General features: G+C 49.0%; 7 protein-coding genes and 3 long non-coding RNA genes across 27 annotated transcripts; 5 read left to right on the top strand and 5 right to left on the bottom strand.

The window, feature by feature from the left end:
• Positions 1–26,647: 26,647 nt before the first annotated feature.
• QSOX1 (quiescin sulfhydryl oxidase 1) lies at positions 26,648–61,663 on the bottom strand. Its single transcript, XM_002715011.6, has 12 exons — positions 61,323–61,663; positions 50,592–50,692; positions 43,912–43,957; positions 43,492–43,594; positions 41,388–41,478; positions 39,007–39,152; positions 37,600–37,734; positions 36,363–36,492; positions 33,742–33,864; positions 32,960–33,107; positions 29,730–29,909; positions 26,648–28,172 (listed from the first exon to the last, which is right to left on the bottom strand). The coding sequence occupies exons 1-12, from the start codon at positions 61,573–61,575 to the stop codon at positions 27,478–27,480; spliced, it is 2,151 nt and encodes a 716-aa protein (XP_002715057.2). The 5' UTR covers positions 61,576–61,663; the 3' UTR covers positions 26,648–27,477.
• Positions 50,597–51,096, top strand: LOC149125285 (uncharacterized). Its single transcript, XR_016210354.1, has 2 exons — positions 50,597–50,713; positions 50,909–51,096. It is a non-coding gene; the product is annotated as an uncharacterized LOC149125285 (long non-coding RNA).
• A 14,872-nt stretch (positions 61,664–76,535) lies between the features above and the next one.
• LOC100349925 (small EDRK-rich factor 2) lies at positions 76,536–77,120 on the bottom strand. The gene has a single exon (XM_002715010.6). The coding sequence runs from the start codon at positions 77,059–77,061 to the stop codon at positions 76,882–76,884; it is 180 nt and encodes a 59-aa protein (XP_002715056.1). The 5' UTR covers positions 77,062–77,120; the 3' UTR covers positions 76,536–76,881.
• Positions 77,121–93,380: 16,260 nt separating this feature from the next.
• On the bottom strand, positions 93,381–252,460 carry CEP350 (centrosomal protein 350). 4 transcript variants are annotated; one of them, XM_008263850.5, is made up of 39 exons: positions 252,065–252,460; positions 230,136–230,221; positions 228,509–228,552; positions 225,840–225,954; positions 224,140–224,299; positions 217,858–218,480; positions 211,679–211,792; positions 204,626–204,739; positions 198,406–198,552; positions 195,150–195,808; positions 193,116–193,237; positions 188,104–189,161; positions 185,412–185,541; positions 183,984–184,156; positions 181,822–182,008; positions 177,502–177,716; positions 176,544–176,707; positions 169,667–169,777; positions 169,137–169,277; positions 167,791–167,927; positions 166,588–166,710; positions 162,264–162,424; positions 158,987–159,183; positions 156,887–157,071; positions 156,388–156,475; positions 150,231–150,377; positions 145,609–145,766; positions 134,892–135,014; positions 133,640–133,839; positions 128,487–128,698; positions 126,170–126,314; positions 120,958–121,118; positions 119,350–119,486; positions 114,625–114,707; positions 110,121–112,120; positions 108,871–109,278; positions 108,630–108,776; positions 105,197–105,319; positions 93,381–97,173 (listed from the first exon to the last, which is right to left on the bottom strand). In XM_008263850.5, exons 2-39 carry the CDS (start codon positions 230,206–230,208, stop codon positions 97,009–97,011), a joined length of 9,450 nt encoding a protein of 3,149 aa, XP_008262072.3. In that variant the 5' UTR covers positions 230,209–230,221; positions 252,065–252,460; the 3' UTR covers positions 93,381–97,008. The 4 variants fall into 4 exon arrangements, with proteins under 4 accessions (XP_008262072.3, XP_051714221.2, XP_008262074.3 ...); XM_051858261.3 differs by lacking the exon at positions 252,065–252,460 and adding an exon at positions 237,690–237,856; XM_008263852.5 differs by lacking the exon at positions 134,892–135,014.
• LOC138850471 (uncharacterized) lies at positions 252,452–287,000 on the top strand. Its single transcript, XR_016210352.1, has 2 exons — positions 252,452–252,571; positions 286,591–287,000. It is a non-coding gene; the product is annotated as an uncharacterized LOC138850471 (long non-coding RNA).
• Positions 281,550–321,035, bottom strand: TOR1AIP1 (torsin 1A interacting protein 1). 6 transcript variants are annotated; one of them, XM_017345538.4, is made up of 12 exons: positions 318,403–321,035; positions 316,169–316,246; positions 308,548–308,607; positions 307,823–307,867; positions 299,953–299,994; positions 299,057–299,143; positions 293,321–293,377; positions 290,953–290,994; positions 290,429–290,497; positions 286,867–286,911; positions 286,453–286,515; positions 281,550–283,927 (listed from the first exon to the last, which is right to left on the bottom strand). In XM_017345538.4, exons 1-12 carry the CDS (start codon positions 318,881–318,883, stop codon positions 283,143–283,145), a joined length of 1,854 nt encoding a protein of 617 aa, XP_017201027.3. In that variant the 5' UTR covers positions 318,884–321,035; the 3' UTR covers positions 281,550–283,142. The 6 variants fall into 6 exon arrangements, with proteins under 6 accessions (XP_017201027.3, XP_051714222.2, XP_051714224.2 ...); XM_051858262.3 differs by having other exon boundaries at positions 281,550–283,924; XM_051858264.3 differs by lacking the exon at positions 286,867–286,911.
• Positions 321,036–323,257: 2,222 nt separating this feature from the next.
• LOC100008867 (torsin 1A interacting protein 2) lies at positions 323,258–335,844 on the top strand. Its single transcript, NM_001082132.1, is given in 2 exon segments — positions 323,258–323,502; positions 333,327–335,844. A coding segment is annotated over 1 exon segment (396 nt). The 5' UTR covers positions 323,258–323,502; positions 333,327–333,956; the 3' UTR covers positions 334,353–335,844.
• On the top strand, positions 323,258–359,440 carry TOR1AIP2 (torsin 1A interacting protein 2). 6 transcript variants are annotated; one of them, XM_089299460.1, is made up of 7 exons: positions 323,258–323,397; positions 333,327–333,698; positions 343,887–344,064; positions 347,722–348,240; positions 352,520–353,038; positions 354,305–354,406; positions 355,494–359,440. In XM_089299460.1, exons 3-7 carry the CDS (start codon positions 344,031–344,033, stop codon positions 356,249–356,251), a joined length of 1,932 nt encoding a protein of 643 aa, XP_089155586.1. In that variant the 5' UTR covers positions 323,258–323,397; positions 333,327–333,698; positions 343,887–344,030; the 3' UTR covers positions 356,252–359,440. The 6 variants fall into 6 exon arrangements, with proteins under 6 accessions (XP_089155586.1, XP_089155588.1, XP_089155585.1 ...); XM_089299462.1 differs by having other exon boundaries at positions 333,312–333,698; XM_089299459.1 differs by having other exon boundaries at positions 323,258–323,502.
• Positions 359,441–366,025: 6,585 nt separating this feature from the next.
• LOC100349411 (protein FAM163A) lies at positions 366,026–446,746 on the bottom strand. 2 transcript variants are annotated; one of them, XM_002715008.6, is made up of 5 exons: positions 445,418–445,663; positions 374,444–374,534; positions 369,880–369,900; positions 368,883–368,995; positions 366,026–368,429 (listed from the first exon to the last, which is right to left on the bottom strand). In XM_002715008.6, the coding sequence occupies exons 4-5, from the start codon at positions 368,973–368,975 to the stop codon at positions 368,031–368,033; spliced, it is 492 nt and encodes a 163-aa protein (XP_002715054.1). In that variant the 5' UTR covers positions 368,976–368,995; positions 369,880–369,900; positions 374,444–374,534; positions 445,418–445,663; the 3' UTR covers positions 366,026–368,030. The 2 variants fall into 2 exon arrangements, with proteins under 2 accessions (XP_002715054.1, XP_089155584.1); XM_089299458.1 differs by lacking the exon at positions 366,026–368,429 and having other exon boundaries at positions 368,967–368,995; positions 445,418–446,746.
• Positions 373,567–401,388, top strand: LOC149125284 (uncharacterized). 4 transcript variants are annotated; one of them, XR_016210350.1, is made up of 3 exons: positions 373,567–373,753; positions 375,023–375,099; positions 401,367–401,388. It is a non-coding gene; the product is annotated as an uncharacterized LOC149125284 (long non-coding RNA). The 4 variants fall into 4 exon arrangements; XR_016210348.1 differs by lacking the exon at positions 401,367–401,388 and adding an exon at positions 395,441–395,462; XR_016210349.1 differs by lacking the exon at positions 401,367–401,388 and adding an exon at positions 390,643–390,929.
• Positions 446,747–504,815: the final 58,069 nt, after the last annotated feature.

The following is a 504,815-nucleotide window of genomic DNA, read 5'->3' as shown; positions in this document are numbered from 1 at the left end:
TGTGCTGGGCAGTGGGCGCCCCAGGCCCTCCAGCTAAGGGGCTGGACGGACTCCCGGAAGAGGGCCCATCTGTTGTTCCCGCTCCACATCCCGTTACCCCTCTTCCTCCCTGTACCCCCAGACCCCAGGGCCCTGTCCCAGGAGCAAGAGTGTTTGTGTATCTGTAGGGAAAGGGCCCAGCCCATTTATCCCCGGGTTCCTGGCCCTAGGAGCTTAGCCGCTGGCCGTTAAGCTAAAAGCGACAATCACATCCCAAAGTTCGGAGGGGGGGGGGCGGATGGTAAAAAGTCCCTGAAACGGGGGGGGGGGGGGCTGTGTCTCCTCCCACAGCCAAAAGAACCCAGGCTAGACTGGCCGCCCCCTCTTGGTTCTGCACTGCCTCCCTAGGCTACCCTGGGGTGATGCCTTTTTCTCCCTCATTAAGTTTGACACAGTTTCCACCCAGGCCCAGAGCCCCGGCGAGCGGCAGCCCTGCAGGCGAGTTCTGGGCATTTTCGACAAGTGCGTTTCTGCCCTCGAACACCAAAGCTGTCTCCGAGTAAGAGACACTGAAGTGCGACCATCAGAGCGTCGGGCATCCCAGACCCGCAGAGCGGAGCCCAGGGACCTTCTCTGCAGCTCCAAGAGGCAGGCCACCTGCGGGCCACGACCGCTAGACACGAAGCCTTAGCCACGCACGGCCTCTCCAAAGCGCGCCGCAGTCCTACACTGGTTGGCACAGAAAGACAAATAATAACTGTAGGATGTGGTCGATCTAAATAAGATAAATAAAGTTCCTCTTTGTAGTACCTTCTCAAAAACTTCCCAGGGACGCCCAGGGCACGAGTTCGCCAGCCCGTCCTTCGAGGCGTCGTCGAGACAGAAACCCTGCCGTGGAGAGCCAGGGCGCAGGAGGGCGCGCTCGTGCGCCCTGGTTCGTAGGTGGTCACCATTCCTTCGTGAGCCGGCTCTTACTTAAACCCCAAGGACGTACTGCCCCACCAAAGGAGTTGCAGGAGTACAGCCCCCTGAGCCAGCCAACCGGTCTCTCCGCGGAGCCAGAGAACAGTCGGTGTCAGCGGTGCCCAGGAGCGCCCTGCCAGACGCGCAAGGCACGCGGCAGGACTCTGGCTGCGCACGCCAGGCGCGCGCGCGCGCCAAGCTCTGGGACCTGTTCCGGCCCGGCACGGATTCTCCCTCGCAGAGTCTCCAGTAGTGAGGGACGGAGACAGATTCCCTCCGGGAAAATATCTGCGCGCGCGCGCACACCCCTCCATGCATAGAGACCTGGGGACACACCCGCCCGGAGCGCGCGCTGCCTGGTTAATTTCGAGCGCGGGAGAGAAGCGGCCAGGCTGTCGAGACGCTCACACACACCCCAGTCTCTCCCCTCCAAACTCGAGCCGTGCTGAGCGGTCTGCGCCGGGGTTGACCCCCGAGTCCACAACTTCGGCCCGCGCTTCTCCCCCCTCCGCATTCCCCTCGCAGCTGGAATGTGATGAGCAGGTTCCCTCACCAGGAGCAGTCGGTTCCCGAAGGTTCAAGCGGCGGGCGCCGCAGGCAGCAGCGGCTGGGGACGCACCAGGCGCGCACGCCCGGCGCGCTGGCTGCGGGGACGGAGCGTGCGGCCCGGGCTTCCGCGCCGCCGGCCCCGAGGGGCGTGGGGCTGGCTCTTCAACTTCCCGCCGGCTGGGGTGAAGTTGCACACAGTGGTCCTGTGAGCCCAGAACATGGCCCCCCCGGGAAGACCACCCTTGCTCGCCCTGACGCCTGTGGCCTGCAGCTCACCCCGCTGAGGTCCCCAAACAGCGCTCTCCTCCCGCGTTCCCAGAGAAACCAGGTATTGGAGGTGCGGTGGCTCGCGCATCCTCGACCCGCCACGAGCGCTACCCAGGTGGCTTCCACATTCGACCCCAAGGAGCCAAGAGCCAGGCCCTTGGAACGCACCCTGGCCGCGGCCCCTGCCCTGCGGCCGCCTATGCGCCCCAGCCCGCCCGCCCCGCAGAGGCTGCCCGCGGTCCAAGGACCGAGTCCGGCGGGCGCGGAAGGGGGTGTCTTACGTTGCATCGGCACAGCGAGCATCTCCGGGAGCCCCTTGACGGCCCCCTCCGCGGGGACAGCCGCGCTCTGCATCATCTCGGAGCGAGAGCCAGCCAGGCGCAGTCCACGGAGATCTCGCTCGCTCGCTCTTGGCTGGACTCAGAGATTGGAAAATAATAAAAAGCCCGAGCAGGCCGCGGAAGTCACGGTGGCCGCCGGGCCCTCGGCCTCTCGGGGAGGACTCCACAGGCTGGCCGGCCCCTCCCCCCGGCCGTGCTCGGTCTGGTTCGGACGCCTTTGATCTCGCTCTCCGGGGTTGGTGCACATCCCGGGTAGAGGAGACGCTGTTGCTGCGGCTCTGGCTTTTCTCCCCTCCTCCTCCTCCTCCTCCTCCTCCTCCCCCCCCCCCCCGCCCGCCCGCGCCCCCTCCCCCTCCACCCTTCGCGTGCCGGCCGCTGGGAGGCCGCGGTCACCCGGGCATTTTGATTCATTCACACTGCAGGAGCGGCCGTGACGTCGCTTTCCGCAGGGAGGCCCGCCCTGCAGCCAAGTTGCCCCCACCCGGCGGCGGGCAGCCGACCCCGGCCGGAGTGGGGGCCCCCGGCGCCCCAAGTGAGCGGGCCGCGCCGGGGGGCGGGGCCGCGCGGAGTGGGGCGGGGCTTCGCGGCACCCTCCCCGCGGCCCGCGTGCGGGCTCGCGCCCCGGGCATAAATACTGCGGCCAGCCGGGCCGCGGCAGCAGGTGGTCCGGGCGGCCGGTTTCCGCGCGGCCTCCCCGGGGGAGGGGGGTGGTTCCCGGCCCGACACCCGCGTGCTACCCGCCCCCTGCTCGGAACCAGGCCGGGGAAGACCCTCCGCGGGCCAGGAACGTCTCCCCCTCGCGCTCTCGCGGTCCCCCGGCTTCTCTCCGCCGCCGGACTGGGCGCGCTCCGTCACCGGATGACTCCATCCGTCCTCCTCCTCCTCATCTCTGGCCAACTCCTCTCTGGCCGGCACTTCCCAGTCCCTGCTCTCTCTCCCCCGCGTCTGGCTGAGGCTGGGCCAGGGACAGCCCGTACTCGGCCCAGAACAAGCGAGTCACGGCGCGGGCGGCGGCCGGGGCAGCGCGCGGTGGTGGCGGGGCGCGGTCCTCCCCCGCGCGCCCCTGCCCGCCGCGGGGACTCTGAATTTCCCTTTCGGCCCAGTTGGGACCCCGCGTCCCCCTCGGCAGTGGGGCCTCCCCGGACGCCCGGGGGGTGTCGGCCCAGCTCCGCCTCGCCGGCTGCAGGCGCGGGCGCCTTAGCCAATCCCAGCCCTCGTGCGCGCAGGACGGCGGCGGGCGCGCAGCCCCCGGGGCTCCCCGGCCCGCCGGGGCGCTGGGCTGCTTCTCGTGGGCGCCTTCTCCGGACTCCCATAAATACAAGGCGTGCGTGGAAACGCGTAAAACATAGGCTGCCCAGCGCGAGTTTTCGGCGGAAGTACATCAGAGGGCCTAAGGCTGGAGCCTCGGAGACTCGGGGAAGCCCACCCCTCCTGCCTGGAGACCCGGCCCCTCTAGGGGTCTCCGCGCCCGCGACACTCCCACCCCGAATTTCGTTCCAGGGATGAAGACAGCCGCATTCTCCCAGCCTCGTGGTGCCTAGCTGGCACGGGAAGAGGGGCTGTGCGCCCTCCTCAGCCTTCCAGAGAGCCCCGTCCTCTTTTTCCTGGCCTCGTCCCCTAGCGAGGGACACCTGCCCACCTTTCAGCCGGCGAGGGAGGAACGTGGGTGTGGGTGGGGGCGGCCGGCGCTGCCTGGCGTGGGTCCCCGGCGCGGTCACAGTGACTTCCACGTGTCCTGGGGCCGGGCTGGCACCGTCGCTTCCCTGGGTACCTGCGAGGTGATCCCAGTGCGCCAGGTCGGAAAAATGCACGGAAAAACAAAAAACAGAGCACGCAGCTTTACCGAAATGTTTCCCCCAGAAATACAACAGGAGAGCAAGCACGAGGAACGACGGGGCAGACTGGACGGAGGCCCCCGAAACTGGTGCTCTCGAAGGCGGGGCTGCTGTGCGGGCCGAGCCTCGGGATCCGAGGGAAAGCAATTCGGCCACACGTATCGGACCCAGGAATTTTCATGCACTTTAGCTCATGGAATCCTACTTTCAATAAACAATCCAGACTTTTTTTTTTTTTTAAGTTTCACGCATGAAGATGCGTGTTACCGCATCATGTTTTGGAAAAGGAAAACCCTACATTTCAAACAAAAGAAAACTGGGTTGGTGAAGGCTATTAAATTTGCTCAGAGTATGTTACACAGTCATTGCAACTATTGGAATCTATTAACATGGGCATGCTGGTGGAATACTGAAATTTTAAAAAGCAGGACACAGTAGTGTTTGGTTCTAAACATGTTAGTCCAGTAAAAAAGCACTGATAATGCCGGTTGTTGGCTGGGTCTGGGGAAATTATAAAGAACAATTTCCTATAAGGGTATGCAAATAAGAGGCATGCTTTCTGAGAGCTGGTTTGTTTTTGATTTTTTTTTTTTTGACAATCTGGTTTATTACCTAAAAGTGTGATGCATTTGACCCAACTCATCTAGAAATTTATCCAAGAAAAAAATCAAGGCTGTTGATAAAGATACAGTGGCAAGGATGTTTCTTACCACTTTAAAAAGAGAATAACCTAACTATTTGACAATGGGGGATTATGTAGTAAATTAAATTATTAACGAAATCAGAGCAAGAGAAACGTTATGAAGTCATTAGAAATAGAGCAACAGAGGACGGTCAATAATGAAACAACGTGTCTGACAGTTATTAGGAAGTGGGAAAGCAACATGAAACAGAAGTTTAGGGTCTTTTTCTATAAAGAAGGATACATATAAAAAGATCCTAAAATGTAAGACTGATTATCTGTACAGTGGCTATTTTTATTTTATTCTTTTGTTTTTCAGTTTTCTCAATAAACACATTATTTTATAGTGCAGGAAAAACTAATAAAATGTTTTGTTACATTGGGAAAAACAGAAGGAAATATCTATATCAAAATATTACTCAAAAGCATATTAGGAAAAATTAGGGAGATGTATTATGGAACTGTCTTTTCTTTTTCTTAGATTTGCTGTAACTTGTATATATTTTCTAGTAATATTAGTAAAAGATAACATGTGGGGTGAAATGCACAGCATATGTGGTCAATCCTTTTATCATTTAAAATATATTTTTAAAATATTCTCTGCCACTCTTGCTCCCCGGGTATGAACCTGCTGGGGCCCTGCCTCTTCCCACTGTATGTCTCTCTGCTGGCACTGGGTGTGGACCAGCGTTACTGTGGAGGAGACGCCTGTGCCCAGGGCTGATCCAGGGGCTGCTGGCTTCACCCCATCCCTTGGCAGAAGAGCCCTGGGAAGTTACTTGGATGTCTGTTTCCCTTGCACCTGCACATATACAATGCAGCTCAGCCCAAATGTGCCCTATCCACTGTCTCTCAGGGGTGATGAATGCCCAGCCTGCCAGGCCCACCACGGATGGAACTCAAAATTCAGTAAGTGTACAGCAGGCAAGTTTTTCAGTTGATAATTTTGTGTATCCCCCAAATGATGTCATAAATATCTAAACAGCCCTTGGCAGAAAAAAAAAAAGGTTCCCACCCTTGTAAGAGGCATTTGCTTCCTGATAGGGAAGTCTCACTCCCAAGATCTTCCAGTAACATCTGCACCTGCCACATTTCACTTCCCTCCAGTGGCCTCCGCCTTCCCGTCTACAACTGAACAAACCCAAGTGAAGAGCTTCCCCTAAACACACAGGGTTTTTTTTTAATGCCTACTGCGGGTAATAATAATAGTAATCATAACAACAACAACATAATGCATATGGTGGTAATAACAATTACCACTATTTATTGGAAGTTCAGTGTCAAGATACTTGGTCTACCCACACAAGTCCATCTATTTCAACGATCTAGCAAGTGGCATTCTTATACCACTTGGTGGATGTGAGAAACTAAGGCTAACAGAGTCCCCGCCCGCTGGAGGCTGGAAGAACAGCTGACTGTGAGAGAGGTCAGATGCTTCCCCTGTGGCACAGCACAGAAGTCCTCGTGGGGATTGAAATCTTTGAGCTGACCCCGTAGGTTTTTCTACCAAGGCTGGGGCAAGGTGGGAAGGAAGGGATTTGCCAGGTAACCTGCCTAGAACAATGGTCCACAGAACCGGTCAACCTCAGCCCTGAGCCTAGGGGCTAGCACCCAGTAGGACGGCGGGTACCGGGGATGGGCCAGTGGTAGTGTGGCTCTCCTCCGATCTAAATGCTGCCAGAGAAGGCAGTCACCAGCCAGTATACTAGTCCTTTATATATCACATTTCTGAGAACCAAACCCAACATGGCAGTGGATGCAATTGTGAGAGGAGCAACTCAGTGTAGGAAAAACGATTATAGCTTGCATTTGCCTAAGTCTTTACATCGTACACAGTTCCCTCCACGTATTTTACCTTCTTTGATCTTCATAATTCTGCTTGGGCTAGGATGTGATTATCGGGAAACAGAGAGGTTAAGTGGTTTGCCTAAGGTCACACAGCTAATAAGCTGCAGAACCAGCTGAAAGTTAAATCCAGCCTTTTGACTCTCAGCCTGGTGCTCCTTCCACTCTGCACAGCACACTGAGTGTCTTCTGACCCTCACGGTGTGAGATTCACAGAGTGGGAGAGTTCACCCTCAGATGCCAGGAATCCTGAACTCCAGCCTCTCTTTGCGCGAGGAACAAATCTCACCGCCCCTCCTCTAATCATCTCCTCCCTGTCCTCATCCTCTCAAACCCTCTTCCATCATTTGCATTTTGAAACTGTTTCCTTAATTATTCTCCTGCTGTTGGAAACCTGCTCTCCCCGGCTCCGCGGCATCCTTTGATTTATCTCTGTCTGGATAACAGCTCCCCGATTCTCCGTGGGGAATTCAATTTTCATTCATTTTTCTGCTGGGCTAGATTGATACAGACCCCCTGCCCTGGTCCATATTACTCATCCCAGCAGAGAGAACCAGGGAGACCAACCCTCAGCCCAGCCCCTAGGGAGCCACTGTCTTGTTCCGGGAGCCACAAGGAGTTCTCCAATAAAAGGACAGGGGCCTTTGCTCTTCCCAATCTGTCCAGCCAGTCCTCCCAGTCATTTATCACAGGCTCTTTTCGTGGGCTCACCACTTTGTCATTTGTCTCCTTCTCTTCTCAGAACCCTGCAGGGATCTCACCCACCAGGGTGCTGATCAGAAGTTGGTCACTGCTCATCTGAAGCCTACCCTGTGTCCTTGACACGGGAATTGAAGGGACACGCAAAGAGACGGTCCCGCACTGGGGGGCATCTGCGTTCCAAGATTCTGACTCAGTGAGTGCCTGAGAAACAGGGTGAGAGAAGGGCACTGGGATATTTAGGGGAGGGAAAGCAGCACCAGCTAGCCACGCCTGCCCTGTCCTGATGCCCTCCAAGGGGAGTTTCTCATTTAATCCTTGCCCCCGCTTTCAGGGCAGGTGCAATTACTACTCTCGTTTTACAGATAAGCAGAGTGAGGCACAGACAGGGCAGGTGCTGTGCCCAAGGCTGCCCAGATGGGAAGCAGCCCATCGGCCAGGCAGTGTGGCCCCCTCTTTGCCCAAATGCATCATCAAGTAACTCTGATTGGGAGGTCCCCGGATGCAGCTGGCCATGGACCGTGCAGGGTACATGACCCAGTGAGGCCAACTCCCTGAGAGCTCTCTGTGCAGCTGTCGCACCCCATGGTTTGTGTGCACAGGGAAGCTGCAGAACAAACCAGGGAACTTAACTTGGTCTCATTCAAATTGTAGAGTTAATTATTTTGATCTTTCATCACAAATCAAGGGTAGGGCTGGCATTGTGCCATAGTGGGTAAAGCTGCTGCCTGAGATGCCAGAATCTCATATGGGTACCTGTTCATGTCTTGGCTGCTCCACTTCTGATCCAGCTCCCTGCTAACAGCCTGGGAATGCGGTGGAAAATGGTCCAACTGTTTGGGCACCTGCCACCCACGATGGAGACTGGCATGAAGCTCCTGGCCCTGGCCTGGCCCAGCCCTGGCCATTGTGGGCATCTGAACCAATGAATGAAACATCTCCCTCTCTCTGTGTGTCCCTTCCTCCCTCTCCCTCTCTTTCTCGCTCACTCGCTCTTGCTCTCTAACTTGCTGATTTTCAGATAAACAAATAAATAATTTTTTAAAAAAGTCTAGGGTACTTAGACCATTCCTTAATCCATGCATTCATTGAGCACCTACTGTCTGCCAGCGGCATGATAGGCCCCGGAAGATAATTATGTGGAGCACCAAGTGCAGAGAGGCCAAGCTCATGTTGCTCAAGGACGAGCAGCAATCCTGAGAGACGACATCATCAAGTCTCTGCAGGTGCACCTGCCGCCGTTGGCGTGGAAGGAGTCTGAGAACTGGGTTAGCTGTGATTTGGGCCAGGGCTCAGATTACCTGAGTTCACATCCCACCCTGGATTCATCCTAACTGGGGTAACTGTTGGCAAGTTGCCTGCCTTCCTCTCTGACCAGCTGAATGGGGATACCTCGTCCTCTGAGATCTCTTTGCAGAGTGTCACCCACAGTGTCACCCGCAGCACCCGGCAAACTCTTTCCCTGGATGTGTTCGCTGCCTTCATGGTTTTATGTACCTCTCTGCAGTATTTTGCCTTTTTCTTTTTTTTTTTTCTTTGTTTGAAAGGCAGAGCACAAGGAAGAGAGACAGAGAGAGATCTTCCATCCTCTGGTTCATTCCCCAAATGACCGCAGTGGCTAGGGCTGGACCAGGCCAAAGCCAGGAACCTGGAATTCCATCTGGGTCTTGAGAACTTGGACCATCATCTGCTACCTTCCGGGCACATGAGCAGCCAGATGGATGGGAAGTGGAGCAGCCAGGACTCGAACTGGAACTTTGATATGAGATGTGGGCGTCCCGAGCAGAGGCCTCACCTGCTGCACCACAGCGCCCACTCCTGCCTTTTTTTTTTTTTTTCTTTTCATGTTCTTTTCTTTCATGTGTTTTGTATTAATGTGAGGAGGCAAGAAAGTCTCTTGGATGTTTTCAAGCAAAGACCAGAAGTGGGGGGCTCCTTTTTCCTAGGTATGTGCCTGGGACAGAGCCCACAGCCACGGGCACGGTCAAGGGCATGGTCACAGGCACACTGGATTCCTTTTTGTCCTCCTTTGGAGGGGGAGACTCATGCTTTCACGTGGCCACGTGCAGGGTCGCTGGGCCAGGATGGCTCCCAGGTGCAGCTGTAGCTCTTGTGAAAAGCTCCCGGAAGGAGGTCCCGTGTCCAGGGCTTGTTCCTGCTGAGGGGACAGGCAGGGGTGCTGGGCTGATTCTAGGCCTTCTCAGAGGCCATTCCGCCTGCCCACCTGGCAGCACCGCTGTCTTTGTGTTCTGATTTGACCTCAGCTCCAAGGTCATTTAAAAAGACTCCTGAAGCCACAAAGCTGGCACCTTGGTCCCCTCCCCTCCCGGCCTCAATTCAAGGCCGACCTTGGGGGCGGGTGCTGGAGTGTTGCAGCAGAAGTGGCCAGCTGGGATGCCCACTTCCCTATCGAAGTGTCTGGGTTTGAATCCCGGCTCTACTCCCGATTCCAGCTTCCTGCTAACACGCACCCTGGCAGGCTCCAGCACGTGGGTCTCCCCACTCACATGGGAGATCCAGACTGAGTTCCCAGCCTCTGGCTCAGTCCAGCTCTGGCTGCTGTGGGCATCTGGGGAGTGAACCAGCAGATGGAGGACCTCTTGGTCTCTGTCTCTCTGCTTTTCAGATAAATCAAACGAATAAAAATATTTAGAAGAGAATGAACATAGTGGCCAACATCTTGCTAGTGCTTTATGGTGTGCTGGGTGCCCTCACACCCTCTTCTGCTTAAGCCTCCTAGGGCGGGGGGCACAGCCAATTCCCACCTCTTCCCAGCCGAGGGAACACAAGAGCTGCCTGTACCGGGCTGCAGCCCAGGGACCCAATGCTGAGCTCCTACCTGAATGATCCGTTTTTGTTTTGTTTTGTTTTGTTTTTCAGAAGCCCCAGAGGATGCTACAAATGGGTGGAAGAGGGGCAGAAAGCCCGGGCTGGCTCCACTGAAAACAGCTGCAGGTGGCAACACTCATCTATAAAACCTCCCCGTCATCGTCTTGGCGAGACTTTTACTGCAGGAGCTGAACTCAGCGGTTCCACATGCAACCAAAAACTGTAGAAGGAAGTGTCAGGTGTGGGCAGAGGCCGCAGGAGGAGAGCCAGGCTCTGGACTCGGGAACCAGGGCAGACGGCAGCGTCTGTGCCCGGGCTTCAGGCTGCCAGAGTGGGACGTGCCCCGAGCCCCCACTGAGCTAGTTGACAAAGGGGACAGTGAGCGTTTCCTACCTGATGGTACTGACAATGGAGGGACGAGGCTGGCACAGAGTGGGGACAGTTCTAGTGTGCAAGGACAGGCACGCGGGGTCTGTTGGGTCTCACTGCTCGGCCCCTCCTGCAGTCACAGCCCTGGGTCATAAGGAAGAGCGCTCCCTGGACCACAGTACCTCTCTGCCCCGAGCCTGCAGGAAAGGGATGTCGGCCCTGGGACTGTGGCCACTTTGGGCAGTCAAGGAAGAAAGACTGAGCGCTTTGGGGGTCAGCGGAATTCTGCAGGAGTTCCCCCGGGCAAGTGTTCTGCAGGGGACCAGAACCCCGACTCTGATCCACACCTGGGCATGTTATGTGGCCGTGGAAGGTGAACCTGTTTTCCTGTCTACATGGGCTGCTAACACCTAAGTTCCCAAGGCAAGTGCTCCTGAAGTGTCTTTTTTTTTATAAGATTTTTTTTTATAAGATTTTTTTTTTTTTTAATTTGGAAGGCAGAGCTTCAGAGAGGAAGAGAGACAGAGAGCGATCCTCCATCAGCTGGGTCACTCCTCAAACAGCTGTATTGGCCAGGGTTGGGCCAGGCTGAAGCCAGAAGCCAGGGCCAGGAGCTTCCTTCAGGTCTCCTACGTGGGTGCAGGGCCCCAAGGACTTGGGCCATCTTCCACTGCTTTCTCAGGTGCATTAGCAGGGAGCTGGATGGGAAGTGGAGCAACTGGGACTTGAACCGGCATCCATATGGGATGCCGGCACTGCAGGCAATGGCCTTACCTGCTATATGCCACAGTGGAGGCCCCAAGTGTCATTCTTCCCCCTGCTCCACACAGCTCCCCAGACTTCCCCGGGCATGTAATCTCTGCGGGTTTGGTGACAGAGGTATTGGGGCTAAGATTCCACGTTTCTGATGTGTTACCCCGAGATTCTGGGTACTGTGAGGAACATTCAGGGACTCCCCTGTGCAGCCCTGCAGCCATGTGTGGCCATGGCACACTGACCAGCGCTGGACAGAGCTGCTGTGTGCTGCAAATGCAAACTATGTGTTGGATCTCGAAGGCTTTGTAGAAACAAAAGAATGTAAAATATCTCATGAAGATTGTTAAAAATTTCAATATATGTTGGAATGGCAGTATTTTGGATATGTTGGGTTAAATAAAGTCCCTTAAAATTAATTTCACCTGTTTCTCCTTTCAGTGTGGCTCCTGGAAAAGGTAAAATTACACCATGCGTGGCAGGTGTTCCCTGCTGGGTTCTGACCACACGGAATGCGCTCACACAGACAGGCACGCAGACAGGGTGTCCTTCCTCCAGCTCCCGCACCAGCGTCCGCAGAGTGAGTGGACAGGGGGGACGCCCCAAACCTAGCGCCCAGCATCGGCCCACACAATGAGGCCTCAGCTGCAGAGAGCAGGTGGCGGAGCCTGAGGAATGCCCTTCTTCCCCCCGCAGTTGACCCTGACCTTCTACCCATCCATTCCCTGTCAGCCCCAGCCCACCCTCTGCTCTTTTCAAGGCTTTGATGGCAAAGAAAAAGGAATTCCGGCGCTCCCTCCCCAGGGCGAGGTGGGTAAAGAGGACAGGGCTGGAGACGGACAGGTCTCCGGATGGCCGAAGTCCAGCCCACGCTGCTTCCTGGGCTCCCTAAGCCGAGCCGTCTCACGGGCCCGCGGGCCCCGCCCCTCCCCCAGCTCCCATCCTCACCCCGTGGCTTCTTTGTGGTCTGCACCCCATCCCTCCCCAAGGGGAGGCCCATGAGCAGCGTGAACCTGCACAGACCGCCCTGAGCCTCTGTGCCCAGGCAGGGGAGCTGCCCGCAGCCCCCAGAGACAGGGGAGGCGACCCTGAGTACGGGGGCGGTGGCGGGAGATGACCCCTCAGATCCTGGCTTCCGCCCCTTGACCACAGCAGCGGTCAGGGCCCTGTCCTCTGAGGTCTGGGTTTGGGGGTGCCCGAGGGAAACCCCGCCCAGGAGAGGCCCCACTGGGAGAGGGGGGGCTCGGAGCCACTTCCTGCCCCTCCACAGGGGGTCCTTGAGCGTGGGACCCAACCCCACGTCGCCCACGCCCTCCTCCGCTCCCGCACAAAGAGAATTCTGGAAGCATGCGAACTCACCAGAGGTCAGGGGGAGACTGTGCCTTCATGGTGTGGGCCGGGCTGGGGGCCCAGGCGCTGCAGGGCCGACCTCCCCGCTGGGGCCCGCGTGGCCACGGCCGCGGCCGCCCGAGGCAGCCCCTCTGTTCCTTCCTCTGCGGGAAGGTGCTCTGTGCCCCCTTGGAAGCCTGGGGAATGAGGGTCTGCCTAGGGGGAGGGTAGCAGAGGGGCTGGAGACCGCCTCAGAGAAAATTAAATTGCACTTGAGGGCAAATTCTATTAGGGAATAGAGCCTGTCTCTCAACAGCCCGCGTCCATTTAGGTGATTAGCTCGGCCCAGTACCTCCACCCGGGGCCTGGCCAGTGCCGGTCCTCAGCTAGGGGAGCGGGGAGGGGCGGGGGGCTTTGGGGAGCCCATTGTCCCTGCCCTAGGACCACCCTTCTGTCACCACTCACAGGCCCCGGGCTCTCTCAAAGTGGCCGGCGGGAAGAGGCACCTGGAGTTTTCCTAGTCCACCCTGAGGTGGGGGTGCCCACGGCTGCCCCACAGGCTCAGGCTGGGGGATCCACGCCAGTGAGGTGTGGAGCAGGGCCCAGGTGAGCGGGAGACCACCAGGCCTGGAGTGGATCGAGGGCCGGGCAGGCGGGAGCCGCAGCTGGCCTGTAGGTGCGGAGACACACGCGGGTGGCTGGCCCTGGAGAGGGTAGAATGTGATGAAGATGGGTGGGGCAGGGCGGCACCTGGCATCAGTGCAATTGTAAGACTGAGAAACCTTTGTCGATGTCCACGGACCACCAGCGCACGAGATCGCTGGACAGACGCCACCTGCCCGCTGGGAGTCCTGGGGTGAGGAAGGTCTCTGCTCAGCACCTGGCCCTACAGAGGCGCCCCCTACAGGCGGTACTGTGAAGTGCCCGGGTCCCTTTGTTCACTCTCAAATTTCCGTGTATCACGGTTGCTGAGTAAGTATTTTTGTTTTGCTCACTCCCCAAATGCCTGTAACAGCTGGGGCTAGGCGAAGTCGAAGCTGGGGCCAGGAACTCAATCCGGGTCTCTCACACGGGTGCCAGGGACCCGCCTACTTGTCTTACCACCGCTGCCTCCCAGGGTCTGCAACGAAGGAAGCTGGAATCAGGAGCCGGGACTTGGAGCCCAGCACTGCTATGCGACGTGCGGACCGCAAGCTGCTACTTCACTGCTGGTCCAAACGCCACCCTCGCTCCTTAGTAAATGTCTGCTGCCAGGAGTGCACGGATGAGTTTGTACTCCATGCACGGCTGCGGGCCAGGAATGTAGATGCAGGCACTGGAGCAGCCGCAGCCAAGCAGCCGACGGTGGCTTTGTCAGGCCTGCTTAGGTGCCTGGGCCTGTTATTGCTGGGGTCAGCCGGCTGCATCCTCACGGCTGTGCAGCTGTCAGGCCCCGTTTACCTCCCATCCGTAATGGTCGCTGGCTGTTTATGTACTTCCTGCTCCACGGTGGCACTTGCGGACTTCATTACATCCCCACGTGGTCTCCCGGGACGAGGGCTCCCGAGCACGGGAGAGGCCTGGGGAAGGGACTCAGAAACCAAGACCTGGAGTGGCTGGACTCAGGCTGCAGGCCCGGCCTTCGTGACCTCAGCTCTCCCCGAGCCCGGGGATGCCCCACGCCTGCCGCTGCCGTCTCAGGTGCGTGGTCTCGCCCCTGCGCGCTGCTCTCCAGCCGCCGCGTCATCACAGCAGTTGTGGGGGGCTCTCTGTTCTCAGAGGTGGCTGGCACCGTTTTAGGCACGTCCGCAACAGGCCTGCTACGTCCCACGTTTGCCTCTGAACAGTTCCAAGTTGAAAACTTGATTTCCCCCCAAAGGTGCAGGTGTATGTTACATGTGTTTTGCAGTTAGCACTGAAATTGTAAATACTGTCAAAATGACTTTAGCACCAGGAGCCGTTGGCTGTTTCTGCCACGTCTTTAACCTGCAATAAGAAGAAGTGATCGCCAAAATGCAGCAGTAGGTCTTGGCTTTTTCAAAGGGGGCAACTGAGTTTTAACTGATTTTTAGATTTCTAATTATTTTCTGAAAAGACACCAAGGAATCATCCTAAAACATTTGGCTCCCATTTATGCGATCACACCCTTACACAACACTGTGTGTAGCACGCCACACTCTCCCACCTGGAGTAGACCTTGGGTGTTTACACCAACCAAAAACCACGTGAGGGGCCAGTGGTTAAGACGCCATCCCATACTGGAGCTGGTTCAACTCCCGGCTGCTCTGCTTCCGATCCAGCTCCCTGCTAATGCACCTGGGAAGGCAGCAGCAGATGACCCAAGTGCTTGAGCTCCCTGTGGGAGACCCAGATGGAGCTTCTGGCTCCTGGCTTCAGCCTGGCCCAGCCCAGGCTGTTGCGGCCATTCAGAGAGAGAACCAGTGGATGGAAGATATCTCTCTCTCCCTCTCTGTCTCTTCATCTCTCTCTCTATAACTCTTTCAAATAAATCAATCTTAAAAATGAAAAATCCACATGACAGTGTGTCCACAGGTGACCCAAGGCACATGTCTCTGGTCTGTGGCCATGCAGAGGGCTCCCCTCTCGAGCCTGGGTGGGTGACTTGCTTTCATCAGTCGAATGCAGCAGAACTGCCTATGTGGGCACCGGGGGTCAGTCCTAGAAGGTGGACTCTCTAGGGAGCTTTGAGCCCTCATCCGTGTAAGAAGTCCAAGTGCTTTGCTGGAGAGACCATATGGAGTGCTTGAGGAGGGAGACAGAGAGAGAGAGCGAGCGAGCTGTCCCAGGGTTCAGCCCAGCCTTCCCGCCAGCTGAATGCAGCCACATTAATGACCCTGGCAAAACCTGCAGAAGAGCTGCCCAGCTGAAACCAGCCCAGACTGCGGAGTTTGAAGCGAGGACACTTGGGGGCGGCTCAGCGGTGTGCAGAAGGCCCGAGGGCAATGGTGCCCCGGTTCAGCTAAAAACCTCAGTGGCAGTGCAGTAGGACAGCGGTGGTTGGCGGGGGGCACCAACCAACATTTCATGGTGACTTTGCCTGCGCTGTGTGGTGGGAAGAAGAGAAACTGGGCACCTTGGCATGGAAGTGCCACTTGTCACTTCCCCTTGCAGCCCATTGGCAGGGGTGACTCACAGCCCTGCCCCCAGCAGAGCCAGCGGAAGTGCGGCACCCCTGCCCTGGCCAGTGTTCACGGGTGTGCAAGGGCTGACAGGTAAAAATTAGTAGCCACACACAAGGGCCTGGGAGTGAAGAGCCTGCGACCTGGGAACCCCCAAGGCCCACTGCCCCGTGTGTGTGTGTGTGCGTGTGCGTGCCCGTGGGGTTGTCTGGAGGGGCAGCTGGAGAGGTAGGCAAGCATCTGGGGACAGAGGGACCCCCCCAGACCAGGGCCTCCCCACCCTACAGATCTCTTCCTCAAAGCTGCCTGAGCGGAAGTGCCCTACCAGCCCCTCAGCTCGTGGGACCTGCCGCCCTCGCTGCTGTCCCTGAAGGCCCGTGTCCTGCCGCTGTCTCTCAGTGCCTCTGTCACCCTTCTCCTCTCCTCTCCCCTCCCCCGCCCCCTAGGATTTCCTGGTGTACCCTCTGGCCTGTATTCGCGTCACCTGCCCCACCCTACCAGGAGCAGGGGCGGCTGTTCCCACAGCTCCTGGGCATCCCACGGAGCCTACACAGACAGGTGTCCCCCTACCCCCTCCACTTGCCACCTGGGCACCTCACCAACCTTCCTGTCCCCCTCTGCTCCTCCTCAGGAGAGGCTACCCCCAGCTATCCCATGGAAGGACACAGAGTTTCTCTTAGGAGACTGTCCCATAAACTGAGGCACCTGTCACTGTGGCCTCCTGGAGGCAGTTTTTATGCATTTATTTGCATTTTATTTGAAAGGCAGAGAGACACAGATAGATGGGCAGACACATATCTTCCGTCCCCTGGCTAGACCAGGCTCAAGCCTGGAGTTGGGACCTCAGTCTGGGTCTCCCGTATGAGTGCCAGGGACCCAAGCACTCGAGTGGCCACCTGCTGCCCCCCAGGGTGTGCACTGGCAGGAAGCTCAGGCACTCCAGTGCAGGATGTAGGCTCTCCAGTAGCCTAACCCCAGTAGCCCAACCCCAGTAGCCTACTAGCTTAACCACAGTAGGTTCCTGTCCCTTGGAGCCAGTTCTTAAAACACATTTGCAAGGCCTTTAACAACCCCATCCGAAACACACCTACAACATCAGTTCAGTCTTTTTAGCCATGAAATAGGATGGTGGTGAGCAGAAGTGTTGCTCCAGCCACAGGCTGGATGTCAAAAAGGAATTGTTGCCAAGAGCAGCAGAATTAGCCCCAGGGCGGGAGGTGACAGCTTCCTTTGGGCTGCTAATCCACCGTGAAGGCACATTTCACACTCCGGTCTCTGGAACAGGCCTGCAGGGAATTGTTCCGGGAGAGTAATTTGTGCATCCTGCCACACACGTTCAGGGCTGGCGCTCAGGGCCTGAGCCGCGCTGAGCGGGCTATGACTGAGCCTGGTCTCGGGGAGCCCAGGGCTGGACCTCTGACCCGTGCTTGGGAGAGGGCTGGCCAAGCTGATCGGCACGCCTGGCGCTGTGTCATCCCAGTCACTCACCCAGCACCCTGATAGTGCACTGGGAGAGCCTCTTGCCAGGCCTACTGGACAGGTCTGTCTGGGGGCTGCCCAGCAGTATGGCAGGCGCAGTTTTATTTCTTTTTTTTAAATCATATTTGCAAACTGTTTTTTTTTTAAGATTTATTTACTTATTTGAAAGTCAGAATTACAGAGAGACAGGGAGAGACAGAGAAGGAGAGAGAAAGAGGGAAAGAGGGAGAGGGAGAAGGGGGGAGGGGGAGGGGGAGAGGGGGAGGGGGGAGGGAGAAGGAGATCTTCCATCCATTTGTTCATTCCCCAAATGGTTGCAATGCATAGGCAGGACTGGGCAGATCTGAAGTCAGGAGCCAGGAACCCCCTCAGGGCCTCCTACGTGAGTGCAGAGGCCCAAGCACCTGGGCCATCCTCCAATGCTTTCCCAGGCCATTAGCAGGGGAGCTGAACCAGAAGTGGAGCAGCCGGGACTCCGACACAGCACCCACGTGGGATGCTGGTGCTGCAGACGGTGGCTTGACCTTCTATGCCACAGCGCCAGCCCCGCAGCCTCGGTTTCAGACACAGCCAGTTCCGCTGCCGGTCTTCTTCAGCACGACACAGTGGTCCGCGAACCGTGGACCTTCGGGCGTGTGCTTTTAGTCCTGTTTAAGAAGTGCTCCCAGCCGGCGCCGTGGCTCACTAGGCTAATCCTCTGCCTAGCAGCGCCGGCACACTGGGTTCTAGTCCCGGTCGGGGCGCCGGATTCTGTCCCAGTTGCCCCTCTTCCAGTCCAGCTCTCTGCTGTGGCCAGGGAGTGCAGTGGAGGATGGCCCAAGTGCTTGGGACCCTGCACCCCATGGGAGACCAGGATAAGTACCTGGCTCCTGCCATCGGATCAGCGCGGTGCGGCGGCCATTGGAGGGTAAACCAACAGCAAAAGGAAGACCTTTCTCTCTGTCTCTCTCTCTCTCACTGTCCACTCTGCCTGTAAAAAAATAAAAAAAAAAAAAGAAGTGCTGGCCTCCCATGTTTTCTGTTACCATTGCCGTCATTTGTGCGCTCCATGTCTAGGCTCCTAACCCCCTCCAGTCCACCTTGGGTGTAAGCGGTAGGCCCAGGTGTTTCCTGTGCAAAGCGAGCCAGCTTCTCCGTGCCCGTCGGCCCACCTGCTGATCTATGATGCCACCTTCATTGTACGCTGTTTCCCTGTAGTCATGGGTCTTCCCCTGGTCTTTCTATTGTGACCCATCGGTCCATTTGTTGGTTGCTGCACTAAAAAATCTCACTTTGCAAGTTGTCAACTATGAGGGTTTTGTAGGATGCTGTAATTTCTCATAGGACAAATCCTATTCTGCTCCTCCCTCCCCCCACCAAAAAAAAAAAAAAAAAAAACTGACTCAGCAACCCAGGGACTTTTAATTATCCAATAAATTTCAGAACGAGGTTGTTGAGTTCTACTAAAAAATCCAAGTAGACTTTGGTGTTACATTGACTATAGATTAATTTTGTGGTTTTTAAAAAAAATTATTTATTTGAAACAGTTACACAGAGAGAAAGAAGGAGAGAGGTCTTCCATCTGCTGGTTCACTCCCCAATTGGCTGCAATGGCCAGAGCTGTGCCAATCCAAAGCCAGGAGCCAGGAGCTTCTTCCAGGTCTCCCACATGGGTGCAGGGGCCCAAGAACTTGTGCCATCTTCTACTGCTTTCCCAGGCTATAGCAGAGGGCTAGATCGGGCTAAATGGAGCAGCCGGGTCTCACCCGACTTTTCTGATGACACAAGCTGAGGATCAGAAAAGCTGAACTTGCCAAGGTTGCAAAGGGTGTCAGCCTCAGGACTGAGATTTGTGATGGGAGAGAAACGAGGAAAAGCGCATTGGGGCCCCACGGAGGTGAGCGGTCTCAGCGAGGACACTGGCCGGCACCCTGCAGGGACGAGGGAGATTCTCCAAGACTGATTGACAGGAAGGAGGGCAGGTAGGAGGCGCCCCCTGGCCACGGGCCAGGGCAGGAAGGAGAGCCTGGGGTCCTGCAGACAGGGCCTCTCCCCCTCCCCCCGAAGGGAGGGCCGAGAGTTGCCAGAGCAGAGTGCATTCAGGAGGTGGGGAAGAGGAGTTTGCTGGCTTCAGGGAGAGGGAAAAGAAACTGTGGGTGCCAGGCTTGAAGAGGAAGGCCAGATGCTGGACGCTACCCACCCGGAGAGTCGGGGCAGCCAGAGGAAGGCGGGAGCGACCAGGGCAGGGACCCAGGAACCGTGGCACCACACTGCGTGTGCTGGTGTGGCAGCGCCTACAAGGGCCCAGCACCACGCCAGCTAATTGGGCGCGCCCTGCCCTGTGTGCACAACCAGTGGGTCAGAAAGGGCGTGCCAGGGACCAGCAGGCAGGGGCCACTTTCACTCCACTGTTCTGATTTTCTGAGTATTCTAAGCACGTTTTACTATTCAAAACAATTAATGGAATTACAATTTTTTTAAAAAATATTTATTTATTTATTTGAAATGCAGAGTCAGAGAGAGTCAGAGGCAGAGAGAGAGAGAGAGGTCTTCCATCCACCGGTTTATTTCCCAGATGGCTGCAACAGCTGGAGCTGGGCCGATGCAAAGCCAGGAGCTTATTCCGGGTCTCCCACATGGGTGCAGGGGCCCAAGGATCTGGGCCATCCTCCACTGCTTTCTCAGGCCACAGAAGAGAGCTGGATCGGAAGTGGAGCAGCTGGGACTCGAACCGGCGCCCATATGGGATGCCAACACTGTAGACAGGATTTTTAACCTGCTGCACCACAGCATGCGCCCCACAGTGTTTTTTGAAGGAACAAAAAATGAGAAAGGCAGGGCTTTGAATACTGCTGCCCTTGGAGAGAATGGCCCATGCTCTCGCTGCGTGGTTCTCCAAGGCAAGGCAGTGCCTCCAAGGGCTCAGCGCCCAGTGTCCAGCACCTCCCGCCCCTGGCGCAGGCAGCTCCTGCCGGCATGGGCTTCCTGGTTGTCCTTTGTCACTTGGCTCTCGGTGTCCACGCCCATCCCAGCCCTGCACACGGCAAGTAGCAGCAAAGGCAGACACTGAAAATGAGCACGCACACAGCTGGAACTCGTCCAGGTGCACGGTCTGGCAAACCACGCTTTCAAGCTCTCCTCGCCCCTTTTCTTTTTTCTAAGGTTTTATTTACTTATTTGAAAGGCAGAGTTATAGAGAGAGGCAAGACAGAGACAGAGGAAGAGAGATCTTCCATCCACTGGTTCACTCCCAAAATGGCTGCAATGGCCAGAGCTGGGCCAGGGCGAAGCCAGAAGCTGGGAGCACTTGAGCCATCATCCACTGCTTTCCTCGGCGTACTAGCAAGAAGCTGGATCAGAAGTGGAGCACCGTGTTCGCACAGGCGGCAGTAGCTGCACCCCTGTTACACGCCAGGTGCCCTGTCAAACCCAGGGGCTGCAGTGAGAGAGGACAACCGTTCACCCACACAGAGCTGACAGCGACAATAGCTGGTGCTCTGGGACCTCAGGGATGGTCACCCAGCTCGGGCTTGGGTGGCCAAGGGCACTTTGCAGAGGGAGGGGTGTCCCAGCCGAGTCTAAACCAGGGCCACGTGCTGTGGGCTGGGCGCGCAGGAAAGCGAGTGAGGCCAGCCAGGTCCATCCTCAAGACACAGCTGTGGTCTGCCTGAATGTCAGATACTGGGAATGTTCTTCACTTCCTCTCCCACTTTTCGTAGAACATGATTCACCTAGTTAGACACGTCAGTTCAGGGAAGTACTTTCCCGCATCTGAATCAACCGTGCAAACGCAAGGGTACTGCACGCACACGGAGAAGGAGAAGGGAGAGGTGTGGACTGCGGCTTTGGATAGGAAAGGGCCCATGTGGGCAGCTCTTCTGTTTGACGACTTGAAGGTCGTCCAGGTTTTCACCAATATCTCTGATTATTACAGGTTTTCAGCAATGAAATTACTGAACCAAAGGGAATAGACATTTTTAGGTGGGCATGTCTTGCCATATCTGTATTATTTTTCCAATTTCTCTACAATTAATATGATAACCTTTCAGCATCAAACTGAATTCTTACTTGAGGTATAAAAAATGATATTGCAAGGCCAGCGCTGTGGCGTAGTAGGCTAAGCCTCTGCCTGCAGTGCCAGCATTCCATATGGGCGCTGGTTCATGTCCCGGCTGCTCTACCAATCCAGCTCTCTGCCATGGCCTGGGAAAGCAGTAGAAGATGGCCCAAGTCCTTGGGCCCCTGCACCCACATGGGAGACTGGGAAGAAGCTCCTGGCTTCAGATCAGCCAGCTCTAGCCATTGCGGCCACTGGGGAGTGAGCCTGTGGATGGAAGACCTCTCTCTCTGTCTCTCCCTCTCTCTGTCTGTAACTCTACCTCTGAAATAAATAAATAAGATCTCTAAAAATGATATTGCATGCATCTTCCACTTCCATTATTACTGAAGTACAATGTTGCTTCTTGTATTTATTGAGTTTGTATTTCTTCTTTTATGAGTTGACAGTTCACGTGCTTGGCCCTTTAAATGTTTTTAACTGTACAAGTGTACATATCTATTGAATGAGAAAATACAGGTAAGTAAAAAGGAAAACACACACTCCAAATCCCACCAGTACTGACCACTAACTACTGTTAACATTTTGGCTTGTACAGTCTTGGTTTTACTCACATATTTGGTATCCCTAAGTAGCCGTGCATTTTATTTTCAAAAATAAGATCACAATTTTCTAAACCATCCTTTTTAAAAGATTTTATTTATTTACATGAAAGGCAGAGTTACAGAGAGTGAGAGGAAGACACAGAGAGAAAGGTCTTCCATCCACTGGTTCACTCCCCACCTGGCTGCAACAGGGCTGGAGCTGAGCCGATCTGAAGCCAGGAGCCAGGAGCTTCTTCCAAGTCTCCCCATGCGGGTGCAGGGGCCCAAGGACTTGACCCATCTTCTACTGCTTTCCCAGGCATTAGCAGAAAGCTGGATGGGAAGTGGAGCCGGGACTAGAACCGGCGCCCATATGGGATGCTGGCGCCGCAAGCAGAGGATTAACCTACTGTGTCACAGTGCCGGCCCCCGAACCATTCTTGTAACATGATGTGTTCTCTTAAATAATTGTGAAAGTAATTTCAGGTTTAAAAATATGCATTCAAATGATTGTTAATGTGTGTGTTGTATTCCATTGTAATGATGTATCAGAATTTAATCAACCTCCCATTTTGGACTTTAGGTTAATCTTGTTTTGATATTATAAATATTCATCATGTAGCAAATCTTAGTAAATATCCTCTATTACTTCCTTAGGATAAATTCCAGAAATAGAACTGTTGGATCAAAGGTTATATATTTTCTTAAGGCTTTTAAAACATATTGCCAGTTACATTCCATTACAAATTACACATTTCCCAAAGGTTGTATCAGTTTATGCTGCCAATAGCAGTGTCTGAGAAGACCCAAGATGGACTGCACTTTCTTTTTTTTAAGGATTTACTTATTTATTTATTTGAAAGTCAGAGATACAGAGAGAAGGAGAGAGAAATCTATCTGCTGCTTCACTCCCTGAATGGCCCCAGTAGCCGGCTCTGGGCCATGCTATAGCCAGGAGCCAGGAGCTTCCTCCAGGTCGCCCATGTGGGTGCAGAGGCCCAAGGACTTGGGCCATCCTCTGCTGCTTTTCCAGCCCATAGCAGGGAGCTGGGTTAAAAGTGGAGTAGACAGGACTTGAACCAGCACCCATATGGGATGCGGGCGCCACAGGCAGAGGCTTTACCCGCTACACCACGGTGTAGCCCCTGGAATACAGTTTCTTGAGGAGGCCTCAACAGTATCTCCCACCTCACATGGTCAGAATGTGGACCCCAGGACTTCTCCCCGTGAACCGCATGGGCCGTTGTGTCTCCTCATGGGTGAGTAGCTACACTGGACTCAAGCAACAGGGAATAGCAAAAGTAAGGCTGACTTCTAAAAATGTCACCCACCCCACCTTGTTCTGTTGGGATTCTTGCTTTGGCGCTCAGCCCCCATGCTGGGAGGCAGTCCAGCCACCCACCAGAGGCCTAGGAGGGAAGAGAGGCCCCTAGTCACGGCCAGGTCAGTGTGCCACCTGAGCCACACCCACGGAGCGGACCGGAGACAAGCTGCTCTGAGCTGAGCTCTGCTCACTTTACAAGTTCATGTGCAAACCACTGCATTCCATCGGAGTTGGTGTCGCATGGCAATAGATAACTGTTACGTTGCATTTCCTTTCACTCTGGCTAACACTATATTACTATGTTATTATTACTATTGTTATTATATCCTCCCAAGGATAGGCAAAAAGTGGAATCTATGGGTGGTACAGTGGGATAAGCTGTCCCTGGAGGCACTGGCATTCATGTAGGAGAGTGGTTTGAAGCCCGGCTACTCTGCTTCCCATGTGGCTCCCTGCTGCCGTGCCTGGGAAAGCAGATGAAGATGGCTCAAGTACTTGAGCCCCAGCACCCATGAGGGAGACCGGGATGGAGTTAGGGGCTCCTGGCTTTGGCCTGGTATAGCCTTTCCCATTGCAGCCATTCAGAGAGTGAACTAGAGGATAAAGACCTCTCTCTTTCTCTCAAATAAATAAAAATAAATCTTAAAAAGAAAAGTGCATCTCTCCTTTGGTGCTTTGGCCCATTATTTTGAGATGGGCGTCAGTGCTCCTCTTATTTACAACAGAACTTTACGATCCTTTCATCCTATTTATTTTCCTTGTCATTTTCTTCCTTTCAAAAGAAATAGCAGGGGGCTGGCCCCGTGGCTTAGTAGGTTAAGCCTCTGCCTGTGATGCAGGCAATCGCACATGGTCGCTGGTTCGTGTCCCGGCTGCTCCGCTTCTGATCCAGCTCTCTGCTATGGCCTGGGAAAGCAGTGGAAGATGGCCCAAGTCCTTGGGCCCCTGCACCCATGTGGGAGACCCGGAAGAAGCTCCTGGCTTCAGATCAGCCCAGCTACAGCCATTGCGGCCATTTGGGGGAGTGAAGCAGCAGATGGAAAAACCTCTCTTTCTCTCTGTCTCTCCCTCACTCTCTGTGATTCTGCCTCGCACATAAATAAATAAATCTTAAAAAAAATGATGTCAAGGTGACTGAACTCTCTATATCTTTCAGTGTTTTTACCCTTTCACAAAGAGTATTAGATTCTATTTTCCTCTGGCTTCTTCATGAGTTTGTTGGCTTTTTTTTTTTTTTTTTTAAGATAGAAGCAAAATCAAAGGTGTTCTAGGCGTTCACCCAGCAAGGGATCTGCTACAGCTGAGGCAGACTGAGGGGGCGGGCCTATTCCTCCCAGGTGAGCCTCAAACTCCAGGCGGGGCACCTGCTGGGGCTCGGCGTTGCCTTCTTCATAGCGTGGCCCCAGCTCCAGCACAAGGCGGCCCCCTGAGATCGTGCGCACTAAGACGGGAGGCGTGAAGAAGCACCCGGGTGCCCAGCATGGCACAGCCTCTGGTGAGGGAGCTGCTTGATCCACACCGGGGTGCCGGCAAAGGCCCTGCAGGAGGCAAGCTAACTGCAGGGGTCACACCGCTTGCCTGCGCTGCAGCTGGACTGGAACCCAGGCCTGTCCCGAGTGTGCTCGCTTCCAGGCCAGCCTGGATTGCAAACAGCTGTTGTAGGCCCTGCTGCCCTCCTTCACCCACACCCCTGCCAAGGCTGCAGAGGAGGCGCCTGCCCAAAGATGGGGCGGCCTCCGTTTGGACCCCAAGAATGCTGAAGCAAGCAACCCCTCAGGCCCAGCCACCCCACGGCCTCCAGCTCCTGGCTTTGTGTCCCCCAGTAGGGCTCGGCTGCCTCCTGTCACCTCCCTGCTGGCCTCCCGCCTTCCAGGCACTTAACCCAATCTGCAAATTGGTCTCATTTGTTATCTGCGGCTCCCACTGGAAGCAGAGCCCCGCACCTCAGCTGCTAGTGCAGGGCGGCAGGGAGAGAGCCTCCCTCGCCCTGGAGGGCAGAGATGTCTGTGCAGAGGCCCTGGGTCCACAGTGTCCGTCTTTGTCAGCCTCGGGTGTGCTTCCTCCCGCTGCCGGTGCTACCTGTTCCTGCCGGCCAACACCTGCTCCTCTCTCTGAGCCCAGCGCGGAGGTGTCCCTGGGGACATCGTCCCTGCACCCACAGTAGGTGGCAAGCCAGGCCCCAGAACAAGGGGCCTTTGCCAGGCTAGGCAGGCGCCCCTGGGGACCCTTTTCCGCCACGGGAGCACCTCAAGGCGCAGAGAGACAATCCAGAAAGGCCGTAGCGAGCAGCAGGCGGGCTCCCAGCCTGGCAGAGCGGCCGGGGGAGGGGACCAGCTGGTGGGTGACGCTGGTTTATCGACGCTGAGGACGCACAGAGCCCTGGGGAAATCAAGGTGAAAGGCTGCAGCCCCGCCTATCAATCAGCGGGGCCGGGACAGGCAGCTGTGCGGACGGGTCCCTGGACCAGGGCAATCAGGACACCGCCAGCTCTGTGAGGGCCGCCCCAGGCCCAGGCATTGCGGGGGCCCGGCCGCCCGCCCGCCGCTGCTCCAGCACAGCCTTAATGGGGGAACACCCGCCACCGGCTTTCAAAAACAGGGTCTCGGGACAGGCGCTGGGCGCGGTGGTTGCGCCGCCTTTAGGAACCCCTGCACCCCATGGTGGAGAGTCTGGGTTCAAGTCCCAGCTCAGCTTCCTGCTAATGGAGCGCGCTGGGGAGGCAGCAGGTGGAGGCTCAGGGACTGGGGTCCCTCACCTGAGACCCGCGTGGCATTCCTGGCTCCTGGCTTGCGGACTGTGCTCGGGCCTTTGCAGAGTGAACCAGCAGATGGGGAGTGCTCTCTCTGTGCCTCTCACATTAAAGTCCTCTGCACTTGACATTGTGTGGGCAACCAGGTAGTGGGGGGGGGGGGGAGGTGATCAGTGGTCTTGGCCCAGAGGGCACACCTGAACACTGGCCGTGGGATCCTACCTGTCAGTTTCCCAGACCCAGCCAGTGCCTGACAGGGCAGCAGGAGAGCGGAGGCAGCCTAGGACCAGGGAGGGAACAGGCGGGTGGCTGGGAGCAGCGCTCTGGGAGGGAATCCACCCAGGAGCTCAGCAGCTAAAGAGGTCAAGTGAGTGACATGGGCAGGGGACAGGGTGGGAGAGCCCTGCCCCCAACCCCCCACCCCAGCTGCCGGCAGAGGGAGTGTCCTGGGCATCCCACCTGCTTCCCCCACCCCCCCACCAGTGCTGAGGCCATCTGAGTAGAGTGAAGATGTCAGAGAAAACCCCAAATCGGATTGGGGCTCCTGCTCCCCCTTAATGAGGTTCATTATCAGCTGCTCTGATCCTGGTAAAACCCAGCAGGCAGGATTAGGGGCAGGCTCCCTAATCCGCTGTCTCCTCCCTGCTGAGCAGCCAGCCAAGGCCTGGCCCAGGAGGGGTGGCGGGGGTGGGGGGGGAGGTCCCAGAGTCCCGGTGCGGGGTGGAGACTGCAGGAGCTGGGCACCCAGAGCTCCGTGCACAGTGAGGGAGGATACACCCTCCTACCTCCCCCACACACACACCATGGCCAGGAGCTGTGTCCTGGGGAAACCCAGGTGTGGCTGGGCCCCGTGCATCCTGTTCACACCTGGACATTGGGTGTCTAGAGTCGCAGGCTGAAGAACACACACTGAAGCTTGCCTTAACAAAAATAATTTATTCCACAGCCCTCCCAAGCGGTGGGGGGTGCAGTGGGAAGCAAGTGTGGGAACAGCACTGCTCTCCTTCCCCTCCCCAGCGGGAGGGGGAGCCCCGAGAGGGAAGTTGCTCCCACGCCGTCCTCAACCCCACAACCTCCACATCCAACGTGAGCATCGATTTAGGGACCAAAGTAAAAAGGCAAGACCCAGCTCAGGGGGGGAGACGAAGCCCAAGGGGGCCAAGCCAAACACATCTGCAGCCACCACCTTTCTCTGTGGCTTCCCAGAACCAAGGCACTGTCGACCCCAGCCTCCTCCCTGTCCTAGGCCAACTCGGCCAGGCAGGTCCCCACAAACCCCACCCGACACGCCCTGCGGCAGACCCCAGGGACCCAGACCCCCAGGAAGTCTGAGGGGCTGCCGCAGAGGCCACTTCCTGTCCAGAAGGGCGCTGTGGAGTCTGACTCGAGCCCACCCGGCCGGGGGTGGGGGCACCCTCCTCTGGCTGCAGTACCTTGGAAACCCTGGCCTCAGTTGCCCAAGACCAAGCAAGAGAGATTGAAGCTTTGGTGGGAATGGGGTAGGACCTCAGATGAGCTGGGAAACAGGACGCAGGTGGAGAGGCGAGGGGCTGAGCCGCCCCAGACCACTGCCCGTGGGGGCCGGTGAGCCTGGACCCTGATCCATGGAACTCTCCTTCCCAGCAGCCCCAGGGGGGTCCATGGGGTAACTGGTTCTCGCGGACACCCCACCGTCCTGGGCTGGCGGGACGGGAGCGGTGAGGTGGTGGCTGCCGCTCCCGCCCCCTCGCACGCATGCGCAGTGGCTCAGGCTGCAGAGTGGCCCGCATGGCCCTTCAGGGCCCTTATCCTGGCCCGGAAGAAGGTGTACACGGCCAGCAGGCCCATAAAGGACAGGGAGTAGAGCCCCACGCAGAGGCTGGCATCCAGGTGGGAGAAGCCGCCGCCCAAGACCTGCAGCCATTGGCCTGGGGCCCGCCTGGCTCCCGCCCTGGGCTCCTCCTCCAGGATGCCGGCCAGCAGCTCAGCACCGCGACCCACACGCCTCAGCTCTGAAGGGCCCCGGGGCTGGTTGCCGGCCAGCAGCACAGCCCCCGTGTCTCTCCTGCTCAGGCGTCGCTGCCCCAGCACAGCCCCCTGCGGCTCTGGCTCGGGGTGACCTGCCTCGGGTCCCTGGGCTGCAGCACCAGGGACAGTGGCCCCGGGGGACTCCGCCTCCTCGGCCTGCTCGGCGCCCAGAGTGGCGTTGCCGGTCGTCAACTCCAGGGCGCCCACCACCAGCTTCGGGGCAGCCGCCACAGCCTGTGGCCCCCTCCGGGGGGCCCGCCCAGCTGGAGGGGGGTCCAGGGCGATGTTTCCAGGGGAGAAGTGGCCCTTGAGGAAGTTGAGAGTGGCACCCACGTCCCACACCGGCGTGCCCTGGAGTTCGTTGTGGCAGGCGGAGCAGAGTTCACGCGGCGGCCACTGCACCTTGGGGAACTGGGGGTCCTCGCTGGGGGCGCCTGAGAGGAAGCACACACAGGTCGGTTGGGGCAGGCTGCAGCCCGCCTCCTCCCCAGAATGGGCTGCAAGAGAACCAGGCACAGAGCTGGCCTGCCCCCGCGGGCACTGGGGGCACCTGCCCACTCGGCCCCTGGTGTGTTGGCCACTGTCCCCCTCTGCTGACGTGACCACCAACCTGAACCCCAGGGCCAGGGTCTCAGCGACCTGTCCTGCAGTCCTTGGTTAGTCTGAATATATCTTTTTAGATTTGAAAATTTCAAAATTTTCCGAAGTGGAAATACACTCAATTTCACTAGCTAAAGGGAAAATCATTTTAAGACAAGATTTCACTATGCATGGCACCCTCCTTCACCCACATTCAGCCTTTGGGTCAGGGGTCTCCCAGGAGTGGGGGAGGGGAAGGCCTGGGGGTCCTTGGCAGAATGGGGCAGTAGTCTGGCTACAGGCTGTTGGGACCCCAGGTGGGGTCAGTACGTGGAGCAGAGCACCACCAGGGAACACTCCCCTAGGAAGCCCCTCTCCCAAAGGTTCAGCCAGGAGACAGAAACCAGGGACCATGAAGCAGCCAGCCGCAGCAGGAGGGCGGCGTTGGGGGCGGGGGCAACAAGTAGATTCGGAGGCCGTGAGGCTCAGCCTGCACGCGCTAATTGCCCCTGTGATGGGCCAGGCCCCCTCCCCGCAGAGGGTGGGGGACGGCCTGCTCTGGGGCCCTTGGGGAGAGACCAAGGCTCCTGGTCCTCCAGCTGCAGCTGAGGGCGGCCGAGGTCACGAGGTCACGGGGCTGGAGGGTCAAGCGGAGCATTTGGTGGCTGGGCGGGGCGGGGCAGGCGGGAGATAGGCACGTGTCTTCCTTTCAAAGTCCACCAGGAGGCCCCGGGAGACCCCAGGCGCCAACACTGCCACCTGCTCCGTTCAGCTTCTTTCACTCGGGCTCCTCCCCCAAGCCTCCCACCCAGGGAGTGCTACAGTCACGGCCACGTGGACTCCTCTCCCCATAGACAGGCTGGCCTCCTGTCCACAGATGGCTCTCTCCTCGTCCTACAGGCCTGGAGTTCAATGCTTTTGCCTGTCTGTCCCATCCCACCCCTGTGAACCGGAAAGAAACTGCTGACAATGGAGGAAATGCGGGAGACAAGGCCTCCCTCAGAGGAACCAGGCCCTGGCCTCTCCCAGCTGCCTACTGGAACACTCGACCCTTCCCAGCAAGTGGGAACCCGCAACTCTCTCCTCCTGTGAGTTTGTGTAAGGGGCCAACAGCCAGAGAACGGAGCAGGGGAGGCAGGAGAGGGACCCAGCAGACCAGAGAGAGGGGTCCTGGTGCAGAGGAAAGAAAGGGCGATGGTTTGGGAAGACCAGGGTCTTCAGGGGTCCACGCCTTGGTTTCCTCATCCAGAAAATGGGTCTGATGCCACCGCTGGGCTGCATCAGGGCTGGCAGAGCACAGGGAAGCTGAGCAGCACAGGGTGCGATCGAGACACTAAGCGCCCCTCGCTCACCTGGCCCAAGGCCCCCAAGTGCCCCCCGCTTCCCCGCAGGGGACTCCGGCCCTTCCTTACCTGCGAGGCGGGCGTTGACCCTGTTGTGGCTGGACCAAAGCCAGAGGACGGCGTCGTTGGGGCTCCCCACCTTGTGCATGGAGGCAGCAGCCATCTGCTCAAAGTGGCCCGCGCACTCTCGGCAGCCAAAGAAGAAGCGGACGTAGCCCCGGATGGCCTGGAGGACCTCCTGGCCCTTGACTGCAGGGGGAGAGGACCTCATGTACAGGGGCCCACCCCTTGGGGGCGCTGTCAGCGACTTCCCTACCTCAGGGTGGGGTCACTTTAGAGGGACCTCATCTCCTCCCAGACTCCTGCACCCCAGGCCCCCCTCGCTTATACTCAGAGCAATGCCCCAGCTCTCCAGCAGGATGCTTTGTGCTGTAGCTGGAGGAGTTTGGGGCCACAGTGCCCACGCCCAGCCCTAGCCTCGCCTGCACATCCTCACCCTGCCTCCACCTTCCCTGGTCCCTGGTCCCTGGTCCCTAGCCCTCTGGGCAGGCCATGGCCAAGGCCTCTGTGCCTCTGTGCACGGCCCCCACCTTCCTGCTCTCACTGAAATCGGGCCCCTCCCCCAAGACACCTCTGTCCCCCAAACACGGCCACAGGACTCCCTGCTCCCCAGGGGCTGCTGCTGGGGCCTCAGGCCCCAGCCCTTCCCAAGGCAGCCTTGCCCCTCCACCTCCCGGGACCTCAGCGCCCTCTGTTGTGGCGGCTAGCCCTCTGGGCTGTGGCTGGGCCAGTGCCCGCACCTGCTCATGCCTCGCCTCTTAGCTCCCCACCTGCCACCCACCCCGCACCTGGACCGGTAGCCCCCACCTCCCCTCCTGCTCAGGGTCGCGTGCCTTCTCACCTCTGGGACTTCACTCCTGTGACTACGTCCTCCGTTTCCTGTATCACTACTTTCTCCCTTAACGTGCCATCCTCCCGAGAGGGGGAAGCGATTACAGTGAAGAACCGCTCCCTCGCACCCAGACCCCAGGCCCATTTTCTCGCAGCCTGCCTCAGGCTCTCTCCAGCCCAATCTGACCGGGCCGCCATCTCCACCACTCCCCACAATAGCTCTCGCCCCACACCCTGCATCTTGTACTGCGTCCACACTGGCTGCCACCTGCATTCTGGAGCCCTCTCGAAATGGCAAGGGGGGCCCCTTCGCAGATGCCTGCTCCTAGCGGCCTGTGGGTGCTGCGGGAAAGGGTGGGGGGACCCAGGCTTGGTCCTCACACTCTTCCCTGCTTCCCCCTGGGAGTCCAGCCGGTCCTGGGGCTGCTACCACTGTGCATTCTCATATGATCTCGACTGGAAGTTGATCTCTCGATGCTGTGCTTCTCCTGGGAACCGTGCACACCAATGCTGGGCCGTCTGATGGGTGCCGATAGTGGGGATCCCACCCTCCCACTCCCTGGGACCGGCCCCCTGTGGATGTTCAGGCTGCTGGAGCCCACCCCGTCCTCCTGCCCATCCTCTCCCTGCAGTCTGGCATCGTCAGGTCCCACCAGCTCTGCCTCCTCCTCCCCCACACACCCAGCCCAGCCCCCGACCCCAGCTTCCAGACCGGCTGCCCCACCCTCCACCCAGCATCCTTTCTAAGCCTTGATGGTTTCCGTATCCTGCCAAGGCCCAGGCCCAAACCCTCCCTCAGCAAGGCTGCAAGGTGCGGAACTCCCCATCCCCATAGCCCCCTCCCCGCGGCCCCCTCCCCCAGACACAGGCACCGGTTCCCTGCACCTGCTGCCCGCGGCCTGTGTTACAGCCCGAGCTGTGGCCCCCAAGGTTCCCATGTTCAACCCCAGCACCTCAGTGTGGCCGTGCTGGGGGACAGGACCTTTGAGGAGGTGACTGGAAAGAACAGGGTCGTTAGGGTGGACCATAATCCAGTGTGACTGGTGGTCTTCTAAATGAACTGTGGGCGCAGACAGACAGAGGGGAGACACAGGGAAGACACTGCTGTCGGTGGCCCAGGAGAGGCCTCTGAGGCCCCAGCACCCCGGAGGCACCTTGACCTTGGACTCCCAGCCTCCAGAGGGTGTGTAAGCCCCTTGGCCGTGGGTGCCAGGACAGCCCAGGAGGCTCTTCCTCCCTCCCCACAACCTCAGCACCAGCTCCTCCCCAGAGAAGCCTCCCCGGGCTCTCTCCTGCCCCGGGAGAGATGGAGATGCCCCAGGAACCCTGGCAGACAGACAGACGGATGCTGGCTCCCCACACAGCTGTGCCTCTGTCCAGGATGCCCCTCTTCCTCAGCGGAAGCCCCTGTTCACCCCTCACCTCCCAACCCCCTGCCCTCTGGGCTCCGCACTCCCCGCCCCATGGGTCTCACCCCGGCACCTCGGGGCACGCTCTGTGCACCTGCCTCACCCTTCACAGTCCAGTGCAGGCAGGGACAGCCTCTTTCCCACTGTGGCCTCCAGGCTGGGCCAGGGCCCCAGATAAACCCGCTTCCTAGGTGGATGCTGTCCTTCCAGTCAGTAAAGTAGCGCGTGTGGGGCCGGTGCTGCAATGCACCTGTTACCCCGCTGCTTGCAAAACCAGCATCCCAGACAGGAGCACCAGTCCCGGCCCCGGGTGCTCCGCTTCCAATCCAGCTCCCTGCTGATGTGTCAGAGAAGGCAGTGGAAGATGGCCCAAGTGCCTGGGCCCTGCACCCACGAGGGAGACCCAGATAGCGCTCCAGGCTCCTGGCTTCAGCCTGGCTTATCCCCTGCTGTTGTGGTCACTTGGGGGAATGAACCAGAAGATACAATACCTCTTCTCTCTCTGCCACTCTGCCTTTCAACCAATTAAAATAAATCTTTTTATAAAAAAGACACCGCAGATGTGTGACGGCCTAGGTCCGAGAGCACAGGTGCAGTTTGTGGGGAGCAGGGCGGAGGGGAGACGCCTACCCCAGCGTCCCCTGGAAACTTACTCTCCAATGGGTAGCAGCTAACTGTGAAACAATTTTTTCCTTCAAGAGTACAAAAAATGGAATCACAATTTCTTTTTCACAAAGACTGAAAACAAAGCAAGCTGTAAGCCTGGGGGAAAGCCAGGGAGAGGGCTCCGAGTGTGAGGGCCCCCCCTGCCCAGCAAGAGGCAGCCCAGGCCCGGGTGAGTCCTCCCAGCCCTCCCCTCCAGCGACGGGTTCCAGGCTGCCCCTGTGTGGCCGGCTGCCCCTGCAGAGACTCACTGGCATCCACGACTGTGTCTGCCCTGTCCTCTAAGCACAGACTGGTGGCAGGGGCCGGGGCTGGGGACCGCAGGACCGGACTCACCTGCCTCTTGGGGGTGGTTTGCACTTCGCCGGCTGGCCTGCACGGTCAGGAAGTGGAAGAGGACCCACAGGGAGCAGGGGAAGCCCCGGAAATGTGGCTCGCTGCCCTGGCAGCCAATCCAGTTCACCTTCTTGGCCAGGACAGCATCCTGAGGGACACACGGGGGAGCGGGGCTGAGTGGGGCTGTGGCCGGGCAGGAGCATGGGAGAGGTGGCGGTGGAGACGCACGGGCCAGCACACACAGCCCCGAGACACACAGGGGCCCTCTCTCCATCAGCACCACCCAGCAAGGAGCAGCAGCTCTGGAAACCTGCCACTCAGACCAAGCAGCCCCCCACTCCAGCCGCAACAGGGCGCCCCCACCCCCCGCCCAGTCCCTTCAGGCTTCTGCATCCCACACGCCCGTGAGGTTCTGTGTCTACCGGCTGCGGCACCCGCTTCTGCAACCAGCAGTGCAAGGGGTCCACAAAGGTGACCCCGGAGAGGACCACGCTGGGGAGTGCAGCACGTGCAGAGGTTAAAACTCTGTGCGCTGCACCAGCTTCTGAGCCCAGCCCGGCCGCATGCCCGGCTGGATGAGCTCAGACAACCTCACTCGCGAAGTAGGGGCAACGCCACCTCCCACTACTGTTAGACTGAATGATGGGTGCAGACAACTCAGTAGGTGCATCCATCATTAAAGGGAGGATCCAAATGCAAATTAGAGGGGGGGGTCAGAGATTAACCCCTTGCTTCCCATAACAGTCAAGGAAGGGGAAATTTTCATGGCCTCGCACACTCACCTCCTTCCTGCTGTCCAGGGCAGTTTTTAAAAAACTGTAGGGGATTTTCTTTTTCTGCTGTCTCTTGAGCCAGTCGTTTACGGAGTACAGGAAGTTCTGCACCAAGGGCCGGCCGGGGAAGTACTGCAGGGAGCGACAAGCACGAGTTGAGAGGGAAAAGCAATTCCCCAGAGTCCCAGAGTCCCGTGCACAAGCAGGCCAACGTGGGCTTTCTGGAATGTTCCCCAAGCCATCAGGAAAACATTCTGCCTAAGGCACAAGTGTGGGTTCCTCATTGCCCGTGCTAATGGGGTACCCAGTGAGGTGGGGGGGGAGGGGCGACCCTGCAGGCCTCCCCACCCCCACGCTCAGGGCCAGCCCTGGGAGGAGGCTGGACACTTGTCCCGCTCCCCCGGCTGCCGGGAGCCCTGGGACACGGGCCCTCTGCTGACCCACCAGCTGGGCCAGGCCGGCCAAAGACCTCTGCTTTGTATTTCACGGGCTGCTGGGGGGTGGGGTGGGTAAGCCTGTCCAAGGGCCTTACAGGCAAGATCCAAATCTTGATGCTAACTCCCAGGAGCCTCTGGGGAGAATGAAAAGCTACCCTGACAATAAGTCGACTCAAATCTGATTAGTATCCGCACTTAAAAACCACAGGGGCTCCTGGGAGGGGATAAATAGGTGTGTGGGCGTGCGTGCACACTCATGCACACACACACACATACATACACACCGGAGGCGGGGGGGGGGGGGCGGGCAGGCGAGAGACAGCAGGTCAGATAAGCCCACCAGGAGGCAGGGGAGGGGACCAGACCCTGAGAAGCCCACAGAGGAAAGAAGCAAAGGAAACCGAGCGAGACCAGGGTTCTGGGGAAAGCACACCTGTGGGCAGACTAAGGGCTCCGACAGGCCCTTAAGGAGCCCCACCAAATTCAGGGGGCCCCCCGCCCGGGCCGGGCTGTGGCTGTCCACACCATGCCAGCTCGCCTTCTGTGGAAGGCAGCCCTGCTTCCGGGCCTGCCTGGGAAGGGGCAAGACCAACAGAGCCGTGCTGGAAAAGCCTGGTGACCACACGCCCCCCAGTGGCCAGCGCCTGCCAGGCACTCATACCAGGGCGTGCAGGCTGCGGCAGGGCTGGGTGCCCGAGAGCTGACGGTGGCAGCCCCGGCTGGAGGCAGGGTGAGCGCTCCCTCTCAGCTCTGACGCTCACGGGGCAGACGGGACGTGGGTGTGAACCCCAGCTGGGCCGCCCAGGCGCTGGCCCGAGGACACTGGGCCCGATGTGTTATGCTCTGGGCCTTCATTTTCTCATCAATGGAATGGAGACGGCGCCAGGGCCCGCGCCATGGAGGTGGGGAGGCAAAACCAGGCCTAGGTGCAGAGAGCACTGGGCAGGGCCAGCCTGTCACAGCTCAAGGGACGGGGCTGCTGCGGCGACGATTCTGGGGCAAGAAGCTACCCACAGGGAGGGCCAGGGTCCCTCTGCTCCCATTGTGGGGTGTCCCTGGCCTCCCTGAGGGCCTCGGCTCCTGGCAGGGTGGACACCTTCACCCCAAACTCACTTCGAGCACCTGCTGAGGGTGCAGGCTCAGCAGGGACCACCGGGAGCGTGCACCCAGCCCACGTGTTTTCTGGATCTCACCCTTTCCCCTCACGCTTGCTGAACGCAGCTCTGCCCAGGGCCAAGGCAAAAGCCAGCGTTGATTACAAGTGAAAGCCACGAGGGGCACCCACACAACCCTGTCCCTGGGATGAGGGACTGTGCTGGGGCTGGCAGGGCGCTCCCCATCTCCGGGGGTGCATGGGCGCCTTCCCGGGACCGTCCCCAGGGCCAGCACCAGGGTGCGCTCTAGACTCCCCGCCTTTGTGGCTGCAGCTGCTTGCCCAGGCCCGGGAAGGGCTCTGATCCTGGAATGGGGGGGGGGTCCCTAGTGGACAGACCCTAGGCTGTACGGCCTCTCACAGGGCCCCCTCTGTGTAACCACACGGGCCTCCAATCCGTCAAGTGGGCCGGGGTGGGGGGGGGCAGCAGGGAAGAGGGAGCGGCTGTAGGAAGTTGCTGGGAGAGTCACAAATCACGCCCGCCCGGGGCAGCTGGGCGACTGCAGAGCGGGGGTGCAGGGCGGAGGGTGGCTGAGTCAGCACTTGTCCAGGAAGGGGACTGGAGCCACATCTGACTCAGCAGCACGCAGCCCGGGCAGGAGTTAGAAGTAGGGCAGCACGGGCACGGGATCTGGAACCGGATGGAGGAGGCAGCGGCAGCCCCAGGTCCCCGTCAGAGGTGGGGTGAGGCAGACAAGGAGCGCAGGCGCTGCCACCCTGGACCCTGGCTACCTACTGCAAATCGCTACAGCTCCCCGGGCCCTGCAGTGGGGCTGCAGAGAGGGCGAGAGGCGGCCTCAGGAGGGAGGGGCCACCCTCGGGCTCAGTCAGGGGGCGGGTCCCAGCAGGCAGGTAGGACAGCCACTGGCTCAGCTGGGACTTCCAGCGCTGGGTATCTGACTCTGTCCCACCCACCCCCGCCCGGGGCTGGCTGAGCCTGGCGGGCAGCAGCCTCGGGTGGACTGGGATGGCCGGGAGCTCTGGGGAGGAGGGTCTGGCCTGGCGCCCGCCTGCAGGTGCACACACACGACCGCGCTCACCTTTGCCAACACTGCCACGAACTTTTTCAAGGCCACCAGGCGCTGCCCCTCCAAGAGCGAGAACCTGCCCACTTCTACCCGCAGGATGTAGTGCAGTGCGGATTCCAGGTCAGCCATGTAGACCTTGGAGCTGAGGAACCCGAGGAAGACGGCGAGAAAGGGGGGCGTTAGCCGTGGGTGGGGGCTGGGGGCTACAGGGGGAGAAGAGGGGTCCCACCAGCCAGCACTTAGCTCTGCCAGGGATTTGCTGTGTGACCCTGGGTAAATGACTCAGCCTCTCTGAGCCCCTGATTCGTCATCTATACAAGGATTAATACTACACTGCCCACAGGCAGGCTGCTGAGAGGACTAAATAAAACACAAAAGGAAACCCCTGGCCGCTCCTGGTGAAGACAGTAGCCGCGAGGCTCAGGTCCATGCACCCCGGCTCTGCATCCTGCCCTGGGCCAGCCCCTCCCACCACTCCTTGGGGGAGGGTTGCGGGTGCACCACGGTGCCCCAAAAGCCAGAGCGAGGGATTAGCTGGGAACTGGGGGTGCGACGGGAGGGGAAGTGGGGTGTGTCTGTCTGTCAGGGCCAACGTGCTCTCTGCTGCCGGACTCAGAGCAAAGTCCCGCGCCCCTGCCCCTCCCCGGGCCACAGCTGACCACTCCACCCCCTGTGGGGCCTCTGGAAGTGGCCACAGGGCACACAGAGGTGCCCAGCACAGAGCTTGGTGGCTCGTAAGGCCACTCCGAGCGTCGGCTTCCCAGGGCAGCTGGAAGGAGCTGGACGAGGATCCTAGCGAGCCCCCCCACGCCCCCCACCCCCGCCCCGCAGGCGCTCTGCTCGCCCCTTGATTTACTGAGAACGCGCTCCACGGGCACGCGCGTGCCACCCTGCTGCCGGGACACAAAGGGCCTCCTTCCCCTGATGCGCTCACGCAGCGCCCCCTGGAGGCCGCTCCCCGACCCTGCACTGGGCACCCGGGCCCAGGCTCGGCAGGCAGGCGGCTGGGTGCTGGGACCCCGGCGAGAGGCTCGCTCCCCACCAGCCAGGCAGGGGATCTGCCACAGGGCAGGGCCGAGGAGCCTCGGGGAGAAGGGGGTACGGGCCACGCACAGTGTTCCCGTGAGCCAGCTGTCTTCCCGGAAGCTGTAGGCCCCCCGATAGCAGGTGCTGCCTGTGTCATTTCTGGGTTCAGTGTCTAGCGCCATCCGTGCTGGGGGAGGGAGGAGGGACCCAGGCGCGCCCTTACCGATCTGCAGATTTCCACACCGTGGGCGCTATCCTGTGAGCCGTGGTCGGCGCCACCGTGGAGCGCGAGGCCTCCCTGGTGAGCCCAGACAGTCTCTGCAGGTAGGCCGTGTAGAACGCCCGGGTCTCCTTGAGCCTGGGAGAGAGGAGAGCCGCGGAGGGGAGGCGGTGAGGCCGCAGGAACGGGGCTCCGGGGCGCCCACGGCAGCAGAGGGAGCAAGGCGGCTCCCCTGACACTGCCTGCTCCGTCTCCCCTGCGACATCGACATCAAGGCCCCCCGGGGCTGCATGAGCCATGGAAGACCCCTTGGCCTCCAGCCCCACGCTGAACTTCCACTGGGAAAAGCTGGGCCCAGGAACGTCTCAGTCTGGGTCCTCTGGTGCCAGGTGCTGGGTACACAGCAGCTGCAAGGGCAGGCGGCCCCCGTGGGGACAAGGTCAGCCCTGCACGTGCCCAGATGGTGGCAGGGCCGGGAGTGTGGGTGCGGGTGTGTGGGGGTGGGGTGGGGGGTGGGAAGCCGCCTGCTCACTGCAGGTACCAGGAGGTGAGGGGACGCCTGCCCCCTCCCCCAAGCCATAGGAGTCGGGTTTGTGACTTTTAACAACACAGCGTAACTAGCAACCCTGCTGGCGCCCGCCTGCTCTCGCTCTCTCTGCCAGTGGAGAGGGGCCCCGGATGGCCAGAAACGCTTCCGGGCACAAACTGCCTGCCACACACAGGCTCAGAGCCACCAGGCGGGAGGGGCGTGCGCCCAGCAGCGGTGGTGGCAGTGGCAGTGGCAGTGACGGTGACAGGCTGGCCCAGGGGAGCTGGCATCGGCGAGCACTGCTTTCCATTCCGCTGTCCTGGCCCAGTGTTTGCTGACAGCAGATGGCTGGGGAGCGGCATCGTCACAACCAATTTTCCCCTCCACCAGCTCCCTGCGAGGAGGGGACAATGCCTCTCCCCCCCACCCCGCCCCAGCCCCGCCCTGTGCCCCGGTGGCCAGCGCCGCCCCCTGGCCTCTCGGAGGGACCTGCCTGGGGCCGGGCCCCGAGGAGCGCTCCCTGGGCACTCGGGCAAGCCTGGCTCTCCCTGGCTCCCCGGCTCCTGAGACATCAATCATGTGCCCAGGGAGGGCACCCAGGCACCATCTGGCGCCATTTAACGGGCCATTCGGCAGCGGGAGCCTGACAGAGGGCTGAGCCGGCCTGATTGTCTTCTCTGGGCATGCTGGAACAGCCTATTGTCTGGCTCCTAATGAACTTTTCTGCAATTAGGAAGCCAAAGGGAGGCAGAGTCAGGCGGAGCTGAGCCCTTGCCAGGCCCGCAACCTGCCCGCGGAGGGGGGGCAGTGCCAGTCCTCAGAAGACCCTCCCCGGAGAAGGGGCATGTCTCCCAGGGTGGGCAGGGGGAGGAGGCACTCACACAGGCACGCGGGAGACAGAGCCGTTCCGAGACAGCAGGTAGCAAGACGGGAAGTCGGTGACACCGAACCTGCTCACCACGTCACTCTCGGTGTTCAGGACCCGGCGCACCGCCATGCCTTGGTGCTGGGACAGGTCCAGGGTCACCTGGGAAGACAGGAGACTGTCACACCACTGGGTGAGGGTGCCGGAGCGGAGCCCCAACTCAGCGCCCTGGGCAGGCACCAGGGTGGCAGCTGTACTCATCCCAGCTCTAAGCCTTTCTTACTGTTTTTTTTTTTTTTTTTTAAAGGATTTATTTACTTATTTGAAAGAATTAGAGAGAGAGAGAGAGACAGAGACCGAGACCTTCCATCTGCTGGTTAACTCTTCAAATGGCCTCAAGCCCGAAGCTGGGCCAGGACGAAGCGAAGTTTTGTCCAGATCCCTGGGTGCAGAGGCCCAAGCACTTGGGCCATCTTCCATTGCTTTCCTGGGTGTATTAGCAGGGAGCTGGATAGGAAGTGGAGCAGCCGGGTCCTGAACCGGTGCCCATATGGGATGGTGGCGTCCCAGGAGGCAGCTCTACCCACTACACCACAACTCTACCCGCCAGCCCCAAGTCTAAGCCTTTCACAGAGGAGACCGATGGATGGATGAGGGACTCACAGCACCAGCCACATCTGGGCAATCAGTGCCAAACACTGCCCCAGTCAGGGCCTCGGAGCTGGGAGACCGTGCGCCTGGCCTCACCAGGCCCAACCGGATGCAATTCTCTTTCCTATGCAAGCAGTCTGGAAGAGCTAAAACTGTGGGTTCACGTCTCTGTATATATGGCTAATCAGAAAAAAATATACTTATCACACGTGCTGATCCTATCTTTAGAAAGAAGAGAAATTCCGTGTCACATCCTGTATGCAGATGATCTCACGGACCCCTCACACTAGGACGGGCCGAGTCGTGTGCCACCTGCATCTGTATCCTGGCTCCATGGGGCCACGCCTCTCCACGACTCAGTCTCCATACTTGCCCAATTAATGCCAGCCACAGAGGGCCGTTGCAAGAACAGAATAGGTTAATTCTATAAAAAATGCTTGTACCAAGGCTTAGCATGTAGTAGGGTGGTGCGGTGGCTAAAGCTGCCACTTGGGCCACCCATGTTCCACATTACAGTGCCAGGTTCAAGTCCTGGCTGCTCCACGTTTCGGATCCAGTCTCCTGCAAATGCACCTGGGAGGCAGCGGCCGACGGCCCAAGTCCTTGGACTCTTGCCACTCACATGGGAGACCTGGATGGAGTTCCTGGGCTTAGCCCTGGCTGTTCCAGGCACTTGGGGGACGAGCCAGTGGATGGAAGAGGTCAGTCTTTCTCTGTATGTGTGTCACTCTGCCTTTCAAATAAATAAATCTTTTTTTTTTTAAAAAAAAAAAAGCTCTTATTTTATAGTTGAAGAACCTGAGGCTCAGAAGTAAAATTCTGTCTCCTGGACCCAAGGCTGGCGTGTGCCACAGGCGGGTCAGACTGCAGAGCCTGGGCTCTTGGCCACTCTGCTGTCCTGCCTCTCATACTGACCCTGCTAAGCATGATGCATCGACACTGGGCCCTGGCCCTGGTCCCCTGGGGCCCACACCCTTGTCCAGTCCACATCCATTCCTGTAGCAGAGCCTCCTGCCCGGGCACCATGGGCTGTGCTGAATGAGGTTTTTCAGCAGGAAAACCTCTCAGGGCCACCCTTGGGGCTCCACTGCAGCCCCACACCTGTGTCTTCGCCCTGCACCACCACCTTGGGGTGTCCCACCTCTGCAGAGCCCTGTGCCTCAGGCAAGGGGCCGGGTCCTTTTAAAGCACCTGCTACCTGCTTAGTACTGTGAAGAAAGGTTACTGTTTCTACTTTACAGACAGGGAAATGAGGCTCAACAAAGTTGAGCAGCTTGATGGAGGACAGACCCCACAGGTGCCTCACCCGGCCAGGGACCCCGACTTCCTCATGAGGGGCTGGGTCAGCTCTGATGCCCCCTTCCTCTCCAAATAGCTAATCCCGTTCTGTGGGGTGGGACGGGAAGGCGACAACACGGGCTTGGAAGCCAGCCAGACTGGGTTCAAAGCCCTGTGTTAACAAGTTACTAGAGGTGCGGTGTTGTTACGGGACCATCTTCCTGAGTGGTGATTAGCAACAATGTGTATGGACAGCGCAGTGCACGCTCCACCAACAGCGGGTGTGGGGTGTGGCTTCCCAGGAAAGGGACTACCCTGAAGGTCTTCAATGGAAACATCCAGTCTCTACACTTCCCCGCTTCTCCCAGCAGGGGTCAGGCCAGTGCCAGTAAGAAGTGGCCGAGGCGGAGCCGTGACATTAGCAGGAAAGCCTTCTGGACACAGCTCACCCAGAGCCATCCAGCTCACCTCTCGACCCAGGTAGGAGCCTTCCTTCTCGAAGATCAGGGCCAGATATTCCTTGTCGCTTCTTGCAAAAAAGCCATCGATCTCCTTCATCCTGCAAGACACAATCCTGGCGGTCACTCTCCCCAGCCAGCAACGCGACAGAGTGGGCACAGCCTCCGGGCTCCCGTGGCTCCCTCCACCAGCACCAGGTAGGGGCACAGCAACCTTTGGTCTCCAAGGACGCTGCCGGTACCTCACCCTGTTCCTCAGCTGACCCGCTGTCTGTGTTGTGTTTTAGGTATTTTTTTCCTGTCTCTTTTAAAGGAGTCCGGAGTGAGCAGGAGGCGGGGCCGGAGAGGGACGCTTGGAGACCGGGTGTCTCCCCCTTCTGGGCAAGGCCCGGGCTTAGCACATGTGGTCTTTATTGGTCCCCTGGGAGACTGTGATTAGAACTCATCAGAGATGAGTTCAAGTGTGCAGAGGCGCCAGCTGGAGGCCTGCCTCTCCCGCTCAGGCCTGGGAAAGGCGCCGAGGAACCAGGAGGAACCAGGAGGCCCGGGACCGGCCATCTGGGAGCTCAGCCAGCCTCGCTTTAGGGACCCCCGAGGCCCAGGTGCAAATAAATAGAAAGGCAAGTTTTAATGTCTCAGCAAATCAGAGGATTAATCTCTAATTAACCTATATATTGTTTTAAAAATTTTCTGGGGCCGGTGCTCTGGCGTAGCGGGTTAAGCTGCTGTCAGCAGTGGCGGCATCCCATAGGGGCACTGGTTCGAGTCCTGGCTGCTCCTCTTCCCATCCAGTGCCCTGCTCATGCTGGGAAATCAGTGGAAGATGGCCCAAGTCCTTGGACCCTCCCTTGCACTCACGTGGGAGCCCCGGATGAAACTCCTGGCTCCTGGCTTCAGCCAGCTCCAGCCGCAGCCATTGTGGCCATTTGGGGAGTGAACCAGCGGATGGAAGACCTCTTTCTCTGTCTCTCCCTCTCTCTCTATAATTCTGACTTTCAGATAAACAAATAAATAAATAAACCTCAAAGTTCCAACAGAAAATAACGTGGAAGCGATTTGCTTCCTTCCTTGGCTACAGCCAGCCCACCGTCACACACGCTTCAGGGGCCAGCAGGAGAGTGCGCGGCAGAAGGGAGACTGTACCTCCTTTCTCCCTCAGCCTGGGACCCCGCTTCCCTCTGCAGGACCTGGTGACACGGCAGCAGCCACCTCCGAACAGGTGCAACACGGGCGGATGCTGGAGCCCAGGCAAGTGACAGCGCACTTGGAGGTGCTGGGTGGGGTGGGGGCGGGCGGGGGCCTGAGTGTACAGGTGGCAGCCCCTCAGATCACTTTCCCACACCTGCCTGGGGTGGGGGGGCTTCTCAGCTCCTGAGACCTTCACTGAGTTCTAGGCAGGGCTCCTTTGAGGAGTCCCTGCAGGACATGGACTTGATTTTTCCCAGAAGTGTCCCTGGAGCCGGGCAACAGCGCGTCCTGAGTTCTCCTCCAGACGTGGAGGACCTGGTGTTTTTCATCCGTCTCCCTCTCTGGGGGACCTTGGGCAAAACACCATTCACCTCACTGTCCTATTTTCCCAGGCAAGGGGCATGGGGAAGCTGGCCTGGCTGGGGCACATAGGACGTGGCCAGTGCACCTGCTGCTGGACAGCACAGGGAGCTGAGGGCCCCGCCTCCACCAGCACAATTCAGGAAACAACCCAGACAGGGTCCTGCCCTTTCCCTCTCATCCTCCTTTTCTCCTCCCCGGGCCCATTCTGACCATCAGTGGCCTTCCTGGGTCAGACGGCGTGAACTCTCGCTGTAGCCCCAAACACCCCTGAGGTGGGGGCTGCAGCAAGTGGGACATGAACCTGAACCTGCTTGGCCTTCCCGCCTGGCTGCACAGGGCCTTGCACCTACCAGCCAGCTCCAGGAGCAGAAGGCCCCTGGGCCAGGACCTGTAGCCAGAGGGAGCCTGGCACCAGCCTCATTCGCTCCCAAGGCCCTGGGCCCTGCCGCAAAGGCAGCAGGAAGAATTGACACTCATTCCCCACCCTGGGGTGCCAACCACCCCTCAGCCCAGGCCTGGAACCCTGGCCCATAGTGCACCAAGCCCGCCCCAGCCCAGAATACCTGGCAGGCTCCAAGGGAGGGCAGGCCGTGGGCCACGTGTCACGGTGGGTCTCCAGGGCGTCGATGAGCCTCTCCCGCAGCGTCGGCACGTCGGCCCCGGCCACTGGGAAGGCAAAACGGGCGCAGGGGGTGTCGGGAGACGACCCAGCGCTCAGCCACGCGCCAGTCCCTCCGTGTCACCTTAGGGGGCTGTGTCCGCTCTGGGCAGGAGGGCTGTTCTGGGAACACAGCGCCCCCACCCCTCACCCTGACACCTGCAAAGCTTTTCAGAGGAGATAAGGCAGGCTGGCCCTCACCCACACCCGTGTGGACCCTGCTGGCGCCAGGGCTCCTTTCCACCGCCACCCTGCCCAACCCGGCAGAAACCCGAGTGGGAAAGGGAGACAGGTCCAACAGGACAAGCAGAGCCCAGACACCCACCTGGCAGCGTGGTTCCTGAGCCATCCTTGGAAAACGCCTTGAAGAACTGCAGGCAGACACATGGAGTCAGTGGAGGGGAGAGACGTGGATGCGGTCACCACCACGAAACAGCGCGCGGCTTCTTCACCTGACACTTGGCAACAGGGGCCCAGACCCGGACCCCCTGCCTACTGTCCTCGCATCCAGTGCCTCCTGACGGCTGTGGACCCTTCCCCCACCAGAACCTGCAGCAGCCGCCCCCAGGCACTACTGGACGCGGACTTTTATTATAAAGCGCCAGTGTGTGGTGCGTGGCTGCTGAGAGACACGTGCTATACACGGGGAAAAAGGACCACTGCTGCGGACACATCCCGCGGGAAACGTCAGCTTCCTGCCTGCCTCTTTCCACGTCTTGGAAAAATGGGCTTCAACTCCCATGTCTCCGTTCCCAGCAACTCCCCCCCTGCCTGGCAAAGCAGATGCACTCCACAAGGGAGTTGTCTCCAGCCACGCCCCCTCCAGGGCTGAGCTGTGGGGGGAAGCAAGCCTGCTTCTGGGCCCAATTCGACCCATCGCTTTTGTCCTCTCTGGCCATGTACACAACACCCCAGGCCTAGTCTGTCACCTCCTTGGGGTGAGAGGACAGAGGGACCAGAGGACAGGGCCTTGCACTCTGTGTTTCCGCCTGGGCTGCCGCTGCCTGAGCTCTCCTGGCTCAGGGGGAACTGGCTGGGTAGAGGCTGAGGCTGGGAGTGGCCCCGCACTTCAGGGCTATTTTGCTACCTGGGGCCTCCCCTCCACAGCATGGCGATTTGCCTCCTCCCACGTGCGTGGCTGAGAGTGAGCCCTGAGGTCTGGCAGACCTGCGCCTAGCTCTGCTATACTCATGCTGTGTGACCTGAGGCTGCTCATCAACCTCTCTGAGCCCTAATGTTCTCCTCTTGAAGATGAGGATGACGCCTGCCGTGAAGACTGCTGGGAGGATTCCCTCCCTGCCTCTGAGGGTTTAGCAAAGGACCCGGTGTGTGCAGCAATCGGAAGATGCTGACCGCCTCATCGCCACCGCCCTCTTCAGAACTGGAACCTCACACGGAGCCTCTCCATCAGCCACCAGCTCACCCACAGCCGAGCTGGTGCCAGCATCTAAAAGGGGCTGGACATGTGGCATGGCGGTCAGGGCGCTCTGGGGATGCCCGCACCCCTGTGGGTGTGTGGGTTTGAGTTCCAGCTCTGCTCCTAACTCCAGCTTCCTGCTAGCGTGCGCCCTGGGAGGCAGCAGGTGGTCGCTCGAGCGGATGGGTCCCGGCCACTCACAGGGGAGACCCAGACTGAATTCCCAGCCGCTGGCTGTGGTAGGCATCTGGGGAATGAACTCGTGGATGGGAGAGCTGTGTGTGTGTGCGTGTGTGTGTGTGTGTGTGTGTGTCTTTGAAATAAACAAATTTTAAAAACATGTTTAAAGAAACTGGCATTACCTGCCCCGGAAGGCACCTCCCTGGACCCCAGCTGAGCTGCCACGGGAGCCTGGAGTTGCACCAGGAGCCCACGGCGGGGGTGGGGGGGCACAGGAACTCCCACTTCCCCGCCGTGCCCATCTACCGTCTCCAACCCTCACCAGCTGAGCCCCGCCTCCCAGGAACTTTCCCCTACCCAGCAATCCCCGCCATCACTTCCCCCTTCCTACAAACAGGCTCTAGCCCCCCCCCCCGCCCCGCCTCTCCATCGGAAGAGAAAGGGCAGAAGGGAAGGAGGAGGAGAACAAAGACGGGCCTCACCCCTCTCCAGCTGTGCCACTTCCCTTCCGTCCCACCCGCCCCACTCATCTGCTCCCAGCACCCTGGCCCCAGCTCCCGCCCCACAGGCTGAACCCGTCCCCAGAACCCTGCCTGGTCCGCCTGCCCGAGGCTGTTCCTGCCCGCTGCCCCTCCAAGGCCAGCCGTTAGTGGCCTGTTTCCTCGTGCGGAGCTCTCCTCCACGTCACCACCCTCCCCTGGCTGACAGCGAGCAGCCCTCTGGGCCACCCCTGCCTACATCCTGGCCTCACCCTCGATTTCTCCCGTGCCCACTGTCCTGGCCACATCCGCCCAAGGCTCTCCTGCAGCCACACCTAGGATGGTGACCCTCTTCTGCTCTAAAAATCCTTGAAGGCACCGTCGCCAAGGAGGAGCCCAAGCTGCGGCGTGTCGCCACCGGTGCGTGAACCAAGGGACCAAGGACAACCCTGTGGATGCCCCTTTGCCACAGCTGCCTGCTTTGTTCAGATGATTCGCACCCAGAACCCTCCACACCCTGGTTCATCCCGGCCGCCTCCACCCAGGTGTCAGGGCGCACCGCCCCGCCACCCCACATGCGAGACTGACTCACCCTCCCTAGCCCGCTTCTCCACCTGTGCCGCCTCCCGCCCCCACAGCCCCCTCATGGGAGGGGGGGCGGAGGTTCTGTGACTCTGACCTTTAGTGATACAACAGCCCTCACCTTTCCCACTTCCTGCCTTGCACCTGACCTGGACAGCTGCGTCCGCCCCTAGAGGTGCTCCCTTCAGGTGCCCTGAGATTCTTTTTTTTTTTTCTTTTTTTTTAACAGGCAGAGTGGATAGTGAGAGAGAGAGACAGAGAGAAAGGTCTTTCTTTTTTGCCGTTGGTTCACCCTCCAATGGCCACCGCGGTCGGCGCACCACGCTGATCCGATTGCAGGAGCCAGGAGCCAGGTGCTTCTCCTGGTCGCCCATGGGGTGCAGGGCCCAAGCACTTGGGCCATCCTCCACTGCACTCCCGGGCCACAGCAGAGAGCTGGTCTGGAAGAGGAGCAACCAGGACAGAATCTGGCGCCCTGACCGGGACTAGAACTCGGTGTGACGGCGCCGCTAGGCGGAGGATTAGCCTAGTGAGCCGCGGCGCCAGCCTCCCTGAGATTCTAACTCGCGGCTTCTGTCCTGTCTTGCTCCTCCTCCCATCTCTCCAATGCCCCCGAATGAGGTCGGAACTCACTGCATTTGAGGCCTGCTGGGATCCGAGCCCCAGATTACCTTTCCACTGCCCCGCTACTGCCCACGCTGCAGACACAGGGCACTTCAGGCTGAACTGTACAAGCGGCTGCCAGCCCCTTCCCCACCCGGAGGCGCAGGTGGTGGTGGGGGTCTGACCCTGCAGGACTCAACAGACATCCGCCAGCTGGCTGGGGAATCTCTGTCTTTGATCATCCTGGGCGCTCAGGGGGAAATCTAGTCAGGGCGCGTTTCTGCCCTCTTCTTAAAACACATCCTGAGAAAGCCCGCGGTGGAGGCGGGCGCCGGCCCAAGAGGAAGCACGGCTTCTGAGCCTGCAGGAGCGAGCCTTCTCACCATGGGAGCAATTGGCGCCGGGCCCTCTCCTCTCATGCCTTACTCCTGGAAGCCCTCCAGCCTCTGCCCAGGCGGCGCAAGGCAGGTTGCTACGCATCTAAGGGACGGCTGCCCAGGGAACACGCGGTGACCAGCGGTGCCACTGAAGTCAAGCTTTCACATCAAAGCTTAAGGGAGCCGGCGCCGCGGCTCACTAGGCTAATCCTCCACCTTGCAGCACCGGCACACCAGGTTCTAGTCCCTGTCGGGGCGCCGGATTCTGTCCCGGTTGCCCCCCTTCCAGGCCAGCTCTCTGCTGTGGCCCGGGAGTGCAGTGGAGGATGGCCCAAATGCTTGGGCCCTGCACCCCATGGGAGACCAGGAGAAGTACCTGGCTCCTGGCTTCGGATCAGCGGGGTGCGCTGGCTGCAGAGGCCATTGGAGGGTGAACCAACGGCAAAGGAAGACCTTTCTTCTCTCACTGTCCACTCTGCCTGTCAAAAAAAAATTAAAAAAAAAAAAAAAGCTTAAGGGAAGTCTGCAGACGGGGGATGGGGAGCCCAGAGGAACCCCTCTGCTGCGGGCAGACAGGTGGACGAGGCGGAGAAGGGGCTGCCAGCTGGGCACTCGGCACGTGCGCCAGGCCTGGGGCGTCTCCGGTGATGCTGTGCGCATCGCTGGGCAGCCGGCACGCTTCCACTCGGGGCACACTGCCGAGAAAGCAGCAGCCACAGGCGAGGGAGCAAACGGACATTTACCAAACCCCAGCCTACGTCATGCTGGCCAGATGCTATCACCCCACTTTTCAGACCAGGAAGCTGAGGCCCACGGCTGTGAAGTGACACAGTTAAACCCCCATCCTTCTCCACGGAACCTCGCAAAGGGATGAGACCCGGCCTCTCCCACCCCAGTGCTTGCCTCGGTCCAGCCCAGCCTCCGGGCACCGAGGGGCCTGCGCCATTCTTCACCAAGGGGCAATCCCCTGCCGAGGTGTGCAGCCTCCAGGGCTGCGCGGCCCCTCCCTGCCGAGCCTTGTTTTCGCCCGGCCGGGGCCCCAGCTCCAGTCTGACGGGACCTGGCCCGGTGTTTGCTAAACAGGCTGGGTTGGTGGAAGCTCACTGTTTGCTCACGGTGGCAAGGAGCAGGCAGAGGAAAAGGACAGTGACAGAGGTCATCGGGGTGGCTTGTCCCCGCGACACCAGCAGCAGCAGCACTGTCTCCTCCCCCTGCCACGCGGGTGTTCTAGGCAGGTAAGAGCCGGGGCTGGCCCTCCAGGGTCTGCCTGCTTTCTAGGGAGCCCCGCCTCCATGCCTACAGGCTCTGCAGCTCTCAGTGGGGCGGGTGGGCGGCTCCAGAGTTCTGGAATCCGTCTGCGTGGTGTTTGCCAAACACTACCAGGAAGCCTGGAAGCAGGCTGCAGAATGAATTTTGGTGAACCGCAGCTGGTATTTTTTTTTTTTTTTAAGAAATGAACAAAACAGAAAATACCAGCGCGTACTGCGCTTAGAACAAATACTGTTTTCTGAGACTTGTGTTTTGGCAATGCTGGGTACAAACCTACTTTGGGTTCGGGTTGTAATATGAGCCCTGCTTGCTGCAGCTCCCAGAGAAAACACACAGGATCAGAGGCCCCCACACCCCGCCTTGCCTCGGGACAGAGACCCTGGGGGCAGCTTGAAGCACTTGACCCTGAGCGCTTCACTTGGCCGAAACCGAGCTACAGGTTCCTCGGGAGAGGCGGGGGAGGCCTTGCCAGGAGGAAGCCATGACGCCAGTCTCTGGGGACAGATGACGTTTGGACTGGCCTGGCCAGGTAGGCCCAGCCCGTCTGGAGGCAGGAGAAGGCCAAGGAGAGTAGGGCAGGGCCCTCCCAGACCAGCTGGGCGGTTACGCACATGACGAGTCACTTGCGGCATGCAGGCTGCGTGCGCTGCGTGACTCCTGGGTGCACAGGGGCCCTGCACTGCCACCTGCCTGGGTTGCCGCCCTCACAGCCCCCAGGGCCCCGCCTCTCCTGGGCAGAAATGGAAAGCCCAGGTGCCAGGCCCTGCAGAGCGCGGGCCACTGTGCTGACGCAGAGCACTGCCTGGGGAACTCAGCTTCCGGTACCACCATGCCGGTTTGCCTACAGCTTCCCCTGAGGGCGGCTGGCCCTGCTCAGCTCCATTTCAAGATTCCCAGTTACGCATCTTGGGGCTGAGGACTGGGCCAGGGCTGGCCGGGAGGGCTCTGACTGTAAAGGAAGGGCCGAGAAGCACTAAACAGTGTGGTAGCCGCTGTTGGCTGCCCTGTGCCCCAGCCTGGGCTGGCCTCAGCTAAGCCAGACAGTGTAGGAAGGGCGTCCTGTTGGGCTGGGGAGCCCCCGGAATCCAGCAGCGTGTCACTGGACTCCAGGAAGTGACACGTGGAGTTAGAGCCACACTCCGCTGCACAGGCAGGGGCCGTGCGGGGGCCGCGCGCGGGGGCCGTGCCTTCCAGACGAATGCCGTTGGGGTAATCAGGCTGTTCCGGTCCATGCTTTGGAACTTGAGGTCCCTGAGCTCAGAGATATCATGTTCTGGGGACAATACGTGGCATTTCGGCTCTGAAAGGCATTTCCTGCTTATTCCTATGGGCTGGGAAGGAGACTGCTTTTCTTGATGGTATTCAGGCAGGAGGGGTGTACTGCGTGTCATCGGAGGTTGGGTAGAGGATCTGGCGTCTCTCATGTGGAAGAAAACCCGCAGGATTCCAGCCCGGTCTGGGCGCTGGCACCACCCTCCCTGTGGCCATAGCCCTCTCGCTGCCATGTGAGGGCCTTGGACTTTGCTCAGATGCCCCGGGGTGGGCAGAGAGCTCGGGCCACTTGCCACCAGTGCCTGGGGGACAGAGCCCTCAAGCCCTGGCTGTGATGACCCCCATGCCGTGCCAGGGAGCCCTGGCACCTCAGGCCTGGGCACTTCTACCCTGACGGGTCGCTTCTGAGCTCCTGGGGTTCATAGCCCTTGGCTGGTGAGGGGGAGCCCACCAGTGTCCCTGGGGTCCTGTCCGGAGCACCGATAGGCCCGTGGGGTCTATTATTGTCCAGGGATGGGTCAGCACCTGAATCCAGGTTTTCAAAGAGTAAGGTCAGACCTCTAGGGCTTGGAGGTCAGCCAGGAGAACAGAAGGAGACCCTGCCTGGGTGTTCTCCCCGGCCCATGGCTGAAAGTCGAACAGCTGAGCCCCGGCCCCACACAGCCCCACGGGGTCAGTTCCCTTAGCCCGGGAGGATTTTTCCAAACCAGACAAACCTCGATCTTCCTGCCTCTGCCATGGCTGTTTGGTCAAGCCGGGGCTGGGACCGAAACCGGTCAGGCTCAGAAGCACGGGCACCCCACAGAGCTGTGCCCACCCCACATACCCTCACAGTCGGGAAGCCAGGAATGTTGAAGTCTCTGCACACCGCACTGTTGGTCTCGTCGGCGCAGTCCAGGGCGGCGAGATTCAGCGCTGGTCTCCAATCTGAAAGGACAACACCCTGGGGTAAGAAACGGGGCGGGGGGGGGGGCACACCCCCAGGCAACGCCCACCTGCCCTACCCCCGCAGCTCTTCTGAGCTAGGGCACCCCTTCCTCAGAAAGTCTGTACTAGCCCCAGGGCTGGTGTCACGGTATCGCGAATTAAGCATCCCATACCAGAGCGCCACTTAGAATCTCAGCTGCTCTGCTTCCGATCCAGCTCCCTGCTAATGTGCCTGGGAGAGCAGCACAAGGTGGCCCAAGTACATGGACACCTGCACCAGAGACCCGGATGGAGCTCCTAGCTCCCGGCTTCAGCCTGCTGTGGAGGCTGAACCAGCGGATGGAAGATCTCTGTCTCATTTTGCCTTTCACATAAATAAAAAATTTAAAAATATTTTTAAAAAATGGGGGTATGTGCCGTGCTTTGGACGCAGTTAAACAAGCACAAGTAATGTTGCCTTGTAATGGTATCTGTGTTCTCCCACTGCTCTGCGGGGTGGCGGGTGAGGGCGGGGCTGGGGGCTGAAAGAGATGAGAGAGGAAGTTGCCCCGCCTCCCCCAAGCTCTGGTGTGGCCTCCACCCTGCAGCCCTCCAGGAGGCGGTCAATTCTTGAAGGGTGGGGGGCAGGCATGCATGGGGGTGGGATGACCTCCCCAGTGGACCCCGGGGGGGATTCTAGGCCAGGTGTACTGGCAATCAGCCCTCCTTGGATGGCGGGGCAGAGGGTTTGGGGGATTGGGTCCCGCGCCAGATGTGGAGGCAGGAAATCCAGGGGAGGAAGACGAAGGCACCTGGAATCCAGGAGCCGCAGGGAAAGAAGCTTCGAGGCCTGAGGTTGGCAGTGGATCAGCACGGCTCCCCCAACCAGCCCAGGCCCCTCTCCGCTGGGGCTTTCTGGCAGGGAGACCAACGGCACAGGCCAGGACTTGGGAAGCAGAAGGCAACTGGCAAACCAGGTGGGTGTGACGCCAGGTCGGGGGCCCCCGGAGCACCCGCCAAGGTTCTGGCCTACAGAAAGCGGGCCCCGGCTGGAAGGCAAGACCTACAAGACCCACGTGAAGCCACACCAGCTGTGATACCGGACCCCTGGACCACGGCACGGGCCTCACAGGAAATTGAGTCCAGGGAACAGGAAACACAGCAGGAAGGCCAGGGAGGGAGCAGCCAGGCCATGCGGGGCTCTGGGAGACCAGGCTCCCAGGGGAGGGGAGGCCGGGACAGATAGGGGCAGAGAGGGGCCAGGGCTGTCCCCATCTCAGCTTGGGGCCCCGGGCAGCCCTGGGACACACGCGCAACTCCAGCAGGACCCAGGGGTGGGGATTTCACAGGCAGCCCACCCTGTACCCACCCTGACATAGCTGGATAAGGCGCCCGTCAACCAGCCAGGACATAGCACTATTTCATAAGGCCTGAGAGCCCAGGCAGACTCCATGCCCAAGGCAGGAATGGCAGGCTTACTGCCACGAGACAGAGGCGGGGAGAGCCAAGCTAACTCTGCCCCACCCCGCAGAGGAAAGCCACACAGGAAGCTGCACACAGGAAGCCTCCCCACCCGCCCCTTGCTTGCTGGCAGTCTGTCCAGGCCACTGGAGCTAAGGGAGCCTGCAGGGGAGCGAGCCGGGAAGGGTTAGGGAGTGCATGGAAGTGTTTAACAGAGACGGACTCTAAAGAGGCCCTCAGCAGAGACAGGCGAGCCACATCCCAGCACTCCGTCTTCCCAACTTGCCCAAACCTCGGCCTCGCCAGGCCCCTCCCCTGGCCCGTAAGGGCAGCCACTTAAGCTGGCCCAAACACTGCAAGCTGGTGGTGAGCCGCCGCACAAAGAGAGGTGCAGTCGGGGCCTGCTCCGATGCCCGGGGCCACCCCGCTCCTGCCCCCACCTGCACCCCTTGGCAGGGGCAGCACCAGGCAGCCCGCCCACACGCGCATCTGCTCATCCTAACTGCCACTACCTCCGTCATTCTCCCTCCCATCCCCTGCCCGGCCTCCCTGCCTTGTCCTGCCTTGGCTGGGGCACCTGGTTCCTTGCCCCCAGGAGTTCTAATGTGCTCCGTGGACCCGACTGTCACCTTCCATCACTGTTCTTTGGTGGCTCCCCTTGCCTTTGGGAGAATCTCCAGGCATCGGCAATTCCTCCCCTGGCCCGGCCACCCTTGGAGGCCACACAGGGCTCTCTCCCATTTCCAGACCACGCCCCAGAAGAAAGGGTCTCCACAGCGCCCCTCCCCCCCCCCACTCAACCTGGGCATCAGGCGCAATTCAGGTTGGACAGCGCTTCCTCCAGGAAGAGCCACTTCACAGGCCCCGGGGCTCAGGGACCTGGCTCACCATCCTGCCCATCGACAGACGTCATGGTGCCTTCCCGTGCTCACCGCCTAGCATCCCCATTCCCCAACACGTGACAGGTGCTCAGCTCATGTTTGTAGAATTACATCACTGACCCGGGCCAGGGCCGGCCCTCAGCAGCGCTCAGCCTCGGCCCTCCCTCAGGTCCCCGTGCAGGGGGAGGCGAGGTAAAAGCCGACCCCCTGTGATGGCAGGCATGAGGGGTAAAGCAAGACCAGAGGAGTACAGACTTCCACAGTGGGTCCTGGGCAAGAGCAGCCCAGCACCCCAAGGGAAGACCAGGCGCGGAAGGAAAGTATAGGTCCCTCTGCCAGTGCGCGCCGTCAGGTATGAGCACAGGCAGAGGGTCTCTCGGGGCCACTCGGCAGGGGACGGAGGACCACACCTGCTCCTCTCCAGGCCAGTGTTGGAGGCCAGTGAGGCACAGAGACTCTGGGTGGGACGGCTCAGGAACGGGAGGCTGGCGTTCAGGGAGCAGCAGGGCCCACCCTCACCTGACTCCACCATCACAGAAGGAGGAAGCAGGCCGAGCTTGTCCAAACCCCACTTCCTCTTCCTGCACCTCACCAGGGTCAGGGTGTCACCTTTCTATGGGTGTTGTCTGCTCCGATTACAAAACGGTTTTGTTTTCTAGTTGAAGATGCTTCAACTGGAAGGGCCTAGACCGAGCTCCTGCTGAGGTGGTATCAGCAGATGCGCTGAGAGTTTATCCTATACCCAATCTATCCAGGTTAGTGCTCCCCACAACACTATCAGGAGAGCAAGTGGGCATTTATCTCTAAACCTGCTCTCCTTGGCTGTGTGATACAGCGATTAGATAGCTGGGCCCAACGCACACAGACCTGGGACCCGAACCCAAGATCTGAGCCTCTGCCCAAGTCTCAGGAGGGCTCTGGCCTGCACAGTGAGTCACTCTATCAGCTTCCGGGGACACGCTATCAGCTTCTATTAGCTTCTATCAGCTTCCGAGCCACTCTATCAGCTTCCAGGGCACTCAGGAAGGGGGGGTGGGTTGGCAGCGGAGGACGGGGGAAGCGATGCTTGGTAGCTATCTCTGCCTGCCTCTCTCTCGTTTTGAGTCCCTGTGCACTCACCAGACCGGCCCAGCCCCAGGGGCAGGCGGAAGTGGAGGCTGGGGCCAGTGGGATGCTGGGAAAGTCCTGACCAAGGACTTGATGAGCCATGGACTGACCCGGGTCGCTGTGGCCCTGACCACTCATCACCCCAGGACGTCACAGCTCTACAGGAGGCCACTGATGTGACCGGGGCTCCTGCACCAGGCCTGAGAGACTGGCCAAGAAGCAGTCACTCCCACGGCCGCGTTGAAGTGAGTCTCGTGGATCTGACCTTGTGGGAACCCGGGAGACAGAGAGGGAGAGAGAAGACAGCCGGATCGACCAGCAGGCCAGCTGCAGCCTGCATGATCAGGAAGTCTCCGCTTCTTTAACCTTTACAAGGAAAGTGACTTTGAAATGGCCCGTCTACTTTTTGTTCCTGCTCAGCTACACCAATCAATCCGAAAATCAGGTTACAGCCATCCGCGATCTTCACGCGAAACTTGCTTTCATTTTGCCTTTGCAGAGTTCCGCTCGCTGCCAACAGGGCCCTGATGACACTGCTGGTGCCCCCTGCTCCCGAGACCCCTGGAGGCACACAGAGAGGGGCTTCCTGAGGTCCCTCCTCTTCCTCTGCTCTTCCTGTCCTGAGCCCCATTCTGTCTGGCTTTCAAATTCGGAGTCAGCATGTGCTGGGAGGGGACCCTTTTCGGTTCTGCAGTACCCTATGAGTCACCGGCAAGAATGACAAAAACCAGGACTGGGTCTTGCAGGGAGGCCTCGGGCGTCCGGCTGGGTCACACAGAAACTGCCGGTGAAGGGCAGTCCCTGCAGGGGTGAGGCTGGCTCTCGGGGGGATGGGGATCATCGGCCGAGCTGGACAAGATGACCTCAGAGCCAAAGCCACCGTCTGACTGCGAGGCACTGGTCAGGCGTGTGGGAGCTATTAAAGCACTCGCCACCGAAAACTTAAGACGCCCGTGTAAGCTCAGGCAGCAAAGGGACACTGGGAAAGGATCTTGGGGCACTGTCAGGCAGGAAGTCAGAAATTAGTCCATGTGTGTGTGAGACAGGCCTGAAGACCAGCACCCACTGCGGAAGCCCCAGAAGCCCCCCATCTGGCACTCCAAAGTCCTGCCCAGACCCTGATGACCTCCCAGGTGGTCCCAGCCCTTCCCCCCAAGGAAAGCTCCCAGAATTCTCTCCTCAGGACCAAAGGGGTTACCTGATAACATGGGGCAGCAAAACCTTCACAGAGCCCTAAGGGAAGCCCCCCTACTCTGCCGGGGTCCAGCAAATCTGGGGAGGAATTTTGCTAATTTTCAGCCAACAAACCCTCCCTCCAGGACTCCCCATCCTTTGTCCTGGAGGAGAGGGGGAGGTGGGTAAACAGACTCCCCTAAAAACCTAGGGAGTCCAAACGGATGGCGCCCCCAGCCCTCTGCTCTCTGCTGAGCCGCCCGCCTGGCCTGCCCAGGTGTACTCTCTCCATCCAACCACGCAACCTCGCTCTCCCCAGCCCCAGTGACTGGGCGCCCTCTCTCTGTCCCTTCATCCTGACGGGTGCCCTGTTCCCAATAAAGCCTTACCACTCTGCGCTGTCTCACACCTGAATTCTTTCTTGCTGAAGACTCTTGCTTCCATCTGTGGTGCCTCCCTCGCAGCCTTTATCTCCTCTCTGACAGACCAGACCAAAGGGGAAATCAATTGCCCAAAAGCACTCCACCTTCCAGCTATGCCTGCCTTTACAAAGGTAAGAATTAAGCCCCTGGTTCGGCCCTGCTGCAAAGCAGCCTCAGGTTAGGCTGCAGCCGGCACCGCTGTGCTGATCCGAAGCCAGGAGCCAGGTGCTTCTCCTGGTCTCCCATGCTGGTGCACGGCCCAAGCACTTGGGCCATTCTCCACTGCACTCCTGGGCCACAGCAGAGAGCTGGACTGGAAGAGGAGCAACTGGGACAGAATCCGGCGCACCGACCGGGACTAGAACCCAGTGTGCCGGCGCCACAGGCGGAGGATTAGCCTATTGAGCCGTGGCGCCGGCCAACATTATTGTATTTTAAGAAGCATATTTAAGGGGCTGGCATTGTGGCATAGCAGGTAAAGCCACTGTCTGTGACATATAGGCATCGGTTCACGTCCCAGCTGCTCCACTTCCGATCCACCTCCCTGCTTAATGCACCTGGGAAAGCAGTAGATGCCCCGAGTACTTGGGCCCGTGCACCCATGTGGGAGACCTGGATGAAACTCCTGGCTCCTGGCTCCTGGCCATTGTGGCCATTTGGGGAGTGAACCAATGGATGGAAGATTGGTCTCTGTCTCTCTCTCTCTCTCTCTCCCTCTTTCTCTGAAACTCTGACTTCCAAATAAATAAATAAATATTTAAAAATAAAATGAGGCCCTGGGGCAGACATTTGGTATAACGTGGGATACCTACATCCCCTATCAGCGTGCCTGGGTTTGGGCTCCAGCTCTGCTTCCGATTCTAGCTTCCTGTTAATGTGCACCTTTTGGGGGGGAGGTGGCTACAGATAATGGCCCAAGTACTTGGGTTCCTGCCACCCAAGTGGGAGACCTGGATTGAGTTCTAGGTACCTGGCTTCAGCCTGGCTCAGCCCCACAAGCTGCAGACATTTAGGGAGTGAAGCAGTGGACAGAAGATCTTTCTTGGGGCGGGGGCTGTGGCCTGCAGTGCCGGCATCCCATATGGGTGACAGACAGTTCAGTCCCAGCTGCTCCACTTCCGATCCAGCTCTCTGCTATGGCCTGAGAAGGCAGTAGAAGATGGCCCAAGTGCTTGGAGCCCTGCACCCACACGAGAGACCCAGAAGAAGCTCCTGGCTCCTGGCTTTGGCTCTGCTCAGCTCCGGCCATATGGAGAGTGAACCAGTGGATGGAAGACCTCTCTCTGTGTGTGGCTCTACCTTTCTCTGTAACTCAAATAAAATAAATCTTTTTTTTTTTTTAAAAATACCTCTTTCTTTCTCCATATATGTGTGTGTCTCTCTTTATCTTTCAAATAAATTTTAAACAATACATTTAAAACTGCAAGGAGGGCCCCAAATTAGGCCTATGAACCAAAGATGCCTACGCATGTACAGAAGCTTCTAAGATTTCAAAAAAAGTTATTCTCTCTCTTAAAAGACCCTTTATAAAAGGCAAATTAAAAACTTAAGCAGGTAGCTGAGAAAAGAATTGAATCCACTAACCTTCTGGCTCAGCGACCAACCACACCCCACCACCCCCACCACACACAGCAGGGGAGAAGCACAGCAGATAGCAGGTGCTGGCCCTCAACCAAGGGCACCCCCACCACACACAGCAGGGGAGAAGCACACCAGATAGCAGGTGCTGGCCCTCTGGCCCAGCCCTGTTGCTTCCTTTCAGAGCCGTGTGGGAGTCTGGACACAGAAATGCTCTCTCTTTGCCCTATTCATTAACAGACCCCACCCTGAGCCCGACCGTGCAGTGAGCAAGCGGGCGCCGGCTGGGGCCTTGCCATCTGCTGCAGTGTTGCCCTTTAACCGGTGACGGGACAAGGGCCCAAGGGGACCCAGCCCGGGCTCCTGTCCTGCTTGTGTCGCAAGGCTGTATTCAGTAGGGGTCGGGAGCCTTGGGAGTGAGTGTCTCTGCTGGCTGAAAGGCCGCCCTCCCTCCATGGCCGGACACCACCAGGAGGCCAGCAAGGCTCTGTCCAGCACTGTTCTTGGGGAAAACAGAAATCCATTGCAATGGCTGCCTTGGGCGGAGGATTTGTACTTCCCAAGTATACAGGCAACGAGAGAGGGGAGGCTGGGGACAGGAAAAGCCCAGACAGCTGTGAGTGTTGGGGGAGAGGGGGGCTCCTGCTGCTGCTGTCCCAGGTAACAGCCCCTCCCGGGCCCAAGTCTCCGGAACTTCTCCAGACCCGGAATTGGCCTATCCATGCCCAGCTCCTCGGGGCCATGCGGTCACCATCATGTCCTTCCTGCCTCCTGGTTGAAGGCTCTGGGCAGTGAGGTCATGGGACGGATGAAACCCCCTCCCTACCCCCGGGCCTGGCTGACACCTACATCTGAGTCAGGAGGCTCTCTGCACCTGCACAAGTTTCCACGGCCCACATCCCCACTTGGAAGCCCGGGAGGCTCAGGCCACCGGCCACCCCGAGTGTTCCGTGGGCTCCCATGCCGGATCAGGCTGTTGCTGGGTGTGCCAGGGATACAAGGAGGAGGCATCATGTGTGCCCTGGAGGAGAAAGGGGGCCAAACCAGCACTCCCCGCTGTCGTGCACACACGCCCGCCTCCCAAGTCTCATCCCCACGGCTCGGCACGTGTCGTTCTCCCCCTCGCCGGCCCTCTGCCAGGCTCCGGACAGCAGGAAAGAATGGGGTCAACAGTGGCTTGGGTATTTTCTCAGGTAAAGATTACACACAACAAAGGCCCTTACTTAGCAAAGCACTGGCATAAGGCAAATGTCATGAGTGACTGCCTGAATGAAGGCCTTCGGTGACCAGATCAGTCCTCCCTGCCTCTCCCCGTCCCTGAATTCCTACCACAAGAAATGGCTTAGCCACTCCTTTGGCCCTCTTCAAACACAGCTTCCCCACGGTTGCCAAGTTTCCTGCTGTGGGCAGCTCAATTTCCTAGCTGTAATATAAACACTGCTTTGGCACTCAATAAATATTTGCAGAATGATTAGCCAGTGAATAGTGATGAAGGTCTACACTGGACTCCTGGTGGGACAATGGGAGTAGGGGGGGATGACGGGGGCAGGCCAGGTCAAGCTCTCTGCCCCCCCTCCCTTGGGCAGCAACTGGCCCCAGGAACCTACCACCCAAGTTGTAGAAGAAAGGAGACCTATCCAGTCAGATTAGATGCCTGCAGCCAGCTGGGCAGGATTGCAAAATTCCCTTCTTCTCCCCCCCCACCCCCCCCACCCCCCGCCCGAGACACCTGAACCATTAGCCCAGGGCATGTGCCAGGCTCACACAGCCCAGGGTGCTGGGAACGCAGCCCCGGTCTAGGCCACAGCCAGGCGTTTTCAGCCCACAGTGGGGTGAGACCAGCCCTAGCCTCTGAGCACAGCCTGGCGAGGAAACACCCCTTAGGGTAGGAGCAGAGGACATTTTGCACTTCCGGCCGGTACCAGACTGTGCCTCCCCTGACCGTGACCCTGACTCAGGGCCACCCACCTCCGAGCCTCACCGGAGACCTCATCTCCACGTCCATCTCCCAGCTCCTATGCACCCCGGTTCATCTCTGGACCTTGCGCCTTCCACTGTCTTTCACGGTCAGGTTTCTGCTTTTACTTTTCCGGGAGAGACTCACTCCACGCACGGGAGAGAGGCCGACCGCTTCCGAAAGTGGCAATCACCGCCAAGAGGCAGGCGGGGCCGGCATCTGGATGTGCAGTTCAGAGGAAAACTCTGGGTTGCGAGGAGTCCAAACACCTGAGTCAGCTGGAAACTAATCTTTGCCCTGACCTGCGTCCAAACGCAGCCAGCACAGACCTCTTTGAGTGTGTCCTCCGACACTGCCGCCCTGTGCTCTGTACCTTGGCCCACGTCTTCCTTCCTCCTGCCCTGGCCAGATGTGAGTGTGAGGGCTGCTGGGAGACGGCACATTTGGACGATGGCGATGGCGCCAAGGAGGTATGCACGCCCATGTGAAATGCAGGTTGCAGAGGGGTTTTTAAGTTTTGTTCAGAAAAGTTTTTCCAGGGGGCTGGTGCGGTGGCACAGCTAGTTAGGCTGCTGTCTGTGACACCAGCATCCCATATGAGCGCAGGTTCAAGTCCTGGCTGCAGCTCCCTGCTAATGTGCCTGGGTAAACAGCAGAAGATGGCCCAAGTGCCTGGGCTCCTGCCACCCATGCGGGAGACCCAAATGGAGTTCCAGGCCCGTGGCTTCAGCCTAGCCCAGTCCCAGCCATGACAGCCATTTAGGGAGTGAACCAGCAGATAGAAGATATCTCTCTGCTCTGTGTCTTTCCCCGACTTTCTGTAACTCTTTCAAATAAACAAATACATTTTTTTTAAAAAAGAAATTTCCAGGAGCCGGTGTAGTGGCTAAGCAGGGTGCCAGTTCAAATCCTTACTGCTCCAGTTCCCATCCAGCTCCTTGCTCATGTGCCTGGGAAAATAGCAGAAGGTGGCCCAAGTGCTTGGGCCCCTGGCTTTAGCCTGGCCCAGGCCTGCCTGCTGCATTCATTTGGGGAGTGAAGCAGCAGATGGAAAACTTACTCTGTCTCTTCCTCTGTCACTCTGTCTTTCAAACAAATGAATACATAAATCTTTAAAAAAATAAATAAATAAAAAGGCCTTTTCTGGGCCCACACCCACGACAACCTACACAGGGCTCCGTCTAGCCACTTCGGTCACCGCCCTGCAAGCACACCAGGAGACACAGCCTCCTTTCCAGTTCTCCTTTCTCTCGAAAGACGCCTGTTCCGGAAGATGCCCGTGGCTCTCGCTCAATGACCTGGCACCACAATCTGGATGTAGCTGCCAGGGGCGGCGGATCGGCAGCACCACTCCTGCCCAATGGGAGCTGTGAGGTGCCTGTGTCCAGGGCTCATCAGTGAGGTGTCGGTAAACATTTCTTACTGTTGTTAGCCAGGCATGGCGCAATGCTCACGTATCTGTAATAGGGTACACCTGCAAAACTCAATCCCTCTCTCTCCCCATATACTTCGGTGGTTTCTTGTCCCGTTACCCCTCAGGCTGCTCTTAAATGAATGGCGGGCTCACAACCCATGGCCCCTAGCTATGCAGGACGAAGGGTTTTCGTGGCCAGACCAGTGAGTGGGCACCTGAAGCCGAACCATTTCGGGTCTAAGAGCGAGCATGAACTAAGACACAGTCAGACTGAGCTGGCCCAGAAACTGGGGAGCTGGAAGGCCGGGTTTGCAAGGAGCAGCCTGAGCCAAGTGCAGAGCTGTGTGGACCGGCCCCGGGGTGGAGACAGGTGGTAGGGGAGGCAGGATGCGGCCAGGGTCCGGGGCGAGAGGAAGGGGACTGCCCACAAGGCCGGACACGAGCCACGAGGACCCCTCCGAGGGGTGGGGGCCCAGGGGGCGCAGGGCAAGCAGTGTAGGGCGCACAGGGCCGGGAGGCAAAGCTGAGGTTGGGAGGAGGGGCGGGAGTGAGGACGGTGCGGGGTGCGGGGAGGAGGAGGGGGCCAGGTGCGGAGGAATGTGGGGCGCGGGGGTAGCGGCCCCTGCCGGGCAGGTGGCGGGGCGGCGCGGCTGCTCACCTTTGACGTCGCGGGCGAGCGCCTTCCACGTCGGGGCGAAGGCGATGCAGTGGCCGCACCAGGAGGCGAAGAACTCCACGGCCCAGGCGCTGCGGGAGCCCCGCACGGCGCCACGCAGCGTGTCCGCCTGCAGCAGCGTCAGCGGGTCGGAGGGCGAGTAGAGCGCCGATCGCGGGGCCGCCAGGGCGCCGGGCGCCGCGAGCAGCAGCAGCAGCGGCAGCAGCGGCCCCGAGCGGCGGCCGCACCTCCTCATCCTCGGCGGCTGCGCCCACCACCGCGCGCAAGTTTGGGACCGGTCGGTGCCGGGGCGGTGCCGCGGCTCCTCGGGCCTCAGCCCGCGGGGCGGAGCCACGTGGCCCCGCCCCGGCCCCGCCCCCAGCGCGGCCCCGCCCCTCGCTGGGGCGGGCCCGGGCGCCTCCCGAAGCCGGCGTGCGGTTTGCGCGCTGAGCCGCGCTCGCCGGCTTCCCGCCCTCAAGACCCCGGGGGGCTGGGAACGTGGGCGTCTGGGAGCCCCCCACCAAGCCCCACACGAAAGGAGCCAGGCGCCCGCCCGAGAGTGCCGCGGGGACTCGGGGAGGACATTTGGCCTCTCGCGGCCCCCGTATCCAACGGGAGGGGAGTCCGTTGGACTCGGGGGTAGCGGTTCCCGCGTTTCCAGGGGACCCCGCCGACGATGGGACGGGGTGACTTGCAGTCGGAGGCAGAGAAGAGGGGCGCGTGGCAGGGTAGTGGCCGATAACGTGGCGGCCAGAGCCGTCAGGTGCACGCGCCCGCCCCTCCCGAGGCGCCAGCGACCGGGGTGGGGGGGCCTCTGCAGACCGGCCACCCCCGGGGTGTTGGTAGGGGGCTTCCTCCCGTCGGGACCCCCGCCGCCGTCCGCCGCTTCGGCCCCTCTCGCGTGTGGTGCTCGGGGGAGCAAGGTGCGAGTGGATTTTCCTGCTCAGACTTGTCCGCTTCCCCGGGGCCAGACGTCTGGGTGGAGGCCCAAGGGCCGGAGCTGCCGCAGGTGCCAGGAATGAGGCGAGGACACAGAGGCCGGGGGCGGGGGGCTTTGGGTTCCGGTGGTGCAGATCGGATGGCAGTGACTACGCAATGAAGAAACTCGCGTTTGGGTGGGATCGAGGTGGGGGGGCTGTTTTGGACAGGGTGGTCAGGGACAAGCCCACCTCTCATTACCGGAGACCTATGCATGCATGGTGTCTACATAAAGTCACACACAATTCCTATCTTGTTATTTCTAAAATGTGTATGTTTATAATAACCTGGAATGCAACATTTTTTCTTGTTTTTTTTTTTTTTCCTTTTTAAATTCTATTTATTTATTTGAAAGGCAGAAAGAGAGAGAGGTCTTCCATCCAGTGGTTCACTCCCCAAATGGCCACAATGGCCAGAGCTGGGCCAGGGCTGGGCCAGGCGGAAGCCAGGAGCTTCTTCCAGGTCTCCTACGTGGGTGCAGGGGCCCAAGCACCTGGCCCTTCTTCCACTGCTTTCCCAGGCCATTAGCAGGGAGATGGGTCAGAAGTGGAGCAGCCAGGACTCCACAAACGGTGCCCATGGGGATGCCAGCCCTGCAAGCGGAGGCTTAGCCGAGCCGCAGCGCCAGCCCAAGGCCACGTGGTCAAGTCCCTGGGTTCTGAGATGTGTGCTGGAATGTGGTGGCTGGGAGGGTAGATGGTCGCTGGCCCCCTGGCTTCCTCCTCCTCCTACGTACCCCAGCTCCACCCCAGACTTCAGAGCCTTGTGCCCATACCTGTGCCACCCCAGGCTGCACATCTGAGCCGCGTTCACACGGCCTACAGATAGCCACCTCTTGACCACGCATCGGCTCCTCAAGGGGCCAGACACTGGGGAGAAAGGCCCGTGGGGACTCGTGCAGACCCGTTGTCGCTGGGGCAGTGAGTGCTAGGTCTCAGGTGCCCACAGTCTGCTCAAGGAAGGGGTGAGAGCAGGCTGGCCTGTGGCACGGTGGTTAAGCCACCACTTGCAACGCCAGACCTACTACTGGAGTGGCAGTTCAAGTACCTGCTGCTCTGCTTCCTTCCAGCTCCACCTGGGAAAAACAGGGGAAGATGATACTGTACTTGGGCCCCTGCCACCCAGGAGGAAGACCCAGATGGAGCTCCAGGCTGCTGGCCCAGGCCTGGCCGTTGCAGCCATTTGGTAGTGAACCAGCAAACCAGAGATTCTCTCTCTCTTTCTATCACTCTGCCTTTCAAATAAATATTATTTTATTTCTAAAGATGTATTAATTTGAAAAGCAGAGTGATAGGGAAAGATAGATTGATCTTCCATTTGCTGGTTCACTCCCTAAATGGCCACAACAGCTGGGAATGGGGCAGGCCAAGCCAGGACCCTGGAACTCCATCCAGGTCTCGCCCGTGGGTGGCAGGGGATCACACACTTGGGTCATCCTCTGCTGCTTTCTCAGGGTCATTAGCTGGGAGCTGGATCGGAAATGGAGCAGCCAGGACTCAAATCGGCACTCAAAACAGATGCTGACATCACAGGCAGCAGCTTAATCCACCAGCCCCAATAAATCTTTTTAAAAAGGGGGGGGCAGCAAGAGGCAGGAACTCCAGGTGGACGCATCCGCTTAGTTTATGGGTTTCTTGCTGTGTAGAAAGGGACATGGCTGAAAGTGGACCAGAGAGCTCAGGGCCCAAGGTTGGGGCTTTTCTTGCCTGAGTCCTCGCCTTCTTCTTCTTCCTCCTCCTCCTCCTCTTCCTCCTCCTCCTCCTCTTTCTCCTCCTCCTCCTCTTCAAGATTTATTTATTTATTTGAAAGAGTTACAGAGAGAGGGAGAGACAGAGAGCGAGAACGTCCATCCTCTGCTTCACTCCCCAGATGGCCACCCTGAGCTTCCTCTGGGTCTCCCACGCGGGTGGCAGGGACCCAAGCTCTGGGACCGTCCCTCGCTGTTTTCGCAGGCACGTTTGCAGGGAGCTGGATCAGAAGTGGAGCAGCCAGTCTAGGATGCTGGCGTTGTAGGCTAAGCCACAGATGCCGGCCCCTCTTGCCTTGGTCTTAAAAGCATTTCTAAGGAGGTGGTATTTGAGCCCAAGACCCAAATGTGGTGTGTGGGGGGGGGGGGTCTGTGGCAGTGTGAGATCAGTGCGCTCCAGGCAGGGGTCTGGAGGTGGGGGCTTGTGGAGGAAGGGCGCTCCCTTCACGTGTTCCTGTGCCTCCGTATCCCAGCCTCAGTTCCAGCCGCTGGGGTTTCCTCCCTGGGACTCACTCAGTCCCGTAGAGCTGCTGCTGCCTTGTAGCCCCTGGGACCTCTGGGACCAAGCCTGGCCCAGAGCCGTCAGGCGGGGCGGCCCCCTGGTACAGTGGATGCCAGGGCTTGGAAGCACTGAAGTGGCCCGATCCAGTGCCAGCAGGAGTCCAAAGAACAGGCAGGTGGGGACACAGTGTTGCAGTTTTATCTCCCCCGGGGCCTGGGAATGAAGCTGACAGTGTCTGCTGCTTCCGCCTGTGCCTGGGAGGGACACCCCCAGATAAGCACACAAAGCTGTGCTGGCTGGCAGGAGTGGGGAGGAACTCGGGCTGTCTGAGCGGAGGAGAGGAGGCCAGCAGGGCCGAGGGAGATTAGGACTGGGAGTTTCAGAGGCTGAGGCTTCACTCCCTCATCAAAGCAGGGATTTTCAGCTTGTAAAAGGCTTGGGAGCCTTTGTTGGAACAGAGTCTTGAAGCTTAAATAGGTGCTAGCAAGGCGGAGGGCGTGGCCCAAAGCAGCACCCTCCCCACCACCCCAGGCCCCCATTCACAAACCTCTGGGCTTGATGGAAGAGCTGCAAACCGGAAAAATCCCAGCTTGCTCTGCTTGTCCCCCCCCCCCGCCCCCCCCCGGCATGAAAGGAGTCAGAGAAGGACTCGTACTCAGCGGTGGGGTGTGAAGGGGGAAGGGGTGTGGACAGAAGCCTTGGAAGTGAGGAGTGGGCTTAGGAATTCCTGCCCGGCCCCCTTCCCCCTTGCACACTAGAGAGTGGGCTGAGCTGCGTCCATCCGGTGAGAGTCAGGACAGGGCCGGCTCAGTCTCAGCTGCTGTCTAAGCACTTCCAAATGTCACACCTGTGGTCTCCCGTGAGCCCCGGGAGGTGGGCCCTCTCCTGTTCCCACAGCAAGGAGCCCTGTTGACTTTCCCGCTTGTGAGTCATCACCCGCATGCGTGAATAAAAGAGAGGGAATTTGAAATGAGATGCATGGGGAGAGGAAGGCAACACATACACAAACGCAGGTAATGAGGATGAGCAACAGGAGAGTACTGGCGCAATATGTCTCCCGGTGGCAGAGCACGGGATAACTTCCCACTTAGTCATTTCGCACGAGGCTCCGGACACAAGTGCTCAGCACCTGAGAAGAGACACTGCCAGGTCTGAGAGAGCTCAGAACCCTGGTTCTTTTTTTTTTTTTTTTTTAAAGATTGATTTTATTTATTTGAAAGAGTTACACAGAGGAGAGGCAGAGAGAAAGAGAGAGGTCTTCCATCGGCTGGTTCACTCCCCCTCCCTAGATGGCCACAACAGCCGGAGCTGTGCCAATCCGAAGCCAGGAGCTTCCTCCAGGTCTCCCATGCGGGTGCAGGGGCCCAAGGACTTGGGCCATCTTCCACTGCTTTCCCAGGCCACAGCAGAGAGCTGGATTGGAAGAGGAGCAGCTGGGACTAGAACCGGCGCCCATGTGGGATGCCAGCACTTCAGGCCAGGGCTTTAACTCATTGCGCCACAGGGCCAGCCCCAGCACCCTGGTTCTTTTTTAGTGAGTAAGTATTTGAGAGGCAGTGAGGAAGGAGAGAGAAAGCGAGAGAGAGACCGATCCCATCTGCTGGTTCACTACCCCAAATGCCACTGAGACCACAGTCAGGACCCAAACACAACCCAGGTCTCCCCTGACAGGAACCCAGTTCCTTGAGCCATCCGCCTGCCTCTAGGGTCTGAATTAGCAGGAAGCTGGAGTCAGGAGCAGAGGCGGATCTCAGTCCCAGGCACCCTGGTGTGGGCTACAGGCATCTTCATTGCTAGGTGCAGATCCTGATGCTGCAACATGGGCAAGAAGGGGGAGGGTCTGTGCTGGGTGTGGCGGGAAGGAGCAGGCACCAAAGGTTTGCTGAGGGGGTTCGTGGAAGAACTGCTCGCAGAGGCGTAGCACGGCACAGGGAGCTAACCTGGGGCTGGGGCAGCGCCGAGCCCTTTCCTACTCCCCGACCAGAGGGGAGAAGGGGAGGGGGCTCTGAGGAAAACCGGAGAGAGCTGGAGGCAGGAAGAGGGCTGCCCCAGTGGTAACCACTGGTGCCCCCAAGTGCCGAGAACAGGGAAGCTGGGGCGGGCCCTGAGAATGTACAACTTCCTCTCCTCACTCTCCCCGTCCTTGGATCCCTCGCCAGCGCCTCCCACTGGCCAAGCCCAGTCAAGCCAGAGGGTGAGGGTGCCCTGACCGTGCAGTGCGTGGACGTTGGCACCTCAATCAACAGGCAGGCGAGAGCAGAGCGGACAAGGGCGGACGCTGCACCCCGTGCCGGGCCCCTGCACGTGGGCCCCGCAGAGCCATGGAAACAAGGACAGAAAGCAGAATCCCTGGAGAGCCTCCTGGGGGAGGGGGTCCTGAGTGCACATGGAGAGAGAACGGACAGCAGAGGAGGAAGACAGACAGCTCCTCCCCAGCCTCTCCTTCTGTCCTGTGGACACTTCGTCCAGTTGCCTTACTCTGTATCTGTAGAGGAATTTAAGGCCCGGGGTGGGGTGGGGTGGGGGGGCTTGTCCAAGGCCACAGAGCAAGGTAAGGGCATGGAAGAGTTCATTTTTGTCAGATTTTCCAAGGTCGCCATCGTAGTGTTGAGGAGGGGACAGCTGTGAAAGGGAGAGTTGGGGCAGAATCCTGTGTTCTGGGAGGGCTTCCCTGATCCCTAGCTCACCTGTTGGCAATGCAAGGGGAACACCGCACCGTGCACCAGCACAGGTGAACACACACACACACACACAGGGAAGAGCTAATGACCTCCTATCAAGGCTCCTGTGTAACAGATACATGCACACAGCTATAAATAAAGTGCAACACTGTGTGTTGCAGGACAGGATTGATAAACCCTTTCCCATTCCCACAGCAGATTCTCAGGGTTGGCCCGCAGAGGGGGGAAGGGTGTCGGTGTCCAAGCGTGTTGGAAGGCGCACCGTGTGCGCGCGTGGGCAGAGGGAGCAGTGCCGGGTTGAAAGAGGGCATTGGGCTAAGGCGAGGGTCCCCCTCCTCCCTGAACCCCCCTGCCAGATGAGTGCTTGGTCTCTGCAGTCAGGAGAGCTGAGGTTCAGTCTCTCTGAACTTCCGCTTCCTCATCTGTAAAGTGGGCGCAGCGGTCATTTCAAGTGTGTGGTTTTCGCCTGCCGATGCCGCCGTCAATGCCTGCGTCCTGTTTTTTTTTTTTTAATATATATTTTGTGTATATATATATTTTTTTGACAGGCAGAGTGGACAGTGAGAGAGAGAGAGACAGAGAGAAAGGTCTTCCTTTTGCCATTGGTTCACCCTCCAATGGCCGCCGCGGCCGGCGCACTGCGCTGATCCGAAGGCAGGAGCCAGGTGCTTCTCCTGGTCTCCCATGGGGTGCAGGGCCCAAGCACTTGGGCCATCCTCCACTGCACTCCCTGGCCACAGCAGAGAGCTGGCCTGGAAGAGGGGCAACTGGGACAGAATCCGGCGCCCCGACTGGGACTAGAACCCGGTGTGCCGGCGCCACAAGGCGGAGGATTAGCCTATTGAGCCACGGCACCAGTCCGTCTGCACCCTGTTTTGCTGCGGGTTCTCCAGGGGGCTCTCCTGGCTGGTCCTGGTTCTTTTAAAAATGACTTGGTGGGGAGAAGACCAGATGGAGAGAGAGACTTTTAGGACATTGAATTTCTCAGCACTGCCTGCTGTGTTTCCTCTGGGGAGTCCGTGATGTGGACAGAAACGTCTAACTTTATGACCTCGTGTTATCTCTTAAACAAACTTTTCATGCTCATTTATTACGTTTTTTATTTTTTTTTGTTTTTTTTATTTTTATTTTTATTTTATTTTTATTTTTTTTTTTGACAGGCAGAGTGGACAGTGAGAGAGAGAGACAGAGAGAAAGGTCTTCCTTTGCCGTTGGTTCACCCTCCAATGGCCGCCGCGGCCGGCGCACTGCGCTGATCCGAAGGCAGGAGCCAGGTGCTTCTCCTGGTCTCCCATGGGGTGCAGGGCCCAAGCACTTGGGCCATCCTCCACTGCACTCCCTGGCCACAGCAGAGAGCTGGCCTGGAAGAGGGGCAACCGGGACAGAATCCGGGGCCCCGACTGGGACTAGAACCTGGTGTGCTGGCGCCGCAAGGCGGAGGATTAGCCTAGTGAGCTGCGGCGCCGGCCGTATTACGTTTTTTAATGCCAGCCTTACTGAGGTAGATTTACAGCTTCATCCATTACAACTGAACACTTCAGTGTGTTTCGAAGAAATGTACATACCCATGTAACCAACACTACAGTCAAAATACAGAACATTCCAGATCCAAAGACAGTTTGCTCCTACATGCCCAAAACCAGCACCAGCTCAGCCAACCTCTGATCTACTGTTTTTGAATATAATTTTTAAAATTTATATTAGGTGAACACATTTCATGTATTTCATCTGAGCTGCTTTTAGGTCACACGGTTTAGTTGTACCTGTTCTAAAACTTTGCTTAAGTGGCAAAGGAAGTATTTTTTTTCTGCTTAGCCGTTTTTTCTCAGCATGTTTTTTTTTAAAGATTTATTTATGTATTTGAAAGGCAGAGCTACAGAGAGGCAGGGACAGAGAGAGAGAAAGAGGTCTTCCATCTGGTGCTTCACCCCCTAGATGGCCATTATGGCCGGAGCTGCGCCAGGAGCCTGGAGCTTCTTCCGGGTCTCCCAGGTGGGTGCAGGTGTCCAAGGACTTGGGCCATCTTCCACTGCTTTCCCAGGCCATAGCAGAGAGCTGGATGGGAACTGGAGCAGCCGGGACTTGAACTGGCGCCCGTGTGGGATGCCGGCACTGCAGGTGCTAGCTGTAACTGCTATACTACATCGCCAGCACCAGCATGGTGGTTTTTCTTCTTTTAATTTTTATTTATTTTATTTGAGAGGTGGAGTTACAGACAGTGAGAGGGAGAGGCAGAGAGAAAGGTCTTCCATCCACTGGTTCACTCCCCAGATGGCCACAACAGCTGAAACTGCGCCCATCCGAAGCCAGGAGCCAGGAGCCAGGAGCTTCCTCTGGGTCTCCCACATGGGTACAGGGGCCCAAGCACTTCAGCCATCTTTCACTGCTTTCCCAGGCCGTAGCAGAGAGCTGGATCTGAAGAGGAGTAGCCGGGACTAGAACCGGCGCCTGTATGGGATGCTGGCACTGCAGGCAGAGGATTAACCTACTGCGCCACGGCGCTGGCCCCCAGCGTGGTGTTTTTGAGATTCATTCTGTTCGCAGTTGTGCAGAGTTAGGTTCAGAATTTATCCTCAGTAGGGGACGGGCCTGAGTGCTGTTTCTGCCTTTGACTGATACGAGTGATGATGCTGTGGACATCCATGTGCAAGGTTTCTTAGTGAGCTTGTGTTCCATTTTTTCTCTTGGGTATGTGCCTAGGAGTGGATTTGCTGTTACGTAACAAGTCTGTGTTCAGCTTTCAGAGGTACTGATTGTGGGGAGCAACTCAGACTAGACTAAGTTACTCGAATTAAGACTTACTCTATGCATCTGCTCTCCCACAATATGGCGCTGAGAAGGGAGAAACAGCTTCTACACAGCTGCCTCCAGTTCAACCAATAAACTGTAGGACCTACTCCTGATTGGAGGAGAGCAGCGTACTCGGCGTGTGGGCAGCCGAGTTGGGATTGGTGGAAGAGGACTATAAAGGAGGAGAGAGACAACATGCACCAGGAACATCTAAGGGGAACATCTATCTGAAGGAACACCTGTGCAGCCCCCGAGAGAGCCGGCCGGCGGTGTGCCGCTCCCCTGCGGAAGTGGGGAAAGTGGCCAGGGGGAACCGCCCTTCCACGGAGGTGGAAGGGACAGTAGCCAACCCGGGAAGAACCAGCAGCAAACCCGGGGAGGGCCGAGCAGACAAAAGAACAGCGCAGGGTCCTGTGTCGTTCCTCTGCGAAGAGGGGGAGCGACACTGATACAATAATTCTTTTCTTTTTTATTGTGTAGTATGCATGAGGGTACTTCACAAACTTCATGAGAAAATGACTCATCAGATAAGTTGATTTTGACGCAAAAATTTTTGAAATCCAAGCATTTTTTATAATATGCATTTTTCCATGAACTTTGGAACATGAATGAATATGCAACAGTTTGTCCATTCTGCTATTGATGGAACCTAGCTATTTTACTTTTTTCTGTCATTAGTAAAGCAGTTACAACTGTTCTTTTTTTTTAAAAAAAATTCATTTGAAAGGCGGGGGGAGGGTTGGTGGAGAGATCTTGCATCTACTGAACTCATTCTGGGTCTCCCATGGGTGGCAGGCACCCAGGACTTGTCTGCTCTTCTGCTGTGTCCTGGGGTCTGCATTAGTGGGAAGCTGAATCCAACAGGAGGACGCGGGATCCACACCAGGCTCCTAATATGGGACACAGGCCCCGCAGGCGGAATCCTAATTGCTGTGCCAACTGCCTGCTCTGGTTCTGACTGTTCTTGTGCAGGTTTGAACACGCAGATCACTACAGTCCGTGTGTGGATTGTCTCCACTGAGACTCGTAGGGAGACTTCACTCCTCCGTGCAAACGGTGTCAGGAAGTGAGAACTTACAAGAGGGAATCAGGTCTTCGGGGCACTATTTTTGTGAAGGGATTAATGATGGACTGAGGTGGTTCTTTTTTCTTTTAAAAGATTTGTATGAGGGCCGGTGCTGTGGTGTAGTGGGTAAAGCTGCTGCCTGCGGCACCAGCATCCCACATGGGTGCCGGTTCGAGTCCCGGCTGCTCCACTCCCGATCCAGCTCTCTGCTATGACCTGGGAAAGCAGTGGAAGATGGCCCAAGTCCTTGGTCCCCTGTACCTTCATGGAAGACCTCTCTCTCTCTCTCTCTCTGTAACTCTGACTTTCAAATAAATAAATAAATCTTTAAAAAAGAAGATTCATATGAAAGGCAGAGTTACATAGAGAAGGGCACAATGGCTGAGGCTGGGCCAGGTGCCAGGGACTCCATCCCTGTCTCTCATATGGGTGGCAGGGGCCCCACACTTGGGCCATCTTCTGCTGCCTTCTTAGGTGCGTTAGCAGGCAGCTGGCCTGAAAGCCAACTAGCCCTCTATATGGAACGCTAGCGTGAGGGATGACAGCTTAACCCACTGCACCACAGTGCCAGCCCCCTTCTTGCTCATTTTCAAATTTGTTTTGGTTAGACCAGTTCCTGGCATTTCTATATGAATTTTATAATCTGGCTATTTATTAAAAGTAAAACATAAAACTTTTAAAGCCTGCTGGTATTCTCATTGGTACTGCATTGCAGCAGTAGATCAATTTTGTTTGTTATACTTTAATTTTTTGAAGATGGATTTATTTATTTGAAAGGCAAAGTTACAGAGAGAGAATGGGAGTCACAGAGAGAAAGATCTTCCATCCACTGGTTCACTCCCCAGATGTCTGCCGTGGCCAAAGGCTGGGCCAGGCAAGAGCCAGGAGCTTTATCCGGGTGAGTGCAAGAGCCTAAGCACTTGGGCCATCTTCTGCTGCTTTCTTAGGCACACCAGCAGGGAGCTGGATTGGAAGTGCAACATCCGGGACTTGAACCAGTACCCATATGGGATGCTGGCATTGCAGGCGGTGGCCTAACCCGCCGCACCACAGCACCGGCATTTTAATTAGTTAACTTTTAAAACAACGCCCTCCACGTGGGGTCGGTCTCGCAGCTAGCAAGCAGGCAGTCCAGGCTGGGTTCCTAAAACCGTTTGCCACATCCTCAGGGTTCCGCTGAAGCAATGTCAAGATTGCTCCTGTAGTAGAGTGGGCCTGCAGCCCATGAAGCAAGCTCACTGAAGACATCGGGGTGGCCGGCGCCGCGGCTCACTAGGCTAATCCTCTGCCTAGCGGCGCCGCCGGCACACCGGGTTCTAGTCCCAGTCGGGGCGCCGGATTCTGTCCCGGTTGCCCCTCTTCCAGGCCAGCTCTCTGCTGTGGCCAGGGAGTGCAGTGGAGGATGGCCCAAGTGCTTGTGTCCTGCACCTGCATGGGAGACCAGGAGAAGCACCTGGCTCCTGCCATCGGATCAGCGCGGTGCGCCAGCCGCAGCGCGCCAGCCGTGGCGGCCATTGGAGGGTGAACCAACGGCAAAAGGAAGACCTTTCTCTCTGTCTCTCTCTCACTATCCACTCTGCCTGTCAAAAAAAAAAAAAAAAAAAAAAAAAAAGACATCGGGGTAATCCTGTCGGGTTGGTACATGATTATGTCATGTTGTTTCCTTGCCACTTGCCCTCAGAACTTTAGCCAGGTCTTGGCCAATCCTACCCTGTTTCAGCAGTGGGAAGACAGCGCTTTGGTCTGGAGGTATCAGCTGGAGCTGATTTGTCGGGGCTGGCACAGAGGAAGCAAGACGATTGCAAAGGGGATGTCCAAACCCAGGGGCACGGGGTGTGTGTCTTGGTCAGCCTTGGGGCTCTGGGGCTCTGGTAGTTGTCTGAATAAAGGAACACATCGGCCATCAGCACTCAACAAGACCCTAACCTCAACCAGCCAAAGGAGGAGAGGGGACTGGTGGCCTTGGAGGACTGGATCCAGGGTTGGGGAAGCCAGCCCTGGCCTGAGGGCCTGAGACACCGCGGGGCCATCTCTCTCTCTCTCTCTCTCTCTCTCTCTCTCTCTCTCTCTTCTACTTTTTGCTTTATGCTCTCAGCCTGGCTGCTTCCAGAGGCCGTCTCTCATCTTTCAGGTCAGAGAGAAAATGCAGGGCCTCTCTCCCAACCCCAGCTAGAAGAAACACAGGGAGGGGGGAACTCCGATTGGCCAGGCCCCGGTTGGTCGTGTGTGTCCACCCCTAGCTCATCTGGAGATGAGGTGTGGTGACTGGCTCCTCCCGGGCAGTCTGTGCACTCCTGTGGGAGCTGGGTCAGCGCTGGAGTTGGCAGCCCCAGCCAGAGCTGCACGTTTGGGATACGGAAGGAGCAGAATCTGCGAATTAGAGATGCGTCACTGTACAGTGTACTACGGTAATGAGGGTGCCCCTCGGAGACTCTGAGGACGAGAGCTGGGTCAGGGAGGGACCCGGAGCGCTCCGCTGCACTGGCGCTTACCCCAGCTCCTATCTGAAGTAGGTTTCCAGGACATGGACGCTGCGCTAGGCTGTCAGGGCCAGGCGTCTTCCGGGGCTGTCCCCTCTGAGCCTCTCCCAGAGCCCTTCCTGCCCTGTCTAAACCCCCAGGGTCTTTTCACCCACTTAGAAAATCCACCTGCATGCCAGCGGCCTGCCTCTCTGCCCCGTCTCCCTCCCCGCTGGGCCAGCTTAAGACTATCACTGGATGGGGCTGGCGCTGTGGCGTAGCAGGTAAACCCGCCACCTGCAATACCGGTATCCCATATGGACGCCAGTTCGAGTCCCGGCTTTTCCACTTCCTATCCAGCTCTTTGCTATGGTCTAGGAAAGCAGTAGAAGATGGTCCAAGTCCTTGGGCCCCTGCACCCACATGGGAGACCTGGAGGAGGCTCCTGGCTCCTGGCTCCTGGCTTTGGATCAGCCCAGCCTTGGCCTTTACAGCCAACTGGGGAGTGAACCAGAGGACAGAAGACCTCTCTCTCTCTCTCTCTCTCTCTCTGCCACTCATTCTCTCTCTGTGTAACTCCTTCAAATAAATAAATAATCTTAAAAAAAAAAAAAGACTATCATTGGCCCCACGCAGCATCCATTCACAGCCTTTCCCTCGTGTTACCGCGACCGACTGTATCCAATCGGGCCATTGAAGAGTTAAAAATTGTATATGTGTGGGTGTCAAAAGTTAAGCTTAAGCTTACAGGTTTAAACCTTCCTGGTACAGCTGTGAAAATAAGACAGAGTAAAGTAGCACCTTGACAGTAGGGACTCCATTTTGGAGCACTTGAGACTGCATTCTGGGAAAGCAACCCCCCCCCCCCCCCCCGTGAGACTCTGGTCTGAAACTATGATCTCAAATAGTCGGACAATAGCAGTGCACTACATCACCCTTGGCAACGCACAAAACCCCCCTAGCATGATTGCTCAAGCTTAAAAGTAGAAAGGTTGCACCTGGGTTACCTGGGCTAATAATGAAGATGTGATTTGTCTATGTCTTAAAATCATAATTGCTGATTGTAAGATTTTAGCAACCGCTTAGCAACCGTGTATTCTCTCCCCCCTCCCGATTTTGCGGTTTTTGCCTTTATAAACCCTATGCTGTAGTTCCTCACGGCTCCTCTGTCCTTGTCAGAGGGCCCCAACATGTTGGATCAATAAATTTAACCCTTTGCTGGTTGCATGAGAGAAAAAGTCTCTTGGAGTCGTTCCTCGGGCGGTGGGCTTTTTTTTTTAGACCCTAACACCATCACTTGGCAATACGTTGTTTCTCTGAATAAGAGCTTTGGATGCGAACGGGAGGCTCTTTCTTTGGAAATGAACTATGAATGACTCCTTTATACTTGGCTTTGAGCTCTGGGTAATTTCTGTGCAAACTGAAAAGTTACTACAGAATGAGAACGTCTAACCAACCAAGTGTGCTAGACTGGAATGCAATCTTTATGATGAATGAATCCGGAAGAATCTGTCGATGGGAGCCTGTGTATGCCATCTCCCCGGAAGTGTGCGAGTCCTGCTTTTGTGCACCGGTTCCCTCCCCCGCCCCAGCTGCAAAGTCTGCTGGGTGGAACAGCGCGGCTCCTGCCCCAGGCCTGGTGCTCCCCGGCCCCTCTGCCTGGCCACTCAGCCTGTGGCTCCTTAACAGGAGTCGGACTGGGCAGCTCGGAGCTGTCACCCCTCTTATCCCTGGCTCCCAGGACTTGTGACCTTGGCTACACAGATGTGTCGTCTCACGGTTCTGGCAGCCACAAGTCCAAAATCGAAGCGTCTCGGGGGTCGGTTCCTCTGAGGGCTGCCCCTGCGGATCTGTGCTAGGGCCCCTGCATAGCCGCAGGCGCTCTGGCCTCACCTTGACCTCTTACCTCTGTGGAGGTCACGCTGCCAGAGGAGGTCATAGTGTGCGGTCTCCAACACCTGTCGGAGAGACACTCTTCAACCTATAACCCATTCATTTGTTCCCTTGAGGACTTCAAAAGGGAATTAAAAGATTATTTGGATGCAAGAACTTTTTTGGAACTCATACATAGTTTATTTTTTTCAGACTATGCAACCTCCGTGAATTTTCGAGGTTCTCTCTTGGATCTCATCATTGAGGTCTGAGTTCAGGTGCTCTTTCCAGGGAGCTTGTCTGGACCAGCCTCCTCCTTAGGATCGGCTTCCTCCGGCAACATCATCATAGCAAGAAGCCTTCACGTTCGTGCCTGTGAACTTCTACTCTGCTCTCAAATATATTTCCCTGTCCCTGGCTTGCAATTTAAAAAAAAAAGAGATTTATTATTTGGGGGCCAGCTCCGTGGCTCACTGGTTAATCCTCCACCTGCGGCGCCAGCATCCCATATGGGCGCCGGTTCTAGTCCTGGCTACTCCTCTTCCAGTCCAGCTCTCTGCTGTGGCCCGGGAAAGCAGTAGAAGATGGCCCAAGTCCTTGGGCCCCTGCACCCATGTAGGAGACCCAGAGGAAGCTCCTGGCTCCTGGCTTCAGATCGGCGCAGCTCCAGCCATTGCGGCCATCTGGGGAGTGAACCAGTGGATGGGAGACCTTTCTCTCTGTCTCTCCCTCTCACTGTCTGTATCTCTACCTCTCAGATAAATAAAATCTTTTAAAAAAAGATTTATTATTTGAAATGAAGGGGGGGGGGAGAGAGAGAGAGATCTCCCATCCGCTGTATCACTCCCCAAATGACCACAGCACCCAGGAGCCAGGAACTCGATCCAGATCACCCATGTGCGTGGCAGGAGCCCACGTGCTGAGGCTCCCATCTGCTGCCTCCTGGGCACATCAGCAGAGAGCTGGACCAGAAGCACAGAGTAGCGGGACCTGAGCGAGCACTCCAATATGAGATGCCGGCATCCCAGGCAGCAGCTCGGACCCGCTGTGCCACAACTCTTTCTAATTTAACTTTATTGCGGTCATATTTTAAAGTTTGTATGGTTTTAATGCCTTCCTAATTTCTTTCTTTCTTTCTTTCTTTCTTTCTTTCTTTCTTTCTTTCTTTCTTTCTTTCTTCTTCTTCTTTTTTTTTTTTTACAAAGCTACTTTTAATACTTTGGGGTGTGCCCCACAGGAATAAAAAACACTGGGAAGAGGTAACCCTCTCACCCCCAGGAGTGGCCCAGGGGGAGAGAGGCTACCTGAGGGGAAGGAAGCACAAAAGGGACCCGCTGCAGACTCAGGGCAAAGGGAATGCCATCGGTGCTGGGACCTGTGAGCACTACAGGAGGAAACGCGAGCATGGTGGGACTGGCTCCAGGCAGACAGGCGAAGGGCAAGAGGGCTGGACACGAAGCCACAAAGCTACTTGGGTTCCTCCTTCTTCTCGTTTGCCTTTTTCTGCTTCTGCTGCATGATCTCCGAGTCCCTCTGCTTGCGGGCGGCAGCAGACAGCCCGTCATCTCGGCGCTTTCCCTTAACCGAGTCGCTCTGCTTTTTCATATTATTCTGGCGGGCGAGTTCACGCTGGTTACCGCGGGTCATGGCGACGGCAGCGGCTCCGGCCTGCCTCCGTTGCGTCCCCTCGTTCTCTCCCGCCTTCCTAATTTCTTGAGGGCTGCATCTGGCCTGTCTTGGTGAACACACCATACACACTTAAGATTTTACAGTGTCATATTCTATAATGGGTTAGACAAGGTGGTTGATAAAGTCATTCAACCCTTTTGTCTTTTATTGACTTTTTGTTTAGTTCTATTAATTGCTGAGAGAGAGAGATGGAGAGAGAGAGGAAGAGAGATACAGATTACAATTCTCTTATTGGGATTGTGAAATTGCCTGTTTTTCTTCTCCTTTTGACTTCTGCTACATGTAGTCAGAGGCTCTGTTATTTAGAACGTAGACATTTACCATTGGAATGGCTTCCTAAATAACTGATACTTTGATCATTACAAAAATGCCCCTTTTATCTATGGTAATCTTTTTATTTATTTATTTTTAAAGATTTATTTATTTACTTGAAAGTCAGAGTTACACAGAGAAGAGGCAGAGAGGCAGAGAGAGAGGTCTTCTGTCCTCTGGTTCATTCCCCAGTTGGCTGTAAAGGCCAAAGCTGTGCCGATCCAAAGCCAGGAGCCAGGAGCCTCATCCAGGTCTCCCACGTGGGTGCAGGGGCCCAAGGACTTGGGCCATCTTCTGCTGCCTTCCCAGGCCAGAGCAGAGAGCTGGTTCGGAAGTGGAACAGCTGGAACTTGAACCCGTATGGGATGCCAGCACTGTAGGCGGTGGCTTTACCTGTTATGCCACAGTGCCGGCCCCATATTTTTATTTATTTTTGTAAAGATTTATTTATTTATTTGAAAGGGTTACAGAGAAGAATCAAAGACACACACACACACAGAGAGAGAGAGAGAGAGAATCTTTGATCTTCTGGTTCACTCCCCAAATGGCCACACAGCCAGGGTTTGGCCAGGCTGACGACATGAACCCAGGAGCTTCATCCAGGTCTCCCATGTGGGTGCAGGGGCCCAAGGACTTGGGCCATCTTCCGCTGATTTCCCAGGAACATCAGCAGGGAGCTGGATCGGAAGTGGAGCAGCCAGGACTTGCACTGGTGCCCATATGGGACGCCAGCACTGCAGATGGTGGCTTAACCCGCTGTGCCACAGTGCTGGCCCCCCAAATCTGTTAATCAAATAGTCATAAGTATTTTAAAGAAAATTAGGAAAATAGTCTTTCCTATTACCTAGCTCATGGTCATTGCCAGTGCCACGCATTCCTAAAGGTCTGACTGTCACTCGCACTGGGTATTTTCCTTTAGCGGGAACTTTTTCATTTCTTACAGACGCTGTGCTGATAATGAGTCTTCTTAATTTTATTCACCGAAAACGTCCTTATTCGCCTCATTCTGGGAGGCTGTTTTCAGTAGCTGCAGAGAGGGCGTTTTCTTCCTTTGGCCCTGTAAAGATGTTTTCCTGAGGAATGGAGGAGTTAGCAGCCGCTGGTGCCATCTCCCCCTGCGTTAACATGTCCTTCGTCTCTGACTGCTCTCTCCGCGTTTGCTCTCTAGCAGTGCGGCTGTGACCACCTGCACCTGCGTCTCTTCACACCCATCCCGCCTCAGGCTCACAGATTTCTAAAATACAGACCCTTCTGTCTTTGACCATATCTGGGAGCGGTTCCGCTGTCCCTGTTGCCATCTGTCTCTCATTGTCTACTTGAAGGTTGTGGTAACAGTGACACACATGGGGCTTTGTAGCCTTCTTACGTAACTGTGTAGCCTTCTGTGTCCTGGAAAATGCGGCACAGCTTGCTCTGCAGGCACGGGGGTGAGCTCTAATCGGCAGTACTTGCCATTCCCCGGGGGTTGGCTCTCCCATGGCGGCTGAGCCCGTGCGCCCGACGCGACATCACCGAAGGCAGCGTGAGGAGGGAGGCGCTCCATGGCCTCGCAAGCCAGTGTTGATTTGGCTGCAGCATGTCCCAAATTATGGGATATCCCCACACAGTGACTCTTGTGTGGGAACGCCCACATAGTAAATGTTTTATAAACACTTGCTTGTGTCTTTTACATTTTTTTCTTTTAAAAATATTTATTTATTGTCATCTACTTGCTAGGCAGAGAGAGAGAGAGAGAGAAAGAGAAATCTTCCAGCACCATTTCATTCCCCCAATGAACACAACAGCCAGGGCGGGACCAGCCTGAAGCCAGGAACCTGGAAAGTGATCTGGATTTCATATGTGGGGGGCAGGGACCCAAGGACTTGAACCTTCACCTACTGCCTCCCAGGGTGCACATCGGCAGGAAGCCAGAATCAGGAGCAGAGCCGGGATTCAAACCCAGGCCCTCCAATATGGAAGCAGACATCCCGACCAGCATCCTAACCACTGTGCCCATTGCCCGTCCCTCTCCCTCCTTGTGTCCTGGGCCCAGCTTCTGTGTCTCTCTTCCACAGTATGCACGTTTCTGTGAGACCCGAGGAATTCTATCCCACTTTCCTGCTCCTGGTCGTTTTCTTTCTTTCTTTTTTTTTTTTTTAAGAGTTTATTTATTTGAGAGGTAGAGTTACAGACAGAGAGAGTGAGAAACAGTGAGAGAGGTCTTGGCGTTCGCTGGTTCACTCCCCAAATGGCCTCAGTGGCCAGAGATGCACCGATTCAAAGCCAGGAGCCAGGTGCTTCTCCTGGTCTGCCAAGCAGGTGCAGGGCCCAAGCACTTGGGCCATCCTCCACTGCGCTCCCGGGCCACAGCAGAGAGCTGGATCGGAAGAGGAGCAGCCCGACACTGCAGACAGAGGTTTAGTCTACTGCAGCACAGCACCAGCCCCTCTGTTGTTTCCTGCTTCTAATTTTGGGGGAAAAAAACAGGCTGGCTTCGTGGTACTGGGGGTCTGAGATGAGGAGGAGGAGAAGGTGGCATTTAATCCTGCCGGTATCTCCAGGTCCTTCTGTCTGCAGTGACCAGGAGAGCTGAATCTGCGTGGCTTCTGTGGGGCACACGTGCTTCGTCCAGACCTCTGGCTGGCCAGGGCTGCCCGAGAGAGCACTGGTCCAGCCACACCAAGAGGCTCTCGGCTGTCTGCAAATGCAGACCATGGCCCCGGTGCGTAAATGCCAGCCCCTCTCCTTTCCTGGAAAGCGGGCAGACTGGCTGGACCTGGGCAGGGAGAGTCACATGGGAGAAGCAAGCAGGAGCTTGGAGCCAGACAGGCCTGGTTGGACTCCCAGGTGCTCAGCTGTCCTGCGTCTGACCTTGGACAGCGCGTTGAGCTCTCTGGTGCCTGCTGCCCCTCCGTGGTGACAGTGAGCCTGTGTATCAAACTGTTATAGAGTGGCCCTTCCCAAAACCACCTACTCGTAAGGAACCAGCCTTGTGGGTGGCTCAGCAGGTTAACTGACCACTGTGATACCAGGATCCCATAGGTGCGCCAGTTCCAGTCCTGGCGTCTCCGCTCCTGAAGCAGCTCCCTGCTAGTGCACCTGGGAAAGCAGCAGAAGATGGCCCAAGCGCTTGGGCCCCTGCCACCCACATGGGGGACCCAGATAGAGTTCCAGGCTTCTGCCTTCAGCCTGGCCTAACCTTGGCTGTTGTGGGCATCTGGAGAGTGACACGCTGGGAGGAAGATCTGTCTCTAAATCTTTTTTTTTTTTTTTTGACAGGCAGAGTGGACAGTGAGAGAGAGAGATCTTCCTTTGCCATTGGTTCACCCTCCAATGGCCGCCAGGGCCGGCGCACCGCGCTGATCTGATGGCAGGAGTCAGGTGCTTATCCTGGTCTGCCATGGGGTGCAGGGCCCAAGGATTTGGGCCATCCTCCACTGTACTCCCTGGCCACAGCAGAGAGCTGGCCTGGAAGAGGGGCAACCGGAACAGACTCCGGCTCCCCGACCGGGACTAGAACCCGGTGTGCTGGCGCCGCAATGTGGAGGATTAGCCTAGTGAGCCGCGGCGCCAGCCCATCTCTCTAAATCTTAAAGACAAAAATACCAGCTATGCATCAGAGCCCTACACCACAGAGAGCTTTGGCCTTGCACTCCCGTTGGGGGACTTCCTGTCACTGGCACGTAGACATTCAACAACTGCAGGCAGAATCGGCCTCCCCCCTCCCCAGCCTTCACGGGTGACACAGATGACGGCTACAAGCACTGTGGCTGCAGGCGTTCCCGGACAGCAGGTCCTATACAGATTTCTGTGACCTCTGCTCCAGGGGTCAGGAAACCAGGCTCACGCAGGGGGTTTCTCGGGCAACTTGGGGTCTGGGCAGAGGTGGGTGTCGTTGCCTGCGCTTGGCAGGGAGAGATCTCAGGACGCAGCGGCCACTGCAGCTGGGCGGGTGCCTCCCGGGCGCCTGCAGCTTCCCTGGCCGGGTGTTATGTGGCTGACTCTGTCCACAAAGCATCATGACTCCCACTCGGGCAGTGCGCCACAGTCCCGAGAAGTGCATGGGGTAAGCAGGGTTGGAACACGGAAACTGAAGACGCGCCAGGTGATACGTGTAGTGAGTAACCACACTCCAGAGCCCGCCCTGAATCCAGAGACCGCTCATAGTCCCAGCTCCAGGGGACTGGAAACAGTGGAGTGGGTGTTTGGCCTAGTGGTTAAGGGACCTGAATTCCATAACGAGTACCTGGGTTCGAATCCAGCTCCAGCTCTGTACTCCGCCTTCGTGCTAATGCAAACCCTGGGAGGCAGTGCCAAGACCTACAGCCCCAAGGACCGAGTTCTTCCAACAGCCTGAATGAGCAAGCACACAGGGGCTTGCCTGGATGGGAAACCAGCCCTGCTAACACCCGGAGCTCAGCCCACTGAGCCCCCTGCCGGCCTTGGGACCTGCACACCTGTGAGATCAATTTCAAGCCGGACACAGCAGAAATGAACCCACACAGTGCAGAAGGAAAGGGGCTTGGAGAGGGAGGGCCCGTCAGGTGTGGCCCAGAGGCTGGGCACCGAGGGGGCGGGGGTACCAGTGACAGAGCAGCAGCACTGTCTGAAGTGGGATTGGAGCAGAGGGAGGGATAAGCGGAAGTGGAAGCCGCGGGTTCCTTGGGAAGAGAAAGGAGCAAGACTGCCCCTGGGGAAGGGAGAAAATTCATCCAAGAGGTTGTGTGTGTTTTTTATTTTTTGAAGATGATTGATTTAAAAGGCAGAGTGATGGGGGGTGGGCAGGAGGAGAGAAGGAATCTTCCCTCTGCTGGGTCAGGTGTTGTGCGAAGCATTTGGAGAAGAGGGAATCAGACCCAGACACTGCGATGGGGAAGCCGGTGTCTTCGCCACTGGGCTACATGTCTGCTTCCTACCCCTCCTTCCCTTTCCTAACCTCAGCTGTATTGGCTAAGTTCCTTTGGCCACATGGGTATGCAGTGGGCAGAACCACAGAGGAGGGTGTGGCCAGTCTCCTCCTGCGACCCCTGGAATGCGGAGCCCCGCGGCGACAGCCCACAGCCCATCGAGTTCTGTGTCTTGAAAACACCACCCTCAAACCATTTCTATTTCCAGCCCCAAATTCACCCTGGAGTTCAAGATTCATATAAAAGGGGACATCAAAAACTGTGTTGGAAAATGGAATTAAAAACGTTCATTTTGACACAAAAATGTTTGGAAACCACACAGTGTTTTATCTTCTAATATGCATTTCCACGAACTTTTGAAGAGCCCTGGTGTGCAGCATTTTCCCGTAACGCCCCCGGCACTTCACGCGGCCACACGGAAGCCTGGGCTTCTGGCTCACAGGCACGGCCCCTCCCTTGCCTGGGCCAGTTCGGTGAAGGCATCCCACCAGCCGGTTGCTCAGGGCCCAGACCGGGGTCCCAGGCTTGGAAGGGATCGTCCCCCACTTCCTCTGGGGTGAGAGTGCCACCCAAGTGGGCCCAAACAGTGGCCACGAGGCAGCTTTTGGGGAAAGGTGTAGGCAGGGCTGGACGACGCAGGCCCAGTGCCCGCTGGCCCCGCAGGAGGGGCCTTGGAGCAGGGTGCGGGCTGCGCTCCCCACGCGCTCCCGCGTTCACACCCGGCCTCCTGCGTCACTGTGACGCCTCAGGTGTGAGGCAGGAGGGGGAGAACCCACAGCCTGGCAGGTGGCTGGGCTGCGCAGTGACTGCGTGTCGCAAACATTTAGCCAGACGGTGTGTGGCCTCCGTGGGGCTTTCCCCGGGCCCCACGGACGCTCGGGTGGGTCTGAGAAGCAGGGCAGGGCGTGAGCCCCGGGCAGCCTGGCTCGGGGTTCCCTTCCCACCCTGAAACTGGCTCACCTCGTGTTCTGAGTCATGGGCTTTCCCAGAGGTCCAGTCCCGCCCCGGCACCCCCAACACACACACACACACACACACACACACACTCAGCAGGCTGCACGTTGGGCGACAGGTCCTGTTCTCCAAAAGCTCTTCTCTAGGTACGGTGTTTGCCACTGCCTCCAGCAAGCCCTGGTGCCGTGTTACCGGAGGCCCTGCCGCACTGGCGTCCCCAGGCTGGCCCGGAGCACCCCGCATAGCAGTTCAAGGCCAGAACCCGGGCCGCGCATCCCAGCCCAGCCAGGTCAGTGCTGTGGCCTTGGGCGAGTGACAGAGAAGCTCAGCCGATTTTGGGTTCCCCCGCACGCTGGGGAGCCTCTGTGTCATGGTATGCTCCGTGTCCGTTTGCGGGCTGTGCCCAGGAGTCTAGGAAGCTGCCCGAGGCAGAAGATCCCCAAGCACAGAGCTGGAAGGAAGCGGTACCAAAATAAGAAGCAACAGAGACCCCCGTGCCCCCCCCCCAATAATGCTAAGTCCTGGGTTGCGGGCACAGCTGAGCTGGAAGGGAGGGGTGGGCAGACTGGGCAGAAGTGCCCACAGTGGGGTCCTTGTGGCTGGCAGGAGCCTGGCGAGCCTCACCGCCCCGTTCAGAGCTCTCTGCTTCCCCTTGAAATCCTTCTGCCTGGGGCCTGTGCCAGTGCGCTGGCCCCTCCTGCACTAACACCACCACACCCTGAGACACACACACACACACACACACACACATGCAGATTTCTCGGGGTAGGTTTTTTAAAGGTCTAAATATAGACCTTGCCTTGCCGAGAGTTTATGTCCCATATTGAGACATGAAGGCTGCCTTCCCCCTCATTTCGAAAGCCAGCTTGAGTGTGGCCACGTCAGCACAGGTGGGGCTGCAGAGGAAGGCACGAGGGATTCCTACAGAGCCAGATGTCAAAGCTGGCCTCTGGGCTCGGTCCTGGCTGGGCGGATCCTGGGGTCTGAGTTCACGCGGTGGGACTGAGCCCTTGCGGACAAAACCCTGGGCACAGAGGCTCTCTGAGGGGCTGGTCAAGGTGCCGGCTCCAGGGCCGGCGCTGGGGCATAGCAGTTAAAGCCACTGCCTGCATTGCCGGCTTCCCATATGGGCACAGGTTCAAGTCCCCGCTGCTCCACTTCTGATCCAGCTCCCCGCTAATGCACCTGGGAAAGCAGCAGAAGATGGCTCAAGTACTTGGGCCGCTGCACCCACATGGGAGAGCTGGAAGAAGCCCCCGGCTCCTGGCTTTGGCCTGGCCCAGCTCTGGCCCTTGTGGCCACTTGGGGAGTGAGTGAATCAGCAGATGGACTCTCTCTCTCTCTCTCTCTCTCTCTCTCTCTGACAGCCACTCTCTCTGCTCTAATACCTGGAAGTCGGCTTCAGAGGCCTGTTCTCAGCAGAACAGAACAGCTTCAGGATCTAAGCAGGTCCCATGCTGGCGGGAATCCGTAGACAGACACAATGCACAGCCCTCATCCAGCTCCACCTGTCCTAGCTGACGCGGCTGGGCCCTCCTTAGTCATCTCGTGTTGACAGATGCACTAATGGTACCTGCTTCCCAGGGTGATGTGTGCTTTGAGTGAAACCAGAGCTGCACAGGCTCACCGATGCTGCTTGTCCTTTCTCAACCACCCCACGGGGGCCAGGCCAGAGGCTGGAGGAAAGAGTGCCACCACACTGACATTGAAAATTAATTTCATGTATTAGAAAGATGGTGAGACAGACTGAGATCTTCTTCCACCCATTGGTCCACTCTGCAAATGCCCATGATGCCAGGGCTGGACCAGACCGACCCTGGGAGCCGGGAACTCAATCCGGGTCTCCTGTAAGGGTGACAGGGACCTACGTGCTTGAGTCATTACTGCTGCGCCCAAGGGTGCATGTTAGCAGGAAGCTGAAATTGGAAGTGGAGCCTGTGCTAGGGGCTCCGTTCTGTTCTGAACAAGTGGGAGGGAGAAGGAGAGAAGGGACAGGGACCCGAGTAGACAGAGGACAGAAGGCTACCTGGGGGGTCAGACAGGCCCGGGTGGGTCCAGGGAGTGCGAGGTCCTGAACCTTTCAAGCCTCAGTTTCCTGGCCTGTAAAGCGGGGCTCATCTTCTAAGGTTGAGAGGATCAAATGGAATGATTGATAGACTCAGAGCGCGCAGCATAGCCTGCTCAGGAGCGCCCTCTACTGTTTTCTTTTTGCTGGCGTGTCTGAAGAGCAGTTGGGCGGTTTGAGAGGGAGCCATCCAGGCGCAGGAGGGAAGAGAGAATTTTCTGGCCCCACTATGCGAGCGGGAAATGTCCCCTCAAGACCCGGCTCCATCACCACGCTCACCAAACCAATGAATGAATGACGCCGCTCGGGGCACTAGGGGGGGACGATGACGCCTGCACTGCTGCGCGCCTGCCCACAGCCCTGCCAGGGGAGACCCCGAGGCTCCGCTAAATCCCAGGCGGCCACCAGACCCCCTCGGAGCTGCTGCTTCCCCCGAGCCCAGCCCGCTGAGGCCGCCCCCGGACCTTGTCTCCTCACCGGCCTGTGCGCTGGCGCCCCGCCCCGGCTTCTCCCTCGGATCTTTCCACACCTGGCTCAGGTGTTACCTCCCGGGCTCAGGGGTCCTGCCACGCTGCTCACGCGTGGGCGTCCTGGCGCGTGACCCCAGCTCTCAGGGCGGTTGATGACTGCGGTCCCACACACCCAGCCCCCGGGGGCTGCTGCCTGGTGGTGGTATCTCCCTCTTGTAACACCACACCCCATCCCCAGTCAGGGAGGACAAAGCGCTGGCTTCCTGGGAAGCCCCAACAACCGCCGGCTACCCGGTGCCTCCAGGATGCCCGCTTCTTCTAGCCGTCTCAGTGGCCCTGGCCACTTGGGGAGGGAGGGCCCTGGGCCACGCGGCGCTGCCAGCGACGTCTACAGATGGTGTTACATGAGAAGGATGATTTCTTTGCCTTTTTCCTTTTAGGACAGAATACCTCCTCCTCCCCCAGCCCGGCATCAAACACTTTCTCCACACGTGCTCATTTTCTGGAAGTAACAGGTGCTGATGACGATGTGAAGAAGGGGTAAGTGTTTTAAAAGATACTTATTTATTTATTTGAGAGGTAGAGTTACAGACACAGAGGTCTTCCATCCGATGGTTCACGGAACAGCCGGAGCTGAGCTGATCTGAAGCCAGGAGCCAGGAGCTTCTTCCGGGTCTCCCACGCAGGTGCAGGGGCCCAAGGACTTGGGCCATCTTCTACTGCTTTCCCAGGCCACAGCAGGGAGCTGGATCAGAAGCAGAGCAGCTGGGACTTGAACCGGTGCCCATGGAGACTTAACCCACTACGCCCGGGGCGCGGCCCCTCACAGTAGTTCTGTATCTCCCCGTTGACTAGGGACAGTGAGCGTTTCTTCACGCATCTGTTGGTCATTTGTATTTCTTCTTCTAAGAACCGTCTACTGCGATCCTGTGTCTTTGTCGTGCATGATTGCTTGTCAGTGTTTTTGTTGTTTGAGTCCCTCCTCGTTAGAACCTGCTTTTCCTCGTGGTTGTGTCACACGTGGAGAGCCTCAGCTCTTTTTTATTAGCAAAGATGGAGACACCAGAAATGAGCCTCTTTCCTTCCATTCACTGAGAAAACTCTTCAACGGTTTCGCTTTATCCAAAGCCAGCTGATCCTCCGCTCGCCTAAAATAATGAAAATAACACAAACACTTCCCAAGACAACCCCCTTGTCATGCACACTTTGCAAAGTGGATTTCCCGGAAGTGGAATTAACACTACAGCCGGAAGCAGGAATTGCGGGCAGTTCCCTGGGACTCCTGGGGGCAGGGACTTGTCCAACTCGGGGGCCTGCAGGAGGGATTTGGAGCTCAGATTCCATGTGGCTCGCGTCATTGTTTGAGCTGTCTGTCTCACAGGAGCGTTCCCAGCCCAGCGAGGAGGCCATGCAGATGATCATTATTTAAGAAAACATTTTGACTGTACTTAGGAATGGGTCATCGCGCGCGTGCCGCCTCGTGCTGCAATGTTTGCAACTGGAGTGGTTCCGCGGTTCCTGTTTGAAAAACCTATCACACATTTAGTGAAATAGGCCAGAGAGAGAATGGAGGTGACCCTGCTGGGTCTGAAACCGCTGTGCCACTAGCACGTAGTCCCTGGCCTCGCCCGTGATCTGTTTCGGTCTCACCGTTTGTTGATGGGCGCTGTATTGCCTGGGGATCTGGTCATGCATCTCAAGGTGGGAAAACAGGGCACGTGAAAATACATTTCTCATTGGTATTGTTGTTCAAGGGAACGTAGCATCCACTTAAGCAAGCTGCCGGTATCATGACAACAAAGCACATTTTAATAGGACGTCGTTCCAGGGCCCAGGTAGGAAACTGTGGCCTCTGTGACAGAGGCTGGCGCACACACGTCACTAGTGACACGCCGTGACAATTCTTTTTCCATACCATCCGCCCACCATTGGAAGCACATCTTTATTTTTAAGAAGACTTGCTTATTTATTCAAAGGCGAAGTGACAGAGAAAGACCTTTCATTCACTGGTTCATGCCCCGAATGGCTACAACAGTCAGGGCTGAGCCAGTTCGAAGCCAGGAGGCTGGAGCTGCATCCGGGTCTCCCACGTGGGTGCAGGGGCCTAAGCACTTGGGCATCTTCTCCTGCTTTCCCAGGCCATTAGCAGGGAGCCGGATCGGTAGTGGAGCAGCCGGGACTCGAACCAGTGCCCATATGGGATGCTCATATGGGTGCGTCTGAGGCACACCACTTACATTACATATGGAAGTGAAGCTTTTTAGTTAATCTGATTCTTGGCGTTAAAAATATTTAGCTTGAAGAGCCTCAGCTCACTTTTAACTTCTGAATTGCAGCAGAGGACAGTGTAGGGAGTTTTTAGGCTGTCAGAAGGAGAGTGTCGTTCTACCTGACTCTGCCTCCTGCAGCACTTAGCAGGAACGTCGGTGAAAACGGGCTGCAGACGCTCTGGTCCCAGCGCTCTGCTCTGTGGGAGAGGGAGTACGAATCACCATCCGGGAACTGGCACACGGCAGAAAAGTCTGTGCAACTAAGGACACACGCCTCCGCCCTCTCCTTCCATCTCCCCTTGCCAGGGGCACCACACTTAACTGTTTCATTGCAGCATCGCTGTCCTAGGGCTTACTTCTGAATTCAGAAGAATACACTGTCTCTGGAGTCACTGGGTGCAGACGTGAGCTGCTGGCTTCCTGTAGGACTCAAGGTTCCCGACAGAACCATTGGGAAATGCACGTGTATACATACGTGTGTGTGTGTGTGTAGTTCATGGAAAATGGAATTAGAAGTCTAGGGGCCAGCGCTGTGTCCTAGAGAAGTCTAGGCCAGCAGTTTTAGCTGCTGCCTGCCACGCTGGTGTCCCATCACTGCACTGGTTCGAGTCCCAGCTGCTCCAGTTCCAGTTCAGCTCCCTGCTGGTGTGCCTGGGAAAGCAGAAGATGGCCCCAGTGCTTGGGCCCCTACACCCACGTGGGAGACCCGGAAGAAGCTCCTGGCTCCCGACTTACACCTGCCCCAGCCCCGGCCATTGTGGCCATTTGGGAGTGAACCGGCAGATGGAAGACCTCTCTGTCTCTAACTCTGCCTTTCAAATAAATAAATCTTAAAAAAAAAAAAAAAAAAAAAAAGGTGTAGGGGCAGGCGTTTAGCCTAGACCCCGGGAGGCAGCTGGGTGATGGCTGACGTCACTGGGCTCCTGTCACTCACACGGGAGACCTGGATGGAGTTCCCGGCTTCTAGTTTCAGCCCTGGCCCAGACCTGCCTGCCTGGGCATTTGGAGAGCAAACCAGCAGGTGAGCGCACCCTGTCCCCCTGTCTTTCAAATAAATCAACATTTTTTAAAAAATATTTATTTATTTGAGTTACACAGAGAGAGGAGAGGCAGAGAGAGAGAAAGAGAGAGGTCTTCCATCCGCTGGTTCACTCCCAAGTTGGCTGCAATGGCTGGAGCTTCTTCCCGGTCTCCCACATGGGTGCACGGGCCCAAGCACTTGGGCCATCCTCCACTGCTTTCCCAGGCCACAGCAGAGAGCTGGATCGGAAGTGGAGCAGCCAGGACTCCAACCAGTGCCCATATGGGATACTGGCGCTTCAGGCCAGGGCGTTAACCCACAACATTTTTTAAAAATATAAGTTTAGGATCTGACACTGTAATATAGTAGACTAGGCCTCCACCTGCCGTGCTGGCATCCCATATGGGCGCCGGTTCTTGTCCCGGCTGTTCCACTTCCGATCCAGCTCTGCTGTGGCCTGGGAAAGCAGTGGAAGATGGCCCAAGTGCTTGGGCCCCTGCACCCACGTGGGAGACCCAGAAGAAGCTCCTGGCTCCTGGCTTCTAATCAGCCCAGCTCTAGCCATTGCGGCCAATTGGGGAGTGAACCAGCAGATGGAAGACCTCTCTCTCTCTCTCTCTCTCTTTCTCCCTTTCTCTGTAACTTCACCTTTCACATAAAAAAAAAACTTTTTTAAAGATAAGCTTATTTTAGTCCACAAAATATTTGAAATCTAGGCATAGGTTTTCCAGAATTCACGTTTTCCATAAACTTCCAAAGATGCTCGCGTATATGTGAGCGGAGGCGGAGCGTGATTTTAAGATGCCAGCACCGGCAAGGCTGAGACTGGCAGCACAGGCTGCAGGCGGCACCGAGGCGCTGGTCCTCCTGGCCTCCATCCGGCTGGAGGAAGCCCACCCCACTGGGAAGGGGATCTGCTTCACTCAAAGTCTTTTTTTTTTTTTTTTTTTTTTTTTTGACAGGCAGAGTGGACAGTGAGAGAAAGAGAGAGAGAGAGAAAGGTCTTCCTTTGCCGTTGGTTCACCCTCCAATGGCCGCTGCGGCCGGCGCACCACGCTGATCCAAAGCCGGGAGCCAGGTACTTCTCCTGGTCTCCCACATGCGGGTGCAAGGCCCAAGCACTTGGGCCATCCTCCACTGCACTCCTGGGCCACAGCAGAGAGCTGGACTGGAAGAGGGGCAACTGGGACAGAACCCGGTGCCCCGACCGGGACTAGAACCCGGGGTGCTGGTGCCGCAAGGCGGAGGATTAGCCTAATGAACGGCGGCACCGGCCCCTCAAAGTCTTCACCTCCCTAGAGGCTTCTTGATGGGACCTCTAGCCTGGCGTTTGACCACATACCTGGGCGTCACAGTGTGGCTGAGTTGACTCATAAGACAACAGGGAGGACACAGCCTTAGCTCAGCCCCCCAGGGCAGTGACATCACAGTGGCCAGTGTTCACCTGTGACCATGACTGTGCCTCCAGCCAAGCTGGAGGGGAGTGGGAGTAGCTGCCATCCTGGGGGTCTCGCATGCTTTTCCTGGGTTGGAGTCCCCGTGTTGGATCCCAAGTCTTTGTCGTGGCTGATGTCTCTGAGAATGGCAAGTGAGGACTTCACATCTCAGAAAACACCGTATTTTATCTTCACATCAGTCAAGGATAGGCTTGAAAGCTGAAAATGTTGCCTTTTTTTTTTTAAGATTTATTTATTTATTTGAAAGTTAGAGTTACACAGAGAGAGGCAGAAGCAGAGAGAGAGAGAGAGAGGTCTTCCATCTGCTGGTTCACTCCCCAATTGCCCGCAACAGCCAGAGCTGCGCTGATCCGAAGCCAGGAGCCAGGAGCTTCTTCTGGGTCTCCCACGTGAGTGCAAGGACCCAAGGACTTGGGCCATCCTCCACTGCTTTCCAGGCCATAGCAGAGAGCTGGATCGGAAGTGGAGCAGCCGGGACAAGAACCGGCGCCCATGTGGGATGTCAGGGCCTCAGGCTGGGGCTTTAACCCACTGTGCCACAGGGCCGGCCCCTGTTGCTCTGTTTCCAAGGTCTTCAGTGTTGCTGTTCAAGAATGAATGATACCGCTTATTCCCTTCTTCGTGATCTCTTATGTTTCTCTTTAGAATGGCTGGGATGGCTGTGTTATCCACCGATGTGCCTTCGTGTGGTTTATTTTCATTCATTGGCCTGGGCACTCACCTGTTTACATTCTGGAATGTTCTCCTTGGTATAATTGCCTCTTGTCAGATACCCAATTAATTGGAGGTTGGATTTCCTGGATTGGTTCTAAGTTCACCGCTTCTCTTCTGTTTTGATCTTTTTGCTTTACTTCCTAAGAGGTTTCCTCAACTTACGTCCCGACTCTGTTGAATTTTAACTTCCGGCTACCACGCTTTCAGTGGTCAAGAGCCTTTCTCTCCTTCCTTTTCTTTTTCAAAGATTTATTTGAAAGACAGAGAGAGGTACAGAGAGAAGGAGAGGCAGAGAGAGAGAGAGAGAGAGGTTTTCCATCTGCTGGTTCACTCCCCAGATGGCTGCAACAGCTGGAGCTGTGCCAATCTGAAGCCAGGAGCCGGGAGATTCTTCCGGGTCTCCCACATGGGTGCAGGGGCCCGAGCACTTGGGCCATCCTCCGCTGCTTCCCCAGGCCACAGCAGAGAGCTGGACTGGAAGTGGAGCAGCTGGGACTAGAACCGGCGCCCATATGGGATACGGGCTCTTCAGGCCAGGGCGTTAACCCGCTGAGCCACAGTGCTGGCCCCTCTCCTTCCTCTTTCAGATCACCCTACTCTTGTTTCATGGATGCTATACTGTGTCAACAGCTGGAGTGATTTTTTTTTAAAGGTGTATTTATTTGAAAGAATGAGAGGAGAGGAGAGGAGAGAGAGAAGGAGAAAGAGAGAGAGAGATCTATCTACTGGTTTCCTCCCTAAATGGCCAGAGCTGAGCCAGGTCAAGGCCAGGAACTCCAGTGGGCCATACACAGAGACCACCTGTGCTGTTTTTTAAAAAAAGAAAGCCCTTTGCCATCTGTCCAGATATGTGAAGAGATTCCAGTCTTACCAAGGCGCCCACTCACAGCCCCAGCAACAGAACAATGGACATGTTCTCTCGGCATAAGATGGGCCTCCCGTCCCCTCCCCTCCCCCCAGACTCTCCCCTTGCTCTGCGTGGACGCCGCCTTCTCAGCAACCTCAGGTCACGCCTGCCCACCTTGGCCTTGGCAGTACAGCGCAGCCACCCAGTGACGGGCAGCACACTGCCTCTCACCATTTTCTGTGGCAGCCAGCGCTGCAGCTTCCAATCTTGCTGGTTTCTCCTCTGTGCTGGCTTTGCAACTCACCATTGTGCTTCTCACCATTTCCTTCGATTTTGATTCAAGGCCGCAGGTTCCCGGCATTTTCCCCAAGGTTCTGTGGTTGCTCTGTGTCCACAGCACCACCGGGGCAGCTGGCACACGGTGTGCACTCACAGACCAGTCTTAGGAGTCGAAGGATTTTTTAGAATCTGCGGAAATTTGGCGTCAGTCTTTCTCTGAGGATTTCTTTCACGCTCATGGTTCTGTAAGGGGCTGGAGGTGAGAGACGGTCGTGAGGAACTCAGGAGGAGCTGGGTACTTCTCGTCTGTTGGGCCGGGACTGTTCATTACCCTGAGCGCCATACACGTCCATCCTTGGGATCCTCCTCTTCTCCTCTGTGTCTGGAGACACGGGATACTCTCTTCTCTCCTTTGTAGCTTGCTCAGTCGTGTGTGACTTTGCTGTGTGCTGCCTTGCAAGACTGATCAAGGCTCTGGTCATTAGTGAGGAGTGACACGTGTCGTGAATTAGCGAGAAGCCCATCAGTGTCCAGCCCAGAGCTGTCTCTGGACGCCTCCCGACTCACCGCGACCCGTGTGAGGTCCTTTTCTGAATACACCCCGACGCCTGTCCTGGGTGCTACATCGGCCATGCATTCATGTGCTACAGTTGCCATGCATCGGTTTTGGACGCCTCTTTCAGTAAACATGAAGCGCCATGCTGGGGACCAGGTCTCTTTCTTTGCTCTCTCCTCTGCACGGTGCCCAGAGCACTTGGGGCTCAAGGACCAGCTGTTGAGCCAACGAATGAAGGCATGACGGCCTGTCAGAGCCCAGCTGCTCAAAGGTGTGGCTGATGGTGTCCATCCAGGGTCAACAGCTCCCACGCACAGCTCACCTTATTCTCCCGCCCAGACGTAAGTGCCCCGCGACCTAACAAGCGATCAGGAAAACGCGCATTTCCCAGGCAGGCACTTTCTGAAGTTGGCTCAAGAGGGGGGAAATGAACATCCGACATGAAGTTAATTTATAAATCAGTTTATTTACAGATTTTACCCTTTCTTAAAGTACATTTTAGTTAACAAATCTATGTACACAGGTGTACATGGGGATGCATCCCGGTTATTTTACAGATCATACTTACACGCCACACCCTTGAGTCTGCTGTGCATGGCTGCACTGGGTGTGACTGTTGGCTGAAAACGGCCTGATGCCCAGGCTATTTACACGCACACAGTAAACGGGTTTGTTTTTTCATGTCTGCACAGTACAGTACACGCGAGGAGGCCAGGCCCCCCAGAGAACGCTTTGCAATGTGTTACCAAGAAGGCTTTGCAAAGTCCAAAAGGAAAAGCTGTCACACACAGGTTAATTAAAATGACAGAACCTCCTTTACATCAGTTTACAATTGTTTCTTCACATTTTTATAATACAAAGATATTTTATTGAATTGCTGCACAACCAGTTTAAGATGATTTGTAAACATGTAATCCCTACAATTTGCATTAAACATCATTGTAGTTGCTATCATTTGCTCTTTGAGTTAATGTGTTATTCACTAGTATTGTTAAGGTAGTAAAAGGAAGATGTAAGTCTGAATTTCTTGCAGAAAAGTTATGAGTCTCTGATGCTGTGCTACAGAAATTCCTTTGCGAGTACACACTTTATTCAAGTATTGCAAAAAGCTAAGGCCACTTTTTTTCAAGACAAGAAAGTGAACAAAATTGTTTTTATCAATAGGCCACAACACTCTTATGAGCGATGAAATCTCTTCTGAAAGGTACTTTCTCAGAGAGCTGCAGTCACAGGAGGAATTCTCTTTTCTTTCAGGTAAAAGAAAAACCAATTACCTTCCGTATTAACTACTGCTGAGCTCGCCCCACTTTCCCTAGAGTAAAAATTCCTGTTTAGACCTGAAGAGGGAATCTATACCCTGTACTTACTGAACCCAGAGTTAAGCACCCTGGACAGCACAAACTGTTTTGGACTCAGAAAGGACTCTGAAGTCTATACGTTGGTTTACTACTAAATTCTGATAGTGCTATTCTAAAAGGTATTACTGCTGATGCAAAGATCTTCTTAGAGGAATTACGAAGACAGACTGAAAGAGGGTGGGGGTGTGGGGAGGAGAAACAAAGATCAGAAAAGGGAACCGTCGGGTTCTCGGGTAAGAGGCAGAGCTTGATTAAAAAGATCCCACTAAGGAACATGTGTCATTCCTAATCCTAACAGTAGATCCACTTCAATTAGATCCAAATAGTTACAATAATAAAATCTATCGATTCTTTCGTTGATTTGCTTCCAAAGTACGGATAATCATTTCTAGCCAAGAGGCAGCCTGGTTTCGCGTCTCAGCAGTAATGGCAGCAGGGGTGGGCCAGGGCGGCCGCGGCCACGCCCTGGCAGCACTGCTCAGGGGAGCTCTAACTCCACACTGCTGATTCCACGCACTTAATATCGTTCTGTTTTTTCCTTTTCTGGAATCACGTCATGAACTTGTTTAAAATTAAAAATTGACTTTAGGTCCAAATAATGAAGACGTAGAAAAACAACCCATGTTCCTGTTGTAGTATTTTGTTATTAATGTATAAAAAATTTACAGCAGCTGTAAAGTTTCAGTATCACAAGGACAGTGTGGTCCTACTAATGGCGAAAGCATGTAGACAAGATGTTTTCCTGTGTTCCAAATACCAAATGGAACACAAGGCCTTTGCTTCTCCTCGGCCACGTGAAAACGGTATTTCCATACTACTGGTCAACAACCCTAAGGAAACTTCGCTTCTCTCAGTCAACTTGCTTTTTATGGCTACAAGACTACTGCGCAACGTGAAAAGCCCAGAAGAAATGCTGGTAACACACTAATCAGCGTCTCCCGAGACCCAGTCACAACATGTCAGTGCTTTCCGTACTAGTCAAGAGCTATCACACCAGTCACTGTGCAAAATGCAAATATTCCAATGATTACTTCAGTAAGTGTCTCATAATGACAAGATGAAATCAAAGAGGGATGGAGGTGTGCATAGTGAGACATTTGAGAGGCAAAGGCAAGTCTGGAGGGAAGATGGCAGAAACGAAGTGTGCGCACTGGAGGTGACCCCGTCTTTGGGGTCTGTCTACCACGTCTCCAAGCTGTAGCATTCCAGGGTGTTTGGAAATACGCGTCCAGTGGATGTCTTGTATCATGCTTCTAGTCAGGACCGCCAGTATTAAGGCATTTGCATTCACGCCTAAGATTATCCACATTCTTCTAGACTCCGTGAAGAGAGAAAGGACTGACAGGGGAAACCGTCAGGAAGGCAGCGTGCTGAGGTCCTGGGAGAGCATCTTCATGCTCTAATGTAGCAGCTGGAGTCTTAGATATTTTTTTCAGATACAGGTAATAGTTGTGAAAGCAAATCTGCAAGAGAGGCATCAAATTGTAAGTCTCTTAAATCCTGTTATACCATACCTGCTGCCGCAGGTGCTCTTGGAATTCGCATCTCCTTTTCACTGAATGCAACGGACTTCTTCGAGATGTGTACGGGTTTGTTAGAACTGTAGGTTTCCTGTGCAAAGACTATGAACCATAGAAGTTTCAAGACAGAAATTTCACTATTACAAGAAGAATCTTTCACTTCTGAATAGCGACACACATTTTCAGCTTAATAATTTACCTTAAAATAAATTAAAATAAGGTTCCATAGCGCAAAACAAGCACAACAAACAATAGACAATATCTTTTTGTCTTTGGTGCACACACGCGTTTCCTAAATCATTCAAGTAACAGCATCTCTGACTTCTCGGGGAGAGATGGGAATTGAAGGTTTGAAGGCCAAAATGAATTACTTCCACTTTTGCCATGCCTGGATGCCTGAGATGGTCCTGAGTAGCTGTGATTGTGGGGCAGCTGGCAGAGGCTCAGCACGAGTCGGGAAAGTGCAGGGGTGCGACGCTGGGTGAGGAGAGCCAGCCCTGCCACCGTCCTGGAGCCAGTCTCCGTGGGGGCATTCCTGATTCCGTGCCCAGAGGAAACGAAACACGGCACAAAGGCTTGAGAAGTCCTTAGCTGGCGCTCAGAGAGCAAGGCTGCCGCTTGTTTCCGTTAATGTCTCAGTCCACTTGGTGCTGCTCATCCGTAATAATGAGAAAATGCTCTTCAGAAAGAAAAGAAATAAACTCCAGAATGGGAAATAGGCACCCATTATTGAACTTGCCTATTTTAGAAGTGATTAAGGGTTTAATACTGTTTAAAACCTCTATGTCCATTTAGCACTTCCATGGTAGAGACCAGGATTCTAAGATGCATTTATCCACGCGTCTCTCTGGCCTGGCTTCAGACTCAAGTGATCCTCTAGCGTCAGCACACAGGGCGTCAGCCCTCGTTGGAGACCTGGGACGGGTGCCAACGAGAGGCGTAGGACTACACTGCACCTCCACACCAGGCGTGCGACCCTGCCCACTAGAAAGAACCAACCAGTGCAGTGGACAGTCTCTAAAGGCAAAGGCTGCACTACCTGCTCCACCGCACTGTCCCGTGAACGCCAAGCCAGTAGTCCTCAGGGACAGGTACAAGGTCCGGAAGCACTCTTGCTAGGATGGAGGTGGGGTATCAGGAGGCAGAAAGGCCCGGGACTCACGTTAGCACTCAGTGTTCGATTTATTTGCAAGATGTCACACAAGCAGCATTCGCCCCTGTTTCTCACTGATGTGATTCAGCACATCGATAGTATCTTTGATCAAGGTTTCAAAGATCCCATCAGCCAGCTGCATCTTCACACACAGCTCATCCTCATCGTAGTTCACCCACTGTGCCTCTTCCTCATGCAGCTCCTGGACCTAGAATCGAGAAGGCAGCAAGTTAGAAAATGCCCATCCTGGGCCGGCGTTGAGGCGTAGTGCGTTCAGTCTCCGCCTGCGGTGCCGGCATCCTGCCTGGGTGCCGGTTCCAGTCCAGCTTCTGCTAATGCACACGGGAGGGCAGCAGAAGATGGCCCCAGTGCGTGGGCCCCTGCACGCATGTGGGAGACCTGGAGGAAGCTCTGGGCTCCCGGCTCCAGCCTGGCCCAGCCCTGGCCGTTACAGCCATTTGGGAAGTGAAACAGCAGATGGAGGATTCCCTCTCTTTTTTTTTTTCTTCCCCTCTCTCCCCTCCCTCTCTCTGTAACTATGCCTTTCAAATAAATAAAATAAATCCTTAACATACACATACACACGCACGCACACACACACACAATCCCTGTGACACAAAACCTAGGAAATTCTATTTGCAGACTTTGCAGCATGGTACATAGCCCGAGGAAACAGCCAGTGAAAGAGGGTAATTGGTGTGGTGACAACACCGCCTTTAGTGCACCTACGGCTACCAGGGAGAGAAGACTCCAGGGAACAGGTGTACACAGCCTCACAGTTGTTAAATAAAGCCCCGAAGCTGTAGCGTAAGCTGTAATTGCTCACAAAAGCCAACTCAGGCTAACTATGAGGAAGGCTTATCAATGAGAAGCAGAAACTCCGGAGCTGCTGAATCTCAGATCACAGGCTGTAGCGGAGATTGGATCATGAGCTGGATGCTTTCACTATAAAATTTGCTATTTGAGATTCTATCTTGAGTAGGGAGATCCTCCAGTCACCATACATAAAGGACATACAAATACTTGATCTAATTACTTGTTCTTATTCTCTTTGAGACTGCACTGCTAAAAACAGCTCAAATTCTTAGCTAGTAATTAATCAACGCTTTTGTGTGGGACCAAGGGATGGTGAATGAAAAAGGAGAGTTGAAAGAGATCTCCTCTTTTTCGGCTGATAGAGGGGTTTATGTCCCAAGCACCATTCTTTGTGTTTTGCTCGAATAATCCTTTAAAGACACACGTAGAGCTAGACTGATTAGGGACCTTCCCAGCCCCAGCAGCTGCTAAAAAATGCATTTGGAAGGAGCAGCTGTTTATCATGAAATGTCTGTTGTAATGATTTATCATGTTACAGGGGTTTCAAACGGCAATTAAGAATCAGTTTGGGGGCCGGCACTGTGGCGTAGCAGTAAAACCGCCACCCGTAGTGCTGGCATCCTATATGGGTACCAGTTTGAGTCCTGGCTGCCCCACTTCTGCTCCAGCTCTCTGCTATGGCCTGGGAAGGCAGTAGAAGATGGCCCAGGTCCTTGGGCCCCTGCACCCGTGTGAGAGGCCCAGAAGAAGCTCCTGGCTCTTGGCTTCGGATTGGCGCAGCTCCGGCCATTGTGGCCATTTGGGGAGTGAACCAGGGGATGGAAGACCTATCTCTCTCTCTGCCTCTCCTCTCCCTCTGTGTAACTCTGACTTTCAAATAAATAAATAAATCTTAAAAAAGAAAAGAAAAGAATCAGGTTGATAAAAGGATCATTCACCACAATCAAAGTGGGATTTATCCCTGAAACACAAGGATGCGTCAACATACACAAGTACACAGCTACATTAACAAAATGAAGGATAAAAATCATATAATCAGATTAATAAATGCAGACAAAGTATTTGACAAAACTCAACACCTTTTCATGATAAAAACTGTCAACAGGGCCTGGCATTGTGGCAAAGCTGCCACCTGTGGTGCCGGCATCCCATATGGGTGCCAGTTAAGAGTCCTGGCTGCTCCACTTCCAATCCAGCTCCCTGCTAATGTGCCTGGGAAAGCAGGGGAAGACAGTCCAAGTGCTTGGGCCCTGCACCCATGTGGGGAGCTGGAAGGTCTTGGCCATTGTGGCCATTTGAGCAGTGAATCAGCAGATGGGAGATATTTCTCTCTCTCTCTCTGCCTCTCTGTAACTCCGCCTTTCAAATAAATAAAATATCTTAAAAAAAAAAAAAAACTGTCAACAGAGTAGATACAGAGGGAATGTACCTCAACATAATGAAAGCCATCTATGATAAACGTCATTTTCAATGGTGAAAAGTTGACACCTTTTTATTTTTTTAAAAGATTTATTTTTTACTTGAAAGTCAGAGTTACACAGAGAGAGGAGAGGCAGAGAGAGAGAGAGAAAGAGGTCTTCCATCCGTTGGTTCACTCCCCAATTGGCCACAATGGCTAGAACTACGCCAATCCGAAGCCAGGAGCCAGGAGCTTCCTCTGGGCCTCCCACGCAGGCGCAGGGGCCCAAGGACTTGGGCCATCTTTTACTGCCTTCCCAGGCCATCGCAGAGAGCTGGATTGGAAGTGGAGCAGCTGGGACTAGAACCACAGCGCCGGCCCCTACCTTTTCTTCTAAGATATGCTTGCTCCTGCCCCTGCTTTCCACCATAGTACTAGAAATTCCAGCCAGAACAATCAGAAAGGAAGTAAAAGTCATCCTAGTAGGAAAGAAGTGAAACTGTAGGCTGTCATATTTGATGATTCGACCTTACACATAGAAAATCCTATAAGTGTCCAACAAAAAGGTGTTGGAACTACAAAACAAGTTGAATAAAGCTGCAGGACACAAAAATCAATATGCAAACACCAGCAGTGTTTCTTCATAATAATAATAATAATAATAATAATGAACTACTCAAAAAAAAATGAAGAAAACAATCCCATTTACCACAGCCACAACAGAAAAATATTTAGATGTAAATTTAAAGGAGGCAAAAGACCTGAATGCTGAAAACTAGAAAGCACTGATGACAGAAATGGAAGAAAACAAATAAATGGGAAGGTATTTGTGTTCATACTGTGAAAATATCCAGTTCTCAAAGTGATCTGAAAATGCGGTACCATCCCTATCAAAAATTCCAGTATCAGGGGCTGGCACCATGGCTCGCTTGGCTAATCTTCTGCCTGTGGCACCGGCATCCCATATGGGCGCCGGGTTCTAGTCTTGATTGCTCCTCTTCTAGTCCAGCTCTCTGCTGTGGCCAGGGAGTGCAGTGGAGGATGGCCCAAGTGCTTGGGCCCTGCACCCGCATGGGAGACCAGGAGGAAGCACCTGGCTCCTGGCTTTGGATCAGCACAGAGTGGGCATTTGGGGAATGAACCAACGGAAGGAAGACCTTTCTCTCTGTCTCTAAAATTCCAGTATCATTTTTCACAGAAATAGAAAAACAATTCTTAAACTTATTTTGAGAGACAGACTATTTCCTCCCACTGATTCATTCCCCAAATGCCCACAGCACCCAGAGGGCTGAAGACAGGAGCTGGGAACTCAGTTGGGGTCTCCCATGTAGGTGGCAGTAACAGGTCTGCATTTAGCAGGAGGCTGGAAACAGGAGAGCCAAAACCAGCAATCGAATGTAGGTACTCAGGGGGTGCTGGTTCGAGTCCTGGCTGCTCCTCTTCCAATCCAGCTCTCTGTGATGGCCTGGGAAAGCAGCAGAAGATGGCCCAAGACCCTGGGCCCCTGCACCTGTGTAGGAGACCTGGAAGAAGCTCCTGGTTTGGATCAGCCCAGGTCCAGTGTTTGTGGCCATTTAGGGAGTGACCAGCGGATGGAAGACCTCTGTCTCTGCCATGCAAATACATACATACATACATACATACATACATAAATCTTAAAAAAAAATCCAGGTGCTCTGATGTGGACAAGGTGCCCTAATCAGCATTTTAATTGGTAGGCCAAATGTTTGCCTCAGAAAAAAAACCATCCTTAAATTCATATGGAACTACAAAAGACTTCCCAGTATCCTAAAACAGTCATGAGCGAAAAGAACACAGCTGACTCCAAAATATACTATAAAGCAATTGCCAAAACAGCCTGGCATTGACGTGAGACAGACACACTAACCAGTGGGGCAGTGGAGACGGCACAGGGATAAACACACTGGCACTGACGTGAGACAGACACACTGACCAACAGGACAGAGGAGACGGCACAGGGATAAACGCACACAGGTGCCAAGAACACACAATGAGGAAAGGAAAAACTCGGCCGGCGCCGCGGCTCACTAGGCTAATCCTCTGCCTTGCGGCGCCGGCACACCGGGTTCTAGTCCCGGTTGGGGCACCAGATTCTGTCCCGGTTGCCCCTCTTCCAGGCCAGCTCTCTGCTGTGGCCAGGGAGTGCAGTGGAGGATGGCCCAAGTGCTTGGGCCCTGCACCCCATGGGAGACCAGGAGAAGCACCTGGCTCCTGCCATCGGATCAGCGCGGTGCGCCGGCCGCCATTGGAGGGTGAACCAACGGCAAAGGAAGACCTTTCTCTCTGTCTCTCTCTCACTGTCCACTCTGCCTGTCCAAAAAAAAAAAAAAACCTCCATCATATAGGCTTGAATAACTATTTTCTTACAAATGACTACGAAAGCCTAGTCGACAAAAGCGAAACAGACAAATGGTATCGCATCAAACTAGAAAGCTTCGGCGCAGTGAAGGGAACAGCCAAGTGCAGAGAAGACCCCCAGAATGGGAGAGGACATCTGCCAACCACACCTCTGTGAAGGGAGGGATCATCATGAAAAACATGTCAGGAACTCAAACCACTCACCAGCAAGAAAATCAGTAACTCAATCTTTAAAAATGGGCAGAAGACCTAGACAGACATTTCTCAGAAGACATACAAAAGCGCCGGCTCTGTGGCTCAGCGGGTTAAAGCCCCAGCCTGCAGCACCAGCATCCCTTGTGGGTGGTGGTTTGAATCTAGGCTACTCCACTTTGTATCCAGCTGCCTGCTAATGTGCCCAGGAAAGCAATGGAAGATGGCCCAAGTGCCTGGGGCCCTGCACCCATGTGGGAGACCCGAAAGAAGCTCCTGGCTCCTGGCTTCAGCCTGGCCCAGCCCTGGTAGTTGCAGCCATTTGGGGAGTCAAATCAGTGGGTGGAGGATTTTTCTCTGTCTCTACCTCTCTTTGTATCTCTGCCTTTAAAGACATACAAATAAATGGCCAATAGGTACATTAAAAAATGTGTAGCATCACTAATCCCTGGGGAAATGCATATTAAAATCACAATGAGCTACCTACCACCTCATTTCTGTTATTTTGGCTTTGTTTCAAAAAGTTGAAAGATAAAGAGTTGGCAATGATGCAGAGAAAAGGTAATCTTCAGGCCGGCGCCGCGGCTCACTAGGCTAATCCTCCGCCTAGCGGCGCCGGCACACCGGGTTCTAGTCCCGGTTGGGGCGCCGGATTCTGTCCCGGTTGCCCCTCTTCCAGGCCAGCCCTCTGCTGTGGCCAGGGAGTGCAGTGGAGGATGGCCCAGGTGCTTGGGCCCTGCACCCCATGGGAGACCAGGAAAAGCACCTGGCTCCTGGCTCCTGCCATCGGATCAGCGCGGTGCGCTGGCCGCAGCGCGCCGGCCGCGGCGGCCATTGGAGGGTGAACCAACGGCAAAAGGAAGACCTTTCTCTCTCTGTCTCTCTCTCTCACTGTCCACTCTGCCTGTCAAAAAAAAAAAAAAAAAAAAAAAAAAAAAAAAAAAAAAAAAGGTAATCTTCATACACTATTGGTGGGAAGGTAATTAGTACAACTATTATGCAACACAGTATGAATGTTCCTCTAAAAACAGAACTGCCATATGATCTAGCAACCACACTTGCGGGCATATATTCAAAAGAACTGAAATCAGTATGTCAAAGGGATATCTGGATTCCCATATTCACTGTAGCTTTATTTGTAACAGCCAGGCTACGGAATCAACCTAGTGTCCGTCAAGGGATGAATGGATGCAGAAAATGTGGTATTTATAAACAATGGAATACTACACAATGTAAAAAAGAAGAGAATTGTGTCATTTGTGACATGGATGAACACAGAGGATACTGTGTTAAGTGAAAAGAGCTAGGCACAGAAAGACAAATACTATTAGATCATAGAAGTGCAAAGTAGAATGATGGTTATCAGAGGCCGAGCAGGTAGAGGAAGGAAATGAGTTGCTGACCAAAGGGTTCAGACAGACAGGAGGAATCAATTTTGAGTCATAGCAGGGTGACTAATCAATAATAGGAGAGCACTGCAAAATGTCTGCAGAAAGTGGAATTGAAAGATAAGTTTATTTTGGTACAAGAAAAAAACTGAAGCCCATGTGTTCTGTTTTCATAAATATACATTTCCATGAACTTTTTGAAGACCCCTCATAAGTATGTTTCAAAACAACTAAGACAGTAAATGTCAATGGCTTACCATAAAAATGGATATGTCACCTTAACCATTCCATATTGTAGACTGTATGCTTAAAACATCACATGCCACAAATGTTTACAATCATGACTTGTCAATTAAAAAGTGTTAGCAAAAAAAAAAAAAAAAAAAATTTGGGGCCAGCACTGTGGCATAGAGGGTAAAGCCACCGCCTGCAGTGCCAGCATCCCATATGGGTGCCAGTTCAAGTCCCAGCTGCTCCACTTCCGATTCAGTTCTCTGCTATGGCTTGGGAAAGCAGTGGAAGATGGCCCAAGTCCGTGGGACCCTGCACTCGCGTAAGAGACCCGGAAGAAGCTCCTGGCTTTGGCTCAGCGCAGCTCCGGGCATTGTGGCCAACAAGGGAGTGAACCAGCAGGTGGAAGACCTCTCTCTGCCTCTCTCTTCTCTCTGTGTAACTTTGACTTTCAAATAAATAAATAAAACTTTAAAAAAAAAAGATTATGTTACTGGCTTATGTATGTGACACACTGTACTTTTTATCATTATTTATCAGTGTTATTTCTCTTCTACTTATAAGAAAACGGAAGTTCACTGTTTAACCAGTATGCTGTGGGGGCCAGTGCTGTGGAGGATTGGGCTAAGCCTCTGCCTGCGGTGCAGGCATCTCACATGGCCGCCAGTGGTTTGAATCCAGCTGTTTCTCTTCCAATCAAGCTTCCTGCTAATGGCCTGGGAAAGCAGTGGAAAATGGCCCAGGTGCTTGGGCCCTTGCACCCACATGGAAGACCTGGAAGAAGCGCCTGGCTTCAGATCAGCTCAGCTCTGGCCGCTCTGGCCATTTGGGGAGTGAACAGCAGATGAAGACCCTTCTGTTTCTCCCTCACTCTGTCTGTAACTGTCTCAAATAAATACATACAAGCTTTAAACAAAATACATAAAAGCTTTCAATAAAAATGCTGTGTTACTCTGGCAGGAGCTGTATACGCCTCACGCTTCCCACGTGTCTCGGCAGCATCAAGAGGCCACGTGAAATGACTGACTTACACCGTCTAGGCTTAAGTATACTGTCTGATGTTCCTACGGTGATGAAACTGCCTAATGACACATTTCATAAAACGTACCTGTCATTAATCGGTGTATGACTCTATCTAAACACTCATTTAATCCTCAATAATCTGTTCCGGTGGGTACTTATTAATATCATCTTCATTTGGTAGATAGAAATGAAGCACAAAAAGGTTAGGTAAACTTGTCCAAGATTACACACGAAGTAAGTGGCAGAACAGGGATTTAAACTCAGGTAGCCTGATCCCAGAATCCACACCGGTGTTTTCAATCTACAGTCTTAAACTCTGCTTCCATGCAAGTTTTGATTTCTTAAGTACTGTTACGTTAAATATTTACCAAGTATAAAAGAAGGCAATTTCCAAAACGGGGGTGAGGGAGGAATGCAGCGTGTGGGAGCGGTACGACTTTACCATCGGGGTGGGGGTGTGGCAGTTAAGCTGCTGCTGCTGACGCTGGCACTCTGTACCAGGGTCCTTGGATTTGCTCCTGGCTCCTCTCCATTCCAGCTTGTCAGTGTGCACCACTCTCATCCATGTGGAAGACGCGCACTGAGCTCTGGGCTCCTGGCTCTGGTCTGGCCCAGCCCTCGCTACTCTGAGTATTTGGGGGAAGCCTGCTCTCTCTGCTTTTTAAATAAACAAACAGAAAAATTTTTAAAATTAATCTTATAGACTTAGGATCAATCATATCCTTTTTCCGTTTGGAATCCATCTACATTCTGATTTCAGAAGATATGCTCGAGATAAAAATGGTGTGCTTGGACATACTGACCAAGATATGATCCACTCGATCTCTCTTCTTTCTTCCAAATTTCATCATTTTCTGCCAGTCTGTTTTGTTGTTTGGCTCCTTTTTAAGACTGAATAACTTTAGTACTTCGGTTGCTATGAAGTTCTGTGGAAATAAGAGGAACAAATGAAACACAACGAAGTTCCTGAGATTCATGTGTTTGCTGGGCACTAAACAGGGCAGGCTAATAACTAAATACTTCTGACACAAGATCACATACATTTCTTCCACTTAAGACTTTCACTTGGCAATTTCATGGGAAAAGCATGCCAAATGTTTAGTTTATGTGTGCGTTGGTGGTATAGTGGTGAGCAGAGCTGCCTTCCAAATGTTTAGTTTATTCATTTAAAGAATTTTTGTTTTTACACAGTATATTAAAGTAAACTTACTGATGAATCTGCAAAGAGAAATCTCGTTAGAGTTCCCTTTTCCCAAGAATCGCCATAACTAACTTCAAGCAGGTACAACTACTGAAGAAACATAAAATTGTAAGCCTGAAAAGTCCCACAGAAATCTTTGGGAATACTGCTGTGATTAAAGCATAAGCCTTTGTCTGGGGTGGTTTACTTTGAAGTACCATGATTTGAACTGTCACCCTTAAAAATCAAAATGACACTTCAAAATTAAAATTAGTGCACAACATCTACCGTATGCCACAGTGATGCACGCACCCTGAAAACTGCTGGGATGTTTCACTGGATTTAAGTTGCTTCTGTTAAAAACAACATTCTTTTTTTTTTTTTTTTTTTTTTTTTAACAGGCAGAGTGGACAGTGAGAGAGAGAGACAGAGAGAAAGGTCTTCCTTTGCCGTTGGTTCACCCTCCAATGGCTGCCGCGGCCGGCGCACTGCGGCCGGCGCACCGCGCTGATCTGATGACAGGAGCCAGGAGCCAGGTGCTTCTCCTGGTCTCCCATGGGGTGCAGGGCCCAAGCACCTGGGCCATCCTCCACTGCACTCCCTGGCCACAGCAGAGAGCTGGCCTGGAAGAGGGGCAACCGGGACAGAATCCGGCGCCCCGACTGGGACTAGAACCCGGTGTGCCGGCGCCGCTAGGCGGAGGATTAGCCTAGTGAGCCACGGCGCCGGCCTAAAAACAACATTCTTAATGGGGAAATGGACACACGTATGAATGAGAATCAACTGAGAACTCCCAATGTGCCCCAGAGTCCACCACTCTCACCTACACAGACTCCTACACACGTTACGTTTGAGGAGTCATCAATCATGGAAAGGTGGAAGGAATGGAACAGACAGTGAGTTTTGAAAAGCTACTGACTCTATGCCAAGCGCTGGCAAATTTCTTATGTAAAGGGTCACATTAAATATTTTAGGCTTTGTGGGCCACCTGGCTTTTGCCACAACTATTCAAGTCCATGCTGTAGCAGAAAATAGGCCATGGATAATATGTAAACAAATGGGCATGGCTATGGTCCAAAAAGATGCCTTAGAAACATACAGGGGACTGGATTTGGTCCACGGGCCAGTGTCGACTCCTGAAACAGGCACATCTCATGAGCACATGTTGATGCTCTGTCAGCATGGAGCGTTCAAAGCTGCCTCTCATCAAATAACTCTGGAAACAATCCTAAAGCCTAGCAGCTGAGTGGTCCCGGGCACAGCAGCAGCAGCAGCAGCAGCAGCTGGGAGCTGGGCAGAGATGCACAACTTCAGGCCTCACCCCGCTGTGCCAATGAGGCATCTCCATCTTCATGGGATCCCTGGCTATTCCCAGCACACTGAAGTTTGACAAGCCCTGCTCCGGATAGATAACCTTTGCTGAATTAGGGAAACCTGTGACTAGCAGAGTGGTCTACTTCCCATGTGACTTCAAAATCCAAAGTCCTGATAGCTTCTGGGCACCTAATCCTTTCAAAGGTCTTTAAGGTAACAAAATATTTTTACATATCATATTATTATCTTACACAGTCCAAAATACCACATTAGCTATTTGAAACGTCCAAAGTCAAAGGTGGAAAGGTAGCACCTAGTGTGTAGGGCTGGCATGTTGTCACATGTTTTCCTTTGTCCCTCTACAACATTATACCTTTCTCTAAATTCCATCAACTTCTATGAGTTGCAGTAATTTATCTTGCTGGATATGTACCAATTGTTTATTAAATTATGAATTGTATGTAAGTAGGAAATAACTGTTAAAAGTCATGTTCTTTTTTTTTTTTAACACAAATTCAAGATTCATGGTTTCCCTTCATGATCATTCTTCCATTGCTCGTGGATTCAGTGAATTGCAGAAGGCCAAGTGAAGTTTTGACAAAAGGGGCCAAGAACATACACTGGAGGAAGGGCAGTCTTTTCAGTCACTAGTACTGGTAAAACTGGAGATACTACATCACACACATGCATCCGCACACGAAGTCGAATCTCTGCTCTAACCATATGTGAGTATTATCATACATGAGATATGAGATAGCACAAAGACCAAAATGTAAAACTCAAAACTGAAAGTGCTAGAAGACACAGGGGAACACTTTAAGACATTGTTGCAGACAAAGATTTTTTTGGATAGCACTTTAAAAGCACAAACAACAAACGCAAAACTAAACAATTGGGATTATGTCAAGTAAGAAGTTTCTGAACGGCAAAACAATCAGCAGAGTGGTGAGACGACCAGTATGCTGGGAGATAATAGCTGTAAGCTATTCGCTGGACAAAGAATGAATACTCAGAATATATAAGGGACTCAAAACATTCAATAACAAAAACAAGCAATCCAGGTAAGAAAAAGACAAAGGATCTCAACAGACGTTTCTTAAAGGAAGAAATACAAGTGACCAACAAATACATGAAAAATGCTCACTACCACCAGTCAACAGGGAGGCACAAAACTAGAATGAGGGGCTGCTGCCGTGGCATAGCAGGCTAAGTCTCCATGGGCACCAATTCGAGTCCTGGCTGCTCTGCTTCGGGTCCAGCTCCCTGCTGATGGCCTGGGAAAGCAGTGAAAGATGGCCCAAGTGCTTGGGCCCCTGCACCCACTTGGGAGACTCGGAAAAAGCTCCTGGCTCCTGGCTCCTGGCTTCGGATTGGCCCAGCTCCAGACATTGTGGCCATCTGGTGAATGAACTAGTGGATGAAAGACCTCTAGCTCTGTCTCTCCCTCTCTCTCTTTCTAACTTTGCCTTGCAAATAAAATAAGTCTAAAAGAAAAAAAAAAAAACCTACAATGGGGTAGCACTTCATCCCAGTTAGAATGGCTATTACCAAAAAGACAGAAAGTAGTAAGTGCTGGTGAGGATTTGGAGAAAGCAGAACAAATATTTACTAAATACACACTATGGAACAGGCCCTGAGGGCATAATGATGAGTAATACAGAATATATGCTTTTGGGACATTTATAGACCTGTGTAAATAAACAGCAAATCAAAAAGGAGATACTGTATAGTTCGCAGTTTACCTTAATTTCATCAAGGTTGTTGGGATTTTTCACTCGTCGGAAATAGCTTGAGTTGATCCTGCATGGCTTCATCCAGACAGGCTGATTCAAGTTGGGATCCTCAGCAAATATTTCCTCAAAAATCTCTTTTGTTAAATCAAAAACCACCTTGATAGAGAGAGAAAAATAAAATACAATGGCTAAGAATTCGAAGTGTAGACGATGGGACAGAAGATGAAAGCAAACTTTCCGTGTGACACACCTGTTTGTAGACCCTTTTACTAGTGCTTTCCACATCTGGCCCCTTACTGGCACAGCCAAGCAGTTTTGTAGGAATACTGACGCTGTGGAGGTCACGGCCTAGTTCTTTCCACTTCCAGAGCTCTTCTGCTGCATCATGTACAAGAGTTTCTACTTCCTCTGCAGTATGTGGGACGGCCAATACTGTTTCACACGGCTTTTGGGGTACTCTTTTAGGTTCTGCCATGAGAGGCACAATCGTTTCTTCTGCCTTATTTTTTTGAATCTTGTGGGAAGAACTCAAACCAAAGTCTTCATCAAACCAGTCTTGGTCATCTCCTAGAGCACTCAGGAACTCACGGCTGATCTCCAGCTCAGCGAGTCTCTTGGCAAGCTCCTCCTGCCCGCTGGCACCAAACACTGGGCTCTCCTATAGAACCGTGCAAACACAGACCAGTTAGTGTCCTCAGATCACTGGACAAGGTGACAGACTACACTTAACATTTCCCTGTAAACACATAAAGTTAAAACCACAGGCTGGCTACTAAAAAACAATTTAAGAAAAAATTATTCTGTTCCCACAATTCACTTATGTAAAACTTGTTCTTAAACTTTATAAACTGTTTAGTATTTGCTTTTTCCCTTTTTGTGTCATCATTATTCTGTTTCTGAAGGACTGTCCCTAGCATATGGAAATGGGATATGGAATTTCTCACCTTTGGCGATTATGTGGCCCAAGTTACTCAAAATCATTACTTTTGCTTGACTGCCCTTGGGGTCATCTACACAAGTTGGTGGTCTGAATATATGTCATAGTAGATCTACTTCAGTCTTATCAGATCCACATCACACATGGCAACTGCTGCAGGGCAACCATGACTGAGCAGATGTGTGAGCTGCTGACTTCAGAGGCAAGAAGGAACGGAGTAGAGAGCCACGGGAAAGCGCCACAGAGCAAGTGTGCCCAGTGAACCTGGAAGGTGACCTCTCCCGTTGGAGGGCACACCGGGAGTGTCAACCTAGCAGCTTACATGGATGTTCTAGTTCCCAGGAACCTGCCGGTGTTTGTGACAACCCTACAGTGACTACGCATGATGTAACAGAAGACAATCACACTGCAGACAGGAAAACTGCGACAAGGCCCTTGAAACCTGGTACAGTGACCTGTCCCTACTAATCAGCCAGTCAGGGAAAATATCTACCAGGAGCTAGAGAATCAGACAGCACCACACAGTAAGGAAAACTGACACTTTGTGTAGATGAAACACTTACCGGTCGGGGGCACATATCTGGAGAGGAAATCTCTTCTTTTTCGTCTTCCAGTTCAGACCTTAAGAGACCACCTGGGACACGTGGGGACTGCTGCTCCGGACTCTGGGACAGGCCTGGGGGTGGCACTTCCTGCTGGTCATCCTCAAGCAGCTCCTGGTTGCTCAGCTGGATCTTCTCATTCCTGGCCTTCTTGATTTGCTGTAGTTGATTGACGGTGTCCTTCACAAACCCGTTCAGTAAACTGTCCGCCAGTGAGCCGACCGTTTCCAGCTGCTGTTTGGACTGTCTCTCCTCATTTAGTGATGACCGCAGCTGGGCTTCCAGTTGGTTTTTTTCTCTTGTTAAAAGGTCCAAAAGCGGGGTAGAAAGCTTTTCTGGAGGTTCAGAACATAGGTTCTCTTCCTTCTCTGTAAACTGCTGCTGCTTCTTTAGTTCTCCGGAGCAGGTGCTGTCTGAAGCTTCCTCTTCTACACCAGTGGAAACCTTTTCTGCGACACCACAAACAAGGTCCTTGTTTTCCTTGGAAGAAACCAGTGAATCCACTAACGACTGCTGGAGAACACGGCCTTCAAGTACCCCAGAAACCTCCTGTATAGGATCTGGTTCTATCTTAAGGCTTTTATCTCTGTCCACTGAGGCTTCTACACCATGCGTACTAGGGAGAGATTCCTCATAAAAATATTCAGCGGCATCTTTTTCTCTGTCTCGTGGACCCTCTGCGGCTTTCTGCTCCTGATTATAGTATTGATACTGTTCATCTGAATAACAGTCATCTTCATTTATGTCTGTGTCGTCATCAAAGTTTTCTAGAATGTGAGATATTTTTTGAGGAGGAGCAAAAATGCCATGCTTCTCTTTGCATACAAAATACACAATGCCATCATAGGTTCCATTGTTATTTCCTTCAGGTTTATCCAGTTCCACTCCAGCCCAAAATCCTTTAGCAAAGCGAGTCTCACCCTTGAATCGCAGAGTCCCCGGCTGAACATTGCCGATCAGCACCCTGTCACCGATGTGGAAATCCAGTAACTCCCCCGCGGCAGCAGCGGAGGCCGGGGCGGGCGACGGAGTGGCTCCCCGCTCTCGCTCCGCATCGCCGCGCTCCGGACTTCCCACGAGCTCAGGAGGGGACCTGAGCTCCAGCAGCCTCTCAGAGTGGGCGCTGCTATGCACGGAGAGGCTCTGCTCACTGAGGCACTCGCTGACTTCATCCTCACTCCCAAAGCTGGCGGCTCTGTGCCTGGAGCTCCCCGGTGACTGAGACCTTTCTCTGCAAACCTGGGAGTCTTTGCTGAGTGACGGAGATGACCCCTCAAAGTCGTCTTTGTACAATTCAGCGGAGATTTCTCTTTTGAGAGAAGATGCTTCAATTTCTTCGGAGTATGATGCCTCTTTAGGAGTAAAAAGATGCTGCGATGAAGGCAGACCCCTTTCCTCTCTGTTCTTTTGTCCATGGACGTCTTCTGACTGGATGGCTGGACCACGATCCACATCTTGATCTGACCGTCTCTCTTTCAGTACTTCCTCTTTTGTATGAAGATTTTCAATGACTAATCTAACTAAATCTTTCTCAACATCTACAGAATCCAAAGGAAGATCTTTATTTGAGAGACTTCCAGATGCGTCTCCCTGTTCTAGGTCCAGCTGCAGTAAGACATCTGACTTCTCCGAAGGTTTAGAGCAGTCACCTTCAATCCCAGTCTCCTCCAATTTCGCATGTTCTAGTTTTCGTGTTTCTGGTTTTTGACTAAGTTCTTCAGTCTTGGCGTTTGACCCATCAAGAACTCCACCAGGGATACTTAATTCTCTAAGAAGAGGTAATGAAGGTACATTTTCTAAAGAATCTCCAGATTCCGCTCCGGCTGTTCTCGACAACCTGAGAACAGGAGATGGGGTCTGCAAACGTTCTTCTGTTCGACTGTCCAATTCAATCACCCTCTTCGCATAGGCAGGCAGTGACCTTTCTGATACTGATCTCTCAGAACTTGACAATGAAGTACCTTGAAGAAAAAAAAAAATCACTAGATCAAAATTAATTAATCATAATCTTTCAATTTCTAGGATCTAAATTTAAACAACAGCCAAATGTAAGTGAAAGAACACTCTGGTCAATAAATATGAACTGTTTTGATTAAAATATACTACTTTTTAAAAAAGATTTATTTATTTGAAAGGAGACTGAAAGAGAGACACAGAGAGACGGATCTTCCATCTGCTGGTTCACTCCCCAAATGGCTGCAACGGCCAGGGCTGAACCAGGCCAAAGCCAGTAGCTCCATCTGTCTTCCACATGGTTTACAGGGGCTCAAGCACTTGGGCCATCTCCTGTTGTCATCCCAATCACATTAGTAGGAAGTTGGATTGGAAGCAGAGTAGCCAGAACTTGAACTTCTACTGCTACACCACAATGCTGACCCCATAATTTCTTAAGTATTGTCTTATAAAGTGAAGAAAAATAGATTTGAGCTTCTGGGACCACTGCTTTGTATGATAATCCTCAAGCAAAAACAGAATTGTATGATAGATACTACATGTTCACTCATCCTTCAAACAGAAAACAAAGAATGGAGGGACAACTATACTGCTATTTATATCACTAAATGAATGAGTTTTGGGGGGAGACTTTAAGCTCCCAAATGTAAAAAAAGAAAAGAAAAAAGATCATTTCTGCAGACAGACCACTTTCATAGCTAAATTTCCAAAGTAAGCATAATAATAAAATTAATTAACAAATCAAGATTTATTTGAGAGGCAGACATAGAGCTCCCATCTGTTGGTTCCCTCCCCAAATACCTGCAAACAGCTAGGGTTGGGCAAGGCAAAGCCAGGAGCCAGGAATTCAATCCAGGTCTCCCAGGTGAGTGACAGGGAACCAAGTACTTGAACCAAACCTGATTATTAGCAGAAAACTGGACAAGGAGCAAAGCTGGGACCTGAGCCTACACACTTCATTCAATGATCCAGCCGCTCAAGTGGCTTTTTAACTACTAGGTCAAAAGCCTGCCCCCAGGCCAAGAACTGGAAGTTTGGAATGGCCAGCTTTGTGGTAAAGCCGCTGCCTGTGAAACCTATATTCCACAGGATGTCAGTCTGAATCCTGGTTGCTCTACTTCTGATCCAGCTCCCTGCTCATGGCCTCAGAAAGAAGCAAAGGATGGCCCAAGTACCTGGGCCCCTGCCACCCAAGTAGAAGATCCAGAAGAAGCTCCTGGCTCCTGGCTTCAGCCTGGCCCAGTGCTGGCTATTGCGGCCACCAGGGAAGTGAACCAGTAGATGGAAGATTCTCTCTCTCTTTCTGCTGTCTCTCCTAACTCTTTCAAAATAAATAAATAAGTCTTTAAAAAAATTTGAATTCAAATCTCTATTTTATTATTAGTGCTAGGCAGGGTTTTTTTTTTTTTTTTCCCCTAAGATTTATTTATTTATTTGAAAGGCAGAGTTACATACAGAGAGAGAGAAGGAAAGAGAGATCTTCCACCCTCTGGTTCATTCCCCAAATGACCACCAATGGTCAGAGCTGGGCCAATCCGAAGGCAGGAGCCAAGAGCTTCTTCCAGGTATCCACATGGGTGCAAGGGTCCAAGGACTTGGGCTACCTTCTTTTGCTTTCCCAGGCATATTAGCAGGGAGCTGGATCAGAAGTGGAGTAACTGGGACTCAAACCAGTGCCCATATGGGATGCTGGGGCTGCAGATGGCAGCTTAACCTGCTACACCACAGCAGGTACTCCCAGGCACTTTTTAAAGTGCCTGTAACTTCCTTACTGAATTATGTTTGATTTTCAATAATTCTTATTTTTTAAACTTTAGAAATATATATAACCATTTATTTATTCTGGGACATAAGTTGAAAATATACAGAATCAGATACAAAATCTGATTAAGGGGGAATTCAGAGATGCTGATGATACACTCATGCCTCAGTTCTTACCAGGTTCTAGTCCCGGTCGGGGCGCCGGATTCTGTCCCGGTTGCCCCTCTACCAGGCCAGCTCTCTGCTGTGGCCTGGGAGTGCAGTGGAGGATGGCCCAAGTGCTTGGGCCCTGCACCCCATGGGAGACCAGGATAAGTACCTGGCTCCTGGCTCCTGCCATCGGATCAGCGCGGTGCACCGGACGCAGCAGCCACTGGGAGGTGAACCAACGGCAAAGGAAGACCTTTCTCTCTGTCTCTCTCTCACTGTCCACTCTTGCCTGTCAAGACTGATTCATGTAACTTATTTGTAACTAGTATATGACTTGAAAATATGAAACTAATCTAACATACTGATTTATTTAAGAAAATCACTTTTTATTCAAAAGCTGCAGGGGAGTGCCCAGTGCCCAGCTTTGACTTGGCCCAGTCCTGGCCATTGTGGGCATCAGGGGAGTGAACCAGCAAACTGAGGCTCTGTTTCTGTCACTTACATAAATTAAAAAAAATTAAGGCTATAAGAGATTGAGATTTGTAGGGCTTTGCACAAATCCTTAGACTGCAGATACAAGTAATTTTTTCTGGATACATACCGACGTGCTGAGCAATAGACTCCAGGGACCCTCTGGAGCGCTCTGCCTCTGTAAGTGACTTCCAGCTCTTCGCTGTTTCAGACCTGAAGCAGAAAAGTGTGGTGAGCAGAAATAAGCATCTTGCTGATACTACAATAAACGGCAACAGAAAGGGGACATTCTTAGACAACTTCTTTCCTCTTCTCCACAAGTGACTAGTTCAGTCGTTGCTCTGTTCATTAAGCCCAATCCTGGCTCTCTTCCTCTCTGCAGATGATCTCGCCTCTCTCAGTCAGACAAAGAGGCATCAGGCACACATGACCTCTCTCTCCCGCAACCTTTCCACCTATAAAATTATCTGTACCCACAGTCCTCCTGGCTGCAGGGAGGAAAAGGTGTACCGTCTCACATCCTCAGAGCTAGTTACACATAGCCTTACAGACAGCACTGCCCAAGCACCTGCTGTCTTTCTTTTCTCCAGCTTTCCATCCAGAGATTCCTTTCGGCTTCTACGCATGCCTCCAAAACAAACTCCCTTCCTCCCAAGTCCTCACTCCTCCTGCTGCTGTCCTCCGTTCCTTACAGTGAAGAGGAGAGGCTCACATTCACCATGTTACTATTTTACCATAATGTACTTGGCTCCCTTTTATTTTCTCTGAAGGGGTATCTTCTCTGCATGATGTTGGTATATTCACGGCTTCAGCCACTACAGATGCATGGACTATCCTCGTATTTCTAATCCTGACAAGCCTCTTGGATAATTCTACTTAGATGAACTATGATATCTCAAAATTAACATTTAAAACCAAAATCATAAGCTTCTGAGAAAAAAGCCACCATTTAGGTTAATGGAATGCTGAACCGATCAGCTACCTAGGAGAAAACATGGGAGTCACTGTGGATTTTCTTTGCTTCCCCATCTGGAATTTTTTTTTTAAATTATTTCTCTAAAAGGCAGAAAGACATAGACATGAACGGGGACACACACACACACACACACACACACACACACAGAGAGAAAGGTATCTTCCACCCACTAGTTCACTCCCTAAACTAAATGCTTGCAACAGTTGGGGCTGGGCTAGGCCAAAGCCAGGGGCCAGCAACTCAATCTGGGTTGACCACATGGGTAGCAGGGACCCAAGGACTTGAGTCATTACCTGCTCCCTGCCAGGGTGTGCATTAGCAGGGTGCTGGGATGCCGAGTGGAGCCGGGACTCAAACCCAAGCACTCGATATGGGATGTGGGCATCCTAAGTGACATCTAACTGCTGCGTCAAACGACTGCCTCTCCATCAGGCCTTTAACTCAAGTCTACTTCTGAAATACGTGTTCCTAAAATACATCTATTTCTTATTTGTATTACTACTGCTTATTTGACATCTGGCTTAGCATGCTTTCTTCTTCTCAGCTTACTTCTTTTTATCTTTTCTTTATATTGGGATCAGAAAGATCTCTGTAAACACACATCTGACTGTCACTCTCAGACTAAAATATCTGAGTACTTGTGGCTGGTGTTAAACACAGCAGTCAAGGTACCATTTGGGACATCCGAACCCCATATCAGAGTGCCTGGGTTTGAGCTTTGGCTCCGCTCCTGCTTCCAACTTCCTATACTGTGTACCCTGAGAGACAGCAGTGATGATTCAAGTTGTTGAGTCCCTGCCAACCACGTGGTTAACCTGAATTCAGCCCCTGGTTACTGGCTTTGGCTTGGCACAACTCTGGCTGCTGAGGCCATGGGGAGAGTAACCCAACAGATGAGCTCCCACTCAGTTTCTATCTCTGTCTGCCTTTAAAATAAATACAATTAATTTTTTTCTAGTAGCTGGATTAAGAGAACTATAAAGCCATTCATCAGTATACCACATTTAAAATTTTTAGAGCTGGGCCTGCGCTGTGGCATAGTGGGCTGAGTCTCTGCCTGCAGTGCCAGCATCCCACACGTGTACCAGATCATATTCTGGCTGCCCCTCTTCCCAGGCTGATGGCCTGGGAGAGCAGTGGAAGATGGCCCTGCACTAACGCGGGAGACTCGGAAGAAGCTCTTGGCTCCTGGTTTTGGACTGGCCCAGCTCCAACCGTTGCGGCCATTTGGGAAGTGAACCAGTGGATGGAGGAGCTCTCTGTTTCTCCCTCTTTCTGTCTGTTGCTCTACGTCTCACATAAATAAATTCAGAGGCTGGCGCTGTGGTGTAGTGGGTAAAGGCACTGCCTGTAGGGCCAGAATTCCATATGGGTGCAGGTTTGAGTCCTGGCTGCTTCACTTCCCATCCAGCTCTCTGCTATGGCCTGAGAAAGCAGTAGAAGATGACCTAAGTGCTTGGGCCCCTGCACCCATGTGGGAGACCCAGAAGAAGCTCCTGGCTCCTGGCTTCGGACTGGCGCAGCTCTAGCCATTGCGGTCATTTGGGGAGTGAACCAGCTGATGGTAGATTCACTCTCTCTGTCTCTCTCTAACTATGCCTTTCAAATAAATAAATAAATCTTAAAAATATAATTTAAAAGTTTTAAAGCTTATAATGTAATGGAAAAATGTGTGTGTATATATATTATTTGTATAAAAATACAAATAAAATCTAAGCATAGGGGACACTACTGTGGCATAGCAGGTAAAGCTGTTGTCTCTGGTGCCGACATCCCTTATGGGCGCAGGTTCAAGTCCTGGCTGCTCCACTTCTGTTCCAGCTCTCTGCTATGGTCTGGGAAAGCAGTGGGAGATGGCCCAAGTCCCTGGGCCCCTGCACCCACAGGAGAGACCTGAAAGAAGCTCCTGGCTCCTGGCTTCAGATCAACAGAGATCTGGCCATGGAGTGAACCAGAGGATGAAAATCCTCTCTCTCTGCCTTTACTAAATCTCTGTAACTCTGCCTTTCAAATAAATAAACAAATCTTTAAAAAAATCGAAGCATAAAAATTTCAGAAGGAAACATTTCTAATAGTGGATATTTGCTACTTTGGCATAGACATGATTTAATTTTTTTTGTTTTTTCCTGCTACTCCAGTCACTAATGATAACAGGAATGCTTACTGTGCACTAGGTCCTGTTCAAGTTTTTTTTAACCCTCATAACAAGTATATTAATCAGGTTTTATTATTATTATCATAATCATCATCCCTGTTTAACAGGTATAAAAATCTCTATTAAAAAACTGAAGCACAGGGGCCGGCGCTGTGGCACAGCAAGTTAAAGTCCTGGCCTGCAGTGCTGGCATCCCATGTGGGTGCCAGTTCGAGTCCCTGCTGCTCCACTTCCAACCCAGCTCTCTGCTGTGGCCTGGGGAAGCAGTGGAAGATGGCCCAAGTGCTTGGGCCCCTGCACCCACGTGGGAGACCCAGAAGTTCCTGGCTCCTCACTTTGGATCAGCTCAGCTCTGGCCGTTGCGGGCATTTGGGGAGTGAACCAGTGGAATGGAAGACTCTTTGGCTCTACCTCTCTCTGTAACTGTTTTTCAAATAAATAAAAAACAAACAAACAAACAAAACCCCGGAAGCACAGGGAGGTTAAATAGGTTGCCAGCTGGTACTGGAGCTAGAGTTCAAACTCAGGTAATACTAAATTATTGCAATGAGCCTGTATGACTTTTGTAACAAACCAAAAAAATCCCCAAATACAGTTTTAAAAACCTTCAAAAGCACTACTTTTTTTTTTTTTTTTTTTTTTTTTGACAGGCAGAGTGGACAGTGAGAGAGAGAGACAGAGAGAAAGGTCTTCCTTTTGCTGTTGGTTCACCCTCCAATGGCTGCCACGGCTGGCACGCTGTGGCCGGCGCACCGCGCTGATCTGAAGCCAGGAGCCAGGTGCTTCTCCTGGTCTCCCATGGGGTGCAGGGCCCAAGCACTTGGGCCATCCTCCACTGCACTCCCTGGCCACAGCAGAGAGCTGGCCTGGAAGAGGGGCAACCGGGACAGAACCCGGCGCCCCGACCAGGACTAGAACCCGGTGTGCTGGCAAGGCAAGGCGGAGGATTAGCCTAATGAGCCGCGGCGCCAGCTAAAACACTACATTTTCTAAAAGCTAAAATACAAAATACTAAGAATAAGTGAGTGCAAGGTTTTTGCAACTGGGCTTTTGCTGTCCCCGCCGCCTCTGCTAACCCCAGCAGCGTCCTGTTTTGTTCAGCCTTGATGATCTACCAGTCTCACTGTACTTTTGTGGTGTCCTTCAGTGTGCAGTGGTACTGACCAGCCTCATCCTTACCCAGAGCTTAACACATAAATATTACAACCCGGATTTTCAATGGACTACATTGCATACGCTAGAGTTGCTACTTAGTGTCATCTACATCTGTTAATAGCTACAAAACATTCTATTACTTAAATAGAACCGGAATTCACTGAGCTATTTACCTATTTTTGTTTCCAGTATTTTGTTAATAAAAATAGTTATGATTAAAATATTCATAAAATAGATTTTGGGTACCCCTTATTTTCTCAAGCTAAATTTCCAGGAGGGGGATTACTGGGTCAGACGCTGCAGACTACGCCTGAACACTGGGTGTAGCAGCTCACGAGCTGCCACCTGCAATGCTGGAGAGCATCATTTCCACTGCACCCCAGACTGCAGGGGTAACAGCTTCAGACCTAAATGTATTTATTATTTATAGCATTTTTATTTTAGTGAAAAGAAAAATAGTATTTTTTGCTTCTACAGTTTCATGTTTACTTAAAGATAATCTCTAAAAATCTTTCCTTCTCCTTTCCTCAAACAAGGCAGAACGTGGATAAATGACCAGAAATTACTACCTGTGTAGTGGGAGGGGCTTGATCTTGGGCTTCTCAGAAGCTGAAGAAAACGCTTTAATCTGAGGCTTGGCTGTCGGTGATGTCTCCAAATCTCGGCTAAGCTCCGCCTCAGTTTTCTTAATGAATTCATCATATGACTAAGTTTAGAGAAATCAGAGGAGTCATTAAGGCAGAATTTCTAAAAACTGTTTTCTACTATAAGATAGCATAGCTGATGGTAAAGCACGCAGACGAGAAAGAAGCTGCAACGCGAACGCTCCTCACCGCCCTACATCATTTCTGAGAGCTCCACCTGGTCTCTTGTGTGTCTTCTCCAAACTGGCTAAAGATACGGAACTGCAGTCCTGCTATCAGTTAAGAAATGGTAGTCCCGATCTGTGAAAGTTTCATGCGCAGGAATGCACAGAAGACCTCCTGAAATTCTTATCCTTCTCTAAAGGACACCCCGTCGCCTCCCTCGGGCTTTCCGGGGGCTCAGTCACTGCTCCGAGTTCAGTGGCGGCAAGCGTCTCAAGGGGGAGCGCTGGGGCTGTGCTTCTGAAGGGGGGTGGTGGTAGGGAGTACGACAGCTCAGGATTACAAAATCATTTTTTCAGGTTATTAACCATTCTGTAAATAAACTTCCATAATTATAATTTGTGTGAAATCTAAGAAGAGCTCTCCATCTATTATAGCTCTCTTTTTTGGGCTAAAACCTCTCCTTTTACAACTCTTACTATTTATATATTTTGGCTAGACATAACAAGAGTTTTCTACTACTCAGAGCATTTACAGTCTACTAACGAAACCAACTGCCTTGAAAATTTAAAATTTCATATTACTTGAAGTACTTAGAAAGAGCTGGTGACGACATGAGAAGGGATTCCTGCGATGAGCAGACCTTTCCAGTCAATTCTGTATCAAGTGTGGTGCTTCAGGAACACCAGGCTGGCAGAATATGTGTAACAGAAAGTCAGCACAGGCCAGGACACTTAAAGCCATGAACGCCTCGACCAGCTTGACGGCAGAGGAATGGAATACAGAAGCTACACAGAAAGGAATCAGTGAGAACTGGCGACTAACTGGATAGGAGAGAACATGAGGAAGACTGGACTCAGGTTGCCAGCGTGGGACACAATCTGGTTGCTAAAGCTCGGGAGACAAACCCAATGTAGAGCAATAATCGAGGAGCCATCTGAACAGTATAAACACTCGTACTGGTAAGCTGTGACATGAGTCCATTTTTCCTAAAGAAGAGAGTAATAATTCTAATATCTACAGTTATTCATTTATCCAGTGACTCCTTTTGTAAGGGGGCAAGGACATTAATCTTTCTTTCATAGGTCTAATCTTTCTTATTTAGGAAAAAAGACCTTACAGTACTCTAACATTTATCTGAACACTTATTTTAATATGTAATATCTAAGTTTAATATTTAATTTAATGTTCTAGGCAAGACTTTGCGTACATACCCTCAGATTTTTGTTTTTGAACAATTACAATAAAACATGCACTGCACTAAGAACTGAAAAATCCTAATCCATTACTTTATTTACAACATTAAAAACGTTTTGGGCTTCACATATACATTAACCTCTGATACGAAACCCCCTCCTTCCTGTGTCTAACCTCTAGTTGTTTGATCAGACTGGCTTCTTGGGCTTTCAGTCTTTCTTTTTGTCTTTTCTTCTGCTCCTTCTTCAACTGGTCCACAACCGATTTTCTTTTCCGCAGCTCATCTTTCAGAGCCCTGATCCTGCCTTCGATGTCACTCTGGTCAGATGTAGTTTCTACAAAAGATACAAAATATTTTATTTAGTTTTAACTAAAGAATAAAGGTAACTCAGTAACTACCAATGAAAAAGTATAAGTTAACACTCCATTTAAAGTCAATGTAATACTTAAAATGAAGAAATCAGAGTTTCTGAACAAAATTTATTAGCAAAATGCATTCTTCCTTTCTCATAAATTCCTCTTCATTAGTTTTCTTGGTCTTTCCTATTTATTTTCATTTTCTAACTGCCAAATTTGAAAGAAATCTCAAAGCACCCTGTCTTGGTAAGAAGTATAATGACAAGATAATCACAAATAATAGTCCTTTCCCTAAGTGATTAATATATACTTTAACAGTTTTTAAGTCATATTAAAAACAAACTGGAATTTTACCATTTCAAATTAATTGTGAATTATTAAGCTGATGTCTTAATTCTACTTAAAGAAGAGAAATTACATTCTGCTGTAAGCTTTCTTTAAAAGTTCTTAAAATACTTGAAACAACTGAAATGAAGCTGGCTATATCTTATTTTCTCCCCCAACAGTTCATACACACTCACGAGATGTCCAGTCATAGCAACATCATGAAAAAGGCTTCATTACACTGTGTCACACACATGCTATGAAAACAAACAGGCATCATTTAAAGACACGGCTTACCTCACTACACATGGAAATTACACAAACATGACTGTTCCTCACACCTCCTCCTGGAACCACACAACGCTTCCACATACTGATGTTGAATGAGACACTTACTAGCCTTACCACAGCAATACAACTGTATACCAATCTAAACACTCAGATGTGCACGACATTACATCACAGAACTAGGTTTTTATAGGTACTTCAGATTAAGTTGTGTAAGAACTAGTTATGAAATTTGAAAGCATAACGATTATAGTCTTTTTTAACAGTGAGAACCAGATATCTAGATTCTGATAAAGAAATCTGAGCTCCTGTCATTTCTGCAACACTGACTCAAGGTATGCTTAAGAAAGTCATAATTCTTTCACACAAGTAGTGGTATCATACTGAGCCCTTACCATGGGCAAAGCTTGTTATTTATTGATCAATATTCTGATGAGATGAAGTAATACAAAGGCTATCTTTAAAAAAAAGATTTATTTTATTTATTTGAAAGGCATAGTTACAGAGCGATAGGGAAAGATAGATTTTCCATCCACTGTTTCATTCCCCAAATGGTCACAACAGCTGGAGCAGGGCTAGGCTGAAGCCAAGAGCTTCATTCAGATCTTCCACGTGGGTGCAGGGGCCCAGGGACTTGGGCCATCCTCTGCTACTTTCCCAGGCACATTAGCAGGGAACTGGATGGGAAGTGGAGCAGCTGGGCTTTTAACCAGTGCCCATGTAGGATGCTGGCACTGCACGTGGTGGCCGGTTATACCACAACAACAGTCCCAAAAGCTATCTTTCAATCCTAGATCACTACTTAGGTGATTTGTCCTGACCAACTTCTATAGCTGGTAGAGATGAGATTAGATAAGGGATGAAAGACATGTAGTACAGTGCCTGAAGTATTACAAGAGCTCAAAAAAATGCAGACGGGGACCTACCCTGAGTGGCCATGAATGGATGAATGGATAAACTAAATGTCGTAGATACACACAATGGAATGCTATGCAGACTCAAAAAAGGAGGAAATCCCATCATTTCTGACAGCATGGATGAACTTGGAGGACACACACTAAGTGAAATAAACCAGACACAGACAGAGAAACACCATATGACCTCAGTCACATCTGGAGTCTAAAACAGCTGAACGAGCAGAAGTAGAGAGCAGGGTGGGAAGATGCCGGTCAAAAAACGTCAGTTATACGGGAGGAATAAGTTTAAGACATTTATTGAATAACATGGTTACTACAGCTAATAGTAATGAAATGTGTTTTGAAAAATCACCGAGAGAGATTTTAAGTGTTTAAAACAATGACAACTGAGATAATACACATTAATTGGCTCAATGTAGCATTCTATTTTTCAAAACATCATTTTGTACATAATGTACACAATTTTTATATGTAAAATAAAAAATAATTTTTAAGTAATGGTGGAAATAATAACACACAAAACAAACTTTTTTATGTTGCCATGTGTTAAATAGCATGTTTTAAAAAAGGCAGTGGTGAGGGGAGTGTCTCCTCACACTTTCTCTGAAGAAACTGTTCCATTGGCTTCAGGGTTAAAAGGCCCACAGAGAGGGCTTTATACAGTTCAACTGATGATTCTAGTACAACTGGGAATAGGAGGGCAGACTGAGCTCAAAATCACAGTCTTTCTAAGATGAAGTTTCAATCTGGAACTTTCTATCTAGAAGTGCGCAGTCTTCAGGCGAAGATTTCTGTGCTCAGAAAACTTGTCAGTTTGATAGCATTTTATTGGGGACCACTATGTTCCCACAGACTTAGTTTCAACTTTGCCCCCCAGATGATTATTTTAAACTGAAATATTTTAAAAATTGCAAATGCCAGCTATGATTTTCTAAATAAAAATCTTTACCATCTATGATTACAAAATTTAATAGCAGTTGATAAAAACTTGGGAGCTTTTCAATGAAAGACTTTGGGAAATGTTGATATATTTATTTGAAAGATAGAGTCACACAGAGAGAGAGAGAGAGAGAGAGAGAGAGAGAGAGAGAGAGAGAGATGCAGAGACAGAGAGAGATCTTCCATTCACTGGTTCACTCCCTAAATGGCTGCAATGGCCAGGGCTGGGCCAGGCCGAAACCAGGAGCCAGGAGCCTCTTCTGGGTCTCCTATGTGGGTGGCAGGGGCCCAAGCACTTGGGCATCTTCCCAGGCACATTAGCAGGGAGCTGGATCAGAAGTGGAGCAGCAGGGACTCAAACTAGCATCTATATGGGATACTGGCACCACAGGCAGCAGCTTTACCTTCTATGCCACACCACTGGCCCCCAAAGTTTATATTTTTTAGTGCTAAAGAAACAAATAAAGGGCAACTGTAACTAAATAAAACTATGACAGCATGGTAGGTGTTGTGGCACATCGTTAAGCCATTGCTTGAGACACCTGCATCTGTATCAGAGTGCCAGTCCAAGTCCTGGCTATACCTACTTCTGACCTAGCTTCCTGTAAAAACACCTGGGAAGCAGCAGATGATAGTTCAAGAACTTGAGTCCTTGCCACCTATGTGGGAGATCCGGATGGAATTCCAGGCTCCTTCAGCCTGGCCCAGCTCTGGCTATCTGTGGTCCTTTGGAGAGTAACCAGTAGATAAAAAATCTTTCTGTTTCTTCTGTTTTGCTTACTCTGCTTTTCAAAATCAATCTTTTTGAAAAAGTCTATGACAGTGAATGGGAATACATTCTGTATCTGCCTAAATCCACTATTACTGCACAGCACTTGTCACTTATCATCAGTAACACCTACAAGACTCCAGATTTTTTTCTTAACTCAAGCAACTCTCTGGATGAAAACAGTATTGCTTTTAGGGACTCCCCTATGGTGTTTTTGGAAGGTCAGGGAGATGGGAAGTAATGGGCAAATGATAATTTCACTTACTGAAATCTGTAAAGATAAAATGCCTGATGAACAGAATAAAGATTAACTTCATTTTAAAAATTAACTTTCTGATGATTTGACAAAATGTTGATTATATTAATGTGGTTGGTCAACTCTCCATCACTTAAGCAATGGTTTTATAGAAGCTCACTCTATTAAAATTTACCACTTCCACAAATGCTGGCCATAATGAAGTCATCACAAAGAAGCAGGCTGCATCTACAGGTCAGAAATCTCCGCTGGCAGGTTAGAAATCTCAGAGCAATTCTTCTAAACTATTCTTGACTACATTTTACCGACAAAACAGGATTTTACAAATATCAGCATTAATCCTCGGTGTGTAACCCATTTCTACAGATGGAAACTGGTAATCCAACATGGGAAAGAAACTTGAACAGAGCTGCCAGGAAGTACCAGGGTTGACACAAGAGCCGTGTTCCCTAGCACGTCCAGTGCCTGTCTGACACGGCACTCCACTGGCAGTAACCTTTCACCTGAGCACACAGAAGCACAGGCACAGAAATACCATCAAGTTTCCACAGGTAAATAGGAAAGACAGTATTCTCCAATTGGCTTCACATAACAATTCTATAAATAGATTCCCTATTGAAATAGTCAATAAGAATTTTAAAATATTTATCCACACCACACAACAAAAAGGAAGATGCTTGTCACAGCACTATCTGCAAGTGTGGAAAGTTTGAGAAAATCTAAATGACCACCACCAGGAAAAGTTAAATAAGCTACAGTCCATCTACCCTTTGAAATATTACGCAGTTACTCAGAGAATAAAGGAGACCTATAAACACGGGACTGAGAAAATCCAATGATTTACTGTTGTCTGAAGTATGGGAAGTGAAGGGGGACAGGACAGGATCCAAGACCTAAAAAAATTACCACTTTTTACTTTCTTTACTAGTCTCAAAAGGAAACAAAAAATGAACCCAAAAAGCAATACAGTAACTGAAGGAGTCAGTGGACTCAAAAGGCTTCTGTGGCCTAGGCGGCTCCTGTCAAGAAACTCGGGCGATCCCTGACGTCATACCTAAGAGTGTTAATTGCTACATTAACACCAGGAGTCACTGTGCACTAACTTCCCATGCAGAACCTCTGTCCTCAAAGAGTTGTATTAAGAGAATGAACAGTAAAACTTCTTCTCAAAGATTTATTTCGTTTATAGTTTAGTAGGCGGGACCTGCTGAGCAAAGTGTTGTGTGATTTGTGCTGCCTAACAGGACAAGCTGAAGCACAGAGTCCCAGGGAAATACTCAGGCAGTGTCTCACACAGAAAACACTCAGTGAGTGTCTGATGAATAAGTCACCATCCACTAACACACAAGAATATAGCAGTTTGTCATAATTACCAACAACGAGCAGAAAAATATATGATTTACTCTTGGCAAGAAGAAAGCTTTATGAATGCATCCAAGGTTAACAGTATACTGGCATATACACAAAGCTTATTAAAGAGGAGCTAAAATACTGCCCACAGTCCAGAGGGCCGAAAGTCCTCCTTATCAGTCTTACCTGACTGTGTCATGGATAACGACTCATCTGACCAGCTGTAACAGTGCTGATGGGACTTGACCGGCAGGCGATGCTGTCCTCCAGGCCTAGGGCTCCCTTTGCTAGAATCCTGCTTTGACACAGATGAGCAGCTTTTGGGAGGTGACTGTTGACACAGAAAACCAAATGAAAACGGTTTTGTGATACAGTGTAGAATTTTATTTAAAATGTGAGACACTAGTGAATTTAAAAATATTTACAGAGTATTAGATAATATAAAAGGTAGAAGAAGTTTATAACCACATACGGATAAGACTTCATTTTTTAATGTATTTATTTTTTATTTTTTTATTTGACAGGTAGAGTTATAGACAGTGAGAGAGAAACAGAGAGGAAGGTCTTCTTTCCACTGGTTCACTCCCCAAATGGCCGCTACAGCTGGCACTGCGCCAATCCAAAGCCAGGAGCCCGGTGCTTCTCCTGGTCTCCTAGGCGGGTGCAGGGACCCAAGCACTTGGGCCATCCTCCACTACCTTCCCAGGCCACAGCAGAGAGCTGGACTGGAAGAGGAGCAACCGGGACTAGAACCTGGCACCCATATGGGATGCCAGCGCCGCAGGTGGAGGATTAACCAAGTGAGCCACAGCGCCGGCCCCAGGACTTCATTTTTTTTAAACAGAAAATAAAGTTGTAAAAAGAGGATGCTTTAAAAAGGGATGAGTAGCTATTTTTTAAAAAAGATTTATTTTATTTATGTGAAAGAGTTACAGAGAGAGGTAGAGACAGAGAGGTCTTCCATCGCTGGTTCACTCCCCAGATGGCTGCAATGGCCGGAGCTGCACTGATCCAAAGCCAGGAGCCAGGAGCTTCCTTTGGGTCTCCCACATGGGTGCAGGGGCCCAAGGACTTGGGGCATAGAAGAGAGCTGGATCAGAAGAGGAGCAGCCAGGGCTAGAACCAGCGCCCATATGGGATGCCAGCGCTTTAACCCACTGTGCCACAGCGCCGGCCCCGAGTAGTAGCTATTATGTCAGTGATATTTCCAACCCCTTCCCTTATTTTACTTTTCTGTACTTCCTTTATGGAAGGGCGGGTAACAGTATAAGACTGCTCACAAAAGACTGTTAGAACAGACAAAAATTTTCACTCTAACATCAAGCAGAAGTGAGAATGCCTGATTTGATTCCTTGCTACCATCACTTCCTACCCCTTTAATTTGGGGCAGGTTTGTTAACCTGCTAACCTTTACAGTGGGCATGAGAACAGTATCTACTTTATAGGACTGCTGCCAGGATTAATGGGATAATCTATGTAGGCTACTTTAGCATACTACGTGGCACTCGCTAAGTAAGCACTTCATGTTGCTTTAAACTTGATTTTATAAAGTATATTAAGGAACTCACACAACAGCATTAAGTACTTAGTGAACCCAGACATTATTAAAACCTCTCTGCCTTTAGAAAACATCCGTCTCAGTTCAGAGTAGACTGTCCCTTGTTAGTCTTCATTTTCAATGGGAATGTGAAGAATTAACTGAACGTGCCCTCTGGAAAAATCAAACACCAGAAAGTTTTGGAGGGAAACTCTTTCTTGCTGAGTCAGCAGCCTCTTCCACATTATGCTGAAAACACTGTATTGCAGGGTCCTGGTGCACATACATGCAAACAGTGCGCTCTGTGTTTCTAGCTTCTGATTAATTATCATGCCGTGACTTCTTATTTATTATGGGATAACAGGCTCATTGTAGCGATAATTTACTGGTAACATAATTCCTGCCTTCCAGGAATTTACAACCAAACTGCATTTTGACACAATATTATTAGTTTATTATTTCCTATAAATTGATTAGATTCTACATGGTGTCATTATTGACATCCAGGATAGCTACAACCTGAGTGCTAAAAATTGTGTTTTTTTTTTCTCACAAGAAAATACATCAGGGCTGCACTGTGGCATACTGGGTAAAGCCACCACCTGTAATGCCAGCATCCCAAATGGGCACTGGTTCCAATCCTAGCTGCTCCACTTGCAATATAGCTCCCTGCTAATGCACCTGGGAAAGCAGAAGATGGCCCATGTGCTTGGGCATCTGCACCCATGTGGGAGACAGGGAAGAAGCTCCTAGCTAGTGGCTTTGGCCTGGCCCAGTCCCAGCCATTGTGTCTATTTAGGAACTGAACCAGAGGATGGCAGATCTATCTGTCTCTGTCTCTCCCTCCCTCTCTCTCAGTAACTCTGCCTTTCAAAGAAATAAGTCTCAAAAAAAAAAAAATCACATTAATATACCTTTATTTTTTTCTAAAGATGCTTCAATATATCAAAATACATATTGACTTACATGTTTACTAGGAGAGGTAGAAGACTCTAGTTCCTGTGAAAAAACCATTTCCTCCGTAAGCATGCTATGGTCGGGACTCCCTGGCTGCTCCTGTGCTATAGACTCAGATGGGATGTAGTCAACAGCAGGACTGCCTAATTCTTCCGGAATAGAGCTTTCACTGTTTTGGTGAGAGTATGAAGGTACTGGGAATTCCTCTTCACTCACTAAATCTAGAAAGAGAGAATTAAAACAAAAAATACACAATTTGGACAATGGGAAAATTAAAATTTGACACTTTATATTTGTTTCTAGCATAATATCACTAGTTGCATTTAGACATTTAGACATAAAACAAACAACTCAGTGAAGAAATGGGCAAAGGACTTAAACAAATACTTTTCAAAAGAGGAAATCCAAATGGCCAAAAGACACATGAAAAAATGCTCAGGATCACTAGCTTCAGAGAAATGCAGATTAAAACCACAATGAGGTTTCACCTCACCCCAGTTAGAATGGCCTTCATACAGAAATCAACAAAGAACAAATGCTGGTGAGGATGTGGGGTAAAAGGTTCCCTAATCCACTGCTGGTGAGAAAGTAAAGTGGTAAATCCACTATGGAAGGCAATATGGAGATACCTCAGAAATCTGGATATGACCCTACCATATGAACCAGCCATCCCACTCCTGGGAACTTATCCAAAGGAAATGTAATCAGCATATGAAAGCGTTATCTGCACCCCAGTGTTGATTGCCGTTCAAGTCACAATAGCTAAGACATGGAATCAACCCAAATGCCTGTCAACTGAAGACTGGATAAAGAAATTATGGGATATGTACACTAAGGAATGCTACACAATGGTAAAAAAAATAATAATATGAAATCTGGTCATTTACAACAAAATGGATGAATCTGGAAAACATTATATGTAGTGAAATAAGCCAGTCCCAAACAGACAAATACCATATGTTCTCCTTGACCTGCGATAAATAACAGAGCACCTAAAAGGAAATCTGTAGAAGTGAAACTGGCACTTTGAGAAGCAATAACTTGAACAGCCCTTGTCTTGACTGTTGAGGAACAGTTGTTTTTTTTTTTTTAAATATATACTATCTGTTGAATTCTTTACTTAACACAGAGTTAAACATATGTGTACAAAGTCACATAGATCTCAGTAAAAAGTAAGAATGGGAATAATAAAGGGAAGAGATAGAGAGTTTGGAGTAGGGTGGGAGGGCAGGTACTGTGGGAAGAATCACCATGTTCCTAAAGTTGTAATTATGAAGTATATTTAGTTTGTAACTGTAAAGATGTATATAGTTCTGCATATATTCCTATGGACTTACTTTTAAGGGTAGATCAAAATTGTAGTTCTACTACCAGTTTTTTTCTTTGAGGTACCTCCATACTTTTTTTTTTACTAATGGTACAGTTTAAAAATTTGCCATGGGACCCCAAATCCCCTTAGGCTAGATAGTAAAAATAACATCATCAGTGTTTTTGTGATTATATTGATAGGATTAAGTGTTAAAGTGATCATATAGATAGAAATAAGTGTCTGGTAATAATAATAGATAGAATTAAAAATGAATGAATGCTCCAACATGGGAAGCAATCCACAAAGCAGACTCATAGACTGACAATCACTACAAATAACACTCTGACCTCAGAATCAGCCCTAAAGGCATTCTGCTCTGGCTGAAAAGCCCACAAGAGCATTTCAAGAATGGAAAGCCAAGGCACTGTGGCAAAAAATGAAAGACCTCAGTGGGTAAGACCCCAGTAGAAAGAAGTGTTCAAAGAAGTAGGTACTTTTCTCTGAAGGGAAGAGAGAACTTCCAGTTTGCTTATGGCCTTGTCTAAATACTGATGGAGTTTGTGGACTCAAAAGGCTTCCATAGCCTACGCAGCTCATGTCAAGAGCCTCGGGTGATCACTGACATCATATATAAAAGTGTTAACTGTTAAATTAACAACAAGAATCACTGTGCACTAACTTCCCATGCAGGACCTCAGTCCTCAAAGAATTGTATTATAATTATGCCTGAGCTTGGGTGCTTCTTAAAGTTAATTGTGTTTCTGGGGCCGGTGCTGTGGCGCAGCGGGTTAACACCCTGGCCTGAAGTGCCAACATCCCATGTGGGCGCTGGTTCTAGTCCCAGATGCTCCTCTTCTGATCCAGCTCTCTGCCATAGCCTGGGAAAGCAGCAGAAGGTGGCCCAAGTCCTTGGGCCCTTACACCCACGTGGGAGACCTGGAGGAAGCTCCTGGCTCCTGATCGGCACAGCTCCAGCCGTTATGGCCAATTGGAGAGTGAACCATCGGATGGAAGACCTCTCCCTCTCTGCTTCTCTTCTCTCTGTGTAACTCTCTGACTTTCGAATAAATAAATAAAATCTTTTAAAAAATAAAGTTAATTGGCCGGTGTCGTGGCTCAATAGGCTAATCCTCCACCTTGCGGCGCTGGCACACCGGGTTCTTTAAAAAAAAAGTGAAATTAACTTCAAGATGCAATGACTTTGAACAGCCCTTGAAGAACGGTTTTTGTTGTTGTTGTTGGTTTTGTTCATGCAAATTGTTGAATTCCTAATACAGAGTTGGTCTTCTGTGTATAATGTTAATCAAAAATAGATCTTAGTGGAGAACGGGACTCGGGATGGGAGAGGGAGGAAGAAGAGGAAAAGTGGGCCCCTGCACCCATGTGGGCAGATATGTTGTTAAGAATCACTATATTCCTGAAGTTGTACTAATGAAATGCATGAAGTTTGTATTCCTTAAATGAAAGATTTCTTTGGGGGAGAAAAATTTAAAAAAAAAATTAAAAAATAGAAAAGAAAACCACCACCAAAAAAAAAACCAAAAAAAACCAAAAAAAAACCTCAAACATATACAGTAAGGGGACCATAGATAATGACAGTATACTGCATGTTTTTCTTTAAAAGAAAACTAGAAAAAAGGATTTTTACCATAAAGAAATGTTAAATGTTTGGGGAAGGAGGTATGTTTATCCTGATTAGACATTATGCAATGTATATATGTAGAAAATTATTACATGGCATTCCATAAAAATGTACCATTTTTATGCATCAATTAAAAATAAAACAAAATTTTAAAAATAAAAATCTGAAAAGACAAAGAAACAGAAATGTTAATTATCTAAAATGATCAGTGAACAATTATTTCATATTGTCAGGTAGAGACCTGAATTTACTACTTCGTCTTGCTAACATTTAATGGATAGTTCCTCCTTTCTCCACTGGTCTGCAAAGCTCCCTGTGTCACATATAAGTCGGCTTTCCACAAAGGCAAAGATCATCTTCTGGGATGTTCCACAGTCTATTTATCTATCTCTGTACAGATATCATGTTGTTTTAATTACTACATCTTTAGAAGTCTTACTAGCTATAAAGTAAGTTAATGTATTTTGTGGTTATTCTTAAAAATGTCTTTGCTTTGGTCCTTTGCCATTTCATACACATTTTTAAATGAGCTTGTCAAGTCTCACAAATAAACCCTGCTGGGTATCCGATTTAAAGTGTCTTCAATCTACGGATCAATTCAAGGAGAATTAACATCCTATGACAGTGAACCTATCTGTGAGTATATAATAATGTTCCATTGATTTGGGCTTTCTTCAATTTTTTCAATAAAATTCTAAATTTTCCTCCATAAAGACCTTTGATACTTTTTGTGAAATGCTAGGCACTTCATATTTTTTTAAAATTTGTTTTTTAAAATAATTTTTGCTGCTCTACAGACATATATAAATTGAGTTTGGTTTTTTGTTTGTTTGTTTGTTTGTTTGTTTGTTTTTTTTTGGACAGGCAGTTAGACAGTGAGAGAGAGAGAGACAGAGAGAAAGGTCTTCCTTCCGTTGGTTCACCCCCAAATGGCTGCTACGGCCGGGGCGCTGTGCCGATCCAAATCCAGGAGCCAGGTGCTTCCTCCTGGTCTCCCATTAGAGTGCAGGGCCCAAGGACTTGGGCCATCCTCCACTGCCCTCCCGGGCCACAGCAGAGAGCTGGACTGGAAGAGGAGCAACCGGGACAGAATTCGGTGCCCTGACCGGGACTAGAACCCGGGGTGCCAGCGCCACAGGCGGAGGATTAGCCTAGTGAGCTGTGGCGCCGGCCATATAAATTGAGTTTTGTTTATGGACTTTCTAACTAGCAACCCTGCTAAACTCACTCTTGTTATTTCTAATAATTATATGTAAATTCTGAATTTTCTATGTACATAATAACTTTGCCAACTGTAAATTTTGAGAACTTTGCTTTTTCCTCTCATTCCGCATAGTTTTAATTCTTTTACTAGCTGTAATAAACTATCTAGAACTTCCACACAATATTTAAATGAAGACATAAGCATCTTTCCCTTATTTTCAAATTAAAAAAGAAAGTTGTTTATGTTTCATCATTAAGCATGGTTTGCTTTAGGTTAGGTTTTTTTTTATTAATATATAATATTTATTGAGTAAAGAAAGTTCCTTTCTTTGACTACTTTAATCTGAGGTTTATTTTTGTTATCACATATCCTTTTTAAATTTCATCAAATGCCTTTTCTGAATCCACTGACGTGTAATTTGTCTCCTTTAATAAATTTAAGCTAACTCACTGTATTATCAATTTTTTAATATATGTTAAACCCCATTTGGCTATGAAATATTAGATTTGCACATGAGTATAGCTGGATTGGTGTGCTAATATTTTATTTATGATAGATAAGATTTAATAGCAGAGTTATAGAGTAACTTCATAAAACAAGTTGAGAAATATCTGTTTTTCCTCTGTATGGAAAAGCAATGATTCCAACTCCCACCCCACTTGAAAGTCTAATATGGTGATGAAGCCAGAAGAGGTCTCTATAGAAACATGATCAGCTACTGGGGGTACAACCGCTTTAGCAGGCAGAGGACCACGACAGCTCCCTTTTTTGCCAACTAAGGTTTGGTTAAGTTTTATTTTTTAGAAGAATGTACTCATTTACTCCAGGTTCTGAGAACTGAACTGGCATAAAGTGATTCACAGCATCTCTCACCTTCCGAAGTTGCACGGCATCTGCAGTTGCACTGTATTCTCCATCCTTAATCATTTGCATTTAAAAAGTAATGACACGGATCTTTCCATTACGTTAGGCTTCAGCTTGCAGTCTGAAGCGTTAGTATTCATTACCTTTCTGTTCTGTTCGCTGGCCCTCCAGCTCCTTCTTAGGAGTTTTGGGTTTTATTAATTCTTTGTCCCAGGCTGCCAAAGCTTGTTTTTCCATTTGACGAATTTCTGCCTCTTCGGCATCTAAACGCCGCTTCCACTCCAGGAGCTCCTCTGCATGCTGTCGCCGCTGCATTAGTTTCTGCTCTCGCTTGGTCAGAAACCTGTGGTCACATGACGAAGAACAGTGAGAGCGCCCATCTACTGGGAGAGATCTCACTGAGAACCCTACCACTCATTTCCTTATCAATAAGCTGTGCCAAAGCAGAACATTCACACTGCCTCTCTCTGGAAAACGTTTCAAATTAGAGAAGCTTTGAGGAGTCAATTTCTTCAGAAAATGAGACAATCTACGCTTTACTTCTAATGGTTTGTAAATTAGCCAAGAAAAAATAGTACTAAATTCAGAGAAAACTTCAGAATATCTTGATAATCATAACTGTTAATAATTTATATACTCATTTATCATAGGCGATTGTTTTTCATAACAAAAGAAATTTATTCTGAAGTCTCAGACCAGAAAACACACAAAACTCAAGACAACAAAGACCAAAACCAAAAAATAACAAACCCCAAAGCCCCCAAACAAGCAAGCAAACAAAAAAACATGTTCATGTCCCTTTTTTACTTTTATTTTCAAATTCTGTCTGGCTTGGCTCCAGGTCTAGTGAGTTTGGTTCCCATCACCTAAGAGATGCCCAGATCTTTCTTTACAGAACACTGATTACTAGTTAAACACCTTATAATGTACATAAACATGAGTCATTTATTTACTTGAGTAAAAGGATGCATCAAATCCCTCAAATTTCTCAATTTAACCTGATCTTAGGCTCAAAGAGTTAAGAGAAATAACTGATTCAAGCGGAAATTACTTGGTTAGTTTAGAGTTTGATAATAAGCTTCCTTCAAATATAGATGCCACAGCTAAATAAAGGTGGACTGCTCATAATACTGGTACTAGGTAGCTAACCAACAAAAATGCATTCACACATCCAACAAACGCTTAATAAAAAGCACAAGAGGAACTGTCATTCAACTTCTTGAATAGTCATGTCAAATTAATGTGAAAAAAAAAAAGGGTAAAATCTATGTGACATTTGACAACAGGCCTCCAGGCTGTTAAAAAAAGAGAGAGAGGAAAAGAAGGCAAACAAAACAAACAAAAAGAACAGAGCATGCTCTATCAAAGAGTGCACTGAAAAAGGTGCAAAGTTACCTGACCAACTGGTTGTAGATATACAGCTGGAATTTGGGATGAAGGTTGGGAAAACAGACACTGAGAGAGGCCCAGTGATGAGACGTAAAGACAGAGAAGAAGTAGTGAACAGGAGAGCAGTGTCTACAAAATAAGGAGGAAGATTTTAAACCAAGAGATCAGGAGGCGGGAAGAATGAGAAAGGGAAAGCACAGAGCTGAGTGAAGAACTTTTAACACGCTTCCTGAAAAACATTATAAGTTGCTCAATTAAAGCACGTGTTTCATTCCATATGACATAAAAATGTACTTTTATAGATCATACCCACAATTTCCAAATAAACATGCCTTTCTCCTCAAGTGCAGCTTAGCTATGATCTATATTTCTAGTTAAATTTACTTGTTTGTGAGTAAAAGCAATAAGAAGCACACTGTGGAGGCTCAATAAGTTTTCAAATCAGCTTTAACATACAGTACAACAATTACAGCCATGAATCTAGTATATTAGCACACATATGCAATCCTGAGCAACTGATTTTTATCTGTACCTTATTGTGTATTTTAATCTTGAAATTCCACAAAGTGTTAAATTGCAGTCTGAACCTTACCACCAAAGTCTAGCTTGAAAATAACATAATTTAGAAAATTCACTTACAGGAAAATGTCTTGCTAACTTTTACAACATAAAGCTTGCTATTATCAGGACTTACTTGGAGGTATCTTGCTTTAAATCTCACAAAGTTTCCCTGCCCTAAATGTTACTATCGAAATATAATACCCATTCTATAACATATCAGGATGTACAGTTAAGAATAAAGTGAGCTAGTTTCAATAAATACTGTCAGTTAAAAAAATGCTATGGACAGTTCAATCATAAGGTTAAAGATAAGAAAAAATCCCATATATTACAGTTATAAAAGAAAAACATAATTATTCTTTGTAACAGTAAATAGATCTTTGTACATAAAATATACACAAAGATAAGTCTACCAGTTGTTGGGAAAGGTGAATTCTCTTTGACAGAGCATGCTTCTGTTCACATGCACACAACAATAACTTACAGAACAAGGCAACAGGTATTGCCTTGGAAGGGCAAGGCGTGGTATCAGTATGCCACAGAAGTGAGAAAATCCAGGTATGAATCCAGCCACTCATTTAGATTTTAGAAGTATATACAATCTTGCATACTCATATCTTTGGATAACAGACTATTTTAATAACACAGTACTTTATCTCCCCTTCACTTACTTATAGACACATACACACACATATTAATATCTGGATTCCCTTGATTTTCTGCACTGAAGTTCAAGGAAAAATATTGTTGCCAAATTTCAGTAAGACACTGTAATTCTCCTTGCCATTCTTTAAGAATGTACAAAAAACTCATTTTGATGTCAATTATCAAAATATTATACAAAAACAAATTTACTTAGAAAAGGCTCAGAAATCTATTTATAACATTCAAATATTACCCACCCTCTTAGGTATGTAACTGCTAAATGCATGCATGACCTAGTACAAAAAGTAAAATAATAGTGGAACATGTGAAATAAACTGTGAAAATATTCAGTTTAAATTTTTTGGCCAGCCCAATACAGAACAATAAGTTTATATTAGAACAAGGATTGACATTCATTTACAAAAATTAAGCATATTCAAAAGCTCTAGTGTACAAATGATGAACAAAATAAACAGCTAATAGAAAATGAAAATAAAATAGCTTTAGAAAGAACATCAGAAAAGTTTAATTGAAAGTTAGAACTCTTCCCCAAAACACATATTCCTTATTAAACATAAATATATGCTAGGATCTGGCATTGTGGCGTGCTAGGTTAAGGTGCTGCCTGCAGTGCCAGCATCGCATATGGGCTTCAGTGCGAGTCCTGGCTGCTCCACTTCCAATCCAGCTCCTTGCTAATGCAGCTAGGAAAGCAGTGGAAGATGGCCCCAGTTTGGGTCCCTGCAACCTATATGGGAGACCTGGATAAAGCTCCTGACTCCTGACTTTGACCTGGCTCAGTCCTGACCATTGCAGCCATTTGGGGAGTGAACCAGTGGAAGATATCTCTCTCTCTGAAACTCTGCCTTTCAAATTAATAATTAAAAAACTCTTAAAAAACAATAATATAGGAGCCAGCGCTGTGGCATAGCAAGTTAAGCCACCACCTGTAGCTCCGGCATCCCATATGGGTGCTGATTTGGATTCCCGGCTGCTCCACTTCTGATCCAGCTCTCTGCTATGGCCTGGGAAAGCAGCAGAAGATGGCTCAGGTTCTTGGGCCCCTGCACCTGCGTGGGAGACCCAGAAGAAGCTCCTGGCTCCTGGTTTTGGGTCAGCCCAGCTCTGGCCACTGCAGCCATTTGAGGGGTGAACCAGTGGATGGAAGACCTCTCTCTCTCTCTGCCTCTCTGTAACTCTGCCTTTCAAATAAATAAGTCTTTTATATATATATATAATGTATATATTCTAGAACTAAAGTATCCTTAAAAGCAGAATAAAGTAGAGATAAAACACCAGTAATTCACACTAGAAGTAACAATATAAGCTACTGCACAGGTAACAAATAAATAAAATTTATGAATTATGGAGACACAAATGACTACAGAAAATGCTACTAATATTCTATGGTCAATGTCAAAGCATCCCCCTATCAAGATTTCTGATGGTAATATTAGGATTAGACACACTGTAGATCTAGTATGGAAATTATTATGTTCTTATGTTTGAACCTAGAGAACACATGAGAAATTCATTTGCTTTTAAAGTCACAGTCTTATTCTCTAACTTCTACTGTAATGCTGTTCAACTCAACTCCAGCACTTCTCTGGTTTTGACAAATACAATTTAGAAGGATCAATTCCAACTGAATATTAACTTAAGTCATCAATGTAGTTTTTAGTTTTCATGTATTTCTTTTTTTTAATTTAGATTGATTTACTTATTTGAAAGGCAAAGCGACAGAGAGAATGGGAGAGACACTGGCCCACTCCCCAAATGCCTGCAATAGCCACGGCTGGGCCAAGCTGAAGCCGGGAGCTGGGAACTGCCTTCTGGTCTCCCACATGAGTGGCAGGTGCTCAAGCACACAGGCCATCCTCTGCTGCTTTCGCAGGGGCATGAGCAGGGAGCTGGGCTGGAAGTGGAGCAGCTCGGACTCGAACCAGTGCTCACATGGGATGCCGACGTCACAGGAGGCGCTTAATCCACTATGCCACAACGCCAGCCCCATAAAGTAACTTAATTTATCTTAACAAGCTGAAGTCCAGAAAGCAGGGTTCTAGTACCAGCTCTGCTATTCTGCCCTGTAAACTGAGACAAGTACTCAACCTTGGAACCTCTGTTGGCCTTAACTTCCTCATGTAAAAAAAGAGGCTATACTACGTGACTTCATAAGAGCCCTTCTCGTTACAACGTTTTAAAATTCTGCAAGTAACTCCCACTTTTAAAGAATATCTCAACACACTGCTAGACCCTGTGACATAAATGAGAACTTTACTTTCCACCAGTGAGCTACTGTGCACTGTGTTCCAACAGATTTTAAAGTTACGCTGTAATTTGAAAGAATAAAACCATTTAAATGTTAAATGAAACATCTAACTCCAAAAATACTTCAATTCTTAGAGATATTAAATAAGGCAAGAACTTAAAATTTAAAATTTCTTCTGGATCTATAATGCCTTTATTCTATACTGATATACATTAAAATGTTACATAGTATTTTAAATTTTAAAGTGGGCTCATTTGAGTCCTTGAGGAAGATAAATGAGAATATAGATAGTACTGACCCTAAAAGAAAATGAAGTTCAGTTGTTTGTTTCCTGTAACAAAATCTATTTTATCACTTAAACATTCACATAATTTACATACACTTAAGTAAACAAATACAGTCTGTTATTTCTGACCTAGGAAATGCAGAAAACAAAAACACAATATCAGAATATCAGATTTTGTTCAGCTAATACACTTAGACCAGAACCTATACAAGAAAATTAATTTAACACAATGATGCTTAACAAATTATTGAAAGTAATTTTTAAAGATTTATTTATTTATTTGCAAGGCAGGGTGACAGAAAGCCAGATCTTCCATCCACTGGTTCATGTTCTAAAAGGCAGCAACAGCCAGGTTTTAGGCCTGGCTGAAGCCAGGAGCCAAGAACTCCATTTTGGTCTCCAATATGCGTGGCAGGAGTCCAAGCACTGAGCCATCATCTGCTGCCTTCCCAGGCACATCAGCAAGTAGCTGAATCAGAAGTGAAGCAGCTGGGATTCAAACCAGCACTTCGGTATGGGATGCCAGCTTCCCAGTGGCAGCTTAACCTGCTTTCCCACAACACGAATCCTGAAAATCATTCTAATTGTGTTGTCTTCTCTCACGGACTATCAAAAGCCCTCCCTTGGAATGCCTTCATGTACGCTCAGCAGATTAATGATAAAGATTTCAATACTAATTAAACAATATCATAAATATGCTTAGAGAGCAATGTAGTAAAAGATTTATCTGCTTAACTTTTTGATGAATTACTTAAAACCAAATCAGTTCATCTTTTTTGTCCTTTTTTAAAGATGTATTTATTTATTTGAAAGTCAGAGTTACACAGAGAGAGGCAGAGAGAGAGAGAGAGAGAGAAGAGAGATCTTCCATCCACTGGTTCACTCCCCAATTGGCTGCAACGGCTGGAGCTGCGCCGATCTGAAGCCAGGAGCCTGAAGCTTCCTGCGGGTCTCCCCTGCGAGTGCAGGGGCCCAAGGACTTGAGCCATCCTCCACTGCTTTTCCAGGCCACAGCAGAGAGCTGGATCAGAAGAGGAGCAGCCAGGACTAGAACCAGCACCCATATGGGATGCCAGCGCTTCAGGCCAGGGTGTTAACCCACTGCGCCACTGCGCCACAGTGTCGGCCCCAATCAGTTCATCTTGCTCACTGTTTTTCTGAGCAAACTACTAAGTGTAAAAGGAATATTTAAGGAGCCAGTGCTTTGGCATGGTGGGTAAAGCTGCTGCTGCGGTGTTGGCATCCCACATAGGTGCTGGTTCAAGTCCCGGCTGCTTCACTTCCAATCCAGCTCTCTTCTATGGCCTGGGAAAGCAGTAGAAAATGGCCCAAGGCCATATTTAAGATGCTTTCTGACTACACTACTTTGCTCTGCAATGAAGAATCGAAAACAAAAAACCCACTATATGCTTTTCTCTTTTGTTGCTTCTTCTTATGCTACAAAGTACTTCCCAGTTAAAAAATACATTTAATTCTGACCACTGATCTATGAAAAATTCCTTGGTATACTCATGTCAGTAAAGCTTTCTCCTTCTATTCTGAATTTTCATAGTGACTGTTATATATATACTTCTCTAAACCTACCCATCATTCTTCTGTTTTCCCACCTAGGGTGTAACTCTTTTTTTAAAAATTATTTTTTATTTGAAAGGCAGAGACAGAGACATACAGAGAGATCTTCTATCTGCTGGTTCACTCCCCAAACGCCCACACAGCCAAGGTGGGCCAGGTCAAAGCTAGGAGCCCAGAACTCTATCTGTCTTCCACATGAATGTCAGGGACTTCACCTATCACCTGCTGCCTTCCAGGGTGCACATCAGCGGAAGCTGGAATCAGAAGTGAGACTGGGACTTGACGCTCTGATATGGGATGTGGGTGTCCCTAAGTAGTGTCTTAACTGCTGTGCCCAATGCCAGAGTCCACTGAGGGCGGCATTTGTGTTTATCGCTGTATCACTCAGAATCTAGTTATTCATACATTACTCAATAAATAACTGTTGAGGAAACAAGCACATAATAAATAGTAAGAAAGAATAGCTGCTGTTAAGAAATGAAGAAAAAATGCAGCATCCTATTTTAAGTAGTGAAATACTTGAAAAGATAACAATATTCTTCCAGTATCACATTTGCTCTACAAACAATTTTCCTGAAATGAAATTGACAAAATAACAGGAAGAATTAATTGCAATGTACTTTTTATTTATAAATCTGTTTGATGATTACAAGGAATCCACTTATATTGTAAATAATGTCCATCAGAGTAATAGACAAAACTCAAATTTCACTTACAAATAAAACTAAGAAGATTTGATGCTATTCAGAACAGTCTGTGGTTTAAATCTACTTCACATGTTTTATCAATAAATTTTCATTATTATGACTGTTACATTTTGAGATTTTTTTTTTGCTTTTCATCATAATGAAAAACAGAAATAATTTATAAAATTATAAAATGTCAATTAAATGAACAGGCTAAGAAAAGCCATGTATTAGAAATATTAATTTTAACAAAGGCATTATTTTCTCAGTGGAACATTAAAGGAAAAATCTTTCAGAATGGTATGAATACTTCAGAAGACTGTCCATCATAAAAGTCCAAATCCAAAGAGCTACCAATAAGCAAGGGTATATATATTATATATATTCCATATATATAAAATATATACAGATATTTCATGTATATATATAGTATATAAATGAAAAAGTTCCCCCATACTGTTAGCTAAACAAATTGAGAAGCAGTTTTAAATCAATAAAATAGGTTTAACTGCCTTGGCAAATCTATGGAACAGATAGTGCCTGGTTACAAAGTAGCAAAGGTTCCAATACTTTTATTGTTATACGTCTACTATAGCAAATAACTACAAAAGTAATCAATTCTTTATTTACTGAGGTGACACTCCAACACTGTTGAACAAAATCTAACTCTAAAGCTTTAGTAATATAAATGGGTTTTAGGAACTAGTTTTTATGTTGTTTTGTTCGGAGATAAAAAAAATACATAATGATTTTCCTTTTTAACACATCATTTTGGAAAATACTCTAGATCATCCTCAAATTTCAACACCATCATCTGAACATCTTTGCTACTTCAACTCTCTCTCTTTTTTTTTTTTTTTTTTTTTTTTGACAGGCAGAGTTAGTGAGAGAGAGAGAGAGACAGAGAGAAAGGTCTTCCTTCTGTTGGTTCACCCCCAAAATGGCCGCCACGGCCGGCGCACTGTGCTGATCTGAAGCCAGGAGCCATGTACTTCCTCCTGGTCTCCCATGGGGTGCAGGGCCCAAGCACTTGGGCCATCCTCCACTGCACTCCCGGGCCACAGCAGAGAGCTGGACTGGAAGAGGAGCAACCGGGACAGAATCTGACGCCCCAACCGGGACTAGAAACCTGGGTACCGGCGCTGCAGGTGGAGGATTAGCCTAGTGATACCTCAACTCTTAACCCATCCCTACCACAAGCACAACTACACTGCTTCAAACAACAGATCAAGAAGTTGGACTGGGGGGTTACACTGTGGCTTGGCAGGTAAAGCTGCCGCCTGCAGTGCCAGCATCCCATATGGGTGCTGGTTCAAGTCCTGCCTGCTTCACTTCCCATCCAGCTCTCTGCTATGGCCTGAGAAAGCATTAGAAGATGGCCCACGTCCTTGGGCCCCTGTGGCCCTGTGGGAGATCCGGAAGAAGCTCCTGTTCCTGGCTTTTGCCTGGCTCAGCTCTGGCTGCTTCAACCATTTGGGGAGTGAACTAGCAGATTGAAGACCTCTCTTTTACTCTCTCTACCTCTCTGTAACTCTGCCTTTCAAATAAATAAATAAAAATCTTAAAAAAAAAAAAAAAAAGTTGGACTGGGGGGCCGACATGGTGTAGTGGGTTTAGCCATGGACTGTGACCCAGCATCCCCATGAGAGTGTGGTTTTGTGTCTCAGCTGTCCAGCTTCTGGTCCAGCTCCCTGCTGATGTGCCTGGGAAGGTAGAAGAGGGCCTTGGTATGTGGGTCCCTGACAAACATGTGGGGGACCTGGATGGAGTGCTGGGCTTCTGGCTTCAGACGGGACCAGTCCTGGACATTGCAGCCATTTGGGAAATGAACCAGTGGATCAGATCTCTCTTTGTCTATATGTCCGTCTCTCTCTCCCTCTCTGTCACTTTGCTTTCAAATAAATAAATCTTAAAAATAGATTCCGAGTAGGCACTGGTGATGGCAGTTGAGCTGGGCTCGGGACACCTGCACTCCACAGCAGAGTGCCTGGGTTCTGCTCTCCATTCCAGCTTCCTGCTAATGCTCACCCTGGACACAGCAAGTGACACTTCAAGTAGTTGGGTCCTTGCCACCCATATGGGAAATCCAGACTGAATTCCTGGTCTGGCTTCCGCCTGGCCTACCCTGGTCTGTTGCAGGTAGTGGGGAGTGAACCAGAGGTGGGATATCTTTGTCTGTCTCTGCCTCTTTTGCCTTTCAAATAAATAACCTTTTATTAAAAATGTTTAAAAAATAAAAAAGTACTCGCTGAATGCTTCAAGGCCTAGTCTCCTTATAGACTTCTCAAAAGGCTACCACAGGAATGGACAAAGAACAGAACAGTGATACAAAATATTCCAGGTGACTAATATTTTGAATTCTACAAAAATAACAAGATTTAGAACAAAGTCAATAAATCTAAATTCAATTTGTCACTTAGGATTTTTTTTGACAGGCAGAGATAGATTGTGAGAGAGAGAGAGAGAGAGAGACAGAGAGAAAGGTCTTCCTTCCATTGGCTCACCCTCCAAATGGCTGCTATGGCGGTGCTGTGCCAATCCAAAGCCAGGAGCCAGGTGCTTCTCCTGGTCTCCCATTAGAGTGCAGGGCCCAAGCACTTGGGCCATCCTCCACTGCACTCCCAGGCCACAGCAGAGAGCTGGCCTGGAAGAGGGGCAACCGGGACACAATCCGGCGCCCCGACTGGGACTAGAACCCGGTGTGCCGGCACCGCAAGGCAGAGGATTAGCCTAGTGAGCCACGGCACGGCAATACCATTTTTTTTTTAAAGCATTTATTTATTTGAGAGGCAGAGAGAGGTCTTCCATTTGCTGGTTCACTCCCCATATGACCACAATAGCTGGAATTATGCTGATCTGAAGCCAGGAGCTTCTTCCAGGTCTCCCACATGGGTGCAGGGGCCCAAGGACTTGGGCCATCTTCCACTGCTTTCCCAGGCCATAGCAGAGAGCTGGATCGGAAGTGGAGCAGCCAGGACTAGAACTGGCACCCATATGGGATGCCAGCACTGCAGGTGGTGGTTTTACCCCCTAAGTCACAGTGCTGGCTCCAGGTGTTTTTTTTTTTTAAGATTTATTTGAAAGGCAGAGCTAGAGAGAGAGAGAGACAGAAAGAGAAAGAGGGAGGGAGAGACACAGAAAGAGATATAGAGAGAGAGATCTTCCATCCACTGGTTCACTCCCTAAATGACCACAAATATCTGGGGATGTGCTGATCCAAAGCCAGGAGCCAGGAGCTTCTTCCAGGTCTCCCACATGGGTGCAGGGGCCCAAGGACTTGGGCCATCCTCTACTGCTTTCCCAGGACACAGCAGAGAGCTGGATCAGAAGTGGAGCAGCCAGGTTTCAACTGGTGTCCAAATGGATGCCGGCAGGCAGGCAGTGGCTTTACCTGCTATGCCATAGCGCTTGCCCCCACTCCCCATTCTATTTTCTATTAACACTTTGAACTACCCTTACAGGAAGTAAGAGTTTCAGTTACAACTGTTTGTTCCAAAACTAATCATATCACAGGTTGGTGTCACATATAAATATAGCACATCAGTAACTCTGATGATGTACCCAATCCTGCCAAAGGATATAGACACAAGTTCAATCTGCGGTTCAAACTGCTAACTTACAACAGCGGTCAGCGAACATTTCTGATGGTTCTCTTTCATGTTTAATGGGCTTCAAGGAAGCTAGCTACACATCTGATGGACATGGCTCAGGCAAGGGAAGAGTCCACAAGCAGGTAATTTACAACTGCATTTAATTAAATGTACACTAATTTAATTCAACTTATACAAATTAATGTAAATTAAGTGTAAAATTATGTAAATGTCATTTATATTATATAACTGAGTTACATCTAAGTAGGAGTAGCTTTCTCAAGTCTTTAAAAAGTAATTTTTGCCGGTGCTGCGGCTCAATAGGCTAATCCTCCACCCAGCGGCGCCGGCACACCGGGTTCTAGTCCCGGTCGGGGCGCCGGATTCTGTCCCGGTTGCCCCTCTTCCAGGCCAGCTCTCTGCTGTGGCCCGGGAGTGCAGTGGAGGATGGCCCAGGTGCTTGGGCCCTGCACCCCATGGGAGACCAGGAGAAGCACCTGGCTCCTGCCTTCGGATCAGCGCGGTGCGTCAGCCGTGGCAGCCATTGGAGGGTGAACCAATGGCAAAAGGAAGACCTTTCTCTCTGTCTCTCTCTCTCTCACTGTCCACTCTGCCTGTCAAAAAAATAATAAAAAATAATAAAAAAATTCTTAGAAATCTTTTAGAAAAAAGTTAGAGTGCCAAATCACTCAACACCCCAGGAGAATTTCGGTCTTTTTGTTTTAGCTTGGCAACTCACATCTACCCACAAGGTTACAATTCTATTCTCCTATTTGAATAAGCCAGAAACATGATGAAATGTCAGTATATACAATTGGTTGCTCCCCCAAGATGGTACATATATTTTTTCTTTTAATATAAGAAAGGAAAAAATATTGTCGTGAGTTTATGTGCAAAGAATACTTTAAAAAAATAAGAAACCAATTTGTTTATAAATAACATCTAGGTAACTGAGTTCTAGCCTGATCTAATAATTCTGCTAAAATGTTACTTAATCCATAATATATTTTCCTGTCTCACTGTAATCTAATGAAGCATATTAAAATATTATTTGTTTCAAGCATAATAAAATATTGTTTCAAAGTAATCTAAATATTTTATAAAAATGAATTACTTTTCATCCATGCGGCTTCTCATTTTCTTCAGCTTCTGCATAATGCTGCTGGTTTCACTGCTGGAGATTGAAATAGGAGAAGGACTGCGGGTCTCCAAGTCAGTTGGACCAGGACTAGCTGCTTTATTATCTTTCATATCATCATCACTGTGAGAGTCCTGCAAACAAGAAGCAAAAGTTTACTGAACATAAACACTGTCAATTCAAAGCTAAGTTCATTCTCAAAAACAATGCCTCTATCAAGAGTTGAAGATGTCACTTAAGGTACTAAAAACATATCACATATTTCAAAATGATTTTTAAAAATGGTGAAAAATAACAGCTTGGGTGGGCATTCAGCCTAGCAGTTAAGACAGCACATCTGATATGGAAGTGTCTGGGTTTAAGTCCTGATTCCATTTCCAATTCCAGCTTCCTGCAAAGATGGACCCTGGGAGGCAGCAGGTGACGGCTCAAGTAGTTGGGTTCCTGTCACCCAAGTAGAAGACTCACACTGAGGTTCTAGCTCCTGGCTTTGGCCTGGCCTAACCCTAGCTGTTGCAGGGATCTAGGAAGTGAACCAGCAAATGAAATATGTGTGATTTCTCTTTCAGATAAAAAAATTAAAATAAAACCTTGTGGTGGAATGAAAGTGGAGGTTATCAATCTGAGCTCATGATTTTATATACAAGGTGACTTCAAAAAGTTTATGAAATGTAATGAAAAGATAACTTCTAGTTTAAAAGGTTTTGAAATTCATGTATAGCTGTTTCATAACATGCATTTTACATGAACCCATGGAAAAATTTTCAACACCAATCATGTGCATAAAATTTAACTGTTTACATCAAAATAAACCATCATTTAATTCTATTTTCTACATCATATATATAAAATACATGTTGAACATGTTTATCTGTATCTACATATACTTATATATTCCCAAGATTTTCTGTATAGTAAGATCAAAATTAAAATACAATTAGCATATTCACCACCAAATTTTGCTTTCTAAATAACTTTCCTTGTTGGAGAAATGATTGATTTTAAGGCTGGGACAAGGGAAGTATAAAATGACCTTGAAATCTCTTATTGTTCCAGAAACACACAAGTATTCAAAAACAGATGGGACACATAGAGAAGATACAGAAATCTGCATGAATGAGCTTGTACTTTCTTAATTTGGACAAAGTGAGCACCAAATAATACAGTAACAGATTATAACCACAAATGAAACAGAAATCCACAACTTAATGCTGATATAGATAAGAGAATCAATATATGATATCTGTCCCTTTTGCACTGGCTTATTTCACTCAGCATGATGTTTTCAGCTTCCTCCATTTTGTTGTAAATGCCCGGATTTCATTGTTTTTTTACTGCTGTATAGTGTTCCATAGAGTGCATATCCCAGAGTTTCTTTATCCAGTCATCCGTTGATGGACATTTAGGTTGATTCCATGTCTTAGCTATTGTGAATTGAGCTGCAACAAATATTGAGGTGCAAATGGCTTTTTCTCCCCTTTAATTCCATTTGGGTAAATTCCAAGGAGTGGGATGGCTGGGTCGAACGGTAGGGTTATCTTCAGGTTTCTGAGGAATCTCCAGACTGACTTCCATAGTGGCTTGACCAGTTTGCATTCCCACCAACAGTGGATTAGTGTCTCTTTTTCCCCACGTCCTCGCCAGCATCTGTTGTTGGTTGATTTCTGTATGTAAGCCAATCTAACCGGAGTGAGGTGGTATCTCATTGTGGTTTTGATATGCATTTCCATGATGGCTAGGGATCCTGAGCATTTTTTCATGTGTCTGTTGGCCATTTGGATTTCCTCTTTTGAAAAATGTCTGTTAAGGTCCTTGGCCAATTTTTTTATTGGGTTGTTTGTTTTGATTCTGTGGTATTTTTTGATAATTTTATAGATTCTAGTTGTTAATCTTTATCTGTTCTGTAGTTTGCGAATAACGTCTTCCATTCTGTTGGTTGCCTCTTCACTTTCCTGACTGTTTCCTTTGCTGTAAAGAAACTCTTCAATTTGAGGTAATCCCATTTGTTTATTTTATCTTTGATTACCCGTGCCTGTGGGGTCTTCTCCAGGAATTCTTCACCTATTCTCATATCTTGAAGGGTTTCCCCTATGCTCTCAATTAGTTTCATGGTGTCGTGGCGCATCTCTAGTTCTTTGATCCATGTTGAGTGGATTTTTGTATAAGGTGTAAGGTAGGGGTCTTGCTTCATACTGCGGCATGTGGACATCCAGTTTTCCCAGCACCATTTGTTGAAGAGGCTGTCCTTGTTCCAGGGGTTGGTTTTAGGTCCTTTGTCGAATATGAGTTGGTTATAGATGTTTGGATTGATCTCCGGTGTTTCTATTCTGTTCCATTGGTCTATCCATCTGTTTTTGTACCAGTACCAGGCTGTTTTGATTACAACTGCCCTGTAGTATGTCTTGAAGTCTGGAATTGTGATGCCTCCGGCCTTGTTTTTATTGTAAAGGATTGCTTTAGCTATTCTCGGTCTCCTGTTTCTCCATATGAATTTCAGCATAGTTTTTTCTTGGTCTTTGAAGAATGACTTTGGTATTTTGATTGGTATTGCATTGAACTTGTAAATTGCTTTTGGGAGAATGGACATTTTGATAATATTGATTCTTCCAATCCATGAGCACGGCAGGTTTTTCCATTTTTTTGTGTTGTCTTCTATTTCTTTCTTTAGTGTTTTGTAATTTTCATCATAGAGGTCTTTGACATCCTTGGTTAAATTTATTCCAAGGTACTTTATTGTTTTTGTGGCTATCGTGAATGGAATTGATCTTAGAAGTTCTTCCTCGGGGCCGGCGCCGCAGCTCACTAGGCTAATCCTCCACCTTGCGGCGCCGGCACACCAGGTTCTAGTCCCGGTCGGGGCGCTGGATTCTGTCCCGGTTGCCCCTCTTCCAGGCCAGCCCTCTGCTGTGGCCAGGGAGTGCAGTGGAGGATGGCCCAAGTGCTTGGGCCCTGCACCCCATGGGAGACCAGGAAAAGCACCTGGCTCCTGGCTCCTGCCATCGGATCAGCGCGGTGCGCCGGCCGCAGCGTGCCAGCCGCGGCGGCCATTGGAGGGTGAACCAACGGCAAAGGAAGACCTTTCTCTCTGTCTCTCTCTCTCTCACTGTCCACTCTGCCTGTCAAAAAAAAAAAAGATGTTCTTCCTCAGCCCTGGCATTGTCTGTGTATACAAAGGCTGTTGATTTCTGAGTGTTGACTTTGTATCCTGCTACTTTACCAAACTCTTCTATGAGTTCCAATAGTCTCTTATAGGAGTTTATCCGGTCCCCTATATATAGTATCATGTCATCTGCAAATAGGGATAGTTTAACTTCCTCCTTTCCCATTTGTATCCCTTTAATTTTTTTATCTTGCCTGATGGCCCCTGGCTAACACTTCTAGGACTATATTGAATAGCAATGGTGAGAGTGGGCATCCCTGTCTGGTGCCAGTTTTCAATGGAAATGCCTCCAACTTTTCCCCATTCAATATGATGCTGGCCATTGGTTTATAATAGACTGCCTTAACTGTGTTGAGGAATGTTCCTTCTAACCCCAATTTGCTTAGGGTTTTCATCATGAAAGGGTGTTGTATTTTGTCAAATGCTTTCTCTGCATCTATTGAGATAATCATATGATTTTTGTTTCTCAATTTATTAATGTGATGTATTACATTGATTGACTTTCGAATACTGAACCATCCCTGCATACCAGGGATAAATCCCACTTGGTCCGGGTGAATGATCTTTCTGATGTGCAGTTGGATTCGGTTTGCCAGAATTTTGTTGAGTATTTTTGCATCTATGTTCATCAGGGAGATAGGTCTGTAGTTTTCTTTCTCTGTTGTGTCTTTTCCGGGCTTAGGAATTAAGGTGATATTGGCTTCGTAGAAAGAATTTGGGAGGATATCTAGGTTTTCCAACAAGTAGTACACTACCATATTATAGTCCTTAGAACTGGTCCAAATTTTTTGTCTGATCATCTCCTTTGAATCTTGTATCATATTAAAATTAGATAGCTGAAGTAAGTATCAAATAAACAGCACAACTGTCTCTCCTACTAATTCAGAAGAATAAATTTAAACTGATAACAGCAAAGCTCTCTGTCCCAATTTATTTATTTATTTATTTATTTATTTATTTATTTATTTATTTATTTTTTTGATGAGAGCACAAGTAGAGTGCTTCCATCCACTGGTTCACTCCCCAAACACTTGCAACTACTGGCTGGAGCTAAGCAAGAACGGAGTCAGGAGCTGGAACTCAGCTACTTGAGCCATCGCCTTCTGCTTCCCAGAGCCTGCAGTAGCAGAAAGCTGGAATGGGGGTCTGGAGTCAGGACCCGGATGCAGGCATCCCAGCCAGCATCCTAACAGCCAGACCAAACTCCCACCCCATAAGTAAAACAGTTAAGGCTAATAGAACAATCATGTGCCCCTTTCAAAAACTGAATATTCCATGGGAAAAAATAAAAGCTCTCATTTCTACATGATGGCACATACATAGACCTTTGCGCTAGCTCATTCTTGTATCATATGGCTTGAATGAACACACCCAACATTCTGGAACAGCAGGCATATATGGTAAGGTATCAACAAGCAACATGAGACAGAACACTCACCAGTGTATTCTCCCCTGCAGACTTCAGCCTCTCCTGCAGTTTGATAGTGGTCTGTCGGATCCTTTCTATCTCCTCCTGCTGTTTAAGAATCAGCTGTCTTTCCTTCCGAGCTGCCTTATTGGCTTCTTGAAGACGTTTTATTTCTGCCTAAGTTTTAAAAAGTTAAGAGAGAACCTGAGATTTGGAACAGTCAAGTGTAGATTTTTAAAAACAAAATTCAATCATCACATATATATATCAGAAGTAAATACACAGTGTTTCAAGATAAAAGTAGCAACACCAAAAATGTCTAAAGTAGAGAGGAAGGGATTTAGTTATACATAACTCCATCACTCTAAAATAATTTAATATGAACCCTTAAATAATTAAAATTATAACAGACCAATAATTTCCTATCTCTTTTTGAACTTAACATGGTTCACATTTTCCAGTCCAGCCACTTGGTCTTACTACCGATTAACAGTTGCCTGTCAAATAAAATAATTAATATATATAACCACTAGTCTATTATCAAATTCTTGGAACTTATTCACTATTCAAAATCATGATTTATTGTCTATAATCGTTTCATACTATGAATTACTTCTTTAGGAGAGATTCTTAAAAGTAGGATAAACAGGTCAAACATGAGGAATCATTTTATGGTCCTTAAAACAATTTTTAAAACTGCTTTATTTTTATTTATTTGAAAGGCAAAGTTACAGCAAGAAGGGGAGACACACATACACACAAAATCTTTTGTTTGCTAGTTCATTCCCCAAATGACCACAACAGCCAGGGCCAGGAGCCAGGAGCCAGGAGCCTTTTCTGGGTCTCCCACATGGGTGCAGGGGCTCAAACACTTGGGCTATCTTCTGATGCTTTCACAGGTACATAGCGGGGAGCTGGAACCAAAGTGGAGCAGCCAGGTCTTGATTCATTGCCTAAGTGGGATGCCAACATTGTAGGCATCAGCTTATCCGACTACGCCATAGCACTGCCTCCTGAAAACTACATTCAAAAAAGGATTGTTTCTACTTAACAGTGCTGCCAGAAACACTGAACACTACAGCTGCCGCCTGCAGTGCCGGCATCCCATATGGGCACCAGTTCAAGACCCAGCTGCTCCACTTTTGATCCAGCTCTCTGCTATGGCCTGGGAAAGCGGGAGAAGATGGCCCAAGTCCTTGGGGACTGCACCCGCATGGGAGACCTGGAGGAGGCTCCTGGCTCCTGGCTCCTGGCAATGAACTGGGCCAGCTGCAGCAGCTGTGGCCATTTAGGGAGTGAAGCAGTGGGTGGAAGACTCTCTCTCTGCAACTCTGCCTTTAAGTAAATAAATAAATCTTGAAAAGAAAAAACCTCTAAATTTACATTGCAGAGTCCTCCTCCTACATGAATTACTTAAAAGAAAAAATTCTTCTTAAGATTATTTTGATGCAAAACTTTGAAATTCATGCATAGGTTTTCACAATGACATTTTCTATAAAATTTCTTAAGACTCCTAATATGCACAGATTTCAAAATATTTTTGTACCAAAACGTATCTTTTAATTTCAGTTTCCATGAAATTTTGAAGTATTTTGTATACATCCTTAATTTTTTTTAAGGATTTTATTTATTTGAAAGGTAGAATTACATACGGAGAGAGGGAGAAACAGAGAGAAAGGTCTTCCATATGCTGGTTCTCTCCCCAAATGGCTGCAACAGCCAAGCTGGGCCGATCCAAACCCGGGAGCTTCTTCCAGGTCTCCCAAATAGGAGCAGGGGGCCCAAACACCTGGGCCATCCTCTACTGCTCTCCCAGGCCATTGCAGAGAGCTGGATCGGAAGAGGAGCAGCCGGGACTAGAACTGGCGCCCGTAAGGGATGAGGCGCCGCAGGTGGAGGCTCAGCCTACTACAACACAGCACCAGCCTCCTACATTCTCAGTTTAATCAACTGCTCTGGAAGTGATTACACCAGTGAACACTACCATCAGCACTGGAATGATAAAACCAGAGATGTTTAGAGGCCTGAAACTCACACTTTCCTCAGCATTTTTTACCGTTCTGAAGCAGGGCAGATGGCTTTGGAGCTAAGCAAGATATCTCTCAAAAGTAAAGCAGAAATCCCCAGTCTCTTGTAACGAATACAAAAAGGCTTATATGGGTTTCACATGAAATCCCTGGAGGTCCACAATGCACAGCAGAAGCAGACTGAGGCTTGCCAACTCTGAGCCCAACCCTAACCAACCTTGAATGGATTGCATGAACAGATGACCACACCAACTGCACAGCAGAAGAAAGATTAAGTCCTCTCTAGGAGGAGAAGTTATCTATATACAGTGCCTAGAATTCAATAAAAAACAATTACCAGGCATGCAACGAAAGGAATACATGATAATAACCAAACAGATAACAGGGTAACAGACCTGCAAGTGGCCAAATACTGGAGTTACCAGGCAAGGAAGTTAAAAATTCTATCAACGTGTTAAAAAGAAAAACCGACAAGGCAGAAAATTCCAGAAAGAACTAAAATCTACCAAAACCAACAAAATGGGCCCAATGGGATTTTAAAACACTCGCATGAAGAACTCACTGGGCGCTGGTGTTTGGCACAGCAGGGAAGACGCCACTGTGAATACCAGCATCCTCTGTGGAAGTGCCTGGGTTTAGGGCCTGGCTCTGCTCCTGACTCCTGCATCCTGCTAATGCACACCCTGGGAGGCAGCAGGTATCAGATCAAGTAGCTGGCTCCCTGACAGTCACATGAGAGACCTGGTTGAGTTTCAGGCTCCTGGCTCAGCCTGGCCCAGCCCTCTGGCTGTGGTGGGCATTTGGGGGTGAACCAGCAGATACGAGATCTTGTCTTTCTGCCTTTCAAATAAATAAAATAAATGAGCATTTAAAAAAATAATCTACTGTATGGATTTAACAGTACAGTAGACAAAGCAGAAGGCACACTAATAAATTCAAAGATAGGCCAACAAAAACTAAGGCAACAAAAATTTTCTAAGTTGAAGCACAGTGTTTCCTGTTTGATTTTCTTACACAATGAAAGAAAAACAAAACTGAGTAGAAGACAGATGAAGTAGATGGTCAAAAAGTTTGTGGGACAATGGAATTAAGAGATGTTTATTTATGGCACAAAAAGACTTAAAATTCACGTACAGGCTTTTCATGATTCATGTTTTCCATGGGCTTTGGAAAACCCTTTTTGTATATTTCACTGAAGTCCCTGAAGAAAAGTAAGGAAAGAATGGTACAGAAGCAACACATGAAGAAGTAATTTTTAAACACCTAACTACATAAAGCAACCTACAGATTCAAGAAATTAAACAAACCCTGAATAGATTAATACAAGATACCACACCTAGACACATTATAGTGAACTACTGAAAAATCAAAGACAATTTCTGAGAAATCTTAAAAGGAGCCTTCGAAAGAATAACAGCAAGACAACTGACCTTTCCACAAAAACAAAGCAAAGTAGTAAATAATGGAAAAGACAGATTTAAAAGTGCTAAAAGAAGTAATTTTATAACTATCTAAAATATCCTTCAGAATGGAGAAATCTATTTTCAAACTAACAAAAACTGAGAAAATGTGCTATTAACACACATGAAACAAAACACTATATATATTAAAATTAAGAAGTCTGTGCTGGGGATGGCGTTGCGGTATAATGGGTTAAGCTGCCACCTGTGACGCTGGCATCCCATATGAGCGCCAGTCAAGCCCCAGCTGCTCCACTTCAGATTCAGCTCCCTGCTAATGGCCTGGGAAAGCAGCAGAAGATGGCCCAAGTCCTTGGGCTCCTGCACCCACGTGAGAAACACGGATGAAGCTCCTGGCTCCTGGCTGCAGCTTGGCCCAGCCCCAGCCACTGCAACCATCTGGGGAGTAAACCAACAGATGAAGATCTCTCTCTCTCCCCCTCTGTCTCTCTAACTTTGCCTTTCAAATAAACAAAAGTTTATGCTATAAAGGATGCTGTCTAGAAAGTGAAAAGAACATCCATAGAATGGGAGAAAACATGTATAAACCCAGTTTTTATTCTTTTTCATAAACAAAAAGCTATTATAATAGTGTAGAAAGTTATTTCCTTATTTAAACTAAGAAAATATTATTTTAAAACCATTTTTAATTGAAAAACACTATTTAATTGAAAAGACTATTTGGGGATAATAGAGTTCAGAATTTTCATTTTTTTCAAATTCATATCATCACTGAAGGGCCAGCATTGTGGCATAATGGGTTAAGCGACAGCCTGTGACATTCGCATCCATAGTTTGAGCCCTGGCTACTCCACTTCCCATTCGGCTCCTATAATGTACCTGGGAAAGCAGTGGAGGATGGCTCAAGTACTTGGGCTCCTGCACCCATGTGGAAGACCAGGAGGAAACTCCTAGCTCCTGGCTTTGGCCAGGCCCACCCCTGGCCATTGCAGCCATTTGGGGAGTGAATCAGTAAAAGGAAGATCTCTTTCTCTCTCGGAAACTCTGCCATTCAAATAAATAAAATAAATATATATATATATTTTTTGACAGGCAGAGTGGACAGTGAGAGAGAGACAGACAGAGAGAAAGGTCTTCCTTTGCCGTTGGTTCACCATCCAATGGCCGCCGCAGCTGGCGCACTGCGCTGATCCGAAGGCAGGAGCCAGGTGCTTCTCCTGGTCTCCCATGGGGTGCAGGGCCCAAGCACTTGGGCCATCCTCCACTGCACTCCCGGGCCACAGGAGAGAGCTGGCCTGGAAGAGGGGCCACCGGGACAGAATCCGGCGCCCCGACCGGGACTAGAACCCGGTGTGCCGGCACCACAGGCGGAGGATTAGCCTATTGAGCTGCGGTGCTGGCCATAAAATAAATATTTTAAAAATAAAAAAATTAAATAGATTTATATCAGTGATGTTTCCTATGATGATTTTAAACTATAAGCAATAATTTAATGACTTTAATGACTCAAATAATTAAGTTCCTAAATCATCTAACACAGTAGCTAGACCCTGACAATACCTCATCAATAAGGGAAAAGAAATCTAGAATCTACCAGGCACACTGAAACATGCTTAGTAAGTGCAACCTTATTTAATCCTCACAACACCATATGAAGTATTATCCTACTCCTACAGATGAGGAAATGAAGTCTGAGAGTTACTTCAACCTGACTATGATTACACAGTTGCAAAAGACTAGATTGGGGTTTAAACAGTAGTAACTGGGGCGTGCTTGGTGTGTGGTACAGTAGGTTAAGCTGTTGTTCATGAACCAGCATCCCATACCAAAGGGCCGGTTAGAGTCCCAGCTGCTCCATTTCCTATCAGTTCCCTTGCTAATGTGCCTGGGAAAGCAATGGATGACATCCTGGGTACTTGGGTCCCTGCCACCCATGTGGGAGACTTGATCTGGCCAGAGTTCTGGGCTTCTAGCTTCAGCCTGGCCTACTCCCAGCCAGTGTGGCCATTTGGTGAGTAAACCAGTGGATGAAACATCTGTGTCTCCCCCTGACACCATTACTCTTTCAAATAAATACATCTTTAAATAGTAGTAACTAACATTTATAGAATGCATACCATTATGCCAAGGTCTGCCCTAAATTTATTTTATATATTAACTTATTCATACCAACAACCCTAATAAAGTACATTATTATTATTATTATCATCCTTGGTTTCCAGACACAGAGAAAATGAAGAAACGCGTCCAAGGTTCTGAACCTGTAACTAGGAGAGCTGGGACGTGAGACTAGGTGATCCAACTCCAGAGCCTGAGCTCCTAACCACTGCACCACCAGCAGCCTTGCCAGGCTCGAAAGTGAAGTCTTTCTAAGTCTACTAAGAATTTGCAAAATTGTAATTAATATATCAAAAAAAGTTTTGGAAAAATGACTAAAAAATTAATCCAAAAGGACTCTTTTTCACATATCTCAATTTTTTAAATGCACATTTCAAGAGAGTACTTTCTATGTATAACATGAAGGCAGAAAGCTTGACTGTGTTAGCAGTAACATGCAATCCTGATTTAGGAGAAACACTACCACACAATCCCTCTGATTATATTAATATAGGCATAAACAGTGGTTCAGTAGAACTTAAATCCCATTCAAGGTGATAACAAGAAAAAGGATCTGGCAGAGTAACGCATCCACAAGGCAAGGTAGCACGAGGAGTCTGAGAGGCCGCTTCTTCCACACACCTTTTCCTGCTGCAACCTGAGGAGCAAGCCGCGCTGCCTCTTCCGGAGCGGGGGCATTTTATCATCCTCTCCCTTGTCTCGCAGATGTCTGCAGATGATCGTTTCAGAGAGACAAAGAGGACATCAAATTCTCAGAATTCTTGAGTACTAAAAAAATCTATAAATCCACTTAACATTTCCCAAGGTGGAGAAGAGTTACTTCATGCAGCAACTCATATCCCAGCAAGTATTTTACTGATTACATACATAAAGCCCAAAACTGTGTGCTTTAAAGATAGAAAGACTTGGAAAGGTGACATTTTAGAGGAATTAAGTGTAAAATGACAACATAAGAGGAGTCAGCTGAGCTATGGAAGAAATGAAAGGAGCATGTTCCATGAGTGTTAGGGAGATCTTAGAATGCTTGATCAAAGCAAATGAAACAAAAATATCTGCAAAGCATTTTCTTTTCATGGAAGAAGAAACACAACAGTGGAAAGGAAGCTCGTGCAGGGCTCACTTTTTCTGATGCTCCAGCCAGGCTAACTCAGCCTTGGTTTTCTCCTTCAGGGCCTTCTCTCGGAGCCGCAGAAGTGAGGACTGGTGAGCTGCCCGCATCTCCTCCTCTTTCATGTACTGCCGAACCATCTCCATGGTAAACTTGGAAAAGCTGTCTTGTCCTCCTGAGAATGGCATGCTCAGCTCCTAAAGCAGACACTTTACCTCAAGTTGATGTCTTTTAAATCTTTTGGACATACTTTCATTAAAAGAGGTATTCATTCACAAAAGTAAAATCTCTCTCTCAAGATCACCAATAATGTAAAGGAACATTTTTTAAAAGATTTATTTTAAAGATTTATTTCTACAGAGAAGGGGAGGGGGAGAGACAGAGAGACAGAGACAGACAGAGAGAGAGAGAGAGAGACAGAGAGATCTCCCATTCATTGGTTCACTCCCCAAATGGCAGCAAAGACAAGGGCTGGGCCAGGCTGAAGCCAGGAGCCAGGAGCTTCTTCCAGGTCTTCCACAGGGGTGCAGGCCCCAAGCACTTGGGCCATCTTCTGCTGCATCCCCTGGCCATCAGCAGGAAGCTGGGTCAGAAGTAAAGCAGTCAGGACTAGACAGGCGGCTATATGGGATGCTGGCATTACAGGCAGCAGCTTAGCCCGCTATGCCACATTGCTGGTCCGAAAAGAACACTCTTTAAAAAGGCATGTAAGAGGACTTAAAATTTACCTGTTAATTTATTCAGCCAATAAAATTTTAATAAACAGCCATTGTAGCACAGGTACTGTTCTAGCGAACAAAGTGGGGTAACAGGGGCCGGTGCTGTGGCGCAGCTGGTTAAAGCCCTGGCCTGCAGTGCCAGCATCCCCTATGGGCACCAGTTCTAGTCCTGGCTACTCCTCTTCCAATCCAGCTCTCTGTTGTGGCCTGGGAAAGCAGTAGAAGATGGCTCAAGTCCTTGGGCCCCTGTACCCACATGGGAGACCCAGAAGAGGGTCCTGGCTTAGGATCAGCACACCTCTGGCTGTTGTGGCCATCTGGGAGTGAACCATCAGAAAAAAGACCTCTCTCTCTGTCTCTACCTCTCTCTGTAACTGTCTTCCAAAAAAAAAAAAAAAAAACCAACAACAACAAAACAGTGAGTTAATAATTTGCTCCTGTTATCTAAAAGGTACATGATTTGGGTCTGGCATTGTGACTCAGCGGGTTAAGCTGCCACCTGCAGTGCCAGCATCCCAAATGGGCATAAGTTCACGTCCTGGCTGCTCCACTTCCAATCCAGCTCCCTGCTAACATGCCTAGGAAAGCAGCAGAAGATGGCTCAGTGCTTGGGTCCCCGCCACTCACAGGGGACACCCAAATGAATGGAGTTCTAGGCTCCTGGCTTCAACTGGGCCCAGACATGGCTGCTACAGCTACTTGGGGAGTGAACCAATGGACAGAAGATCTCTTTTTCCAACCCCCTCTCACTCTGCCTTTCAAATAAACAAATCTTAAAAAAAAAAAAAAAAAAAGTTCAAGATTTGATAAGAAGAATGAATGTAATTTAGTTTTTTATTTATGTGAAAAGCAGAGAGAGAATGCTCCCTAGCACAGGTTCACTCTCCCAATGTTTCCAACAGTTGAGGCTGGGCCAGGCCAAAGCCAGTAACCAGGAACTCAATCCGGGTCTCTCACACGGGTGGCAGAGACCCAACTCCATGAGCCATTACCTGCTGTTCCCTAGGTGTGCCTTGCAGGAAGCCGGAATCAAACAGTGGAACTGGGACTCGAATCCAGGCAAGTGGGTGTCCCAAGCAGCATCGTAACTGCTACAGCAAATGCCCACTCTACGTATAAATTTTTTGATGGAAAAAATATAAAAAAGATTGAAGCAAGAGAGAAAGCTACAGATACAGAATAGCTAAGAACAACAAAGCCTTCACGTATCACTCCAGGAATATATTTGTAATCCACTTTGAAAGGAAAGGGAAATAAGATTTTACAGGAAAAACATAAAAATTGGTATTCTGGGGAATTAACTGTGGTAAGTTGACAGTTAAGTTCAAGTTTAAACATACCCTCCTCCTGCCTCATCCACAACCGTTCACCTCCTTAGATAAACTAAACAAACCTTGGCAGAAGACAGCGAGGGCTTTTCTGGGGACGCTTCTTCATCAGAGTCATCATGATGGCCTCTTTTCTTTTCCATGTTAAATCTGCGATGACTCTCAGAAGGGAGTAAAGATCGAAATGATTTTTCTTCTATTTCATCTTCTGTCATGGATTCATCAAATTTGAAGGAATATTCTGTTGCAATAGAAGTTGAATCTAAAAAAGAACGTGGAGAAACTAGATTTTATCATTGTAATTGTTCTCAACAGTTATTCAATTAGCCTTTTGCCTCTTTATGTGATGATCAGATATAAATTCATACAACTGATCAGTAGCGATTAATAGGCATGATTTTGATCAATTCAATCTTAAAGATTTATCTGACAGGTAGAGTTACAGACAGAGAGAGGGAGAGACAGAGAAAGGTGAACAGCTCAATTTGAAAAACGAGTTCCAAGGGCTAGCGCTGTGGGGTAGTAGGCTAAGCCTCTGCCTGCACTACAAGCACTGGTTGGTGTTCCAGCTGCTCCTCTTCCAATCCAGCTCTCTGCGTACGGCCTAAGAAAGCAGTGGAACACAGCCCAAGTGTTTGGGTTCCTGCACTCACATGGGAGACCCGGAAGAAGTCTCCTGGCTTCAGATCAGCCCAGCTCCGGCCATTGTGGCCATTTGGGGAGTGAACTCTCTCTGTCCGTAACTCTGCCCCTCAAATAAGTAAAATCTTAAATAAATAATTAAATACATGAGATACCACTATATGCTTTTTAGAATATATAAAATCCAAAAACCTGAAAATAAAAAATCGGTGGCAAGAGTACAGAGCAATAGGAATTTATACTCATTGCCAATGAGAACAATGGTGTGGTGGATGACACTTTCACTGTGTAGTGTAAGACTTACCACATAAGTGGCAACCACATGCTGAAGTATTTATCAAGTGATATGAAAACTTATGTCTACACAAAAACCTATATACTAATGTTCATAGTATCATTATACATAACTGCTATGAAGTGGAAGAAACTACAATGTCCTTTATGAAATGTGTAGTTACAGCCATACAACTAACTGCTATTCAGTTATTAAAAGCAACAAGCTATTGATTCTTCCAACATATATGAATTTTTAATGTACTTTACTAAGTGAAGAACAAGCTACAAAAGGCTATATTGTATTATTTCATTGTTATAACATTCTGAAAAAGAAAAACTCTTAGATAGAAAACAGATTAATGATTGCAGGTATCTGGGGGAAGAGGGAGTAGCTGACTACCAACAGGGACATTCAAAGTGAATGAACTGTTATATATGATTTTGTATGCTTTGTATGATGCTGTGCATCCTGGGACTGTGTATCACAAAAAGTAAATTTTAACATGTAAATTAAACAAGCTCACACAAGTATCAACCGAGATGTTGGAGGATCTTTGGAGGGAATGCAGCCTGTAACACATGAATCTAGCTGTATTATAATTGTATGGTATAATGACACTGAAGAAGGTGGAAGCTGACCTAAGTTCTGACATCAACTCCAGGTCCAAATCTCCTAAGTCCTCATCCATTTCTGAAATGGGTCAAACTCAAGTCATGTTTCCATCCTGAGGCAACATTCCTGTCCAGCTATGAATCCAAAAATCAGACAAGTTATGTGCTTTTAAAATACAATACTGGGGGCCAATGCTGTGGCTCACTAGGCTAATCCTCCGCCTGCGGCGCCGGCACCCCAGGTTCTAGTCCCAGCTGGGGCGCCGGATTCTGTCCTGGTTGCCCCTCTTCCAGGCCAGCTCTCTGCTGTGGTCCGGGAAGGCAGTGGAGGATGGCCCAAGTGCTTGGGCCCTGCACCCGCATGGGAGACCAGGAGAAGCACCTGGCTCCGGATCAGCGCAGTGCGCCGGCCATAGTGCGCCGGCCACAGCGTGCCGGCCGCAGCAGCCATTGGAGGGTGAACAAACAGTAAAGGAAGACCTTTTTCTCTGTCTCTCTCTCTCTCACTGTCCACTCTGCCTGTCAAAAACAAAAACAAAAACAAAAACAAAAACAAAAACAAAAACAAAAACAATACTGGGACAGGCTTGGAGCAGACATTCCCACCCAAAGGGGAGAAACTGTGAAGAACAAAGAGGTAATCTGTCCCAAGCAAGTATAAACCCTCGCAGGGTAAATTCCATGAGCCAAATCATCTTGGGCTTGATGCTCTGCCCTCTGGGCCAATCACAGTGGCAACCCCATCTCTTTTTTTTTTTTTTTAAGATTTATTTATTTATTTGAAAGGCAGAGTTACAGAGGGGCAGAGGCAGAGAGAGAAAGAGAGACAGACAGAGACAGAGAGAGAGAGAGAGGTCTTCCATTTGCGGGTTCACTCCCCAAATGGCTGCAATGACCAGAGCTGAGCAGATCAGAAGCCAGGAGCCAGGAGCCCCCTCAGGGTCTCCCATGTGGGTACAGGGGTCCAAGGACTCAGGCCATCTTCTACTGCTTTTTCAAGCCATAGCAGAGAGCTGGACCAGAAGTGGAGCAGCCAGGACCTGAACCGGCGCCCATATGGGATACCACAGGTGGCAGCCCCACCCACCACGCCACAGTGCCCTCCCTGGCAGCCCCATCTTGTAAGCCCACTTTGGTGGTGGCCTCAATCCTTAAGGCCACGGGCAGGGCAGACGGGCCCCTAAAGATGAAGTGACCCCGGCTGCTGAAACAGAGAAGATACCACTGCCACCTGGGCTTGCGTGCTCTGGGCCTGTGGAGACAGCAGCGGCCTTTGTCATCTCCGATCTGCCCCAGGAGTCACTCTTCCTTTTTCTTGAAGGGTAAAGTATGTTCACAGATGGAAAATTCTGCTTTCCTGTCCTACAGGATCCCAGTCCTCTGAGGGACCTGTCTTCCTTAGTTCAAACTGGCAGTGTCTTTGGGGAACAACGTCATCTTTATTCCTGGCCTCTGCAGAGATGACTGATCAAACCCATAGGTAATCTCTTCATAGAGTGAATGGCCATCCACACCCTTGGTGTTCTCTCTAGAACACGTTTTTTCATTCTTTACAATATGGATAGGCTAAGAATGGTTCCTTTTTGCTTAACAATACCTTCCTTTTATTATAAGCAGTGAGAAATCAGGACACACCTTCCACACTGCCTAGAAATATTCCCAGCCAAATACCCAAGCGTGTCTTTTTTAACTTTACTTTCCAGACAACACCAGAACACAATTCAGTCAAACCATCTGCAACTCTATGGTAAGGACCACCTTTCCTGTAGCTGCCAAACAAATGATCACGCACACATGTGCGAGCAGGGTTACCTTTCTCATCAGGAAGCGAAGGGACACTATCGCTCCGCAGAGAGTCATCCACAGCAGTCGGAACCTGCTCTTCCGCCAGACTCTCCAGCTTTTCACCTGGAAGTTTCTTCTCAGTTTCCTTGCAAGACGGACTTTCTTGACGGCTGCTACCACTACTGCTTCTGTTCATGGACATTACAGAAAAAATTAAAAGGCAATAAAATAAGAATCACAACTTCAAAGTAAACTTCACTGGCCAAAGGACTATATATTCTAATCAAGATATGAAATGAAGAAAAATGTAATATAAAATATAAAAAGTTAAGTAGACCGCAGTCTGAGAATAAACTATTCTGAAAAAGATGAATAGGAGAGAGGAAAGCTTTATCCTGAAATAAACATAACAGCAATCATCCGCCATTCTTAAACTACCCTTCTCTTTCTCCTTTTATTTTGAAAGTTAAAGTTCTGGGAAAAGGGGCTTCGACTCAGTCTGCCCATTTCCTTCTTTTCATGAACATCATAATTTACCACAACCTGCTTGCATCCCCAGCTGCTCTACTAGCCCTGTTCCTGACCAACTATCTAGATTGCCAAATCTAACAGACAATTTCTCTCTCTCTGACACACTGAAAGATGCTGGCCTCCACCTCCTGTAAGAGCTCTGCTCGGGCTGGCACTGCGGCAGCACAGGTTGAGCCATCCTTTGGGACGCCCTTCTCCCACACAGGAGTGCTGGCTTCACTTCACTCAGTGATGCACGTGGGAAGGCAGCACACGATCGTTAGGTGCTCATGTGGGAGACTGAGAAGCAGTTCTGGGCTTCTGGCTTCAACATGGCCCGGCCCTAGCTGTTGCAGGGATTTGGGGAGTGGAGCAGATAGAAGGTATCGCTCTCTCCCTCTTTCTCTGTCACTCTCCCTTTCAAACAAATAAATCTTTAAAAAAAAAAAAAAACCTCTATTTACTAAAGAAAATGAGAAAATGTAGTGAAATGTTAACGTTAGGGTAATCTGGATGAAAGGAAGTTGAAGATTTTGTATGAGTCACATTTTCTCTGAAAGCCTGAATGACTTCACATGTAATGGTGAAGAAATGATCCCTCTTTATTACGGCGCACAATTCTACTCTCACCCCTTCTCTGCCCACCTCCCTCCCGAACAAGCTCTCCCTGCGCTTGGTTTTAGTTGCTCTGACTTCCCTTAAAGTGATGGTGCTCACTAGGGTTTGTTTTGGTTCCTTTCTCTTTAATGCTACATATTCCCTTGGGCAACGTTACATGTCAAGGAATGTTGGTCATTCCTGTCCCTGTGTTCATGCTGTATTTATCAGAATATAATGCAGCTGTCTGGCTTAATCCATTTTTTCTTATATAAAGCTATAGAAGATATAATACAGCAAACAGTAAGGGCTTGAAGTCACAAAGGTACCTATCAGATTGAATCCCAATTCTGTCACTCAGTAGCTATATGCCAATGATTTACTCAATGAACACGTAGTATACTACTGCCTCTTGTATGCTAAGAACTTTGCTATGTTTGGGGGTGTAACTACACATGCCCCCCTCTCCAGAACAGCCATCATCAAAAAGACGCTAACAAGTATTGGTGAGGATATAGAAAATCTTAAACTTCTTACGGGAATCTAAAATCGTGAAGCTGCTTTGGAAAACTGCAACTCTTGAACAAGTTAAATTCTTCAAAAAGGCAAATAAAGAGTTACCATGTGACCCAGCAGTTCCACTTCTAAGTATATATTCAAGAGAAATAAAAATATGTCCACACAAAAGCTTGTACATGAATGCTGACAGTATCATTCACAACAGTCAACACCCATCAGCTAATGAATGGATAAGTGAAATGTGGCCTACTGCGTAACAGAATACTATTTGGCATATAAATTAAGTAGTGATACAAGCTACACATAGATCATGCTAAGTCAAAGAAGCCAGTCACAAAAGGATCATATATATGATGCCAAATAGGCAATTCATATAGAAAGTGACAGGAGATTAACGGTTGCCAGAATGGGAACACAGAAAATAACTACTAATGGATGCGGATTTCTTTTGAAGGTGATAAAAATTAAACCTTCAAAGAGCTTCTAATGGGGCCACTGTTGGGGCGTAACCAGTTGGGCTGCAACCTACAACACTGGCATCCCATATGTGTGCCAGTTTGAGTCCTGGCTGCTTCATTTCCAATCCAGCTCCCTGCTAATGCACCTGGGAAATCAGCAGAAGATTGGGCCCCTGTACCTACATGGGACACCCAGAACAAGCTATTGGCTCCTGGCTTCAGCCTTGCCCAACCCTGGCTGTTATGGGCATTTGGGGAATAGATCAGTGGATGGAATACCCTCTCTCTTTCTCTCTGTCTATATATCTCTCTCTATCCCTCTCTCTCTGTAACTGTACCCTTCAATATAAATAAAATGAATCTTCTCTTTAAAAGAGCTTCTAGCTTACATAACTGATAAATAAGGGAATAAAAATATGGAAGGTGAACAAGACTGTAATCATTTTATCCAGAGTGCCATGGAAGAACACAGAAGGGATATCTAAAGCAGGGACATCACAGATTCTTGATGAGCAAATAAAAGTAGGCTACAGGAAAAGGAGGGTGGAGGGTGTGGAGAGAAGGGGCATTGTACATAAAGACAGGGGAAACAGAGAGCATGGTTCTTTTAGATATTTCCAAGCAGTTATAGAGAGTGGATTATAATAAAAGAAAGGTCAAGAGACAAGGCTGGAGATGGACCAAATGTTCAATTATAAAGGGACTTTTATGCCACACTAAATGATTTGGATTTTACCTGGAATGTTCTGTGAGAATACTGAAGGTGTCAAACAGATGAATAACCAAATTGGCTGCAAATTTCAGAAAAACCATTCAGGTTACCATGCGGTGAATGAATAGAGTGAGGAAAGATCAGAGAATTCAGAGTCCACTGCAGGGGCAGGCACTGCGGTGCAGCAGGTTAAGTTACTGCTTCAGATGCCTGCATCCCACACTGGAGTGTCTGGCTCAGGTCCCGGCTACTCCAGGCTTCCGATCCAGCTCCCTGCTAACGCACCCCGGGGAGACAGATGACGGCTCAAGTACTTGAGTGCCTGCCACCTGCAAGGGAAGGAGACCCAGATGGAGCTCCAGGCTCCTGCCTTCAGCCTGGCCCAGTTCTGGCTGCTGTGGGCTGGGAAGTGAATCAGCAGATGGAAAAATTTTTTTCTCTGTTTGTGTGCATTACTCTACCTTTCAAATAAATAAATAAACAAACATTTAAGAAAAGAACCGATTGCAGTAATCTAGAAATGAATGCAGCTTAGTGAAGGTAAGTGTCAATAAATTAAAGTCACACAGTTCTGGACACATAATAGGTACTCGATAACTGCTGGTATTTATCCCACATTTACTTTTATACTTTTTAGTCACATGATTTACGTTTCTAAATTAAGGTGTTTATCATACTTGATTATGTTGGTATCCTGCCTTTAAGAATGTTATGAAGTAGATTTTAAAAGCCGAGGGCAGAGCCATAATAGAAAACTACAAGGGGCCGGCGCTATGGCTCAGTGGGTTAAAGCCCTGGCCTGAAGCGCCAGCGTCCCATATGGGCACCAGTTCTAGTCCCGGCTTCTCCTCTTCCAATCCAGCTCTCTGTTATGGCCTGGGATGGCAACAGAAGATGGCCCAGGTCCATGGGCCCCTGCACCCATCTGGAAGACTCGGAAGAAGCTCCTGGCTCTGGATTGGGGCAGCTCCAGCCGTTTCGGCCATCTGGGGAGTGAATCAGTGGATGGAAGACCTTTCTCTCTGTCTCTACCTCTCTCTGTAACTCTTTCAAATAAAATGAAATAAATCTTAGGAAAAAAAAACTACAAACAATAATATTATAAAATGTATATATGATAATGTCAAGAAATATGAATGCTAACTAGGAAATATGCAATAATCACAGATGTTAGAGCCAGATAAATCAATGTTCAACTCACTGGCTTGACACTATCTATTCTGTGACCTTCGTGTGAGTTTCTTAAGATCTCTATGGGCCTCAGTTCCCAAATCTGTGAAGATAATATTATCTTCCTTAGAAAGCTGCTGTCAAGAGACTAAATGTAGGAAAAACAACTTGCACAGTGCTTATACAACTAGGCACTTAAGGATTAGTAGTTTAGCAAGAATCAACTATTTTAGAAACTGACTAAATGTGGGAAGACAGTACGTTGAAGGGCAGGTGCGGCTCTATTTAAAGAAACAAAAATAAAACTTCAAAGAAAAGCAATATTCAAACATTTTTCAGAGTTTCCTAAACCTTATTGATAAAAAAAAAATCAAACCATCTTCACCTTCGATCATGATTCTTGTATCGTGACGACTCAGAGTAACTATCGTATGAAGGGGAATACTTCTGATGCCTTGAGTCAAGGGTGCCTTCTCTACTCTGGGAGAGTGAAACAGACGGACTGACCCTACAAAGAACATGAAAACTGAGTAAACATTCAAAGTCTTCAACAAGTTAAAGATTTTAAATATTCCCTCACAGTAATATGAATTAAAGTCCTGGAATGAATGGAAATTAAGAAATAACTATTAAAAAGTATTTGAGAAAGAAAGGCGTTGAACAGAAAAGAAAATGTAACACATTAATTAATATCTTCCCCTTTATTAAGGGAAATAAATACAAAATTACTCCTAGTATCAATGAATATGAATAGACTTCATATCTATTAATGAGATAGTTAAAAAGTAATTAAAGGGCCAGCGCTGCGGCTCACTAGGCTAATCCTCCGCCTTGCGGCGCCAGCACACCGGGTTCTAGTCCCAGTCGGGGCGCCGGATTCTGTCCTGGTTGCCCCTCTTCCAGGCCAGCTCTCTGCTGTGGCCAGGGAGTGCAGTGGAGGATGGCCCAAGTGCTTGGGCCCTGCACCCCATGGGAGACCAGGAGAAGCACCTGGCTCCTGCCTTTGGATCAGTGCGGTGTACCAGCCACAGCGCGCCGGCTGCGGCGGCCATTGGAGGGTGAACCAACGGCAAAGGAAGACCTTTCTCTCTGTCTCTCTCTCTCACTGTCCACTCTGCCTGTCAAAAAAAAAAAGTACTTAAAAACACACACACACATGATCATGTCTCCCAGCCCTGCCTAAAAAACTCTTTAATGACTTTTCACTGTTGCCATAACAAACTCCAAAATGCTAAAGTCTGTGAGGCCCCACCAGGGTCTCACACCATCTCACCCCATTCTCCTCTTTGCTTGCTGCCTCCAGTCTCACGAGTTTACTTTTCTTTTCCTAAATATTACATGTCCCTTCTTTCTACTACTTCCTTGCACTCCCAGGATATTGAAATTCCTGTACTACGTACCTGAGACATGTTCCTTTCTTTCCGAACACTTATCTGTTTTCCTGTGCTCATTCACTAGACCGAATATCTGTCTAAGGTTTCTCTCCTCCACCGGACTGTATGCCTGGAACTGCACTCCAGGTGCCCAGAATAGTGCCCAGGAGATAACGGATACTTATCACGTATTAGCTGAATGCGTGAATACTAACCTATCTGTTTCAGCGCTGGTCCTCAGATGTTTCATGAATTCTGGAAGGTGCTGCCGCTGGTGATCATACAGTGTCGCAAGGGGAGCTCCTGGACCAGTGATGGCATCTGAGATATGGGTTCGAGTCAACTCTGCCATCTAAATGTGAACACACGTAACAAAGGCAAAAGTAGGTATAAAACGGTAATGTCACAGAAGTACTGAAGGGGAGGAGCACAGTGTCTTAGAACGAGCACTAGACCGAGAGCAAGGAAATCTGCCACTAACAGATGAAATATTATGCACAAGTCACTTAGCCTTTTTAAATCTCAGCCTCATCTCATAAAAATTAAAAGTTGTAGTACATCATTACCAAGTTATAATAATCTAAGAATCAGACAGAAAATCTTCAATTTACAATGAGAAGTAATAAACCAAAAATTAAATCTTCAAGAATCAATTAAATTATTACTTTCTTTCTAAATATTTTCTAATATACGGCATGAAGTACATTTTCCCTACTCTTAACCACTACTGCACTTTCTTTATGTATTATTCATCTGCTATGTATTCAATAGCTGCTTCTAAGCTTCTCCTTCTACTGAAGACTTAAAAGTGTTTTTGAACTCTGTTAATGTTATTTACTACATTTAGATTTTCCTTGAGGAAGACTCAATTTTTATACTTATTTGTACAAGCATATGTGGGTACCCCACAGTACCAAACATACAGCAGATTCATGGATTTTTAAAAACTGAGTCATTCCACAAACGGTCCTAACTTCTGTGTTAAAATTTAATTGCTAAAATAAAGTAAAACTGTGTCTATGAGATCCTGTATAGAGACAACAACAAAACTATTTGTGACTTTACCCTAGGTGCAGAAGACAAGACACTAATACCATTCTGGGACAAAATGAAGCATTTCCACACAAAGCTTATTGGTGTCTCTCTGGGATGACATTAGGGACCGACAACAAAGAGGCATACAGGGAACTTTTTGGAGTGGCAGAAAATTCTGTTTCTTAATTATAGTGCTGATCCTACAGGACAATATATACCATATGCTTAAAAACGTATGTATGTCATTGTTTCTAACCAGTGCATCGGTCCAGTCCGCTCTTTTCTACAGAGCTCACCAGAGGGCAGACAGCTAGAGCTCTTCTCCATCTTCCCCCTCTCTAACACGGACATACACAACACAGCCCCATACTGGTGCCTCTTCTTCACCAGGAGATGAGCCCCCACTAAATTTGTGACTCATTTAAAGCAGGCATTAGCTAGATGTCAGACCCATTTCTGGTCATAACAAAGGTACTTAGACTGCCTAAAAAGAGCTAAAGCAAGCTGGGTGCTCAGTGGTTCTTACCTCACAGATCTGGCGCGCCGCATCCGTGGTGAGGCGAGCCGTCTCTGTCTGCTGAGCTGCTATTTTACACGTTGCTTCCTGCAGGACTTCCGTTACTTCACGCTGTGACTTAACCACCTGCTGTAGTGATTCTGCATGGACCTATAAATAAAAGGAGGATTAAAAAACAACTCATGTTTCAGTCTCCTCTCCAAGTTTATAAATTTGTTTCATGGATCAAATGCCTTGACTGTGCTTGGAATAATTGACTACAATCTGGATTTCATGGTTTGAGTCTTAACTACACCGTTCAGGCGGTGATGGGTCTATGGACAGGTCACCATTATGTACCTCAGTTACCACATCTCTAAATTGGATATAATTTTTGGCTATTTCGCAAGGTTGCTACAAGAATCAAATGACATGAAGTTATCCCATATAAAGTACTGAAATATTACATACATCTTTTCTTTCTCACTCCTATATAATGACAACAATGCTGAAGTGATTTCTAAGATATAAATTAAGGCTTAAAAAGCCAATACCAATACCTGAGCTGCTTTGTTTCGGGTTTCTTCTAATTGTCTCTGACACTCCAGAGCCTCTTGTTCAGCCTTCAGTTTCAAAAGGGCCAAGTCTCTTTCATGGCGTTGCTGTTGTGCCTTCAAAATAAAGAAATGGTCAAGATGCAGAACTCTTAGTATAGTGACTACAATGAACACTTTGCTACGTTCCATACACAAACCATTAGGAGCAACTAATTAGAGCCTTAAGGAAAGAGAACAAACAGGACAGTCATCAGCCATGCATCATTTATCAAAATATTGACGACATCTAGCATAGTGGTTAAGACAATGTGTGGGATGGTCCACAGCCCATGGCAGGAGTGCTGTACTCCCAATTCCAGCTTCCTGCCAATGTGCACCCTAGGAGACAGCAGGTGATAGCTCTAGTATTGGGGTCCCTGCTACTCATGTAAGAGGACTGGATTGAGGCCGGCGCAGCAGCTCACTAGGCTAATCCTCTGCCTGCGGTGCCAGCACCCTGGGTTCTAGTCCTGGTCAGGGAGGCGGATTCTGTCCCGGTTGCCCCTCTTCCAGGCCAGCTCTCTGCTGTGGCCCAGGAGGGCAGTGGAGGATGGCCCAAGTGCTTGGGCCCTGCACCCACATGGGAGAACAGGAGGAAGCACCTGGCTCCTGGCTTTGGATCGGCATAGCGAGCTAGCCATAGTGGCCATTTGATGGGGGGTAAACCAATGGAAGGAAGACCTTTCTCTCTGTCTGTCTCTCTCTCACTGTCTAACTTTGCCAGTCAAAAAAAAAAAAAAGAGGACCGGATTAAGTTCTGGCTCCTGGCCTTGGAATGGCCCAGTATAATTTGCTGGGGGCATTTGGGGAGTAAACCAGTGAATGGGAGATTTCTGTCTCTTTTTATCTTTCTGCCTTTCAAATAAAACAAATAAAAATTATTAAAGCTTAGAGTCAAATAATGTATGAATATAAAAAATTTCCAAAGTATGCAAGAGCAAGAACTGATATAAAAACCTAATCAGAAGGTAAATGCTGGGGCTCATGTTGTGACATAGTGCGTAAAGCTGCCACCTGAGACACTGGCATCCCATATGGGCACCTTTCAAGTTCTACCTGCTCCACTTCTCATCCAGCTACCTGCTAATGACCTGTAAAAAGCCATCTTTAAAGACTGATTTATTTATTTGAAAGTCAGAATTACACAGAAATAGTAAGAGACAGACAGACTGATATCTTCCATCTGCCGGTTCATGCCTCAAATGTCTGCAATGGACAGGGCTAGGCCAAGCCGAAGCCAGGAGCCAGGAGCTTCTTCTGGATCTCCCACATGGGTACAGGGGCTCAAGCACTTGGGCCATCTTCTGCTGCTTTACCAGGTACTTAAGCAGGGAGCTGGATGGGAAATGGAACAGCTGAGTCTTGAACCAGATCCTATATGGGATGCAGGTGTTACAGGCGGCAGCTACCTGCTATACCACAAGGTTGGTCCCAGCATCTAACTCTTTGGGAAGGACAAAAATATGTGCTAAATGGGAAAATAAAGATAATATTTCACATCTTACAACTCTGATTGTTTTATGTTGACTTCAAAGGAGTAGTTTAATAAAAAATATTGCTCCCAAAAATCTTATCACCAGGACTCCTTCTTGCTATTATTTCATACAATGCTATCCATAAATGGATATTTTCATCTATTTTGAAATAGTGCTAAATAAATAATAAGGAAGGGTCTCTAGAGGTGGTTGGGCTGTATGTAAAGTTATATAATGCCCTGCCCAAATCTTGCAACACAGAACTATAATGTACCGCTTATATGGTAGAAAATCTCAGTGTTTCTTCAGGTTCTAGGAGAGCGTGGCCCTCCACTGCCAAAAAGCCATTTCCGTATCCTGGTGATGCTCAGCAGAGTTCTCATCAGTCTACACAGCCGCCATCAGGAGCACTCGGAAATGTGTAGCGCATTTCTGCTCTCACTCTTCCTAGATTCCACTATTGTTATTTAGTGAGAAGGATGCAGGAGTGCTATACTCCTGTAAATTATAGGACAGTCTCACACAAAGAACTGTCTTTAAGTTTTTGGGAAGAACATTCGGAAAATGAAATTTTAAAAATTTCATTTGCAATAGCATCAAAAGTATTTAGGAATAAACCTTTATGGTTTATCTCTAAATGTGTAAGACCCCCTACACTGAAAATTATATTGCTGAGAGATATTAAAGAAGTTAAACAAATAGAAGAGTATATCATGTTCATAATGGCGCAGCGGGTTAAAGCCCTGGCCTGAAGCACTGGCATCCCATATGGGTGCTGATTCTAGTCTTGGCTGCTCCTCTTCTGATCCAGCTCTCTGCCATGGCCTGGGAAAGCAGTAGAAGATGGCCCAAGTCCTTGGGACCCTGCACCCACATGGGCGGCCCATAAGAAGCTCCTGGCTCCTGGCTTCAGTTCGGTGCAGCTCTGGCCATTGTGGCCATCTGGAGAGTGAAACAGCAGATGGAAGACCTCTCTCTCGCTGTCTCTACCTCATTCTGTAACTCTTTTAAATAAATAAAATAAATCTTAAAAAAATAAAAAGAAAATGTAATACTCTTAAGATACTGAGTTCTTCCTAGACTAATCTATAGATTCAATGCCATTCTAATCAAAATCCCACCGGGTTATTATTTTTTTTTTTTTAGTAGTAACTGACAAACTAATTCTAAAAATTATGTGGGACTGTGAAAATAAAAAGCTAGGATAGGCCGGCGCCGCAGCTCACTAGGCTAGTCCTCCACCTGCGGCGCTGGCACACCGGGTTCTAGTACCGGTCGGGGCGCCGGATTCTGTCCCGGTTGCCCTTCTTCCAGGCCAGCCCTCTGCTGTGGCCAGGGAGTGCAGTGGAGGATGGCCCAAGTGCTTGGGCCCTGCACCCCATGGGAGACCAGGAGAAGCACCTGGCTCCTGCCTTTGGATCAGTGCGGTGCGCCGGCCGCAGCGGCCATTGGAGGGTGAACCAATGGCAAAGGAAGACCTTTCTGTCTGTCTCTCTCTCACTGTCCACTCTGCCTGTCAAAAAAAAAAAAAAAAAAAAAAAAAAGCTAGGATAGCCAAAATCATCTTGAAGAAAAACAGATTTTGAGGAATCACACTGTCATCCCAAGCCTTACCATAAAACCACAGTACTAAGGGCAATATGGGCTGGCACTGAGGATAAGGAGACCAACAGAATGGAGCGCAGAAACAGATCTCCGTAAGCAGTCAATCGTTGACACAGCATCGCTAAGGTAATGTAAGCCTTTTTCAGAAACGGGGCTAGAACAACTGAATAGCCACATCTAGGGACAATAAAGTTTGACCCCCTGCTCACACTAAATTCTAAAATCAAACTGAAGAAGGATCACACACTTAAATATAAAAGCTAAAACTATAAAGCTTTTGGAAAAAAACACAGGAAAATATCTTTGTTAGAGTATCATACTACATTAGGGTAGGCAAAGATGTCTTAGAAAATAAAAGGCACTACCACAGAAGAAAAAGATTTCATCAAAATTAGAAAATTCTACTCCTTAGAAGGCACAGTCTAGGGGGTGGGCTTCATGGTACATACAGGAGGTTAAACCACTCACTCGGATGTCGTCAGCCCATATTAGAGTGCCTGGGACAGAGTCCCTACTCAGCCTCCTACTAATACATCTCTGAGGTCGCAAATGGTGACCCAAGCACTCAGGTCGCTGCCACCCTGATGAAGTTCCTGGTTCCTAGCTTCAGTCTGGGGCAGTTCTGGCTGTTGTGGGCATTTGGGGAGTGAATCACGGAATGGAAGATCTCTTTGTCTCTCTGCCTTTCAAATAAATAAATTATTTCCCCAAGGACACAGTTTAAAAAAATGAAAAAGTAAGTCAAGGACTAGGATGCAAACCCCAAAAGGATTTGTTCCCAGTATATAGTAAGAATTCCAATAACTCAATAGTTATAAAAGGTAATCCAATTGTGAATGGGCAATAGATTATTAAACAGACATTAACAAAAATATACATAAATAAGAATGGTCAATAAACTAAAAAAAAAAAAGGATCACAAACCTCATCATTAAGGGAAACAAATTATAGTCACAATGAGTTACTATCTGACCTCACTAGAATTACTACAATAAAAAAAACAAAAAACAGTGACACTAAATGATAGCAATGATAAAGAACAACTGGAACTCTCCTATGTTGCTATAGGAGTATAAAATGTTAGGATCATTATGGGAAACAGTACAGAAGATTCTTACAAAGTTTCAAATACTCAACACACTTGAACCAAGCAACTATTTCTTATGTGCTATGTAAGAAAAATCAAAGCATATGCTGTACACAAAGAGTCATAAAAAAGGTGCATAGTAGAAACATTTATAATAGCAAAATATGGAAATACTCCAAATGTACATAGCAGGAGAACAGAAATGAAACATTACAAGGCAAAAAAGAAAAATTTTAAAAAACTATTGGTCAATAACATGGATAAATCTTACATTAATGTTGAATAAGATAAGCTAAACACAACAGGGGTCAAAGTATACTTCCCTTCAGATGACATTCTAAAATAGGCAAGAAACACTACACAACAAAACCAAACCTACTGTGCTAGGAATTATTTCCTAGGAAGACTAACTGAAAATGGTCACAAGTCAACTTTCTGGAGTGATGGGGAAATGTTCTCTATCTTGATTAGGGTGGTTGTTACCTAAGTGTGTACACTGGTCAAAACTCATAAAAAATGCATGCTTAAAATCTATGAACTCTGCAGCAGGGATAGGGTGGAGCGGGGTGTCAGTGCACTGGTTACGCCACTACTTAACTTCAGCGCCTGAGTTCAAGTCCTGGCCAGGATCTTGATTCCAGCCTCCTGCTAAGGCACATCTGGGAGGCAGCAGGTAATGGCTTCAGCACTTAGTTCTCTGCCACCCACATGGAAATCAGATTAAGTGCCCAGCTCCCAGTTCCACACAGCCAGGCTCGGCTGTTGGCCATTTGGGGAGTGAACCACTGGATGGTAGCTCTTTCTCAGACTCTGCCTCTCAAATAAAATGAAACTGAATTATTTTTAAAAAGAAAAATTAGAAAGATACACAGAACTCTCACTGAAGAACAATGCTTAGATCTTTGAATTTTATTTCCTAAAGAAAAATTCACATTATTGTGGCTTTATGAAACCGATCTCATTATCTTTTCCTCTGATACAAACAAGAAGTTTAAAAAATCACCTCTGACTTATCAATGAAAAGAGAAAATAGTAAGAATGTATGAGTAATTTATTTCACACTTTCATTAAAATAAAGCTTAGGGGGGCCGGCGCCGCGGCTCACTAGGCTAATCCTCCGCCTAGCGGCGCCGGCACACCGGGTTCTAGTCCCGGTCGGGGCGCCGGATTCTGTCCCGGTTGCCCCTCTTCCAGGCCAGCCCTCTGCTGTGGCCAGGGAGTGCAGTGGAGGATGGCCCAGGTGCTTGGGCCCTGCACCCCATGGGAGACCAGGAAAAGCACCTGGCTCCTGCCTTTGGATCAGCGCGGTGCACCGACCGCAGCGCGCCAGCCGCGGCGGCCATTGGAGGGTGAACCAACGGCAAAGGAAGACCCTTCTCTCTGTCTCTCTCTCTCACTGTCCACTCTGCCTGTCAAAAAAAAAAAAAAAAAAGCTTAGGGGGCCGGTGCTGTGGCGTAGCTGGTAAAGCTGCCTGCAGTGCCAGCATCCCATATGGGTGCTGGTTCAAGTCCTGGCTGCTCCACTTCTGATCCAGCTCTCTGCTGTGGCCTGGGAAAGCAGTGGAAGATGGCCCAAGTCCTTGGGCCCCTGCACCCATCTGGGAGACCCAGAAGAAGCTCCTGGCTCCTGGCTTCGAATCGGCCCAGCTCCGGCCGTTGCAGCCAATTGGGGAGTGAACCAGTGGATGGAAGACCTCTCTCTCGCCTCCTCTCTCTGTGTAACTCTGACTTTTAAATAAATAATTTTTTTTTTAAAAGCAGAAAACATTTAAAAGAGAATGGTTTATTGCTCTGTTGCCAAACACTGTATCTTCAACTTCTTTTCAGTACTCTATGCACTATTTCTCCCGGAGTTATTTACAGGTGTTACACAATGGTACTTCAAACTGCTTGTAGAAACAGAGTATTAATGATGCTTGGAGTTGGGCAGTTGGTGCAACCCCTTGAGATGCCGGCGTCCTTTATCAGATTGCCTGATGTGAGTTCTAGCCGCTCATGAGGGAGACTTGGTTTATGTCCCCAGCTCTGAGATCTGGCTCCAGCCCAGCCCTGGCTGTTGGGGGCATTTGGAAAAGAACCAGTAGTTGGGGCTTCTGTCTCTGTCCATCTGTCTTTCAAACAAATAAATATTTTGATTTTAAAAACATAAATTTTGGGACAAAACTGTTTAAAAATCCATGCATATTTTTTCATAAGATGCATTTCTATGGACTTTTTAAAGATCCCTCATACAGTAGACTATTTTTTTCTGTTTGGCAGTTTAAAAATACTTTTTTAACTCATCATTCAGACCAGTTTAAGTAACAAAGATAAGGAAAATTTACAGAGAGCTAAAGAAGAAAACTCCAGGGCAGCACTGCGGTGCAGCAGGTGACACTGCTGTGTGCAACACTGCCATCTGACATCGAAGTGCTGGGCCAGATCCCGGCTGCTCCGCTTCCCATCCAGCTCCCTGCTACTGTGCCTGGAGAGCATCAGAGAATGGCCCAAGCACCTGGGCCTCTGCCACCCATGTGGGAGACCTGGATGGATTTCTGGGCTCCTGGCTTTGACCTGGCCCAGCCTGACTGCTGCAGCCATCTGGAGAGTGAACTAGAGGACAATTCTCTGCTGCTCTGCCTTTCAAATAAATAAATAAACCTGAAGAAGAAGAAGAAAAAAACTCCACAAATACCTTTATGACCTGAGCCAGAGACACACTCTCCTGCTGAGCAAGTGAAATGCCTCTAACTCTCTCTACATCTGACAGCTGACGCACAGACTCCTCAAGGGCACTCAGATAACTGAGCTCTGCTGTCATCCGGTGCTGGAGGCCAGCAGGGGAAAAGCGCTTAGCACCTGGAAAGACATAACAACTGTCAAGTGCAGAAGTTCACAGGAAACAGCACCTCAGACTTCTAAAATGTATTTCCCATTGAAGACCCAAAATGAGGTTGCTTTCTTATGTAGGAAAGAAAATGACTTACTAGAACGACGTATTTTAATAGTTTCCCTCTTTTATGTGTGTATGTGTGTGTGTGTGTGTGTGTGTGTATATATATATATACATGCATACATATATACCTATAAACACTTAAGAGTGCATATACGGGACATATTCTCCAGGAGTGTTTTAACTAATCTGTTTTAAATCACTATTTAATCTCTCATACTTTTCAATATTTAATTTCCTGCACAGTTTTTAATACTTCAAAGAATAATCACATTCACTTGAAATAATATTACCTGGGGCCGGCGCTGTGGCATAGCAGATAAAGCCTCTGCCTGCAGTGCTGGCATCCCATGTGGGCCCTGGTTCAGGTCCCGGCTGCTCCACTTCCGATCCAGCTCTGTTATGGCCTGGGAGGGCAGTGGAGGATGGCCCGAATTCTTGGGCCCCTGAACCCACATGGGGGACCCAGAGGAGGCTCCTGGCTCCCGGCTTCGGATCGGCGCAGCTCTGGCCATTGTGGCCAGCTGCGGAGTGAACCAGCGGACGGAAGACATCTCTCTCTCTCTCTGCCTCTTTTGTCTGTGTAACAATGACTTTCAAATAAAGAAATAAATCTTTAAAAAAAAAAAAAACATTTTCCTATGGCTCAGGTGAAAGCAAAGGAATTCCTGGGATGGGAACTGCACGCAGCTACACTCGCCTGGTGCTGATGCCGTCTCGGTGGCTATTTTGCTGGCAGCCAGATTTGTATCCATGAAAGCGGCATTAGGCGTAAAACCTGCTGCAGCTGAAGGCATCACTACCGAGGATTTAGATCTCTCCAGCGAAGTTCCTGGAAGGTCAAACAGTTTCTGGGAACTTGGAGAAAGGGGAGAAGTTGGAGTTTTCGGAGATCTTCCTCTGTCTGATGAGACACTAGAAGACATTCACGAAAGGAAAACTACTTTGAGAAATAGCTAGAGAATTTTCAAGAAAAACACACATCGCCTTATCAATATCGGCTTTAAAAGTCATGATCTAGGAATTTGTTTATTCGACAGTTGCCTGGCTGAACGAGGACCTGAGTACTCCTCTAGTGTCTGGATTTACAGCGGTGGCTACGCCATGCACAAACCCTGCCCTGGACACAATGGAAAGGGACTATCCTAACTAAACTGGCTCTCAACTCTCTCCCCTCCAAGGTACACGTGTCAGGACCAACTCACTACTCTTGTATAAGGAAAAGTCTTCTAAAATAGTCAGACCAATAAGCAATAAGATTATAGCCATATATGTAAAAGACATCTTATAAAAGTCTTAAAATACCTCTGAAAAAGAACACTCTATTAAAAGTTAAGAAATAACAGAAATTGTCATTCCCTCCTCTGTAAGCTTAAGGAAAAATTATTTTCACATTATTGATCTCTAAATACATAATAAGTTCATTTATTTATCTTTTAATACTATATCTTTTTTCTAAACTTTCTATTAAGTAATCTCTCAACAGTTTGATTTTTCACAATTAAGACATTTAATACAAAGCCCATGTCTAGGTCCTCTTTGTGACAGAAAATTCATCAAAGGTATTATTTTTCATAATATTAAGCATACAGCCTTGCATTGAATATTTATTTATTGAATTAATTATTCAAAGATAATCTATAAAGTATTTGCAGTTAACATATTTCCATTATTCTAAAATAAACCTTGGGGCTAGCTCTGTGGCACAGCAGGTAAAGCCACCATCTGCGTCCCATATGGGCACTGGTATTCCATATTTTCACTGGTTTGAGTCCAAGCTGCTCCATTTCAAATCCAACTCGCTGCTATTGTGTCTGGGAAAGCAGCGGAAGATGGCCCAAGCGCTTGGGCGCCTGTAACCACAAAAGAGACCTGGAAGAAGCTCCTGGCTCCTGGCTTCGGATCAGCCCAGCTCCAGCCATTGTGGCCATTTGTGGAGTGAACCAGCAGGTGGAAGACCTCTCTCTGTCTCTGTCTCTGTCTCTCCCTCTTTCTCTTTCTAATTCTGCCTTTCAAATAAATAAATCTTTAAAAGAAAAAGTCTGTTTTTAGCTTCCAATAAAATTTATGAGATAGTTTTCAAAGGTAAAATTTTTCGTTGTCCTCAGCATGAAGATATTTGAGAAAAAACAGTCTTGAGAGGCACTCACTTGTTTACCTTGATCTTTAGTTACCACTGACATTTTAAAGAAATGCCACCATCGTCCTCCCTTATCCATGGAGGACTCCCTCTGAGACTTCAGTGCCTTGGACAGTTTCTGGAACCAGACCTGAGAGCTACTACCTCTTTTCTTCTACTTCCCCAGTTTTCTGTTTTTTCATCTCCACTAAGCAATTAACTCACTCTGGCTGACCCTTCTGTCCTTGGGGGTGTGACAGCGAAAGTAGCATGAATCCCCTTCTCCTTCTTCAGAAAGTTCACTCTTATCGTAGACCTTAGCAAACGCAACATTTGATTTCTTTTCTTTCCTTATTACACACTTCTGCCTTTTCCCATAAAGGAAGCACTTCACGGCTTCTCTTTGGCATATCTAAACTGCCTGTATCACTACTCTTGAGCTTTGAGGTGATTATGAAGTAAAACAAGAGTTACGTGAATCTCCGCACTGTGGTTCCATGCAGTGACAACAGCTCTAAGAGCTGAAATGGCCAGTAGGTGACTAAGGGACAAGCAGTGTGTGGACACACTGCACAAGCCAATGACTCACATCCTCTGGAAGTCAGAACTGGATGGCAGAGATTTTATCATGCCACTCAGAATGGCACGCAATTTAAAACCTACAAATCGTTGATTTGGGGAACATTCTATTGAATATTTTTGGACCTCACTTGACCACAGGTAACTGAAACTGCAGAAAGCAAAACTGTGGGAAAGGGGGCCGGCGCCGCGGCTCACTAGGCTAATCCTCCGCCTAGCGGCGCCGGCACACCGGGTTCTAGTCCCGGTCGGGGCGCCGGATTCTGTCCCGGTTGCCCCTCTTCCAGGCCAGCTCTCTGCTGTGGCCAGGGAGTGCAGTGGAGGATGGCCCAGGTGCTTGGGCCCTGCACCCCATGGGAGACCAGGAAAAGCACCTGGCTCCTGGCTCCTGCCATCGGATCAGCGCGGTGCGCCGGCCGCAGCGCGCCAGCCGCGGCGGCCATTGGAGGGTGAACCAACGGCAAAGGAAGACCTTTCTCTCTGTCTCTCTCTCTCACTGTCCACTCTGCCTGTCAAAAAAAAAAAAAAAAAAAAAAAAAAAAAAAAAAAAAAAAAAACAAACTGTGGGAAAGGGGGGCATATAGTATTTCTAACAGTGCTAATTTTGTTTATGGAATATAAAAAATTATTGTAATCAATCTCAATTGAGAAATTCCAATACAACATCAGACAAAGTACTCTATCTGCACCTCCCATTATGGTTCACAAGAGGAACTGATACAGGCTTTGCAGAGAAGACTCACCTAGCGCGTCCAAAAGCTTATTTCCAACAATTGTAATACATTTGAAAAAGGGGAAGAAGGAACAAAGGACAGAGGTGTGTCCAAAGCCAAATAAGTTAACAAAATAACAGGTTAAATGGCTTTGAAGCCTGGAACTATTTTTCCATTGTGGATCTCCATGGGTAGGGAAAGGTGAGCCAGACTACAATGTGGAGCATTTAAGAAATTTATCTGGATACTGATCCTATTTTAAAAATGTTTAACTTGATAGGTTTTGTCAAATAAATTATCAGGGTATCTCTTCAAAGAAGGTTGAGTTTTCTGAGTTCTAGAATCACAAACAAAATTAGTTTTAAATATAGCAGTGATGGGGACCAGCACTGTGATGCAATAGGTTAAGCCTCTGCCTAAAGTGCTGGCTTCCCTTATGGGTGCCAGTTCAAGTCCTGGCTGCTCCACTTCCAATCCAGCTCTCTGCTAATGCCCTGGGAAAGCAGTGGAGGATGTGGGAGACCTGGAAGAAGCTCCTGGCACCTGGCTTCAATTGGCCCAGCTTTGGCCATCGTGGCCATTTGGGGAGTGAGCCAGCAGTTGGAAGACTTTTCTCTCTCTCTCTCCCTCTCTAACTCTGCTTCTCAAATAAAATAAATAAATCATTAAAATAAATAAGTAAATCTTTTAAATAAATAAATAAAAATATAGCAGTGATGGTGCTAAGGATGAAGTATTATTTGTAGCATGAAGGCATTAAAATGGATATCTGTATTTGTACATCAAATAATACTAAAAAAAAAGTTACTTAAAAAAGAAAAAAATTGTATTTTCTCAGATCCTCAGTTTCCAAAAGGACAAAACTAGTGCACAGACAAAAAGTCACATGGACAAGTTACTAGGAACTGTACAGAAAGCAATACCTGATAGTTACTTGTAAGCCATAAGCTTACAAACAGATCATAGTAAAAAGGAGAAGAAAACATGGAGTACGCAAGCTCCATGATCAGTATAAAGATGAGATTTCAAAATAGGCTTCAGTGGTCTAGTAGTTTGAGCAGGAGAGAAAAGCTTAAAAGAACAAATAAACAAGACCCAAGGGATGCTAAGCAGACAAACAAGACCCAAGGGATGCTAAGTGGTTGTGCGGAAAAAAGAATACAGTGAGAACACAATCTGCAGAGAAATAAGCTACTTCCTGGTGGAATCTAGCACAGATACTTCCAACAGAGCAGGTGCGCAGCGCTGATCTACAGCCTCACTGGGATCTCCCGAGCACCTCGCGCGAGGTAGATGTTTGCTCAGGAGACTGAGTCAAGGAAATGGAGGCAACGGCATTCGAGTTAGAAAGGCGGGCTGCACCTGAGCAGAGGATTTTGAAGGAGACACTGAACAGTTGAGGGGAGAGATGACTATATTTTAAAAAACACATAGACCAGGGCTATACATAAAGTTACAAAGTTTACTTAAAAAGGAAAGAATTCTGTAGTAGTTCAGAGGAGCACGGTAGTAAGACTGCGAAGCGGCAATCTTCCAGACTCCTTGGCCATCAGTGACTCTATACCACCAATCGAATGTGGATTGAAGTATGAAATGGTCATTGCTTTACCTCAGAGAGTGCCCAGAAAGCTCCTCCAAAGTGCTCTCCGTGTCCACGGTCTGCTCACAGTCCTTGAGGGAGAGCTTGCTGCTGGTCCCAGATTTCCTGCCTTGATGAGAGCCACGTTCTGAGCCGGACGGCACTTTCTCCTCATCAAGAAGTGAGTTCTGAACACTTCCAGTGAATGAATTCAACCCTGAAAAGTAAATGTAGTATGAAGCTGATTCCCAATGTTAGTTACTGAGAGGTTACTAATATAATCTTTAGATTTCTATTGAATTATGCTATTGAATAATTAAAAGAACAGACCAGAATACTTTTAAAAGGACAAGGGTATTTTGAAATTTTCATGACGTTCAAGAACTGAACGTCCACTGATGGGAGGCTGGATAAACAAAATAGTGGACACACAAATAACAGTTTATTAATCAGCCTTAAAAAGGAAGGACCTTTTATTTTAAAAAGATTTATTCTATTTAATATGACAGGCAGAGTTACAGAGAGAAAGAGATTCCATCTGCTGGTTCACTCCCTAAATGGCTGCAATGGCCAGGGCTGGGCCAGGCCAAGCCAGGAGTCGGGATTACATATAGGTCTCCCACACGGGTGGCAGGGGCCCAGGTATACAGGGACATCTTCCACTGCTCTCCCAGGCTCATCGGCAGGGAGCTGGAAGGGCATGGAATAGCTGGGCTCCAGACCAGCACTCATATGGCCAGGAAGGACATTTTGACACAGGCTTCAACATGGATTATCCTTGAACATATTATGCTTCATGAAATAAGTCAGTCACAAAAGGAAAAAAACTATAGGATTACACTTAAACGAGGCACCCAGAACAGGGAAATGTGGGGTCAAGAAGAACAGTTGTTATCAGGGGCTGAGAAAAGGGGAGAATGGACACTACTTAATGGGTGCAGAGTTTCAGTATGGGAAGATGAAACAATGTCTGGAGGTGGAATAGTGGTAATGGTTACATAATCATGAGACTGTAACTGAAGGAAATACCTGAAAATGGTTAAAATGGTAACTTTCACATTATGTATATATTACCACAATCAAAATTTTTAAATGGAGAGTTCACAGGGTGATCATTTTTATCAGGTTTTCTAGATTAACCCAGTTCTCCCCCCAGCCCTGCTTCCCACCTCTTTAATTCCATGAAAAGGGTTTAACTTTACAATTAGAAGAAAACAAATTTGGAAACAAAATCATCGCCTAGCCAGAGGACATCATGTGACTTCAGAGGCTGCTGCAGAGCCAGTGCTGTGGCACAGGGGGTTCGGCCATTGTCTGTGATGTTTTCACGTGGGCACCAGGCTGAGCCTCCACTGTTGCACTTCCAATCCGGCTCCCTGATAGCGGCCTGGGATGAAGCTTCTCCTATCTCTAGTTTAAAGATACCTGAGTTACTGAGTCTACTGATGCTCATGGATGTGCACGACACGCTTAAGTTTAATAAAACCAGTTGCAAATCAGTAATATTTGCATTAGTCTTTTATTTTTTTTGACAGGCAGAGTGGACAGTGAGAGAGAGACAGAGAGAAGGGTCTTCCTTTTTGCCGTTGGTTCACCCTCCAATGGCCGCCGTGGCCAGCACGCTGCGGCTGGTGCACCGCACTGATCCAAAGGCAGGAGCCAGGTGCTTCTCCTGGTCTCCCATGGGGTGCAGGGCCCAAGGACTTGGGCCATCCTCCACTGCACTCCCTAGCCACAGCAGAGAGCTGGCCTGGAAGAGGGGCAACCGGGACAGAATCTGGCACCCCGACCGGGACTAGAACCCGGTGTGCCGGCGCCACAAGGCGGAGGATTAGCCTATTGAGCAGTGGTGCCAGCCGCATTTGTCTTTTAAATGCTTCCTAAAGTGTGCATTAGCAGGAAGCTGGAATCAGAAGCTACAGTTGGTATTCAAACACAGGCCAGATATAGATGTGGCCATCCCAAGCAGCATCTTAACCACTCACACACCCACCCTGTGAATTCTTAGTTTTTTATCATAGCAAATGTACTCTTTTTGCATTAATATAAAGATTTATAAGCTATATATCAAAAGGTATTGCTATAATAAATAGGAAAGCTAATTACATTATTATCATAAAGAAATCAAGCCATAACTTTAGATCAGTAACACAAAGTCATTAGTAAGAGAAAAAGCCATCATGTCCACTTACATTCTGTTTTCCCCTTTCGCCCCCTCTTTCCTTTGGAAGAAGCAGAAGAGTGAGACGACGCGGCAGAATGGGCTTCTGAGGAATGCTGAGAGGTAGCGTCCACGGAGGAGAGATCACAGGCAGACTTCCTGCTGGCACGGTCCTCCTGGATGCCCAAACTGCTCCCACCAGCACTAGCAGAGAAAAAGGACAAGGAAGTAAAGAAAAAGGAAAGCCTTGGGGCCGGCACTGCAGCGCAGTGCATTAACGCCCTGGCCTGCAGTGCCGGCATCCCATATGGGTGCTGGTTCGAGACTCGGCTACTCCACTTCCAATCTGGCTCTCTGCTATGGACTGGGAAAGCAGTGGAAGATGGCCCTACACCCACGTGGGAGACCCAGAGGAGGCTCCAGGCTCCTGGCTTTGGATTGGCACAGCTCCGGCAGTTGCAGCCAATTGGAGAGTGAACCATTGGATGGAAGACCTCTCTCTACCTCTCTCTCTCTCTGCCTCTCCTCTCTCTGTGTAACTCTTTCAAATAAATAAATAAATAAATCTTTTTTAAAAAAAGTAAAGTCTTACAGCTAAAACTAAAGTACCTAAAATATATTTAAAAATATTTATGGGGGGCCCACGCTATGGTGCAGTAGATTAATCATCTGCCTGTGTTGTCAGCATCCCCTATGGGCACCAGTTCTAGTCCCGGCTGCTCCTCTTCCAATCCAGCTCTCTGCTATGGCCTGGGAAAGCAGTAGAAGATGCACGCACTGGAGAGCTGGAAGAAGCTCCTGGCTTCGGCCTAGCCCAGCCCTGGCTGTTACAGCTGTTTGGGGAGTGGGCCAATGGATAGATCTCTGTCTTTCTCTCTCTCTCTCTCTCTCTCTCTCTCTCTCTGTGTGTGTGTGTGTGCACGCGTGCATATCTCTGCCTTTCAAATAAATGGATAGATCTTTACAAAAGAAAAAATAACTAAATTACTTATTACTTGTGACATGGAGTCAAGTATCTATCTGATCTTTCTCAGTTTGATCACAGAAAACCACTTCTTAAGCTTTTTACAACAGTATACCACAGGGGAGTTTCCCAGTTCTGTCTTCACTGGGGTCACAGACTGATTTAAAAATCTACACTCTGTTCTTTATGTGTTAGGTCCTGTTCTAAGTATTTTCGATTTCATTGAAAACTCAGAACAATGCTGTGAAGCAGGCAGGTACTGTCAGTTACCCAGTTTTACACAGAAAACAAGACACAGAGAAGTTAAGTAATACATATAATTACAACTAATGAGGAAAGCCAGGTTTTAAACCCAGAGCTCATGTCCGTCCTGGTATGTTATAGATCCTCTACATGTTATTTTTAAACAAGTAAAATTCAACTCATATTCAGACCACAGTTTTCATTTATACATTTTTCTCAAGACTTTATTATATATTGCCAATATATTCATACTTGAGTTCAAGAGTTGATTTCCTTTCAGTCAAAGTCCCACTCCCTGGAGAGGAGACAAAATCATCTTCATAGGAAGCACCGCTAAGGGGCCGTGAGGCTGATGGTCCTCTGTCCAACCTGTCTTCAAATCCTGTCAAAAGCAGTAATCGAAGCATGGTGAAACAAAAACCAAACAAAATCCCAGCAAAGCGTTCTGCAGCATGGAGATCAGCGACATGGACGCAGGGCTATCTCAGTGTGCTTTTCCTGGTGTCTCTTTTCATCTTACCTTCGTATCTACAACATATTCTAAACTGATTATGAAAATCTTCAAACACACATGAAAACTGAGACAACACAGTAAAACCAGTATATCTATTACCCAGCTTCAATTACATTTTCCAACTCCCTATCACTTCTTTACCCCTCCAGAAGTAATCCCAAATAACATATTCTTTCATCTCTAAGTATTTCACTACAACTATAAAATCTTACTAAAAATCTAATAGAAGAATTTAAGAACAAACAAAATTTCCTATAAAACTGAGGATGTTGGGACCAGCATTGTGGCACAGCAGGTTAAGCCTCCGCCAACATCCCACATGAATGCTGGTTCCACTGCCAGCTGTTCCACTTCGGATCCAGCTCTACGCTAACGTACCTAGGAAAGCAGCAGAAAACGGTCCAAAGGCTTGGGCCCCTGAGCCCTTGTGAGAGACCCGGAAGAAGCTCTGGGCTCCTGGCTTTGGCCTGGCCCAGGCTGGCCCATGGCGGCCATTTGGGGAGTGAACTAGCAAATGGAAGATCTCTCTTTCTCTCTCTCTCTGTAACTCTTTCAAATAAATAGAAAATAAATCTTAAAAAACAAAACAAACAAAAAAACTAAGGGTGTTATTTAAGTATTTTACATTCATCAAAAGAAATCACCTTTAAAACCGAAATTTTAAATCAGCACCAACAGAAATAAGTGGCTAAACAAACAAACAAACAAAAACAGAATATAAATGTCAATAGTTAAAATGGGATTGTCAGTGAAGAAACTTAAAACAGTCTCATTCATGTAACTGCTTAAGTAAAAACTACATTTTGTGTTCAAAAAAAAAGAATATAAATGTCTGCCTGAGATCACAAGGAAGTGTCCAAACATAAACTCTAGGAAAACAGCAATATGACACCCATCTGAGCATAAGAAGAACAGATGGGATCAATTCTTCTGTTCTCTATATAGAGTAGAAATCTCCAACCTGGAATTCTAAGGTTGTATTAGTATAAGATGTGCAGAATCCAACTACAGCAGAAAGAACCGGGAGAGGGACTTGAAGGAAGGAACTGAGTCTATTATAGAAATAATAAGGTGTGTGGCAGAATTTCAGCAGTAAAAAAAGGAACATCGGATGCTATTGTTTTAGGATGCAAGTATAAAGCTACATTATTATTCAAAGTCCAACTGCTATTAAAATTAGTTTTGAGAAACAAGAATACAGTTATTTTCATATTAGAAATGTTATTATATTGCCCCTCTAATTCCTGACAAGTGTATTTCCAAGATTCCCAAGTCACTGTATTAAGCAATTTATATAGTTTCTATTTAAATACATAACCATGGTCACAGAAAGCCTAGTATACATTTGGCACATACCAAGTCCTGAATATCACCTAGGAATTGTCTAAAGTTTATAACAACAACTGAAAAATGAAGTTTTACTGAATTAATTACTAATACTCTAGTGGATACTTGCAGATAACTTAGAGGATGACTATCATAGACAATATAAGTCTCCATTATCCTCATAATGGACAAGGAACAATGTGTACGTAAGTATATATCTTATACAAAAATTCTGAATTTTTCTAATAAAAAAACTATATACATGAAGGGGCTTCAAAGAGTTAGTGGAAGGGCAGGCATTTCACCTAGCAGTTAAGATGCCAGCATCCCACACCTGGTCACCTGAGTTTAATTTCCGGCCTGGTTCAGGACACCAGCTTCCTGCCAATGCAGACCCGGGAGGCAGCAGGGGTGGCGCCTGCATGGGAGACCTGGAGAGTACTCCCAGCTCTGGCTCTAGCCCTGGTGCAGCCCCAGCTGTAACAGGCATTTAGCAGTGAGCCAGTGGTCAGGAGCTCTCAATCTCTGTCTGTCTCTTAAATTAAAAATACAAAAATTATATAAAAAGGTAGTGGAGGCCGGCGCCGCGGCTCACTAGGCTAATCCTCTGCCTTGCGGCGCCGGCACACCGGGTTCTAGTCCCGGTTGGGGCGCCGGATTCTGTCCCGGTTGCCCCTCTTCCAGGCCAGCTCTCTGCTGTGGCCCGGGAGTGCAGTGGAGGATGGCCCAAGTGCTTGGGCCCTGCACCCCATGGGAGACCAGGAGAAGCACCTGGCTCCTGCCATCGGATCAGCGCGGTGCGCCGGCCACAGTGCGCCGGCCGCGGCAGCCATTGGAGGGTGAACCAACGGCAAAGGAAGACCTTTCTCTCTGTCTCTCTCTCTCTCTCACTGTCCACTCTGCCTGTCAAAAAAGAAAAAAAAAATTAGTGGAAAGTGGAATTAAGTGTGCATTTTCCACAAACTTTTAGAGGCCTCCTGTATTTCTAACTACCACTTGTGGTACATAGTGTGGAGGGGTACTGTGGCATTTAATACATATATACTGAAATAATTTATCTTACAACAACATACAAATAGTACAAGCCTTACTTGTTTTTCTCACCTTTTCCATATAACTGATAGGATTTTGTAAAAATATTAATAACACTATGCGGACTTCCTTTAGCCAATTCTTCCCACGGTCCTTTGCTTTGTGTGCTACCTATGTGGCCCAGAAGTGGCAGGAATTTTTCAGCTTCCTTCTGAAACTCTTTGATAGGTTCGTAAGTATTTCTTTCTCCAGCACAAAATTCCTTTTCTTTCAAGATACCAGAAGCCTTTAAAAGGCGCTGTCCATCCTGGCCGCCCTCTTCTTCGGAGAGACTCCCCTCACTAAGAAGAGGCCCCTCACTGACAGAATCTGTGCTGGAACCGAGAGACATTTTGGCCTTGTCTTGAGAACAGGGCTGCATGTCGGAGCTCGAAGAGTCAGTCTGTCTCTTACACAACTGCGCCAGGAGCCCTCCGGGTCTGGGACCAGGGGATCTCATTCTGAGGCTTGTTATGGCACTCTGAGGTCTTATCATCTCAGGAAGCTTTTTAAATTCACTAAGGCTGCCTACCCCAGGAAGATCGTCATCCAAAGCTGCATGAGACACACAGGTCCCCAGCATCTTTTGGATTCGTGCAGAGAAGACGTCTTCGGTCTCTTCTTTCACAGGGGGGCTTGCAGCTTTGCTCCATGGCCCGTCCTCTTGAGGAGCGTCCTGCACGCGATATTCAGTGTTCCACACTGACCCATAATTAATGTGGGCTCCAGCTAATTTCTTGGCTTCACTTTCAATCCTGCTAGACAAGGAAGCAGCTGTTGCTTTCAAGGCTTCAATGCGATCCAGTTTACTCTTATACTGGCTGGCACTAGGTTTTAACAAGGCATCGGAATGCGCAGCTGGTGAGGGCAGATACGGTTGAGGTGTATAAGTTAATGGCCCTGAAACCATATTATGATTTTTCCTAGTTGGTAAAACAGATTCAAAGTCCTTGTGCAAAATTCCTACATGCTCTAGACTCAAAAGATGGGATAGTAGGTTTCCAGCTGTTCCAACAAGAGGCTGTGGCTGAGAATGAACTCGTGGGCTCAACCTGTCGGGCTGCATCCATGTAGGCTCCATCAAGTCCCTTCTGGAAATGAAAGTCACAATATGATAGTTAACACAGCAAAACCGTATCTGGCAGAACTAAACCACCCTTTTGTTTTTTTTAAGTTTTGGTTTTTTTCTGATTCTAAGAGTAACACACAGGCACTGAACAAGAACAGACAAAAATGATCACTCAAAGCTAAACGATCACAAAGAGCTGCTACTAACAGTCCACTTAAAGTTACCTCCCTCCAGTCTTTCTCAATATGTATGCTGTGTTTTGATGGTAGTGTCTGAACAAAAACAGGATTTCACCATACACACTGTTTTTTTTGTTTTTTTTTTTTTTTTTAATTTTTGACAGGCAGAGTGGACAGTGAGAGAGAGAGACAGAGAGAAAGGTCTTCCTTTGCCGTTGGTTCACCCTCCAATGGCCGCCGCGGCCGGCGCACCGCGGCCGGCGCACCGCGCTGATCCGATGGCAGGAGCCAGGAGCCAGGTGCTTTTCCTGGTCTCCCATGGGGTGCAGGGCCCAAGCACCTGGGCCATCCTCCACTGCACTCCCTAGCCACAGCAGAGGGCTGGCCTGGAAGAGGGGCAACCGGGACAGAATCCGGCGCCCCGACCGGGACTAGAACCCGGTGTGCCGGCGCCGCTAGGCGGAGGATTAGCCTAGTGAGCCGCGGCGCCGGCCCCACCATACACACTGTTAAGCACTGTATTCTTAGACAACAATTTTTTAAACAAAGAGAAGGCATTAAAAATCTTTAAATCTCTGAAGAAAACTCTTTACATTGGTTCTATGCTTCCCTTTAAAATTTTCATGAAAGAAAAATGCTTAACACTACTAAACATTAATGCAGACAGGATACAGAATATTTAATCAACAAATATTTACTTAATGCTGAACACTGATACTTAGCACTGGGAATACTAAAGAAACAAGATCACTACAGCTGACTTCTAAACAAATTAATAACATCAAACAACACAAAACAGTTCTGGTTATGAATATACAACACAACACAGGATGCCCATACAGTCTGAAGACAGAGGGCTATGATTTGAACAGGATCTGCTCCTCAGATCATGCAGATGTTGAAGTCCTGAAGTCACGCACCGATGATGTGACGCAGGATTGATCTAACTGTGGTGTCTGAAGGAGGGGCTGCGGGGAATTAACAGAACTGGACTAGACTACTGGGGTGGATCCCCACTGCTGAGTTATGGTGGCTTTATAAGGAAGGACCACAAGATGAGCAAGCCCCTCCACTTCTCTGTGCTTCCTGGCTCACCACCGTGTGATCCTTCCTCTGTATGCCACCCTCATCAGATTCCAGACTCATGGGGACACCTGATTTTGGATTGTGAACCTCCCAAACTGTAAGCCAAACTAAACCATTTTTCTTCTCTGGTAGATCCTCTCAGCTACGTGTTGAAGTAATGAAATCTGACTAATACATAGAGTACAGAAAGATACCCTAACAGCATTATATATATTTGCTGATGTTTACTGACCATAGACTCCCTGTATATAAAGGTATACTACAGAGATTAAAAGCTTATGAAGGGGCCAGTGCTGTGGCATAGCAGGTAAAGCTGCTGCCTGCAGTGCCAGCTTCTCACATGGGTGCCAGTTTGAGACCCAGCTGCTCCACTTCTGCTCCAGCTCTGTGCTATGGCCTGGAAAAGCAGTGGAAGATGGCCCAGGTCCTTGGGCCCCTGCACCCACATGGGAGACCTGAAAGAAGCTCCTGGTTCCTGGCTTCAGATTGGCACAGCTCCAGCCATTGCGGCCACCTGGGAAGTGAAATCAGCAGATGGAAGACCTCTCTCTCTCTCTGCCTCTCCTTCTCTCTCTGTGTAACTCTGACTTTCAAATAAAATATAAAATAAATACCTTTTTTTTTTTGACAGGCAGGGTTAGACAGTGAGAGAGAGAGACAGAGAGAAAGGTCTTCCTTCCAATGGTTCACCTCCCAAATGGCCGCTACGGCCAGTGTGCTGCGCCAATCCGAAGCCAGGAGCAAGGTGCTTCACCACTAGTTTCCACTTTTGAAAAACACAGTTAAATCTTCAGCCTCCATTACCTCTTCTGTTAAGCAGGAACATGAGTGCCAAACTCGGGCTAGTACAAGGATTAAGTTAGGTAACACATGCAGGGGCCAATGTCGTGGTGCGACAGGTAAAGCCACTGCCTGAAACGCCAGCATCCCGTATGGGCCCCGGTCCCAGCTGCTCCCGCTCTGATCTAGCTCCCCACTAACACACCAGGGAAGCAGGAGAAGATAGCCTGAGTGACTGAGCCCCTCCCACCCGCATGGGAACCCAGATGGTGCTCCTGCTCCTGGATCCCAGCACAGCCCTGACCACTGCAGCTGCTGGGAGTGAGCCAGTGGATGGAAGGCCCCCTGCCCCCCCTTCTCTGTTTCTCCTCCTCTATCTGTAACTCTCTCAAACAAATGAAATAGATCTTAAAAAAAAAGATAACACATACTAAGTTCTTAGATTACTGCCTCACATCAATGAAATAATCAATGTTTTTACCAACATTATCCTTCTCGAGGAGCAGGTGGGAGCCATGTGTATTAATTCAAAATTGGAAAGTAACTGGATCTTTCTGTACAGTCCCAGTTTCAAAATCTTTCTCTTCCCAAAGTGGTTACTATAAAGTATAATTCATAACTATGGAATCTCAAAATTACCCTGACTTCCATAATCAAGTAGATTTTTTTTACTTATTACAAACATTATGTAAAAAAAAGATTTTCTTAAGAAAGTTTAAGATAAAATAGTCCAGATTCTGAAATCAATTCACATATTCATACATATATCCAAACCTAGCTCTTAAAGGACAAGATGAATAAATTGGTATGTCATATGAAGAAATTTTTGAATAATTATGGATATAGAAATGTCTTTTTAAAAGTTATTTACCACAGCGCAGGTGCTGTGGTGCAGCGGGTTAAAGCCCTAGCCTGGGGCGCTGGCATCCCATATGGGTGCTGGTTCTAGTCCCGGCTGCTCCTCTTCCCATCCAGCTCTCTGCTGTGGCCTGGGAAAGCAGTGGAGGATGGCCCAGGTTCTTGGGCCCCTGCACCCACATGGGAGACCTGGAGGAAGCTTCTGGCTCCTGGCTTCGGATTAGCACAGCTCCAGCCATTGTGGCCATCTGGGGAGTGAACCAGTGGATGAAAGACCAATCTCTCGTCTCTACCTCTTTCTGTAACTGTCTTTCAAATAAATAAAAACAAATCTTAAAAAAAAAAGCTATTTACCACAAATACTTTATTTTTTTTAAAGATTTATTTTATTTATTTTAAAGTCAGAGTTACACAGAGAGAGAAGGAGAGGCAGAGAGGGGCGGGGAGTAAGAGAGGGAGGGAAGGAGGTGTTCCATCTGTTGGTTCATTCCCCAATTGGCTGCAACGGCTGGAGCTGCACCAATCTGAATCCAGGAGATTCTTCCAGGTCTCCCATGTAGGTACAGGGGCCCAAGGACCTGGGCCATCCTCCACTGCTTTCCCAGGCCACAGCAGAGAGCTGGATCAGAAGTGGAGCAGCCAGGACTTGAACCGGCGCCCACATGGGATGCTGGCACTGTGGGTGGCGGCTTTACCTGCTACACCACAGCGCTGGCCTCAACCACAAATATTTTAAGGCATTATTTTCACTGTATTTAATTCATCCAACACACTTTTATTGTGTGTTTAGTTCAGGAAAGGCAAGAACACTTCTGACTACAGAAGGAATTACATTAATTACATTAAAGGACAGGTAAAATTCAAACAACAGAGGAGAGCACACAGGCAGTAAATTCAGGCATAGCTGGACATCACGCCGAAGTATCCAAAAGAAGATATTAACCAATTTCTAAAGAAGCCTCTCTCTGCCCTTGGGCTCACATGGAAGGTCAGTCAAGAACAGTCACTAAACACAGGCCACACAGTGAATTTATGGAAAGAATCTTAAATCCAATTTCCTTCTGCCCTTTTACCGTGCAAGAGGTTGTGGAGGTTCCGACAGAGACATGTCACTGCTGGAGGACGCACTTGGGGGACGTTCCTGTACTTTGTTTTCTTTATCAGATTCTCCGGAAGGCTGATACCCTGGTCTGGCCTAGGAAAAAAAAGATATCAAATTTACCTGACTCACAAAGATATGTTCAGGTAGCACATGAGATAATCTTTAAATCACTTCAGCTTTACAAAGATCATAAAAGGTAGGGTTGTCTCCCTTAAACAAAACCAAAGCACATTTAACATTATAATTAACAGCAAATGTCATCCAAAACCCAACAAGGGCACCTAATCCTAAGTGCATAATTAACAGGAAGAAATATCCTTTACTTTTTATTTTTATTTTTTTATATATATTTTTTGACAGGCAGAGTTAGACAGTGAGAGAGAGAGAGACAGAGAGAAAGGTCTTCCTTTTTCCATAGGTTCACCCCCCAAGTGGCCGCTATGGCCAGTGTGTTGCAGCTGGCGCGCTGCGCCGATCCAAAGCCAGGAGCCAGTGCTTCCTCCTGGTCTCCCATGGGGTGCAGGGCCCAAGCACTTGGGCCATCCTCCACTGCCTTCCTGGGCCACAGCAGAGAGCTGGACTGGAAGAGGGGCAACCGGGACAGAATCCAGCACCCCAACTGGGACTAGAACCTGGAGTGCCGGCGCCGCAGGCGGAGGATTACCCTAGTGAGCCGCGGCGCCAGCCAGAAATATCCTTTACAAACCTCAATTTTTTTTAACTTGGTTAACAGCAATAACACAGTACCGACCCTTCTCAGGGTTGTGAGGATTTATTGAAGCTTCAGCCTATAAGGTCTTTAAAACAGCATGTCATAAGCCAATCCAAAAAAGACAAATACCACATGTTCTCCCTGCCTTGTGACAACTAATATGGCACCTAAAAGGTAATCTACAGAAGTGAAATTGACACTTTGAGAAGCAATGACTTTGAACAGCCCTTGTCTTGGCTGTTGAGGAACATTTTTTTTATACTATGTGTTGAATTCTTCACTTAGCATAGAGTTAATCATATGTGTTTAAAGTTAACTGAATACAGATCTTAGTAAAAAAAAAATATGAATGACAATAGGAGAGGGAGAAGGAAGAGGGATGGGAAAGTAGGTGGGAGGGCAGGTATGGTGGGAAAAATCATCATGTTCCTAAAGTTGTAATTATGAAATGGATGAAGGGGGCCGGTGCTGTGGCATAGCGGGTAAAGTCGCTGCCTGCAGTGCTGGCATCCTATATGGGCGCTGGTTCAAGACCCGGCTGCTCCACTTCCAATCCAGCTCTCTTCTATGGCCTGGAAAAGCAGTAGAAAATGGCCCAAGGCCTTGGGCCCTTGCACCCAAATGGGAGACCCAGAAGAAGCTCCTGGCTCCTGGCTTCAGAGAGGCATAGCTCTGGCCATTGCAGCCAATTGGGGAGTGGACCAATGGATGGAAGACCCTCTATCTCTCTCTCTCTCTCTCTCTCTCTGTCTACCTCACCTTTCTGTGTAACTCTGATTTTCAAATAAATAAATCAATCTTTTAAAAAAAACACTTTCTTAAAAAAAAAGAAATGTATGAAGTTTGTATTCCTTAAACAAAAGGTTTCTGGGGGAGGGGGGGTGAGGACAGTATGTCATAATACTCAGTTGTTATTCTTGAAAACATAACACACTAAACTAGGATATTCTCTAATTTCATCCCAGATCACAAAACTAAGTATTTCCTCAGCATAATCTAGTTAGGAATATTTGCTCAGAACTACCATGAAAACTAGACAGGGCTCTAACTAATAATAATGAAAAGATACCAATAACAAACAGTGTAGGAAACTCTTATTTCAGTTGTTATTTTTTACCATATCTATATTATTCTTTTTACTAATAACAAATTCCACAAAAAGTCATGATTGTTTTAAATATTATCTGAGCATATGTCCAATATGAGGAGTGGTGGGTAATTTTCAGGTGGTACAACAAAGCGTATCCACTGTTCCTAACCATGACCACGCCCCTTTGCACTCCTGTCACTTACCTGTGCTTCCTGGGTGACGTGCTGATGGGACGCCTCTTCAAGCAAGGTCTTTTCGAGCAGCAATTTGGAGTAAGTCTCCTGCAGCCGCCTGCTCGCTGCTGGGTCAGCAGGAGGCACGGCTCGTGCTTTAGCGAAGGCCTCCTTCTGTTTCCGATAGAGCTCCTGCAAGCGTTTGTTCTTCTGTTCAGTAGCCTCCTTTTGAGCCTTTTTCTCTTCATTTTGCTTCCTCTTCCTTTCCTCCTGCTGGCGAACAATGTACTGTCGTACTTCATCCGTGTCATAGTGGCGCTTTTTGGAAATAACAGGGGGGTCTTCGTTAGCTGTTATTTTGTCGGGTTTTCTTTTTACTGGGCTATGACTTCTGGGAACTGGTACTGGCGCTGATGACTTCTGATTCTGTAACTCCCCGGCCTCCTGCCTTGCCGTCTGGACCGCGGAATCCAACTGTAGGTCATCAAGAATGCCACGAATCTCAACAGGTAAGAAGTCCTTATTTAAGGCAGTGTTTTCCTCCTGTTTATTATCTGGAAGAGACGGAGCTAATTTCTTTATATTATTTTCAGATCGAGTCCTACTTCTGGAACGTTCTGAGCTTCGGGGAAGATGTCTCTGTGACACATCCAACTTGGAATCAGATTCGGCTTTTCCAATATGACCCCCTGCAAAGGATTAACTGTTAGTAATATATTAAAATTCTGTATTCAATCCTAACGTTTACTGCACCAATAAGAAAATCGGAGAAGTTCACTTTATCATAAACGTAAATTCAAATACCCAAGTCTTCTAAAGAATAATATAAAAGCAAAGAAAACTCTTGTTTTTTACAGCAGTAAAAGAAAAATTTCAATCTTTTGAAAAACTACCTTGGGATTTAAAAAAAAATGCATCTTTTAATGTTTCTGAACAAAGGACAGACCTTATGGCTGATGAGAGCATTAATGATTTCTCTCACATGCATATTTAATGTTACTAATCCCCTGCCTCCACAATCCCTCAAAAAGCTGTTAAAAATGAATAATCCTGTTAGTTCTTAAAAGGTATCTCGATTATAATCAAGGAATTGAATCTTGAGGTGTATTTATTTATTTATTTGAAAGGCAGAGTTAGAGAGAGACGAGACAGAGATCCTCCATCTGCTGGTTCACTCCCCAAGTGGCAGCAGTCAGGGTTAGGCCACATCGAAGCCAGGAGCCAAGAGCTTCATCCTGGTCTCCCACATGGGTACAAGGGCCCAAGTACTTGGAGCATCTTCCACTGCTTTCCCAGGTGCATTAGCAGGGAGGGAGCTGGATTGGAGGTAGAGTGCCTGAGGCTCAAATCGGCGCCCACACGGGATGTCAGTGTCCACAGGGGATGCCAGTGTTACAGGCAGCAGCTTAACCTGCTATGCCACAATGCCAGCTCCAAGAATGCTTTTAAAATAACATTTTAAAAGTCTTACAAAGATCAGACTATGCATGCCAAATCCAAATAAAGGCATTAAAATATTAATATTCCTGAAAATTCTCTAACACTGACTCATTTCACAATTACATGACATGGTACCATATTTAGATTTTATTGAGTTCATTATAGTACTTCTGAAAGTTTAATTTCTAGTTCCGGTTGGTAGAGCAAAAGTTACAACTGATCTTGCATATGACTGCTTTCATATGTAAACAACATTTATAAAACAAAACTTCAGGTATTTTTTAGACTTTCACCATACTTCTAGAAAAGAAGACGAACTTCAGTAAGAGGCATACGCAGTACACTCTCCTGCCAGAATGCCTCTTTATCTCTTGCTTATTCTGGAGCCCTAACACTAGAGCAGTATCTGCTACACAATGAGTATTCAGTAATTATTTGCTAAATAAATGTTAAACGTCCACAATTCTCTAATGTGGGGGTAGCGAACATCCAGCCCACAGGCCATGTAATGCCCACGGAACCACTTGGCCTGGCCCTGCCAAGACAACTACAGGCAGAACTCAAAATTCATTAAATCTAGAGCAGGCCAATTTTTAAGTTGATAATTTTGTATGATCCACGAATGATGTTATAAATATCCAAATGACCTCTGGCAGAAAAAAGGTTCCCTGCTCTGCTTAATAAATGACAGAACAAACTAAACTAAAGACAGTATGCAAAAAAAAAAATCACTTCATCATCTAAATATTTATTGACATGGCTTAATTTTTATTTGCAAGACAGATGAAAATGTAGAGGAGCAAGGGGCCGGTGCTATGGTGTAGTGGATAAAGCCACTGCCTGCAGTGCCAGAAACCAGTATGGGTGCCAGTTCAAGTCCTGGCTGCTCCACTTTCAATCTCTGCTTTGGCCAAGGAAAGCAGTAGAAGATGGCCCAATTCCTTGGGCCCCTGCACCCACGTGGGAGACACGGAAGAAGCTCCTGGCTCTGACTGGCACAGCTCCAGCCGTTGCAGCCAATTGGGGAGTGAACCAGCAGATGGAAGACCTTTCTCTCTCTCTCTCTCTCTCTCTCTCTCTCTCTCTCTCTCTGCCTCTCCTCTCTCTGTGTAACTCTGACTTTCGAATAAATAAATCTAAAAAAAAATGGAGAGGAGCAAATACAAAGTGTAGATTGATTTCCATATACTAAAACACAAGTTGCAACTGCATTTCTCACTGAATCCACTGCCAAAGCTCAAATAAATCGAGGTAAATTTTGCTGCAAAGAAAGAAAGCTGGCCTGTAGCTATTTATAGTCATTTCCCAAAATTAGCATGCATGAAAAAAGTAACTAGTAATTTTAAGCAGCATGTAAAATATTTCAAAAAGAGAAAAGCAATGGGTTTGAGGGTCAAATATAATTCTTAACCCTGCCCTAAATTCTGCCACCCTCTGACTCCATACCCTTGAGAAAAATACTTCTCTCAGAGTCTGCTTCCTAATCTGTCAAGTAAAAAAGTCCAGCCTTATAAATGTATGCCTGTGTTTGCGTTCGTTGGGCTGAGACAGACTGGACTCACTTCTCTGAAGGGCCCTCTATGAGTCTAACAGGATCAGCTGAAATAATGCCTTGACAGTCACAAATGAAATTAATACAATATAAAACAGACTTCGTGGGAAAGATGGGCACAAGATCCGCGTGCAGAGGCTGTCCACAGACAAGTCCAGCAGAACCTCCCTCTGCGAGCCACATTCACGACTGTACACCCAAGTCCCACAGCATTCTCAATGGTGTTTTCTTCTCCACGCACCCACAAGCAAACTCCCATTGTTTTCCTCAAAAATTCTAATTACAACCACTCACCAGGTTTAGCACTTCTTTCTCTTCCACTTCTGTCACTTGATGCTGTTCTTCGCTCTTTCTGTTCCATTCTGGGTGCAGGTCCCAAAATCTTCTTTACTAATTTTTGTCCATCTCGCCAAGAAGATGTACTTATCAAACGACTACTACCTAAAATATATATATATATATATATATTGCACTGAATTTAAAACTAAAACTTTAACTCTAAGTCCAGGTTTTATAATTAATTTTATCTTCTTCTACTAGAGTAGAATATAATTGTATTTTTAACCCAAAGTCACTAAAATCAGTTAACAATTTGCTTGTATCTTGACTTACCCACACATCTCAAGTAAGTATAAAATGTTTTAAAGTACCAAATGATAATGATTCCTGAAACCTCAGTACTAAGGCCCTGAATTAAAAAATGTTATTCAGCATAGGACAAAAACGTCTCAATTATAATAAGTGGCTTAGCAATAACTAGCACAATATACAGGATATGAAGAAGTGTGTTTGCCAAATGAATGAATGACTTAAGTTAAGTAAAGGAAAAAAAAATTTGAGAAAACTAACACTGATCACCTTGGAAGGGGACTACAGGGACTTTCACATTGTATTTTACAGCTAGAGCTAGTATTTTACAGCTATAGCTGTTTAGACTATATTACTATGTATAAACCATGACATCACAAAAGCAATTATCATCAATACTTTAAATTGCCCTCAAATAAAAGTTCATAAATGTAATACTGTGTTCCAATAAATATATCTGTTTGCTAGGAGAAAAAAATTTTCATCTACAAATTTCAGACTATAAGAAAATTAATATCTCGGAGAAGATCTGCGTGTTCAGGGAGGTATGGCCATAGACTAGACCACCATCGCAACATAGTCACTTAAAAAAATGATGTGGAAGACTTTTTATAAAATAGAAACAAACATGAGAATTTTCTAAGATGTAAAAAACAAACATGAAATATCTATAAATGTTTAAACACAAAGTAATATAAGAAACTGAATACCAATGAAAATAAGAATAACACTTCAAACCTAATTAAAAAGAAAAAAATTTTTACATTAATAGCCAGTATTGGCAAAATTACAATTCAACAAATTGCAATATCATGCTCCTTATCTGTTTTTCACATAAACAGTTTATTTATCCAAACACAATACAGACAAAATATCCTACGAATACAAGGGAGGTGGCACCCGTGGAGATGTGCACACAGCCCGGGGTTCTGAGATCCCGCAGGCTGGCGGCTAGGACCCTGCGGGCGGTGAAGCAGGCCTACATCCGAGAGCAAGGGGACTAGCACTGTGGGCCTTACCCAAATATAAATTCCTAATTTACGGAGGCTGAAATACTTACATCAACATTAAAATAAAGCGATTATTAAATCAAGCATCCAAGACTGAAGGAAGATACTGGAGCACTGGGTATCTCCACCAAATCCTCCCCTAGGCAACTAGTACTGTAGGCAGGCAACCTCAGATTTGCAAATGTGCTGTAAACAAGTTCTTGCCAAACCAATCCCTTCTTTATTACCAGGCCACAGGTGGCTGCCAATGAGGGCACAGACTTCTTGGCCTGTGTTCCAACCCTTTTCTCCTATTCCACTGTTACGGCAGCAAGTGAGTGAAGACTCTTCACCTGGGACGTGGAGACTTGCTCAGCCAGCGGCTGCTGTGCTTAGTCGTGCTGGCAGGCTTCCAGCCCTGTCTCCTGCTAGGATGTGGGCTGGAATTTAGATTTGCAGGGGTGAGGGTAGGGAGTGATCTTTGAAAAGCATCTGCATAGAACAGCTCTCCATCCCAGAGTCCCCTACTTCCTGGGAAAGGCGCACCCCTTCCACGAGGTTCAGCGTGCTGCGGGGATTCGCTGTTGGATTCTCTCCCGGGCAAGAACTCTGAGGGCGATGGCCAACACGTTCAAAGTGCTAGGCCACCACGGCCAGGCCAGCAGCACGCACGGGCTGGGGCTGAGCAGCGGCAGCGGGGCTTCCTTTTGTCTCTTTACTAACATATTGCTTGGTGAAGTATCAGTTGGGTAGTTTTTTTAAAAAACAAAACATATTATATGTCAGGGATCCCAGTGCTAATTCCCCTTGATCAAATAATCCAAGTAACAGAAATTTATACAATAGAAATAATCTAAAAGAAAGAAAAAAGGAATGAAAATGTTGACTATTAGCATTTTTTATCCCAGAATAACCTCCATATTGAATGGTGCATACAACTCCTTCTGCCTCACTAGAGGGAATATAGTAGTGTAGCCATCACAAATGACAGCTGCCATCAAAAACAACAGAAATGTTCCTAGGAAAAGGTGCCAAGGGAAAACAATAACATTTTAAATACACAAAAAATTTATGTATACAAGTATTACAATCCCATACTAATAAGATTTTTAAACTCCTACAAAGAAATATACAAAGTAATACTAGTACTTAATTTCAGAGTAGTGCTTTTATCTTTATCATTTCCAGCGCTCTGTGATACTATTTTACTATATTTATAACAAAAGCCATTCTATTCAGAGATTCTTTAATATGCACTTAAATTCAAAAGTACAGTTTGAAAACAAAAAGATGAATTATAGGGGCCAGTGCCCAGTGCTGTGGCACAGTGGATTAAGCCACCGAGTATGCAGGTTAGAGTCCTGGCTGCTCTGCTTCCCATCCAGCTCCCTGCTAATGGGCCTGGGAAAGCAGTAGAGGATGGCCAAGTGCTATCCTGCACCCACGTGGGAGACCCAGAAGAAGCTAATGGCTCCAGGCTCCTGGCTCAAGCCTGGCCCAGCCCTGGCCGTTGTGACCATTTGGGAAGTGAACCAGAGGATGCAAGATCTCTCTCTCTGTCTCTCCCTCTCTCTCTAATTCTGACTTTAAAATAAAGAAATCTTGAAGAAAAAAAAAAGATGAACTATAAAGGTGTGTTGTTTATTTTAGAAATTTTTTTAGGTATACCTCAAATATTTGAAGAGTTTTCAGCTTATTCTTCAACCTGTTTTTAAAAAAAAAGATTTATAGGGGCCAGTGCTGTGGTGTAGCAGGTGAAGCCGCCACCTACAGGGCTGACATTCCATATGGGCACCTGTTTGAGACTGGCTGCTCCACTTCCAGTCCAGCTCTCTGCTATGGCCTGGGAAAGCAACAGAAGATGGCCCAAGTTCCTGGGCTGCCGCACCCACGTAGGAGACCTGGAAGCTCCTGGCTTAGGATCTGCGCAGCTCTGGCTGTTGCAGCCTTCTGGGGAGTGAACCAACAGATGGAAGACCTCTCTCTCTCTGCCTCTGCCTCTCTGTCATCCTGCCTTTCAAATAAATAAATAAATCTTAAAAAAAAAAAAAAGATTTACTATCTATTTGAAAATTAGAGTGACAAAGAGAAAGAAAGAGACAGAGAGACCTATCTTCTATCCTCTGGTTCACTCCCCAAATGCTTACAACAGCCTAGGCCAGGTTCAAGCCAAGAGCCAGGAACTGCATCCCCTCACCCACAAGAGTGGCAGGAACCCAATACTTGGAGCATCATTCACTGTCTCCCAGGCACATTAGCGGGAAGCTGGATCAGAAGCATGGAGCTGCTAGGACTCAAACCATGCACTCTGACGTGGGACGGGATGTGGCTGGCCCAAATAGCAGCTTAGCAAATTGTGCCACAACACCTATACTTCAATCTACTAAAAAGAAACTTTTATGTTCTTGAGTAAAATGAGAGAACAGGTTTCTTTTCAACTTAATTTTCTGAATCAAAAATAAGCAAACACAAATATATCAGGAAGTTATTTATAAATACTGGCTTCTGAATATGCTGAGTAGTTGCTTCTAAATTCTCTGGAACAGCCTCACGCAGTCATTGATAGAATTACTAGATAAAAAATTAACACAGTTTTAGCACATTTAATGACTCTCCAAGGTCATTGCCACAGTGCATATGTAAGAATTAGTCTATCATAAAACAGGATGAATATAATCAAGATCAGTGTTTATAAGTTATAGTGGTCCCTGGGCTCCATTTCAGACTATGTCCCCAGCCAACAATATTGTGTAGTACCACAAGAAATATATTGCTTGTTTTTAATTTAAATATTAGTTTAATTAACACTCAGGTAATTAATGCTCTTGAAATTTTTTATTTTTTAATTATTTATAGCCAGTTATCATTCAATTATGATATCTAGTTAATGGGTATCAAAAAAATGTTGTTTGTCATCCTATTGATGCGTCTATGACCAGAAAAACAGACAACTAATTCAGAAATCAGTGCCCAATCATTCTTGCTCTGTATTTTCTTAACTTACTGTGATCTCTCCTCATAGTTCACTACACTTAATTCTAACTACATGTCTACATATTAGATACATATAACCCACAAAGGCACCCTGCTTATCACTGTGTTGTCTAAACTTTAGAATAGCATGGTGCCTCATATCCAGCATGTGCTCAAATTGTTTGAGGAATGAATGTATAAATTCAGAATGTCTCCAAAACAAAGTTATAAGTTCTTGACTTTCTCCGTTATCTTGGCCCAAATTATTCACTGAAGTGAACACAACATTCCAAATAGCCATTTTCAGGATAGCCAGCAATGTTACTACTGTCAATGGAGTCATAGTTAACATTTGTTTATCATGTGCCAAAGTACTATTTTGAGTGTTTTCAGATATTAACTTTTAGTTCTCATGATAAACCGGTTAAGATATCTATAATTGTTTCCTCATTTTTACATATAGGGAAACCAAGGCATACTAAATTAATTCACTTATCAAAGGAATAAAACAAGTTATAAATCCAGACAATCTAGATCTAGGCTGAAATGTTAATCACTGTACCCAGTAGCCACTGCCTGCCACACCGGCACCCCATAACGGTGCTGGTTCAAGAACTGGCTGCTTCAATTCCAAACTGGCTCCCTGCTAATGAAAAAGCAGCAGAAGATGGCCCAAGTGTCTGGGCCCTTGCCACCCACACAGGAGACCTGGATGAAGCCCCTGGCTTCAGCCTGGCCAAGCCCTGGCTGTTGCAATCACTGGGGGATTGAACAAGCAGGTGGAAGAGCTCTCTGTCTCACCCTCTCTCTATAACTCTTTCAAATAAAAAATAAATCTTTAAAACAAAATGCTAATCACTATGGAGCTAGAGAATTCTCTTTTATTAAATTTCTATCTATTCAGAGCCCAGCCTGACCAATACTGGCATGGAGTGACTTAGCTCTGATGTGGAATATTTATTCTCTCATGAGACCCAAGGAAGGGGCTTTAGTGACAATCTTTTTTTTTTTTTTTTTTTTTTGACAGGTAGAGTGGACAGTGAAAGAGAAAGACAGAGAGAAAGGTCTTCCTTCCGTTGGCTCACCCCCAAAACGGCCGCCATGGCCAGTGCTGTGCCAATCCAAAGCCAGGAGCCAGGTGCTTTTTCCTGGTCTCCTATGTGGGTACAGGGCCCATGCACTTGGGCCATCCTCCACTGCCTTCCTGGGTCACAGCAGAGAGCTGGACTGGAAGAAGAGCAGCTGGGACTAGAACCTGGAGCCCACATGGGATGCCAGTGCCGCAGGTGGAGGATTAACCAAGTGAGCCATGGCGCCGGCCCCTTTAGTGACAATATTAAATAATCCCCTTATACATAAAAATCTACTACATAAAAATCATTACTTTAATATAGTTAATTTCTATTAAGAATAATAAGGAAACTCTTCTAGGGGCCGGCATTGTGGTGTAGTATGTAAAGCCTCCACATATGACACCATCATCCCAAACGGTGCTGGTTCGTGCCCCAGCTGCTCCACTTCCAATCCAGCTCCCTGCTAGTGTGCCTGGGAATGCAGTGGAAGATGTCGGGGCCCCTGACACCCACATGGGAGACGTGGATGAAGCTAATGGCTCCTGGCTTCAGTCTTGCCCAGCTCAAGCTGTTGAAGCCATTTGGGAAGGGAACTGAGAAAATTCATCTGGGATATAAGGCATGGTAAGTATATGATGAACATCTGGGGAAGAATTGGTTTTACGATTGTATGTATGTATAACTTATCAAATCACATATTCCAAATATGTACACTTATTCTATGTCAACTGTACTTAAACACAGACACACACACACAAAATGAGACATAACATGTGATGAATTTTGTGTGTGCCCAACAGTGAGGGCATTTGGTAACAGATATTTACATCCACGTATATTCTCTTTCAGTAACAGATAACTTTGGGTGGGACACGACAGTGGAAAACTCACCTGTTTTGCCCTCCGGACTGTGTAACTGTGTTACCTTTTGGACTTTACGTACTGGCTTTACTACTTTCTTCTCTTTGCTTTTTTCAGCAGGTTTCTCTTTTATAGAAATATCATCTGAAAAGCAGAAACATTTACAGGAAGTAGTATAATGATTTCCACTAAACCATTCATCCTCCCTAAGTAAGAAAAATGAGTATGGCAGTCCCCCCGCTCTCATTCATGGTTCGGCTTCCTACAGTTTCATCTACCCAAAAATGTTAAAATGAAAATTCCAGAAATAAACAACTCATAAGCCTTAGATGCATGCTTTTGTCAGCAGCTTGATGAAATTTCTCATCAGCCAGCTCTGTGTTCGCCAGGCCAGGCCAGGCCATTCCTTTAGTGAGCATGTCTACTATATACACTCTCCTATTAACCTCAGCAGCCACTCTGGTTATCAGGCTGTCATGTCATGGTATCTAAGTGCCTGTGTTCAAATAACTACCTTATTAATGATGGCCTCAAAGCCTGAGGATAGTGATACTGGCAATTTGAGAACAACAAACAGAAGCTGTGAAGTGCTCCCTTGAAATGAAAAGGTGAAAGGCCTCAACTGAAGGGAACAAATCATCTGCTGAAGCTGCTGAAATCTAGCTTAAGTAACTGTTGTCAACCTCCTCCTGTGCTGATTTACAACTTCAACTTTTCACAGGTATGCAGGTTTAGGAAACATCATAGTATGTACAGGGTTCAGTACTATTCAACTTTCAGGTATCCTCTGGGAGTCTTGGAAAATACCCCTTGCAGACAGCAGACCAGGTGGGAACTACTGTAGAAAGTACATGATCTGGGGCCGACGCTGCCTGCAGTGTTGGCATCCCATGTGAGCACTGGTTCTAGTCCCGGCTGCTCCTCTTCTGATCCAGCTCTCTACTGTGGCCTGCGAAAGCAGTAGAAGATGGCCCTGCACCCGATGGGAGACCCGAAAGAGGCTCCTGGCTCTTGGCTTTAGATTGGCCCAGCTCCAGCCGTTATGGCCATTTGGGGAGTGAACCAGCGGATAGAAGAACTCCCTCTCCGCCTTAATAACAAGTAAATAAATCTTAAAAAAATTTTTTTTTAATTAGAAAAAAGAAAGTACATGATTCAGGCACAAGGAAGAAACTTTCACTGAGGCTATTTCTATGACCACAAACTACCAAGGTCAACTCCTCTTAAAGAAAGATTTACAGATTACCACTATTCCAACTGTGAAGTTCCAATTCCTTGTGTTTTTATTTTGTTTCAGAAAACCCTTGAGAAAGTTACCTCATTTCACAAATGGGAAGCTGCACAGTAATTAATGCCTGCAAAGCCAAGATCACTGCTTGTATATGTAGAATCTCAGGGGAGAGTACTTTCACACATTCTTATTTCATTTAAAAATGTCTACATAATATCTCTAAAAATATTCAATACAGCATTCATCAAGTAGGGATTTTTACTGTTATGTCAGTGAAACATGTCAAAATATGACACATAAATTACTACTAACGCTTTAAAGATCCCACCTGGAGGAGTGTTCTGACTATTCATTTAAATTTGAAAAATTAGCCTCACATTTGAGCAAAGTTACTTTAAAATACTGTGTGTTGGCCGGCACCGCGGCTCAATAGGCTAATCCTCTGCCTAGCGGCGCCGGCACACCGGGTTCTAGTCCCGGTCGGGATGCTGGATTCTGTCCCGGTTGCCCCTCTTCCAGGCCAGCTCTCTGCTATGGCCAGGGAGTGCAGTGGAGGATGGCCCAAGTGCTTGGGCCCTGCACCCCATGGGAGACCAGGAGAAGCACCTGGCTCCTGCCTTCAGATCAGCGCGTGCGCCGGCCACAGCGTGCCAGCTATGGCAGCCATTGGAGGGTGAACCAACAGCAAAAGGAAGACCTTTCTCTCTGTCTCTCTCTCTCACTATCCACTCTGCCTGTCCAAAAAAAAAAAAAACTGTGTGTTATGGGCAGGGAGGAAATCAGTATGAATAAAAGGCCCTACAGCAGGAGCAAACCTAGTGTCTAAGAAACAGCAAAGCAGCCAGTGTGAGTGGAATGAACAAAAGAAGAGGAGTAGGAACTAGAGTCATAAAACACCTGAAAACCAGATCACGTAGGGTTTAATGAGCCATTAGAAGGAAGTTCAGGTCTTAGTCAAGAGTGACATGGGAAGTTCTAGAGCAAAGAAAATACATGGTGTAAATTAAAAGTTAGCAAGCTTATTCCAACAGCTGTGATTAGAATAGGCTCATTCATCAGAAGCAGAGACCAATGCTATAACGAGTACTCAAACAGTATATTTCACTTTGTGTTTCTATGGGGGTGCAAACGATTGAAATCTTTACTTAATGTACACTAAACTGATCTTCTGTAAAAAAAAAAAAAAAAAAAAGAAAAAGAAATTATCAATTCCCAACTTGACTCTCACTGGGATTAAACATGACAATAGGTCTGATCTGATTTCATCATCATTTAAAAAAAATCATCTATTATTTTTCACTTTATGTTTCTGTGTGGGAGCAAACTGTTGAAATACTTACTTAAGGTATACTAAGCTGATCTTCTGTATATTAAGATAATCGAAAATGAATCTTGATGTGAATGGAAGGGGAGAGGGAATGGGAAAGGGGAGGGTTGTGGGTGGGAGGGACGGTATGGGGGGGGAAGCCATTGTAACCCATGAGTCGTACTTTGGAAATTTATATTCATTAAATAAAAGATAAAAAAAAAAAAAAAAGAAGCAGAGACCAGTTAGGCTACTGCAGTAGCACAGATAAGAGTCCTGGTGGCTTACATCTAGGTGGTTAATGACAGAGGTGGAAAAAGTGATTATATTGTAGAGATACGTGTTTTGTATTATACACATATATAGTATTATGCATATGTAGACATATAAATATGGTATTATACATACATATATATTTATAGTAGTATACATAATGCATGCAAGAAATGGGGGGGGGGGGTGTCATGGACAAGTCAAGATTAATGACCATGGAGAGACTATCAGAGCAGCAAGTTTAAGTGGCGTATCATGACCTCCATTAGTTCTTATTTCGGATCTATTAAGCTTGAGAGATCTATTATATATTCAAGGGGAGACAGGAGTTAGCAACTGTATGGAAGTCTGCATTCAGAGAGCAGGTCTGGGACACAGACATGAATTTGGGAATTACTAGCCACTGAGAAGAGTTAAACCCCTGAGATTAATCACCCTTAGCTGATGCATGCAGATAAGTGAAAAGAAGAAAGGGAAGCCAGGAGGAGAGAAGGGTGGAGCAGGAGGAAAGGAGGGAGGGGAGAGAAAGAAAGGGTGCATGCACACACGCAAGCCAGCCTCTTGCCCACCCAAACACGAGACATGCCAAGTTTAGAGATCAGGAAGTTGATCAGGAAAAAAATCAACTAAACAGAAGCAAGGGACCGAAGAGAAAAGTCAGATAGTCAGGGCATCCTAGATGTCAAGTGAAAAGTTTCAAGAAAGAAGTCATCAGTCATGTCAAACGCTGCTGACAGGTCAAGATGACAAATGAGTATTAAACACTGAATCTAGCAGTCTGGAAATCATGGATGATCTTGACAACAGCAGTCTCCCAGGAAATAGTGGCAAACATCTAATAGAAAGGCCAGAAGAGAAACAGAGGAGATAAGGAACACAAGGCAATTCTTCTGCCGTTTTGCTATAAATACAAGGAAGAAACAGGACACCAACTGGACAGAGTAGGACCCAAAGACGGAGTGTTTCATGATGGCTCATGTAGGTATGACCACGCAGAGAAGGAAAACTTGATGATCCAAAAGGAGGAAACAGGGCTGAAATAACACACTTTAATACACAAGAACAAATGGGATCTAAAACATAAGCAGAGGAATTGGTCTTAGATAGGAACACAGAGTTCACTCATAACAAGAGACAAGGCAGAATATAACAGATAAACCTCTTTAAAAGCTCTTTGAGGGGCCAGCGCTGTGGCACAGCAAGTTAATGCCCTGGCCTGCAGTGTCAGCATCCCATATGGGCACCGGTTCGAGTCCCGGCTGCTCCACTTCCGATCCAGCTCTCTGCTATGGCCTGGGAAAGCAATATAAGACGGCCCAAGTCCTTGGGCCCCTGTACCCACGTGGGAGACCTGGAAGAAGCTCCTGGCTCCTGATCGGCACAGCTCCGGCCATTGCAGCCAAATAGGGAGTGAACCATCGGATGGAAGACCTCTTTCTCTCCCTCTCTCTCTCTCTGCCTCTCCTCTCTCTGTGTAACTCTGACTTTCGAACAAATAAATAAATCTTAAAAAAAAAAAAAAAAGAGCTCTTTGAGGGGATGGCACTGTGGCAGAAGCTGGAGTTGTAGCACAGTGAGTGAAGCTGCCACCTGCAGTGCCAGCATCCCATTTGGGCGCCGGTTCCTGTCCCTGCTGCTCTACCCCTGATCCAGCTCCCTTTCACGGCGTGAGAAAGCAGTAGAAGATGGCCCAAGTGTTTGGGTCCCTGTCACTCACACAACAGACTTGGAAGAAGCTCCTGGCTTCAGCCTGAACCAGCCCTGGTCATTGCAGCCATCTGGAGAGTGAAATAGCAGATGGAAGATATCTCTTTCCCTCCCTCTACCTCTCTTCTTCTCTCTATAACTGCCTTTCAAATAAATAAATCTTAAAAAATTTTTTGACATATTCTACTAGTCTATAATGATACTATTCTATGATATATGAGAACACTTTCAAAAATTTATGGAAGATGAAATTAAAAGACATATTTATCGGGCCAGTGCCGCGGCTCTTTAGGCTAATCCTCCGCCTACAGCACCGGCACTCCAGGTTCTAGACCCGGTTGGGGTGCCGGTTCTGTTCTGGCTGCTCTTCTTCCAGTCCAGCTCTCTGCTGTGGCCCGGGAAGGCAGTGGAGGATGGCCAAAGTCCTTGGGCCCTGCACCCGCATGGGAGACCAGGAGGAAGCACCTGGCTCCTGGCTTCGGATCAACGCAGCACGCCAGACATAGTGGCCATTTGGGGGGTGAACCAACAGAAGGAAGACCTTTCTCTCTGTCTCTCTCTCTCACTAACTCTGCCTGTCAAAAAATATATATATATATTTATCATGTATAAAAACTTCTGAAACCCGTACATACAAGGCATCTTCAAGAAATTCACAAGAAAGGGTTGGTGGGGCCAGCCTTGTGGTGTAGCAGGTTAAACCTCTGCCTGGGATGTCAACATCCCATACAGGCACCAGTTTGAGACCTGGCTGCTCTACTTCCGATCTAGCTCCCTGCTAACATGCCTGGGAAAGCAGCGGAAGATATTCCAAGTACTTGAACCCCTGCCACCCACTTGGGAGACCTGGAAGAAGCTCCAGGGTTCAGCATGGCCAATGTTCTCGTTTCTCTCCCTATCTCTCCTCTCTAATTCTGCCTTTAAAATAAGGAGGTGAGGGGATCTTAAAAAAAAAAAAAAAAAAAAAAAAAAAAAAGAGGGAGGGAGGGAGGAAGAGTTGGCGCTGTGGTGCAGTGGATTAAGCCTCTGCTTGCAATGCCAGTATTGCGGAGCAGAGCACAGGATCAGGTTCCAGCTGCTCTGTTTCCAATCCAGCTCCCTGCTAATGTGACTAGTTAAGCAGCAGAAGATGGCCCAAGTGTGTGAACTCCTGCCATCCACGTGGGAGACCTGGATGGGTTCCTGGCTCCTGAGTACGGCCTGACCCAGCCCAGATGGTTGTGGCCATGTGGGGAGTAAAACAGTGGATGGAAGACCTCACTCTGTCTCCTTCTATCATTCCACCTTTCAAATAAAATAAATCTTTTAAAAAAGAAAACTTCACAAGAAATGTGTATAATGAAAACTAGATGTGGATTTCAAATTTTTTTCAGTTCATTTTCTATGAACTTTGTGAATGAAACACCCTGTATATTGTTATTATCCCTATTTTACAGACAAGAACATTTTTTAAAAAGTTATGTAACATAGCTAATATACACAGCAAGTACCAAGAATTTGATCCTTAGAAACCAATTCCAAATCTTTCAGTTTTTTAAAAAAACTTACTTATTTAAAAGGCAGCATGACACAAAAAGAGGGAGAGATCCCCCATCTAGTAGTACACTCCCTAAATGCACAAAACAGCCAGGGCTATGACAGATCAAAGCCAGGAGCCAGGCACTCCGTCCAGGTCTCCCACGTGGGTGGCAGGGACCCAAGTATCCATTTTGGCCCAGGCACATTAGCAGGAAGCTAGATCAGAAGCGGAGCAGCAGGGACTCAAACCAGGCAGTTGGACATGGGACGTGGGCATCCCAAATGGTGGTTTGGCCCCCTGTGCCATAACACCTGGCACAATCTTTGCTCTTAGTTACATTATACTTCCTCCCCATGGGAGAAAAAACTTTCTGAATAGAGTACTTTAACAGAAACAACATGAAAACTGGACTGGATACTTAATGCCACAAAAACCCATTAGTAAAATCTCCATGAGCCTTACTAGGAAGGCCTCAATCTTTAGAATCAGAATTGGTTTTGAATCTTGGCTTCCAACCTTGGGAATGTTGCTCTTTGAACCTCCACTTCATCTCGCCTATCAGGCCAGGTGTTCACTAAGTACTAACATGGTTTCTTCTGATTTCCCTTCCAATCTCCCACAGGTTCCTCCCACTTTCAATTCTCTAACACTGTTCCCTTCCTATAACCCTCTTCTTCCTGCATCTTGCCCTAATGTGATTATCTTACCTGCTGCCTGTCAAATCACTGACCACTTCAAAGATCTCAAAGGCTGACTCAAGTAAACTCTAGCTAGACTTGCTATGTTTCCTTCAAATGAGGCAGTCCAGACACTCTCAGTTTAAAAATAGCCTGGATCTGTCTCATTAGTCGCACAGCTAATTTTAACCCTGGAGCAGAACCCAGAAGCTAAGAAAGGCTTGGAATTCAAACCATTACTACTTTAGTATACAATGCAGTTAGAGCAGGCAAGCACCTTTAGTTCGGTGACAATTTCATGTTTAAATATCGTTAAATTAAATGGCATGCATGATAAAATATTCAAAACATAAAAAAGCTCCACTCTCACCTGCAAAGTGAAGTGCTAAGTCTCGATACAGTTCTCTACTCATGTTTTGAAACTCAGCCTCCTGCCACACTTTCCCATCAGGTGTTCGAATCCTGGTCTCTGAAGGGTTGAAACCTAATATATATCAACAACACAGAACATTCTTACCAAAGTTGCTTTTTAAAGATTTGATTGTTTTTATGAAATATAATTAAAATAACAAAAAAGATATTCTTTCAAAACGTAAAACTTAGCAGTTTCCATCATATTCACAGTTGTACAGTTATCATCATTACTAATCCCAGAACTTTTCATCATCCTGAAAAAAAACCCCTGTGGCTATTAGTGGTCACAACCCACATGACCCCATACATCCCTGTCAACTACTGATCGACTTTCTATCTTTACGGACTTGCCTATTCTGAACACATCATAGAAATGGAATCATACAGCATGTAGGCTTTTGCATCTGGCTTATTTCACTCAGCATAATATTTTCAGAGTTCAATCATCATGTAACATGTGTCAAGATTTTATTCCATTTTATTGCCTGCCTAGTAATATTCCATTGTGTGGACATATCAACATTTTGTTTACCGCTCATCATCTGATGGACACTTGGACTGTTTCTATTTTTTGGATATTATTAATAAATCTGCCATGAACATTCTTGTGCAGGTTTTTGTGCAGCCATGTTTTCAATTCCCTTGGGTTTTGCATCTAGATGTAGAACTGTTTAGTCATGGTAAGTCTATGTTTAATCTTTTGAAATGCTGCCAAGCTGTCCTCAAAAGCAGCTGTAGCATTTACATTCGCACCAGCCAGGTATCAAGGCTCCAATCTGTTCACATCCCCACCAATAATGATTGTTGTCTAACTTTCCTTATTAAAGTCAAACCAATAAAGCAGCAGCTCATTGTGTTTTTCGCACTGCCCTAATATCCAGTGATGTTGAACATGTTTACAAGCTTTTAAGAGAGGAATGCACAGCTACAAAATGGTTGACATATATTGTTTGGATTCAGTGAGATTAAAGCATTATATACAGTTATTCAAAAAGACTAGAAATGGAAGAGCACCAAAATTAAGTAATAAATGAATGCCAATCATAAATTACAGATTTCAATGACAAATTACCCTTCTCAAGGTTAAGAGACAACACTATTCCTTCTTCTTATCTTAAACACAGACATTAATTACCACCATCTGTCTGTTTTTGCCTAAGGCTGAACAAATGGATAGGCTGTTGTCTATATGGGCAAAATGTACCCCAAGTGTTAAAAATAGGTCTTTAAAATATACTTGTTCAATATCTCAAGAAACATTAAATATGTGCTATTTCCCAGGAATTTCCATTCTGATTGTACACTTTAAATTTAATCACTACTTTTCAGAAAAATATACTGAACTTTAATTGATATTTTGAAAATTTTCAAAAATTTGAATATGGACAATAACCAAAATATTATAAAGATTTCTATTTTAAGATGGGCTCAATTTATAAAAAAATAAAGGCAACCAATATTTGTAGAATTCTATCAGTTTAGGGGCCAGTGCTGTGGCACAGAAAAAGCAGGGTAAGCTGCCATCTGCAGTGCCAGCATCCCATATGGGTACCAGTTCAAGTCCATGCTGTTCCACTTCTGATCCGGTTCCCTGCTAATGTGCCTGGGAAAGCAGCGGAAGATGGCCCAAGTGCTTGGGCCCCTAAACACATGTGGGAGACCCAGATGAAGCTCCTGGCTCCTGGCTTCAGATTGTCCCAGCTCCAGCCATTGTAGCTATTGGGGAGTGAACAAGTGAATAGAGGATCTGTGTCTCTCTGTAACTCTTTCAAATAAATAAATAAATCTTAAAAAAAAAAAAAAAGGATTAGTATAAATAGGCTAGAGTCAAAAATTGGCAAAAGCACTTTAGAGGTGTTAGATAAAAGGCACTACATGTTGAGTATCCCTTATCAAAAATGTCAGGAACCAGAATTACTTCAGATTCTGGAATATTTTAATGTACCTAATGAAATATTCAGGGGAGGACATTCTAGTCTAAATACAAAATCTCACTTATGCTTCCTATATATTTTATATACATAGCCTAAAAGTAATTTTATACAATATTTTTAGAAATCCCATGCATAAACAAACTTTGTGTATATTTATAGTCTGTAGTACTGGTATCCCATATGGGTGCTGGTGCAGGTCCCATCTGCTCCACTTCCCATCCAGCTCCCTGCTAAATGTGCCTGGGAGGGCCCGGCGCCGTGGCTCACTTGGTTAATCCTCTGCCTGCAGCACCGGTATCCCATATGGGCACCGGGTTCTAGTCCTGGCTGCTCCTCTTCCAGTCCAGCTCTCTGCTGTGGCCCGGAAAGGCAGTGGAGGATGGCCCAAGTCTTTGGGCCCTGCACCCGCATGGGAGACCAGAAGGAAGCACATGGCTCCTGGCTAAGGATTGGCGCAGAGTGCTGGCCATAGCAGCCATTTGGGGGGTGAACCAACAGAAGGAAGACCTTTCTCTCTGTCTCTCTCTCGCTGTAACTCTACCTGTCAAACAAATAAATAAAAAATCTTTAAAAAAAAAAATGTGCCTGGAAAAGCAGCAGAAGATGGCCCAGGTCTTTGGGTACCTGCACCTACATGAAGACCCAGATGCATCTCCTGGCTTCAGCCTGGCCCAGCCCTGGCCATTGAGGCCAAATGAGGAAGATCTCTCTCTCTCCCTTTCATTGTAACTCTGCCTTTCAAGCAAATCTTAAAAAAACTTCAAGGAGTGGGGAGGGGGATAGGTACTGTGGTGTTGTGGGTTAAGTCTCCGCTTGGGATACTTGCATCCCATATTAGAGATCCTGGTGGAGGCTGGCCATTCCACTTCCTATCCAGGCTCCAGCCAATAGTCCGAGGCAGCCAGTAAAGGCTCAGTAGGTGCCGGAGCCCCCGCCACACATGTGGGTGACTCAAGGCATTTCTGGCTCCTGGCTTCAGTTGGCCCAGCCCTGGCTGTTGAAGCCATCCGAGGAGTGAGCCAGCAATGCAAGTGCTGCTCTCGCTGAGTGAGCCAGCAATGGAAGCGCTGCTCTCGCTCTCTCATTCTGTCTCCCTTTTCTATCACTCTGCTTTTCAAATAAATAATAATTTATAATTTTTTTTATATTTACTCTTCATTGACATAAGGCATTGGTGGGGAAACTTTTCTGCCCAGGGAAATTTGGATATTTATAACATTCACGGGCTATCAAAATTATCAACTTAAAAATTCACCTGCTATAGACTGACTGAATTTCAGGTCCTCCCTGTGCTTTCCTTGGCAGGGCCAGATTAAATGATTTTGTGGGGCTTACACAGCAGGCAGGAGGGACATTCCTTACCCCTGACCTAGGATACCCTGGCCATATGGCTAAATTAGTGAAGACACATTTAGGGGAAAATACATGGCATAAACTTTATTTTGCTAAAAATTTCAGCTGGGCCAGCGCCATGGCTCACTAGGCTAATCTTCCACCTGCAGTGCCGGCACCCTGGGTTCTAGTCCTGGTCGGGGCACCGGTTCTGTCCCGGTTGCTCCTCTTCCAGTCCAGATCTCTGCTGTGGCCCGAGAAGGCAGTGGAGGATGGCCCAAGTGCTTGGGTCCTGCACCCCATGGGAGACCAGGAGGAAGCACCTGGCTCCTGGCTTTGGATTGGCACAGCACGCCAGCTGTAGCGGCCATTAAGGGGGTGAACCAACAGAAGGAAGACCTTTCTCTCTCTCTAACTCTGCCTGTCCAAAAAAAAAAAAAAAAAAAAAAAAAAAAGAGAGAGAGAGAGAGAGAGAATTTCAGCTGGAGGCAGATCAGAACAGTTATCAAGTTATAACAAAATCTTTTTTTTTTTTTTTTTTGACAGGCAGAGTGGACAGTGAGAGAGAGACGGAGAGAAAGGTCTTCCTTTTGCCGTTGGTTCACCCTCCAATGGCCACCACGGCTGGCGCGCTGCAGCCTGCGCACCACGCTGATCCGATGGCAGGAGCCAGGTGCTTCTCCTGGTCTCCCATGGGGTGCAGGGCCCAACCACTTGGGCCATCCTCCACTGCACTCCCTGGCCACAGCAGAGAGCTGGCCTGGAAGAGGGGCAACCGGGACAGAATCCGGTGCCCCGACCGGGACTAGAACCTGGTGTGCCGGCGGCGCAAGGCGGAGGATTAGCCTAGTGAGCCGCGGCGCCGGCCAAGTTACAACAAAACCTTGCAACCATTGTCCAGTCCAGCTTCCCTGGTATAAGCACAAGCGCCACTAGTACAAAATGTGAAACTAATCAGAAAAGATGTCCCTGATAATTTATGCCTTTTTATTAGAAAAACGGGCAAGAAATTCACTCTATTCAAAAAACAAAGAAAGAATTCCCTCCTCTAAAGCAGCGAGTACACACACTCATGCCTGTCGCAGCAAGTTTACCCTTACACACGCTTGTTGAGTTCGCGCATCCTAGCACAGTTATCCTGTCCTGGTGTTCTTAATTCCTGTAGGAGCTGCCTCATCAGCTGTAGTCACTGTTTCTCTGGGAACAAGAACTCCAAAACAGTGATGCTTCCTCAGCACTGTAGAGTTGTTCTGTGTCAGATTCTCATCAGCAATGATTCTGGCAAACTTGTCAACAAAGTTCTCTGCTGCTTCATGATCAGCAGGTGCTTCATCACCATAAAGCTTTAAGGATGTTGTGTCTTGTCTTAAATGTCTGTGATCAACCTGCTGAATATTCACAATTCCTTCCAATTTTCAGTTCCTCATGATATAACTTCCCTTGTTTCATGATCAGTAATGGCATGTTTCACTGCGACACTGATGGAGCCACTCTGAATATACAATCGAGATCGTCACTTTGATCTTCACGCAGTGTATTTCTATTTTTCAGTAACTTCTGTTCATCACTCGCAGCAGAGAGATTCAGTAGCTCATTCGTCCTGTTTCTCCACTTCTTGGATGGTGGTCATTCTGCCACCACACTCTGTGAGACGTTTCACGCACCACTGTCTGTCCAGCTGCTCCGCAGCCTGACTTTCTGTGTTGTTATCCGTTTCAGGTCAGATAAACATAAACGCTTCTTTCTCGTATCACTGTTTCTCAGTAGGGTATCTCAGGTATTTTTGGGATTTGCAATATGTTTGTATCACAGAGCAGAGAAGAAGCAGAAACACAATAAGTGATGCATGTAAGTCTTGGTCTCAAGCAGGGCACCATGGGAAACCTGCCACTGGCACACCCAGTCTGTACACATGCCAAGTTAGTAGCCTTTCTCTGTGTGCCCACATGACAGAAGCTGGGTGGCAGCCATGAAAAAGGTGCAACATGGCTAAAGGGGGCTAAGAGGTTGTTCTCCCTTCCTCTATGGGGTACCACATTATGTTTTGTGCATTTTTTTAAACGATTATTTCTTTATTTCAAAGAGTTACACAGAAAGAGAAGGAGAGGCAGAGAGAGAGAGAGAGAGAGAGAGAGAGAGAGAGAGAGAGAGAGAGAGGTCTTCCACCCACTGGTTCATTCCCCAATTGGCTACAACGGCCAGAGCTGTGCCAATCTGAAGCCAGGAGCCAGGAGCTTCTTCCAGGGCTCCCATGCGGGTGCAGGGGCCCAAGGACCTCGACCATCTTCCACTTCTACTTCCAGTTTCCTGCTAATGTGCTTGGGAAGGCAGCAGAAGATGGCCCAAGTAATTGGGCTCCAGCCACCCATGTGGGAGACTAGGATAGAGTTCCTGGCTCCTGGTTTTGCCCTGGCCCTAGCGAAGGCAGTGGAGCCCTTACTTGGGTCCCTGCACCCCCAGGGGAGACTTGGAAGAAGCTCCTGGCTCCTGTCTTCGGCCTGGTCCAGCCCGGCTGGTATAGCCATTAGTCATTTGGGGAGTGAACCAGTAGATGGAAGACATCCCTCACTCCTGCCTCTCTGTCTCTATCTCTCCCTTTCTGCTGCTCCTTCAAATAAATAAATAAGTAAATATTTGTTAAAAATCTAATTCTGGACTTTAACTCCAGAAATTCTGATTTAGGTCCAATGTAAGATCTAGGAATCTGTATGTATTTCTTAACATGTATCTTGAAGTAATTTCTTAGGCAGCTGATCTGAGAAATTAAATTCTGTTCTAAAGACGATCTTCTCTAAGCAAACACATCCTAGGGAGAAAGGGAAGCAAGGAGGCAGGAGGAGAGAGAAGGGTACAAAGCCTGATCACCAACCTTTGTACGTGGGAGCAGGTGGTGCTGTTGCCACTTTCCTGACCTTTGCTGTCACTGAGTTATCAACACTGACAACCATTACCGGATGGTCAATATGACCCAGATTCTGGCCCCGGCCGTTTATTTCTTCTGAATGTTCCCACTGCTTCCTAATCCGCTCCTTGAGTTTTTCCAGTTTGATGTCATGTTGCCGCCTCTTTAAAATGTCTAATCTTTGGGAACTGGAAGTACTAGCAGAGGATGGAGAAGAGTCAGTCAGCCTTAACACTTTTGGATCAATATCTTGGCCCATGTTATTCATGGAAGGCTTCAAATTGTTCTCGTTTAGTTTTGCTCTGTTGGGCATTTCTTCTTCAATTCTCAGAGGAGGTCCCATCTTAATCAAACATTCAGAACTTTGTAATGCATCAATTGCAGGTCGATCATTTAAAAACCTAACAACTGTATCATTCGTAACGAAGGATTGAGAGCTGTCAAAATCACAGCAATGCATATTCTGTTCTTCTCGACTGCTTAGCATCCGGTTCCCACTCTCAGCCTTTTCTTCATTAACATCTACACAATATACAGGTTTTGAGTCCAGATAGCTGGGACTTAAACTGGAAGGTGCACCATGGATTTCCCTATAATAAAAAATAAGCTTTGTTACCACAGTTAATAACAATATACTATTTAATTGAATACTGCTAAAGTAGTACATTTGAAATACTCTCACCATAAAACAATGATAAGCATGTGAGGTAACTCATATCTTAAATAGCTTCACTTAGCAATTCTACAATGTATACATATGTCAAACCATTATTTTGGGGTTAGACATTGGGCCCAGCCATTAAGACTCCAATCTGGATGCCCATATCCTACATAGCAGTGCTTGGATTCCCAGCTCTGGCTCCTGACTCCAGCTTCCTGCTAACACGGTCCCTGGGAGCAGCAGTGATGGCTCAGTACTTTGGCTCCTGCCACCCACGCAGGAGACTGGCTTAAGCTCCTGGCCCCCAAATTCAGCCCTGAGACCATGGTAGACAGTTGAGGACTGGACCTGCAGATGGGAGCTCTCTATCATGAAGTAAATAATTTTAAAAATTGTGAATAAGAGTACAAAACTAGTCAAAATGAAACCAATCATACAAACTAAATAGAAACTTTAAGTTTATATGAGACACTTAAAAACACAAGAAATTCCAGTAAATTAAAAATAGTAATACTAATTAAAAATACTAAGACCCAACGTTCAACATCTCTTTATTAAGTTGAATAGCAAAATATGTGTGCAGAGATTTGAGAATTCCAGGAAATGGGACATTTAAAACTTTTTTTATTTATTTGAGAGGCAAAGAGAGACAAATAGAAAGAAAAAGTTCTCATTCACTGGTTCACTCCCCAGTGCCCCCAGCGGCCAGGGCTGGACCAAGGCCAAAGCTAAGAGCCAGAAACTCAATCCAGGTACTACAAGTGGGAGCAGGAACCTATTAACTTTAGTCACTACCAATGTCTCTCCAGGTCTGCACCAGTAGGAAGATGGAGTCAGGAGTAAAACCAGGAATTTAACCCAGTACTGTAATGTGGGATATGGTGTCTTAACCATTAGGCCAAATATCTGCCCCCCAAAATAGAATTATAATCCAACTTTAGGTATTTATTTGATGTCTGTTACCACTGGATCACTCTCCAAGCGGCCCCAACGGCTGGAAATGGGCCAGGCTGAAGTCAGGAGCCTAGGACTCCTTCCACGCCTCCCAAATGGATACAGGGGCCCAACCACATGGGCCATCCTCCACTGCTTTCCCTGACACAATAACAGGGAGCCAGATCAGATGTGCAGGAACCAGAACGTGATTCAGCACCCATATGGGATGTTGGTATTGCAGGCTCAACCTGATGTGCCACAACGCCAGCCCCAGCATCTTAACTAACAGGGAAAAAGTTCTCAAATATTGGCATCTTACATGTGTAACTTCTAAATAATGTGCCAAATTAACAAATAGATTGAGGATAGAAATAAAATTAGAAAGTACAATAAATATTTCCCAAATAAATGTGGTTAGTAAAGTTAAACCTCTCTTAACCATGGAGTATTTTTTTGGATGCCTCAAACCATGGAGACCATTATCTAGAAACTCAGAAGTAGGGGCCGGCACTGTGGCATAGCGGGTAAGGCCACCGTCTGCAGTGTCGGCATCCCATATGTGCACCGGTTTGAGTTCCGGCTGCTCCGCTTCAGATCCAGCTCTCTGCAATGGCCTGGGAAAGCAGTAGAGGATGGCCCACGTGTTTGGGCCCTTGCACTTGCATGGGAGACCTGGAAGAAGCTCCTGGATCCTGGCTTCGGATCGGTACAGCTCTGACTGTTGCGGCCAATTGGGGAGTGAGCCAGCAGACAGAAGACCTCTCTCTCTTTCTCTCTCTCCTTCTCCTTCTCTCTTTGTAACTTTCACTTATAAATAAATAAATCTTAAAAAAAAAAAAAAAGAAAGAAACTCAGGAGTAAACAAAGACTGGAAAAAGTCAAAGCACTTATAAAGTTTGCATTATCTGTTCACAAAAACACTAGCAAACGTCTCCATCAGATACAACTTTTATTTAACATAGCATTCTAACAAGCTTTACTGTAGGAAAGTGGTTTATTAAAAGGGAGGCTAATGTAGACAAACAATCCTTGGCAGTGAGAGAGCATGGGAATCATGAAGGCCTGTGTATTTCCCCAAGGAGACAGTCTACAGTTCCCGTCAGACTGCCATCGAGCCTGAGATCCTGTGTGCGTGGACTGGGGCTGAGCAATGAGTCCTGCAGCTGCCACCAGAGAGCAGACTACACGGGGTCATTTTCACCCTCTAGACAGACTGCCACCACTGACGGTTAAAACCCTGTGGCTCTGAGGTGGGCATTCGCCCTAATGGTTAATCACTGACTGAGACACTGGCATCACAGACGGAGTGCCTGGGCCTGAGTTTCAGTTTCACTCCTAATTACGGCGTTCTTCTAATGCACACCCTGGGAGGCAGTACGTGATGGCTTCAGCAGTTAACACCTCGGCCGGCTTCCCAGATCTGAACTTCCGCCTTGCCGAGCGCCGGCTGTTGAAGACATTTGGGGACTGAACTAAAGGATGGGACCTGTGTCTCCTCTCTAAGTCTCTCTTTCTTCCTTTCTGCCTTGTAAATAAACAAAATTATTTAGGTCTAAAATTAGTATCTTTAGGGAGTGTTTAGCCTAGAGGTTGTCATATCAAAGTACCTGAGTTCAAGTGATTGTGTTCCTGTCATCCACACAGGAGACCTGGACTGCATTCCTGGCTGCTAGCTCCAGCCAAACCCAGCCCCAGCCTTGGCACACACTTGGGCAATGACCAGCACACGGGAGCTCTCGGTCTCTAATTCTGCCCCCCAAATCAGTAAACTATGCAACAAATAAACAGAGGCAGGTGCCTGGCCTACTGGTTAGGATGCCAACTGGGATTCTCCGCGTGCCTCATCAGAGTGCCTGTGCTCGGGTCCCAGTTCTGACTCCCAGTTCCAGCTCCCTGCTACCACGCAGTCTAAGCAGCAGCCGGTGTCGGCTCGAGTCACTGAGTCCCTGCCGCCCACAGAGAGACCTGGATTGAGCTTCTGGCTCAGGGTTTCAGCCCAACTCACATCCACCCATTATGAGCATCTTAGACAGCTCTTTCTGTGCCTCTCCAAAACTTAATTTCTTTTTCTTTTTTTTTTTTAAGATTTATTTATTTATTTTAAAGTCAGAGTTAGAGAGAGGAGAGGAGAGGTAGAGGTAGAGAGAGAGAGAGAGAGAGAGGTCTTCCATCCGATGGTTCAATCCCCAATTGGCTGCAACAGCTGGAGCTGCGGCGATCCAAAGCCAGGAGCCAGGAGCTTCTTCCGGGTCTCCCACGCGGGTGCAGGGGCCCAATGACTTAGGCCATCTTCTACTAGTTTCCCAGGCCACAACAGAGAGTTGGATAGGAAGTGGAGCAGCTGGGACTCGAACCGGCACCTATATGGGATGCCAGTGCTCAGGCCAGGGTGTTAACCTGCTGAGCCACAGCACCAGCCCCAACTTAATTTCACATAGTCGTTCATTCCCTCACACATCAAATACTTTTTGAATATGTGGATGGGTATTCACTACACAATTGTTCAACTTTTCCATAAATCTGGAATTTTTTATAATAAAATGTTAAGGAAACTGTTTACTAAATATTGAGTACGTGCTAGGTATTAACCTAATGCTCAGAGAATAAGACAAGATTTATTCCCTCACATAGGCTGGTGTACGGAGCAGAAATGGAATGCAAATATAACAGGACATGAAAACGCTATAACAGAGGTTACATGCTATCATGGGAGCACATATTATTAATTAACAAGGCCTAGAAAATGGAGTGAGGTAGAAACAGATCTGGCATGTTTCATACAGAAAGTCATAGAAGAGTTTAAATAATAAAAGTAGAGAAGGACATTCCACTCTCAGCTATGGTCCAGATATTCTCTTCTTTACAATTCCTACACAATTTTAACTATCAAGTAGTATTCTTGCAAGAACCGTATCAGAGTATGTATGAACAAGAGTCAGGAAGTCAGTCTCCACACTATTAGGGATTATGCTTCCAGGCAAGTCAGTATTTCTGTGTATAGAGATTCTGAACTGTGATAATTGTTCAACTTTCTCATTTCTCCTTTTCTTTTTTTTTTTTAAAGATTTATTTTACTTTAAAGTCATAGTTACACAGAGAGAGAGAGAGGGAGAAGCAGAGAGAGAGAGAGAAAATCTTCCATCTGCTGGTTCAGTCCCCAAATGGCCACAAAGGCCGGAGCTGCGCTGATCTGGAGCCAGGAGGCAGGAGCTTCTTCCAGGTCTCCCATGTGGGTGCAGGAGCCCAAGGACTTGGGCCATCTCCCACTGCTTTCCCAGGCCATAGCAGGGAGCTGGATCAGAAGTGGAGCAGCTGGGTCTCGAACCGGCACCCATATGGGATGCCGGCACTGCAGGCAGCAGCTTTACCCGCTACACCACAGCGCCGGCCCCGACATTTCTCCTTTTCTAAGCTGTGAACTTTTACCTAGATTAAATCCTTGGCTTTCTCTCTGTATTTTTTTCACCACTTCTATTACTTCAATACTAGTGACAACTTTCAAATTTATATTTTCAGCATACCAACTGAATATTTTCCCTAGATATTTCAAAACTGTATCAAATGTAACATTAAAAATTGCATAATCCATTGCCTCGCCTAAATTATTTATCTTAAATTTAAGAGTACAAATATATACCTAGATTTACCAAGCATCATCATGAAACACCTTGATTTACTGGTCGATACTTTAAAATATGAAAAATACTGACAAACAAAATGAAGAAACATGATCTCATGTTTACTACTTACTCATATGACTATTTGCCAATACTAAGAGTGGAAACATATTTAATCATTAGTAAATATGTTTCTCAAGTACAAAATTCCATTATTTTATTAACTAAATATCATAAACTATGTTAAAATGCAAGCCATTTTATACTACAATTTATCGAAGTTCACACATCAGTCTTTAACATCTAAGTTGCTAAAAGGAGCCACTGGCAACAAAATAATAAACCAGTTCATGTTTTTTTTGTTTGTTTTGTCTTTTAAAGATTTAACTTATTTGTTTGTTTGAAAGGCAAAGCAACAGAGAAAGACTTTGCATCCACTGGTTCACTCTCCAAATTCTAGCAACAGCCAGGTATGGAGCAGGCCAAAGCCAGGAGCCAGACATTCCATGCAGTTCTCCTACAAGGGTGGCTTCCGCTGCCTTCAGTGGTGCTCCAGTGGAAGCTGGACTGGAAGTGGGACTCAAACCAGTGCTGCAAGATGGGATGCCAGCATCACAAGCGCTGGCTAACCCACCATGCCTCCATGCCAGCCCAACCCGCATTATACCTCCATCAAGAAAGACACTGTAGACGCATACTACTACAAAAGCATCAATCAACTGCACAAAATTCATTATGTAGAATTCTGAATCTGAGATATTAAGAAAAAATAGCCACACTTCCAGAGACTAAACAATTTGTTCCTAGCAAACCTATTTAAAATTACAATGTTGGTTGTCTGGGGTAAATACTACTATTTCTTCCCTCCAAATATTTATCTATAAAAGAGTATACTGTAGTCTATATTTCATAACATAAAATATTTTTGCCATATATCATTCAGAATGAAAAAGGTAATATTTGCATTAAAAACTAATTATAATCTTACTATAAACACTACAGGGTAACCCTAAGAAACTTTTTTTGAATACTAACCTGTAGGAAACCAAAGGGTCACGAAATTCTACACGATTGTTTTTCTTCACGTTACTCTCCAGGGTGGTAGCTCTGAGAGGACGACGGGATTTCTCTTTTCGTGATTTAGAGGACTTGGCAGTTGGAGCATTAACCCAGGAATCGTCCAGGCATCTACCATCTAAAGGAAAGGAAATCTGTGAGAACAGATGACGTAAAACACAACCACCTCTGACTCTGAGTAGTGCCTAACAAAATCACTCAGATTTATGGGAGGCATTTCCACTTAGATATTATATAAACAGGCGAAAAAATTCATATTAAATTATTATAGCACCTCAATAAATAGAGAACGATTATATTCTGCACAGTCTAAAATAAATTCTATATATAAAATTCTTTTGTCAATGGCTGCAATTCACAATTCATAAATACCAGACAAAATCCAAAAACTCACAGGTTAAAAAGAAAATCACAGTTTGGGTAAAGAATACTAACTTAAAGGTTTTTGCAAAACCAATTAGGAAACCAACCAAAGCCTCAAACATACAAAAGATTTGTATAGAAAATATTTGTACTGGGGCCGGCGCCGTGGCTCACTTGGTTAAATCTCCACCTGTGGCGCTGGCATCCCACATGGGCACCAGGTTCTAGTCCTGGTTGCTCCTCTTCCAGGCCAGCTCTCTGCTGTGGCCCGGGAGGACAGTGGAGGACGGCCCAAGTGCTTGGGCTCCTGCACCCGCATGGGAGACCAGGAAGAAGCACCTGGCTCCTGGCTTCAGATCGGCACAGCGCCAGTTGTAACAGCCATTTGGGGAGTGAACCAAGGAAGGAAGACCTTTCTCTCTGTCTCTCTCTCTCTCACTGCCTATAACTATACCTGTCAAATAAATAAAAAAAAAAAAAGAGGCCGGTGCCGCGGCTCAATAGGCTAATCCTCCACCTTGCGGCGCTGGCACACCAGGTTCTAGTCCCGGTCGGGGCGCCGGATTCTGTCCCGGTTGCCCCTTTTCCAGGCCAGCTCTCTGCTGTGGCCAGGGAGGGCAGTGGAGGATGGCTCAAGTCCTTGGGCCCTGCACCCCATGGGAGACCAGGATAAGTACCTGGCTCCTGCCATCAGATCAGTGCAGTGAGCCGGCCGCGGTGGCCATTGGAGGGTGAACCAACGGCAAAGGAAGACCTTTCTCTCTGTCTCTCTCTCTCACTATCCACTCTGCCTGTCAAAAATAAATAAATAAATAAATAAATAATAAAAAAATAAAATAAAAAATAAAAAGAAAATATTTGTACTGTGTCAATCTATGACAGTATCTGTACGGAAGATATTCCATCTATGATTTTTAAAATCCAACAAAAAATACATCTCTTAAGTCAACTGAATTTTACTTTCAATGAGATATATTATACCTGTAAATAAAAAAAAAATGAACCAGACATACATAATCCCAAAACCTCAAAATCAAATTCTTATCACCAAGAAACAAACAAAAACTCATTGTCAAAGATGAAGTAACAGTACAAAAGTCCCTGGTTTAAAGACGGTGAAACAGCATCTACAGTCACTGAATATGAAGCCACTTCATAACCAAAGGAGAAATAAACGCTGATGACTGATGACATACAGCTGTTGGCAAACACAGGGACTTTAGAAGAAACTAAATTAAAACAAAACAAAGAAAAATTCATATGTAATATATCTTTAGAACTAACTTTATACATACCTTTTCTACTTATTTTTCGGGTACCACTTGCAGAAAACTTCTTGGCATCCATGACAGAATCAAACACAGCTGTACTGGTGGGGGCTACTTCCAATTTGTTTTCAATGTGTCTCAGCTAAAGTTTAAACACCATCGCAACACATCAGTTAATTCTGTAAATAAACCAGCTACCACTGATTACAGAGTTAACACTATACTGCCCAGTATCTTTCTTTTCTAATCAAGAAAAAACTTGGGAAGGTCTTTAAGCAGTATTAGAATCTTCATCACTTACTACTTCAGCTATAACAGCTGCCACAATGCTGCCCAAATTTGCACAGTAAAATAAAAAAATTATGAAGTATTCAAAGGTCTCCTATTTGTCTTGCTGAACTATTTTAATCATTGAGTTTTTTGAAAGCAATAAATTATCTGACATTTTTTGTGACATGTCATTATGCAATATATCTTGTACAATTTACATGCACAAATGAGGAAAGAGTGATTTAGCTGAATTAAAATTTAGGATTGTGGGCCGGCGCCGCGGCTCACTAGGCTAATCCTCCGCCTTGCGGCGCCGGCACACCAGGTTCTAGTCCCGGTCGGGGCGCCGGATTCTGTCCTGGTTGCCCCTCTTCCAGGCCAGCTCTCTGCTGTGGCCAGGGAGTGCAGTGGAGGATGGCCCAAGTGCTTGGGCCCTGCACCCCATGGGAGACAAGGAGAAGCACCTGGCTCGGATCAGCGCGGTGCACCGGCCGCAGCGCGCCGGCCGCGGCGGCCATTGGAGGGTGAACCAACGGCAAAGGAAGACCTTTCTCTCTGTCTCTCTCTCACTGTCCACTCTGCCTGTCAAAAAATTAAAATAAATAAATAAATAAATAAAAGAAAAAAAAGTTTAAAAAAAAAATTTAGGATTGTTCAAACAGTCACAATATTTTACAGTTTTGTATCTATAAAATAAGGACAAAATTCACAAGCTAGAACTCAGGTTTCACATTTACTTTGTAATATTAAGTCAACTTTTAGTATAACTACCAATGTTCTCAATGACTTTAAAAAAAGAATTTTTTCCAAATAATACAGAATTACATACTTACAGGATAAGATTTAGGAAGCCAAAAACATTCAAAATTAAATTAATTAAAATCCTATCACACAGATAAATTCCTTGTATGAAATTTTCATTTATCTTCTTTCAGATTTTTGCAGTGTACTGTACTTCAAAATGGGAACAGGTGCAAGCACTTGGCCGAGTCACCAAGATGCACATGTCCATATCAGAATACCTAATTCAGACCCAGGAGGCAGCAAGTGATGGCTCAGGTATTTTAGTCTCTGCTACCCAGACTGGAGATCTGGATTGAGTTCCTGATCCAGTCTGAGCCCAGTGCTAGCCACTGCAGGCATCTGGGGAGTGAACTAGCAGAGTAAAGTCTGTCTCCCTCTCCACCTCGTTGTCTGTCTGTCAATCTCTCATAAGAAAAAAGGGGAATAATATCTTTTACATACTAATAGTTCTGCATGAGGCTTTCCTTCTATTAAATTATGAGCCCCACCATCTTTAAAAATCTTCAAAAAAATACAGTATTTTTTAACAACTATTAATAGTTTAGCTCTAAATTAAATTAAGGGGTTAAAAAAATGATTTCTTTATAACAGATGTTTAACACCTGCCTAGGAGACAATATACACTGGTATCTATATCTATATTTCTATTTCTGTATCTATATCTATATCTAAACAAAATCTGATCCTGCATTGGATCAAATCTGGTTTATGTATCTTTTCTAGATTCATTTTCAAAGCAGTCTAAAGAGTAGAAGAAAACACCATAAAAGTACTCAGACAGGAAAGAAAGAGTGATTCAAATTCAGACGGTGTACTAAATACGGTAAGGGTAATTTGCCCAGAGAGCAAATAAAAAAGAAAAGGGTTTTCCAGTGAAGAGACTGAAGTGTGCTTGCAAAAGTTCATGGAAAATAGGATTAAAAGATAAGCTTATTTTTCCACAAACTTTCTGAAGTCTCCTCATTGTGTCACTTGCCCAATTTGCATTCCTAACCTCCAGATAACACTGGGCAGAAGACAAATGGGAATAAGTGGCTCAAAGTCCCATTTCTTAGTTAGTACCAGAGAAAACTGTATGTTACTGCCAGGAAAAAAAAACAAAAACAAAAACAAAAACAAAACAAAAGCAGGTAATGCCCAACCCACTCAAGAAGCTAGCGCTGTTTATTTCCTCCTTGACAATGAGCTTCAATATAAACACAGCACCACCTTCCAAAATGTATCACTTTAAAGCTCCAACACCAGTTGCTAAAGGTGAAGAAAAAGTTATAAATTATTGTACTTTCCATATTCCCTGGTATAATGCTCCCAATACCTAAAATAGTGCCTTATTTAATCCTTTACTATTTAACAGCTGTCATGTTTGTTCATTGTGTGATACATGAGGGTACTTCAATAAGTCCATGGAAAACTGAATTAAAAGAAATTTATTTGGTGCAAAAATGTTTTGAAATCCTTGCACAGTTTTAGTATAACATACACTATCCACAAACTATTTAAAGTACCCTCATATAGTATATAATTTTCAAGAAAAGGCTATAGAAAACATTTGAATCTATTCAATCATAACAGAAAATCAATTTTAAATCAGAAACGAGTAAATGGAAGCTAAGACTACTTACAGTAGCCTTGGACTGAGAAAGTGCATCCCACGACGTGGTTATGTCTGCCAGAGGAAATTGATAATTAGTGAATCCGAATCTCAGAAGTAGACTTTGGAATCTCAATTTTAGTAAGTCCCAAAATGCATTCAAAAGTTAGAAGATTACTTTAGTAGAAAGACCACTCCTCATGTGGAGTCAAAGTATGCTTTGCCTCCCTAACGACTACTCTGCAAAGTCAAGCTTCCCAACACAAACATGGTTTAGGGTTTAATAGACACTGACACTACTAGTTCTTTAGAGAGCTGGACCAACACCCCTACCACACTCACATCAGACATCTCCAAAAACAAACAATATATTCAGTTTATCCCAATGAGCTGAAAAACTACAAAGTTTTACATTTCATTGTATTTCCATTATAATGTGAAAAAGAAACTAGTTCAGACTTCAGTCTATCAGTAGAAACAAAGATAAAATCTTTCAGATGACAGGCCTTCAAATAGTTTAAGGCCACATATTTCCCATTAGTCATCCTTTTCCAGGATATTTTTATTTCCCCAAATATTCCTCACATTATTTCATTTCCAGGTTCCTCAGAAACCAAATAATCTTTCTCCAGATCTCACAAAGTTTGCCAATCTCCACCAAAAAATATTATGCATTAAAGTTAACTCTAGGGGACAGTGTTGTAGCATGGAAGGGTAAGCCGCTGCCTGTGACGCCGGAATCCCATGTGGGCGCCCAGTCCACATTCCGGCTGCTTGACTTCTGATTCAGCTCCCCAATAATGCACCTGGGAAAGCCGTGGAATATGGCCCAAGTGCCTGGGCTGGCCTCTGTACCCATGTGGGAGACCTGGAAAACACCCCCTGGCTCCCGGCTTCGGCCTGGCCCAGCCCTGGCACTTCAGTCACTCAGGGTGCAATACCAGTGAATGCAATCTATCTCTTTATCTCTCTATTTTTCTCCATATAACTCTGCCTCTCAAATAAAAAAATATTTTAAAAAAAGGTTAACTATAATGCATGATTTTAAAAAAGAGTTCAATCAGACTATTCTGTTGTTTATGCACTACATGTCTAGATTATATTAGGAGTTATATTATACTATTTAGGCCAGCGCCATGGCTCAATAGGCTAATCCTCTGCCTTGCGGCGCCGGCACAACGGGTTCTAGTCCCGGTCGGGGCGCCAGATTCTGTCCCGGTTGCCCCTCTTCCAGGCCAGCTCTCTGCTGTGGCCCGGGAGTGCAGTGGAGGATGGCCCAGGTGCTTGGGCCCTGCACCTGCATGGGAGACCCAGAAGAGGCTCCTGGCTCCTGACTTTTGATTGGCTCAGCTCTGGCCATTTGAGCCATTGAGGAGTGAACCAGCGAATGGAAGGCTTCTCTCTCTGTCTCTCTGTCTGTAACTCTACCTCTCAAATAAATTATTTAAAAATAAATAAATAGAAAGGATGCATTCTTCCTTGACAAGACAGTTTACCACAGATGCCTTTGAAGATGAGGTATCATGTATATTAAAATTTAAATTTAAAACTTTTTTTATAAATCAAAGTTTATAATTTTCATTTATTGATTAGCCCAGATTTTAACAAATTTGACCTAAATAAGGGACTAAACACAGTTAAGAAAAAAAAAATCATACCTTGAACAGTATCCTTGCTTTGAGAGTTTCTTGGATTTGGTAAAGGCACCTCTTTTGATCTGCTGCTCCTCATCCTGCCCAGTTACCTGCAACCACATCGACAGGACTCACTGAACATCGGGATTAGGGTAAGACTGGAGGCAGGCATCTGGTACAGCGGGTAAGCTGCCCACATCCCATGGCAGAGTTCCTGGCTGAGACCCAGGGTCGCGGCCAATTCCAGCTTCCTGCTAATGTGCACTTTAGGGTGGGCCGTAGTGGTGGCTGTAGTAGCCAGGTACCTGCCACCCATATGGGATACCCAGATCCAGTTCCTGGATTCTGACTTTAGCCTGGCCAAGCCTTAGCTGCTGCAGGCATTGGGACGTGAAATATCAGATGAAGTATCTATCTCTGTCTTTCAAATAAATAATAAGGTTAGTAAAGAAAATACTGTGACTTATATTGCTCTTTCTAAAAGTTTAAAAAAAATCTATCATCTCTAAAATGTTATCTTTATAATCTCAATAGTTTCCAGTCATTCAATAATTTTATTTTTCCTTAGAAAAGCCATTAAAAATTATATTGTGACCACTTCACACACATTAAGATAACTATTATTTTAAAAAAATGTGACAACAGGGCTGGAAAAGATGTGGAAAAACTGAAACTCTTGTGTGCTGTTGGTGAGAATACACAATGGTACAGTTACTGCAGATAACCGTATGGCAGTTCCTCAAAAAGTTAAAAATAGGGGCAGGTGTTGTGGCGCAGCAGGTTAAGTAGCCATCTGAGATGGCAGCATCCCACTTAAGCCCTGGTTTGAATCCAAGCTGCTCCACTTCTCATTTAGCTCCCTGCTAATGCTCCTGGGACATGATGACCCTTGGGGACATTATGCTAAGTGAAATAAGGCAGTCATAAAAAGACAAATACTATATGATTCCACTTATAGGAAGTACCTGGAATAGTTAAAATCACAGGACAGAAACCAGAAATGGTAGCTGCCAACGGCTGGCAGAGGGAGGAATGGGTAACTGTTGTTTAATGGGTATGGTGCTTCAGTTTTTCAAGAAGAAAGCAGTTATGGTGATGGATGGTGGAAATAGTTGTACAACATGAATGTACTTAATATCACTGAAGTGTGCATTTAAAAATGGTTAAGGCAGGGGCTGGTGCTGTGGTGTAGTAGGTTAAGCCTCTGCCAATGACTGGCATCCCATATAGGTACCACTTCATGTCCTGGCTGCTCCTCTTCCAATCCAGCTCTCGGCTATGGTCTGGGAAAGCAGTGGAAATGGCCCACGTGCTTGGGACCCTGCACCCCAGTGAGAGACCTGGAAGAAGCTCCTGGTTCCTGGCTTCGGATCAGCACAGCTGTTGCCGTTGTGGCCATCTGGGGAGTGAACCAGTGGATGAAAGACCTTTCTCTGTGTTTCCCCCTCCCTCTGTCTGTAACTCTACCTCTCAAATAATTACTTTTAAAAAAATGGTTATGGTGGTAACTTTTATGTTGTATTTTACTACAACAAAAAAATGGACAGAAAAATTATATCATGACTCAAACAGAAAAGAATATGATCTGCATTTGGATTAATGACAAAAGTTCTATTTTCCCATGAATATAGAGGAATTATTCTGTAATAAAAGTCATGTAATAGTAACACCAAAGGTCTGGAAAATCGAGGGAGAAAAACTCATCCCCTACTTTTAAATTCCTAATATAACCATTAAGATAGTTTGCATATTCTCTTTTAATCCTTCCTTTTTTTTTTTTTTTTTTTTGCCTGTTCATGTCTGTTGCCCATCTTTTTTTTCTTTTTTAAGACTTATTTATTTATTTGAAAGGCAGAGATACAGAAAGAGGAGAAACAGAGAGAGAAATCTTCCACCTGCTGGTTTACTCCCCAAATGACCACAAAGGGCCAGAGCTGGGCCAGATTGAACCCAGTAGCCAGGAGCTTCCTCCAGGCCTCCCACTTGGTTGCAGGGCCCCAAGCACTTAGGCCATCCTCTCTGCTTTCCCAGGCACATTAGCAGGGAGCTGGATCAGAAGTGGAGCTTTCCTCCAGATGTTGCGGCCATCTGGAGTGACCAGAGGGTGGAAGATCTCTAACTCACTCTCTCTCTCTCTAACTCTACCTTTCAAAAAAATAAATTAAAAAGAATTGGTCACAACAATACCTAATATTTTTTTAAAATTACAGCATATTCGCCATTAACAAGGTGAATGTACTAACTGTGGCCACAGGATCTAAGATGTGCCCTGTTGAATACCACAAATACATTAAGTGAGGAATACCAGAAACAAGAGTACATAATTACATTATAGAAACTACAAAATAGAGAAAAGTAAAGGTGGGCATTTGGCCTAGCAGTTAAGATGCCCACACCCCTTATTAGAGTACCCGGTTCCAAGTTCCAGCTCTACTCCTTATTACAGCTCATGTAGACTCTTGGAGGAAGCAGGTGCCAGCTCAAGCAGCTGGTTTCCCGCCACCCAAATGGAAAAGCTGGAGTGGGTTCCTGGCTCCCAGCCTGGGCCTTGCCCAGCCTTACCTGCTGTATTTAGGAAGTGAACTACCAGATGGGAGCTTTCTCTGTGTGTGTCTCTAAAATCAATAAATAAGTATGAATGTGCTACAAGTGTGAATTCTCAGGGCAGAAAAAGAGGAAATGATAATACAGGAACTGGAAAACTGTCAAGAACAAGATCATTTTTTCCTTTTCTTTGGAAGCCACATGGTTTCCCACTTATTTTCTTTGATCATCCTCTTGCTTCTTCATCATGAGTTTGCAGCATAGCACCTCACATCAGCTCAGACGCTTCACAATTCTAAAATTCTGTCATCTCTTTTACCAAGGACTAGATAGACTCCCCTTCCATCAATCCTCACTCCTTATCCAATCAGCTACAGCTGGGATGCCACACAGACCCTTGTTAGGGAGAATATAGTTCATCCAAAGGAGACTTTAGGTAGGCAGACCCATCTGAAATTCATTTCAAATATACTACAGAAAATGTGTTAAGGGTAGTACTGTTTAGGGGAGAAACATGCAAAACTTCAAAAACTCTGTGACAGTCTCCTTTCAGAGATCCATGCAGGGCTTTTCCTAATCACCAAAAATCATGATTCTTAATCTACTGGTAAAGTTTTCACTTCATATTTTAAATTCCGGATCTTATAAATAGTCCTTCAATTAACAAATCTCTTTTTCCAAAACAAAAACCAGGGCACAGTCTAACACTCTATCTAGGAAATATGCGTTTCTGGTATCACGATGTTCCAATGGATGGGCATTATATTACTAGCATTAACACTTTGAATTTCAAACTTTCTTTATGAAACGTTCACTACTCCTGGGATTAGTAAAACTCACCTCTCCTGTCTCCCTTACCACCTGCTGTTTTCCCACTTGATTGGATGACCTCTCTCCGTCTACTAAGTTCATCACTGCTAACATTCCCCAAGATTCTATTACCAGGGCGCTTCTTTTCTAACTCCTTCTTCTGAGGCAAACTCATATTTTCATGGCTTTTACTGTTTCCTAACTGTCGTATTTCTTTCCTAAATCTCTCTCTGAGCTCTGAATCTAAGTTTTCAACCTGAAAGCCTATTTCCAAATACCACTGTCAACTCAATTTTATCAAGTTTAAAACCAAATAAATTCATTACCATCTACCTTCAAAATCATTCCTTCTTGTTCTCATCTTTGGCATGCCTGCCTTTCCCTTACTCCATCACATACACTGAGTTACCGAGTCATTTCTACCTTCACAATATTTCTCTATTATGACAATATAGATTATGCCTCCAAAAATCTTTTACATTTTTTAAAATCAAAAAGTAAGATGAGGGGCTGGCACTATGGTGTAGCAGGTGAAGCCGCCTGCAGTGCCGGCTTCCCATATGAGCACCAGTTCAAGTCCCAGCTGCTCCACTTCTGATCCAGCGCTCTGCTGTGGCCAGGGAAAGCAGTAGAAGATGGCCCAAGTCCTTGGGTTCCTGCACCCACATGGGAGACCCAGAAGAATCTGCAGGCACCTGGCCTCCGATCAGCCCAGACCTGGCCATTGCAGCCATTTGAGGAGTGAACCAGCAAAGCGAAGACCCCCCCCCCACACACACACACTCTATCTCTCTCTCTCTCTAACTCTGCCTCTCAAATAAATAAATAAATAAATCTTAAAAAAAAAAAAAAGTAAGATGAAAGGGTGTTTAGCCTAGCATTCAGGACACCTGCATTCCACACTGAAGGACCTGGGTTCAGTTCCCAGCTCCCACTTCTGATCCCAGTTTCTTCCCAATGAAGACCTAGGAGGCAGCAGTGATGGCATGATAAATCTCACAAGTCTTCACATTAATTCAGATTCCACTAGAGTACACTTCCTAAACATTCAGAACATTTTATTATCTAAAAATCCCCTTTTAATATATAACTAATTTTCAAAGATTTATCTGAAAGGCAGAGCCACAGAGAGGGAGAGAGAGAGAGATCAATCTTCCATCTGCTGGCTCATTCCCTAAATGGCCACAACAGCCCAGGATGAGCCAGGCTAAAGCCAGAGGCCATGCACTCAATCCAGGTCTCCCACCTGAGTGGCAGGAGCCCATGGCACTTGGGCCACCTCCTGCTGCCTTCCCTACACATCTGTTGGAAGCCTGGTCAGAAGCGGAATAGCTGGGACTGGAACATTGCAAGCACCAGCTTCACACACGCATCACACCACCTGCCCCTCTGTGCCTGCATTTCGTCTGGCTAGAAACCCACGAAAAAATCGTCAAGCCCAGATTCTAACGTCGTCCCCAAGAATCCCCCTCAGCAGTGATAAGGCAGTGGTGCTGGCTCAAGTAACTGGGTTCATGCCACCCACGTGGGAGACCTCAACTACAATCCTGGCTCCAGGCTCTGGCTCCTGCCCAGCCGCAGCCATTACAGGTGTTTGGGGGAGTCAAACAACAGATGGGAGCTAGCTTGCACTCTCTCTCTCTCATCTGAAATAAATAAATAAAACTTAGGGGGAAAGATATCTCTATAATCCTTCTCTCTCTTGCCTCTGTTCAGAAAATCAGTCTTAGCCTAATTTATGGTTAACTTCCTAAATTATCTTACTCCTAATCCATTCTCCAAACTTTGGCCAAAGTTATCTTTCTAAACCAGAACTAGCAACTCTGCTTTTGTAACTTTGCAGTTATTATCAACTGTAGGATCAAGTTCCCCTACTGCTTAGCACGACGACACCAGGAGCTCTTCCCAACACTGACGGTCTCATCCCTTGCCATCCTCATGGATACCAACTGTTCCTATCATACAGCCACGCCTAGAGTGCACCTTCTGAACACAGAAAACTTCATTATTCTATATCCTCTTTTCCTATATTCTGTCTGGTTGGAAACCCACAGAAAACCTTCAAGGCCAAATTCTAATGTCTACCAAAATTTTTCTCAGATTGTTCCTTAATCAAATTATTACTTCATCCATGTCCCACAGCACTCTGTTCATTTTTTATAGCGTTTTTCATTACATATACACACATATAATTCATTCATTCAATGAAACACTGCCATCTAGATTCACTGAGCAGGAGAAAACTACTCAAATAGGGAAGACATTTCTCCTAGCTACCCACTTGAACCAGGATTAACTACCAGGCCCGCGGCTTCAACCTCATGATAAAAAATCTTTGTCTTGGGGTGCAGCGGGTAAAGCCACAACCTGTGACACCAGAATCCCATTTGGGTGCCAGCTCATGTCCTGGCTGCTCCACTTTTGATCTAGCTTCCTGCTAAGGGCCTGGGAAAGGCAATGGAAGATGCCCCAGTGTTTGTTCCCCTGTGACCCATGTGGGAGACCTGGATGAAGCTCCTGGCTTTGACTTGGCCCATTGCTGGCTGTTGTGGCCATCTGGGGAGTGAACCAGTAGATGGAAGATTTCTTTCTCTCTATCTCTCCCTCTAACTCTGACTTTCAAAATAAATAAATATTTTTTTTAAATCCAGTTTAAGAGGAATGGTATAATCAGAGCCAAAAAAAATTCTTTGTGGGAACTACCAGAGGGGTACCACTGCTGAGTGCCAGGCTACAACTCTGCAAACACAGCTGCCTTGTTAAGAACTCTACATGCTGGCCGGCACCACGGCTCACTAGGCTAATCCTCCGCCTGCAGCGCCGGCACCCTGAGTTCTAGTCCCGGTCAGGGTGCCGGATTCTGTCCCAGTTGCTCCTCTTCCAGTCCAGCTCTCTACTGTGGCCCAGGAAGGCAGTGGAGGATGGCCCAAGTGCTTGGGCCCTACACCCACATGGGAGATGGCTTCTGGCTTCAGATCGGCGCAGCACACCGGCCACAGCAGCCATTTGGGAGGTAAACCAACGGAAAAGGAAGACCTTTCTCTCTGTCTCTCTCACTAACTCTGCCTGTCCAAAAAAAACAAAACAAAACAAAACAAAACAAAACAAACAAACAAAACAAAACAAAAAAAAACCCTAAATGCACAGGGAGGAGGAGGAAGGGTGGCAGCATGGGCTGGGCTGGAGGGTGTGGTGGGAAGTATCATTATGTTCCTAAATCTGTATATACGAAATACATGAAAACTGTGTATTTTAAATAAATTTGTTTAAATGTGGAAGAGGAGGAGGAAAATAACAACTCCATCTCTTTAGACAACCAAGTTCTCTCATTCTGGAAGTACAGTGATGTCCTCAAGTACCTCCTCCTAGCAAACCCGAACCCTACCTGACCTACATGGAAACACTAACAAGGACTCTAGGATGCAGCCTTCTCCACCCAACAGATCATATGTGATTAATCTAATCAGCAAGCTTAATATACTCCTCCAAATATTCATACCATACCATTCCTTCTCCTAAAATCCTACATGTAAAAGTAAGGCAATAAGATATTTTTAATAGCTTTTAATATTTTTAAAATATTTAATAGGAATAATCCCTGGTTTTCCAATCCACTATTATAGTCTCACTTAAGAAAATTTGTTTAAAATTAGGGAAATATTTATATTCACACACTGAAAAAACAAATCTGGTATATTCTCTTCAAATATTAGTAGTTTATTTTCCCCCTTTCTCATTCACCAATTTCCTTTTAACATTTTTCCCATTCACTTATTTTCTGTTTTCCACATAAAATCTCTTATCTGACTTCCTCTCTGCCCTTCCTCACTTTAATTTTTGTTTTTAAAATATACTCTTCAAATCTGTACTGTACATCTTTACGACTACCTGCTCAAAAAAAAAAAAAACAAGACTAAGTTTGATTTTCCGTTACTCACGTTTCTGTATCTAAAAAAGGTGGTACCTCTATGAATAAAACTACAACATAATAAAATTTCTCTCAAGACCCAAAACCTCCATCACACTGGAAATTCTGAACATGTGAATATACATTGACTGAAATATAGCATACCTAGTTTCTTTTAAAAAAGAATGTTAGGACACATGCTGCAAACTGGTATTGAAGACAATATGCAAACTATTTACCTTTGGAGGCCAGTGGGCCGCCATTGTGGCCTACCAGGTTAAGCACCTGCCTGTGACTCTGGCATCGCATATAGGTACCTGTTCGAGACCCAGCTGCTCCACTTCCAAACCAGCTTCCCACTAATGCCCCTGGGAAAGCAGCTGAAGATGGCTCAAGTGCTTGGGCCCCTGCACCCACATGGGAGACCTGAGGAAGTTCCAGGCTTCTGGCTTCAGTCTGGCCCAGCCCCAGCCTTTGCAGTCATCTGGGGAGTAAACCAGTGAATAGAAGATCAATCAATCTCTTTGTCTTTTCTCCTCTCTCTGTAACTCTACATTTCATGTAAATTAAAAAATAAATAAATAGGCCGGCGCCGCGGCTCAATAGGCTAATCCTCTGCCTGCAGCGTCAGCACAGCGGGTTCTAGTCCGGGTCGGGGTGCCGGATTCTGTCCCAGTTGCTCCTCTTCCAGTCCAGCTCTCTGCTGTGGCCAGGGAGGGCAGTGGAGGATGGCCCAAGTCCTTGGGCCCTGCACCCGCATGGGAGACCAGGAGAAGCACCTGGCTCCTGCCTTCGGATCAGCACAGTGTACCGGCCACAGCAGCCACTGGGGGGTGAACCAACGAAAAAGGAAGACCTTTCTCTCTGTCTCTCTCTCTCACTGTCCACTCTGCCTGTCAAAATAAATAAATAATAAAGATGCTAGTCTGTCAAAATGACCTTCAGTTAGTTATAAATTCATCATATCTACTAATTGTTTAATCCAAGGTAAACACAGACGCAGGAAGTCTCCTTTATATTTAAATGTCTTTTAAATATAGTGCTTCAAAGTTACACTTCCCCACTCCACTTCTACAGCCAGTTTTAACTCTGTTGTAACGACAATGCTCCCAAATAACTCACACATAACGTTCCCAATCATTCCCACGTCAAGTGAGCTTCAGAGCAGCCACACAATGCCTTCCTCCAAGCAGCCGGAAGCAGCTCTGGAAAACCGATCTGAACAACAGGCTAAGGTTAGTTAAGAATGCCCAGGCTCAACTTCCAGGAGATTCTCAATCAGCAGGTCCAAGAAGGACCCTAAAAACTTGTATTTTTAAAGGTCTGCAAGGATTCCAAAATAGTGCCAGATTTGCAATCTACAGCTCTAGAGATTATCTTCAATTCTACTCCCTGAAGCCTAAGTTTCCAAGAAAACTGCTGATTCCATAAAGATGAGCACGAGCGGAGAGAGCTAATCCTATCCAACTATCAGAGAATATTTGTCTTCCGAACCACCAGAATACTGGACAGGAACGTTCCCTTTAAGCCAGAAGCCAAAATTATAGAAACACAAGGGGGATGACCAACAATAATGAAAGCCACTATATGTTTCTTCTATGTAGGCCAAAACCATACTGTTTCCCGCATAATAAAGAAACTATAAGACTAACCCAAGGTCATTCAGCTAGTAACAGAACTACAAATCAAATCTAGATCTCTCTAACCTCTGAAAGCCTTTAATAGTCTTCCCCACAATGCTTTTTAATATTCAAGCTCAGCTACCATCTACAGCATAATCCTCTAGCTTCTCTCCTAATCTCATCATCGCAAGTCACCTTGCCGTCCTACTTCAGATTCTATACTCTTTAAAACCTCTATTCCATTAATGTCAGTGCACTTTCACTTCTCTAGAAAATGCTCCTTTAGCTTATGTGCCTCAACTGTTGTCAAACTCACCCCAAAGGACAGGACTCTCACACACACCCAGAGATAAAGTTTATTATTCTCCCTTCCTTCCTAAACAGCACAGTAAGTCGCTTTAGCCAGCTCCTCAGTCCCCTCGTTGCTGCGTGACAGCATTCTTCCACAGCCAGAGAAAATCAGATCTGTGCCATTCATTCACACTTGCTGAGTGCCAAGTATGCAGTAGGTGCAAGTAAGGCTAAGCAGTGGGGACACAGCAATGAAAAGAACATGGTTCCTGCCCTCAAGGAACCTAAGTGTTGATACTCAAGTATTTCAAATGGAATCAAAATGAGGAAAAATGCAGTTGCTGTGGGAACAGGTAACAAAGAACTCATCTAATCTGGGAAGCAGAGCGGAAAGTTTCATCTGCTAAGACCTGAAGGATGGATAAAGGAATTACTAGGGTCAGCAAAGAACTTGCCAGGGAGCAGCAACAATAAGTGGGAAGGTTCTGAGGCAAGAACACGACATCGTTTGGAAACCAAAATGGCTCATGTGTTCAAGAAGAAAACTGACAGGAAGTGAAGCAGGAAGAGATCAATATAATGCAAGGTATAGGAAGTGATCACATCTGTGTTTCTGTTTTTAAAATGTTATTGATTATTTTATAGAAACAGAGGGAGAGAGAGAGGGAGAGGGAGAGGGAGAGGGAGAGGGAGAGGGAGAGGGAGAGGGAGAGAGAGAGAGAGAAATGGATCTTCCATCCACCACCCAAATGGCTGCAACAGCCAGGTGTGAGTCAGGCCAAAGCCATGAGCCAAGAATTCCACCTGAGTCTCACAAAAGGAAGGCATGGACCCAAATCCCCGAGCCGTCATCTGCTGCCTTCCCAACCCAAGCGCATTAGCAGATAGCTGGATAGGAACTGAAGGAGCCAGGACACAAAGCAGCACTCTGATAGGGGATGCTGGCATTGCAAATAGCATCTTAACCTGCTGCACCACAACACGGGCACCTACATCTGCGTTTGTAAAAGATCGCCCTTTCTTACATCCTTACATTGTTTTCCAAAACCAATAGTACAGTATTCATTACTTTACTATACTTTGTCTCTTTACAATACTGCAACTTTCTTAAAATGTAATACCTTTATCATTCATTTAAGAGACTTAAGAGTGTTATTCCAATATCTGTTTTACAATGAGATGAACTGGCAACTTGTAGAGAAACAACTTGCTTCATGCAGAAGCCAAAGCATATATGAACATTAGCGCTTTGTTCAGACTAAAGTCAAATATGACAAGGAGTAACAGAAACCACATTTGGGGCCGGCGCTGTGGCATAGTGGGCTAGGCCTCCACCTGCTGCGCAGGCATCTCATATGGACACAGGTTCATGTCCTGGCTGCTCCTCTTCAGATCCAGCTCTCTACTCTGGCCTGGGAGAGCAGTGGAAGATGGCTCAAGTGCTTGGGCCCCTCCACCCACATGGGAGACCCAGAAGAAGCTCCTGGCTCCTGGCTTCAGATCTTGAAGTTCAAAAGGTTCTGACAATGGGCTCTTTTCTTTTCTTATTTTTTTTTGTTTTTTTTTTTCCATTTTTTTTAACTTTTATTTAATGAATATAAATTTCCAAAGTACAGAATATTGATTACAATGGCTTCCCCCCCATAACATCCCTCCAACCCGCAACCCTCCCCTTATCCACTCCCTCTCCCCTTCCATTCACATCAAGATTCATTTTCGATTCTCTTTATATACAGAAGATCAGTTTAGCATACATTAAGTAAAGATTTCAACAGTTTGCTTTTGCTCCCACACAGAAACATAAAGTGAAAAATACTGTTGGAGTACTAGTTATAGCATTAAATCTCAATGTACAGCACACTAAGGACAAAGATCCTACATGAGGAGTAAGTGCACAGTGACTCCTGTTGTTGACTTAACAAATTGACACTCTTGTTTATGGCATCAGTAATCACCCTAGGCTCTTGTCATGAGCTGCCAAGGCTATGGAAGCCCCCTGAGTTCACTGACTCTGATCATATTTAGACAAGGCCATGGTCAAAGTGGAAGTTCTCTCCTCCCTTCAGAGAAAGGTACCTCCTTCTTTGATGACCCATTCTTTCCACTGGGATCTCACTCGTAGAGATCTTTCATTTAGGTTTTTTTTTTCCCCCAGAGTGTCTTGGCTTTCCATGCCTGAAATACTCTCATGGGCATTTCAGCCGGATCCGCATGCCTTAAGGGCTGATTATGAGGCCAGAGTGCTGTTTAGGACATTTATCCATTTTAGTATTTTTTTGTTGTTGTTCTAGTACCATTGGTTGAACTCTGTAATTAACACACAATTATTCTTAGGTGTTTAAATTTTAACTGAAAAGTGATCCCTGTTAGGAATTTGGAAAACATTATGTTGAGTGAAATAAGCCAATCCCAAAGGGACAAATACCAGTTGTTCTCCCTGATAGGTGACAACTAACTGAGCACCAAAAAGGAAACCTGTTAAAGTGAAATGGACACTATGAGAAACGGTGACTTGATCAGCCCTCACCCTGACTGTTGATGAACAGCTTAATATGTTATCCCTCTTAGTATTTTTTGTTTGTTTGTTCTACTTAATACTTTTGGTTGAATACTGTAATCAATACACAATTCTTCTTAAGTGCTGAAACTTAACTGAAAAGTGATCGCTGTTAAATATAAGAGTGGGAATAAGAAAGGGAAGAGATGTGCAATTCGGGACATGCTCAAGCTGACTTACCTCAAACAGTAGAGTTAGAAACATACCAGGGGATTCGAATTCAATCCCATCGAGGTGGCATGTACCAATGCCATCTCACTAGTCCCAGTGATCAATTTCTGTTCACAATTGATCGTAATGATAGGACTAAGAACCAAAGGGATCACATAAACAAGAATAGTGTCTGCAAATACTAGCTGATAGAATCAAAAAGGGAGAGAATGATCCAACATGGGAAGTGAGATACACAGCAGACCCATAGAATGGCAAATGTCCTAAACAGCACTCTTTTCTTTTCTAACACTATATTCTCTCACTGGGTGACCTCATCTCCAAAAGCCACCTCATGATGATTCCCAAACACACACTTGAGGGATTCCCTCCCTCAGTCATCCAGATGCAGAAGCCAGAAACACCTACACGAGGAGGCGACTGTGTCTGTAAGGACTTTGTCTGCTCTGAACTTACATAACCATCTACACCACCAGCTCGCAAAGAGTGTTCTAGGACTCTCTGAGGGCTTCTGACACCCTTCCAACATGTCTTTAAAGTCAAAACTATTTCCACAATAAGAAGACAGCATTTGTCTTTTTATTCCCATTTTCTTGTGAGTGTATAATGGAGTTTTCCAAAGGCCATATGACACATGACATATCACAAAAGACTGAATGCAGTAGCAGATGAGAGCTAGATGTCTTCTACTAAGCCACACAAGAAGATTTGGAAAATGTCAAACAGTGTTACTTTTTTGGTTTTTTTTTAAAGAAATACAGTCATTTTCACTTAAAATATTATTTCTTAACATCAAATGTGTATCATTACAAAAATAAGTACATTAAAATGTCTGAATACAGTAAATATCAAGATACGTCCCAGATAAACAAGAGCTCAAGTCCTCAGTAACTCAAGCGTATAAAGTAATATTGATATCAAAAAGTGTGAATGTATTTCTTATACATCTTATTTGGGGTATATAGACAACTACGATATGACTATGAAATAGCCATTCTCAAGAATTTTCTAGCAGCAAACACTCCTTTCAAGTTTATGACAGTGTTCTCATTTCAGGCACATAGCACCATTCTGCTCAGTATTTACTGGGCTTTTACCAAGTGCCAGGCACTAGGTTTAAAAGATGAAAGAAATGATCTTGCTTCGGTTCTTCACAGAAAATCCTTTCCCATCTCTTTCCTACATTTCAGGTCTCTCATATGTATCAGATCCTACATAGTAACAGTCTCTGCCTGAAAGGTTAAGAACAGATAACCCTATGAGTCTTACTATCTATTTTCAAATGGTAAATTTAGTAGGGACCAGACTAGGAAAAACAGAAAATATTCCAAGTCAAATCTATTATTCTAAGTAAATTCCCAGAATAACCAATAGTTCCGTAATACAGAACAGTATATCCGTACAAATGACCTGAGTTTAGCATTAGCTGTTTACACATACAACAAGAGCCTGGGGTTGGGTTTGGCCTCAACAGCTGCGTTCCACTGCAGACTGCCTCTGTACAAGCCCCAGCTCCATTTCTGTTCCAGCTTTCTGCTAATGCAGACCTGGGAGGCAGCAGGTGATGGCTCTAGTAGTCGGGTGCTTTGCCACCCACGGGGGAGACCCAGACTGAGTTCCAGACTCCTAGCTTTGGCATGACCCAGCCCCAGCTGTTCTGGACACTTAGGGAGTGAACCAGTAGATGGGAGTTCTCTGTTCTCTGTCAAATATTTCTTTAGAAAATTTTAAAAACATCAGAAAATAAATAGGTGCTCTGGCATCACTTGAGACACCTGCATCCCATATCAAAGTACCTGGGTTCAAGTCCCACCTCCACTTCCAAGCCACCTTCCTGCCACTGCACACCCTGGGAAGCAGCAGATGATGGCTCAAGTATTTGGGTCCCTGCCACCCACACAGGAGACACAGATGGAGCTCCAGGCTCCAGGCTTTGGCCTGCCTTGGCCGGTGCAGGTATTTAGGAGCAGATGGAAGATTTTTCTGTTTTTCTCTCCCGCACCCCCTTCCAAATAGTATTTTTACTTTAAATAAAACTTTCTTGGGTCCAGTGCTGTGACGCAGTGGGTTAAAGCCCCAGCCTGCAGTGCCAGCATCCCATAAGGGCATCGGTTCGAGTCCCGGCTGCTCCACTTCCATCTAGCTCTCTGCTATGGCCTGGGAAAGCAGTAGAGTATGGCCCAAGTCCTTGGGCCTCTGCACCCACATGGGAGACCCAGAAGAAGCTCCTAGCTCCTGGCTTCGGATCAGCGCAGCTCCAGCCGTTGCAGCCATCTGGGGAGTGAACCAGTAGATGGAAGACCTCTCTCTCTGTCTCTACCTCTCTCTATAACTCTTTCAAATAAATAAAAATAAATCTTTTAAGAAAATAAATAAAACTTTCTTAAAAAAGAAAAAAAATACAAGCCTCAACAACTTTTACAAAAACAAAGCTGACATAGTGCAATTCAGGAAACCCGTAAGAAACTATGTGACATTCAGTACTATCTTGATCCTTGCAGCATAAGAGGCAAAGTGACAGTAACAGAAAACAATGCCCCACACTGACATAAAACAGAGGGAAACTACAGTCTAAAGGTATCAGCAGTCTTAAGGAACACTGTAGCACTGAACAGGATCAGGAATAACCAAAATGGAGAAAGAAAAAAAGAACTAAAAATAAGCCCACACTTCACTTACCCACTACCTAGTTGTCTCCTAGATGAATTTCAAGGAACATACCCCAAAAAAGTATCTTAGTGTCTTCAAACCAGGGTTATTTTTTGCCTTAAGGTGTAAAACAGCTTCCCTGATACACACAAAACTGTTACTGCTGGCTAACTCCGAGGAGGGAGAGTGAGTGTCTAGGATAGGAACCATTTTTTTCAGTGTATATGTTTCTGAATTTTGAAAAAGCAGATGTGCTCCACTTTTTTAAGGGAAAAAATAATGGAAAAGAGCCAGATTTAAACCCAGCACATGGCACATGGGCATCCTGTCACATCAACTACTAGCCTGCCTCCCCATCCCACTCTAGTGTTTTGCTTTTTTAAAAGATGTATTTATTTATTGAAAATCAGAGTCACAGAAAAAGGGGGGGAGAGAGAGAGTGAGCAAGCTACCTTCTATCTGCTGGTTCACTCCGCAGATGTCTACAACAGCCAGTGCTAGGCCAGGCTGAAGCCAGAAGCCAGGTACTCCATCTGGGTCTTCCACGTGGCTGGCAGGAGCCCAGACATTTGAGCCATCCTCTGCTGCTTTTTCCAGCTGTGCAAGCAGGCAGCTGGAGCAGCCAGGACATGAACCAGCACCCATATGGGGTGCTGGCATCACGGGAGGCGGCTTTATCTGCTATACCGCAATGCCGGCTGCCAGCCTCAAAGCTCAAAGCCTGGCTTTCTTTCTTTCTTTCTTTTTTCTTTTTTTTTTTGACAGGCAGAGTGGACTGTGAGAGAAAGAGACAGAGAGAAAGGTCTTCCTTTGCCGTTGGTTCACCCTCCAATGGCTGCTGCGGCCGGCGCGCTGCAGCAGGTCCACCGCGCTGATCTGAAGGCAGGAGCCAGGTGCTTCTCCTGGTCTCCCATGGGGTGCAGGGCCCAAGCACTTGGGCCATCCTCCACTGCACTCCCAGGCCACAGCAGAGGGCTGGCCTGGAAGAGGGGCAACCGGGACAGAATCCGGCGCCCTGACTGGGACTAGAACCCGGGGTGCCGGCGCCGCAGGCAGAGAATTAGCCTAGTGAGACGCGGCGCCAGCCAAAGCCTGGCTTTCTGAAGACACAGTGTCATGGAAATAATCACAGCACAATCTCATATGTGCTACCTCAATTCCACAGATATCACACAGCCGTCAAACATCACCATGCTTCCCTTGAAATCCTCGAAATCTCCCAGTGTCCAGGTGAATTCGCTACACCACTGCATGGTAGCTGAGTCCAAGTTCGAGAGGCCTGGGTTTAAGAAACACTGCTCTGAGGCAGGAGTTTGGTGCAGCAGTTAAGCCTCTGCTCAGAACGTCTGCACTCCAGACCAGAGTGCCCTGAGTTTGAGTTCTGGGTCCCCTTGCCATCCCAGCTTCCTGCTAATGTGCACCCTGGAGGGCAGCAGTGACGATGACCCAGGTACGGGATCTCTGTCACCCACATGGGAGACCCAGATTTTCTTGGCTCCTGGCTTTAACTTGTCCAGCAACAGCTGTTGTGAGCATCTGGGGAATGAACCAGAAATGGGAGATCTGTCTCCCTGCATTTCAAATAAATAATTTAGTTTCTTAAATTATGGGCTCAAAAAAATAAAAAAGGAAAACAAAACAAATAAACACTAATTTAGCCTATGGGCTTACTTTGTCAATTAAGAAATAAAACTTAGGGCCCGGCACTGTGGCATAGAGGGTAAAGCCACTGCCTGCAGTGCCGACATCCAATATGGGTGCTGGTTCGAGTCCCAGCTGCTCCACTTCAGGTCCAGTTCCTGCTAATGCACTTGAGAAAGCATCAGAGGACGGCCCAAGTCCCTGGGCCCCTGCACCCATGTGGGAGACCCAGAAGAAGCTCCTGGCTCCTGATTGGCCCAGCTCCTGCAGTTGCGGCCACTTGGGGAGTGAACCAGCAGAGGAAGACCTCTCTCTGCCTCTGCCTCACTGTAACTCTGCCTTTCAAGTAAATAATATTTTTTTTAAAAAGGAAATAAAAGTCATAAATCTATTAAAAATACATATTATTAAAACTTCCATCAACAAGTGTTGAAACAGGACCTAATCATGTAATATTCTCTTAATGAAATTTGTAGATCATTTATTATTATTATTATTTGAAAGACAGAGTTACAGAGATAGATACAGAGAGAGAGAGAGAGAGAGAGAGAAGTCTTTCATAAGCAGGTTCACTCCCCCAAATGGCTGTAATGGCTGGAGCCGAGCCAATCTGAAGCCAGGAGCCAGAAGCTTCTTCCAGGTCTTCCACATGGTGCAGGGGCCCAACATTTGGGCCATCTGTTGCTGCTTTCCCAGGTGCATTAGCGGGGAGCTGGATCATACGTGGAGCAGCCAGAACTAAAATCAGCGCCCATATGGGATGCCAGCACTGCACCTGGGCTTTAACTGGTTGAGCCGCAGCACCAGTTCCAAAATCTGTAGATCTTGAAAAAAATAGACTCAAAAATATATTTTTAAAAAGATTTATTTAAGGGCCAGCATTGTGGCACAGCGGGTAAAGCCAACACCTGTGACATCTGAGTCCCATGTGGGAACCGATTCACGTCCCAAACACCTGCATCATCATCTGCTGCCTTCTCAGGCACGTTGGCAGAAAGCTGCACTGGAAGCCGAACAGCCAAGACTCGAACCAGCAGCAGCTTAACCTGCACCAACTCCACTGCTCCCCCTCCCAAGAAATACACGTGGGGCCAGGCGCCTGGCACAGCATTTAAGACGCTGCTTTGATACCTCCTAGATTCAATTCCACCTCTGCTTCTGCTCAAGCTTCCTGCGAGTGCCCCTGAGAGGCAGCAGATAATGGCTCAAGGGTCCCTGCTGCCCACATGGGAGATTCAGAGAGTTCCAGGTCCTTGACTCCAGCTGGTCCAGTGCCAGCTGCTGCAGGCGTTTGGGGAATGAACCAGCAGATGGAAGATCTCCCCCTCTGTCTCTCCCTCTCTCTCTCTCTTTTTTCTTTTTTTTTTTTTTTTTGACAGGCAGAGTGGATAGTGAGAGAGACAGAGAGAAAGGTCTTCCTTTTGCCGTTGGTTCACCCTCCAATGGCCACCATGGCTGGTGCACCGCGCTGATCCAAAGGCAGGAGCCAGGTGCTTCTCCTGGTCTCTCATGGGGTGCAGGGCCCAAGGACTTGGGCCATCCTCCACTGACTTCCTGGGCCACAGCAGAGAGCTGGCCTGGAAGAGGAGCAACCGGGACAGAATCCGGCGCTCCGACTGGGACTAGAACCCGGTGTGCCGGTGCCGCAAGGCGGAGGATTAGCCTAGTGAGCCGCGGCGCCGCCCTCCCTCTAATTCTGACTTTCAAATAAATAAATATTTTTTAAAAGATCCTGAAACCTACTAAAAACTTTTTAGTGGCTCACAGCATATAATTTTAAAATTTTTCATTTTTGCATTATATAATTGAATATATAATTCTTCAACAACATAATGAAAATGTCCATTAGTAAGGGAATAGTTATACATTTATTCTCATGCTATGTTAAAACTTACTTATGTAAGAGTTAAAAACTAAATTACTCCATTAAAGAACAGGTATACTTTTTTCTTAACAATGAAATCAACTAATGACTTTTTTTTAAGATTTATTTATTGATTTGAAAGGCAGAGGGAAAGAGAGAGAGAGGTCTTCCATCCACTGGTTCACTCCCCAGATGGCAGCAATGGCTGGAGCTGTGTCAATCCAAAGCCAGGAGCTCCTTCCAGGTCTCCCACGCAGGTGCAGGGGCCCAAGGACTTGGGCCATCTTCTACTGCTTTCCTAGGCCATAGCAGAGAGCTGGATCAGAAGTGGAGCGCCCACATGGGATGCCGGCACTGCAACCGGCAGCTTCACCCACTAAGCCACAGTGCCGGCGCCTAATTTTTTTTCTAAAAGATATATTCACTGGGGCCTGCACCATGGCTCGGCTGTGGCCCGAAAGTGCAGTGGAGGATGGCCCAAGTGCTTGGGTCCTGCACCCGCATGGGAGACCAGGAGGAAGCACCTGGCTCCTGGCTTTGGATCGACGCAGTGCCACCCGTAGCAGCCATTTGGGGGAGCGGGGGGTGAACCAACGGAAGGAAGAACTTTCTCTCACTGCTAACTCTGTCCAAAAAAAAAAAAAAAAAAAAAAAAAGGATGTATTCATTTACCTGAGAGTCACATAGGGAGGGAGAGAGAGAGAGAGAAAGAGAGAGAGATCCAGAAAGAGATCTCCCATCTGCTGGGGTTCACTCCCTAGGTGGCTGCAACTGGTGGGGCTGGGCCAGGCCAAAGCCAGGAGTCAGGGGATTCATCCAGGTCTCCCACATGGGTGCAGGGATCTTCCACTACTTTCCCCATGCCATTAGCAGGAGCTGGATGGGAAGTGGAGCAGCCAGGGCTCGAACAAGCACCCACATGGGATGCTGGCATCCCAGGTAGCAGCTTGATCCACTATGCCACAACCCAGGCCCCAAATACATATTTTTTAAATTTTGATACATAATGTCAAATTGTCTCAGAAGGTTGTACTACCTAGAGCAATCTATAGTCTCAATGAGAGAGGAGAGGAGATTCTAAGATCATGCAAAGAGGTTAGTTTTCAGTTTTTAATTAATACTGGTACAAAACAGACGGCCAGGCTGATCACAATTCCCCTCTGATCTGATCAGACACAGTAAACAAATGTAGACTTAGCAGGTGCATAGTGGGTTCTTCCAAGATGGGTAAGATCCCTATAGGATCCTCTGTTTTCTAATGCAAAAAATGTGCGTATTGATCTTTAAGATTTAAAACTCCCAATGCTGTGATTCAGACGTGACTCAGGCATCAGGAACCTGTAATCACAGCTCTGGTGTGACAGGCTAGGGCCTTAGCTTCTATTTTCTCTGAAGCACAGCACCTACTGCCAGGGCACCTGGGCAAGTCATCAAAACAGTCAGTAAAATGTTCAAGACCCACCTGCGGCTCATTCTCAGTGGCTCTGTAAGCCCAGGCTAACATTCCCCTGCCACCTAGCAAATTTAAACATACCTCCCCAGAGCACGTTCCTAAGAAGAGCTGAGATGTGCCCAGGAACCAGGAACCAGATTTTGCTTTATTTGTAAAATATTGTCCTGGGGCCACACTTCATTCAATTTATTTGACTGATAATGTGCTGACTGTCTTACTACATGCTGGACACTGGGTGCACAGCAGTGAACAGTCGTCATGGAATTTACACAGCAGACGAGAAAGGCATATAACAACCCCAAATACCCGAGAGGGTGTAAAACTACACTTACGGCAACAATGAACAAGCATCAGCACAGAAAAAAACATGATGCAAGCTTTTAATTTTTTTGTTTTGTTTATTTTTTTTTACTATCTGTGCCACTAAAAATTGTTTGACATGAGAAAAGGCAGTAAACTACTTCACAACTTGTGCCACACTGCAAACTGACAATGCCAACTGCAGACAGCTTTGTAATTCATCAGTTTTCTCTACAACAACATTTATCAAGAAGTTACTTCTCAGTTATGCTATTGATCATGTGGCTTAAATATCTGTTTTACATAACCAAGAATATAAATGATTTGAAGAATCAAAAATGACAGAACTGAACAGCTGAACAAAATGAAAGACAATAAATCAAATATAATTTCTTAAGAACCTTGTTCAGGCAAAAAGTACATATAGGAGACAGTGATCCATTATAACAATTTCATGACTTGTTAATAATTAACAAAATATTACAAAACCATTGTTTTTTAAAGAACTGACAATCATCAACACAAGGAGCAAATGGCATGTGAAAAGGAACAAAAATAGAATGCTTTTATATTTAAAAATAAGATCAAGTGACAGAAGAATCTATATTAATATTTAATTTAAAATAAAACTAATCCTAGGTTATCTGCAGAAATTAAAGTAGCAGTCAAGTAAGTAAATGAACTTCGCTGTTGGTTTGCACAACTGCAACATAAAAGATAATTTGCATATCTACCTCAGGAGACTGCTGTGAAGACAAAATAAAATAATGTATATGGAAGCACACGAAAAGGTGATGTCAGCTATTCCAGAAAACGGTTTTTTATTTTGCTCTCGCTATAATTTATAGCAATTTAACAAGAATGGCTATCATGCAGGAGCCACATCTCTGTCGTTGTGCCCATATGACAGAAGCGATACAAAATGGGCCAAGACTCAGGGGCGGAAAAGAGTTCAAAACTTTATGATTCATGAATTGATGACTCCGCAGAAGGCTGATTGCTCAAGTATCAGCCTTCTTACGTAGCTCAACACACCAACACAGCTCAGAAACTCGGGGGAACTCACACATGCATCTCCAAACGCACTAAGCTCTGCTCCTCCGGGAAGGCGGGATACACATGGACATATCCACACATACAATGTATTCTAGCGCAACCTTCACTTTCTGATCAAAGTATCTTCCATCTAACGCGACCACAGCTCAGTAGCTCGGCTTTATTTCATTACACTGGCCATCAACTCAGCGCACCAAAACCAGTTACAAGCCCATGAGTTGGAAGTAACTTCCAGCACAGGTCTAAGAGCTGATCCCCCAAGGTCAGGATCGCCGGTCGTCAGCAGCACCCGGCCTTGCTTAAACACAGTATTTCCAATAAATTTAAAAAATGAAGGGCAGCTTCTGGACTCGCATCACTGCTTCCACAAAACCATTCGGCTCGGTACCAGGTCTGCCCTCCCTTTAAACACAGGGCGGGAGGCGCGGCTCGCATGGCAACGCCAACGACTTCTCACAACAAGACCCAGGGGGAGTGCAGGGGTCGCCACCCCATCACCTGCGCTCTCCCCAGAGCACCCCATCAACACCTGCCCCTACGGGCAACTTCCCAGCTGCAAAACCGAAACCCAGGCCCCTGCCAACCCACGCCTGCGACACTAAGCACCCCTGAGCGCACTGGGCTGCGTCTAATTCAATCCTGCCAACTTCCCTGCACAGCGCACGGCCCGTTCGCTCTCCCCCCCCCCCCCCAAGCCATCCCGGCACCTCAAAGTTTTCCCTACGCCGTACTTGGCCTTGCCGACCTCACCGAGAGGGAACCGAGACCGGTCAGCGCCGCCACCGCGGCCAGTCCCCAGGAATCTCCCCAAATCTCCGAGACGCAGGCGGGACACCTCTCCGCGGACCAGAGGGCAGCCGGACCGCGCCTCTCTGCAGCCGCGCGGGCAGGTAGGGACCCGGGACCCGGGGGTCAGGACGACCCTCGCCCGCAAGCCCCGGGCCTCCGGGAGAGTCACCCGGGGGCCCGCCCTGCGCGCCCGGCCGGGGCTCCCCGCGCCGCGCCCCGCCTCCGGGGGGACCCGGGACCGCGGACAGAGGCTGCCGAGACCGAGCGGGCGCCCTGCGCCAGGTCCTCCCGCGGCTCACCTGAGAGTGTCGCCTCCGCCCTCGGCTCCCACGGTGCATCCCGCGGGGCCTGGCGGAGGGTGCGGTGACGCCGCCCCGACCGGCCCCAGGGCTGCCCGGCCTGTGGCCTCCCCGCTCCGGGGACGCACCGAGTGCCCGCCTCGCACCGGCCCCCGGGCTCCGCCGGTCAGCAGGGCAGGAAGGCGAGGCGGAGGGCGGCCTCCCTGCCCCCGCGGCGAGCCAGCCCCTGAGCTGCGGCGCTCTGCAGTTCCCGCTGGCGCAGCGCTGGCCCCGCTCCCCCCTCCGCCCGGGAGTCACTTCGGCAGCGGCGGCCCAGTCGCCATTACAGCCCAACAACTGACACGGAGGAGGAGCGGCGCCGGCAGCGGCGGCGGTGGCGGCGGCGCGAGGCAGGGCGGGAGCAGTCGCGGCCCAGGCAAGCCTCGCGAGAACTGTCCCGAGTCGGCTCCTCAGGAATGCAACCTTCGACGGCGGCCACGTTTAGTGTGGCCAGAAGGCGGGCGCGAGGTGAGAGGACGAGGGGCGGGGACTCGCGAGGCGGCCATGTTTGGTGTGGCGAGGTTTGAGCCTTGCGGGACTCGGGAGGAGCCAAAATCTATCCGCAGAGGAGACCCCCCACCCCCACCCCGCTAATTGGGCCTTCTGGCTGCGCAGTTCACCCCGGGCGGGCGGAGGAGGCCGACTGGGGATTTGACAGGGATGAACTCTGAAGTCTGCCTCGGAGAGTTGACGGGGCTTCGTCCCTCGCCGTCCGGATAAATCGCACACCCCAGTCGGCTTCGGGGTCATTGCAGCTCTGCGGCGCTGCATGCAGTTAGCGCTGCTGTCTGTGACGCTTTGATCGCCGGGGTTCCAGGGCCCTGGCTAACGGCGTAAGAGGAGAGCAAGGAGAACGGAGTCCCCCCTCGTCGGCATTGGCCTTGAGAAACCCTCAGGGGTCGGCGCCGTTTCTGGGATGTGTGTCCACACGTCCCCGGTCTGTGCGTGGGGAACTCCGTCCCCTGTCGGAGACATCTCTCTGCAAATGACGCCGAACTGGCCCCTGTCTGTAGGGCCCGAGTGGGAGCTGAGTGGGGAGGCACAGCAGTCCCACGCACGTGTGCAACGTGTAGTGTGTCCCGGGGGAAGACAGGAAATAGGGAGATCCCAAGCCCTCCGCGTGGTAGCCAGAAACATCACCTAAGGAAAGTGCTATTTGAATTTTCCCATCTTTGAGGTATCAAGCAGTGGAGATGTTTTTCATGGTGTTTTCCTGAATGTGTACAACCACTTTATTCAGTAGACTCACTTTTAAAAAAATAAGAAATGGGTTCTAATGAAGTAATCTGTCCAACACTATACCATGACTAAAGTTTACCATTTTGTCTCTCTGCATTCCTACAAAGCCAGCTCTTCTTCCTGGCCCCTGCCTTTTTTTTTTTTTTTTTTTTTTTTTGGACAGGCAGAGTGGACAGTGAGAGAGAGAGACAGAGAGAAAGGTCTTCCTTTTGCCGTTGGTTCACCCTCCAATGGCCGCCACGGCCGGCGCACCACGCTGATCCGAAGCCAGAAGCCAGGTGCTTCTCCTGGTCTCCCATGGGGTGCAGGGCCCAAGCACTTGGGCCATCCTCCACTGCACTCCCTAGCCACAGCAGAGAGCTGGCCTGGAAGAGGGGCAACCGGGACAGAATCCGGCGCCCCGACCGGGACTAGAACCCAGTGTGCCGGCGCCGCAAGGCGGAGGATTAGCCTAGTGAGCCACGGCACCGGCCCCTGGCCCCTGCATTTCTATTGCTGGCCATTGAGAACCAAGAGGCTCAAAAGTTCAGAAATGTTATATACTTCTTTTTTTTTTTTAATTAATTAATTTATTTGAAAGGCAGAGTTACAGAGAGGTAGAGGCAGAGAGAGAGAGAGAAGTCTTCCATCCGCTGGTTCACTCCCCAGACAGCCGCAATGGCCAGAGCTAGGCCAATCCAAAGCCAGGAGCCAGGAGCTTCTTTCAGGTCTCCCACGCAGGTGCAGGGCCCAAGGACTTGAGCCATCTTCTACTGCTTTCCCAGGTCATAGCAGAGAGCTGGATCGGAAGTGGAGAAGCCGGGACTGGAACCGGCACCCATATGGGATGCCAGCACCGCAGGCAGCTGGTGGCTTTACCTGCTGTGCCACAGCGGCGGCCCTATACCTCTTTGTGTGCTTGCCTTTGTCCTGCGATTACAAGGTCTCTAAATACCATCACTGTAGAGTTCAAGGTCTCTAAATGCCATCAGTGTAGAGTTCTTGTATATCCTCCCCTTTTGTTCACTTGCACCACTGCTTCTAACTCAGCCATTTCACTCCCACTGACCCAATGATTTCATAGAATTCCCAGACTCCAGCTTGAGTGTTGTCCCTGCCCTATCTCAACCTGCCAAGTTAAATAAAAACTTCTCACCTCAGCCATCGCGGCTTTTCTCAGTATGGCACCACTCTGTGTTTCCATCTCCCTGAAGCAGGGCAGTAACAGGCAGGAAAGCAGTGGTGTGATGTCGGGAAGAATCTGATGCACATCTTGGCTCTGGCACTCACCTACCCTGTGACCTCTCAGGAACGTCCATCTTATTGTCTGCAAAGCAAAGCTCGTGACAGCTGCCTTGTCAGGTCGTCTTAGGATTGTACATAACCCCTATCAGGGCAGGTGTTTGGCCTGGCAGTTAAGATACCTGTTAGTGCACCTGCATCCATTTTTGGAGTGCCTGGGTTCTCTTCCCCTGGCTCCTGACCCTGACTCCAGCTTCCTGTTAATGCTGACCCTGGGAGGCAGCAGCAATGACTCAAGTAATTGGGTCCTTGCCACACACGTGGGAGCCTTGTGCATGACCCCAGTGCAGTTTTTGCCACAGTCTTTAAGTACCAGCCCAGAGACTACCTGCTACAGAAAAATGGCACCATGGCTCACATTTCGCAGGCACTTTCCCGCCCTTGAACTCCATAAGGCTGTGCGTCTCCCTTAGGGCCCTGTCTACCATGGATAGTCTGCGTTACCTTACACATCATCATCGTGCTAGATTGTAAAGCCCTTTGTCTCCTTATACTGGACTAAGCACGTGAACTCTGGAGTCAAACAGGACTGGGTTTGAAGCCTAGCTAGAAACTTACCAGCCACACTGCTTAGGTCAAGTTACTTGACCTCTGTGCCTCCGTGTTTGTGTCTATACACTGGAGATTGCAATGCAAGTTATCTTATAGAGCTCTATGAGGATTAAAAGGAATAAAACACGGAAAGGCACGTAACTGATGTTGAGAAATGTTGGTGATTGGGGTAGGCGTTTGGCACAGTAGTTAAGGTGGCACTCGGGACTCCCGCGCCCTGTATCAGAACGTGAGATTCAAGTTCTGACTCCTTTACTTCTCATGCAGCTACCAGGGAGGCAGCAGGGGGTGGTTCAAGTGCGTGGGCCCCTCCCTGACATGCGAGACCTGGACTGTGTTCCAGGCTGCTAGCTTGGGTGTGGCGCTGCCCTGGCTCCTGTAGGCATTTGGGAAGTGGATCAGTAGATGGAGGCTCTCTTGCTGCATGTGTGTCTCTGTTTCTGTGTCTGTCTCTCTCCCCCCAACCCTTTTCTCTGCCTTTCAAATAAAATTAAAATAAATAAATAGGGGCTGTCACTGTGGCGCAGCGGGTAAAGCCACTGCCTGCAGTGCTGGCATCCCACGTGGACGCCAGTTCAAGTCCCAGCTGCTCCACTTCCGATCCAGCTCTCTGCTATGGCCTGGGAAAGCAGTGGAGGATGGCTCAAGTCCTTGGGCCCCTGCATCCACGTGGGAGACCTGGAAGAAGCTGCAGGTTCCTGGCTTCAGATTGGTCCAGCTCCAGCTGTTGCTGCCATTAGGGAGTGAACTAGAGGATAGAAGACCTCTCTCTCTCTCTCTCTTTAACTCTGCCTTTCAAATAATAAATAAATAAAAATCAATGTTTAAAAAAGAAATACTGGTTATTTTTAACAAGTTGAATCAGTGTCTTACATAGGCACTCAATTTTTATTGCATTAAATTGAATATTTGTTAATTTAGCCAAATTTTGAGTGAATAGTCATTTTTTTTTCTCCTGGGAATGTGAAATTTGATATTGATCTCTAGACAACATGTTGAGAAATAGTGGCGAGATAGCCTATGATAATATAATGGTGTCATTCTTTTTTTTTTTTTTAAGATTTGATTTATTTACTTGAAAGGCAGAGTTAAAGAGAGATAGAGGTAGAGGTAGAGGTAGGGGTAGGGGTAGGGGTAGGGGTAGAGATATAGAGATATAGAGATATAGAGATGAGAGAGAGAGAGAAAGGTTTTCTATCTGCTGGTTCACTCCCCAAATGGCTACAATGGCCAGATCTAAGCCGATCCAAAGCCAGCAGCCTCTTCTGGGTCTCCCACACAGGTGCAAGGGCCCAAGTACTTGGGCCAACTACTACTGCTTTCCCAGGCCATCGCAGAGAGCTGGCTCAGAAGTGGAGCAGCGGGGCCAGTGCCGTGTCTCACTTGGTAATCCTGCACCTGAGGCGCCAGCATCCCATATGGGCACCAGATTCTGTCCTGGTTGCTCCTCTTCCAGGCCAGCTCTCTGCTGTGGCCCGGGAAGGCAGTGGAGGATGGCCCAAGTGCTTGGGCCCTGCACCCCATGGGAGACCAGGAGAAGCACCTGGCTCCTGCCTTCGGATCAGCACAGCGCCAGCCGTAGCAGCCACTTGGGGAGTGAACCAACAGAAGGAAGACCTTTCTCTCTATCTTTCTCTCATTGTCTATAACTCTACCTGTCAAATAAATTTAAAAAAAGAAGAAGAAGAAGAAGTGGAGCAGCTGGGACTCAAACTGGCACCCATATGGATGCTGGCACTGAAGGCCACGGCTTTACAGCCTATGGCACAGCGCCATCCCCATTCACTATTTGTTGTTAACCGAATACAGTTATATGTCAGGGTTCATTAGAAATAGTCCTAATGAAATGTCAAGACTGAGTGGCAAACCTACTCTGTAATCTTGTCCCTCACCTTTCAGTCAGAGCCCCAGCTGTCTGCCAGTCTAACTGTGCACACACCAAAGTTAAGGATGGCTTTAGTTGTTACTTTTTTTTTTAGACTCAGTGTTTGTGTTTAGTTTTGAAATTTTCTAGGGGATTTGGTATTCTGATGGTCAGAATTGCAGAAAAAGTAAAATTGATCAGTAAGAACTTTCTATGACAATAAAATAAAATAGTTGTATAGATAGATGATGATGATAGTATCATTTTGTATGTACTTGTGAATTTGTGTACATGAACACTCAACCAATTAAATGTCTCAAACACAGAGAGGAATTTCTATAAAAGTGGCATTTAACTGTATTTGACTATACAAGGATATTAAAATTGGAATTATCGAGTGAGGTCCTAAGACAAATTGGTAACAGCAACCAAATTAAGTTGTGACAATGGACCCTCAAGATGTACATTATCTTTTTCTAAAAAATTTATTTATTTGAAAGTCAGAGTTACCCAGAGAGAAAAGGGGCAGCAGAGAGAAAGAGAGAGAGGTCTTCCATCCGCTGGTTCACTCCCAAATTGGCAGCAACAGCTGGAGCTGTGCTGCTCTGAAGTCAGGAGCAAGGAGCTTCTTCAGAATCTTCCCACATGGGTGCAGGGACCCAAGGACTTGGGCCATCTTCTACTGCTTTCCCAGGCCACAGCAGAGAGCTAGGTTGGAAGTGGAGCAGCCAGGACTCAAACTGGGGTCCATATGGGATGCGGGCACTGCAGGCGGTGGCTTTACCTGGTATACCACAGTGCCAGCCCCAGGATACACATTTTCAAAGGAGAAATATAAGCCCACTTAAGTGACCTCTGGACCCCTTATGAAAGACCCTTCCACCTGGTCACTGATAGGAAAGAATGGATAAATTCTAGTTTCACAGCACTGAAGATTTCTTCATAGAGGTGAAGCACTGGGTGCAGACGGAGCTGCCGCGTACCCCAAGCTAGCAATTGGGGCTTGCTGGAGACAGCACAGAGAGCTGTTTACCTGCACCAGAATCTGGGAGGTCGAGTAGCCTGGGGCTGACTTCAGGCCTGAAAGGTACAGCAACTGTGGCAGCAGAGTAGAGGACAGTACGAGGGACATTAAGGGTTACTGGAGAATCCAAGGAACCGATTAACTAAAGAATCATTATACCGGCCGGCGCAATAGGCTAATTCTCCGCCTGCGGCGCCGGCACCCCAGGTTCTAGTTCCATTCGGGGTGCTGGATTCTGTCCCAGTTGCCCCTCTTCCAGGCCAGCTCTCTGCTGTGGCCAGGGAGTGCAGTGGAGGATGGCTCAAGTCCTTGGGCCCTGCACCTGCATGGGAGATCAGGAGAAGCACCTGGCTCCTGGCTTCGGAGCAGTGCGCCGGCCGCAGTGGCCATTGAGGGGTGAACCAACGGCAAAAGGAAGACCTTTCTCTCTGTCTCTCTCTCTCACTGTCTACTCTGCCTGTCAAAAAAAAAAATTTTTTTTCATTATACTGGGGCAGTGCTGTGGTGCAGCGGGTTAAAGCCCCGGACTGCAGCGTTGGCTTCCCCTATGGGCACCACTTCAAGTCTTGACTGCTCCACTTCTGATCCAACTCCCTGCTAATGCACCTGGGAAAGCAGTAGAGGATGGCCCAAGTCCTTGGGCCCCTGCACCCACGTGGGAGACCTGAAGAAGCTCCTGGCTTCTGGCTTCGAATCAGCTCAGCTCCGCCCATTGCAGTCATTTGGGGAGTGAACCAGAGGATGGAAGACCTCTCTCTCTCCTCTCTCTCTAACTCTCTACATAACTCTTTCAAATAAATGAAATAAATATTAAAAAAAGAATCATTATACATTGCAAAATCATTCTTGTTGTACAAAGAAGTTCACATGAATAGTACTCTACTATTTGTGTTCAGAAAAAGTGGAGGGGCCGGCGCCGTGGCTCACTTGGTTAATCCTCCGCCTGCGGCGCCGGCATCCCATATGGGCGTCGGGTTCTAGTCCTGGTTGCCCCTCTTCCAGGCCAGCTCTCTGCTGTGGCCCGGGAGGGCAGTGGAGGATGGCCCAAGTACTTGGGCCCTGCACCTGCATGGGAGACCAGAAAGAAGCATCTGGCTCCTGGCTTTGGATCAGCGCACTGCCAGCAGTAGCAGCCATTTGGGGAGTGAACCAACAGAAGGAAGACCTTTCTCTCTGTCTCTCTTTCTCACTGTCTAACTCTATCTGTCAAATAAAAAAAGAAAAGAAAAGGAAAAGTAGAAGTAAAAGTAAAAGTGGCGGGGCTGGCATTGTGGCGTAGCAGGTAAAGCCCCAGTCTGCAGCACGAGCATCCCATGTGGGCACCACTTCAAGTCCTGGCTGCTCGACTTCCCATCCAGCTCCCTGCTGATGCACCTGGGAAGTGCAGTTCTGGGTTCAATCCCCAGCTGCAGCTCTTCTCCTGACTCCGGCTTCCCACTGATGTGGGAGGAGCCATGATTACTCAGTAATCAGCTCCTGCCACTCATATGGGAGACCGGGACTATATTCCTGGCTCCTGGCTCCAGCTCCAGCCCAGAACTGGGCACAGGAGTATTTGAGAAGTGAATCTGAAAATGGGAGTGCCCTGTCTCTCTCTCTCTCTTTCTCACAGGAGCTGGGACAGGCCTAAGCCAGGAGCTGCAGACTCAACCTGGGTCTCTCACATGGGTGGCAGGGACCCAAGTACTCGAGCCATGCACCGTAGGAAGCTGGAGTTGGGAGTGGAGCCAGCACTTTACCCCAGGCACTCACTGGGGTAGGCGTTGTGACACAGCCAGTGAGGCTGCCGCTTGGGACGCCCACATCCCATATTGGCGTACCTGGGCAGGTCCTGGCAGCTCTGCTTCTGATCCAGCTTCCTGCTAGTGCACATCCCAGGAAACACCAATGATGGCTCAAGTCCTTGGGTCCCTGCCACCCCACTGCTGATCTGGATTGAATCCCAGGCTCCTAGCTACTGCCTGGCCTAGCCGTGCCTGTTGCAGGCATTTGGGGGAAGGAACCACTGGATAGATCTATCTCTATCTGTATCTGTATCTGCTGCTCTGCTTTTCAAATAAATAAAAATAAAAGAAGAAACTTTAAAAAAATAAAAACAGGTACTTGGATTTAAATGTGCATATCCCATGTGACAGCATAACCACTGAAATGAGTGTCTGTCCCCAGCAGTGGGAATTTCTTTTTTAAAAATTTATTTATTTAGTTGAAAGTCAGACTTACGCAGAGAGAGAATGAGAGGCAGAGAGAGAGACAGGGAGGTCTTGCATCCACTGATTCACTCCCCAATTGGCTTCAACAGTTGGAGCTGTGCCAATCCAAAGCCAGGAGCCAGGAGCTTCTTCCAGGTCTCCCACGTGGGTGCAGGGGCCCAAGGACTTGGGCCATCTTCCACTGCCTTCCCAGACCATAGCAGAGATCTGGATTGAAAGTGGAGCAGCCAGGACTAGAACCGGCACACACACACGGGATGCTTGCACCACAAGCGGGGGATTAACCTACCGCACCACGGCGCTGGCCCCTGGGTGAGCTTCTATTCTCACACCTCTTTCCTTTTCCATGTTGCCTGTTCCTCACATAAATTTTAAAAATGATATTTTCTTATTTACTTTCATTTTAGCACATTATGTAACACCTAGAAATGCAAACTATAACGAGTAATAATGCCTGCATGTACCCACACTTACTAACACGTCACCAACACAGCTGAAGCTTCCTGTGGTCATCCTGACCATATATGAATCCCCCTCTGCTCCCTCAGATGTGACCACCTTCCTGATTTCAGTGTTTTTTATTCTGTAGCATTTACAAACTCTTCACTACATTTGTAGGCATCCCTAAGTAATCTGTACCAGTTCTGTGAGGTTTTCTTTAACTTACTTTAACTGCTGCTTAGTATCTCATTGTGTGAATATCAGCTTATATATTTTCCTATTGATGAACACATTATTTTCAATTTTTTGCTATAATACACAATGCTTCCATAAAAAATGTTGTTAGTTACTTTCCTTGTGTACCTTGGTTTCTGATAGCTGTGAACTGTTTAATACAGTATATGCTGGGATAAGGAGCTATGTCAGACTATAAATCAACATAGGCCCAAGTACTTGGGCCCTGCACCCCATGGGAGACCAGGAGAAGCACCTGGCTCCTGCCTTCAGATCAGCATGGTGCGCCGGCCACAGTGCGCCAGCCACAATGGCCATTGGAGGGTGAACCAACGGCAAAGGAAGACCTTTCTCTCTATCTCTCTCTCACTGTCCACTCTGCCTGTCAAAAAAAAAAAAAAAAAATCAACATAGCTCTTCCTGCATCAGATAGTCTTGTCTTAGAAAGGTCAGCTAACCGAAGCAGTATGCTTAGTTATGTCATTGATTACATCCTGTACCAGCTCTTCATCTTATTATGGTCCAGTAACAACAAGTTTGAGAATGTGGATTCTGAGTGAAATTGTTGGGTCATAGGCACACCTTGCACTTTATTGCATCTTTCAAAAATACTCTCCAAAGTTGTTGTACCAATTTTTATGGCTATTAGAAGTGAACAAAAATTCCCACTGTTGGGGCTGGCGCTGTGGGGTAGTGGGTAAAGCTGCCGCCTGCAGGCCGGCATCCCATATGGGCATCAGTTCATGTCTTGGCTGCTCCACTTCTGATCCAGCTGTCTGCTATGGCCTGGGAAAGCAGTAGAAGATGGCCCAAGCCCTTGGGCCCCTGCACCCACATGGGAGACCTGGAGGAGGCTCCTGGCTCCTGGCTTCAGACCAGCCCAGCCCCGGCCCTTGCGGCCATCTGGGGAGTGAACCAGCAGATGGAAGAACTCTCTCTCTGTCTCTGCCTCTCTGTAACTCTGACTTTCAAATAAATAAATAAATCTTTAAAAAAAAATGCTGGCTGGTGCCGTGGCTCACTAGGCTAATCCTCTGCCTTGCGGCACCGGCACACGGGGTTCTAGTCCCGGTAGGGGTGCCGGATTCTGTCCTGGTTGCCCCTCTTCCAGGCCAGCTCTCTGCTGTGGCCAGGGAGTGCAGTGGAGGATGGCCCAGGTGCTTGGGCCCTGCACCCCATGGGAGACCAGGAGAAGCACCTGGCTCCTGCCTTCAGATCAGCGCAATGCACCGGCCGCAGTGCGCCAGCCGCGGCGGCCATTGGAGGGTGAACCAACGCAAAAGGAAGACCTTTCTCTCTCTCTCTCACTGTCCACTCTGCCTGTAAAAAAAAAAAAAAAAAAAAAAAAAAAAAAAAGAAAGAAAAAAAAGAAATGAAATGCTGAAATAATACTAACATTGTTGAAGTGGATTGTCTTCCATGGGGGCGGGCACTGAGCATAGCAGTTAAGATGCTGGAGTTGTGTTTGTCCATACCTGGCTGCAGCTTCCCACCAGTGCAGCCCACGGGAGGCAGTGTCGATGACTCACGTCGTCGGGTTCCTGCTACCCATGTAGAAGACCTGGCCTTAGTTCCTGGCTCCCAGCTTTAGCCTCATCCAGCCCGGCTACAGGGGGCATTTGGAGAATTAACCAGCAAACGCGCTCTCTCTCCATCTGTCTCTGTTTCTCCTCTTCTCTGCATCTCAAGTAAAAACTAAAATTTTAATGTATTAAAAATTATCTTCTATGGTAACTTTATTGATTTCACTATTATTTTATAAGATAGTTTTCTAGTCCTTTATAGTCATGTGAAAAATTCATAGTGTTACTTTGGACTTAATTTATGTGACTAAAAATAAAAAATCAAGGGGCCGGTGCTGTGGTGCAGTGGGTTAATCTTCCGCCTGCAGTGCTGGCATCTCATATGGGCACCGGTTCAAGTCCTGAATGCTCCACTTTCAATCCAGCTCTCTGCTGTGGCCTGGGAAAGCAGTAGAAGATGGCCCAAGTCCTTGGGCCCCACACCTGCATTGGTAACCAGGAAGAAGCTCCTGGATCCTGGCTTTGGATCAGCTCAGCTCTGGCTGTTGCGATCATTTGGGGAGAGAACCAGCAGATGGAAGACCTCTCCCTCTGACTCTACTTCTCTCTGTAACTGTTTCAAATAAATAGAAATAAATCTTTTAAAAAAATTAAAAAATCAAGATACTAAAATATAGGGGCCTTAAAACCTCCAATTAAGTTTCCATGTACACAGGTCTTTCTTTAATAATATTTCCAGTCACAAAAGAAAAATTATTCAATAAGTAGATCCACTCTAAAAGTTAGAGTCTTGAGTAATAGTAATTCTAAACAGAAAATATATTTCCAGGCCGGCGCCGTGGCTCAATAGGCTAATCCTCCACCTAGCGGCGCCGGCACACTGGGTTCTAGTCCCGGTCGGGGCGCCGGATTCTGTCCCGGTTGCCCCTCTTCCAGGCCAGCTCTCTGCTGTGGCCAGGGAGGGCAGTGGAGGATGGCCCAAGTGCTTGGGCCCTGCACCCCATGGGAGACCAGGAGAAGCATCTGGCTCCTGCCTTCGAATCTGCACGGTGCGCCGGCCGCGGCGGCCATTGGAGGGTGAACCAACGGCAAAGGAAGACCTTTCTCTCTGTCTCTTTCTCTCACTGTCCACTCTGCCTGTCAAAAAAAATAATAATAAAAAAATAATAAAAAAATAAAAAAGAACCTACTCTAAAAAAATATATATATATATTTCCAAAGATGGCTACACCAGTATGTTTCATCCCACAGGCTCTTCGCATAGTGTGATACTGACACCCCTCCAGTGCGAGATGGACTCTGTGTTTCCTCCTCTGGAGCCTGGTGAGAACTTTGTAACTCCCTCAAACAGTAGACCAGTAGACCAGCAGAAGGGCACACAGCAGTGTGTCCTCAGAGGCGAGGTCATCAAAAGCAATACGGATTCTGCTTTGTGCTGTCTCCAGGGACACACTGGGAATTCTGATCCGGCATGAAAGAAGTTCACTGGAAGCTGCCCCGTTGGAATGCCACATGCCAAGAAACCCCAGGGACCCCTGGTCTCAATTAGCTCAAGTCTTCCTGGCACTGCCTGCCAGGCTCACGATGCAGTGGTGGGTCTAGTCTCCAGCTATGTTAGTCAGTGCCCTCCTGAGAAACTCAAGCATTGTGGAGGCTGACCAGTCCAACCTCTGCAGGGGAGACAGCCAGTGAGAGATCTGGGGGAAAGCCGACGTTGCAAGCTCAAGTCCAAAGGCAGTCTGCTATTTTCTCAGTCTTTTCTCTGAAGTCCTTCAACACGTTGGACGGTGCCCGTTCGCATTGTGGAGGGTAATCTTCATACTCAAAGTCTACCTTAAAAACAGCAACAAAATAGCACTACCTTTACAGCAACATCTGGATTGATGTTTGACCAAATATCTGGGTATCGTGAACTAACCAGATTGACACATGACATTAACTATGACACCAGCCTGCAAGCCATCCCAGCTAACACCAGCTGGAGCCAAGGTACATTGCTCCACCAAGTCCTACCCTCATGTAGACTTGTACGTAAACATTGTCATTCTGAGCCACCAAGTTTCAGGATAATTCGCTGTGCAGCATATGTACCCAGAAGTGGTATCTGTAAACTCTAGTGACTGCATACGCATTTGTTATTTCATTTACCTTTAGGTGCACATTCGTGTTGGGAAGGATTAATACCAAAATGTAACTAACCAGTAAGAATGGGAGCCAATCAGAGTGTAGCAGGATGAGAGCTCTCCCCACCCCCACCCCGCCCCACCCCATTGGGCTGAGTGTAAACTTCTTGGTTGGTAGATCTCAGGAATCAGGAGCTTAAGGACAGCAGTCCATCACCAATCTGTATAGAATTATTTTAGTATTTACACAAGCAAACCAGGGCAGATCAGTAGGTATCAGCAAGAAAGTGGGTCTGACACCTAGCTGTAGTGCTTTTGGTGGACTGTGGCTCATTTGCTTCATCATCCTGACAGCTATCGAAGAAAACCCTGGCAGGAATGTGCCTCTGGTAAGATTGCACTGGACTATGTGAGCAGAGTCTCGTTTGCACTGGAGAAGCCTAACAGCACGGTGTTTGTCTCCCAACGGATGCCACTCAGTATCGAGCCCATGACTCAGCTCAGAGGCATGGCCCTGAGATTCTGGGATTCCACAGGAGGACCTATGATTGGGGCACTGTGGGCCAGATACTCCAGTACAAAACCATGAAGTTATCTGAGCATACAGCCATTAGTAGTCATAGATAAAATACATCAGTAAAAAGTGGTGTTTGTCTACCCCCTAGAAAAACAGGAGTTTGGATTTGAGCTCACCAGTGGCTCAGAATCTCACCCTTCTTAACATGAAGCTACCTGATCATTGCAGAGAGTAGAATCATAGCTTGGAAGATGAGAAATTCCGAGTAAATTTGGTCTAGCAAAATTAAAGTGGGGCCCTTTTCCTCACTTAATTTTATTTATTTATTTTTTATTTATTTTTTTACTATTTGACAGAGGCTGACAACAACCTCTTTTTTTTCTTTTTTAAATATTTATGTATTTATTTATTTGAAAGGCAGAGTTACAGAGAGGCAGAGATAGAGAGAGAGAAAAAGGACTTCCACCCACTGATTCACTCCCTAGATGACCGAAATGGCTGGAGCTGTGCTGATCCGAAGCCAGGAGCCAGGAGCTTCTTCCAGGTCTCCCACATGGGTGCAGGGGCCCAAGACTTGGGCCATCTTCTACGGCCTTAGCAGACAGCTGGATCAGAAGTGGAGCAGACGGGACTCAAACCAGTGTCCATATGGGATGCCGGCACTGTAGGCGGTGGCTTTAACCTGATGTGCCACAGCATTGGCCCTTCCTCACTTAATTTTAAAACACTTTATTTGTGAGGCAGACAGAGACAGGAGAGCGCTCCTATTTGCTGGTTCACTCCCAAACACCTGTAACAGCTATAGGATGGAAGCTGGGAGAGGGGAACCCAATCCACGTCTCCCACATGGAGGACAGGAACCCAACTATTTGCGACATCACTGGTTTCCAGGGTACAGGTTAGCAGGGATATAGAATTGGGGGTGGGGCTTGGACTCAGACTCAGGCAGTCTGATTTAGGACATGTCCATCCTAACCAGCATCTTAATTGCTAAGCCAAAAGCCCACCCCTACCTCATTTAATTTCCTTACAACCTCTTGTTGGTAAATATTAAAAAAGATTGGTTCTGTCTTACTGCTAGGGAAGATATGTATTACCATCTGAGAAAGTCAAGGCATCACTCTTCAGGAATAAGATCAGATACTTTTCTTTTTTTTTTTTTTTTGGACAGGCAGAGTGGACAGTGAGAGAGAGAGACAGAGGGAAAGGTCTTCCTTTGCCATTGGTTCACCCTCCAATGGCCGCCGCGGGAGCCAGGTACTTATCCTGGTCTCCCATGGGGTGCAGGGCCCAAGTACCTGGGCCATCCTCCACTGCACTCCCTGGCCACAGCAGAGAGCTGGCCTGGAAGAGGGGCAACCGGGACAGAATCTGGCGCCCTGACCGGGACTAGAACCTGGTGTGCCGGCACTGCAAGGCGGAGGGTTAGCCTAGTGAGCCGTGGCGCCAGCGGATTCTGGTTTTAAGGTATATATCTTTAAAAAAAAAAAAAAAAAAGATTTGGGGCTGGTGCCACGGCTCACTTGGTTCATCCACCGCCTGCAGCACTGGCATCCCATATGGGCTCCGTCTCTAGTCCCAGTTGCTCCTCTTCCAGTCCAGCTCTCTTCTGTGACCCAGGAGGGCAGAGGAGGATGGCCCAGGTGCTTGGGCCCCTGCACCCATGTGGGAGACCAGGAGGAAGCACCTGGCTCTTGGCTTCGGATCGGCATAGCTCTGGCCGTAGTGGCCATTTTGGGGGTGAACCAACGGAAGGAAGACCTTTCTCTTTGTTTCTCTCTCTCACTGTGTAACTCTATCTGTCAAATAAATTTTAAAAAAGATTTATTTTATTCATTTAAAAGGCAGAGTTACAGAGAAAGACAGGGGAGAGAGAGAGAGAGAGAGAGAGAGAGAGAGAGAGATCTTCCATATGCTTGTTCACTTCCCAGATGGCTGCAATGGCTGGGGCTGGGCCAGGCTGAAGCCAGGAGCCGGGAGCTTCTCCCACGTCTTCCCAGGCACATTAGTAGGGAGCTGGATTGGAAGTGGAGCAACTGGGACTTGAACCGATGCCCAAATGGGATGATGTACGGCAAGTGGCAGCTTCACCTTCACGCCACAATGCTAGTATATATCTTTTATGAGGTATAGAGTCTGACTTGAAGATTTGATGAAACTATGGAATAAACAGCTAAATCAGTGGTAGAACCTACACTTTCTCCCACACACACACACACACACCCCTTTTTTTTTTTTTTTTTGACAGGCAGAGTGGACAGTGAGAGAGAGAGACAGAGAGAAAGGTCTTCCTTTGCCGTTGGTTCACCTTCCAATGGCCGCCGCGGCCGGCGCGGCCGGCGCGCTGCGGCCGGCGCACCGCACTGATCCGATGGCAGGAGCCAGGAGCCAGGTTCTTATCCTGGTCTCACATGGGGTGCAGGGCCCAAGCACCTGGGCCATCCTCCACTGCACTCCCTGGCCACAGCAGAGGGCTGGCCTGGAAGAGGGGCAACCAGGACAGAATCCGGTGCCCCAACCGGGACTAGAACCCGGTGTGCCGGCGCCGCAAGGTGGAGGATTAGCCTAGTGAGGCACGGCGCCGGCCCCCCCCCCTTTTTTTTTTTTTTTAAAGATTTTTATATTTATTTGAGAGAGAGAGTTACAGAGAGAAAGGTCTTCCATCTTCTGGTTCACTCCCTAAACGGCCACAACGGTTGGAGCTGGGCCCATCCGAAGCCAGAAGCCAGGAACTTCTTCCAAATCTCCCATGTGGGTGCAGAGGCCCAAGTATTTGAGCCATGCTGCACTGCTTTCCCAGGCCATAGCAGAGAGCTGGATCAGAAGAGGACCAGCCAGGACTCAAACCAGCACCCATATGGGATGCCAGCACTGCAGGCAGAGGCTTAGCCCACCAGGCCATGGCACCGGCCCCCACACCCTATTTTTGAGTCATTCGTTCATAGTGGTTGGTAAACGTAATGAGGATTTAGGAGGTGCCTTCTGGAGCGTGTGAAGTTGACATGAAAAGGAAAGAGATGTCCTTTACAAAGTTAATTTTTTACAATCAAAAATAAAACATAAAGCAGTTTAAAACTGCACAATGCCTTTAGCTAACAGTGTAAACATGCATGCAATGGGTGGATGGGTGAGTTGCTCATCAGTGAAGTACACTAGGAAGAATTAGCGGGAAATCCCAGGCAGAGCAAAATCTGCTTTGTATATATCTGGTTGTTCAGATCAAGGTCACTTGGGGGATTGAATGATCTGGAAGACCCTCACTGTCGATGGCTAATCCCTCAAGGGGAGTGCGGAAGTGCTCTCAGAATACAGGCGGGCTGTGGAGGGAGTTTCTTCCCCCTCTCTTTCTTTCTGGTAGGGTCAAAAGTAAGGATTTAGCACCAATGTGAGGTTGCTTCTGTTTTTGTTTTAATAGAAGCTTAGAATCCAAGACTCATTCATTCAGCAACTGTGAGACATAAGAAAAAATAGGTCCACCTCAGAAACTTTCTAAAAAAGCATTGTTGAATGAAAAAAAAAAGCAAGTTGTTTAAAGAATGCCTGTAGTCAGATGCTTATGTAAATTAAAAACAAAGTAATTCTTTATGCAAGTAAAATACGTAACAATACATAAACTAGTTAACTTTTGGAAGAAAGCCTGATTAGGCTGAGGCCAGATTTTGGTCTGTGATTTGCTTCCATTTTGTTAGATTTCTTTAAGATTTGTGAATGAGACGACGAGTATATTGGCATCTGAGTATTAACTCTGTCTTACCCTCCCCAGATTAAGTAAGGACAGGAGTCCTGAAGTGTGTGATTTTTAGAATGCTTTTAAGTTTTAAACATTACATTCTTCTGTATTTAACCACCAGAAAACTTCCAAGATTTGGTTCTTTTGATGTCGCATGCCCCTTTTTCTCTAGTATTCTCCCTGTTAGGATCCCCTTGAATAGTGTTGCTAACAGATGCACTAATCCCTGTGGCTACATCAACCCCCTTTTCCCATGAACACTCTGAAGTCACAGGAGAGTGTCTCTCTTTAAAGCATCTCTCTGTTTCTCTGCTGATTTACGGACTAATAATGCGAACGAAATACGCAATGGAAACTCTTGTAGCAAGACAGCTGCGATGTTAAAAAAAGCTGAAGGACAAGTCAGCGTGAGGTTCTCTGTCACTAAGCCGGGCCATCTTCTGCAAGGGGCGAACCACCGCACTCACAGGCGGTGGAAAGTTTTACACTTTTGACAGGAGGTTTTCTGTGACCCTTGCAAAAATAGAAAAAGGCAGCTGGGTGCTGAGCCTGGGAGAAGAGCCACAGGTTTAGTGAGGCTCACCAGCCACTCAAAACACTTCTGGAATCCCGGGTCTCGGTGCTACCCACCTGTTGAACGAGGAACGAGACCCTGTGAGCATTTGGTTACAAATCCTATTGCATTAAGAGGGCCAGAAAGTATCATAAGCAGCTGAGAAATTCACAGACAGAAATAAGAATGATGTTGAAGACGAGTAGCTGATTTTGGAAATGTAAGTGGTTGCATTAACTCATTTGTAATAGGTTTATTTATTTATTTGGAAATCAGAGTTACAGAGAGAGAGAGATAGAAAGAGACAGAGACAGAGACAGAGAGACAGAGATCTTCCATCTGCTGGTTCACTCCTCAGATGGCTGCAATGACCAGGGCTGGGCCAGGTGAAAGCCAGGAGCCAGGAGCTTCATCCAAGTCTCCCACATGTATAGCAGGGGCCCATGGAATTGGGCCATTTTCTACTGCTTTCCTTGGCCATTAGCAGAGTTGGATTGGAAGTGGAGCAGCCAGGACATGAACCAGTGCCCAATATGGGATGCTGGTGCCACAGGTGGAGGCTTTACCCAAAATACCACAAGGCTGACCCCAAACTCTTATGGTTAAACATGAATTGAGAAACTTGGGCAAAGCAAATGTACAAACTGTTTTCTTTTTTAAAGATTTATTTATTTATTTGAAAGTCAGAGTTACACAGAGAGAGAAAGGGAGAGAGAGAGAGAGGTAGTCCACCCTCTAGTTCACTCCCCAATTGGCTGCAACGGCCGGAGCTGCACCAATCCAAAACCAGGAGCCAGGAGCTTCTTCCAGGTCTCCCATGTGGGTGCAGGGGCCCAAGGACTTGGGTCATCTTCCACTGCTTTCCCAGGCCATAGCAGAGAGCTGGATCAGAAGTGGAGCAGCTGGGACTCGAACCAGCACCCATATGGGATGTCGGCACTTCAGGTGACGGCTTTACCCGCTATGCCACAGTGCCGGCCCCCACACTGTTTCAACATATGCTGATTATTTAATAAATGCATGGGCTTTCTAATTCTCAATATTGTGATATGTAAGTGGTTATCTTGTAACTAATACAACACACACAGAGTCAACACCTGTACCACCGCTGCTGACCTCAGCCCCTGCACACACAACGTCTGGTTTACTTCTCATAAAATCTGTAACATTACCCTCATCCGTCCCTCACAGGGAGGAGGCTGAAGCTTGGGAAGGGAAGTGATTTGCTCATGGTCACAAGGTTGAGAGTGGGAGAGCTAGAACTTAAACTTTGTCGTCTGAATCCAGAACATTTCACCACACCATGCAGCTGCACAAAGCCGCTGAACGCCCTGCGGTGTGGAATTCTGAGCTTTGCCCAAAATGATGTGAGTGACTGAAGTGAGAAATGGTTGTTGGGTTGAGTTGAGGATCCCTCTTCCCGCCCACTAGTTGGCCACCTTTTTAGCCAGTCCACAAGGGAAGAGGCAAGGATGTTTGTTCCATGGATGTCTATATGCTATTGACCCTAAATTAACTTGATCTCCTATGAGCAACTTTAATCCTGAGCTCGGGTCACAGTGAGGGAGAAATGTGTGAAATTTACATTTTAAATATAGTTTCAGTTTATATGCACTTATTATAAAACCTTATTTTTACTCTGTGATTATAGCCTGCTTTTAGCGCAAGTATTTAGTAATACTGGATTATGAGCAGCTTATATTTATTTATGATTTTTGTCATTAGTAACAACATGAGGGGCCAGTGCTGTGGCTCAGCAGGTTAAGTTGCCACTTGAGACGTTAGCATCCCATGTCAGAAGCTATTTTGACCCCTGGCTTCTCTTCTTCTGCTCCAGCTCCCTGGTAATGTGCCTAGGAAAACAGCAGATGATGGTCCAACTATATGGGCCCCTGCACCCACGTGGGAGACCTGGAGGGAGTTCCAGGCTCTCGGTTTCAGCCTGGCCCAGCCCCAGCCATTGTACCACTTCAGTAGTGAACCAGGGGATGCGAGATATCTCTCTCCGTCATTCATTCTGCCTTCAGGCAATAAAATAAAATAAAATAAATCTTGGCTGGCGCCACAGCTCAATAGGCTAATCCTCCGCCTGCGGTGCAGGCATACCGGGTTCTAGTCCCGGTCAGGGCACCAGATTCTGTCCCGGTTGCTCCTTTTCCAGTCCAGCTCTCTCCTGTGGCCCGGGAGTGCAGTGGAGGATGGCCCAAGTGCTTGGGCCCTGCACCCGCATGGGAGACCAGGAGAAGCACCTGAATCCTGGCTTCAGATTGCCGCAGTGTGCCGGCCGCGGCAGCCATTGGAGGGTGAACCAACGGTAAAGGAAGACCTTTCTCTCTGTCTCTCTCTCTCACTGTCCACTCTGCCAATCAAATAAATAAATAAATAAATCTTAAAAAAAGTAGTAACTTAAGCACACACTGAAAGTTCATATTGATAATGCGAACTATAAAAGATTTACAGGAGCTGGGATATGGGATAACAGTGAGAGTAACAATTGGGAGAAGACAGTAACCAAGAACTGCTCCCTCCCCCCATAATAAATCCTATAGACATTACAGTATTTTCACGGACAATTCTGAGTTAGGTGGGGATATAGAAAAACTCCTGTGCACCATGCCCCCCAAAATAACATCACACACACACACACACACACACACTAGCCATTGGGACTCTGGGCACTCACTGATGTGATTTCAGTAGGGTTCTGTACTAGTGATCTGAAGTGTGTTTTACGGGGTTGGTGCTGTGGCTCAGTGGGTTAAAGCCATGACCTGCAACACTGGCATCCCATATGGTGATGCTGGTTTGAGACCTGGCTGTTCCACTTCCGGTGCTGCTCCCTGCTTATGCACCTGGGGAAGCAGCAAAAGATGGCCCAAGTGCTTAGGCTCTTCTGGTGGGAGACCCAGAAGAAGCTCCTGGCTCCTGGCTTCAGCCTGGTTCAGTCCTGGCTGTTAAGGCCATTTGGGGAATGAACCAGCGGATGGAGAATCTCTCTCTCTCTCTCTTTCTGTGTCTCTCACTCTATCTCTATTTCACTCTGCTTTTCAAAAGGAATAAATATGTTTTCCTAGCATAAATTTCTTTTTTAAGATTTTTTTTTTATTTATTTGAAAGGCAGAGTTATAGAGAGGAGAAGAAACATACACACAGATCTTCCATCCATTGGTTCATTTCCCAAATGGCCACAACGGCTGGAGCTGGGCCGATTTGAAGCCAGGAGCTTCTTCCAGGTTTCCCACACAGGTGCAGGAGCCCAAGCCTGCTTTCCCAGGCCACAGCAGAGAGCAGGATCAGAAGAGGAGCAGCCGGGACTGGAACCAGCGCCCATATGGGATGCCAGCATTGCAGGCAGAGGTTTTACCTGCTGTATCACAGTGTCAGCCCCTAAATAACTATGTAAAAAATAAAGTGTGTTGTATTCAATACCCTAAACTTAATGTGAACATCTTTTCAAACCTGGGAAAATGTTTCTAACTTACCACTCAAATTTGCCCTACAAAAAAGGCAACCATGATCTACAACACAAATATTTAATTGAATTGTTTACAAAAGATAACAATCGGTTTAGGAAAGCACACTTAATGAAAATGTATGTCAATAAATGTCTTTTGGTATCTAGAAAGCAGACCTAGTGATTCAAACAGAAAAGCAGATTAGATTCCTGGCATTTCTTGTTCCATCCCCAACTCACTGTGCTTGCTTAAGCAAGTCATTTAATCTCTCAGTATCACATAGTTTCTCCACCTATAAAGTGGGGGTAATAATATTTGCTGTTAGATAATGTCAGCAAAGCACTTGGGGAACCCAGATGACAGGCGCCACAAGTATTTTGCTATCTGAAGCATGACCTCATAGTGTCTGAGACGTGAACTTTACCAGGCTTTCTCATTATCCCAGCACCTTATTCCAGGCTTTGCTTGTTCAACTTGCTCGCTAGCTTTCTTCCTGCCCGTCTGTACTGTATGCAGTTTAACTCTACTGTGCCGCTAGCGTTGTTTTGAGCAGGGTTGATGCTTTGAAGAAACTGGTAAGCTGGAAGTTCATTTTTTTTTTTTTACTTAAACTCTGCTGTGATGAGGATTTGAAACAAAAAAGAACGCAGACAATTTTCTAATTATGGGAGCTGGCTATAGTGTGAGAGCTACATGTTGTTAGCCTTGTCCATCATCCTTCTTGTTGATTTACGGCTTATTCATATTAACAGACAACTTCTAGCACACACAAATATATATACTTATATCCCTCCCTGAACACTTTTGTGAGGGATTTAAGGTAGCTGTTGAGATTGCTGTAAATTTTGATGTTTGTGTCCTTTTTCTAGAGGAACAAGATAACAGATGATAGAAGGGCAAAAGATTAGTTGCTTAGAACTAAATCTGAACTTAGCCTATAGTCCAACCAACACACACACAGTGATCTCAGGGAAACAGCAGAGGTCAAGGGGCCACCTTGGAAATACCCAGACGATTACAACAAGAGAGCTGCTGATTCAGTGGTGAAACTGATGGGGACGTAGAGATGGGAGCTGGCCACGTTTCCCGTGCGTGGCGCGGCTCCGTCCCCTCTGCCGACCTGCTTCTCCAAGGCCAGTAAAAATTTTTCAGAGGAGCAGAACTTTGGTCTTTGGACCCTACCAGTGAACAGCAGAAAACATAAATCTTTGGAACTTGTCCAAAGGAGAAGGTTTGCTTGGAATCTGTCCACTGAGGTGTTATTTTTATTTTCTTATTTTTAAAGTTACTCATTTTTATTTGACAGATAGAGTTATAGACGGGGGGGGTCTTCCTTCCATTGGTTTACTCCCCAAATGGCTGCTACGGCCAGCGCTGCAACCATCCGAAGCCAGGAGCCAGGTGCTTCTTCCTGGTCTCCCAAGTGGGTGCAGGGCCCAAGCACTTGGGCCATCCTCCACTGCCTTCCTGGGCCACAGCAGAGAGCTGGACTGGAAGAGCAGCAACCAAGACTAGAACCCGGTGCCCATATGGGATGCGGGCGGCGCAGGCGGAGGATTAACCTAGTGCGTCAGGCGCCAGGCCCCGAGGTGTTATTTTTCAAGCAGCATCACTCAACTATGGCCTGAACGATGGGCAGGCCCGTGGACTACAAGACATAAAGACTCTTTCACAGGAGACGTCAAGCTTAATACTTTGGGCTTGTACTTCTTTCAGTTGTTTTAACCTTTGCCAACTTTATAGAATCAGCATAGAGACTTTATATATAGTTCAACCTACATTCAATTCATATCAGGAAATCAGAATCATTATAGGCCTTTATTATTAGAAAGGCACTATTCCCAATAGAATTCCAAACATTTTAAGTCTTTTTTTCTTATTTTTGAGAGAGAGACAGAGAGAGATCTTCCATCTACTGGTTCATTCCCCAAATGGCTGCAATGGCCTGGGCTGGGCCAGGTTGAACCCAGGAGTCAAGAACTACATCCTGGTCTCCGATGTGCCTGACAGGGACTCAGATACCTGTGCTGCCTTCCCGGGCACTTTATCAGGGAGCTGGATCAGAGGCAGAGCAGGTGGGACTTGAATTGGCTCCCAGTATGGGATGCCAGTGTCACAGGCAGTGGCTAAACCTGCTGTGCCACAATGCCAGCCCCAATTTTTTCTCTCCATGGAGATATGAGTTCCACCAGATAATCCAACAAGTCAATGTATCAGGAAATGTTTCCACAACTCATATTTATTATTTATTATATATTTACAGTTTGTAATATATACTTTAATATTTTTCCAATTTAAGTGGGTATAATGATGGGACACGATGTAGAATGATTAAGAATGCAGGTTCCGGCCGGCGCTGCAGCTCAATAGGCTAATCGTCCCCCTGTGGCGCCGGCACCCCGGGTTCTAGTCCCAGTCGGGGCACCGGATTCTGTCCCGGTTGCTCCTCTTCCAGTCCAGCTCTCTGCTGTGGCTCGGGAAGGCAGTGGAGGATGGCCCAAGCCCTTGGGCCCTGCACCTGCATGGGAGACCAGAAGCACCTGGCTCTTGGCTTCGGATCAGCGTGGTGCGCCGGCCGCAGCGGCCACTGGGGGCTGAACCAACGGCAAAGGAAGACCTTTCTCTCTCTCTCTCTCACTGTCCACTCTGCCTGTAAAAAAAAAAAAAAAAAGAATGCAGGTTCCTGGGGCCAGAACTGTTGCGCAGTGGGTTAAAGCCCTGGCCTGAAGGGCCGGCATCCCATATGGGCACTTGTTTGAGTCCCGGCTGCTCCTCTTCCTATCCAGCTCTCTGCTATGACCTGGGAAAGCAGTGGAAGATGGCCCAAGTCCTTGGGTCCCTGCACCCACATGGGTGACCCGGAAGAAGCTCCTGGCTTAGCATTGGCACAGCTCCGGCCGTTGCGGCCATCTGGGGAGTGAACCAGCGGGTGCAAAACCTCTCTCTGTGTCTCTACCTCTTTCAGTAACTCAGTCTTTGAAATAAATAAAATAAATCTTAAAAAGAAAACAATGTAGCTCCCAGGACTGGTTATTAAACCTTTTTCAGAGCCTGGCTGCAGCTCCCAGTTCCAGTTGGATGCTGATGCAGAAGCAGCTGGGCCCTGCCACCCGTGTGAGACCTGAACCGCGTCCCCAGCTCTAAGTTCAGGCCCTGGTCCAGGCCTGGCCATTATGGACATTTGTGGAGTAAACCAACAGGTGACAACTCTGGTTCTCTGCCTCTCAAATAGCAATCAAAATAGAGCTTCTGGAGTTGGAATCACGGCGCTATCAGTTATCAACAGCACAGCTCCGAGTCTTCATTTCCTCTCTGCAACAAGGAGGCCGCACCCTCTTCCCGGAGGAGGACTAAGTGAGATGCTACACGCGCAGTGCCAGGTGTATATTAAGTGTACTGACTCAACTTATAGACTACATTAAAGTGGGAGTGCCACATGGGTGGGGTTCTCTTTGAATTCAGAGTTACACAGAGAGAGGAGAGGCAGAGAGAGAGAGAGAGACAGAGAGAGAGGAGAGGCAGAGAGAGAGAGAGAGACAGAGAGAGAGACAGAGAGAGGTCTTCCATCCACTGGTTCACTGCCAGTTGGCCGCAATGGCCAGAGCTGTGCTGATCTGAAGCCAGGAGCCAGGAGCTTTCTCTGGGTCTCCCACCCAGGTGCAGGGGCCCAAGGACTTGGGCCATCTTCTACTGGATCAGAAGTGGAGCAGCCGGGTCTCAAACCGGTGCCCATATGGGATGCCAGCACTGCAGGCCGCGGCTCTACCTGCTATGCCACAGCGCCTGCCCCAGGCTCTTAGAGTATCTTTGGTAGCAACACCTGTGGAAAGGAGAAGGAAGCGGGGTGGGGGAGAGGAAGTCATGTTTAACATAGGCCTCAGAGTCTCAGCCATCCCCCTAACTCACCACCCCCGGGGTGGGGCGGGGGTGGGGTGGAAATCTCTGGAGTGCAATGGCTGAGCAAGCCAAGCCTCTGTATGCCCTCAGTTAGTCACTGGATGTGCACCACTCCCTCCTCCCCAGGCACGGACTCACACAAGGTGCTTCTCCACAGCCAGGGCAATCCATGAAGAGCTGACAGTGGAGGCCTCCCAGCACTGTGCACTGAACTCTTCCTTGAAGGAGGATCAGAGTGGCACTCTGTGCTCAACACAGGGCAGTCTAAGAAACACGTGGAAAATAGCAGCAAATTACTGTTGCTGGAATCAAAGAAAGAGGTGCCTAAGGATGACAGTAGGACCGTGAAGCTGATCGAGGAGGAGCCGTGGACATTGGGAGGAGCTCTGTGTGTGATGGAAAAGCTTTCTTGTTCTCCCTTGATCTTGGGGGAGGGTGGATCAAGGCCCTTTGTTTAGTGAAAACTGTAGTTTGCAATGGAAGTGGTAACTGGGAAAAAAATCCCAAGTACTCTGTATGATGAGAAGGTCGACGTGGGAGGCAGCCACAGTTGACGCCACAGAGAAGGGGAGAATTGGTGGTGGTAAAAGTTTGGTGGACAACAATGGGGGGACGTGGTTAGTGCAGTAGTGAAGATGCTGCTTGGGACACGCACGAGCCACTCTGGAGTGCCTGGGTTCGAGTTCTGGCCCTGCTCCTGGTTCCAGCTTCCCGCTCAGGTGCACCCTGGGAGGCAGCAGGGGATGGCTCAACTAGTCAGGTTGCTGTCACCCACATGGGAGACCTGGAGTTCCTGGCTTCTGGTTTTAGCTTGGCTTACCCTAGGCCACTGCTAGCATTTGAGGAGTGAGCCAGTAAATGCGATAGCTCTCTGATTTCAAATAAGTAAGAGTGGTTAACATTGTCCCCTTTTGAAATGCTAGGCACATTTTCAGTGCTTTTTTTTTTTTTTTTTTTGACAGGCAGAGTGGACAGTGAGAGAGAGAGAGAGAGAGAGAGAAAGGTCTCCCTTTGCCGTTGGTTCACCCTCCAATGGCCGCCGCGGCCGGCATGCTGCGGCTGGCGCCTATCTGAAGGCAGGAGCCAGGTGCTTCTCCTGGTCTTCCATGGGGTGCAGGGCCCAAGCACTTGGGCCATCCTCCACTGCACTCCCGGGCCACAGCAGCGAGCTGGCCTGGAAGAGGGGCAACCGGGACAGAATCTGGCGCCCCGACCGGGACCAGAACCCGGTGCGCCGGCGCCTCAAGGCGGAGGATTAGCCTAGTGAGCCGCGGCGCCGGCCAATGTGCTTTGTATATATTAATTCCTGCAGCCCACCACACTGTAAGATAGTGGCTACGTGATTTTCCCCATTTTAAACCATTTCTATGTTATTTAGCCGATAGGCAGGCAGGCACAGTGAGCTCCTAATCAATCCACTGGCTCACTCCTCAAATGCCCACAATGGTGTGGGCTGAAGCCAGGGGCTGGGAACTCAATCTAGGTCAAACCCATACATTCAAAATTAGGTGTGCAGTTGAGGCCGGCGCTGTGGCGTAGCAGGTAGGGCCTCTGCCTGCAGTGCCAGCATCCCATATGGGTGTTGGTTCAAGACACAGCTGCTCCACTTCCGTTCCAGCTCTCTGCTGTGAACTGGGAAAGCAGCGGAAGATGGCCCAAGTCCTTGGGCCCTGCACCTGTGGGGGAGACCTGAAAGCTCCTGGCTCCTGGCTTTGGATCGGCGCAGCTTTAACCGTTGCGGCCAATTGGGGAGTGAAGCAGCAGATGGAAGACCTGTCTGCCTCTCCTTGTGTAACTCTTCCAAATAAAAATCAAATCTTTATAAAAAAAAAAAAGTGCAGTCCACAGAGGAAACCTAGAAATTCCTGGCTTTAGCCTGGCCCAGTCCCGGCTGTTGTGGCCATTTGGGAAGTGAACCAACAGAAGGAAGACCTGTTTCTCTCTGTAACTCTGCCTTTCAAATAAATAAAATCTTGAAGAAAAAAAGGTGGGGGCAGCACTGGTGGTGCCAGCATCCTAACCTGTTAGCTAAACACCGTGTCTGACAGCTCTGCATAACCACACCTTCTTCTCAGCGGGCACTTTCTTGGCATTTCAGTCACAAGGGGGCGCTGCTAATAGGTAGAGGCCCTCCAGTGGCCAGAATAACTGAGGAAGTTTACATCCAAAATCGATCTCTGGGAGCTGGTGATGTGGCATAGTGGGTGAAAGCTGCCGCCTGCAGTGCTGGCATCTCATGTGGGCACCGGATCCAGCTCCCTGCTAACGTGCCTGGGGAAGCAGCAGAAGATGGTCCCTATCACCCACGTAGGAGACCTGGAAGAAGCTCCTGGCTTCAGACTGGCCCAGCTCTGGCCATAGTGCCCATTTGGGGAGTGAACCAGTGGATCAAAGATCCATGTGTGTGTTTCTCCTCCTCTCTGTAACTGCCTATTTATTTAAAAGATAAATAAATCTTTTAAAAAAAATCAGTCTTCAGACCCCGATGTTTCTTGTCTTGGAGTCAGTATTTTTCCAGGCCTCCTCCCAGCCCTCCTTTTCTCCTTTCCTGATTGGGCAAGGTGTTTACTCTCTAGTCAATTGCTGTCTAATTATGTGTGACACTCTCCACTTCACACTGCTAACAATCATCATATAGACATACAGTGATGAGCACTCAGTCTGCCACTTTGTGCTTGGTTTTTGGAGAGAGAAGATGCATGAGCCAAGAGTAGTACAGTACTTTACCGAGTCCTGATCATTACATGCAAGGCTCAACGCTGTTCTAATTCTAGTTCTCTCAAGTACTTTTCTTATCCCTCTTCCCTCCACACCCATAGCCATATTATCAGGATTATAACACCATTAGGCAATGTAAAAACACGCAAGGAGGGGCCGCACTGTGGCGCAGCAGGTTAACGCCCTGGTCTGAAGCCCCCAATATGGGTGCCAATTCTAGTCCTGGCTGCTCTTTTTTCCTATCCAGCTCTCTGCTGTGGCCTGGGAAAGCAGTGGAGGATGGCCCAAGTCCTTGGGCCCCTGCACCCACGTGGGAGACCCGGAAGAAGCTCCTGGCTCCTAGCTTCGGATTGGCACAGCTCTGGCTATTGCGGTCATCTGGAGAGTGAACCATCGGATGGAAGACCTCTCTCTCTCTCTCTGCCTCTCCTCTGTGTAACTCTGACTCTCAAGTAAAAAATAAACCTGCTAGCTATTTTAAGAAAACTCCAAATGCCCACTCTCACCGTGAGACCTCCTGGACTCTGAGTCTCTCCCCTGGACACTCACCTTCTCCCTGGGGACCTCACTCACGCTCACTGCGCCAGTTTCCCCCCACCACTCGGATTCTTCTTCCTTTTCCCCATTCACTGTACACTACATTCAAGCTGACAGTTTATAAAGCTTTTGGAAAGGAGTAACGGACAAAGGACTGCAGGGAACAATGCAAGTACTTACGTAGGCAGGGCTTCCTCTGAGACGGAGCACTGAGATCAGCGATGACAATGCCCTGCTTTCGGTAAGCTAAGCGTATGGCAGTGGCAGTATGCTAATATGTGACAGGGCAATGCATGGCAAGGGACCCACACGTTTATCACCTCCGTCACTTCCAGGGCTCAGGAGGCAGGGGGCCTGTAAGTTACCAGGGGGGACAACCACATCCCACTTTGGCTTCTGATTCCAAGTCCAGCTTCCTCTTGTAGATTCTGGGAAGCAGCAGGTGAGGGGTCAAGTGATGGGGTTCCTGTCACCCCATCCAGAGACCTCAAGTGAGTTCCCGGCTGTTAGTAGCGGACTCCTACCTGGCCTTGGCCATTAGAGGCATTTGGAAAACCAACCCTCAGATGGGAGATCATTCTCTGTCTCTCAAATCAATCAGCCAATGTAGTACTGTATTGTGGTTTTCCCCAGAGCCACTGCTGTCACCAACACAGCAGTGCCTGCTTCCTGTAGACCCTCCTTTCTATTTTCAAGCTGGTGACTTAGTAAATTCCTCCTTCTAGAAGGATTATAATATGAATGGAAAACAGAATAATGATTTAGGTAGAAATTATCTAAAATACAGATAGTCTTGATCACGCATCCCCAGTGGGGGTAAAAGTTCTGGGAGGTTCAAAAAAAAGCCCATTTTGTAAAAGCACAAAAATATATATAGTTCATAAACAGATACATAAGTATATGTCTGATGTTAAAATTTCAGGAAAAGGGATGATTAGGAAAAAAAAATCTAATGAGGCTCTTTTGGAAGGCAATGAAGCAAAATAAGGAAACACTGCTGTAGATTCAATTGCCAAGTCAGAAATACCGAAGTTAACTCCATCTTTAATTTAAAGTCCTGGCAAAAATCTTGGCTTCTCCATTTTTTTTTTAAAGATTTATTTTATTTATTTCAAAGACTGAGTTACAGAAAGAGGTAGAGACAGAGGTCTTCCATCCGCTGGTTCACCCCCCAGGTGGCCACAATGGCTGGAGCTGTGCCGATCCAAGCCAGGAGCCAGGAGCTTCTTCTGGGTCTCCCACATAGGGGCAGGGGCCCAAGGACTTGGGCCATCTTCTGCTGCTTTCCCAGGCCACAGCAGAGAGCTGGATCGGAAGAGGAGCAGCTGGGACTAGAACCAGCGCCCATATAGGATGCTGACACTTCAGGCCAGGGCTTTAACCCACTGTACCACAGTGCCGGCCTGGCTCTTCCAGTTCTAACCAATGTACTTGAGAATGGCTCCAATTCTCTGGCTTTTAGTCAAAGCCATTAAAATTTTCAGGTGTAAAGAAAACATTTGGATTAAACAAAGAAAAAAGTTTAAACATTGTTTATAATACACAGAGTACAAACCAAGAAAGTAAATTTATTTAAATTACTAAAATAGCTTTTAAAGTCATTTACAGATCAGCTACTGCAATTATTTTTCCTGAAAGATAGAAGTAACATATTATTTTAAAATTATTTGGGTTAGTGAGACATTTAATAAAAACATTTGTTTCTCTGTATAATATATATATATATAAAATAAGCCTTTTCAAAAACTCCTGTTTTATAATCCTCTATAAAACAAATCAGATGATCTGACTTCTGATAGGAACAAACTACAATCAGGGATATCAATTTACAAAAACTGGTAATTCTCAGTGGCAAAACTTAGCCCATTATCTATTACCAGTTGTGAGACCCTCAGAGGGTAAATGAGGAAGCTCTAATACTTTAAAAAGAATATTTTCATTTGAGGGTCTATGGCTAATGACAAAATGAGGCAGACTGAGACTGAAAAGATTTTAAGAAAACCAAAGCAGTTGACAGATGAGAAAGCTCACTTATGGAAGCCAAGTTACAACTAAAATACTGTAACAGTACAGAAATAGTTTTACCATTCTTTTTCTGTGGTAAGGTCACTATGTTTGTGGCTTGAGGCACTCAACAGAATTTGTCATGTGCATAGTACATCTTTGTTTGCTACGGAGTGTGATTAAAGGAGGCTGCGCAGGAAATTAACATCTGTCTTCAGCAGCCCAGGAATAGCTGGTGAAGAAAGTTTAAATTCCTGAAACTACATTTCTTAATGCAAAGCAATAGCTTCAGGGTAAGTACAAAGTAAACTGCTCGGGATTTACCCACTTTTCAGAGCCAAATAAGCAAATATATTAAGCCTTGTGATACACAGGCTTTGAGAAACCTCGAAAGGTCTAGGACATTCTTGAAGGGGTGGGGAGGAGAGGGGAGAGAGAAAAGGCTGTGTAACAAACAAGCCCCAGCAGAACTGGCTGAGGGAGGAGTTCAGACACCTGTGCTGACCATCCTACCTCAGGGGCTTACTGTAACATGTCTTCCTGCAAATCCACCCCCACCCTTCCCCAGGTCACCACTTCTCTCTCCCTTTGCTGCCGCCGCCTCTCTACCCTTCAAAAACAAAGCGGAAAATAGAATCCACACACACACACACGCACACACACACATGACCTTTCATTACACTTGTTCCTATAAGCAGAAGCTGACTGAGGAACTCATGTCTGAATGACCCTAAAAGGAAACATAATGGGAAAACCCTCGGTTACATTTAGGGAGCTGCCTTACTAATAATAATTCAACAAAACTCCGTGAGCAATCCAAGTTAAAGGAATAGGCTGATTCCCCAGAAGGAAGCCTCATCCCTCCCACGGGCCACCCCCGGCAGCTCGGCAGGAGCGCTCGGTGGGCCGCGTGTGGCCAGACCTGCATCCCCTGACCCCGCTCTCAGCGTCAGCAGGGAGTGCCTCTCAAATAACCGATCGTGAGCTGGCTGGACACATGACTTAGATGTCCCATGTTTACAGAGGACTTCACCTCCTCAAAGGAAACCAGCGGTTTCACACAGAGCTTTGCACTTGGCGTCTGGTCAGCAGGCCCGCCAGCTCTCAGGCTCAGGCGCGCCTTCCTCCTCTCGACCCTCACAGGCAGGCGCCCCCTCGGAGGGCGGTCTCGGGCTGCACGGGCAGGACCAGGTGCGAGATGCGGCTCCAGAGTCCGTTCAGCTTGTCTGCGTCCATATCATTGTAGGCGCTGGGTGTGTCCGAGCTGGTGAACTTGGCTCTGAGGAAATCCCGCACTTTCTCCTCGACCTCCTTCAAGCCGGGGCTGGTGCCCAGCGTCTCCTCCTCCAGCAGGACGGTGAGGACTAGCGCCACGTCCTTGAAGGCCGCGTTCTCGTGGTCACAGTACTTGTAGAAGATGAGGGTGGCGCCCGCGGGCAGCGACTCGAAGCGGTGCACCACGGCCGCGTTCCGGCCGTTCCTGAAGCCCTCGCTCAGCTCCCGGTCCACCTCCTGCTTGACGGCGTCGCTGTCGCGGGCGGCCTGGCCGGCGCCGTCGATGCGGATGGCGCGGACGCTGCGGAAGGCCGAGTAGGCGTCGGCGATGCGCTCGCCCAGGCAGCGCAGGGCCGGCTCGGCGTCGCGGGCGGCGGCCAGCAGCAGGATGGCGGGCTGCGGCCGCGGCCGCGAGGCGTTGAGGTGCCGCTCCAGCAGCGTCTGGCTCCTCCTCCAGAGCGCCTCGTCCTGGCCCCGGTAGCTGCGCTTCAGCTGCTGCATCTGCGCCTGGAACTGCCGCACCGCGGCGGCCTCGGGCGCGGGCGCCGGCGCGGGCCAGAGCCACAGAGCCGCGCAGGCCAGAGCCGCCAGCAGGGCCAGCAGGCCGCAGCACCACTTCCTCCCTTCCCGCGCCGGTCCGCTCGCTTCTGCCGAGACAAAGGCGCCCGTAACTACCGGTTCCCCAGGCTCCGGGACCTCAGACACCCGCCTCCCCGGCGTGAAGAGGGAGACAGGCCCGAGGAGCACACTTTATAAAGCAAAACGATCACTGCCACTGCTGACAGCTGGGGAGGTCAATAGTACTAAAAGTCACTATAAAATTTTTAATTTAGAAAATCAGTAGTTCATACGGTTTACTATCCAAGGCAGAATATTTCTGAAGTAAGCAAAGGGGATAAAGAAAAGGCTGTAATAAAAGTGAACATTTCCACGCATATTTGAGTCTTCAAAACGTTTGTGGAAAGTGTACATTATAAAAAAATGAGGCAAGGATTTATTTTGCCTCAAAATAAAACTTCCCTTTTAATTAAATTTTCTATGAACTTTCTGAAGTACCCTCATAACAGCTAGCTGTTCCTTATATTAACTGCACTAATGCCTACCTTTTTGTGATATGCAAATTAACACCGGTAAAATTTAGCTTCCAACTCATTCCTAATTATTGATGATAATATCAATTTATATTAATTTAGTACTTTTCAGTTTATAAAACTATTTCATAGAATCAGTTTATATTATGATAGTAACAATAACACTTTTACACCTGTTGCTGATTGCCTGAGGGTATTTGTACTAGAGCTCTTTCTGGGGACGGTCAGTTTTAATTAATGTCCCCATTCCCTCGTTAAATCCCAGTCCCGGAGTACTACCACCTCAGTACTCTGTGTGAAGAACTGGGAAGCAGACAGAGTACTTCCGCTGCATAGCACAGTACAAAGGCTGTCGTAAGTAAAAGAACTTTGTGCACCTGAGCTGCAAACCGACTCTGTGCTTTTCTCACGCAATACCATTTTCACCTGACAGAGCAAGTCAGACTTGGGTATTTGCTACACACTTCTTTTTAAATGAACAAATTAAGCTTATTACTTCTGGGAAAACAACTGGCAACGGACTTAACATTCAAGTTTTCAAGTAAATATTAGGCCTCTGGAAATATAAATTTGCCACTGTGAGTTTGGTAGCTCCAAACACTTAAAAGCTTTTTTTTTGACGGGCAGAGTTAGACAGTGAGATAGAGAGACAGAGAGAAAGGCCTTCCTTCCGTTGGCTCACCCCCCAAATGGCTGCTACGGTTGGTGTGCTGCGCCAATCTGAAGCCAGGAGCCAGGTGCTTCTTCCTGGTCTCCCATGGGGTGCAGGGCCCAAGCACTTGGGCCATCCTCCACTGCCTTCCCGGGCCACAGCAGAGAGCTGGCCTGGAAGAGGGGCAACTAGGACAGAATCCGGCGCCGCAGGCGGAGGATTAGCCTGGTGAGCCGTGGCGCCGGCCTCACTTAAAAGCTTTTTTAAAGTCTTAAGATTGCTGGCAGTATTAACAAATGTGATCTTTTACATTATGTTATGAAGGTGTCAGCACTGGGAAGATCTATATATATTAGTGAACCAGTATTACCCAAATGTCCAGTGCATGATACTCCATTCAAAGTATAATAAAGATGAATTAATTTTAATGTAATAGAGTACAAGTAAGTTCACTGGTATACCTTCATACTTCAAAATAACATTGAACAAATATCACTTGTGGGTTTCAGAGATTATCAGAGAGTATCTACAATTATCTGAAAAGGGTATTAAATTCTTCATATTTGTATGGAGTTGATTTTCTGAAGATATGTCAGCCAAAACAATATTTTGTAACAGGCTGAATATGCAGAAGCAAATTTCAGAATTCAGAGAGGACCAGTGCTATGGCGCAGCAGGTAAAGCCACCACCTGCAGTGCCAGCATCCCATACGGCTGCCTATTTGAGTCCTGGCTGCTCCTCTTCTGACCCAGCTCTCTGGTTAAGGCCTGGAAAAACATCCAAAGACAGTCCAAGTGCTTGGGGCCCTGCACCCAAGTGGGAGACCTGGAAGAAGCTCTTGGCTATGGCTACTGCGGCCATTTGGGGAATGAACCAGCAGATGGAAGACCCCTCTCTCTATCTCTGTCTCTCTTTGTAACTGCCTTTCAAATAAATAAAATAATTCTTAAAAAAAAAAAAAAAAGAAAGAAAGAACATAGGGACACTTTATTAATTCAGGTATTAAAGAGTTCTAATAAAACACAAAATAACCTGTCATTCTTTTTACAAAAGCATTAAAAAACTTAATAAACATTAAAAATGTTTCTCAACTTGAATTCCTAAGTAAATGCAGATGGGTATAATGTATATATTTTTTAACAAAAAAAGATCTTTGGGCTACTTTACTAGTACAAAGTGGTATCTGAGACCAAACTTTGAGATTAACTGCTAATTTTCTTAGTACACATTTTCAGGATAACAGGATTAGCAAATTAAAGGAATCTGTCCCAAGGCTTTACAGAAGTAAGGCTTCCAATCCAGTTAAAGCACCTTTAGTTTTGGTCTCTGGACAAGCAAAGGAGAAAACCAGATGTTGTTTCATAGTTTACTGTTCAACTATGGACCACCAATTTTAGAGACTCATTCAATAAAAACTGACAAACTTACGCTGGCTGGAGGCTACCGGGGATTGGTTTCTGAATCCAAGCTCTGACTTCTGAATCCTGTTATCTAATGAAAGGAGAAATAAAAAGACGGTTAACGTAAACGTAGGTTTCACAGTTTCCGTGTTTGTTTCCACTGCAGGAAGAAGACACAAGCAGCACGAAGAGAAAGTGGAGACCAGCCGGAAGCAGCAGAGGAGCGTGCCCGTGAGGCTGCCGCTCCGAGACGCAGCCTGCTCCCCGCAGAGTTAGGCTCCGCGTGCCGCGCTCTGATACGAAGCATACACTTCAGACTCAGTTGTGAAGAAGCGCTCATGTACTTCAGCCAGTATTACTTAATGGGACAGGTAAACTTCTGGGACGAAGTTAAGAGGACGAAGGAGATCAGCACACCGTAATACAAGGAAACATATTGTACCGTCTGAAACACGGCCATATTCCGCACTGTTGCCTGGTGAAGATGCTGGAGAGGGGAAAGGGATAAAATGTGGATTATGGATTACTGAGCCTTCTGGATAAGATGTTTTGATATAAAATTCAATTTTTATGTGATCTGAAGATGAATTTTATTTCTTTGAAAGGCAGAATGACAGAGAGAAAGGGAGTGACAGAGACAAAAAGAGATCTTCCATCCCTAACAAGGGCTACAACGAAGCCAGGAGCCAGGACTCCATCTAGGTCTCCCATGAGTGGCAGGGACCAGTATTTCTGCCTCTTAAACACATAAAATCTTAAAAAAAAAAAAAAAAAAAAGTGTCCCGGCCATTTCTTTTCCTCTGCATCCTTCGTAGTAGCAGACTTTAACATGTAAGCAAGGGGCCTGCATTGTGGTGCAGTGGGTTCAGTCACTGCCTGTGACTCTGGCATTCCACATTGGAGTGTGGCTTTGAGATTCTACTTCTCTCCTTCCAATACAGCTCCCTGCTAATATGCTTGGGAAGACAGTGGAAAATAGCCCAAGCACTTGGGTCCCTGCAACCCACGTGGGAGATCAGGATGGAGTTCTGGGCTCCTGGCTTCAGCCGGCCTGGCCTGGTCCAGCCCAGGCTGTTGCAGCCATCTAGAGAGTGAACCTAGATGACAGATCTCTTTCTGTCTCTCCTTCTCTGTCACTCTGCCTTTCAAATAAATAAATCTAAAACAAAAAAATCTCAATGGGAGGAAAGGGATGGCAAGAGATAGGGTTCTGAATCAGAGGCTGAGTTATCCTATGTGTATGGCTACATTTACCAGTACCGCCTTGTGTCATTTGCCTGGAGTTCCGTAACTTTTTTTTTAAGCTTTATTTGTTTGAAAGGCAGAGTTGGGGGGCCGGCGCTGTGGCGCAGTGGGTTAACGCCCTGGCCTGAAGCGCTGGCATCCCATATGGGCACCGGTTTGAGACCCGGCTGCTCCACTACCTGTCCAGCTGTCTGCTATGGCCCGGGAAGGCAGTAGAAGATGGCCCAAGTCCTTGGGCCCCTGCACCCATGTGGGAGACCCGGAAGAAGCTCCTGGCTCCAGATTGGCGCAGCTCTGGCCGTTGCAGCCATTTGGGGAGTGAACCATCAAATGAAAGACCTCTCTCTCTCTCTGCCTCTCCTCTCTCTGTGTAACTCTGACTTTGAAATAAATAATCTTAAAAAAAAAATAATTTCTATATAAAAAAAAAAAAAAAGGAAAGGCGGAGTTGGAAAGAGAGACAGACAGAGAGGTCTTCCATCTGCTGATTCAGTCCCCAGCTGGCTGCAGTGGCTGGGCTGCACTAACCTGAAGCTGCCAGGAACTTTTTCTGGGTCTTCCACATGGTTGCAGGGGCCCAAGTACTTGGGCCATCTTCTGCTGCTTTCCCAGGTGCATTAGTAGGGAGCTGGATCGGAAGAGGAGCAGCTGGGACTCAAACCAGTGCCCATATGAGATGCCAGCACTGCAGGTGGTGGCTTTGTTGCCCTCTAGTCCACAGTGCCAGACCCAGTTTCATAACTTTTGTATATATGTGATCTGCCTGGAGTTTATCAATAGCTTTCATTTGAGAAACACTGCATAAAACAAGAATAATAAAATTACTACCACTGGGGTATAGCGGGTCAAGCCTCCTTTCTGTAGTGCTGGCATCCCATATGGGCGCTGGTTCCAGTCCCAGCTGCTCCTCTTCCGATCCAGCTCCCTGCTAACACGACTGGAAAGCAGTGGAAGACGACTCAAGTGTTTGCATCCATGCACACATATGGGAGACCAGGAAGAAGCTCTGGGCTCCTGGTTTTGGTCTGGACCCACCCTGGCTATTGCGGCCTTTTGGGAAATGAACCAGCAGATGGTTCTCTCTTCTCCTTCCCTCTCACCCTGTAACTCTGGCTTTCAAACAAAATAAATAAATCTTATGAAAAAAAAAAAAAAGCACCACAAAGATATAAAAATACTTTTTGCTCATATGACAACACCCCAAGTAAGAAAATGACATCAATCCTAACTCTAAGAGACATATTCTTTTTTAATCACTAGTTTTTAGCTTAGGAAACTTTATTAAGAAGCTTCTAAGTTAGGCCACCAAAGTTACAACTGTATTGCTAAAAAAAAAAAAAGGACCTATAAAATCTAACCACACAAAACATCCCAAACCTATCAGATGTTTACCTTGAATATCTCTCTACATGGCTGCAAAGATCAAATGACATAATGCATGTGAAAATGCTGAAGTGCTATTTTGTGTGATGATACTCGTGATGACTAGCAAAAGTCAGATCACCTGATTTATGAGGGCTATAAAACAGGAATTTTTGAAAAGGCTTATTTTATACATACATATCATACAGAGAAACAAATGTTTGTGACAACACTGACCCAAATAATTTTCAAATATGCTACTTAGGTCTTTCAGGAAAAAAACTGTAGTAGCTGATCTGTAAATGTCTTTAAAATTAGCTATTTTAGTAATTTGTGGCTGGTGCTGTGGCATAACAAGTCAAACTGCCGCCTGCAATGACAGCATTTCATGTGGGTGCCGGTTCAAGTTCAACTCCCTACTAACGGCCTGGGAAAGCAGCAGATAACGGCCCAAGTCCTTTGGCCTCTGTACCCATGTGGGAGACCCGGATAAAACTCCTGGCTTCGGCCTGGTCTAGCCCTGACGGCTGTGGCCATTTAGGGAGTGAACCACAGGATGGAAGATTTCTCTGTCGCGCCCTCTCTCTCTCTAGCTTTGCTTTTCAGATAAAAAAATAAATCTACAAAAAAATTAGCTATTTTAGTAATTTAAATAAATTTACTTTCTTAGTTGTACTCTGTTATAAACTTCATATTTAAACTCTTTTTCTTTGATTAATCCAAGTGTTTTCTTTATATCTTAACAATTTTAGTGACTTTGGCTAAAAGAAACAAAGCCAAAGAATTGGAGCCATTCACAAGTTCATTGGTTAGAAATGGAAAAGCCATGATTTTCTTTCTCATGCAAGGACTTTTCATTATGAAGATAAGGTTAATTTAGGTATTTCTGGCTTGGTAAATGACATCACTACAGCAGTGTATCTTGTTTTTCTTTATAACCTTCAAAAAGAGTCTCCAAATGGTTATTTTAAAAAGTCTGCTAATAACAAAAAGCAGGTATTGTAAAAAAGTGGAATTTTCTATCCTACACAGACTGCAATGCTGCTAGAACTGACAGCTTGTCACATTTAGACCCATCATTACGCACTGTCTCACACCACTGTTCACAAAGGGTCTTCAGAAAGTTCACTGGAAAATGAAAATTACAAAAAATCTCTGCATGGATTTCACACCAAAATAAACTTCTCTGTTAATTTCATTTTCCATGAAGTTTCTGAAGTACCTTCCTACATTCTATACCCAGTCCTATGTTACCTATCCAAGGAAATGGAAATCCCTAAACTGGTAATCACAGTCACCCTTCATCTGTAAAATCACAAGTGACCTAAATGCATATCAAAGCACTCAATGTTTCTGTATGTGAGGAAATCAAGAAAAACAGCAAATGAGCTACTTACTTTGCATCCCAACCCTCATTCTTAAGGTTTGTTCGCCCCATTCCTGAGGGTTTTTTTGATATCCCGAGCCTAGAGCAAATGCATATATCAAAATATCATTTCATATACTTTGAAAGTTAACATATTATATTCTTGTGTTATATATCTATCAGGAAGTCTAAATAAAGTAGGAGAGGAAAACAATGAAAGCAATAGTTTGAGAAGTAAAAGATAATTTCAAGGGAGTGTATCAGTAAGGATTGAATCACTTTTTATAACAAAACAGGTAGCAAAACAAATGCATCGCCACCCAACAGAAAAAACTGTGTGTAAGTCCTGTGCAGGGGTCTATGAGAATGACTTGGAGGAAAAGTTCACCACCACCTCTTGCCCAGAGCAATTACCACATGCAGTACCGATGTGTGTCAGAGAAGAAAAGCAAAGAGGGTAAGATGACTTAAAATTCCAACAGGATCTTTTGTTGGCAGCGTAACGTGGGGTTGGAACTGACCGCTTGAAGAGAGGGGCAGCCACTAACCACTTACTCAGCACTGCAGGCTGCTTGTCACGGGCTCTGACATCTCCACCTGAGGCAGGAGACAGGGGTAAGGTCAGAAACACTCGGAATAGAAACAAAAAATAGGCTATACAGACACTGCTCACTACTGCAGATACCAAACACATACAAAAAGTCAAACCCTTCTCTCACCAATCCCAAACATAAACACTAAATGTATGTATTCCCCTTCCTAAACTTTAAAATGACCAGCAAGTGGACAATAACAAGGACTCAGTTTTAGGATCATTACCATCAAAATAATGACAATGTGTTATATGTTTACCAGGTGTCAAATGTAAATTTACTTAGTTCCTATGCTTTATGTGTGGGAGATACTATCATTATCTTTTTTACAAACTCGTAATTTTATCAAGGTCATGTATCTGAAAGTAGTTGAGATACATGTACAGGCAGTCCATACTAAATATCATGCCATATAGAACAGTATGTAATATATATGTAAATTTGTGGACATTACAAAGTAGCTATGCAGAAATGTTATTTCAAGTTCTTTAATGGTATTTAAGGATAATGCTAAAATGGTACAATGGAATAATTAGAAAATAACATTTAAAAATTACAAAAAAGTAGATGTTCAAATTATCTTTGAAGAAGTAAATTATTTTTACCCACTCTTGATTAAGTATCAACGGAAATTTATTTTTTCTGAATTCAAATGAAATACATGCTATCTATAAAAAGGTACCATTCTAGGAATGCATAACATAAAATTCATGAATGTTTGTTAAGTACCTACTATGTTCAAAACACTAAGTGTTAGGGATACCATGATATTAAAATATGTATTTTTGGGGGGGCTGGCGCTGTGGTGCAGCGGGTTGAGGCCCTGGCCTGAAGCACCAGCATCCCATGTGGGTGCCAATTCTAGTCCCGCTGTTCTACTTCTGATCTGGCTCTCTGCTGTGGCCTGGGAAAGCAGTAGAGGATGGCCCAAGTCCTCGGGTCCCTGCACCTATGTGGGAGATGCAGAAGTTCCTGGCTCCTGGCTTCGGATTGGTGCAGCTCTGGCCATTGTGGCCATCTGGGGAGTGAACCAGTGGATGGAAGACCTCTCTCTCTTTGCCTCTCCTCTCTCTGTGTAACTCTGACTTTCAAGTATAATAAATAAATCTTTGAAAAAAAAAATAAGTAACTCATATTCTAGGACTTGATTTAAAAATGTAATGCCAGAAAAATCCTAAAAGTATTATTTTGCTTAACCTAAGAAACATACATCTACTGTAGATAATTTCAAAATACCAAAAATAATGAACTAAAACAAAAAATGTCACTAATGATTTTATCATCCTGAACAAATCACTGCTGGCACTCAGTACATTTCTTCCCAATCACTTCAAACTTTTTATGTATTTGTTTACTTGACAGGCAGAGACAGAAGTCTCAGCAAAGTTGTAAGACTTTTGTAATGAATACTCACATGCCTACCACTTGGTTTACCATCCATTTTTTTACTACATGTGCTTTATGATTTATTCATTCTTGCACACTTTTTCAAGAGTTACAATCACATACACAAAACATTTTATAACTACTAGAGTATGCCTATATAGGTAGGCTCAAACCACTACACTAGCCAATCTAAAAGCAATCATACATTTATAGTGCAAACAAAGACACTGAACAAATCACAGAAAACGGTCTTGTTTTGTAAATGGAAACTAAGGTTTGTAATATAAAATAACTCGAAACAAATTAGAGAGGTAGGGAGATAATAAACGAGGTTGTGCATGTATAAATTTCACTTATATTAAATTGCAAAAGAGGATCTTCAAAAATAGAAACAGAAGAGGCTGGTATTGTGGCACAGTAGGTTAAGTGCCTGCCACATGGGAATGCCGATTTGAGTCACGCCTGCTCTGCTTCAGATCCAGTTCCCTGCTAATGGGCCTGGGAAAGTGGCAGCTGATGGCCTAAGCACCTAGACCCCTGCCACCCACGTGGGACAACTGGATGTGGTTTGGGCTCCTGGCTTCGATCGGCAATATTGCAGTCATCGGGGGAAGAAACCAGCAGATAGAAGATCATTTGCTGAATTTCTCTCTCTTTCCTTCCATCTCTCTCATTCTGCCTGTCAAATGAATAAATCAATCTAAAAACAAACAAACAAACAAACCCACCCCAGAAGCAGGCATTTGGCTTAACAGTTTAGACACAGGTTAAGATGCTTGTAATCCCATTTCCAAGTGCCGGGTCTGAGTCCTGGCTCTGTTTCAAGACCAGTGATGGGACTCTTGCCTGGCTCTTGAATGAAGTAAAGGAAGTAAAACTCTGAGAAAGTGAGAGCAGTGCTTGACCAGGCCTATGGATACTCCGGTTAACACGTCTGTACGTACTTTGTGGTGACTGCCAAAATGACTCTGGATGATGACCAGATGATCTGGTGGTGTGATCTAAAAACAAGCAAAACATGTACTATAAATCATGACTTTAAAAATGCACATTTTATAAGAGAACAATGAATATTTAGTCAAAAGAGCAAAAATAGATAAATCCTAGGGAATCTAATACTTCAGCACATAATTTACCAAAAAACAGTGATTTTTAAAGAACCATATTTTATCTAAAAATCAATTATATCTTGCCTTTTTTAAGATTTTATTTGAAAGGTTGAGTTATAGAAAAGAGAGAGAGAGAGATCTTCCATCTGCTGGTTCATTCCCCAAATGGCCACACCAGCCAGGACTGGGCCATGCTGGAGCCAGGAGCCAGGAGCTTTATCTGGGTCTCCCACATGGGTGCAGGGGCCCAAAGACTTGAGCCATCCTCCACTGCTTTCCCAGTGCATCAGTGGAGCAGCTGGGCCTTAAACCAGCACTCACTGAGATGCCAGTGCCATGGGCAGCAGTTCAATCCCACAGTGCCATACTGCCAGCCCCCTAACTTCTTCATTTAAAACAGTTTTATTTATTTATTTATTTATTTGAAAGGCAGAGAGCCAGAGAGAGAGAGACAGAAAGATCTCCCACTGCCATTCAACTCTTCAAATGTCTGCAAAAGTTGGGACTAGAGCAGGCCAAAGCCACGAGCCAGGAACAAGATCTGGGTCTTCCAATGAGCGGCAGTGACACAACCGTTCAAGTCTTTAGGTGCTGCCTCCCAGGATGTGCATTAGAAGGAAGCTGCAATTGGTAGCAGAGCGGGGACGTGAACCCAGGGATGCGGATGTGGGAGTAGGAATCTCTAATAGCATCCTAACACTGCGCCAGCCACCAACCCTCCTCCAACTATTCTGTCAAGAAAACCTGTAAGATACGGAACATGGGCATGAGCTAAGGAAATAATGAAATACTTGAGTTGGGGATAGTTTTTCAAAGTGTATAACAATAGGTCTTCTTGAAACCATTAATACCCATTTTTGCCTTAAAATTTTTTTCTCTCAAGTAGGTAATACATTATGTGCTTTAGTCTACTCTTAAAAACATTTTTTTGGGGGACTGGCATTGTGGTAAAAGGAGTTAAGACTTCCCAAATGAGCACTGGGTTGAGTCCTGGCTGCTCCACTTCCAATTTGGCTCCCTGCTAATACATCTGGGAAAGCACTGGAAGATGGCCCAAGTGCTTGGGCCCCTGCACCCATGTGGGAGACCTGGATGAAGCTCCTGGCTCCTGATTCCTGGCTTCGGTGTGGTGTGTTCTAGCCCAGCCACTGTGGCCATCTGAGGAGTGAACCAGAAGATGGAGATCTGTCTCTGTAACTCTTTCAAATAAATAAATAAATCTTAAAAAATAAAAACCAACAAAAAAACCAAAAAAATTTTTTCCATATAAAATAATTTAAAATTACATTTGTTTAGAAGTGATGAGACTGTTGTTTTGGAAACCGCATTTGACACATAAAGTATGGTGGCTAAAACTTTTTGACAATGTATTTATTTCTATTGCTAAAAATATTTTTGGGGAGCATTTGGTTCAGTGGTTAGACAGCACTTGGATGCCTGGGTCCCGTACATGAATTCCTGGGTTTGTGTCCCAGTTCTGCTGCAGCGCACCTTGCTAACGCACATCCTGGTGATGGCCCAGGTACTTGGGTCCCCGTCACCCATTTGGGAGACCTGGATTGGGTTCCAGCTCCTGGCTTGGGCTTACCCCAGCCCTAGCTGTTGCCAGAATTTGAGGAACTATCTCTGTCTCTATGCAGTGAAAATATATAAAGCTAAAAAGCATTTTTTATCATCAATCCCTGAAGCATTTTTCTAGCAATACTATATATATATATACACATATATACATACACACACACACATATATATGCACTTAGAAATAATGTATTAACTAATGTGTTATGTGTATGTATATTGTAAAGCAAAAATATACATGTAAAATGAATGAAATAAAAAATAAGTGCATATGAAATTTGGACACTTTCTTTCTACATTCCTATGGATTGTCTTATATCTCTTTAGTGAAGACTGGCCCAGAACAAACCTAGGAAACTAGTATTCTTCTTAATATTTCTCAATATTTTGTTCTTGAGCTAGAGTTTTCTTTTGCATTTGGGTATGTATGCTTCAAAAGGGCACAAGGACTTACTAGAATTCTAAAAAGACACAGGACCTGGGATTTATGTAGTTCCAAATAGCTATATGCTGGCAGCAATGGTAGCTAATTCTTGGCTACATGAATAGTTTACTTGGTATCTAACTTTTTAGAGCTTCAGGTACACATATATGAAACTAATGACAGGCCGGCGCCGCGGCTCACTAGGCTAATCCTCCGCCTAGCGGCGCCGGCACACCGGGTTCTAGTCCCGGTCGGGGCGCCGGATTCTGTCCCGGTTGCCCCTCTTCCAGGCCAGCCCTCTGCTGTGGCCAGGGAGTACAGTGGAGGATGGCCCAGGTGCTTGGGCCCTGCACCCCATGGGAGACCAGGAAAAGCACCTGGCTCCTGGCTCCTGCCATCGGATCAGCGCAGTGCGCCGGCCGCAGCGCGCCGGCCGTGGCGGCCATTGGAGGGTGAACCAACGGCAAAAGGAAGACCTTTCTCTCTGTCTCTCTCTCTCACTGTCCACTCTGCCTGTAAAAAATAAAAAAAAAAAAAAGAAACTAATGACAGCACTTAATTTGAGTGTCTACCATGTGCCAGACTTTCTAAAGGCTTTGGATACATGAGATAATGACCCAGATGGGAGACTGAGGAACGTGGAAGACAGGCAGTTATCTGAGGGTGTGTACCTGGCAAGTGCGGCACTGGGACCCAGCGTGTGGCTCCAGAGCTCTTAGTCATGCTCAGGTGCTGCATTTCTCCTTGTCAGGATTTCGTATCCGCAAAGAAGGGGGAAAGGATGGGTGGGACGTGCTCAGATACCAAATGCCCATAAACCAGCGTCTGGGCTTATTCTGAGAGTGGAATAATGAAGTACACTCAGGAATTCCAGGAAGGCTCAAGGGATGGGGAGGGGGCAGGGAAGAGTTACTTTTCCACAGGACTAAAACATAAAGTTACTCATTTGGCACTGCCTAAAACCTCCATTACAACGTGGTGCCTGACGGATGTTCGAGGGCGTGTCTGCAGCTGCTGCGGTTAAGCCACATAAGATTGGACCACCGGCAGGGATAGGTCTGCTTTGGTCCTGGACACGTGCACAGTGCGTGATCCCTATACTTTGCTTAAGGTGCCCCTGTGCGTGGTCCACCCACGCCTGCGTGACCTTTTCGCTGATTGGCTCCCCTGCTGCGCATGTCCTTCGTAAGCTTTATAAGCCTGCACACTTCCTCAATAAAGTAGTTGCTGCTTCGACAGAATTCACAGGTGCTTGCTGTGTTCTTCACCCGTCGACCTTACCCTTCCCATTCACCTTGTCGGGGAGTGCTTGTATTGTTCCCTGCTGGTCAGGGGCCAGCCTCAGGCTTAAGACCCCAACAGTTACTCATTATGGGGTTTATAAATTGCCCAGAGGGGCCAGCACTGTGGCGTAGTGGGTATAGCTGCCGCTCGCAGTGCCAGCACCCCATTTGGGCACCAGTTCTTGTCCCGGCTGCTCCACTTCCAATCCAGCTCTCTTCTTATAGCCTGGGAAAGCAGTGGAAGATGGCCCAAGTCCTTGGGCCCCTGCACCCACTAGGAGACCCGGAAAAAGCTCCTGGCTCCTGGCTTTGGATCAGCTCAGCTCTGCCCGTTGTGGCCAATTGGGGAGTGAACCAGCAGATGGAAGACCTCTCTTTCTCTCTCTCTCTGCCTCTCCTTCTCTAACTCTTCCAAATAAATAAATAAATCTTTAAAAAAAAATTGCCCAGAATGCTCTTAAGCCCCAAATAGGTATTTTTTTTTTTAAAGATTAATGTCCTTATTTGAAGGGCAGAATTACAGAGAAAGAGGGAGAGATGGAGACACACACACATAGAGATTTTTTTCCACTGATTTATTTCCCAAAATGGCTACAATAACTAGGACTGGGCCAGTCCAGGCCTGGAACTCCATCCAGATCTCCCATGTAATTGGGGCATCTTGTACTACTTTCCCAGGCATATTAGCAGGAGGCTGGATCAGAAGTGGAGCAGCTGGGACTCACACAGGTGCACATATGGGATGCCGGTGTCACCGGTGGTAGTTTAACCCACTCTGCCACAATGCCAGCCCCCAAATTAGTATGTTTTTCTCTGAGACATCACATTGCCTACTCGAGCACTGGTTGGAGTGCTGGCTACTCTGCTTCTGATCCAGCTTTCTGCTAATGCATCTGGGAAGGCAGCTGATGACGGCCTAAATGCTTGTGTTCTGCCACCCATGTTGCTGTTCCTGAGCGAGTGCAAACAAAGGAGCAGCACACACTGATACAATCTGATGGTCCTTTATTGCCGGTGGTGGAGAGTGGGCTCGTGCCCCAGAGCTCTTAACCCCAAGGCCCAAAGCAACAGGGTTTATAAAGGCGGAAAACCACAAAATCGGGAGGAATACATGGTTACTGGGGTCAAGCTGACCTAAAGCCTATGAGAAACTATATCAATTATACTCTTAACAATTTCAACTATAATCTTGACATTAATCCAGCTCTCGGCTTAAATCCTATGTAGGACATAGATAAATTACATTTTTATCATTAACCCAGGTGCAGCCTATCCGCTTCCAAGCTTGAACGATCATGCTAGGGGGTTTCTATGCTTTGCCAAGTGTGACGTAGTAAACTGCTATTGTCTGACTGTTTTAGATCACAGTTTCAGACCAGAGACTCATGGTGGGAGAGGGAAGGTGCTTTCCCAGAATGGAGTCTCAGGTGCTCCAAAATGGAGTTCCTACTGTCAAGGTGTTACTTCAATGTGCGAGGGCCAGATGGGTTCCAGACTCTTGGCTTCAGCCTGGCCAGGGCTGGCTGTTGTTGGCATCTGGGGAGTGACCCAGCAGATGGAAGGTCAGTCTCTCTCTGTAAAAGTGTAACTCTGCCTTTCAAATAAATCTTAAAGAACTTCCTAAAAATAAGTAACAATTCTGATAGTGTGATGAGTCTCACTTGCAATATGATCAGTTTCTCTACAAAATTAAAACATGCAACTATTCTTTGGAGAATACAAATATCTAATATTCCCTAAATATCAAAGTAGGTGAAAAGTGTTTTCTTTCTTTAGATAGTACATGACATCTCATGGTCTGTTTAGTTATTATTCAGCCATGTGAAACAGACAAGGAATGACTTTGATAATCAAAAGCAAAGTTTGTACGTTTTTAACAATTTTTTTGTTTGAGAGAGAGACACCCAGAGAGGGGGGTGTTCCCTACCTGCTGGCTCATTGCCAAAGTGCCTGCAATGGTTACAGCCTAGCCAGGAGCTAGGAACTCAAACACATGCAAGGCAGGAGCCCAATTCCTGAGCCATCACTGCTGCCTCCCAGGTTCTGCACTGGCAGGAAATCAGGATCAGGATCTGGAGTCGGATTAACCCAGGCATTCTGATACGGGATGCAGGAATCTTAACTGCTAGCCCAAATGCCTATCCTTAACAAATTAGTTAAAAAACAAAAACAAAAACAAAAACCTGGAAGTATTTTTCTCAAAAAGAAAATTTAAAGAGTACCTTTCTATTTTACCTAAAGGTTAGCTCCTATGAGAAGAGTCATACATACAGAAAGCAGTATTACCTCCAGAGTCAACAGAATCCCCGGATCTGACCTTGACAGTGGTGACATCGCTGAAAGAGCTCTCCTGATCGTCATCTTCAGTTTCTCCTACAGAGAAGCCAACAATATATCACGGTAGTCGTTATTCTAGTGCTCAAAACACTGGAATTAAACAAGCAATTCAACAAAATGAAGACGTTTAGAAGATCAGCTAGAGAACTGCTGCTTATTTACTATGCTCGCTGTTTTGAATCACAAAGTCCTAAATGAGTTAAAAGTAGCTCGACTGTTCTGTGTTCTCTGGGGCACATGACTATCTCCTCAACAAATACTCAGAGTTGTAGCTAACAGACTATCAGGGATTTAATACAGAGTAAAACTGAACACATGAGCATTCAACAGTGCAACAATTCTACTCCATGGGGGAGGGAACCACTTAGTAACTAAATCTAGACCAGAGCAGTGGGGACTGTATGTGTGCTGCTAAATGTGCACTTTGGGGAGGGTAGTGTACACACACACACACACACACAAACATTTCAGTATGGAGGTGACTAATCTCGGATTGTACAGGCTCAACAGTGGACTAAAATCTACTCTTGTACTTTTCAAACATAGACTGGTTATAAAAATTTGGAAAAGTTCTCATTTTAATACCACAATCAAAGGACATCACATGTCCCAAACAAAAAACACCAGCTTTGTTAAACTGAACTCAGATAAAAGCTTAAAATTCAGAAAGGCTGTCCTTCAGTCTACCTGCTATATTCTGTTTTATTCGTTCAGGTAAGTATAAACTTTTTTTCTGAAGCAAAAGATACCATTTTCTGCTCTCACTTCCTATGTACCTACCAAAATAGCTTCTTACACAAAGAAAAATACTTATAATATACTGCATGATACTTAAAAAGAAATACCTTCTTCAGAGAAATTGACCTTTGGTTGGATAATGGTGGCTTCTAGAAGAGAAAAACAAACATGTTGTATAAAACATCAAAAGTTAAAGCTTATTTATGAATGAGTAACTTTTCTATTAAATAATAGTAACTTATTTATTTATAAATAAGAGTAATTTATGAAAATGAACACCAAGACACAGTAAATAAACTCTATTAAATCATGAAGAATCTACTTCCTTCTATCTCAAAAATAAGCCCAACACAAACTAGAATCAATTTCCCATCAGTCGCACGTCTGTGCGTGCAGTGACACATACTCCATCCCCTGGCGCTGGCATTCTCACTCTACTTGCCAGGCTGCCCACACTCAGTGCGAAGCCTGACTCACCCTGCTGAACTGACAGATCAGTTCTCTAGTGCCCTGTGCAGCCAGAGAGGAAGTCAGGTCAGACACCCTCTCTAGTTCCAGTAGGCCCGTACACATCACTGTTTCTCAGGGCAACTGACAATTTGAACAGAGATAAACGAGCAGAAAACGTCAACTCTTAAATGCAGTATGTTTACTCGGGCTTTGCTAACCCCAACCCCTTTAACATAAAATAAAGGGCGATATGCCAAAACGCGAGCATTGCGTAACTACACTGAAACATTGCTGAGTGATCAAACGGGGACAAGTCTATGGTCCAGACTGCTCCAAAAAGCTGAGGATGTCTCTTTTCAGCTTCCATCTCTACTTAGTTTTAACTTCTATTTGCTCTTTAAAAGGGGGCATAAGTTGTCAGTACCACAACGGAGCAACCCACGCCAAACAGAGTGACTGGGAGGCTGTGTGAGCGCGTGCTGAGAGCACAAAGCCTATCTGCACGTGCAAACACTCCAGGTAAGGGGTGGCACTGTGGCGCAGCAGGGCAAGCCGCCACTGTGACACTGGCGCACCATACTGGAGTCAGGGCTCAAGTCCTGGCCACCCTGCTTCCAATCCAAGCTAATCTGCCAGCGCTCCGGGGAAACAGCAGACAATGGCGCCAGTGTGTCGGTCCCGTCCCTGCTCTCTTGGATGGAGTTACTGGTTTCCGGCTTCAGCCTAGCCCAGGCCTGGCTGCGGTGGTCATTTGGGGGAGTGAACCAGTGGATGAAAAAGCTCTCTGTAATCCCTGTCACTCTGCCTTTCAGATTAAAAAAAAAAAAAAATCCTTAAAAATTTCTGAGTCATTTCTATGAAGATATCTCAGTCTTACAAATGAGTAATCACCAACTCCTGCAATGAGTTCCTGTAGCCAGTGAGGTTTATTTCAACACAGCCCTGTGGACTTCCCCTTGCCCAGCCCTCTCCGGTGTGCCTTTGCAACACTACAGCACATACAACCCAGACTGCAATCCCCCACTATTCCCAAATAAACTCTTTGTTTCAGTATCATTGTGATAATGCTTCAGTTTTATATCATTCATTTCTTTACTAATATAGCATGCAAACAGAAGCTTTAAAAAAGTCAGTCATCATCTTACTAAGTCCAAAATACAACTTTGTAGATGCTAGTTTTCAAAAACATCTTCATGTAAGTTATCTGATTCCATTTGGGGGGCGGGGTGTGAACCAACGGAAGGAAGACCCTTCTCTCTGTCTCTCCCTGTCTAACTCTGCCTGTCAAAAAAAAAAAAAAAAAAAGTTATCTGATATCCTTAACATCATTGAGGAAATTTTGCAGGACCAGCGATGTGGCACAGTGGGTTAAACTGCTGCATGCAATGCTGGCAGCCATATGGGCGCCAGTTCAAGTCCTAGGTGCTCCACTTCTGATCTAGCTCCCCACTAATGTGCCTAGGAAAGAAGCAGAGAACAGCCCACGAGCTTGGGCCCCTGCACCCATGTAGGAGACCCAGAAGAGGCTCCTGGCTCCTGGCTTCAGCCTGGCACAGCTCCAGCTGTTGCAGTCATTTGGGGAGTGAACCAGCAGATCTCTCTCTCTCTCTCTCTCTCTAAGTTGGCCTTTTAAATAAAAATAAAAAGATGAAAATTTCCACAAGTAACCATTTCATTCATTTTCATGATTTTAACCTAAGCTGCAAACAACATATACATAAATATTTAAACACAATCTGATGAAGAATCATAGCCATCTATGACTACAATTTCATTTCCTTCTCATTACTCAGCTTCCTTTATTTTAAAACTGGTGGCTATGTGTAGAAGGTTAACGCACTTAAAATTTTTTTTTAAAAAAAGGTATTACTCTTCCCTATGCTCATGCAGAAGCTTTGAGAAATTAAAATCTTACTTGGGGCAAAAACATCCCCAACAACAAGTTACTTTCAGAGATTACAAAGGCTGTGGCTCTAATAAATACACGGATAAATGGCAATAAACTACGCTGTTAAGGAGGAGCAGTTACTTTTCCAACAACCCCAACCAAATTGACCTTTATGTTTAAGAATAAATCACCTGCAGTCAATTACTTTCTTTGGTAGAAGCCAACTTCTTTCTGTTCACTTTTTTTGTGTGGCCACGTTATTTTTTTATTTAAAGGAAAATACCAAATTCCAGCTATATCCCAGCCTCTGAGACCCAGAAAATTACTTGGATATTTTGAAAGCATCTACAGTTCCGCTACAGCTCTTACTATTTCCAGGGACACAAGGGATGCGCCTGGAGTGAGGAGTGATGGTACTCAAGAAAATACAATAAATGGGACTCAAGGAAACAAAACCTGTGTTTTGTCTGGGGCGAAGCTAAGAAAATACCAGAAGTTCAGTTGCTGTGATTCATCAAGAGAAGACTAGACAGAAGACAAGAGTTTTATTTCCTTTCTCGTTCTGCTGTCAACATGAGCTAGTAGGAATGGTGTAATAAATAGGCATCCAGGAAAGTATAGTAACAACTGTATTTACTCTCAGAATAACCAAGTGCAATTTAGGTGATTTGCAAACTTTAGTCCTGCCATTGATACAAATCAAAGGTTGGCAAACTGATTCCATAAAGGGTCAAACAGTAAATATTCTGGATTTTGTAATCCACATACAGTGTCTGTCACAAGAATTTTTTTCTGAAAATGTAATAATCCTTAGTTCACAGACTATACAAAACAGATCATGGGGAGATTTTTACCCTGAGAACATAGTTTCCTGATTCCTGGTACGGACACCTTGAAGACTGTTCGTGGTCAATCATACTACAGGCTGAGCACCCCTCATCTGAAATGCTTGGGATCAGGTGCGTTTTAGATTTGGGGTTTATTTGGATTTTGGAGTATTTGCACATCCATAAGGACATATGTTGGGCATGAGACTCAAACCTATCATGAAATTCACTTATATTTCATGTACAACTGTTACACACGTAGTCTGAAACTAATTTTCTATAACAAAAGAACTCTGAGCATGAAACAGTCTCAGGTTACAGAACTGTCCACTTGTGTCTTGTCCATGCTCAAAAACTTTTGGATTTGGAACATTCCGATTATTTGGAATAGGGAAGCTCAGTCTATATTGAGAACAGAGTCATCATGAGGCCACGTGAAGGAGAGATTAAAGTCTGAGGATATCACTAGTATTCAAACCCCATGAATGGTCATTTCATACTTCAAAATGTACTACTAATATCACTATACAAGTAATATCAATCTCACAGAAAACTACTTTAAAATGGAAAGCACTTTTAAGTAGTTTGTATTATACATCATTTATAAAAATGATTTCTAATCTTGCATACAAAGGAAAAGTGTTGCATTATTTCAACTCCAAGTTCTTTTCCAACTAAGAATGTATGGCTTAAAACACTGAGTTTTTAAACAGTACCCTTGGGAAACTGGTGGGTTAAAGTACACACGAGCAACTGCACACTGCGAGGATCATTTTCAGTACCCATATACTACAAATCCTTAATCTCTAAGGAAATCAGCCTGAGCTTAAGCAAAAGATGAATTTAATAGAGGAAGTTGCAACTACTTATAAAGAAAAATGACAGTTTCCTCTTTTTGCCTCATCTACAAGTTTAGAAAAGGAAATTTAAAACTAAGTTCAACCACATTTAATGTGGGTCCACTTAAAGCCAAGATCTTGGCATTCTATGTCCTATACCAAGACAAATGCTGAAAAAATTTTAATCCAGATCAACACACATGGCAAAAGACACTAATTTTTATTGAAAATATCTCAATATAGGTTCTAAATTAAGGAGAAAAATCTTAATTATTAAATCATTATCTTTTTCTTGACAATGTGAATTTAACAAATGCTAATAAAATGACCCTATATGTAAGGAAATTAAAAGACTCCATTGGCCGGCGCCGCGGCTCACTAGGCTAATCCTCTGCCTTGCGGCGCCGGCACACTGGGTTCTAGTCCCAGTCGGGGCGCCGGATTCTGTCCCGGTTGCCCCTCTTCCAGGCCAGCTCTCTATGTGGCCCGGGAGTGCAGTGGAGGATGGCCCAAGTGCTTGGGCCCTGCACCCCATGGGAGACCAGGATAAGTACCTGGCTCCTGCCTTTGGATCAGCGCGGTGCGCCGGCCGCAGCGTTCTGGCTGCGGCGGCCATTGGAGGGTGAACCAACGGCAAAGGAAGACCTTTCTCTCTGTCTCTCTCTCACTGTCCACTCTGCCTGTCAAAAAAAAAAAAAAAAAAAAAAAAGACTCCATTGAGAGACTACTGGAACTCATAAGAGAGTTTTGTAAAGTTGTAGGATATAAATATCAACACACAAACATCAATAGCCTGTGTATACACAAACAATGCCATTGCTGAGAAAGAGGAGGCAAGATCAGTCCCATTCACAGTAACTACAAAAGGAAAAAAGAATTCAAATACCTTGGAATCAGTTTAACCAAGGATATAAAAGATCTCTACAATGAAAATTACAAAAATTTTTTTTTTTTTTTTGACAGGCAGAGTGGACAGTGAGAGAGAGAGAGAGAGAGAGAAAGGTCTTCCTTTTGCCGCTGGTTCACCCTCCAATGGCCGCCATGGCTGGCGCGCTGCAGCCAGCGAACCGCGCTAATCAGATGGCAGGAGCCAGGTACTTCTCCTGGTCTCCCATGGGGTGCAGGGCCCAAGCACTTGGGCCATCCTCCACTGCACTCCCTGGCCACAGCAGAGAGCTGGCCTGGAAGAGGGGCAACCGGGACAGAATCCGGCGCCCCGACTGGGACTAGAACCTGGTGTGCCGGTGCCGCAGGTGGAGGATTAGCCTATTGAGCCGCGGCGCCGGCCGAAAATTACAAAATATTAAAGAAAGAAATAGAAGATCACACACACACAGAGAAAAATCTTTCGTTTGTGGATTGGAAGAATTAATATCACCAAATTGTCCATACAACCAAAATCAATTTACAGATTCAATGCCATCCAAATCAAAATACAAAGGACATTCTTTTCAGATTTAGAAAAAAATGATGCTAAAGTTCACATGGAAACACAAGAGATCCCAAATACCTAAAGCAAAGACAGAGGTATCACAATACAGATTTCAAGACACAGTATCGGGGCCGGCACCGTGGCTCAATAGGCTAATCCTCCGCCTTGTGGCGCCGGCACACCAGGTTCTAGTCCCGGTCAGGGCACCAGATTCTGTCCCGGTTGCCCCTCTTCCAGGCCAGCTCTCTACTGTGGCCAGGGAGTGCAGTGGAGGATGGCCCAAGTGCTTGGGCCCTGCACCCGCATGGGAGACCAGGAGAAGCACCTCACTCCCGGCTTCGGATCAGCGCGGTGCGCCGGCTGCAGCGGCCATTGGAGGGTGAACCAACGGTAAAGGAAGACCTTTCTCTCTGTCACTCTCTCTCACTGTCACTCTGCCTGTCAAAAATAGAAAATAAATAAATAAAAGACACAGTATGGGGGCTGGCCCGGTGGCTCAGTAGGTTAATCCTCCGCCTGCGGCGCCATCATCCTATATGGGTGCTGCTTCTAGTCCCAGCTGCTTCTCTTTTGATCCAGCTCTCTGCTATGGCCCAGGAGGGCAGTGGAGGATGGCCCAAGTGCTTGGGCCTAGGCACCCGCATGGGTATCCCAGAAGAAGTTCCTGGCTCCTGGCTTCGGATCAGCTCAGCTCCAGTCGTTGCAGCCATCTGGTGAGTAAACCAGCAGGTGGAAGACCTTTTTCTCTGTCCCTCCCTCTCACTGTCTGTAATTCTACCTCTCAAATAAATAAATAAATAAGATCTGAAAAAAGAAAAAAAAGAACATACTACAGGGCAGTTATAATCAAAACAGCTTGTTACTCACACAAAAATAGACATGTAGACCACTGGAACAGAACAGAAGCCCTAGAAATTAATCCACACAGCTACAACCAACCAATCTTTGACAAACAAGCTAAAATCAATCCCTGGAGAAAGGACAGTCTCTTCAACAAACGGTGCTGGGAAAATTGCATCTATGCGTGCAGAAGTATGAAACAAGACCCTAACTCTTACACCTTATATAAAAATCAACTCAGAATGGATCAAGGATCTAAATCTACAACCTGATACCACCAGGTCACTAGAGGACAACATTGGGGAAACCCTGCAAGACACTGGCATAGGAAAAGACCCAGACACACAGGCAATAAAAGCAAAAAGAGACAAATGGGTTTACATCAAGTTAAGAAGCTTTTGCAGTGCCAAGGTAACACTCAACAAAGTGAAAAGGCAACCGACAGAATGGGAGAAAATATTTGCAAACTATGTAACTAATAAAGGATTAATATCCAGTATATATAAAGAGCTCAAGAAACTCAACAACAACAAAACAAATAATTCATTTAAGAAACGGCAAAGGACATGAACAGGCATTTTTTAAAGGATGAAATTCAAATGGCCAACAGATAAATGAAAAGATGCTCAGGATCACTAGTCATCAGGGAAATGCAAATAAAAAACTCAATGAGGTTTCACCACACCCCAGATGGAATGGCTAACATCCAAAAATCAAAAAACAGCAAATGCTGGTGAGGTTGTGGGGTAAGAGGTACTCTAATACACTGTTGGTAGAAATGTAAACTAGTACAACCATAGGGAAGACAGAATAGAGATTCCCCAGAAATCTGCAAATGGATGCCCTCCTCATCCTACTCCTGACTGAGAACTTACCCAAATGGAATGAAATCAGCACATGAAAGAGCTATCTGTACCCCCAGAAAACTGCAGCTGAATTCACAATAGCTAAGACATGGAAGCAACTCAGATGTCCATCAACTGGTGACTGGACAAAGAAAATGTGGTATAATACACATACACTATGGAATTCTACTCAGCCGTAAATAAATGAAATCAAATGAAATCCTCGCTTTTCCAACAAAACAGATGCAACTGGAAACTATCACACTTATTGAAACAAATCAGTCCCAGAAAGACAAGACCAATATCATATGTTTTCTCTGGCATATGGCAGTTAATACAGAATATAAAAAGATGCATAGGGACCAGCCAGACCTCTTGTTTATGATTGCTGTTTTTAGCCCTTGTATGCACTCCTGTGGAACTGTGTGATATCTTCCTACCTTTCACTTGTTGAATATCATGTTAGTGGCAAACTGAGCCCGTGATTACAGAGATTGAAAACACGTCTTTGAAAAAATTAAAGAAAAAAAGGAAGAAAGGAGGGGGACTGAGAGAGGGAGTGGGGGGAAGGGAATTTTGGTTATCATCTCAGAACTGTACCTATGAAATATGTGAAATCTATTCTCTTTATATTAATCAAAACTAAGTTCATTTGTTACCATACTCTTGTATAAATTTAAATAAGATAATTACAGACAGAACAAAAAGCAAGGGTAGTAAGATCAGGACAGTACCTACAAGCTGAGATAATGAATGAAGTAACATTCTAAAGCCAGTGCCCAAACGTGTACTCTTGCATTCTACTGATAAGCAGAACTCTCAAAAACAACCTGTAGGAATTAAAAGATAAACGAACCTAATTCACTCATTTTAGTATTTTCATTTGTTTTGTTTGCTGAATCTGCAAGAGAGAACAAGGAAAGGATTAGAATGGTACAGGAAATGCATCATATGGTTCTTGACCACAGCTTCAGCATCAAAACCTTAACAGATTTTATCATTACAGCATTTAAAAGGAGTCAACCATCTACTGGAAAAAAAAAAAAACGTAATTCTTAAAGAGAAGGCTGAGAAGCAGCAGAAACGTAACATAAAGATAAGTTTCCTTTTTAGTTCTCATGATAAAGCATCCAATAAACACAGAAAACTAAGTAGAAGTAGATTTATTTGAGTGATCTTAATACTTTTCTTTCAGAGTCATGAACCCATTATATATTGTAAATATATTTTGTAAAGTTTTAGTCAAAAAGAAATGTAACAGGCAGGGAAAGTCTGCAGCTCTTAGCCACAAAGCCTCAGTCTTGTTACCAACAAATAACCACATCAACATATAAGAAATAAACATTGAAAAAGAACAAAGGAAGTCTTTTTTATACTGGTATGAATCTCCTGACATATGCTAAATAAAAATAGAATCAAGAAGGTGCAGAAAAGAGTACTCAACAGACCTACATCTGTGTTTAAAAAGGGAGAAAAAAGATTATTTATAAGTGAATTTCCTTAAATCTCCATTTTGAGTTTTGAATACGTGTAGTCCTCTACATTTGTAGAAAAGTTTTAACAGTCAAAGCGATCTCTTACCAGATCGTGGGCTTCTTAGAGGGGGTCTACAGAGGCTGATTACAGGATCTTCACTCAACACTAATACAGGAAGAGAACACATTTAAAAGTAAGTAAAATGTGAAACACACTAGATTGATTATGCAATCATTCCCATATTTATGTATCAAAAGCCTATGCAGCTTTCTAGAAAACCAGAGACAGGCTTCTTCGCTAAGAGACAGCCTCTTGCAAACTAGTGACAACAGTAAACCAGAGACAAGCTTCCTGCCATATGAAATTTATGATCAGGGAGGGTACTGGGGCACAGTGGGCTAAGCTGCTACTTGGGACATCTGCATATTGTATCAGAATGCCTGGTTCAAGTCCTGTCTACTCCATGCTTCCAATCCAGTCTCCTGTTAATGTGCCAGGGAGGCAGTGGATGATGGCCCACGTACTCGATTGGGTTCCTGTTACCCATGTGTGAGACCTAGATGGAATTTTTGGCTCCTGACTTCAGCCTGACACAGCCTTGGCTATTCTGGGCATTTGGAGAGTGAACCTGGGGATGAAAGAGATCTCCTTCTGTCTTTATCACTCTGCCTTTCAAATAAATAACTCTTTTTTAAAAATCATGGTCTTGATGGAGAAATTCAGCTTTTCCTCAGCAGACCAGATTTGCACCAAAGGAAAAGAACACTAAATAAAATGTTTAGAAACTGTTAGATGAGACTAGTATTTAGCCTGGCAGCTCTACCTGTTCCCTGTAATAGGGTTTGATACCCAGCTCTGGTTCCTGACTTCAGGTTCCTACTAGTGTAGACCCTGGGAAACAACAGTGATGGTTCGAGTTCCCACCACCCATGCAGCAGACCTGGGTTACAGGCTCCTGGCTCCCAGCTTCAGCCTCGGCCCAGTGTGGGGAGCAACTCGGACTAGACTAAGTTACTGGAATTTAGACTTATTCTATGCATCTGCTCTCCCACAATATGGCGCTGAGAAGGGAGTAAACAACTTCTATGCAGCTGCCTCTCGCCAACTTGAGTGATGACCTGCAGGAGCTGATCCTGCTCCTGATTGGAGGAGAGCAGCGTACTCGGCGTGTGGGTAGCAGAGTTGGGATTGGTGGAAGAGGACTATAAAGGAGGAGAGAGACAACATGCACCAGGAACATCTAAGGGGAACATCCGGATAACACCTGAGCAGCCCCCGAGAGAGCCGGCCGGCGGTGTGCCGCTCCCCCGCGGAAGTGGGGAAAGTGGCAGGGGGAGCCGCCCTTCCATGGAGGTGGAAGGATCGGCAGCCAATCTGGGAAGAACCAGCAGCAAACCCGGGAAGGGCCGAGCAGACAAAAGAACAGCGCAGGGTCCTGTATCGTTCCTCCACGAATGGGGGAGCAACAGCCCAGCCCCAGTGGTTGTGCACATTTAGGGAGTGAATCACTGGATTGGAGGTATTCTCCCATTCTCTCTTTGCCTCATCGTGTGTGTGTGTGTGTGTGTGTGTGTATAGAAAGAGAGAGAGACAGAGAGAGAGAGAGGGAGGGAGGGAGGGAGAGTGGAGAGTGGGAGGGAGGGAGAGGGAGACACACACACACACATAAAAATCTGGAGAATGAATGAATGTTATGCAGCTATAGAATCAAGCCTTCTTGACAAAACAATAGGTATTCAAAAATATTTATGATCATGTGGCTGGAAATCACAACTGGTAGGACAAAAATGCCTATTTAATGGTAGGAAGAGTAAATGACATTTGTCCTAATAATTTTTAGATTATAAAATTACTTTCATGATTCCCAGAAGGAGTGAATCTGGCTATAGATGTGCAATAGTATATGTATGTATATATATATAGACTGAATTGATTAAGCAACCTGGGATTTCAAACTATATCCATACTCTAAACTAGTATGAATATAATCAATCAATATTTCAGGTTTTCTAAAAACAGGTTAACAAATGACACAGTTTTTACCAGGCTGAAATATGATCCTTTGGCCCAGGTCTTACATTCTGAAGATATCTTTGCATAAATTCCTCCCAGATAACACTAGTGGCCCATGTACACTTCTAGTGCTATTTCAGAACCAGCTAAGGGCCGATGTTGTGGCACAGTGGGTTAAGCCGGGGCTTACAATGCTGCCATCCTGGCTCGAGTCCTGGCTGCTCTGCTTGCCATCAAGCTCCCTGCTAATGTACCCGGCAAAGCAGCTGAAGGTGGCTCAAGTACTTGAGTCCCTGCCACCCATGCAGAACACATGGATGGAGTCCCTGGCTCCTGGCTTCGGCCTGGCCCAGTCCTGGCTGTTGCAACTATTCGGAGAGTGAATCAGTGTATGGAAGATCTCTCTGTCTCTCCCCCTCCTTCACTCTGCCTTTCAAATTAAATAAATCTTAAAAAAAAAAAAAAAAAAAAAAAAAAGGAAAAAGAAAGCCAAAGTTAAATTTAAAGTATACAATTTTACAAGGAAAAAGGGCCTATCTTTAAACTTCTAATTAACACAGATCTCCACCAAGAAGTTACTCCCATTTAAATTATTTCTTAACACTTTACAAGCATTTATTTAATAATTCCCTAAATTGTTTTTCCTTTTATTGAAATGCATGAAGTGGGAATATGCCAAATATTAGCTGTAGTTAGATTTTAAAAAGTATCTTTTCAGAGGAAGAGACAATGAGTCTCACAAATCTCCCAAATATGGACATCTCTCTCTTTTAAAAAAAAGATTTATGTATTTATTTATATGAAAGGCAGAGTTAGAGAAAAGAAAACGCAGAGTGATCTTCCATCTGCTGGTTCACTCCCCAAATGGTCATGGCTGGACCAGGCTGAATCCAGGAGCCAGGAGCTTCTTCTGGGTCTCCCATGTGAGTACAGGGGCCTAAGCCTTTGGGCCAACTTCTACAGCGTTTCCAGGCACATTAGCAGGGAGCTGGATCAGAAGTGGAATGCCCACACGGATGCTGGCACCTACTGTACCACAGTGCCAGCCCCAGATGGGGATATCTTTATTGCTGATTATACTGACTGCACTATGCTACTGACACGGGGTGGAGGATGGGCAGGGGGGTCCATTCAATCCATTATCTATACTGGGAAAGGTTGTGTCTTTTCAATTTCCATTTATATGATAAGATTTCTTGAGAAATGGAAATATATGTTAAGCAAAATTTGATGAACCTCACATCTCTTGTAAAGTTCTATGATAAAAACAAATCCCTTATGATCTATGTTTTCCAGTGTACAAAGTGATTTCGCCTGTGCAACTCATGTCTCCAGCGGCCCCATGAGTTACCCAGGGTAAATAATACAAAGTCCATGGCTCAAGGCAGGAGTCCTCTGCTCTCTCCCCGTTATGCAAGCCGTGTGCCTCATTAGCAGCCCTGAAATACAGGCCTAATACACATTCCAAAGACTGTTCGAGATTTTTGATTATATACAAGTTGATCATCCCTAACCTGAAAATCTGAAATGCTCCCAAATCCGAAATTTTTTGAGCATTTACGTGATGCCACAAACTGGAAATTCCACAGCTAACTGCATATGACAGGTCATGATGAAAATAGTGTATAAAATTACCTCAGGCTATGTACAAAAAGTGTATATACAAAACATAAATGAATTTCATGATTAAACTTTGGGCTCCATCCCTAAGGAATCTCATTATATATACAGGCAAATATTTCAAAATCTGAACAAAGTATCTCAAGCACTTCTGGTCCCAACCATTTCAGATAAAAGCTACTCAGCCTCTAACAGTATTACCATGGTCTAGGCTGGCGCTCAACAGTCTTCATTACACCAGCACTTAACTCTGTAATTCCTTAAAATTTATTTTGGATTGAAAAATTAATATATTTTTGTTTTTTCAAGTGTAAGGGACACAGAACTGAATCTACTGTAAATAAGTTCAAAATTACGGCTTTTTCAAATGGTTTGCAAAATCTGATTATAGCTTTCCATATAACATTTTTCTAAGATGGTTTATAATCTTTTTGGGGGGAATATTTATTTTATTTATTTGAAAGAGTTATAGAGAAAAATAGAGACAAAGAGAGAGGTGCAGGGGCTCAAGCACTTGGGTCATCTTCTGCTGCTTTCCTAGGTGCATTAGCAGGGAGCTAGATCAGAAGTGGAGCAGCCAGGACTTGAACCATAGCCCATATGGGATGCTGGCACTGCAGGTCAGGGCTTGTAACCCATTGTGCCACAGTGCTGGCCCCAGTTTATAATCTTAAAACCACTAACATGGTCTATTAAAGGAATTAAGCAGGGGCCAGTACCATGGCACAGCAGGTTAAGCCACTGGCTGCAACACCTACATCCCATATCAGAGTGCTGGTTACAGATTTGGCCGTTCTGCTTCTGATCCAGCTTCCTTTTTTTTAAAGATTTATTTTATTTATTTGAAAGACAGAGTTACAGAGAAAGGTAGAGACAGAGAGAAGGGTCTTCTATCCGCTGGTTCACTCCCCAGATGGCCGCAACGGCCACAGCTGCGTCGATCCGGAGCCAGGAGCTTCTTCCGGGTTTTCCATGCGGGTGCAAGGACCCAAGGACTTGGGCCATCTTCTGCTGCTTTCCCAGGCCATAGCAGAGAGCTCTGGTCCAGCTTCCTTTAAATGCAGCGGAGAAGATAGCCGATGACAGCCCAAACGCTTAGGCCCCTTGACACCCACATGAGAGACCTGGATGAAATTCTTGACTCCTGGCGTCACTCTGGCCCAGTCCTGGCTGCTGTGGTCACTTGGAGAATGAACCACTGGATAGAAGGGCTCCCTCTCTCTGAAGCTGTGTCTTTCAAATAAATAAATCTTTCAATAAGTTAATTGAGCAAATAACTGTTCATTTGAAACTGAAATTGATTCCAAATCAAGAATAGAATAGTTCAAATTATACAGTATAATCTTATTAGATACAAATAAGCCAGGATCTGAGTAATAAAAACCAAGAATGTTCAGTTTCAATAGAGCTGTAATCACTTATTATTGTGTGACCTTCCTTATATCAATAAACAAGCAGATTGCAAAGAAATGGAACTGAAAGACAAAGAATAACTAATTGAACTTAATCTTAAAAAAAAAAAAAGATTTTATTTATTTCTTTGACAGGTAGAGTTACAGACATGGAGAGAGAGACAGAGAGAAAGGTCTTCCTTTCCCTAAATGGCCGCAATGGCTGGAGCTGTGCCAATACGAAGTCAGGAGCCAGGTGCCTCTTCCCGGTCTCCTATGCGGGTGCAGGGGCTCAAGCACCTGGGCCATCTTCCACTGCTATCCCAGGCCACAGCAAAGAGCTGGACAGGAAGAGAAGCAGCCAAGACTAGAACCAGCGCCCATATGGGGATGCTGGCACCACAGGTGGAGGAGTGCGCCATGGCGCATGCCCCTAATCTGATTTTAATCTTTTCCCCAGCTTTTCAAAATACTTTCAATACTTAAAAAACCATTTATATATATAAAATAATCATCTATGTATCTATTTGAGAGAGAAAGCCAGAGCCCTAGCTGCTGGGTCACTCACCAAATGACCCCAACAGATGAGGCTGGGCCAGGCTGAAGCTGGGAGTCAGGCAGGACCCAATTCAGGTCTCTCACGTGATTGGCAGGACCCAACTACTCGAGCCTTGAGCTGGTACCTCACAGGGTCAGCATTACCAGGGAGTTAGAGTTGGGAGCAGGGTCAGAATTCGAGCCCAGTTACTCCAGTAAGGGATGTGGGCATCCCAAGTGGCACCTTAACCACTAGGTCGAGCATCCTCTCTCCCCAAATTTTAATTTATTTTTTATTTTTTTAACAGGCAGAGTGGACAGTGAGAGAGAGAGAGTGACAGAGACAAAGGTCTTCCTTTGCCGTTGGTTCACCCTCCAATGGCTGCCGCGGCTGGCACGCTGCGGCCGGCGCACCACGCTGATCCGATGGCAGGAGCCAGGTGCTTCTCCTGGTCTCCCATGGGGTGCAGGGCCCAAGCACTTGGCCCATCCTCCACTGCACTCCCTGGCCACAGCAGAGAGCTGGCCTGGAAGAGGGGCAACCGGGATAGAATCCGGCGCCCCGACCGGGACTAGAACCCGGTGTGCCGGTGCCGCAAGGCGGAGGATTAGCCTAGTGAGCCGCGGCGCCAGCCACCAAATTTTAATTTTAATGTCTGTTAAAAGTATTTCTTTGTCTTTGTTTTTAAAGATTTATTTTATTTATTTGAAAGGCGGAGTTATAGAGAAAGAGGGACAGACAGAGAGATCTTCCATCAGCTAGTTCACTCTCCAAATGGCCGGGTCTGGGACAGGGCAAAACCAGGAGTCTAGAACACTATCCAGGTCTCCCATGTAGGTGGCAGGGGCCCAAGCACTTGGGCCATCTTTTGCTGCTTTCCTGGACACACTAGCAAGGAGCTGGATCAGATGTGGAGCAGCCGTTACAGATGGTGGCTTAACCTGCTGTGCTACGATGCCAGCACCCAAAGTGTTATTTATTTGAAAGGCAGGCTGACAGAGAGGGACAGACAGAAAGAAGTTTTGGCATATGCTGGTTCACTCCCCAATGCCTGTAATAACCGGGGCTGGGTCAGGCCAAAGCCAAGAGGAACCTGGAACTCCATGTGGGGTTGCAGAGACCCAAGTAATTAAACCATCATCTGCTGTCTCTCAGGATGTACCAACAGGAAGCTGGATCAGATGTGCAGGAGTCAGGACTTGAACCAGCACTCTGACAATGGCATGTGGGCATCCCAAGCAGTGGCTTGACCTGCTATACCACTACGGCCATCTGTAATGTGCATTTTAAAAATCTGGAGGGGCCAGTGCTGTAGTGTAGCAGGTAAAACCTCCACCTATAGTGCCGGCATCCTATATGGGCACCAGTTTGCGTCCTGGCTGCTCTACTTCCAGTCCAGCTCTCTGCTGTGGCCTGGGAAAGCGGCAGAAGACGGCCCAAGTGCTTGTACCCTTGCCACTGCAGCCATCTGGGGAGTGAACCATCAGATGGAAGACTTCTCTCTCTCTGCCTCTCTGTAACTCTGCCTTTCAAATAAGTAAATGAGCTGGTGTTTAGCCTAGAGTTAAAACGGCCACATTCCACATCAAAGTACCTGGATTTAAACCCCAGCTCTAGCGGCCGACTCCAGCTTCCTGCCTCCCATGTGGGAGATGTGCACTGTGTTCCTGCTCCCAGATTCAGCCCTTGGCCCAGCCCTGGCCAAGCCAGGCATTTAGGAAATAAGTCAGTAGGTGACAGCTTGCTCTCCCTCCAGAAAAAAACAAAAGGGTGTGTGTGTGTGTGTGCAGTATTGCAGCATAGTGGGTTAAGCCCTGTGTGTGATCCCAGCATCCCATATGGGTGTCCAATTCAAGTCCCGGCTGCTCCACTTCCAATCCAGCTCCCTGGTAGCGTGCCTGGGAAAGCCGTGGAAGATGGCCTGAATACTTGGGTCCCTGTCACTCCTGTGGGAGACCCAGATGTATCTCCTGGCTCCTCGGGTCCAGCTCTGGCCATTGCAGCCATCTGGGGAGTGAACCAGAGGATGGAAAATTTCTGTCTCCCCCCACTTCTGTAACTTTGCTTCTAAAAGAAAGAAATCATTAAAAAAGGAGAAAATGATGCTCCCTTGCTTCTAAGAAAAAGTTGGCAGATAAACAGAAAAACAAAAAGTTACGCTTACCTGGAATCTCTTGTGTTCTCCTGACAGTTTTCTTTGAGTCTGTTTGACTTAAAACAGTTTGGGAAGATGGTTCATCTTCTAAAGAACAGACAGAACCAGAGTTAACATTCAGAATATGTGACATTGGAGAGAATGACACAGGTTATGCATATTTAACAGCAATATGCAAATATAACAAAAATATAAATAATCAATTTCTTTAGAAACACACACTTAGGTTTACTTAGGAATTAGAATTCTTGTATGGGACAGGGTATAAATAATTCATACAAATATAAAAATAAACTAGTCGCTATTGTTGCTGTACAACAGAAAATACTTTAGAAAATTAAACGGGAGGGAAGAATGGTTATCTTAGAATTGTACCTATGAAATACATGAAATTGTTCTCTTTACAACCATTTTTTAAAAGAAAAGATGGACTATAGTGTCAAAAATGATGAAGAGAGCAGCTGGAAGAGTGAAATGTTGAGAAGATATACTAAAATAGAGATCGATTCTTTATATGTTTTAGAAAAGTGCTCACTGCATCAGGCTGGGGGGGGGGGGAGTCAACACGAGGTAACAGGTGCTTAGCCGGCCTACCAGGTGCCCAGCAGGGGAGGAGAAACAAAATTAACACAAGTCCCTAAGTTACTATTTAGTCAATGTGTTAGGGCCCTCGCCTTCAACAAGTCTCTAATCTTCGGAGAGAGAGAGGCTAACAGAGGTGGCAGACGGTCTTGGGTGTCTATACCCGAGACCAAGAAGTCTTCAAAGGCGTCAGCCGACTGTTGACAGATACGCGACGACCCGGCAGCCGGCCCGCTGACCTGGGCTGACCTAGGCTGACCCTCGGCCTCTGTCTGCATCACAGGGCCCGTGCGCACCTCACAGATGCCTCAGCTTCCCCTGCCCGCGCCTTGGCGGCCGGGCGTGGGCGCGAGGGCCGGGCTTCGCGGGGCTGACCACACTCATGTGCCCCACGCTCACGGGCCACGAGGACACCGTGGGGACTGACCCACACTGACTGTGCCCCACGCGGACACCGAGGGGACTGACCACACTCCTGTGCCCCACGCTCGCGGACACCGTGGGTTCTGACCACACTCCTGTGCCCCACGCTCGCGGGCACCGTGGGGACTGACCACACTCCTGTGCTCCACGCTCGCGGGCCACGCCGACACCGAGGGGGCTGACCCACATTCATGTGCCCCACGCTCACGGGCCACGAGGACACCGTGGGGACTGACCCACACTGACTGTGCCCCACGCGGACACCGAGGGGACTGACCACACTCCTGTGCCCCACGCTCGCGGGCACCGAGGGGACTGACCACACTCCTGTGCCCCACGCTCGCGGGCCACGCGGACACCGTGGGGACTGACCACACTCCTGTGCCCCACGCTCGCGGGCCACGCGGACACCGTGGGGACTGACCACACTCCTGTGCCCCACGCTCGCGGGCCGCGCGGACACCGTGTGGACTGACCACACTCCTGTGCCCCACGCTCGCGGGCCGCGCGGACACCGTGGGGACTGACCACACTCCTGTGCCCCACGCTCGCGGGCCGCGCGGACACCGTGGGGGCTGACCACACTCCTGTGCCGCACGCTCGCGGGCCACGCGGACACACGCCCCCTGCCCAGCGGCCGCCGAGGGGGCAGCCCGGGTCCTCACTTCCATCTCAGTGCAAGCACTTGGGGCGGGGTCTCCACTCAGCCACCGCACTCTCCCGCGAAGCGCCCCTTCTCCGTCCCCCACCTCCCGTCCCTCCCTCCCCACGCGGATGGAGGAGGGGAACGGACTAGAGCGTTAGATCCGATCCCGACTCCTCGGGGCACGAAAGGAAATGGAAGTGGCTCCGCCAGAACCCATCAGCGGGAACTGAAACGAAAGCGAGCCGGAGGAGCGCCCCGCCCGGGAGGAGACCCCCACGCCCCTGAAGCGATGGCCAGGGACGCGCAGAGCTCGCCGGCCCCGCGCAGGGGGTCCGCACGACCCCCTCGCCCTTCTCCCCGACCCGCGGACCGAGGGGGCCCCAAGGCGCGCGCCCGCCCCGCCGGCCCCTCCGGCCCGGGAGGAGACCCCCACCCCCCTGAAGCGATGGCCAGGGACGCGCAGAGCTCGCCGGCCCCGCGCAGGGGGCCCGCACGACCCCCTCGCCCCGTCTCCCCGACCCGCGGGCCGAGGGGGCCCCATGGCGCGCGCCCGCCCCGCCGGCGGCGGCACCGTTCCCTCCGCCGCGCGCACCTTCAGAGGACTGAGAGTCTCGCAGCCCTCTCCGCGTCGTAATCGGAGACGCCTGGGCCGGGGGCTGCGGGGAATGCTGCTGCTGCTGCAGCTGGCGGGTCGCCCTTCGCGTCTTCATCTCCCCGGCGTCCCGGGGTCGCGGCGGCCTCCGCTGCCGAGACCGGAGGTAGTAGGCGCTTTCTCTCAATTCCTCTTTCCCAGAACCGGGCCGGAACTCTTCTGACGGGACTCGCCTTCCCGCCGGAGACCTTTCTTTGGCCACCCGGGGCTCGAAGTCGCCGTACACTTCTGGCGGCTCTTCGGAAAACCTCACTTCCCGTCGGCCCTGGCGCGACGGAAGCGTTCCGTGCGCAGGCGCGTCACCGCCGCCGCCATTTTGCGGGGCGAGCCGAGGCCGTCCCTCCCGAAGAGGGGCCCTGGGCGTGACGTACAGCCCCCACCCCTCCCGCGCCAGCTCCGCCCGCCGCCCCTCGCCCGCCATGGTTGTTGACGTAGCTCGAGTGGATTGCGAAGATGGCTCTGCGGTCCCGAGAGTCTCCCGCCGGCGGTGGCGATGGCGCCTCTTGGGGGTGGGGGGGTGTCGAGCGGTGGTCGCGGTGGTCAGGGAGGCAGCTGAGAGTCGCCGGGGCCGCCGCCTGCGTCGTCGCTGCTGTGCCGCGAAGCTGCCCCTGGGCCCATGGTGTGTCCTGCGGGCTGTGCTAGAGGCAGTGCCTGGCTGGGTCAGCTGCTCGGAGGGTCACTCCCGCCTCTTGGCTGCAGGCACCAAAGAGGAGGAGAAGGGGGAGGAAGACGTCGCTGTCCTGGGCCGCGAGGGAGGGAGCGGCGGGGCGAAGGAGCCGCGGCCGGGCCGGGCCGACTTGCAAGCGCCAGTGCAAGGGTCCTCGCGCCCCGCCTGCTGCGCACTTTTTCTGGAACCCCTTCCCCCACTTTTTTTTTTTTGATTGACAGCTACCTGGCTGTGCCCCCACGACGGTGAGAGGATCAGATACTTTTTGCCTAGGGCATCTGTTCAGGGCGAGTTTTAGTTTCAAACCCCTAATGAAGAAGGCTACCCAGGGCTAAACGCAAAACACCTGCTGGACAGGTGCGACATGTTGGCGTTCTCGCTGGGTGGGTTTCCGTCGGCGAAGCGTGCTGGTAGCAGACGTGCGCCTGCTCCTGGCTTTGTTAGGGAGGCTGTTGGCGCTGCCTGTGTGCCGTGAGAACCGAACGCCTTCTTAGTAACGTTGCGATCCATTTGATGCTGGGAGTGACTTGTGCACTTGACTGATTTCTGACAAAAATACTGGAAAGTACTGGCACTTGGTGATACCTGGCTTTTATTTATGTGTTAAGTAAGTACTGCTTTCTCTGTGAGGTGGCTTTTGCTTTACTCATTACCACGTAATAATGAAAGCTCTTTTAACAGGTGTACTACAATTATTAAAAGATGTAAATTTTATAGGGTTACTAAGGTTCATATGATGAGCATTAATGCATACATTAAGAGGCTTATTAAAACATGTACCGGTACAGGTGACTACGGACTTCTATATAGGCTTGTAAAACGTAGATTTGGGGGGCCTGTTAAAGAGGAGAGGTTCTGTGTCCTGACCCATCAGAGGTGAGATTCGCAGATTACTGAGTAATCAGTACATCTTACTTTGTCATTAAAACGGGAGGTTTTCCAAGATACGAATGATGAGAACCTCACAGTAACTAACACTAGCCCATGTACTGGCGTAGAATTTTCCCCAGAATAGTCAGATACATCATCCTGGCTCCAACACCGTCCCCCACACCCAGCAAGCTTGCAGACTTTGACCCCTCACTGTGGAGTAAAGCCAAACGCCGGCCAAGTATTCTCCTGTTGGTGCTCTCCAGACCATAAAGGTGACCCAAAGAGGTGACGTTAGGGAGACTGTAGACTCAACCAATATTTTAAAGGTTTTGTCTGGCCCTCAACGCCTTGAGGAAGCCTGAATTCTGGGTGTTAAAAGCAGTTCAGGAGTTTGTAGTGTGGAGAATTCAGTGAATCAACAGAGAAAAGAGAAGAAATGCTTATTACAAAGAATATTTATTAAACTTCTGTGCCAGCAAAGATGAAGACAGTGTGACTCGGAGTGCCTGCCACTGAAGAGTTAAAATTGTATATGTGCAGGTGTAAAAGTTAAGTTTAAGCTTACAGGTTTAAACCTTCCTGGTACAGCTGTGAAAAATAAAACAAAGTAGCACCTTGACAGTAGGGACTCCATTTTGGAGCACTTGAGACTCCACTCTGGGAAAGCCCCCCCCCCCCCCCCCCGAGACTCTGATCTGAAACTGTGATCTCAAATAGTCGGACAATAGCAGTGCACTACATCACCCTTGGCAACGCACAAAAACCCCTAGCATGATTGCTCAAGCTTAAAAAGGTTACACCTGGGTTACCTGAGCTAATAATGAAAATGTGATTTGTCTATGTCTTAAGGTCATAATTGCTGATTGTAAGATATTAGCAACCGCTTAGCAACCGTGTATTCTCTCCACCCTCCCAATTTTGCGGTTTTTGCCTTTATAAACCCTAACCTTTGGTTATTCGGGGCTGCTCTGCTCATGATGATCAGACAGCCCCAGCATGCTGGATAATCAATAAAAACTTCCCTGTGCTGTTTGCATAAGAGACGTGTCTCTTGGTGACGTTTTTCGGGCGGTCAACTCTAACACCACATATTGAGGCAGATACACATCAAATATTACAGTTCAGGCCGGCGCCGCGGCTCACTAGGCTAATCCTCCGCCTTGAGGCACCCGTACACCGGGTTCTAGTCCCGGTCGGGGCGCCAGATTCTGTCCCGGTTGCCCCTCTTCCAGGCCAGCTCTCTGCTGTGGCCCGGGAGTGCAGTGGAGGATGGCCCAAGTGCTTGTGTCCTGCACCCCATGGGAGACCAGGAGAAGCACCTGGCTCCTGGCTTCGGATCAGCGCGGTGCGCAGGCCGCAGCGCGCCAGCCATGGCGGCCATTGGAGGGTGAACCAATGGCAAAGGAAGACCTTTCTCTCTCTCTCTCTCTCACTGTCCATTCTGCCTGTCAAAAAAAAAAAAATTTATAGTTCATGTTGAATGGCATTAGTTCACATAACTAGCTGTTAGGGCTAGGTCTAGAATCCTGTCACAACACTGGAGTTCTAAATAAAGCAGCTGATTTTATATGAGAAGCAGAGAGAAGGAGCTGTGTGAGGGGTCATTCACTCTCCTAGATGCCCACAGGGACCCCGGGGTGGGCAGAGCTGGGAGCCAGGAACTCATCCTGCGTTGCCCACGTGAGTGGCCGGGCCCAGCGACTTCACCATCGCCACTGCTCTCAGGGTAAGCATTGTTAGGAAGACTGGAGTAGGAGGAGATGCAGGAGTCTTAAATGCTAGGCCAGATGCCCCCCCAAAGCTGCTATTTTACTTTATTATTTTATTTTTTGAGATTTAACAAGATGAGAATCAATGACCTCCAGCTGGAGCGGCATGGAGGGGGCTTCCAAGAGAGGAAAACCCCAAAGGACCCCGTGGCTCTGGGGTTTTTAAGTAAACCTTTGAAGGAAAAAAAAAAAAAAAAAAACTAGACAATCAGATTGGCATTCAGTTACCAGGCGGGGACAAAACCCATCACATACCTGTTTTACAATCCTTTATCCTATCTGGCTTGCTCGTGATAAAAACAAAAGTTTGGAGAAGGGTGAGATAGGTAATTTGTTTTCACGATACAGAGCCACTATTTAAAATGGAACTTACTTTCACATAGTTTCTGTGCAGGAGTTTCTTGTTTGGGTACATATAAACAAGCTATTTAAAGACAAGGTCTCAGTGAACGCATTGTGCATAATACGTTCCTGGTCAGGGAAATAAATAACTAGGGTATAATTAATAGAAATAGGTCCCTTTTGACAAGGCGGTTTTGTTGCGAAGAGTCAGAGCGAGGTTTCCACCGCTGGGACGCTCGGGTGGCCCTCGTGGGCAGGCGAGGCCGGTAGACCTCATCTGCACGGACCCGTCTGCTGCTTCTCCAGCGACACCGGCCGGGAGCTGGGTCGGGCAGGAGCAGCGGGCACTCGGCCGGACGCCTGGGGACGCTGGCCCCGCCGGCTGCGGCTGACCCCGCCGCGCCACAGCGCCAGCGCCAGGTGTTACACAGGGGGAAGTGGACGGAAGACCTAGAGCTGGATACGGCCACTTCCCATTCTTAAAGGCGACAGGCGGGAAAAATGTCAGCAAAGCTATGTAGAGGGGAGCGGAGAGCGATCCACGACTTCTTGCGCGTTGCCTTGAAGCTAGGGACAGGGCTTCTGACGTTGTCCCTAGCCCACTGCGTTCTTGGTAAACTGCTCACAGCCCTCAGTGTCACGGCCGTAATAATCGCTGTTTTCGATCCGCTCTCGCTACGTCATCCCCGCACACATCATTCAATTATGCGATAAGGCGCTCAGGAGCCAAGTGTTAGACGAAGCAGCCCCGACACTGGCTTCCGGGTCGTGTTCGGTGCCTGCCGCCATCCTGCTCCGTGTGTCGGCCTCCTGGGTGGTTCCAGTGTGTGGACTGCTGGTCGGCATCGGGGCAGGTGGTCCGGCGGCCCCTCGGGGCACGGGTGCCATTGGGCGTAAGCTCCCGCTGTCCCGGGGGCCTGGGCGGGGCGCCAGGCGGGGGCGGGGCCCGGGCGGGGCGGGGGCGAGGGGGCGGGGCCTTGGCGGGGCGGGGCCGAGGGAGGGGCGGAGCGGCAGGCGGGCCGGCGGGGGGCGGGGCGGGCCCTGGGCGCCTGGCGGGCGAGGGGAGGGGCGTGGCCTGGGCGGAGCGGGGGCGGGGCCGAGGGCCGCCCGTCCCGGCATTCCGCGGGCGCGGCCAAGCGAGCTCACAGTCACGTGAGCCACGACGCAGGACGTTCTGCCGCGGCGGCAGTGGGGTGCAGCCCGGCGTCTTCGAGCAGACAGAAGCTCCGAGGGGCTCTGCTGGCGCGGACTGACGGCTCTGCAAGTGGGAAACCGCCGGGATCTGTGAGTAGACGGGACGGAAACACCGCTTTTGCGTGTCTTCTCCTCTCGGAAGGGCTTGAGAAACGCTCCCTCCCCACCCCCACCTCCTACCGCGCAGTGAACGAGGTAGGTTGAGGGCATGTTTTTGGTTTTGGAGTTAAAGAAAAACAAGCGAAATAGGATCTGGTGTCTAATAAGCGGGCGAAAGTGGGAGCGAGTTCCTGATTGGAGCCGGAAGAGCGAAGACAGCATTCCTTGAAGGTTCGAAAGCTGAACGTGCAGTGTGACCAGGGTTCGGTGGCGACGCCTCCCTTAACAGCCGTGCCCGCCGGGGCCCAGGCGTTCGTCACTTTAACCCTTGAAACAGCTTTTCAGAGAGCCGTCCTGGAGCTAAATAGACCGGGTCTGGAGCTGTAGCCGGACGCCGCCTTGACCACATTGGTGACTTCTTACTGACTGTCCTGCTGGCGGTAGTGTTTAATACCTCTTCGTCCCTCGAGGGAGTAGTGCCTGTTAACTCCTTTATTTTAAAGATTTATTTACTTGAAGGAGTTACACAGAGAGAAGGAGAGGCAGAGAGAGAGAGAGACAGACAAACAGACACAGAGAGACAGAGACAGAGAGAGAGGTCTTCCATCCGCTGGTTCACTCCCCAGTGGCCGCAACGGCCGGAGCTGGGCTGATCCAAAGCCAGGAGCCAGGAGCTTCTTCCTGGTCTCCCATGCGGGTGCAGGGGCCCAAGAACGTGGGTCATCTTCCACTGCTTTCCCAGGCCATAGCAGAGAGCTGGATCGGAAGTGGAGCAGCCGGGACTCGAACCGGCGGCGGCCAGACAGGATGTCGGCACCGCAGGCGGCGGCTTCAGCCCGCTCGGCACAGCGCCTGCCCCTTGCCTGTTAAACTTCATACTGTGTACACAGCTCCAGAAATGAGTTACCTTCCTCTGATTAAATAAACTAGCCGTGTTTTACCTGTCCGCAGGTTTTACATTTCTCAATTTTAGGTCTATGTGAGGGCGCCTTTCCTTGTCCTTATTTTTAAAAAACGAAGGCCGGCTGTGGCAGTCAGCCATATTTATCAGTTTTGTCTTTTTAAGCACATGATTAATCTATTAATGGTCCAGGGACACTTATTTACCGAAAAAGGAACTTTAGGGTAGAGAACTTCAAGGTTCTTGGAAGCCCTTGGGATTAGAACAGTTGGAAACACTAAGGTTCGCTATGAAAGCGTTAAGAGAGAACTTCTGCAGTGATGTTAACTATGCGGAATGCAGAGTCCGCAACTTGGTTATCGGTGTTGCTGCAGGTGTATTGTGCAACCTTGCGTGACTCATTTTACTTAGTTTCTGTCCCGATGTACAGATAATACTGGCCGGACAACTTCAATAATTAACGAGGTAACCAGAATTCAGCGAATAGAAGCTTGTTAGGTATTTTAATAGTGCATTGTGTCTTGGATGCAGTTCATTTTTGCTTAAACCCCGTTACACCCACATTTCTTTGAGGTGCAGCTTGAATTTTCTGAAGGATGCCTTGCTCAGGACGCCTCGTCTGCCCGGAGGTTATGCTCCAAGCCAGCCCTGAAAGCAGACTTGGAGATTCTACAGTCTCCACGAATTTTTTTCTTTTTAAAGATTTTATTTGTTTACTTCAAGGCAGAGTTACAGAGAGAGAAATAGAGAGAGAAAGAGAGAGTTAGAATTCAGTCGCTCTTCCATCTGCTGGTTTCCTCCCCAAATGGATGCACCGGCCAGTGCTGGGCCGATCTGAAGCCAGTTCTACGCGGGTGCAGGGGCCCAAGTGTGTGGGCCCTCCTCTGCTGCTTTCCCAGGCCATCAGCAGGGAGCTGGATCAGAAGAGGAGCAGCTGGAACTCGAATTGGTGCCCATGGGATACCAGCTGCAGGCAGCGGCCCCTCCAAAGAATTTAAATTTACTATGCCACAGAACCAGCCCCTCCAAGAAATTTTAAAATTTGGCTTTTTAAAAAATTTTTGCATCTAAAATTCTGTCAAAGTTTCACATTATTTCCATATTTTATGAATTGCTGATTAAAGTGTCCCACAAGAGATAATTCAACGCGGTAGTTATAGTTTATCATAGATTTTACACAGCAGATCAATATTTGGGAATAAGGAGGTCTCTGGCATTGTGAACGTGGACTTCACAGTCAGCTTGGTTCTGGCAGTGTGACTCAGCAGTTCACTTTGTCACCGTGAGCACGTTTACTCCCTAGTTAAGTGGAAATTCATTGGGTCATTTGGAATACTAAGTGGAATATTTAAGGATGCAGTCATTGGAAACATTATTGATTGGGTTTTCCTCCTCACTAATATTAAAGGAGTTGGCACATGATTTTGGTAATCAAAATAGAAAGGACAAAAATTCACCAAAATTCCAAACAAATCAAGATGTTTTTCCTGTTTCTCTCTGTCCCTTGACCATGATACCTAAAAAGTTGAATTTAAATCATTAGTTTGTTAATCATACGAATCGGCCTGTCCGGTTCTTTATTCTGACCAGTTGGTGGAGCAGCAGCAGAACTTTTCCACTTGCTTTCCCCATTCCAGAAAGTAAAAACTCTAGCTGTGTTTTTCTTTAGTAGTTGGAGTGATAATGGTGAACTATTTGAAAACTTACTTCGTGCCCCCATAGCAAGTGTTGTACATTATCTGGCTTAACTCTCACACTGTCTCTCCATAGCAAGTGTTGTACATTATCTGGCTGAACGCTCACACTGTCTCTCCATAGCAAGTGTTGTACATTATCTGGCTGAACGCTCACACTGTCTCTTTTGTCTAGATGGTGTTAATCCATTTGTGGTTAAGAAAACAGAGGCACAGAATGAGTTCATCGTGTCAGAAGCAGGACAGTCTCATTTGGGCCTAGGCAGTCTGATTTTAGCTGTTTGAATTCTGTATTTGTAGACTGACTATTTGAATGTTGAGTCACATATGTGCACAGAAATTGATCCTGGAGGATGACTTTCAACTTCTATAAAAGTAATAGTATTTGTACTTTATAACTACTTTGAAAATAATAAAAATAGGGAAGTATGTAGTGTGTTAAGAGATGAAGCCATTCATTTGTAGTCTTTTTACTTAAAATAGTAAAAATATGATTTTTTTTTTTTTTGACAGGCAGAGTTAGACAGTGAGAGAGAGAGAGACAGAAAGGTCTTCCTTCGGTTGGATCACCCTCCAAATGGCTGCTATGGCCGGCGCGTTGCACCTAGCTGAAGCCAGGAGCCAGGTGCTTCTCCTGGTCTCCCATGCGGGTGCAGGGCCCAAGCACTTGGGCCATCCTCCATTGCCTTCCTGGGCCACAGCAGAGAGCTGGCCTGGAAGAGGAGCAACTGGGACAGAATCCGGCGCCCCAACAGGGACTAGAACCCAGGGTGCCGGCCCTGCAGGTGGAGGATTAGCCTAGTGAGCCGTGGTGCCGACCGAAAAATATGATTTATAGACAAGGGGAGTTATTAGGACTAAATTTTCCTTTGTTTAACTGGACATAATTTAAACTAGGGTTTATAATGAGGGTAGACTAACTTTGCTTTAAAGTGATGCCCCTTAAACATGGTAGTGAGCACCGGAATCCTCTGACAAATTGTTAAAACACAAATTCCTGCAGGAGACACAAGGATTCTGGTCTGTGGGTCCTGGGGTGGGGCCCAAGAATTTGTAGTTCTAACAAGTTCCCAAGTGGTATTAATGATTCCTCGCTAGTTAGTTTAGTAAGGAAACAATTATGAGGGTGCTTCAAAAACCTGATTGAAGGAGTTCCCAAAGACCAAGTTGGGACAGTTTGAGCAACAAAATGAATAGTGAAGTATAGGATTTTAACCCATAAAAAGAAAGAAGTCCCCACTGCGATAGCTGAGTAAGCAGAGGAGAAGGAACTCTTCTTAGAAGAATCCCAATCAGTAAACATAGAAGGAAGGAGGAAAATGGAAAAGTCACCATTAGGCAAATAGCACCATAGTGATTATTGTCCAAAAAATCCACCTGTGGTGCTAGTGGGTGGAAGTTTGAGAAAACCAGCTTATTTACATGGTCTGATTTTCTCCCCTGAGGCAATTATTAACTTGGAAAGGGAAATACTGAGTGGTCAATAGAGACACCACATTGATCAACTGATCACTGTTAACATCACCGGTAGAAGATTTATGCAAACAAAACATCATTTCTGTGGTTTTTGTTATTCTTGCTCAAAATACATAACCTCTTTGTAATCATAATACAATGTTGTACAAAGCCAAACTGAGGGACATTCTACGAAATGACCAGTATTAAAAAATGTCAAGGTCCCAAAGACAAGTAAAGGCTGAGAACTGTCAAGATTGGAGACTAAGAACAGTAATGACTAAACGCAGTGTGGGGTCCTGGGTTGGGAGGAGGTAGGAAGAGGGCTAAGTAGGGACAGAAGAGTTTGTGTACTCAGGGTTTAGTAACAACTACTCCAGGCATCTAGTCTGTAAAAAACAATTCCCTAAGGAGTAATGGCATTGCTTTTTGTTCCTAGTTTAGTACTTTTTCAAGCTTTCTTTCAAAAATCTGGAATAAATCACCAGTTAGTGGGAATTGAGTGTGAGAATAGTAATGCCAGGCTGTGGTACAGAGGAATGGGTAAGACATAGATGCATAGTTTTGAACACAGACACAAATAGCTAGTAAAAATATAGGAATTTGAATTGTGGACTTTTGGTCCTTTAGGATGGCTTAGATGGAAATGTACCCATATATTTCTAAGCTATTCTCCTTATGGTCTTTCTCTCCCACCCACCCACTGCCAGGAAAGTATGCTAAAACACAGATACACACACACACCTGTTTTGCTTGTCAATTCCTGGCATGAGAGAGAACATTCTACAGCTGTTTTCTGGATCCTGTTTTTCATTTGACCTATGTTCGTAAGTGGGAACACTGTGTGTGCTTCATAGTACTGAGTGAAGATGGCTATGCCTTGTCTTCTCAGTGTTTTCAAGACTGCCAAATCAAACGGAGTTCTCACAAAAAATTGAAGATTTATTCAGGTGTACTTTTCTATTTTCAACAAAAAATTTAGATTATGGGAATTAAAAAAGAAGATTCTGTTTTTATATTCTGTAATCTCCTATAATCCAAATTCAAAATTAGCTAGAAAATATAAATCTATTTTAAGATTTCACTGTATGTTTGACTTATTGGAGAATTGCATACAAAAGAGACCTTTAGGATCACTGAATAGCCTTAAGATATGATACCTGATGGAAGAAAATATTTAAAACGGGTATTCAAGATGGTTGAAAGCATTTGTAGTTTTTCTGTGTACCTAGGTTTCGTTTTATATGTCCTGTGAGTTGTTTGAAGCTGAAGTCCAAGGGCTATATTGCCTAGAAAACTCGCCACAATCCTGACCCAATCTGAAACTATCCTACCACTAAAAAGGAGGGAATTTTTGTCTCTCAAAGGCAGATCTGAGTTTGCTTAATAGCAAAGAAGGAAGTAGGATCAGAATATTTTGGGAAGGTAGTTATTTAGTATTTATAAAGCTGCCAAGGTTATTTGATGTTAAATTTCAGTAGATTAACTAGAACTGCGTTTTCTATTTTTATATTAAAGTGCCATTTTCTTTTCTACATTTTCGCCTAATGAAGTTTCAGAATACATTAGTTCTTACAAACAAAAGCCCGATTCGTGTTTTGTTTTTGTGCATTATTTTGGGGGTAGTGCAGCTCTTTGAACTTTGTGATCTTTTGCCCACTGTTTTTGTTCACAAGGTTTGTTTGAAAATATATATATATATATTTTTTTTTTTTTTGACAGGCAGAGTGGACAGTGAGAGAGAGAGAGAAAGAAAGGTCTTCCTTTGCCGTTGGTTCACCTTCCAGTGGCCGCCGCGGCCAGTGCGCTGCAGCTGGCGCACCACTTGATCCGAAGGCAGGAGCCAGGTGCTTCTCCTGGTCTCCCATGGGGTGCAGGGCCCAAGCACTTGAGCCATCCTCCACTGCACTCCCTGGCCACAGCAGAGAGCTGGCCTGGAAGAGGGGCAACCGGGACAGAATCCGGCGCCCCGACCGGGACTAGAACCCGGTGTGCCGGCGCTGCAAGGCGGAGGATTAGCCTAGTGAGCCACGGCGCCTGCCGAAAACATAGGTATTCTAACACCTTTGGGCTTTCTAAATTTCCTCTGATCTCCATAAGCAATCTTTTTTTTTTTTTTTTAATTCATCTAAAAGCTGTTAGACTCCACCCAAAACATAGTTCCATTCTTGATTTGATGGACATCTTAAAGTCCTAAAAGATTTGCTTTGTAGCCATAATACTTGGCATCAGTCCCAGCATGTGGTGGTTTCCTCAATAACTTAAACAATCATATTTAATATCAGTAGAGTAATGGAAGTTCTCGAGGTATTTTCAGCATGTGAGAATGGATATGGGCAGAGAAATGGGCCAGACCTTGAAATTTAGTCTAATTGCGAATCGTACCTTAAATCAACTGCTTGTGATGCCAGTGGAGTTGAGGAAGGACGTCAGTTCAGGACAGCTAAATCTTTTCCAGCCTTCAACAAGCTTTTTATCTTATTGGAAGTTCTGATGGGCACATTTACATGTCTGATTCATGAAAATGAGAATTAAATTTTCACTAGAGTGCAAATTTTTTGGATAGCTTTCAAAGGAGATTGGAGGGGAGGGAGTGGTGCTAGGAATACAAGTTGCCTTTGATAATAAAATGATTAGGAACTGTTAATGCCTAATGGTTCTGAACCATTTCAGATTCCTTTGGGAGTCCAACGAAATATGAACATCTTTCTAGAAGAAATTTACATTTAAAAATTTTTATGTGCAATTTTGAGGGATTTAAGACTGAAACTTATTCTGGATCTTTTTGTGTGGAAGTGGAAAATTTATGTAGGGTGATTTCCCTCATCTCCACTTGAGTATATACATGGAAGAGTGTCTTGTAGCTTTGCAAACAGCTCATGAAAAGACTTTATGAAGATTAGCTGTCACTGCTTTAGAAAAGGCATTATTTTATATGGCAGTTGGGAGTACAGTTTCTGAAACCAGTTTGTCTGGGTTCAGATCTGGTTTCTCTGCAGCTGCCTATATGATGTTGGTCAGGTTACTTAACTTTATTTCATTAACCACAAAATGAGGATCATAATCCCTCATTGGATTATTGTAAGGGTTAATTGAGGTAATATATATAAAGTGTTCAGAACAAAAGTGGGGTAACAGGGTTACTGTGTAGTGCTGACCACGGACCGCGTGAGGTTGTCGGGCTGCCTCTGCCTGGAGGGACAGTGCATTTTTCTCATTTCTGAAGTGCTGTGTGAAGTAGCAGCCTCCCTGCACACAGATTCCTGCCTTTGTGGAGTATGCCATGCCGGCATTAAACCTTTTCCACTTTTCTTTGAAGAGAAGATTGCTTAGAACTTCGTGAGAAACAAAGATCAATATCTCTCTGTAGGGTTCCTCTTTATCTCAGTCATGTCACCTGCTTCGCCTCTGAGCAGAGAAACTGGTTTTTGTCTTTCTGTATCCCATTGCGAGTTTCACTTTCCATTATACGCTTTTTTTTTTTCCCAAATGGAGATGTGGTTATTAGGAGTTAGATATAGTGAAGATTCTTCTGGCTCCACCTGAGGAAAAATTATGATTATCTTTGAGACTCACCGAATGTCTCCTCCATCCATCCCTGTCCCTCCCATCAGATGTAGCAATTATCCTGAGTTTTGTACTTATTTTTTCCTGATTTTCTTTATTGCATATTTATCCTTTTAAAAAAAAGATTTATTTATTTGAAAAGCGGAGTTACAGAGTCGGGGAGAGGCAGAGAGAGATACATCTTACATCTACCGGCTCAGTTCCCAAATGGCTGGGGCTGGGCCAGGCTAAAACCAGGAGCCTGGAACTTCATCTGGGTCTCCTGTGTGGGTGCAGGGGCCCAAGCACTTCGGCCATCTTCCTGAGTTGAAGGGCCGGGGGAAAGGCAGTTAGTTTGGCTGAAGTATATGGACTGTGGAGTTCCCTTGATTGAGGAATACTTGCAGTTCGGGTGCTGGCTTGATGTTGGGGGGTTGGGGGTAGAGTTATTCTGAGCACTTGGAGCCTTAGGGCTTTCTCTAGACGCCGGCAGTAGAGGTGTGGAATCCTGGGGGAGAGATGATTTTGCCCAGAGTATGTGGAGTCCTTGTTGTCAAGCCTAATTTTTGCCACTGTGGTAGATATGAAATAGTATCTTGCTGGGTTTTAGTTTCATTTTCCTCTTTTCACCCTGGAAATTAAAAACTCAATGTCTTTTTAATGTCAGACTCAGTCATAACTTTCGCACTATGTTAAAACGCTTCATGTCTGTGAGTTTTATTAGTCATCTGTATCATGACAAGACACCCAAGGTTGAATTTCAGGGATGAAAGCACCTGGTGCTGCTTTGTCAACACACCTCAGGGGAATCGATCATTCCTAAGCTGTCACCACCAAATATAAAGTGGAAGAATCAGAAGCCACCGCCCTGTCCACTCCGCCCCAGGAGCTGAGTTGGTCGTCCTCACCCGTATGTTGTTAACGAATCTCAAAAAGCTCATCTAGGCTGACTCTAGTTCATCTTTCAGGTTCCTATCAAAATATGAGTCCTGTAACGTAGCACCGTCAGAGGCTCTTCAGTTGCTGTTTTAAATTCTGAGAATCACAGCTCCTCCTGACAGTCTGTAAGGAAAAGGCTTTGATTGAAACAACCATGGCTATAACGCCTCCTTTTCAAGCCAGATCTGTATATGGTTATTCTGTTCCTGTTTTTGTTTTTTAAGATTTATTTATTTATTTGAAAGGCAGAGTTACAGTGAGAGAGGGAGAGACAGAGAGGCCTTCCATCTGCTGGTTCACTCTCCAGATGGCCACAACAGCCAGGGAAAAGCCAGGAGCCAGGCTTCATTCAGGTTTCCAGTGTGGGTGGCAGGAACCCAAGCACTTGGGTCATCTTCCCCTGCTTTCCCAGGCACATTAGCAGGGAAGTGAAGCAGCTGGGGCTTGAGCTGGACACCCATATGGGATGGCAGCATTGCAGGCGGCAGTTTTACCCACAGCACCGGCCCCAGTATTTATGCAGTTTTAACACCACACTTTGCATGGCCATCCCTTTACTCTCACAAGATTGAGCTTCATTCAGAATATATGGAAACGCTGGAGACAGAGGGAGTATATATTGTACTTTGATGATCTGTGACCCTCCTTAGGTTATTCCCTATATCCTGTTATTCCACATTGTTTACGGGTTACAGTTAGTGTCTTGAGGCTGTACAAGGGTAATGATAGCATCTGCAAATTCCAGCTGATTGGCTGTGCAGTTTTCAAAAACAACTTGGGACTAATCCTTAGGGCTATGCCTTTCTGCTTACTCAAAATGACCATATGCATAAACCTGTAAAAATAACTGCAATGAGATGTTCCCCGGTTAGTTTCTTTACAGGCTTCAAAAGGATTTCATCCAACTTCTGGTGATTATCTAACATTTTTGTAAGCTTTTCCATGGACAAATTCAAGTCTATTATGGCAAGGCTGTCATCAGTCATGTGTCCCACACATTATGGGAATACCATATATGGCACCCATTTCACAGAGGAGATACACAAAAAATGCAGCAATTCCAAGCTTTTACTAATATATAAGCATAATTAGACTTTATTATTCCTAAAGTGCAAAAGGAGTAGAAAAAGGAAACACAGCACCCCTCCAAAAAGTAACTGGTGCTATTGTCAATCATAAATGATCCAAAACCCTTCTCATGCCCATATGAGCATAAGAATAACTCCCACGAAACAAATTAGTTTGAACCCGCATTAAATTGACGAGGGAAAACCCTTGAGACAGTTCTTATCCACAGTGACCCAAGTAGTTTTCACATGCATGTTTCTGATGATGTGAGCAACTGCCAAGCCCATATGAGTCGTCTGAAGTTTTATCATTTACAGGTGTGTGACGCATTCCCAGACCCTGCAACCAACTCGGCATCAGCTCCTTCTCAGACTGGGCCCGGGTTAAGGTCCTCCCAAGACAAACTCCACTGGATCCACGCTCAAGAGGACTCTGCCAGGTCTTCCTGACCCCCTTACATCTCTGTAAAGTGCCAAGGCCTTAAGACTTGGGTACGTTTACAACAGCAAGAGTACCGGTGCTGACAACAGACCCATTGGATCAGTCAGCTCTGCTGTTTCACCAAGCAGACAGAACCTTATCTACAGTGAGCCAAGTGCCTCAGTGCGATACCACCAGCCTCGGCTAGAACCCTGTTGTTTCTTGAGAAGCTGGGATTTGAAGGAGCTATTCTGAGATCTGGGCTGCTAGTAAGTGACTGATAACTTTATAGACTGGATTGATCCCTGAGGTCAGAGACTGCGTTACAATTGAGTGAAACATAGACTACAAAATCTTGAAGCATTTTATCAGGGTGCAAGCCAGATTTAACCCTCTCCAAGTAAAGTTGGTTGAACTGAGAGATCACTAAAGCAAACCTGTAATAGGACTGGTCACTTGGGTATCTGTCTTTGTCATATTTGCCTCTTGCTGTTACATTGCTACTTGTGCTGTCTTTGTAGGTCCAGATGTTCTCAGATAATTCGCATTGCCCTGATTGCGGACAGCAGTGGTTCCCTAGTCTAGAACTAGGCCACTGGTTGTACCAAACTGAGCTTGTTGAAAATGAGTGTTACCAAGTGTTCTTAGACCGCATCAACAGGGCTGATTATTGCCCCGAGTGTTACCCTGATAATCCTGCTAATAGAAGCCTTGTTCTTCCGTGGTCTTTCCCCCTTGAGTGGGCTCCACAAAACCTCACCAGGTGGACCTTTGAAAAAGCTTGTCACCCATTTCTTCTGGGTCCTCCGCTGGTTAGGAAAAGGATCCATGACTCCAGAATTGCTGGTTTTAACCCTGCTTTACAGTTGATCTTGACCAGAACCGACAAAACTTTAAACAAAAAACTTGGTCAAAGCAAGTAATTTCTGTGACAGTCAAGATCATGGAGACTCTAGAGTCTCCACAAATATGGAAAAATAACTTTTTTAAATCTGACCCAGGTTCTCAGTACTTTGGGGAACTGCACCAGCTGTTGGATCTGCTTCCGTGGCCCACATACATTTTGTTCAGCATGAATTTAGGCAGTATTCCAGCCAGACTGTTCATCTAGAACCAGAATAATCTATTTCCTCTATCAGTGATATATTGGAACTAGCTTGTCCCACCCAAAAATTTCCACAGCCTAATCACTGACGTATGGCAAGAGAGTCTTAGAGAAGAACCTGTACTACGTACTTTATAATGGTATTTCTAGTAATAACTTTTGTAGGGACACATCCTCATTGTAGCTGGATTCTACATTGTTCTGAAAATCTTAGTAAGAAACTACATTGTTCTAAGTTTTATCTCTTACATGTTGATCATTGGCTATATATCTATAATTTATTCATATATAAACATTTATTCATCATTGGCTCTGTTTGGCCCGTCCTTATTGTGGCTCTGACCATACTGATAATTGGTCACCTTCAGAGAAGTTACATTGTGTTGGGTAAAACCTCCATAAGTTACTCAAAACCTTGTAGAAATGCCACACTAACTAATGTAGACTAATGTCTGCACTAACTTGGCTCCACAAAAATTCTATCCTGTCTTTGTGGGTGCCTAACTTGCTGTGTCCCCTACCCTGGAAATGGAAGACTACTGTTACTGATCAGCTATGTGACAAAGAGAACTATCAAACCTGATTCCTTAAAAATTATGAGCAGTCTGCGGGAGTCTGCCTTCTTAGAAGTTAAGAAAATCTTGCTGGACGTTGGTGACATTGGCCTTCACATGTTCATGTGAACATGAACTTGGAACAATGAGTTGAAGTTAAGCAGTTGAGACAGAGTTGCTGAAAACATCTCAGAGGCCACTGGACAATTTTGAAATCGCATTTAAGATGCTGGGTAATCCAGGGCTTAAGTAGCGGGTCCACAGTGTTGCCGAGGCTTCCCCTCTGGGATCTTTGTTTGCTTTTTGTCCTCATGGATATTTCCTCAGTGATGACCATATGGCTTGTTGCTGCACCAGGCATTTCCAAAGGGTGGAAGTAAGGAGCAGAGGCTTTGTCCTTTCAAGTCATCTTTCAGTTGGGAATAAAATCTGTCTCAACAGTCTCTAGCACGTTGCTTCTTCCATCTCATCAGAAGGTACTGGTCTGGTTCACAGGGGAGCCTGGGAAAGCTGGCAAAGGGGTGCTGGGGCTTGGCATTGCCTGGGTGGGGCTCTTCCAGGAGGGAATAGTGGGGAATGAATGGCTGTTGGCATGCAACAAGTCATACTTGCAATATGTTGTAAAAGCTAAAGTTACCTGTTAGTCTGTCTAAAGAATGTAACCCAGAGATCCACCCTGTACCTGCCTTATGTCTGTCATCCTGGAGGTTCTCTTCTGTTACGTTGCTGAATAAACTGTGTGGACTGCTGAACCGACTGAAGACGAGTTAGTTTATCATTAACCCTTAATTAAGAACTCCTTCGCTATCTAAAGGCTCTTCCTAAAAAAAGTGAAAATTTACTTTAAGATAGAGCTTTTGAGGATGGTGGGACTGTTTTTTTCATTGGTTAGAGAATGCTCATGCTCCAAGGACACATATTAAGAAACACTCCACAAATAGTACCTTAGGAAATTCTCACACCACCACTTTATGGACCAGACTTTGAGAAACTGTAGCAGCATGTCCATAGTGTATTTATCTTGAAAGGATGGGAGCTGAGCACTCCTACTGCATGCTAGTGCTACAGGTTCTCTGTCCCTAGTCCAAAATCCGAAATGCTCCAGAATCTGAAAATTGAGTGTCAGGTTTTGAATTTTAGGTTTTTGGTCAAGGGTGCTTGTCTGAAAGTCTGTACAAATACTCTGAAATCTGAAAAACCGAAACCTGAAATACTTCTGGTCCCACACAGCTCAGATAAGGAGGACTCAGCCTGTACTTGCTGTACTTTGCTCTACTGGTACAGACCATTTAATCAAGATATTCTAGACCTCCTCACAAGCTATGTAGACTATGGGCAATAGAAAGGCATACATATTAACCTTAAGGTTAAAGTTATTTTGCCTTCAAATGTGAATAATATCACATACCTGTATAGTCAGCGCTCAGAAATCAGCATTATGTGGTGGAGCTCATAAAATTGAGCAAAGGAGAAAACTTAGAAAGTATTTGTAGTTTTTCAGCTTAGGTCTTTTAGGTACAACTTCATGTGGTTTAAAATGTTACAGATTATTCCAGAATATCCCATAGTTAGTATGAGTAGTGAATTTTGTTAAAATGTAAGTATGTTGATAAAATTAGTTCTAATGACACATGATCTGGAGAGGGACCTGAGTTAAGGAAGGAAGGCCCGACAAGCAGGTGGGCAGAAACAAGTCCATGGCTTCCCGAGATGCAGCTGGCGGTCTGCATGGCTCAGTGACGTGATTCTGCCCCTTTCGTCTTTCCAGTCTCCTGTGGCAGTACCTGGTCTCCTGGACTTTTCAAATGCTTTATACAAAAGTAAAAGTACAGCCTTGTAGCTAGCTGGGTTCTAATTCTGTCCTGATTTGGACTCTTTTTAAGATATATTTATTTATTTGAAAGCATTACAGAGAGAGGGAGAGACAGAGATCTTCCATCTGCTGGTTCACTCCCCAAATGACCACGTTGACCAGGGGTGGGCCGGGCCAAAGTCAGGAGCCAGGAGCTTTATCCAGGTCTCCCACATGTGTGGCAGGGACCCAAACACTTGTCATCTGCTGCTGCTTTTCCCAGGCCATTAGCAGAGGGCTGGATCAGAAGTGGAGCTGCTGTGACTCAAACTGGGGCCCGTATGGGATGCTGGTGCTGCAGGTGATGGCTTTGCTCACTTCACCACAACGCTGCCCCACTGCTAAGCTTTTAAGTTTTTTATTTTATTCATTTGAAAAGCAGAGAGAGAGCTCCTCCATCTATTGGTTCACCCTCCAAATGCTCACAATATCTTGGACTGGGTCTTCCTGAAGCCAGGAACTCAATTCAGGTCTCCCATGTGGGTGGCAGGGACCCAACTACTTGAGCCATTGCCTGCTGCCTGCCTCCCAAGGTGCACGCTAGCAGGAAACTGGAATTAGGAGTGGAGCCAGGGCTCAAACCTAGGCACTCTGCTATGGGATATGGGCATCTCAAGCAGTAGTCTTAACTCCCAGACCAAACACCTGCCCCTTAGCTGTTGAAACTTCTAATTTCCCTTTCTCCCTTTTTGACAAATACAAAGATTGGTGCCTCCTGGTACCTGCTCCTTCCCTGCTCCTCAGGTATCGTCCAGGCCTCCATGTTCTCTTCTTCTGTTCCTGGGTCCCCCTGGCAACACTGGAGGCTTGCGGATGGAGTGGAGAATAAGTAAGGTTCCACTGTGCTCTCAGCCACAGGTCTGCTCTTGCAGGCTGCTTTTCCTTGTCCTGTCTCCTCCCAGCTGATTGTAGCAAAACTGGGAGGCTGTGGTTGAGGTCGTATTCATTGAACTCCGGAGAGCTGTCATCACAGGTCTTTCCTTTGATACTTTTCCTACAGAGGCTAGTTTATTACTCATTTGAAAAATCAGTGCACCAAACATACAGAAAGTACACAAAGTAGCAAAACAGTTGTGTACCCAATCTCAAATATATTACCATTTTGCCACCTTAGTTTTTTTTTTGAGAAACTTCTGTAGTTGACACTCAGTTTTGCAGAAGCAAGTGCTGAAAGGAAGTTGATTTGTATGTTTTCCATTTATGTGTTTGTGATTTTTTGTTTTTAAAGATGTATTTATTTGAAAGGCAAAGTTACAGAGAGGCAGAGGCACAGAGAAAGAGAAAGAGGTCTTCCATCTGCTGGTTCACTCTCCAGATGGCCGCAACGGCTGGAGCTGCGCTGATCCGAAGGCAGGAGCCAGGAGCTTCTTCCGGGTCTCCCAGGCATGTGCAGGGGCCCAAGGACTCGGGCCATCTTCTACTGCTTTCCCAGGCCACAGCAGAGAGCTGGATCGGAAGTGGAGCAGCTGAGACTCGAACCGGTGGCCATATGGGATGCCGACACAGCAGGCAGCAGCTTTACCCACTGCGCCACAGCACGGCCCCCTGTGTTTGTGTTTAAATCATATACAGTAATGTAAACAATAAACAGAGCCAGAAAAATGCCTGAATAAAAATTCATTAGTATCAAGTTTATATATAAACAAACTACACATCAATTTTTAGTTACCCTTACAGCACTTCACTTTGTGTTTTGGAGTCTTCTAACTTGGTTGTGTGACTGCAGGACAAAGGTTTTTTAAAGCATGTGCCATTGTGTAGTGAGATGAAGCAGTGGGGTACATCTTAAAAGTGCAGGGCGGCCAAAGTTGGGAAGGACACAGGGAGACAAATTTGTGACCCTTTGTTTTGTAGAAAAGTCTCAGGAAATAAAAATTAAAGACGGCATCCCAGCCTACCCTCCAGTGCATTCCCCATTGATGGAGAATGAAACTTTACAACTTGAACCTGTTTCAGGCCCTGATGCACAGTTAAAGCAAGGCGATCAATTTCTGTTGGAGATTTTAGGGTTACCGGAAAGTGGAGGTGACTGTTGGTGATGAGGCTGAATTTCATTTAAGTTGGAAAACGAACCATCATCACTTCTACCTATGGGGCAAATCAGCATTTCACAATTGAACTTGTAAGGGATTCACCAAAAGCTGATGACTTTGGTGCCGAATGAATTACATAGGTTTTCATCAGTTTCTTGTTGCAGACTAGCAAAGTTACCTTTTTTGGACATGCTTATGGAATGTTCCTTCCTATAGCTACAGAAAATCTCCAGCAATCCCATTTCATCTGCCTCTTGTTACCCAGTCTGGAGGTTCTTAATACATCTGATTTGGACCGCATGCAGTTCAGAAGGGTCACCACCTCTGAACCAGAGGCCTCCACATCTCCCAGAGACCCTCCCATGTCGCTGTTGGTGAGAATGTGTCAAGAACCTCCCTCCCTGTAACTCAACCTTTAATATAAATAAAAATTTTAAAAACTCTCAGTGTTTGTTACACTTCTTCCTTGCAGCTGTGAGTGAATACCTTTTCCACTATGAACATGACAAAGGGGCTGAATGAAGGCACGGGATGGGTGTGTGACAGGCAAAGTGTCTATGAAGTATGTATAAGATTTATGATTATGTGTGATGGTTCCTTTGTAGATTTTACTTGCAACCCAGTCACTAAGGAATGCATTATTAAAATTATATTTCTATAATTCATTTATTAGAGAGCACTACACTGGTTCACTCAAATTCCTGCAATGCCTTGGGCTGGGCCAGGGCCAAAGCCTGGGAGCCAGGAATGTAATCTGGATCTCCCATGTGAGTGACAAGAACCCAGTTACTGAGTCATCCCTACTGCCTCCTGGGGTCTGCATTAGCAGGAAGCTGGAGTCAAGAGCCAGAGCCGGGGGATCAAGTCCAGGCACTGTGATGTGACAGGGGCGTCTTAACCACTGGGCTAACTGCCCACTTACAAATAATAAAATTTTGAAGGGATTCAGTTCTGTTTGTTTCAAATAAAGTTTTTGATAATTGTACAGGTTTTTATATGATCACAAATGGACCCATGGCTTCAATAAAGACATGAAAAAATTTTGTTACTGAGAAAGATTTTCTCATACTGTTTTCAAAGTTGTACTCCTTCCCTCAGTAATCGCTGGTTTTCTAACACCATAGATCGTAATCACTTGCTGATTCTAGAACTTCCTATAAATAGAATCATTTGACAGTCTTCTGTGTGTGGTTTATTTCAGTCTTTTTTTTTTTCATTCATTTTATGGCATGTATTGGTATTTGACTCATTTTGTTGCTTTATTTGAGTTACTCTGTAGTATTATGTTTCTTGAATTTTATGTAAACGCTGTAATTCTGCTACAACTTTTGAGATAATCAGTTCATTTTAAATATAAGATTATGCCACAGTTTTAAAGATAAATATGCCTGAGAGACAAAGCTCTTTTTTTTTTTTATTTTTTATTTTTTGACAGGCAGAGTGGACAGTGAGAGAGAGACAGAGAGAAAGGTCTTCCTATTTGCCGTTGGTTCACCCTCCAAATGGCCGCCATGGCTGGCGCGCTGCAGCCAGCGCACCATGCTGATCCGACGGCAGGAGCCAGGTGTTTCTCCTGGTCTCCCATGGGGTGCAGGGCCCAAGCACTTGGGCCATCCTCCACTATACTCCCTGGCCACAGCAGAGAGCTGGCCGGGAAGAGGGGCAACCGGGACAGAATCCGGCACCCCAACCGGGACTAGAACCCGGTGTGCCGGCGCCGCAAGGCGGAGGATTAGCCTAGTGAGCCGCAGCGCCGGCTGGACAAAGCCCTTGCCTACTGGTTCACTCTGCAGATGCTCACAGCAGCTGGGGCTGGAAACTCAATTCAGGTCTGTCACACAGGAACCCAATTTCATGAGCCATCACTTCTGCCTCCTAGGTTCTGCAATAATGCAAAGCTGGGGTCAGGAGCTAGAGCCAGGTATCAAACCCACATACCCCCAGTGTGGGACATGGGCATATGAACTGCTAAGCTAAATGTCCATCACCATAATTTAAAAAAATTCCCTCATTAGTGAACCTCCAGGTTCCAATTTTTCCTCAGCTTATAAGGATATCTCTTAACTCCATGGTTTCAGACTTCTTTGAGAGACAGACAGACATACCAGAGCTTCTGTCCAGCCAGTGGTGCAGTGGGCAAATGCCTGACTCGTAGAGCTGGGTATTCAATCCAGATGTATCAGACAGGTGGCAGGGACCCACTGGAGCCATCCGCACTGTTCCAAGGTTACGCATTAGCAGGGAACTAGAGTTGAAAATGCAGCCAGCTCTCTGATCCGGGCTGCAGGCTGATAAGGGGTGCTGGCTCCCCATCCTGCAGTTTAACCTCGGGGCCGAATGCCTGCTCCTCATCTTTCCTCATGTTCAGCGATCCTGTGAAAGATAGCCTTGGGCATGTGACTGGGCTTATCTGGCGTACATCTAAAAGCTGATTGCTGGTTTGTGGAGTATGCGTGCCTTGCCTTGACTTGCCGTGTTGCTCTTCAAAGTTGCAGTAACAGGCTGCTTCATTGCCAGTAGGGTCTAATGGTTCCCTGTATCTGAATCCTTAACCGAAGCCAGCATTGCCTGAATTCTAATTTCTTGCCAGTCTCATGGTTGTGAACAGTGGCTCATCATTCATTCATTTTGCATTTCCTTGATTACTTTCCATACGTATTTATTAGACTTTGAAGTTTTCTCTTTGTTCAAATCTTTGTTTATCCCTTTTGCCCACCTTTGCATAACATTTGTCTTCCACTTATTTGTGTATTCTGGATATTAATCTGCAGACTTTTTTCTAATTGGTGACTTCCCTTTGATATCTTGTGTAGAGATTAAAAGTGAACGATCATCACATTAGTCAAATTTTCCTTTTTGGTTTGTTTTATGCCTTATTTAGGGAACACGAGGTTATACAGATGTTTGGTAATTTTTTCTCGGAGTCTGTTTTTGCTTTTTACATCTTTAGAATTGATGTTTGTGTGAGGTGGGAGGTAAAAAGTTTCCCCATTTGAATAATCACTTGTTGCCGAACGGCTCCTTCTCTGTTGGCAGATAGCCAGTCTCCTCCGCTCCGTGTGTGTGGATCTCGACTCTCTAGTCTGTGTACTGTCTGTTTTTGCACCAGTGCCCCGTTGTTTTTATCACTACAAGTTAACCAAGTGGAAATCTGGCAAAGGGAGAGACTCCTTTCTCCCTCAGAATGATCTCGCTCTCTGTAGATTTTAGGATCAGCTTGTCTGTTCCACTAGAATGCAACAGTAATCAAAAAAACTTGAGAATTTTGTTTCAAATTACATTGAATTTATGGATTTTGGAAATTGCATCAGTGATTTTGAGTCTGTCTGTATGCACCTGATGTCTCTGAGGATTTTTTAGATCCTTCAGTAGTTTTATACTTAGGTAGTTGAAGGTCTTTTTGTAGAAAGCAACTTTATTGAGGTGCACTTGGCACACACCTCTCTGAAGTTGTTGCTGCCTGCTAGATTTATTACTAGTTTTTCTCAGTTTTATTACTAGATACCTTGTGGTTTTTGTGCTTAGCATCTCTGCTTTCTAGAATTTTTATCACTGATACACAGGAAACTTGGTCCTCACTGTTTTCTTGGTTTTAGCTCTAAAGAAAAAATATATTTTTTAAAGAAACCTGAAAAGGACTGGCAACATTTTATTTTCTATCATGAAGTAGGATAGAGAAGAAACCTCACTGTCTCATATGATGGGAAGTTAAAGGAGCCTGAAAGCCCAGTCTCGGGGACAAGATAAGAGGGGTGACAAGGACCGCTCCAAGTTTGAGGTGGTCTGGGTGTGCACACCAGCAGGGAAGGGGGTCGGCCCCACCCCTCCCCTCTCCTGCTAGATCCAGTGTCACTGTTCACAGCCACTCAGGCTTTTACAGGCTTTTTATGTAAATAGTGGAGTTCTTACTCCACACCGGGCATTTGCTATGACTTTTGGATTAAAAGATGTAATTTGTAAAATTAAGTTTTACAAAAGAATACTGTGAGAAAAACACACAACAAGGCTAACTGACTGTCAACTGGGCTGTCAAAAAAAATGACTCATTACAGAAGTCTTCTGTGCTGGGGGATATAGTCCTTAGAGTAACCCTGAATCTCATTTTTATAGATACTGAGGGTCTGGAAACTTACTGATCAGTTTTTATTTTTATTTTTTTTTATGTTGGTTGTTTTTGTTTGTTTGTTTTGTTTTTTACAGGCAGAGTTAGACAGTGAGAGAGAGAGAGAGAGACAGAGGGAAAAGTCTTCCTTCCGTTGGTTCACCCCCCAAATGGCTGCTACAGCCGGCGTGCTGCGCTGATCCGAAGCCAGGAGCCAGGTGCTTCCTCCTGGTCTCCCATGTGGGTGCAGGGCCCAAGCACTTGGGCCATCCTCCACTGCCCTCCCGGGCCACAGCAGAGAGCTGGCCTGGAAGAGGGGCAACTGGGACTAGAACCCGGTGTGCTGGTGCCGCAGGCAGAGGATTAGCCTAGTGAGCCGCAGTGCCGGCCTGATGAGTTTGTTTTTGACAGAAAATAAGATTTAACTATGAAAGGATATAATTAAGGGTTTACTGCTAATAAACTGCCTCTTTGATATGTTTTGTAAAAACTTCTTGGTTCTTCTCGGCCCTCTCTGATCACATGAGAAGATCCTATGTAAAAAGATAGCTGCCTTCTATTCATAAAAGAACAGCGTGAGAAAGCTACTCGGAGGCAGTGCTGCAGCTCCAGACGTGCACGTCCTAGCACCCAGGGCAGTCAGCTTGGCCTGTGGGTGGCCAAAGATGGGGAGTCGCTTCCCTTCACTGACAGAGTCCGAGAGAACCTGAGCACAAACCAGACAGACTGAACAAGCAATGCTGGGGGTGGGGGTGGGGGGGCATTTCCTGAATGGATAAAAAGTCATTTAATTTTTCTCATTCTATTTTAGTCACTGTATGTTTACCTTGTTTCCTGGGTCTACCGGAAGCATGAGCCTGTTGGGACTTGGGGCCAGAAGAAAGCAAGACATCTTCACAAGGAACTCTAGACACTAAAAAAAGGATCCCCAAGTCTGAAGAGCTAGGACACAGACATGGCCGACAGTGGATTTAGGGATCCTCGAGAGGGTAAGGCTGGTGGGGCAGCACTGGGGTTTGTGCTACAGGAAACTAGGGCTGGGCCGACAGAAGGGCTCTCGGACCGAAACCTGGAGGTCTGAAGTGAAATCACACTCAGTGGATTAATTTGTTAGATTAGCCTTGTTCTTTCATATCGACTGAATTTAGCCACAGTGCCAGATCCTAATTATAAAGCAGACAAATGTTCTGGAGACTTCAACAGTACAGCCCTGATATCGGCAAATACACTGCATCTTTAAAAGGAGATGACAGACAATCCTTAGAGTTGTGAAATAAAGCTGGAGGGAATGTTACTAGTTATGGGTAAAGCTGGAACTTAAGTTCTTCATCCTATAGGAATGTATGAGAGGTTCAAAATAATCCAAATAGATTTTTCAGAAGGGAAAGTGGACATTTTTATTTAAAATCTTTTACTCTGGAAGTTTTCTTTTTGGGGCCAGTGCTGTGGCACAGCGGGTTAACGCCCTGGCCTGGAGCGCTGGCATCCCTTATGGGTGCCGGATTGAGGCCCGGGTGCTCTGCTTCCCATCCAGCTGTCTGCTGTGGCCTGGGAAAGCAGCAGGAGATGGCGCAAGCCCTTGGGGCCCTGCACCTTGTGGGAGACCCGGAAGCAGCTCCTGGCTCCTGGCTTCGGATGGACCCAGCTCCAGCAGTGTGGCTAGCTGGGGAGTGAACCATCGGATGGAGGGCATCTCTCTCTCTCTCTCTCTCTCTCTCTCTGCCTTTCCACTCTCTGTGTAATTCTGAGTTTCAAATAAACAATAATTAAAAAAATGAAATTTTATTTTTTAAAAATATATTTGTTCGTCTGAGAGCAGCAGAGTTAAAGAGAGATGGAGTGTCAGAGAGGTCTTCCATGTGCTGGTTCACTCCCCAAATGGCTGCAGTGGCCAAAGCTGCACTAACTGATCTGAAGCCAGGAGCCAGGAGCTGCTTCTGGGTCTCACACAAGGGTGCAGGGGCAAAGCACTTGAGCCATTTTCCAGTGCTTTTCTAGGCCTTTAGCAGAGAGCTGGATGGAAAGAGGAGCAGCTGGGACATGGACGAGCACCCATATGGGATGCCCGTGCCATAGGTGGAGGCTTAGCCCACTATGCCACCATGCTGGACTGTACCATGTAAGTTTTTAAATCTATAAAGTAGGCCAGTATAACATTCCTTATGTTCTCAATATCCATCTTCAACTATTGTCAACATAATGCTAATTTTGTTTTCTGCTGAGGATTATTATAAATTCAGAACATATCATGTTATTTGTAAAAATTTATGTCTTAGAGATTCTGTATTTTTTATTTATTATCATTTTTTAAAAATTGTATTTATTTATTTGAAAGAGTTACAGAGAGACAGAGACAGAGAGATCTTCCATTCTCTGGTTTACTCTGCAAATGGCTGCAACGGCCAGGTCTGGGCCAGGTTGAAGCCAGGAGGCGGGCACTCTGTCTGGGACTCCCACCTGGGTGGCAGGGGGCCAAGCACCTGGGCCATCCTTTCCCATTCACAGGGAGTTGGATCAAAGTGGAACAGCTTGGCCAGCGACGTGGCTCAATAGGCTAATCCTCTGCCTTGCGACTCCGCCACACCAGGTTCTAGTCCCGGTCGGGGTGCTGGATTCTGTCCTGGTTGCCCCTCTTCCAGGCCAGCTCTCTGCTGTGCCCAGGGAGTGCAGTGGAGGATGGCCCAAGTGCTTGGGCCCTGCACCCCATGGGAGACCTGGAGAAGCACCTGGCTCCTGGCTTCGGATCAGCGCGGTGCGCTGGCCGCAGCGCCCCAGGCACGGTGGCCATTGGAGGGTGAACCAACAGCAAAAGGAAGACCTTTCTCTCTGTCTCTCTGTCTCTCACTGTCCACACTGCCTGTCAAAAAAAAGTGGAGCAGCTAGGACTCAAACCACTACATAGGGGATGCTAGCAGTGCAGGTGGCAGCTTAAGCTGCTGTGCCACATGCCATCCTCCCCTCTTTGGAAAAAAAATTATTTATTTAAAAGAGGGAGTTACAGCAGAGAGGGAGAGAATCTTCCATCTACTGATTGACTCCCCAAATGGCCACAATGCCCAGGGCTTGGCCAGACCAGAACAGGAGCCTAGAACTCCATCTAAGTCTCCTGTGTGGGTGGCAGGGGCCCAAGGGCTTGGGCCATCTTCTGCTGCTTTCCCAGGTGCATTAGCAGGGAGTTGCATCACAAGTGGATTTGAACTGGCCCCCATATGGGATTCTGGCATCGCAGGCAAAGGCTTAACATGCTGTGCCACAATGCCAGCCTCCTATTTTTAAAACGATTTATTTATTTGAAAGAATTCTGGAGAGTCAGAGCTCTTTCATCTGGGAGCTGGTTCACTCCCTGATGGCCACAATGGCTAGAGCTGGGCCAGGCCAAAGCCAGGAGCCAGGAGCTTCATCCAGCTCTGATGTGAGTGCAGGAGGCCAAGCCCTTGGGCTGTCTTCCACTGCTTTTCCCAGGCCATTAGCAGAGAGCTGGACTGGAAGTGGAGGTGCTGGGACTTGAACCCGTGGCCATATGGGATGCTAGTGTCAGGTGAGAGCTTTGCTCACTGTGCCACAATGGCAGTCCCTGAAAGATCCCATTAATTAAAAAAAAAAAAATAACCAAGATATCATCATCACAACCAAGATATTCATTCTATCTGAAAAATAAATGAAGTTGATGGTCTCCTAAATGTTCTGTCATGATTTATCTAAGAATGTAAGCATCATTGTGCACTCAGAACATTTGATTGATGGGATCACTCAATAGATCACCCGCCTTTTTTACCCTTTTCTGTCATTCGTTTCTATTTCTTGTCTTTACTAAAGAAACAAAAGTTGTCTTTTTTTTTTTTTTTTTTTTAAGATTTAGTGATTTATTTGAAAGGCGGGCAGAGTTACAGAGAGGCAGAGACAGAAAGGGAGAGTGATCTTCCATCTGCTAGTTCACTCACCAGATGGCTGCAACCGGGAGCCAGGAGCTGCTTCTGGCTCTGCTGTTTGAGTGCAGGGCCCAAGCGCCAGGGCTACCCCCACCCCCAGGCACAAGAGCAGGGAGCTGGATGGCAAACAGGGGAGCTGGGACCCAAACCAGCGCCCAGAGGGAGTGCGGGTGCCCGCAGCGTCCGCAGCCCCAGCCCAGCAGAGGCTTGTTGCTTGGACTTTCCCACATTCGGGGTCTGCTGGTTGCATTCCTGAAGCTTGATTAGACACGTTCTTCTACCCTGTGTTTCTTGGGAACTGGTGGTCAGTCCTAAAAGATGATGCGATTGCAGTCCAGTTGTTGAGCAAGAACACCTCACAGGAGGAATCGTGTCCTTGCTCCTGATGCTATCTGGCTTTTCCTGTTTTTGTGCTGCTAAGGTTGATCAGTGGTTTCGGTTTTCGGTCTGGATTGACCTTTTACACGAATAGTTTTACTGCCGCTGATGGTCATTGCCTTTTGTTACGGAAGGGGATATATTTAATACTACCAAGAGTTGGTTTGATCACTTGAAATTGTTTTACATTAGTGTTATCTTTATTGAGAGCCCAGAGAAATAATATTTAGGAAGATGCCTTATAAACCACAAATACAGTTGTTTATCAAGGACCTTGTTGAAATATAAAAATAGGGAGACATTTTCTCCAATAAAAATTGTGAATTTTTATCCCGGTAGACTCTCCAAAGGATTTGGAAAGTGAGCCGTCAGTGGATTCTCACGCGCAGGAGACCGCAGTCACAGCAAGTCCCCCTGCAGAGGCTCAGGCCCTGCCTCCTGCCTCTGATCTTGACAAAGACCACAGAGAGGGGCACCCAGAGGGTCCAGAAAGTGCAGACGCAGGCGGCACAGCAGAGGGCCCGGGTCCAGCAGACTTTGGAGACCATCCCAAGGCTACAGCAGAACCTGAGAGCAAGCCCGGTGTCCCGGATGGAGAACAAGGACATCAGGTGCCTTGGGGAAGTCTGGGGGGAGAACCCCTGGGTCTGGATCCCAACTGTTCTCCAAGCGAGGAGGTAGGGAGAGCAGGTGCACAGCCGGGGAGCAGCTCTGTGGCCCTCCCCGATGGAGCGAGTGACGGAGCTGCGGCTGCTTTGGGGGCGCCCGCCGCAGCCTCCCAGGAGGCCCACGGTCCCGGTCCTCGCAGCGCAGGTCTGGACAGCTGGGACGCGTTGAGGAGGCGACAGCCCGCAGCAGGTAAGAATCTACGCAGGAGCATCCAGGGGTGTGGTGCTGTTACGGAGGATGCAGCACAGGTCAGGGCTTCTCCGAGAACTTGGGTGTCTCACAGATGAAGGCCCTTGAGCCTGGCCCAGATCCCCTCTGATACGGGGCGCGGGGGTCAGATCCTGGCTGCTCCGGTAGGGCTGTCATTCGTTCATCTCCAGAGTAGACGTAACTGGAGAGGGAGCAGACTGTGTCCTTTGCACTCATCGTGTACCTCTGGCAATAAGCACATAGATCAACTCTAGGAATATACTTCCTTAAAGATTTATTCATGGGGCCGGCACTGTGTGGTGGGTAAAGCCGCCACCTGCAGTGCCCATATCCCATATGGGTGCCGCTTCAAGTCCCGGCTGCTCCTCTTCTGATCCAGCTCTCTGCTGTGGCCTGGGAAGGCAGTAGAGGATGGCCCAAGTCCTTGGGCCTCTGCACTCGTGTGGGAGACTTGGAAGAAGCTCCTGGCTCCTGACTATGGTTCTGTGCATCTCCGGCCCTTGTGGCCAAGTGGGGAGTGAAGCAGCAGATGGAAGACCTCTCTCCCCCTCTGTGTCTCCTTTTCTCTCTGTGTGCAACTCTGACTTTCAAATAAATAAACAAATCTTTAAAAAATTTTATTTATATATTTGAAAGTCAGAGAGGGAGAGACAGGGAGAGAGAGATTCCTGTCTGCAGGCTCTCTTTCCAGAAGGTCTCAACAGTCAGGGCTGAACCAGGCCAAAGCCAGGAGCTTCTTCTGGGTCTCCCACACGGTTGCAGGGCCCCAAGGACTTGGGCCATCTTCTGCTGGTTTTCCAACCATAGCAGAGAGCTGGATCAGAAGTGGAGCAGCCAGGACTGGAACCAGGGCCCCTGTGGGATGCCAGCACTGCAGGTGGCAGCTTTACTTGCTATGCTAGTTAGGCCAGCACTGGGGTTTGTGCTACAGGAAACTAGGGCTGGGCCGAAAGAGGGGCTCTCGGACCGAAACCTGGAGGTCTGAAGTGAAATCACACTCAGTGGATTAATTTGTTAGATTAGCCTTGTTCTTTCATATCGACTGAATTTAGCCACAGTGCCAGATCCTAATTATAAAGCAGACAAATGTTCTGGAGACTTCAACAGTACAGCCCTGAGTATCGGCAAATACACTGCATCTTTAAAAGGAGATGACAGACAATCCTTAGAGTTGTGAAATAAAGCTGGAGGGAATGTTACTAGTTATGGGTAAAGCTGGAACTTAAGTTCTTCATCCTATAGGCATGTATGAGAGGTTCAAAATAATCCAAGTAGATTTTTCAGAAGGGAAAGTGGACATTTTTATTTAAAATCTTTTACTCTGGAAGTTTTCTTTTTGGGGCCAGTGCTGTGGCACAGCGGGTTAACGCCCTGGCCTGGAGCGCTGGCATCCCTTATGGGTGCTGGATTGAGTCCCGGCTGCTCTGCTTCCCATCCAGCTGTCTGCTGTGGCCTGGGAAAGCAGCAGGAGATGGCGCAAGCCCTTGGGGCCCTGCACCCTTGTGGGAGACCCCGAAGCAGCTCCTGGCTCCTGGCTTCGGATGGACCCAGCTCCAGCAGTGTGGCTAGCTGGGGAGTGAACCATCGGATGGAGGGCATCTCTCTATCTCTCTCTCTCTGTCTCTCTGTCTCTCTCTCTCTCTCTGCCTTTCCACTCTCTGTGTAATTCTGAGTTTCAAATAAACAATAATTAATAAAATGAAGTTTTATTTTTTTAAAATGTATTTGTTCGTCTGAGAGCAGCAGAGTTACAGAGAGATGGAGTGTCAGAGAGGTCTTCCATCTGCTGGTTCACTCCCCAAATGGCTGCAGTGGCCAAAGCTGCACTAACTGATCTGAAGCCAGGAGCCAGGAGCTGCTTCTGGGTCTCACACAAGGGTGCAGGGGCAAAGCACTTGAGCCATTTTCCAGTGCTTTTCTAGGCCTTTAGCAGAGAGCTGGATGGAAAGAGGAGCAGCTGGGACATGGACGAGCACCCATATGGGATGCCCGTGCCATAGGTGGAGGCTTAGCCCACTATGCCACCATGCTGGACCGTACCATGGAAGTTTTTAAATCTATAAAAGTAGGCCAGTATAACATTCCTCATGTTCTCAATATCCATCTTCAACTATTTGCCTGCTGAGGATTATTATAAATTCAGAACGTATCATGTTATTTGTAAGTATTTAATTCATGTCACTGAGAGATTCTGTATTTTTATTTATTATCATTTTTTAAAAGATGTATTTATTTATTTGAAAGAGTTAGAGAGAGAGAGAGACAGAGAGATCTTCCATTCTCTGGTTTACTCTGCAAATGGCTGCAACGGCCAGGTCTGGGCCAAGCTGAAGCCAGGAGGCGGGCACTCTGTCTGGGACTCCCACCCGGGTGGCAGGGGCCAAGCACCTGGGCCATCCTTCACTGCTTTCCCAATCACAGGGAGTTGGATCAAAGTGGAGCAGCTAGGACTCAAACCACTACATAGGGGATGCTAGCAGTGCAGGCGGTAGCTTAAGCTGCTGTGCCATAATGCCATCCTCCCCTCTTTGGAAAAAAAAATTATTTGTTCAAAAGGCAGAGTTACAGCAGAGAGGGAGAGAATCTTCCATCTACTGATTGACTCCCCAAATGGCCACAATGCCCAGGGCTTGGCCAGACCAGAACAGGAGCCTAGAACTCCATCTAAGTCTCCTGTGTGGGTGGCAGGGGCCCAAGGGCTTGGACCATCTTCTGATTTCCCAGGTGCATTAGCAGGGAGCTGCATCAGAAGTGGATTTGAACTGGCCCCCATATGGGATTCTGGCATCGCAGGCAAAGGCTTAACATGCTGTGCCACAATGCCAGCCTCTTATTTTTAAAATGATTTATTTATTTGAAAGAATTTTGGAGAGTCAGAGCTCTTTCATCTGGGAGCTGGTTCACTCCCTGATGGCCACAATGGCTAGAGCTGGGCCAGGCCAAAGCCAGGAGCCAGGAGCTTCATCCAGCTCTGATGTGAGTGCAGGAGGCCAAGCCCTTGGGCTGTCTTCCACTGCTTTTCCCAGGCCATTAGCAGAGAGCTGGACTGGAAGTGGAGGTGCTGGGACTTGAACCCGTGGCCATATGGGATGCTAGTGTCAGGTGAGAGCTTTGCTCACTGTGCCACAATGGCAGTCCCTGAAAGATCCCATTAATTAAAAAAAAAAAAATAACCAAGATATCATCATCACAACCAAGATATTCATTCTATCTGAAAAATAAATGAAGTTGATGGTCTCCTAAATGTTGTCATGATTTATCTAAGAATGTAAGCATCATTGTGCACTCAGAACATTTGATTGATGGGTATCTTACTCAATAGATCACCCACCTTTTTTACCCTTTTCTGTCATTCGTTTCTATTTCTTGTCTTTACTAAAGAAACAAAAGTTGTCTTTTTTTTTTTTTTTTTTTTTTTTTTTAAGATTTAGTGATTTATTTGAAAGGCGGGCAGAGTTACAGAGAGGCAGAGACAGAAAGGGAGAGTGATCTTCCATCTGCTAGTTCACTCACCAGATGGCTGCAACCAGGAGCCAGGAGCTGCTTCTGGCTCTGCTGTTTGAGTGCAGGGCCCAAGCGCCAGGGCTACCCCCACCCCAGGCACAAGAGCAGGGAGCTGGATGGCAAACAGGGGAGCTGGGACCCAAACCAGCGCCCAGAGGGGGTGCAGGTGCCCGCACCGTCCGCAGCCCCAGCCCAGCAGAGGCTTGTTCCTGGACTTTCCCACATTCGGGGTCGTGCTGGTTGCATTCCTGAAGCTTGATTAGACACGTTCCTCTACCCTGCGTTTCTTGGGAACTGGTGGTCAGTCCTAAAAGATGATGCGATTGCAGTCCAGTTGTTGAGCAAGAACACCTCACAGGGGGAATCGTGTCCTTGCTCCTGATGGTATCTGGCTTTTCCTGTTTTTGTGCTACTAAGGCTGATCAGTGGTTTCGGTTTTCGGTCTGGATCGACCTTTTACACGAATAGTTTTAGCTGCCGCTGATGGTCATTGCCTTTTATTAGGGAAGGGATATATTTAATACTACCAAGAGTTGGTTTGATCACTTGAAATTCTTTTATATTGGTGTTATTTGTTAGATCTACCATACAATAGTAAGTCTGTGTTAATTATCTTTATTGAGAGCCCAGAGAAATAATATTTAGGAAGATGCCTTATAAACCACAAATACAGTTGTTTATCAAGGACCTTGTTGAAATATAAAAATAGGGAGACATTTTCTCCAATAAAAATTGTGAATTTTTATCCCGGTAGACTCTCCAAAGGATTTGGAAAGTGAGCCGTCAGTGGATTCTCACGCGCAGGAGACCGCAGTCACAGCAAGTCCCCCTGCCGAGGCGCAGGCCCTGCCTCCTGCCTCTGATCTTGACAAAGACCACCAAGAGGGGCACCCAGAGGGTCCAGAACGTGCAGACGCAGGCGGCACAGCAGAGGGCCCGGGTCCAGCAGACTTTGGAGACCATCCCAAGGCTACAGCAGAACCTGAGAGCAAGCCTGGTGTCCCGGATGGAGAACAAGGACATCAGGTGCCTTGGGGAAGTCTGGGGGGAGAACCCCTGTGTCTGGATCCCAACTGTTCTCCAAGCGAGGAGGTAGGGAGAGCAGGTGCACAGCCGGGGAGCAGCCCTGTGGCCCTCCCCGAGGGAGCGAGTGACGGAGCTGCGGCTGCTTTGGGGGCGCCCGCCGCAGCCTCCCAGGAGGCCCACGGTCCCGGTCCTCGCAGCGCAGGTCTGGACAGCCGGGACGCGTTGAGGAGGCGACAGCCCGCAGCAGGTAAGAATCTACGCAGGAGCATCCAGGGGTGTGGTGCTGTTACGGAGGATGCAGCACAGGTCAGGGGCTTCTCCGAGAACTTGGGTGTCTCACAGATGAAGGCCCTTGAGCCTGGCCCAGATCCCCTCTGATACGGGGCGCGGGGGTCAGATCCTGGCTGCTCCGGTAGGGCTGTCATTCGTTCATCTCCAGAGTAGACGTAACTGGAGAGGGAGCAGACTGTGTCCTTTGCACTCATCGTGTACCTCTGGCAATAAGCACATAGGTCAACTCTACGAATGTACTTCTTTAAAGATTTATTCATGGGGCCGGCACTGTGTGGTGGGTAAAGCCGCCACCTGCAGTGCCCATATCCCATATGGGTGCCGCTTCAATCCCGGCTGCTCCACTTCTGATCCAGCTCTCTGCTGTGGCCTGGGAAGGCAGTAGAGGATGGCCGAAGTCCTCGGGCCCCTGCACCCACGTGTGAGACCAGGAAGAAGTTCCTGGCTCCTGGCTATGGGTCTGTGCATCTCCGGCCCTTGTGGCCAGTTGGGGAGTGAAGCAGCAGATGGAAGACCTCTCTCCCCCTCTGTGTCTCCTTTTCTCTCTGTGTAACTCTGACGTTCCAATAAATAAAGCAATCTTTAAAAAATTTTATTTATATATTTGAAAGTCAGAGTTAGGGAGAGACAGGGAGAGAGAGAGATTCCTGTCTGCAGGCTCTCTTCCCAGATGGTCCAAGAGTCAGGACTGAGGCAGGCCGAAGCCAGGAGCTTCTTCTGGGTCTCCCATGTGGGTGGCCATCCAGGTCCCTCACATGGATGGCAGGGTCCTGAACACTTGGGCCATCTCCCACTGTTTTTCCCAGGGCTTTAGCTGGGAACTGAATTGGAAATGGAGCAGCGAGGACACAAACCAGTGGCCATTTGACAGTCTGGCATCACAGACAGCGGCTTTACCCACTGTGCCATGATGCCAGCCCCCATGAATATTTTTTGAATGGGTGAATAAATGTGATTCTATAGACCATATCTGTCATCAGAATTTCACCATTATGTGGGTTCACTGTTGGTTGAAGAGAAAATGTTACTCAAAAAATGCAGTTTATGTATGGGAAGTAACTTAAAATATAGTGGAATGAGGTCATCTATAATATTACTTTTTACAAAAGAATATAAAGTGTCGAAATCTTTTTGGTGGAACAATTTGGTGGGAAAAATAAAAGGGACACACAGTCTTCATTGGTGTACAGTCTGAAAATAATATTGTTCCTTTTCCCCCCAGACGCCGGAAGTCATGAACAGGAATCACAAAAACTAGAAGAAAACAAAGAGAATGCACAGGACACCATACGAAAGATTAATAAAAAGGATTTGTGGAGCTATGGTGAGAACACACGCTTTCAGTGTAGAGTTGATTCATACTAGAAAACACCTAGAAATTTAACAATTTTAGTTTTGTTTGTTTGTTTGTTTTTTGTTTTTTTAAAGTTTCAGAGAGGCAGAGAGAGAGGGCAGAGAGAGGTCTTCCATTCCTCAAATAGCCACAATGGCTATAGCTGTGCCGATCTGAAGCCAGGAGCCAGGAGCTTCTTCTGAGTCTCCCACACGGGTACAGAGGCCCAAGGAGTTGGGCCATCTTCTGCTGGTTTCCCAGGCCATAGCAGAGAGCTGGATCAGAAGTGGAGCTGCTGGTACTGGAACCAGGGGCCCTGTGGGATGCCAGCACTGCAGGCGGCAGCTTTTCTCACTACGCCACAGTGTCGGTCCCAATTTAAACAGGTTTAACACTGTACTAATACATGTTTTTTTTAAATGTTTGATAGTAACAGCAGAGTACAACAATAGAGTTTAGGGATTTTTCACTAGAGGTGCTCACTGATATTTTGCTGTGCTTAATAATATGGAAATTCCCACAGAAGGATGGGCTTATAAGAAACTAAAATTTCCCTTTCAGTTAGGGTATTAATGTCTCAAGTGGCATTTTTAGGTTTTGATTCCTGCAAAATACTGGTCTGCTGTAGGTGGTAGGTATTTTTTCAAAGTGAAAGAAAATCCTGATAGCTCATTTCTAAAGTCACATCGTTAGTTACAACATGAAACACACGCACTTCGCTTCTGCCTTTAACAAACATAGTTAGGGCTTCGAAACGCCCATGGCAAAATGGAATTAAAAGATGTTTACTTTGGAGTAGAAAAAAACTTAAAACATTTATGCATAGTTTTTGTAAAATGCATTTTCCACTAACTTTTTGAAGGCCCCCTTGTATTATATCTTCAAATAATTAAATCTGAGGAGAGATGAGAAGAAAAGTATATCTGGTCGAAAAAAAGCTGCGATGGCTTAGGCAGAAGAAAGTGAGCCCTGCCGATAACGATAAGACCTGGCGGCAGGCCCGCATCCCTTCCCTCTGCCCCAGGCTCGTCTCCGCCTCGCGCTCTCCCTCCTCACCTCTGCTCCCATCCCTTGGCAGGTCCTGTCTTTCTGGGCCTCCTGGTTACGGCCCTTGTGCTCAGTTCTGTGAACAGCTACTACTCCTCTCCAGCCCAGCACGTGCCAGAAAACCCAGCCCTGGAGGCCTTCTTGGCTCAGTTCAGCCAGTTAAAGGAGAAGTTCCCAGGGCAGAGCCCCTTCCTGTGGCAGAGAGGGCGCAAGTTCCTGCAGAAGCACCTCAACGCCTCCGAGCCCAGCGAGCCGGCCACCGTCATATTCACGGCGGCCCGGGAGGGGCGGGAGACCCTCAGGTGCCTGAGCCACCACGTCGCGGATGCCTACACCTCCTCCCAGCAGGTGTCTGCCCTTCAGCTCGACGGGGCCGAGCGAGCCTCGCAGGACAGCGACACGGTCAAGCTGTGGGTGGACCTGGAGCTGAGCTCGGGCTTCGAGAACGGCCACAAGGCTGCCGTGGTCCACCGCTTCGAATCCCTTCCTGCAGGCTCCACTTTGATTTTCTACAAGTACTGTGACCATGAGAATGCCGCCTTCAAAGACGTGGCCCTGGTCCTGACCGTCCTCCTGGAGGAGGAGACCTTGGAAGCAAGCGTGGGCCCGAGGGAGACGGAGGAAAAGGTGAGGGATCTGCTCTGGGCCAAGTTTACCAACTCGGACACGCCCAGCTCCTTCAACCACATGGACTCTGACAAGCTGAGTGGGCTGTGGAGCCGGATCTCACACCTGGTGCTGCCCGTGCAGCCCGTGAGGAGCATAGAGGAGCGGGGGTGCCTGCTGTGAGCTCAGCTCGGGGCGTGCTGGGGGGCCCAGGCGTGGGCAGAGTGCGTAAGGCCGTCTGTGTGTGTGTGGAAGGGGCTGGCAAACAGAAAAACAGCCTGGGAAGCACAGACAAAGGTTTTCATTTTCTGCCATAATTCTTTCTAATCTACGATGCTAAATATTGACCTTTTTTTTCCTTTGCCTTTTATAAAGCAAATCAGGTTTGAAATACAGCATGGTCTATGAAACTGAGGAATCATCTTTAATCCCAAAGTTATAGCAACAGAATCATCGCACAGGAAACTGCAGAGTGGTTTTTGTTTTCCTGAGTGAGAGTAACAAGCCTTCTGGGTGGTGTTTGGACGTGGATGGAAGCAGTTAGAGTTGTGGGGCCATGGTCGTTTTAAAAACTCATATCACCTGTTAAGTATTTTAAAACTCACTTTCATAACCTGCTTGTGGGATCACATTTTCTACTAACTTGCACTTTTGAGGAGTATGAAAAAAGGAAATAAAAATCGACACCATCAACTAGTTACCGAAGTACTACACGCGAAGCACTACGCTTTTATTCCGTTAATGAGCCGAGGTAAAAGCAGCTGTACTCAAAGGCGGCTCTTAAAAATTGGAATCCATGGGGAAGTTGTTTATAAGGGGAGGAGACAGAATTCCAGCTGGCTGTATCTTTACTTCCGCTTTCTTGAATTCTTCAGAGCAGTGACCCTCAGCTGTGTCAGCCAGCGCCCCCCACCCCTTACCCCAGAGTGTTTCTCCCTTTGACTCTTATCCTTGATATTGGGATTCTCTGTAAGATTTCATTAGAACAAAAAGCTTCTCTGATTAATAAAGTCTGAAAACCATTGAGTAAGTGAAACAAGAAGAAAAGTAGAGGACAGGAACTGGATAGGAAAAAAATGAATGTATTAAAACACGTAGGAAGAGGATAAAATACAGGTTTAGGGCATAGATGCACTATTTGTGGAAGCTAATGATGTTTAAGTGAACAGCAGCATGTGTAAGCTAGCATTAATGGGCAGAAGTTTCTGGTGCTTTTGGTTACTTCTGTTCATCATTATTTCTGTCTCCCCGAATGGAATTCTGTAATTGTCTGGGATGAGAGTCTGAGTGCCCCTTCAGCAGAACAGATCTTAATCTAGTAGTAGATTTTATATGGTCACTTTGACATCAGTGTAAATTCTATTTGCTACATAGTGATGGAACATTATATAACCTAGCTCATTTCTTGACCAGCTGGTTGGAAGTACCATAAGATTAGGAAATAGAGAAATGTTAAAGATGTTATACTTAGAGAAAGTAGAAATCGTAGATTTTGAAATGCTTTAATGGCCAGTATTGATTGCTGGGCCGTGTTCTGTGAGGGGACAGTCATTGCTGGTTAGCATCTGAGTTCTGAAAGTAGACTCAAGCGGTGTTGCCCTAGCAGGGGTTCTGTTCCGTCTGTTCCATTACGTGGACTGTCACCACGATCCTGCAATGTTTCAGCTAGGTTTTCATCTGATTCTATGAGAGCTCACACAGACACCCATTTTTATTTTTATTATTTTTCTTTTTAAAGAAGTCATGATTACAGTGTGGAAGGATTTTAGGAAACACTAAGGATAGTTTCTTTATTGATGCGTACAATGTTGACAAAGACATGGGAAGGAATGTTTCTGCAAATATCTGTCACAGGAAAAGCATGTAAGTCCACTTTAACCATGGCCTGAAGCTGCGCTCAGCGAGTGTGGGGCAGACCTGGAGAAGTCGTTTACGTTTGGGTCTTTGGAGGAATCGTGTAGTGGGTCTGAGAAAAGACTTAGTGAATGTACTATCAGTGTCCATCCGGTATACAGTGAGAGGAAATTGAAGAGAACTCTTCATGAATTCAACGCAGGTTTTCTGTATTTCTCGCCCTTGCATGCGAGTGTGACATCACAGTGCCAGTGGTGCCTTGTGGAACTGTCGTGTGGGCCAGCTGGCCCATGCTACCTCACGTGTGCACAGGAAGCAGTGTGTGTGTGCAGTCCACGTCTGTCAGTGACGGCTCACCGTGGAGTCAGGGCTGCTGCTTCCTCCGCCCAGCTCAATATGGTTCCTCTGCATTTCCGCTCAATGCCAGCTCCCGACAGCCCCAGCTTTGTTCTGCTGTTCAGTCTTTGTTTGAAACCCTTTTCCTTCCATGTGTAAGTGCAATCAACAGAGGCTGTTGTCAGTCTTCTGTCCACTATTTCAAAATGATTTTCAGTAGCAGTGAATTAGCTCTGAGTCATCTTATGAGTAAAATGATTATTTTTAAAACATAAAACTATATTTGTAAAAATTACAAATGTTTATAATCTATTACCTAATGTACACTTGGGTTAATTTCTATTTACATTTTTAAAGTTCTTTACATTTCCCTTTGTGTGTTAGTTCATCTTTCAGTATTGTAATGGGTAATTTCCTTTTTTGACTTAGAAAAATGTGGGGATTTGATAACCACACGTGATTCCTAAACTCACTGAATTATTATCTCGGAACAACCTTTATTATGTTTCATATCAGTATCATCAGTCACTTCTTGAGCGTTAAGAGTCGTGGAAACAAATAGGGGAACTGCCTTTGGACTTGAGTTTCTTCCCCGCCCCCACCCCCACCCCCTTCCCTGGAGATGTAGGCTTCCAGTTAGTTTCCCGGATCTGGCAGAGGAGTGCCAGAGAGTCCATACCATGGAAGGTGGTAGTGCCGCCATTTCTGTGTTTGAAACCAGCAAGGTGATCTGGACTCGTTTCATCTGGGGGCCCCCAAGCTTCTGCTGGTTCGTGGGGCGCACACAGCCGCCCTCTGCCGCCCTCTCGGCTTGTGCCCGGCGGGGCAGCGCTGGCCTCTGCGCGGGTTGTGACAGCTTGCAGCTGCTTGACTTTTACTTTGATCTGTTCAACAGCAGAAACACAGTGAGCGCTGACGTTAGCCTGGGACAAGCGTGGCACGTGCGGGAGCTGGTGATGCGTCAGCTTTGTATTTGCGTCCTTCTGACCAAAGTCTTGGAACCTAACTGAATCTTGCTGTTTTGTACTTGATGAGAAAAACGGGCTGTGCCGGTATTAATGCCAGAGTTTGTGCGTTCCCCTTTCTTACTGCCTTTGCATTTGTTTCTACAAATGTTGAAGAATGTGCCTTATTCAAGTTACTTGTCTGGTTATTATCAAAAATAAATCTTAACACTTCTCAGTTGACTGATTTTTTTTTTTTTAAGTTACTTAGGCGGCAGTGATCTAGAGACAGAGAACCTGCATCCGCTGGTCCACTCTCTGGATGCCCTCCGTGGCTGGGGCTGGGGTCAGGAGCCAAGAACCTAGCCTAGGCCTCCCATGTGGATGGCAGGAGCCCAATTACTTGGAGGCATCACCACTGCCTCCCAGGGTCTGCATCAGCAAGAAACAAGTCAGGAAGCATGGGCCATGGGCACCTTTCTTTTCTTTTTTAAAGATTTATTTACTTATGTATTTGAAAGGTAGAGTTACAGAGGAAGAAAGATCTTCCATCTGCTGGTTCACTCCCCAGATGGCCGCAATGGCCAGAGCTGGGCCAAGTTGAAACCAGGAGCTTCTAGCACGTCTCCCACGTGGATGCAGCAGCCTGAGTACTTGGGCCATCTTCCACTGCTTTCCAAAGTGCATTGTCAGAGAGCCGGATTGGAAGTGGAGTAGCTGGGTCTCGAACCACCACCCATGTGGGTTGCCAGCATTGCAGGAGACGGCTTAACTCTTTATGCCACAATGCCAGGCCTGATATGAGAGTATTATCTTAACCACTAGGTTGTACCCAGTTGACTGATTCATGGTTTAAGTTCCCAGGAAATGGACATGTGGCCATTCATGGTGGGAAGTAAAACTGCCCTTGTTTAGCAGTTAACTGAAGAAAGAGTCCTGGGAGACGCGGGTGTGTTTGTGGCTGTCAGTGGAGCGGTATGGTGCAGATGCTGCCGAGTAGCCAGCCGCTCCGGGTTGCCGGGACTTAAGTAGGGGAGAAAGAGTGGGGCAGTAAACACAGCTCTGGGAATTGCTCCTAACCCAGTCATTGGGAACGTGTCTAAATGTAGGCAGCCCTCCTCTTGTTTGTTGTCAGTAGGGAGGTAGAACGTGTTAAGGATTATTTATTTGTGAAAGGCAGAGACAAATCTTGCGTCTGCTGGTTCACTCCCCAAGTGCCTGCGACAGCCAGGACTGGGCCAGGCTGAAGCCAGGAGCCAGGAACTCCACCCAAGTCTCGTTCATGGGTGGCAGGAGCCCATGTCCTTGGGCCAACATCAGCTGCCTTCCTGGCGCAGTATCAGGGAGCTGGATTGGAAGTGAACTCGCCTGGTCTCGAACTGGCACTCTGACTATGGGATGCTGGCGTCTCAAGCCACATCTTTAACCTGCACAACGACACTGGCTCCCTTTTTCCTAGTATAGACAGTGGCCACTGTCTATACCCAACGAACACTGCAGGATTTGTTGATATGGTTTACAGAAGAGTTTTCTAGCAAATCTGAATGCAACTTTGAAAGTCTGGTTCTGTTCCTGTTAGAAAGGTAGGACTTCTGAGAACTAAGCATATCTTGATGAGTGGTGAGTGAAATGGGTGGAAGTCAGAAGAGAAGATGAGCCTGAATGCGAAGAACACGGGATTCCCTTAATCGTTGGAAACACCCATGGGTGAGCAACGTGGTTTTCCTGTTGCATCAACTCACCACTAGAGGGCGGTACATCTCTAAATACACTGAACACACTGAGGGGTTGTGAGGTAGTTATTGTGGAAATTTGTGATTTTACACCAGAGACAGTAAGAATGGTGTAGCCTGAAGTTACAGTCTGGGTCCTGGATGTTTGATGCAGAAGCGGCTCCATCAAGCGAAACTAAGGAAGATCTTAGCTACTAGGCCAAGATCTTAGCTACTGTAAGGAAAGGAGATCATGTTTTATGTATGTGTAAGACACTCATTACTGAGCAATCCATGCACATGGTATATAACGTTAGGGTGCTCAGAAGGCCCTTATATACCCACTGAAAATGAAACACCTTGTAAAATATATGTATTTGAAAGGAAGAGAGAGAGATCACTCACCCATTGGTTTACTCCTTAAATGCCTGCAACAGCCAGAGCTGGGCGAGGCCAAAGTCAGGATCTGGGAACTCCGTCTGGGTCTCCCATGTGGGTGGCAGGGGCCCAACTACTCGAGCCATCACCTGTTGCCTCCCAGGGTGCACATTAGCACATTAGTGGGATTGGAAGTAGAGCTAGGACTCAGAGCAGGCACCCCAATATGGGTGCAGTGGGTGCAGGCGTCCCAAGGAGTATCTTAAATGCTATGCCAAACATCTGGCCCCAAAATGAGACACTTTATCTTTTTTTTTTTTTTTTTTTGGGTTTGAACTGACTTTATTATTCTGTAAATGTGAATTTTACAAAGCGTTTTTATCATGAACGAAACATCCTGGGCTCCTGCCTCGGCCCGGGAGCCCCCGCACCCTGGCCGGGAACACGCCTGTGGCTGTGGCCCCGGGGTCGCGGCCCCGATGCCAGGGCAGCCGCACTTTATCTTTTTGACATATAGCCAGGTGCTTTTTAGGATTCCTGATTTTAAATGCAAATCAGTATTTCAGATGCACTGTTAACGTCCTACAACCTCTTGTTCCCCAAGATGCCATTTGAAGTTCTCACTTTTCGCTCCTCTGTAACCCCAAACGCGAAACAAGAGTAGACATTTGAGAAAAATTTAAAAAGAGCCAGGGTCAAAAACGAGCCTGCATCTTCAGGGATCAAGTGGCGAATGTGGCTGCAGCCACAGCCTGTTGGGTCCCGCGTACAGATCAGAGGCAGCTGGGAGCTTGAACCCAAGTAGAGGCACCAGGCTGCTTTCGTAAGCAATGCCCCTTGCTGCTGAGCGCTGGGAGACTGCTATTACCTGCAAATATTCTTATTTTGTCTCAAGCAGCCTTTTCAAAAAAAAATCTTGTTGGACCGCCTCGCATAAAGGATGCTATAAACCATTTTCATAATTTTTTAAAAATTATTTGGGGCCGGTGCCGCAGCTCACTAGGCTAATCCACTGCCTTGCAGTGCCGGCACACCGGGTTCTAGTCCCGGTCAGGGTGCTGGATTCTGTCCTGGTTGCCCCTCTTCCAGGCCAGCTCTCTGCTGTGCCCAGGGAGTGCAGTGGAGGATGGCCCAAGTGCTTGGGCCCTGCACCCCATGGGAGACCAGGAGAAGCACCTGGCTCCTGGCTCCTGCCACCGGATCAGCGCGGTACGCCGGCCACAACGTGCCCGCCGCAGCAGCCATTGGAGGGTGAACCAACGGCAAAGGAAGACCTTTCTCTCTGTCTCTCTCTGTCTCTCACTGTCCACTCTGCCTGTCAAAAAAATTATTTGGAAGGCAGAGTTACAGAGAGAGAGATTTTCCTTCCACTGGTTCACTCCCCTTTGGGCCTAGCCAAAGCCAGGAGCCAGGGGATTCCTCAGTCTCCCACGCAGGTGCAGGGGTCCAAGCACTGGGGCCATCCTCTGCTGCTTTTCCCAGGCTGGATAGCAGGCAGCAGCCCTACCTGCTATACCCCAATGCCGGCATCCAGTTTTTATTTCTCCCTGGGTACAAAAAGTACCATTTTGGTCCCTTAGGAAAAGGGGGAAGAGGAAGATGGCAAAGGTCCTATGATCTTCTGCAATGACCCTGTTCCAATGGCACCTGCGGCAGGGTGCAGGATGGAGAGGAAGGCAAAAGTGTGCTGGTGTTCGGTGGTGCTTGGCAAGTGGCCCAAATCCTGCCCTGATGCCTTTCCTAGGACTGGCAGAGTGCGGCCCCGGGTCAGTCTTATCGCCCATCTTCCAGTCACCTTGCACCTGCAAGCTGCCTTGTCTCTTTTTGAAGTGCAAATCAATACCGCAAGCAACTGAGAATTACAGAAACACTTGCCTGAGCCCGAGCACCCAGCACTGTGCCAAAGCTGGGGTTTGGGGGGTGATTTTATTTCTTAAGAAGTTCAGGTCTGCCGGAGGAGTCCTGTGATGACAGCTTGTCAGGGAACAGGGTCCCCATGGCCTCCAAGGAAGGGTCCACAGCTGTGCCATCATTTCTATTTCTTCTCTGTGGGTCCTGGCCAGACCAGGACAGGGGCTCAGGGCAGAGGAGAGCGGGTCCCTTAGAGCCAGTCCTAGAGGGGTGATGGGCTGGATGGGTGGCTGATCCTGCCCTCCGGGGGGGTTCTCCTTGAGTTCCTGGCCCTAGGAAGGTGTGGGTGGTGACCAGCTGCAAACTCCCCTCCCACCAGCACCTACAGTCCCCGCCTACTGCTGGAAGCCAGAGCTGACAGAGCCACGAGGGACAAGACCAGGAATCTAGGCTGGCAAGGAAGGCTGCAGGGGCTCTAGCTCCCTTCACACCCAGGTCTTGAACTTGGAAGCCAGTGAAACGCGGAGCTGAGCTCCTGAGTGGGTAAATGAACTCACCCTCCATCCATTCTGTGTGCTGGGGCAAACGTGAGGCCAAGGCAGCCGCAGGTTGATGGGACAGCAACTGGGGAGGAGGGTGCAAGTGAACAGGTGGCTGTGAGCAGAGAGGTGGTGCCAGCGTAGGGACAGCATAGGGAGAGGCAGCGAGGGCGAGGTGGCTTGGGAAAGGCCTGGGCACGAGTGGGACTGGAGAGAGAGTGATGCCCAGCCCAGAGCCCCATCTATCTGCAAAGCTTCCTGAGGACCTGGTGACCGCGTATGCCGGGGCTCGGCTCACTGGATCTGCACCGCGATGGAATCAGCTGGGCATCCTGATGCCCACTTTACAGATGGGGAAACTGAGTCCAGGACCAACAAGTGGCAGAAAGTCCCCTAAGAAGTAGAGGAGACGGGGCTCAAGCTGACATCGGACTAGCAACCCTACCCTCGAAGCACCACAACCAGGTTGCTGCTGTGGCCAGAGCGCTTGGGCACAGGCTGGGAGAAGATCGAGGGTGGATGTGTGGCCAGGAGCACCTCTGTCCTCATCACACCAGCTGTGTGCTGGGCTGCTCAGTGCCCAGGGACCCTAAGGCTCAGGAGCCGAGGTTCGAGCCACGTGTTTTTTTTTTTTTTTTTTAAAGATGTATTTTATTTATTTGAAAGAGTTACAGAGAGAGGTAGAGAGAGAGAGAGAGAGAGAGAGGTAGAGAGAGAGAGAGAGGTCTTCCATCTGCTGGTTCACTTCCCAGATGGCCACAACGGCCGGAGCTGCGCCGATCCGAAGCCAGGAGCCAGGAGCTTCTTCCGGGTCTCCCACGTGGGTGCAGGGGCCCAAGGACTTGGTCCATCTTCTACTGCTTTCCCAGGCCACAGCAGAGAGCTGGATCAGAAGAGGAGCAGCCAGGACTAGAACTGGCGTCCATATGGGATGCCAGCGCTTCAGGCCAGGGCTTTAACCCGCTGCACCACAGCGCCGGCTCCGAGCCAGGTGTTTTGAAACTTGGCTCCCCACTGGGAGAGATGACTGGTGGTTCAGGGATGGTGGCCATTGGGATGGGGACCCATGGTGGAGAGGGGGCTGGGCAGGGAGGAGAGCGAGGGGCAGCTTGCGTCCAACTGAGGCGGGTGGGCGAGGCGCCATCCATCCTTGTCACTGCTACCAGGAAGTGCCCAGGTCGGTGTCTGCGGCCCGAAGAGCATGGGCCAATTGTCTGGGCACAGAGCCACAGAGGGACTCCTGGTTATGCCGCTCTGGCTGCTGTGCTGGCCGGGGAGACCCCAGGCCTAGGTGTTTATGGCTTGGTGATATTTTCCCCTTGGGGGGTAAAAAAAGGTGAGCTCTGAACAGTATGTGTGAACTTGAGAGCAGAAAATTGGGGGAGAAGTTTTTTGGGGGTTTATTTTTATTCATTTATTTTTTGCTTTGAGAGGGAGGGAGAGAAAGTGAGCCGTCTCTTCCCCAATCCATTAGTGCATTCCCCCAGAAGCCCACAATGGCCAGGATTGGGCCAGGCTGAAGCTGGGAGCCAGGAGCCAGGTCTCCCCGATGAGTGACAGGGACCCACATTCTTGGGCCATCACCTGCTGCCTCCTGTGGAGTACCTTAATAGCAAGCTGGAATTGGAAGTAGGGAGCCTGGCCATGATACAGGATACAGGCATCTTAACTTCTGGGCCCCATGCCAGCCCCAGGCTGGGAAGTTTTCATTGTGAAAGAAGCTTCTGGAAGTCCCTATAGAAACCCAGCGACAGGCAGGGCAGGCAAGGGGTCTGGGTTGCTGTGATGTGGTTAACAGGACTGATGGCGCCTGGGGCAGCAGAGCTGTGTTGGCCACACAGGCCACTGGTGGTGGAGTGCCAGGGCTGTGGTCTTGGCCACTGCTTCTGCGCCCTCCTCCCTTCTTTGGGACGTGGACAGTACAGTAGTCTGGGACTGGGGCTGGAGCTGAGACAGGCAGAAGAGCTGGGCCAGGGCCATGCCCCCACTGCCAAGCCCAAGGCCAAGTAGAAGAGCAAGGGCAGCCCTGTGGCAGGGGTACGCCAGGGAGAGGCTGGAGATGAGTGGATGCCCATTGCCCCCCACACCCTGCAATGAGACCGACCATAATCAAATCTCCTTTCCCAGCCAACAGCTAATCCTCCCCCGGTAAGGACTGACTGGGACAGTGCAGAGGGAGGGTACTGGCAACAAGGTGTATGGGGGCAACGGGGGGGTGGGGGGTTTGCTAACGCATGGGCAGGAGGGAGCTTCAGCTGTGGCCCCTGCTGTTGGAAACGGACGGTCTGGGGGTGCAAAGGGGGTGGCCTGCACCCCAGGTGAAGAAGGCAGGACCCCGCGGGGTTTCTATTTCAAACTCTTCATTTATTTTGACATTCTCTTGGTTGCAACTCCAAGTTATCAAAGATGCAGGAGAAACCTGTAGCGGGAGCAGTGGACGCAGGTGAGAAAGATCGGGGAGAGGGCTGAGTGCTCCCGGCTCCTCCTCCTGTTTCGGGTGCGGTTTGAAAAGTGTACAAATAGTGTCCCATGGTATAGACGCCACAGCTGGAAAGGCAGTGCCTTACGGTGGATGAGCCTCCTCCCAGCCAGAGCAGACCCTCGCAACCTCAGCAGGTGGCTGGGCCCGGGTCGGAGCCTGTGCCCTGAGCACCGGGGGCTGTGTGGGGACAGCTGTGGCCGGCCACCATCTCTCCAGTGCTGGAGGCTGGGACAGGGTGTTGTGCACGAAGGGCCCCCGGTAGGTCCCGCTGGGGTGAGGGTTGAGTGGGCTGTCCTGATTTTCCTGAGGGCAGGTGCCATGACACGGTGGTTTTGGTGAGGAGGGCCGTGGCTGTTGTGGCCAACTGGCTGTGGGGCTGCCGGGGAGCAAGGCACTGGGGTTGGTGGTCGGGCAGTGGGGAGGGCTGCTGGGCCCAGCAGAACGCCCAGGGCAGGGCTGGCACGGATGGGGTATGTGAAAGCCGTCCCCTCTGTGCTGGGCCACACATCTCATCACTGCCACCCCCACCTGCCCCCAGCTGCTTCCTGGTGCAAGAGAAAGGCTGGCCTTGGAGGGCACTCAGTGGGAGGGTCAGACATGCTTTCGCTGACCCTGACCGTGGTTTTGTCTCTGATTTGTGTTTTATTGCGGCCTTTCATCCCTCACCAAGCATCCCTGCAGGGGCAGTGGCCTGGCTGTAAGATCTTTCTGGTGGAACACTCTGGAGGTCCATCTGGGCAAGCCCCATTGCCCTGGAGAAAACAGTCTAGGTGAAATTGACTAATCCTAGTGCTAATGAGCCACTAAAATGCGACCAGAGCCCAGGTGGCCAAGTGCTGGCTTCGAGCCCCCTGCCTCCCCTCGGCTGCACCCAAGGAATCAAGACTTTGACAGAGGGGCCAGTCCCCACCCTGGGGCACCCTCTGTAGTGTCCAGGGACACAGGAGCAGGCTGGGCTCCTGCGCCAGCAACCCGAAAAGTCATCATATGCGCTTCTCCAAAAAGCAAAAGGCCACTGTTACGAGAGGAAGTGGGGGCGGGACATCACCAGGGCACTGGGGTATGGGACGACCTGCCACTCACTAGCCACACCCTTCTTGTCCTCGGGAGCCTGCGTGGCCCCGCGCTGTGGCCTCACAGGCAGAACCCAGGAAAGGCTGCGGCTCTGCCTCTCCCAGCCAGCTGCACGCCGGGCCATTGTGTCCACCTTTCCTTCATGCTGTCTGCGGGTCAGGGTTCCAGCGCCTGGCGGGTTAAACGCCCGGGGCGTCTGCTGGTGGTAAGGGGTGGGGTGGTGTTGCTATTTGGTGCAGGTCCCCACAGATGACCTCACGTGGCCTTAAAGTCAACTGCGCTGTGTTCCCCGAAGGAGGCGGCAGAAACAGGCGGTGTGTTCAGGCATCAACCGCCCTACCGGAGCAGTCATGGCGCCGGCAGTAACCAAGATGCAAAACTGGCCTGTGCATTATAGCCAGCAAGTCTTTAAGAGGTCCCTTTAACATGCCTTGCCTTCTCCCGCATCCTGGAATGGCCTGGTCCCCACTTCTGTCCTTGACAGAGTCCTTGTTTCACCTTCCTACAGCTCCTGTCCCCAGTCCAGCAAAATCAGGGGCTGTAGGGGAAGGGGGGCAGTGACAGGGGCGGTGTGGGGGCAGGACGGCCAGAGGACTGTCCCACCCTCAAGCTACCAGGCCCATCTCTGGTTCCCAATGCCCGCGATGGCTTGGATGCCGGTGAACCTTCCACTGTGGAGCAAGAAAACCCAAAGATAGGGAGTCCTGTGGGGCTTCGGGAGGGCCAGCCCTGTTGCCATGGCCCCAGCTGGGCAGCCGCGTTAGTGAGTGTGCGGGGCGGGGGTGAAAGGGGTCACACGTCTGTACTAATAGCCCTTGGATTGGTGAAGACCTCGCGCCCTGGGCAGGTCACCGGGTAACTCTGGGGCGCTGCGAGTTTGAGCGCTGGGGGTCCCCCCTCTTTGTAGTATGTGGGGGCAAAGGAGAGCCTCTCGCCTCCACCCCCATTGGGCACCAGGTCAGCTGTCCGTATGTAGAAGGGGGAGCTGTACGGGGAGCAGGTGGCGCAGTGGCTCGCCGCCACCCCGCACGGCTGGCTGCACGGCTCGCCGAGGAGGGGCGCCAGGCCGCCTCTGCCGTCCAGGGCTTGGGAGCTGCAGGCGTTGCAGGCGGGGCCTCGGGGATGCGCGGGCAGGTCGTGCTCCTCCTCTTCGTCCGCATCCTCGGCTGCGCTCTGCTTGCAGCAGTAATACTGGGGGCAGGGAGAGGAGTGGGGGGCCGCTCAGCGCGCCTCGGCGCAGGTGCAGGTGCGCGTCCCCACCCCCCAACTCCCGCTCCGCTGGAGGCCTGGGCATTCATCTGAGCCCCGGAGACCCCACCCTGGTCCACGAGCGCAAGTGACAGTCCCAGCTCTGGGAGGCCCGCCCTTCGTTCCCCTCCTTCTCAGCGTGTTAACCCTGGGCCGGGGTTGCGGGGCAGAGAGGCAGGGGCCCCACGCACGCCGCCGTGAGGTCAGGGCCGCGTCTCCCCAGCTGGGCGCTCCTCCCACCACTCGAGAACTCTCCGAGGTGCTGAAGGCGCCACACGCCCGCAGCCCGGCACGCACGCTCCGGATGGGCCCAAGGGTGCACAGCTGCCCGCAGACCACCGTCCAACTCCCAGCCTCGACGGCTGCCTCCCACGTCCCGCGGCCCCGGGCACTGACCTGGAGCCTACAGTAGCACAGGACAGCGATGATACACAGGAGGATCACCGTGGCTAGGACTCCGCCAGTGATCACAACCGTTCCCGCGGTCATCCGCCCGGCGCCCCATCAAACTGCAAAGATGCGCGCGGAGGGTGAGGGGCGGCTGCAGCAGCCACGCTGGGCAGGGGACGGCGGGGGGACCCTGCTGGGCAGCTACAGGCAGGGGCCTGAGGGCGCGGGGGCTTCCTACGGACTGGCTGGGGCCTGGGACCCCTGTTCAGCCAGGGGGCTGGGGCTGGGGTGGGGTCTGAGGCTGACCCCGGGCAGAGAGGAGGCCGCCAGCCAGTTCTGTTTCCAGTTGCTGCGCATTCTAAATGGAGGTGGCTGGCTTTCTTCTCTCCCTTTCTCCTCTCCTTACACCTTCTTAAAGTCCCAAGACACAGGGAACAGGAGTCCCTGGGGGCTACAGGGCCGGCCTAGAGAAGGCTGTGTGCAAGCAGGACAGAGTTAATTACCTCCAGTCTGTACACAGGAGAACAGGGGCTTAGGTCAGTGGCTGGGATGCCACCCAGCATGGCTCTGTCCTAAGGCCAGGGTCCTTACCACTGCCCTCCCAGGCATAGACACCAGCGGTCCCTGAGCCCTTGGCCCTGGCTGGAGCAGAGACGGCCCAAACCTCCAGAGTCCCACCGGGTTCTGCCCTGGCTCCAACCCCCACTCCTTTTGGGGGTGTCTCTGTTCTCCTTCAAACCCCCATGCAAAACAAGGGCCAGGTGAGCCCAGAGGGGCGGGTGGGCAGCGTCCTGGCTTCTGGAAGGTTGAGGCCACACTGGCCAGGAAGGGGCTGGGTGATTGGGACCGAGGCAGGTTCTGGGTGAGGGGCTTTCCTGGCCTCGCCCCGACTCCCTGAGCTCAGCGAGGATTTGCTGAACCTCTCAGGCATGCCGGGGACCAAGGAGACGGGAGGGCGGGGGCTTGGACTCTTGAGGGTGGAAGAAAGACCGTGGGCACTTACGTTCAGTAAGGGAATGCTGACCTGCAAGACAACGGAAGGGACAGAGATGTTGGGAGAAGACAGTTAGCCACTGCCAGAGGTGGATGGTTCCCCCGCTCCACCCCGGCCTCATCTGGCTCCCTTCCCTGAGTGGTGCAGCATCAGTGAGCCCCCCGGGTCTCCGGTGGCCCCCAGCTGCGAGAGATCACCACTGCCCTTGACTGTCCCCCCAGCATTGCCAAAGTCACTACTCTGCACCCCAGGTGGGTCCCTGCCTCTGACCTCTGTGTCTCTGTTACTCCCCGCCTCGCGGTTCAGGGTGCTCACTGCTCACTGCTCGCAGGCTAAGCCAGCACACCAAGCCTCTGCACTGTGCCCACTGAACCGTGCGCCCTGGTGCGTTCATCCAGAGGAATTTCTTCACCCAAATATCCCAGCTGTCCAGGCCTGTGCTCCTGGCGGGTGACAGCCATCCAGGGGTGCCTGGCTGCTCACAGAGTGGTCTGGGGACCTGCAGCGAGTGCATCAGAAATGGGGCCTCTCAGGTCCACCATGGGCCAAAGGCATCCGAGCAAGGTCCCAGGGATGGATTTTACTTTAGACTGGGACAAGGACGTGGGCTAGTCACCCTGACGTTGAAACCCTATTTTGTGACGTGTCCAGGTTTTCTCCTCTCTAGATGATGCCTTGCATCGCGAGCCTGCACTTGGCCAATTTGGGCTCCAAACCGATCTTCCTCCTTGGCCTCTGAGACCCTCTCTGCCACCAGCAGCTTAGCCTTGCACCCACGCCACCTGAGGGGTACATTCAGCTCAGGGCAAACTTCTATTCGGTTTATATTTGAAAGGCAGGCAGACAGACAGACAGACAGAGAGGGCGCTCCCAGCCACTGCCTCCCTCCCCAGATGCCCATGCTGAAGCCGAGGCTGAATGCAATCCAGGTCTCCCACGGGCGAGGCAGGAACCCATTCACTTGTGTGTTTCCTGCTGCCTCTCGGGGGTATGCATCAGCAGGAAGCTGGGGTGAAGAGCTGGATTGAACCCAACCATCCTGGTATGGGCATCTTTTTAAAAAAATATTAGTTGAGAGAGAGAGAGAGAGAGAGAGCTTTCATCTACTGGCTCATGCCCCCAAATGCCCACAATAGCCAGTGCTACTGTCAGTGTCAAGAGCCTGGAGCTCCATCTGAGTTTTCCGTGTGAGTGTCGAGGATCCAAGCACTTGGGCCATCTTCCGCTGCCTCCCAGGTGCACATAAGCAGGAAGCTGGATCAGAAGTGGAGGATTCAGGATTTGAACCACGCACCCCAAATATGACATGTGGGTGCTCTAAGAGCTAAGTTAGTTCCTGCATCAAACGCCTGCCCCTGGATGTGGGTGTCTGGATTGTTAGGGTGAATGGCTGCCCCGGGTGCAGACTTCAGATAGAGCTATGGAGGCTGTGCCCTTCGCAGGTGCCTGCGTGTCCAGATGTCTTTCCTTCCCCCCCTCCTGTCGTATCCTCTGCCATACAGGGCAGTCCTGGCTGTTAGGCGTAATGCCTGGCCATGGCAACACATGGCACCCTTCCGCTTCCGTGTAAGACAGCCGACCACAGCTCCCAGAGGAAGGGCTGTGGGGAGCCAGTGGAGGGTCAGCTGACCAGAGGGGCGCTATCCCGCGGAGGAGGCTGTGTGTGAGCTGAGGGTGTCCGGGAGACAAAGCGAATGACCTGGGCAGTGCAGGGTGCAGTTCTGTACTGCAGGGGCTCAGGAAAGGCTGTGCAGACCAGGGGCAGGCCGGGGGCTGGAGCGGGGGCAGGCCGGGGGCTGGAGTGGGGACAGGCCGGGGGCAGGCCAGGGGCTGGAGCAGGGGCAGGCCAGGGGCTGGAGCAGGGGCAGCCCAGGGGCTGGAGTGGGGGCAGGCCGGGGGCTGGAGCAGGGGCAGGCCGGGGGCAGGCCGGGCCTGGAGTCAGATCTGACTCTTGTGGAAATGACGGGAGACCCTGGGGAGCTTTCAGGAGGGGGTCTCTGAGCTCTTTCTCTGTTTTTATTTTTTGAAAATTTCTCTACTTATTTGAAAAGCAGAGTTACAGAAGGAGAGTGGAAGAGAGACACAGAAAGGTCTTCCATCTATGGTTCACTCACTAGATGGCTGCAATGGCTGGGCCTGGTCAAATCCAGGAGCCTGGAGCTCCATCCTGGTCTCCCACATGGGTGCAGGGGCCCAGGTACTTGGGCCATCTTCTGCTGCTTTCCCAAGCACACTAGCAGGGAGCTGGATCGGAAGTGGAACAACCGGGACTTGAACTGGTGCCATATGGGATGCCGACATCGCAGGCGGCAGCTTAACTGCTACACTACAACATTGATCTCTTTGTCTAAATTCATCCCATCCTGAGGCTGGTGTTGTGGTGCAGTAGGTTAATCCTCCGCTTGTGGTGCTGGCATCCCATGTGGGCACCGGTTCGAGTCTCGGCTGCTCCACCTCCGATCCAGCTCCCTGCTGTGGCCTGGGAAAGCAGTGGAAGATGGCCCAAGTCCTTGGGCCCCTGCACCCACATGGGAGATCCAGAGGAGGCTCTTGGCTCCTGGCTTCGAATCGGCTCAGCTCCAACCTCTGTGGCCATTTGGGGAGTGAACCAGCGGATGGAAGACCTCTTTATCTGTCTCTCCCTCTCACTGTCTGTAACTCTACCTCTCACTGTAGCCCTACCTCTCAAATGGATAAGTAATTAAAACATCCTTGCCACCCTTCTAGGCCCCAATAAGTCTTCCCCTGTCTCATCTCCAATGCTCTCCCTCATCTCCCGACGCCGACTGCAATACTTTCCTGCCTTTCACTCTTCCAGTCCTGTCTTAGTGGGATGCTAGGCAAACTGATTCCACTAAGTTATAAATCTTTCGGGATCATGGTTGAGTTACACTGTTTGCAGTCCCCCTGCAGCCTGTCCCACAGCAGGTGCTTTATAAAACTGGGTGAGGTCACGGACCAAGCAGTCATGACTCAAACTGACCACCAGGGGGCAGCAAGTGGTAGCTGTCAGAGCAGATTTACTGGTGCAAGGCCACTTTGACTTTGATCAGATGCATGGCGGGTTGTGCGCAGAAGTTCACCGGGGTGTCTTGTTTGCGGGGGGCAGCAGATGAAGCTCAGCATAGAGAAGATTTATGTGCTTTCGCTATAACGTCATTCCATTCTGCCCCGCTCCCCTGCCCACGCACCACCGAGGGTTGCTTAGGAGACAGAGCGACTTACGGAGTCCCCCAGCTGTGCCTGATTTAGGAGATGGAATCTCGGGGAAGCCCTCCTTCGTCGCCGCTCTCCACGCCTGGAGCCCCCTTCCTCAGTACCCCAGAGGCTGCACAGCAGCAGCGAAAGTGCTCGGAATGGGGGCGCTCCCAGAGCAGGCTGAGCCAGGGCTCTCCGAGGTCCAGACCCAGTCGTGCCCCTGGGCAGCCACTTCTTAACAAAAACATCTAGCTCACGAGGCACTAGAAGACCCCAGAGCCGGGAAAGGGAAGGCGCCGACACTTAATGGCTGCTGTGGCGGAGCCGTAGATCATGAGCCGGGAAGGCACGCACACAGGGCGTGAAGTGCACCAGTCAGGTCTCAGCCCGCTTCCCGGGGGCCCGGCGCTCGTGTCCGATTCGGCGCTGACATGCCCACATTCAGTGGCTCATTCTTATTCCAGGTGGGCACACTTCGTCTTTGCAGTTGCCTGCAAATGATGACAACTCCCTGCACCTGGACAGCGCCTTCCAGCCTATCAAGGGCTTCCGTCTCCTCCTCCTGCTGGGGTGGGCGGGCTTTCAGATGGCCCCGGCCGATCCCAGACCCCTGTTTCCTGGCTGTCGTGGGCTTCTGTTCTCCATGCCCTTGGGTGCGGGTGCGACCTGTGACTTGATTCTAACTGTGAGTACAGCAAAGGTGGGACGTGGTCTTGTGAGACTCTCACTTCCTGCTCGCTTGCCAGCTGGGGAACCGAGGGTGGCCGTGGGCCCGTAGCTAGCTGGGGAGTGAAGCCCTCAACCCAATGGCCCCCACGGAACGAAGGAATCAGAGGTGAGAGTGTACACTTTCTAATGACACAGCCACCTTGGCTGATACTTTTCGGTGCACAGGCCCTGGGAGGGGGGACCCCATTGGCCATCCTGGATTCCCGGCTGGCAGAAATGCTCATATGATTTGCGCTGTTAGAAGCTGCTGAGTCTGGGCCAGGTGGTTATGCGGCTCAGGACGGCCAGTCCACCTCCTTGAGCCTTGCACCCTCCCTCCCCCCCCACCCAGTGCAGGAGGGGAAGCCAGGCGAGTCCGTGATTGGTCTAAAGCCACAGGACACCATGTTTGCATCAGGCCCCGGGGCTGGCCTGTGGCGTGTCCACCATGCTCCTGCCTTGCGGTAGCTCCCTGAGGACAGCAGAAAGAGGCCTTGTGTTCCCACCCAGGTCCCAGCAGATCCCAGACGCGCCAAGTCTATTGTGGCCATCTTGGGCACAGACAGGGCCCCCTAGGGCCTGTCCTTTGGAAGCCCCTCCCACCCCACCCAGGGCCCAGACACCTCCTCCTGGCAGGGGGCGGGCTTTGCCTGTGTCTGGCACTTACGTGAACCAGCTGGAGGGCAGCGGCACAGTCACACGGGGTGCACCTGATGGGACAGCAGCCGGGAGTGCGTCATGGCCAAGGGCATCAGTCCCTGCCAGGGAAGACAGGGAGAGGTCAGAGGAGCGGGGCGGGGAAGGCTGAGAGGACAGACAGGCCGCTGCTGGCCCCTGGCGGGGACTCCCAGGTCTCTGAGGGGCTGTACCAGGTTGCCCCGGCCTCCGAGGCCCAAGCTCCATGTTCCCAGTGCTGCTGTCCAGAACCCTAAGTCCCGCTCAGCCGTAGGGTGCTGGGTGGGGGCCTCAGTGGGGAGAGGGGAGACCAGTTCGCCTCCCTCATGCTCCAGGACAGACTTCAGATCCCCTCGCCGGCGCAAGGGTCCTGGCTGCCTGACCGGCCGTCCTGGGTGCAGGCGTTTGTGCTGGGGAGGGAGCCACCCTCCCAGGGGTCAGGGTGATGCCCCTTGGTTCTCTGGCTGGAGGTCCAGGATAGTGGGTCCAGCGGGAGCCCTGGGAGGGGTGGCAAGGGGCCGCGGGCCATCCCCGCAGCAGCAGCCCTGACCGCCTGCTCTGTCCCTCCCAGCTCCAGCCACCGTCTGCCTCCCACAAGTGTCTCTGCTGCTGACTGCTCTCTGCTGCTGGCCCTCTTCTCCGGAAACGGTGAGTCGTTGGTGGGTTTCTTCCTACCCAACAGACAGACTATGGAGAGCGGGGTCAGGTGCGCCCCTCTCGCCCTCACACAGTCCAGCACAGACAGGTCAGTGGCCGCGTGGCTGCTGAGCGTGCAGGCTCCGCCCCCCCCCCCGAGGGCGTGGCGCTGGCAGGGGGCCAACACAGAAAGCCCCAGGTGTTGCGAGCGAGCTGACTCTGGACCAGGGATGGGGCACTTGCCTGGGTTAAGGGGGCCTCAGGAGACCCCACAAACACATCCACTACACCAAGAGCCAGTTGTGAGCTTCTCCCGGCTCTCTGGCACAGACCAGTGAGGCATGATAATGTGCTGTGATCCGAGGAGTATAACAATGGGTCTTCTGCATCTGAGGTCCAACTTGATCAGAAAGGAAGGAGGAGGTTCTCACTTCCTCCAGGGAGCCTTCTAGGATTGACTTAATGCTACAGTTTTTTGTTTGATCTTCTAAGGCCTGTTTGTCCTCAGCTGTCTGCATTTATGGATGCACCCGCATCCTGTGGGTAGAGTGCTGCTTTTTTTTTTTTTTTTGACAGGCAGAGTGGACAGTGAGAGAGAGAGACAGAGAGAAAGGTCTTCCTTTTGCCGTTGGTTCACCCTCCAATGGCCTCTGCGGCTGGTGCGCCACGGCCGGCGCACCCCGCTGATCCAAAGCCAGGAGTCAGGTGCTTCTCCTGGTCTCCCATGGGGTGCAGGGCCCAAGCACTTGGACCATCCTCCACTGCACTCCCGGGCCACAGCAGAGAGCTGGCCTGGAAGAGGGGCAACCGGGACAGAATCTGGCGCCCCGACTGGGACTAGAACCTGGTGTGCCAGCGCCGCAGGTGCCGGCTGATAGAGTGCTTCTTTAAAAAAACAAAACAAAACAAAAAAAACCTCTAATTTATTTGAAAGGCATAGTGACAAAGAGAGGGAGAGTAGAGAGAAAGAGAGCCAGCCACCTGCTGGCTCACTCCCCAAATGGCCACAACAGCTAGGTCTGGGCCATGTCAAAGCCAGGAGCTCCATCTGGGTCTCCCACGTGAGTGGCAGGGGCTCAAGCACTTCCCAGGGTGCATATTAGCAGGGAGCTGGATCAGAAGCTGGGCAGCTGGGATCTGAACCGGCGGACTGATATAGGATGCTGGCAATTGGGATCTGAACCAGGGTGCTGATACAGGATGCTGGCAATTGGGGTCTGAACCGGCGGGCTGATACAGGATGCTGGCAATTGGGATCTGAACCAGGGTGCTGATACAGGATGCTGGCAATTGGGGTCTGAACCGGCGGGCTGATATAGGGTGCTGGCATTTGGAATCTGAACCAGTGGGCTGATATAGGATGCTGGCATTTGGGATCGGAACCGGGGTGCTGATATAGGATGCTGGCATTGTAGGCAGTGGCTTAACCCACTGCACCACAATGCCGCTGCCTGCTTCCTTTCCTAGTGGGAGTCTCGCGTTTTTAGGCTCCGCCCCAGCTGTCTGGTGTGGGGCAGTGACAGGTCTGATGTGGCGCTGGCCCGCCCGCCCCGAGCTGTCCCACGCACCGCTTGCATTCTGGCCTTGATCCACTGTGTCTAGCGGAAGGAACATCAGGCCAGGAGTCTCCAGATTTGGGTACAAATTCTATTTTCTTTTTTTCAAATCAGTGTTCTGGCTTCTCCTTCTTGGAATATACATATTTTAATTTTTATTTCTCAGAAAGGCACAGAGACAGATTTTTTTTTTTCATCCACATGTTGAGTCCCTAAATGCTTACAATAGCCAGGGCTGGGCCAGGCTGAAGCCAGGAGCCCAGAGCTCAACCCAAGCGCCCCACAGGTCGGGGCGCCGGATTCTGTCCCGGTTGCTCCTCTTCCAGGCCAGCTCTCTGCTGTGGCCCGGGAGGGCAGTGGAGGATGGCCCAAGTCCTTGGGCCCTGCACCCGCATGGGAGACCAAGAGGAAGCACCTGGCTCCTGGCTTCGGATCAGTGCGTTGCGCCGGCCGCAGCGCACTGGCCGCAGCGGCCATTGGAGGGTGAACCAACGGTAAAGGAAGACCTTTCTCTCTGTCTCTCTCTCTCACTGTCCACTCTGCCTGTCAAAAAAAAAAAAAAATGCTGCCTTCTAAGGGCTGGGGGGTGGATGCAGTCCCCGAGCCCCAGGGCCTCCATGGTGCTCCACGCAGCTCATAGAAGAGATGGCCCTTCCTGCTCACTTGTCCCCCGATGAGGCTGGCTCTGCTCGGGTGTGGGTGGAGGCCTGGGAAGACCCGGACCACCCACCACAAGAGAGAAGGAAGGGTGCCGGGGCGTGGCGTGAGGAGGGAGGGGGAGGAGCTAGGCTGGTGTCCTGTCCAGGTTACCATCCCAGCAGGAGGCTGGAGCCATGGGTGCCTGGGAAAACGGGAGCCCTGTGCATAGATTTTGAGCTTCAGGTGAGCCCTGATTGAGGTCTGGGCAAGACCTGCCCTCGATCCTGCCCGGGGCATTCATTGAAGGGAAAAGCGTTAGTCATTTCTCTTCCACGCTCTCCCTGATGGCTGCTCAGGTCACAGCACCTGCGGCAGCTCCCAATCTGGCCTTGTCCAGTGTCCGACGGGGTCCTCAGGGTCTCAGTGTGCTCATGGAAGCTGTGTGGTGGCCCGCGTCTATTCTTCTCCTACTAAGTTACTGGGTACTAAGTGCAGCACTTGGCTTTGAGCTCAGGGACACAAAGATGAGGGCAGAACTCCCTCCTGGAGCTCACAGGGAGCGAGGATCGGAAACAATGGTGGACATGCCTGTCCCCAGCTTCCAGACCCAGCTGGCCTGGCCACCAGCAAAAGGTCGGGAGACAGGATGATTACAGACCCTCCCAGACCCTCACCCGCAGCCCCTGTAGCCCACAGCCACACCAGGCTCACTCAGTGCTGGGGGTGACCATTTAGATCTGCAGCAGACAAGTGACAAAACCAAGTGGGACCCTGCTCCTCTCCACCAGGGGGCACTGTCTACATCCTTGATGCCTGTCTGCAGTGGGGCTGGGGTGACACAAAAGTGGCAGTGCCCCCCCCTCCCCGTGCACCACGCTGATCATGGGAGAAGGGTGGGCACAGGTGAGTGTGTGCCCCTGTGCACCTCCCCGGGCAGCTGGGGAGAGCTGTGGCTCTGGCCCAAAGCCACAGAACACACTGCTTTGCAGCCGCACCCGCTACCCCCTCACCCCACCCCCACCCGCCGTGAGTCTGCAGCCCGGGAACTCAACAAATGCTCAGAGAAGGCCATTTCTGCACGAGCTCTCTGTGCTAATGAACAGGTGCACATCAGGTCTGGGGGACGTGCTCCTGGCTGCCACCCCCCGTCCCGCTGCCCACCTGGGCCTGCTACAGAGCGCAGCCTGGGTGCCACCTGCCCCACCTCCTAAGGTCTCTCCCAGCTCTCTCCTGAGAAGATGGGCTTTACCGCTGGCCCTGTGACACCCACTGGGACCTAGTGGTCTCTCTCTCTCTGTGGCTCTGTCTTTCAAATAAATGAATCTTTAAAAAAAAAAAAAAAAACAATGTGAGTAGCAGGGAGTGGAAGACTTGCTCAGGTTTCCCCAGAGGGACAGGATTGGGGCGGGCGTTGAGGTGCAGCTGGTTTAGCCTCCACTGTGTTGGAGTCCTGATTCAAGTCTTGGCTGCTCTGCTACTGCTGCCTTTTTTAAAGATTTATTTTATTTATTTGAAAGTTACAGATTGAGGTAGAGACAGAGAGAGAGAGAGGTCTTCCATTTGCCTGATTCATTCCCCAGATGGCTGCAACGGCCAGAGCTGTGCCGATCTGAAGCCAGGAGCCAGGAGCTTCTTCCGGGTCTCCCACATGGGTGCAGGGGCCTAAGGACTTAGGCCATCTTGTACTGCTTTCCCAGGCCATAGCAGAGAGCTGGATCAGAATAGGAGCAGCTGGGACTAGAACCGGCGCCCATATGGGATGCCGGCGCTTCAGGCCAGGGCGTTAACCCGCTGCACCACAGCGCCGGCCCATGCTCTGCTTCTGATCCAGCTCCCTGCTAATGCAGAAGGCAGCAGAAGATGCCCCAAGTGGTTGAATTCCCGCCACCCATAAGGGAGACCTGGGTGGAGCTCCTGGCTCCTGGCTTCTGCCTGGCCCAGAGCTGGCTGTTGCAGGCATTTGGAGAGTGAACCAGCAGAGGGAAGATCTCCTCTCTCTCCCTCTCTCCCTCCCTCTCTGACACTCTGCCTTTCAAACAAATAAATCTCGGAGAGAGAGGATTTGAAGGAAAGGGATCAAACCAGGCCAAGGAAAATGTAGGCCAAATCCAAGACCGCGCTCTCAGAGGGCAGAACAGGCCCAGCAGGGCGGCTTGGAGACTGCAGTCCACATCGCAGGGGGAGGCTCCGGGGCTTCGAGCTGCTCCCCCGCCCTGCAGTGCCCAGCCCCGTTATCCTGCTGGTGGGATCTGACCCGGCCAGGCTGAGGGCTTGTCCGGGCTGGGACAAGTCAGCTTCTGGGTTTGGAGGCTTTAAGAAGTGCAGATGCAGATCACTTAACGACAACAGGTGCCCCGAGCAGGACGGTCACAAACCCGGCCCCAGGTGACCAGTCAGGGAGGCAGTGGGCCTTCTGCCGAGGTGCCCACCGGGGCCATCCTCTGCAGGAACCATGGCGAGGGTGCCCAGGCGTGGGGGCCTCTGAGAGGGGGCTCCTGTAGCAAAACCCACCTGCTGGGTGGCAGCCCTGGGAGGGGTCCACCAGATAGGGACTGGGGCTGCCACCGCTCAGCCAGCTGCAAGGGGGCGCCCATCAGGGATTCGGAATGCGGGAGTCCCTGCCCCATCGCTGCCAGACCCCAGCAGAGGCCTGACACCGTGGGTCCCGTAGACGCCCTACAGATGCAGCACGTCTGTCCCACACAGGCATCTTGGGACAAAGTGGAACTAATAGATTAGGCACAGCAAGAGAATGAAATGGAAGACTGCACGCAGCATGCTGTCACAGAAGCCCTGTGATGTGGGCTCTAGGAATACTGTGCTGCCCTCAGCCTCCTTGTGGGGTGAGATGGTGCTGTACCTACGTGATGAGCGGGGTGGCGTGAACGGGGAGATGCCGTTGGGCTACCTAGGGGCTGTCGGAAGCGCTGTGATGCTTCGAGTTGGTCTGATAACGGAGGCAGCTACTGAATGATGAATGGGGAGGTAGCGTTTGCAGCGTGGAAACGCTGGACCACGGGTTGAGTCATGCCCTGGGCTTGGTAATTCTTAACTCATATGTTGGAAGTCCTTGTGAAACTCCACAATAAACTCTTCTAACAGTGGACCTGTTTGTTCAGTGCTGCTGATATTCTGAAACTTAACGCAAAACTAAGGAAACAGTCTCTCTATCATGATAGATCTTTTTTAGATTTTAATTGGAAAAATCAAATTCTATTGTACACTGATATACTGTATATATTGCAGAATGGCTAGGCTGGGCTAATTAACAGGTGTATTACCTCACATGCTTATTTTTTTTTTTTCTGATGAAAATACTTAAGCTATATTCGAGTATGCAATATAAGGATACTTCAAAAAGTTTATGGAAAATGGAATTAGAGGATGAGTTCATTTGGATGCAAAAATAAGTTGAAATCCATGTCTACCAGGAAAAGTTCATGGAAAATGCGTATTATGAAAGACCTATGCCAGGGGTTTCAAAATTCCTGTATTGTGAAGAAACAGTCCCCATGCGGTACAGTAGGTCTCTTGAACTTAGTCCTCTGTCTCTGGCTCCTGTTCCTGCCTGAGTTAAAGTCTGATTTCTCTGACCGGAAACAGACCTGGGTGAGCCCCAGTGGGGACTCATTATCACTGGGCGTCCTGCAGCCGCGGTGGGGGCAGCGTGTGCTAGTTCTAAACCTACAGCTGCAAACTCTGCCTGTAGAGGGAGGCAGGGGGTGGAAGCCCATTTCATCCCATGGCACTGGGGGTGGAAACCGACGTGGTGGCTCCCCTAGGGGGCGCCTCTGGATCAGAGGATGCAGGTGTGCCTGCACACTTCTTTATGCAACAGGAAAGCAAGCGGGGTGAAGGGGCAGGGTGTGGAGTCTTCCACCTCCTCTGCTTTCTGCGAAGCTATAGCTGCCAGCTTAGACGGGGCAGACTTCAGATAAGAGGGGAGCTGGGAGGCACCACGCTGTTCGGATTCATACAAGTTAGAAAGGAACTGACCTGAATGCGCTTAGACGGCGAGAGGAGCGGAAGAGAGGGCAGAGAGAGGTATCTGGGGCACAGCCGGGGGACTACAGGGAGGGGAGACTTCAGACGGCTGCCATCTGTGCTGGGTACTGGGGGAGACGGGGATGGGGAAGACGGATTTTTAAAAAGCCGATTTCCTCTCCTTTGGGATTTTTCTAGAATCCTCAGTGAAGATTTTTCTGAGTATGTCTTGCGTATTAGATCCGAGTTTCTTTGAATGTGACACCTTACCAAGGCTGAGCCACCAGGGCAATGTTTGTTTATTTATTTTGGTAATGGTGGTGGCTTTTAATTATACAGGAAGGTGGCTTCTCCAAGACAAGTAGTCGGAAGGCATTACCAGTCATTTCAGAGACAGCTATATGAAACTGAAAAGAAACAGATGGACTGACATTGAATTTCCTACATTGTGTGTGTGTGTGTGTGTGTGTACACTACTGGGTGTTTTCTGGAGGGGACCATAGCTCTCATGGGGTATTTGTGGGAAGGTCTAGGACCATCAAATAAGATGATGAACAGAAAGTGAAAAATGGCTAAAAAGATTACAAGTAATAAAGGAGGCTCCTGTCATCAGACCTACAGGAAGAGGAAGGAAGAAAAAAAATTTCAGTGATTAGTGGGCAATGCAGGAAACAATTTCCACAAGTAGCATCAAGCCGAATCTGGGGCTGTGTGTGTGTGTGTGTGTGTGCACGTGAGTGTGTGTCTGTATGGATGAAAAGGCCCTTGAAGCCAGGCTCGGCCTGTGCACAAGGCCTCACGGAGCTCCTGTGCTGCTGGGGGCCCTGCAAACTGTATCCAAACTGGAAAAGGACATTCACTCTGCCCAGGCAACTCTACTTCCGAGGGACCCAGCCCACAGGGACGAGCACAGACACACGGATGCTACCACTCCTGTAGCGGTACTGCTAGCCAGGCCTGATTAACTAACGATGGCCACTCCTTCAGAGAAATGGGGTGCTGGGTGATCTCACTGGGCTGTGACCCTCCCCAAGTGTATTTAAATCTAGGTGGTATCTAGGTCAGTCATTCAGCAGGGCCTCTTTCTGAAGTTGACACACATGGCGTGGCTAAGCCCCTGCGTGGGATGCCTGCATCCCGTCTCTGATTCCAGGGTCAGGTCCCAGCTGCTTTGCTTATGATCTCGCTTCTGGCTGGTGCACCTTGAAGGTAGCAGAAGGCAGCTCAAGTACTTGGCTTCTGCCTCCCCCATGGGAGACCCAGGTAGAGTTCTCTTTTAAGATTGATTGATTAATTTAAAAGCAGAGTTAGAGAGAGATCCTCCATTTGCTGGTTCACTCCCCAGATGTCTACAACAGCCAGGGATGAGCCAGGCCAAAGCCAGGAGCCAGGAGCTTCTTCCAGGTCTCCCATGTGGGTGCTGGGGCCCAAGGACTTGGGCCATCCTCCACTGCTTTCCCAGGCCACAGCAGAGAGCTGGATCAGAAATGGAGCAGCCAGGACTTGATCTTGTGTCCAAGTGGGATGCCGGCATTGCAGGTGGCGGCCTACCCACTATGCCACAGTGCCAGCCTCAGGCAGAGTTCTTGACTCCTGGCTTTGACCTCGTCCAGCCCAACGATTGCAGGCATTTGGGGAACGAACCAGCAGATGGAAGATCTCCCTTTTTCTTTGTCATTTTGCCTTTCAAATAAATGAAAAATTTTAAAAAGATTTATTTATTTATTATCTGAGAGGCAGAGAGAGAGAGAGAGAGAGAGAGATATCTTCCATCTACTGGTTCACTCCCCAACTGGGTGCAACAGCCGAGGCTGGGCCAGGCCAAAGCCAGGATTTTCATCCAGGTCTCTTACGTGGGTGCAGGGACCCAAACACTTGGGCCACCCTCCACTGCTTTTCCGGGTACATTAGCAGGGAGCTGGATCAGAAGTGGAGCAGCTGAGAATCTAAGTGGAATCCATATGGGATGCTGGCATTGCAGATGGTGGATTAACCCATTTCACTACAAATAAATAAATCTTTAAAAAGAGAAGTGTGATAAGCAGATGTCTGAAGCTATGCTGGCATAACAGGGCTCACCATTTCGTGGTGTGTGTGTGTGTGTGTGTGTGTATATATATATATATATATATATATATATATATATAGGCTAAGTAGGAGAGGTCCACTCAGACGATGAAAAGTATAGAACAGTGAATACACAAACAGTATCATAGCCACGCATTAATGCTATCAGGTTTTATGCATTGTATGGAGTTGTATTGCTTTAGTTTTATGCAACTGGTGAGGCTGGTGTTTGCAGCAATACAGCCACAAACACGCAAGCAAGGGCCTGGGCTGGGGTGTCACTAGGCCAGGGGGATTCTTACATTGTAATCTCATCGGATCCCTGCCCTCATCGGCCGAAACCTAATTACATGGTGCCTGCCTATAACTGCAAAACTGTGACAAATGTTCATCAGCAGAGGAATGGTTACATTAATTAACATTCTTCCATGGAATACTACAGTTAGGAAGCGGAGGAACGGGGTCCATGTATATTGAAATTTGTGTGCATGAGATGAACACCTAACCTAGAAGAGGCTTATATTCTCTCAGAAATTCCCATTTCCTTTTTTTTTTTTTTTTTTTTTTTTTTTTTTTGACAGAGTGGATAGAGAGAGAGACAGAGAGAAAGAGAAAGGTCTTCCTTTTGGCGTTGGTTCACCCTCCAATGGCCACCGCGGCCGGCGCACCGTGCTGATCCGATGGCAGGAGCCAGGTGCTTCTCCTGGTCTCCCATGGGGTGCAGGGCCCAGGGACTTGGGCCATCCTCCACTGCACTCCCTGGCCACAGCAGAGAGCTGGCCTGGAAGAGGGGCAACCGGGACAGAATCCGGCGCCCCAACCGGGACTAGAACCCGGTGTGCCGGCGTCGCAAGGTGGAGGATTAGCCTAGTGAGCCGCAGCGCCGGCAGAAATTCCCATTTCCTGAAATAACATCCAGAAGGAAATGATCCAGAATCAGAAAGAGGCTAGTCAGAAATAAATACTTACTTGCACCGTATCCACCGCAGTATTAGCAGAGGAAAAAGTTGGAAACAAACTAAATATCTAATGATACGGAAATTATTCATTTACTCATACCAGCCACTCAAGTGAGTAGTTATTAAGTTACACTTGTAAAGACTTTATTATGACACAATGTTGGAGTGCACGAATCTGGACACAAGGTCATGTGATAAATCCCACCTTGTTCTCTGGATCCACTCCAGATCGCTCCTTCCTCGTCTGCTCGGTTTGAGAATCCCTCCACCCCTCCTCTCGCCAGCTCAGTGAGCGTTTGTGGGCTTCTCTCTGGGGTGGGGGCCGGCTGCTGTCCTGGGTGTCGCACTCCCAGGGTGAGTAGTGAGGGCAGGAGCCCTGGTTTGCAGGTGGGAGGCCCCATTAGGGGCTTCAGCGTGGCCCTGCTCCCCAGAGTCCACGCCGGCGTCAGCTCCCTCTGAATCCCTTACCAGGTGTGAGCCCCTCCGAGGCGGCGAGGCGCCTTCTTTATCCCTCTGTCCCCCCTGGCAGCCACAGAGGACTCTGAACACAGGCGGCACGCATGTGTGACGTCACAGTCACCTACATAGAAGCTCCCTATAGGCCCTCACAAAGAGGAGTACTGGGTTTTTTAAACAGTAGTCTCTCTCTGTCTCTCTCTCTCTCTCACACAAACACACACATGCACTTTTCTTTTTTTTAAGATTTGAAATTCAGTTAGAGAGAGAGATCTTCCATCCTCTGGTTCACTCCCCAAATGGCTGCAACAGCCAGAGCTAGGCCAATCCAAAGCCAGGAGCTTCATCCCAATCTCCCATGTAGGTGCAGGGGCCCAAGCACTTGGGCCATCCTCCGCTGCTTTCCCAGGCACATTAGCAGGGAGTTGGATCAGACACGAAACAGCCAAGACTCTAACCGGTACCTGTATGGGATGCAGGCGCTGCAGACGGTGGCTTTACCTGCCACACCACAGCGCCGGATCTGAGTATTGGTTTTTAAAGTTAGTACGCAGAGGGGGATTTGGGGACTGCCCGGTTTCACCTCACCTACAGGGTTTCTGAGTGAGCCCACCCACCACCTGCCATAGAGGGGGCTGCTTTCAGATTCTGGGGAACCCTTGGATCTCTGTGGGCGGCCTGGTCATCTGTATTAAGGAGGGTATTGTTTCAGTGTGTTGCCAAAACTAGGACACTTTTGAGTCAAAAGAGGCCTATTGTAATTATGCTGGGGAGCTGGCGCTGTGGCGTAGCGGGTAAAGCCGTCACCTGTAATACTGGCATCCCATAGGAGTGCCAGTTCAAGTCCCCGCTGCTCCACTTCCGATCCAGCTCCCTGCTAATGCACCTTGGAAAGCAGCAGCAGAAGATGGTCCAAGTTACCTGCGTGAGAGACCTGGAAGAGGCTCCTGGCTCCTGGGTTCAGATCGGCACAGCTCTGGCCATTGTGGCCATCTGGGGAGAGAACCAGTGGATGGAAGACCTCTCTTTCTCTCTCTGCCTCTGGATTAGCACTTCCTGTGATATAACCAGGATAGTACCTTTTTAAGAATTAATTTATTAATTAGAGAGGCAGAGAGAGAGAGAGGTCTTCCATCCGCTGGTTCACTCCCCAGATGGCAACAGTGGCTGGAGCTGCACTGATTCAAAGCCAGGATCCAGGAGCTTCTTCCGGGTCTCCCACATGGGTACAGGGGCCCAAGGACATGGGCCATCTTTTACTGCTTTCCCAGACCACAGCAGAGAGCTGGATTGGAAGCAGAGCAGTCGGGACTTGAACTGGCGCCCATATGGAATGGCGGCGCTGTAAGACCCAGGCTTTAACCTGCTACACTACAGCGCCGGCCCCAGCACCTTCATTTTAAGTGTTTCTTTGGATGATGCCCAATACCTAAGACTGATTCTTTAATGGTGGGAACTTGGTGTCTTCTCTCCTTAAACTCCCTAAACTTTGCAACAAAGACAGGCCCGGAACTAAGGCTAAGCAGGACGCGGCAGAGAGTGTGGGAGCCGAGGTGGCTGGTTCCCCAGGCAGGTCCTGGCCCGTGGTGGGCTCCGGCCTCTCGGGAGGCCCCGGCTGTGCTCACCGTGGATGAAGCCGTGAAGGACGGGGGCTGGTGTCCTCCTCCAGCTCTTTGTGCTCAGAGAGGTGCTGGCGGAGGACTGGGTTCACACACAGAAATCCCCGTCCTTGGCAGTGAGAAAGAACTTCCATGTTAAGTCAGAGCGCAGCCGACGATGGCGCCCTAGCGCATGCGGCTCTGCCCAGGTGCCCAGCGTGTCCTTGAAGGAAGCAGCAGGGCCCCGGTTCCCAGCACAGGGCTTATTTCTTTCCAGGGGAACTTCTGCTTGTGTTGTTTTTCATTTCTATTCCCCATCGTGGATAAGCAAGCTGCTCCATCAAAGCCGGTTCCAAGACCTCCGAACCGAGGTGGGCTCTGCAGGGACATCTGAAATGCTGGGCCCAGACCTGGCTCACCAGAAACCCTGAGATTTAAGAAGACATGCCCTAGAGCTGGGCTTCCATTGGTCTCTCCAGGCCCTGAGCCAGCGGCTCACAGACCAAGCCTGTGTGCTCTCTCTCTCATTCCTGCCTCCTATGATGTTAGTGCAGGTGCACACACACACACACACACACACACTCACTCACACTCCTTTCCTGTGTCCTTATGTCACTATCTGGATGCGTGAGCCCCTTCTGAGTTGCATAGCGCATAGGCTCATGGGACTTTGGGAAGTGTAGTCTGTCTTAATATACGATGTTGATTATGCTGTGGCTAAAGAACTGGTTGTGGCAACGTAGGTACCCGTGCAGACCTACTGTGTGCTCTCTGCCATTGGCATGTATTTGAAGGACCTTAAAAAATTCACTGAAAATATGTATTATGAAAAAACTATGCAAGGGGTCCCCCCCCACTTCTCTCTCCTTGAGGGGGGGCACAGAAACAATTTTTTTCTACTAACTTTTTTGAAAATGAACTTATTTATTTATTTGAAAGGCAGAGTTAGAGAGAGGCAGAGGCAGAGAAAAACAGAGAAAGATCTTCTATCCACTGGTTCATCCCCCAAATGACCACAACAGCTGGAGCTGGGCCAATCTGAAGCCAGGAGCCAGGAGCTTCCTCCAGGTCTCCCATGTGGGTGCAGGGGCCCAAGGACTTGGGTCATCTTCTACTGCTTTCCCAGGCCATAGCAGGGAGCAGGATAGGAAGAGGAGCAGCTGGGATTTGAACTGGTGCCCATATGAGATGCCAGCACTGCAGGTGCCACAGTGCTGGTCCCTCTACCAACTTTTTGAAGTACTCTCACACAGACTGGACTGAATCCAGAGTGGGCCTGGGAAAACTCCGGCCAGTCAGGTGGGCAGTGGCTGCAGACACCGGGGATGCTGAGCCTGACCCAGGGATGAAGGAGGAAGGACTGGGGAGACGGGCTCTGGTAACTCGCCAAGTATCTAAAGACCTGGAAGCTTAGTTTTATTCTCTTTTTCTGTTCCATAAAACTACAGGACAGGGACTGACCTCGTGGCACAGTGAGTGAGGCCGCTGCTTGCGTTACCAGCATGGCATCTTGGAGCATCCATTCAAGTCCTGCCTGCTCCGCTTCCAATCCAGCTTCTGCTAATGCGCATCCTGGCAGGCTCAAGTACTTGGGTCCCTGCCACCCACAGAGAAGACCCGGAGGGAGCTCCTGGCTCAGCCCTGGCTGTTGTGGCCAATTAGATAGTGAATCAGAGGATCGATCTCTCTTCTAACGCTCTCTGTTGCTCTGCCTTTCAAGTCAATAAATCCTTCAGAACGTACATGATGTCAGCCTTTGTAAACTCATAATCCCGTGCCCACAGTCTCATCCATCCCTAAGGCCACCTTCCTGGGGCAGAGCCACTCAATGCTTCTGTCAAGATGCCAGCGCCCAGCACGCTCTATTTTGTATTTGTCTCTGTCTCACCCCACTAGAGCCTGCGTCCTTTGAGGGCAGGAACTGGGGTGCATTTTTGTATTTTGGGGGCTCATCCGGAGTAGCCCTTTCTTGCACATTTGCAGAAGGAACGAATGACCTTTTGGTAAGGGTTTAAAACACAGGAGCTCCAGTCCGTCTCACTGATGAGGTAACCGGGGCACAGGGGGAGCAGGTGACTCGCCTAAGGTCACACAAAGAACCACTAGTCCTGGTGCAGACGGTGGGTCTCGGGTCTCCCTGGGTCGGAGGCTGACCTCTGTCTGCCGTGCTTAGGCCACAAGCAGATCCAAGCCCCACTCATGATCACTTGCTACAAGGATACTTTCTGAAAAGTTTTGGGGGAAATGCAATGAAAAAAAAGAAAGATGATTTTGGTAAAAAGAAACATTTTAAATTCATACGGTTTTTGCACAGTATGCATTTCCCGTGAACTTCTTTCTTTCTTTTCTTTTTTTCTTTTGACAGGCAGAGTGGACAGTGAGAGAGAGAGAGACAGAGAGAAAGGTCTTCCTTTTGCCGTTGGTTCACCCTCCAATGGCCGCCGCAGCCGGCATGCTGCGGCTGGCGCACTGCGCTGATCCGAAGGCAGGAGCCAGGTGCTTCTCCTGGTCTCCCATGGGGTGCAGGGCCCAAGCACCTGGGCCATCCTCCACTGCACTCCCTGGCCACAGCAGAGAGCTGGCCTGGAAGAGGGGCAACCGGGACAGAATCCGGCGCCCCGACCGGGACTAGAACCCGGTGTGCCGGCGCTGCAAAGTGGAAGATTAGCCTAGTGAGCCGCAGCGCCGGTGTCCCATGAACCTCTTGAATCTCACACATGTCCCTTGTCACTGAGACTCTAAGATATCAAGAATGCAAAGTGTCCACCAAGACAGCTGTGACTCATCATTGTCTTTTCTGTCATCCAGATGAGGAAACAAGTTCAGAGACATTAAGAACCCAGCCCAAGGCCACATACCTACTAAGCGGCAGAGCCTGGTCTGCATGGGGTCCAAGCTCATTAACATAAAAACATTTCCAAAACCAACAGGGTCCCTGCCACCCACGTGGGAGACCCAGACTGATATCCAGGATTCCGGCTTCAGACTGCACCAACCCTGGCTGCTTCTGGCATTTAGGGAGTGAACCAATGAATGGAAGAAAAAAAATCTAACATCTCCACTCTATTGCTCAGCAGAATAAGCCTTTTAGGAATTATTACTAAGTGATGTTTTTGGTAACAAAAGACAGAATTTTAGCTCAACATCAAGGAACACTTCTCAGCAGTGGAAAAAATTGTAGAGACAGAAGTGAGGCGGGCATCACATTTGAACTGGATGTGACCAGGCATATTCTGGGGGTGTGAGCTGGGCCAGGTGGTGCCCCAGCCGCTGCAGCCATTTGAGGAGTAAACCAGTAGATGGAAGCTCGCTCTCTACGTCTCTTCTCCTCCCTCTCTCTCTAACTCTGCCTTTCAGACAAAATTTAAATGTAAAATATTTTTTTAAAAAAATCAAGCTAGCAGCTATCAAATAAGAAATGTTCTATCCTGCTACCTTGACAGATGAATTCCTGGTGGCACTGGCTCAGTTTATTCCAGGACTCCCTGGAGCTCCGCTCAGAGGTGTGGCCACATGGGGTTCGCTGGCCCTGCCACCAGGATGTACCCTGGCCCCCCTCTCTTTCCACCCTGCACTTGGTCCTGCACCCCTGAGGGTCCTGGTGTACATGGAATCCACACTCCATCCACGGCCCCCAGAACTGCTTCTGAGCCAGCTTGCAGGCACAAGGCTATGGACACTCACACAAGCACAGACCAGGAGGATGAGGCAGGCTGTTAACTTGCAGGTTCAAGCCCGGGAAGCCCCTCTGGGAGGAGGTTAATGGGCTCTGCATGTGTAACACGTGCAGGCTGGGAGTAACAGTGTTGTTCTCTTTTTTATTAAGATTTATTTGTTGGAAAGGCAGAGTGATGGGGGCTAGCGGGGAGAAGACACAGATATATCTTCCATCCACTGCTTCACTCCCCAGATGGCTGAACCAGCCAGGAGGGCTGGACCAGGTCAAAGCCAGGAGCCTGGAACTCCATCCGGGTCTCCCACGTGGGTGCAGGGGTCCAAGTACCTGGGCCATCTTCTACTGCCTCCCAGGCACATCAGCAGGGAGCTGGACTGGAAGCAGAGGAGCCAGGACTTGAACTGGCGCCCCGATATGGGATGGTAGTGTCGCAAGCCAGGGCTTAAGCTACTGCATTACAATGCTGTTCCCTCGAGTTTTATCTCAAAGCAGAGGACTGGCATTTGGATTTACCAAATCTACAAACAGCTGTGCGGATGGTGGGGCAGTTATTTACATTCGGAATGATTCCCCTTGGCTGGAGAATTTTTTTTTTTTTTTTTTTTGCTTTGATGATCCAGAGGCTGGAGACCAGGGGAGCAGACACTACACCTGCTGCTGATCACGCATTGCTTGAAAAACAATCAGGTGTGGTTGCCAGAATTACTTTTAAAGAGAAACCCTGAGAGGCGCAGCGCTCCTGTGTGCTTGGCATTTTCCAGAGGATCGAGCCCACGTCTGAACTTGCCTCCTGGAACCCCTGAGCTCGGGTCCCCTGCACCAGCAGGGCCCAGGCCTGGCTGGCATCAGTGCCACCGGGGAGCTTTGTAACTGCCCAGGTCCTGAGGTGGGGAGAAAGCTCTGTGTTAAGTGCTTGCTTAGAGGGTGGGGTGGGGGTGGGTAAAAGAGCAGGAGTTGGGCGTGGCCACGGCCATTCACACGGGATCAGGCCCCTCCTCTGTTCCCTGCCCCCCCCCCCATGTGCAGCCTGGCTGTGTGTGTGTGTGTGTGTGTGTGTGTGTGCGTGCGTGCGTGTGTGCGCTGGGGGTGGTGGTACAGAGCGGCGCCATCTCTAGGGCTCTTTGTGTGAGCGCCTGCTGCAGTTTCCTGACTTCCTCGCCGACTGTGCAGCAGGTGCTCTGTATCCTCTCTTAGCGCTGCCCTCTGGGGCCTGGGCTTATTTGATTATAGACTCATTTAACTGCACAGGCTGTGGGGGAGGGAGCCCTTGGGGGCAGGGGCTGTGTCTTGTTCCTGTCTCTGTCCCGGGTGCCTGGTGCAGGGACCAACGACACCTCATGGCAGGGCTCTCCCTACACCCAGCTGAATAAACACACACATGCTGGCAACTTGGTCTCTCACATATGCCTGTTTTAGATCAGGCAAGTCTCAAATAGATGTGTTTAGGGTAAGCTCTTCTCGCTAAGGGCCTAATAGCCCAGTTAAATAGTTTATTTACTACAAATTAAGAGGAGCCTTGGGCTAAAGAGATTGCTCAGGACCGGGGAAGATTCTGCGTTGGGTTTGATACCACTTGTTCCATGACCACTTAATGTTTTTGAAATAATCTCATTTCAAACATTATTAATAACATGGCTTTGGATGTCAAAGGACGTCAAGGTTTGCCTGATGGACTTGATCGAATTCACCCACCCACATCCCTGGCGGTTAGGAAGGTCTTGCTCCCGGTTCCTGGCAGCAGGCCGGCTGTGGTCAGGGACAGGCGGGGCAGGCGGCAGGCGATAGGGGAGGGCCTGGCCCCCAGGGCTCTTCCATGCACACACAAAAAAGGATGAGGACAGAGGCCTTGGGCTGAGAAATGTCAGGGGCCAGACAGGGCACACCCGAATCCCTCGGGACTTTGGGCCTGAAGTCCGGGTCTCTTTGTGACCTTGGGAAAGCTAATTTGATCTCTGGGAACCTTGACATGTGTCTTTGGAAATGGGGACAGACACTTGGATCTTCTTCCTTGGCTTGACTTGAGGCGTGAGCGGCACAGTTATGCCAGCGGCCTCAGAGACGGCCAGGTGCCACACGTGTGGCTGGGAGCTCCTTCTTTGCTGCTAAGCAGGGAACTAGGGCAGGGAAACAGGAGAAAGGGCGTGGCTCCTGGGCCCGCCTCCGCCCTGCCTTTGTTTCCCACTCAGATCCGTGCACGACTCCCAGGTGGGTGGGGTGTTCTCCTTTCTGGGTTGGAAAAGCACAAAGGTTCCTTTTAGCCAACCTGCAAGCGTATCTGGAAGGCAGGCCAGCCTTCCAAAAGTGCATGGAAAATGGGTCCTATGCAAAAACTGGGCGTGGGTTGCAAAACCTGCACGGAAGTAAGTATCTCTCAGTTCTCCTCTCCATGAACTTTCCGAAGCCCTCACACCCACCGTGTGCCCGACTGTGGCCCACCCGTCTTCCAGGAAGCCTGCAGCCAGGTGGCTGTACCTGTGCAGAAGCAACTGTGGCTTTGTGATGCCCCCCCCCCCCCCCACCGGAGGCAGACATCTCCCCTGCACAGCTCTCTGTGCCAAATGTGTCTCCCTCTTTGTGTGAAGATGGCCAGTGTTGGAGCAGATTCTCAAGCCAACCACGTGTTACTATGGAGAGGACCCTGCGAGCCACCAGCCTGTCCACCAACAAGCGTAATTGATGTCAGGTTTTAAATACGCACAGGTGTACAAAGCACCCCGGGAACAGAGTATGCTGCAGTCCCGCCGAGCGGTCAGACTTAAGGTCAGACTCTGGGTTTGCCTGATGGCTCTGTGTCTGGCCTGGGGCAGTGGAGGATGGCCCAAGTGCCGTCTGCCATCTGCAGAGTTACAGAGAGAGAGAGAGGTCTTCTATCTGCTGGTTCACTCCCCAAATGGCTGCAACGACTGGGGATTGGCCAGGCCAAAACCAGGAGCCTGGAGTTTCATCCGGGGCACCCATGCAGGTGGAGGGGCCCAAGCACTTGGGCCATCCTCCACTGCCCTCCCAGGCACATTAGCAGCGAGCAGGATTGGAAGTGGAGCATCTGGGACTCAAACTGGTGCCCATATGGGATGCTGGCACTGCAGGTGGTAGCTTAACCCACTATACCACAGCACCGGCCCCAAAAAATCTTTCTTAAAAAAAGAGTTAATTCTGGCTGGTGCCGCGGCTCACTAGGCTAATCCTCCGCCTTGCGGCGCCGGCACACCGGGTTCTAGTCCCGGTCGGGGCGCCGGATTCTGTCCCGGTTGCCCCTCTTCCAGGCCAGCTCTCTGCTGTGGCCCGGGAGTGCAGTGGAGGATGGCCCAAGTGCTTGGGCCCTGCACCCCATGGGAGACCAGGAGAAGCACCTGGCTCCTGCCTTTGGATCAGCGCGGTGCGCCGGCTGTAGCGCGCCGGCCGCGGCGGCCATTGGAGGGTGAACCAATGGCAAAGGAAGACCTTTCTCTCTGTCTCTCTCTCTCTCACTGTCCACTCTGCCTGTCAAAAAAAACAAAACAAAACAAAACAAAAAAAAAAAAAACAACTAATTCTTTGTTCTGTAGAAATGTGTAAATGTGTGATGTTTTACATCTATAATCCCCTGTCACAAACAAGCAGTGGAACTCCTTCCTCTCACAGCTGTATTCACGGGAATGGCTGACGGTGTGTGTGTGTGCTAACATCGCCTTCTCACCTGTTGATCTGCTTTGCCTTTCACTGCGGATAGAGCAAGGTTCCCGGGTGCTTCTCTGGGTTACACCAGGGGTCCCCGTGATGGACTGGGAGTTCCTCAAGGACTCTTTAGAGAAAACTGTATGATGTCTTCTTATTTATTTATTTATTATTTATTTTTTAAAGATTTATTTATTTGAAAGACAACATTACAGAGAGATGCAGAGACAGAGAGAGAGAGAGAGAGAGAGAGAGAGAGAGAGGTCTTCCATTCACTGGTTCATTCCCCAAATGGCTGCAATGGCCAGAGCCGAGTTAATCCGAAGCCAGGAGATTCTTCCGGGTCTCCCATGCAGGTGCAGGGGCCCAAGGACTTGGTCCTCCTCCTACTGCTTTCCCAGGCCACAGCAGAGAGCTGGATCAAAAGCGGAGAGCCAGGACTTGAACCGGTGCCCATATGGGATGGTGGTGCTACGGGCCAGGGCTTTAACCTGCTGTGCCACAGTGCCGGCCCCATGATATCCTTTTCAATCCAACAAATTGGCCAAGGTCACAAAATACAATAATCCTCAGCTTTGGGGAAGGGTGTGGACAACCGTCACAGGCCCCCAGTGGAAGAGTCGGCAGCTTGGCTCCTCTGGAAGGCAGCCTGGCCACCTGTGTCTTGAAGACCAACGGCTTCACAGCTCCTCTTCAGCTTTAGACCCGAAGGAAGTGATTATGGCTTTTTTTTTTTTTAAAGATTTATTTATTTATTTATTTGAAAGTCAGAGAAGGAGAAGCAGAGAGAGAGAGAGAGAGAGAGAGAGAGAGGTCTTCTATCTGCCGGTTCGCTCCCCAATTGGCCACAACGGCCGGAGCTGCGCCAAGTCTACCACGCGGGTGCAGGGGCCCAAGGACTTGGGCCATCCTCCACTGTCTTCCCAGGCCATAACAGAGAGCTAGATTGGAAGTGGAGCAGCCGGGACTCGAACCGGCGCCCATATGGGATGCCGGCACTACAGGCGGCGGCTTTCCCCGCTACACCACAGCGCGGGCCCCATTGATTACAGCTTTACAGAGACATGCACGTCCACCGTGTTCAGTGCATCCTTGTGCGTGGGTGAGCATCTGGAAGCTGCCTACTGCTTAGCAACCAAGGGAACATTAAACACACGATGGTATGTCTCCAATACTATTAGCAAGTTCTGCTGAGCAAGCAGGCTACCAAATGACACTCTTGAAACATGTCTTTGTCAAGAAAAGCAAATGTGTACACATACAGCCCAGGAAAAAGAGCCCGACTGTAGGAAGGTGCTTCAAAAAGCTCATGGTTAAATCCCCAGCCTGCAGCGCCAGCTCCCACATGGGCACCGGTTCCAGTCCCGGCTGCTCCACTTCCGATCCAGCTCTCTGCTCTGGCCTGGGAAAGCAGTAGAAGATGGCCAAGTCCTTGGGCCCCTGCACCCGCATGGGAGACCTGGAGGAAGCTCCTGGCTCCTGGCTTCGGATGGGCTCAGCTCTGGTGTTGCAACCACTTGGGGAGGGAACAAGCAGATGGAAGACCTCTCTCTCTCTGTCTCTACCTCTCTCTGTAACTCTTTCAAATAAATAAAATGAATATTTAAATAAACATAAAAGCTCATGAGAAATGTGAATCGTATTTTAACTGCATTTTCAGGAACTTTCTGTAGCTTCCCTGCACCCTGAGTATTAATTTTTGTTTTCTTTTAAGTGGTGGGATGACAAAGGTACGACTTCCCCTTGTGTTTTCCGTTTCCCCAGCTTTCTGCCTTGAGCTCCCACGTGCCTTTTATCCATGGTAATGAAATAATAAAGAAAATCAACTGAACCCAAACCCAGCCTGGAGGCTGGGCGGCCTGATGGAGATTCAGGGGTTTGGGGGACACCCGAGGGCGCCGGCTGCTGATGGTAAACCCAGTAAATGCCTCTTCGATCCTGGTGAGATGAGCTCTCTCTCAAAGCAGGACCTGGAGGGGGGCGGCTGACGGGGGCGTGCGGGGAGAGCGCCGCGCCCCGGGGAGACTGCCGCTTGCGGCTCCCAGACGCCTGCATTTATAGCTTGTGCGGTGACCCTTCTGGTCCACTGCACCTGATGGTTTCTTAATTGTTTTTTTTTTTTTTTTTTTTTTGAAACAAGCAGTGGTCGCTTGTATCCCAGGCCACGGAGGAGCAAACCCCATCAGGGGTCCTGGGTGAGGGGTGGGGGTGGGGACCAGGGGAACTCTGGACAGAGCGTCCCCCACACACTGGACACTCTCAATGATGGTGGGTTTAACACATCTGTGACTCACAGCGAGGCAATGCTGGGGGAGCTGGGATCTGAGTGAACACCCTCCTGATGTCCTATGTTTACATGTGTCCCCTCGGTGCCATCCATGGCCAGTTTCTAAGGTTGGGCAGCTTCGCTTTGGCACTTGGGACCACCTGCCCGGTGGCCGGGCAGCAGAAGGGTCCCAGCTTCCCGACAGAACGGAGGGGACGGAGACAGGGAGGACTGGAGTCACTTGTGAAGTCGGAGAAGCAAGATAATCACAAGGCGAGGGCCTGGGAGGAGCTGCCTGCAGCTCGGGGCCACGTTCCGGCCGCTGCGACGCGGCACATCTGCCAGCCATCTCCACACAAGCACGGGGCTGCACAGGCTGTGTTCTCTGGGGTACGGCAGCAGATCGGCAAACATGGGTCCGTTTTTCCTTCTATTTTTGTGTCTCGTGGGTGCAGGGTTTGTGCCTTTTAAAGATGTCAGACCCTTCAAGGAAGATGCCGGGCCCCTCTCCTGGGTCTGGGTATGTAGTAGGCCAGGGCAGAGCAGGAAGAGAGCTGTCTTTGCTCCCAGCGGACGTGCGGTAGCCATGCGCCAGGCTTTGCATTAACCACGAATTTGGGTTCCTCCTCATAGCAAATCCGAGAAGGCAGAATTGTCTTCAGTTCCGGTGAGTCGAGTTTATGAGGATTGAAGCAACTTGCCTAAGACCACCGCACTGGCATGTGACAAGGCGGGGGGGTCTGAGCTTGGGCAGTTGGCTTTGGATCCCAGGCTCTTGCCTTCTCCACCACTGCCCTCCAAGAGGAGGCGGCTCCAACTCTAGGTGGGGACACAGGCAAGTTTAGCTCGGCAAGGTCAAGGCTGGGGAAGACAGGTGGTTCCAGAAAGTGCAAGGGGAGGGAGGGAGGGCAGGCTTCTCAAATACAGTCCAGCTTCAAATTGTGCCCAGCTTGGGGGGCCGGCGCTGTGGCTCACTTGGTTAATCCTCTGCCTGCGGCGCCAGCATCCCATATGGGCGCCGGGTTCTAGTCCCGGTTGCTCCTCTTCTGATCCAGCCCTCTGCTGTGGCCAGGGAGTGCAGTGGAGGATGGCCCAAGTCCTTGGGCCCTGCACCCCATGGGAGACCAGAAGAAGCACCTGGCTCCTGGATTCGGATTGGCATAGCTCTGGCCATGGTGGCCATTTGGGGGGTGAATCAACAGAAGGAATGTGGGGAGCAGCCTGGACTGGACTGAGTTACTGGAATTAAGACTTATTCTATGCATCTGCTCTCCCACAATATGGCGCTGGGAGAGAAGTAAACAGCTTCCGCACAGCTGCCTCCAGTTCAACCAATAAACTGTAGGACTTGCTCCTGATTGGAGGAGAGCAGCGTACTCGGCGTGTGGGCAGCCGAGTTGGGATTGGCGGAGGAGGACTATAAAGGAGGAGAGAGACGGCATGCACCGGGGAACATCTAAGGGAACCTGTGCAGCCCCCCAGAGAGCCGGCCGGCGGTGTGCCGCTCCCCTGCGGAAGTGGGGAATGTGGCCAGGGGGAACTGCCCTTCCACGGAGGTGGAAGGGATAGTAGCCAACCTGGGAAGAACCAGCAGCAAACCCGGGGAGGGCCGAGCAGACGAAAAGAACAGCGCAGGGTCCTGTGTTGCTCCTCCACGAAGAGGGGGAGCGACAGGAAGACCTTTCTCTCTGTCTCTCTGTCTATGACTCTACCTGTCAAATAAAACATTGTGCCCAGCTTGGATCTCACCTCATCTTCCAGGAACTTTCCTGCCAAATCACTGCAGACCAAAGCCAACCTCTGGCTCCTGTGCGGAGGGGCCAGGTGTGGAGGCAGGAATCTCACCCGCATGACCCGCATGGCCCTCCTTGGGGATGTCTGTCCCAGAGGCGCCCCACCCCCCCACTGCCTCAGGTGAGGACGGCCAGTGTTTGAGCAGATTCCCGAGCCAACGAGGAGTAGTCAGGAATGTTCCTTACAGCCACTAGTTTATCTCATCAGGAAGTAAACTCACTTTTGGCTTTTTTCTTTTTTTAAAAAGATTTATTTATTTACTTGAAAGTCAGAGTTACACAGAGAGAGAAGGAGAGGCAGAGAGAGAGAGAGAGAGAGGTCTTCTATCTGCTGGTTCACTCCACAGTTGTCCATAACGGCCAGAGCTGCACTGATTCAGAGCCAGGAGCTTCTTCCAGGTCTCCCACGTGGGTGCAGGGGCCCAAGGACTTGGGTCATCTTCTACTGCTTTCCCAGGCCTTAGCAGAGAGCTGGATCGGAAGTAGAGCAGCCGGGACTAGAACCGGCGCCCATATGGGATGCCGGCACTACAGGCAGCAGCTTTACCTGCTAAACCAGAGTGCTGGCCCCTTAGGTTTTTTCTATGCTAAATTGTAGAACATCTGGAAAGTATCACCAAGTGCAAGGTGTGTAGGAGTCCCACGTAGTGGTCATGGGGTCTTCCAGCCCTGGGACCAGATTCTGGATCTTAATTTCTATGTGACCCTGAGCAACTTCTTATTTTTAAAATATTTGTATTTATTTATTTGAAAGAGAGAGAGGGAGAGAGAATATGAGAGAATCTTGCATGTGCTGGTCTACTCCCCAAATGGCTGCAACAGCCAGGTCTGGAACTAGCAGCCAGGAACTCCATCCCGGTCTCCCGCATGGGCAGCAGGCACCCAAGCCCTTGGGCCATCATCTGCTGCCTTCCCAGGCACATTAGCGGGAAGTTGGTGTGAAGGCAGAGGAGGCACAGTTTGAACCAGCACTCTTTTATGAGATACCGGTGTTGCAAGCAGCAGCTTAACCCACCACGCCACAATGCTGGGCCCCCTGGGTGTCTTTTAAACCTTTCTGTATCCCACTGTCCTTGTATACTAATACGCTGACCTTTTCCTATATCTTCTATTATTTCAATGTGATGTTGAGAGATAGGAGAGAGATAGATATCTGATCACTGATTTTGACTTCGAATACTTTCTAATGTACATTTAAAAAATAAACATGGTCAAACTGTTATTGCAAAGGATTTTACAAAATGTCACTGCCACCCAGCAACAGAGGAGCTGGGGACAACGTACTCAACATAGCACCCTTGTTAGCATGGACCAGAAGACTCAGACTTATTGGCTGTCATTGACAATAACCACCTTGCCACCCAGAAGTGACACGTCACTTTCCCTGTATTTCATTCTTTAGAAGGTTGACACCATGCTGTCTGGATAGCCCACTGCCCTGCCTGCTGGTTTCTTGACCACCCAGCTGGTTTTGGACACAGATTGCTTGGAATGCCTGCACACACGGGTTCTGAGGACAGAGGTGCGATGAGACAGTGCCCTCTAGGGGTGGGAGGCCTGCACTGCAACCTCCCATTGCCTCTGAGGGGTTGGGTGGTCTCAGACCAGTTCTTAAACATCTCTGGGACATGGTTCCCTCTGCAGATGGAGATGTGGACTCAGGACCTTTAAGGGGTGTGATGGCAGGCTTGGCACTGTGAATTATGGAAACTGGAGAGCAAGAAAAAGGGGAATAAAAAAACTGTCCAGAACCCAGGCAAATGGACTTTGAGAATCCCAAAGCCGTGCGCAGCCCAGCAGGCCCACCTACCCAGGCCATGGGAGTCTCTGCCCCATGCTGCCTGCACAAGCTTCCTTGTTCAAGTGCAGCCCCCTAGCACGCGGCCGGCCTCTGCCTGGTCTCTGCCCCAGGCTCCCTCACATTTGTGCCCTGCCCATCCTCCCTACGTTGGCTAATTCAATGAGTCCCCGGTCTGTTAAATTAAGCCCACTGCTGCCCCTGCCAGAGTCCGCTAACAGCTCTAATTGGAAAAACAGCCTCAGCCTCTGCCCATCAGAGCTGATTATATCCACGCCAGAGGGGCCTGGTCCTCGTCCGGGTTGCTCCTTGCACCAGCCCGGCCTGTGAGCTCATCCCGCCTGCTCCCTGGGGCGGTCTGCCTGCCGTGCAGGACTCGTCGGGAGACGCCTTCCTCACGTCAGGAGCAGCAGCTGGCCCGCAGCGTCGCTGACGGCATAAACAAATTTGTGCTCCTCACGGGGAACTGGGAACGACTCGTGCGCAAGGCGAGCAGTCATTTGCCTCCAAGCTGCGTTCACTCCCCCCCCCACCCCCACAGTCCCAGTGGACTCTCTCAAACCGGAAGTGAGAATTTACTCCAAGAAAAAGGATACTTGCTGGGACCAGAGTTGTGGCATAGCGGGTTAAGACGCTGCCTGCGATGCTGGCATCCCATATGGGCACTGGTTCGAGTCCTGGCTGCTCCACTCCCGATCCAGCTCCCTGCTAATACGCCTGGAAAAGCAGCACAGGATGGACCAAGTGCCTGGGCCCCTGCATCCACGTGGGAGACCCAAACAAAGCTCCTGGTTTCGGCCTGGCCCAGCCAGCCCCTGCTGTTGTGGCCATGTAGGGAGTGAACCGGCAGATGGAAGATCTCTGGCTCTCCCTTGTCTTTCCCTCTCTCTCTGTAACTCTGCTTTTCAAGTAAATAATCAATCTTTTTTTTTTTTTTTTGACAGGCAGAGTGGACAGTGAGAGAGAGAGAGAGAGAGAAAGGTCTTCCTTTTCCGTTGGTTCACTCCCCAATGGCCGCTGTGGCAGGCGTGCTGTGCCGATCCTAAGCCAGGAGCCAGGTGCTTCTCCTGGTCTCCCATGCGGGTGCAGGGCCCAAGGACCTGGGCCATCCTCCACTGCACTCCCTGGCCACAGCAGAGAGCTGGACTGGAAGAGGAGCAACCGGGACAGAATCTGGCGCCCCGACTGGGACTAGAACCCGGTATGCTGGCGCCGCAGGTGGAGGATTAGCCTATTGAGCCATGGCACTGGCCAATAATAAATCTTTTTTAAAAAGAAAGGGCAAAGGGACCCTTGCTGCCCGGAGGGGCCAGGTCTACCCATGGACCAATCCCTAGGGGCCTGCTCACTTGAACTTCACGGGGCAGAGCCGTCAATCAAACAACCCAGAGCTCTGAGTATCTGCTGTGTCCTGGGCTGTGGCTAGGCGTGGGAGAAGCAAGAAAGGAGAAGTAGAACATGCTTCCCTGCTAAACCACTGATTTCTCCCAGTTCTCATTTACTGTATTTCAGAGACAGAGACATATTGAGATCTCATTTACGGGTTCACTCCACAAATGCCTGCAACAGCTAAGGCCAGGGCAGGACCAATGCTAGAGCTGGGAACTCAAATTCAGCCACTCCAGCCATCCCCTGAGACCCCCCCAGGGTGTGCATTAGCAGGAAGCTGGAACCGGGAGCGGAGCTGGGACTCAAATCCGGGCGTCCCAGCCAGTGTTGCAAACACTGTGCCAAATACCTGCCCCCTAAACATTTTTTGAGATCAAATCCACATGACATAAAACTGAAATGTTAGCTGACTTGAATGCACAATTCAGTGGTTTTTATTCACAGCGTTGAGCAACTGTAACCAGTCTAAGTCTGCAACATGGCTGTCAGCCCTGGAGGAAAGAAATCTGGTACCAGCAAAGGAGTGACTCCTTCCCACCCAGGCCCTGGCTGCCACTAATCTGCTTTCTGTCTCTATTGAACTACTGGTTTTAAAAGCCATCTTGGGGGCTGGCACTGTGGTGTAGCGGGTAAAGCTGCCATCTGCAGTGCCGGTATCCCATATGGACGCCAGTTCAAGTCCCTGCTGCTCCATTTCTGACCCAGCTCCCTGTTATGGCCTGGGAAAGCAGTGGAAGATGGCTCAAGTCCTTGGGCCCCTGCACCTGCGTGGGAGACCCAGAAGAAGCTCCTGGCTTTGGATTGGCACAGCTCCGGCTGTTGAAGCCAACTGGGGAGTGAACCAGTGGTTGGAAGACTTCTCTCTCTCCCTTTCTCTCTCTCTGCCTCTGCTTCTCTGTAACTCTGCCTTTCAAATAAATAAATAAGTAAATCTTTAAAAGAAAGCCATTTACATTTTTTGGCACTGGCTCCCCAGAGGCCTTCATGCAGCGCCTGGATGCTGTTCTTCTGAGACCTCCAGGCATCTAAACACTGTAGCTTCCTAGGTTCTTGCTGCCTATGGGGGCTGACAAATCCCCTCTGTCCCGTCACCAAGATGCCAAGAACTTCTTTGGCACAAGTCTGGGAATACAACAGAAGTTAGCTTGTATAACTAGACACTGTTAAAAGTTTAACCAGCATCAAGAATCTCAACTATTATTTTGGCATGGAGAATGAAGTGTTTCAGGCCAAAACAAGAAACCGCGAAGGCGGTTCTTGCAAGTCCCTTTGGGGCAAGCACCTGTACAGTAATCTCGCCGCCTGCAGGTCTCTCTGCAGACTCCGGCAGGAGTGAGTAGGGCCGATAACATACCCTTCTAACAGGGGCCAGGTGGTGCTGACCTGGGCACCCCGCTTGGAGAGCCACGGACGTGGTGCTGCATCGTCACCACTCCAGTAGTAACTAATGGCCACGCAAGGAAGAGCACCCATGAGGCATCTGGCTTTATTATTTATCTAACTTCTTAGAGCTAACTGATTAAGCCATCTGGATGATGACCCTTGGCAAATAACACTGCTTCATGTCCACAGTAGTTTTTACATTCAGAATGTTCCACTTCGTACCTGGGAGCCAAGATCAGCAGTTCCTTAATGTGCCTGCAACAGGGCATAATCAAATCGTAAAGAATTTTTCCTTTCCAAACAGAAGTGAGACTGTGAGTGTACAGATGTCCTCTCCCACTGACTGTGGTAGTCTTTGAGACCGATAGCGCAGTCCTGTGGCTCATCGAGAAGTGCCTCCCGTGTACAGGTGCCATGCTTTGTCACAGTACTCACTGCCTGGCCCCAACCTCTGGGCCATGCTCCAGGGATGCAGCCAGTAGTCATACACTCTGGGTCATGGCCAGCACACTCTTCAGAGTCTGAAGTAAGTACTTCAGCAGGTGGTGAGGCAAGGCCTGACAAGGTCACGGCCACATATCCGTCATGTAGCCATTCACCGTAGCCAGGGTTAAAATGCCACTTGTCACAGAGGCCTTGAGGTCTGCACTTGAAAACAGCATGAATCTGTTTATCTACAGTCGGACAGCAGGAGCCAATGGGAGCGAAGAAGCAGGAAGTAGGAGTGCTTGTTAGGATTTGCATTTGAGTCTCAAACGTCCAGAAGGCAAGAACACGTTCTCTGGATGTGGGAAATCCATTCCAGAGATGGGCCTGGACTTTATTACCAGCCTTGCGAGATCGGGCGTCTGATGAGCAGGGATGCTTGGAGTAGCGACAGCAAGCAATTGATGTCCTAGCTCGCAGGTCCCGCCCCAGTTCCACACTGGCCGAGTACATGGGTGTATAGTCCTTCCAGAGGTCACCTGAGTTACATGGTTCCCCTCCTCCTTCCTTCTCCGTATTTTAGTTTCCACTGTGAGTTGGCTGCTCCATGACCTCCTGCTTGCCTAGCGAGTTTTGCTACATCTGCAAGTCAGCTGACAGTAATTTTCCATTCTGTGTTGAAAATGGACCCCCAGACATCTCCTTACACTGCAGCATTGAGCACTGTAATCTACTCGGAGCCGTCCCCTGGTCACTGCCTGGGCTCCTCCTCTGAGACTCACTAACCAGGTCCCACTGCGGTGTGTGTGTTTTTTTTTAAGACTTATTTATTTGAAAGGCAGAGAGAGAGAGAGAGAAAGAGAGAGAGAAAGAGAGAGAAAGAGAGAGAGAAAGAGAGAGAAAGAGAGAGAGAAAGAGAGAGAGAGAGAGAGAAAGAACAATCGATCGATCGATCTTCAACCCTCTGGTTCAATCCCCAGATGGCCACAAAGGCTGTGGTTGGGCCAGGCCGGAGCCAGGAGCTTCTTCCAGGTCTCCTACGTGGATGCAGGGGCCCAAGCACTTGGGCCATCGTCTGCTGCTTTCCCAGGCACATTAGCAGGGAGCTGGATCAGAAGTGGAGCAGCCGGGACTCTAACGGGCGCCCATATGGGATGCTGGTGCCTCAGGCTGTGGCTTTATGTGCTGCACCGCAGTGCCGGCCCGTCCCCTAGGGGTTTCCAAGGCCTCCGGGAGGAAGCGGCTCTCTGTGCCAGCTAAGAGCCATCCACAGTCCTCAACCTCCCCTGTCCCCACTGAATCACCAGGGAGAACTTGGATGGGCCAGGGCGGTGGGCGGGGTGGGCACTTGGGCTCTCCAGGGGGTGCTTTAGCCTCAAAGGCCCGACCCTGCTGCTCAGCCCATTCATTCCGACTCATTCTGTTCTCGCTCCCTCTCCCTGCCTGGGTTAACCCTTCTCCCAAATGCTCAAATTCACCCTTTCTGCTCCTGCTACCAAGACCCTGATTCAGTCTTACCCCTCACAAACTATTGCCAGTTTAAAATGTTTCAAATGTTTATTTCAGATTTGTTTACCTGAAAGGCAAATTTAGAGAGAGGGAGAGACAGAGCTCTTCCATTCACTGATTCACTCCCCAAATGGCCACAATGGCCAGGGCTGGGCCAGGCTGAAGCCAGGAGCGGGGAAGTCCATCTGGGTCTCCCAAGTGGGTGGCAGGGGCCCAAGTACTTGATCCAGCACCTGCTGCCTCCCAGGGGGCTCAATAGCCGGAAGCTGGATCAGAAGCAAAGGAGCTAGACCTTGAACCAGGCTCTCTGTACAGGATTCCGGCATACCACGCCATGAATTAACACTGCACCAAACTCCCACCCTGGAAAAAGCAGGGGGTGGGGGTGGTACAGTGACACACTGCCAATCGTAAGGTTGGTGCAACAATCGCTGGGCACGGGCTGCAAATTTAACTCTGAGAGTCTTAGCAACCAAAGCCAAAAGAGTAGTTAGCAGGTAGATCCCTCAGAAAGCTAGAAATAAATCTTCTATATGCTGCAGCCATCCCACTCCTGGGAAAATACCCAAAGGAAATGAAATCAGCACATGAAGGAGTTACCTGCACGCCTGTGTCCACACAGTAGCTCACAAATGGAACCAACCTAGATGTCCACCAACTGATGCCTGGATTACGAAGATGTGGAATATATACTTGATGAAATAGTACTCAACCGTAAAAAAGGATAAATCCTGACATTCTGCTTAGTGAAATAAGCCAGACCCCAAAAGACAAATACTGCATTGTGGTAGAGGCCTTCCCAGGGTCAGAAAGGAGAAAAAAAAAAAAAAAAAAGAGAGAGAGAGAGAGAGAGAGAAACTTGTCCTGGGAACAGAATGCAGTCATTATCCATTTGCCTGTGACGTTACTATCTGCTTGGGTTCCTGCTTGTTAGCCCCAAGTGATGGTGTTAACCCTTGCCAGACCGCACACAGCTCAGTATGTGTGGGAAAGAAACATTACCAGTGACTATGTACCCATGCACAGTATTCTATGTACTCTATCATTTCCTGTGGCCGCCCTGTAGCATCAGAATATCAATCAAACGTATGCATGTAGCCATATAAGGGAGACAAAGCAGTTAAAAACATATGGAAGGAAATCCACATATACGATTCCACTGAGAGAAGTTTCCAGAATGGGAAAACCCATGACGATAGCATGAAGACTGGGAAGAACTGCTTAATAGGTTTGGGGTTTCATTTTGGAGTGACGAAAATGTGGGACGAGGGGCCTATGTTGTGGTGCAGTGGGTTAAGCCATCACCTGCAGGTTTGAGTCCTGGCTGCTCCACTTCTGATCCAACCCCCTGCTAACGTGCCTGGGAAAGCAGTGGAAGATGGCCCAAGTGGTGGGAGAACCAGAGGAAGCTCCCAGCTCCTGGCTTTGGATTGGCCCAACCCCAGCTGTTGGGGTCATTTGGGGAGTGAACCAGAGGATGGATGATCTCTCTGTCTTTCCCTCTTTCTGTAACTCTGTTTCTCAAATAAATAAAAAATAAAATCTTAAAAAAAAGGTGGGACCAGATAGAAGCAGTGTTGTACAATGATATGAATAAACGCCGCTGGACCGTACACCTCAGTCAGATGGTCACTTCCATGTTATGTGAGCCTCGCTTCCACGCACTGCAAACCCGTGGAGCGCACACCATCAGCGCTGACTCCTGGGGGCCGTTTCACAGTCACACGGCCACCGAGCAGGGCCATCAGCCTGGAAGAAATGAAGGAGCTCCGTGGGGCAGACACACCCCCTCCCGGAGCGAGCGGGTCAGGCCAGGGAAGGTGCAGGCGGCTTCCCCGTCGTGGGACCCCTGCCTGTGACTTACACCGCCCTTCCCGGCCCACCGTGGGTCCTTTGCACCTGCCAGCTGTCTGAGCAGACCCCAGATTCAGCGTGGGCCCCTGGCCTTCCGATGTTCGCCATCTCCCGCGTGCCCTCCTCCATCTGATCCGCTCACCTGCCTCATCCGCTTTGATTCACGGCGGGAACTTAATGAGAATAAATTCCTCCTGCCAAGGGCTCCGGGGGCGTCCTGTGGGTGCTGCCGGGCTTGGCCTTGGCCTAGTGGCCGCCTTCCCGAGCTCAGCCTGTCTTCCTCCTGCTCTTCCCTGCGAGACTAAAGACCACAACAGGGGAGCTGGTCTATGAGGTCCCTAAAGCTAAGGGAGTTGCTTTTAAGTATTCAAATAGTTACCATTGACCAAATATGTTTTCAGTTAAATTCCTCATAGATGTAACTACCTCGACACACACATAAGGACTAATAAGTGAATAAATTCCTTCTATTTCCGTAATTTAGGAAAGCTGAAATTCGGGGCCCGTGCTGTGATCTAGTGGGCTAAGCCTCTGCCTGCAGTGCCGGCGTCCCATATGGGCACCGGTTCCTGTCCCTGCTGTTCCACTTCCAATCCAGCTCCCTGCTAATGCGCCTGGGAAAGCAGCAGAGGATGGCCTGAGTGCCTAGGCCCATGTCCCCATGGGGGAGACCCAGAGGGAGCTCCTGGCTTCAGCCTGGTCCAGCCCCAGCTGTTGCAGCCATTTGGGGAATGTACCAGAGGATGGAAGACCTCTCTCTCTCTCTCTCTCTCTCTCTCTCTCTCTCTCTAACTCTGCCTCTCAAATAAATAAATAAAAATTAAAAAAAAAGATCACAATCAGTCATGTCCATGAGCACAGCGCCTGCCCTGGGTCTGGCCACACCTGGCGCTGCAGCTGTGGGCAGGCAGGCAGGACTCCCCAGCCGCAGTTGTGAGTGTGCCCAGGGGGACGCTGATCCATGGGACAAACCTGGAGGCCCTGGGGGAGGTCCCCCCACCCCCGAGCTTGAAAGGTCGTTAAGCTAAGAGAAAGGACTGGGTCAGGAGGAGTCGCCACAGAGGAGGGCTGCTCTGGGGCAAGGTCTCTGTCCCGGCAGCCTTGGCCGTGACTTCCACCTGGGCTGAGGGCAGGTCTGGACCTCCAGCCCCACAGGAACCGGGATTGGCGTGGCCTGCGCCAGCTCCACCCCCAGTCAAAGCTCAGTCCCCCCCCCCCCCCCGAGCTTTCCCACTGTGGCCCGTTCCCTGCAGGGCTCAGCCGCTGACCTGCCTCCCCCACCTCCAGTCCCTGTCTCTGTCACCCACCGGCTGTTATCCGCAGCTCTGGGGGCTGACGCACGCCTTTGGAGAATCTGGGGTAAGCCGTGGATGCATTTCAGGAGAAAACCACACGGAACTCTGCCTTTAAGTTCAGGGACTCGGGGAGACCCAAGCCCCGCTGGGAGCCCACGGGCTCAGAGCCAGGAACACCAGGATCTGTTCCGCGGGCCCCTGTCGCAGTTGCTCTTTTTTTTTTTTTTTTTTTTTTTTTACAGGCAGAGTGGATAGTGAGACAGAGAGAAAGGTCTTCCTTTGCCGTTGGTTCACCCTCCAATGGCCGCCGCGGCTGGCGCAGTGCACTGATCCGAAGGCAGGAGCCAGGTGCTTATCCTGGTCTCCCATGGGATGCAGGGCCCAAGCACTTGGGCCATCCTCCACTGCACTCCCGGGCCACAGCAGAGAGCTGGCCTGGAAGAGGGGCAACCGGGACAGAATCCGGCGCCCCGACCGGGACTAGAACCCGGTGTGCTGGTGCCACTAGGCGGAGGATTAACCTATTGAACTGCGGCGCCGGCCCCGTGGTTGTTCTTGAATCTTTGCACCCCCACCCCCTGGCTCCCCCTCTCCAGGCACCCCTTCTCCAGGGTGCAGCTCTGCTACTTTACAAAAGCAGGCGAGCTCAGCACAGATGCCCGGGCTGAGGAGGCAGTAGCTGGTGCCAGCTTGCGCTAGAGGGATGGAGCTGTGACAGGACAGGACGGGATTCTTGCATGGTCATTGTAAACTACGCGCAGTACCTCCTGTCCCCACTGTGCACACCGCAGCACTGGGGAAGCCTACAGCGTGCCCCTCTTTGCCCTGTTAGACACAGGCCATTTCCATCCCTGGGTAGGTGGGCAATGCCCCGAGAACAGGGCTGCTTCTTCAAGATACAGACTTCAGGACCACATAAACGCTTCACAAATCCTGGCCCCAGCTCCGGGGCCCACCCGTTAGTCCAGATGCCCGTGCATTAGTGCCAATCACACCTGGCAAGGGGTGGGCTGCTTGGCGGGGGCCCTTACTGCTAATCACAAAGGCTGGGGAACGCTACGACCCGGGGCGCTAGCAGTTCCGCGACACAGGCTGACAGCAGAGGCTTCTGGTTGCTCATGACATCTCCCTTCCTCATCAAAGAGCCTTGATTTTGTCTTTGTTACCTTGATTTTCGTTTTGAGATAGTTGCGGATTTACCTGCCGTTATAAACAACACAGAGAGACCCCACACACCCATCACCCGGTTTTTCCGAGTGGCAACAACTTGCGAAATGGTAGTGCAGGGGCAGGTGTTGTGGCAGAGCTACAGTTAAGCCACAGCTTGGGAACACCCGTGTTCCATGCTGGAGTGACAGCCAGAGTCCAGGCCACTCCGTTGATTTTGATCCAGCTGCTTGCTAATGTGTCCGGGAAGGACAGGGGCACGGCCATAGGACTTGGGTTCCCGCTACCCGTGTCGGAGATCCAGATGGAGTTCCCGGCTCCTGGCTTTAGCTTGGTCTCTTGAGAAGTCGGCTTCAAAGAGGCCCCCTTTGGACCCGTCCGCTTTTCCTTCTGGTCCGTGTTAGGATGTGATGGCGAGAGTTCTAGCAGCCACCTTGAGCCACGAGGTGATGTTAATGATGGAGAGCACCGTGTTCTAGGAGCTGAGACAGAAGCCAGGACACCGTGGAGCTGCTTTATCAGCCCTGCCGTGGAGCGCGGAGCCAAGGCCACAGCCATAGTTCTTTTTTTAAGTGAGGGAGAAACAGATTTCTATCTTGTTTAAGCCGTTTGTTTGAGTCGTTATATCCAGCTGAACCTTAGCCTAACATTAAAAAGGGTTTTCGGTTTCTAGGTTTGTTTGAGTTGTTATATGCAGCTGAACCTTAGCCTAACTTAAAGTGTTTCAGGTTTCTGGGGGCCGACGCTGTGGTGCAGTAGGTTAATCCTCTGCCTGCAGTGCCGGCATCCCATATGGGCGCTGGTTCAAGTCCCGGCTGCTCCACTTCTGATCCAGCTCTCCTCTATGGCCTGGGAAAGCAGTAGGAGTGGCCCAAGTCCTTGGGCCCCTGCACACACGTGGAAGACCCGGAAGAGGCTCCTGGCCTCGGCCTGGCCCAGCCTTGGCCATTGCGACCATTTGAAGGAGTGAACTGATGCTTGGAAGACCTCTCTCTGGAACTCTGCCTTTCGAATGATACAGAGAAAGACATATCACGACAGGTGTTTGGGCTGCAGACTGTGGCCTGATCTGTCCACTCTGAGGGATCATTTGGCACAGCTGGGAAGGTGGTGTGGGCGTCAGGACGCATGACTACATGGCAGGGGGTGGGAGGGCGGGGCTGGCCAGACTGCTGTGTGCTGACTGGTGGAGTTAGGAGTGTGCGAGGAGACAGCCGTGACGACTCAGGGGCGGTGGTGCTACTCTGCTGGGGAGAGGGGTGCTAACTTACCATGGGGGTCAGGAGCAATCCCCCAGGGGGTGGAGAAGCCAGCACGGTGCAGACAGAAGCAAAGGGCATGGGGACAGGGCGGCGGGGGGGGGGGGACGACAGATAGAAGATTCTAGAAGACGGGGCCGTGAGGGTACAGGGCCCTGAAGGTGGGGGAGCCTGGGGCGGGAGGAGAGGCCAGAGGGACCCTGCAGAGACGAAACCAGGGCGCAAGGGCAGCACAGCACAAGAGTGACAGCAGCACGCGTGCAGTGAGGCCCAGAGACCAGAGCTAAAGCTGACGGAGTGCATGCATCTGGAGGGCAGGCCGGCACCCAGCCCTGGGTGAGCCCTGGGTGCAGGGCTGACACGGCTGCCAGCAGAGGGGAGGGGACGCCATGTCTTGGAGCCTGCACTCTGGCTGGAGCTGAGGGACCGCCGGGAAGTTCCTTGGACCAAAGAGGGGGTGTCCAGAGCGCACTGTAGTAGTGATGAGTAGGGTGAGACGCGGCTACCCTGCGATGAGCAGGCCCTGCCAGCAGAGGGCAGCACCCGGAGAACTTCAGTGGTAATGGGGCCCCGGCTACATGCGGGATGACTTAGGATAGGAATAGCTAGGATACTGGGATCTGTTTATCGCAATCTGAATTTCTCTCTTTTTTCCGCTCTTGAAAATCAAATGTAGTCTGTGAGTTCAAGAGTGTGCAGTGAACTCTTACAATAAGTGGGGCTGCGTGCTGGGGCGCGGGCATTTCCGGGTGAGTGCGGACCGAACACCACCTGTGCCGGAGGATAGGACTTCTGCAGGCCAAGGGGTGGGGGAGGGAGAGAGTGCTTGTGCAGTGGCCTGGAAATGAGGACGGGAATGGTTTGAGGAACTGAGAGAATTTCAGGGTGGCTGGGGCCCAGGGCAAGAGAAGGGTAGGGGTTAGAAAGACGGAGGAGCAGGCAGAGCCAGACCAGCTCCCCAAGGACTCTGACACTGTTGGAGCTCGGACTTCCTCTTGCAGCCAGCGGGAAGGCCTCCGGGATTTCGTGATGAGTGACAGGCTTGGGAGGCTGGCAGGGAAGCAGAGAGAAGGGGAGCTGCTGAGACAGAACAGTGAGGAGGGACCGCAGTGACCTGGGTAAGAGGACAGCGGCTGGGACGAGGGCACTGGCCATGACCATGGATTTGAGTGATCGGATCGGAGGTACTGCGGTGACAAACTCCATCATGGTCAGTGTTGGCTGGAGGTGGGGGGTTAAAGACAGGAATACGGGGTGAGCAAGGAATACCTAAGCAAACTTCATGTTGCCACCAGAGACGATTCCACGCCAGGTGGACTCCACGCCAGGTGGACTCCACGCCAGGTGGATTCCACATTAGTGGCTCCTGGCTGCTAACCAGGATCGTCCGGCAGGACATTTCCCTGGTGCAGAAGCCGAGCCCGCCACGTGTGACATGCAGGACAGCTCTGTGGCGCGGCTTCATGCCTGTTTGCTGGCCTCGTCCCACATCTCGCGGGACTTTTCCTGGGTACGGACTGTACAATGCTGGCCGTGGGACTTTATTCTCCAGAATCTTCTGTGGACGACAGCCCCAGACTACTGCCATCTCAGAAACAGTCTGCTGAGTTCCCAAAGAGTGGGAGGCAGTGTGAGAATAGTGTTTGCTGAAAATATTTTCTTTCTTTATTTGAAGGCAGAGTGAGAGAGAGAGAGGGAGCGCGCGCGAGAGAGGTCTTCCATCTGCTGGTTCACTTCCCAAATGGCCACAACTGTCAGGGCTGAGCCGGGCTGAAGCCAGGAGCCAGGAGCTTCTTCAAGGTCTCCCACGTGGGTGCAGGGGCGCAAGCACTTGGGCCATCTTCCACTGCTTTCCCAGGAGCATTAGCAGGGAGTTGGATCAGAAGCGGAGCAGCTGGGACTCGAACCAGCTCCCATATGGGATGCCAGCTTTGCAGGTAGTGTCTTGACCCACCATGCCACAATGCCAGCCCCCAGAATAATTTTAAGAATAGAAACTTTTGTTCTCTAAAATTACAAACACAATAGTAAAGAGAACAGTATAATGAGCCTTGTGTCATTTCTGCCTTTCACTAATGATTCTGAAACACACTTAGATGTCACGTGTTTAATTAGTACACACCTCTAAGTCTTTAAAAAAGAAACAAACAATCCACCGAAACAAGTTGACCGTGAAACCCTAATCTTCTAAAACATCCGGCATCCATACACAGAAGGCATGCGGCCACCCCAAAGCCAAAGCTAGATGTTCTGACACACACATAGTCATCAATAAGGACCAGGCTGGCTCCATCACTGGCCTCTGCGGCCCCTGGACATCCTGAGGTCAGGTCAGACCAGAGCTCCCAAAACGCCAACGCCAGGAGCCAGGAGGTGATTGTAAAATCCTGAACACATAGGTGTCCATTTACTGGCTGCGTGGTCTTGATGTGGGTGATCAGATGCAACAGGAGGGCTTAAGACTTCTGCGGTATCAACCCCACGTCCATCAACAGGTAAGCAGATGAATAAAATGCTAGTCAACTGCTATGGGTTGTCCCCAAGGGTTCAGATGTTGGAGACGTGGCCTCCACCACGGCGGTATTAATGATGTGGTATAACCAGGCAGTTAGAGTTTAGGCGAACTACAATTCATGTACCATGCAATGTGACGCTCTCTCTTTAACTATGGGTTTGATACGGCCACCTTCCCAGGATGCACCTGTTACATGCGGGACCAGGGTGCCTGCTAAGACTCTGCCCATCTGCGTGTCCAATTGGGGTACCGCCCCCTTCCTTATAAAGAGAGGTAGCAGTTGGGCGAGAGCACTCATGGCCGCCGTGCCCACCTACATGTGCCCACACATGGTGGGCACAGGTGCCACTTGTTTTCTGTCTCCACCGCGATGGATCATCCCAATTACAGGTACTCTCCTGGTGCTTTGCTCTTCCTCTCATTTGTGGGCAGCTCTACGTGGGCTATTTCTGTGGGACGGCCCACACACACGCGTATGCACGCTCATTCCCTCACTGGGAAATGAACTCTGTTCCTGTTTGCACACGACACCAGTCTAGCGTGTCTAGCTCGTCGGGAGGCAAGAATCTGGATCAAAAGTTGGCATAGGCCGGCGCCACAGCTCACTAGGCTAATCCTCCGCCTTGTGGCGCCGGCACACCGGGTTCTAGTCCTGGTTGGGGCGCCGGATTCTGTCCCAGTTGCCCCTCTTCCAGGCCAGCTCTCTGCTGTGGCCCGGGAGTGCAGTGGAGGATGGCCCAAGTGCTTGGACCCTGCGCCCCATGGGAGACCAGGATAAGTACCTGGCTCCTGCCATCGGATCAGCGCGGTGCGCCGGCTGCGGCGCGCCGGCCATGGCGGCCATTGGAGGGTGAACCAATGGCAAAAGGAAGACCTTTCTCTCTGTCTCTGTCTCTCACTGTCCACTCTGCCTGTCAAAAAAAAAAAAAAGTTGGCATATGCATTGCCCACGTCGTTAAGAGGTGGTCGGTTATGGGGGGCGCGGCCCTTGGATAGTGTTACTGCTGATCTCACAGGATGAGGGGGTTTTCCAGAGAGTGGGGTAGCAGGCGAGCGAGCCTGACACCTGCCTACCTCTGGCTTCCTGTCTCAGGGAGTGATCTCTCCCTGCCATACATGCTGGTACCACCACACTCTGGACAGAGGCCATCCAAGGGCTGCCTCAATTTGGACTTACAGTCTCCAAAACTGTGAGTTAATTTAACCTCTTCCCCTCCCCCAAAAGTCCCAGCTGCAGGTGTTTAGTTACAACAGAAAATGGAGTACTACGCATCCTTAGAAAAGAAGGAAGTCTCAGTCTGCTAAGGTGGATGAAGCTGGGACTTCATCAGTAAATGATCCATTCACAGAAGGATGAGCCAAGGGATGAAGGATCCGCAGCCATGAACAGGGCAGGACGGGCGGTGGCTCCGGAGACAGGTAGAGGAGCTGGGTTGCGCGTTAGCAGGTGTAGCGCGTGTGTTTTACAAGGTGAGTAAGCTGTGGGGCCCAGCAATGAATGTTCTCAACACTACTGAGCTGTAGACTCAAAAATGCTTATTAGCATTGGGCTTTCCACTGCAGTAAACAGGTCTGAGGCCCCCACACCTCGGGACGCTGTGATTGCTGGTTCTGTGGGGGGGGGGGGGCACAGGGCCACGCCCTGGAGAAGGGACCCCGTGTTTGGCCCCTCCCAGGCTTCTGCAGAGGATCCTGGAAGCCCGCGGCTGTGCCCCGGTGGGCAGGGGTGGGGGCGCCAGGGCCCGGGGCAGGCTCTGGCGGGTCCAAGCTGGAGGGTCTCACGAGATCTGAGACAGGAGCTTGGGAAAAAAGGAAGCCTTTTTCTTAAGGGCTGGGCTGTCCTCGGGGAACATTCTGGGCAGAATGGAGTCCCCGGCGGGCGGGCAGCCAGGCGCGGGATGAGAGGCGACAGATAACAAATGTGCAGACCCTGGGGACGGCTGTGGCCGGCTGGGAGCCGTTTTCGGGAAGTACAGGGCTGAATGGGCGCAGCCCCTCTCCCCGCCGGCACGGGCCAGAGGGAGCGCAGGGCGGCAAGGGTGCCCCAGAGACCCTGGGTGCCCCTGCAGGGCCAGGGGAGAGGCCTCACAGCTGGGACTCCTGCCCGAAGCTTCGCGAAAGTACTTGCTGGGGCCCATTCCGAGGTGTCGGGGCCCCGCTCTGGCTGGGCGGACCCTGGGCCCAGCGTCAAGGGCTTCTGTCTCTGGGGTCAGCGATGCTGCACCATGTGTGGGCTCCCGGGCACGGTAGGTGGGCACGGTGCCCTGTGTCTCCCAGGCAAGAACATGGACCCCCTGACTGGAGGGTTTGCACCAGCGACCGCTGTGGTCACTGGAGGGAGGAAGGAAGGTGGGGAAGACGCTTGCTATAAGCTGAGGGCTGCGTTTAAACTCTGGGAACACCTGAGGTGAGATCTACGCATTCTGAAATCCTGTGATCCTTGCAATTCCTTAAGAGGCAGGTGCTGACAAAGCAACAGTCACGGCTCACACAGATCGGTTCCTTCTTAGGACACAGGCGCTATTTTAGATAAAAACGCCTATCATGCACTGATTCATATAATTTGCATAGTGGCATAAGGATGATCATGAACCGTATTTTACAGCCGGGGCAGCCGGGGCACAGGGAGCTGAAGGGACCTGCCTCAGCTTGCACAGATGTGTGTGGGGCCCAGATATGCACCCTTCCTGTGTGCCCAAAGCCCATCTCCAACTACATGGGAGCCCACCCACCAAGGAGGCGGTGGTTCTGGAGCAGTACCAGAACCCTCAGCCATCCTGGCGTGCCCAGGACCCTGGGGAGTCCCTGGATCTGAGTCTCGGTGCTACCATAGGGCTGGGTACCTGACTGGTACAAACAAGGCCCATTGCCCACTGGGGTTCAGTGCCTCCTTTCCTCAAAATGGCTCTACGCTTACTTTGCACCCCCCGTCGTCCCCACCCCCCTGTTCAGGTGTTAGGAGACCCAATGGGGTCCTGTCGCTGGTGCTTCCCTGGTCGGGGGTCAGCCCCACCCACACGGGGTCCCCCACCAGCTCTGGTTCCTACAGTGCCGCTGGCTCCTTCTGTGAATCTTGTTTATTTTTGAGCCACAGAAAGATGATTTGACTGGTTCAGGTTTCTGTTTCGACAGAGAACTATTGCGACTTACTAAATAAAATGCAGAGCTCTGTGGGGGGGGAGAGGAGGGAGGGGGAAGAGAGGAGGGAGGGGGAGAGAGAGGGGGAGGGGGAAAGAGAAGAGGGGGAGGGGGAAAGAGAAGAGGGGGAGGGAGGGAGGCAGGGGGGAGAGAGAAGAGGGTGAGGGGGAGAGAGGGGGAGAGAAGAGGGGGAGGGGGAGGGGGGAGGGGGGGAGAGAGAGAGGAAAGACTCTTTTAGAAATACTGTTAAAAGGCAGTTCCGCAATCCCAATGGGATGGGACTAGCCAGCAGACAGCAAGCAGCTGAGGGTCAAGTGGGAGTCTACGGACTCCTCCACCCCTGGCTGAGCCCCTCTGAAAAGACCTCTGCTTAGCCAAGAGAAGCCGTTTGCCTTGCAGCCACTGCTCGAGTTCAAGCATTTGTATTTTACTGCCATTGTGTGTGTGTGTGGGGGGGCGGTCTGGCCCTCAGTTTCCACATCTGTGAAATGGGACTTGCTACACAGGGCTGACACAGTTCTCCAAAGTAGCCCAGGCCCTTTCTCAGAAGTCAGCTCTCCTCAGGCATTTGCTGACAAACGCTTAGAGCGGGAGAGGAGCAAAAGGGTCCAACCCAACTGCCTTCATCTCTCAAAGGTCGGAATTAGCCAGTCCGGAGCTTCCGGCCCCACTGCTCGGTTCTCACAATTCTTTCAGTGGCACCGGTGGCCTTGAGTCCCAAAGTTGGTTTGTATTCTCGTCCCGTGGAAGCCGCTGTAGGAGACCAGGAGGTGCTGGCTCCAGATACACCTGCTTTGCATAATAACTTTTTTTTTTTTTTTTGACAGGCAGAGTGGACAGTGAGAGAGAGAGAGACAGAGAGAAAGGTCTTCCTTTGCTGTTGGTTCACCCTCCAATGGCTGCCGTGGCTGGTGCGCTGCGGCCGGCGCATCGCGCTGATCCGATGGCAGGAGCCAGGTGCTTCTCCTGGTCTCCCATGGGGTGCAGGGCCCAAGCACCTGGGCCATCCTCCACTGCACTCCCTGGCCACAGCAGAGAGCTGGCCTGGAAGAGGGGCAACCGGGACAGAATCTGGCGCCCCGACCGGGACTAGAACCCGGTGTGCCGGTGCCGCAAGGCGGAGGATTAGCCTAGTGAGCCGCGGCGCCGGCCCATAACGACTGTTTTGAACTGCTTGTTTGCAGAAGTAGCGGACACTCCTACAGGAGAGATTCCAAGGCAGAATAGGAGTCAGCCTTTTCTAAGGGAAAGGGACGTCTTGATAGGAATTCTCCGTGGGTAAGGACGTCTCCCTTGCAGCACCCAGGACAGGAGCCTAACTCACAAGGAAGTCCCAGCCAGGGAGAAGGCGCCGACGGAGCTCTGCACAGCAAGTCCTACTCTCGTCCTTTTCTGGTCATTCCCCTGTAGCTGCTCCCTGCCCCTCTTCACTGAGGTGGTATGCCAGCCTGAATCGTAAGCCACCTCTCGGAGACGTGCGCCCCTTCCTCAGGGAGCCCCATGTCCAGATGAGGCACACGGCGGGCCGTTTCTGTGAGTTCTGTATCAGTAGATTCAACCAAGTATGTAACAAAAACACTCAGAGAAGGCTGGCACCGCAGCTCAATAGGCTAATCCTCCGCCTGCGGCGCCGGCACCCCGGGTTCTAGTCCTGGTGGGGCACCAGATTCTGTCCCGGGTGCTCCTCTTCCAGGCCAGCTCTCTGCTGTGGCCCGGGAGTGCAGTGGAGGATGGCCCAAGTGCTTGGGCCCTGCACCCCATGGGAGACCAGGAGAAGCACCTGGCTCCTGCCTTCGGATCAGCGCGATGCGCTGGCCGCAGCGCGCCGGCCACGGCAGCCATTGGAGGGTGAACCAACGGCAAAGGAAGACCTTTCTCTCTGTCTCTCTCTCTCTCACTGTCCACTCTGCCTGTCAAAAAAAAAATTTAAAAAACAAAACAAAACAAAAACACTCCGAGAAGGCTGACGCCGCGGCTCACTAGGCTAATCCTCCACCTGCGGCGCCGGCACACCGGGTTCTAGTCCTGGTTGGGGCGCCAGATTCTGTCCCGTTTGCCCCTCTTCCAGGCCAGCTCTCTGCTGTGGCCTGGGAGTGCAGTGGAGGATGGCCCAAGTGCTTGGGCCCTGCACCTGCATAGGAGACCAGAAGGAAGCACCTGGCTCCTGGCTTTGGATCGGCGCAGCGCCGGCCATAGCAGTCATTTGGAGGGATGAACCAATGGAAGGAAGACCTTTCTCTCTGTCTCTCTCTCTCTCACTGCTAACTCTGCCTGTCAAAAATAAAAAAAAAATACTCAGAGAAAACTGGCATGTATCCTCAACGCTTGGAGACTTTTTTGGTCGTCATTCCCTAAACAACACAGTCTACCAACTGTTTACATAGCATTGGCATTGTCCTGGGGCTCGGGAGTAACCTAGAGATGACTGAAGTCTGCAGGAGGCTCTGTGCTAGCACCGTGCAGGTTCACAGAAGGGGCCTGGGCATTCACCGATGTGGGTACCACAGGAGGGAGGGCCCTGTGGATACGGAGGGGCGGTGGTACACAGCCGTGGGACTTCAGTTTTGCTCTGATCAGTCTCTTTTGTTACGGGGGTCCCAGCTAAGAGCTCTGAAGGCCTCTTAGAGGGAAAATGACTTCTTCCTCCCCGATGCCAGGGACTCCTGCAAGGGAGCATGGACCTGTGTGCTGGACACACTGCCGTTTGTTCTCATTGCCGGTGGACGAGGGCAGCGCTGGGGGGAGGGGGGTGAGATATTTTCCTGTGTACAGGGAGGAAGATGACTAGGGAGATCCGGGACGCGACCGAAGCTTTCCTCGGTTTCTACTTGCTGACCCAATAACCAATCTTGAGCATTCCTCAAGTTGACAGCACACACGGAGGAAAACAGCTCTTCACTTGAGCGAGGGAGAGCTGTCAGTTTGATACAATCATGAAGAAAAAAAAAGAAAAAAGCAGTTCTCCCATAAGTGGCCCAGAAAGCTGTGCTGGCCGGGCTGCCTCCTCCTCCTCCTCCTCTGTGTCCCTGGACCAATGAGTGACAGGGGTGATGGCCAGGACAAAGAAGGGCCTTCCCAGGTGACTGATTTCCAAAGGAGACTGGCAGCCGTGGAGTGCTGCGGGGGAGCTGGGGCAGGCTCATGCCCCTCCTCCCCCAGTCGTGACGGGCCTGCCCCATATACCAGCCTGACCCCAATTCTCTCCAGCTCCCCTCGTAGGCCTATGCATGCACATCTCTCAGAAGGAGATGGAAAGATCTATGGGATGCCTGCTACATTCATTAGTAGCAGCTATTTCATGAGCGGGGTTCCTGATGCGATTACCTCTCCCTGTCTTGCTCTGATTATAGGAACTTTGAGAATCATTCTTTCTTTTGTTCATTCATCCGTCCAGCCACTCAACAAGAGCGTATGACAGCTACTTCCCGCTGGGCGACTTCTAAGCCAAAATCAATAGGGCATTTTCCAAGCTTAAAAATGCCTGGCTCTCACAACATCCATTACTTAGAGAAGTGGAAGGGGCGGCAGCAGTCAGTGCCAAAGCAGCGAGGTGCAAACCCCAGCTCTGATATTTACTATTACTCACTCTCTCTCAGCCTCAGCCTCTTTAAAATGGCAATAATTGCCCAGAGCGAGACAGGACAGAAGCAGGGCTTATGCGATTAAGCCGCTCCCGCCCTGATGCATACACCTCTATCCACAGGAGAAAGAAGGGTCCAGACCCCAACCACAAAAGACCCCCTGCTTAGAGACTTCCCTGATCTCTGCACATGCCCGGCATAGCCAGCTATGACCCCTGTATGACCTTCCTGGGTGGCAGTAGTGAGCACCTGTGCAGAACCCTGAGTGAAGTGCTGTGTGCTGCAGGCTATGAGCCAGAGACCAGGAGGTCATGGCCGTGCCGCCCCAGCCTCAGCCAGCGGCTGGGACGTCCCCCTGTGTGCTCAAGCATAAGCCCTCAGTCAACCTCATCCCCATGGATGTCAGCCCCTTGTCAGTTCCACTGCAAGGGAGTCAAAGAACCTCACGCTGGTCCCAGCCGCATTCTGTGAAGTTGAATGGAAAAGCGGAGTGGGTGCTTTGGTGCAGCAGTCACACCTGCTGTGCTGCCTACATCCTATGTCGGAGTGCCTGGGTTCAAGTCCTGGCTGCCCCTCTGCTTCCAGTTTCCTGCTAACGAGCATGCTGGGAGGCGGCAGTGATGGCTCAAGTCATTGGATTGCTGCCATTCATGTGGGTGGCCCAGGATTAAGTTCCTGTTCCCTGGCTGCAGCCTTGCCCGTCCCCGGTTGTTGTGGGCATTTGTGCAGTGAACCAGAGGATGGGAGATCTCTGTCTTTCAAATTAAAAAAAATTTTTAAGTGGCACAGTGTATATAGAATTATACTCAATGCTGGCACATACAAGGCATTGTTGGCTTAAAGAAAATGACTCAACAATTCAGTTGACCCGTGAATACTCTCTGCTCCTAACAGCCCACACCCCAGGCAATCTCTCTTGAGTTCCCTCTGCTCCCTAGGCAGTGTTCCTGGAGCTGTAGCCCTCTGGTGAGCAGCCCTGTATTTATTCTGACAGCCGGGCTGGGCCATTTGGAGAATGTATCAGTATCAAAGTCACCCTAGAGGCTCCCGGAGCTTGTCCGGGGATGGATACATAAAGTCCAGTTAATAAATAAACACACAGACATCAAGGCTGCCGGCTGTCGTAGTAACAAGACTTTATGTTTTCCTGGCTCCTGTCATCTTTGGGACTGAAGGCACTTAATGAATTAGTCTCGCTTGCAGAGCTCCTAGAGAAAAATACTGCCGTGTCTGTAACACACAGTCACGGGGACCGGCCAGAGGCCAGGCGCTCTGGTGGACACAGCCACCAGATCCCCAGGGTAGCTCAGCTCTGTGTGTTTCTTATCACAAAAGCAACAGCTGTATGCTAGAAAAATTTCAACTTACAGGAGTCAAAAGACAGAAATTAAAATCCCCAGTAACTCCGCCCACTTGGAGATAAACACAGTTAACATTTTGTAACACCCTCATATATACTACTCACATGTATTAGGGTTATACGGGGTTCATGCTGGCTTATAATTGTTTATGAGACAGAGAGAGAAAGCTCTCATTTATTCTGTATGTGGTTCCTTCCCCATTTGCCTGCATTGGCCAGGGCTGGCTTGGGGCTGGAGCTTGGAGCCGGATACTCAGTTCTGGTCTCCTGTGTGAGTGGCAGCATTATAATTACTTGAGCCATAGTCACTTCCACCCAGTACCTGCATTAGGAGGAAGACTGAATCAGGAGCCAGAGCTACGGATCAAACCCAGGCACTCTGGTGCGGGACACGGGCATCTTTTTTTTGAGAGGAAGAGTTACACAGAGAGGGAGAGACAGAGAATCTTCCACCTGCTGGTTCACTCCCCAAATGGCTGCAATGGTTGGATCTGGGCTGATCTGAAGACAGGAGCCTCCAGCTGGCGCCGCAGCTCAATAGGCTAATCCTCTGCCTAGCGGCGCCGGCACACCGGGTTCTAGTCCCGGCCGGGGCACCAGATTCTGTCCCGGTTGCCCCTCTTCCAGGCCAGCTCTCTGCTGTTTTCAGGGAGTGCAGTGGAGGATGGCCCAAGTGCTTGGGTCCCTCCACCCCATTGGAGACCAGGATAAGCGCCTGGCTCCTGGCTTCGGATCAGCGCGGTGCGCCGGCTGCAGCGCGCCGGCCACGGCGGCCATTGGAGGGTAAACCAACGACAAAGGAAGACCTTTCTCTCTGTCTCTCTCTCTCACTGTCCACTCTGCCTGTCAAAAAAACAAACAAACAAACAAACAAAAAAAAACAAACCCAGGAGCTTCCTCCGGGTCTCCCACGTGCATGCAGGGGCCCAAGCACTTGGGCCATCCTCCACTGCTTTCCCAGGCCATAAACAGGGAGCTGTACTGGAAGTGGAGCAGCTGGGACTCAAACCAGTGCCCAAATGGGATCCTGGCACTGCAAGCAGAGGCAGAGGCTTAACGTACTACGCCACAGCACCTGCCCTGGGCATGGGCATCTTTTTTTTTTTTGGACAGGCAGAGTGGACAGTGAGAAAGAGAGAAAGGTCTTCCTTTGCTGTTGGTTCACCCTCCAATGGCACCGCGCCGATCTGATGGCAGGAGCCAGGTACTTATCCTGGTCTCCCATGGGGTGCAGGGCCTGGAAGAGGGGCAACCGGGACAGAATCCGGCGCCCCGACCGGGACTAGAACCAGGTGTGCTGGCGCTGCAAGGCGGAGGATTAGCCTAGTGAGCCACAGCACCTGCCCTGGGCATGGGCATCTTAGCTGCTAAGTAAATGCTCACTTCCCTGTCTTATAACTTAACAAAATAGCACAATTCACGTGTTTCGACATCATTTTGACGTGACTGCCACGAGCAGGCATTTAGCCTTGTGGTCAAGCCACCAGATACGATGCCCTCATCCCACATGGGAATGCCTGCTTTCAGATTCCAGCTCTGTTCCCGACGCCAGCCTCCTGCCAGTCGCACCCTGGGAAGCAGCAGGTGATGGTGCTAGTGGTTGATTCCCTGTCGCTCACGTGGGGACCTGGACAGAGTTCCCAGCTCCTGGCTTCTGCCACTGTGGGCACCTGGGGAGTGAACCAGTAGGTGGGAGATCTGTATACTACAGAGATGTCCTGTTGTTCTGAAACTCTGAGATCAGCCTTGTGTCTCCTGCTCTGACGGTTCCGGAGCGCGTGGAGGAGTGGCGGGTTTGTAGAGCACACGCTTCTGGGTTACCAGGGGGAAGGAACTCTGGAGTCAGGTCGTGGGGAACCTCACAGCACAGACAGAGGCACACTGAGAGCGCACACAGCCGGGGACTTTAGAGTCTCCTGAGAGCAAGCAGGAGACCAGACAGGGTGCTGGACACCGCACACTTGTCCACTCCGGCTTGCACCTTGCTGTCGGCTGCCCCCTCCCCCCCCGAGACACAAACGCCACACGCAGTCAGGACGTGGCTCCTGCAGACCCCTCCGGCCTCCTCTCTTGGCTGTCGCTGGCCTGGCTGTTGGCGTTTGCCCTGCCATGCTGCTGGGTCCTTTGGGGCACTGTGCATTGTGCTAGGCTTGGTGAGCCCACTCTCTCCTGTTTCACTTGGGTTGCTGATTGTTGGAAACCAGCCACGGTAGCATGGCCTCCAGTTTTCTCTGATTCTCCCCCTTCCCCCCAGGCTGGACTAGCTTCCCTTCTTCAGCCCTCAGCCCCTCAAGCTACAGAATCACGGCACCCCTGTACTTTGCTATCACTTTGTGTGTCTCTCCCCACTGGATTTGGAGCTGCCTAGGTTGGTGGTTTTGTTTTGTTTTAAAGGCAGAGTTAGAGAAGGAGAGACAGATCTTCCATCCACTGGTTCATTCCCCAAATGGCTGCAATGACTGGGGCTGGACCAGGCAGAAGCCAGGAGCTTCTTCCAGGTCTCCTATGTGGGTGCAGAGGCCCAAGCACTTGGGCCATCTTCTGCTGCTTTCCCAGGTGCATCAGCAGGGAGCTGATGAAGTAGAGCAGCCAGGACTCTAACAAGCATCCATATGGGATACCGACACTGCAGGCCGTGGCTTTACTGGCTGCACCACAGCAATGGCCCTGCTCCTGGTCAGTGTCTCACAAAAACAGCAGGCATATGATGGACACTCCATCAATGTTACGAATAACGTAAAAGGCGTCCCAAAATAGAGCAGCCAACCTGAGGATCTGACCAAAATGCGTGAGGCTCCAGGAACAAGCAAGGCAAACCCAAGTCAGCCCCCATTTGCCCATCTGCACTGCCAGACTCCATGCTGCACTGGTCTGTTTCCTGCACCACTGTCCTATGTGCCTCAGCTTTCACAGGTTGTGTCCCAGTAAGCCCGCAGTAAGTTGAAAGCATCATAAGTAAAAAAATGCATTTAATACACTTAACCTACTGCACATCATAGCTTGGCCCAGCCTACCTAACATGTGCCTAAATACTTACATTAGCCCAGAGTTGTGAGAAGTCATTTTACACAAAGTCTGTTGGGTTTTGATCTTTCTCCAGGCTAGCCATGTGTGGTGTGATACTCTGGAGTATCCATCTGTGGACACTCTTAGAATATCGTGGCCTGCAAGGCCCTGCATGCTTGGATGGGAACACACAAAAGGCAGTAGACCCAACACTGTGGCCACACAACACAACACAGAGGGTCGCAAGAGAGGATGCCACGTATGGCTGGCCTGGGCAGAGATCAAAATTCAAAACCCCAAGTCCAGTGGCCACTGAGTGCGTGTCACTTCCACCCCGCTGCAGAGTGGGAAAATCATAAGTGAAGCCATGAAAGGCAGGACTATCTATAATCCTTTCTCAATGGGCTGCCACTCAGTAGACAGATGTTCTTCTTAAAACTCGACTCGGCAGCCACCGCTTTCCTACTGAGAACACTGTGCAAACGTGTGCACTGCTGGTGGGATACCACGGTCCACCACACACTCCATAATCCAGCCCCGCCTGTCTCCCCGGTCAGGCCCGTCTCGTCCCACTTGCTCCTCTGGTCCCCAGGCCCAGCCAATGAGCCACCTTCCCCCAAACAGCTGCAGCCCTTGCTTGCCTGGGGCTCCTCCCGTGCGAGGCACGCTGAGTCCCATAGTGCTCCTGTGACCAGCCCCTTCTCATTCCATGGCCCTCTGCTAATGTACTGCTGCATCCCCCAGGCCTCACACTGTAACTGGTCCCCTCTAATCTCTGCCCATACCCTGCTTGTCTCTTCAATCATTCTTCCACATCATTGTGTTTTTACTGTTCATCTGCTTGATACGCTTTTCATCCTCCCAACCAGGGAGGAGTGACTTTGCCCCTTGGAGACAACTGGTGCTATCTGAACACATTTTCTGGTTGTCACAGCAGCTTCTACACATCTAAGCGTAGAAGCCAAAGAGGCCGTTGAACAGCCTACAGTGCACAGCACAGCCCCATTCCCCCAACAAACAATTACTGGGTCCATGCTTCAGTAGTGCCAAAAGTGAGAAACTCTGCTCAAGGCTACAAGTTTACCGTGGTTTGCCCAGCACATGGCCCAGTGTCCGGCACATAGTGGGAGTTTAGGTTGTAGATGAATGAAAAAATGGATATGGGGTGCAGGGGAGTTACTAAATCTGTTTAACAACCAGTAGGGCACCTGACGATTCATCAGAGCTGATGTCAGCCGCAGCCAGGAGGAGGCGGCTCTGCCTCGCCAGGCATTCCTTGTTTGGTGGCTGTACGGTGGGGGAGTCTGGGTGTCCCTAGGGAGGGCCCGAGGAGCCCTAGGGGTGAAGGAACTCCAGGAAGCAGTGCTCACCAGCTGCTGAGAGAGCACATGGAGATGCTAACAACCTGTGTGGCCCTACCAGTGCCTGCGTGCCACAGTCAGTCCTGAGTGGCTGGCTGGCTGGCCAGAAGCCAAGACCCCCTGGGACACAGCCAGTGAGTTGAAGGGTGGGAGGGACAAGGAGGGACCTCTTTGTCTATGTGTTCGGAGAAGCTCTGTGCCCTTCCCACCTAACTCAGATTTCCCTAGAAAGAGCAGGCACGAAGTTTGCCAGAAGCCTTATGGGGCAGAGAGAGAGCAGATGGGATCAGGGTGGAACGTGAGCTTTTTTCCTCCTTTCTGTTGTTTTTCTCTCAAACAATGAAAGTTTCTGAGAAACTGTAGCTTTTACCCTCAAATATTGTAGTAAAATATCATTTAGATTCCAAAAGATCGAGAAGATACGGTTAGCATTTGTCTGCCCGTGGGGACACATTTGGAAAGATGATCTCGATTGAGGAAATCCAAACCAAGACCTTCCCAGGGCAGATCTGTGCATTCTCTGAGCAAGGCTGTGCTAATAGACAAAAAGAAGAAAAAACACAAGCGTGCCTGTCCATTCTGCCTTTCCCTATATGACCTCTTTAAGAAACAGGGCATCAAGAATCCAAAAATATCATCAACATCTACAACATCTACAAGCCTGTGCTCCCACAGCACGTGAACCAACGTCTCATTGGTTTCGCCACTTCCTCTGTCTCGGGAGCTCACTACAAGATCCTGCCCAGCAGCCGGGCTGAACAGCTCTGTTAACAGAGACTGCAGGCTGCAGAGGATGCTGGCTCTTAGCAGCCGTGTCCCCCTGAGATGTTCTCCACCCCTGCAGGACTTGTTCACATGGATCTCGTGTCGCGGCCACGAACCTGACAGGCACAGAATGTCTGGACAGCAGCTCCTGTTTCTGTAGACATTATCACATTGTCACAGTTGCTTGTGCTCAAAGACTGGCGAGGTGCTCCGTTCACAGTGCTTCCACTCCCCTTAGGAATGGTTTCACATCTTTGCCCTTCTGCTCACGCCCTTCCCCCCTGGATCCCCATCCTCCAAGGCCAGCAAGGATAAACCCCTTGATTTTCCTGCCCCCATTCCTAGCACAACCTAAAAATCTTAGCCAGGATTAGCCCAGTTCTCATCCTTTTGATTCCATGTTTAAAGGCAGAAGAAGCCCTCCTCCTGGTCAGTCCAGCCTCTCCTTTGTGGTCTAGGTCCTCTCTCCTCCTCCTCCTTCCAGCTCTATGGGTATTCTCTTTGCCTGTATCTGCCCCCCTTGGCTCTCTCCTCAGCCCATGGACACAGATTTTCCACTCTTAAAAAACATAACCCATGCGTTCTCATTCCCTTCCTCCCCACCCCCATAGTCAACTGTTTTCCTTCCAAACAAAGCTACTAGGAATAAAATTACCATCTCCACCTCTTTTTTTTTTAAAAAAAAAAACACATTATTTTAAAAGAGCTACAGAAAGAGAAGGAGAGACGGAGATCTTCCATCTGCTGGTAGACCCCCTAGATGCTGCAACAGCCAGTGCTGGGCCAGGCTGAAGCCAGGAGCCAGGAGCTTCACCCAGGTCTCCCCTGTGGGTGGCAGGGACTCAAGCACTTGGGCCATTTTCTGTTGCTTTTCCCAGGCCATGAGCAGGGAGCTGGATTGGGAGTGGAGCAGCCGGGACTTGAACCAGCACTGACACAGGATGCCAGCGGCACAGGCAGAACCTTTGTCTGCCATGCCACGGCGCTGGCCTCTGAGAGCCTCCACATCTTTATAACCATCATCTGGGTGGTACTGCACTTCTCTGCCCCGTGCACAGGAAAACATCCCTAACATCTGTGTATAACTGCTGTTTCTACTTTCTCCCAACTTTTTCAAGCCAAATTCACTGGAATCTGTCTTCCAACTCTTACAGAAGCTGCTTCTGTGACCCCTGTACGGCCCCTTTCCGAACAGCCCACTGTTGAGTTAACATCGGTTAACATTTCTCCTCTTCGCTCGCTCACGATGCTCGCTACCTCTCCTGGTTCAACTCACGTCCACTCTGCTCCCTTACGCCTGGTTCTGCCTCTCCCCTGGTAAACACGAGTCTTCCCCAGGTTTCTCTCCTTCCTCCACCAAGCTTGCCTTAGGCACTCCCCTGCTGATGGACGACTCCCAAACCTAGATCGCTAGGTCAAACCTTCCTTGAGTTTCAAACCTGTACTGCCGGTGGCTCCTAGACTGTGTTCTTGGATCTCCCACAGAAATCTCCAGTTCAAATGGTCCCAAACAAACCTTATCCTTTTACCTACTCCTTTCTCAAAAGTGATTTTTCTCCTGTATTTTTTCCTCTTTAATAAATGTCACCACCATCCACCTAGTTCCCTAGCCTTGTGACTTGTCAGTCATCCAGGTCTCCTCTATCTCTCGCCTCACATCCGTCAGTCACCAACTCCTACCGATTTTCTCTCTTAAATGTTTGTAGAGCATGTCCCTTCTGTATTACCATGGCCTTCACTTGGCTTCTCATTAACTCTTTTTAAAAAATATTTATTTATTTATTTATTTGAAAGAGTTACACAGAGAGAGAAGCAGAGGCAGAGAGAAAACAAGAAGTCTTTGATCTGCTGGTTCACTCCCCAATTGGCTACAATGGCTAGAGATGTGCCGATCCGAAGCCAGGAGCCAGGAGCTTCCTCCAGGTATTCCCATGCGGGTGCAGGGGCCCAAGGTCTTGGGCCATCTTCTACTGCTTTCCCAGGCCATAGCAGAGAGCTGGATCAGAAGTGGAGTAGCCAGCGACTTTAGCCACTATGACACAGTGCCAGCCTCTTTATTAATTTGTTAGTTGCAATACATTTACTTCTTTTCCTGACTATCTACCCAACCCTACCCACTAACCTATACCAGGCACTCACCACCCCTCACTCTTCCAGATGTCTCATCAGCCTGGCTTTTGAGTTAGACCGAGGCCTTTAGGGCATGGGTCACGTCTAGTATTTTGCTGAATCCTGCAACGTGCCCAGCACAGCACCAGGTCTAGAGTAGATGCCCCAATGACAAACGAGGCCGCAGTGACACCTGCTGCTATGGGCAGGCTGGAACCATCAGCACCCTCGGATGAGGAGTTCTGTTTGCCTGATTCCTTTGACACAGTGAAAGAGTGTGCCCAGTGTCGGCACGACCTCAACAAAGAGGTTGGGAAATGGGTCACTGAGGTACCTGGGAAGGGACTCCAACAAGACATCACTGAGGGCGGAGCCCAGGTCAGAGACGCTGACTCCACAGGCCCCCGCTGGCACCTGCGCCTGCTGCTCGGGCAGTGCCTGGGGGCCTGGCACCCTGGAAACACAGCCTGCCTGCCTGGTGTCAGTTTTCCACCTTGGAAAGGAGAGGCAGTGGTTCAGCTCTCTCATGAACCTGCTCTGTTGTCCAGTATTAGAGTCTAGCGTGTTTTATTTCTGTTGTCTCACAAAAATCCTCATTTCTCGGAGGACCATGCTTTTGAGCACTCCTCACTGGACTCCCACCCTGTCGCTCCCCCTCTTCGTGGAGGAGCAACACAGGACCCTGCGCTGTTCTTTCTGTCTGCTCGGCCCTCCCCGGGTTTGCTGCTGGTTCTTCCCGGGTTGGCTACTATCCCTTCCACCTCCGTGGAAGGGCAGTTCCCCCTGGCCACATTCCCCACTTCCGCAGGGGAGCGGCACACCGCCGGCCGGTTCTCTCGGGGGCTGCACGGGTTCCCTTAGATGTTCCCCATAGATGTTCCTGGTGCATGCCGTCTCTCTCCTCCTTTATAGTCCTCCTCCGCCAATCCCAACTCGGCTGCCCACACGCCGAGTACGCTGCTCTCCAATCAGGAGCAAGTCCTACAGTTAATTGGTTGAACTGGAGGCAGCTGTGCGGAAGCTATTTACTTCTCTCCCAGCGCCATACTGTGGGAGAGCAGATGCATAGAACAAGTCTTAATTCGAGTAACTTAGTCTAGTCCGGATTGCTCCCCACAGATCCCCCTTTCTTTTTATTTTTTAGCGTTGATACGCGCCTGTCTTCGGTGTCCCGCGGCACACACTCTGCTCTACTTGCTAGAGTTGCCACAGGCTCTTACAAGTCCTATCAGGCAAACCGAATCCGGGTCCTCTCTTCGCCATGTTGTGAGGAGGTTTTTAGGCGCTGATGCGTGCCTGTGTTCGGTGCCCTGCAGCGCATGCTCTGCTCTGCCTGCAGGGGCTTACAAAACCTATCAGGCAAACCGAATCCAAGCCTTCTCATTGCCTTATTGTGGGGGAGACTTATTAGTGTTGGTTCGTGCCTATCTTCGGTGACCTGCAGCTCATACTCTGGTCGAGCTTTGCTGGCGCTTACCGCCTTAAATCAGGCAGACCGAATCCAAGCCTCCTAATTGTTGCATTGTGGGGAAGCTTTACTGATGTTAATTCGTGCCTGTCTTCGGTGACCTGCGGCTAGCCGCCCAGGTGCTCATCGCCTCACTAATCGGGCAGACCGAATCCAAGCCTTCTAATTGGCATGTTGAGGGGAGGCCTTATTTTTCTCTATTTCTCTATCTCCGGGCATTCCTACCTCTCCCATTTCACTTCTATCTTCCAGCATTCCCATTTCTCTTTTACTTCACTTCCAAACTTCTGTTTCTCTTATCCCCGCAGCTTCCCGGCACCTCGCCGCTTCAGCCCGCGCGCCTCTCTCATCTGCGCAGCTTCCCGGCTTTGCGCGGCTCGGCTTCGCGCGCTCCGCGGTCTCCACGCTTAACCCTTTCGCGTCTGAACCACGGCCTACGCCAGCGTTCCCTATCTATTCACGCCCCGTGCTCTCTCTGCACGCGGCGGCTTCCGCAAGTAACACAGCGTAGCTTGCGTCTCCACCACTAGCATTCAATCCAAGTTCCCCGGGCTAGCCTGGCGAATTCAACCCAGCGTACGTCTCCGCCCCACGGTTTGGCTTCCCGTCCTTTGCTCCCCGGGCTAATCAGACGGATCCCAACCTGGCTTGCGTCTCAGCTTCTAGTTTCAACTTTTCGCCCCCTATTCCCGGGCTAACTTGAGAATCCCAAAGTGGCTTTCGTATCCGCCTCGGCCTGCCCCCCGCGGCTTCAATTTCCCTAACATTTTTCTCTACCCGGTATGTTTCCCCAAGCTCTCCTCCAACGACATTCCTCCCTCATTTCTCCTGGCCTCTCCCCACAGTCCACGTCCGAGTCTGTTTGTTCTAGCTTTCACTTTCGCTTTCGACCTTAGAGATTTCTCCCAGCTTCCCCCCGTAGTCCGTATCTGAGTCTATGCCTAGGCTTTCAACAGCTTCCTCCGGCACCTCTTTCGTCCGGCTTTTCCCTAGGCTGTTTGCTAGTCTCTCTCTCTCCGGTATAGTCCGCATCCGAGTCTGTTTGTTCTAGCTTTCACTTTCGCTTTCGACCTTAGAGATTTCTCCCAGCTTCCCCCCGTAGTCCGTATCCGAGTCTATGCCTAGGCTTTCAATAGCTTCTTCCGGCTCCTTTTTCGTCCGGCTTTTCCCTAGGCTGTTTGCTAGTCTCTCTCTCTGATATTTTCCCAGCTCTTCCCGTTTCTTCCCGTTTCTTCCCTCCTAAGTTTTCTATCCGTCCCAGGTTTCCCATCCGAACTAGGTTTCCTATCCGAGTCACGTTTCTTCCCTCCTAAGTTTTCTATCCGTCCTAGGTTTCCTATCCCGAGCTAGGTTTCCTAATCCGAGCTAGGTTTCCTAATCCGAGTCACGGCACCATTATGTCGCTCCCCCTCTTCGTGGAGGAGCAACACAGGACCCTGCGCTGTTCTTTCTGTCTGCTCGGCCCTCCCCGGGTTTGCTGCTGGTTCTTCCCGGGTTGGCTACTATCCCTTCCACCTCCGTGGAAGGGCAGTTCCCCCTGGCCACATTCCCCACTTCCGCAGGGGAGCGGCACACCGCCGGCCGGTTCTCTCGGGGGCTGCACGGGTTCCCTTAGATGTTCCCCATAGATGTTCCTGGTGCATGCCGTCTCTCTCCTCCTTTATAGTCCTCCTCCGCCAATCCCAACTCGGCTGCCCACACGCCGAGTACGCTGCTCTCCAATCAGGAGCAAGTCCTACAGTTAATTGGTTGAACTGGAGGCAGCTGTGCGGAAGCTATTTACTTCTCTCCCAGCGCCATACTGTGGGAGAGCAGATGCATAGAACAAGTCTTAATTCGAGTAACTTAGTCTAGTCCGGATTGCTCCCCACACCACCCCACCCCCGGTCTTCCTCGCTTATTGGAAACTTTGGTGGGTTCCCCCTCTTGGTCTGAAACTCGGCCGTGCACGTCTGAACGTGCACAAAGATGACCTCTGCAAACTCCCGCCATCTCCTTGAAGCCAGTGGCTTTTGCTTTTACATTGTCCACCCACAACCACGGCCATACCTCGCACCCATTTCCACTGGAACTCTCTCTTTGGTCAGCCCTCCCCTGGACTGGTGTCGCAGTCTCCTGTCCGACCACTCTGCCTCCGTTCACGGTCAATCTTGACAATAAGACTCACCCCACCCCACCCCACTCTATCCTCCTCACTCCCCAACCCAAGCTATCCCCACACCGGCCACCACAGCAGTCTTTCCAACATGTGACCCAGAGGCGTCGGGCCTTCGTTCAAAGGTCTACGGTAGCCGCACATCTCCTTCAGGGTCAAGGCCTCCAGGCCAGCAGGCAGCACACACGGCTGCTGTCCTGCTTCTCGTGTCTGTATTCCGACTCAACTGAGTCACACGCCAGTTCTCCCTGCCCCCTCCGGGGCCCCTGGAGCCGCCTCCCGCCTGGAAAGGCCATTAGCTCTCATGGCCCAGCTCGGTCACCTGCTCACGTGGGCACAGCCAGGGGCTCTGGCTTCTGTACCCGCCAGCGATAGGAGCATTACAGCATTTCTCTTAATGGATGAGAGGGTGAGGGCAGGAACCTGCCTTGTCTTCCTGTGTCTGCTACAGGTGCAGGCCTGGCACCAACTCGGCTTTAACAGACATTACGCCAGGAATGCAAGAATAAGCTTCAAAGACACCCTGTCTTCTGTAGCTAAGTGAGGGCAGAGGATTGGACTCTGAAATTAATCGGACCTCCTCCTCCTTCACTCTGGCCCGGCGCCCTGCCTGTTTGATTAAATCCCCTGAGAGACTCCATCCTGGCTAAGCACCACACACAGATCCCTTGGCACTAATAGCACGAAGGTTTCTGAGTGCTTAGAGAAGAAAGAGATGCGTGCTTCAGAGACAGGAAGTGAGACAGGTGGTGGCAGAGAGATGGCCGTCTACTCCTGAGGTCCTGGGGGCATTGGTGAATATCGCCTATTCAAATCAATGACATGACAGGATGAAAATCAAAATAAAGGGGCTGGTGTGTGGTGTAGCAGGTTAAGTCACTGCCTGTGATGCCAGAATTCCTTTTGGGTACCAGTTCATGTCCCAGCTGCTCCCCTTCTGATCCAGCTCCCCAGTACAGCCTGGGGACAGCAGAGGATGGTCAAAGGGCTTGGGTCCTGCCACCCATGTGGGAGACCTGGATGAACCTCCTGGCTTCTCGGTTTGACCTGGCCCAGCACTGGCTGTTGCAGCCATCTAGGGAGTGAAGCAATGGATGGAAGATATTTTTTTCTCTCTCTCTCCCTGCCCCTCCAACTGTGACTTCCATAATAATAATATTTTTGTAATTCAGAAAATGGAAGAAAACTATTTTATAAATCTTTTATTTAACAAATACAAATTTCATCGGTACAACTTTAAGGATATAGTGGTCCCCCACCCCCTGCTCTCGGCCCACCTCCTACTCCCTCTCCCATTCCATTCTTCATTAAGATTCATTTGTTTATTAACTTTATATACAGAAGACCAACTCTATACTAAGGAAAAATTTCAACAATTTGCATACATACACACAACATATAAAGTACTGTTTGAAAACAAGTTTTGCAGTTTATTCTCACAGTACAACTCATTATGTACAGAGGTCCTACATGGGGAACAAGTGCACAGTGACTCCTGTTGTTGATTTAACAATTGACACTCTTATTTATGACGTCAGTGATCACCTGAGGCTCTTGTCATGAGCTGCCAAGGCTCATGACAAGCCCTGTCACTATTTAGACAAGGCCATGAGCCAAGTGGAAGTTCTCTCCTCCCTTCAGAAAAAAGTACATCCTTCTTTGATGACCCATTCTTTTCACTGGGATCTCCCAGAGATCCTTCATGTAAGATGATTGATTGATTGATTGATGCTGTATCTTGGCTTTCCTTGTCTGAAATGCTCTCATGAGCTTATCAGCCAGTCCAGAGTGCCTTAAGGGCTGATTCTGAGGTCAGAGTGCCATTTAGGGCGTTTGTCATTCTATGAGTCTGCTTTGTGGACTGCTTCCCATGTTGAAACATTCTCTCCTTTTTAATTCTATCTAATGTTATTAGCAGATACTTGGTCTTATTTATGTGATCCTTTTGACATTTAATCTTACCTATATGATCAATTAAACACTTAATATGATCACTTTAACACATAAAATGGCATTAGTACCACCCAGCTTAATGGGATTTGGAGTCCCATGGCAAGTTTTTAGCTTTACCCTTAAGGGGTAAGTCCATGTACTTTTGTTTTAAAGAAAGTTAAACTAGCAGCCTATACTTGCTCATCACTATGTACCAGTCACAGCTCTGAGGTAGGTGTCACGGTGATAAACCCTGTTTTACTGGTAAGAAAATGGGCCCAAGACACACGGCTAATAAGGCACTCCAGGACAATCATCTTTCTCCAGTTTCTTCCCTGAGTCCTCTCTGTCCTCATCACACCCCTCTAAGGTGAACTTCTCCCTCCATCCTGCCTCCCTCGCTGTCCACCTTCCGGTTTCTTTCTGTCTGCCCAGCAGCGACACCGTCCCCTTCCCATCACCCCACAGAAGCCGTGACATTCTGTACACCAGCCTTTTCTCCAGTTACCCAGAGAAACCGGAACTTCTCCCTCCTGAGGCCAGCCCCTCCCCCTGCCCCTTGCTGCTGCCCACCCATCTTTTCAGGATTGCACGATGGTTATCTTTCTTGTCATTCATTTCATTTATTGCAAGAATATTTAACAAAAGGCCTACCCTCCTAAAATATTTTTAAGTGTGTGATACAGTGTCGCTAGATATATCTGTCTGTCTCTCTCTGTGGTGTTATCTAGCAGATCCCCAGAACTCACTCATGTCCTGTAATACAAGTTCATGCTCATTGATTACTGACTCCCAGCCCCAGGCAGCCACCGTCTACTCCCCACTTCGTGAATCACTGTTTCAGACACCTCATGCACATACGAGTAGAATCACGAAGGATTGGTCCCTCTGTGACAGGCCGATTTCTCTCAGCACAGTGTCCTCAAGCTTCATTCCGATGGCAAACTTCCTTCTTTTCTAAGGCCGAACAATATTCCACTGCATATATGCTTGTATATACCACATTGTAAAAATATTCATCTGTCAGTGGACATTTACCATGGTGTGACACAGTAGGCTGAGCCTCTGCCTGCAGCACCAGCGTCCCATATGGGCCTTCATGTCCAAGCTGCTCCTCTTCCAATCCAGCTCCCTGCTGTGGCCTGGGAAAGCAGTGGAGGATGGCCCAAGTCCTTAGGTCCCTGCACCCACATGGGAGACCGGGAAGAAGTTCCTGGCTCCCAGCTTTAAATCAGCTCAATTCCAGCCATTGCAGCCATTTGGGGGAGTGAACGAGTGGATGGAAGACCTTTCTGTTTCTCAAATAAATGAATAAAATCTCAAAAAATGGACAGTTAGGCTGTTCCCATAGCTTGGCTATTGCAGATAATGCAGTGAATATGGGCGAATACTAATTTTTCCTTTCTCTTGGATAAATGCCCAGAAATACAATAGCTGGATCCATAAGGTAGTTTTGTTTTTAAATTTTTGAGGAACCGCCCTACATACTTTTCACAGTGAACATACCACTTTACATTCCCTGCACCGGAACACAAGAGTCCTGATTACTTCTCATTTTTGTCAACGCTAGTCTTTTGTTTTGATAACTGCCATCTTTTTTTGTTTTTTTTAAAGATGTATTTATTTTATTAGAGAGGCAGAGAGAAAGAGACAGAGAGGTCTTCCATCCACTGGTTCACTCCCCAAATGGCCGCTGCGGCTGGAACTGAGCCAATCTGAAGCCAGGAGCCAGGAGCTTCTTCCAGGTGCAGGGGAGCAAGGACTTGGGCCATCTTCTGCTGCTTTCCCAGGCCACAGCAGAGAGCTGGATCGGAAGCAGAGCAGCCGGGACTCGAACCAACGCCCGTATGGGATGCCAGCACTGCAGGCAGAGGCTTTACCCGCTATGCCACAACGCCAGCCCCTGCCATCCTTCTAACAGGTGCAAGGCGACACCTCAGTGTGGTTTTGATTTGCATTTTCCTGATGATCACTGAGCATCTTCTCATATAATGTTGGCGGTTTGTATGTTCTCTTTGGAGATACATCTATGAAAGTCCTTAGCCCATTTTTAAGTTGGGTTATTTGTTTTTTGGCATTGAATTTTAGGATTTCCACATATATGTTTTTTAAACTAACTCCTGATCATATATATGGTTTGAAAATATTTTCTCTCATTTTATAGGTTTCTTTTCAAATTGTTGATTGTTTCTGTTTGTTTTGCTTTTGTGGCTTGTGCTTTCCATTTCCATAAAACCAGTAGGAAACCCAGCATCATGAGGTTTTTCATCTGTTTTTGTCCAAGAGTTTTACACTGTCAGGCCTTATGTTTATGTCTTTAATCCATTTTCAGTTGATTTTTGTGTGTGGCATAAGATAGGGGCCTGGTATCAGTCATTTGCATGTGGATAACTCATTCTCTTATACGCCATTTGTTTAAGGGATGATCCCTTCCCTGGTGTGTATTCTTGGCACACTTGTTGCACTTTAATTGACTATGTATGGACTTATTGCTGGGCTCTCTTCTGTCCCATTAGTCTACATGTCTGTCTTTATGTCAGTAACATACTGTTTTAATTAATGTAGCTTTGTATTGTGTGTGTGTTTTTAAAGATTTATTGAAAGGCAGTTAGGGAGAGGCAGAGGCGGAGAGAGAGAGAGGTCTTCCATCTGCTGGTTCACTCCCCAGATGGCTGCCAATGCCCAGGGCCGGGCCAGAGTGAAGCCAGGAGTTGGGAACCAGGGGCTTCATCTGGGTCTCCTGTGTGGGTGGGCGGGCCCAAGTATTTGGGCCAATCTCTGCTGTTTTCCCAGGAGCATTAGCAGGAACAGAATGAGAAGTGGAGCAGCCGGGACTCAAACTTGTTTCTGTATGGGATCCTGCACTACAGGCAGCAGTTAAACCCTCCGTGCCACAGCACCGGTCCCCAGTTTGTATTGTATTTTAAAGTTAGGAAGTGTTCTTTTTTAAGATGTTGGCTCTTTGAGGTCTTCTGTGGTTCGATATGATTATTAGTTTGTTTTTACTTCTGTGAAAAATGCCACTGAGATTTTAACAGACTACACTGAATCTGAAGATTGCATAGGGTGGTATGGATGTTTTACCCATGTCAAGTCTTCCAATCCATGAACATGGGATATATTTCTATTTGCTTATGTTAGTATTTTATTAATTTCAAAGTTTCCAGTGTAGAAGTCTTTCACTTCCTTAGTTAAGTTTATTGCTAACTATTTTTTGTGCTATTATAAATGGAATTATTTTTCTAATTTCCTTTCTGGATAGCTACTCTTAATGCATACAAGTGCAACTGGCTTTTGCATTGTTTCCTGCAACTTTACCAAATCTGCTTATTCATCCTAATAGTTTTTTTTTGTATACTCTTTAGGGTTTATATATATATATATATATATATATATACACACACACACACACACACACATACATACATACATACATATACCATGTTATCTGCAAACAGCGATAATGTTGTTTCTTCCTTCCTGATCTGGATACCTTTCATTTCTTTTTCTGCTGGATTGCTCTGGCTTGACTTCTTGTACTGTGTTGAGTATTAGTGGCAAGAGCAGGCATACTGGCAGTATTCCTGATCCAAGGAAAAGCTTTCTTTCCCACCATAGACTATAATGTTAACTACAGGCTTTCCACTGGTGTTTAAATATGGTCAATTGTCTCCCATTAAAACACAACAGGAGTGGGTATTGTGGTGCAGGGGGTTAAGCCACTACTTAGGATTCCCATGTTCCACATCAGAGTGCTGGTTTGAGTCCCAGTTATTCTGCTTAAAAACATAAAATAGATTTATTTATATTTGAAAAGCAGAACCACAGATGGAGAGAGATCTTCCATGTGCTGGTTCACCCCCAAAATAGCCACAATGGCCAAGGCTGGACCAGGCTGAAGCCAGCAGCCAGGAACTCCATCTGGGTCTCCCACATGGGTGGTAAGGGTCCAAGTACTTGGGCCATTTTCTGCTGCGTTCCCAGGCACATTAGTAGGCAGCTGGATTGAAAGTGGAGCAGCCAGGACTCAAACTGGTTATCAAACAGGAGATGCCGGCGTTACAGGAAGCTGCTTAACCTGCTGTGCCACGACGCCTGTCCTGCTACTCCACTTCCTGCCAGTGCGTGCTGGGAGGCAACGGATGACACCTCAAGTGTCTGAGCTCCTGCCACCCACGTGGGATGGAGTTCCTGACTCCCGGCTTCAGCCCGCCCCAGGCCTGACAGTTCCAGGTATTTGGGGAATAAGCCTTTCTCTTCCTACTCCTTTCAGGTAGATGAAAATAAACAAACATTAAAAAAAAATCCTATCTCTCTGACTCTTAACAGTCAAACCTCTGGGAAGACCTATTGATCTGCACAGTCTCTGTCTCGTCACCTTCCACCGTCTCTTCCACTTGCTCCTGCTTGAACCACCTGTGCGCGCCACAGGTTCAGGCCATGGGCGTTCCTACGTCCTCAGCTTACTGACTTCTCAGAGGTACCCACGCTCTCTCCTTTCCAGGACCACCTTCCTTCTAGGACAGATTTAATCCTCGGATTCCTGTCCTAAGCGCATCTTCCGTCCCGAGGCGGTCTCACCCACGCCACGGCTCCAGCGGCCCCCGGGTCGGATGACCTGTGTACCTGCGTGCACCTGCGTGCACCTGCCCTTCTGATTCCTGCACTCAGTGGCTCTGCCTCCTCAAGTGCCCCATGGCTAAGCTTCCCCCATGCTACTCTCCCTAAATCCCAGTTCTCTACCATTGTTTCCTGTCTCAGGGAACAGTACCACCACCCCTGGTCTAAAGCTGGAAGCCTAGGACTCGTACTCAACACCTTGCCTTTCGACTCTCAGATCCAAATCATTATACTCCGTTTCACCCCGTAGAACCTCTCAGTCTTATTTTATCTGCACCCTCTACAAACGTCCCACGGTTCTCCTAGCAGGTTTGCCTGGATCTTGCCTACCTCAGATACACTACATATCTATACAGCTAGAGAGATTGTTTCACAGTAGAAAATTTGACTGTGTCTCTCTCCTGCTTAGGTACCTCCATGACTACCCATCACTTTTAGGATCAACATCAGAACGCTTTATGTGGCTGACCAAATCCTGCATGTTCTAACCCCTTTGCAACTTCTTCTGCTTATCATGTATAAGTCTCTCACCCTGAACCCTAGCTCTGCTGGCCGTTGGCACCCCAGAATGCCATGTTCTGTCTAGCTGCAGCCTTTACGGTTCCTGCGATATCCTCTCCCAGCTCCCAAACTCCACAGCCCTCCTTAGCTCCTACTCATCCTTTGTTGTTCCGTTCAGTCACCACCCCCTCCGCTGACCTCCCAGATCCTCTGAGATGGCCTCAGTCCCCTCTTAGACATTCGTCTACACCCGTGTACCTCTGCCTTCCAGCTTTCACTGCAGTGCACTGTACGTGTGTTTTGTAACTAATTTGTTTCTCTGCAATGACTTTAGGCTCCACGAGGCCTGGGGCTCAGCACTCCCCACCCCGCACTGTATTCCAGGTGTCATCCAAGAAACACTTGGTGATGTCTTGATGAAAATACAGTCCAGGCTGGCGCTGTGGCTCACTAGGCTGATCCTCCACCTGCTGCGCCGGCACCCCAGGTTCTAGTCCCGCTTGGGGCACCGGGTTCTGTCCCGGTTGCTCCTCTTCCAGTCCAGCTCTCTGCTGTGCCCTGGGAAGGCAGTGGAGGATGGCCCAAGTCCCCCAATTCATTGAAGAAAAAAAGGGCTGATAGGAAATTCTGAATGGAAATCTTTTTGCTTCATAAAGTTTTCTCAACACTGGAGACATGCAATTCCACGTCTATGACAGACCCTAGCCCAAGGTGCACTCTGATTTAGCTCAAAATTGTATTTACAGCTATCTTAATAGACGGCTATTTCACGATATTCTCTAAAGAGCACCATGATTTCCACGGGTTTCAGGATACTGACAAGTTTTTGAAACACACTGGCCAAATCCAAAGAAAGTTTTTTTTTTTTTTTGTTCTCTGATTTGTTCTCTTGATGGTATCTGATACTGCTTAGCATGCTGCTTATTCATTTTAGCAACCAGAACTTATAAGCGCACTTTAGAAATGTAGCAGAAAAGTAGAATTAAAAATGCTTATTTTGGTGCAATAAAATGGAAATCTGTGCAGTACTTTCATGAAACACATTCTCCATGAACTTTTAGAAGACCCTTCTCATGCACAGGATTCAAAAATTTTTTAAAGAGTTATTTATTTATTTGAAAAGTGAAGTTACACACAGAGAGAGGGGTCTTCCATCTGCTGGTTCACGCCCTAAATGGCTGCAATGGCTGGAGCTGCGTCCGTCCAAAGCCAGGAGCCAGGAGCTTCTTCCGGGTCTCCCACATGGGTGCAGGGGCCCAAGGACTTGGTCCATCTTCTACTGCTCTCCCAGGCCACAGCAGAGAGCTGGATTGGAAGTGGAGCAGCTGGGACTTGAACCGGCGCCCATATGGGATGCCGGCACTGCAGGCAGCGGCTTTACCCCCATGCCACAGAGCCGGTCCCTGAAGTACTTTTATGTTGAACACATACCATACTTCCCCATAGCCTTTTGTGTTTGCTTCTGCAGTGGCACTTGGATCTTCCATGTCCTGGGTGACCCTGGAGGGTCCAGGGCCCCTGGCTCCTCTTTTGCTGTCTCTCCAGTCAGCCCAGCACTTGTGCTAGGCACACACTGGGACTGGGGCTGTTGATTACAGGAATGTGGGAGTAAGCGAATGACTGTAATGGTGACCCTCTTCAATGACTTGCAACAACAGAGCAGTGGATGCCACACATCTCAAGTACCATCTGTTGTTATCCTAACGAGTAAGATGAACCTAATATAAACTCAGAACTTTCTAAGTCTTGTGAATTTCACCTCTAAAATCTGACCCATCATCGAGTGCCGCCTGCAGTGCCGGCATCCCATATGAGTGCTGGTTCGAGTCCAAGCTGCTCCACTTCTGATCCAGCTCTCTGCTAGGGCCTGGGAAAGCAGCAGAGGATGGCCCCAGTCCTTGGGCCCCTGCACCCATGTGGGAGACCCGGAAGAAGCTCCTGGATTCTGGCTTTGCATCAGCCCAACTCTAGCCATTGTGGTACCTGCGGAGTGAACCAGCGGATGGAAGACCTCTCTGTCTCTCTCTCTCTGCCTCTGCCTCTCTGTAACTCTGCCTTCAAATAAGTAAATAAATCTTTTAAAAGAAGAGAAAACAATACATGGTGACTATTTTATGGGGATAAACAATTTCATTCTCTAAGTGCTTTAAAATGCCATATAGCATGTCCAGGGCAGAAACTGTATAAAGGCATTCCTTCAGTAGATGTTTTCTTTAAACATTTCATTTCTATTGTAACCCTATGCCTTTGCCCAAGCTGTTCTCTGAGTTCTGCCCTTTCTCCTGAGCTTGTCTATCAAAATTATACTTTATCTTCAAAGGCCATTTCACACATCACTTCTTCCGAGACCTCACTACTCTCTCCAAATTGCCTGCGCCAGCCCGATTGCTTTAGTCCCTTTGCACCTGACAGCATGTCCACATGTTCCCCTCCCACGCCGCCTTGTGAGCAGCCTGAGCTCACGGAGCCTGGGGACCATGCCTTGCTCATCTCTGTCTGCCCAGTGCCTTGACCAATAGGCATTTTCTGAATTCAGATGTGCTAAGCTGATCATCTACTACCAGTACGCTATGTAAACATACATATTTTTTTTGGTCATAGGTAACTTTGTAGCAGTATTATTTCCCTAGAGCAGTTTTGCAGCTTCCCCTCCCCTGGCTGGGTCCTGGCCGCCTTCGCTGAGAGCCCGGGGCTGCCTTCTGGTTTCCAGGCCTGTGAGCAAAAAGCAGCACAGAGAAAAGGCAGCTGCCTCGTGCGCTCTAGAATTTATCTAGGGACAAATTCAAGCTGTTTCTTTCTGAAATGGAATGGGGGTCAGAGGTGAGCCTTGGCTACCGAGCCGCGTGGGAGGAGGAGGAGGTTCACAGCCAGCCCGGCTCCCGGCTCCCAGACTGCGTTTTCCAAACAGCAGAGCGGCTCCCAGCGCTGAGGGCAGGCTCAGCGGCCGCCCCTGCCGATCCTGCTTGCTGCGTGCAGACACACGGCCTCACAAGCCCCTCTGCACAGCCTCCCTCACTACCGGCGCCTGGCCCAAAGCGGTGGCATCTTCCCCGCCCCTCTTCCCTGGAGCACACAGCACTAACGCACACACAGAGACAAAAGTAAGAGACGCGAACCCAGCATATGGACTACTTCGGCCCTGAACCGTGCCTTGTACAGATCTACGCGTATCGCAGAGATTCCAACTCATCCATCAAAGCCCAGCCCCACGCCGTTATAACCCAAACCCGGTCGTAAGCAGCCGTGTGACGCCACTGGGCCCGTGCTGCAGGTCACTGTGGAGGAGATGGAAAGTCAGAGCGAGGACAGCCCGAGGAGACATGGCTCGACACCAAAGAGCCTGGGCTGTCCCTCCTGAGCTCAGGAGCCTGAAGGAGACAGTGTAGGTAACAGTGCTCAGCAGAGAGACTGGAACAGAGAAAGCTCTCAAAGGCTTCCCCCTAACGGGGCTGGAGGACCCACCATAGGTAGCTGGAAGCAAGGGTCTCCTCCACCGCCTCTGCTGTTCAGCAGCCCACCCTACTTGCAAAAGGGAAGGCAGTTTCTAATGCCTGCCCCCGTCTGCTGCCCGTGTCCACTGGCTTCCAGGCTCGGAAGGGAACTCCAGCGGGGGAGGGAACCGGGCTGCACGTCTGTGCTGATGGGAAACAGCAGGACGCAGCCAGCACCCCCGTGGCTGGTGCTCCTCCGGGGCTAGTGCAGCTCCGGACCCCACGTAATGTTCAAACCCTCTCTTTCAAGTGGATCTCCTTTCCTCCCCCTTTGGAGGTTCAAACGCAATACCAGAAATAGACCTCCTACATATCTTCTGCCCTTGCCATCCAAACACAAGGTTCCTCTTGCTCCTGTTCCTGATGCTGTCCAGTCACTGGTATGTCATCCCGCACCAGGGAACGGGGCAGCAAAGGGGGGAGGAGTGTTTCTGTTTCTTCATGTCATTCTCAAGCCAGATGATCAGATCTTGCTTACCGGGCTCAGAGAGCCTGCTGTCCAAGGACACCTCTCCCCACAGATTTCTAAGCAACTCTGCACGTTTCAAAGGGATTTTGGATGGCCCAGATACTGGGCCCCGTGTGGTCTCACAGCCCCTTGGCTTTTAATTTGAAGGGAACCTCTCCAGCAAGCTGGAGGGGATGGGGGCATCGCCCCACACTGTTCAGCTGCAGAAGGAACACATCTGTAGTTAGGCAAGGATTGTTCCATGGTTAGTACAGTCACATGGTCCAACACTGAAAAGCTACAAAAGGCTATGCAGGTCCACGCTTCCAGGGGCAACAGACAGGGTTTGTGTCTGTAGTTGGGCATATACAAGCCAGCGTCTTAGAAGTCTCCTTTCCTTTCCTGTATCAAGTAGCATATCACACACATCCTATACATTGTTGCATTTTCCACTTAGCCATAGAGCTTGGAAGTAACTCTGTATCAGTCATCCAGTAACATTCTTCACTCTGAAGAATTAAAGCACAGCATTAGACCCTCGTGATGTACCATCACATAGGAAACAAGACCCCCTTGGGTGAGCACCTGGGTTATTCTTTCATAGCTCAAACCGTGCTATTATGTACCTGTATCCTTGAGTTCATACATACATACACCAGTACAACAGCAAGTTAAATTCCTAGAAACAGAATCATTGGGTCAGATGGCGTGCACACTTCTAACCATGACAGGTGTTTCCAAAATGCCCTCCAAAGATGTTATACCGATCCATTCTCTCGTCAGCCACATTCATCCAAGCGCCTGTCTGTCCAGAACCTCACAGCTTATCCAGCTTTTTGGTGTTCGCTAACCGCAAGGTAGGTGAGTGTGCCCATCACTGCAGTCTGCACTTCGTATCTGAGACTGCAAGCCTCTGGGTACACACCCAAGCCCTGAGTCCTGGAGCGAATCAAGGGCATCCAGTATTACCAGGCCAGCCCCTCCCCTGCAGCTGAATGGAGCCACACACACACACCCTGGAGTCTACAGATACCAGTCTCTATGCGTGATGGCTCTGGGTCTGCAGCTACTGTGCGTTGTACCTGTTCTAATGGGAGGATGGTGGAAGCAGAGACATGGCTCCAAGCTCAGCGCTGCCAATGACTAGCTTGATCTCAGCAAATTATGTAGTCTCCCCCGAACTCACGGAAAATGAGGATAGCAATATTGTTTTTGCAAAGCGTGTGCCTGGCACACAGGAGGTGCCGTAATACACGAGTAATACAGAGTAATACCGAGTAATACGTAATACCGAGTGAGTGAGTGATGATGATAAACCCCAGGGCACTTCTCACACCTGACAGACCCTGCCGGGGCTCAGCCAAGGCCGAACGGCTCTTCCCTTAGCTGGCACCCAGAGGACGCCCAGCTCCTCTCCAGCCACCTCAGCCCTTCTACCCGAGGGCTGGGCTCTTCCGGGCCAGACTGCCCTGTTGCCAGATGACGCTTGCACGCAGGCTGAGGCACCCCTGGGACCAAGCAGCCCTCATTTCCAATTACAGTCGGGCAGCCAGAGACACAACAGAGACCCCTTGCTCTCAGCAGCACGAGAGTCCGCCTTGGCCTTGGCCTTTGCAGAATGCTGTTTCTGATGAGGTCACCCAATGCAGGCGGGAGTGCTAGTGGGGCCCACGCTAGGGTTTCTGCCTAGAAATGTGACCGCCCACTCGTTTCCCATTCAGGCCCCTGCCTGTCTCCCTGCAACCTCTGGTTGGTGAGTGTAAGTGGATGGTGGCTGGGCGACACCGGGCTGCAGTCGACTTGCCCGACGCTATGGCCGAACCAGCAGAGACGCCAAAACATGGACCCTTTCCCCACACCACCACCACCACCACCACCATGTACTGGTTTAGGATCCCCTCCGGCCCGGGAACCGGCACCGGGAAAGGTCTGGTAATGTTTTCAGAGGATCCACCTCGGCCTTCCCCCTCCCCGGAGACAGCAAACCCCTCCCCCGAGACACAGTGAACAGCAGCACGTCTCAAGTCTGTTTCCACACAATACAAAACGCAGGGCTCTTTCAGACGCTGGAGGACAAACAGGGCATAGCGATCTGGCTGCGCAGACGTCCGCTGCTGCCTATCCAGATTCGAGGCCCTGTAGCCTGCCCTGAGGACCCCACCCCAACTCGGGTGCTCCAGTGTGGCCAAGCACGGAGCGTGGGGCTGGAGGGTCAGACCCTAGAGGACAGGAGAAAGTCCCCCAACCAACTTGGGGCCTGGTGGCTGCACCACGCCCACGTTTAACCTGCCCGGAAAAGCCAACTTCCAGGACCCCGCGGATCCACCCGCAGAAGCAGAAACCCTCCGTAGCACACCAAGACGTGGGCGGTGCGTGTGGCCCTGGGGCGCGGCAGAGGGACCACATCTCCAGTCCCGCGCGGCCCCCGGTGCTCCTGACTCCAGGTGACCGCCCGAGCAGCACCGTGCGGGCCTGTTCCCGACGCTGCTTTCCGCGGTCCCCGCGCCAGCTCTTGTCCCGGCTGCACAGGGCCGCCGGAGACCCCGCACGCCCACTCTGGGGCCTCGGAGCGAGCGGACAGTGGCCCCGAGAGAGGGCCCGGCCTTAGGGAGGCGATCGCCCTCCAGCTGGCGCGGGGCTGGATCGCTGGCAGAGGCGCCTCTACCCGCAGGCCCCGCCGCTTGGCTGCTACCCTGCGCCGCGAGAGCACTCGTTATTTGGTGAAACTTCAGAAAAATCGTCTCCAAACGCGGCCCAGGTCCCAGGGCTGCCCAGAGTCGCCCGCACGAGCCAGGACGCAAAGACCGACGGCGGCGGAGCAGCCGGTAGCGCGCGCCAGCCCCGCGCCCACTCACGCACGGTCCCCAGCCCCGCGCCCCTGCGCTCCCGCGAGGGAGGCCGAGTGGTCCCCGGGTGATCCCGGGAGGCTGGGCGCAGCCTCGGCGCCCGCGTGAGGTCGGAGACGAGCCGAGGCGAGGGGCTACGGCGCGGCACGGGGACGGTGACCCGGCGACTCCGAGGCTGGAGACGCCCCCCGCGAGCCCGCGCCCCTCCGTGGATGGCGAGAGCCTAGAGCCGACCCAGACCCAGTCGCGCACGGCGACCTCAAGCTTGGGGCGGGCAGAGGAAGGTGGTTCCCGGGGCGCTCTTACCCGAGTGTCGCGGCGCCCTCGGAAGCACAGCCGGCCGAGCGCATGGGCGCGCGGGGAGCCGGCGCCGCGGCGGGGTCCTCGGCCCGCGGGCGCCCCGCCCCGCCCCCTGCTCTTTGTCCGCGCGCAGCAGCTGCGCCCGGGCGGCGGCTCCCGCGTCCCTCTCCCACGGGGTCTGCGCGCGCCCTTCCGGGCGCCGGCTGCTGGGGAGGCCCACGTGAGGCTGCTCGGCCCTCCCCGGCGCGGCGCGCGGAGAGCCCCATCGCCGCTCCAGGTGGCCGGGCTGGGGGCAGGTACCGCGCAACCTGATTGGCGCTGGCCGGAGTCCTGGGGGAGAGCCCCAGGAGAGAGGACGATTGCGCCGGGGCGCAGCTGGAGCCTGCAGAACCACTCCCCTCGGCCTTTTTCCCCAAGAAATATAAACTCGGGAGCCGGCGCCCCAGCGCAGGGAACTTTGCGCGCTGCAGAGGCGGCCCAACACGCACAATTTGCAGACAGCGAGGATCCCGGGGACCAGGGTGTGTCGTTGTCCATTGGTGACCGACTGCCCGTTCTCCTGTTTCCGGCCCGCGCCTGGATGTCCCCGCCGGCGAGGGTCCCAGGGCAGACACGAATCGGTGTGGCCAGGCTCTGCAGGGGGAAGCAGGGCCGCGGAACGCAGGCCACGGTCACGGTCGCGGCGCCCTAGATTCGCGCCTAGACTCTCCCTCTTGCTGCTGTGCGGTGCCCCGAACGGCGAATTCCGAAACCCGCAACCCAGAGAGGGCGCGGCGAACGCCAGGGCTTTGAGCGGCGACAGAGCTGCTGGCGTCGGGCCCTGTCCCCGCGCGAGGCTGATGGCTCCTCCTGGGTCTGCCTTCCTGGCTGCGGACCACGGAGGGCTCGGCCGGCGCCACCCGGGTCCAAGGCCCCACAGGGGTGTTCCCGCTGCAACAGATATCAAGGGGCTCCAAAAAGTTTGTGGGAAATGGGGTTGAAAATTTATCATAGAGCAAAATCTTTGAAATGCAATAGTTACGATACGTATTTTCCTCCAACTTTTTGAAGAACTTGCTCGGTTTCTCCGGTACCCGGGGTAGAGGATTCACTGGGAAGGTGATCAGGATCAAGGTAACGATTTGAAAAACAAAAGCAAAGCAAAACTCCCTCCAGCACATTGAAAAAAGTCATGGACCGTCAGCCTCTGTCTAACTTGTAAGGAGTAAGCGAGCTGCAGGAGCGACTTTTAATATTCCTAGTAATTATTCCTTATGCACAATTTTAAGAAACCAAAGCCATCCAAGGCATGCTACACACATTCATTGTAACAGATGTACTGCTGCTCTCTCCCTCTCCCCCTCTCTCCTCCTCTCCCTCTCTCCCTATTCCTCTCTCCCTCTCTCTTTCTCTCTCCCTCTCCCCCTCTCTCCCCGTCTCTCCCTCTGTCTCTTCCTCTCTCCCTCTCTCTCCCCCTTCTCTCTCCCTATCTCCCTCTGTCTCTCCATCTCCCTCTCTCCCTCTGTCTCTCCATCTCCCTCTCTCCCTCTCCCCCTCTTTCCCTCTCTCCCTCCCTCTCTCCCTCTCTCTCCCCCCTCTCTCTCCCTGTCTCCCTCTCTCTCCATCTCTCCATCTCCCTCTCTCCTCCTCTCCCCCTCCGTCTCTCTTTTCTTTTGTAAATTTTAAATACTTGAGTTCACGTGCTGCTTGTTTTTAGCAGTCAAATCTCAAAAAACCTACATTCCTCTCTCAACTCATCGCTACTTATTGGAAAAACAGGGGCCAGCATTGTGGCTCAGAGGGTTAAACCTGGGGTTTGAGTCCCAGCTGCTCTGCTTCCCATCCAGCTTCCTGCTTAATGGGCCTGAAGGAAGCCCAGGATGGCTCAAGTGTTCGGAACTCTGCCACCCGAGAGGGAGAGGGAAACCTGTGTTATGTTCTAGCCCCTGACATCAGCCTGACGCAGACCTGGCTCTTGCCACCATTTGGGGAGTGAACCAGCGAATGGAAGATCTGCGTCTCCCGCTCTCTTGCTATGCCTTATAGCTCTTCCTTCGCGGGGCTGGGGAACCTTTATTCTGCCAAGGGCCATTTGGACATGTGTAGCATCATTCACGGACCATACACAATTACCCAGCTAAACATCAGCCTGCTGCAGGTGTGTGGAATTCTGAGACCCGCCTGCAGGTGCCTTGGCCAGTCCACACCAGGTGATTCTGTGGGCCAGATGTTTCCTCCCCTGTGGGGAGCAGGGCCCGTCTCCCGCAACATGGCGAGGTGCCCAGGAGACAAATAAGTACTGAGACTATGGACAAATAAGTACTGAAACTACCGAGACTGGACTAGACCACTGAGATTATTAAGAGTAACTCTATGCATCTGATCTCCCGCCATATGGCGCTGAGAGAGAGTAAACAACTTCCACACAGCTGCCTCACCAGTTCTACTAACAAGCTGCAGGAGCTGATCCTGCCCCTGATTGGAGGAGAGCAGCGTGCTCAGCGCATGGGGAGAGAACGCCAGCAGAGTTGGGATTGGTGGAAGAGGACTATAAAGGAGGAGAGAGACAACATGCAGGAGGAACATCTGAGGAACCCCTGAGAGAGCCGGCCGGCGGTGTGCCGCTCCTCCACGGAAGTGGGGGGTGGGGCGGGGTGGGGCGGGGCGGGGCGGGGCGGGGGGGCAGCAAACCCGGGAAGGGCCGGGCAAAGAGAACAGTGCAGGGTCCGGTGTCGTTCCTCCGCGAGTGGGGAGCGACATTCCCCCTTTGAAAAGCAACAGACATCCTGACTTTATGGTAGTTAGTTCTTGATATGTCTTTATAATTTTATCCATTCCTAAGGCATCTCAAAACCCCAGAGTTTGGTTTCCCTTGTTTTTTAGCTTCTGTAAATGACACAGTGTGACACACACATGTTTCTAGGTGTCTGACTTCTTTCATTTGGCTGTGCTTGTGGGAGCCATCCACTTTGGTTGCATGTAGTGGCAGTTCATTCATTTCATTGCCATCTAATATTCCTTCACATGAACATATCTTACTTTTTTGTCCATTGTGGTACTATATACATGTGGAGTGTTTCCAGTTTAGAGTCATTACAAACAGTATTGTTAACAACATTTTTGTGTATATCACCTGGTATACAAATGCAGACTTTTTTTTAAAAAAAAGATTTATTTATTGATTTGAAAGGCAGAGTTACAGAAAGGCAGAGGCAGAGAGAGAGGTCTTCCATCCTTTGATTCACTCCCCAAATGGCCACAATGGACAAAGATGGGCGGTTCTGAGTGCAGGAGCCAGGAGCTTCTTCTGAGTCTCCCACGTGGGTGCAGGGGCCAGCACTTGGGCCATCTTCTAATGCTTTTCCAGGCCATAGCAGAGAGCTGGGTCGGAAGTGGAGCAGCCGGGACTTGAACTGGTGCCATATGGGATGCTGGCACTGCAGGTGGTGGCTTTACTCACTATGGGCCAGAAGATCTTTTTTTTTTTTTTTTTTAATGGCATAAACCTTGGAGTGGAATTGTCACATATACTTGTGTTTAGCTTTATTGCATAATGCCACATTCTTTTTCCAAAGTGGTCATAGAATTAACATTCCTATCAGAGATATATGGTAGTTCCAATTGCTCCATATCCTAGCCAAAAACCATATTATTAGCTTTCTTATTTCTGGTCAGTCTTGTGCATGTTTGATGGTGGCTCACTGTGATCTCATTTTGTATCCCTGATTACTAATGAAGTTGGCCATTTGAATTCTCTGTTTTGTGAAGTGCTTGTTCAAATATTTGCTCATTTTTCTATTGAGCTGCCTGACTTGTTCTTATTGATTCATAAAAGCTCTTTATATGTTCTGGTTAAACACCTTTGTCAGTTATAGATTGCAAGTGTCTTCTACTCATGTAATGTTATCTTTTGATCAAAAGTAATTTTAAGAGCTGGTGTTATGGTGCAATAAGTTAAGTCACTGCCTGCAGTGTCAGCATCCCATATGGGTGCTAGTTCGTATCCTGGTTGTCCCACTTCTTTTTTTTTTTTTTTTTTTTTTTTTTATAAGGGACCCTATGCTTAGCTAGCTGAGACACTTGTGCCTGGCTGTGCTAAGACCTAACCCAGTTTGTATACCTCCTAATACTCAAATAACGGTGTGGAAAGTGGGACGCCGCTCTCCCACAAGGGGAACAAAGGGAGCGAGAAGTCGTCCTCCTCAGGGTGAACAAGATGGCGCTGACAGGGAAAGGAACTGCTGAAGAAGTAAACAACAAAATGGCGATGAGGTGCATGCCTCCCATGTGATCCCGCAGCTGATTGGATAGAAGACGCATGCCCTTCACATGATCAGCTCACGGATTGGAGTGCTGTGTGCATGGACTCTATAGTGCTTTTGATTGGTCGCTGCGGGTATATAAACTGTGTGGCTCTGTGCTGGGCGCGCTCTCTGGACTCCTGAGTTCAGGAGGCCCATCTGTGCAGATGCCGAATAAATCCTCTTGCTTTTGCATCAGCTGGTCTGGAGTCTGAGTCTCTGGGGTGTGCCTCTCGACGTGTTAGCATCCTCACTCTGAGGGTCTAACATAATATGGAATGTAGTCATCTCTCAATTGGCAGCTTAACCACTACACCAAGTGCCTGTCCCATCTCTGATGTATTTGCCATGGTGTAATCTATTTCTTTTTTTTTTTTTAACTTTTATTTAATGAATATAAATTTCCAAAGTACATCTTATGGATTGCAATGGCTTCCCCCCCCTCCATAATTTCCCTCCCACCTGCAACCCTCCCCTTTCCCACTCCCTCTCCCCTTCCATTCACATCAAGATTCATTTTCGATTCTCTTCATATACAGAAGATCAGTTTAGCATACATTAAGTAAAGATTTCAACAGTTTGCTGCCACACAGAAACATAAAGTGAAAAATACTGTTTGAGTACTAGTTATAGCATTAAATCACAATGTACAGCACACTAAGGACAGAGATCCTACATGAGGAGTAAGTGCACAGTGACTCCTGTTGTTGACTTAACAAATTGACACTCTTGTTTATGGCATCAGTAATCACCCTAGGCTCTTGTCATGAGCTGCCAAGGCTATGGAAGCCCCCTGAGTTCACCGACTCTGATCATATTTAGACAAGGCCATGGTTAAAGTGGACATTCTCTCTTCCCTTCAGAGAAAGGTACCTCCTTTTTTGATGACCCGTTCTTTCCACTGGGATCTCACTCGCAGAGATCTTTCATTTATGTTTTTTTTTTTTTTTTCCCCAGAGTGTCTTGGCTTTCCATGCCTGAAATACTCTCGGGCTTTTCAGCCGGATCCACATGCCTTAAGGGCTGATTCTGAGGCCAGAGTGCTGTTTGGTTGTCCCACGTCTTATCCAGCTCTCTGCTAATATTCCTGGGAAAGCAGCAAAAGATGGTCCAATGCTTGGGCTCCTGCACCCACGTGGGAGACCTAGAGAAAGCTGCTGGCTCCTGGCTTCAGGCTGGCCCAGCCCGGGCTATTATGGCCGTTTGGGGAGTGACCCAGCGGATGGAAGATCAATCTCTTTCTCTGTGTCTCCCTCTCTCTATATATAACTCTAGCTTTCTTTCTTTTTTAAAAATTGGAACTTTCGGCCAGCGCCGTGGCTCACTAGGCTAATCCTCCGCCTGCAGCGCCAGCACCCCAGGTTCTAGTCCCGGTCGGGGCGCCGGATTCTGTCCCGGTTGCTCCTCTTCCAGGCCAGCTCTCTGCTGTGGCCCGGGAGTACAGTGGAGGATGGCCCAAGCGCTTGGGCCCTGCACCTGCATGGGAGACCAGGAGAAGCACCTGGCTCCTGCCTTCGGATCAGCGCAGTGCACCAGCTGCAGCACACCAGCCGCAGTGGCCATTGGGGGGTGAACCAACAGCAAAGGAAGACCTTTCTCTCTGTCTCTCTCTCTCACTGTCCACTCTGCCTGTCAAAAAAAAAAAAATCGGAACTTTCTTTTTCGGATAGTTGTACATTCACGTGAGTTGTGAGAACTATTACAGAGAGATTCCAGGTACCCTCACGCAGTTTCTCCCGTGCTTCCATTGGTAATATCTTGTAGAACTGTAGTGTGGTATCACAACTGGGCTGCGGTCAGTGACACTCAAATACAGGACCTTCTACCACCTCTAGGATCCACACTGCACCTGCCCAGTGTCTTCCCTTCTCGGGCTCCCTAACCCATGGGAACCACTCTCTGCATCTGTTTTCCTTTTCTGAAAGTTTGCAATGTCAAGAATGGTACCTAAGTGGGATCACAGAATTTGTAACATTTTGGATTTTTTTTTCTCAGCACAATTCTCTGTAGATTCATCCAGCTGTTGCAAGCATCAGTATTTTGTCCCTCTTTGTTTTGGAGTAGTGTTCCATGGGGTGGTAATAATGTGTTTGGCCATGTACCCTCTGAAGGGCAGCTGGGTTCTTGCCAGTTTGGGGCTATTAAACACAAAGTTGTCACAGACACTCATGTCAAGGTTTTTGTGTGAACCTAAGTTTTCATGTGTCTGGAATAAATCCCCAAGAGCGCGTTGCCACCTCTTGGGAGGTCTGGGCATATAAACAAACACTGGAAAGCCATGGCGACAATCATGGGGCACACATACCCATCACCTCTGAGAGTGTCCGTGTCCCCTTTGTGTGTGTGTGTGTGTGCGGGTTTGTTGTTGTAAGAGCACTTAACGTGAGATCTGCACTCTTAACAAATTGTTCAGTGCAGAGAGTCTTGTTGTCTCCGAGCTCTGTGTTGCACAGGTCTGCAGAACTTCTCCACCCTGGGTAACTGAAACTTTATACCCATGAGACAGCAACTTCCCATCCACGCCCACCCCGCTGCCAGTGGCTGGTAAGTGTCCTGTGCTTTTGGTGCCGTATCCAAGAGAGCCCTGCCAAGCCCAGGGTCAGCATGCTCCCCTGTGTGTTTTTTTTTTTTTTTTCCCACAAGTTTCACAGTTTCAGATCTTAGGTTTAAGTCTTTGAGGTAATTCCTGGGTACGATGTGAGAGAAGTGTCCAATTTCATTATTTCATGTTTTACCAGCATTGTGTGTTAAATAGACTCCCCCTTTCCCTTTATGAATTCTTGATTCTCTCGTTGAAGATCAGTTGAGTGTATATGTGAGGATTTATTTCTGGGTCCTCTATTCCACTCTGATGTCCATATGTCTGTCTCCATGCTAGTTCCATACTGTTTTAGGTTCTGTAGCTTTGTAATATATTTTGAAATCAAGGAAATGAGATTTCTCTAGCTTTGATCTTTTCCTCAAAATTGCTTTGGCTATTCTTTGTGTCTTTTGTGTTTTCTTATGAATTTTGTGATGATTTCCCCCCATATCTGTAAAAAATACTTTCGGGATTTTCATGGGAATCACATTGAATCTATGGATTGCTTTAGGTAGCGTGGACATTTTAACAGTATTAAGTCTTCCAATCCATGGATATGGGATATCTTTCTATTTGTATTTTCTCTCCCAGTGTTTTGTAGTGTTTAGTATACAAGTCTTTCCTGTGTGTGCAAGTTAACTTTATTCCTAAGTATTTTATTATTTTTGGTGCTATTATAAATTGACTATTTTTTAATTTACTTTTCACAGTTTTGTTAGTGATGTACAGAAATGCAAATGATTTTTGAGTGTTTACTTTTTATCCTGCAATTGTACTTTGGTTATTATTTCTAAGAGTTTTTTGGTGGAGTAGAATTTTGCTAAATTCTATTTGTTAATACTTTGTTAGACATTTTTGCATCTGTTTCAGGACAGACATTGGTCTGTAGTTGTCTTTTTTTGTTGTTTCTTTGGTTTTAGTGTCAGGATAACACTTCCTTCATAAAATGAATTGAGAATTGTTCTCTTAACTAACAACTGTTTTCTGGATGAGATTATGTAGATTTGATGTTTGGTAGCCTTCTCTTGTAGAACTGTCTGGGCCTGGAGATTTCTTTATTGAAAATCGTTAAATTACAAATTCAATTTCCTATGTAATTTGTACTTTCCTAAAGTAATTTGTACTTTTTGAAGAATTGATTCATTTAATATAACTGGTGATATTCTGTGTGTAGAGTTGATCCTTTTATTCCATTGTATTTTTTTGTCTGTAGAATGTGTAGCGATAGCCCCCGTTTCATTCCTGAAACATTGGCAATTTTTGTTATCTTCTTTTTGTCAGTCTTTCTACAGGGCTGTTCATGTTATTAATCTTTCTTGATTTTCTATTTTTTCCCAATTTGTTGATTTCTGTTCTTGTCTCTGTCATTCCTTCTTTCTTTTGTAGGTTTTCATTCTGCTTTTGTAGTTGCTGTGTAGAAGCTTAGATGACTAATCTGAGGTTAAGTTCTTGCCTAGTATGTGCATTTAGTGTTACAGATCTCCCTATCAGCAGCTTTCGTGATGTTCTACCAGTCTTGACAAGTCGCACTTAATTTTTTCCTCACTGCAGCACATTTTAGAATTTCCCCTGAGACTTTCCTCCGAAGCCTCCGATTATCTGGAAGCATTTTGTTTCGTTTGGTTTGGTTTCCGGCTGTTGGGAGATTTCCTAGTATCGTCTGGTTACTGATGTCTAGTTCGAATGCTGTGCCCAGCCTTCTTGTCCTGTCCTGGCTAGAATCTCCAGTAAGATTTTGAGCAGTTTGGAAAGAGGGGACATCTGTCTCTGGCTCTTAATCTTAGGGGGAAAGTATTGAGTCTTCCACCAATAAGGATAATATTAGCTGTAAAGTTTTCATAGGTGTCCCTTATGTGGTTGAGAAAACTCCTTTCATGCCTATTTTTTAGTGTTTTTATAATAAAATAATATTGGTTTGTCTAATGCTTATGCATCTATTGAGATAATCAAATATTTTGGGCCTCATTCTGTTGATATGGTGTGTCTTACATGAATTAATTTTCAAATGTTATAAACAATTTCTCCATTCCCAGAATAAATCTCATTCAATCATTGTATATCAACTCTTTCGTATGTTGCTGGATTTGGACTGCTCATATTTTGTTGTGGAGTCTTGTGTCTATATGTATTTTAGGATTTATTTTATTTATTTGAAAGGCAGAGTTAGAGACAGAGAGAAAGATCATCCGTCCTCTGGCTCACTACCAAATGGCCGTAACAGCCAGGGCAGGGCCAGGTCAAAGCTAAGAGCCAGGAACTTCCTCTGTGTCTCTCACATGGGTGCAGGGCCCCGAGAACTTAGGTCATCTTCCAGTACTCTTCCCAGGCCATAGCAGGGAGCTGGATCAGGAGTGGAGCAGCTGCAACACGACCCAGCACCCACGAGGGATGCTATGCCACAGTGCAGGCCCCTTGTGTCTATGTCTAGTTTTCTTTTCTGGGATGCCTTTGTCTGATTTTGGTATCAGGGCAATTTTGGCCTGAATTGGGAAGTATTTCGCCTTGTCTGCTGATTTGGAAGAGCCTTTGAAGGATCGGTGTTGATTCATTCATTAAATTATCAGTGAATTTATCAGTGAAGCTTTCGGGTGTGGGTTATTTTGTAGGTAGCTTCTTAACCATCAATTCAACCTCTTGGTATAGGTCTGTATTTTCCCATTTCTTTTCCAGTCTGTTTCAATGGTTCGTGTCTTTCTAGAGATGTGTGTGTTTGTCTAGGTTAACTAATATGTTGACATAAAGTTGTTCATAGTAGTCCTTTATAACCTTTTCTATTTGTGTTACATCAGTAGTGAGTACCCATCTTTTATTCCTGGTTTTAGTATCTTGAATCTTCTTTTTTTTCCCTCAATTAGTCTGGCTAAAAGTTTGTCACTTTTTTTAAAATAAAAGGTTTATTTATTTATTTGAAAGGCAGAGTTACAGAGAGGCAGAGGCAGAGGCAGAGAGAGACAGACAGACAGACCGAGAGAGAGAAAACTTCCATCCGCTGATTCACTGCCCTGATGGCTACAATGGCTGGAGCTGAGCTGGTCTGAAGCCAGGAGCCAGGAGCTTCTTCCAAGTCTCCCACACGGGTGCAGGGGCCCAAGGACTTGGCCATCTTCCGCTGCTTTCCCAGACCAAGGCAGAGAGCTGGATTGGAAGTGGAGTGGCCGGGACTGGAACCGGTGCTCACATGGGATACTGGCAGCAGCTTTACCAGCTATGCCACACACAAGCCCCTGCTTTTTAGAAGATTTACTTATTTATTTGAAAGGCAGAGTTACAGAGAGGGAGAGATCTTCCATTCACTGGTTTACTTCCCTAATGGCCACAATGGCTGGGGTTTGGCCAGGCTGAAGCCAGGAGTCAAGAGCTTCTTCCAGTCTCCCATATGGATGCCAGGGGCCCAAGCATTTGGGCCATCATCTGCTGCTTTCCCAGACCATTAGTAGGAAACTGGATCAGAAGTGGAGCAGCTGGGACACAAACCGATGCCTATATGGGACGCCGGCATCACAGGCCATGGCTTTATCTACTATGCAATGATGCTGGCCCCAAAGTTGGTCACTTTTGTTGATGTTTTCAAAGAAACAGTTTTGGTTTTGTTGATTATTTGTTTTCTATTGCACACACCCATTTTTATTTTTTATTCTTTTTTTTTATTTTATTTGAAAGAATTACAGAGAGAAGGGGAGAGAGAGAGAGAGAGGTCTTCCATCCGCTGGTTCACTCCCCAGATGGCTGCAATGGCTGGAGCTGCGCCAATCCAAAGCCAGGAGCAAGGAGCCTCCTCGGGGTCTCTATCGTGGGTGCAGGGGCCCAAGGTCCTGGGCCATCCTCTACTGCTTTCTCAGACCATTAGTAGGAAGCTGGATCAGAAGTGGAGCAGCTGGGACTTGAACCGACGTCCATATGGGATGCCGGCACAGCAGGCGGCGGCTTTACCTGCTACGCCACAGCGCCAGCCCCAGACCAGTGCTCTGATCCGGGATGCCAGCACTACAAGCAGCAGCATAGCTCCTGCGCACAACACTGAGCCCTGGTGCGTGTCTACACTCTCACCTGTAGTATTTCCTTCTTCCATCTTGCTCTGGAATCAGTTCGCCCTTTTTTCTAGTCCCTAAGGCGGAAGTTTAGGAACTGATCTGAAGTCTTTCTCTTTTGACCCATAGCTGTTGACAGGTATAAAGTTTCTTCTCCAAGCCCTGTTTCCACTGCACTCTGTAGGTTTCAGTGTACTGGGTTTTTAGTTCCATTCACCCCAAAGTATTTTCTCTTTCCCTGTGACTCCTGGTTATTCAGGGGTGTGTTGCTCAGTTGCCTCATGTTTGTGAATTTCTGACATTTGCTTCATTATCTAATTTCATTGTATTGTGCTCAGAGACCGGACTTTCTGTGACGTCAAATAGAACTTACGGGAACTTATGTTGTGCCCTAACCACACGGTGTGCCCTGGAGACTGTCCCATGCACCCTAGAATGTTCCATGTGCATTACGCTGCGCAGTGGTCAGTAGGTGTACGTAGGTAGGGTCTAGTCGCTCCTGGGGCTATTCTAGTCCTCTCTATCCATGCTGATCTTCTGTCTAACTCTTCTATTATTAGAAGTGGGGTATGAACATCTCCAACTTTAGGGCAGGCGTTTGGCCCAGTGGTTAAGGCACCAGTGAATTAAGGTGCCTGTGTCTCGTATCCAAGTGCCTGGGTTTCGATTCCTGGCTCTGGCTTCTAATACCAGCTTCTTGTCAACGCAGACCCAGGGAGGCAGTGATAATGGCTCAAGTGGTCGGGTCCCTGCCACTCGCACTGGAGACGGTCACTGTGTTCCAAACTCCGCTCTGGCCCCAGCCCAGCCTGGGACACATGGACATTTGTTTGGGGAGTGCACCAGCAAATGGGAATTCTCTCTCTCTCTCTTTCTCAAATAAAAAGTTCCAACTGTTGATTTTTCTATTTTTCTCTTTAATTCTTTCACTTTTTGCTTCATGTGTTTTGGAGCTATAATGCGATTTTTCCACATATGAATAGGCAGATAAGCTTAAATCTTCACCATTGAATATGATGTTTGCAGAAGGTTTTTGCAGAAACTCTAAGCACAGAAGGGGACCTCTTAGCCTGACAGATAGACTGTTCGATGGTTGTGCGTTTATCCCGTTTCGGTATCCAGGCCATTTTGCACTATGTTGTTTTCCCATGAAGAAGTGGAGTTTCTTTCTTCATCTCCTTGGACCTCTCTGCCCCCAGGACTGACCAAGAGAATATGGTGGAACAGGGTAGAAGTGATACCGTGTGAGTTCCAAAGCCTAAGCCTCAAAACCCTTTGCCGCCCCTCACCTCCCCTCCGCCACACCCCACTTTGGTTCTCGGAGACCTCAGACTACTACAGTATAAAGAAACCCAGTGCAAGGCTGGCGCCGTGGCTCACTAGGCTAATCCTCCGCCTGCGGCGCCGGCACACCGGGTTCTAGTCCCGGTCGGGGTGCCGGATTCTGTCCCGGTTGCCCCTCTTCTAGGACAGCTCTCTGCTGTGGCCAGGGAGTGCAGTGGAGGATGGCCCAGGTGTTTGGGCCCTGCACCTGCATGGGAGACCAGGAAAAGCACCTGGCTCTTGGATTTGGATCAGCGCGGTGCGCCAGCCGCAGCACGCCAGCCGTGGCGGCCATTGGAGGGTGAACCAATGGCAAAAGGAAGACCTTTCTCTCTGTCTCTCTCTCTCACTGTCCACTCTGCCTGTCAAAAAAAAAAAAAAAAAAAAAAAAAAAGAAACCCAGTGCAAAAGACCAGGCTAGGCACGAACATCAATTTTGCCTTGGATGATTGGTTAGGAGCGAATCTCTAAACCCATCATCCCAGGGCAAGTGCTGCTCCACCTCCCACTCCCACTCCCCAAGTCCAGCTCCTGAGGGCCCCTGGCCTAAGGCAGGGGGCGATGTAGCAGCATCCACATCGCTGATGAGCCATAGACCTGACTTTTGACCTCTAAGCAGGATGACCAAATATCCCAGCAGCCCCGAACGCAAAGCCTGTCTCTTCTGATGTCTGTCCTCTGTCTTGGGACTTAGCGCTAGTAATCCCTTAGCAACTCATCAACCCTTTAATATTGTTAAGAAGACTTGAGAGGCCGGCGCCACGGCTCACTTGGTTAATCCTCTGCCTGCGGCACTGGCATCCCATATGAGCACTGGGCTCTAGTCCCGGTTGCTCCTCTTCCAGGCCAGCTCTCTGCTGTGGCCCGGGAGGGCAGTGGAGGATGGCCCAAGTGCTTAGGTCCCTGCACCTGCTTGGGAGACCAGGAGGAAGCACCTGGCTCCTGGCTTTGGATCAGCACAGCACCGTGCAGCACCGGCCATGGTGGCCATTTGGGGGGTGAACCAACGGAAGGAAGACTTTTCTGTCTCTCCTCTCACTGTCTATAACTCTACCTGTCAAATAAAAAAAAAAAAAAAAGAATAAGACTTGAAATGTATCTCATCCAACATTTCATGATCTCCAGCTTACCTTTCAGTAGGATGGCCGGAGTCACGTTAACCTGCCCCTGTGGGAAGCGAGAACTCTCCAGTTACACGTGTGCGTGTGCTGTTCTTTAACCTATTCTGGGGGAAAGCTGCCTTTTTTCTAAAGACCTGAAAGATTGCATCAGGGAAAAAGTAGTGCATTACCCAATTCCTTGCTTGCTTAGGTGTATTCCAGCAAGGTAAGTTCGAAGCGAAGGGGCATGCAGACAGCAGCTGCATAGCACAGGAGGAACAGGGTGAGACTTTCAAAGCTCAGCCTGGCCTCCCCGGCCAGTGGAAACAGCTGGTCCTCCCTCAGGTGCCGTCAGTACAGTGAGGGGTGCTGGTGATGTTTTCACTTAAAGACAGGTTTCTCTGGTGGAGCTTTGTTGAGATACCCTAATGGCTGACTATTCATATTCCCCCACCCCACCCCAAATGCGTAGATTGGAATCCTAACCTCCAAGGTAATGGCATTAAGAGGTGGAGGCTGGGCTGACGCTGTGGTGTAGTGGGTAAAGCTGCCAACTGCAGCACTGGCATCCCATTTGGGCGCTGGTTTGAGTCCTGGCTGTTCCTCTTCCGATCCAGCTCTCTGCTGTGGCCTGGGAAAGCAGCAGAAGATGGCCCAAGTGTTTGGGCCCCTACACTCATGTGGGAGATCCGGAAGAAGCTCCAGGTTCCTGGCTTTGGATTGGCCCAGTTCTGGCTGTTGTGGCCACTTGGGGAGTGAACCAGTGGATAAAAGATATCTCTCTCTGCCTCTGCCTCTGTAACTTTGCCTTTCACATAAATAAATCTTAAAAAAAAAAAAAAAGGCAGTAAATCCCTCCAGGAGAGATTTGGGGTGGGGAAAATCACCTGCTCTCCCCAGGATGCAAGAGCCCTTCGTAACAAAAAGCCTCAAAGTCACGACTGCCAACTTTTCCCCAAGTTCCATGGAAAGATTAAAAAAAAAAAAAAAAAAGACGGAGGAGGCTTGTGGGTGATTAGGTCACGAGGGCGGAGCCCACACGTGGGATAAGGGCCCTTAGAGTCGAGATCCCAGGGAGTTCCGTGCTGCCTTTCACCATGGCACACACAGCAGAGGCCAGCATCTGTGAAGCAGGGAGTAGCCCACTGCCTCCCTGGACTGCCCAGCCTGCAGAACTCTAAGAGACAACTTTTTCTTATTTATAAGCCACCCAGTCTACGATACTGTTACAGCAGCCTGGAAAGACAGACAGACAGACAGACAGCTGTGGGGACTGCTAGTTTAATGTCTTCGATTCGGCTGACTCTGCCATCTGACCTTCGAGCCTCGTAGGAAATGAGAGTTTGGATTCAAGTTTTTCTTTTTAAACATTTCATTCGTGATTAAGACCCCAGCTTTCTCTAGAGAGGAGCCAGGTTACAAAGTCCTTCTCATAACTTGAATTGCAAAAGAATCCCCAAAAGTCCATATTTTAGAAAGATTTCATGTGAGTGCAAAACCTGAGCTGAGGTGACCTGCTAAGTCTTTATTTATCTCACTAGATGTCGATAATCATTTTGTTCCAGAACTATCAGTAGTTGATGGCTGCCTCTGACCCTCTGGGGGTGTGTACCCCAGCAGGGGGAAAATGCACAGAACTGCTTTTGTAAAACCAGGGCGAAAGCGTTTTCAAAACACTGTTCTTTATTGGACAAGAGAGAGAGAGTTGCTCCTGGGGTTTGAGGACAAAGAGGAAGAGGGGCCGCAGACACGGGTGGGCGTGGGAGAGGGCGCTGAGCTCTGGGCCGCCCCTTCCCACGGCCGTCGCCCTCAACTCCAGCAAATGTCTGAGCCGGCAGCATGCCTCTGTGTGTGAGGCTCTGTGGGAGCAGGTGTGGACGGTCGCTCCGTGCCTGTTGGGTCCTCGGTCGGAGAAGAGCCTGCACCTGCGGCACAGCACAGGGCAGAGGAGTTCCAGGGCTTCTGAGAAGTTCCGTACATTACCGGGGTGGGGGTGGGGTCGCCTCTCACAGGGCTTGGGGCTGTGACTCTGGCTGGATGCTGTCAGTTGACGGAGGGCTGCTCCCTCCGTGAACGTCTGCGTGGACATTTAATCGACTTTACGTCTCTGTCATTTCTGCCCTTTCTTGGCCTCCCTAATACAAGTGAAGCATTCTCTCCTCTCTGAGACAAAACCTTGTATTTTTATGGTTGCTTCTTGGGAACCAGAAATTATTTAATTGCATTTCAAATAATAATGCAAAACAGAATACCTGGGGGCTGGGTGAAGAGGCCAGTGTCCCTTGTCACAGCGCCTGGCTCCCTGCTAATGCAGACCCTGGGAGGCAGCAGGTGACGGCTCAAGTGGGGTCCCTGCCACCTGTGTGGGAGCCCAGGCTGGAGGCTGCTGCGGGCATTTGAACCAGCGAGCGGGAGTTCTTTCTCTCTGCCTCTCAGGTGAATACATAATTTTTCACATTTTTGAGAACAGCTCACAGCAAATGGACCGTGTCTTGTACTCCCCCTCTGCCATGGACTTTCCCCAGCTTTCTCGTGTAGTTGACAGTTGAGTGAGTAACAGCCTGGACCTTGCACTCACACAAACTGGGTTTGAAGCCTTTCTGAGCAGAGTTGCCTTGGGAAAATTACTTTATCTTCCTCAACTGCAAAATGGAAAAGAAATAGACCCTACCTCTTCAGGGGGTACACATATAGAGGGCACTGAACCCACTCTTTTTTTCCCTAGATTTATTTATTAATAGTTGAAAGTCAGAGTTACACAGAGAGAGAGGAGAGGCAGAGAGAGAGAGAGAGGTCTTCCATCTGCTGGTTCGCTCCCCAATTGGCTGCAACAGCCAGAGCTGCGCCGATCCAAAGCCAGGAGCCAGGAGCTTCTTCCGGGTCTCCCATGCGGGTACAGGGGCCCAAGGACTTGGGCCATCTTCTACTGCTTTCCTAGGCCATAGCAGGGAGCTGGATGGGAAGTGGAACAGCCAGGTCTTGAACCGGCGCCCATATGGGATGCGGGCACTTCATGCCAGGGTGTTAACCCACTGTGCCACAGTGCCGGCCCCATAAACCCACTCTTAATATGCAATCAGTGACAGCTTTAAAATAATGTCGAGAGCTGCCCGGGTCCCCTACTCCTCTGTGTATGCCTCGTGTGTGCGTCTTTAGCCTAACGTGCCTCCGTACTTTGACTCTGTGGGTGGCCTTCCTAGACACATCTTCTCTTATGGTGCTTGCCTGCCCTCCCTTGCTGATGCACGAGCCTACACGATCATTTAAAGCCAGCTCAGCTGCTCCAGATCCATGTGGTCAGCCCTTCGTCCAGCAAAGCTCACAGGTCACTCGTTCAAGAACAATGCCCTCAAACGTGTGAGAATCCTCCTGCTGTGCTTTGTCACAATGCTGTTAAGGTAACTGCTATGGCACATTAAGGGTTAAAAATGCAGCTACGTGGGGACCTCCTGCCAGAGCCCGTGCTGGAGGAGACTCCGCCCAGAACCCCAGAGCTATAGGACATGCATGTCTCTCTTAATATCCAGTCCTGATTTGGCCTGGGGCACCAGAAGACTTAAGGATGAGTCAGTTCTTCAACAAGTTATGAGACAGCGGTGGCATGATTGAGTAAACAAGTAAGCAGCAATCTCTTTTTTTTTTTTTTTTTTTTAAAGATTTATTTATTTGAAAGGGAGAGAGAGAGAGAGAGCTTCCATCTGCTGGTTCACTCCCCAAATGGCCACAAGGGCCAGGGCTGGGCAAGGCTAAAGCCAGGAGCCTTGAACTCCATCCGGGTCTCCTACGTGGATACAGGGGCACGAGCACTTGGGCCATCTTCCACTGCTTTCCCAGGTGCATCAGCAGGGAGCTGGATGGGAAGTGCAGCAGCTGGGACTCGAACTGGCACCCACGTGGGATGCTGGAACCACAAGTGGCATCTTACTCTGCTGTGCTACAATGCCGGTCCCAGGAGACATTTCTCCCTCACCTGTGACCTCTGCGTGTGGTTCCTGCAATGACTTAGAGAAGTAGGGTGGTTGACTTTGGTCAGTTGGTAGCCATCTGAAACAGGTGATCCGTTATGTGGATCTTCCTGGACACCACAAACTCACCTCGTTAGGACCTTCCCTGGGTCCCTGAGAACCAGGAGGAGGCCATCGAACACACGGGACAGTGCCTAGCGGGTCGACTCAAGGTGATGCAGGACGCTCTGAGTAGAACTTCCTCGTGAGAAAGTGGTCTCTCCCCACTAGCGAAGATGGTACGCTTGCCTTCTGCATCTGCCCTGAGGGTGCAGTATTTGCCCTTTGCGAAAGCAACTTTATAAAGCATTTCTGTCAATAGGCCAATCGTGTAAAGGCAGAGGGAAGCCTGCTGGGGTCTGGTGACGCGGCGTCTCGGGGGAGTGGCCCAAGTCCAGCGCGTTGTCCAGTCAACCCAGGGTGGGCACTCGGCTCGCTATTTTCTTCCTGTATCAGAAAGTGTAGTTAAGGATCCACTTTGCGTCAGCCAGGTGAACGAAGCACAATCCATCAACGTAAACAACGAGCGCGTCAGATTCGTAGGCACCCAGGTAAATCTTCCTCCTTGGCAAGCTCATTTGAATTCCAAATTAGATGAAAATGGCTACATACAAAATAAAGAAAACTTCCAAAGTGCCTGGTTCAGCAGAGAAACCTCTAGGTAAACTTGGAGTCCTCCTACCTCTCAACAGTAGCCATAGAAACGAGATAGACAGGATTAGCACGGGGACCCTTTCTATTTCTTTTCTCTGCCAACAGTGATTTGGGGCTTTATATCCCATTTATTGATTGTTCATATAATGCAAGCCATTGCTCTGTCTACACAATAAAACAGCCTTAAGGAAAGAGCTCTTTCACAACAAGAAAGAGAAATTTCTTGATTAAAAAAAAAAAGTTTTAAAAAGAGCCTTAAGAACTCACAAAAAATAGATTCTGGTTTTCGACCCATTACAGTGACTTCATAGCCAAGCACGTAACAGTTTCTGCTGATGACCACAGACACGCCTCTGGATTGTCCTGTGGCCCTGGCTTTTATATCAAATGGAGAGAAAGGAGACGTCACTCAGGGCGCCTTTTTCTCCCAAGAAACCCTACTGCCCACCCAGGTGTTGCTGCTGACTGAGCCACGCCACACCAGCGGCCAGATGGGAGGCTGTGTGGCCGTGGCGTTTGTCAGCCATGCGTCTGGGATTGGTCTCCGTGACTGCACTTTCTTGGGTTCCCGACCAGCCCTGTCTGTGTTCCCGGAGAAATAGAAACCCACTCTGCAGCCGCCGTCTGCTGTTTTTAATTTGCTCCGTGGGTGCCGGCACGTGGCGTTCTGCCGGCTGCTTCTTGTGGCCGCCAGTGCTGGCAGGCTGGAGGGGAGATGCTCCCTCGTGAGGTGTAAGGTGGCTGGGCCATCAGGATGGCGAGTTAGGGGGCAGCCGTCTGTGACACCCAACCACCTGCCCTTCATTTGATTTCCAGTCTCCAGCAGTGTCCTCGGTCCAGCCGGGCTGCCGGGAGGCCGGGCCCCAGACGTGGGAGGCTGATGCTGCCATCTGCTAATGGAAGCTGAGAGCGGCAGGGTTAAAAGCCGCAGCGCGAGAAAGCCTGAGCATCTCGCCGTGCCGGTTTCCCCGCTCCCGGGGCTTCCTCTTAGAGAGCTGAACCAGAAAGAGACGTGGAAAGCGCTTTGGGGAGTGGGAAAGAGGGCGAAAGCGAGTGTGGCTGTGATGTTTCTGGGCGTCGGGAGCTGGGCTTGTCTGTAGAAGAGACTGAGGTGTCCGGATGCGAAGGACAACATGACAGGTGCAGTGCTGTGCTAGTGAGAGTCCTATGTGATGGTGCTGACCAGTCGTGTCTAAGGTCAGGCCAGCTCTGGAGGCAGCCATTAGCTGTTCTCCCAGGACGGTGGCCCCTGGGATAGGCAAGGAGGAGCTGCCTCAGGCGGCCCCAGCAGGGACTTGCTCTCCGCTGACATCCTCAGTGTGGGGTCTCCTGGGTCTGCAGTTCCTTGTCTGGCACTGAGCACTGATGGTCGCCTCGCCCTGTTCAAAATGGTCTCACCAGGGTACCTCCTGCCCCTGCAGAAAAACTCTAAGATCCCTGAGGGTAGAGCAATGTGTTAAAAATCAAAATCAGCCAGCACCATGGCTCACTAGGCTAATCCTCCGCCTGCGGCGCTGGCACCCCGGGTTCTAAGTCAATAGACAAATTCTGTCCCGGTTGCCCCTCTTCCAGTCCAACTCTCTGCTGTGGCCCGGGAAGACAGTGGAGGATGGCCCAAGTGCTTGGGCCCCTGCACCTGCATGGGAGATGAGGAGGAAGCAGCTGGCTCCTGGCTTCGGATCGGCACAGCGCGCCAGCCATAGCAGCCATTTGGTGGGTGAACCAACGGAAGGAAGACCTTTCTCTCGGTCTCTCTCTAACTCTGCTTGTCCAAAAACAAACAAACAAAACAAACAAAAAACCCCACCTCAATCAGAATCATGTCCAGGGTGTCTGTGCTGTCTACACAGCTGAAGGGAATTGAAAGAAGCTCAAGAGGGTCACAACCAGGGTTAGCAAAACAAGACACACACACAGATTCAACACAGCCCCCATCAAGATAGTCAGTGACACTCTCACAGAACTAGAACAAAACAACCCTAAAATCCATATGGAAGCACAAAAGCCCGCAAATAGCCAAAGCAACCCTGAACAAAAAGCTATTGTATCCAAAATAGCGTGGTGCCGGCAGAAACACAGACACAGGGACCGGGGAAGCAGAACAGAGAGCCCAGAGATGAACCTGCGCATCTGTGGCCACCTGACCTTGGCAAAGGCAGTGCAAGCATACACTGGAGGGAGAGGACGGCCTCGGGACGAACGGTGCTGGGGAAGCTGAACACCCACACAGCAGACCGAAATGACCTCTCACCCTCCACAGAAATCCGCTCAAAATGGCCGAAACTGGGAAACTACTAGAAGAAGATACTTCGAGAAATCAGGAGAGGCAATGAGGTTTTGGATGAGACCCCAAAAGCACAGGCAACAACAGCGGAACTAGACATCTGGGGTACAACAGAATTGGAAGCTTCCGTACAGCAAAGGAAAAAAATGAACAGGATGAAGAGACAACATAAGGAATGGAATAAAGTCTTTACAAATTATTCATCCGACAAACGATTAATATCCTGAATATATAAGGAGCTCAAAAAATTTGACAACAATAAAAACCCCAACGATCCATTAAGAAATGGGCGAATGGGGCCCGGGCTGTGGCATAGCTGGTCAGGCCATCACCTGTGATGCCAGCATCCCATATGGGCACTGGTTCTTGTCACTATTGTTCTGCTTCCATCACGGCTTCCTACTCATGGCCAGGAAAGAAGCAGATGATGGCCCAAGTGTTTGGGTCCCTGCCTCCCACGTGGGAGACCCGGATGAAGCTCCAGGCTTCAGCATAGCCCAACCCCAGCCATTACAGCCATCTGAAGAGTGAACCAGAGGATAGGAGATCTCTCTCCCTCTCTCTGACTCTCCCTCTCTCTCTCGCTCTGTAACTCTGATTTTTTTTTTTATTTTGACAGGCAGAGTGGACAGTGAGAGAGAGAGACAGAGAGAAAGGTCTTCCTTTGCCGTTGGTTCACCCTCCAATGGCCGCCGCGGCCGGCGCGCTGCGGCCGGCGCAGCGCGCTGATCCGATGGCAGGAGCCAGGAGCCAGGTGCTTTTCCTGGTCTCCCATGGGGTGCAGGGCCCAAGCACCTGGGCCATCCTCCACTGCACTCCCTGGCCACAGCAGAGGGCTGGCCTGGAAGAGGGGCAACCAGGACAGAATCTGGCGCCCCGACCGGGACTAGAACCCGGTGTGCCAGCGCCGCTAGGCGGAGGATTAGCCTAGTGAGCCGCGGCGCCAGCCTGTAACTCTGATTTTCAAATAAATCTAAAAAGACAGAAATGGCCAAATGCTCTGAATAAGCATTTCTCAAAAGGAAAAACACAAATGGTCAGTGAATATGTGAGAAGATACTCAGTATCACTAGTCATCAGAAAAGTGGAAGCCCACGCCACCATGAGGTCTCACCTTATTCCAGTTAGAATGGCTATGATCAAAAAGACAGAAACACACACTGGTGAGGATGTGGGGGAAAACGGGAACTTCTATGCATTGTTGGTGTGTGTACAGCCATTATGGGGAATATTTGGAGTTTCCTCAAAAGACTAAAAGTAGGGCTGGGGCCGGCGCTGTGGCACAGTGGGTTAACGCCCTGGCCTGAAGCGTTTACATCCCATATGGGCGCTGGTTCTTGGCCTGGCTGTTCCACTTCTGATCCAGCTCTCTGCTATGGCCTGGGAAAGCAGTGGAGGATGGTCCAAGTCCTTGGGCCCCTGCACCCACATGGGAGACCCAGAAGAGGCTCCTGGCTCCTGGCTTTGGATCAGCGCAGCTCCAGCCATTGCGGCCAATTGGGGAGTGAACCAGCCGATGGAGGGCTTCTCTCTCTCTCTCTCTTTCTCTCTACTTCTCCTCTCTCTGTGTAACTCTGACTTTGAAATAAACAAATAAATCTTAAAAAAAAAAAAAAAGACAACTAAAAGTAGGCCTGCCCTATGACTCAGCTATCCCGCTTCTAGGTCTGCATCCAAAGGTGGCAAAATCGACATATGAATTACCGGCACTCCTGGGTTTGCTGTGGCACTATTCACAATAGCCGAGATGGGAATAAACCAGGTGCCCACTGGTGGACGACTGGAGAAAGAACCTGTGCTATACACGATGGAATATTAGTCAGCAATTAAAAGAGTGACACGCTGGCATTCACAGCAACAGGGATGGAACTGGAGATCATTATGTCAAGGGAAATAAACCCGACAGAGCAGTCACTGCGTGTTCTCTTTCATTATGTGGAAATTGAAAACTTAGCTGATCGGAACTTAGAATAGTAACTGCTACAGCCCGGAAGGGTGGGGGCAGGAGAGAGAGGCAGGTTGTGTGATGGGTATCAGAGCAATCAGATGGAAGCAGCAAGTTCTAACGTTACACACTAGGACAGGGGGCTGACTGTAGCCAACAATAATTTATATATACCGTATAAAAGCTGGTAGGCTCCAAATAGGAGGAAAACTAAGGAAAGAGAAATGGCTGTTGCCTGGTTTAATCAATTTTCGCTGGGTCTGCTGTTGACATATTGCACCGTGTCCCGCAAAGACGTGCAAATATCACACGCGAACCAAAAACAGTGAAACCAAAACGCAAAAACGACACAGAGGAAACAGCCAATCATAGGCAAGGCAGCGATTGGCTGGAGTCACAAGTATGCGGAGCGAGCTAATGAATATGCAAATGTGCACCGACTGACTGGAAGGGGAGCACGTGCTGGAGGGGACAAGGTGGCCCCGGAGAAGTGATGACCCCGAGAACGGCTTCAGGATGCTGTTCCCTGGAGGGAAGGGAAGCCAAAGGGTCCGTTCTGATCCTGTCGCAAGAGCTAACAACCAGGGACAAACAGGGGCCCTTACAGAGAAGCTGGGCTGAGCAGATTCTCCACCAGGACTTCCCTATGCACGTGTTCCGGTCTAAAAACCAAGGCTTAAGGACAAAAGCTTTTCCTTCCGCTTGGCTAGTTTGCCTTGGCTGTGTTATTTGAGTCCTTTTATCCCAGCGGCTAATCTCTGGCTGTGTTCATAAAAAGTGACGAGTGGGGGAAACATTGAGCAAATTAAAAGACCAAAAGCCAACCAACCACACACCTACAAACACTACCCCTTCCGCACTGTCACACGGCAATCTACACACGCAGAAACGCTGTCTAGAGACACAGAGCTCCCTGGGTGCTGTCCTGTCAGAGCTATGCTCACCCTGAAGGCGGCAGGGACGCAGCAGAAGGGAGGAGAAAGGTCACGTCCCACCTGCTCCCGGGTTCTCGGCAGCACCTTCCAGAGTGTTCTTCCAGGCTGACATGCACTGGCACCAACCTCACCCTGCCGGCCCCAGATGGCCTGCACCAGGCCCCTGAACGCACCCCCTCCTCCCCCACGCATTTACAATTCCCGGGAAAGTAGCTCGTGTCTGCAGAGGCCACAAATGCAATCGTTCATAGCTTGGATGACTCAGGCTCACCCTGCACATTCCCTGGGCTCAAATAAGACCATCAGAGTTTGAAAATGTTTTCAGGAAAAAAATACACTGCTGGTAGGCGTAAGGACGACCTAGGCCAGGAGCTGTAACAGTGGCAGCTGTGTGCTCACACATCCCAGGCACCTTTCTGTTAAGACTGGACATAAATTTTCCGGCTGCTGTCCTGTTTTGCTGCCCATGGCAAAATCCTAGAGGACATTGTCTAACACCATTTCATTTCCTATTCATTCTTCTATTTAAAAAATTTTAAAGATTATTTATTTGAAAGGTAGATTTGCAGAGAGAGGCAGGGAGGGAAGGAGAGACAGAGAAATCTTCCATCCGCTGATTGACTCCCTAAATGGCTGCAACGGCCGGAGCTCTGCCAATCCAAAGCCAGGAGCCAGGAGCTCCTTCCAGGTCTCCCATATGGGTGTTGGGCCATCTTTCACTGCTTTCCAAGGTGCATTAGCAGGAAGCTGGACCGGAAGTGGAGCAGCTGGGAATTGAACCGGCAAACAGAAGCACCACAAGTGGTGGCTTTACCGCTACACCACATCGCCAGCCCTCGTTTTTCCATTATTATAATCAGGCTCCTCCACCCTCACAGTACCCAGCCCTCTTGTTGCAAATCCGGTAGGCACATCACGACACCCTGCTTCATCCTTAGCATTCGGGCAGCTTCTGCCAGAGCGGACCATGTTTTCCTTGAGAGAGTCTCCTCTTGATGATTCCAAAATACTACAGAATTGCTCAGTGCAAGCTTCTGCCCATGGCCTCATGGTGCTTTGAGAATACAAGGATCCTTTAACATTTTATCATGGAAAATGGAATGATAAGATACATTGAGGGGCCGGCTCTGTGGTGTAGCGGGTAAAGCCGCCGCCTGCAGTGCTGGCATCCCATGTTGGCGCCAGTTCGAGTCCTGGCTGCTCCACTTTCCATCCAGCTCTCTGCCATGGCCTGGGGAAGCAGAAGATGGCCCAAGTCCTTGGGCCCCTGCACTGCATGGGAGACCTGGAAGAAGCCCCTGGCTCCTGGCTTTGAGATTGGCTCAGCTCCAGCCATTGCGGCCTCTCCTTCTTCCTCTGTGTAACTCCAACTTTCAAATAAATAAATAAATCTTTTTTTTTAAAAGATACATTGAATTTGTCACACAATAATTGAAGTCCACCATATGCAAATAGCCTAACACTAATCTAGAGAGCTGGTATAAGCAAGCAGCTGCCAGCACCCCACTTTCTCGTCTCCGGCCACCACCTCTGGCACTCACTTCCTGGAAACCACACAGAGCTCCTTCCTCTTCCTCGGTGGTCCCATCGCAGGGCCTGTGCACCTGCCGTTCGCTGTGCCTGGAGAGTCGTCTTCCACTTCACCATAGCGGGAGGAGGTCTTCCTGGCATTCAGGCCTCACTTGAAATCGTCCGCTGAGATAATCAGTGTGTGGTTGGAAACCAAAAGTTGGAGTTTCTCCAGCTGATCAAACGGGAGGATTTAAGCCAGAAATAACCAGTCAGTGGCTTCAGTTGGCTGGTCCACAGTCTGAGTTTGGTTACAGGTTTCTGGACTTTTCTGTCAGGTAGGGTACGTATACTGAATCAGGTTTATGGGGGGTTGTCAATCACACTGCAAAGCAAAGCATCCATCACTGACAAAGAACCCTGGTGAGTGTTAGCAGACGTGACTACTGCAGAGCGAGGCACCCTGCCTTCCCACACCGGATGTGGTCTAGATGCAGGGAGAGGCCAGCAGCCAGGGGCTTGTCGGTCGCTCTTCCCACAGTGGCCCTAACATGTCAGGTGCAGGGGATGTGTCTGTGGTCAAGGTTAGGGTTTGTTGAAAAGCCACATTCCCTGGGAGCCAGCTGCAGGGCGTCTTCATAGTGATGGCAACTGACTCAGGCATCCACACTCACCATTCCGCTCCTATGTCCACCAAGTGGATGTCACCCCCTTTCCTGACCACGCTATTGAGTGTCCTCTTAGCACCTGTGCCATTTGACTGTGTCCCCAGAAGCTCAAGTGTGGGACCGTGAATTCCTGATGCAGTGGTATTGAGAGGTATTTAAGAGAGGATTAGGTCATGGGGGTAACGAATAGATAAGTGCCGTTCTCACAGGACTGGGTTGGCGTAAAGCAAGGCTGTTCCTTGTGCGTCTGTCTCCTCTGTACATGCCCTGTGGCCATCCTCTTTCCCAGCGAGAGCCTCCCCCCGCCCCCCACCCCCAGCTCAGGTCACTGTCCCTGGACTTCAGCATAAGCAAGGCCACTCCTCATGCATCTGTTTCCTCCATATGTGCCCTGTGGCTGTCCTCGTTCTCTTTTCCAGCGAGAGCCCCCCACCCCCACCCCCCCCAGCTCAGGTCACTGTCCCTGGACTTCCAGCGTCCAGAGTCACGTGATAAATAGACTTCTTTGCTTGCTGAGTTACCAGCCTTGGGGGCTCTGTTACTGCAAACCAGCTAAGGTATCACCCTTGACAGGAATGCTCTCGACTAGCCTGCCTCCTGAGCACTCATTGACTATTTACTTATTTGTTTTCCTGTCAATAAGAATTTTTTTAAAGACTTATTTATTTATTTGAAAGAGTTACAGAGAGGCAGAGGCAGAGAGAGAGAGAGGTCTTCCATCTGCTGGTTCACTTCCCCAGATGACTGCAATGGCCAGAGCTGTGCCAATGCGAAGCCAGGAGCCAGGAGCCTCTTCCGGGTCTCCCATGAGGGTGCAGGAGCCCAAGCACTTGGGCCATCTTCTACTGCTTTCCCAGGCCACAGCAGAGAGCTGGATGGGAAGTGGAGCAGCCAGGACTCAAACTGGCAACCATATGGGATGCCGGCACTGCAGGCAGTGGCTTTACCTGCTACTCCACAATGCCAGCCCCCAAATTTACTTGTTTTTAAAAAGTCCAAATGCTGGCATTGTCCAGAAAAATGTGACAGGTTTATTTATAATTGTCATAAAGTTCTGAACTGCTAAAACTTGCTCACTGAAACATTTTGACTTATAATCCTTTACAGACCCACGTTTATGTGAAAAATTCACACACAAATGAAAATGGGAAAGCTGCCAATACCTGATTTCTTTCCCTATTTTCCATTTGCAATCAAATATTTAGGTACCGTTTGACCCCATTTGTGTGTGGGGGGGGATCTAACGTTCGGAACTACCAATAACAGAAGAGAAAAAGATTTTTGAGAATGAAATGTTTCATAACATGGTAGATTCTTAAGTTCTCTGTATGCAGTGTGCTAGTTGTTACATGTTCATCATTGAATGGTGTCTCCAAAGAGGCCAGATAGGCCTCACTTGCCTCCTCAAACCACCAATAGCTGCATTCTGGAAACACAGATCTTTCTAGAAGTCCTGAGCAATTTCTCACACCAGACGCTGGAAGGAGAATTCCAGCATCAGAAACTCAGTGGAATTATGATAAAGTCTAATGTCATGGAGTGCCACAGTATCAGACCTGTAATGATGAGGTTCTTCGCCACACCAGTAGAGGGCGCACTTGCAAGCGGCTTCTGTGGCCAGTCGCTTCCTGGGCGCTTGATCACGGTTGATGTGCCGGCAGTCTGTTTTGTACAAGCCCTGGTAGAGACTTCCTTACCCCGTTGATCTTCGGCTGGAGCTCGGCGAGCTAGAGGTGGAGCTGGCGTTGGCAATGGTGGTGTGTCTGAGGCTGTGAACACGATCCCTCACCAACTTTAAACATTCGACCCATTTGTTCTGTCTCTACTAGAATGGAAGAGGCAGAGCTATGGGTTTTGTCTCTGTTTATTGAATGCCCCTGGTGTCTAATACTAAATAAACACATAGAAGGACCCTAATAATGATGAGTTACACAAACATGAAGGAACTTCAGAAAGCCTGTGATAATGGAATTAAAAAAGTTTACTTTGCTGCAAAAATACTGGGAACCCATGCAACTGACATGTGACATGCCACCCTAATACCATCTCGTGATGAGAAAGTTGAGGTTAAGCTGTAAGTTTTGAGCATGGATTCTGCTAGGGACAAACTGAAGTGGATTTTAAGGTCTTCTTGGTCCAGTTATCCATCTGATGCCCTTTTATGATTCGTCATAAATCTCCTTCACTCAGTCAGCAGACACGACCCCTGTAGACGCCATGACAGTAAATACTGTCTCTGCACCCCAGACCCTGGTGTTCTTGGCACATGATAAGCCTTCTAACATTGAAAAAACCATTTTCTGACATCTGTCCGCTAGGCATAGGAAAGTATAAAATAGTGCCCTGACATCAAGGAGCGCATAGCTGCTGTTTTTAAAGTGTAGTCCCAGAAGCGTCAGTATCAGAATCATTTGGGGTGCTTGCTACAATCCGATTCCTACTTTCAACCTAAGGCCTGATAAGTCAGCTTTCCAGAAGATTCTTCTGCACCTTGAGCTTTGGGAATCATTTCCCTGCAGGGTGGCAGTAATTTACTTACTTACTTACTTATTTTACCTTTTATTTAATGAATACAAACTTCATGCATTTCTTAAGTACAACTTTAGGAATATAGTGATTCCTCCCACCGTGCCCACCCTCCCACCCCTCTTCCTCCCTCTCCTATTTCCAGTCTTACTTTATACTAAGATCTATTTTCAATTAACTTTATGCACAGAAGATTACGTCTCTAGTAAGTAAAGAGTTCATCAATTTGTATGATAAAAGCAAAAAAAATGTAAAAGAAGAAAAAATGAATGAAACTGTTTTAATGGTCGAGACAAGGGCTGCTCAAAGTCATTGCATCTTAAAGTTAATGTCATTCTTTTTTGAGAGACTTAATTAACTTTAGAGAGGCACCCAAGAGAGATTCATCTTTTGCAAGCACTTAGACATAACTGTAGCTTCTGAGACATGAGAGTAGCCTTCATTTAACACATCGAGAGAAAGTAAGTCTTTGGGAACAAGATTTGTTGACAATTAAAGAAGAATCTAAGAAAACAAACAATGGAGTTGGACACTTTGGCTTACCTGAAATTTATAAGGCATAAGTATATCCTACACTTAATACACTAAAATGGAATGAATCCTTGAAAGCAAGTTTTATTGCTACCTCTCCTAATACAACTCTTTGAAGACACAGTTCCTGCACGAGAGGTTAGTGCACAGTGACTCCTGTTGTTAATTTAACAATCAACACTCTTATGTCTGACCTCAGTGACCACTCGGGGCTCTTGACATAAGCTGCCTGGGCTATGTAAGCCTTTTGACTCCACAATCTCCATCAGTATTTAAATGAGGCCATCAGCAAAGTGTAAGTTCTCTCTTCCTTTCCGATAAAAGTACCTCCTTCTTTGATGACCACTTCTTTCCACTGGAGTCTCACCCACAGAGGTCCTTCATGTAGGACAGTTTTGCCACAGTGTCTTGGGGTTTCCATGCCTGAAATGCTCTCATGGCCTTTTCAGCCGGCCTAGGTGAGAGTGCTTCTTAAAGTGATTATCATTCTATGAGTCTACTGTGTGGGCCATGTCCCATGTTGGAGCCCTTGCTTCTTTTTGATTCTATTATTATTACTGAACACTTAATCCTATTTATGTGTTCATCTTAACACTTAATCCTATCTATGTAATCATTTGAATGCTTAATCCTATCTCTATCACTTTAACACTTAAAATGCTATTTTTACCCCCCCCCCACCCCAGCTTAAGGGGATTTGAGGTCCCATGGTAAGTTTTTAAAGTGTACCCTTAGAAGAAAGTCTGTAGGAATGCAGGCAGAATTATACAGCTTACCAGTTGCAGGCTTCTTACTCTTCCTAATTACAACTCTAGGAACATGGGGATTTTTCCCACTGTGCTTGCCCTCCCACCCACCTCCCCACCCCTCTTCCTCCTCCCTCTCTTATCACGACTCTTATTTTTAACTAGGATCTATTTTATATTAATTCTATCATTCTATCATCTATAATTTCTATCAATTCTAGTAATTGATCTGTTTTCAATGAACTTTATACACATATGATTAAGTAAAGGATTCAACAAATAGTCTGATAAAAAAACCACAACTGTTCCTCAATAGACAAGACAAAGGCTGTTCAAAGTCATTGTTTCTCAAAGTGTCGCTTTCACTTCTACAGAATGTCTTTCAGGTATTCTATGAGTTATCACAGGTCAGGGAGAACATGTAGTATTTGTCCCTTTGGGACTGGCTTGTTTCACTAAGTATGATGTTTTCCAGGTTCATCCATTTTGTTGCAAATGACTGGATTTCATTTTTTACTGCTGTGTAGTATTCCATGATGTACATATCCCATAATTTCTTTATCCAGTCTTTGGTTGATGGGCAATTAGGTTGATTCCATGTCTTAGCTATTGTGAATTGAGCTGCAGTAAACAGGGGGGTACAGATAGCTCTTTCATGTGCTGATTTCATTTCCCTTGGGTAAATTCCCAGGAGTGGGCTGGCTGGGTCATAGGGTAGGTCTGTATTCAGGTTTCTGAGGCGTCTCCATATTGTCTTCCACAGTGGCTTTAGGGTACCTTTTCCTCATATCCTCACCAGCATTTGTTGTTTGTTGATTTCTGTAAGAAGGCTATTCTAACCAGGGTGAGGTGAAACCTCATTGTGGTTTTGATTTGCGTTTTCCTGACTACTAGTGATCCTGAGCATTTTTTCATGTGTCTGTTGGCCATTTGGATTTGCGCTTTTGAAAAATGTCTGTTTCAGTCCACCCATTTCTTAACTGGGTTGTTTGTTTTATTGCTGTTGAATTTCATGATCTCTTTATATATTCAGGTTATTAATCCTTTATCAGTTGTATAGTTTGCAAATATTTTCTCCCATTTTGTCGGTTGCCTCTTCACTTCACTGAGTGTTTCTTTTGCATTATAGAAGCTTCTCAATTTGATGTAATCCCATTTGGCAATTTTGGATTTGATTGCCTGTGCTTTTGGGGTCTTTTCCAAGAACTCTTTGCCTATGCCAATGTCTTACAGGCTTTCCCCAGTGTTCTCTAGTAATTTGATGGTGTCAGATCATAGATTCAGATCTTTAATCCGTGTTGAGTGGATTTTTGTGTAAGGTGTGAGGTAGGGGTCTTACTTTGTACTTCAGCATGTGGAGATCCAGCTTTCCCAGCACTGTTTGTTGCAGAGATGTCCTTGCTCCAGGGATTGCTTTTAGCTCTTTTGTCAAAGATAAGTTGGTTGTAGATGTTTGGATTGATTTCTGGCATTTCTATTCTGTTCCATTGGTCTATCCATCTGTTTTTGGACCAGTACCAAGCTGTTTTGATTATAACTGCCTTGTAGTATGTCCTGAAATCTGGTATTGTGATTCCTCTGGCTTTCTTTTTTTGTTGTTGTTGTTGTACAAGATTTCTTTAGCTATTTGAGGTCTCCTGTATTTCCATATGAATGTCAGCATCATTTTTTCTAGATCTGAGAAGAATGTCCATGGTATTTTGATTGGTATCGCACTGAATCTGTAAATTGCTTTGGAAGAATGGACATTTTGATGATACTGATTATTCCAACCCATGAACATGGAAGATTTTTCCATTTGTGTCTTCTTTTATTTCTTTCTTTAATGTTTTGTAATCGTCATTGTAGAGATTTTTGACATCCTTGGTTAAGTTTATTCCAAGGTATTTGATTTTTTTTGTAGCTATTTTGAATGGAATTGATCTTAGAAGTTCGTTCTCAGCTGTGGCATTGCCTGTGTATACAAAGGCTGTTGATTTTTGTGTGTTGATGTTATATCGTGCTACTTTGCCAAACTCTTCTATGAGTTCCATTAGTCTCTAAGTGGAGTCTTTTGGATCATGCCATCTGCAAATAGGAGTAGTTTGACTTACTTCCCCATTTGTATCCCTTTGTTTTCTTTTTCTTGCCTTAAGGCTCTAGCTAAAACTTCTGGGGCTATATTGAATAGTAATGGTGACAGAGGGCATCCTTGTCTTGTTCTGGATCTTAGTGGGAATGCTTCCAACTTTCCCCCATTCAGTAGGATGCTGGCTATGGGTTTGTCATAAATTGCCTTGATTGTGTTGAATAATGTTCCTTCTATATCCAATTTGCTTAGAGTTTTCATCATGACAGAGTGTTGTATTTTATTGAATGCCTTCTCTGTATCCATTGAGATAATCATATAGTTTTGTTCTTCAATTTGTTGATGTGGTGTATCACATTGATTGATTTGCAAATGTTGAACTATCCCTGCATACCAGGGATAAATCCCACTTATTCAGGGTGGATGATCTTTCTGATGTGTTGTTGGATTCAATTGGCTAATATTTTGTTGAGGATTTTGCATCTATGTTCATCAAGGATAGCGGTCTATAGTTCTCTTTCTCTGTTGCATCTTTTCCAGGTTTGGGTATTAAGGTGATGCAGGCTTTGTAGAAGGAATTTGGGAGGATTCTTTCCTTCTCAGTTGTTTTGAATAACTTGAGAAGAATTGGGGTTCTTTAAATGTCTAGTAGAATTCAGCAGTGGGGGCTGGTGCTGTGGCATAGCAGGTAAAGCCACTGCCTGCGGTGCTGGCATACTGAAGCCAGTAGCCAGGAGCTTCTTCCGGGTCTCCCATGCGGGTGCAGGGGCCCAAGGACTTGGGCCATCCTCCACTGCTTTCCCAGGCTGTAGCAGAGAGCTGGATCAGAAGTGGAGCAGCTGGGACTAGAACTGGCACCTATATGGGATGCCAGTGCCTCAGGCCAGGGCATTAACCCACTGAGCCACTGTGCCAGCCCCAAGTTATTGATTTCTAGTTTCTTTCTTTTTTTTCTTTTTTTTTTTTTTTTGTATTAAACTAGCAGCTTTATTGCCCTCTATGACCCATGTTCACTTGAGGAGATTTCGTAGTGCTTGAGGGAGGAAAGCTTGTAAGACATGATAGAGGTCAGGGAACAGGGAAACCCGGATAGGGGTCACAGTGAGAGTCTGGTCAGCTTGGGAGGCAGACACGATGGAGGTCAGGAGGGGTCAGTTTCTAGCCTGGGTTCACTTCCCAGTTCTCTCAGCTCCTGGGTTCCCTGAGCCTCAGTTGCCAGCCACCCAGCTTCTGTGCCAGCACCACTCCACCTGCTTCCTTGGTTTGCTGCTGCAGGCGCCTCCGGGCACGCCGCCGCCCCTGCCACACTCGGTGCCACAAGGCACAGGGCCAGCTCACTGAGGAGAGGAGTGGTGCCCCCTTCCCCGTGTCGCCCTGAGACCCTTCTTGGGCTGCCTCAGGGCCCTTGGGCCTCTGCTCTGTTAGTACTGTGAGAGCTCGCTGCCCTTCTCCCCCAGCCAGGTGCTTTCCAGGCATCAGGGGCGGCTCCCCTGGCTGCCCAGGGCTCTGGAGATCCACTGTGGTCTGAGAAGTCGCATGGAATGTTTTTGATTTTTTTGAATTTGCTGAGACTTGCTTTGTGGCCTACCATATGGTCTACTCTAGAGAATGTCCCATGTACTGGTGAGAATAATGTGTATTCTGCCTCTCTGAGGTGGAAGGTTCTGTAGATATCTGTTAGGTCCACTTGGTCTACAGTGTTGATTAGCTCTGTTGTTTTTTGGTTGATTTCCTGGTTGATCTGTCTGTGGTAAGAGTGGGGTATTGAATCTCACGTTACTATTGTATTAGAATCTATATCTCCCTTTAGATCTATTAATTTTTTTTTGCACATGGCCAGGCACCCTGTCACTGGGTGCGTATACGTTTATTATAGTCACATCTTCCTGTTGGATTGGTCCCTTAGTCATTACACAGTGCCCTTCATCTCTCTTAACAGTTGTTTTGTTAAAGTTTGTTTTGTCTGATATCAGGATGGCAACACCAGCCTTTTTTGGTTTCTGTTGGCATGGAATATCTTTTTCTATCCTTTCACTTTCAGTGTGCATGTATCTTTGTTGATGAGATGTGTTTTTTATAAGCAGCAAATTGATGCGTTTCATTTTCAATCCACTTAGCCAGTCTGTATGTTTTTAACTGTGGATTGGAGGCCATTTACATTCAAGGTGCCTATTGATAAGTAATGACCTGACCCTGCCATTTTTCCATAAATACTCCTGTTGTTTACTTTTGGATTTTTTTTTGTATTTCTATTGGTGTTTTTTTTTTCCCCCTTCCCATTCTTTCATAATGATGGCTGTCTTTCTATGTTTCTGTGTGTAGCACATCTGTAAGGCTGGACAAGCGTTGACAAATTCTTTCAGTTTCTGTTTGTTACGGAAGATCTTTATTTTGCCTTCATTCATAAATGCAAGCTTTGCAGGGTACAGTATTCTGGGTTGAGAGTTTTTTTCTTTGAAGACTTGGACTATATCTCGCTGTTCCCTTCTGGACTGTAGGGTTTCTGTTGAGAAGTCAGCCGTGAGTCTAATTGGAGATCCTCTGAAAGTGATTTGTCGTTTCTCTTGTGCCCATTTTAGAATCTTTTCTTTATGATTTACTGTGGAAAGTCTGACTACAATGCGTCATGGTGAGGGCCTTTTCTGGTCATGTCTGTTAGGAGTTCTGTGTGCTTCCTCTATTTGAACATCCCTTTCTTTCTCCAAATTGGGGAAGTTTTCTGTAATTATCTCACTGAATAGGCTTTCTATTCCTTGCTGGTTTTCCATTCCTTCAGGGACTCCCAAGACCCATATGTTGGGTCATTTGAAAGTATCCCATGATCTCCAGCACTGTTTTTAAGTTTTCTATTTTCTTCTTCCTTTTTTTTTTCTGTCTGGCTGTAAGATTTCTAAGAATTTGTGTTCCAGTTCAGATATTCTTTCTTCTGCCTCATCAAGTCTGCTCTAAGACTTTCTACTGCATGTTTTATTTGATCCATTGAATTCTTCATTTCTGAAATTTCATTTTTTATTTCCCTTCGTAGTCTCAATTTCCTGGGAAAAATTTTCATTCATGTCATGTGTGATTTTTTTTTTAGATCGTGGGTTTGCTTCTGATTTTTTTTGAGTAATCCCATGATTAATTTTCTGAATTCTATTTCTGGCGTTTCTTCAATCTCTTCATCCTCACATTTTTTTTTTTTGACAGGCAGAGTGGACAGTGAGAGAGAGAGACAGAGAGAAAGGTCTTCCTTTGCCGTTGGTTCACCCTCCAATGGCCACCACGGCTGGCGCGCTGTGGCCTGCGCACCGCGCTGATCCGATGGCAGGAGCCAGGTGCTTCTCCTGGTCTCCCATGGGGTGCAGGGCCCAAGCACTTGGGCCATCCTCCACTACCCTCCCGGGCCACAGCAGAGAGCTGGCCTGGAAGAGAGGCAACCGGGACAGAGTCTGGCGCCCCGACCGGGACTAGAACCCGGGGTGCCGGCGCCGCAAGGCGGAGGATTAGCCTAGTGAGCCGCGGTGCCGGCCTCTTCATCCTCACATTTTAAGATTAGTGTTGTGTTCCTCTATGGGTGTCATGATGGCTTCCTTCTTATTTCTCGAGTTTCGACTCTTGTTTTCGTCATTCGTGGAGTGGATTTTTGATTTTTTTCTTCTGTTGGTTTTTATCTCCGGGGTTAGGCTTCTGTGGTTTTGTGGAGTATCTGCCCTTTCTTCGAATAGCAGGAGGTGTGCGGTGGTTGTGGCCTGGGGACTCTGGATATGCGAGTTTCCAGGGTGACACCTGCGTGGTGGAACTCCAAACTTCTGCAGTTGTACAGTTGTTGTACAGTTCCCCAGGCTCTCAGCATGCAGAGCTCCCGCAGACGCCGACACAAGGGGGCGCTGCTCTGGGGGCAGAGGGGCCTGTGGCTGTTCCCCTCGTTGGTAGCTTGGGATCACGCGTGCACACTGGAGTCCCTGGTCGCATGCCTGCTGCTGGCAGCAGGGTTACGTAGGCGCCTTGGAGTTGTAGCTTTGGTTTAAAGTGGCACCTGCCCCGTCTCCCAGCCCGGGCCCGGGTCTTGTTTTGGAGAGATTGTTTGAATCAGTTGCCCCCCTTCACTTTATTAGGACCCTGGTGACCACTGGCAACCGTGGGCTGCAGTGTGTACCCACGCCAGGCTCTCTGGCTCTCTCCCCACGGACTGGGGACTGACCTCCCCCTCGCCATCTCAGCGATGCCGCCGGCTCAGGCTGCCCTGTGCTGCCAACACTCACCACGCATTTTCAAGCCGTTTCCCCCCTCCCTGGGGGCTTCCCGGATGGTTGCTTCTTTTCTCCTGGGAGTGTGGACCTCCTACTTGGTCTACCTACTTTTTTCTCCCAGCCTTGCATAGTGCGCTGCTCCCTAATCCACCATTTTTCTTCCCTTACTTATTTTTTAAAAGGTCTATCTGAAAGAGTTTGGTGATCTCCCTGCGTGTCTCTTTCTCTCTAATCAGCCGGTTCACTCCCCACATGGTCACAATGGCCGGGGCTAGGTAGGCCAAAGCCAGGATCTGCTTCTAGGTGTCCCAGGTCACCCACGTGGGTGACAGGGGCTCAGTGACTTGGGCCATCTTTTGCTGCTTTTCCCAGGCACATTAGCAGGGAGCTGGATGGGAAGTGGAGCAGCTGGCACTCGAACAGGTGCCCACAAAGGATGCTGGCTCTCAGGCATGGGTTAACCCGTTATGCCACAACATGGACCCCGGCAATCATTTCAACAGCCTTGTACAGTACAGTGTGACCAAGTCAAGCTCTCAGAATGTTATCACAGAATTGGGGGGGGGGGGCGGGGCGGCACTGTGGCTCACTTGGTTAATCCTCTGCCTGCGGCACCGGCATCCCATATGGGCGCTGGGTTCTAGTCCCGGTTGCCCCTCTTCCAGGCCAGCTCTCTGCTGTGGCCCGGGAGCACAGTGGAGGATGCCCAAGTCCTTGGGCCCTGCACCCCATGGGAGACCAGGAGGAAGCACCTGGCTCCTGGCACAGCGCTGGCCGTAGTGGCCATTTTGGGGGCTGAACCAATGGAAGGAAGACCTTTCTCTCTGTCTCTCTCTCACTGTCTATAACTCTACCTGTCAAAAAATAAATAATAATAAAAAAGAATCTGTGAGAATGAAAAGAATGTACAATTGAGGCAAACAGGGCGGGCTTGGTGGCAGATTCCTGCCCACGATGCCCTGAGATTGGAAAAGCTATTTTAGGCAGCAAGAGCAGCATGTGTAAGGGCCTGGGGGCTATTGCTGGAGGGACAGGGCAGCGAAAGGGACTTGGCGGTAGACCGTGTCGGAGCTTGGATTTACCCCTGAAGGCAATGGGAAACCATTACAGTAGTTGTAGCAGGGCTCCGACATGTGTCTCTCTGAGAAATTTGAAGTTGGTAGCAGTATGGAAAGTAAGGGGTTAGAACTGGAGAAGGGGGTGGGTGTTATGGCTCAGTGGGTTAAACCATATCGGAATGCCTGGTTCAAGGCCTGGCTACTCCAGGCTTCAGATCCAGCTTTCTGTTCACGTGTCTGGGAGGCCAGCAGAAAATGGCCAAGTCCTTGGGGCCCTGCCACCCATGTGGGAGACTCGAATGAAGATCTTGGATCCTGGCTTTGGTGCCCAGGTCCAGCTTTGCAGGCATTTGAAAAGTGTACCATTGGATTAAGGTCTCCCTCCCTCCCTCCCTCTCTCTCTTAGTCCTACTGACAATTAAAGGGCTGTTACAGTCACTTGGACAAGGAAAGACAACCCTAAACTTTGGTTAGCGGGGATAGAGACAGTACATTATGAGATGTTTATGGGGAATACACAGGACTTGGTGAGGGAGCTAGTGTCTCCTAGCGGTTTTGGGGATTAGAACCTCAGTTTGAGTTGCGGATTTTACCACTTGACAGGCAAGTTTGTCAGCCTCCCTCAGCTGAGTCTCAGCTGTCGAGAGGGACGTATGCCATGGTTTGGATGTGATTCATCCCCACAAAGTTCATGTGCTGGAGGCGTGGTCCCCGGCGTAATGATATTGAGAAGTGGGGCCCAGTAGAAGTCGTTAGGTTCCCGAGGGCACCGCGCCGGAGGGGAAGAACGCGTCTCTGAGGCGTGGGTGTGTCTTCTGAGATGGCCTGGGTACCACAGAGCAGGTTGTTTTCAGTCAAGTCCGGCCATCTCGGCTCCCTCTCTTGCCCTGTAAACTCTCTTTCCCGCACGCGTGCACATTCTTGCCATGTGCTGCTGGACACCAGGGGGCGCTGTCCAGAAGTGGGCGCTCCTGGGTCTCCAAAAACCGTGAGCCACAGAACATTCGCTTTCCTTCCTGCAGGACCCAGCCTCAAGTATTCTGTGTGCCAACAGAAAATGGGGCTGAGAGGGAATGCCCGCTCTGCCTGACGGCTGTGAGGAGTGAGGTGGTTCCTCTGGTTTGGTTGTTATTGTGAGAGTGGAGAGTTGCCAAGGAGAGAGAGGGAGAGGTTGGGAGGTCGGGAGGTCAAGGTCGAGGTCGAGGTAGAGGTCTTTCATTCTCTGGTTCACTCCGCAAATGGCTGCAATGGCTGGAGCTGGACCTGTTTGAAGCCAACAGTCTGGAGGTTCTTCTGGGTCTCCCACACCAGTGCAGGGGCCCAAGGACTTGGGCCATCTTCTACTGCTTTCCCAGGCCATAGCAGAGAGCTGGATCAGAAGTGGAGCAGCCGAGACTCCAGCCAGTTCCCATATGGGATGCCGGCACGGCAGGTGGTGACTCTACCGGCTATGTCACACCGCCAGCCGCTCTGACAGTGTATGTTATATCTTGCCTATCTGAATGGAGAAGGTAGATTTATATCCATTGAGGATTGGATTATGACCCACAGGTACAGAAAAAGACAAAGAGCATGAGGAATTCAGGGCTGAGCAGGGTGGTTAGAACGACCAGAGAGAAGAGGGGAAAGGGAAGGAAAAAAAAGCCGATGAGAGAAGCCAGGGAGGCAAAGTGCCAGGGAGTGGCTGGGTGAAGACAACACGCTGGGTGTTGTGGCACTACGGGAGCCAGGGAGCAGGACTGTTGGGGGTGGCCCTGTTAGTCTGTGTGCGTTACTGTAATGAAGTACTGCGGGCAGGCTGCTTTATAAAGGAAGGGGTCTGTTTGGGCAAGCAGTCCTGGAGGTCCATGCTTGAGGGGCCACATGTGGTGATGGTCTTGTCGCTGGCAGAGCCCCAAGAGGGCGGTGGGACACCCCCTAGCAAGAACTGGGTAAATGGAGTTGGGAAACTGGATGGCCATAAAACAATTAGATTAAATAAGATGCTTAGGGTAGATTTCTAACATTTCTTAGTAAAAGTAATCCCAGATCCTTCAAAGATTTAAAAACCAACGTCTTTTTCTTGTGCTTTTAGAGTGCGGAGGCCTTGTGCGTACGACATGGGGTGGGCACTGAGTGTAGACGTTGAGATGCTGCTGAGGATATGAACATCCCATCCTGGAGCTGCGTCCCAGCTCTGCTTCCAACCGTAGCTTCCTGCCAAGGCACACCCTGGCAGTCAGCAGGCGATGGCTCCAGCACTAGGGTCCCTGCCACCGTGTGGGACACCCAGATCGAGTTCCTGGCTCCCGGTTTGGGCTTGCTCTAGCTTGGGCTGTCGTGGGCATTTGGGAAGTGAACCAGTGGATGCAAGATACTTCTCTGTCTCTCTCTGTATCTCTGCCTTTCAAATAAATAAAAACAAAATGACTTAGAACCCAAAAGCCATATAAGAAAAGATTAATAGACTACATGACTTATATAATTGGCTAAAAATATGTAAACCACAAGATATGTTACAAAACTACATAAATACAAAATTTGGTAGATAAATAAGCTACATAAACATGCAACAAATTGGGGAAAGTGTGACATATTTAAGAGACAAAAGTGTTTCTTTTTATTTTTAAAAATGATTTATTTGGGCCAGCGCCGCGGCTCACTAGGCTAATCCTCCACCTGCGGCGCCGGCACACCGGGTTCTAGTCCTGGTTGGGGCACCGGATTCTGTCCCGGTTGCCCCTCTTCCAGGCCAGCTCTCTGCTGTGGCCCGGGAGTGCAGTGGAGGATGGCCCAAGTGCTTGGGCCCTGCACCCCATGGGAGACCAGGAGAAGCACCTGGCTCCTGGCTTTGGATCTGCGCAGCGCCGGCTGTAGCGGCCATTTGGGGGGGTGAACCAACGGGAGGAAGACCTTTCTCTCTGTCTCTCTCTCAGTGTCTAATTCTGCCTATTTAAAAAAAAAAAAAGATTTATTTGAGTGGATTACTTGGGACGTGACCTAGGTATCCCAAAATGGGATGCAAGCATTCCAAGTGCTGACCTAACCACTTTGCCACCAACCTGCCCCATTGCCCATTAGAAAAGAGATTTATTTATTCATTTGAAAAAGTTACAGAATGAGAGACCGAGAGGCAGAGAGGCCTTCCATGAGCTGGTACTCTTCCCAGATGGCCACAAGGGGCAGCACTGGGCCAGGCTGAAGCCGAGGGGCAGGAGCTTCATCTGGGTCTTCCACGTGGGTGGCAGGGGCCCAAACGCTTGGGCGTCTTCTACTGCTATTCCGAGGCCATTAGTAGGGAGCTGCATTGGAAGTGGAGCAGCTGGGACGCCAACAGCACCCATATGGGTGGCAGTTTAGCCTGCTGCATCATAGCGCTAGCCCCCTTTACCCATTTTGTAAAGTTCATTTTTTGTTGGTTTTAAAAGTTTTTTCTTATTCTTTATATATTATGAGTATCAGTCCTTTGCCAGATGAATAGTTTGCTCGTGGGCCTGGTGCTGTTGGATAAGGCAACTGCCTGCCGTGCCAGGAACCCACTGGGACAGGAACCGGCGCCCATATGGGATGCCGGCACTGCAGGCAGTGTCCTTTGCCATGATGTATGTCTGTTTTTATGCCAGTACCATGACATAACCGCCATGGTTACTACAGCTCTGTAGTTTGTCTTGAAATCTGGTTTAGTGATGTCTCTAGGTTTATTCTTTTTGTTTAAGATTGTTTTGGCTATTTGGAGTCTTTTGTGTTTCCATATAACTATTAGGATATATATATATTTTTTTCTGTCATCTTTGCATTTTTTTTCTGTCATCTTTAATTCTTTCATGATATTGTGTGGTTTCCATTGTGGAAGTCTTTCACTTCTGTGGCTGAATTTATTCTCAGAGTTTTTGCTGGTAGCTATTGTGAATGGGATTGGTTCAATTACTGTTGGTGAATAGAAAGGCTACTGATCTCTATGAGCTGATTTTTACCCTGCGACTTGAGTGTTTGTGTCAGCTCTAATAGTCTTTTTGGGTGGTTTTTCTATACTTGTAGGCATGATTTCATTTCAATTTTTAATTTCATTTTCCATGAGCTTTTTGAAGTTTCCATATGTATAGAATCTTTTTTTTTAAGATTTATTTGCTTATTTGAAAGTCAGAGTTACATAGAGAAGGAGAGGCAGAGAGAGAGAGAGAGAGAGAGAGAGAGAGAGAGGTTTTCTATCCACTGGTTCACTCTGCAATTGGCTGCAACTGCTGGAGCTGTGCCAATCCAAAGCCAGGAGCCGGGAGCTTCTTCTGGGTCTCCATGTAGGTGCAGGGGCCCAAGGACTTGGGCCATCTTCTACTGCTTTCCCAGACCACAGCAGAGAGCTGGATCAGAAGTGGACCAGCCAGGACTAGAACTGGTGCCCATATGGGATGCCGGCACTGCAGGCGGCAGCTTTACCCTCTATGCCACAGCACCAGCCCCCATGTATAGAATCTTACCATCTGTGAGCAGGGATGATTTGACCTCTTCCTATCCTGTCTACATGCCTTTTATTACTCTGTCTTACCTAGTTGCTCTGGCTAAAACTTCCAGTATTAAATTGAAATAGGAGTGGTAAAACTGGACATCCTTGTGTAGTTCTAGATCTTAGAGAAAACACTTGGAAAAATGATTTATTTAACAGGCAGAGAGGGAGAGACAGATCTTCCATCTGCTGGTTCATTCCCCAAATCGCTGCCATGGCCAGGGCTGAGCCAGGGTGAAGCCAGGAGCTCTTTCTGGGTCTCCCACAAGGATGCAGGGCCCCACGCATGTGGGGGCATCTTCTGCTGCTTTCCCAGGTGCATTAGCAAGGAGCTGGATCGGAACTGGTGCCCACTGGGGATGCCGGCATCAGAACGGAAGCTTAACCTGCCGTGACAAGATGCTGGCCCCGAAAAAACACTGTTAACTTCTCCCCACTCTGTGTGACACTGGCTTGCAGTTTGTCATACACGGCCTTTATTATGTTGAGATAAATCTTTCTACACCTAATTTCTTCAGGTTTTTTTTTTTTTTCCTCCATGAAGGGATAGTGAACATGCTTTTTCTGCATGTTTTTCGATGACCATGTGAATTTTCTACTTCATTCTGTTGATTTGATGTATTGCATCCCTGGGGTAAATCCCACTTGATTATGGTGAATGAGCTTCTTGATGAGCTGTTGGATTCAATTTATTAGTATTTTTGCATTATGTTAATCACAGAGATTGGTCTATAGTTTCCTTTTGTTGTTGTGTCTTTGTCTGGTTTTGGTATGAGAGTAATGCTGGCCTTGTAGAATGAGTTGGAAGAGTCCCTTTCTTTCACATTTTTTGAATAGTTTGAGAAGAATTGATGCTATTTGTTTCTTGAAAGTTTGGTGGAATTCAGGAGTTAAGCTACGTGGCCCTGAGATGTCTCTGTTGGTAAACTTTTGGTTATTGATTCGATCTCATTACCTGTTGGTTTGCTCAGATTCGCTTGGTCTTTATAATTCAGTTTTGTAGTTATAATATGTCCAGAAATGGAACCATTTCACTTGTTTGTGTCTTCTTCTCCCACACGGGTGCAGGGGCCCAAGCACTTGGGTCATCACCCACCGCCTTCCCAGGCGCAGTAGCAGGAAGAAGGGTCAGAGGTGGAGCAGCTTCTCAAACTGGCGCTCTGGTACCGGAGGTGGGCGTCGCGAGCAGGGGCAAACCAGCTGCACCACGGCACTGGCCACTTGTCTTCCTCATCGGGTTTACCAGCTCCCCGAGTGGTTTGAGTCCTTCCACGCTAGAATGGAAGCTCGCTGAGGATGGAACTCTGTTTTGTTCACTGCCCTATCCCCAGCCTGGCAGCACTGTGGACAAGGACCTACAGGGTGAAGGCAAATGGATGGCAGGAGAAGATTTTCTGCAGAACTTTTTGGATCTCTGAAGTCCAAAGCCAAGACATTGTGGCAAAAAATGGCCTACATGAAAAATCTATGGGTGAGATCCCAGTGGAAAGAAGGGGCCATTGAAGAAGGAGGTAGCTTTCTCTGAAGGGAGGAGAGAACTACTTTGACTATGACCTTGTCTAAATAATGTCAGCGTTTGTGAACTCAAGAGGCTTCCATAGCCTTGGCAGCTCATGACAAGAGCCTCAGGTGATCACTGACGTCATAAATAAGAGTGTCAATTGTTAAATCAGCAACAGGAGTCACTGTGCACCTGCTCCCGATGTAGGACCTCTGTCCTTAATGTGTTGTACTGTGCAAATTAACAGTAAAACTTGTCTTCAAACGGGACTTTATACTTTGTGTGTCTGTGTGGGTGCAAGCTGTTGAAATCTTTACTTAATATAGAGTTGATCTTCTGTATATAAAGATAATTAAAATGAATATTAATGAAGAATGGGATGGGAGAGGGAGTAGGAGGTGGGACAGGAGTGGGGGTGGGAGGGTAGGTATGGGGGGAAGAACCACTATAACCCAAAATTGTACTTATGAAATTTATATTTATTAAATAAAAGCTTTCTAAAAAATAATTGCATGGAAGTCCCCCCAAAACAAATTGGCATTTATTTTTTTTGAAGATTTTATTTTATTTATTTGACAGGCAGAATTAGAGGGAGAGACAGAGAGATCTTCCATCCACTGGTTCACTCCCCAAATGGTCACAATGGCTGGGGCTGGGCCAGGCCAAAGCCAGGAGCTTCATCAGGGTCTCTACCTGGGTGCAGGGGCTGAAGCACTGGGGCCATCTTCCCCTGCTTTCCCAGGTACATTAGCAGGGAGCTGGATCAGAAGTGAAGCAGCCGGATCTCAAACCAGCGCCCATATGGGATGCTGGCTTCCCAGGCGGCAGCTTTACCCGCTGTGCCACAGCGCCAGCCCCCCAAACATTGGCATTTATGACATGACAAGCTGAGGAATTTTGAGAGGTCTTCATCCCTCTCCACCACACCCCTCACAGGGCCCTACAGACTGTTCTACATCTTGTTTTAGGGGGAGGAGTAGAGTTAGATAGTAAGTGATTTTTGTGGATCACCTGGATGGTTCACGTCGGCTTTCTTTGTATCGTGCCCAAACCCAAATGCACTAGCAGTTGTTTTTATTAGATAGTAGCCAATCACGAACCTGAGAAAATGCTTTCATTGGGAAAACTGGCATTGTGCATCCACCTCCAGGCTAGGGAAAGTACGCTGATTGTCCTGGAACCTGGGAACTGGCCCTGGCTCCCATCACACATGCGCACTTCTCAGCTCTAATTAAGCGGCTGGTCACGTGGCAGGGAAGAAAGGTATTCGTGAGCTCAGTGTGATCTGTGTACCCCAAATGGCCTCTGGCTGGCACATGCACCTCCCTGCTGAAGTGCCAGTCTCCGCCTCTGGTGGGCCCGGACCCACGGTGGGTGTGACTGCTGAGACACAGAGACCGGAAGTCTAGGAAACAGATCGGGGCACTCAGGGCTCTTGGCACGAGTCGTTCTATGTCCCCTGGTCCCCCGGTTCTTGGGACAACCCTGGAAGGCTTGTGTTCTCGTATTTGCCAAACAGAGCTGTGAGCCAGACATTGAGGCAACACCGCCCAGTGAGGAAGGAGAGGTCTGATTTTTGCTCGAATCCCTCTTTCCCTTCAGATCAGCCGATTTCAATCCTTATGGATTGTTTTCCATATTCCAAATCTGCTTTAGGAAAACCCTTGCTTCCCAAAGGAAGGACATAAAGGAGCCCAGTGAAGTGAAAGCCAAGTGAGAGTGTATCCTGCACAGGTGGCACTGCTGAGGTTTCGGTGTGAGTTTTGGAGAAGGAGTGGCCAGTGTCCCTCACAGCACACGACGGGCGGATAGCGATTGCTCCTAGCGTGTGGGAGACCAAGCTCGGGAGCCAGTAGAATACCAGGATCTCCAGGTTCTGGTTTCTAACGCTGCTCCCATCTGAACCAGGAACGCGTGAAAGCCTGGGTTGGGTGCTAACCGTTGTTTAGGGTAGGGTGGGGACAGAGCGTGGAAGCACACGCGGAGCTGCAGAAACAGAAAGATCCCAGTCCCGCTCCACACCGCTGACCCAGGGAACAGGCAAGCACGCCGCCATCCGTGTCTTTCCGGAGCTCTGTAAGGGACTCTGACACGTGTCTCTGACTAAGACCCCTCGCTGTGCGTCCATCACCGCGTCTGCCCTGCCTCCGCTGTGTCTGACATTAGCAGCCCCCTGACTGGTCATATATGGGCTTTGCAGCCAATCAGAAAGCTGCATTTTTTTTATTGCTTTTAAAAACAGATACAATTCTCGTAATATAAAGCATACCCTTTGAAAGCACACAATTTAGTGGTTTGGAGTTGCATCACAGTTGTGCAACTGTCCCCATTATCTACTTTCAGCATATTTTTACCTGCCCCAAACAACACTCCACCCCATCACCTTGCCTTGGTGCCTTGGCCCTAGCCCCCAGGAGCCACTCGCCTACTTCCTGTCTCTCTGGATTGGCCCGTTCTCCACACCTCCCCCAAGAGCAGTCATCCAGCACGTGTTTGTGTCAGGTTCCTTTAACTCAGTTTTCTCGATGGGCGTCTAGTTTGGGCTGCATTCCTTCTTAGGGCTGAGTGACAGTGCATTGTATGTGTAGTCAGGACGCACGAAATGGTGGGTACGTCCTCTCAGCAACGTGTCCTTGGGTGACTTCCTCCTGCTGTGAAGGCCCGGATGTAGCTGGCCCAGGTCAGTCACCCCATGCGCCCTGCTGATACAAGGTGTAGGAGAGGGGGCGTGTTCAGCCCCGTGGTTAAGACACCCCTGTGCCACGCCGAAGCGCCCGGGGTTCAGTGCCCGCCTCTGGCTCTGGTTTTAGCTTCTGGCTAATGTGGGCCCTGGGAGGCAGTGAGGGTGGCTCAGGGCTTGGGTTCCTGCCTCCCCTGTGGGAGACCTGGCTTGAGCTGTGAGCTCTCGCAGGTATTTCAGAAGTGAACCAGTGAACAGGAGCTCTCTCTGCCTCTCAAATAAAGAAATTTTTTTCATTAAAAAAAATAATAAGCACAAGATATATGAGGCTGATGCCAGTATAAAATAGTCCACTGTTTTAAAGTAAATTTTTTTTAAATAAAAATTTATTTGAAAGGCATAGTTGGACAGAGAGTAGGAGAAACAGAGACACATAGAGAGAAGGCTTCCATCTGCTGGTTCATTCCCCCAAATAGCTGCAATGGCCAGGGCTGGGCCAGGCAGAAGCCAGAAGCCAGAAGCCAGGAGCTTCTTCTGGATCTCCCATGTGGGTGGCAGGGGCCCAAGTATTTGGGCCATCTTCTGCTTTCTTGGGCACATCAGCAGGGAACTGGATTGGAAGTGGAGCAGGTGGAACTCAAACTGGCGCCCACATGGGATGCTGGCGCCGCAGGTGGCGGCTTAATCTGCGCCACAACGCTGGCCCCTACAGTAGACTTTTTAAAGCAGAAAGCGTGCTCTCTAAAATATCAGCAGGAAGTCCAGTGTTGTAGACGCATGCGCCAGAGGCAGTCATTAATGATCCAGTGTTATGTGCTGTGTGTTATTTGTGCACTACGCTTTTACAGCTGGCTAGATAGTAGGTGGGTTAACTCGAGCGACTCCACAACACGTGCTATGCTGTGTGACAAGGATGTTGCTAGGGGACGGGAAATTTTCTGCTGCGTCGTAACGTACATGCAGTGCACCAGTGAGATGCGGGCATGTTGCCCAGGCTGTGTGTCCACTGGTCGTCCTAAGTCCTTTGGGTTGTTTCCGATCTTTTGGCTTTTGGAAGTAATGGCCCGATGGACACTCCAGTGCGAGTTTTGGGAAGGAGGTAACTTTGCCTTCTTCCGGAGGTAGCGTTAGGCAGGGAGTTGCTGGGTCGTCTGGGGGTTTACAGTAGGTCAGACTACTTTCCAAGTGGCTGCCTCGTGTTCTCTGCCCCCCAGAGGCGGGTGGGGGCTCTGCTCTGTCCGCGTCCTCACCTACACTTGTTCCGGTCCCCTCCTTTCCACCAGAGCCATGCTGGGGAGTGGGCAGGATTCTGTCCTGGATTCCCCTTGTATTTCCACGATGCCTAATGACATTCAGCCTGTTTGCGTGTGTTCACTGCCATTTGTTTTTTTTTTTTTTTTTTTTTTTTGAGAGATGTCTATTCAGACTCTATCTTTAAATCGGGCTGTCTTTTCAGTATTGTGTTGTAAGGGTAAGATAAGAGTTCCTTATCACACATATGACTCACCCACAGTGTCTCCTGTGGGCTGCTTTGTCTGCTAGCCTTTGAAGCACAAGTGTTATTAATTTTGGTGGAGACCAATTTAGCTGTTGTTTTGAAGTCTTTTTTTTCTTTTGTTGTCTGTGTTTTTGGTGTTATATCCAAGAAATAACTGCCAAAGATAACTAAGGTTTATGCCTATCTTCCTTCTTTCCTTTCTTCCTCTCCATTTTTATTTGCAAGGCAGGGAGAGAGGCATAGAGAGATCTTCCACCCATTCGTTCACTCCCCACTGCCTGAAACAGCCAGGGCTGGGCCACCCTGAAGCCAGGAGTCCAGAACTCCATCCGGGTCTCCCACGGGGTGGCAGGGACCCAGGTACTTGAGTTGTGATCTGCTGCCTCCTAGGGTGCACATTAGCAGGAAGACAGATCAGAAGTGGAACTGGGACTTGAACCCAGGCCCTCGGATATGGAATGTTAGTGTCCTAAACAGTGACAGCCTCCGCCTCCCACACCTGGCCCCACCTATGTTTCTTTCTAAGAGTTTTATAGATTCAGCTGTTGAATTAGGTCTTTGATCTATTTTGAGTTAACTTTAAAAAAAAAGGATTTATTTTATTTGAAAGGCAGAATGATAGAGGGAGAGACAGAAAGAGATTTTTTTAAAGATTTTATATTTATTTATTTGAGAGGTAGAGTTACAGTCAGTGAGAGGGAGAGACAGGGAGAGAGGTCTTCCTTCTGTTGGTTCACTCCCCAAATAGCTGCAATGGCTGGAGCTGAGCTGATCCGAAGCCAGGAGCCAGGAGCCAGGAGCCAGGAGCTTCTTCTGGGTCTCCCATGTGGGTGCAGGGTCCCAAGGACTTGGGCAATCTTCTACTGCTTTCCCAGGCTGTAGCAGAGAGCTGGATCGGAAGAGGAGCAGCCAGGACTCGAACCGGTGCCTATATGGGATGCCAGCACCGCAGGCAGAGGATTAACCTACTGCACCATGGCACCTACACTGAGAAAGAGATCTTTCATGTTCTTGATCACTCCCCAAAGTGCCCACGATAGGTAGCCCTGGGCCAGGTGAAAGCCGGGAGTCTGCGACTTCATCCAGCTGTCCCACGTGGGTGCAGGGGCCCAAGTACTTGGGCCACCTTCTGCTGTTTTCTCACGCATGTTAGCAAAGAGCTGGACCAGAAGCAGAGCCTCTAGGACTTGAACTGACACTTCCCAAGGGGCTGCTGGTGGAGCTGCACCGTGCCACACATAAGGGCATGGTGACTCTACCCGTACCCTACCACAGTGCCTGCCCCATAGTTTGACTTAATTTTATGTACGGCGTGAGCTAGGGTCCAACCTCAGTTATTGTCGTCTTTTTATTTTTTTTAATATTTATTTATTTTTCTTAAAGGCAGAATTAGAGAGAGGTACCTCTATCTTCTGGCTCACTCCCCAGATGGCTACAAAACCCCGGGCTGGACAAGACTGAAGCCAGGAGCCGGGAGCCAGAAGCTTCCCCCGGATCTCCCATGTGGGTGCAGGGGTCCAAGCACTTGGGCCATCCACTGCTTTCCCAGGTGCATTAGCAGGAAGCTAAGTGGAGCAGCCAGGACTGGAACTGGCACCCATATGGGATGCCGGTGCTGCAGGTGGAGGTTTTACCATTAATGCCCCAGTTTCTGTTCCCCCACCTCATTCTTTTGCCTGCGACTGTCCATTTGTCTTAACATCTTTGTTGAAAAGATGACCCTCGCACTGTGAATCATCTTAGGACTGTTGTCAGAAATCAACTGGGGGCTAGCATTGTGAGACAGTAGGTTATAAGCCACTTCGTGTGACACCAACATCCCATATGGGTGCCAGTTAGAGTCCTGGATGCTCCACTTCGGATCCAGTTCCCTGCTAATGCATCTGGGAAAGCACTGGAAGAAGGCCCAAGGGCTTGGGCCCCTGCACCCATGTGGGAGACCCAGATGGAGTTCCTGGCTCCTGCCTTCAGCTTTGCTCAGCCTGACCTTTGCAGCTCTATGGGGAGTGAACCAGCAGCTGAAGTGTCTCTGTCTCCGAGGCTCCCTCTGTCACTCTCTCTGCCTGCCTTTCAAGTAAAATAAATAAATCTTAAAAAGTCAAGTGTCCTTAAATGTGTGGGATTATGTCTGTGTCATCACTTCTACACCATCGCTTTCTGTGTCTGTCCTTGTGGGAGTACCTAGGACAAGTGTTTGTATACAGTCTTGAGTGCTACAGCTTTATGATGGATTTTGAACCCTGGGAGTATGAATACCTCAACTCTGTTCCTCTTTTTATTCTTTCCAAGATTTTCTAGGCTATTCTGGGTCTCTCATATTTACATATGAATTTTAGAATCAGGCTGTCAATTTCTACAAAAAAAAAACCAGCTAAGATTTTGATAGAGATTACATTGAATCTAAAGATTAATTTGGGAAGTATTGGTGGTTTCACAATATTAAGTCTTCCAGCCTAGAAACAAGAAATGTTTTTCATTTATTTAACTATTCCTTGATTTCTTTCAGCAATGTTTTGTAGTTTCCAGTGTACATGTCTTAGACTTTTCTTCAATTTTTTCCTAAATGTTTTATTCTTTTTGAAGCCATTGTAAATGGGGTTGCTTTCCTAATTTCATTTTCAGATAATTCACTGCTGGTGTATTCACTTTTGTGTATGGCTGAATCCTGAAACTTGTTCAAGACGTCTTAGCTCTAATATGATTCGTATGCATTTCTTAGGATTTTCATTTGCATAAGATCATGTTATCTGCAAATAGGAATAGATTTCCTTCCTCCTTTCCGGTACAAATTCCTTTCGCTTTTTTCCCTTTGTGGTCTCATTGTCTAAGGCTTTGGTATAAATGGTGAATAGAAGCGGAGTGCTGCATAGCTTCACCTCTTCTTCATCTCGGTCTGTCACCAGTAAGTGAGAGAAACACCAGTGGGATTGTGTGCATACTCTTTTTATACGTCGAGGAAATTCTCTTCTATTCTTGGTTTGCTGATTGCTCTTATAAAGAATGGGTGTTGGATCTCAGCCAAGTGCTTTTTCTGAATCTATTGAGATGATCGTGTAGTTTCTTCTGAGTTGTTGTCTTGAGGGTTTGCCACAGGGATTACAATGAGAAAAATGAAGCAACTTCACTCCAATCCTGTGATGGTTTGCTTTGTGCGTCCGTTTGATTGGACGAGGGGGCACCCACATATTTAGTCAAACATTCTTCTGGGTGTTTCTGTGAGGGAGCTTTTGGATGACATTAACATTTACATCAATGGATTGAATAAGGAAAATCATTCCCCAACCCCTGCCTGTCCCCAGTATGCTTGAGTCTCATTCATTCAACCAAAGGCCCAAGTAGAACAAAAAGATTGAACCCTCCCCAGGGTAGAGACTTCCCTCCACCTGACTGCCTTTGACCAGCCACTTCTTGTCTTGGGTGTAGACTAAGGGACCTTCCCTTCCGGACTGCTGAGCTTTCTGGACCGGAGCTAGTCCATCTCCTCTCTGCTTCGTAGACTCCTGAGGTCAGACAGGAGCAGTGCCACTGGCTCTCCCTGGTCTCAGCCAGGGGTTGACTGACCCCTCCCAAAGCCATGTTGGCATGCAGTTATCACCGTGACGTACCGGGAGGTGACTGGGTCACGTTACTGTGGGAGTGGGTTAGCTATCTCGAGACTGGCTTTGTTATCAAGTGAGCTCTGTTTCATGAGAGATCTCTTGCTCCCATCCTCTCTGTCCTGTGCTCGTGTGCTCTCCTGCCATATTACGTTGCAGTAAGAGGGCCATCACCAGAGGGAGGGACTGAGGGCCAAGTCAACTTCCCCTGTGGACGATTTACGCAGTCTCTGTGTGTGTTCTGTTTCAGCAGCAGAAAATGGGATTAGACAGAAAATTGGAACTGAGAAGTGGGGCTGTAGCCATGACAAATCGCTGCACATGTAAAGACCGCTTTAGAACTGGGTGTGGGGTCGAGGCTCGGAGAGTTTGCAGGAGGAGGCAGAAAACCCCCCCAAAAAACAAAGAACAGAACCTGTATTACCAGAGTGCAGCACTCAGGGCAGTTTGGGTGAGGGGGCACAAGAGGAGAGCCGTGGGCGAGCAGGTGAATCTTCTCAGAGATGCGCTAAGTTGTCACGACCAGGATTGTGGTTTTGTTTTTAGAGAATTATTTATTTGAGAGGTAGAGTTACAGAGGGAGAGAGAGAGAGAGGTCTTCCATCCACTGATTCACTCCCCAAATGACCACAATGGCTTGGACCATCTTCTGCTTTCCCAGGCGCATTAGCAGGGAGCTGGATCGGAAGTGGAGCAGCCAGGACTTGAACCAGGGCCCATTTGGGATGCTGGTGCTGCAGATGGTAGCTTTATCTGCTGTGCCACAGCACTGGCCCCAAGACCAGAGTTCCACTGAGGTCTCAGACAGAAATGAGGAGCACGGCATTGTCCTAGGATTCTGTGGAAGGCAGAACTCTTAGGGGTCATGAAATGAGATACCTGGCGGAAGACATTGCTAAGAAGCAAGATATTGAAGGAGCTGTGAGGGCACATCTAACTCTACACAGTAAAATGAGAAAAGAGAAACAATTTGAAGATAAAATTTATAATTTGTTTAAAAGATTATTTATTTATTTATTTGAGTGGTAGAGTTATAGACAGTGAGAGGGAGAGACAGAAAAAGGTCTTCCTTCCGTTGGTTCACTCCCAGATGGCCGTAACGGCTGGAGCTGCCCCAATCCGAAACCAGGAGCCAGATGCTTCTTCCAGGTCTCCCATGTGGGTGCAGGTGCCAACGAACTTGGGCCATCTTCTACTGCTTTCCCAGGACATAGGAAAGAGCTTGATTGGAAGAGGAGCAGCTAGGGGGTGAACCGGCGCCCATATGGGATGCCAGCCCTGCAGGCAGAGGCTAAGCCTGCTATGCCACAGTGCGACCGCCCCACCCCCAACCTTTAGGTTAACTGTTTGCACACAGTTACATCAGGCCTGGGGTTCAGGCCCCACGTTTAACAGGCCTGAAGGAGGTGGTGCGCTCATGAGGGCTGCATCCTCAGGAATGGATTCATGTCAGCCCGTTCAGGCTTGGAAAATAAAAAGGGAGGGAAACAGAGAGACTGTGTTCCATGAGTTCCGTGTCTTGCTGTCACCCTGTCTTGCCTTTCTGACAGCGCCGTGGGAAGACACAGCCTGGGGCCCTCCCCAGCCACTGGTGCCAGCCTCCAACACCATGAGCCAGGTGGCGTCCCGCTCACTAGCCATTAGTAGGTCTTGGTGTTCTGTTACAGCCGCAGGAGACGGAGGAAATCACTGGTCCTACTCAGTCGAAGGCGCTCTGGTCGCAGTACCGGCGAGAGGGTTTCCAGACAAATCCGTGCTTTCTGAGTTGTCACGTGGTACAAGCTGGTTCCGGCGTTCTCAAATTAATCTCTGAAATGCACTTGTTTGTGTTTTCTGAATTTTTAAACCACAAAGAAAAATCTAAAGTAACATCTCCTTTTTGCCGTCAGATGAAACGGTGAATAATGACCCCATGGAGCGTGCAGAGGGGACAGACAATAGTTGAGCTCGCCGCCTAGAAGGAAGCTCTGAGTCTAGAACATTACTGAAAACTCCAATTCTTCTTACGATGGAAAAAATAAGATAATGTCACTAGTGGGGGTTGGGTAACGTCAATAAGTTTAAATGTCTATTTACTAAACCATGATTCTAACTAAAAAATTCAGTACTGTTGCAAGACACAAAATCAACATACAAAAATCAGTTGCACTAACAGTGGATTATCTGGAAAAGAAAATCTGATTTATAATAGAATTTTTTAAAAAGGACTAAATCTGGGGCCAGTTTTCAGTAAAGTCACCCCCTGTGACACTGGCATCCCATATGGGCACCAGTTCAAGTCCCGGATGCTCCACTTTTGATCCAACTCCCTGCTAATGCACTTGGGAGAAGCAGCAGAGGATGGCCTGAGTGCTTGGGCCCCTGCATCCATGTGGGAGACCTGGATGAGAGTCCTGGCTCCTGGCTTTGGCCTGGTCCAACCCTGGCTGTTGCAGCCATTTAGGGATTGGGCCACTGGATGGAAGATATTCTCTCTCACTCTAGCTCTACCTTTCAAATGAATAAAATAAATCTTAAAAAAGGAAGTGTAAAGATCTGTATTGTATACTGAAAACTATTTTGAAAAAAATGGAAGAAATTGAAGATGTAAGTGGATAGATTTCCAATGTTCATGGATTGGAAGACCTGATGTTAAAATGTCCTATGTGAGGCAAATATATTTGCTAATTTTGGTAGCAAATGTATTACTCAGAGCAACCTACAAATTCTACACAATTCCCCTCAAAATTTCAATGACATTTTTCACAAAAATGGAAAAAATAATCCTAAATTCACACAGAACCACAAGAGACCCCAAACAGCAAGAGTAATCTTGCAAAGGAAAAGCAAAGATGGAGGCATCATGCTTCTTGATTTTTCAGTTATACTAGAAACAGAAACAAATGGAACACAACATAATGCCCAAGAATAAACCACACTTAGACCATCAACTGATCTTACATAAGATATGAATGATGTATGAAGTGGTGTATATGTGTTTTTTTTTTTTTAAGATTTATTTATTTGAGAGGCAGAGTTATAGATAGGGAGAGGGAGAGACCGAGAGAGGTTTTCCATCCACTGGCTCACTCCCCAGATGGCCACAACGGCTGGAGCTGGGCCAATCTGAAGCCAGGAACGGGGAGCTTCTTCCAGGGCCCAAGCACTTAGGCCATCTTCTGCTGCTTTCCCAGGCACTTTAGCAGGGATCTGGCCAGCACCATAGGCAGAGGTTTAACCTCCTGTGCTACAGTGGGGCCAGTGACAATCCCGGTCTCCCATGTGGGTGGCAGGAGCACTATTACTGGAGCCATCGCCACTGCCTTCCCAAGGTCTGCACTGGCAGAAATTGGGGGTCAGAAGCCTGGAATCCAACCAGTTAACTTTGATGTGGAACCTAGTATCCTTTCCCCACCCTCTAGCCCCCAGCTTCCCCCGACCCCTAAGGCTTATTTATTTATTTGAAAGGCACAGAGAAGCATCAATCGTCCATCCTCTGGGTCATTCACCCAATGACTGCAACTGCCAGGGCTGTGCCAGGCTGAAGCCTGGAGCCTGAAACTCCAGGTCTCCCCGTGGGTGCAGGGGCCCAGGTACTCGGGCCATCTTCCGCTGCTTTCTCAGGTGCATTAGCAGGGAGCTGGATCGGAAGGGCAGTAGTTGGCAGTGCAGCAGCCAGGACTTGAACCAGCACTAGATCGGGATGCTGGCGCTGCAGGTGGTGGCTGTTCTGCTTTGTCGAAATGCCTGTCCCAAGGCGCCCACTATTTTAACCCATGTCTTTACCCTGCTAGGCAAAACAGCCACCCCTCAAAGTTTAGTTTAATCCTTTAAGGATGAAAGCCGCAGGATGAAGCCAATTTCAAGGACAATGTGCAGATGTGGGATTTTTAGAATGAGGAAGGGAGAAACAAAAAGAAGTGAGTCTGCAATAAAGTAGCTAAGTTGGCTACAAGTTGCCTGACAGGGCCTGTAAACCGTAACCCTTGTAGTTATGACCTTGGTAGAACTGAAAACTGCTATACCCACCTGGCAGAGGAGATAGCTTGATCACGAGAAGAAAGTCACTTCATAGATGTTACACACTTGTAAAATATTGGAGCTGTGATCAGCTGAACAAATAGGTAGGTAGGCTCATTAGACATGCTCTTAAAGGGGCCCGCGTTGTGGCGTAACGGGTCCAGCTGCCACTTGCTCTGCTGGTATCCATCGCGATTCCCGGCTGCTCCACCCGCTTCTGGTCCTGCTCCCTGCTAACGCACCTGGGAAAGCAGGGGAAGATGGCCCAAGTGCCTGGGCCCCTGCACCCCCGTGGGAGACCTGGATGGAGTTCTGGACTCCAGCTGTTTGTAGGCATCTGGGGAGTGAACCAGCAGATAGATCTCTGTCTCTCTGTCAATCAGTTCTCTTCACAGGATAGCAACGAACCTGCATTTTCCTTATTTATAAGTTTGAGTCATTTTCCTTAAATGTTTTTACTTTCTGTTCTCCAACCAACTGGAATGCATCGCTGTACTTCTTTTCTTTCTTTTGGGCTCTAAAATACCCTTTAAGTGCTTTTGAAAAAACTAGAGACAGGCCCTTGACCTCCAAACCTAGCGCAGGTTCCTCTTGAGAAGTGTGCCCGGCAGCCATGAGCTGGGGAGCAGCTTTGGCTCTCCCGGTCCCCTGGACACGCTCTGAGACAGCACTGCTCACAGCCTACTGCGTTGCTTATTTCTTTAAGATGCATTTATTTTATTTGAAAGGCAGAGTTCCAGAGAGAGAGAGAGAGAGAGAGAGAGAGAGAGAGAGAGAAGAGAGACAGAGACAGAGAGATCGGTCTTCCTCCTGCTGGTTCACTCCCCAGATGGCTGCAACAGCTGGCAAAGGGCCAGGCAGAAGCCAGGAGCTGGGAGTGTCTTCCGGGTCTCCCCCGTGGGTGTGCTGTGCCTGAGTGAGTGCTGACTGAGGAGCGCCACATACAGATAAATTTTAGAGACCTTCATTGCTGGTGGCTGACAGTGGGCTCATGCCCCCAAAGAACTCTCGACCCCGAAGCCCAAAGCAACAGGGTTTATAAAGGCAAAAACTGCAAAATCGGGAGGGGAAGACATGGTTGCTAGGATCAGGGAGGACTACTGGGGTCGAGCTAACCTAAAACCTATGCAACACTGGTATCAATTATAATCTTAAAAGTACCAGTTACAATCTTAACAGTTTCAATTACAATCTTGACATTAATCCAGCTCTCGGCTTAAATCCTATGTAGGACATAGATAAATTACATTTTTATCATTAACCCAGGTGCAGCCTATCCACTTCTAAGCTTGAGTGATCATGTTAGGGGGTTTCTATGCTTTGCCAAGTGTGACGTAGTAGACTGCTATTGTCTGAGAGTTTTAGATCACAGTTTCAGACCAGAGCCTCATGGTGGGAGGGGGTGCCTTTCCCAGAATGGAGTCTCAGGTGCTCCAAAATGGAGTCCCTGCTGTCAAGGTGTTATTTCAGGAGTCAGGGGCCCAGGGACTTGGGCGATCTTCCGCTGCTTTCCCAGGTGCATTAGCAGAGAGCTGGATCAGAAGTGGAACAGCCAGGACTCAAACTGGCACCCATATTTGACGCCAGCACGGCAGGTGGCGGCTTTACCCACTATGCCACAGTGCAGGCCCCGCCATGGGTTATTAGCAAGGGTCGTCCGCCCCGCTTTGCCCTGCCGTCTCACCATACCACAAGGTCCCCCACCACAGGGACAGTCCCCTGTCCTCAATGTCGAGCACAGTGCCTGGCACAAATGTTTGTAGGTCGAATGAAGAACCTGAGCGTTAGCCATTCAGAACAACTGTCCAGACACCTGTTCACGTTTGGTTGAGTCTCACCTTTTATTTTTTAAAGATCTACCTATCTACCTGAAAGAGTTACACAGATGTCGCTCCTCCTCTTCGCGGAGGAACGACACTAAACCCTGCGCTGTTCTTTCATCTGCTCGGCCCTTCCCGGGTTTGCTGTTGGTCCTTCCCGGGTTGGCTGCCAATCCTTCCACCTCTGTGGAAGGGTGGCTCCCCCTGCCACTTTCCCCACTTCCGCGGGGGAGCGGCACACCGCCGGCCGGCTCTCTCGGGGGCTGCTCAGATGTTATCCGGATGTTCCTGGTGCATGTTGTCTCTCTCCTCCTTTATAGTCCTCTTCCACCAATCCCAACTCTGCTACCCACATGCCGAGTACGCTGCTCTCCTCCAATCAGGAGCAGGATCAGCTCCTGCAGGTTATTGGTCGAACTGGAGGCAGTTGTGTAGAAGTTGTTTCCTCCTCTCCCAGCGCCATATTGTGGGAGAGCAGATGCATAGAATAAGTCTTAATTCCAGTAACTTAGTCTAGTCCGAGTTGCTCCCCACACACAGAGAGAAGATGACACACACGCACACACACACACACACACATAGCTCTTCCATCCGCTGGTTCACTCCCTAAATGGTCACAAAGGCTGGGGCTGGGCCAGGCCAAAGCCAGGAGTCAGGAACTTCTTCTGGATCTGCCACGTAGATGCAGGGGCCCAAGCACTTGGGCCATCATTCACTGCTTTCCCAGGCCATAGGAGAGAGATGGATTGGAAGTGGAGCAGCCAGGACTTGAACCGGTGCCCATATGGGATGCTGGCATCACAGGTGGTGGCTTGACCCACTGTGCCACAGCGCCGGCCCCAAGTCTCTCCTTTTTAAAAAGTTTTATTTGAAAGGCACAGGGGGAAAGAGAGATGGAGGAGAGAGGTCTTCCATCTGCTGGTTCACTCCCCAAATGGCTGTGACAGCCAGGGCTGGGCCAGGCTCATGTCTGGAGCTTGGAACCCAATGTGGGCCTCTCATGGGGTCGACGGGGCCCCAAATACTTGAGCCATCGCCTGCTGCCATCCAGAGCTGCCACGCAAGAGTAGGAAGCTGGATCGGAAGCAGAGCGGCTAGGACTCCAATCAGAGCGGCTAGGACTCCAATCAGAGCGGCTAGGACTCCAATCAGACGTTCGAGGTAGGGGCTGGGTGTCCTGCCGCCCCTCACCCACCCCTAGTGTCTGTTCTCACAGCTCAGTTCTGTTCTACGCATCTAGGAGCAGCCAGAGACTAACTTCAGAAGCAAACCTCTGATAGCCATCTTTCAGTTACTATGTGCTTGAATCATGCGTTTCTGGATAAAGTGGTGGAGTCCACATCCTTTCGTGGTTAGTGTTGCCTGGGGCAGGGAGGGGCCCGCTGGGAGGGTCAGGGTCAGGGCCAGGGCTTCTCCGTAGCAGAAGTCTCGGAACGCTGCTTGATTCCCGCATTCCATTGAGGAGCAAGCAGCATCCGGGGAGGCCCCCACATGCTCCCGAGCACCCGGAGCCTCGTTTCTCCAAATGAAAAGCGCTCCCGGACTTTGCGCCTTCCTAGCATCTGGTCGTGTTTCGCAGGGAGAAAGTGACGGCCACCCTCTATTGTCTGGTCACAGCGTGTCATTGGTGTCACTGTAGGATGAGCTCCTCAAGGGATTTCACACAGGGAAACAGGAAGTTACGTGGCTTTTGTGGCTTGTGTCCTGTGGGCCTCTGGCAAGTTTCCATTGACTTCCAAAACGGCAGCCCCCTAACTGAGCACCTAGTACACGCCGAGGGTCCCGTGCAAAGGCGGGCGGGGAGGGAGGCGAGAAGAGAGCTTTGCAAACCAGCTTCCCCTGAGGATGCTGCCCTCTGTATTTTTTTTTTTTTTTTTTATCTCGTGCACTTGAGCCACGGGACTGCTGCCACGCCTCTGCAGGCCGCCCCAGGCTTCCTAGACTGAATATTAATATCCGTAGGTAGTCATTGAGTATTTCTGCCACCCGGAATTCCGGGCCACGCCGGGGCAGGAGTCAGGTGGGTCCAGAATTTACGCTGCGCTGCCGAGCACACACGGTGATCTTGGCTGTAACGATTCTTCTCTGCTGGGAAGCTCTCGAGGGAAATGACCCCTCCTCCCCAGCAGCCCATCTGCTGCTGGGCTGCCGCTTCCTGTTGGCGTCAGCGGAGACTGACGCCACGGCCTTCCTGTGCCCGAATTCATCTCTGCGCGGGGTCACCCGGAGGTTAGCACGCCTTCCCGCTGCTGCTGGGGTTCTCCCGGGGGCTGGCCTCGCGGGAGGTCCCCCAGGGGCGGGGAGGGGAGGGAGGGGGTGGTGGGTTCTGCAGGCACTCTGGCCCCCATGCCCAGTTTCCTTTCGGTGTATTGCAAACCCCAGCTTCCTGGGTGCTGAGAGTAACAGGCGTGTGGGCGGAGAACTGAGGCAGGGTCTGGACCCAGAGGGTCCCGGGAGGGCGGGGCCGTTCTGGGACCCAAGTGTATTCCCTGCCTGGGTCAGAGTCTCCTCTCCGGGCTGCATGCACACTTCCTTCAAATATTTCTCCTACGTTGTTGAAACAGGGAGTACAATGTGATGGAAAGGAGCACGATTTTTTTTTTTTTAATCATTCAACAAATATTCCTAGTGTACCTGTGTGTGACCGTTCCAGCCTCGGGCCGTGCAGTAACACACAAAATGAAGACAAGTGTCTGCCCGGCGGAGCTGACATTCGAGGTGGTGGCAAGAACTAGTTCGATCACGCGCAAGCCGGCAGTTAGCGCACCGGAGGAGGGCGGGGCCGGCTGCTTAGGGAGGGTGGGGGTGAGACGTGATTGACAAGTGGCCCCTTGAGAAGGTGCGGCTGGGGCAGGAGCCTGCAGGGACACTTCCCATAAGAGGAAGAAAGCAACAGGGGTGGGGCAGAGGCGATGCAGGGGTGAAGCAGGGAAGCCGGACGAGGCTGCTGGAACCACGCAGCGTGGTAGGAACGGAGCCAGTGAGCCATGGTCGGACTCCGGGACGTCCCAAAGGTGCAGCCAGTGGGAGGCGAGTCGGTGAGGAGTCCAGGGTGCTGGCGCGCGAGGCTGGCTGGGTGCAGCGGATTGCATAGGCGGTGCAGTGTGGGTGCGGGAGAGGCGGAAGACGCGTCCCACTGGAGACGTGCTGGGATTGACGTTGCGTGCGTGGCCAAGGGAAAGGTTGCGTGTGCATAGGCGCCCAGGGCTCAGGAGCGAGGTCTGGCCTGCAGAGACCCATGCGGGAGACCTTGAGACCTCGTGACTGCAGGAATTCACCGAGGGGGGCCTGACACCCTCCCTCCAGCACTGAGGGTGCCAACAGGAGCAGATGGCAAAGACGGTGCCAGGGCTTGACC

The sequence above is a fragment of the Oryctolagus cuniculus genome, chromosome 7 (genome assembly GCF_051225735.1).
Source record: "Oryctolagus cuniculus isolate XC-2025 breed Fujian yellow rabbit chromosome 7, ASM5122573v1, whole genome shotgun sequence".
NCBI classification, from domain to species: Eukaryota; Metazoa; Chordata; class Mammalia; order Lagomorpha; family Leporidae; genus Oryctolagus; species Oryctolagus cuniculus.
This window is presented reverse-complemented; position numbering and strand designations above follow the sequence as displayed.

Excerpts from the sequence above, each read along its gene's own strand:
- TOR1AIP2 (XM_051858253.3), top strand. The coding sequence starts at position 344,031 with ATGGCCGACAGTGGATTTAGGGATCCTCGAGAGG. Across the intron at positions 348,241-352,519 it reads GAGGCGACAGCCCGCAGCAG|ACTCTCCAAAGGATTTGGAA; the intron begins GTAAGAATCTAC and ends TTATCCCGGTAG. Across the intron at positions 354,407-355,493 it reads AAAGGATTTGTGGAGCTATG|GTCCTGTCTTTCTGGGCCTC; the intron begins GTGAGAACACAC and ends ATCCCTTGGCAG.
- LOC100349411 (XM_089299458.1), bottom strand. The coding sequence starts at position 446,402 with ATGATAAATTTTCAACCCCATTTCCCACAAACTTTTTGGAGCCCCTTG. Across the intron at positions 374,535-445,417 it reads GAGGGCGCCGCGACACTCGG|GGACTGATGCCCTTGGCCAT; the intron begins GTAAGAGCGCCC and ends CTTCCCTGGCAG.
- LOC100349925 (XM_002715010.6), bottom strand. The coding sequence starts at position 77,061 with ATGACCCGCGGTAACCAGCGTGAACTCGCCCGCCAGAATAATATGAAA.
- QSOX1 (XM_002715011.6), bottom strand. The coding sequence starts at position 61,575 with ATGAGGAGGTGCGGCCGCCGCTCGGGGCCGCTGCTGCCGCTGCTGCTG. Across the intron at positions 39,153-41,387 it reads GCTCCTACCTGGGTCGAGAG|GTGACCCTGGACCTGTCCCA; the intron begins GTGAGCTGGATG and ends CTGTCTTCCCAG. Across the intron at positions 36,493-37,599 it reads GTGTGGAAATCTGCAGATCG|CTCCAAGGTCTACATGGCTG; the intron begins GTAAGGGCGCGC and ends CGGGTTCCTCAG.
- TOR1AIP1 (XM_017345538.4), bottom strand. The coding sequence starts at position 318,883 with ATGGCGGGCGAGGGGCGGCGGGCGGAGCTGGCGCGGGAGGGGTGGGGG. Across the intron at positions 290,498-290,952 it reads CAAGCAGCCTGCAGTGCTGA|GCTCGGGATATCAAAAAAAC; the intron begins GTAAGTGGTTAG and ends CATTTGCTCTAG. Across the intron at positions 286,912-290,428 it reads AATGAGGGTTGGGATGCAAA|CATCTTCACCAGGCAACAGT; the intron begins GTAAGTAGCTCA and ends TCCCCTCTCCAG.
- CEP350 (XM_008263850.5), bottom strand. The coding sequence starts at position 230,208 with ATGAGGAGCAGCAGATCAAAAGAGGTGCCTTTACCAAATCCAAGAAAC. Across the intron at positions 193,238-195,149 it reads ACGTCACCCAGGAAGCACAG|GCCAGACCAGGGTATCAGCC; the intron begins GTAAGTGACAGG and ends TTTTTTTCCTAG. Across the intron at positions 162,425-166,587 it reads TACAAGAATCATGATCGAAG|AAGCAGTAGTGGTAGCAGCC; the intron begins GTGAAGATGGTT and ends GTCCATGAACAG.